Here is a 571,018-nt window from a genome sequence, read left to right as displayed (position 1 = left end):
CAGGTTGTAATGTATAGTAAGATAATTCCCTGAGAGGCCAAGCTGGTGGGGGTGTTAGTCTGTGAGCTTGTGTGCTGTTTTCTCACCTGGAAAGCCTATGTGAAGACCCCAGAAACACACAACCACAAAGAGGATTAAAAAAGATATTAATAGTTGTATACAAACTCAACTTCAGTCACGTGGCCAGGAGTCAGGGGTAAAAAGGGTGGTGTGAGAAAAAGGCAAGCTGCAAACACTAGGCTGGAACCAGAGGATGTCATGCCCCACTGTGGAGTGAAAAGCACTTTGGCTCTGGTCCTCAGAGACCTGCTGGCCCAAGAGGCAGGCTGCCAGGGTCGTGGCATGGGGGCGGGTTTGTGGGTGGGGGGGCGGGGCGTGAGGCAGGTTTGTGAGTGGGGGGGGGCTTGTGGGTGGGTGGGCGGGGTGTGGGGGCAGGGTTTGTGGTGGGGGCGGGTTTGTGGGTGGGTGGCGGTGGTGGGNAACTGCAGCAGGCCAGGACTCCCTGTCCATCACCAACTCCTGGAGTTTACCCAGACTCATGTCCATTGAGTGGGTGATGCCATAAAACTGTCTCATCCTCTGTCGTCCCCTTCTCCTCCTGCCCTCAATCTTTCCCAGCATCAGGGTCTTTTCAAACGAGTCAGCTCTTCGCATCAGGTGGCCAAAATATTGGAGTTTCAACTTTAGCATCAGTCCTTCCAATGAATACCCAGGACTTATTTCCTTTAGGATGGACTGGTTGGACCTCTTTTGCAGTCCAAGGGACTCTCAAGAGTCTTCTCCAACACCACAGTTCAAAAGCATCAGTTCTTCAGCACTCAGCTTTCTTTATACTGTAAATCTCACATCTGTACATGACCACTGGAAAAACCATAGCCTTGACTAAACAGACCTTTGTTGACAAACTAATGTCTCTGCTTTGTAACATGCTGTCTCAGTTCAGTTCAGTTCAGTCGCTCGGCCGTGTCCAACTCTTTGCGACCCCATGAATTGCAGCATGCCAGGCCTCCCTGTCCATCACCATCTCGCGGAGTTCACTCAGACTCACATCCATCGAGTCTGTGATGCCATCAAGCCATCTCATCCTCTGTTGTCCCCTTCTCCTCCTGCCCCCAATCCCTCCCAGCATCAGTCATTTCCAATGTGTCAACTATTCACATGAGGTGGCCAAAGTACTGGAGCTTCAGCTTCAGCATCATGCCTTCCAAATAAATCCCAGGGCTGATCTCCTTCAGAATGGACTGGTTGGATCTCCTTGCAGTCCAAGGGACTCTCAAGAGTCTTCTCCAACAGCACAGTTCAAAAGCATCAATTCTTCGGCGCTCAGCCTTCTTCAGAGTCCAACTCTCACATCCATACATGACCACAGGAAAAACCATAGCCTTGACTAGATGGACCTTTGTGGCAAAGTAATGTCTCTGCTTTCGAATATACTATCTAGGTTGGTCATAACTTTTCTTCCAAGGAGTAAGCGTCTTTTAATTTCATGGATGCAATCAATCACAATCTGCAGTGATTTTGGAGGCCCCCAAAATAAAGTGAGCCACTGTTTCCCCATCTATTTGCCTTGAAGTGATGGGACCAGATGCCATGATCTTAGTTTTCTGAATGTTGAGCTCTAAGCCAACTTTTTCACTGTCCTCTTTCACTTTCATCAAGAGGCTTTTTAGTTCCTCTTCACTTTCTGCCATAAGGGTGGTGTCATCTGCATATCTGAGGTTATTGATGTTTCTCCTGGCAATCTTGATTCTAGCTGGTGATTCTTCCAGCCCAGTGTTTCTCATGATGTACTCTGCATATAAGTTAAATAAGCAGGGTGACAATATACAGCCTTGATGTACTACTTTTCCTATTTGGAACCAGTCTGTTGTTCCATGTCCAGTTCTAACTGTTGCTTCCTGACCTGCATACAGGTTTCTCAGGAGGCAGGTCAGGTGGTCTGGTATTCCCATCTCTTTCAGAATTTTCCACAGCTTACTGTGATCCACATAGTCAAATGCTTTGGCATAGTCAATAAAGCAGAAACAGATGTTTTTCTGGAACCCTCTTGCTTTTTTGATGATCCAGCGGATGTTGGGAATTTGATCTCTGGTTCCTCTGCATTTTCTGAATCCAGCTTGAACATCTGGAAGTTCACAGTTCACGTACTGCTGAAGCCTGGCTTGGAGAATTTTGAGCATTACTTTACTAGCATGTGAGATGAGTGCAATTGTGTGGTAGTTTGAGCATTCTTTGGCATTGCCTTTCTTTGGGATTGGAATGAAAACTGACCTTTCCCAGTCCTGTGGCCACTGCTGAGTTTTCCAAATTTGCTGGCATATTGAGTGCAGCACTTTCACAGCATCATCTTTCAGGATTTGAAATAGCTCAACTGGAATTCCATCACCTCCACTAGCTTTCTTCGTAGCGCTACTTCCTAAGGCCCACTTGACTTCACATTCCAGGATGTCTGGCTCTAGGTGAGTGATCACACCATTGTGATTATCTGGGTCGTGAAGATCGTTTTCGTATAGTTCCTTCTGTTTATTCTTGCCACCTCTTCTCAATATCTTCTGCTTCCATTAAGTCCATACCATTCTGTCCTTTATCGAGCCCATCTTTGCATGAAATGTTCCCTTGGCGTCTCTAATTTCCTTGAAGAGATCTCTAGTCTTTCCCATTCTGTTGTTTTCCTCTATTTCTTTGCATTGATCACTGAGGAAGGCTTTCTTATCTTTCCCTGCTATTCTTTGGTACTCTGCATTCAAATGGGTATATCTTTCCTTTCCTCCTTTGCTTTTCCTTCTCTCCTTTTCACAGCTATTTGTAAGGCCTCCTCAGACAGCCGTTTTTCTTGTTTGCATTTCTTTTTCTTGGGGATGGTCTTGCTCCCTGTCTCCTGTACAATGTCACGAACCTCCATCCATAGCTCATCAGGCACTCTATCAGATCTAGTCCCTTAAATCTATTTCTCACTTCCACTGTATAGTCATAAGGGATGTGATTTAGGTCATACTTGAATGGTCTAGTGTTTTCCCCACTTTCTTCAATTTAAGTCTGAATTTGGCAATAAGGAGTTCATGATCTGAGCCACAGTCAGTTCCTGGTCTTGTTTTTATTGACTGTATAGAGCTTCTCCATCTTTGGCTGCAAAGAATATAAGTCTGATTTTGGTATTGACCATCTGGTGATGTCCATGTGTAGAGTCTTCTCTTGTGTTGTTGGAAGAGGGTGTTTGCTGTGACCAGTGCATTTTCTTGGCAAAACTCTATTAGTCTTTGCCCTGCTTCATTCTGCATTCCAAGGCCAAATTTGCCTGTTACTCCAGGTGTTTCTTGACTTCCTACTTTTGCATTCCAGTCCCCTATAATGAAAGGACATCTTTTTTGGGTGTTAGTTCTAAAAGGTCTTGTAGGTCTTCATAGAGCCGTTCAACTTCAGCTTCTTCAGCATTACTGGTTGGGGCATAGACTTGGATTACTGTGATATTGAATGGTTTGCCTTGGAAATGAACAGAGATCATTCTGTCGTTTCTGAGATTCCATCCAAGTACTGCATATCAGACTCTTTTGTTGACTATGATGGCTACTCCATTTCTTCTAAGGGATTCCTGCCCACAGTAGTAGATATAACGGTCATCTGAGTTAAGTTCACCCATTACAGTTCATCTTAGTTCGCTGATTCCTAGAACACCAGCGTTCACTCTTGCCATCTCCTGTTTGACCACTTCCAATTTGCCTTAATTCATGACATTCCAGGTTCCTATGCAATATTGCTTTTTAAAGCATTGGACCTTACTTCTATCACCAGTCACATCCACAACTGGGTGTTGTTTTTGCTTTGGCTCCCTCCCTCCATTCTTTCTGGAGTTATTTCTCCACTGATTTCCAGTAGTGTAATTGGGCACCTACTGATCTGGGGAATTCACCTTTCAGTGTCCTATCATTTTGCCTTTTCAGACTGTTCATGGGATTCTCAAGGCAAGAATACTGAAGTGCTTTGCCATTCTCTTCTCCAGTGGACCACATTCTGTCAGACCTCTCCACCATGACCCACCCGTCTTGGCTGCCCCATGCGGCATGGCTTAGTTTCACTGAGTTAGACAAGCTGTGGTCCGTGTGATCAGATTGGCTAGTTGTATCTAGTCCATTAGAAAAGGGATACTTGCGGCATTTTTCTCTGACATAGTAAATTATCCATCATTGATATACTGTACAGCCTTTGGTCCAATACTGAGCTGGTGTGAGTGGATTGCTTCTGGATCAATGTTGGCTTCCCCAAGCCTATAGTGAGAAGTCATCAAGTTTGGGGAGCAAAAGGTAACAGGGAGGAACAACGACAGCTCCTTAAACAGAAGGAGGAAATGGAGGATAGGAGCAAAGGAATCTCCTGCTAAGAGCCCCTTGCCAAGAACTCGGGGAGCTCAGAAAAGGGAGGAGAGGGCAGGGGAGGGAAAGGAACAGCTTACTCACATAGTCTCCATGTGCCTTCCTGTGAGCCCACAGCCCTGCATTCATTTAGAACCAGAGGAGCATTCATTTCTACATGCATGCAGATAAAAAGGTGTTCCAACTCCAGTACACATGCCCACAGGCACAGGAGTCTGCTAAAATGGTAGGACTTGCTGGTGCTCCGGCATAGCCTACCCTACACCTCTCAGTCAGCCACCTCTCAGTCAGCCACGGATTTGAATTCAAGAAGATGCAATGTCTTACAACTCCCCCGGCCAGCTGTATGCGATAGTTCTTGTGGACAAGCCCAGATATGCACAGGCCAAAAGGGGGTCTAGAGGGAGAGGGCTGCACATTTCTGATCTCTTTTCCTTTTATGTAATGGACAATGGGAAGCTGAGATGAAATCAGTCTCTGTGTGCAACAAGAAAGATGGGCTGATGGAGGTGGAGGATGGTATGGTGCAGGTGACAAATAGAAGCTCTAGTGTGTGCCTGTGAGCTAAGTCGCTTCAGTTGTGTCTGACTATTTGTGACCCTATGGATTGTAGCCTGCCAGGCTCCTCTGTCCATGGGATTCTGCAGGCTAGAATACTGGAGTGGGTAGTCATTTCCTTCTCTAGGGGATCCCCACCCAGGGATTGAACCTGCATCTCCGGGATTACAGATGATTCTTTACCACTGAGCCACCTGAAAAGCCTTAGTCGCAGTCTGGTGCTCTTTCTGCTACTTTATCTCTCTTTCTTTTTTAAGAGACTGGTGAATTCTGGGTTCAAAATTCCCACAAAAATGTACCTCCACACAAAACCCTGGATCTGGAGCTTATTGAATCCTTTAGACTTTCCCTTCATCCTTCTTGCTGCCCAGTGGCACCCTTATTAACCAATTAAGTAGATGCACAAAGGACAGAGAACTCAGCCTACTTGGTTGCCTCATAATGCATTAATTGAGAAAACATTTGTGGATTGCCTACTGTGTGCTACCCATGGTGCCACGTGTTAGGAACACATAAAATGAAAACATGATATTTGCCCTTGAGGAACTCTCAGTCCATGTCAGAAAGACTAGTTATGTACACAAAGGAATATACTACAAGGCAGAGGAAGGCAGAAGGGATATGAGTCAGAATCCAAGGACCATCAATAGTTTTGTCTTGAAGGTAGAGGAGCATCTTTTATCCCTTCAGACTACAGAGTGGAGAAGGATATGTAAAGAAAAGGAGCCAGGATGAGTCTGGGGAAGTAAGAAGGAAGTGGAGGAAGTCCATTTCGACTTGACCTCAGTGTTCTCAATAGATGTAGTATGTGAGGTTGCAGATAGAGAGTGAAGGGGTTTGAGGTTGAGGGCAACTGGAAAGGGTGGGGAGGAGATGCTGCAGAGGCCATGGCAGGAAGTCAATTGCTAGAAAAGTGTGAAGGGCTGCCAAGCAGTTCTGAGGGCTCCAGTGACACAAGAGAAGGTACTGTTGTGGGAAGCTTCCTCAAACAATGCTTGGCAGCCCAGGAGTGGGAGTAGGCAAAGCAGGTGGTGGGGGTTTCCAGGCTTGGACGTGGGCACTTACATCAGAATTTCTGGGGGTGAGGGCTGGGCCCAAAAGGAGGATGTGAAAGCACTGTTGATCTTGGGGTCCAGGTTGGAGAGCTAGCTGGAGAGGAACTAGTCATTCCTGAGAAACAAATGATTTCCTAGACAATTTGGACCTTCCTTAAAGTGAGAGGTCCAAACGAGCTATAGATATGAATTTTGCACAGCATGGATTGCTTGATTCAAGGCTGTCGAGACAAATCTGGAGTCAGGGGGAGCAACTTGGGGATTGAAATGTAGGAAAAAAAAAACCTCTCAAACTGTTAGCAATGTCACGCCACATCTACATGACTTTGTAGCATAGCATCCAACTCAAACAGAGATGGACTAGGCTGGATAATGGTGCCCACGCCCAGGGCAGAGTTACTGGCATAGGTACAGGGGCAATCAGGTAACTCCCCTGTTCATAGTTCCCAGAGGACATATTTTGTTCTAGTTCTTGGTTTTCTATACCTTCCAACTGGCAAAATGGCATTTATGTTTTTATTATATCTCACTCTGCAAAGATGGGCACAATAAAGGACAGAAATGGTAGGGATCTAACAGAAGCAGAAGATATTAAGAAGAGGTGGCAAGAATACACAGAAGAACTGTACAAAAAATACCAAGATAATCACAATGGTGTGATCACTCACCTAGAGCCAGACATCCTGGAATGTGAAGTCAAGTGGGCCTTAGGAAGCATCACTATGAACAAAGGTAGTGGAGGTGATGGAATTCCAGTTGAGTTATTTCAAATCCTGAAAGATGATGCTGTGAAAGTGCTGCACTCAATATGCCAGCAAATTTGGAAAACACAGCAGTGGCCACAGGACTGGGAAAGGTCAGTTTTCATTCCAGTCCCAAAGAAAGGCAATGCCAAAGAATGTTCACTACTGCTACTGCTGCTGCTAAGTCGCTTCAGTCGTGTCTGACTCTGTGCGACTCCAAAGACGGCAGCCCATCAGGCTCCCTCATCCCTGGGATTCTCCAGGCAAGAACACTGGAGTGGGTAAGAATGTTCACACTACTGCACAATTGCACTCATCTCACATGCTAGTAAAGTAATGCTAAAAATTCTCCAAGCCAGGCTTCAGCAATACATGAGCCATGAACTTCCAGATGTTCAAGCTGGATGTAGAAAAGGCAGAAGAACCAGAGATCAAATTCCCAACATCTGCTGGATCATCAAAAAAGCAAGAGAGTTCCAGAAAAACATCTATTTCTGCTTTATTGACTATGCCAAAGCATTTGACTGTGTGGATCACAATAAGCTGTGGAAAATTCTGAAAGAGATGGGAATACCAGACCACCTGACCTGCCTCTTGAGAAACCTGTATGCAGGTCAGGAAGCAACAGTTAGAACTGGACATGGAACAACAGACCGCTTCCAAATAGGAAAAGTAGTACATCAAGGCTGTATATTGTCACCCTGCTTATTTAACTTATATGCAGAGTACATCATGAGAAATGCTGGGCTGGATGAAGCACAAGCTGGAATCAAGATTGCTGGGAGAAACATCAATAACCTCAGATATGCAGATGACACCACCCGTATGGCAGGGAGTGAAGAGGAACTAAAAAGCCTCTTGATGAAAGTGAAAGAGGAGAGTGAAAAAGTTGGCTTAAAGCTCAACATTCAGAAAATGAAGATCATGGCATCCAGTCCCATCACTTCATGGGAAATAGATGGGGAAACAGTAGAAACGGTGTCAGACTTTATTTCTTTGGGCTCCAAAATCACTGCAGATGGTGATTGATTGCAGCCATGAAATGAAAAGATGCTTACTCCTTGGAAGGAAAATTATGAATCAACCTAAACAGCATATTAAAAAGCAGAGACATTACTTTGCCACAAAGGTCCATCTAGTCAAGGCTATGGTTTTTCCAGTGGTCATGTATGGATGTGAGAGTTGGACTATAAAGAAAGCTGAGTGCTGAAGAATCAATGCTTTTAAACTGTGGTGTTGGAGAAGACTCTTGAGAGTCCCTTGGACTGCAAGGAGATCCAACCAGTCCATCCTAAAGGAGATCAGTCCTGGGTGTTCATTGGAAGGACTGATGCTGAAGCTGAAACTCCAGTACTCTGGCCACCTGATGGGAAGAGCTGACTCATCTGAAAAGACCCTGATGCTGGGAAAGATTGAGGGCAGGAGGAGAAGAGGATGCCAGAGGGTGAGATGGTTGGATGGCATCACTGACTCGATGGACATGGGTTTGGGTGAACTCCAGGAGTTGGTGATGGACAGGGAGGCCTGGCATGCTGCAATTCATGGGATTGCAAAGAGTTGGACACGGGATTGCAAAGAGTTGGACACGACTGAGCGACTGAACTAAACTGAACTCTGCCTACCCTGACTATTCATTGGAAGGACTGATGCTAAAGCTGAACCTGCAATACTTTGGCCGCCTGATACAAAGAGCCAACTCATGGGAAAAGTCCCTGATACTGGAAAGATTGAGGGCAGGAGGAGAAGGGGTAGCCGAGGATGAGATGGTTGGATGGCATCACGGACTCAATGGACATGAGTTTGAGCAAACTCTGGGAGGTAGTGAAGGAGAGGGAAGCCTGGTATGCTGCAGTCCATGGGGTGGCAAGGAGTCAGACACAACTTAGTGAGTGAACGATAACATTCAGCCCAATGATTCCCTTAGAGGTAGGAGCAATGAATACACTTGAAACAGCTTAAAAACAGTTATCTGGTTCCCAGAGAAAGTGCAGCTAGGGATTAATTAGATGACTTTGAGAGGAGTCCAGGTAGGAAATGAGGGTGGGAGGGAGTGGCATCTAAATAAGAAATCAAAAGGAGCCAAACCTTAGGACCTGGGTAGGGGGGCAAAAGATATGAAAAGGGAGCTGGCCTGTCCAGGGGCCTGGCCTGGGGATGTTATCTGGGCAAGAGGCACTGTGCCCCCCCCCCCTTACCTCTCCATCCCTCACTACTGTTTTCGTTCTCTGATTTTATGAGGCTTTTAAAAGCTTCTAGATCTGGTACTGGCAATCTTTCAGAGAAAGTGAACAGAGAATTCTGCAGCAATCAAGTCCCAGTGAAGCCTGTAGCCAAGAGTACCAACAATTGTCCCCTAAAGCTGAGTGGGAAACAAACCTTCGAGTGCTTTCCCCTTCAAGGCTTTGAGTGCTGCAGGTACTTTGGCCAAAGAACCTAGCAGCTAATCACTTCTCTTGACTTGCTGACTGACATAGAGAGGTTTCTTTGTTAGTCTAGTTTCAACTAGTCTCTGGAACCCAGGAGAAGGAAAAAAAAAAATGAGGAGGTGTCAAAGGGGGATGCGCGAAAGCTCTAGTAAGTCTGTCTGGGAGAGGGAAGCTCTCCCAAGGGCCAAATGAAGAAACTTGATTGGGGAAAGGTGGGAGATATAGCCAGGGAGCTTTCAAAAAGCATGGCCAGGGAGGCTGCTCCAGGGCTCAGAGTGTGTTCTCAGTCATGTCTGACTCTGTGGGACCCCCATGGACTGTAGCCCGCCAGGCTCCTCTGTCCATGGGACTCTATAGGCTAGAATACTGGAGTGGGTTGCCATTTCCTCCTCCAGGAGATCTTCCCAATCCAGGGATTGAACCCATGTGTCCTGTGTCTCCTGCATTGGCAGGTGGGTTCTTTACCACTGAGCCACTGGGGAAGCCCTCCAGGGCTCAGAGAATTCCCCTGTTCTTTGAAACACTACCCCTGTGACCACCTTCTCTTTCCCTTCTAGCTTCTTTCTAGCTGCTTTCCTTTGGCTGCTTCAAAACGTGCTCTGATCTGCCCGATGCTGAAAAAATAAACATCCTTCCTCTGCTGCTCTCTGCTCCATCTCTCCACCACCCTTCCAGAACAAACTTCTTAATAGACACCACTCATTACCTCCACTTCCTGTCCTACCACTTTCCTCACCCCCTGGCCATCTGGGCTGGCCAACTCTCTCTTTTTTTAAAAAAACAAAATTTTTTAATTTATTTGGCTCTGCTGGGTATTAGTTGCCACACACAGGATCTTTAGTTGAGGCCTCTGAATTCTTCATTGCAGCATGTGGGATCTAGTTTCCTGACCAGGGATTGAACTAGGGGTCCCCAAATTGGGAGCATGGAGTTTTAGCCACTGGCCTACCAGGGAAGTCCCCCAAGTCTTCTGTCTTGAAAGTCCTCTCTGGAAAGTAACCAGTGACCCCTGCTAAATTCTAATCCCATAGGCCTCCTCTGCAGCTCTTGTCATTGTGAAACACACTTTCACCTTCTGAAACCTTCTCCTTGGTTTTCATTTCTCTATACTCTGGTGAGTCTTTTATCATCTCACCATCTTCTTCATTGGCCCCTTCCATTCTTTGCAAAGGCTCTTGCCTGTCCCTTGGTGATTTCATCCATCACCTACAGCTCCTACCACCTCCTCTGTAAAGATGAGGCATCACTCTAATTTATTTCTCAGGTTCTGTCAATTTCCCAAGTCATGTCCACAGCACTATTATTGGTCCCTAAGGGGACCAATAACCAAAGCTTATCTCAGTCCCTCATTAGCTCTCCCCTGGATAATGGCAATAGCCTCTGGAGTTCTGAGTCCGGTCAGACATTGCTGCAATCTCTCTAACACTCTGGACAGTAATCTTCCTAAGTCTGATCCTATTGCTTTTCTGCTCAAAGCTGTAAATCACTCCCCATTACTTTCACAATGAAGCCCCTACTTCTTAACCAGGCATCGATAGCCCTTCACCAGTCAGCTCCCACCTGTTTTTGCAGGCTTATTTTCCCACTAAACACCCTTACATGCCCTAGACTCTAAGCTGATGCTTAAATCCATCCTGTGCCTTCTCTCCACTAGGCTTCTAAGCACGTGGTTTCCTCGCCCAAAATACCCTTCTCCTCCAGAACTCTCTACTAAGGTTGTATACATCCTTCAAAGTGAAAGTGAAAGTGAAGTCGCTCAGTTGTATCTGACTCTTTGCGACCCATGGACTGTAGCCCACCAAGCTCCTCCATCCATGGGATTCTCCAGGCAAGAATACAGGAGTGGTTTGCCATTTCCTTCTCCAGGGGATCCTCCTGACCCAGGGATCGAACCCAGGTCTCCCCCATTGCAGGCAGACGCTTTAACCTCTGCTCCACCAGGGAAGCCCCTTCAAAGCTCAGCTCAAATCTGACCTCTTCCAAAAAGACTTCTCATGTTTCTCTTGATTGAGTTCATGTCTTCCTTTAAAAAAAAAAACATTTAAAAGGAAACTATAAGCAAGGTGAAAAGACAGCCTTCGGAATGGGAGAAAATAATATCAAATGAAGCAACTGACAAACAACTAATCTCAAAAATATAGAAGCAACTTATGCAGCTCAATTCCAGAAAAATAAATGACCCAATCAAAAAATGGGCCAAAGAACTAAATAGACATTTCTCCAAAGAAGACATACAGATGGCTAACAAACACATGAAAAGGTGCTCAACATCACTCATTATCAGAGAAATGCAAATCAAGACCACAATGAGGTACCATTTCACACCAGTCAGAATGGCTGCAGTCCAAAAGTCCACAAGCAATAAATGCTGGAGAGGGTGCAGAGAAAAGGGAACCCTCTTACACTGTTGTAGGAATGCAAACTAGTACAGCTACTATGGAGAACAGTGTGGAGATTCCTTAAAAAACTACAAATAGAACTGCCTATGACCCAGCAATCCCACTGCTGGGCATACACACTGAGGAAACCAGAATTGAAAGAGCCACGTGTACCCCAATGTTCATCACAGCACTGTTTATAATAGCCAGGACATGGAAACAACCTAGATATCCATCAGCAGATGAATGGATAAGAAAGCTATGGTACATATACACAATGGAGTATTACTCAGCCATTAAAAAGAATACATTTGAATCCGTTCTAATGAGGTGGATGAAACTGGAGCCTATTATACAGAGTGAAGTAAGCCAGAAAGAAAAACACCAATAACAGTATACTAACACATATATATGGAATTTAGAAAGATGGTAATGATGACCCTGTATGCGAGACAGCAAAAGAGACACAGATGTAAAGAATAGACTTTTGGACTCTGTGGGAGAGGGAGAGGGTGGGATGATTTGGGAGAATGGCACTGAAACATGTATACTATCATGTAAGAAACGAATCGCTAGTCTAGGTTTGTATACAGGATACAGGATGCTTGGGGCTGGTACACTGGGATGACCCAGAGAGATGATATGGGGAGGGTGGTGGGAGGGGGGTTCAGGGTTGGGAACTCATGTACACCTGTGGTGGATTCATGTCAATGTATGGCAAAACCAATACAGTATTGTAAAGTAAAAAAATAAAATTTAAATTAAAAAAAATGAAAGTTTTGTTTAAGAATTTAGCTATAGATAGTTGAATTAATCTGGAGAAGGCAATGGCACCTCACTCCAGTACTCTTGCCTGGAAAATTCCATGGACGGAGGAGCCTGGTAGGCTGCAGTCCATGGGGTCGCTGAGAGTTGGACATGACTCAGTGACTTCACTTTCACTTTTCACTTTCATGCATTGGAGAAGGAAATGGCAACCCACTCCACTGTTCTTGCCTGGAGAATCCCAGGGACGGTGGAGTCTGGTGGGCTGCCGTCTATGTGGTCGCACAGAGTCAGACACGACTGAAGCGACTTAGCAGCAGCAGCAGCAGCAGTTGAATTAATCATGCCCCTCAGTTCAGGGCAAAAATCACATCATTAGCCCATATAAGGCCTTTCCTTTTATTTTTCAATCTTGTCCCTTCACAAGAACCCTCTCTAAGGTATTTGATGTCTTCCCAGGATATCTGTTTCAAGGAAATGGAAACCAACTACAGTATTCTTACCTGGAGAATCCTACAGACCGAGGAGCCTGGTGGGCTATAGTCCATGGGGTCAAAAAGAGGTGGACATGACTGAGCAACTAAACAACAACAATCAGGCTGTCTATCTCTGTCTATACCTATATCTCATCACTGACTCAATGGACATTAATTTGAGCAAACTCAAGGAGATAGTGGAGGACAGAGGAGCCTGGTGGGCTACAGTGCATGGAAATGTAAAGAGTCAGTCACGACTTAACAGATGAACAACAATACCTACACCTATGTGTATATCTATATCTATATTAAAATCTATGTCTATCTTGTATTGTTGGTGTGTGGGTATTTAAATTGATGCAAATATTATTGGGTTATAGATTTCCATTTCTCATTTTTTTCATGAGAATGTTTTCAAGATCTATAATAGAAATTGCACAACTGTTTTACTGTTCCTAAACCTTGTTAGTATGCATAGAATGCATTTGCCTTGCTTTAAAAAATTTTTGTTTTATATTGGGCTAGAGTTAATTTTGCCTGGCTTTATAGGTATATTCCCTCACTGATGGACTACCTTGTTGTTGTTGTTCAGTCACTAAGTCATGTCCAGCTCTTAGTGACCCCATGGACTGCAGCATGCCAGGCTTCCCTGTCCTTCACTGTCTCTGAGTTTGCTCAAATTCATGTCCATTGAGTCGGTGATGCCATCTAACCATCTCATTCTCTGTTGCCCCCTTCTCTTCCTGCCCTCAATCTTTCTTAGCATCAGGGTTTTTTCCAATGAGTTGGCTCTTTACATCAGGTGGCCAAAGTATTGGAGCTTCAGTATTAGTCCTTCCAATGAATATTGAGGGTTGATTTCCTTTAGGATTGACTGGTTTGATCTTATTCCTGTCCAAGGAACTCTCAAGAGTCTTCTCTAGCCCCACAGTTCAAAAGCATGAATTGATTTCTTTCATCAGTGTTTTATAGTTTTCTATATATAGGTCTTTAGTTTCTTTAGGTAGATATATTCCTAAGTATTTTATTCTTTTTGTTGCAATGGTGAATGGAATTGTTTCCTTAATTTCTTTTTCTACTTTCTCATTGTTCATGTATAGGAATGCAAGGGATTTCTGTGTGTTGATTTTATATCCTGCAACTTTACTATATTCATTGATGAGCTCTAGTAATTTTCTGGTGGAGTCTTTAGGGTTTTCCATGTAGAGGATCATGTCATCTGCAAACAGTGAGAGTTTTACTTCTTCTTTTCCAAAGGACATGGAAACAACCTAGATGTCCATCAGCAGATGAATGGATAAGAAAGCTGTGGTACATATACACAATGGAGTATTACTCAGCCGTAAAAAAGAATTCATTTGAATCAGTTCTGATGAGATGGATGAAACTGGAGCCAATTATACAGAGTGAAGTAAGCCAGAAAGAAAAATACCAATACAGTATACTAACACATATATATGGAATTTAGGAAGATGGCAATGACGACCCTGTATGCAAGACAGGGAAAAAGACACAGATGTGTATTTCGGACTTTTGGACTCAGAGGGAGAGGGAGAGGGTGGGATGATTTGGGAGAATGGCAATCTAACATGTATACTATCATGTAAGAATTGAATCGCCAGTCTATGTCTGACGCAGGGTGCAGCATGCTTGGGGCTGGTGCATGGGGATGACCCAGAGAGATGTTGTGGGGAGGGAGGTGGGAGGGGGGTTCATGTTTGGGAACGCATGTAAGAATTAAAGATTTTAAAATTAAAAAAAATAAAAATAAAATTAAAAAAAAAAGCATGAATTGCCTCCAACCTCTTACACAACTGATTTTTTGAAAAAACAAATGATTCTATGATAAATATCTTCATAAGGGTTTCATTTTAGAACTATGGAGAGGTTCCCCAGGATATATACTCAGGGGTGAGGTTGCTGGGTTGTTGGAATATATATGTAGTTACTATCAAAAGACGTTATCACATTGCTTTTCAAAAAATGATTCCAGTTTACACTCCTACCAGCAATACACAGGAAATCCTCTTTTCCCCCACATACTCACAAACACTTGGTGTTATCTGACTTTTTAATTTCTGTCAATTGGATGAGTATATTTTGATCTCTCACTGTTATTTTAATTAGAATTTCTCTGAATATTAGCAAGGTCAATCATCTCTTTAATATGCCTATTAGCCACTCTAGTTTTCCCTTCTGTGAGTTGTCTATTTTGTGAATACACGTTGTGCATTTTATCTATTGTGTTTTCCACCTTTTTCCTGTTAACTTAGAGTTCACTGGATATTCTAGATATCAATGTTTTGCCAGTTTTAGACATTGCAAATATCTTCAAGTCTATCATCTGTCTGTTGACTTTGTCTATGGTATCATTTCATTGGAACTGATAGTCTTGGGTTTGATGTAGTAGAAGCCATGACTTTTTTACCTTATGTTTTGGACTTTGTGGTCTTATTTATGAAGTCCTACATCATTTCAAACTATAAAGAAATTCTATGTTTATAGTTTTACCTTTCACATTTAGGCTTTGAATTCACCTGGAATTCACCATGGTCAGTGATATACAGTAGTGATACAACTTGATTTTTCTCCCTATAGTAAAATGCTTCTCAATCTTTCCTATTTCATGGCATAGAGAGACTATGATAGTATGTGCTCAGCATAATGTGGTAAACAGATGGAGCTGCTCATAGCCAGAGGTGGAGGCCACTAGAGCCCTGGCCCCTTTAGCTCTACAGCCCTATAATCCATTTTGTAGCTTTCAGAATGACACCCGATTGGGAAGTTTTGCAACATGGTGACCCACTCCTTCCAATACCAAACAGTCCATTCTTTCCTTGCCGTGAAATTGCATTGAACTTATTATCATCTGTTTCTGTGCTCTGTGTTCTAGTCTTACGCTTTATTTGCCTTCTACTATATCAGTCCTACAGTTTATGATGATGATGATAATGTCTTTGAACCATGTCTCGAAGTATAGAAGGGCAAGTCTCTATTCTTTTTCAGAATTGACTTAGATGTTCATAGACATTTATTCTTCTATATACACTTTACAATAAGTTTTTTCAAGTTCCCTAAGATATCCTGCTGGTATTTTGATGCCAGCAGGATATGGCACTGAATTGACAGGTTCAGGGAAAATCGACATCTTTACAATGATAAGTCATCCATCTGCCAACATGGTATATACCACCATTTATTCAGATCACTATGTCTAATAATGGAATTAAAAAATTTTTATCTGAAAATTTTCAATATACTTTCATTAGGTGAATTAGTAACAAAAAGATGTTACAGGTTTTTTGTTGTTGTTGTTGTTACTGTGAATGGTAATTTTCCATACAGAAATTTGCACTTCTATTGTATATTTGGAGTATGCATTGAACTATTAATAGAATTCTATGTATGAGGGTCTGTTTCTCTAACCAGGTTTGGAGCATCTAAAGATGGGCCTATGCTTCACCTCTTTTTCCACTACTGTGCTTTGCCAAAGAAGGTGCTCACTTAACATTGGTTGAACTGAATTGAGGGGTCTGTGAAGTACTTCAGAATGTTTTAGAAATTACTATCCACATAATTTTCTGATAAAAATGCCATGTGATTCTCACTTAAAAATAAACAGTCATGTTACTTCAAATTAGATGTTGGAGAAAACAAAGGGAAGGAGGAAAAAGGAATTACTAACCATTGTACAGTTTTGGCTTTTGTACCACGTTAATGTTTTGCATATGGGCTTCCAGGTGGCACGGTGGTAAAGAATCCACCTGCCAATGCAGGAGATGCAAGAGACCCAGGTTTGACCCCTGGGAGGGGAAGATCCCCTGGAGGGGGAAATGACAACCCACTCCAGTATTCTTGTCTGGGAAATCCCATGGACAGAGGCGACTGGTGGGCTACAGTCCATGGGGTTGCAAAGAGTCAGACAGGACTGAGCAACTGAACACACACAAGTTATATTAAATTATGAAAGATGGAGGGGGAAGGATCTCTGAAATTGAATAGAAACAAAAACAAATGAGCAATTGTGGTGGGTAATAACTGGGAGGGATATATGGGAGACTTCTGGGTGATGATGTTTTATATCTTGATCTGATTATTAATGTGAGTATGTTAACTGTATAAATTCTTGGTGCTGTATACTTATGATTTGGCTATACTGTAAATTATGTGTAATTTAAAAGTTTGTTGTAGTATATATAATTTAAAAGCTGTAGAAAATAAAAATGAGACATGATAGGAAATTCACATGTAATATAAATGCATATAAAACACAATATAGTATTTGCACATAAATAAAAACACCCAGAATTCATTGTATGTCAGGCCTGTGCTAAGTATTTCATAAGGATGACCTCATTTAATGCTCAGAAAAGCTTTAAGAAGGAGGTACTATTATCATCCACACTTTGTATATAAGGAAGATGAGGCAAAGAGAGGTTAAATAACTAGCCACAATCATACAGTTGGAAAGTGGGAGAAGCCCTATTCAAATTTAACCTTCTGCCCTCTTAACTATTAATACTATGCTGAACTGATATTCAGTAAACAGTACTATTAAGAGCCCTGTGAGACACCTAGATATAATGGATTAACTTTTACAGCTTAGAGTCCTGAAGGAAAATACTCCCTGACCAAGTCATTTGCAGAAGGCAGTATCATGGTGAGGGGTGCCATCATTTCTAAGGGGCTTCACCTGAAAGCTGTGGAGAAAAGGGTTCTAGCTTTTGTTGTCTTCTGTCATATTGTCCTACTGGTCTTTCCTACATCCTTTCCAAAATGATGGGTTAGACTAGAATCAACATCTCATTTTTAATAAACATTTTTTTGGGGGAATATTTTAGATTTATAGAGAAGTTGCCAGGGTAACACATAAGAACTATACAAAAAAGACCTTTACAACCCAGATAATCATGATGGTGTAATCACTCACCTAGAGCCAGACATCCTGGAATGTGAAGTCAAGAGGGCCTTAGGAAGTATCATTACGAACAAAGCTAGTGGGGTGATGGAATTCCAGTTGAGCTATTTCAAATCCTAAAATATGATGCTGTGAAAGTGCTGCCCTCAATATGCCAGCAAATTTGGAAAACTCAGCAGTGGCCACAGGACTGGAAAAGGTCAGTTTTCATTCCAATCCCAAAGAAAGGCAATGCCAAAGAATGCTCAAACTACTGCACAATTGCACTCATCTCACACGCTAGTAAAGTAATGCTTAAAATTCTTCAAGCCAGGCTTCAGCAGTACATGAACCGTGAACTTCCAGATGTTCAAACTGGTTTTAGAAAAGGCAGAGGAACCAGAGATCAAATTGCCCACATTCGTTGGATCATCGAAAAAGCAAGCGAGTTCCAGAAAAACATCTACTTCTGCTTTATTGACTATGCCAAAGCCTTTGACTGTGTGGATCACAGTAAGCTGTGGAAAATTCTGAAAGAGATGGGAATACCAGACCACCTGACCTGCCTCTTGAGAAACCTGTATGCAGGTCAGGAAGCAATAGTTAGAACTGGACATGGAACAACAGACTGGTACCAAATAGGAAAAGGAGTATGTCAAGGCTGTGTATTGTCTCCCTGCTTATTTAACTTATATGCAGAGTACATCATGAGAAATGCTGGGCTGGATGAGGCACAAGCTGGAATCAAGATTGCCAGGAGAAATATCAATAACCTCAGATATGCAGATGACACCACCCTTATGGCAGAAAGTGAAGAGGAACTAAAGAGCCTCTTGATGAAAGTGAAAGAGGAAAGTGAAAAAGTTGGCTTAAAACTCAGCATTCAGAAAACTAAGATAATGGCAGCTTGTCCCATCACTTCATGGCAAATAGATGGGGAAACAGTGGGAAAAGTGGCTGACTTTATTTTTCTGGGCTCCAAAATCACTGCAGATGGTGACTGTAGCCATGAAATTAAAAGATGCTTACTCCTTGGAAGGAAAGTTATGACCAACCTAGACAGCAGAGAGATTAAAAAGCAGAGAGATTACTGTGTCAACAAAGGTCCGTCTAGTCAAGGTTGTGGTTTTTCCAGTGGTCATATATGGATGTGAGAATTGGACTATAAAGAAAGCTGAGCACAGAAGAATTGTCTCTTTTGAACTGTGGTGTTGGAGAAGACTCTTGAGAGTCCCTTGGACTGCAAGGGGATCCAACCAGTCCGTCCTAAAGGAGATCAGTCCTGGGTGTTCATTGGAAGGACTGATGAAATGCCAATATTTTGGCCACCTGATGCGAAGAGCTGACTCATTTGAAAATACCGTGATTTTGGGAAAGATTAAAGTCAGGAGGAAAAGGGGATGACAGAGGATGAGATGGTTAGATGGCATCACCGACTCAATGGACATGAGTTTGTATAAACTCCAGGAGTTTGTGATGGACAGGGAGGACTGGCGTGCTGTGGTTCATGGGGTCGCAGAGTCGGACATGACTGAGCGACTGAATTGAACTGAACTGCCAGGGTAGCAGAGGGTTCTCATATACTCCATACCCCCAACACCTGATGTCCCCTACCATTCAGATCTTATATAACTATTGTACATTTATCAAAACCAAGAAATTAACATTGGTATGAGTCATTTGCATCTCCATATTTAATGCAGATTTCATCAGTTTTTATCCTAGGCCCTTTTTCTGTTCTAGGATCAAAACCAAGGTGCATCACTGCATTTAGTAAAATGCATTATCTTTTTAAACTGTGGTAAAATGCATGATATCTCAACCAATTTTGTGTTCAGTCCTGTGGCATTAAGTACATTTATATTGCTGTGCCAACATCACAACCATCCATTTCTAGAACTTTTTCATCTTCCCCCACTGAAACCAGTAAAACACAGATTTTACAACAACAAAGAAAACCTATAGCCCAGAGTAGCTGGCACCAAAGAACACTTTACCACCATGCAATGAACAAATAGGTTGTAATAAGACCAGGCAAAGTGGTTGATTCATATGGAAACCATGGAAATAGCTAGGTATGAGCAGTATGTATAGGAAACATCTAGATTGATTTAGTGGTAAGCCCTCTGAATAAACAAAAACTTGGGTGATAATAAGCTAAGGAAGCCATTTGGATGAAATTCACAGCCTGAAAATAAAGAAGCTGCAAAGGATTTTGAGAAAAGATAATTCTGTGATACTGATTCACAAGAAAAAACATCACCAAGAAGAAAAAGGGGACCACACACCCTCCCCTATTTTCAGAAGAGAACCTAAAAACCAGTCACTTCACTCACATCATTGGCAGTTACCCAACAACACACATGGCACCTGAGTGGTCAGACCCCTGGCAAACAACCCCGGCAGAGCAATTGTCAGAAGACTGCCCAGTCAAGCACCTGGTATTGGGGATGATCCTATAGTTCATATAGGGCTCACATAGATATTGTTGCAATAATCTGACTACATAAGGAAGGAGGAAGATTCTCTAGAGTAAAAAAGCATTAGACACCCTCAGTCAGAGCTTCTCAAAATGTACCATGCATATGGATTACCTGGGCATCCTGTTAAAATTCAGGTTCTAGTTCTGGAAGTCGGGGATAAGACCCAAGATGCTGGTTTTCTAATGAGATCCCAGGTGATGCTGAGGTTGCTAATCTGTGGGCTGCAGTTTGAGTAGCAAGGCTCTAAATTAGTCGTTCTTAGCTTGGCTGTATCCTGGAATCACCTGGAGAGCTTTACCAACTACTGATGTCTGGGTTTCATTCCCCGAGAGTCTGATCTAATCAATTGGTTTAGGGTTTCCCTAAAATATTCTTTGGAAGGACCGATGCTGAAATTGAAGCTGCAATACTTTGGCCACCTGATGCAAAAGAGCTGACTCATTGGAAAAGACCCTGATGCTGGCAAAGATTGAGGGCAAGAGGAGAAGGGGGCGATGGAAGATGAGATGGTTGGATGATATCATCGACTCAATGGACAGGAGTTTAAGCAAACTCAGGGAGATAGTGAAGGACAGGGAATCCTGGCGTGTTGCAGCATGGGGTTGCAAAGAGTCAGACATAACTGAGTGACTGAACAAAAATTTATAATGAAGCCTACTGCTCCCGCTACCATGACCAAATTGGAGAAAGAGTCTTAAGGAGGTGATTAAGGTTAAATGAGGCCGTAAGGGTGGAGCCCTGATCAGAAAGAACTGGTGCCCTTATCAGAAGAGGAGACACCAGCATTCTCTTTCCACCATGTGAGACACACTGAGAAGGTAGCCATCTGCAAGCCAGGGTGAGAGCTCTCACCAAAATTCGACCATGCTGGCACCCTGATCTTGGACTTCCAACCTCTCGAACTGTAATCAAATAAATTTTTGTTGTCAAAACCACCCAGTATATTTTGTTATGATAGCCTATGCTAGGCAGGGTGTGGCTTGGGCACTGGGAGTTTAAAAAGCTCTCTATGTGATTCTAATGTGCAGCAAAGCTGGGAGCCTCTGCTTTACATAGTAGTTGAAGTGAATGCGGCATCACAGTTGCATCACCCTTGTACCAGTGTGAACACAAAAGCTACTGCATGTGTTTGCAGAAACATTAACCTGCATCACTGCTTTATTGCAGGATAGACAGGAGTCTCCTTCCTGCTCAAACAACTTAGTCCTATCCATCAAAGACTTGAAAGTCCTCCCCCAAAGTTGGGGCAGCTTATGCAACATTTAATGAAGTGACAGCTGTTGTATTTTCTCTTTTGGTTATCTTCAGAAAGGCTGTGGACAATGTTATGATATATATTTTCTGTTTGTGGACATAACTAAGACATACGATCCCCTTGTCTGAGTGGGCATAGGGAAAGCCCTGTGAAGAATGGGCTCTTCAGATGTGTTCATCAACGTTTTTTGCTTCCTTCACGGGAAAATGAAAGATGAGCTATCAAACTCTCTTCTCTGATTACACAAACAAGGCTCCATTGCTGCAATGTGTTATGCAGTGTTCGCTTTTAAGCAACCATCTCAGAGTTATCAACATTGAGTTTGGTGAGCAAAGATTTAATTCAAAAGAATTTTACAGCAAAATTAAAGGGTTGAGAGGCTCAAAATCTCTCAGTGTCATCTCTCTGTGCATCACTGGCCACTGATCATAAAAACATGCAGCTGGGGACTCCCCTCATGGCCCAGTGGCTAAGACTCCTCCCTTCCAATGCAGGGGGCCCAGGTTCATCCTTGATCAGGGAACTAGACCCCATATGCCACAATTAATACCTGGTGCAGCCAAATAAGTAAATACAGAAAAATAAATATTAAAAAGTACATGCTACGATGAGTTCAGTTGCTTGGGCTCTGCTTCTCTTTGAGCCTCCCAGTAATGCCACAATTCCAAAGTGCCAGGCCCAGGGCACCTGGAAACACACACCTAAGTGCCTGAGTTACTGAATGGCACAGCTGTTGACCGACTGATCTACAGGGCAGTCCCTAAACGTGTAACTTGCCCTGGATTGTTCTGAGGGTTTAATGAGAATCTTGCACTAGTGGGGAAGTGCTTTGAAGGATTCGGCACTAGGTGACTATGAGCAGACCATGGTGATTAGTTCACAAAAATGTGTTTGCTGAAGTGCTTGGGATGAGTAAACTGCAGGCTGATTCAACTCCACTAACCAACACTCCTTTCCAACATGCAGATCAAGAAATAATAATGAAAGTTCCTAATGGCTTCCCTGGGTTCACTCTTTTGCTTGTTCACTCCAAGCACCCATCCAAAAAAGAGCCAGCTCAGATGGCCATGGAGTTGGGTTCTGACTCACAGCAAAGAGACATTTGTTTTCTGTTTAGACATCATTTTGGGTGTCCCTTTGGGCATATTAGCAGAGTTAAAGAAAAAGATATTCCTGGTGACCATAACATGCTGCAAAATACAACACCCTCACAAATTTTCTCCCAACCTACTTGGAAGTAGGGTTTTCTTTAAATGATCAGAGAGAGAAGCTTTCAGGGGGTAAAATCACTCCATCGGGTACATGTGACAAGACAATAAAGAAACTCATGAACTTTCCCAACTAGCTTAAAAGATTATTTTCAGGGTGTTCCCACACATGTGCGTGTGTGTGTGTGCCCAGGTGCATACATGAACAGGTCAGTCCAATAACACTCCAAAAGCTTTGGTCCAGGAAACCTTCACCAGTCTGCATTTTGCTCTTCCCTACCTCCAGACTCTTTCAACAGAAGGCTCACTGCTGTGAGATGTTTCCCTGCCATTAATTAGCTTAATTAAATGGTGTACTGAGCAAAGGGAACATCCTGTTATTGTAAGCATTCACAGGAGCCCCACAGAAGGAACTCCAGGCCCAGTGGATGAGAATAAAAAGCTGTAAATGCCAGAACCTTCTCCCACCCAACCCCGAAAAGCTGTGGCTTACTGGCCATTGTCTTCTGCATTTAGCAAAGCAAAACGCTCCAGACTGCTGAGCTCAGGGTGAAAGTTACCATCTGCCCTAGTCAAACAGAGAGGACAGAGGGCTGTCTGTTAAATTAGCTTTTGTGGTCATCTGCGCATAAGCCATCTCAAAAGAGGGCACCAGCTACATATTTCAATATATAGATGGTATTAGTGAGCAAGCCTTACACCCATATGGTCAGACCACTCAAGATGGCTGTTCACTTGCTCTCTGTACATCCCCTGCTCGACCAGTTCCTGCCTCACCCACACCCTACTCACAGGAACATGCTTGCCCCCTGCCTAGCTAGTGATTGTTCTAATTCTTAGGCTCAAAAGGCTCCACCTGCTATTTTTTTTTAAGAGAAACATAACAACCTTGTGATGGTTGTTAACCTGGGGCTGTGCCCCGGCTGCTGATTTCCCTGGTAACTGATAAGACAACCTGATATACATGCACGCCAGGGTCCTCTGTCCATGGAATTTTCCAGGCAAGAATACTGGAGTGGGTTGCTATTCCTCCTCCAGGGGATCTTCCTGACCCAGGGATCATACCCATGTCTCTTGTGTCTCCTGCAATGGCAGGCAGATTCTTTACCACTGCCCCACCTGGGAAGCCGATCTGACATAACTCCCCCTATAAACGGTAGCTGACTTCTCCCCCAGGAGCAAAGAGGTTGCCATGTCTTGCTTGCCTTCCACAGTGGGCATGTCACTCCAGGCCCCTTTGCTGAGGACATATAAGGTCCCTTACCCAACAAACCATTGGCATCTCTGTGGCTGTCTCCAGGCTCTTTCTTTGGTCTTGAGGCTGGATAACTATAAGGCTTACATGCCTGTGGGGTGCAGCCCAACACACTCTGTCCTCAAAAGGCAAAGATTTTAGCAGAGGGTACCTCGACTCCTGTCACTTGGACCCAGCACTGGTCCCAGTGACCTGAAGAGGGAATTCAAACTCCACAGAGTAGTAAAATTCTGGGCTGCAACTCAAATGCATTATACATTTCTCAGCAAGAAAAGGGCTGGCTGAAGATGTTAGAACTGAGAGGTCAGTGTAATCTTTCAACAGAGACTCAAACCAACATTTTAATAGACTGCATAGAATCAGCCAAGAGGGAGATAAACATGTCAAACCCAAGCTGCTGCTATCACTATTCGTCGCTCCTCTCTGTTTCCATGGTGCTGATCACTTTGGTGCTTCTGAACAACACGGGGAAAGAATTTTCCTTCGTTTGCTATCTCAAAAGAGGTCTGGGACTGCTAACTGTTTCATCTCCATTTTCATTTCTTTCATATACGATTGAGTCAGGTAGAACTGGGCTGGAATTTCAGCTGTGTTGCTTCCTGCTGCTGCTGCTGCTGCTGCTAAGTCGCTTCAGTCGTGTCCGACTGTGCGACCCCATAGACTGCAGCCCACCAGGCTCCCCCGTCCCTGGGATTCTCCAGGCAAGAACACTGGAGTGGGTTGCCATTTCCTTCTCCAATGCATGAAAGTGAAAAGTGAAAGTGAAGTCGCTTAGTCGTGTTCGACTCTTAGTGACCCCATGGACTGTAGCCCACCAGGCTCCCCCATTCATGGGATTTTCTGGGCTAGAGTACTGGAGTGGGGTGCCATCACCTTCTTCCTAGCACCTATTATCTGTGTGATCCCGGGCAGATAACCTCCCAGTGTCTTACTTCTCTTTTAATTGAGGTTAATGATAGAACCTACTTGTCTGGGTTGTTGCAAGGATTAGATTCGAGATAATCCATTGGAAACAGTTAAAGTTCTTGGCTACAAGCAGTAGAAGTGAAGTTTGTGTTTACTAAGCAAAAAAAAAAAAAGAAAAAAAAGCGGGATGGGGGTGGGGGAGGGAGGTGATTTACTGGAAAGATGCAAAGTAGGAGGTGGCAAATTTTCTGTAAAGGGAGGGCCAGGTAGTAAATATTTTCGGCTTTATGGGCTGTATGGTGTTGCAACGCTTCAACCCTGCCACTGTAGCCCCAGAGCGGCCAAAGCAGCAAGTAAATACATGTGCACGGCTGTGTGCCAGTAAAACTTTATTTGGAAAAAAAAAAGGTAATGGGCCAGATTTTTAGTTTGACAGTCTGTGATACAGAGACTTCTGGGATAGATGGAAGGGTGGACAAGACTTTGGAACCTCAGAAGCAGGAACAGTCTGATCAAGGTACCACAGCCACAGCCACGGACTACCATTGTGGTTGAATTCTGTCTCTGCATCTTAGCTTCAGTCGCTCCAGACTAAAAGTAGCAGGGAAAGCAGCCTATTCGCCTGGCATAAGTCTTGTGCCCATCTCCTAGCTGCCCAGAACAGGTTAAAAGAAGTATCTGGTCTCCTTCAGCTTCAACAGTAAGGGGTAAAGCCCTGCTCTACAACAAGACTCATGCAATGGGGAATTCTTTCCAGCTGGAAAAGGCATTTGGGTGCTGAGTGATTTTTTTTTTTAATCTTTTGCCTAATTTTAACTTTTTACTTTGTATTGGGGTATAGCTGATTAACAATGTTTTGATAGTTTCAGGTGAAGAGCAAAAGGACTCAGCCATACATATACATGTATCCATTTCCTGCCCAAACTCTCCTCCCATCCAGGCTGCCACATAACATTGAGCAGAGTTCCCTGTGCTGTTCAGTAGATCCTTGTTGGTTATCCGTTTTAAATATGGGTGCTGAGTGATTTTTAAACGTACATATTCACTATGCTCCCTAAAGTGTTTGATGCAGTGCCTTGCATGTTGAAAGCTCTTCGTGGCACTTGCTATGCTGCTGCGGCTGCTGCTTTTATTGCTATTAGAGCACTGGCGCAATGTCTGATCCATGGGGGTACTCCGTATGTGTTAGTCCTTTCCTCTTCTCCTCTCCCTTGTGAACTTTCCCATCATTTACTCCCCAACCCTCACTCTTGAGAGGCCACATGGACTAGTGCTCAGGGGGAGAGATTCTGGAGACTGCTGGAGTTTGTATCCTTATTGATACCCGCTAGCTGTGTGACTTTGGGGCAAGCTGCTTTATTTCAGTTTCCTACTTATATGGAATGAAGAGAGTAATAACCCTTGCCTCACGGAGGCTGTCATAAAGATTAACTGAGTCAACGTGTGTAAAGTGCTTAGAAAGTGCTTTGTGCATGTGCCCAGCCGTGTCTGACCTTTACAACCCCATCGACTGTAGCCTGCCAGGATCCTCTGTCCATGGGGTTTCCCAGGCAGGAATACTTGAATGGATTGCCATTTCTTTCTTCACGAAATCTTCCCAACCCAGGGATCGAACCCAGGTGTCCTGAGTTTCTTGCCTTGGCAGGTGGATTCTTTACCACTAGTGCTACCTCAGAAGCTTAGGGCAGTACCTGCTATAAAAATGTTTAGGATTGTTGTTCTGTCTGTGTTCTCATAGCTGCTCTACTCTCATTCATCCAACTCCCTAATCTGTGTCTCCTGTCTGATTGTTGCCCAGCTTCATCCTCACATTTCTCACTGTCCTTGGCTGATTTCTGTTGGGATGCTGGGCTGTCATCTGAGCCAGTTTATAGTTTCCAAGAATCACTGGCCTTCCTCTACTACCCCTAACCTGAGGCCTCAGAGTTGCCACTGATTCCCCTCCCTCCCCTTCATCGGCTATTATCACTGAGACTTGCCCATGCTCCTCTGAAATGTCATTTGAGTCTGCTCTCTTTTCCTTTGTCATTATATTTGTACCCTAGGCCTAAGGTTTTGAAATAGCCTCTTAAATTGCCTCCCTGCTTCTGTTAACACCATGTGCCTTCCATCCATGCTATCCTGGCTGCAGGTAATTCATCTTAACTGTGCATGCGAGCATGCTAAGTCATTTCAGTCGTGTCTGACTCTATGCCACCCCATGGATTGTAGGCTGCCAGGCTCCTCTGTCCATGGGATTCTCCAGGCCAGAATACTGGAGTGGGTTGCCATGCCATCCTCCAGGGGATCTTCCCAACCCAGGGATTGAACTCGAGTCTCTTATATCTCCTGCACTGTGGCTGGATTCTTTACTGTTGAGCCACCAGGGATGCCCTCACTTTATGCATGATGACCAAATTCAATGACAAGATTAAAGTCTACAGGCTGTTAGACTTCAGCACCTTTCTCCACCCATGGAAGGGGTTCTTAAACTGGGGTCTAAGAATGGGCTTCAGAGTGCCCAGCACTTGCCCCATCCTTCTTGAAATTAACTGTAGAAAAACCTTCAGCATCTGTACATGGATTTCTGAGGAAAGAAGATATGTAGCTTTTATCATAGTCTTAAAGGGCTCTGTGGTCCCAAAATGTTTAACTGATGCTCTAAGGCAGTGGTATCCAGAGTGGGGGCACTGGCACCCCAGGGGGAACACAAGATGATTCTTTGGGGTATGAAAAGGAAATATTAGAACTTTTAAAATTCTATTACATCATCCTGTATAATTTTCTTTATGCTTTATAAAGAACTAGTGCATTCATGTGGGGCTTCCCAGCTGGCTCAGTGGTGGCTCTCCTGCTAATGTAGGAGATGTGGGTTCAATCTCTGAAGATCCCCTGGAGAAGGAAATAACAACCCATTCCAGTATTCTTACCTGAGAATCATCATGGACAGAGGAGCCTGGCGGGCTACAGTCCATGGGGTTGCAAAGAGTTGGACATGACTTAGCGACTAAACAACAAAAGTACATTAGTGTATGTATACACTTTATAAATAAATATACATATGACAGAGGATCCTGGTAGGCTACAGTCCATAGGGTCACAAAGAGTCAGACACTGCTGAGGTGACTTAGCATGCATGTACTGCTGCTGCTGCTGCTGCTAAGTCGCTTCAGTCGTGTCCGACTCTGTGCGACCACATAGACGGCAGCCCACCAGGCTCCCCCGTCCCTGGGATTCTCCAGGCAAGAACACTGGAGTGGGTTGCCATTTCCTTCTCCAATGCATGAAAGTGAAAAGTGAAAGTGAAGTTGCTCAGTCATGTCCGACTCTTAGCGACCCCACGGACTGCAGCCTACCAGGCTCTTCTGTCCATGGGATTTTCCAGGCAAGAGTACTGGAGTGTGGTGCCATTGCCTTCTCCTAGCATGCATGTACATGTATATATATATATATTAGGGATATGCTAAGGTATTTCTCTGAGAGGAATGTATGATCAAAAAGGTTTTGAAGATATTGCTGCAAAGGATCAAATCAAGATTCCTCTGCTCTTTGCTCTCTGGTCTGAAGCTGTTTTTACTACCCTTATCTCTTTCACAAAACCCCTCCACATGCAGTGATAAGCTCACTCCCACCTCTGGACCTTGATTCATGTAATTCTCTTTGCACAGATGGCCCTCTTCCTTCTTCTCTTCATATTAAAATTATGTACGTTTCTTCAAGGCCCAGGAAAAGTCTCACCTCCATCAAGAAGGAGGTGAGTTCTTCTTGAGATTAGTCTCCTGACTAATCCATCTGCTACATCACTGCAAAACTCTATCTGGAGCACTAAGTATGTCACTTAGTACATGGTTCTTAAATGTATACATTGCAGATTTTACTGACTTATCTCCAACACTCAGAAAGCAAGCTCATTAAAGGAAGACTATGGAAATATTTTCCATACTGTCACAGTGTCCCCAGCTTTTTTGTCACCAGGGACCGGTTTCATGGAAGACAACTGTTCCACGGACCCAGGGGGCAGAGGATGGTTTCAGGATGATTCAAGTGTGTTACATTTATTGTACACTTTATTTCTAATCTAATGCCACCTCTGATCTGACAGGAGGTACAGGTCCATGGCCTGGAGGTTCAGAACCCTTGCTCCATGACCTACCACAGTGCTAGAACTAGTGCTTAGTACAGATTTGCTGAAAAGAGTAACAAACTGCTTGAGATGCACTGAGATATAGAGTCCTCTGATGATTTTACCAGTGATAAAGCTATTGGTTAGCAGAGAAGTGAACTCATACAAAGCAGGGCATCTTTAGTGCTTCCTGATGATGATCTAGGAACCAGCTATCAAAGGGTAAAAAGCCCAAGCAAATAAAATCCTCTCCAGTCACCCTAGAGAGCTTTATACTTTCAGTTCATATTGCCAGGGGGTCCCAATTTTCTCTTGAGACTAATTTGATAAATGCATTTGAGGGGAAAAGTATTAATGACTGATAATGTATTTAATGCCTGATCCCATCTCAGAAAATGGCTGCACTTAGAGACCCTTCAATGGAGAGGTGAGGGATTATCAGTGTAGGTACTAACAGAATTGGTTAGGGAGATGTAGTCTTGGTATTTCATCATGTCCTTCACCTCACACCCCAAAAATGAATAGGGCAAAAAGTAAAAATTAGGGCATCAGGATTTTTTACCACACAAAGAGGCAAAGTGCACAAGGTCACAGTAGGCACTAGAGTCCTGCTCTTTGCCTTCCTCTGCAGTGCTTTCTGCCTTCCATGACACTCCACCTCCTCCCTTTCTGGAGCCTGCAGTGTGTGTATAGCATACAGTTCATGATTAAAATGCCCTCCACTGCACAGTTCAATGTAGGTTGTGGTGACATGCAAAACATGACACTTGAAGTATCAATACTTCAAATCCAAATAACTCTGCATTTGAGGCTATGTTTATTGCAATGCATCAGCTACCCCCAGGCTGTGGAACTGCATGAATGAAACTCCAGGAGTACAGAACGCTATCCCATTCCCATCTCTGTTCAGCAGGAAGTCCAGAGGATCTGAGAGAGCGCCAGCTGGCCAAGCCAGGAAACTGTAAATTTCCAAACAATTTCCAATTGGCTTTAAAGTATCTGCTCTCTATAGAGCACTGCCTTTTACTTCAATTCTTTGGGGATGGTGGCAAAGGAGCTGTGACAGCTGGAGGCCAGAAAGACCCCCAACAACTTCCTGAGAAGTGGACAAATGAAAAAATAGCCCTCCACTACAAAGTGGTGGATGTGCAGTGGACAAACATCCTGAGATGAACTCTTTACCTAGCTCAATTCTTCTTGGCTAAAGTCTATGAAATAATTAATTCCAGCCCCCTTGTCATCACTTACATGATCTAGAGAAGTTCATGGGCACTGATGACAAGGCTGTCAACCTCTCCCTATAGCGCCATTCCTTTGTGCATGGGCTCCCCTTCCAGTCTGCTCAATCTCTGGAGGACAGAGGCCTTTGTCTCCAAAATCCCTCCCTCTACAATACAACCAGGGCTTAAGTGACTCCCTGGGCCTGTAGAACCAGTCACAATGCCCCACGCTTCCTGCCCTGAGAGCCCAGAATTCATGACCGTGCAGATAAATGAATTATACACTTGGCCAGAGATTAAGCCTGGGCCTTTGTACAGCAACCTCTGAGGTCTGGGGGAAGATTTGACCTGTCAGGATCTGTGTTCATTCTGCTTTGATGAGAGGCAGAGCAAAGCGGTCCTGGCTGTACAATCCCACACCCTGGGGTGTGATAATCAGCAAATTGCAGACAAGGAATTGGCTATTGCCTGATTCTCATTGTCCGGGGCCCAGGCCGAACAGTTCAGTGGCTGGCAGGAGGTTTTTCTGACTCCAAATGGCAGACCTGTGTCTTGCCAAGGCAACCAAGGAGGAAGAGCATCCTGAGTAGTGGTGCCAGCTCCAAAGAGGTCACAGAGAAATTCCAAGAGGCTGAATTCATGGAGCTAAGTCTATCCAGAATCCCACATGGGGACTGAGGCAGGAGGGAAACTTGGCTATGAACTCTTGTTGCCTTGGTTTTCAACCCAATGACTTAGGTAGAACTGGGAGACTGAGATAATTAACCAGTGCCCCTGCCCACAAATTGCTACTTCAAACCCATTCCTTAACATGCCAGCTGAGTAACCTACAAATGTGAGTCACTTAAAACCCAAACATCTTCAGGTGACCAGGGGTTTTTGGATGTCAAATAGGAGTTGTTTGTTGTTTGAAGGGTAACACTCTTTTTTTTTAATTTTTATTTTTACTTTATTTTACTTTACAATACTGTATTGGTTTTGGCATACATTGACAGGAATCCACCACAGGTGTACATGAGCTTGTGTTGGCTAACTCTTCATGTCTCTGTTCAGATGTCTCTAGTTCAGAAAGGCCCATCACAATGCCGTGATCTACATCAGATCCCCTTATTATAGCCTCTAATCACACACATTAATTTGTTTTCATTGTACTTGTCATTTTTAATTATCTATATTTAATTTACTCATCTCTCCAACCAATATTTATGACACATTTACTGGCTCAGTTCTAGGCTCTGCAGATACAACAGGCAAAAATCCCTGCCCTCATGTAGTTGACATCATAGAAGGGAGCTAGAGATACAAAAGTAATGTTGTGTTATATACTAAGTAATGTAGGTATATAACTATTAGTCGCTCAGTTGTGTCCCACTCTTTGCAATCCATGGACGGTAGCCCGCCAGGCTCCTCTGTCCATGGAATTCTCCAGGCATGAATACTGGAGTGGGTTGCCATTCCCTTCTCCAGGGGATCTTCCCAACCCAGGAATCAAACCTGGTCTCCTGCATCTTAGGCAGATTCTTTACCGTCTGAGTCATCAGGGAAGAAAACAAAGGTCCAAACATGAATTGGCATGCAAAAATATTTTTGAAAGTTTTTATACTGGTCAACATAAATCCTTATAGTATACAGGAGTGAACTAATTATGTTTTTTCTCTTTTTTCTAGCTCGAATAAATCTGATCTTAACCCATGGTAACAAAGTGATCACATGAGCAAAGGAAATAATCATCCTTATAGCTGTATCTACTATCTGTTAAATAACAAAAAGTGCTCTCTTTGCATTGTGTTTATACCTCTATAATAACATTTGCTCCTCTGAATTGTGATTGTTAATCTCTTGGTCTCTTCTGCTGCCAGGTAATGAGGTGCTGGAGGGCAGAGTCTATGTTTTATTCATATTCATTTCCCTAGAACCTAGCCACATGGCCACGAAATATTTGTTGAAATTAGAGTCCTGGACCACGTCATAGGTACTGAGACCACTGAATGATTTTACACAGCCCAGGAACCAAGTGAAAACAGCTGTCATTGTTGTTTAGTCACTAAGTCATGTTTGACTCTTTTTCAACCCCATGGAATCTAGCCTGCAGAGCTCCTCTGCTCATGGGATTTCCCAGGCAAGAATACTGGAGTGGGTTGCCAGTTCTTTCTCCAGGGGATCTTCTCAACCCAGGGGATTAAACCCGCATCTCCTCCATTGGCAGGTGGATTCTTTACCGCTGAGCCACCAGGGAAGCCCAAGTGAAAATAGGGAATGCACTGTGTGGGTCTAGCTTATGCTTATGGATTAAATTAGATTCGATATATATGTATAGAATGTAACTGTTACTACAAATACTTACAGATTTAAATTTATTTCAAAAAATGCAAAGCATATATGACAAAATATTAACACTTGTTATTTCTGGATTGTGGGTTTACATGTTCATAGTTTTCTGTGTTTCTTTAAAATTTCAAAATAAAGAGAAATTACATTATTTAAAAAAAAGAGAGAGAATGCATCTATTTCTGTGAAGTCCAGGTTAGGCTAGAACAGAACTAGAATCCTTACTTCTTTCCTAAGTTGGAGAAGTCCTTGCCTGATTCACAAGCCCTTCCTCAGCCCTTGGAAATTTTATTCTAGGATTTGTGAGTTCTTGTGGGCCCCATTTTCTAGAGAACTCATTAATTTATTAATGCATTTATTAGAGCTTACAGTAAATCTTTTATGTAATGAGGACTGTTAGAGTATGCACTGTGCAAATTTACAGAATTGTAAGGTTCATTGAGGCCTAAGGGGAAAACCCTTCTTGATGCAAATCTCTCTTGATTGTCAGAGGCAACCTTCTTATCTCATAAGACAGAGTCACTTGGAGATGATGGAAAATCTTTCTTTGCTATTTGAGGACTCAGTGGCTTCTGAGTTATTCTCCAGTAGATCATTTTCCATTGTTTGAGACTATTTTTTTGGAGGTGTAGGACATAGACTAAATGAGCAGGGGTCCCAGGATACTACCTGGAGGCTCCTTTCTTTTCTGGGTTATATGCCTGATTTCTCAGGTCATTTTAATTTATATGTGATTCTTCCTAAAAGAGGAATACCACAAATATCCCAGATAGCAGAGATTCTGGCCTGTTAAGATTTTAGTGAGCACTTCAGTGGGCATACCTCATTTAAGGGAAATGATTTTTACTCTACCATTTTCTACCCTAAGATGGATGCAGTAGGGATTCAACAAAAATCCTCCTAGACAGTTGTGGTTGATATCAGGGGCCTTTTGTCATTTGGTTTGAATGAACACATTCGGAGTCCCAAAGAATGTGACACTTTGGTTTGCTAACACGCAAGGGAAATAATTAATTCCTGTCTAGGGAAGAAAAAAATGTGAGATCAATCAACTGTACATGTTAAATGTCCAGATTTGAGGCTGGAATGTCCATTTTACACAGCTCAAACACTTCTCTACATCTTGCTCAATGTTATGTGGAAGCCTGGATGGGAGGGGAATTCGGGGGAGAATGGATACATGTATGTTGCTTTGCTGTTCACCTTAAACTATCACAACATTGTTAATCGGTTATGAAATGAAAAACGGAAAGTGTTAGTTGCTCAGTCATGTCTGATCCTTTGCAACCCCATGGACTCTATAGCCCATGAGGCTCCTCTGTCCATGGGATTTCCCAGGCAAGAATACTGGAGTGGGTTGCCATGCCCTTCTCCAGGGGATCTTCCTGACCCAGGGATCGAACCTGGTTTTTCTGCATTGCAGGCAGATTCTTTACCATCTGAGCCAGCAGGGAAGCCCTAATCAGCTATGAGCCAATGTAAAATAAAAAGTTTAAAAAACCCAAGTTATTCTGACATGTTAAAGAAATACAAATATTTCCTAAAAGAAGGTCTGATAAAAAAAAAAATTGATGTGGTAACACCTGTGGGTACTCTGTATATAGCTACCTGTATGAGTTTTGCTTGTCTTGGGGAACTGAGTAGATTGGAAGAGGAATCAGAGATGAGAATATATCAGGATCATGGGACTGAGGTGGAAAGATGGTAATGGATGGGGAGATGGGAAGTTAAGCTTGGAGATTCTTTTTACTTTACTTTATCCAGGCAAATCCTGAACTTCTTAACTCCAGTGATGAAAAAGCAACAATGGAAAATGGTGCCTCAGGAAAAAAGCAAACCCTGACCAAGTTTTGTATAAACCTTCCCCTAGATCTGCCACGGAAGCTTTCCAAAAACTGGATGGCTTAAGAAGGCTCTATCCCTCTTGAGAGCACTTACAAAGAACCCCCATTGTTGGTTCTGCTGGTTGCCCAAGCCACTTTGAGCTTCACAGGGAAGAAGAAAAAAGGAAGGGTGCCTCAGAATGGTGGAGGCCTACTTCCTCAAGAGAGCTGTATGCAAAGTTCAGCTCTGATGGCCTGCTATTTGACTTGGCCCAAGGAGAGGGTCTATGAAAAGTCTGTGTTAGTGCTCCACACAAAAATGTAAAACAGCATTTCACAAAGTGAGGGCTAGGATGCCCTTGGAGATTGAAAGAACTTGAGAAAGGACTGATGGTTCGATACAGATTTTTTTGGCCACACTACACGGCATGTGGGATCTTACTTCTCTGACCAGGGATCGAACCCGTGCTCCTTGCAATGGAAGTGCAGAGTCTTAATCACTGTGCCACCAGGGCCCAAGACTGATGGTTCAGTAAAGAGACTCACCCATAAATAGACTTCTCCCGTGCCAACCTATGGCCTACCAAACAACACAGCATTCGGAGCCTCTTCTCTTACTTGCCCTTTTCTCCTCTATCATCTAACTTTGTTAAGATCCAAGTTCTGTATGTGCCCTGAATTTTTTTTTTTTTAGTTCTCTCTTGTCAGTGGTCTGCCAATCTCACTCTGTTAAAAAGCCTTGACTCTTGTTCTTGCCCATGTTCATTTTTCACACTTCCTCCTAATTATCTGGCAGCCAGCATATTGGGCTTCTCTTCCAACTCTAAGCTCTTAGGACAACAATCAACCACAGCCAAAATCCCTATGATATAACAACAGATGCTGTCACAGACCTATAAAACCAGGTTAAATGACAAAACCTTGATAGAAAGTATTAAAGAGACAGTTGCTATAAAGTCATCCTAAGGCAGGAGGAGAGGATAGTGGGGCATTTCTTCCAAGAGGTAGTAATGACAGTATCCTCGCCAAGGAGTTAGGAGACTTGGTCTCAGCTCTACCATCAGTTCCCATATTTGAAAAGAAGGCTTTACAAGTGACATCAGTCTTCTTTCAAAGAGGGATCTCCAAACTGCTGGTGGCTTAAGGTGGTACATAGATATGTTTATTTTATTCTAATGGTTAAGCATATATTCTATCCTAAATTTGGAAAACATTGGTTTTCCATTTTTAATTTCATTTTAAAATAAATTTAGCCAGGTAAAATCATGAACCAACCTAAAGAATAACATTTAGTTAAATAATAAACACTACATACAGCAAGAATAAAGGTATTATGTAAACTTGGATTTAGTGAGGGATGGGCTAGATCAGTCTTACTGGTTCTAGCATTTAGGGCCAATTAAACAATAATAGGCCTTCCCTTGTAGTTCAGTCAGTAAAGAATCTGCCTGTAGTGCAGGAGACCTGGGTTTGATCCCTGGATTGGGAAGATCCCCTAGAGAAGGAAATGGCAACCCACTCCAGTATCTTTGCCTGGAAAATCTCATGGACAGAGGAGCCTGGTGGGCTGCAGTCCATGGGGTCACAAAGAGTCAGGTACTACTGAGCGACTAACACTTACTTACTTACTTAAACAATAATAACTAACAACTTACAGCATTTATTATGTGCCAGGCATGTGCCAATGTACTAAGGATTATATATAGGAAATCACATAATCTCCACAACAACCTTATGAGGTAGGCATTATTATTATTATCTCTCTTTTACAAATGAGGAAACTGAGGGACTATGAACTTGCCTAACGCTACACAACTTAAGAGTCAGAGCCAGGATTTGAATCAGGTAGATTGGATGCAGAAGCCACAGTCTATATCAGTGCTTCTCAAAGTGTGGTTCCTGTAGCATCCACATCCCTTGAGAACTTGCTAGAAACTCAAATGATCAGATCCTCGCCCCAGACCTACTGAATCAGAATCTTTGGGAAGGAGGTTCAATAATCTGTGTTTTAACAAGTCGTGCAGGTAACTCTGACACACAAACTCACACTGGAGCGTGTACCACACTGTAATGCACTAGCGTGAACCAATGGCAACAAGTGTAGGATGATGGGAAAGTAATGTGGAGGGCAAACTGAGATAGAATGAAGGTTGATACAAGATGAGAGAAGCCTGGACATGTGTGATAGCAGAAGGGAAGGAGTCTGATTATGGATGGATTATGGAAACAGAGGAGAAGAGGAAGAAAGCAGAGCAGCTTGGGGTCACAAAGGACAATGAGGATGGCTAACTCTTGAGTACTGGAAATGACAGAAATGGACCCAGGGAAGAAACCGAGGCTTTTGACTTTTTGCTCATATGACCAAAAAAAAAAAAAAAGATTAATAGATTTTAGTGATGGTGCAGGGGAACTTACCAGCTTTTGAGCCAAGCGATGACTGATTCAAACTCCTATGAGCCACTGACATGGGTGAAATAATCTTTACTCACAATGTTTAGGTCATAGTAGCAGCTGGAGACGGAGAAGGCAATGGCACCCCACTCCAGTACTACTGCCTGGAAAATCCCATGGATGGAGGAGGCTGGTAGGCTGCAGTCCATGAGGTCGCTAAGAGTCGGACACAACTGAGCGACTTCACTTTCACTTTTCACTTTCATGCACTGGAGAAGGAAATGGCAACCCACTCCAGTGTTCTTGCCTGGAGAATCCCAGGGACGGGGGAGCCTGGTGGACTGCTGTCTATGTGGTCGCACAGAGTCGGACACGACTGAAGCGACTTAGTAGTAGCAGCAGCAGCAGCAGCAGCAGCTGGAGATGAAGATTTTCCAATGAACCAAACCCAGTGATTATTGGTTTTTGTGGCAGCCATGAAAATGTGCCACTAAGGTCTCTTAGTTTGGGGAGCATAATTGACAGATGGCTGTAGCTGCTGATCTCTGAATCCATCACCACATTTGAGCCAAGGTCATGCTTCCATCAGGAAGTTTCCAGACAGTAGCTAAGCATACCAAGAATACTAAGGTGGGCCCCTTCCTGTGAGATGGACTTCCCAGGTGTCACAGTGGTAAAGAATCTGCCTGCCAATGAAGGAGACACAAGAGACGCAGGTTTGATCCTTGGGCTGGGAAATGGAGGAGGAAATGGCAACCCACTCCAGTATCCTTGCCTGGAAGCTTTCATGGACAGAGAAGCCTGGCGGATTACAGTTCATAGAGTCACAAAGAGTCAGACACAACTCTTTGACAGAGCACACACTTCCTATGAGACAGAGGACTCCTCTCTGAAGGGCAGCTTTGGCTTGAAAACTCCCTATTGACTTGGCTGAAACACTCTCAGGACTGTCCTGTAATCTGAGATTCTACTGGTCCAATCCTCTTTCCTTCCTTCTCTCTTTCACAAGGGTCAGCTGTGCACTGTGATCTGACAGCCTCTATTTTCTTTGGATCCCTTTCTTTTCCTTCACGGGCACCCAACTCAATAAACCTCTTGCATATGTGCATGCTCAGTCGCTCAGTTGTGTCTGACTCTTTGCAAACCCATGGACTGTAACCCACCAGGCTCCTCATCCATGGAATCTTCCAGGCAAAAATACTTGAGTGGGTTGCTATTTCCTTCTCCAGGGGATCTTTTCATCCCAGGGGTTGAAGGCACATGTCTTACATCTCCTGCATTGGCAGGTGGATTCTTAACCACTACATCACCTGGGAAGCCTGGAGAATTTCTAATGTCATATTGGAGTCTGCTTTACAGAGGTCCTAAGCTAACAAAACATTCTTCCCCAACTATGATTTGCTATGTGGACTCTGCAGATATCTCAGGGTTGAATGGTTTGAGGCTAAGAGTAACTCACACTCTAACGAGGAAAGGGGAGTAGAAGTAGAGATTGTGATAACCTTAACCCCGGACCTTTACAACAAGGGACCTGCTTCATTCAAATTCCATCAGTAACACAGAGACAAATGTCAGGGTTTTATAAATTATAATTGGAAAGCTCACCATTATACAGGTTTTGTTCTCTATGTGAATTTCACAGGAAAAGCTCAGATACCAGGCCTTGAGTAATGTGCAAGGAGTCAATGATCTGAGTAAAATGGGTGGATCCTGGTGTGTGATGAGATGTATTATCTGCTCAGTCGTGTCTGACTCTTTGCAAACCCATGGACTGAGGCCCACTGGGCTCCTCTGTCTGTGGAATTCTCTAGGCAAGAACACTGGAGTGGGTTGGCATGCCCTTCTCCAGGGGATCTTCCTGACCCAGGGATCAAACCCGGGTCTCCCATGTTGCAGGCAGATTCTTTACCATCTGAGCCATCAGACAAGTCTAAAGCATGTGAGATAACTTCCTTCTTTATTGATGGGAAGATATCTGATTCCAGGTGAAAATGAGGCTGGTGGTGACAGCAAGATGAGAAAGGAGAATGATCCAGCAAAAGCTGAAGGAGGTAATGTTGGCAGTGAGACTTTCACTTTTTGAGTGTAGACTTCTACTACATATACTCTTCAGGAGGGACCTCTTTGAGGCTAAATATCCCTGGGAGAAGTAAAATCTTAGGAGTCAACATCTCAGAGGAGATAGTCTGTGGAACAGTTGGAATAGAGCTCATTACGGGTGAGCTATGGGGTCTCACTGAAAGAGGAAAGTGAAAAGTGAAAGTGAAGTCATTCAGTTGTGTCCGACTCTTTGCGACCCCATGGACTGTAGCCCACCAGGCTCCTCCGTCCATGGGATTCTCCAGGCAATACTGGAGAATACTGGAGTGGGTTGCCATTTCCTTCTCCAGGGGATCTTCCCGACTCAGGGATTGAACCCAGGTCTCCTGCATTGCAGGCAGACGCTTTAACCTCTGAGACACCAGGAAAGCCGGGATAAATGAAAAAGGCCCAAATTTTTCCAACTTTCTCTTTCCCATGTTTGCACTGTTGTAGAGGACACTGACATTCTTCTCTGCCAAGAAAGCCTGAGTGTCTGGCCTGTTTTCTCCTAGACCCAGGGTATGGCAGGAACCAAGCCAAACCAATCTCTTTTTTTTTTTTTTTTGGTATATTTTAATCCTTTGGCTGCACCACATAGTGTGTGGGTCTTAGTTCCACAACCAGGGATTGAACCCATGTCCCCTGTATTGGCAGCACCAAGTGTTAACCATTGGACCACCAGGGAAGTACCACAAGCCAATCTTGTAAAGAAAATTACAAGTTACTAGTTGAAGGTGTGTCTTCCTGTGGAAACTAGGGATCAGGCCTCTCTTACTTGTGCCTTCAGAAGAGCTGAGAAGCTTCAGACACACTGAAATTTGCTTTACTGAGAGGATTATAAGGATTATAATTAACTAACTGAAAAACAACTAATTGAAAGGATCATAAGCAACCAATTGCAAAAACAAGTATGGGATCTTTAAGACACAAAAAAAGTGTTAAAAAAAAAAAAGGAATGAGAGTAAACTCTCTGATACAACTTGTGGTTTAGTGGGAATGTTCCATAGTGGGGGAAACCTTAGGATACAAAGACACCTTCTACACAAAGGCACCAAATATTTGTTAAGAAACAGATGCACCTGGCAGTTAAATGATAATACCATTAACCACAATTATACCCTTCTCCTGATTGTTCATTTATAATCATTACACTACTTAATAAATAATAAATATGATTATCACTTTGCAAATCATTTAACATTGCCAATCTAAAGAATCATTTATTTTTTAATTTTTAAAATTTTTTTTAATTTTTATTTTTCCTTTATTTTACTTTACAATACTGTATTGGTTTTGCCATACATTGACATGAAACCACCACGGGTTTAGGTCGTAAAGACAATCTAAAAGAAAGAAAGAAAGTGAAGTCGCTCAGTCATGTCTGACTCTTTGTGACCCTGTGGACTGTAGCCTACAATCTAAAGAAGGGGTAACTCCAAAGGGGAAGGGGTTGTTGCTGCTGTTCAGTTGCTAAGTTTTGTCTGACTCTCTGTGACCCCACGGACTGCAGCACACCAGGATTCCCTGTCCTTCACTGTCTCCCAGAGTGTGCTCAAACCCATGTCCATTGAGTCACTGATGTCATCCAACCATCTCATCCTCTGTCACCCCCTTCTCTTCCTGGCCTCAATCTTTCCCAGCATCAGGGTCTTTTCCAATGAGTCAGCTCTTCACATCAAGTGGCCAAAGTATTGGAGGTTCAGTTTCAGCATCAGTGCTTGCAATGAATATTGAGGGTTGATTTCCTTTGGGATTGACTGGCTTGATCTCCTTGCTGTCCAAGGGACTCTCAAGAGTCTCCTTTGGCACCATAATTCAAATGCATCAATTCTTTGGCACCCAGCCTTCTTTATGGTCCAACTCTCCCATCCATACATGACTACTGGGAAAACTAGTTTGACAAGATAGACATTTGTCAACAAAGTGATGTCTCTGCTTTTTAATATGCTGTTTAGGTTGGTCATAGCTTTTCTTCCAAGGAGTAAACATCTTTTAATTTCATAGCTGCAGTCACCATCTGCAGTGATTTTGGAGCCCCCCAAAATAAAGTCAGCCACTGTTTCCATTTTTTCCTCATCTACTTGCCATGAAGTATTAGGATTGGATGTCATGATCTTAGTTTTCTGAATGTTCAGTTTTAAGCCAGCTTTTTCACTCTCCTCTTTCACTTTCTTTCTTTCTTTCTTTTTTTTTTTTTACTTTATTTTACTTTGCAATACTGTATTGGTTTTGCCATACATTGACATGAATCTGCCATGGGTGTACATGAGTTCCCAATCCTGAACCCCCCTCCCACCTCCCACCCCATATCATCTCTCTGCATCATCCCCATGCACCAGCCCCAAGCATCCTGTATCCTGTATCAAACATAGACTGGCAATTCATTTCTTACATGATAGTATACATGTTTCAGTGCCATTCACTTTCATCGAGAGGCTCTTTAGTTCCTCTTCACTTTCTGCCATAAGGGTGGTGTCATCTGCATATCTGAGGTTACTGATATTTCTCCTGGCAATCTTGATTCCAGCTTGTGCTTTATCCAGCCCAGCATTTTGCATGGTGTAAACTGCATATAAATTAAACAAGCAGGGTGACAATATACAGCATTGACATACTCCTTTCCCAATTAGGAACTAGTCCATTGTTCCATGTCTGGTTACAACTGTTGCTTCTTGACCTGCATACAGGTTTTTCAGGAGGCAGGTCAGGTAGTCTGATATTCCCATCTCTTGAAGAATTTTCCACAGTTTGTTGTGACCCACACAGTCAAAGGCTTTAGTGTAGTCAGTGAAGCAGAAGTAGAGGTTTTTCTGGAATTCCCTTGCTTTTTCTATGATTCAATAGATGTTGGTGATTTGATCTCTGGTTCCACTGCTTTTTCTAAATCCAGCTTGTACATGTGGAAGTTCTTGGTTCACTTATTGTTGAAGCCTAGCTTGAAGGATTTTGAGTATTACCTTACAAAGTATGTGAAATGGGAGAAGGCTATGGCACCACACTCCAGTACTCTTGCCTGGAAAATCCCACGGATGGAGGAGCCTGGTGGGCTGCAGTCCATGGGGCTGCTAAGAGTCGGACACAACTGAGCGACTTCACTTTCACTTTTCACTTTCATGCATTGGAGAAGGAAATGGCAACCCACTCCAGTGTTCTTGCCTGGAGAATCCCAGGGACGGGGGAGCCTGGTGGGCTGCCGTCTATGGGGTCGCACAGAGTTGGACACGACTGAAGCGAGTTAGCAGCAGCAGCAGCAGCAGCATGTGAAATGAGTGCAGTTGTACAGTAGTTTGAATATTCTTTGGTATTTCCCTTCTTTGGGACTGGAATGAAAACTGACCTTTTCCTGTTCTGTGGCCACTGCTGAGTTTTCCAAATTTGCAGGCATATTGAGTGCAACACTTTAACAGCATCATTTTAGGGTTTTAAGTAGCTTAGCTGGAATTCCATCACCTCCACTAGCTTTGATCTTAGTAATGCTTCCTAAATCCCACTTGACTTCACACTCTAGGATGTCTGGCTCTAGATGAGTGACCCCACCATTGCAGTTATCTGGGTGATTAAGACCTTGGTTATCTGGTCATTAAGAAGAGAAGTGAAAGGCAAAGGAGAAAGGGAAAGATATACCCAACTGAATGCAGAATTCCAAAGAAGAGCAAAGAGAGATAAGAAAGTCTTCTTAATTGAATAATGCAAAGAAATGGAGGAAAACAATAGAATGGGAAAGACTAGAGATCGCTTCAAGAAAATTAGAGATACCAAGGGAACATTTTATGCAAAGATGGGCGCAATAAAGGATGGAAACAGTAAGGACCTAACAGAAGCAGGAGAGTTAAAGGGAAAAGGGAGAGGGATAAATTAGGAGTATGGGATTAACAGATACACACCATTATATATAAAATAGATAAACAACAAGGATTTACTGTATAACACGGGGAACTATATTCAATGTCTTATAATAATCTGTAATGAAAAAGAATCTGGAATAGAATATATATGAATACATATATGCACATATATGCATATATTTACATATATATATGAATATATAGCTGAACCCCTTTGCTATACACCCAAAACTAGCACAATATTGTACATTAACTGCACTTCAATAAAATAAAAATAAAGAATGAATAACCAAGACTCCTAGGTTCCTGCTACTGCCTCTGATTAGAATAGCAGGTTTCACTCCTCTCTATTTAAAATGTGAGAGTTCAACTCTTTGACACAGCCTAACAATAATATCAATGTTATTAAAACTTAATGAACACAGTTTTCGCATAAGAAGAACGCCTGCTGAGGACACAGGCTATAAGTAAGAGGAGCAAATTATTAGGTGGAGAGCAACACATTAACAAAGGCAAACATCCAGGAATTTGCTCATGATAAAAATAAAGATTGTATTAGTTGATCAGAACTAAACATGCCCATAGGTTTTGCTAAGCTAGGCTTGGTCACTTCAGTTAATGGGCTACTATCTCTTTCTTGCAATCAGGTGGCGCTGGACATAGATGTCTGGAAAGCATGTAAGTCTGAATCATGGGAAAATAAACCAAATAATCTGTTTGGATGTGGCCACCGCACAAACCAATGGATGGGCCCAGTTTAATAGGCAGGGCTCTCCAGTCTAACATGTCCAGGAAAGTAGATATCACTTCTAGTAAACTCAAGAACGATGATAATCCTGTACCAAACATCCAGAGTACAATTACCACATGGTAGGCTGGAGGCCATGTCTTGCTGAATCTGTCTGAGTCAGGAGGCTGGGACCTAGTCCCATTTTTGCCACCAACTGACTTTGTTAACCTTATTTACCACCCCTCACCTCTTTCAGCCTCAGCCTTCTCATCTACAAAATCAGGGGATTAGATGGCATGCTCCTTAGGGATCTTTCAGCTCTAGACTGTGTATTTTATTTACTGTATTTTGTTTCTTGCAAATTGATCATGTCTGCATGACAAAAACTAGAGAGGAAAAATAAGTTTCATCTTAAATGAAGCCAGCTAATTGCCTTGATTGTTTGATACTGGCTGCCTAGATCACTGTTGAGAAGAATTCTGAGACTAGATTCAAGTTCAGCAGGAAAGAAAGCCAAAGACAAAGGTGGGAAATGATTGCTTTCAGGCCATGGATTTACCAATCCTGGCACAGATAATACCACTTGGGCAACTGGATCATATTTGTTAGAAGCCTCTATTCTAACTAGTTCATGGAACTGGAGTTTAGTGTTTTTTCAAATATCCCCAAGATTATCATGAATGCTATTTGCTCTATAAGAACAATGAGAGTAAATTTTTACTTTCTTATTAACACTCATTATTACTTAGTTATTACTATTCCTAATAGTAGTTTTAGCAATAACTAATAATAATACTTGATATTATTTACTATATAGAGACAAATATTGTAAATTTGGAAGCATGAAAGGCAAGTCCAGGAACAGCCATAGCTGGTTTTCAACTTGATGAGTTGTACAATGCAGAGCTGCCACTGTTTTAAATTCAGACAGATGACTAACTGTCTGCAGTCAAGGCTATGAAATATAGATCAGTAAACTATTAAATGGCAAAGAAACACTTTGAGAATTAAGTAAGCAAGCACTTTTTTGGTATAAAAAATGTTTAATGTGAAATGATGAAAGTTGATTCTGGGCAGTCTGCTGTGATGTCTCAGAATGCCCTACACTCATATTGTTTCCCCAGCTTAACAAACTGCAGCTAAAAGCATATTAACATTTCAGACAGAAAAAAAGAGGAAATAAGTTCAATGGCTTGCCACTTTTTAGTGAAACTAATAAGAATTCAGGAGTTGTACATTTTGAAAACCTCAATACATCTAAGGATATTTGATTGTATCCCACCTTCTACATCAAAGAAAGAGCATTCCAACTGAGCAGTGTTTACCAACCACTTCTTTAATCTTCTCTAAATTAGAAGCCATCATTAGCACAGATAATGGCCTTCTGTAAGAAGCAAGCCAATACTACTGCTAATCGTCTGGCTTTCTGCTGCCCTATACGGTAGCTACTAATCACATGTGGCTATTACATTTAAATTAATATTAAGATTTAAAACTCAGTCCCTCAGCCACATTAGCCATATTTCAAATGCTCCATAGTTATATGCAGCTAGAGGCTACCTTTCATTGAATTAGATTCATTGAGTTAAACAAGGCTGTGGTCCATGTGATCAGATTGGCTACTTTTCTGTGATTGTGGTTTCAGTCTGTCTACCCTCTGATGCCCTCTCTCAATGCCTACTGTCTTATTTTGGTTTCTCTTACACAAGAGAAGACTCTATACATGGACATCACCAGATGGCCAACACCAAAATCAGACTGATTATATTCTTTGCAGCCAAAGATAGAGAAGCTCTATACAGTCAGCAAAAACAAGACTGGGAGCTGACTGTGGCTCAAATCGTGAACTCCTTATTTCCAAATTCAGACTTAAATTGAACAAAGTAGGGAAAACCACTAGACCATTCAGGCATGACCTAAATCAAATCCCTTACAACTATATAGTGGAAGGGAGAAATAGATTTAAGGGACTAGATCTGATAGACAGAGTGCCTGATGAACAATGGACGAAGGTTTGTGACATTGTACAGGAGACAGGGATCAAGATCATCCCCATGGAAAAGAAATGCAAAAAAGTAAAATAGCTGTCTGATGAGGCCTTACAAATAGCTGTGAAAAGAAGAGAAACAAAGAGCAAAGGAGAAAAGGAAAGATAAACCCATTTGAATGCAGAGTTCCAAAGAATAGCAAGGAGATATAAGAAAGCCTTCATCAGTGATCAGTGCAAAGAAACAGGAAAACAACAGAATGGGAAAGACTAGAGATCTCTTCAAGAAAATTAGAGGTACCAAGGGAACATTTCATGCAAAGATGGGCTCGATAAAGGACAGAAATGGTATTGACCTAACAGAAGCAGAAGACACTAAGAAGAGGTGGCAAGAATACACAGAAGAACTATACAAAAAAGAGCTTCATGACCCAGATAATCATGATGGTGTGATCAATCACCTAGAGCCAGACATCCTGGAATGTGAAGTCAAGTGGGCCTTAAGAAGCATCACTATGAACAAAGCTAGTGGAGGCGATGGAATTCCAGTTGACCTATTTCAAATCCTGAAAGATGATGCTGTGAAAGTGCTGCACTCAATATGCCAGCAAATTTGGAAAACTCAGCAGTGGCCACAGGACTGGGAAAGGTCAGTTTTCATTCCAATCCCAAAGAAAGGCAATGCCAAAGGATGCTCAAACTACCGCACAATTGCACTCATCTCACACGCTAGCAAAGTAATGCTCAAAATTCTCCAAGGCAGGCTTTAGCAATAGGTGAACCATGAACTTCTTGATGTTCAAGCTGGTTTTAGAAAAGGCAGAGGAACCAGAGATCAAATTGCAAACAACCGCTGGATCATCGAAAAAGAAAGAGAGTTCCAGACAAACACCTATTTCTGCTTTATTGACTATGCCAAAGCCTTTGACTGTGTGGATCACAATAAACTGTGGAAAATTCTTCAAGAGATGGGAATACCAGACCACCTGACTTCCCTCTTTGAGAAACCTGTATGCAGGTCAGGAAGCAACAGTTAGAACTGGTCATGGAAAAACAGACTGGTTCCAAATAGGAAAAGGAGTATGTCAAGGCTGTATATTGTCACCCTGCTTATTTAACTTATATGCAGAATACATCATGTGAAATGCTGGGCTGGATGAAGCACAAGCTGGAATCAAGATTGCTGGGAGAAATATCAATAACCTCAGATATGCAGATGACACCACCCTTATGAAAGCAAAGAAGAACTAAAGAGCCTCTTGATGAAAGTGAACGAGGAGAGTGAAAAAGTTGGCTTAAAACTCAACATTCAGAAAACTGAGATCATGGAATCCGGTCCCATCACTTCATGGCCAATAGATGGGGAAATAGTGGAAACAGTGGCTCACTTTAGTTTTTTGGGCTCCAAAATCACTGCAGATGGTGATTGCAGCCATGAAATTAAAAGATGCTTACTCCTTGGAAGAAAAGTTATGACCAACCTAAACAGCATGTTAAAAAGCAGAGACATTACTTTGCCAACAAAGGTCCATCTAGTCAAGGCTATGGTTTTTTCTGTGGTCATGTATGGATGTGAGAGTTGGACTATTAAGAAAGCTGAGTGCTGAAGAATTGATGCTTTTGAACTGTGGTGTTGGAGAAGACTCTTGAGAGTTCCTTGGACTGCAAGGAGATCCAACCAATCCATCCTAAAGGAGATCAGTCCTGGGTGTTCATTGGAAGGACTGATGCTGAAGCTGAAACTCCAATACTTTGGCCACCTGATGGGAAGAGCTGACTCATTTGAAAAGACCCTGATACTGGGAAAGATGGAGGGCAGGAGAAGGGGACAACAGAGGATAAGATGGTTGGATGGCATCACTGACTCAATGGACATGAGTTTGAGTAAACTCTGGGAGTTAGTGATGGACAGGGAAGCCTGGAGTGCTGCAGTCCATGGGGTCGCCAAGAGTTGGACATGACTGAGCGATTGAACTGAAGTGAACTGAACTGAAGAGGCTACCTTATTAGACATCGCATTTCCATCATGGCAGAAAGTTCTAAAGAATGGCTCTGCTCCAGAGACAAACCTGGAGTGGGTAGGGCTATAAAATGGCTTAGAGAGCATTTCCATGAGGATTCAGCGCTGGAAGAAATTTTAGAAATTCAAATTCATCTCTTTTGTTTTTTTGATGAGGAAACTGAGGCTCAGCGAAGGTCACACAGCTAAGTGATAGCAGACTGGGGACTAGAATCCAGGATTCCTGATTCTGAGGCCTCACCTCATTCCATGATCCTGGTAATATACCTATAGTATTTTTCTGGTTATGCTCCTAGCTTGGGGTCAGCTCCCCCCAATATCAGTAGCTCTATTCCAGTAGCCAGCTATGCCCATTATCTCCCTGTTGCTCCTTATGGAGAGAAAACATCAGGAGAACACTGAATGGGGTAGGAGGCTGGGGAAGAGTATGCAATTATGCAAGTAAATACCTAGCTCCAGAATGAAGAGTAAACATTCCCAGTTATCTATAAATATTTAACCAAAGTCATACATCTAGGCCCCAAAGAAGGGGGTTTATTCTTGACATTTGCAATTAAAACAGATTAATCCCTTGACACAATGTTAATACTAACCTTTCTTGAGTATAAACATGTCCTAGGATACTCCACACTGAGTGTAAATGTATAGGAACAGATTATTCACTGGATAGCCAGCTCTTGGCAAAAATACAATGGTCTATTCTCTGAGCACATGGATGGGGATACTGCACCAGCGAGGGGTTTATTGGGTCCTGTTTTCCATGGGAGGAGGAAAGGAAATGGTCTTGTTTACAAGGACTTTTAGGCTGTCCTCCAGAAGTTTGGCTGTTGGGACTCATTAGGCTGGGTCCGAGGCTGGATCCAAAACCTCTCATGGTAGTTCTGTGATGGTACATTTTCATTGGCTGTCATTCCCTCAGCTACCCTGAACCAGGTGCTGGGGCTACAGCGATGGCTGGGTCCCAGCACACTGTTTCTCAAAGGACTCACGTCGGTTTTCTTATTTCAGGCAAGGTTTTATTGGGCCTCTGCTGCAGCAGGAGGAGATTGAGAACAAACCGCAGGTTCTCTTGCTTGCTTGCTCCCTGAGGATGGGGGGAAAGCTTGTTCCTTATATGGGATGAGGGTAGGGGTATGTTCAAAGGTCAGGTTGAAAGGGTGGCTTAGGTGATTTGCTCACCCCTTAGCTGGTGTTTTGTGCAGGGGGCATGCACAGTACCCTGCTTTTGCTCCTGACCCCTTGCTTTTGCTCCAGGCTCCTCAAAAGTGGCAGTTGGGTTTTTCTGGTCTCTTTCTATGTTTTGTCCAGAATTTGCCCTAACTGTGCATACATGCAGTTACTTTTACTCCCATTTAGTTTCTTTGTGGGCTTAAAGAATCCTTCTGCCAATGCAGGGGATACAGGAGACATGGGTTTGACCCTTGGGTCGGGAAGATCCCTGGAGAAGGAAATGGCAACCCACTCCAGTATTCTTGCCTGGGAAATCACATGGACTAAGAAGCCTGGTGAGCTCCTGGGGTTACAAAGAGTCAGACACAACTTAGAGACTAAACAACACACAAACAACAACATACTTTCCTTGTATTTTGTTGCTGGAGGAAATGTGTGTTCAGTTGCAAGCACTGCAGCACTACAGCCAAGGGTCCCAGGTCCTAGGCCTGTCTCATTCCCCATCCCCCCACCCCCGGAAAGACTCTATACCCTTATTCTTAAGTGGTAAGGGCCAATCGTCCCTTTGAAGGACTCATATTGGTTTTCAAAACAGGTTACTGCTGCAAGGAATTCCTAAAATGAGAAGCGCAGGAAAAAACAACTTGCATTAAAGAGGAGTTAGTCCTCAAAGCCTTAGGCTCCCTTTGTGACCTCTTTGCAGGCCGCCAGACTCCTCTGTCCATGGAATTCTTCAGGCAAGAATACTGGAGGGGTTGCCATTTCCTTCTCCAGGGGATCATCCCTCCTGACCCAGGGATCAAACCTGGGTCTCCTGCATTGTAGGCAGATTCTTTACCGTCTGAGCCAGCAGGGAAACCCATGTGAGGTCCTTTTAACCTCTCTTTTATGTATCATTTCTTCACCAAGATAATCATGGCTCTTCCTTCCTGAGAGTACACATTGGAGGTATTGGGGACTTAATGGGTTAGCTCTGTTTATACTTGAAAACATGGATCTGCTGCTGCTGCTGCTGCTAAGTCACTTCAGTTGTGTCTGACTCTGACCCCATAGATGGCAGCCCACCAGGCTTGGGTTTCCCTGGGATTCTCCAGGTAAGAACACTGGAGTGGGTTGCCATTTCCTTCTCCAATGCATGAAAGTGAAAAGTGAAAGTGAAGTAGCTCAGGCATGTCTGACTCAGCGACCCCATGGACTGCAGCCTACCAGGCTCCTCCGTCCATGGGATTTTCGAGGCAAGAGTACTGGAGTGGGTTGCCACTGCCTTCTCTATGGATCTGATGAGGGAAGGTTTAAACCAAGTATATTAATCACTAATGATGGAAAGTCAAGCCTAATTGAGGAAATAGATGGAATTTTTCAAAAATGCATTTTGAGGAGTAAGAGGAATCCTACTGTATTCTGAAAAGCTTACCAAGTCTGGTGTGATCATCCCTGCCAGACTGGCTCTATCTGTGGTTGTCTAGCTTCTAAAACAAAGAAATCAGAGAGATTCCATTTGCTTCAGAAAGGACCAACTGGGTGATGGGGTACACGGCATGCTACCCCCCAAATATGGAAGCTCGGCATAATGAATATTTTAAGCTGAAGGAATCTGAGACAACAGCAGACATAGGAAGGTCACTTTGACTTTCCCCCACTGTTCTCCCCTGAAACAGGTCGTAAAACCCTGATGTGAGAGAAGACCTTCCCATACCCAGAGGAAAGGAGCATCCTTATTTTTCAAAGACAAAGAGACACCAAGAAAAATCTGAACAAACAGGGCTTGCTAAGTGTTCCTCAGTTTACTACACTTACTCATACTTCTTCAGTTCAGTTCAGTTCAGTTCAGTGCGACCCCATGAATCACAGCACGCCAGGCCTCCCTGTCCATCACAAACTCCCGGAGTTCACTCAAACTCATGTCCATTGAGTCGGTGATGCCATCCAGCCATCTCATCCTCTGTCGTCCCCTTCTCCTCCTGCCCCCAATCCCTCCCAGCATCAGGGTCTTTTCCAATGAGTCAACCCTTCACATGAGGTGGCCAAAGTACTGGAGTTTCAGCTTCAGCATCACTCCTTCCAATGAACACCCAGGACTGATCTCCTTTAGGATGGACTGGTTGGATCTCCTTGCTGTCCAAGGGACTTTCAAGAGTCTTATCCAACACCACAGTTCAAAAGCATCAATTCTTCGGTGTTCAGCTTTCTTCACAGTCCAAATCTCATATCCATACATGACCACTGGAAAAACCATAGCCTTGATTAGACGGACCTTTGTTGACAAAGTAATCTCTCTGCTTTTTAATATGCTATCTAGGTTGGTCATAACTTTCCTTCCAAGGAGTAACTGTCTTTTAATTTCATGGCTGCAGTCACCATCTGCAGTGATTTTGGAGACCCCCAAAATAAAGTGAGCTACTGTTTCCACTGTTTCTCCATCTATTTCCCAGGAAATGATGGGACCAGATGCCATGATCTTAGTTTACTGAATGCTGAGATTTAAGCCAACTTTTTCACTCTCCTCTTTCATTTTCATCAAGAGGCTTTTTAGTTCCTCTTCACTTTCTGTCATAAGGGTCTTGTCATCTGCATATCTGAGGTTATTGATATTTCTCCCAGCAAGTGCTTCTTCCAGCCCAGTGTTTCTCATGATGTACTCTGCATATAAGTTAAATAAGCAGGGTGACAATATACAGCCTTGACATACTCCTTTTCCTATTTGGAATCAGTCTGTTGTTCCATGTCCAGTTCTAACTGTTGCTTCCTGACCTGCATACAGGTTTCTCAAGAGGCAGATCAGGTGGTCTGGTATTCCCATCTCTTGAAGAATTTTCCAGTTTCTTGTGATCCACACAGTCAAAGGCTTTGGCATAGTCAATAAAGCAGAAATAGGTGTTTGACTGGAACTCTCTTTCTGTTTTGATGATCCAGTGGATGTTGGCAATTTGATCTCTGTTTCCTCTTCCTTTTCTAAAACCAGCTTGAACATCTGAAAGTTCACAGTTCGTGTATTGCTGAAGCTTGGCTTGGAGAATTTTGGAATGACAACTGACCTTTCCCAGTCCTGTGGCCACTGTTGAGTTTTCCAAACGTGCTGGCATATTGAGTGCAGCACTTTCACAGCATCATCTTTCAGGATTTGAAACAGCTCCACTGGAATTCCATCACCTCCACTAGCTTTGTTCGTAGTGATGCTTTCTAGGGCCCACTTGACTTCACATTCCAGGATGTCTGGCTCTAGGTGAGTGATCACACCATCATGATTATCTGGGTTGTGAAGCTCTTTTTTGTACAGTTCTTCTGTGTATTCTTGCCATCTCTTCTTAATATCTTCTGCTTCTGTTAGGTCCATACCATTTCTGTCCTTTATCGAGCCCACCTTTGCATGAAATGTTCCCTTGGTACCTCTAATTTTCTTGAAGAGATCTCTAGTCTTTCCCATTCTGTTGTTTTCCTGTTTCTTTGCACTGATCGCTTCGAAAGCTTTCTTATCTCTCCTTGCTATTCCTTTGAACTCTGCATTCAGATCCTTATATGTTTCCTTTTCTCCTTTGCTCTTCACTTCTCTTCTTTTCACAGCTATTTGTAAGGCCTCCTCAGGTAGCCATTTTGCTTTTTTGCATTTCTTTTCCATGGGGATGGTCTTGATCCCTGTCTCCTGTACAATGTCATGAACCTCATTCCATAGTTCATTAAGCACTCTGTCTATCAGATCTAGTCCCTTAAATCTATTTCTCCCTTCTACTGTATAATCATAAGGGATTTGATTTAGGTCATACCTGAATGGTCTAGTGGTTTTCCCTACTTTTTTCAATTTAAGCCTGAATTTGGCAATAAGGAGTTCATGATCTGAGCCACAGTCAGCTCCAGGTTGTGCTTTTGCTGACTGTATAGAGCTTCTCTATCTTTGGCTGCAAATAATATAATCAATCTGATTTTGGTGTTGACCATCTGGTGATGTCCATGTGTAGAGTGTTCTCTTGTGTTGTTGGAAGAGGATGTTTGCTTTGACCAGCGCAATCCCTTGGCAAAACTGTATTAGCCTTTGCCCTGCTTCATTCTGAATTCCAAGGCCAAATTTGCCTGTTACCCCAGGTGTTTCTTGACTTCCTACCTTTGCATTCCAGTCCCGTATAATGAAAGACATCTTTTTTGGGTGTTATTACTAGAAGGTCTTGTATGTCTTCATAGAATTGTTCAGCTTCAGCTTCTTCAGTGTTACTGGTTGGGGCATAGCCTTGGATTACTGTGATATTGAATGGTTTGCCTTGGAAATGAACAGAGATCATTCTGTCATTTTTGCATCCAAGTACTGCATTTCGGACTCTTTTGTTGACCATGATGGCTACTCCATTTCTTCTGAGGGATTCCTGTCCGCAGTAGTAGATATAACGGTCATCTGAGTTAAATTCACCCATTCCAGTCCATTTTAGTTCGCTGATTCCTAGAATATCGACGTTCACTCTTGCCATCTCTTAACTTATCATATTTCTATACAACTGCCCACTCTTCATCAAACTTAGCCTAAAACACAAGTGTAAGTTCTCCTTGGTGTCTCCAGTTCCTTCTAAAGATTCTCATATCATGTAAAACTTAAATTAATTTGTATGCTTTTCCCCTGCTGCTCTGTCTCCCTCAGTGTAATTTAGACCCTGCCAAGGACACTCCAGGACTCTCGCCTGGAAAATCCCGTGGACGGAGGAGCCTGGTGGGCCGCAGTCCATGGGGTCGCTAAGAGTCGGACACGACTGAGCAACTTCACTTTCACTTTTCACTTCCATGCATTGGAGAAGGAAATGGCAACCCACTCCAGTGTTCTTGCCTGGAGAATCCCAGGGACGGGGGAGCCTGGTGGGCTGCCATCTGTGGGGCCACACAGAGTAGGACACAACTGAAGCTACTTAGCAGCAGCAGCAGCAGCAGCAAGGACACTAAGAGGGTCAAGGAAAACTTTTTTCTCCCCTATAAGAGCCAGTCATGGATGGGTAAGTTAAGCTGATTTTTTTGCTCCTACTAATTCATAGTCAGGGCCCTCAAGGGCCTCTCACTTGAAATACAACTTTGTCTTTACAATGACTCTATCTCTTAAAAGCATCAATTACCCTAATTTTCATTTGATTATCTAAATAAAAATTTTTAAAAAATGATCCTCATAAACTTTTCTTTATGGAGGTAGAAGATATTGGAATCTACATTGTATAAACATCCAGATACACACAGTAGCTATTTGTGTAAAATAATGAGTAAGCCACTGCAGCCAATGTTTACTTAGTCCAGGAAGACCCATAAGACCAACATAACCATAATAAATGATAGATTCTAGTGGGTAAACAAGGTTTGAGAAACAGAAGGGGTTCTGCCACCTAACCTCAAGTCAAAGCAATAGACTAAATCAGGGACAAAATCCATAGCAAAAGAGAAATGAAATCTACCTGATGAACTTCCCAAATGAGGTTCCTGCATCCTACTTCTGAAAGCAGCTGTTCTTAGGGTGTTAGCTACACATTAGAACCATCCAAGTTCTACTCTAGAGAGTCTGATTTAATTGATCTGGAGTTAGACTCAAGCACTGGTGTCCCTAGGGTTTTCCAAGGTGGTAAAGAATCTGCCTGCCACTCAGGAGACCCAGGTTCTATCCCTGAGTGGTAGAGATCCCCTGGAAGAGGGCATGGCCACCTACTCCAGTATTCTTGCCTGGAGAATCCTATGGACAGAGGAGTCTGGTGGGCTACAGTCCAGAGGGTTGCAAAGAGTCAGACATGACTTAGTGACTAAACAACAACAACAGTAACAACTGTTCTTATTCTTAAGTTTCCCAGGAAATGCTGATGCACAGTCAGGGTTGAAGGGCACTGTCCCAGAGTGCATGGTTCTCCTCAGAGCTGTCATTCATTTGAGGCATTAAGAAGAGCATGCAAAGGAGACACAGACATCAAGAATAGACTTTTGGACTCAGTGGGAGAAGGAAAGGGTGGGGTGATTTGAGAGAATAGTATTGAAACATATACATTACTATATGTAAAAATAGATGGCCAGTGGGAGTTTGATGTATGACTCAGGGCACTCAAAACCAGTGCTCTGTGACAACCTGGAGGGATGAGGTTGGGGGGGGGGTAGGAGGGGAGTTCAGAATGGAGGGGAACACATGTATATGTATGGCTGATTCATATTGATGTATGGTAAAACCATCACAATATTATAAAGCAATTATCCTCCAATTAAAATAAATAAGTAATAATAAATAAAAGAAAAGCTTAGGACAGTGGTTTCCAAACCTGGCTGCATATCAGCGTCCTACCATGAAGTTTTAAAAAATAGAAATTCTTGAGACCTATCCCCGTACTTCCAAATTCAAAGTCTGAGGATTTGGTCCCAGGAACCTCCAATTTAGCAAGTTACTCAGACAATTCTTACGCAACCAGCCTGGCAGGTCCTTGTTGGAGAAAATACACTTGAGAACTACTGAGTTAGGTCTTCTGTATATCTGCGATGGTACAGAGCAGTGGTCTTCAACCTTGGATGCTTGGACAGATGAATCTTACCTCCAGAGAAATGTAATTTAATTAATCTGGGGTGGACTTCAGGTACCAGTATTTTTTAAAAAGCTTCTTGTGATTTGTGTGCAATCAGGTTAAGGAGCTAATAGCCCCAAGCAAGAGCTCCAAGCCAAAAAAGTAGATCATTTGCTGGCAAATTTTCATGTCCATGGCAGACATCACTAATCAATTCTGGCATTCTTTCCTGCAGAACCCAACAGTGGCCACATAATTCTATTCACTATATTGTTCTAGGCAGCTACTCTCACACATGGAGTGGGCATGAAACTACTGTTTGCCATCTTTACCTTAGATCCCGCCTGGTAGAGATAAAATAACTTCTGGAGAACCCTTCAAGCTTCTGCTTCTAGTATCATAATTAAGGGTGCAGATTGCTGTTTACCAGGATACTTTTTTGAAGTAAGAGAAGGCAGAAGCCAGAGGTGGGTGCAATAGACAGATCCCTCATCTAGCTACCTCTACTACCAAGTGAAACACATTCAACCTCAGCTTCTGCTGTAAGTAGAACGCCTTCAGCAGAGGAATTTATTGTATTGAGCTCATGGAGGGACTTTGTATGACCTCCTAATATCAAGTGTACAGGAAAGGCCAAGTATAAAGGGAGTTCACTCAGTATTTACCTCAAATCCAAATTAGCGTTCTTGTTTGTACATCCCAATCCACATTCCAGGAACATTCTACCCTTTGATGGTTGTCTTATCACAGGACTCATACACAGCATGCTGAACTTCCGTCCCAGGCTATGGTACATGAGGGCGTCTCTGGTGGCTCAGATGGTAAGGAATCTGCATGCAATGTGTGAGACCTGAGTTTGATCCCTGGGTTGGGAAGATCCCCTGAAAAAGGACATGGCAACCCACTCCAGTGTTCTTGCCTAGAGAATTCCACAGACAGGAGCTTTGCAGGCTGCAGTCAATGGGGTCACAAAGAGTCAGACATGACTGAATGACAAAGATACTTCATATACTTCATATGGTATATGAGCTGACTCATTGGAAAAGACCCTGATGCTGGGAAAAATTGAGGGCTGGAGGAGAAGCGGATGGCATCATTGACTCAAGGACATGAGTTTGAGCAAACTCCAGGAGATAGTGAAGGACAGAGAAGCCTGGCGTGCTGCAGTCCATGGGGTTGCAAAGAGTTGAACACAACTGAGCGACTGGACAACAACAACAACAACAATGGTACATGAGAGAGAGCACTTGAACTTCAGAAATGAAGCTCTTCTCTTGCTGTACTGCTTCCTGGTTTTGGAGGAGAAGATAGGCCAAGTGGGTCATAAGTTTCAGCAGTTTCTTCTGTATCTGATAATTAAGTGGTATGTGAGGAGGGCAGAAAGAACATAATTTTTTTTAATTCTATAAGTGACTTCCTCTTAAACGCAATACCTAGAACAGTCGAATTCACAGAGTCAGAAAGTATATTGGGAGATGCCAGGGGCCAGGGGTGGGGTGGGGAGGGGGAATGGGCATTTAGTATTTAATGGGGACAGAGTTTCAGTTTAGACAAGTGAAAATCTTGGGAGATGGATGATGGTAAGAGTCGCACAGCAATGTGAATGTCCTTAGTGCCACTGAATTGTACAGTTAAATATGGTTAAAAGAGTATGTTTTATATTATGTGACTTTTACCACAATAAAAATTTTAAAAATAAGTAAATAAATGTCTATATTTATGCCATTAAAAAAAATGGGGCCTCTTCCTGGACACTCATGGTTTGCACAAATGCAGAACAAAGAACTGTTGGAAGAAAGAGCTTTTCCCATTGTTGTTATTGTTGTTGCTTAGTCACTAAATCGTAAAGCACCTTTAAAGGCAATAGATTGTAACTCTGATTAGGATTGGAGAGGTAGGTGCACACTGAACCTACCAAGGAACCAGAAGTCTACAAATGAGGAAAGCCTTAGGGGAGGCAACTAGCCTGGAATTAAGTGAAAGAAGAGGGCTTTAGAATTAGAATAATGTTGAGCAGCTCTATAATTTATTATCTGTGTGACTCTAGGCAAAATTACTTAACCTTTCTTAGCCTCAGCTCTCTCATCTGCAAAATGAGGGATTAAATGAATACTTTCCTCATAGACTAGTGGAAAAGATTAAATTACATAATGGTAGCTTTCTATAATGGAGAAGGAAATGGCAACCCACTCTAGTACTCTTGAGAACAGATCAGTGCCTGACAAACACTAACTATCAATGAATGGTAGCTAATATTATTAGCCTGGACAACAGGCTTCAGAATGACTTGGGAGGAGCTTTAAAAATACAGATCCCTGGGCTACACGCTAGATCTAAAGAATCAGAATTGGCCTTACCTTTAGGAATTAGCAAATTTGGCAAGCACTCTGGGTGATTCTGTTTCATATCCAGTTTAAGAGTCACTGCTCTATGTTCCCAGGTGGCACTAGTGATAAAGAACCTTCTTGCTGATGCTGGACATGTAAGAGACATGGGTTCAATCCCTGGGTAGGAAAGAGCCCTCAGAGGAGGGCATGGCAATCCACTCCAGTATTCTTGCCTGGAGAATCCTATGGACAGAGGAGCCTGGTGGGCTACAGTCCATAGTGTCACAGAGTTGGAGACCACTGAAGAGACTTAGCATACACAGCATGATCTATCCCATAGGGCCAATTATATCTAGCTTGTTTGTCTTACAAAATATCCAATTAATTCATATGGAGAAAATTATGTAGTACTTGAGACAAACAACACTGCAAAATTTCTAAATGGTATTAACCAACACCATTTAAATGATAGGAAAGGAAATGGGAGTGAATTTCAGGATTCCAGGTTCAGAGGGAATCCCCAAACACAGGGCACATTCTCTGCCATCATTGCTTCCTTCATATATAAGTGGCCTAAGACTTAATAAAGGTATGTTTTGACTGGACTCTACAAAGATGCCAACATTGTTTTTAATTAGTATTTGTGTGTGTGTGTGTATACTGTAGGGCTTCCCTGGTGGCTCAGATGGTAAAGAATCCACCTGCAATGGAGGAGACACAGGTTGGGAATATCCCCTGGAGAAGGGAATGGCAACTCACTGCAGTATTCTTGCTTGGAGAATCCCATGGACAGAGGAGCCTGGTGGGCTACAGTCCATGGGGTCGCAAAGAGCCAGACATGACTGAGCAACTAAACAACAACAACAATCATTATAACTATCATCTAGCAGGAACGGAAAATATCAGAATGGTTGCTGAGGATAGTACTATAAACCGAGTGTTTGTGTACTTGCCAAATTAATATGTTGAAACCTACTTCCTCAGTGTGATGGTATTTGGAGGTGGGGCCTTTGGGAGGTGATTTGGGCATGAAGGTGGAGCCCTTATGAGTGGGATTCAGTTCAGTTCAGTTCAGTCACTCAGTCGTTCTGACACTTTGTGACCCCATGGACTGTACAGTCCATGAAATTCTCCAGGCCATAATACTGGAGTGGGTAGCCTTTCCCTTCTCTAGAGGATCTTCCCAACCCAGGGATTGAACCCAGGTCTCCTGCATTGCAGGCAGATTCTTTTACCATCTGAGCCACAAGGGAAGCCCTTTATCATCTAAGCCACCAGGAAAGCCCATAGCAGCTTTAATAGACTAAGACAGATGGTGGGGAAGGGTGGAGAATGGCACTGGAATGTGAAGAGGAAGACAGGGCCATCAGATCATGATGACTCAGTGCTAAACGATGAAGAGTTTGGACCTTATTCCTAGGATAGTGGGAAACCATTGAAGGGGGGTGTCCAATAAGGAAGGCAATAAAACACAGATGCAACATGTAATAGAGGACAAAATGACCAGCAATTTGGGGCACAAGGGCATGACTCCGAACTGCATACTATAGAGGCAAAGGTGAGCTGCTATGGCTGGGGAGGGTATTGTTGAAAGTAGGATGAGCTGGACCTTATCTATAGGAGAGACTTGGGGTTCATAAGGTCTCCCATTTTGGATGGAGGAAAACACCTGAATGGAGTGGAAAGCTCCCAATGAACATGGTTATGTGGGAAGATGGAGCATGAAGGAGTCATCCTCTTCCCTTGGTGGCAATAACTGTTTTGTTGCTGATATTTTTATGTTGGAAGATTGTAACAATAGAATACTGGAAAGTCACTTTGTAGGATGGGTGAATGAGTGAAAGGAGAGATCTTGGACTTCCAAATCCAAAGCAATCTGAAAAAAAGGATTAGAGGAAGAATGGAGTTTGTAATGGCCCAAACACTCTGTTTCACAAATGAACAGAAAACTAGGTATTCCTCAGTCAAGAAACAGGAAGATGTTGAGAACCACCTTCCTGTTAAGTATAGGTTTTGAAATGGGAAGACATAATGAAAATAGCCTGAGAGCTCCACAAAGACAGATCCTTTATTTATGCTGTTCATCGAAGAGGCCTTAGTGGGGACTTCCCTGGTGATGTGGTGGCCAAGACTCCTTGTTCCCAATGCAGGGTACCTGGGCTCAATCCCTAGTCAGGGAACTAGATCCCACATGCTGCAACTAAGATCCTGCATGCTTCAATGAAGACCCAGCATCACCAAATAAATTAAAAAATAATTTTTACAAAGGAGGCCTTAGCATTTAGCATGCATGAGTATGTGCTCCATCATGTCCAACTTTTTGCAACCCCATGGACTATAGCCCACCAGGCTCTTCTCTCCATGAGATTCTCCAGGCAAGAATATTGGAGTGGGTTGCCATGCCCTCCTCCAGGGGATCTTCCCAACCCATGGATCAAACCGATGTCTCCTTCATCTCCAACATGGCAGGCAGATTCTTTACTGCTGAGCCACAGGAAAGCCCAGAATTTAGCATACTGCCTGGCAAATGGTAGGAACTTAGTAAATACAGTGCTTCTCTGCTCACTGCAGTAGTACCTATGCTATATTTGGAATGATACATATTAGACTAGCATGGCCTCCAAGCAAGGATGACATGTAAATTTGTGAAGTGTTAAAAAAAATGGTGCTTCTAAGGCCAGAGCCAGATATTAAGTATAAATTCTGTGTCTATGGTACTTGAAATTATGAAGGGACTAGGTTTCCTATAAGCACAGTTGCAGGACAGGGAGGGGGTGGTGGTGGCGGTGGCGATGGTTAGGGGATATAATTTGTTGTTTGTCTTCAACTTGGCTCAATGTCTACAATAGTTTCTTATTACTGCTGTAACAAATTACCACAATCCTAGTAGCTTATCAACACAAGTTTATTATTCTGGGTCAGAAGTCTTGAAAATGTCTCACTGGGCTAAAATCAGTGTTGGCAGAACTGTATTCCTTTCTGGAGGCTCTGGGGTAAAATCCATTCCTTTGCCTTTCTAGATTCTAGATGCTGCCTGCATTCCTTTGTTTATGGCCCCTTCCTTCCATCTTTAAAGCCAGAAACTTGGGTCAAGTCTTTCTTACTTCATATCACTCTGACACTCTCCCTTCAGCTTCCCTCCTTCCACTTGTAAGGACCTTTATGATTGCATCCCAGAGAATCCAGGATAATCTTCCCATCTCAAGGTCAACTGATGAGCAACATTACTATCATCTACAAGCTTCATTTCCCCCTGGCATATAACATAGCATGTTCACGTGTTCCAGGGATTAGGATATGGACATCTTTGCAGGGGGTGGGGGAGCATTATTCTGCCTACTACAAACTTGCTCCAATAAAGCTGGTAAATGGACTCTACTGAGCTTTCTTTCAAGCCCAGAGCATATAAATTAGTTAACACAATTGTTGTTTAGTCGCTAAGTCGTGTCTGACTCTTTTGCAACCCCATGGAATGCAGCGTGCTAGGCTCTGTCCAAGGGATTCTCTAGGCAAAAATACTGGAGTGGGTTGACATTTCCTTCTCCAGGGGATCTTCTAAACCCAGGGATCATACTCTGTCTCCTGCATTGGCAGGTGGATTCTTCACCACTGGAGCTACCCAGGAAGCCCTACTTAACACAATACATTGGCCATATGGTAGAAGCTCTCTTGTATATAAACACTCTCTTGAGTAACAAGTACTTGATTGATTAGAGTGAAGAATCATATAAAATTATACTTATGGTCCTTAAGCACTTTATTTCAACCTAAAACAGACAAATGCATATTCATTCAGCCATCTGGTGGTGTGACGTGAGCAAGGTCCTTTTTCTGAGTGTGGGTCCTTTGGCTGAAATTTCTGACTCTTTCTTGAATAAACTACATCCCTAATATATCCCATTTGCTTTCCAGCTTCATGTTTTTTTTTTTTCCCTCTAACAATAGAGCGGTTTTTAAAAGTAACTTTTCTTTATCAAGTCTATCCAAAGAACTGAACTTCATTCACGTGGAAATAGTGGCCTTCCTTTTGTATTCATAGTTCATAAATTTACATTAAGTTATCTAATTATATTAGCAAGCACAACTGGCAAAAATAGGTTTGACGACAAAACAACTAATTCTTTTTCTTTTTTCCAGATCAAGCTAAATATATTTGTGACCTTATATGACAGAAATGATACTTAATTCACTGGCAATAGGGCAATATGTTCCATGAACAGTGCCAGCTGATAATGAGAACAACTTGGTAAGCATCAACTTGACACATGGGAGCAGAAGTGTATGGGTCGACCAAAGGGTGACTTACTGCCCATAATCTTTCTTTGTGCTCTGAGCATTGGTCAGTATATATTTCAGTAGAAAGGAAAAGCATCAACTCAATCTACCATATTGGTTAAGTAGATGTTAGTAATGGGAGCTTTTACTATATTTAAAAGTTTACTAAAAAAGGGACACTTGGGGGTTCCCTGGTGGTCCAGTGGTTAAGACTCTGTGCTTTCAGTACTGAGGGCATGAGTTTAATCCCTGGTCAGGAAACTAAAATCCCACAAGCTGTGTGGCATGGCCAAAAAAAGAAAAAGAAGCACTCAAGAGATATATCACAGTCTCAATGTACTCTTGTACTCAATTCCTTCTTGAAAATGCCCCCACCCAAAATGTGCATCAGCTAGTGTTAACAATGGTTAGTATTTATTTAGTGCTTATAATGGTGCCAAGAGCTTTAGAAATATTATTTAATCCTGATGACAACCATATGAAGTAGGCTGCATTATGCCCATTTTATAAATGAGATAACTAAGAATTAAGAAACTCGCTAAATGTCACACATCAGAAGACATTCAAGCCCAAGCAATCTGGCTCAAGATCTCACACTTACTAATATTATACCCTGTGGTCAATGATTAGACAAGCCCGTCAGGAAGCATAACATGTGGTGCCACCCTACCAGCCGCCTCTTGCTTTCTGTTAATATTCCAATGGTGGACTGTACCAAAGAGGGAGGCAAAATATCTATGGCAGGACTTCCCTGGTGGTCCAGTGGTGAAGTATCCATTAGACAATGCAGGAGACACGGGTTTGATCCCTGGTTTGGGAACTAAGATCCCGTATGTTGCAGAGCAACCAAGCCCCTACGCCAGGACTACTGAAGCCCGTGCACCCTAGAGCCCATGCTCCACAACAAAAGAAGCCACCACAATGAGAAGCCTGTATACTGCAGCTAGAGAGTAGCCCCCATTCACCACAACTAGAGAAAAGCCTGTACACAGCAATGAAGACCCAGCACAGCCAATAAATGAAAAATAATTAATTAAAAATATATCTATGACAATGCTCCTAACCAGACTTCTTTGCTTCTTTATCTCCCTAGCACTGACCCAGCAAGATAAACAGGGACCACAAGGGGATATGTACCAAATTTCTTTATGAGTAGCAGCACTTTTTTTTTTTTTACAAACTTGTCCTTATTTACTTCTCTCTGAGTTTAGCTATCATCTCTGAAGGCTCAAGGACAACCATTATTCCCTCTTGGTTCTACCACCATAGAGGCTACTCACTTACCTTCTGCCTCCAGAAATCACTGCAAGTAATCTGTCTTCCAGTCTTCCATGGAAGTATGGGAAAAGAGATCAGGACTCTGCCTTGTTGCTCTGGCTAAGGCACGTTAGCCCTTAGAATCAAAAGAGATTAGACGGAGCCTCATTGCATGGTATAGCCAGACAGAGATTTTTTAAAAAAGTGATAAAAAGAGAACCATGCTAAGGAAAAGGAAGAGGCTTTCAGAGACCAGAGTCATGGAGACCTCTGTCTAGAAGGTTCATATTAGGCAAACACATTGCCAGTGCATTTTGGCCAGAAACCCTGAGGAGGAGAATTTGTCAGATGGTACCTTCTACCTTTAGTATGCCAGAAGCCATAGCTGGCAGTGCAAGTGTATCCGAAGCCAGAGACACAGGGTTGCCATGGAGACTCACACCTGAAAAAATCTTGCAGGTTGTATCAAAGACACCAGCTCACATCTCTTTAGGCTAGCTGTGAGCAGCTCAGATGAAAATTCTACCCAGACCAGATTGGGCAGGATGGAGCAGAGTCATGATTTGAGGGCAACCAAAAACTCTACAAAGGCAGTCAGGTAAGGGCTAGCCTGAACCCATTAACATCCAAGTGAAGCTCAGAGTCAGTAAAAACCATGTTGACAGATTTCAGACAATTATAATCCTCCCATTCTTCAAAGAACCATGGTATATTGAGGTTTGAGGTTACTCTGGTTCAACTAACATGGAATGTTTAGTTTAAAGATCTAATATTTTTATTAATTTTTAGTATTTTTATTAAAAATGGAGAGATAGGTATGTCTGTTTCAGGGATGGGAGAATTTGTGTCTATGAATTTCAATAGAGGAACTTCATCCATCCTTCACCCCCAAACAGGTCCAAATGGAAGAGTAGATGGTGATGACTGTGAAGGAGGCAAATTCCAGGGGCATAAGAGAGAAGAGAAAAGAAGTAGGCCATAAGGATTCCTCCTTGATGAGAAAAGAACCATGGACCTTTACCTAGCCACATGCGTTATAGGATCATGGAATTTAGCTTGCCAAAAAACAGAGAGGATTAGAATTTTCCATGTGACCTTGGGCAAATCATTTCAGTTCTCTGGGTCACTGGTTTCTCATCTATGAAATGCTGCTAAGTCGCTTCAGTCATGTCCGACTCTGTGTGACCCCATAGATGGCAGCCCACCAGGCTCCCCTGTCCCTGGGATTCTCCAGGCAGGAGTACTGGAGTGGGTTGCCATTTCCTCCTCTAATGCACGAAAGTGAAAAGTGAAAGGGAAGTCGCTCAGTCGTGTCCGACCCTCAGCGACCCCATGGACTGCAGCCTACCAGGCTCTTCCGTCCATGGGATTTTCCAGGCAGGAGTACTGGAGTGGGGTGCCATGAGAGCAGTTATATATGCCCTAGCTACCTGTGAAAAATTGCATTACTGACCCCTAATTCTTTGCTCCTGCCATCTCCCATCCATTGACTCTGGGTTTGATCATGGAACTTGCTTTGGCAAACTGGACAGTGTGGAAATAACAGTAAGACAATTATGAGGCCAGGCATTAAGAGGCATTACTGTTTCCACCCATTCTTGCTTTTCTGCTTCACCACGAAAATAACAAGCTCAGGTTAGCCTGTGGTTCTAGGAGGAGGATGAGGAACACATGAAACACAGCCACTCCCAGCCTAAACCAGGTAACTCCTGGGCTTGCCACAGAGTCATGACCGAGCCCAACTAATATTGGCCTATGCCCAAGAAACCTTCAGCCTGGTGAGAAACGTTTTAAGCCACTGGGTTTTGGGATGGTTTGTTACATAGTGACAGTTATTTAATATGTTAACTTGTAGAGGTGATATGAGTCTCAAATGTGATAATATATGAGAGTACAAAATCTCCAAGGTGTACACAAATTCAAGGGACTATTTTAGAGCGGTAGTAGCTTGAAGGGCTGGAATGCTAGGATAAAGTGGAATTTGGTCATGTTCTGTTACTGCAGTTCTTAATTGAAAGAGTCCGCTTTGCCACAAGTAAACGAGGCAGAGCTAAGTCCCAAGGTTCCACCCCAGCGACCTCAGCCTGAAGTCGTTGCTGCCCATGAGTCCCTGGTCAGGCAGTTGAGGAAGAACAACAAAGCCTAGAGTAAAAAGAGATAGAAAAAGGATGGCTTGATGAAAAGCCTTGGAGACTTCTTCATATAGCAGAACAGGATGCCAACAGCTCTTCCATGTGCCTCTTCAAATACTCTGTTCACTGAATTGGCCATAAAATTCATCGATGTGGGTGGAGTCTTGTGGGCTGTGGCTGGCAGGCTTGCTGGGCAATAATTCTGTCAGCTCTCTATTCCAAGCAACTGTCTCTGAGACTTCCAAAAGTTAAACACAGGAAAACCACACCAGCCACAGGCCTCATTAACCAATAAACCCTTGATGGAAAGCAGGATCTCACACGGTTGTTTCTGGTTAAAAAAAACTCCCCCAAGGGAGCGGGACAGTTGTACTTAAAAATCCCACTGGGCTGACTAAAGATGCTCCCATCCTTCACAATTTACTTCAGAGTTTGGGTCAGGCCAGTATTTCTACCCATAAAATAAATATCAGAAGGGATATTTAGAAGACCTTGGCAAGAAAAGTATAAGTAAATATAAGAGCACAGGCAGGGGTATTTTGAGAAGTAATATTAACTGGGATCAGTGGACTACAGAGTAAATTATTTACACTCCTAAAGATTCAGGGCAGATTGAGCCATTTAAGGGAAGGAGGAATGACCATCTGCTGCTCCAGCCACAAGTGACTAGCTTACATGTCATAGGCCAAGCCTCGAGCCAGAGCCAGAAATATAAATTACAACCAGACACAGCCTTAGAAAGTGCCACCTTGGGGGTCTGTAAAGCAGAAAAAAATTGTGTGCTCTCTGTATTGGCAGCTGGGATTGCTGGTTCTCACTTTATGCAACTGTCCAAAGGGAGCTCTCTCCTTTATAGAGAATGTGAAAATGCGAATTTTGTCAAACCACTTCATTTCTGCCATGTTTCCCCTGTGAAATCGGTCTGTTACCCATTCACTCTGATCCAGCGAGAGCCTACAGTGGATGAATTCCCTTAGTATCCAGCCGCCTTCAGGCATACAGGATAACACTTGAAATCTAATTAATCAGTTTGAAAATGAAAGTGAAAGTCACTTAGTCGTGTGTGACTTTGCTAACCCATGGACTATACAGCCCGTGAAATTATCCAGGCCGGAATACTGGAGTGGGTAGCCTTTCCCTTCTCCAGGGGGTCTTCTCAACCCAGGGATCAAACCCAGGTCTCCCACATTGCAGGCAGATTCTTTACCAGCTGAACCAATTAATCAGTTTACCCTGCCTTTAACCACAATGCCAAAATAGATACACTTTGACCAAATTCCTTATTACCATCTTGCCAAGCCCAAAGCTTGGCAACCTGCATCCAACAGATCTTTCCAACTTGCCTTTTATTCCGTTTTATCTCTGGATTTGTCCTGCTTCTCTCCCCTTCCATTGCTCTGCCCTATAAAAGGCTCCGCTCCCCATGCTTTGCTTACTGTAACAGCCTGTGAGACCCCTGGCTTTTAAGTTTTCTCTGACTTTTCTTCATGTTGCACTCTGGTCATCGTCCCCAGCTATCATTTTGAAAAATCAGTTCATTCTCCTTTTTTTTTCACAGAATGAGAATGACTCCCAGTTTCTTACATCATCAGAGCCTCTGTGTGACAACCCTGTTGCTCTAACTTCACTCATTGCATCAACCACCAAATTCAGGCCCATACCTAGAACCCTAATCCCCTCCTTTGAAACTGCTCATAACATTTCCTTTGGTTGGAATGCTCCTTGAGACCTCCTCAACATTCCTGCCACACCATGTATGCATAAGCAGCCTCCAGTTTCTATCTTCCCATGAAAACTGTCCTAATAACACTGTTCAGTTCAGTTCAGTCACGCAGTCATGTCCAACTCTGCGACCCCATGGACTGCAGCACACCAAGCTTCCCTGTCCATCATTCCCTGTTCATCGATTCCTGACCCAGGGATCAAACCCATGTCTCTTACATCTCCTGCATTGGCAAGTGGGTTCTTTACCATTAGCGCCACCTGGGAAGCTTTCTAATGGAATATCTATATATCTATTTCTATTTATCTATATATATGCTCTATTAAATGAAACAACACAGGTTAGAGAAGAATATAGTATGTTTAAATTTCAATTTTATGTGTATCTTAGTTTTTATCATTGCATAACAAATTTCCACAAACTTAGCAGTTTAAAACAAAACAAATTTATTAAGTCACAATTTCCATCAGCCAGGCCTCTGAGCATGGTTTAACTGCTGCTAAGAGTCTCTCTTGGGGCTTCCCAGGTGGCACTAGTGGTAAAGAACCTGCCTGATAATGCAGGAGACATAAGAGACCCAGGTTCAATCCCTATTGGGAAGATCCCCTGAAGGAGGGCATGGCAACCCACTCCAGTATTCTTGCCTGGAGAATCCCATGGATAGATGAGCCTGGCGGGCTATAGTCCATGGGGTCTCAAAGAGTGGGACATGACTGATCTAGCATGCACACATGCACACGGGTCTTTCTTTTAAAATGTAGTTTTTTATCATCAGTCAAGGATAGTGAGTGCAACAGATCAGGAGATGACTGCCATTGAAAAGATAATTTGTTACTATAGCTCCCAAGAGGAGGGGCATACCACACCACAGAGGGCTACATGAGAAGTGCCAGGATTGGCTGGTGGCAGCATGGGCAAGGGGCTTTATTGTAGTTTCTATGAGAACAGCAAGGTAAGGTAGTGTAATCAAGTTTAGGACAGTTAGTTTGAAGAATTTTAGTGGTCTCTGGGCTACTGGAGCTATCACTAGTTGTTTGGTACCTGGCCCTGGGATGATTAGGGCAGAGGAACATTGCCTCTTAGAGGGTAGGCCAAATAGGGAAGTGGTTCAGATACCATCTCTGGATTGGTTGGTTTGCATATGAAAGGCAACCTTCTGGGCCAGTCATTTGCTATCTTTAAGACCTGGGTAGTCCTGATAGGGCCAGTCTCTCCCTAGACAGCAGGCCCCAGAGGCCAGAGCAGCAAGAAAACAGAGAAGCAGCAAATATAGTTAGTACACTCACCAGGTTGAAATCACAGCATCAGCAGGGCTCTGACCCAGGGTCACTGCTTATTGGCAGAATTCAGTGCCTTGTGATCTCAAGACTAAGGTCCCCGATTTCTTACTGGCTGACTGTTGGGGAATCACTCTTATCCCCTAGAAGCTGCTCTCAGGTCCCAGCCACATGGCCCTTTCACAACGCAAATATTCTTCTTCCAAGTCAGCTGGAAATTCTTATATAATGTAATGGAATTACAGATGTGACTATCCTAACACCTTTGCCATAAAATATGACTTGATTAAGGGAGTGATAGCACATCATACTCACAGAGCTACCCACACTTAAGAAAAGGGGATTATATATAGCATATAGGCAGGGAACAGCCATCTTAGCATTTTGCCTTCCACAATATGGAATTATGCATATGTATATATTTGGATGCAATAAAAGTCTGGAAAGATATATCTACATACATGGAGAGAGAGGGGGAGTATATTAATGTGAATAATCTCTGCTGAGGTCCCTTCAGGTAGAATTCTTTTTTCTTTTTTAGGTATTAATTGTTAGCATATATAGTACTTGGGAATTATGGCTGCCCAGCGCTGGAGTGAAATACCCCACATCCAAGGGCAGAGAAGCACCAGCAAGATGGTAGGCACTGGAAGGGTGGCTGTGCGGTGCTGGAGTGACTTTGAGGAGATACCCCACGTCCAAGGGGAAAAGAGAAGCCCCAGCAAGATGGTAGGAGGGGCAAAATCTCATTTAGAATCAAACCCCATACCCACCAGAGATGCTCAGAGGGCTCAAACAAACCTTGTGCACACCAGGATCTAGAGACCCCACAGAGACTGAGACAGAACTGTGTTTGAGTATCTCCTGTGGACGTATGGGTCAGCAGTGGACTGCTGCAGGGGTAGGGGCTCTGGGTGTAGTAGACTTGGGTATGGCATAAGCCTTCTTAGAGGAGGTCACCATTAACCCCACCATAGAGCGGCCAGGACTTACACAGGACTGGGAAACAGACTCCTGGAGGGCACAAACAGAATCCTGTATGAACCATGACCCAGGAGAAGGGAGCAGTGATCCCACAAGAGACTGACCCAGATTTGCCTGGGAGTGTCCAGGGGTCTCTGGTGGAGGCGTGGGTCGGTGGTGGCCTGCTGCAGGGCTGGGGACACTGAGTGTAGCAGTGCATGCATGGGGCCTTTCTTCATTCCCTCCACCACAGTTTGGTCCCAGGTAAATAAGAGGGAGGGAACACAGCCCCACCCATCCACAGAAAATTGTATTAAATATTTACTGAGCATGGCCCTGCCCATCAGAACAAGACCCAGATTCCCCCTCAATCTGTCTCTCCCATCAGGAAGCTTCCATAAGCCTCTTATCCTCCATCAGAGGTCAGACAGACTGAAATCCACAGTCACAGGAAACTAACCAATCTGATCACATGGACCACAGCCTTGTCTCACTCAATTAAACTATGAGCCATGCCGTGTAGGGCCACCTAAGACAGATGGGTCATAGTGGAGAGGTCTGACAAAACGTGGTCCACTGGAGAGGGGAATGGAAAACCACTTCAGTATACTTGCCTTGAGAACCCCATGAACAGTATGAAAAGGCAAAAAGATAGGACACTGAAAGATGAACTCCCCAGGTTGGTAGGTGCCCAATATGCTACTGGAGATCAGTGGAGAAATAACTCCCAAAAGAATGAAGAGACAGAGCCAAAGCAAAAACAGTGCCCAGTTGTGGACATCACTCATGATGGAAGTAAACTCTAATGCTGTGAAGAGCAATGTTGCATAGGAATCTGGAATGTTAGGTCCATGAATCAAGATAAATTGGAAGTGGTCAAACAGGAGATGGCAAGAATGCACATTGACATTTCAGGAATCAGCAAACTAAAATGGACTGGAATGGGTGAATTTAATTCAGATGACCATTATATCTACTACTGTGGGCAAGAATCCCTTAGAAGAAATGGAGTAGCCATCATAGTCAACTAAAGAGTCCAAAATACAATACTCGGATGCAATCTCAAAAACGACAGAATGATCTTCGTTCGTTTCCAAGGCAAACCATGCAATATCACAGTAATACAAGTCTATGCCCTAACCAGTAATGCTGAAGAAGCTGAAGTTGAACTGTTCTATGAAGACCTACAAAATCTTCTAGAACTAACACCCAAAAAAGATGTCCTCTTCATTACAGGGGACTGGAAAGCAAAGGTAGGAAGTCAAGAAACACCTGGAGTAACAGGCAAATTTAGCCTTGTAGTACAGAATGAAGCAGGACAAAGGTTAGTAGAGTTTTGCCAAGAGAACACACTGGTGATAAAAAACACTCTTTTCCAACAATACAAGAGAAGACTCTATACATGGACATCACCAGATGGTCAATACCAAAATCAGATTGATTATATTCTTTGCAGCCAAAGATGGAGAAGCTTTCTACAGTCAGGAAAAACAAGACTGGGAGCTGACTGTGGCTCAGATAATGAACTCCTTATTGCCAAATTCAGACTTAAATTGAACAAAGTAGGGAAAACCACTAGACCATTACAATGGAATTGAGAAATAGATTCAAGGGATTAGATCTAAGAGAGTACCTGAAGAACTATGGATGGAAGTTTGTGACATTGTACAGGAGGCAGTGATCAGGACCATCCCCAAGAAAAAGAAATGCAAAAAGGCAAAATGGTTGTCTGAGGAAGCCTTCCAAATAGCTGAGAAAAGAAGAGACGTGAAACACAAGGGAGAAAAGGAAAGATATAAGCATCTGAATGCAGAGTTCCAAAGAATAGCAAAAAGAGATAAGAAAGCCTTCTTCAGCGATCAATGCAAAGAAATAGAGGAAAAGAACAGAATGGGAAAGACTAGAGATCCCTTCAAGAAAATTAGAGATACCAAGGGAACATTTCATGCAAAGATGGGTGCAATAAAGGACAGAAATGGTATGGACCTAACAGAAGCAGAAGATATTAAGAAGAGGTGGCAAGAATACACAGAAGAACTGTACAAAAAAGATCTTCACAACCTGGATAATCACAATTGTGTGATCACTCATCTAGAGCCAGACATCCTAGAATGTGAAGTCAAGTGGGCCTTAAAAAGCATCACTATGAACAAAGCTAGTGGAGGTGATGGAATTCCAGTTGAGCCATTTCAAATCCTGAAAGATGATGCTGTCAAAGTGCTGCACTCAATATGCCAGCAAATTTGGAAAACTCAGCAGTGGCCACAGGACTGGGAAAGGTCAGTTTTCATTCCAATCCCAAAGAAAGGCAATGCCAAAGAATGCTCAAACTACCGCACAATTGCACTCATCTCACACACTAGTAAAGTAATGCTCAAAATTCTCCAAGCCAGGCTTCAGCAATACGTGAACTGTTAACTCTCTGATGTTCAAGCTGGTTTTAGAAAAGGCAGAGGAACCAGAGATCAACTTGCCAACATGCGCTGGATCATGGAAAAAGCAAGAGAGTTCCAGAAAAACATCTATTTCTGCTTTATTGACTATGCCAAAGCCTTTGACTGTGTGGATCACAATAAACTGTGGAAAATTCTGAGAGAGATGGGAATACCAGACCACCTGACCTGCCTCTTGAGAAACCTGTATGCAGGTCAGGAAGCAACAGTTAGAACTGGACATGGAACAACAGACTGCTTCCAAATAGGAAAAGGAGTACGTCAAGGCTGTATATTGTCACCCTGCTTATTTAACTTCTATGCAGAGTACATCATGAGAAACGCTGGACTGGAAGAAACACAAGCTGGAATCAAGATTGCTGGGAGAAATATTAATAACCTCAGATATGCAGATGACACCACCCTTATGGCATAAAGTGAAGAGGAACTAAGAAGCTTCTTGATGAAAGTGGAAGAGGAGAGTGAAAAAGTTGGCTTAAAGCTCAACATTCATAAAACGAAGATCATGGCATCCGGTCCCATTACTTCATGGGAAATAGATGGGGAAAGATTGGAAACAGTGTCAGACTTTATTTTTGGGGGCTCCAAAATCACTGCAGATGGTGATTGCAGCCATGAAATTAAAAGACGCTTACTCCTTGGAAGAAAAGTTATGAGCAACCTAGACAGCATACTCAAAAGCAAAGACATTACCTTGCTGACTAAGGTCCATCTAGTCAAGGCTATGGTTTTTCCAGTAGTCATGTATTGATGTGAGAGTTGGACTTAGAAGAAGGCTGAGCACCGAAGCATTGATGCTTTTGAACTGTGGTGTTGGAGAAGACTCTTGAGAGTCCCTTGGACTGCAAGGAGATCCAACCAGTCCATTCTGAAGGAGATCAGCCCTGGGATATCTTTGGAAGGAGTGATGCTAAAGCTGAAACTCCAGTACTTTGGCCACCTCATGAGAAGAGTTGACTCATTGGAAAAGACTTTGATGTTGGGAGGGATTGGGGGCAGGAGGAGAAGGGGACGACTGAGGCTGAGATGGCTGGATGGCATCACTGACTCGATGGACATGAATCTGAGTGAACTCCAGGATTTGGTGATGGACAGGGAGGCCTGGCGTGCTGCGATTCATGGAGTCGCAAAGAGTTGGACATGACTGAGCGACTGAACTGAACTGAACTAATGAAAGTGAAAGAGGAGAGTGAAAATTTGGCTTAAAACTCAACATTCAGAAAACTAAGATCATGGCATCCTGTCTCATCACTTCATGGCAAATAGATGGGGAAGCAATGGAAACAGTGACAGACTTTATTTTGGGGGGTTCTAAAATCACTGCAGGTGGTGACTGCAGCCCTGAAATTAAAAGATGCTTGTTCCTAGGAAGAAAAGTTGTGACCAAACTAGACAGCATATTAAAAAGCAGAGACATTACTTTGCCAACAAAGGTCTGTCTAGTCAAGGCTATGGTTTTTTCTACTAGTCATATATAGTTGTGAGAGTTGGAGTATCAAGAAAGCTGAGCACTGAAGAACTGATGCTTTTGAACTGTGGTGTTGGAGAAGACCCTTGAGAGTCCCTTGGACTGCAAGGAGATCCAACCAATCCATCCTAAAGGAAGTCAATCCTGAATATTCACTGGAAGGACTGATGCTGAAGCTGAAACTCCAATACTTTGGCCACCTGATGCAAAGAACTGACTCATTGGAAAAGACCCTGATGCTGGGAAAGAGTGAAGGCAGGAGGAGAAGGGGATGACAGAGGATGAGATGGTTGGATGGCATCACCGAGTCAATGGGCGTGAGTTTGAGTAAACTCTCGGAGTTGGTTATGGACAAGGAGGCCTGGCATGCTTCAGTCCATTTGGTCGCAGAGAGTCGGACACGACTGAGTGACTGAACTGAACTGAACTGTAAGAGATAGTACTTTGGAAGCAAGGAAGGAAAAGAGGAAGAAGGAAATAACCCTCAGTTGATTACTGAAATAAGCATAAATTTATCCTGTCAAAACAGGTTCTCCATAACATAATCCCAATTCTGCTTAAGGAATTATCTTCCAATTCCCCCATCAAATGACCCCATATTTTAGCCAAACTACCCTACTCTGGCCCATATTTTACCATGTGCTTTTCTACCTGTGTGGTACACTGATATTATTTCACTGCTTCGTTTCTGTTAAAATCTATCCCCCAAGGCCCATGGCTGTTTGCTCTGCAAACTCACCCTTGACTCTACCAGACATGAGGTGCTTCCTCTTGATTTTGAAATCCCTGAGTAATAGACTATAGGGGTTAAGCTCCTAAATTCTAAGGTCATATTGCCTAGATTCTACTCCTGGATCTTGCTACTTTCTATCCAAGAAGTCTGGGGTAAATTGCTTAATCTTTGAAAAGTTAGGACCACTGCTCAGAAGAGATAAGGCAAGTAGGAGAAGAGGGGCTTTTACCCACAATCCAAGGAGAACAAGCAGAGTGGGAACACTGGAATTGAAATATCAAAGTCAGCAACTCAAAGGAAACCACATATGTCTTCGGAAGGAAATCAACTCTGGGGGTTCAAATGAGTGGAGCTTTGAAGTTCAAGACCAAAATGTAACCTTCACCTTGGAAAGTTCCCCAGCCAAAGTCCCAGAAACTAAACAGGAAGCAAATGCTCCAGGAAACCACAGGCAATGCCATCAATGATGCTTCCCAGGCTATGTCTCCAAAACAGAGGGTTTTTCCCATTTAGATCTCTTTGCAGTAATGCATGAGTATGTTAACTGCAAGTGAGGAAATCTCTTCCTTGTGATTTTTTTTTTGAGAATTGATTTCATCCAAGAAAAACAACCATCCTTTTTGACAATTTTCTTCTCTATTTGTGCCAGTCCAATTATGAGACGCAAAGCAACAAATACTATTTTCCAGACCTGTGCTTTAAAGAAACCTAGTACCACACCCTCTATTTAGCTCTCTGTCCTGGCACAGTTGGGCACACTAGGATTGCCAACCCCTGCCAGGTTCCCTGAGAAGGGAAGGATGTGCCTTGACTCCAATAAATAATATATGAAATTGGCATCCATCTAGGAAACCAATTTAACTCAGCATGGACTTGGATTCTGGTTCACAAATCCTCATTTTCTTTGTTTATATAATAATTGGGAGCCACATCACTGAAAGATATCACTTTAATTTTTTAACCACTAAAAAATTATTTATTTTTCATTGAAGGATAATTGCTTTACAGAATTTTGCTGTTTTCTGTCAAACCTCAACATGAATCAGCCATAGGTATACATATATCCCCTCCCTCTTGAAACTCCCTCCCATCTCCCTCCCCATCCCACCCCTCTAGGTTGATTCGGAGCCCCTGTTTGAGTTTCCTGAGCCATACAGCAAATTCCTGTTGGCTATCTATTTTACATATGGTAATGTAAGTTTCCATGTTACTCTTTCCATACATCTCACCCTCTCCTCCCCTCTCCGCATGTCCATAAGTCTATTCTCTATGTCTGTTTCTCCATTGCTGCCCTGTAAATCAATTCTTCAGTACCATTTTTCTAAATTCTGTATATATGTGTTAGAAAAGAATATAGTATTTATCTTTCTTTTTCTGACTCACTTCACTCTGTATAATAGGCTCAAGGTTCATCCACCTCATTAGAACTGACTCAAATGCATTCCTTTTTATGACTGAGTAATATTCCATTGTGTATATCTACCACAATTTCTTTATCTGTTGATGGACATCTAGGTTGCTTCCATGTTCTAGCTATTGTAAATAGTGCTGCAGTGAACAATGGGATACATGTGTCCCTTTCAATTTTGGTTCTCTCAGGGTATATGCCTAGGAGTGGGATTGCTGGGTCATCTGGTAGTTTTATTCCTAGTTTTTTAAGGAATCTCCATACCATCTTCCATAGTGGCTGTATCAATTTACATTCCCACCAACAGTGCCAGAGGGTTCCCTTTTCTGCACACCCTCTCCAGCGTTTATTGTTTGTGGACTTTTTGATTAGGGCCATTTTGACCAGTGTGAGGTGATATCTCATTGTGGTTTTGATTTGCATTTCTCTAATAATGAGCAATGTCAAGCATCTTTTCATGTGTTTGTTAGCCATCTGTATATCTTCTTTGGAGAAATGTCTGTCTAGTACACAGAATAGGCGTTCAGTAACACTTGCTACCTGTTGGTTCAAAGAGAATGTTTGCACTGGGGTGTCTTTACCTTAAGATGAACAATCTCCTTTGTCCATAGGGAAGCTCTCTGAAGTTTTGGGGGAAAGTGAGCCTCAAATGAGGCTCTCTTTTGAGGGTGTAAGTCTTTCATTCTTATTCTCTTCAGTAGCTGTAACTGACAATTCTTAGATCTGACATCCTTGATTACAGGTAATGGCAGGACACAGTGCTTTATAACTGGAGCACTTTAAAAAGCCTTTAAAATCTGCCATGATAAGGGCATAAAAGTGACAAGAATGTATTAGATATGGGCTCTCAAGAAAAAAGAGGGGAGGAAGGTAGAGCCTCTTTAATAGAGGGTGCTGGGGGAGGAAGATTGTTGGGTACTAATTTACTGTTTGAAAAGATATTCTGGTTATATAAGACAACCTCTGAAGAAGGGCCACACTTGAGAAATGTGAACAAGATGAAGAAGCCCAAAATACAGACAGAATTGTAACACATTCAGTAGGTTTAGTGTTATATTTATTGATTTGCTAATACTACTCTATTGCCCTGCCTGAATGGTAGAGGAGAGAGCTCTTGTGCTTTAGGTTTAATCCACTGAAAAGAAAGACCTAGAGCTGAATTGTCCTTTTGTATATTATTGGGTGAAACTCTCAACAAGTTTCTTTTTTTCAAAGACCACAAAAAACCTCTTTGATTTGCCTCATTTGTGGCAATTCACTATTTGGATCCAAAACACTTCACAGATCTGGAGCTAACCTGTTCAAAGAATGTTTTCCAAATCAATAAAACAGAGGGGTCAGAAAAACAGGTACTCAGCTAGCAAACGTTTGCAATTTATACAGTGCTAATAATCATCAACAGTTCAAGTATTCACCCCAATATTTTGATAGTACAGTCAATGAGGGCTTAGTTAGAATAAGTGGAACAAAGTTCTAGTTTTTAGAGCTCATAAAACATCAAGCTTCAAATACACCTCCAAGCCTAACAAAGGTTTCCTTTTCACCTTCACCTGGAAAACAACTTAATCTGTTAGTATCCATTTCTTATGGGGTGAAAACACACACCCAGTCTCATGAGTTATCCCCTTTACATTAACTCTCCATCTCTACCCTTCATTTTATTCAAATATGAAGGTCTTACTGAAAACAAAATTGTACCTGACAAAAAACATTTTGTTAAGTCAGAAACCATCAGCTCTTTCCCAGGTGACCCAAATGGTATGCTCTGGGTCTAGTGGATGCCCAATGGGAAACCAAGTTAGGGTGCAGCAGGACTGTGTTTACTGAATATACTCCATTGTGACCTCTTGTGGACAGGTTCACAGTGAGACAGTTCAGGAGTAGCCAAAGTGGTTGTTGCCCCATTCTCTCAAAGATTTGGGGAAGGTTGAAACAGGAGTGGAGATTTCAACCAAGTTTCCCTAAAGCTGAGTTCCTCTACTGAGTTTATGATTAATGTCTCTGTCCAAAATTGTATTCTCTTTCTTGTCCAAAACTTGTTCTCCTCAAGATTCAGGAATATCAAAGAAAAGGGGGTATTGAAACATGTACAAGCCCCAGTATCTCTGTCCTTTGAAGTAAAAGGTTTTTGCTTTAGTCTCCCAGGCCTCCCTTGAGTCTCAAAAGGCTGGCTCAAGAGTTAATGATTAGGTAATGTGAAGATGTATAAACAAAGAATACTTGTTGAGCCAGGAAACTGGTAACAATTTAGACTATAAATCCGCCACATAGAAGAATCACTGAACTCTCAGTTCCCTGAAAGATATAGATAAAGGTCTGATACACATTCCTAAGTTGTTTTACAGGAAGCAGATCCCCACCAGAAGAAAATTGCTGACCACAAGCACATAGACTCCAGACTGGCTGAAACCAGAAGATTGATGATGCACAAAATTTCACCTTGATGCCAACCTACCTGAGAATTGCACACAAGCTGATCACATACCCTGCAGCCCCCTCACTCACACTGCCTTTTACAACCCTTTCCTGAAAGCCCTCGGGGAATTTGGGTCTTTTAAGCATGAGCTGCCCATTCTTCTTGCTTGATGCCCTGCAATAAATGCTGTACTTCCTGTCACCACAATGTGGTAACAGTAGATTAGGCTTTACTGCACACAGGAGAGTGGACCCAAATTTGGTTCTGTAACAAGGAAACAGTCTTCCCCTGAGGGTCACAATCTGGAGTCCAAATCAGCACTGTAAGTTCCATCTCAACCCCTTCCACCAAAGCATTTCTTTGGGCTGTTAGTTTGCTATATGCAAACCCTATGCTTGTTATACTTCAAAAATCACTATTGTTTAGTGTAAATAATAATGATGCTAATAATACAGCAGTGGTGTGACTATAAGAGGAAAGAGCTCACATGGGGAGAAAGTGGAAATATTACACTGCAATGTCTGAGTAGAAGGTTTTAAACATTACCAACTAGATAGCACCCAGCCTGACATCTTGCAGATTTTTTCATCTGTGTTGCTCAAGAAAGCACATAGAGCTAGTGCAAAATGTTTTGTGGGAAGACTCAGTGAACCAGATATACATTTGGTTTATATGGTACCTTGAAAGAACTGCCATTTTTCAGCAATAGTTTCTTGTCTGACAAAAACAGATCAATTGCATGTCCACCTACCATCTCTTGTGGAAGATAGATTGTAAATATCGTGTGCTAAAACTTTCTCCATCAGGAAGAAGGCTCAAGGCCCTGGGGTTCTGGGGCGAGCAATATGGATGCCCTCGTGAAAGTTAATTTCAGCTACAGGTGTTAGTGATTTTATTAGGAAAGAAAGAAAGTGAGCTGTTTCAGGACTAGGGCATAAACACATTGAATGACCCTGCTTTCTCTGCCAGGACAAATGCTGGCATAAGTCAAACAAGATGTTAAACTCCATCTCTAGCTTGGTGTCACTGATTGGGGAAATGGAACAACTCTGGCAGTTTGTTTGAGATAAGCTCAAAATTGTATGGAGGTATGGGGGCTGAAAGTCAAACAACCTCAAACCAAATTAATTAGATTGTTAATTTTTGAGGTGCTGTTTTATTTGGATTTTTTTAAAGCCAGGAACCATAATGTTCTTAAAACTGGATCAGGACCTCTCCTGCATTTATAGGAGTCTGAACTTGAAAAGTGGTGGCTAGTTGTCCCCCTAATTTGGTTCTCCCATTCTTTACTAAGTGGTAAAACTCTGACATTTTAACTGGACACATAGTCACCCAGAATAAAAACTATAATTCCTGATCTCACTTGCAGAGTCTCAAATGAGACTTACTTGAGTCTCACTTTCTGATACTCGGTTCTGACCAACTGGATATAAGGGAAAGTGATGTCATGTAATTTCTAAGTGTCTAAGGGGCATACTATTTTCCCCTAGTCTGCAAACCGACTGGTTGGAATGCAGATATGGTGGCTGGAGCTAGAGTAGCCATTTTGGATTATAAATTTGAAACCATACATTGAGAATGGGAGAAGACCAACACAGAAGGAACCTGGGTCCCTTGGGATCATGGAGATCCCATATAAGCCCTCAACTATGGACTTTTATATCATCTCAGACATTGCATTTGAAATTCTATTCTGGTCTTTTAAATGTCTCCCATGTCTTTATTTAACATGTTCAATTCTTCATCTAGCTTCTTGAACATATGGAAAGTAGTCACAATAAGTGTTTAAAAGGATTTGTATACCAGTCCCATTATCTGTGTTATTTCTGAGTCAGTTTTGATTAATTTATTTCTCTCCTTATTATGGGTTATATTTTCCTTCTTTTGGATAACTAGAAGTTTTTGATTGGATGTCAGATGTGACTTTTATCTTGCTGGATATTTTGTATTTCTATAAATAGTCTTGGGTTTTGTTCTGGAACACAGTTAAATTACTTGGAAACAGTTTGATTCTTTCAAGGCTCTTTTTAAAACTTCATTAGGCAGTTCTAGAGCAGCCTTGAGTCTAGGGCTAACTTGGCACCATTATTGAGGCAAGACCCTTTTGAGAACTCTGAAGCTCTGAATTATGAGATTTTCCATTCTGGCTGGAAGGAACAGGCACTATTTATAGTCCTGTGTAAATGGTATCTGAGGATTGTTTCTTCTGATCCATTTGGGTGATTCTTTTCCTAGCCTCATATACATGTGTTGATCAGAATTCAGTTGATGAATCAGGGGGAACTCTGCAAGTCTCCAAAGTTCTCTTTGTATACAGTTTTCTCTTCTCTGGTGTCTTGTCTTGCAAATTCTAGCTGCCCTAGTTTTTCCAATTCCCAGCTCCATATCCCCATCCACCTGGCCCTGCCTGGGTTCCTTCTCCCTGTACTGCTGCCTGGAAACTCTCTCCAGGCAGTAAGCTGGGGGAATCATAGGGCTCACCTTGTTTGTTTCCTGTCTCTCAGAAATCACTGTTCTTTGTTGCCTGGTGTCCGATGTCTGAAGACTATTGTTTTCATTTTGTCTGGTTTTTCACTTGTTTCAGGCAGGAGGGTAAATCCAGTCCCTGTTACTCCATCTTGGCCAGAACGATGGACTTTTACATCAGAGAGAAATAAATGACTGTATTGTTTAACCCACTGTTATTTTGGGTTTTCTGTCATTTGCAGCCAAGTCTAATCCTAACAAATACAGGGCTGATCCTTGATTTATTTAGAGCAGTTTTTGACTTTAATATAGAGAAGCTAAGATTTTTAGAATAACCAGAGTCTTGAATAGTGCCTGAGTAAGGTCAAATACCTGGATGAAACTGAAAGCTCTGTCATTTCCCATGAGAAGAGTGGTGCTTAAGTAGCCAAATCAATTCCAGCTGCTGCCAGTTGAAAAAATAAGGTACAATTTTTTGCTTAGTGTGATTAATTTCTTGTTCATGGAGACAGTACAGCGGAGAGATATTTATTCCATAAACTTTCCCCGAGCACCTATGGTTGCCTAGGCACTAGACTACATTCTAGGAACACATATATGTATAAATTGGAACCTAAGCCTCCGCCAGCAGTTCAAAATTTAGATAAGGAATCCCTTATTTAGATAAGATCCCTCATCATGTGAATAGCTCATGAATTTGGCTAAGAGGTTTAGTGCCATTTAAAAAAAAATAAATCTCATCTTCTATTTTTCCTTTTAATTAGGGAAAATGCCTTTTCAACCCGTGGTTCTGCAGTGAACTATGTAATTTATACCTTCAGTAATAAGGTAATTTATACTTGTGGCATAAAGAAGCTTCTCCTTGAACAGAATATTCACACAAACTCAAAACTTGACTAATACCAGGGCAATGGAGAAATTGGACTGATACCACCAGTTGGATACCACCCTAGCCAAACGATTGAGTTTAACATTATCAGTAATGGCCAAAATGACACGTTCCTTTGTTTTGAGGCACTAAAAAGGATATAACATTATGGAAAACAAAAAAAAAAATTTAAGCTTTATGTATTCATTAGTTGCTCAGTCATGTCTGACTCTTTGTGACCCCATGGACTGTAGCCTGTCAAGCTCCTGTGTTCATGGGGATTCTCCAGGAAAGAATATTGGAGTGGGTTGCCATTTCCTTCTCCAGGGGATCTTCCCAACCCAGGGATCGAACCCGGGTCTCCCACATTGCAGACAGATTCCTTACCATCTGAGCCACCAGGGAAGCCCAAGAAATAATCAGAGGAAGCAAACTGAGAGACATTCCACAAAACATCTGGCCTGGACTCTTAAAAAAAATTGCTGATGTCATAAAAGACCAAAGGAAAACAGTGGGGTATGGGATTCCAGATTAAAGGAGACACAAGATACTGAAAACTAAATGCAATTCGTAATATTTTATTGCATAAAAAAACTATAAGGATATTATTGAGACAATAGGGGAAGTGTGAAAATAAACTTTATGACTGTGTGTGCGCTAAGTTGCTTCAATCATGTCTGACTCTTTTGTAACTCTATGGACTATAGCCCTCCAGGCTCCTCTGTCCATGGGATTTCCAAGGCAAGAACATGGAGTGAGTTACCATGCCCTCCTCCAGGGGATCTTCCTGACCCAGGGACTGAACCCACATCACTCATGTCTCCTGCATTGGAAGGTGGGTTCTTTACCCCTAGTGCCACTTGGGAAGCCCTATAGACTTTATACCTGTCTGTTGTATCAGTGTTGTATCTGCCGAGTGTGATGACTATACTGTAGTTACATAGGATAGTGCCCTTGTTTTTAGGAGACTCTTACTCAAGTGTTTCAGGGGTAAAGAGTCAAGATATCTACAAATACCTCTCAAATAGTTCATAAGCCTTTCCCTGGTGGCTCAGACAGTAACGAGTCTGCCTGCAATGCAGGAGACCTGGGTTCGATTCCTGGGTTGGGAAGATGCGCTGGAGAAGGAAACAGCAATCCACTCCAATATTCTTGCCTGGAGAATCTTGTCATGGACTGAGGAGCCTGGCAGGTTACAGTCCATGGGGTTGCAAAAAGTAGGACACAACTGAGGAAATAACATACACACAAAACAAAGTAGATGTGGGAAAATATGAAGAATAGGTAAATCTAGGTGAAGGCTATATGGGCGCTCATTGTTCTATTCTTGTAACTTTAATGAAGGTTTGAAAATGTTCAAACTAGAAAGCTGGTGGGAAAATGAAAAGCTTGACAAATTCTTTCATCCTTAGGTGCATGGCTTTACTGAGAGGTTTCATGAGTGGCCAGATCTGTACCTGCAGGAAGTAACCAGAAGCTTCTCTGTTCCTCTGGACCATCCTTTAAATTATCCCACTAGCTGGAGTATCATAACCCATTACCTTGTATTCCCTTTCTTCTCCCTTTTTCACATACTAAAACCAAGCTCTTTGAATAATGCCCATACTTGAATTCTCACTGGATTTATATAAGCTCAGGAAAGCTACCAATTCAAAGTTATATTCTGCTTCTAGTAATGTGTTGGAACTGGCCTGCACTACTTCACACTGGCTAGCACTGGTTCACAGAAGCCAATCACAGGGGTAGCTTGAAATCAACCCTGGTGGAAATATTTATGATGTGATGTCTGCACATGCTACAGATCAGGGTCCCTCTACCCCTTCTCTCAGAGCCAGTGGTTAAACATTTACTATAACACTACTGACTTTCATCCTTACCCTGTGAGAAGTCTCCTGCAGGCCTTGTAATTTACAGCCCTTCTAAAGAATCCTGAAGTTCTCTGAGGCTTGCAAACAAATATCCCATAGAATGTTCCCTGGTGGCCTCTATTTGGTCTAAGAGTAGACTTTGACTAAACTGAAGATGTAGGTAGGAACGTTGTCTACAGTAAAAAGAAAAAAAAAAAAAAAACTGTTGTCAGTGTTCTCAAAAAAGACCAAAAAGCTTTTCACTGGGTGGCAGTTTAATGCAAGTGGAAAAGAATGCTGGTGCTCAGTCACTCAGCTGTGTCTGACTCTTCACAACCCCATGGACTGTAGTCTGCCAGGTTCCTCTGTCCATGGAATTTCCCATGCAAGAATACTAGAGTGGGTTGCCATTTCCTACACCTGGATCTTCCTGACCTAGGGATCGAACCCGCAATGTCTCCTGCACTGGCAGGTGGATTCGGCGGATTCTTTACTATTGAGCCATCTGGGAAGCCCAAAGAGTGCTGGAAAGAAAAGAAAGTGAAAGTTGCTCAGTCGTGTCTGACTCTTTGTGACCCAATGGACTATACAGTCCATGGAATTCTCTAGGCCAGAATACTGGATTAGGTAGCCTTTCACTTCTCCAGGGGATCCTCCCAACCCAAGGATCGAACCCAGGTCTCCTGCATTGCAGGAGGATTCTTTACCAGCTAAGCCACAAGGGAAGCCCAAGAATACCGGAGTGGGTAGCTCATCCCTTCTCCAGCGGATCTTCCTGACCCAGGAATCAAACCGGGGTCTCTTGCATTGCAGACGGAATCTTTACCAACTGAGCTATCAGGGAAGAGCAAAGAGTGCTGGACCAGGGGACAAATGGTCCTACCACTTTCATTTCAGTTCAGTTCAGCTGCTCAGTAGTGTCCGACTCTTTGCAATCCCATGGACTGCAGCATGCCAGGCTTCCCTGTCCATCACCAGCTCTCAGAGATTGCTCAAACTCATGTCCGTTGAGTCGGTGATGCCATCCAACCATCTCATCCTCTATCATCCCCTTCTCCTCCCACCTTCAATCTTTCCCAGCATCAGGGTCTTTTCCAGTGAGTCAGTTCTTCACCTTAGGTGGCCAAAGTATTGGAGTTTCAGCTTCAGCATCAGTCCTTTCAATGAATATTCAGGACTGATTTCCTTTGGGATGGACTGTTTGGATCTCCTTGCAGTCCAAGGGACTCTCAAGAGTCTCCTCCAACACCACAGTTCAAAAGCATCAATTCTTTAGCACTAAATTTTCTTTATGGTCCAACTCTCACATCCATATACAACTACTGGAAAAACCATAACTTTGACTAGATGACTTGGTTGGCAAAGTAATGTCTCTGCTTTTTAATATACTGTCTAGGTTGGTCACAACTTTACTTCCAAGAAGCAAGTGTTTTTTAATTTCATGGCTGCAGTCACCATCTGCAGTGATTGTGGAGCCCCCCAAAATAAAGCCTGTCACTGTTTCTATTGTTTCCCCATCTATTTTCCACGAAGTGATGGGACAGGATGCCATGATCTTAGTTTTGAATGTTGAGTTTTAAGCCAACTTTTTCAGTCTCCTCTTTCATTTTCATCAAGAGGCTCTTTAGTTCTTCTTCACTTTCTGCCATAAGGCTGGTGTCATCTGCATATCTGAGGTTATTGATATTTCTTCTGGCAATCTTAATTCCAGCTTGTGCTTCATCCAGCCCAGCATTTCACATGATATACGCTGCATGTAAGTTAAATAAGAAGGGTGACAATATACAGCCTTGATGTACTCCTTTCCTGATTTGAAACCAGTCTGTTCATGTCCAGTTCTAACTGTTGCTTCTTGACCTGCATACAGATTTCTCAAGAGGCAGGTCAGGTGGTCTGGTATTCCCATCTCTTGAAGAATTTTCCAGTTTGTTGTGATCTACACAGTCAAAGGCATTGGCATAGTCAATAAAGCAGAAGTAGATGTTTTTCTGGAACTCTCATGCTTTTTCAATGATCCAACGAATGTTGGCAATTTGATCTGTGGTTCTTCTGCCTTTTCTAAATCCAGCTTGAACATCTGGAATTTCATGGTTCAGGTACTGTTGAAGCCTGTCTTGGAGAATTTTGAGCATTACTTTGCTAGCGTGTGAGATGAGTGCAATTGTGCAGTAGTGTGAACATTCTTTGTCCTTGCCTTTCTTTGGGATTGGAATGAAAACTGACCTTTTGCAGTCCTGTGGCCACTACTGAGTTTTCCAAATTGCTGGCAAATTGAGTGCAGTGCTTTGAGTCCTATCACTTACTGACTGTACACACTTAGGCAAGGCAACTAACCTCTATGAGCCACAATTTTCTCATCTGTAAAATGGCAGGACTACAGTACTATCTCATAGAGTTGCTTTCAGGGGATTCCCATATCTGTCTTTTCAAATTGAAACATATAATCAGTCACATAGTATCATCAGAGCAAATATTTAATGAGTGTTTACTAGAAAATAAACATTGTATTAATTTATTTAGAAATATAATATCGGACTTCAAGTTTGCTTCCCTGGTGGCTCAGAGGTTAAAGCGTCTGCCTCCAATGTGCGAGACCCGGGTTTGATCCCTGGGTCGGGAAGATCCCCGGGAGAAGGAAATGGTAACCCACTCCAGTATTCTTGCCTGGAGAATCCCATGGACAGAGGAGCCTAGTAGGCCATAGTCCATGGGGTTGCAAAGAGTCAGACACGACTGAGCGATTTCACTTTCACTTATCAGACTTCAAAATTCTATATGTTGGGAATCATTAATACTCCCCTAATCTTGGTGCCTCAAAGTGATATAGTGTGTGCCTACTACATGTTTATTGTTACTGACAATCCCTTGTATTTGAGAATAATTGAATTTAGTCTGTGGAACAAGTAAACAAACAAAGGCAAGTGTTTATAGCCTTAACTAAGACTGAAATTAAGTACCTTGCTAAGAGACATCAGAATAGCAAGTAGAATTAAGCCCTTTGAATTTCCAGCCCAGTGCTCTGCTTCCTGTGTGACTTTGGTCATGACACGACCCATCTCCCAGTCTCGGCTGGCTTGAGTCTGGGGTGACTAATGCATCCCATTGAGCACAGAAATTTCCTGGTTTAATGCTTCAACTCCCACTCTTGGGAAACCCCTTATTCTTGGATTAACCAGGATGATTGATCATCCTACTTGAGTCTGCCCTCTCATTCACAGAACAGACCCAGGCCTCTTCCCAAGAAAACAATACAATATACATTGTATATTGGGCTTTGCTACTCATTCATCACCTCATTCCTTCAGATCTCATTAGCATCATATTTAGGAATACTTTCTCAGTCTTTTTGATGGGCTCTTGTTTCTCTGCCTGTCCAAAATTTCCCTCACAATTCTACTTCCTGATGATAACCACTGCTAACTTTTTGTCTATGTTCTTTCAGTATTTTTTTTTCACAGCTGGGTATATATTATAATTATTATCATTACAAACTTGTGATCATACTGTATAAATGCTCATTTCCCATAATTCTCACTTAATGTTATATCATAAGCATTTTTCCAAGTCATTAAACCCTCTTCAAAGAAACATCATATCAATGACTGTACAATACTCCACTGCAAGGGATATACCGTATTTCTTTACTTAACCATTCCCCTATTGTATGAAATTTAGGCTTTTCCACTTTTTACTGTTAAACAGGGCTCTAATGAATATCTTCATTCATAAATCTTTCTGTACTGCTTTGCCTTATAAGAGTGGAATTACTGTGTCAGAGGCTGTGAACATTTTTAAGGCTATTGATACACATTGCCAAAATGCAGAGAGGATTAATTGGGAAGGGTAACTGGCAGTATTAATTTTAGAGACACATTTGGAAATTGTTTGAACAGTATCCTGGTGATTGTGGAACTTTGTTTGATAAATGGCTCTGTGGAGAGAACTTAGATTACTTTGGAAAGCACTTTCAAGTTAACGTCTAAGAAGGTGAAAAAACTGTTAATAAAATGTTTAGTCAATGCATATTGTATTATTTATTTTAGGTGCATTTTATAATTAGATGAAAAAGGTGATACAGCATGCAGCATGGCTCCCTTTTATAATAATTATGTAGACTGTATCTGTGTCCATTATAAGGTACACACATTAATTTTATTATTTAGAATCATCATAGTCTTATTTTGAGTGTATCTGTGCTAATACACAAATCGTTGGTCATATTTTAAATTTATTGGATCAAGTGTCCTTGGTTTGAAATATAGCTCCAATGATAACATTGCTCTTTTTTAAATTTTATTTTTGATTGGAGGATAATTGCTTTACAATGTTATGTTGCTTTCTGCCATACAATATTGTGAATCGGCCATAAGTATACATATATCCCCTCCCTACTGAACCTCTGTCCCACCTTCCACTTCATCTTACCCCTCTAGGTTGACACAGAGCATCAGGTTGAGCTCCCTGTGCTAAACAGCAACTTCCCACTAGCTATCTGTTTTACAAATGGTAATGTATATGTTTCAAGGTTACTCTATCAATTCATCCCACCCTCTCCTTCCCCTCTAGTGTCGATAACACTGTTCTTAAGGAAGCAATCTTCTTTGGATGTTATTTCCAGGATTGCATTTACAGTAAAAAGTGGGCACCGCTTATACCACCATTCTTTCCTCCTTCCATTGACCACTAGAGGGGAGAAAACATTCAGAGGTAGCTCACAGCCTACCTCCACTTCCAAGAAGACCAAGGTGCTTTCCAATAGAGGCTCCAATAAATGCTTTCAATAGAGGCATTTACCACTCTCTTCAGCTCTTTCCTGCTGAAGCTATTTATGAGCACCCAAACTCCATCCAAGCATCTTCTCCTGCTTGTTGTATTTTGTTTATAGATCAAGGGAAACAGATAAGAAATTTAAGGTAGAGTGATCGGAGCTATTATTCTATTTGTGACCACTGAAAATTAAAATATATGAGGCAATCAAGACAACATTTCCAGGGCACATCTGTAAGACAAAGTGAACTTGTGTGCAGCAGCAAATAAAGCAAAAGCCTGGAAAAGTCATCTCAGTAACCAACCTCGGTTCAACCCGGACCCTGCCATAGCCCTTTTCTGATATTCTCAGCCCCACCTCAGACTCTCAGCATACTACTCCCATCAAAAAGTAGGAAAAACCATGACCCTTCACTTCAGTAATTCTCTGGCTAAGCAGAAAATCAGCTTTGCTGTTGGGATCATTTAATCCTTGTGCCTAAGTCTCCATCTCCACTGTATAATCATAAGGGATTTTATTTAAGTCATACCTCAATGACTTAGTGGTTTTCCCTACTTTTTCCAATTTCAGCCTGAATTTTGCAATAAGGAGCTGATGATCAGAGCCATGGTCAGCTCCAGGTCTTATTTTTGCTGACTGTATAGAGCTTCTCCATCTTCAGCTGCAAAGAATATAATTAATCTGATTTCAGTGTTGACCGACTGTTGATGTCCATGTGTAGAGTCATCTCATATTGTAAGAGGGTGTTTGTTATGACCAGTGTCTTATCTTGGCAAACTCTGTTAGCCTTTACCCTGCTTAATTTTGTACTCTACGGCCAAACTTTCCTGTTACTCCAGGTATCTCTTGACTTCCTACTTTTGTATTCCAATCACCTATGATGAAAAGTACATTCTTTTTGGTGTCAGTTCTAGAAGGTCTTGTAGGTCTTCATAGAACTGTTCAACTTCAGCTTCTTCAGCATTAGTGGTTGGGGCATAGACTTCGATTACTGTGATTTTGAATGGTTTGCTTTGAAAACGAAATAAGGTCATTTAGTAGTTTTTGAGACTGCACCCAAGTACTGCATTTCAGACCCTTTTGTTGACTATGATGGCTACTCCATTTCTTCTAAGGGATTTTTGACCACAGTAGTAGAAATAATGGTCATCTGAATTAAATTCACCCATTCTGGTCCATTTTAGTTCACTGATTCTAAAATGTCAACATTCATTCTTGCCATCTCCTGAAATTAAAGATGCTTGCTCCGTGAAGGCAAAATTATGACAAACCTAGTCAGTGTATTAAACAGAGACATCACTTTGCCAACAAAGGTCTGTATGGTCAAAGCTATGGTTTTTCCAGTAGTCATGTATGGATGTGAGAGTTGGACCATAAATAAGGCTGAATGCTGAATAACTGATACTTTCAAAATGTGGTGCCGGAGAAGACTCTTGAGAGTCCCTTGGACTGCAAAGAGATCAAACCTGTGAATCCTAAAAGAAATCAACCCTGAATATTCATCAGAAGGACTGATGCAGAAGCTGAATCTCCACTACTTATCCACCTGATGCGAAGAGCCAACTCATTGGAAACGACCCTGATGCTGGGAAGGATTTAGGGCAGCAGAAGAAGGGGACAACAGAGGATGAGATGGTTGGATGGCATCACTGACATTCTTAAAATGTTGGACATGGATTTGAGCAAATTCTGGGAGATGGTGAAGGACAGGGAAGCTGGTGTGCTGCAGTCTATGGGGTTGCAGAGTTGGACACAATTTAGTGAACTGAACAACAACAATAAAGTCTCCAGGTGTGTGGCCTGTGGTTACCATCAGTACTCTGATATTTCGGGAGGCATTAATATAACACAGTGATTGAGGGCAAGTATGTTGGACAGATATAGGATTCACTCCTGGCTTCACCACTTTTCAGTGCTATGATCCTTGGTTTCCTTAATTTTTAAAACAGGGACGATAATGCTACTTACCCTTATAAGATGGTTGTAAGAATTGAATGAGATAATGAATGTACAGTAAAACCCATAGCACAGTGCCTGTTATATGGTATATAAACAGTGGCTAACATGATCATGAGTCAAGCTCGGGTCTCTGGCATTTATCTTAGATTGTGTCAGGGCATCCTGCTGTTTGGATCTCTGCTGACTGCTCACCCAGCTCCTGTTTGGATTGTATGTTGGGAGTGACCTAAACCCTAACCTGCTAACTTGGCTTAAAATCTATATTCCAGATTCTCATCTTAACCTACTAACTCTAAAGTAGCCCATAGGTTATACTCTCAACTATATTTGGGCCTTTGATCTCTATCCCACCACGTGGGGTCTGCCAGGACTACTTGATCTCTCAGGCATGTTGGACCCAACCAGACACTCCTGGCTATGCTCAATATCTTCAAGTCAAGTTTTGCTTTTTGATGACAATAGGGAATCAGTGTAGTTTCTTAAAGAGGGAAATGCTATGACTGCTGTGAGGAAAGCAGAGATTTAATGCTAACGGGGATCTTTATGCTTTTAGTTGATTAAACTGGCAAGAATTTGCAGGAACTATTTAACTTGATTGGTATATTGCCTGGCAAACTATCATTCATTTCCTTGCATAATAAATGCTTTAAAAAAAGAGATTAAAGAGATTCCAGGCCATATATCTTGACAGGTACTCTATAATTCCCTATTCTACCCATTTGCTGAAGTCACCAAAATAACTACCACCATTTACTGAGTATGTACTTTATTTCAAGGGCTTCCCAGGTGGCGTGAGTGGTAAAGAACCTGGCTGCCAGGTTCTCTTACGCTGGAGACATAAGAGACACGGGTTCGATCCCTGGGTAGGGAAGATCCCCTGGAGGAAGGCATGGCGACTCACTCCAGTATTCTTGCCTGGAGAAACCCATGGACAGAGGAGCCTGGTGGACTACAGCCCATAACGTCGCAAAGAGTCAGATACTCCTGAAGCGACTTAGCATGCATGCACTGTTTCAAGGCATTGCATTGTACATTTGGCATGTATATGTCATTCAGCTTGCATAGTCCTGTGATGTGTGTACTACTACTATTATTATTTTTGTTGCCACATAGCAGGTTGGATCTTAGCTCCCTGACCAGGGATCAAACCCATGCTTCCTGCATTGGAGGTCTTAACCACTGGACTGCCAGGGAAGTCCTGAGTGTACTATTATTATTTGCATTTTATAGCTGAGGAAACTGGGGCTCACAGGGGTGAACTGCCCAGAGTAACATATTTAGCATGGGGAAACCAGAACTTAAAATCTAAGCTTGATGCCAAAAGTTATGTTCATATCACTGTCCTAAATGATGGCTTGTGTTTGTGTGCTCAGTCATTCAGTCATGTCAAACTCTGTCACCCCATGGACTGTAGCCTGCCAAGCTCTTCTGTCTGTAGGATTTTCCAGGCAAGAATAGTAGAATAGGTAGCATTTCCTCTTCCAGGGGATCTTCTTGACTCAGGGATTGAACCCACGTCTCTTGAGTCTCTTGATTTGGCAGGCTGATTATTTACCATTGAGACACCTGGGAAATCCTGTTAAACAAAGTAGGGCTAAGAGAGTATAACAGGGACTTCTCTGGAGGTCCAGTGGTTAAGACTCTGTGCTTCCAAAGCAGGAGGCATGGGTTCCATTCTTGTTTGGGGAACTAAGATCCTACATGTTGTATGGCGTGGGGAAGGTGGGAGTAAGAGGGTAAAACAAGTTGGTTTTATAAGTCTTTAAGACCTTCAGTGCAAATTCAGATCACTAGTTGAGAAGAGATTTTGACAGGGGAACTGTGTGTTGTATATTCGGATGTATATGAAGGCAGTGTGGGGGGAGGAAGGTGGTTGCTAGGGATACCAAAGCCATCAATCCCATGAGAGAAAGGAGAGGAGGGCAAGAAGTGGAAGAGAGAAACAAGAAAGTTACAATTTTTCCCTTTGGTGTCCCTGTTAGTGGAGCCTATAATGCACTATGGTACAAATAAAGGACCAGCAAGGGGATAGAAAGAGGTACGGGTTTGTGGTCCAGAGAGATTAGCCTTTGACTCTCAGCTCCACTACTCACATGCTGTGGGAACTTGGCAAAAAACTTAACCTCTCTAAATCTTTGTTTCCCTATCTGTAAAATGGGGTTTAAAAGAAATAACTACTCCCCAAGGCTACTGTGAAAATTAACTGAGACAGGGTGATGAAATGTAAATGGAATTAGAGTGGTGATGGTTGGGCAACCATCCATGATATTTATAACTCATTGAAAATATTAAATGAGATGACATATATAAAATACCCAGCACAATGCCTGGCACAGAGTAAACATGTTTTAAATGGTAATAACTACTATTATCTCATTGTTACATGTTATTTTTGTGATGACAATGATTAAAAAGATGATAATCATTTTCTCTGATAGCTCTGATAGCAACTCCTATATCTTAGGAAAAATATGTCTCTGTGAGCACATTAGTCAAGATGAGGAGATGAATGGGTGGTTTCTGGATACATTTAGATCACAGATGGGATTACTAGGCTAGGAGCTCATTTGGCATCTATAGGAGACTCAGGGGACTTGGGGCAGCTGGGTCATCTTTCCAGAGTGAATCACAACCCCCCCACCCCCCATGGGCTCTATCAACACTTCTTTCAAGAGCCTGGCTATCTGTGGACCCAGATGGATATTGGAGGATCTTTGACAAATAATAGCAGAACTTCTGAAAGTCACCAACAGCCCAGTCAGCTGGAAAATCATGGTGGCTTTTATGTCACTTGTGTATTTATTAAGTGCCTATAGGAACCCTTAAAAAACAAGACAGTTCCAAAAAGTTTAGAAAATTTTCAAACAGTTAATTTTTAGAAGACCTTTGAGTTGATGGCAAGTTCAAACTCAAAGAAAATAAGTGCTGATTTGAAAATAAAGTATTAATATAATTCCTTTTGAAGTCAAAGGTTTGGGTTTCGTGGATTAAAAAAAATCTTTGGTCAGTTGATGTAAACCAGGTTACAACTTTTCTCTGCACCTGGGCAGGTCCCATCCGGAAAAGTTCAGATAGGCTGACCCATCTGTAAAGCACATTGGTTACTGCATATGAGCTATAATGCAAGTGAGCAGGAGTGTAGGTTTTGGATGGTCAGGGACTGAAAACATATGGGTTTTATTTAATAGTATCTCTTAGGGTCCAATGTGTGGGCATTCTGTCTGGAGTAGATGGTGAAGGAAAGAAAGGAACAGCTAGCCATTACTTACTGCCACAATTGGCAGTAGTTAATAGCATGAATATTATAAAAACTAGACATTCTATTTTTAATGGAAAAAAGAATCTTGGTTCAAATAGACTATTTGGTTATTATCTCATTTTCTCTCAAAATGCTGCCAAATTATGTTATTAGAATGATCAGTAACACCTAATAGATGTTTTGAGTATTCACAAGTTTTCTAATATAATTTGGATTGTGTACTTTTCCTAACGATGATCCCTAAGTGTACAAATTTTCAGGCTAATATAAATGCCACTTGCAAATTTGTACAGATGCTAATAGGAGTTGATTAGGGTACAAAGTTGCTCAAAGTTCAAGACGACTGAAAATGAAGTTCAACCAGTACTATGAGTCAAGTGAATTTATTTTGCTTACTCTGTCAAACCCAACAGATAAGCCCTGTTCATGCTAACATTTGGCTACAGTCCTGCTTCTCCCCCATACCTGGGAGGGAAAGAATTGAGATGATTAATGGATGAGAACTGCTACTCCCTACCTTTTATGATCCCATCATTTATGAAGAGGGGAGTAGACGTGGCTTAAGTGTGACTCCCTTTGGATGCCTATGAGACTCTAGCCATCCACCCCACCCCCAATCAAGCTCTTTCAAACCTATTTCTCTTCTAACGCCCTGCTCTAGGCTCATGCCTTCATCAGCTACTCTCATCCATAGCAAACTGTTTTCTGGATATAGATATCCAAGTTTGGATATATACTCTTCTTTATTGAATAAAGCTCCATATAAGAAAAGATCAAGATAAGCTAAATGTTAATCCATGCTCACAAGGCTCATAGCCCAGGAAGGGAGAATGATAATAATAGCAAAAATATCAGTGGTAATAACTGCAGTAGTACTGGTAACAGGGGCCATTTATTAAGTGCTTGATGCGCACTAAGTAGTTTACATACATGATCTCATTTAATCCTTACAATAAATAGTATTCATTAATTCATTCATTCAACAAAACAAAACAAATCAGACCAAGTCCCTTTCCTCTTGGAGCAAAGCTTTCTACATCGAGGTAGGTGGAGAATCAAAGGAGTGCTGTCTTGGAAGCCAAGCAAAGAAAGTTTTTCAAGAAAGAAAGGCTGAAAGCCATTTCAAATGCTGGTGGCAGGTCAAGTAAGACAAAGACTGAGACATGAGTATTGCAATTAACAAAGTGGATGTCACTGGTGACCTTTATAAGATAGGAGCAAAGGCAAGGAAGCCTGATTACAGTGGATTTGAGAGAGAATGTCAAAAGTGGAGATTTTGAGTATAAACAACTATTTCAGAGAGTTATGCTGTAAGGAGAATAGAGATACGCACCGATAACTATAAGAGAAGGTGGAGTTAAGGGACAGTTTGAGGAACTAACAGCTAATAATTAGTAGAGCACTTTGTGTCGGGCACTACACTAATTGTTTCTATATATTTTAGTCTATTTAATTATTATAACAACCTTGTGGGATAGTCACTATTACTCCAGGTTACAGATGAAGAAACTGAAGCTCAGGATAATTACTTGCCTAACACAGGGTTTCTTTTCTTTTTTTTTTTTCACGTTATTATGAACTTTTTAAAATTTTTTGAATTTTTATTTATTATTATTATTATTTTTTATTTTACAATATTGTATTGGTTTTGCCAGGGTTTCTTAACTTTGACATTATTGACATGTTGGGTCAGATAATTCCATGTTGTAGGGGACTGTCCTGTGCAACATAGGATGTTTACCAGCTTCTCTGTTCTCTATCGAATAGATGCCAGTAGCACCCCACCAATTATGGCAACCCAAGATGTTTCCATACTTGGCCAAATGTTCCTTGGTTGGTAAGACTGCCCCTGGTTGAGAACCACAGGGTAAACCTTACATATCTAGTAAATAATAGAGCCAGATCTTAAAATATGGGCTTTTAAAAGATCTGGCTCTAAAACCTGTGCTCTCAACCACTGTAATTTCTTGTACTACCAAGATGGAAAATTTTCCCACCCCTGTCCTGAGTACCTGTGGATCCCTGGGCAGTGCGAAAAATATCTGGTCACTGGAGTGAAGGCATACCTGCTCACAAGTTCCATGGTTCAGGATTGCAGCTCAGATAGTCTCTCTCTCTCTCTCTCTCTCTCTCTCTCTCACACACACACACACACACACACACACACATACACACACACCTGGCCTTCATAATCAAGGAAAACTCCCTAGAGTTTGCGTCTCTTCCTCACTCTGGACCCCCATACATAAGATTAAATGGTTGGACTGCAGGATTCCTGAGGTGCTTCTGGCTTTGCATCTTGGAATCTAAGGGTCCTCCATTTTTTTTCATGAGAGGGCCTTTTTTTGCAAGGGGTCAGACAAGGGATAGTTGAGGACTTTCAGTTTGAAAGCTGGTCCAAAGTTCCCAGGTTGTGTTTGTTTTTCTGTTTGCTTCTTCCCAACTGGATTCTCCCATTGGTAAATGCTGGCGGCCACTGGATTTGGGCCGTGAATGCGGTGGGGTGGTGGGTCAGTGGTTCAAGGCTGCCCTGGGCTGCCCTCTCTGGCTGCAGAGGCAATTCTGTGTCTCCTGCCAGAGACACCATCTCCTCCGGGCCAGGCCGGCCTCCTCCCCTTGGAGGCAGCCTTGTGAACTGACCCCAGAGGTCCCCTTGGAGAGCCACCAGGCCCCTGGGGCTGGCTGGGTGTGGGAGCGGGCACTGGGCTGGGTGGGTCCCAAGGAGCAGGAACTTCTGGAAACTGTGTGAAGAGCTGGTGCCAAACCCCCAGGATATCAAGTTCCTCCGGGATAGCTGGGCATAAGGGAGATCCCGTGGGGGCTGGTCAAATTGTGGGTCTGGGCACTGTTTGTCGTTAGGCTGTAAATGAGCCTGTGGGCAAGGAGGGGGCCACATTGCAAGCCCTGCTTCCTCTGAGGGACCTGGGAGGCCTTCAAGCCTGGTTCCTCATTTCACACAGGGTGAGATGGAGGAGACAGGCTTCCATCCTGCTTTTAGAGCTAGAGCTAGGTTTGGACTTGATTTGGTAGGTAAAATTCAAAGAGAGGTTCATTTTTCTTACTCTGGTGCCAGTCACTGGAGGCTTGGGCCCAGGTGCCAGTACTGGATTTTATGAGTTCATTAAACTCTGTCGCATGCCTCAAAAACCAGCCCACTGTTAGGCATGGTGGGACTCCCGGTATTTTTGTGCTGCTGAGCCTCTTTGAGTCTGTGTTTCTAAGGGTGTGTACCCTCGGGGTTTCTGAGGATCAATATTAATATCTATGTGGATCTACAGGTTTAGGTAGATTTCTAAATTCATGGAGTGTCTAAGTGGGTTTTAAGAATAATAAATATTGCTCTATAAGAACATGTGTGGCTTTTCTATGTGTGTTCAGTTAATCATTCTTCAAGTGAATTGCAAAGGCTGTGTTTAACCCCTGGCTCCCTTCCCTTCCTGAGCTTTGTGAAGTTTAAGGCTCTGTTCTTACAGCACAGGGCCCCTGTCTGGGGTGCCTGTTTAGACCTGTCTCTTCCTTTTGTTTGCTTTCTTTTTGTCTCTCTCTGGGGAAATCTGGCTCCTGAAACCTGGTTACCCCTCATTCCATTCTGGGCCCCACAGCCTGTTTCTCCCCAGCTCCCTGGTTTGCTCATAGCTTTACTGGCATTCCCCCAGCAACATATGAAGGGGGCTGCAACCACTGACTGGTGTCAGATCCAAGAGGAACCCAACTAAAGCAGTGGAATGCCAAGTCGCTCCAATTACTTGAACTAGCAAAGACATGTACAGGGACAGAGACCATGGTTTCTTTGATATGGCGCAGAACCAAACATATACATTAATCTTCCTGGGGTCTAAAGGAATGAGCATTTTTTTCCTTTGGCTTTTCAAAAATTAAGGAGTAAAACTTAACCGTCCAAAAACTGTAAAAGCTGTCATTTGACTGTAAGCAAAATCAAGTGCTAAGTCCACAGAGCCTGCTAACATCCCAACTGGTAATCAGGATAAGGGCACCATTCAAAGGCATTCTGTAGATTTCTCTGCTGACCAAGCTTTAAGATCTGTTTTCTATGAACCAATGACTTCTTTATTTCATGATTCCTCAAATTCTACCTTTCACTCATAACTATCACAATGAAATGTATCAAGTAGGAAACAGAAGCTCTTTCAGAACCCACTGAGCTGGCCTTTCTTGCTGGGCATCATAATAACTGTTGGAGCCTTTAGCATCTGACGAAGAGAAGCATCATACAGTTGTTTCTGTGATCAAAATAGGATCATTTCAGAGCTGCTGATCCCACTTGGTTTGGGGATGAGTTTTTCTCAGTTGGAAATAGCAGGGACTAATCAATGGAGATACTGGTTTCCAAGGAGTTAGATGAATGTTGTGGAAAGGAACTAGTACCATCTTTCAGTTAATTAAAAAGATAAAAAGGTGATGTGTGTGTATGCGCGTGTGCAAAGTCGCTTCAATCGTGTCCGACTCTTCGCGACCCCATGGACTGTAGCCCACAGGTTCCTCAGTCCATGGGATTCTCCAGGCAAGAGTACTGGAATGGGTTGCTGTGCCCTACCTGGGAAGCCCCAAAGGTGAAGGTGATACTTTCACCTAAAAATTAAGACAAGCCTTTGTCATCAAATACATCTTGAATGTGTATGTGTCTCTGTGTGGGTATTCAAGGTTGCAGAGAATCATTTAAAGAAAGATAGAATCTGAGCAGCAGAAAATGCAAAGTTTCCATTCTGTTGTGCTAGGGGATTTGCGACATGCCTCATAAGCTCTAAAAGTAGACAGCATTCTATCTGCCTATCGTGTCTCTAACTCTAAGCCATTCTGCACAGCCCCCACCACATTCATCTTCCTAAAGAAACATTTTTGTCATGATAATTTAAAAAAAGAGTTTGTTTAAATTCATTCCAGTCCATACCAATACCTCCTTCTGAGGACTTGTGTTCTGCCATTCAGACTTTCAATCAGATGGTGTAATGCTGTATAATTAAGGGCTGTTGCTGTTGCTAGCTGGTGTGTGTGTGTGTGTGTGTGTAGTCTCCTTAAGTCTGGTACTTGTAATATGTCTATATTCTCCAGAGTGTTTCCTTAAAAGTTTGTCTAGTGGGCTTGAACCTGATGCAACACAATGAGAAAAATAAAACATAGAACATAGCCTAGGACCTCTACCTCTGTAAGTAAAGGTGGTCATTAAATAATTGGCCATCTGCTTTATTTGTTAAAATAAAAGCTTTTTTGAAAAGATGACAGCAAGGCAAATTTCTGCAAAGCAATGCACATTTTTTTCCCATCGACTTCTATAGATTAGGAGAGATGCCATGCAATTAATTTTGTTAAACATTCTTGGAAGACTTCCATTAATGCAAGTTTTCTCAGAACAGACACCATATTATTTCCTTGACATATAGTTGGTTGTTTCATCCATACACATTTCTAACTTCATTGCAGAGAATTTCTATACAGTGAGTGGCCTACATAAAGGGACAGGCCTTTTTCAGAGCTGTAAAAATTGATGTAATGCCTCAGAAGACTTGTAATCACAGATGAAAACCAGGCTTTCCTTATGCATGGGTTTCAGTTCTTGTAACTTTTAAAAGACTGAGATACTAGGAAAACATTTTAAAACTCAGACAAAGATATAAACAGATGCTATACATGCGGTCAGGGGTTATTTCTCACGAGGTGGGGGCAGGATGATAGATTTGTTGATATCAGGTCTACATCTCTTTGGCAGATTTTCTCCACTACAAGTATTCTACCATTCATAACAATCTGACCATGATGAGCTCAGCTGATTACGGCCATGAAATTAAGAGGACATTTGACATGGTAGAAAGAACACCAAGCAGGGGGGATAGAATAATTGATTCAAATCTCTGCTATGCTACTCGCAAGGGACCTTGGGAAAGTCTCTTCACCTCTCTGAAATGGCTTTTTCCAAAAGTCTTCATGTTTAAAGAGAGGGAAAGAGCATTCATGTGCATGCTGGGAAAGCCTTTTATAAACTATGATGTGCCACTGGGCGCTTGGATCCAGTCTCCCAGGTTTGAGATTTTATGATCTTAAAATTTCTCTGCTGTCTCATTTCTCCCAACTCCTGACATCCCCATTTCTTTATTTTCTATACAATTGTTAAGGTGAGGCTCTAAAGTTGGTTATATCGCTGTCTTCCTGGTTGCATGCTTTGCAGTTAAAAAAATATAGCATGCTTTATATGTGTACACTCTATATTATTAGTAATTATATAAATTATATACACGTCCTATTCTGCGTATATGTATATATGTACACAATATATATTATGAAACAAGCACAATAAATAGAAAATGAGATAAAGATGAAATATATGGTATGTCAAATGTCTTATTAATTGTGATGGCTTCATTATATTATTAGCTAGTATTTTAAGGCACCATATGGACTTAGGGCAAGATCTTTCATTACTGACAATGAGCATAAATCCATATTTCATGTAGTCTTTTTGATTAGCCCTGAATTACTTTTTTGCTGGCTTCTTGTCACATATGATTAGGTTGTCATGGGTTTTCCCTCACAGTGAGGCTGATGGAAAAATTCATTCGAGGAGTAAGAGAAACGTGAGTGCTGCCTTTTTCATGTTCTTACATTATTGGCATTACCTTCAATACATGGCTTATTTGCAGGAATCTTCTTAAGTCACTTGCCCATTTTGTGAGGGTTAATGTAGTTAGACAGTATAATCCAGAAATCCGCTTAACTGGACCCAAGGAGATAGCAATATCTTTGGTATACATTCAGGAAAAATAAGTAAGGGGCCCAGGGTCAACCCTTCCACCTGTGGGCTCCCATTCTTCCCTCAGAATACCTTACAAAGCATATGCAACAGAGGGTACCAGCGGCAATATGTGTATTACATATTTGAAAGGCTGAATAGTAGTGATAATAATAGCTAATATTTAGATAGCTCTCAGTGTACTACACACTGTTTTAAGCACTTTACATAAATTAAATCATTTAAATCCAAATCTTAGTTTCTTTCTGGACATTTTCAATTTAAATGGAAATAGAAGTCATAATATTTTCTTTTATGCTGATTGTACAGTGGACTGATTGTGCCAACCTCCTCTTCCCTCACCCCCACCAATTCTGGAGACCTCTGATCCACAATTTGAGATTTAGAATCTCTGGAGAAGTGCAACTCCTCTGTAAAGTACACATCTCAGCCTCTCTTTCCCATCTCTTGCTACTATCATGCCTGCTCCAAGAGAAGAAAAAACTGGGACTGGCGACACAGGAAGCAAGCCCAGGCCACCGAAAGCAGAGGGAAGTAACTGAGGTCAGGAGGCCACGGTAGGGAAAATGAGAACGAGTGATGGAGAGCTAGCGATGCTGGAGCCAGAGGGAGGGGAGCCAGGGAGAAGAAAGAAGCACGTTAGAGATCAGAAAACAGCAAGAGGAGGAGAGAGGATTACAGTAGGTCCATTACATATGAACCTTCATGTTGTGAACTTTCAAAAACGCAAACGTGCAATACATCAACATCAGGTGTGAGTGAAACTGCAGCTTGCCCTCCATCTCTACTGCTGGCAACCCTTCAGCTCTACCATCTCCCGCCTCCTCTCCCTCCTCCAGTCAGTAACTCTTCTTACCTGTTCACTTGATGCCAGCCCCCAGTATGCCGGTTGTTATACTGTTCTACTGTACTTCTCAAACTACTGTACTGTAGGATTAAAATTTTTTTCTTTATTTTTATGTTTACCTGTTTTTCATGTATTATTTGGGTGAAGAGTATAATTAGCCTATGACAGTACAGCACCACTTAGCCAATTGTATTTGAGTACCTAGGTTAACTCTGTTGGACTTATGAACAAATTGGACTTACCATGCACTCTTGGAATGCAACTTGCTTGTGTGTAGGGGACTTCCTGTATGTGGCTGGGGAGGGAAGAGGAAGGCAGACTCCAGGAGGAGAAACCATGTCGCACATCGGCGGGTGAGATGCTCACCCATGTCTTGACATCCAGTGTCTCTGACATATGGCTGAACAGGGCAGCGCAAGGGAACTGAGAAGTCCCTGAAGATCTGTGCACGCCGCTCCTCCCCAGGCATTCCGGATAAGCTTGCCTCCCCTTATCAGAGAAGCCTAGCAACAGAGTTAAGCAATGCAAAGATACAGCCATGCTTAACATAAGGAGTGGGTCTCTAAAGCTAGACTTGCAAACTGGCCAGACAGGGAAGATATCGGGAGCGGGGGGAGGTTGTGGCAAGGCGACATCCCTGTGAGTCTCTTCATATCACACCAGCCAGATGGCCGAGGAGGAGAGCACAGCGCATTCCTGCAGGGGAGCAACTTCAGCTGTTAGGCGCTTCTAGCATCGGAAGTAAAAAGCCATGGCAAGTGATTTCCGTCTGAGGCAGCTGCCAAGACACCCCTCCAGAAGGTGAAACACTGTCAAACATGGCCCTCCATATCTCACTGCAATACTAGAAAGTGCGATAAGACACTTTAGGGGCAAGGAACTGTCACGGTATGGTAACACAGGGTCTGACTTGGATCATCAGAGCGGGTAAGTTCTTTGAGATCACCCCGCCCAAACCCCTCACTTTACTGATGGTTAAACTGGGACCCTGAGAGGGGGAAGCACCAGCTTAATGTCATCCAGTTGGCAGAGCTCAGGCCTGGCACTGTTTCTGGGTATCTAAGGCAGTGCCCTTGACTCCACAGCTGTGCATTTATCTCCTCCTCCAGCTCCTTGGCTCCTCTCTAACAGAAGCCTCCCTCACTAGTACAGATAATATATTCCATAAATCCCATACTGTCCCTGTGTGATCAAAGAGAGGATTAAGATAACCACAAACATCTGCTGGTCTACGACTGCATCTTGACTCAGGGCAGAGACACTGACTTTTAACATTATCATCAATTATCCTTGACCTAAATAACTATATTTAAAATACACAGGGATCTTTGTTTTTTTTTTTAACCTCCCTCCCCTACCTTTAAACACCCAGTGGCTACTTCCCTGCACAGACACTTTCCCGTTATCCCCACAAGGAAGAGCAAGGGCAACTGAAGACCATCGACACTGCATAAGGCTACGAGGCTGTAAGCAAAAGGTTTGGTGGAGAGAAGGGCGGTGGAAAGCAATGCCAAAAAGAAAGTTTGCAATTATCTTTTACTCACAATTATTCATGAAGAGGTCCTTACCTTGGAAAAAGAATGAATTCTAGTAGTTAAACAACAGCATTTTGCCAAGTCTCTGGCATTGCTAGACACAGAGAAAGAAGCAATCAGGCAGAAGAAGCAGTCAAGATCAAAAACCCAGAGGAGTTAAGTAGAGCAGAATCCCAAACCAGGCTATGGGAACCAGAGTGTGGGAAGGAGCTGCAATTCTTACAGTGAACAGGACTGAGAAGAGCTATGGAAATGACTGCCCTGGCTCCCTGCCTTCTTTTAGCAGAATGGATTCCTCCCTAGAAGAGACTCTCATCTACTTCATAGCAACTTAAGAGCTAATTCAGATGAGCAAGGCTGGAACCATACCCAAACAAATTGGCTGGTTGGTTGGTCAGACCTTTGTGAAACAGTTTGTAAGCGCCTACTGCCCCTGTAGAGTCTAAGGACACCAAGTCTTTGCCCTTAAGGAGTTCATAAAGATAATGGAGAGCAGACAAATCATTAGATTGCTGCAATTCAGGATGAGAAGAGTGGATAACTGTTTATCATGGAGAGCTTCTCAGGAGGTGAAGTCTGTGTTCAGTTTCAAAGGATGGGTAGATAGAAGCAAGTCAGCAGAGAAAAGACAGAGCTAGTGGGAGCACAGACAAAGTAGAGTGACATGTACAGGGAGTGGCAGGTCTAAAACCTGGAGCACATTAAATAGCATAGCAGGTGCTGTGAACTGTAAATGGTCTATTTTTGTGTATGGTTTTGTCTTGTTTCTTTTTCTGAAGAGGGAGGCTCCTTGTGATGAAGGAGAATCCTGAAGAGAAGCCAAGGGCCTGCCATGGAGGCCTTGATAAGCCTGCTAGAGTTAAGATTTTATTGTGAGATCTATGGGGAGCCACTGAGAGATTTTCAGCAAGATTTTCGTGATCATATTTATGTTTTAGAAAGATGATGACAGCAGAGTAGCAACTGGATGGGAAACAGTGGGACTGGAGGATGGGAGAGCAGTCTGGAGGCCATTATGGGAGCTCAGGCAAGAAACTATACAGCTCTGGATTGAAGAAATAGGTATGGAGAAACGTGGGTGGATTTTCTGAGCTTGATTTAGAAAGATAAATAGATGGGATTTGATGATGAAATGGAGGTGATAGTGGGGGAAAGAAAAAGAAGTTAAGAATGGTTCTGGGATTTCCAGCTTGAGCAATGGAGTGCTTGGTGGGGCCATGCACTGAGATGGGGAAGAAATAGGTAGGACTTAGGCAATATCATGTCTGGTGGAAGTTAGTGGTTGAATTCTGTGTGATACATGTTTATGGTGCCAGTGAAACTCTAAGCAGAGATATCCAGCAAGAAACTGACAGTGCTGACCTGAAGCTATGGAGAAAGGTCTGAGCTAGAGCTAGAGACTGAGTATCTATCATTGTATGGGTGGTAGCTGAAATCCTTGGGGAAGGGCATGGCAACCCATTCCAGTATTCTTGCCTGGAGAATCCCCATGGACAGAGGAGCCTGGTGGGCTACAGTCCGTGGGGTCGCAAAGAGTCAGACATGACTGAGTGACTAACACTTTCACTTTTCCTGGGAGAGAGCTACAGTGAGAAGAGCAGTAGGATGAGGGTAGAACCCTGGGGAGTTCCAGTTGGAACAGGGAAGAACTGGGAGAGTAAAGCATGATGACATCCAAGGGCACAGAGTGTTTCAGGAAAGAAGGAGGTGTCTCGTGCAGCAGAGAAGTCAAAGAAGATAAGAATGAAAAGCGTCCATTGTTTTTGGCAACAGGCGGGTTAGTGGTGACCAGTGTGAGCAGTGAGGCCAGCCTGCACAGGGATGAGGAGTCAGTGGGCAATGAAGGCAAGATGCCTGAGCACAGGTAACTGGAACAAGGTCTGGCCACCCCAGGAGGTCATGTGCATGAATTGCTGTCACTTTGGACCCACAGAGATTAAGGACCATGGTGTCTGTTGTAACAGTGAGTCGGGGCATGGGTGTGGGGGAGGGCACCCAGAGAGAAGGGAAAGATGTGCACAGCAATGCCCTGATTCAGGGGAAAAAAAAAAAGAAACAGCCTCTCGGTAGCCATGGCACCAGTCAGCTGACACAGGGAACGCCAGCTGTTTGCAGGAGGAGAGTAAATTTAAGGGCTGGTGGTGAATGCATCTGAGCTCTGGAATTCATGGGAAACACACTTCATGCCAAAGAAGCAGCATGATGCAAGCCAGAGATAAAGAATTAAGAAACCTGGGCTGTTTCACGTGAAACTCAGGCTAGCCGCATCAGCTCTCTAGCTAGGACACAGCTTCCTGGCCAAAAAAGAGGGGCCAACAGCCCTTATCTGGGGGCATCCAAACATTTCCCATGGTTTGAGATTTTCTGCAATAATGCACGAATACGTAGGAGCTCTCCACTCTGTACGCAAACACCAGAACACTGTTTAAATGGAAAATTCTGAAATGTTAGTAAGGAATAGTAGGCTTAGAACAAAACCAGCAGTCCTATCTGCTCCCAACTCAGAAAACACACTGATGGAGTATAATGCAGGGACAGCTTTCAAATCCAGGAGGAAAAAACGGGCAAGGGATGGAAATGTCAACCTACAATGATTTGATCAATCCAATGGCAGAAGAAAAAAAAAAAAAACAACTCAAAAGAATGTTTCTTTCATATCATATGACATCCCTTATATGTGGGATCTAAAAAGAAATGATACAAATGAACTCACAAAACAGAAGGAGACTCACAGACTTACAGATGAGCTTATGGTTGCTTGGGAGAAGGGATAGTATGGGAGTTTGGGATGGACACGTACACAGTGCTATATTTAAAATGGATAACCAACAAGGACCTACTGAACAGCACAGGGAAGTCTGCTCAATGTTATGTGGCAGCCTGGATGGGAAGGGAGTTTGGGGGAGAATGGATACATGTATATGTATGGCTGAGTCCCTTTGCTGTCCACCTGAAACTATCACAACATTGTTAATCGGCTACATACCAATACAAAATAAAAAGTTTAAAAAAAATAAAATATGGAAAAAAAGAATGTTTCTTCCAGATAAAAACATGAAAGAAAGCTGGAAGACAAAGATTAAATCCAAATTTAAATGTCCAGGGGAGATGGGGAGAACATCTTTATGTAACATTACCAGGCATGTCATTTTTAACTTTGCCATTTTCTGGACCTTCATGGTGGTCCAGTGGTTAAGACTCCGCGCTTCCACAACAGGGGGCATGGGTTTGATTTTTGGTCAAGGAACTAAGGTCCTGCACAGCCAAAAAGAAAAAAAAAAAGTTGCCATTCTCCTAAAGTAGGCTGATTTAGCCACCGACAGGCTAGTGACCTTGGACAAGTCACTTAACAGCTTATTTGTTGCATATAGATTATGATACAGACCCTGAGAAAAAGATGCATTGGAAAGTACAAAGTGGTGCAGAAACGTTGGGCAAGGACTTTTTACAGGTAGGGCATACCTTCGAGAAATCAGTTTGAGATGACTTAAGTCCGAAAGAGTTGGATCCTAGTCGCACAGGAGTGCTAGGTGTTGTGTAAATGTCTTAGTCAGTTCAAGAGGCCTTTGGCAAAGATAAAATACACGCTGCCCAGCAAGCTATGTGCTTAATGTCTCCCCAAGGCAGGAGGCAGGCCCACCATGGGCTGTGGCATATCGCAGAGATGACCCAACATTCCGTTCCACTCCCAACCCACAGAGCTTGAGAGGAATAGCTTGAAATCCAAATGAGGCCCTCTTCTTGGCTAAGAAAAACAGTCTCAAATCTTTCTGACATCTGCACAAAAGGGGTACTGAGGGGCTGCCCTGCAAGGTCAACGGTTCTGGGGCCAGTTTAAACAATCCTGCTTGGCCCTGGGAACGCAGGAGGGTAGGGAGGATGAGTAAAAAGACCTGGCTGCTCAGGCAGCTTCAAGCACCCATGTGCTCTGGATTGGCCCCACGCGCGCTGGCCTCTTGGTCTCCTTGGGAAATAGGACATCCATGCTCTTGACTCAAGAAATACAGTTTGGTTTGGTTCACAAACCTCGGCAAACATTCCCAGAAACTTCAGGCTTTCACAAATAAACTTTTAGGAACATATTTGACTGTGTGGATATCGAGTGTTTTAAATATTGAAGAAAAAAATCTATGCGATGATATTCTATTTTTCTCCGTCCCACGCCCCTTCAACCACTCATGTTTTCAAAGGAAAAGCCAGATTAGGGGCCCAGATGTTTGGAATCCAGATGAGAGTTCCTCACAGAGGAAATCCACTGCCTTCCATCTTCAAAGATCAAAATCTCAGCCAGGGGTGAAACAATGAGGTCATCATAAGCATGCTCGCCTGGTGTAGGACTGACCTCTGTTCAGAATATACAGAATTTCTACTTTTAAATTCTCCCCAACCCCACAAACAGTTCAGAACTATTTCTCAGTTTCTCAGGGTTCAAGCAACTTCCTACCCCCCACAATCCATCAGGAAATGCCCTTCTGTGTCAAACTTCAAATCTCATCTGCTTCCACTTGAGCCATTTTTATTTGCTGTATCTTTGCAGGGGTAAAATAAATCCATAAGAATCACCCCTTAGGAAAATAGGGAGAGGATATGTCCAGAAAATTCACATAAGAGATACAAACATGCAATGAATATGTGAAAAGATGCTTAAGCTTTTATATAGTCTAGGAATTGGAATGATTTTCACCCATATTAGCAAAAATGTCAAGTGCTGGCAAGGGTACAGAAACTTGGGCACTCTTGAACAACAATGCTGACGGGAGTGTAAATAAATTAGAATAGATAATCTGTAGGGTACTTGTAGCTTTGAAAATTTAAAATGCTCATTGCCCTTATATCTAGTAATTCTGACCCTTTGTATCTATATTAAAAATGAGTACAATGAGGCCTGTTCATGGATTTCCACTGCAGCACTTTTAAAATAGCAGAAATTTGGAAACAATAAGTGTTCACCAAAAGGGTAATGGCTAGATTAAACTGTGGGGTAGAGGGAAAAGATCTTAAGGACATATCATTTGACCAAACAAACAAGGCACAGAATATACACACACTGTTATATTTTGGAGAAAAACAGAAAATGAAACTATTGAGTTAGCCAAAAAATTCATTCCAGTTTTTCCATAAGATCGTATAGGAAAACTTGAATGAACGTTTTGGCCAACCCAATATTTTTATACATATTCATACATTTTTATACATATTCATTCATACATATCTTTGATCACACATAGGAAAGACCAGAAAGACAACTGTGGGACTGCGAGAACATCAAGGGAGATGTTTGCTTTGTCTGTGTTGCTTGCTGTTGTTTAAGAACGTATTCATATATTTGTTGTAGAATTACTATTTTTTTTTTCCAAAGTGTTCCCTGATTGTAGATCAGAGGCAAGAACGTGGGCCTCAGTGGCTAGAGTGAACAAGACTTCCCTGGGAGACAGCAGTGGGTAAAGTAAATAGGCAAGAAATCAAAAGACCCAGGTAATAGTCTGAATCTGTCATCAATTTGCTGTGTGACCCTGGGAAGTCATCTTCCTTCTCAGAGTCTATTTCCTCTATACAAACTGTGGTTAAGATGAGAAGCTCATGAAGATATCTTTCCTTTCTGATATTTTATGATTCTCTAAGTCTGTGCCTTTAATATACAATAGGTCTGGCCCGTTTTGATTTAGACATGGCTTTTTATACTTTTCCTTCAAATTCTGGCAGAGTTTGACATTTCACTTTCCGGCAAATGGAAGATAATGAAAGAGGAGGTGGAGCGGTCACTCTGTTCTCTGTTCAGCTGTTTTTGAGGGTTTGGTTGACCTATTAATGCTACCTTTCTTTGACAATGTAAGCTCTTAGGCTTGTTTGAGTGTGATGAAAGTACAGATACAATGCTGGAAGTCGGAAGATCTGAATTCTACAGGGTGGCCATACATTCAGAAAATGTATTAATAGATTGGATTTTATTGTTTTATAGATTGAAGCCCCTTGAATCCTTTGGGTGAGTTATACTGAAGATGTGGGTTTTTTCAGTGGGTATCAAAAATACAAGTCATCCAGGGCAATACATCACATGTGCATAGAGGATTGATAGAAATGCTGTGTCAAGGCACTGTGTTCATTGCAATCTGCACAACAGTTTGAACTGGGAATGGCTATTAAAGGACAATGTATTGAATAAATTACATAATGTAATGAAACATGTTCCATGCTTTAACATAATAGCTATAAATCATTCTTTATGTATAGTCACCTCTATCTTTAGACTTTATGGCTACCCTATACCCTTGATTTTGGATGAATCATATCCCTAGTCTGGAGATAACAATCCAACCACTTGTTCCCCAGAGTGGTAGGGAAGGACCAAGTGGATATAAATGAGCTTTGGAAATTTACATGTATCTACAAACATATCATAATATGCACAACCTAATTGCCTTTTGGAAACACTCCAGATGAAACCTGGAGGAAACCTTGGCTTTGAGTCAATGAAAGAAACCTCTTCCCGGTCCCTCAGAGACTAACCGATCTAGTTCTGTCTATCATTAGTTCGCAAAGCTCCTTCCAGCTGGTCCTCATCACTTTGCTTGCTCCGTGAGGTCACAAGAGTAAAGTCTAAGCAGTTTAATTCTAAAGAAAACATACACACTTCAGAAATCGGCTCCTGTGACTATTTGTCTTTCAACAATGAAAGCAGCAACTTACTCTGGCTCCTTTCTCAGGAGAGCACTTACAGCCCCCACTGCAGTCTTGGCCCCCACATGGCTTCCCATAGGGCTTCTTCTCTCCCTATTAAAAAGAAAATAGAAAAAAGTTAGTGCACCATGTGAAGCAAGAAGCAATGCTGCCCAGGGAACATAATCCGCAGCCACACTCCTACTAACCAAATAAATCAGAGCAGCTTAATCATCTCACTTGATGGTGTCATGAGTCACATGAAATAAAAAGTCATCTTAAGCAAGCACCCTTTTAGGTCACATCTAAGCCTCACTAAGGCTTCCTAGCTGGCTGAGTGGTAAAGAATCCTTCTGCCAATGCAGGAGATGTGGGTTCAATTCCTGGGTTCGGAAGATCCCCTGGAGAAGGAGATTGGTACCCACTCACTCCGGTATTCTTGCCTGGAAAATTCCATGGATGGAGGAGCCTGGCGGGCTACAGTCCATGGGGTTGCAAAGAGTTGGACATGACTTAGCAACCAAACCACAACATACCTCACTAAAGAGCCAGTTTGATACCTGGTTGGGGAACTGTGACTTATACACTCACTCATCGGTAGACATTCCAGTCATAAAATACAAGAGCATTTCTCTATATGGGGCTGGAAATAGACTCTAGACATACCCTGTGTCCCACTGGACATCTATCCTTGCACTCATTGAGAAAGAAGTGGCTATAAGCAGAGAATTTGAGAGAAATTCAATTGCCAGCAATGTAATGATAGATGAAAATGCCCACCCTGCACTCTGCCCTCAGAATTGTTTTCTTTAGGCCCCACTTTCAGCACAGCATTCAAACCTTACAGTGACACCCCTGGGCCCAGTTAGTCAGATCCAAGTTCCTGAGGTGATATTGTACAGTAGCCCCTCAAACTCTCCAACTTTCTTTTTCCTTCTTTGCTTTATGATGATAATGATTACTAGCTGAATTTCTACAAGTCCCCACCCACTACATGACCCGCCAGGTGCTGACCCTCTCTGATTTCTTCTCCTCTGCTCTCTCCCTGGCTCACTCTGCTTCAGTCACACTGGTATTCAATCTATTCACCTGTTCTACTTCAGGGCCTTTGCCCCAGCTGTCACTTCTGCCTAGAATGCTCTTCCCAGAGATGTTTTTGATAGCTGGCCACTTTTTATCACCCAAGTCTCAGTTCAACTGTCTGTTCTCAGAGAGTCCTTTCCTTGCCACTCAACCCCAAGCGGCCCTTAGTTACTTCCAATCATACCACAGTGCTACCTTTCAACATTAAACATTCTGTCTCCCTCCCATTAGAATGTAAGCTCTGTGTAAGTAGGGACCCTATCTGTGCTGTCCAGCATTGCATTCCCAATGTGACAAATGTTTGATGACCTCATGGAGCTGGAATTTGAACACAGGTCTGGCTGACTCCAATGCCTTGATCTTAATCCTTATGTCTTAGTTTTTCTAAGTCTTCTGTCTCAGTGCAAAGACCCCAATATCAGGAAACTGCCATTCTGACCCTATCCACCTTGGGGAAAAAGCAAAACATAAATTCTAACTATTATCTGAAATAAGAACTTTATCTCTGGGATGGATTTAGTATCATCCAACTTTTTTTGTTGTTTGTTTAATGTTGGCTGTTTATTTTTTTCAAAAGAGAAAGGCATATTTATGAGCCAGCTTCACACTTAATCATTCTTGCCTCTTTGTGCTGTGAGCCTTTTCCTGCTTCCCAGGGAGCACTGTGAATTTCTCAGATGGTCTCTTATCTCTTTAGACATTCCCTTTATCACCACAACACCTCGGTAATAAGGTAGTGATGGCAGAGCTATGACAAAATATTGCTATTTTAGATTCCAAACACCTTCCTGATATGAGATATTTTATCTCTCTCCTGTGCCTTTGACATGGTAAGTGCTATTGTACGCTTTCCAGTTTGCCCTCCACTTTATGGTATACAGGACAGGCAAGTTTTCATAAGGGTGAGATCAAGAGGTGCCGTGGGAGGCAGAAGCTGCAGGCTGGGATGGAATAGAGAATAGGGAGACAGCAGCATTGAACTGAATCCTTGCTGATGCTGTGCTCCCTTTGTCTAATGTTGAGTATTATATTTCTTGGGATAATGGATCATTTCTATTGGCTTTTCCATATAGTTCTGTATTTTCCAAGTAGTCTTCAATGAACACACATAATTAGTAAGAAGAAAATAGAACCAGTATGTAACCAGATGATTCATTCATCACTTTCAAGGGAGTGAACTCAACAGGCATTGCCAAAGTCGAAGTGCTATCTGTTTGTAGCTATGGCCTAATTTCAAACATTGCCCTTTAATGTGTCCCATAACATTTGCCTACTATGGACCCAAGTTTTCAGATCTCTAGTATGGAGCAAGGAGGCTGGAGGCAAGGGAGCTGGACAAGACAGTGGGGGGAAATCCCAATAACAGAGCTGAACAAAAATGTAAGGAGCAGAAGCTAAGGTTTCTTAGGAACTTGGCAGAACAAGGAGGCAAAAACACCCAGCTAACAGACAGGAAGCCATCACTGTCTTCTGTCAATGAGGAAAGTAACCAGAGAAGCCCCACTGGCCACAAGGCAACTTCCTGTAATGCTGGCCCTGGCAGTTCCCGCAGGAGTTTTCAGTTACATTGAGGGGTGGAGGGAATAAAAGGAGTGGCTTCCAGGGAACATGGCAAGACCAAGCACAGCGGAAGTCTCTGCCCTATCCTGGCTTGTCTGTGGACACGCTAACCCCTGCTAAACCAGGCTACATCACTGGTGTCATTCCCATCGTGGAATGCTCTCTCCCTCTCTTAAAATCCAACCACTTCTTACAGCCACAGAAAATTAGAACCGGAAAGGCCCTGAGAGATCACTGAAGACACTGGTTCTTAATTCTATCAGACCAGCATATCATTATTTATTTATTTATTATTAAATTTTTAACTAGAGGATAATTCCTTTACAATATTGTGATGGTTTCTGCCATCCACCAACATGAATTGGCCATAGGTATATATAGGTCCCCTCCATCTTAAAACCACCTGCCTCCCCATCCCACCCCTCTAGGCTGTTACAGAGCTCTAGCTTTGGGTCCTCTGTGTCATACAGCAAATTCCCACTGGCTATCTATTTTCCATATGGTAATGTATGTGTTTCATGCTATTCTCTCAAATTATCATGCCCTGTCCTTCTCCCACACAGTCCAAAAGTCTGTTCTTTATGCCTGTGTCTCCTGTGCTGCTCTGCAAGTAGGATTATCAGTACTATCTTTCTAGATTCTGTATATGTGCATTAATATGTGATATTTGTCTTTCTCTTTCTGCCTTACCTCACTTTGTATAATAGGCTATAGGTTCATCCACCACATTAGAACTGACTCAAATGTGTTACTTTTTGTAGCGAAGTAATATTCCATTGTACATATGGACCACAACTTCCTTATCTATTCATCCGTTGATGCACATCTAGGTTGCTTCCAAGTCCTCACTATTGTAAATGGTGCTGCAATGAACACAGAGGTACATGTGTCTTTTTCAATTATGATTTCTTCAGGGTGTATGCCCAGTAGTGGGACTGCTACGTCATATGGTAGTTTTAGTCTTAGTTTCTTAAGGAATCTCCATACTGTTATGCATAGCAGCATACCATTTTTTATTATAAGTATTTATCATTCTTTCTTGATTCATGGAAAGAAAATCATAGGAATAAGTTATAATGAAGATATAAGCAATAATTTGAAAAGCACCTATTATGCCATAATTATATTGCAAAGAAAAAACAAAAGTCGTCTATAAGGCTCAAGAGGGAGGGGATATACATATACATATAGCTGATTCACTTTGTTGAGCAGAAAGTAACACAACATGGTAAAGCAACTGCACTCCAACAAAAAAGTCATTTATAATGAAACAATATGTATTTTCATATGTAAATGCTCATACATGGCTTTATTAGAAGATGTAAAGAAGTCATCAGAGGCCAACAGCTAGATGCAGAATCATCAGGGATGTTACCGTCTGCTGTAGCAGAATGATTCTGGAATGTGGTATTGCTGATTCAAGTACCACAACTGGAGTTGCTATTAATGTAGTGATTGCCTGAAATGGTGAATAACTCATGGTAAAGTTCTGGAGAAAAAAAAAATTCAATCTTTGTTTACTGGGTAGTTTTCATTAGTAATAATAAAAGATAAACATCCATTTCAGTAAGTAAAGTGTGATTATGTTCAGAGTTTTCACCTCCATGAATTTCCAGAGGTATTCTAAATGTAGCATAGGATGAAGGACAATTCTTTGTAGTGTATGGAACATCTATCATACTTGGTGTCTACCTAAGAGCTTTTCCCAATCATTTTGACCAAAATTGCTCTCAAATACCTCCTGGGAGTAGAATATTTCAACTAAGAACTATTAGTTTAATCCACGGAGAAGGCGATGTTATCCCACTCCAGTACTCTTGCCTGGAAAATCCCATGGACAGAGGAGCCTGGCAGGCTGCAATCCATGGGGTCATGAAGAGTTGGACACGACTGAGCGACTTCACTTTCACTTTTCACTTTCATGCACTGGAGAAAGAAATGGCAACCCACTCCAGTGTTCTTGCCTGGAGAATCCCAGGGACTGGGGAGCCTGGTGGGCTGCTGTCTATGGGGTCACACAGAGTCAGACATGACTGAAGCGACAGCAGCAGCAGCAGCAGTTTAATCCAAATCACCCATTGTACAGATGAGAACACTGGAGGAAAGTACTTTGGCCCAGGTCACACTGGTAGAGAGTAGACTGTAGCACTTCTGATCCTAATTCCATATTCTTCCCTCTATTCAATACTTCTCAAGACCAATCTCAAGTTCCATTTCTTTCTTGATTACTCTAGTTCAGGGAAAATATACAGCATGCACTCAGCATGTCCCATTCACTGGGCAAGTATCCTTACAATGTTCCTTAGGCTGAGAGTCTTGTTTCCTCAACCAAACAGTAAGGCTTATAAGGGAAAGGTCAACCTATTTTGCTGTTGTTGTTTAGTTGCTAAGTTGTGTCTGACTCTTTTGTGACTCCACGCACTGTAGTTCACCAGGGTCCTCTGTCCATGGGATTTCCCAGGCAAGAATACTGGAGTGGGTTGCCATTTCCTTCTCCAGGGGATCTTCCCGACCCAGGGATCAAACCCATATCCCCTGCTTGGCAAGTTGGTTCTTTACCACAAAGCCACTTGGGAAGCCACTTTCTCACTTACTTCACTTTGCATGACACACTCTAGGCCCATTCATAACTCTACAAATGACCCAATTTCATTCCTTTCTATGGTTGTGCAATATTCTATCATATATATGTACCACATCTTCTTTATCCTGTCAATGGACAGTTAGGTAGCTTCAATGTCCTACTATTGTAAATAGTGCTGCAATGAAACAGAGGTACATGTGTCTTCTTAAATTACAGTTTTACTTAGCATTTCTGTAACACTTTGGTTTCTCTCTAGAGCTGACAGTTAAGGGGTATGCAACGATATGGCCACACCAGATTGTCTATGATGGATGTCTACTCTGCTTGGTTAGAACATCTATTTGGATTTGATGATGTCTGTGTAAATATTTTTAATGTTATTACTACCTCACACCTCTATCCCTTTGCTGATGCTGGTTCCTTTGTCTAAAATGACTTCCCTAACCCTTTTCCCACTTATGACGGACCAAATGTTCTTTTGTTGTTGTTGTTGTTTTTTAATTTTTATTTTTACTTTATTTTACTTTACAATACTGTATTGGTTTTGCCATACATTGACATGAATCCACCACGGGTGTACATGCGTTCCCAAACATGTACCCCCCTCTCACCTCCCTCCCCACAGCATCCCTCTGGGTCATCCCCGTGCACCAGCCCCAAGCATGCTGTATCCTGCGTCGGACATAGACTGGTGATTCACCATCTTATTGGTGAATGCACCCTCAAATTCTTCCCTCTTGGCAATTTCAGGCAGAAGTTCTTACTCCCTCCTCTTTGTTAAGGGTGCATTGCCATATTTGCCTCAATCTTCTTGGTTCTGCCAATCAAACTGGGCACAATACTCTGTTTTATTCTCTATAGCCCTTGTCCAGCAGATAATCAGTAAGGGCTGTGAAATGATCACTCTCAGAACAACTGAGTTACAAGTGTTAGACCAGGTCTACTTGGCTCCTCCCTCTCTCTTTGGTTTCCTGAAATAAAGAATGACATCCCAGTGTTCCCTCCATAAGCCAATGTGCTTTTCTAGGTATTACCAGTGTTTTCTGGCATGAATGGTGGCAGGGATGATCACCAGGCAAAAGGTAACACAGGAAGCAAGATGGAATCTAAGAGCAGCTTAATTGGAGTGATTGAATGGTTGGCAAATGCGAGTTATCCTTGTGAGCAATTCCCCCAGAAGCTTAGTTCACAGAAGGTTGGCTGTGCAACATTATCTTTTGACCATTCACTCCACAAGTATTTCTTTAGCACCTGGACCTGGCAACCCACTCCAGTATTCTTGGCTGGAGAATTCCATGAACTGATGAGCCTGGTGGGCCACAGTCCATGAGGTCACAAAAGAGTCAGACACAACTAAAGCAGCTAACACTTTACTTTCACTTCTTTCATATGCTACACACTGTGCTAGACATGGGAGAAAGAGGCTGCATCATACAGCCACAAGGGAAACCAAATCCTTGCTCTCCTGGTGGTTTATCATCCAGAGGGGAACACAGAGATTAAACAAATAAATATTACATCCATGTTTGTCAGATGATATGTGTTAAGGGGGAAAATAAAGCAGGGTAAGAGGGATAGGAAGTATTGGCATCAGGTTGTTACTTTATACAGGGAAGTCAGGGAAGTCTTTGCCCAAAGGTGACTTTGGAGCAGAGAACCTTGCTTCTTAAAGCACAATTCCTGGTCCAGCATCAGCAGCACTGGAAAACTGTTAGAAATCCAATTCTTGGGCTTTCCTGTTGGCAACAGTGAGGCCAGAGTGCTGGAAAGGGATGGGTAAGGTAAATGGGTTAGATGACGAGGCCAGAGCTGTAGCAGGGGCCAGAGAATGGAAGATTTTTATAGACAACTGTAAGAACTTTTGCCTTTGGAAAAACACTGAATGGTTCTGAACATAGGAGTGACACTCTAACTTCATGTGAACTGTGGTGGGACAAGGATGGACACAGGAGGGCCACCTAGGAAGCTGTTGTGGTAGTCCAACAGCAAGATGATGGTGGCTTGGATCAGAGGGGTAGTTGTAACAACTGGCAGAAGTAGGATGATTCTGGGTATGCTTTTAAGGCAGAATAGCTAGGATTGGCTGATGGATTGGATGTGGGATATACCTGAAAGAGAGGAGCCAAAAATGACTCTAAGGAATGGATACACGTATATGTATGGCTCAATTCCTTCACTGTTCACCTGAAATTGTCACATCATTGTTCATCAGCTATACCCCAACACAAAATAAAAAGTTAAAAAAAAGTGACTCTAAGGTTTTTGAACTAAGCAACTAGAAACATGAAATTATCATTTATTCAGATGGAGAAAAAGCTTTTGGGGGGCATCAGGAATTCTGGTGTCAAGATGTCTATTACACATCTAATGAGCAATCAAGTAGATGGCTGGAGTTCAAGGATGATGGATAGCTTGGAGATATGCACATGGTACCTTAGTATAGACCCGACTATGTTGTGGTAACAAGCCCCAAATCTCAGTAGTTCAACACAACTAAGGTTCACTTCTTGTTCATGTTACAACCCGATGAGGTACAGGCAGTTCTCCTTAGCGGCTTTCTTTTAAAGGTGACTTGACATCTAAGCTACTTTTGTCAAGCAACTCCACCATCTTGCTTTTAATTGCCCTGACCATGTTCCTATTTTCCTTAATAAAAACTAAACACATTGGGACAACCTAATAGCGTGGAAAATAAAAGAAAACAGGGATTATTTGGTGAGCACCATCTCTGCCACCACTGGTATGGTATAAAGCTACAAGACTAGATGAGGTCACCTAGGGAATGAACATAGATAAAGGGGAGAGAAGACTGAGCACTGAGGTGCTTCAATGTTAAGAGAAAATGAGAAGGTACTGGAGACAGAGTCTGATAAGGAGAAGCCAGTGTGATCGGTAGAGAACCAATATAGGGAAAGGTCCCGGCAGGTGAGTGAAGAAAGTATTTCAAGGAGAAAAGGATGATAAAATGTACCAAACTGTTGATAAGTCAAGTAAGGATGAGATAAGAACATACCAATGGATTTAGTAATGTGATCTGGACTAGAGAAATTTCAGCAAGGTGCTGATCCAGACCAGAGCAATTTAAGAAAGGAGAATTAGGGAAATGTGGGAGAACCGTGATGCAGTTCTAAGGCCCCCCTTAAGGGAGTGATCATGGACTTTAAGGAACACCAGTTACCAATATTGTGAGGTTTTCTTTGTTAAGCCAGATGGGCACAGATGCAGATTAGCAGAAGACTTGGATGTAATCAGGGGTTGGGTTCTTCTAGGTGAGAATAAAAAAGGAAAAGAGGAGCAAGGGACTCAAAGGTGTATGGAAAGAAGTCATTGAAATAATGGACCATGGAATTGAGGCTTCCTAAGGAGGAAAATGAGCACAGGTGTAAGATGCAGTTAAAAATATACAGATAGTAGATTTAATGGATGATTGATCCATTAATGGGTTTGGGAAGAAATGTATGGGTTTTAGGATTGTGACCAGATCTCAGAAGAAAGAAGAGGTGGTGCTGTGAAGTCTAGGGGGTCTTCCCTGGCTAAAACTTTGCACTTCCAATGCAGGGGACCCAGGTTCAATCCCTTGTCAGAGAACTAAGATCCTACATGCTGTGCAGTGCAACCAAGAAAAGGGGAGGGTGCTAGGGCCAGAAGATATGGTACATATATGCAATGGAATATTACTCAGCCTTAAAAAAGAACACAATAATGCCATTTTCAGCAACATGGATGAAGCTAAAGATGGTCATAATGAAGTAAGTCAGATGCAGAAAGACAAATATAGATATGGCTTATATGTGGAATCTTAAAAAAACAGTACAAATGAACTTATCTACAAAACAGAAGCAGAGTTACAGATGTAGAAAATAGACTATGGCTACCAGGGAGTAAGGGCAGGGAGGGATAAATTGGGAGATTGGGATTGACAAATATACACTACTATATATAAAATATTTAATTAATAAGGACCTGTATAGCACAGGGAACTCTATTCAATACTCTGTAATGACCTATATGGGAAAAGAATCTTGAAAAGAGTGGATATATATATAAGTATAACTGATTCACTTTGCTGTACAGCAGAACCTAGCATAACATTGTAAATCAACAATGAAAGTGAAAGTCGCTCATTTGTGTCCGACTCTCTGCAACCCCTTGGACTATACTGTCCATGAAATTCTCCAGGCCAGAATACTGGAGTGGGTAGCCTTTCCCTTCTCCAAGCGATCTTCCCAACCCAGGGATTGAACCCAGGTCTCCTGCATTGCAGGCAGATACTTTACCAGCTGAGCCACAAGGGAAGCCCAAGAACACTGGAGAAGGCTTATCCCTTCTCCAGGGGATCTTCCTGACTCAGGGATTGAACCGGGGTTTTCTGCATTGCAGGTGGATTCTTTACCAATTGAGCTATCAGGGAAGCCCAATTATACATCAATACAAATTTTTTATAAAAAGGCTAGGGCCTGTTAATACTCTACCTGGTACCAGAAAAGACAGCTCTAGGAATATAATAACTACTTCCTGAATAAACTCAGTAAATGGTCACTGAAATGGCTGCTCAATCCTGCTTTCATACAACATAAAACTATTCTGTTTTAATGTCAGATTTCCTCAAAACACTTATCACTCCAAATTTCATTTGATTTTCTACCACAAGTCTGAACTAGGTGTTTTATATGTATGGGTATATGTAACAACACACACACACACACAATACTACAATGCTTTCTTTATATCTTCACCTATACCCCTAGATAGTAAGTTCCTCTGAGATGATGTTGGTTTGCTCACCATAAAGTAAATGAATTAAAGAACCTTCTAAGCTTCAATTTCCTCAACTATAAAGTATGGATAATAATGTTTTACTTCACTGGGTATTGGGAGGTTAGAGATAGTGCCCCTAGCAAAGTGCTTGGCACTTACAGTGTCCTCAATATAGCAATATGTTACCTGGTATTATTTATAACTATAACATCTAGTATGGTGCCTACATCATAGGTGAACACGTGATGACTAATTTGCATTTTAAAAATGAGAAAATGACGGCTCAGCTGTTAGTGACTTCCTCACCACAGGAAATTAGGCATCTGACTTGGGATAAGAAAGCAGCCCTCACTCTCTTCCACTGAACCCACTGTTACCAATTCCAGGAATTAGCTTGAAATTGGGAATTCAATTCAGGAAAAGAAAGATGAGTGTTGGTAAGATTACTTTTTTTTTTTTCCAAGAAATATATATTTTTTTACTTTATTTATTTATTTATTTATTTTTAATGTTTTTTTTATTTTTATTTTTTTATTTTTTTAATTTTAAAATCTTTAATTCTTACATGCGTTCCCAAACATGAACCCCCCTCCCACCTCCCTCCCCATAACATCTCTCTGGGTCATCCCCATGCACCAGCCCCAAGCATGCTGCACCCTGCGTCAGACATAGACTGGCGATTCAATTCTTACATGATAGTATACATGTTAGAATGCCATTCTCTCAAATCATCCCACCCTCTCCCTCTCCCTCTGAGTCCAAAAGTCCGTTATACACATCTGTGTCTTTTTTCCTGTCTTGCATACAGGGTCGTCATTGCCATCTTCCTAAATTCCATATATATGTGTTAGTATACTGTATCGGTGTTTTTCTTTCTGGCTTACATCACTCTGTATAATCGGCTCCAGTTTCATCCATCTCATCAGAACTGATTCAAATGAATTCTTTTTAATGGCTGAGTAATACTCCATTGTGTATATGTACCAGAGCTTTCTTATCCATTCATCTGCTGATGGACATCTAGGTTGTTTCCATGTCCTGGCTATTATAAACAGTGCTGCGATGAACACTGGGGTACATGTGTCTCTTTCAATTCTGGTTTCCTCGGTGTGTATGCCCAGCAGTGGGATTGCTGGGTCAAAGCCACAGTCATCAAGACAGTATGGTACTGGCACAAAGACAAAAATATAGACCAATGGAACAAAATAGAAAGCCCAGAGATAAATCCACACACATATGGACACCTTATCTTTGACAAAGGAGGCAAGAATATACAATAGAGTAAAGACAATCTCTTTAACAAGTGGTGCTGGGAAAACTGGTCAACCACTTGTAAAAGAATGAAACTAGATCACTTTCTAACACCGCACACAAAAATAAACTCAAAATGGATTAAAGATCTAAATGTAAGATCAGAAACTATAAAACTCCTAGAGGAGAACATAGGCAAAACACTCTCAGACATAAATCACAGCAGGATCCTCTATGATCCACCTCCCAGAATTCTGGAAATAAAAGCAAAAATAAACAAATGGGATCTAATTAAAATTAAAAGCTTCTGTACAACAAAGGAAAATATAAGCAAGGTGAAAAGACAGCCTTCTGAATGGGAGAAAATAATAGCAAATGAAGCAACTGACAAACAACTAATCTCAAAAATATAGAAGCAACTTATGCAGCTCAATTCCAGAAAAATAAATGACCCAATCAAAAAATGGGCCAAAGAACTAAATAGACATTTCTCCAAAGAAGACATACAGATGGCTAACAAACACATGAAAAGATGCTCAACATCACTCATTATTAGAGAAATGCAAATGAAAACCACAGTGAGGTACCACTTCACACCAGTCAGAATGGCTGCGATCCAAAAATCTGCAAGCAATAAATGCTGGAGAGGGTGTGGAGAAAAGGGAACCCTCCTACACTGTTGGTGGGAATGCAAACTAGTACAGCCACTATGGAGAACAGTGTGGAGATTCCTTAAAAAATTGCAAATAGAACTACCGTATGACCCAGTAATCCCACTGCTGGGCATACACACCGAGGTAAGATTACTTTTTATTCCTTTTTTTTTTTTTATCAAGATGAGTGTATTTACTTTACAATAACTTGCATTGCATGTACACTTTCTGTAATCAACCTTCTTATAATTCTCATAACTACTTCTGAAACAAGGAAAAATTATATATAAAATTTCCAGATTAAAAAAAAAAATAAACCTGAGTCTCGGATTTGGTTATCACTTGGTAGTTAAGTGACAAAGTGAAGATTCAAAGCAGGGCCTCTCTTTCCAGTGTACAGCTAAACTTTTAAAAAGAAAAATAATACAAGATGTGGAGGTGCCCTTTTATAACCTTCAATCTCTGCCAGTTGCCTCAGAGTCCAGAAATCAAGAGAAGCCTCTTAGGCTGGATCATAACTAGTCTGGGGCCACATTAATAATAACAGGTACCACCAATGGGGTATCTGCTATGTGCCTGCCTAAGTACTTCACATTTGCTCTCTCACATGACTGTCCCAGCTACATTGAGTGGTAAGCACCATTACCACCATTATTTAACAGCTGAGAAAACTGAGGCTTATAGGGGTTTACTAGTTTGCCTACTCAAGGTCATATAGCTAGGGAGTGGCACAAATTCAAACCCAGGTTTGACTCAAAATCTTTGTGCTCTTCCACTAAGCCTGGCCTCCAGTTGCCTCATCCTAGGTTTCTGTACTTGGTGATAATAATACAGAATGTCTGGCCTTAATGGAAATCTACTGTATAACTCAGAGAACTGAAACTGGAACTCTGTAACTACCTAGAGGGGTGGGAAAGGGTGGAAGGTGGGAGGGAAGTTCAAGCGGGAGGGGACATATGTATATCTATGGCTAATTCATATTGATGTATGGCAGAAATCAAACCAATATTGTAAAGCAACCATCAGTCAATTAAAAATAAATACAATTTTTTTTTAAAGTCTGGCTTTACTTTGAGCAATTCTAAAACAAAACCTGTTCATTGAAATTTAAACACACACACACACACTAAACCAAGCTTAGTTGTGGTGTTGTTGTCCAGTTAGTCATGTCCGACTCTTTGTGACCCCAAGGACTGCAGCATGTCAGGCTTCCCTGTCCTTCACCATCCCCCAGAGTTTGCTCAAACTCATGTCCATTGAGTCAGTGATGCCATCCAACCATCTCATCTCATCCTCTGTCATCCTCTTCTCCTGCCCTCAATCTTTCCCAGCATCAGGGTCTTTTCCAATGAATCAGCTTAGTCTTGTCCCATGTTTAATGTGCATTTCTATGAGTTTATGAATGAATGGTGCTGGGAAGAGAAGAAAAGATCTCTAGGAGCTGGCTCCCTACCAGGTGAGACTTGTCAGCCACACTTTAAGGATGAAGCTGACAACAGACATGGCTGAGTAGTTCAGGAAGGTATTTCCATCCATCTGTGAAACTGTGTTCACACACATACACACATGCCACTGATGGGGTCAGGGGATGGGGAGAGGAACGGGCATTTTGGGTTTCACTTGGAAAAGGCCTAGCTAGCCAGAATGAACCAGGGCTTGAAGGGATGTACGGTCCTCCTAGACCTTAAGAAGCATTCACCAACCAAATGCTTGACACACAAATAGACAAACTAAATGTTGTCCATAATGCTCTTAGACCAAAATTTCTGAGGAGATGTGAGAAAAAGAAGTGAGAAAGACACTGGGAGAAAGTGAGGAATCTTTGAGCTTTAAGGCTGGAAGCTTTAAGGCTGAGCACAAGAGGTCACACAGTTCACATGTAGTTAGGGTGGCAAGTTTTAAGAAAGAAAAATACAGGATGCAGAGTTCAATTTGAATTTCAGAAAAACCGTTAAGTGTGTCCCAGTTAGCATATTTTTGTGTAAGTATGTCCCAAATTAGCATAAAGATGTTCCATGCAATATTTGGGATATACTTATACTAAAAATCTATTTGTTGTTTATATAAAATTTTAATTTAACTTGGCACCTTGTATTTTATTTGGAAATCCTACAAGTAGCATCATGACACACTCATGTGACAAGTTCAGTTTTGGAGTGCCTATAGTAATTGTCAGTAATAACATTTGAAGTACAAACTTTGCAACTTACTTTAAAAACATTAAGAGGGTATTCAAGTTTCTTTTTTGCAACCGAGTCACTCTTACTTATTTGCTTTCTAATTTGGTTTCCAAAACAGGAAGGAAAGGTATACTTATCACTAACATGGGAAGGATTGGATTAATTCATTTACTCAACAAATATTTATTGTGTGCCTACTGTGTACCAGGTACTGTGCTAGGTACTGGGGATAGCATGACAAAAACAATTGAATATGATTTTTTCATGAAGGTTCATAGCAGTTTTATTCCTCATAACCCCAAAGTTGGAAGGGCCCAAATTTCCATCAACAGGTCAGTGGATAAACAAACTATGGTGCATTTGTACAATGGAATACTATTCAGGAATAAAAAAGGAACAAAATAATGATGCATGTAACTGCATGGATGAATCTCACAGATACTATGTTAAGTGAAAGAAGCTAGATGGTAAGACCATATTCAGTATGAATCCATTTATACAAAGCTCTGGAATAGGCAAATCAAATATATGATGATAGAAATCAGAATGGGTTCATGATGATAAAAATCAGTGGTTACTTCTGCAGGTGTGTTGGGGTGAGGTTGACTGGGGGTATGGGTACCTCCTGAGATGTTGGGCATATTCTGTATCTTATTTGGAGAGATGTTTTTAAATGTACACATTTGTCAAAACTTATGAAAGTATACATTTACAATCAGCACATTTTATTGTCTGTAAAATATAATTTTATTCAAAAGTAAGTGTGATCTCTACCATTATAGAGCTCATATGGGATATAGATAAAACACTTACACAAATATTTGAAAAATAATCATTTTGAAAGTGTGATGGAGTAAAATAGGGTTCTCTGAAAATTAACAATGTTTAAGTCATTAAAACATAAGCATTACTTCTTCATTCAGCAAATATTGATTGACTGCCTCCTCTGTGCCAGGGACTGGATTATGCCCTAGGAGTATCCTATTAAATAAAATAAATTTGCTCCTCTGCTCCATGTTCTTGTAGAGGAGACAAACATTGGAAGAGTAAATAATAATCTTTGAATTATAATTGTGTTATATGATACGAAGGAGACCAATGGAAGGATATGAGAATGTAGAACAGGGACACTTGGCCTCCTTGATGGGATCAGAGAAGGTTTCTTTAAGAAAGTGCAGTTAAACTGAGGTCTGAAGACTAGAAACCATCAACTAGGTCAAGGGATAGGAGTAAGGCAGAGAATCTTCTAGGCAGAGGAAACAATCGATGTACATGCCCTGTGGTGAGAAAGAGCATGGCACATATGAGAGGCTGAAGGAAGCTAGAGTGACTGAAATAAGAAAGGAAAGGGAAGAGTGACAGAAAATTTCACTGTCTAGGCAGGCAAAGACTTGCTCGTGCAGAGTCTTGTGGGCCATGTTAAGGAGATTCGGTTTAATTGTCAGAGTAACGGGAAGTCATTGAATAATTTTGATTGGAGAGTAATGTGATCAGATTGATATTTTAGAAAAAAATTTCTAGTGGCAGTATAGATAATGGACAGAAGAGGGTAATAGTGAGGTGGGAGGCCAATTAAGAGACTGTTGGAGAAAAGATGGTGGCCTGAACAAGGTTGGAGAAAAGATGGTTGGATGGGAGAAGTGAATGAATCTAAGACATATTTAAAGATAGGGACACAATCAGAAAGGAATAAGACTAGAAAACAAGGCTTTCTCATACCAAGTCCACTTCACTGATTTGAGGACAACCTTTAATGCATACCTGCTATGTACTAATGGAGTAGGAAATGGCAACCCACTCCAGTATTCTTGCCTGGAAAATTTCATGGACAGAAGAGTCTGGTGGGCTACACAGTCCATGGGGTTGCAAAAGAGTTGGACATGACTTAGAGGCTAAGCACATACACACACTCTATGTTAAGGCACTGTGTTGAGCACTATGGAAGAAAGACAAATGTTTAGAAAATTTTCATTACATGCAAGGAATTTAAAGGCTAAGAACAACTATAATCGAATGAAGAAAAAGTGACAAGTATTATTGTAAAAGGTAAAGAGATATCTTTCTAAAACTTAGACGTGATTATGTCCTATTTTGTTTCAAAAACCTTTAATGACTCTCTTATCTTCAAACTTCAAAATTCAAGCATGAGATTTAAGAGCCTCTTTAAATCAGACTCAACCACCATTGTAGACCAACCTATCACCTTCAATATTCTACTAATAGAGCTCTATTTATCAGCAATTCCATTTTTATGGAATGCTGTTCATATCCTATCCATTTCTGTGGAAATCCTAGTCACATATTTTCTTTGTCTTTTTTGTGACAATTTTATTGAGATATAATTCATATACAATACATTCATTCACACTTCTTTTCTTAAATTTTACCTTGCTTTTTTCCCAACAACGGGGCTTCCTTGGTGGCTCAGACAGTAAAGAATCTGCCTGCAATGTGGGAGACCTGGGTTCAATCCCTGGGTTGAGAAGATCCCCTACAGAAGGGAATGGGTACCCAGTCCAATTCTTGCCTGGAGAATTCCATGGATAGATGAGTCTGGCAAGCCACACAGTCCATGGGATCACAAGGAGTCAGACACAACTGAACGACTGACACTTTCACTTTTCCAACAATAGCACTATTTCTGTTTCATGATGTATTCATTGCCCACTCTAACAGCTTCTCCTTTTGACTGCTTCAGAGAAACCACAGTGACAGTTTCTAATAAAAATATATAAGATTATTTTGAGTGGTCAGGCTGAGTGTAAGAATCCTCAGCTGCTCAAAGCTTGTTGGGGCTGTGTGTCTCCCTTTCTGTGAGCCTATTCTTGCTATTAGACTTGAGGCGTACAGTGTCATGAACTTTAGTGGCTTGGCCCAGAGCCTTAAGTGTTATTTATAATATGATGCCTTTAGGGAAATGATTCCAAGTTGACAAAAATCCCTTAGGATTTCTAGTTGGTAGCTGAAGTCAAGATGGAAAAGTCGGTAAGTTCTCTAAGAATTAGATCTACAGGAACTGGAAGGACTGTGATTCTAGGGCAGAGTATTCAGCTTGCTGAAAATATCCTGACAGACTGTCTCATATATTATTGAGTCCAAAGGATCAAGGACACTGCCATTTCTGTCTTTTGTACTTGGAAGAGAGAATTTAACCAATGCTCAGTTGAGATGGATAGTGAGTCCATATGAAATTCACCAGCAGTAGCAATTATTGGAAGGAGATAGAATGGGCCACAAATACAAGTTGTTTCCATAAAGATAATTTTAGTTATATATTTAGCTCATGATACAATAATCTCTAAGATCTACTGATATAGATAAGAGTACAGATGTTTTGTTTGTTCATAAATGAGGAAAGAGGACATGGGGAAGAGGATCTAAACAAGGGAAATATAACAGTTCATAGCAAATCCATCCCTCATGAAGTGTTAAAGAATCTGCTGCCAATGCATGAGATGCTGGAGACACAGGTTCGATCCCTGGGTCAGGAAGATCCCCTGGATGAGGAAATGGCTACCCACTGCAGTATTCTTGCCTGGGAAATCCCATGGACAGAGGAGCCTGGCGGGCTACAGTCCATGGTGTTGCAAAGAGTCGGACATGACTGAGCACACAGGTACATACAGACATGACTAGAAGAGAAATGAGAGGGAACCCCTTCTCAAAGTATAGAACCCAGTAAATAGCAGACTAGGATCTCTGTCTTCATTTGCTAAGAAAGGCCTGTTACTTTTACCTAATTTTATGGTTGCAATTTTAAGCTGTAAATCCTTTCAGAAGTTGATTTTAATTTTGCTTGCAGGGTGAGCAAAACAAACCAACTTGTCACGTATGCCTGCATTTCTAAAATTAGGCAAAACAGCCCTAATCCCTTTTCATATGCAGAAAATAGAAACTAGTCGAGTAGTCTACTTGGTTGGTGGGAACAGACTTTAAAAAGCAACATGCTAAAAAAAATAAAATCAAAACATGTCATAAGCAAAGTTAAACTGCAGTTCAAACTTTTTGGCCATAGCCAAAAGCCACAAGCAAAGGAGTGTGACAGTATTTCTGTCTCTGATTCTCTTTTGTGACTTCGAAACTCATCTACTTTTTGTTTCCAGGCAAATGACATGTAAAACTCATTTCAGAAAGCCCATCTATAGCAGAGCCTCAGCTACGTCTTGGGCCATTCTTTTTCAATATATAACCTACCAAAACTCACTGAAGAAGAAATAGATTATTTGAATAGTTCTATATTGACTTTAAAAGTAGAGTTTGTAGTTAAACCCTTGCCACAAAGAAAATTCCTAGGCCAGAGAACCTCCCTGGTGATTCTCACCAAACATGTAAGGAATAAATAATGCCAATCCTGTAAAACTCTGCCAGAAAATTGAAGATGAGGGATTACCTCCTAAATCATTCTATGAGTCAAGTATTACCATGACAAGCTAATATCTTTTGGGAATATAGACACAAAAATTCTGAACAAAAATTTAGGAAATTGAACCCAACAGTATATAAAAATGATGGGCCTTTCCTGGTGGCTCAGTGGTAAAGAATCTGCCTGCCAATGTAGGAGACATGAGTTTGGTCCCTGATCCGGGAAGATTCCACACGCCCCAGAGCAGCTGAGCCCATGTGCCGCAACTATTGAGCCTGTGCTCTAGAGCCCAGGAGCCACAACTACTGACCCCACATGCCACAGCTACTGAAGCCTGCACAGCCTAGAGCCTGTGCTTGGCAACAAGAGAAGCCATTGCAATGAGAAGCCTGTGCACTACAACTAGAGAGTAGCCCCCACCTCAGCAACTAGAGAAAAGCCCATGCAGCACCGAAGACCCAGCAGAGCCCAAACTAACTAACTAAATAAATGCATTTAAATGGTGATACATTATGACGAAGTACAGTGTATCTCAGGAATGATGGGTTGGTTTAACATTCAAAAGTCAATCAAAGGGGACTCCCCTGGTGGTCCAGTGGTTAAGAATCTGCCTTCCAATGCAGGGGACTTAGGTTCAATTCCTGGTCAGGGCACTAGGATCCACATGCTGGACGATGCAGCACACACAAAAAAATAAAAGATCTGAGCCGAAGTCAGGTCCAAACTTACATGGATACAAAGTAGAATCGGACAGACTCTGCATTTGGAGAACTCACACTTTAGCCAAGGTCACATACTCAGTTAAGCTCTATAGGCCTGGTACTAGCTTAGATACTGGGGAGAAGACAAACTTGAAAATACTCATGGCTCTCCAAGTATTTTCTGGGCATTTATTAGTCTCTTCTTGCCTAAGCCTGTAAGTGATTCCAGTGCAGGGAGTAAGAGAGGAGCTTGCATTTGGGGAATAAGTGGAATTTAGCAAACTTTAATGACATAAATCTTCCCTAAAAGACCAGGTCAGCCTTTTTGATGGGTGGCGCATGCAAGTTAGGCACTGATAGAGCCTGAATATTGAAGAGGCAGTCCTGAATATGAGGAGGTGGGAGGCTGGTGACAGTTTACTGTCCCAGTCCATCAATGCACTGTTTAATTTGGCTCAAAGCAAGTCACCAGAGAGACAAGTGTGTTGTCCAAGAGCTTCCATGTGCCTGGTTTTCACTGCACAGTGACATGAAGCAACTTCTCCATCCCTAACCTGCATTCCAGTGATTAGGACAAGATTAGGGAGAAGCTCTGGCAATCCTGAGGCTTCTTAGATCATCACACCTTTGCCATTACACACCATGTAGAGAGCCAAGATTCAATAAATGTGTACTGAATTAATACATTCAATCAACAGATTTAAACAGTAGCCTAAAGAGAGAAGCAGAATCTATTGTTGCCTAGTGGCAACGTTTCTCCTTCAGAATTAAGTACATTGTCCATTTACAGATAAAGGCTGGGTGCCACTAGCATTATTAGTAGATGTAAAGGGCAGAAGTATCTGACAATTAAAAAATAAATTGAAAAATTTTAAAAAGGAAATACATCTGGGTACTTTTCTTTTTTTAATTTATTTTTAATTGGAGGATAGTTGTTTTACTGAGTACTTTTCTTGTGGCTTTATTTTCCTACCTTGTCCTATCTTTGTCAATGTGCTTTGTCATATTTTGCCACATTGTACAAATCTCTTTGTACAGAGATCTTTTCTCTATATCCCCGGAGCCTAGCACTGTGCCTGGTATATTAGTACGTGGTTGTATTAGTTAGGGTTCTCCAGAAAAAGAGAACTAAGAGGATGTGTGTGTTTATTGTATGTATTCATGCATGTATGTGCATCTATACATATGTCTGTACATGTTTAAAGGAACTGGCTCATACAATGAAGGCTGGCAAATCTGAAGTCTTCAGGGCAGGCTGTCAGGGTGAAGATCCAGGGAAGAGTTAATGTTAGTCTCAAGTCCAAAGGCAGTCTGGAGGCAGAATTTCTTCCTTCTTAGGAGATCTGTCTTTTCTGCTAAGGTCTTCAATTGATTAAACAAGGCCCACTCACACCATGTAAGGTAATCTGCTTTACTCAAAATCTATTGATTTAAATGTTAGTCATATCTAAAAAATACCTTCATAGCAATATCTAGACTGTTGTTTGAGCAAACAACTGGGCACCATTGCCCAGCCAAGTTGACACATAAAATTAACCATCGTAGGGTTAATACATGTTTATAAAATAGAACTGAAATCACCTGTGGGCTGCCCACATTTGCATATCTACTTTTGAAAATCAAGTAGCAAATACAGTGGGCACACAGATATCAGGGATTACAGGTCACTGGTTCATTCCTAACTGGACAAAACAATTTTTCAATAAAGCCCGTGAAACATAAAATGGAAGTAATTAAGGTACAGACAGAACTTAGTTTCAGATTCTGGTCAATCTTTTAATCATTTTGTAAAACTGATGCGCCACTACATTATTCATTCATTTAGATTTATGAAAGTAACATGAGCTGGCATTTGTGGAACTGGTTTCTAGTCCCTTCTTTATCATTAAATGGCTTACTTGACCTTGGGCAACTCACTTTACCTCTCTTGGATTCTGCTTCACCAACAGCAAGATGACATCTCAGACAGTCTTTAAAGCAACTGTGGTACAGTAAATTGAAGCTTTCAGACAGATATGGGTTCAAATCTTGGTTTATGATACTTACTATTAATAGTTCTGGGTAAGCTGCTACTGAGCTCATTTCGGCAGTAGCAATGTGGGAATATGGAATAACCTCACACCAGGGTTGTTATACAGATTGAAGAAGACAAATTGAGTGCACAGTATACAATGGATGTTAATTACTATCACTGCCCCTTCTCCTTGCAGCACTAAAATGATATGATTCTGGTTTGTGTAGGTGGAACATTAATCCCTCTTAGAAAAATACAGCTTCCAACAGAGAGACTAATCATAAGCAGGAAACTCAAAAGATATATTTGAGATTATAGAGTCTTGAGCTGCTTTTGTTATGGTCTAATTTCATTTGGAAAGAATCTTTATGATCATTTGATATTCTTTCAAATCATGCTAAAGTCCCTTGATTCTTTAATTCCCTTGGGCCACATCGATGGCTTAGGGGGTGTGGGAAAGCAGGGGAAGGAAAGGTCATGGGTATCTCTGTAACAAGAGACAGAAGGTTGGGACTTCCCTGGTGGTCCAGTGGCTAAGACTCCATGCTTCCAATGCAGGGGACCCAGGTTGGATCCCTGGTCAGGGAACTAGATTCCACATGCCAAAACTAGGAGTTCACATGCCACAATGAAGATTGAAGATCCCACCTGCAGTAACTAGCACCTGGTGCAGCCAAATAATAAGTAAATATTGGGGGGGGGTTGTGAAAACTTGCTATGTACTGAGTACTATGCCTGCATGATCTCATCTAACATTCATAGCAAACCAAAAAGTGTAGATACTATTACTGATATCCCCATGTTTACAGATGAAGAAATTGAGGCTCAGAGAGGTGAAGTAACTTTCCCGAAATTGTACAGCTAGAAACCACAGAATTAGAATTTACCCCTACATCTGATTCAGAACACATGCTGTTAACTAGTACACTGTCTCTTCTTGGAAAGTGTGTATTATATAAAAAACACACAGGCTTTTGACATTTTAAAGAAATTTAACAAGTAGAAAAATTAATATGTACATGTGTGTATATAGGTATGTGTGTGCATATTTTTTACATATACACAATTTAAATAATAAAAATTGAAGGGTTCAGAAATCAGTGTACCTTATTCTTCTGGAAATTAATATCACTTGCTAAGTTCTACAAGGGGGCATGAAGGTGGCAAAGTCAATGAAAGGGCTGTGCCTCTACTTATCTGTGATGTTGACTATACATCACATTCAGTATGAGATTTATATAGGATATTCCTAGTATCTGCCATGTGTTTAGTGCTTACTACATGCCAGGCACTGTGCTAAGTGCTTTATATGTATAATGCCAAGTAATCCCTCAAACAACCCCATTCAGTAGATGAGAAAACTCAAGCTCAGACGTTATATCACTTGCTGAAGACCATACAACTAGTAAGTAGCACTGCTAGGATTCAACTCGAACTTCAGAATCTTTGTTTGTAACCACTATGCTGGATTTCCATGAAAAGCATGTCATTTACTCAATAAATTAAACACAGGTTTACCATGTGACCTAACTATTCCACTATGAGTTATACCCCAAAGAATTGAAAACTAGTGCTCAAAAAAACTTTTACATACCAGCCTTCATAAGAGCTATATTCATAATAGTCAAAAAGTGTAAACAACCTAAATGTCTATCAACAGATGAATGAATAAACAAAATGTGGTGTACACACACACACACACACACACACACACACACACACACACACACAACACACAATGAAGCATTATGCTGTGCCGTGCTTTGTCACTCAGTCATGTCTGACTCTTTGCAACCCCATGACCTGTAGCCTGCCAGGCTTCTCTGTCCGTGGGGATTCTCCAGGCCAGAATACTGGAGTGGGTAGCCTTTCCCTTCTTCAGGGGATCCTCCCAACCCAGGGATCGAACTCAGATGTCCCACATTGCAGATGGATTCTTAACCATTTGAGCTACCAGGGAAGCCCATGAATACTGGAGTGGGTAGCCTATCCTGTCTCCAGGGGATCTTCTTGACCCAGGAATTGAACCCATGTATCCGGTATGGCAGGCAGATTCTTTACCAGGTGAGCTATCAGGAAAGACCCAATGGAACATTATGCAGCCATACAAAGGAGCGAAATTCTGATACATAATATAACATGAATCAACCTTAAAAAAATGCTAAGTGGAAGCAGCCAGACACAAAGGCCTATTGTGTGATTTCCTTTACATGAAATATTCAGAATAGGCCAATCCATAGATACAAAGGAAGATAAGTTGTTGCCAGGGGCTAAGGAAAGGGGGGAATGGGGAGTGATTGCTTAATGGCTATGGGGTTCCCACTTGGTATTGTGAAAAAGTTCTGATATGAGGTAGTAGTGATAGTTGCACAACACTGTGAAGGTACTCATGTCACTGAACTGTAGACTGTAAAATGGCTAAAGTGGTAATTTTTTTTTTTAGTCTTTAATTCTTACATGCGTTCCCAAACATGAACCCCCTCCCACCTCCCTCCCCTAAAGTAGTAAATTTTATGTGATACACATTTTACCACAATAAAAATCAATCAATTAACCAGACCATCTGTCCCTGCTTTTCTCTTTGTCTAGTTGTGGGTTTTGTCTCTGAAAGTCTCTTCTCTGCTGGCTCCTCAACATTCTGGGTTCATTTCTCCTTCTCTGCCATAACTCCTACTGTCCCTTCTTGATTCTTCCTAAGACCTGGAGACTCCTCCCTCTGCCCAAGCCCAACCAATTCAATTGTGACCAGCCCTTCCATGAAGACTTCCCCAGTTATTCTCTTTTTCTAATCAAGAAATCCAGAATGACCCAAGTAAGCCCACTTTATTTTAAAATTAATATTAAAAGTTAACATTATATGCTGCTGCTGTTGCTGCTAAGTCACTCTAGTCATGTCTGACTCCATGCAACTCCATAGACAGCAGCCTACCAGGCTTCCCCAACCCTGGGATTCTCCAGGCAAGAACACTGGAGTGGGTTGCCATTTCCTTCTGCAATGCAGGAAAGTGAAAAGTGAAAGTGAAGTCGCTCAGTCGTGTCTGACTCTTAGCGACCCATGGACTGTAGCCTACCAGGCTCCTCTGCCCAGGGGATTTTCCAGGCAAGAGTACTGGAGTGGGGTGCCATTGCCTTCTCCAAACATTATATAACTGTTTCTAAACCAACACCTTTTGGCTGTTATACCAGTGTCCTTTCTATTAATACCTCACTGTCTCCCACAGCACTTAGAGTTATCACCTGAATGGGAATAATTATATTTTACACACACATATATGTATATGTTCTCAGTGGGGTTCTTGTGAGTTAGCTGTATATCTCTGGTAATACACTCACTTCTTGATGGTAATACCTGTTTCTCACACATCTTTGAATCACCCAGCATGTGCTGGCACATAATAGATGCCCAATAAATACTTCTGATGAGTGACCTACAAATTTTCACAATCTGCCTCAAACCCATCACTAACATATAAAATAGAACAATATAATCCATCATTTCGTCAGAAAGGAAACATCTGTTTATTCTACTGCATTTTAGTTTCTCACAAATTAAAATCAGATGAGCTCTACTAGTGAATCGAGGAATAGACAGATGCTTTTCAAGAAGAGACAATGTGGTGTACTAGTTAAAAGCATATGTTCTGAATCAAAACAGACATGGGAGTAAATCCCAATTCTGTGTTTACTAGCTGTGTAATCTTGGGTAAGTTACCATATCCCCCTGTGCCCCAGTTTGCTCCTCTGTAAATGTGGGATGTTAATAACAGTACCTCCCCATGCTGTGTGTTATAAATATATTGATGTGGCTCAGACTGGAAATAATTTTCCTGCAATGAGGGAGACCTGGGTTCGATCCCTGGGTCAGGAAGATCCACTGGAGAAGGGAACAGCTACTCAGTTTAGTATTCTTGCGTGGAGAATCCCATGGACAGAGGAGCATGGTGGGCTACAGTCCATGGATTTGCAAAGAGTCAGACATGACTTGAGAGACTAAGCATGCAAAAAAAAAAAAGATACAAATGAACTTACTTACAAAACAGAAATAAGACTCACAGACATAGAGAACAAATTTATCTTACCAAAGGGGAAAGGGGAAAATGAGGGATAAATTAGGAGTTTGGGGATTAAAATATACACACTACCATAGATAAAATAGGTAATCAACAAGGACCCATCGTATAGCACAGGGAACTTACTCAATATTCTGTAATAACCTATAATAGAAGAGAAGGTTAAAAAAGTTCTCTATTTCTATACATATAGAACTGAATCACTTTGCTGTATAGCTGAAACTAACACTGTAAATAAACTATATTTCCCAAAACAAGGTGAAAAAATGTATGAGATAATGCAAGCATAGTGGCATATACATAGCAAGTATTCAACTTGTTAGAATTTATAATTATCGATTGCTTTCCTAAAACCCCTTCCTATGGACACAGTTTATTCATAGTTTTAGGGCTCAGGGAAGTAATTGGCCTAGTTCTCCATCAGTTCAATCATTGGGTCCTAAATGTGGAACCAGGACCCAAAGATATACATTAGGAAGGCTCAGTAATCAAATCCAGAAAAATGCAGGCTGATGCTGTGATACTGTAATTATGACCTAATAAGTCCAATTAACTGTGCCGGCCAGATTCCTTTTGGAATAACTGCAGTGTTCCTAAGCTTGAGAACAAAAGTGGGGCTTGAAAGAAGGGCTAGTTTGCATCCTGGCAGATGAACAAGGGATCTGCTTGTGGCTTACCAACTGATAATAGAGAAATCAGTGCACGGGAATGAGATGGCATTCCCAGTGTTTAACCACAAGAATAAGCCTTTTAATTCCCTAAGCCCTATGGGTATCTCGGACACATGGTTATTCATCAATTTTCTTGAAATATCTGATTGCCCATGCATGCCAAGACAGTTGCCCATGTTTCAGTAGACTGGCTCATGCCTGGGCACAGGGATTTGAGACTAAAGAGTGAAGTTTCATGAGGTGGAAAGAAAAAGAGGAGTCAGAACAAAAAAATAGCCTTGGGAATTAAAGAGCTGTAATCTTTGTAAAGAATTAGCAGTGCATACACCACAGTGCTTTCAGACTGGTCTTTCTCAGGAATCCAAATCTCTGACAATGTTGCTGGAGGGTATAGAAAGCCATTGAGAAAGATTTCTGGGATGGCAAACCCACTGTTGGCAGACAGTTGGCTGCTCTCAAGGTCAACTAGATTGGTTTTCCCCTTTGGGTGAACTGTCTCTAGCTCTTCTACCATCAGCTTTGGTCCTCAAAAGCCACGGTTAGAAATGAGTTTGCAATATTGTAATCAAGCGAATGAATAAAGCTTTGTTTCATCTCATCCTAGAAGTTATACCTTGATCTCTTCTGCTAATCTGATGAAGTTTTCAAAATAACAACAGAAATCTGAGTTTGGACTATCTAGAGCATGTGAAAGGGTGAGGGGTGGGCAGGAGAGAGGATTTTTATTGTCAAGCTAAGCTTCACAAGATTTCAGAGGACAACACAGGATACTCTGCTCGACTCATGCACTTTCAAATGGCTGTTTCTTACTTTCCACTCAGAGTCCACTTCCCTCTTTGTCCACACACTTTGTCCACCGCCCCCACCCTGCTGAAAATGCTGGGGACCAGAATTTTTTCATCAGTACCTCCGACTTGGGGAAAGTTGATGGATTTGGGTGGGGACGGGTGGGTTTTTTCTGGAAAACCAGGTGTGGACTTCAAAGCATCTCAAAGAGCCTGGGGCTAGAAGTGTACTTTCTGACTAAATCAGACCCATAGTTTCTGAATCCCACACCTCATTCCTGTGCTTATTTTTTAATTTATAGAAAGAACCCTACAATTAATTGAAAACCCGTATTAAGGCGTGTATAGTGCCCCCTCTTGTATTCCGTCTTCATCTGACCCTTTCCCTTTTCATCCTCCTTCCTTTGGGATCTGCTTTTCTTTTATCACACCTGCTCCTTCCCTGGCACTTACTGCTTCCAGTGTACTTTCTTTCTCAGAATGCAGTTCTCAGCAGCCTAATCGGGCCCCACCGTCACACTTCCAAATGTCCACAGCTACTTGTAGTGGGACCCCAATTCCAATCTTCCTCCACACTCTTCCAGAAAACCCTCTCCTAACCAGAGCTTTGCTAAAAGCAGACAGGCCTCCCTTCCTGTGGATGATGGTGATCTGCTCAGGAAATGACAAGATTTGGATCTCAAAGCCAGGAGTGCTCAGGCTTCAGAGATCTTCACATTTTTCACCGCCTCTGTCCTGAACTGCTCTTTCTGACCTGCCTTGCACTCTACCTCTTGGCCTCCTTTTAATCTTCTTGGCTTCTGACCTCATGACTCATTTTCCCCACTCGCAGTCTTGCCTTGGATCTTATTCTTGCTACAGCTTCTCTATTTCTGAGCTATCTGATTTCCTAAACACAATAATGATTCCAGCTCCTTCTCTCACTATGTTGCACTTCACTGCCCTGGATAAACACCTTGCTCAATTCTCCTCCAAACTCGTGCACCTGGGTCTCCTGCATTGTAGGCAGATTTTTTACTGTCTAAGCCACCAGGGAGGTCGAACTCATGCACAGGACCTAGAAACTCTACTCAGATTCCACCTCTTATAGCTCTTATTCCTGAAACTCATTCAACACTTCCCATATAAAGCCTTGTAAAGCAAAATTTTGAGATTCGTTCATTTCATAGATATCAGATGCTTTTTACTTTCAGGATATACTGGACATATGCAAATAAATCATTCTGCAAGGCAAAACTGGGGAATTTAATAGAACGTTCTGTAATGATGGAAATGTTCTGTTTGTGCTGTTAAATTTAGCAGCTGCTAGTCACATGTGACTATTAAGCACCTGAAAGGTGACTAGTTCAACTGAATAACTGATACTTAAATTAACTAAGATTGAAACAGCCACATATGGCTAATGGCTACCACACTGAATAGTGCAGACCTGCAGCACTTGGATGCAATCTCAAAAATGACAGAATGATTTCTGCTCGTTTCCAAGGCAAACCATTCAATATCACAGTAATCCAAGCCTATGCCCCAACCAGTAACGCTGAAGTAGCTGAAACTGAACGGTTCTATGAAGACCTACAAGACCTTCTAGAACTAACACCCCCAAAATATGTCCTTTTCATTATAGGGGACTGGAATGCAAAAGTAGGAAGTCAAGAAACACCTGGAGTAACAGGCAAATTTGGTCTTGGAATATGGAATGAAACAGGGCAAAGGCTAATAGAGTTTTACCAGGAGTACGCACTGGTCATAGAAAACACCCTCTTCCAACAACACAAGAGAAGACTCTACATATGGACATCACCAGATGGTCAGCACCGAAATCAGACTGATTATATTCTTTGCAGCCAAAGATGGAGAAGCTCTATACAGTCAGCAAAAACAAGACCGAGAGCTGACTGTGGCTCAGATCATGAACTCCTTATTACCAAATTCAGACTTAAATTGAAGAAAGTAGGGAAAACCACCAGACCATTCAGGTATGACCTCAATCAAATCCCTTATGATTATACAGTGGAAGGGAGAAATAGATTTAAGGGCCTAGATCTGATAGATAGAGTGCTTGATGAACTATGGAATGAGGTTCGTGACATTGTACAGGAGACAGGGATCAAGACCATCCCCATGGAAAAGAAATGCAAAAAAGCAAAATGGCTGTCTGGGGAGGCCTTACAAATACCTATGAAAAGAAGAGAAGTGAAAAGCAAAGGAGTAAAGGAAAGATATAAGCATCTGAATGCAGAGTTCCAAAGAATAGCAAGGAGAGATAAGAAAGCCTTCCTCAGTGATCAATGCAAAGAAATAGAGGAAAACAACAGAATGGGAAAGACTAGAGATCTCTTCAAGAAAATTAGAGATAGCAAGGGAACATTTCACGCAAAGATGGGCTCGATAAAGGACAGAAATGGTATGGACCTAACAGAAGCAGAAGATATTAAGAAGAGGTGGCAAGAATACACAGAACCGTACAAAAAAAGGATCTTCATGACCAAGATAATCACGATGGTATGATCACTCACCTACAGCCAGACATCCTAGAATGTGAAGTCAAGTGGGCCTTAGAAAGCATCACTATGAACAAAGCTAGAGGAGGTGATGGAATTCCAGTTGAGCTATTTCACATCCTGAAAGATGATGTTGTGAAAGTGCTGTATTCAGTATGCCGGCAAATTTGGAAAAGTCAGCAGTGGCCATAGGACTGGAAAAGGTCAGTTTTCATTCCAATCCCAAAGAAAGGCAATGCCAAAGAATGCTCAAACTACCACACAATTGCATTCATCTAACATGCTAGTAAAGAAATGCTCAAAATTCTCCAAGCCAGGCTTCAGCAATGCTTGAACCATGAACTTCCAGATGTTCAAGCTGGTTTTAGAAAAGGCAGAGGAACCAGAGATCAAATTGCCAACATCTGCTGGATCATCAAAAAAGGAAGAGAGTTCCAGAAAAAAATCTACTTCTGCTTTATTGACTATGCCAAAGCCTTTGACTGTGTGGATCACAATAAACTGTGGAAAATTCTGAGAGAGATGGGAATACCAGACCACCTGACCTGCCTCTTGAGAAACCTATATGCAGGTCAGGATGCAACAGTTAGAACTGGACATGGAACAACAGACTGGTTCCAAATAGGAAAAGGAGTACATCAAGGCTGTATATTGTCACCCTGCTTTTTAACTTATATGCAGAGTACATCATGAGAAACACTGGGCTGGAAGAAGCACAAGCTGGAATCAAGATTTCCAGGAGAAATATCAATAACCTCAGATATGCAGATGACACCACCCTTATGGCAGAAAGTGAAGAGGAGACTAAAGAACTTCTTGATAAAAGTAAAAGAGGAGAGAGAAAAAGTTGGCTTAAAGCTCAACATTTAGAAAATGAAGATAATGGCATCTGGTCCCATCACTTTATGGGAAATAGATGGGGAAACAGTGGAAACAGTGTCAGACTATTTTGGGGGGCTCCAAAATCACTGCAGATGGTGATTGCAGCCATGAAATTAAAAGATGCTTACTCCTTGGAAGGAAAGTTATGACCAACCTAGATAGCATATTGAAAAGCAGGGACATTACTTTGCCAACAAAGGTCCATCTAGTCAAGGCTATGGTTTTTCCTGTGGTCATGTATGAATGTGAAAGTTGGACTGTGAAGAAAGCTGAGTGCCGAAGAATTGATGCTTTTGAACTGTGGTGTTGGAGAAGACTCTTGAGAGTCCCTTGGACTGCAAGGAGATCCAACCAGTCCATCCTAAAGGAGATCAGCCCTGGGTGTTCTTTGGAACAAATGATGCTAAAGCTGAAACTCCAGTCCTTTGGCCACCTCATGCGAAGAGTTGACTCATTGGAAAAGACTCTGATGCTGGGAGGGATTGGGGATGACAGAGGATGAGATGGCTGGATGACATCACCACTCGATGGATGTGAGTTTGAGTGAACTCCGGGAGTTGGTGATGGACAGGGAGGCCTGGCGTGCTGTGATTCATGGGGTCGCAAAGATTTGGACATGACTGAGCGACTGAACTGAACTGAACTGAGTGTATAATGTCTAGGGATGGACTTGCTTGTGTTGAAGATCATATGAATTTTTGGGGTTTGTTTTCTTTTCCATTTCTTGAGAGTCAATACATGGGATGATTTGGAAAAAAGTAAATTTTTAAACTTTTTATTTTATATTGGAGTATAAGTTGATGAGGGTTTTCCAGGTGGCTCAGCGGTAAAGAATTCACCTGTCAATGCAGGAGACACAGGAGACATGGGTTCAATCCCTGAGTTGGGAAGATCCCCTGGAGAAGGAAATGGCAACCCACTCCAGTATTCTTGCCTGGAAAATCCCATGGACAGAGTAGAGGATCTTGGAGGGCTACAGTTCACAGAGTGTCAATGAGTTGGTTGTGACTTAGCAACTGAGCACACTTAGCTGATTAACAATGTTGTGTTAGTTTCAGGTGTATAGCAAAGTGATTCAGTTGTACAACTACATGTATCTATTCTTTTTCAAGTTCTTTTCCCATTTAGGCTGTTTCATAATATTGAGCAGAGTTCCCTGTACTGTATAGAAGGTTCTTGTTTAGTTCAGTCACTCAGTCGGGTCTGACTCTTTGTGAACCCATTTACTGCAGCACACCAGGCTTCCCTGTTCATCACCAACTCCCAGAGCTTGCTTAAACTCATGTACATTGAGTTGGTGATGGCATCCAGCCATCTCATCCTCACTCGTCCCCTTCTCCTCCAGCCTTTGATCTTTCCTAGCATCAGGGTCTTTTCAAATGAGTCAGTTCTTCACATCAGGTGGCCAAAATACTGGAGCTTCAGCATCAGTCCTTCCAATGAATATTCAGGACTGATTTCCTTTACAATTGACTGATTTGATCTCCTTGCAGTCCAAGAGACTCTCAAGAGTCTTCTCCAACACCACAGTTCAAAAACATCAATTCTTCATTGCTCAGCCTTCTTTATGGTCCAACTCTCATGTCCACACATGACTACTGGAAAAACTATAGCTCTGACTAGATGGACCTTTGTCAGTAAAGTTATATCTCTGCTTTTTAATATGTTGTCTAGGTTTGTCATAGCTTTTGTTCAAAGGAGCAAATGTCTTTTAATTTCATGGCTGCAGTTACCATCTGCAGTGATTTTGGAGCCCAAGAAAATAAAGTCTGCCACAGTTTCCATTGTTTCCCCGTGTATTTGCCATGAAATGATGGGACAGGAGGCCATGATCTTAGTATCCTGAATGTTGAGTTTTAAGCCAGCTTTTTCACTCTCCTCTTTCACCTTCATCAAGAGGCTCTTTAGTTCTTTACTTTCTGCCATAAATGTGGTGTCATCTGCATATCTGAGGTCATTGATATTTCTCCATACAATCCTGATTCCAGCTTGTGCTTCATCCAGCCTGGCATTTCGCATGACGTACTCTGCATATAAGTTAATTAAGCAGGGTGACTACATACAGCCTTGATATATTCCTTTCACAATTTTGAACCAGTCCATTGTTCCATGTCTGGTTCTAACTGTTGCTTCTTGACCTGCATACAGATTTCTCAGGAGGCAGGTAAGGTGATCTGGTATTCCAGGTCCTTGTTTATTATCCATTTTTAATACAGTAATGTGTACATGTCAATCCTAGGCTTCCTGGGTGGCTCAATGGTAAAGAACCCACCTGCTAATGCAGGAGATGCAAGAGACATGGGTTTGATCCCTGGATTGGGAAGTTCCCCTGGAGGAGGCCATGACAACCCACTCCAGTATTCTTGCCTGGAAAATCCCGTGGACCGAGGAGCCTGGTTGGCTACAGTCTATGGGGTTGCAAAGAGCTGGACAAGGCTGAGCCACTGAGCACATACACACGTCAATGCCAAACCTCCAGTCTATCCCTGAGGCCACTGTTACCCCCAGTAACCATAAATTCACTCTCTAAGGCTGTCAGTCTGTTTCGTAAATAAGTTCATGTGTGTCATATTTTAGATTCCACATATAAGTTATATTCCTTGTATCACATGTATTAGAACACATTTTGACATTTCAAGTGCCAAGGCTTAGCCTGTGTGCAGTGATTTGGAGAGAATGGTCAGTAGTTGCTATGTCACAGGGTTTGGAAGGCAGGTTGATAGCTACGGCACAGGGGATGTACCTGAGTCCTCTACCGGTGGACTTACCTAAACTTCCAGTGGGCTGTGTTTTATTCACCCTGATACAGAACAGTGCCTTTCAGGTATGCAATGACATTTGTACAAGTTGTTCTCTCTACTTGAAAATCACTATATTCTCCACCCCACATTCAAAGCTTCTAATTTGCGATGCAGTTCTAATGTCACTTGTTTTAGAAAGTCTTTTAAAACTGCCCATGACAAAATAGTCACTTGTACCACTGAATAATCTTTCTTCCACCTGACAAAATGACAGTGACTCTTGGGTCACAAATGCATTTCGCTCTTCCATTTGAAAACTGTACTAGATTATACAGCACAGAGGACCCAGAATGCACTCAACAAACTCAAGGAATTTCATGAATAAAATGAAAGCACATTAGATAAGACCAGTGAGATACAAAGTCATCTTAAAAGAGACAGTACAGGTTCCAGGCTGAGAGTCAGTCCAGACAATAACCCAATCAATGCTACTACCATATCTATAGGACAGTCCATTTTAATTTTGTTTTGCAATGAGGTATCAGCTCACACCAGTCAGAATGGCCATCATCAAAAAGTCTACAAATAATAAATGCTGGAGAGTTTGGAGATAAGGAAACCATTCTATACTGTTGGTGAGAGTGTAAATTGGGGGAACCACTATGGAGAACAGTTTGGAGATTCCTTAAAAAAACTAACATTTGAGTTGCCATATGATCTGGCAATCCCACTCCTGGGCATACATCTAGAGAAAACTAATTTGAAAAGATACATGTACCCCAGTGTTCACTGCAGCACTATTTACAATAGCCAAGATATGGAAGCAACCTAAATGTCCATCAACAGATGAATGGATAAAGAAGAAGTGGTACATATCTACAATGGAATATTACTCAGCCATAAAAAGAATGAAATAATGCCATTTATAGCAACATGGATGGACCTAGAGATTATCACACTAAGTGGAATAAGTCAGAGAAAGACAAATATATGATATCACTTATATGTGGAATCTAAACTATGACACAAATGAGCTTATTTGCAAAGCAGAAACAGACTCACAGACATAGAAAACAAACTTACGGTCACCAAAAGAAACAGTGTGGGAGGGATAAATTAGGAGTTTAATATTAATACATACATATATATTATGCATACAACATATATGAAAGTGTTAATCACTCAGTCATGTCCAGCTCTTTGTGACCCCATGGACTGTAGCCCACCAGGCACTTCTGTCCATGGAATTCTCCAGGCAAGAGTACCAGAGTGGGTTGCCATTTTCTTCTCCAGCGAATCTTCCTAACCTAGGGATCGAACATGGCTCTCGCACGTTGCAGGCAGACTCTTTACCCACTGAGCCACCAGGGAAGCCCTTATAACGTATATATGTATAATTAAATCACTTTGCTGTACACCTGAAACTAACACAACGTTGTAAATCAAGTATGCTTCAATAAAAGCATAGTAAAAGAGAGTCCCCTGGGAGGAAGGTCAGTAGGAAGTATTAATAAAGGGAATTTTTCAAATGAAGTCCTTAGAAATGTAGAACATCCAAGGCTAGGAAGAAACTTTGGCTCAAGAAATCTATTTTCCTTTCACTGAGATTAGCACATCCCCATCCTGAAGATGGAAAGATCTCCTCATTAGAGTTGACTGCCAGCAAATATTAGGACTATACAACTAACTCCCCTTGTTGTGGTGCCATACACACCAACCAACCTGCCTATCTCTTGGCTTCCCACGTGGGTTTTCCTACAGGCTGAAGACTCACTCATGTGACCATCTGGTTCCTTTCAGTAGTTATTTTTTCTTAGGCTAAATTAATAAATTAGTATTCTGGTTTAGGTGCCCACTTCTTGTGAACTTGATTAGAATAGATTGTCCTAAGAAAATTATACAGTCCTCCTAGGCTGACAAAATTAAACTCCTAAGTGGGCAAAGCTTAGAGTCAAACTCAGAAATGTGGGGAACTAAGTAAGGTGCCATCCAAAGGGCCATGTAACCTTCCCTTGAAAATACTTCTAACCTATCATCCTTTTTGAACCACAAACACACTGTTTTTAATGACTGTGAATAACAATGGCTCAGTCTGAATAATTTTAGGTAGAAATCTTGATGCATAGGTGTGTTCTCCATCCATATTTAGACACAAGCTTTTCAAGTGCAGGCATGTTTCATGAAATTCTTTGGGTATGCAATAGGACCCCGCACAGTGCTTGGCTAGGTAAGCACCCTGTGGGTACTTAATGAATTAAATTTTGATTCTATGTCCTCTAAATGGTGGAATTAGAGAGTTGTCTGGGGTTGGTTTAAGGGCAAGAAAAGGGATTTTATCTCCATTTATTCAAATATTTTAGAGTGCCTGATATATGTTATATATTGAAGATAAGGTGGAAAATAAGACAGACATGGCTCTTGCCCTCCTGGAACGTGACTCACAGAATTGTTTCAAGTGATATGCAAATGGACCTGAGTCTGAGTGAACTCCGGGAGTTGGTGATGGACAGGGAGGGCTGGTGTGCTGCGATTCATGGGGTCGCAAAGAGTCAGACACAACTGAGCGACTGAACCGAACTGAATGGAACTGAAGCGGTAGTTTTGTATGTATGTAGATATACAGGTGGGGCTTCCTAGGTGGTGCTAGTGGTAAAGCACCCACCTGCCAGTGCAGGAGACATGAGAGATGGGGGTTCAATCCCTAGGTCTGGAAGATCCCGTGGAGAAGGGCACGACAACCCACTCTAGTATTCTTGCCTGGAGAATCCCCATGGACAGAGGAGCCTGGTGGGGGGGCGGGCTACAGTTCATAGGGTCACACAGAGTCCGGCACTACTGAAATGACTGGGCACACATGCACGCACACGTGCAGTTAGGTTTCTATCACTCTTCTGGGGACCATCTCTCTCCACCCCCTGATGCCTCCTAGAAATCTTGGCCTTGGTACTTCAATTCATATTAACACTAAAGTTAACATACATGATAATAATTTGGTAAATATAAAGCCCAATTTAAAGGCAAAAGAGACACAGATGTATAGGACAGTCTTTTGGACTTTGTGGGAGAGGGAGAGGGTAGGATGATTTGGGAGAATGGCATTGAAACATGTATAATATCGTATGTGAAATGAATCGCCAGTCCAGGTTTGATGCAGGATACAGGATGCTCGGGGCCTGTGCACTGGGATGACCCAGAGGGATGGTACGGGGAGGGAGGTGGAAGGGGGGTTCAGGATGGGGAACACGTGTACACTCGTGGTGGATTCATGTTGATGTATGGCAAAACCAATACAATATTGTAAAGTAATTAGCCTCCAAATAAAATAAATAAATTTATATTTTTTAAAAAAAGGCATTATTACTGGCCATTTATTAGGGGCATGGCACTGTGCTAGGCATTGTCTTAGATGACCAAGACTCACTTACCTTCAAGAAGTGTGTATCTCAGTGGAGCAAAAATCATACATATTCACTCACCAATTATCTATTTAATATCTACAGTGTATCAAACATTGTTTGAGGCCTTGGCAATAGATCAGTAGACCAAAGAGACAGATCCCTGCTGCTCTTCCACTGCAGGGGACACAGGGTTGATCCCTGATTGGGGAACTAAGATCCTGCATGCCACATGGAGCAGCAAAAAAAACAAAAAAAAAAAAAAAAAAAAAACCACACACACAACAAAAAGAGAGATCCCTGGCCTCATGGAGTTTACATTCAGTTGAAAATACAGCAAACTATATACATATATCAGAATATACAGTAACACATGTCAATTGCCATAAGTAAGGTACAGAGACGACTCTATGCGTTCAGACTAAACAGTAACCAGAGAAATAGCACAGGGTAAGGGGACAATCACAAGTTTTAGAGTTGATCTGGATCCAAGTTCCCTTTATGTTACTTCATTACCTATGGGCCTTGGGTAATTAACTTTGCTGAGACTAATGTTTAAATTGAGGATAAATGCTACATATCTTATAGAGTTTTGGTGAGATGTTTTACACCATGCAGGACAGGTAAAAAACATTCCTTTCCTTTCTCATTCTAGACAACTAACTCCACACATATCTCATGTCTTTAGAAACTTCAGATTTTTGAACTAAATTTCTGAAAAATAAGCAAAATATTTAATAACCCTGATTTTTTAAAATTCATGTTGATATATGGCAAAACCAATACAATATTGTAAAGTAAAAAAAAAAAAACCACAGAATTTTATTTTTTACCTATAAACCAGGGATTAGAACGATTACTTACTAGAGTGATTTGAGAATTAAAAAATCCTCTAGTAGAGATTTCCCTGGTGATCAGGTGGTTAAAACTCTGTGACACCAATGCAAGGGGCATGGGTTTGATCTATGAACAACGAATGAAGATCCCACATGCTATGCAGTGAGGTCAAAAGATTAAAAAAATAAAGGCCTCTCATACAGTGCCTGGTTCATAGCAAGTAATCAATAAATGGTCATTGGCTTCCTTTATTATTCTTTCTGCCTTGTCCAGGTCACCTAGATAGACTCATATCTAATGTCCAAAAGGGACTTAGAAAAATCAACTGTCAGGTATTTTTCATAAAATCTACATTGGCAGGGTTATTGTAATGATTAAAGGACATAACTCATGTGCCTGCTCCAGTATTCACACATAAAAAAGCTCATATTCCCCCTCCCCAAGAAGTCTAACTGAAAAAGTATCCAAGCCCAGGATGTAACAATGGGTGATTCAGAAGAATTGGTCATACTCCATCAAAAACCACATGAGACTCTCTTTTCTGAGGAAGCAAAAGAACAGAGTGGAAGAAGCAAAATAAAGGTGGACTAGGAGAGCAGCAAGAAGTTCTCAGTAAGTAGAAGTTGGGAACTTCGGGTGATAGTTAAGAACATTTAACTTCTAAAATGTACGGCTGGTAATTTTTGCAATTGTGATAACTGTACTATGGTTGTGTTAAAGTACTCCTTCTTATTTTTTAGAGAGTAGGGGCTTCCCTGGTGGCTCAGATGGTAAAGAACCTGCCTACAATGCAGGAGACTTGGGTTTGATCCCTGGGAATATCCCTTGGAGCAGGGCATGACAACCCTAATTCCTACCCTTTTTCAATTAAAATACACACTATGAACTCAATTCCCCCAGATTTATTAATATGTGTAGAATATATTAAGATTTATTAAGATACATACTATATATGTACGGAAGTTGAGGGGTTGGCAATGTACGTATAAGCTAGAAGGTACACTCATTCAACAAATATCTGCTATGTATAAGCCAGTAAAAGATGGCCCTTGCCTTCACACCATATATTAATAAACCAGGGTGACACTCCAGTATTCTTGCCTGCAGAATTCCATGGATAGAGGAGCCCAGTGGGCTGCAGTCCATGGGGTCACAAAGAGTTGGACATGACTGAGTGAGTAACACTTTCACTTTCTTTAGAGATGCACACTGAAATATTTATGGATGAATTTTTTAAAGGTATCAAACATTTTTATTTAAATTGCAACAAACTTTACAATTTTAGGAATATGAATACTTTAGCAATAATCTGGTTCTCTAGCAAAGTATATGTGACCCCATTGACATATCATAAACACACATGTTTATTTATAAATTATATTCTAAGCAAGGAAATTCTTCAATTCCTACTCTAATTCCTACCTTTTTTCAACTAAAACACACACTATGAACTCAATTCCCCCAGATTTATTAATATGTGTAGAATGTATTAAGATTTATTAAGATACATACTATATATGTACGGAAGTTGAGGGGTTGGCAATGTACGCATAAGCTAGAAGGTACACTCATTCAACAAATATCTGCTATGTGTAAGCCAGTAAAAGATGGCACTTCCCTTCACACCATATATTAATAAACCAGGGCGACAGCAGTATGGTAAGATCTGGGAAGCATATATAACAATCTAGGGCAGCAATAAAGTTGATTGAGGTTCTTAAGGTTCATTTTTGGTTGGATAGGATGTCTAATTATACAATTATTTGGTTGGATAGGATGCCTAATTATAGAATTATTACATAAATAACATAAATAACAGCCTTTCTTAAGAATCCCTTAGAAGAAATGGAGTAGCCATCATAGTCAACAAAAGAGTCTGAAATGCAGTACTTGGATGCAATCTCAAAAATGACAGAATCATCTCTGTTCATTTCCAAACAAACCATTCAATATCACAGTAATCCAAGTCTATGCCCCGACCAGTAATGCTGAAGAAACTGAAGTTGAAAGGTTCTATGAAGACCTACAAGATCTTCTAAAACTAATACCCCAAAAAGATGTCCTTTTCATTATAGGGGGCTGGAATGCAAAAGTAGGAAGTCAAGAAACACCAAGAGTAACTGGCAAATTTGGCCTTGGAGTGCAGAATGAAGCAGGGCAAAAGCTAGTAGAGTTTTGCCAAGAGAACACACTGGTCCTAGCAAACACCATTTTCCAAAAACACAAGAGAAGACTCTATACATGGACATCACCATGGTAAATATCAAAATCAGACTGATTATATTCTTTGCAGCCAAAGATGGAGAAGCTCTATACAGTCAGCAAAAATAAGACTGGGAGCTGACTGTGGCTCAGGTCATAAACTTCTTAGTGCCAAATTCAGACTTAAATTGAAGAAAGTAGGAAAAGCCACTAGGCCATTCAGGTATGACCTAAATCAAATCCTTTATGATTATACAGTGGAAGTAACAAATAGATTCATGGGATAAGATCTGATAGAGTGCCTGAAGAACTATGGATGGAGGTTCATGATACTGTATAAGAGGCAGGGATCAAGACCATCTCCAAGAAAAAGAAATGCAAAAAGGCAAAACGGTTGTCTGATGAGGCCTTACAAATAGCTGTGAAAAGAAGAGAAGCAAAAGGCAAAGGAGAAAAGAAAGATATACCCATTTGAATGCAGAATTCCAAAGAATAGTAAGGAGAGAGAAGAAAGCCTTCCTCAGTGATCAATGCAAAGAAATAGAGGAAAACAATAGAATGCAAAAGACTAGAAATCTCTTCAAGAAAACTAGAGATACCAAGGGAAGGTTTCATGCAAAGATGGGCATAATAAAGGACAGGAATGGTATGGACCTAACAGAAGCAGAAGATACTAAGAAGAGGTGGCAAGAATACACGGAAGAACTATACAAGAAAAGATCTTTAAGACCCACATAACCATGATGGTGATCACTCACCTAGAGCCAGACATCCTGGAATGCGAAGTCAAGTGGGCCTTAGAAAGCATCACTACGAACAAAGCTAATGGAGGTGATGGAATTCCAGTTGAGCTATTTCAAATCCTAAAAGATGATGCTGTGAAAGTGCCTCACTCAACATGCCAGCAAAATTGGAAAACTCAGCAGTGGCCACAGGACTGGAAATAGTCAGTTTTCATTTCAATCCCAAAGAAAGGCAATGCAAAATAATGCCCAAACTACTGTGCAAGTGCACTCATCTCACATGCTGGCTCAAAATTCTCCAAGCCAGGCTTCAACAGTACGTGAACTGTGAACTTCCAGATGTTCAAGCTAGATTTAGAAAAGGCAGAGGAACCAGAGATCAAATTGCCAACATCCGTTGGATCATTGAAAGAGCAAGAGAGTTCGAGAAAAACATCTACTTCTGCTTTATTGACTATGCCAAAGCCTTTGACTGTGTGGATCACAACAAACTGTGGAAAATTCTCAAAGAGATGGGAATGCCAGACCACCTAACCTGCCTCCTGAGAAATCTGTATGTGGGTCAAGAAGCAACAGTTAGAACTGGACATGGAACAACAGACTGGTTCCAAATTTGGAAAAGAATATATCAAGGCTGTATATTGTCACCCTGCTTATTTAACTTATATGCAGAGTACATCATGAGAAACTCTGGGCTGGATGAAGCAAAGCTGGAATCAAGATCGCGGGGAGAAATCTCAATAACCTCAGATATGCAAATGACACTAGCCTTGTGGCAGAAATCAAAGAGGAACTAAAAAGCCTCTTGATGAAAGTGAAAGAGGAGAGTGAAAAAGTTGGCTTAAAGCTCAACATTCATAAAACAAAGTTCATGGCATCTGGTCCTATCACTTTATGGCAAATAAATGGGGAAACAATGGAAACAGTGACAGACTTTATTTTGGTGGGGTCGGGGGGGCTCTAAAATCACGGCAGATGGTGAATGCAGCCATGAAATTAAAAGACGCTTGCTCCTTGGAAGAAAAGTTATGACCAACCTAGATAGCATATTGAAAAGCAGAGACATTATTTTGCTAACAAAAGTCGTCTAGTCAAAGCTATGGTCTTTCCAGTAGTCATGTATGGATGTGAGAGTTGGACTATAAAGAAAGCTGAGCACCGAAGAATTGATGCTTTTGAACTGTAGTGTTGAAGAAGACTCTTGAGAGTCCCTTGGACTGCAAGGAGATCCAACCATTCCATCCTAAAGGAAATCAGTCCTGATTATTAATTGGAAGGACTGATGCTGAAGCTGAAACTCCAATACTTTGGCCACCTGATGTGAAGAGCTGACTCATTTGATAAGACCCTGATGCTGGGAAAGATTGAAGGTGCGAGGAGAAGGGGATGACAGAGGATGAGATGGTTGGATGGTATTACCAACTCAATAGACATGAGTGTGAATAAGCTCCAGGAGTTAGTGATGGACAGGGAGTCCTGGCATGGTGTAGTCTATGGGGTCACAAAGAGTCGGGCACGACTGAGTAACTGAACTGAACTGAAGTCTTCAAGAAAAACAAAACCCTAACAAAGGCACTATCTAGTAATAAATATTCCAGCCATAGCAGTATACAGGTTTGTGATAAACAGGATTTGGGTATTGGGAGGGACCTTGACTTTGAGATTTGATTTCACTGTTGAATTAACTCTTAGTTTAAGTAGGATACAGAGCCTTCATTATCCAGACACTCAATAAATGTTTAGAGTCACTGGATGCCAAAAGTGACTGAGGAACCAAAAGATTGCAGGAAAACTTTGTTTTTATCCTTCCATTCCAAATTAGGATGAGAATGAACATAATTTACTAGTTATTTTGGGCTGCAAAGACCAAAAGCCAAAAAAAGCTGGGGTGGGGTGGGGGGAGGGCAAGGACAGGCCAGAGCTTTTTGCCCTCATTTAAACATATCTAGTCATTAACCAAAGGTGGTCCGATCAAACAACAATAGTGATATTGATTAGACAACCTGTCTATAATCAAATAGCAGGAATAAAATATAATAACTTGATTTTGCTTTCTTTTTCATGAATGTTTTGTCTATAAAGACCAACTTTACTGACTGTACCTGGTATGTACTATATGCATTTAATCAAACTCCAGTAATAAAAACAACTCCATTTCAAAAAGTACTATTTCTGGAAGGCTCAGATCTGCATTAAAAGTTTCAGGATAAAACTCTGTGTCTAAAGTCAGCCCGTTGAAACACCCAAAACTTTAGTTTCCACTTAGAATGTACTTAGAGACAACAAATGTTGCCTGTGCTTCTCACTTCGAGGGAGCAGACTAAAGATTTCCAAACCCTTCATTCCGTAAAGTAGTTATCCCAGCTGAAGAACAAAGCAGCCCAGGACCTCTCTCCCAGCCACAGTGAATAAACAAGAAAGAGGAACAGCTTTATAAAGAAAACAAACCCAACTATCCTCCCCTTCTGCTTTCTTCATCCTACTTGGCAGAATATCAGAGTTTTGAGGAAGATTTTGGAATATAAAAGATTTGTGCCTAAGATAAAACTTAAATTTTGCTGAGGCTTAGCACTAAGTCCCTTCCAGAAGGCAGTTTTTATTTGAACATTTCAGAAAGAAACTTCTAACTTTTCTACAGTAATTTAAGTCACACATTAAAAACTGTATTATCAATAATTCATTTCCAGTGAATGTTCTTTCTCAAAGAATGCTTTAAGTTCATACAATATTATATGATCAACCATCATTTGTTTCTATTTAAACTTTTTATTTTATATTTTAGTATAGTTGATTAACAATGTTCTGAAAATTTCAGGTGTACAGCAAGGTGATTCAGTTATACATATCCACATATCTATTATTTTTCAAATTCTTTTCCCATGTAGGCTGTTACATAATTTTGAGCCAGTGCCCTGTGCTATACAAGAGGTCCTTATTGGTTATCCATCTTAAATACAGCAGTGTGTACATGTCTATCCCAAACTCAGTAAACATCATTTGTTTCTGATTTGAGATCATCTCATTTCAAATTGATAAATTTATTTGCAACTGGTTTTGGGGGGGTTCAGACAATTACTTCATAAATCATGTCCCTGTGTAAAAACCACATCCATTTTCCTCCATCAAGAGCAATGAGATTTTTATAGGAAAGAATCCAGGCATAAAAGCAAGTATTTGAGTGACGATTTATATTTCCATTTTACATAGACATTAACTGCAAACTGAGCTTGTTACCCAGTTGAACAGTAACCAGAGAGGGTAAGGGGGGAATGATTGTGCCTATGTTACTAATAGGCCCCACCCTGGATTAAGTGTCTACACCAAGCTAGAATACATCACAGTCATATAGGGTGGAGACATGTTCCTAACTGCTGCCCTCTCAAGGTAAGTTTTTGTTGCCTGGCTGTGAGCCCTCTAAGCAAACAAAAGTTGTCCTACTTGTTTGTAATCCATGCTGAATGAAAACCTCAAGTACTATGTTCCTTTCCTTGTCTCCCCCATCCCATAAGACTTCATTAACCAAACAAATCTGTTTTCAGATGATTTTTAGTATGTAATAAGGAAAAGTGGATTTTACTACTTATCATCCACAAATGGGCCAAAATTACCAAAAGAGTTGAAAGTTGGCATAATTACAGTTTATCTAAATAAAACACATGCAGTCATTTTCTGGAACCGACAGAAGGGCATGAGTTATAGCACCACCTGAAACTGTGGACACAGCAGATACATGTTGAAGCCTAAATTAATAGATGCTGAGCAATAGCTAACAGCCCAAGCATAGGAGATCAGCTTTAACGAGATTAACTCTTAGACTACCGTCATACCTTTACTCAACTTAAACACAAGGTCAGGTGTGAGCTTTTTTGATCCTCCCTTATGCACATTGGACATATTAAAGGAAGAGAGGGGATGATATCAGGTAAATACAGGTGGGGCCAATGCAAATTTTGTGGATTGGTGATTACTGCCCTGAGTCAAAAGATTTGGGAGGAATACATGATCAAGGCTGCAGTGGCAGCAGTGTCTGTAGTGGCACTCTGCTCCCTTCCATGGCTTGATGCGGATTTTCATCATCTTTATCACAGATGTGCAGCATGTGCCTAAAATCAAGTGGTTTTCACGTCAACACACATTAGAACCACTTGGGGAGCTGTAAAATTTCCCATTCCCCAGGTGCCGCCACAGACGAATGAAATCAGTATTTCTGGAGGTGGGGCCCAGACATTTGTATTTTTTAAAGGTCTGCAGGTCATTCCAATGTGCAGCTGAGGTTGAGAACTACAGGTCTAAATGTTGTGATTCACAAGAATTCAAAGCAACATAAGAAGGGGAAAGGGGAAGTCCCCCCTCCTCCCACCTTCCATGGAACTAACGTTTAACTGGAAGGTCAGTTGGCTTCCTGCCTGGGATCACTACCTTACAACTAGGGCTATGAGGACACTGGCTTCCCTTTAGAGAAAACAGTCAACACTGAATGGGCATTTACTGATACTTTGTGCCAGGCATTGTGTGTAAAGCTCTTCATGTGCTCTGTCTGATTTAATCCTTGTGACACCCCTGTGAGGTATCTATTACTCACTGCCTTTTACTGAGGAGGAAACTGAGGCACAGACAGGTGAAGTGATTTTCCTCAGGTCACCCAGCTGCTACTCTTCACTCTTCTGAAACTAAAAAAATACTTGGTCTTTCATATACTATCCAGAGGCCTGGGTTCTCTTTGGTCACATTGTTTTCCTAGCTAAAATGGTTTCTTCTCTCTGAAGGGAGCCAAATAGTCTACCCTCGTCAATAATAATGCATTAGAACAAAAATGTCAGCATAAATCCACCGAACATCCCCTATGTCTATATATGCAATTTACTACAACTTTAAGCAACTCCTCGTCACGAGTTACATTTTTCCAAACATTTCGCAGTTATCCATCTTTCAACTGTGGCCTTCGGGTAGGGAGCCAAACTTGGGAAACATAGTAGAAGAGAATCTGTCAAGAAAATCCACATTTGAGATGAAGAGCTGAAAGCCAAGATTGCAGAGAGGTCGGTTACGTTCCCTTACCTTTTGGCAACTCTAACTGGCTACCAGACCCAAACTTAATAATGAGAATCTATTGCAGAAAGAAATAATTCATTTCCTAGAATCAGTGATCTTGCATTGTTACAATGACTGGTAAGTTTTTCTAGGGTATTGTGTCCTGAAAATCAAGGCTGAAGCAGAGGGAATGAACAAATTCAATTTCTAACAGCGCCCTGCTGGGCTGGACATGTGTGAAGGATGGCCCCAGGATGCCAGATCAGATTGTCATATGGTGAGTTGCAGTGAGGCAACCCCAGGCAGGGGCAGCAGAAGAAAACCCATTAAAGCGGCTCTAAAGCCCCACTTCAAACAATGGGGCCGAGCTGCGGGCAGCAGGAAACAAACAGCAGGCAGGCTGGGCTGGCTAAGGCAATAAGGGAGTGCTGGAGGGGGATGTTTTCTGAGCTCCAGTATGACCTCAGGTCTCAGAGGCAGAGTCCCAATCAACCACACTATCGGCACAGCTGCAACTGTGACTCACAAACAGTCTTTGTGTGTACAGTGGTCCACGGACTGGAAAGGGCTGATGTTGTCACCCTGGTCTTTTGAGCCCCATCTGTGCTCACAGATAACAATCCCCATTAGTAATATTATCTTCAAATGTGTGTAGAACATCAGCATAAATATAGCTAACATACCATTTCCGTGAATACAAATAGAGTGGCAGGACCTGTACCTGGAGGATAATAATCTGTGATATCTTTTCATTTTGGAAATGGATTTCTTTTGCAGTACAGCCATTAAAAAAAAATCTATCTGCATATAAGAGAAAAATATTAGCAGTAGGAACACCCAAATGTTAGCCATGTTTATCTCTGGCTCTTGGAAGAACAGATGCGTTTTTAACATATTTTCTTTTGTTTGCTTGTTATTTTCTAAATTTCCTAAAAATAAACATGTATTCTTTAGGCTATTTTCTAAAATTTCAAAAAGTTTTTGGCTATCATAGATTTTTTTCCCCAAAATAAAAACAAACAAACAACTTAGGAGTGTCTTAATTTGTCCTCTAAGATGTCATTTGAGAAAAGGGATATGCATGTCTAAAGATAGAGCATGAAGCAATATATTCCTGTACGCTTTTGGGGGAAAAAGTTTCTATAAATAAATCCCAAGACGCCCTTTGGCAGGGACTCAATATCACTAATAGAGCCAGTCCTAAACTCTAAAAGAAGAGTTGGCCAGAATACCAATTCTGTTGAATTTTAGAATCCTGGGATATAAGAAACATTCACTTTTTTTTCTTGACTATTGGAATCTTACCTTGGAACAATACCCAGGGTTTGGTTTGTCATCCTCTACAAAGAGGGAGGCAGTGACATGCAAGAGCCAGCTCAAGATTCTGGATTGTATGCATCTCTTCTGAACTCTGCATTTAGTGACATCACATAGAGAACTTGAAATCAGCTTTGGTGGGAGTATTTATATTGTGGAAATTGGCAAATGCTACGAAATAGGGCTTTCCCCTCTTCCCATAGAGAGCTGGTTGTTGTTAAACATGGGAATACCTAACCTCCCCTCCTAATTCAGCAGAACCATTGTTCAATGATTGAACAGGGAATGAAAACTTTTGTGTATGAAAGCAAAACTACACTGCTGTAAAAGCTACCGAAGCTGAGTTCAACTCAAGTTGAGCTCTTGGATCTGCTGTCAGTGAGCTGGAGCATCTCACTCCCCTTCCTGTACCTCCATTCTTTCATCTCTACGGTGGGAGGACCAGACCATGATGTCTAAGGTCTCTTCTAAACAGGGACAGCTTGTAATTCTAAACTGAAGAGGTAGTGGCTAGAGGTTTACACTCTGGAGAGAAGACAGCTCTGGGTTTATTTTTCTCTATTTTCTTTTTTATTGAATGACAGCCTTAAGTTTAAATCTTGGCTCTGCCTTCACTAGCATCTGTGTGACCTCAGGCGAGTTACCTAACCTCTCTGAGTCTCCATTTCCTCATCTGAAAAATAATGATGATGATGATAATACCTTCATTATAGGGCTGTTGTTAGGATTAGATGAGATCAGTCTCAGCTGTCCTAGTAGTGGGCACCAATAAATTCTAACTATTATTATTAAACCTGTTCCCACTTGGCCCTGACACAAAATGCCTTAGTACTACAGGGATTGCTAAGATATCTGTGAGATGGTGTCCAGCCTCCGTCAGATATTATAATCTATTACAAACAATCAGTACTGGAAATAGTGGTAGAGCATCACTTGAAGTAATAATGTAGATAATAAATGGGAGATGGAGGCATAATATTTACTGGCCCCATGCTACGCCTTTCATGCATGCTTTATCTTGTCTAATGCTCACACTCCCTGGGCAAACCAGGTGTTTTTCTGTTTGGGGTTTTTTCCTTTCTACAGACACGGATGCATGCATGCTCAGTCACTCAGTCGTGTCTGACTCTTTGCGACCCCAGGGACTGTAGCCTGCCAGGCTCCTCTGTCCATGGGATTTTCCAGGCAAGAATACCAGAGTGGGTTGCCATTTCCTACCCCAGGGGATCTTCCTGACCCAGGGACCAAACACACATCTCCTGCATCTCCTGCATCGGCAGGCAGATTCTTTATCACTGCTCCCCCTATACTGAAGTTCAGAGATGTTAGATAACTTGCCCAAGGATCTGCAGTTAATAATTGGCAGGGCCAGAAATCCTCTCTCACAAAGAGAAAAAACCCAGATATCTCCTCAAAGTGCTGGAAGACTATATTTTTTTCAGAAACATAAATATCAGAGCAATTCTGTTGATTAGAAGGTACAGGGGTAGATAAAAAGGAATTCTGCAACACAAATACTGTCATAGATCTGAAAAAGAAAATCTGCAATATGTAAGAACTGGTGAAGTGTGGTGGTAGCTAATGCCAATAATTTTTCTAAAACATCGCCTAGGGACTTCCCTTGTGCTTCAGTGGTTAGGATTCCATGCTTCCAATGCCGGGGCCCAGGTTTGATCCCTGGTTGGGGAACTAAGATCCCATGAGCCACATGGCAAGGCGAGAAAAATAAATATAATAAAATTTTAAAATCACCTAATTCAAGAATAGTATTTTGGATAATTTGCAGTTTCATTGTCTCCCTAAGTATTTTGGGATAGGATCATTCCTATATATTTCTAGTAGGGCAGTGGTTCTCAGAATCTGGACCTTAAGCCAGCAACATCAGCATCACCTAAAAACTTATGGAAAATGCAAATTCCCTTCTCCTCAGTTCTCCCATGTTCTAAGTGTTTCTGAGGCATATACAGTCTGAGAACCAGAGCTGTAGGTGTAGGTGGAAAGAATGAAAAACAATTAAAATGTCTCAAGAAATCTTTACATATAAATATATTGCCCTGACATGCTTATGCGTGGTGACAATGTCTTTAAAGTGCTACAGCTTCAAGAAAGATTTAAATCACTCATTGTTCTATGAAAGTGAAAGTGAAGTCGCTCAGTCGTGTCCGACTCTTTGCAACCCCAGGGACTGTAGCCCACCAGGCTCCTCCGTCCATGGGATTCTCCAGGCAAGAATACTGGAGTGGGTTGCCATTTCCTTCTCCAGGGGATCTTCCCAAACCAGGGATCGAACCCAGGTCTCCTGCATTGCAGGCAAACTCTTTAACCTCTAAGCCACCACTAAATCTTGCTGAACACTGAGCTTCCTATCTTTCTGCCACTCTCCCCAAAAGCACCTATAATAGATTTTTTTGAAGGAGTGATTTCTGAAAATAAGTGATGTTCAAACGACTTTGGTACTCAGTATTGACTTTGTTTCTACTCTGGGGGCAATGAGAAGGTGAAAAGCACCTGCAGGTGACTGTCAAAACAAACCCCGCCTTTTCAAGAGTGAGACCTCAAGGTTTTCACGAGCAATTAGCTGGGAAAGTTTTGCTTACATTACAGAGCCTTAGCAGGGACTGTCAATCCCTCTGAAATGGCTTCTGTTCTGACACTTAATTCTCCATTTCTCCCACAAGGAGTTCTGCTGCAGCCAAGGTGAGCCTCGGGGCACTCATAAGTTCTCAGGTGCACATTCTAGCACCTTGACGTTGCTTCCAGTCACATGACTGTCATCCCCCAAAGAATTGTGACCTATTGACAGCTTATTATTTGTTACAAAGGTGAAATTAAATGAATCTTTGGACTCAAAAGATATAATAACCACTGTTAGAGATGTCAACAATGGCAGGGGATCGTCCAGTGGTTATGACTGTGCCCTTTCAATGCAGGTGGCCTGGGTTCCAGCAATGGTTGGCAAATTAAGATTCCATGTGCCATGGAGCGTGGCCAAAAACAAACAAAAAATGTTAACAGTGGCTATTTGGTGGGGAGAGGGATGGTCTTTTTTTTTTAAATTTATCTGTATTTTTTGATTTAGAAATATTTTGTAACAAGTATAATTTAATTTTTAAATTTGAGGTTTAAACATAAAAATAAGCAGTATTCAGGAATTCCTTGGTCCAGTGCTTACCACTTGGTGCTTTCACTGCTGAGGGCCCAGGTTCGATCCCTGATCTGGAAACGAAGATCCTGTAAGCTATGCAGTCCATAGGGTTGCAAAGAGTCAGACACTACTGAGCAACTGAGCGTGCGCGCACGCACACACACACACACACACACACACACACAGAAGCAAGAGAGTAAAACAAGATATCTATATATTTACTGCACAAGGCTTGTAATCAGAGATCATTTCTGCCAGAGAGCACATGGCAGGTAAAATATGCTTTGCAAATTGCCTGGATAATTGCCATCATATTACAAGAAAGACCTCTTCTTTCTTGATCAAGGTGGAGTGGTTTTCGGCACATAGGAATCGTGGTCAGAACCGTCTGGCCTGTGGTCCTTGCTTTGCACTTAGGTGAGCACAGGCATCAGGAGGAGTATTTATAAGGCTGTCACAGAATGCATGTGAGGATGTGTGCACATGTGCATGCCTGCCTGCATACATGCTTGCACGCTTCTTACGTGGCTGTCGCACCTGTCTTTTTTCCTCTATCTCTGGATAGAAAGGGAGGGACACACTTCACCCATAAGAAACAAATTCTAAAATGTGTTAATGTGAATGAAATTCAACATTTAACTCTGGAAGATGTGAATAATAAAGCGCTACCCTAAAAAGTGAACTTCTACTTGGCCAGGAAGCAAGGAGTCAATTTGCTTTGTATCCATGCCTCACAGAATCCTCATGACAAAGCTTTGAGGAAGATGGTAATCTCCTAATGGACAAAAAACCATATTCCTAGAGGAATTAACTATGAACAGGTCCCATATGTAGAGCACTTACTATCTGTCTGGCATTGGGCTACATGCTTTCTATATATTATCTCATTGAATCCTCACTATTCCAATCTGGGTTGAGAATAGTCTGTAATGTTCAGTGGTATGCCAGGTAGTCTCTGAAAGCCCCAGTAGCATAAACTTGGTACCCTCTTTGGAGAGGTGACTTTGACTATAATCATTATTTTAAATACAAACACAGTTACATTATGGATGAGATTACAAAGCAGGTCTGCATTTAAAGCATAAGCATCAAACTTATGGGAGGTACTTTGGGCCACCATGCCATGGTCCCTAAGGAGTATATATATGCTTACTAGTCTCTGCTATTGGCATCACACTCTGCCATACTGCTTCTAAACAAGGCAATTTTTGTCTCTCATTTTATGTGATTTGCTAGAACTTGGGTTCCTTGTGAGAATGTCTTAATGAAGGGAATATGTATGGTTTGCTTTCCTCTTATCTATTGCTTCCCTGTGGAATCCCATTATATAGTTTCCTTGGCATCAGAGTGATGGCCACTGATTGAAGAGGTGATGAGTTTTCTGACAGGCTTGTTGAGCTGCACAGCATAGTGGTGGCAAGAAGTAAGAAAGACCAGACAAGGCCACAGTCCTCAGTGTTTCTAGATCCCAATGCCCTTCCCTTTAAGGCTTATGTTGTACTCCTCAGGGCAGCGACAAGTCAGGTCTCCTGAGAAATTCCTTCTCAGTTGTAATCAAGTAAACCTCCTCTTTGCCTGATTATCACTTCCCAAGCAATCCCCCAATTCATCTTCTCTTTTTATTAAGGAAGACAATGAAAACAGGCTTTAGTATATAGAATACCTCCTGGCTAGCCTTGCTAGATGGTGGTCATTTCTGCCTCTATGGCCATGGGATACATGTGAATCAACCTATAGTTCATTTATGAGTCTCCAAATATTTGAATACCTGTATGGAGGCTTTGTGTTGAGCCTCAGGAGGATGAAAAGAAGATTAGGATAAAAGGCTAATGGAATTCACAACACCAAGAGATCACTTCCCACCGAGGTGGCCTTTCAATGGGCTTTAAAGGATGGGAAGAATTTCATTAGCTAGAGATTCTAGGGTGAGGGAGAGGCATTCCAGAAGGAAGGAACAGCATAAGCAAACATTTGGTGGGGGAAGGTTTGGTGGGAAAGTTTGAACCAAAAAAGCACAGGGAATAACCAGGAAATGCAAGATAAGTACTCCAGGATGTCTGAGATTAGGGTATATTTTCGAATGGGTGGGAAAGCAAACTAAAAGATAGATCTTGAAAGGGTTTTAGCGTCAGGCTTAAGGGTTTGACTGGCAAGGACGCACCACTAAAGGTTTGGACAGAAAGCAATGCTATCAGAGAGGTGATTTAGAAACATTAATACAAGAGAGTAGGAAAATGAGAGAAACCCGATTTTCTCAGATGAGACAGGGCAACGTGCTATACAGGATTCAGAAGAAATGTTAAGATAGGGTCTCCTCCCTCAAGAAGCATATACTCAGATAAACTGAAACTAACAAACACCATTAAACAATTCCGTGCGACTCAGTTCACTTCCACCATATAAGTGCTTTATTGTAGAACACTGACTGTAACAACTTCTGAACACACATTTTGCCCCCACAAATGTTATTCTATGACAACTATTACAAGAACATTGCAGCTCTGACATTTTTTAAATATTTAAATTTGTTTATTTTTAATTGAAGGATAATTGCCTTACAGTGTTGTGTTGGTTTCTGTCAAACATCAACATGAATCAGCCAGTCCTGACTTTTGAAACTTGCAACCTGGAACCCTTCTTTCTTTCTTTCCTCATATTAACACATCCTTATTCATCAGTGAGGAAAAGAAAGACTTTCCAACAGTAGCCTTGTTTTTTTTTTTTTTAAAGGATGATCTTTAGATTCTCTTTCCTCACTTCATTTAACGAACTAGACCTTTACAGGGTAGCAAGACCTCAAAGCTGCCATAGCCACCCCTCTCCACTCTTAAATCACCTGTGCTAATTTGCTGATCAGGCTTCTGAGGTTACAAGCAAATATCATTCAGGAAGAAAAACATGCCATCTCTATGGAAACCTGAAAGTTTGAGAGGGAGCCCACCTTAAAATAACCAAACAATGGTCTCTTTGAGAAGTCTCCAAGGGCCTGAGTTAGAAAAATCTGTATTAAGAGTTTGGCTGTGTGTATGCACTTCTCAAACCCACAAGTATAAGCCCTAACTCTTGAAATTGCTATGCAAGTGGTCTCTTTTCTTTCCACATCTCATTGACATATAGAGTTTTGATGATTAAAAAAAAGAGTAAGTTCATTCATATAGTGGATAATTATTGAGCACCTGCTGTGTGCAAATCATGTGCTAAATGCTCTTGAGATACTATAATAAAAATGGCAAGGTCATACCCATTGAGATGTCAAGATCTGTCCAGAGAGGGGAGCAGGAGGCAGTGACCAACATTATCAGGTACTCATTTGGCAAAGACCCCTGTAGGAGACACTGGCATTGCAAAAATCATATGCTTTGATTTTCCAGTGCTAATGACATTCTCTCTTCTATTCCCACCTAAACCATTGAAAATGTGCAAAACACTTCAGTATTTTAGGATCCAAAGTGTATCTTGCTACTGTTTCTTTTACCTTGAAGCACATAAAGGTTCTTTGACAGAAAAGGTTGCTTGAAAATAGAGTAACTGTATTTGTTTATTCATTCAACACATATTAATTGAACTCTGCCTTGTGCTATGCCACCTGATGCAAAGAACTGACTCATTTGAAAAGACCCTGATGCTGGGAAAGATTGAAGGCAGGAGGAGAAAGGGATGACAGAAGATGAGATGGCTGGATGGCATCACTGACTCAATGGACATGAGTTTCAGCAAATTCTGGGGGTTGATGATGGACAGGGAGGCCTGGTGTGCTGCAGTCCATGGGATCACAAAGAGTCAGACATGACTGAGCAACTGAACTGAACTGAATGTGCTACGCACTACCAGACAGATACAGTGGTGAACAGGGCAGATAAGGACCCTGGCCTCATGGAGCTTATGTTCTAGTGAGAATATTCAGATAATATGTAAACATGGAAACCAGATGGTTTCAGAGAGTGGATACAGACAGTTAAGGGAATCACATGGTGATATAATAGTGCATGGCAGGGAGGGACCTACCATCAGGGAAGACATTAGAATGAACATCTGTATGCTGTAAATAGTCAGCCATGAATATCACGTAGGAAAGAAAGTTATGGAGACAGGAAATAGCAAATACACAGTTTCAGAGGCAAATAATAATAGTAACTCTGGGACTGGCACTGTTTAAATGCTTTACCTGTTGAAATCATTTAATTCTCACCAGAACACCCTGAGGTGGATACTATGAATAACTCCAGTTTTCAGAGATAGAAATGAAGACAAAGAGAGGTTGCAAGACTAGCTATTATAGGGGAGGGTTGGGTTGGGAGTTTGGGGTTAGCAGATTTTGCAAACTATTGTCAGGGCGTGTGTAAATTCCTTGGTTCTCTCTTGTTACAACAAAAATTTGAAGCGATGGACATTAAAGCCCTCAGAATGTGTCCCAGCTCTCGGACAGACCATGTTATAGCTCTTGAACAGATCAGTGTTACAGCTCCGTGTTAAAGCTCAGTTTTATTTAGAAAATAAAAGGAAAATACATCCTCAAGGTGTGAGAGCATGCTGACCCAAAACACATGAAGAGAAGTGAGCCCCGGCCCTTTGGCTCCTCTTTTTATATGTTTTTTCCTTCCCCTGGGCCTGCCCTGTATAAACTGGGCTAGCCAGGAGTGCTGTTTGTTCTACCAGAGGTCCTCACTCCGGTCCTCAGACCTTTCTTTGTCCTATTTTTGCAGGCTTTTCCCTTCCTTGTCTTTTAGCCATCGCCATTCTGGACTCCTCTTTCCTTTTCTAACTACCTAACTACCTATCATATATAGAATGAATGAATAAACAATATAGAATGAATAAACAATAAGGTCCTATAGTATATAGCACAGGGAACTATATTCAGTATCCTGTGATAAACCATAATGGAAAAGAATGTGAAAAGAATGTATGTATGTATAACAATCACTTTGTTTTACTGCAGAAATTAACACAACATCGTAAATCAACTATATGTGTGTATACTCAGTCGCTAAGTTGTGTCCAACTCTTTGCAGCCCTATAGACTGTAGCCTGCCAGGCTCTTCTGCCCATGAGATTTACCAGGCAAGAATACTGGAGTGAGTTGCCATTTCCTTCACCAGGGGATCTTCCTGACCCAGGGATCAAACTTGCGTCTCCTGCATTGGCAGGTATGTTCTTTACCACTGAGCCACCAGAATCTGCCTGCAAATGTAGGAGATGCAGGTACGATCCCTGGGTTGAGAAGATCCCCCGGTGAAGGAAGTAACAACTCGCTCCAGTATTCTTGACAGGGAAATCCCATGGGCAAGGGAACCTGGCAGGCTACAGTCCATAGGGTCACAAAAGAGTCCAACATGACTTAGTGACTAAACAACAACAAATCAACTATACTTCCATAAAATAATAGCTTTTAAAAAGTCAGTACCTATTAAATGACATGACTAGGATTGAAATCTAGGCAATCCTGCTCCATAGCCTGTACCTAAACCATACGGCAGGGGGATATGTGCAAGCAATATAAGAATCTATCCTTTGGAGAAATGTCTATTTAGTTCTTTGGCCCATTTTTTGATTGGGTCATTTATTTTTCTGGAATTGAGCTGCATAAGTTGCTTCTGTATTTTTGAGATTAGTTGTTAGTCAGTTGCTTCATTTGCTATTATTTTCTCCCTTTCTGAAGGCTGTCTTTTCACCTTGCTTATAGTTTCCCTTGTTGTGCAGAAGCTTTTGATTTTAATTAGATCCCATTTGTTTATTTTTGCTTTTATTTCCAGTATTCTGGGAGGTGAATCATAGAGGATCCTGCTGTGATTTATGTCGGAGAGTGTTTGGAGCTGATTATACAGAGTGAAGTAAGCCAGAAAGAAAAACACCAATACAGTACACTAACACATATATATGGAATTTAGAAAGATGGTAATGATAACCCTGTATGCGAGACAGCAAAAGAGACACAGATGTAAAGAACAGACTTTTGGACTCTGTGGGAGAGGGAGAGGGTGGGATGATTTGGGAGAATGGCATTGAAACATGTATAATATCATGTAAGAAACGAATCGCTAGTCTAGGTTCGATACAGGATACAGGATGCTTGGGGCTGGTGCACTGGGATGACCCAGAGAGATGATATGGGGAGGGTGGTGGGAGGGGGGTTCAGGGTTGGGAACTCATGTACACCTGTGGTGGATTCATGTCAATGTATGGCAAAACCAATGCAGTATTGTAAAGTAAAAAAATAAAATTTAAATAAAAAAAAGAATCTATCCTTAAGAGTTGAAATTTGCATTAACGCACACTGAAAAGCCTTACAAAGCAAGCTAGGAAGTTACGGGGCTAGCCCAAGCAGCTGGAATCCAAAAAAATAGGTATGTTTGAACTATAAAATAACTCACTTTATAGTGAATCAGATTTAAAACATGCAATATTGATCTATGGAGTTGTGCCTCAGCACCCAGACTTAAACTTTTCTAAAATATTCAGAAGTATCAGAAAAAGGGTAGGAAATACCAGAGTATAGGAATATTAACCCTTTTCATAAACAACAACCATAAACCCAAGCTCCTATCACCTGGCTGAAGAGCTCTCCAAGAAAAACAGCCTGATTAAATGAGATAAGTATGAAGAAGCTGGCAACATGTCATCAGTGCAGTCAGTTCAGGGGTGTAACCGTTATTCTTCATTTCCCTGGAATTTTTCGTCTGCAATACTTATCTATTAAAATAGTAAGAGCAGAAGTAGCAGTTTTTTGTCTGAAAAAAACTCAAAAATGCCTGAAAACATGAATTTACTATCTTCATGATATAATAACAAAGTATAGAAAAGTCTTTTCAATTTCTCTAGGAAAAAAGAGTTTTCTTTTAAATTTATTTTTAATTGGAAGAAAATTGCTTTACCATGTTGTGTTGGTTTCTGCCATACAACAATGTGAATCAGCCTTAAGTATACTGAATCCCCTCCCTCTTAAAAGAAGGGTTTTGAAGTCTAAATACTTTTGTACACATCACCTCATACTAGACTGTCCTTTATTCCTTTTCAGTTGTATCATGCTTTTTAGTATTATCTTCTAAATGTACATCTATACAAACAGACAAGTCTGGATAATTCATTCAGTGAATGCCTACAATGGTGGGCAGAGAGTTTGAAAATACACAGGACTGGGACAAGAGTAAAAGGAATGTTGGAGCTGGAAGACATCTGGTAGTTTTCTCATTGTACACCCTGGGAACTAGATTATGCAAGATCCAAAATGCTCCTCTACTGGCTATTTCACAGCCTGTAGCCTGGAGCTGGGTGACTTCTCAATAAAGACCTGGTAGACTGCTTTTACTCCATGCTGGTTTTGGCCCTCAAATGTTATTCCAACAGATTCTTTACCATCTGAGCCAGTTAGCAGATCTCTAATTAAATTAGCCAAACCCGGAAAAAATTATTAAGTGCCTACTAGGTGCCTGTTCTGTTTCAGAACTCAATACAAGTTCATAGCTTGAAGTGGGAGCAGTGTATCAATATGGAATGCAAGAGGGTGGGGAGTAGGTATGAGTGAGCCAATGTATACTATTTATTTCAAATGCACACGTGTTCAGGAAAATCAAATGACAGAGACTGTCATCATTTGCCTCTGGGAAGTACAAGTTTCAGGGAAATACTACCTGCATATTTGGAGTTAAGGAAATAAAAGAATCCCCATGTTCATATCTTCCTTGTGTTGTCAACAGATGTGATCCAGAAGTGCTATATTCTAAGCAGCTGCTGGAATACTCGACACAGCTGGACAAATCCATTAAACTTCAAGAGCAAAGTATTTCTGAGCACCCTAACCAGCTGGGCCAGTCATATTTGGAGGCAACCAGATGTTTTGGTCTGTGTGGTGGCTACCATAAAATACCCCTACCCAACTGTTAAATAATCCCAAATTCTAGAGATCTATCCCATTTTCATTTCAACTGCTTGTGTCCCTATATCCTTTCATTCCTGCCAATTGTGAGTCTCATTTTTCTACTCTGCTTAACTACAACTCTCCTCAACATGAAGTCCTCTGCACATGGTGCTGTTGGGAATACAATGATACATCACTTAAGGCAGTACTAGGCTCTGGCTCTCAGGAGCTCGCAAACTACTAATATTTGGGAGACAAGAATGACTCACATGAGAAGACTATTTGAATTTACTGCCCTGAAGGACAGAGAAAGCAATGGTACCCCACTCCAGTGTTCTTGCCTGGAAAATCCCAGGGACAGGGGAGCCTGGTGGGCTGCCGTCTATGGGGTCGCACAGAGTCGGACATGACTGAAGCAACTTCGCAGCCCTGAAGGATGACATGCCAAATGAGAATGCAGGCAGGTATATATAAGATTTCAGAAAAGGGAACAGATCAATGTTTGGGGGTAAATATGGAGAAGGCAATGGCACCCCACTCCAGTACTCTTGCCTGGAAAATCCCATGGATGGAGGAGCCTGGTGGGCTGCAGTCCATGAGGTCGCTAAGAGTTGGACACGACTGAGCGACTTCACTTTCACTTTTCACTTTCATGCATTGGAGAAGGAAATGGCAACCCACTCCAGTGTTCTTGCCTGGAGAATCCCAGGGACGGGGGAGCCTGGTAGGAGGCCGTCTATGGGGTCGCACAGAGTTGGACACGACTGAAGCGACTTAGTAGCAGCAGCAGCATAGTCAGGGCAGTTTCAAATTGGAGTTGTCACCTGAACTCTGGAAGGACCAGTGGGTTATGATTAAAGAAGGAGGAGGACTTTATAAGCAAGGAGGGGTGAGAATGATTCATGGGAGAGAGAAGGAATGGATGAGTCTGGAAAACTAGTCTGGGGCCAGATCAGGGAGGTCTTGTGTTCCTGGTAAATGACCTGACACTCATCCTATAGGAACCTGAAAAGTCAGGGTTATCAGGACGAGTCTCTGTGATTTTCTTTCTTTTCTTTTCTTTTTTTTTTTTTTTTACTTTATTTTACTTTACAATACTATATTGGTTTTGCCATACATTGACATGAATCCACCACGGGTGTATACAAGCTCCCAATCCTGAATCCCCCTCCTACCTCCCACCCCATATCATCTCTCTGGATCATCCCTGTGCACCAGCCCCAAGCATCCTGTATCCTGTATTGAACCTAGACTGGCACTTCGTTTCTTACATGATAGTATACATGTTTCAATGCCATTCTCCCAAATCATCCCACCCTCTCCCTCTCCCTCAGAGTCTCTGTGATTTTCAAACATTGCTTTATTATTTTTAATTTTGTGGAAACCAGTCCCCATGACCTCTCCATGCAGTATTTAATCATTTTTCTGCTGTCACTTTTAATTCCATTTTTGAGGATATTTTCCCCTCTGGTTGATGAAAATAATATATTTATGGTACAAACTCTCAGCTTCAATGCCTTTATCCCTTAGCAGTGACAACCTGAAAAGTTGCTAATGTCTATCACACTGCATTCAGTTTAATTAACTGCACAAATAGATTGATTCTCTAATACAAAAAATTATCTGGAGAGAGAAATAAAAGGATAGAGAAGGAAGCTATGAGAAGCAGAAGCCAGAAGACAAATTTATCTCACTCAGGAAGCCATACTGGTTATCATAACAATAACAAATATTTATAGAGGGCTTTCATCCTGAAGAATCCCAGAGCCCCAGAGCAATGAACACTTGGCAATAAATAGATTAAAGGAGCTACTCAGCCATCCAAGAGAGGAAGCCCTCTCTCCCAGGCCCAGTGCACTAAGTCATCCCTAGGACAGCACTCAATTGTAGCCAGGGGATTTTAAAGGAAGCTGGAGGAACTTCCAAGTCATAAAACCTGGAGAGCATGCATAAAGAACACCCCAGAATCTTTCCACAGGAGAGCTCCTAGAAGCAACAGGCATGCCCATAGTCATCTTAAGTCTCATGTATTAAGATCACAGCAGCTTCAGAGGCTAGTAAAACTTCACTGATTTGAGATAAATGCAGTCACAAATACCATGAGATAGTGTTTTATATTGTGAAACCATAGATTTACCTTACTAACACACACTTCTCAATAAATTAATAAAATAAAATTTTTGGTGGAGGATATTAGAGAAGGGCTTACTATCCCTTCAGAAATTCCAGTCACACCATTAATAATGAAGTATATGTTTTTCTGGTTCCATTCCTTGATCTAACGTAAGCAGCCATGTGATCTTGGACAAGTCATTTGGCATCTCTATATTTCAATTTCATCAAACCAGTTGTGCATGTGAGAAAGAAAGAGAGAGAGAAAGGGAGGGTGGGGGAGGAAGAGAGGGAGGAGAGAGAGAGAGAACCAACATGTATTACATAATTCTAACTCTTTTTCTTGCCTGCATGGAGTGGCCACAGGTCATCTGGCTAAAGGCCCCCTTTGGAAACCTGAGAAATACAATTTACTAGGAGGCACAGAGCTCCTTACGTAGAAGTTTAAGAAAAAGAAAATTCTTAAGAGAAGCAGATTACAAGACTGTAGAACTTCAACAAATGGGGAAAATCTATACACATTAAAACACTGATGTGTGAACATGGGAATAAATGAGACAGTAAATGTCACTTAGTCCAGTGATTTTACAATGACTCCTTGGAGAATCATGCTTCTTTGAGAGCATCTCAGGGTTCACCAAGGGAGCCAAAAGGACTGACTTCTCAATCTAATGCTGAAATGTCCTCTACAACATCTTCCCTGCTTTTGAAAAACATCCAGCCTATGTTGGAATCACTGCAGTGACCGAGAGCAATGGAATAGTACTCAGCTACAAAAAGGGACAAAATAATGCCATTTGCAGCAACATGGATGGACCCAGAGGCTATCATAATAAGTGAGGTAAGTCAGATAAAGACAAATATCTTTTGGTATTGCTTATATGTGAAATCTAAAAAAAAACATACAAATGAACTTATTTACAAAACAGAAACAGACTCACAGACATAGAAAACAAATTTGTTTGTAATTACCAAAGGGAAAAGGGAAGAGGGGAGAAATAAATTAGGAGTTTGGGATTAACAGATACCAATGACTATATATAAAATCAGTAAACAACAAGGTCCTACTGTAAAGGACAGGAAACTACATTCAATATCTTGTAATAATCTATAATGGAAAAGAATATGTAAAAAGAGGGCCTTCAAGTGCTCTTCACATCAGATATTCTGTATGGGTTTCAATGACATAATAACCCACATTTTATACAGATCAATTGTTCTGAGCCTTTGAGTTGTGCTTTAACTTGACTGTTCTGATTGGAAGCTCTCTTCAGTCAGGCACACTTTCCTCCCCCACCATGGCAGCCTCCTGACAATCCTAATCAAGACTGCAGAATCCAGAGCAAATAAAAGGTCATTTTGCCTAACCCTTAAAGAGACTTCTCTCTCTCCTTCCACAATCAATTCAAGGAAGCTTTATTGAGTACTTGCTATGAGATGATAATATCTGAAAATCACTAAGAACTCCCCATTGCAAAATGAATGGAAAAAAACCCCACAAATTTCTCAGTGTTACGCATGTCATATAGGACCTTTAGCATTGTTACTTCCAGCCTAATTTTGAGCCTTATTTCCAGCTATTCAGCCTCCTCTGCCCTCAATCACCCCAGCATGTACACATGAGCCCACATGATGCAGGCACACCTGACTGTTTGCTCTTCTCTAAATATATCGTGTTGTGTGTGTCTGCACACATGTGCATGTATGTGTGCAAGCATGCTCATGCTGTTCCCTCTGTGTGGGAAACTTCAGTCTACCTGGGGGTTCAAAGTCAACTTCCAAATTTAACCCAAATTTCTACCTGAAGCCTTTCCTGCCCCCTCAGTTCCCAAATCAGTTAATCAATCACTCAGATCCACTCCCAAGGCAATACTATTTGAGCATTGAGACATTTATTAGAGATAAGTACTTATGTGGCAAATGGACTTGTGGGTGCCAAGGGGTAGGTGGGAGGGGCAGGGATGGAGTGAGAGTTTGGGAATAGCAGATGCAAACTATTATATAGAGAATGGATAAACAACAGGGCCCTATTGTATAGGACAGGGAACTGTATTCAGTATCCTGTGATAAACCACAATGGAGAAGAATATGAAAAAGAATGTGTGTGCACATACATAAATAACTCGGGGCTTCCTTGGGGCTCAGATGGTAAAGAGTCTGCCTGCAATCCAGGAGACCCAGGTTCAATCCCTGAGTCAGGAAGATCCCCTGGAGAAGGAAATGGCAACTCACTCCAATATTCTTGCCTGGAAAATCCTATGGAGGGAGGAGCCTGGTGGGCTACAGTCCATGGGGTTACAAAGAGTTGGACATGACTGAGCGACCTCACTTTCACATCACTCTGAAGTACACCTGAAACTAATGCAACATTGTAAATCAACTATATTTCAATAAAATATTTTTTTTAAAAAGATACTTGCTTACAGTCATCTGTAAATCCCACTAGACTCAAAAGCAGAGGCTTTGTCTTCACTAGCCTATATTCCCACAACTAGCACAGTGTCTACAACACAGTAGTGTGTGGAAAATGTTGAGGGATGGAAAGAAGGAAGGAAGGAAGGGAGGAATTCCTCCCTTTACTAGACCTTGAGCTCCTTCAGGGTAGAGTAGATACTACATCTTACTCATTTTTGTACCCACAATGGCTTGTACACAGGAGTGTCCATGCATGCGTGCTAAGTCACTTCAGCTGTGTCCAACTCTTTGCAACCTATGGACTGTAGCCCGCCAGGCTCCTCTGTCCATGAGATTCCCCAGGCAAGAATACTAGAATAGGTTGCCATTTCCTCCTCCAGGAAATCTTCCCAACCCAGGGATCGAACCCACGTCTCCTGCATCTCCTGCATTACAGGTAGATCCTTTACTGCTGAGCCACTAGGGAAGCCCTATACACAGGAGATCTCTGTGAAATTGAAAGCAGGTTAAAAAAATTATTCTTAAATACAAAATCACTAAATAAATAGCTACACCCCAAGTGCTTACAGCCTAAAAGTAGAATAGTTTAACTGGGAAGGAAAACAGACAACCAACTCCAAGTGCTCTAGAAGTTCAGAGAAGGGAGAAGTGAGTGAGGGCTGGATCTGTGTAGGACAGCATTTCTCAGGCTGTGATGTGCAGTGAGGGGTTTGTTCAAATGGAGAAGCTGACTGTTGGGGTGCACTCCACAGGCCTGCAGGCCCTGTACTTGCCCAGCTCCATAGCCGAAGAAAGGCTCCAGAGTCAGTGACAGAAGCATCAGTGGTTTAATGGATGGGGGATTTTCACACATCTGAAGAAAGGTCCTGGAGCAACACCTCACTGTGTGGGACTGACAGTGGATAGGACATGGCAGTAGTCTTCACTACCAGAGGGGTGTGTGTGTGTGTGTGTGTGTGTGTGTGTGTGTGTGTATGTGTGATTACTGGCTATAATGGAATTGATGTCAGGTTGGCTCATCAGTTCCCAGGGAAACCAGCAGAGGGGCACTGCACCTTTGATAAGTTCTCCTGGTAGAGCTAAAGGTTAGAACAATCACTAGCTGGGGCCCGAGGCAAGTAGCTAGGTGTGTACTGGTTAGACTGTATGATTAAGAGGGAAGGTCAGTCATGTGAGTAGGGCGGAGCAGGCACTGGTGGAGCAGGGGATGTACAGAGAGCAAGAGAAGAGCCATCTTGAATGGCCTGATCATAAACTAGTTGAGTAGTTTGGGAGGTTTTTCCAGTGGTCATGTATGGATATGAGAGCTGGACTATAAAGAAAGCTGAGCACCAAAGAATTGATGCTTTTGAACTGTGGTGTTGGAGAAGACTCTCGAGAGTCCCTTGGACTGCAAGGAGATCCAACCAGTCCATCCTAAAGGAAAACAGTCCTGAATGTTCATTGGAAGGACTGATGCTGAAGCTGAAGCTCCAATACTTTGGCCACCTGATGTGAAGAACTGACTCATTGGAAAAGACCCTGATGCTGGGAAAGATTGAAGGCGGGAGGAGAAGGGGATGACAGAGCATGAGATGGCTGGATGGCATCACTGACTCAATGGACATGAGTTTGAGAAAGCTCTGGAAGTTGGTGATGGACAGGGAAGCCTGGCGTGCTGCAGTTCACGGGGTCTCAGAAAGTCAGACACGACTGAGCGACTGAACTGAACTGAGTCTGGGAGGTGCCCATAAATCAGCATTTCTAATAGACTTCTAAGCAATACTGATCCTGTTGTGTGGGCACCATACTTGGAGTAGCAGTGAAGATGTAGAAAGCCTTCTTGGAGGAGAGGCACTTCTTATGCTAGGTGCAACGGGAGGAGCAAAAGGTAGGAAGAACAATATAAGCCAAGTAACAGAAGTAGGAAAGATCAAGTTTAATTAGCAGAGGAATAAATGGAACCAGGTAAACAGAGCAAAGAGTTCTTATAAGAGTGTAATGAGTGAGAAGGCTAGAGAGATTGAGGTCTGACCAAATTATTAGCTGCATCAAAGCCTCTTTTGAGGATTCTGGACTTGCCATTGTAAATTCTTAAGAATCTGATGTATCATCGTCACACCTTATGTCATTATATAAATGTTGGGTTTATAAAACACATTTCTTACACATGAAGGTCATCTGATCCTCACAACAACACGGGGAGTTAGGTCAGGGGTTTTGTTTTCATTGCTATTTTACCGGCCAAGGAAACTGAGGCTCACAGAAGTGAAGTTACTTTTCAAAATTTATCCAAACTTGGATTAGAGACAGTAGCCAAACCAAGTTTTTATGACACCCACTCCAAAGTAATTTTTCATCACATCATGTTGTAGATTGCCACTTTAAAACAGAAGGTCCTGAAAAGGGGCACTTGTGAAATTATCTTCACATTATTTCAATCTTCTCTTTAACTGCAGTTCATTATCTGACTGACGAAAATCTGCCTTTAGAATTATAATTCTCTGACCCAAAAAGCTATTAATTTCCTTCTATTTAGTAACTGAAGGATTTCTCCCTGTGCCCTCCATTCTCATTGTATGTTAAGGAAGAATGAAATTATTGGAGGAAGAATATGAGGAGGCCCCTGCTAATCTATTTTGTTTGAGAAAATTAAATGGAACCAGTGGGAATCTCTTAATGATAGCATCAGAGTTTCCTCCCAGGGGCCGTGCATCTTTTGTTTGTATCTCCCAGCCTGGAGACTTGATCACTCTGTTGTTGCTTATTGTGATCTTACAGGAGTCTATTGTTCCCAAATTTCACTTCTTTAGTGACTTTTTTTGAGACTTAAAGGGCTAGAGGACTGATGCTGTGACATCAGTGTCATCTTTTCTGATGTTCTCTTTTCATTTGGAAAGGATGAAGTTTTGCCATGTTGAAATTAAATGGGTCCAAATTCCATCTAAGCAGCTCAGGAATTAACAGGCACTTTTTCTAGGAAGAAGAGAGAGAGAGATGGACTCAACTGAAAGCTCTAGAGAACTTGTATCATCAAACAGGTGATAGAAACCTAGGAGGTTCTTGAACTTATGGTTGCTGGAGGGGAAGGGATAGTTAGGGAATTTGTGATAACTAGCAAGGACCTTACTGTAAAGTAAATGGAACTCTGCTCAATGTTATATGGCAGCCTGGATGGGAGGGGTTTTGGCAGAGAATGGATATATATATATATATATATATATATATATATATATGCATGACTGAGTCCCTTCACTGTTCACCTGAAACTACCACAATATTGTTAATCGGCTATACACCCGTACAAAATAAAAACTTTTTAAAAAAAGAAACCTAGGAGGTTCTTACCAGCATTTCAAATTTGACTAATTTCTAACTTATCAGTTGAATGTTCAGGCAGTACCAAATTAAGCTCATTTGTGTTCATTTTGTTCCTAGCTATTTAGGCAAGACAATTTTACTGGCTGTGTGGTCATGGGCTAGTCACTTAACCTCTCTGAGCCACAAGCATCATTATCTGAAAAGGCGGTAATGAATTGTGCCTGTCTCATAAGATAGCTGTGAGGATTAAATGGTATAATTTATACAAAGCACTGACTGGCACCAAAGTAGGAGCTCAGTAAATGATGGCTCATGCTCTTTTACTCACTGTCATGCTTTCTTTAAAAAGGACATGAAAAGAAACAGACCTGAAGAACACATCCCTCTGACTTTAAAGGCAGGAAACTAAAGAACGGAGCTGTTATCTGATAAACTGCAACTTTAAAGAGCCAAAGCAGATCCTTCTGATCAGTAACTCCTACTTTCTGGACTGACTCATAGTAACAAATGCATTTTACATAGTTCCACAGAGTAATTATTTCCAGCAATGCAATATGAAAGTTTCACTCATCCTACTCCTCTTATCCTTTCCACTCTATTGTGTTAGGAAACAGATGTTGGTCAGGATCCTTACAATGATCAAAAACAAAACAAAACAGAAGGGGTTTCATTCAAACTTTAGTTTGAAAAATACTGATTTAAACGTACCCAAACCAATAACCCAGAAAGAAACAGTTCCCACTAGCACTAACTAGATTATCAATCTTACTCATGCTTCAAATTTTAGCTGAAATGCTTCCTCAGAAATCATTCTCGACCTCTCCAGTCTAGAGCATGTTCCTTTGTTATATGCTGCTGTAGGACCATGTTCCTTGAGCACTCACTACAGTTAAAAACTGTATATCAGTCATTTTTTTATTATATATAATCCACAACAGAATATAAGGTCAATGAGGACAGCAACTTTGTCCATCTTTTTCGTTAGTATATTTCAGTATATAACCCAGTCCAGCACCTGGCACATAGTAAGAACTCTATAAATATGTGCTGAATTAATGAATGAATAAGCAAACTAATAAATAAGTGAATGAATGAATGAAGATGTTCATAAATCCACATGTAAACCTAGTAAGTTATTAACCTACTATGAAATAATTAGTTGGCTTTATTTTCCAAAGTGAAAGATGTGATGAGGTTCTGTTAAAAATTGTCTCTTCTAATAGACTGTAAACTCCATGAGTGCCAGGATCATGTCTAATTTTGCTCCCTATTGCACCCCAGAACCAGTAGAGTCCATGGCAAACAGAAGATGCTTCAAAAACCATTGTTGCATTAGTAACAAATTTACAGATGAGGCCTCTGGAAAATTTCCAAATTTCATGGAAGTTTTCCAAGATGAACCTAGAGACTGCCAATGGTCTCATGCATTAAGCCTTTAGCAGTACAGATATCACAGAATGTCAGACGTGGAAGAGATGTTACACATCTACCAGCAGTCAGCTAGCTTTGTTTTTTACAAAGGGTCAAATGGTAAATACCTTCAGCTTTGTATGATATACGATCTCTGTCACAACTACTTAACTGTGCCATTGTAAGTGCAAAACAGACCATAGACAATACTACATGAATAGGCATAGCTGTGTTCCAACAAAATTTTACTTACAAAAAAAGACTACATTTGGCTGCAGTTTGCTGACCTTAACTAACTCAACTGTCACATTCTATAAGTGAGAAGAGAGAGGGGCTATTTCTCCATAGGGAAATGGCTTGTTTAAGGCCATACTACTAATAAAGGACAAAGTGGGGGCTTTCTCAACTTTAGTTCTCATGACATTGCAGCCATGTTTTAGGGTCTGTCTGCTTCAATCCTGGCGTTGGTCCTATACTGCTTTGTTTATTGAAGCTAACAGACTTTGCCTTAAATTTGATTTGCATTGGTGGTTTTTCATCTTTGTTATTGTTGTTTAGTCGCGGAGTCATGGCTGACTTTTGCAGTCCCATGGACTGTAGCCTGCCGGGCTCCTCTGTTCATGGGATTTCCCAGGCAAGAATACTGGAATGCGGTTGCCATTTCCTTCTCCAGGGGATCTCCCCGACCCAGGGATTGAACCTGGGTCTCTTGCATTGGTAGGCGGGTGCTTTACCACATTGCTAGGCGGGAGCCACCAGGGAAGCCCAGTTTTTCATCTTTACTTTTTATTATATCATCCATATAGTCTAAACTCCTTGGGAGTGATCAGCTTCATAGAAAGATTTTACAACTTGTTCTATTTTATTTAGGTGCCTGGAGTTCTGTCTCTTCACATTTTCAGAGAATATAGACTAGGTTCTCTAAGGCAAAAATTCTGACTTATATGGTATTAAAGGGCTGGATGGGCAATTAGGAGACAAGGGCTCTAACCTAATTCTCACAAATCATTCAGCAGCTGAGATTCACTGAGTTCCTACTGTATACACAGTACTCTGGTAGGCTTAGGAAGGGAGGAATGATGAGAATGAGAATATTAATACCAGTTAACTTGTCTAGGTTCTGACTATATGTCAAGGGCATTATATACAGCTTCGTTAAAACCTCATCAAGGGATTTCCCTGATTGTCCAGTGGCTAAGACTCTGTGCTACCAATGCAGGGGGCCTAGGTTTGATCCCTGGTCAGGGAACTAGATCCCACACACTGCAACTAAGAGTTCATATGCTGCAACTAAAACATCCTGCATGCCGCAATTAAGACCTAGAGTAGCCAAATAAATAATAAAATATTTTTTAAAACCTCTTCACAACTCTTTAAGGAAGGATCAGATAGACTAAACTGCTCGGATTCAAACTCAGCTTGGTTCATGTTGAAACCCTGGGCTGTCTTTACCACATTTGAAGTCCTCAAGGCCATTCACTCCTTTGTTGTTGTTTAGTTGCCAAGTCGTGTCTGACTCTTTGCGACCCCATGGACTGCAGCACGCCAGGCTTCCCTGTCCATCACCAACTCCCAGAGTTTAGTCAAACTTATGTCCATTGAGTCGGTGATGCCATCCAGCCATCTCATCCTCTGTCATCCCCTTCTCCTCCTGCCTTCAGTCTTTCCCAGCATCAGGGTCTTTTCCAATGAGTCTGCAGTTCACATCAGGTGGCCAAAGTACTGGAGCTTCAGCTTCAGCATCAGTCCTTTCAAAGAGTATTCAGAATTGATTTCCTTTAAGATTGACTGCTTTGATCTCCTTGCTTTCCAAGGGACTCTCAAGAGTCTTCTCCAGCACCACAGTTCTAAAGCATCAACTCTTTGGTGCTCTGCCTTCTTTATGGTCCAGCTGTCACATCTGTAATGGCTACTGGAAAGACCATAACCTTAACTATTTGGACCTTTGTTGGCAAAGTATTTATTCTTTAATACCCTTCTAAGGATTGGAGGTGAAAAACTCAAAGCATCTAGCCCAGTGTCCAGCACACAGTACACACTCATCTGTTCTCATTATTCACCATGCTCCCTCATCCACCGACACAGTCTCCAACCACATGGAACCTTCCAACGCTCCTACAACTAGCAATCCAGATCACTGTGCCTTTACACAAGCTGTCTATTCTTCTTGGAATGCTTCCACCACATATCCTCTGCTCTACCAACCCTCAGCTCAAATGTCTCCTCTTCTGGGACAGTTTCCTGACACATCTGGAGACACTGAATCAGATTCCCTTCATCTTCTCCCATTCAGCACTTTGCTCAGATCTCTATTATTGGACCTACTAAAGCATTTGTTCTCTGGTTTATCACATTAAGAACTCCACTGAGACAGGGACTGTCTTATCAGTTTCCTTTTAAAAATAACATCTAGTGTGTGTTTTGATACAGAAAAGTATAAAAAGGGGCAAAGAACCATAATTCATCTCTCAGAAACATCTTTTGGTTTTTAAGGAAATAGAGCAATATGGGAACAAATGTGGAAAATGCAAACTCTACAAAAAAGGTACAAAATGACAAGTAAAACTCTTCCAGTACCCAACCCTCACCCTAAAAGAATTATTTAATAACAGTTGCTTATATAGCCTACCAAAAATACATTTGTATGTATATGTCAGAATATATGTGTGTGTATATATATATATATATATATGTATATATATATATATATATATATATATACATACATATATGTGTGTGTGTGTGTGCTCAGTCGTATCTAACTCTGTGACCCCAGGGGCTCTACCCACCAGGCTCCTCTCTCCATGGAATTTTCCAGGCAAGAATACTGAAGCAGGTTGCCATTTCCCTCTCCAGGGGATGGATCTTCCTGACCCAGGGATTAAACCCATGTCTTGTGTCTCCTGCATTGGCAGGTGGATTCTTTACCACTGTACCACCTGGGAAACTTATGTATATATATATAATTGAATTTTTTTTTCACAAAAGTTTTCTAAACACAATATTATATACCTTAACTTTCCCCCTTAATTATGTATCTCAGAAATTTTTTTTCAAATCATCACATATAGATCAAGTTCATTTTTTGAGTTGCTGTAAGCAGCATGTGATATTATTTGGGATGAATGTAAGTTAGCTAATCAGTATTCTATCTATGGGCATGCAGGTTTTCCTCGATCTTGCTGTTACAAGTGACACTGCAGTAAAAATCCATATGGTAGCTTCTTGTGATGTGGGGAAGTGCCATAGTCCATTGAATCAAAGGTGTACCCCAATCACACAAATATTAAAATGTATATAAAATGCACACATATAAGTGTGCAAATTTAGAATTTATGAAATATGGTATATTTGTGGAATAGTCTCCAAGAAGTAGAATTGATGGGTCAATGAGTACATGAATTTAAATTTTTGACATGTGTTGCTAAATTTCCCCACAAAAAGGCTACATCAATTTTCACTCCTACCAGCAAGGTCTGAGATCTACCATTTTCCCACACTCTTGCCAACACTTGGCAATAACCAATGTTTTAATTGCCAAAGAAAGTGATTGTACCTAACTTACGTTCATAAAGTGCAGTTTGAGAATGGTTGCACTAAATGCCCTCTCAAACTTTCAACCTTGAAATACTCTGACTTCCTGTGAAATTTCAACCACTAATTGGCTCTAGCAAATTAGAAGTTTACAAGTAAAGCCATTCAAGGAGAAAGTTTTCTCTTCAAAGCATCATCTGTGAGCCAAAGCACAGCAAGACAGACAATAAGGCCAGATGCAGGGTTGGAGATTTTATGCAAGAAAAACACTCCCTTCTTCCACGGGAGCAGCTGAAATCACTCAGATTTGAAGCAGGAGTTCAGCTCTCTCTGCCCCCTTTCCTAACCTTGCTTAGCTGATTGCCTTCTCAGATTTCTGGACCATTGTTTCAGCCAGCCCACAAATCTGCCCCCAGTCAGGCATCTTCTGGGAAAGGATATATCTTCTCTAGGAAAATGCTGTCTCATTTTATCCATTGCTCTGGACATCTAGGTAACAAAAACCCACACTTGAGAGCAAGGTGCTTTTAGGTGACTTATTAGCTTTGAGCTGTCGTTGGCACTGTTGTCCCCTTGGTGTGGAGGTGGGTGACTTTTCATCTTCCCATAGGTCTTGGTTGATGCCGAGAGTGAGATAGCAAATGCAGCTCCTCACTTGAGAGGAGTGAGTTCATTGAGATCTTCAGTAGAGTGTCCACATAATCCAATGGCCCAGAGAAGAACAGACAGACAGAAGCTGCTTATTTTATTCAACACATACGTACTGAGCAACTACCAAGTACCAGGCTAATGGTGCAGCATTGAACACCCCAAGCTCCTGCCTCTGTGGAGCCTATATTGTGTTTGTAAGGGGAGGACCTGGGGGTTAGGGGGCATGGAAGGGATACAACAAAGAAACTAACCAAAATATATAGTATGGCAGATGGTGACTAGTGTTACAAAGTAAAATAGGGAAAGGGCATAAGGACTACCAGGGGTTGGTTAAGTGTTAGTTGCTCAGTCCTGTCTGACCTTTTGCGACCCCATGGACTGTAGCCCACCAGACTCCTCTGTCCATGGGATTCTCCAGGCAAGAATACTGGAGTGGGTTTCCATTTCCTCCTCCAGGGGCTCTTCCTAACCCAGGGATAGAACCTGGGTCTCCTGCATTGCAGGCAGATTCTTTACCATCTGAGCTACCAGAGAAGTACAGGGGTTGGTTAAGTCATCATTTATTTAATATTATGCCTGGCCCAGTGCCAAGTAGGTTCCATACATGATGTGATGAAAGACAGGGAAAAGAAGAACAGGATGGAGGAGGAAGGGAGCTACTCTGCTTAGCTTAAGCTTGTCTTTTAGAATCAGTTTGAGGGCTGACACTGTCCCAGGTTTTCACACATTTAGGTCTTCCTCATAGTATATCCTCTGAATTTATTTTCGCTGTTTCAACATCAGACATACTCCTATTCTGATATTAAGCACAATGCAGATCCCCAATACAAGCCTATCCTCTTCAGGATTATATAATTTCTTTTCTTCCAATCACACAAATAACTAAGTATACTAGTTACTGAGAAGAAAAATTTGCATGCAAGAGGTATATACAGTGATAGAGGATGCATGTGTCAAAATATAAAAAATAAAATGGGTGAATAGCACAGAGAGCTATGGGTTAGATCAATGTGGACCATGACAGAGGTGCTATTTGGAGAAAAGACCAGCATGGGAGGCGGGGAAGAAGAGTGTGCGACTAAGTATAAAAGATGAAAAAAAGAACAAAAGCTGGGGTTGGAGGGGCGGGGAATCAGTTGTGCTGCCACTGAGATCATGGGAAACAAGTGAAAAAATGAATTCTCCTCTTTGCTTCCTCTGCACAGACTGAAACCCCCACCCTCAAACGAGCATTATATAAGACAAGCGAAAGGGTTGGTTAATTTGCTTTTCAAGTGATTTGCAAAATCAAGGAAACTAATAGTTATTTTTCTCATTGAGGAAGGCTGGTTCTCTCAACATCAAAGAATGGCCTCTCTTTTCAACGAGACAGCTTCCCACAGCAGTACCTGGCTCCCTTAATCTCAGTATCTACAATAAATGCACAAGCCCCCTTTTGTGTGGAACTCCCATCTAATCAAATGAATCACCAAACAGATCTTTGCCTAACATATCTGAGTAACAGAGCCAAAGTCTTTGCCAGAGCAGAGGCCCCCCAGTAAGCCCCTGCGAGCAAGAGGAAGAAGGGTGGTCAGGGCTGCCTGGCTATGGGAAATGGCTTCCTCAGTATCCTCTGAAAACTCTTTATACTGACAGAAATTAAATCAGTTATATGCACAGGCATTTGAAGGACAAGGATATGGTTCAACTCTCTCCATTTAGATTGACTAGGACCAGGCAGATCCAGATACTGACAAATTGAAAATAGCAGAGATGCTTCAAAACCTGTTTTCTGGGGAGCTGAGGCAGTCTAATTGTGTTGGGGGAGGGGCTGTTGTGTAAGCTGACACGGAGGCCCTCAATTTAAAGATGATAAAAGCTCAGTCTCTAAGGAGGAGCTAAAGAGGCCCCTTTGTGTAATCTGACTTGTCTAGCAAAAGTCAAGACAAATCAGGGCTTCAGTAATTGGGAGCTATAAATGACCACCATTTATTGAGTGTTTATGGCAAGCCAGGTGGGTACAATGTACTTTGCACAGATTAACTCATTTAGTTTTCAAAACAAGTCTATTAAGAATATAGTATTATGATTCCAGTTTGAGTTAGAAAGCTTTGGCTCAGAGGTTATAAAACTTGCCTGAAACCACAACCAAATGGATAAACTGGGATTCAAACCCTGGCCAGGTATAGTCAATTGCAAAGCTTACGTCTCTTCTACTACATAATACCACCTCCCCTTAAATTTAGTTGATTTGCTACAGAATTTTCTCTCATGTATTTTTTCTCCATGACTGGTTTGCCTTATTCTGGTCCTGAGTTATTTTAAAAAATATTTATTTGGCTCTGCTAGGTCTTAGTTTCAACATGTGAGACCTTTAGTTTCCACATGTAGGACCTAGTTCCCAGATGAGAGATCAAACCTGGACCCCATGCATTGGGAGTGCAGAGTCTTAGCCACTGGACCACCAGGGAAGCCACTGGTCCTGGCCATTATAGTGGAGGTGCCTTCATCATGTTCATTCCTCTGCCTTGTAATCTTTCTTTCTTCAGCCATGAGACCTACTGAGAACTTGAGAACCTGACTGGATTTAAATTTTTAAACTCACATCTCTGAGGAAGCTTTTAAATCCTAGAGTGCTGTGGGTGGAAGTCCCTTATGTGGTCCCAAGGGCTTTCCACGTGGCTCAACGGTAGAGAATCCGCCTGCCAATGCTGGAGACACAGGTTAGATCCCTGGGTTGGGAAGATTCCCTGGAGAAGGAAATAGCAACCTGTTCTAGTGTTCTTGCTAGGGAAAACCCATGGATAGAGGAGCCTGGCAGGCTACATGCAGTCCATGGGGTGACAGAGAGTCAGACAAGACTGAATGACTGAGCATACACATGAGGTCCCAAACCTTGCAATGTGGAGGGGTGACCTAAAATTCTGAGTGCAGAATAAAGTTTGCATCAGGACTAAACCCAGCTTTACTGAATCCCAGTCCATAACTCTTTTTCCTACAGTCTCCTCATTTCCCCACCCTCTTCCTTGATTAAGCTCTCCTTCCATGATAAAGCCCATTACATGTCCCTCCGAAGTCCATCCTACACATTTCATCTTGCTCATTACCATCCAAAGCAAGACCTCTACATCAGTCAAACCTGTCACCTTGTGCCCACTTCACTGCTCATTTACTGGAGAGTCCCTTCTCACATATGCATAATGTTTGTGGCTTTCAAATTTTTTTTATAACTAGCTTAACCTTCTCAGATCCATTAGCTCTTTTTAAAAATGCCCTTTTGTATCCTTCCATATCCCCATAGGCCTTAAAAGTGCTTAGTAAACATCGGTTAAATCAACAAATATTGTCTCCTTGGAAAAAACGAATGTTGGCTAAAATAATGTATCTCCCCCTGAGAGAAAAGAAAACCGGGTAAAAAGACTCCTTATCATTTCTCATTAGAATTTGACAAAATATACACTAATTAGTCCTTCAAAAAGATGTAGATAAGAGCTTGTGAATGCTAATTAACCTCAGGTCCCACACAGACTAAAGGCAGAGAAGTGGGAAAATATCTCAAGCAAATTTTGTTTTCAAGAGCGTATGGTTAGGTGAAAACCAAACATAACATGTTTACCACATATATTTAACTGCTGTAGTAAGTGAGCCAGACTAGAAGCAAAGAAATTATGAAAACAAGGCAGTTCATCTTTGAAGCAGCTCACTAACTGCTTCATTCTCAAAAGACCTTTCTGAGGTAGGAAAGTATCATTATTCCACTTGAACAACTGGGAAACTGAGACTTCCAGGTTAAGTGACTTGAGAGGCGAGGGGGCAGGGGGGTGGTGCTAAACTTAGCTGATGAATATATACCCAGCAAGGATATTCTACACATTTGTTTACTGTTCATAAATCACTAATAGGATGGGCCCTAACATACAGGTGTTCTTGACATTTCAGTCTTGGAAAGTAATTGTCAAGGGGTATAAATCAAATCCTATTTTCAATACAGAGAGAAGGTTCCCAGTGGTGACTGAATTCTTTACTAAACAGCCCCCTCATTTATTCATTTGGTAAATAACCTCCTGTCTTTTTAATCACAAAGTCCTTGGATGAACAGTCTGACCAAAGAAAAAGAGCTACAATCTACCAGTATAATTCACAAAAGAGCAACAATTTTGGGTGGTTTTTTTTTTCCCCGAAATGTTAATAACTACTTCATTTATTATACTGATTAGTACCTCATGCTTGCTCTAGGGTGGGAGTAAGGGTTGACCAACCATGAAGCAAAAGGATTGTTATTATTAGCACTTGGCAGAATTTCATTCAGCTATTTGAAATCAGGAGAGAGCTCTCTGATCCATTTTCAAAATGCTCACACCTCTTTACTAAAATTTCCAAAAGTATTTTCAATGTGTTAAGTAAGTAAACTGGAAAGAAAGTGCAATGAAGTTATCTTTTCGAAGTTGTCTGTCCCCTGGAAACCATTACCATCCATCTAAGTTAGCTCAAGGACTTAGTATCATTTTAAGTAATCAAGGGAAAGGCTTGGGCTTTTTAATCTAATTGCCATTTCCAGGGAAGTGCCTTCTTCACTCAGTTAGGTTGAAAGAGAAGAGCATCTCTAGAGATTAAGATGTGAATGATTTGGGCTGTAGAATTTTCAATCATTTTGATGGTGCTTGTCTCAGGAATTAGGGAGAATTTCCCCCCAAATTTGGCATGTAATGAAAAATGCTGACCTGTGTGGGCAGGTGTAACAATCTACTTTGTTGGGGAACGTTAGGAATCTGTGATGCCTGGTATGCTTCTCCTTAACATTTTAGGGGCTACAAATTGCTGATCACAAGAATGTGGACTAATTTGACTGGAAAATGTAAGAAAAGAATATTATCTCCAAAGATTTTTTTCTGAGCTGTCTGGGGAAGAGAATTTTTATCATCAGAATCAGTGAGATTTTACAAACTCAACATGCTATCTGAGATTCTTGGAAAATTCTTGCTTTTAACACCCTTATTTATATTCTGGTATAGAATAGTTGTCATTACTTATTCCAACACTCTCTTTTCTTCAGATATCTTAGTATACCAGTCAGGCCTCTCCCTGGTTTCCAGCCTTTGCAGTTTTCCCTTTTGTGGCCATTTACTTATCACCTGCAGCTTCAGCCAGGCTCCAACCCCTAGGATTAATCTAAATAACAGTTGAGAAAGAAGGAGCATTTAAAGAGCCCTAACTCAACTCCTTAATCTATAGTCATTACTGGGTCACTGTTATTGCCAGTCTGGCCCTAACTTTGTATCTCAGTTCTTACAGTTTGATGACTCTGCTATTAGATTCACTCCAGCAAGCTTCAATAAGCATCTATTATGCGCCAGGTACTCTAGTTAGGCCTTGGAGATAGCTCAGCTTAGGTTTCACATGTGAAATCTTAAAATATCATAGAATTTTTTTTTTCAGAGCTACGGTGCCATGAGTGTCTAAAACATTACTGGTCACCACCTCATATGCTTATTAATAATAGAAACTGGATTCCTCTATCCTTTCCTGGATTGTTCATGTTGCCTGAGTTTCCTAGTTCCCTTAGCTCAGTAACCTATCTGTAGGATTGCAGCCATGCTCTGGGATGTATATATATATATTCTTGATATGTATATATATTCTGGATATGTGTATATATGTTCTGGATATGTATATATATATTCTGATACACATATATATTCTTGATATGTATATATATTCTGGATATGTGCATATATATTTGATATATATATATATTGTGGATTTCTAAATATGTATATATACTCTGGATATGTATAGATATATCCTAGATATGTATATATTCTGGATATGTATAGATATTCTGGATATGCATGTATATTCCAGATATATATATATATATATATATTATGGATATGTGTATAAAATCTGGATATGTGTATATATATTCTGGGTATGTAGGAGTTTCCAGGTGGTGCTAGTAGTAAAGAACATTCTTGCCAATTCAGGAGACTTAAGAAATTCAGGTTCAATCCCTGGGTTGAGAGACAATCCCCTGGAGGAGAGCATGGCAACACACTCCAGTGCTCTTGCCTGGAGAATCCCATAAACAGAGGAGGCTAGCAGGCTACAGTCCATAGAGTCACAAAGAGTCAGACACAACTGAAGTGACTTAGCATTCATATTCTGGATATGTGTATATAATTATTCTGGATATGTGTGTACATATCTTCTGGATATGTGTGTATATATATTCAGGATATGTATATACATTCTGGATATGTGCATCTATTCTGGATACGTATATATATATATATACTCTGAATATGTAGGGCTTTCCAGGTGGTGATAATTGTAAAGAATCTACCTGACAATGCAAGAGACTTAAGAGACAAGGGTTCAATCCCTGGGTTGGGAAGATCCCCTGGAGGAGGGCATGGCAACCCACTCCAGTATTCTTGCCTGGAGAATCCCATTGACAGAGGAGGCTGGCAGGCTACAGTCCATGGGTCACAAAGAGTCAGACACGACTAAAGTGACATAGCACTTATATTCTGGATATGTGTGTGTGTGTATATGTATACATACTCTGGATATGTGTGTATATATATATATATATATATATAAATATATATACACTCTGGATACGTATATATATATATCTTGGACACATGTATATATATTCTGGATATGTGTATATATATTCTGGATACATATATATTCCAGGTATGTATGCGTATTCTGAATATGTATATATTTTCTGGATATGTGTATATTCTGGAAATCTGTATATATATTCTGAATATGTATATACATATTCTAGATATGTATATATACTGGATATACAGATATTCAGGATATGTGAATATGTCACATATGTATATGTGTATATATACATTCACAATACATCTATTCAGGATATGTAGGACATCCCAGGTGGCACTAATGTTAAAAATCCCACCTGCCAATGCAGGAGACTGAAGGGATACAGGTTCAATCCCTGGGTTGGAAAGATCCCCTGGAGGAGGGTATGGCAACCCACTCTGGTATTCTTGCTTGAGAAACCCATGGACATAGGAGCCAGGCAGGCTACAGTCCATAGACTCACAGAGTCGACATAACTAAAGTAAGTTAGCATTCATATTCTGTATATGTATACACATATTCTGGATATGTTTATATAAGTATGCTGGATATGTCTGTACATATTCTGGATATGTGCATCTATTCTGTATATGTGTATATATAATATGGGCATGTATATATATATATTCTGGATATGTGTATATAAATATTCTGGATATGTGTGTATATATATATTATTGATATGTGTATATATAGCCTGGATATGTGTACATATATTCTGGATATACATGTTCTGGATATGTATCTGTATATATACACATACAGACTCCTACCTCTCTCACAGATATATTCCAGTCTCTTTCCTTGGAACTAGCCACTCAAATATTTTCTGTGTCATACATGTGAATTTTCATCTGATGTCAAAGCTTAGGGAAAACAAGGTTGAGAAGAATGCTTGAAACTTGGAGTTTCTAAACCTAATGAAGCATCAGAGTGACTTGAGTTTCTTTTCAAATCTAAACATTTATTTTGTCTTACAGTTTCTGTGAGTCAGGAATGTGGGGGCAGCTTATCTTGGTGGTTCAGGCCCTGTGTCTCACATTTGACTGCCATCAAGATGTCAGCTGGGGCTGCAAGACTCCCTTTCAAGGTGGCTCATTTTATAGGATTGACCAGATGATGCTGGTTGTTGACAGGAGACCTCAGTTCTTCCCATGTGGGCCTCTCCACGGGGCTACTTGAGTGTCCTTCTGACATGGCACCTAGCAAATGTCTTTTATAACTCGGCCTTGAAAATCACACCCTGTCACCATTGCCATGTTCTCTTGGTCATACAGATGGATTCTGAGCAATGTGGGAGATGACCACATAAGGATGTGACAGGCAGGAGCTGAGAATCACTAGGTGTCATTTTGGAGACTGGCTATCATGGATAAGAGCAAACGGAAAGCTGGTATAGAGTGAGATGGTGGGAATGGGAAGGTAGTGGAAATCAGAGAAAAAACAGCCCCCTTCATTGACCAGCCTAGTTAAATTATCAGATGTATTCCTGACATTCTGTGTCCTACTACTCTGCTTTATTTCTTTTTGTCCCTAGGAGCTAATGCTACCTGTGCATATGTGGATGCGCAGGACCTCAGTCATGCCCAACTTTTTGTGACCCCCATGGACGGTAGCCCACTAGGAGTCTCCTCTGTCTATGGAACATTCCAGGCAAGAATACTGGAGTGGGTTGCCATTTCCTCCTCCAGGGGATCTTCCCAACCCAAGAATTGAATCTGCATCTCCTGTGGCTCCTAAATTGGCAGGTGGATTCTTTACCACTGAGCCACCTATAATGCTACTTGCCATATTATATATTTATTTATTAATTATTTTACTTGCTGGTTCCCCTACTAGAATACAAACTCCATGAAATAAAGGTCTATTTTGTTCCCAGTTGGTTCTCAACAACCTTTCATTAAATATTTATGTTTCTGAAGGTATAATAATTGATTTTTTCAAAGTTCCAGATTCCCTGATCCCATCCTTAGAAATTCTATATCTGGAAAGCTGGAAATCTACATTCTCCTTAAAGTTCCCTGGGTGATTTTTATAACCATCTAGGTTTGTGAATCACTGCTCTAAACAAAAGGGAGGCTGTGTTTGATACCCTAAATGACCTGTCCTAACTTGAGGGTGCTTGAAACTGGAACAGACTATTGGATGGAGATATACACAGGGATGGATATATATATATATATATATATATATATATATATATATATATAGAGAGAGAGAGAGAGAGAGAGAGAGAGAGAATACACTAAGTCCCCTACATACAAACCTTCAACTTGCAAACTTTCCAAGACGTGAACATGTGTTCCATCAACCTCAGGCGTGAGTGAAATTGCAGCTTGCCCTCAATCTCCCATTGCTCATTATTCTCAGCTCTACCATCTCCCACCTCCTCTCCCTCCTCCAGTAAGTAGCTCTTCTTCCCTCTTCATTCAATGCCAACCCCTATATGCCAGCTGTTGTACTGTACCACTGTACTTTTTAAGGTACTGTACTGTAAGATTACAAGAGTTTATTTTTTTGTGTTTTGTTTTTTCTGTATTGAAAGTGAAAGTGTTAGTCGCTCAGCCATGTCTGACTCTGCAACCCCATGGACTGCAGACTGCCAGGCTCTTCTGTCCATGGAATTCTCCAGACAAGAATACTGGCGTGGGTAGCCATTCCCTTCTCCAGAGGATCTTCCTGATCCAGGGATCAAATCTGGGTCTCCTCCATTGCAGGCATATTCTTTACCATTTGAGGCACTTGTGTGAAAAGTATTATAAACCTATTATAGCATAGTACTATATAGCTGACTGTGTTAGTTGGGTACCTAGGTTAACTTTGTTGGACTTATGAACAAGTTGGACTTATGAATGTGCTCTCAAAACAAAACTTATTAGTAGGTAGGGGGACTTACTGTAGATAGCTGTAGGTACTAAGAGGAAATCTACTCTACCAGACAGTACAAGATTTCATTTATGCAGCATTTATTGAGCACCCATGCCTGTATGTGTTCAGTTACCCCCATCGGCTATAGCTGATGTGTTCAGTTGCTGTCTGAGCAACCTCCATCGGCTATAGCCACCAGGCTCCTCCGCCCATGGGATTCTCCAGGCAAAAATACTGGATCTGCTCCAGGGGATCTTCCTGACCTAGGGATGGAACCCACATCTTTTGTGTCTCCTGTATTAGTAGATGGATTCTTTACCATTGTGTCACCTGGAAGACCTATTGAGCAAGCACTGTGTGTCAAATAGTATTTTAGGCATTGGAGGTACTACAGTGAGGGATAGAACAGACAAATGTCTTTGGAATCAAAATTAAAGCTGAAGGTGAAGATGGCCTGATGGACAGCATGCCAGAGGCATGAGGCAGAGCATAGAAATAGGCCTACAAACATAATATACAGAAATTGAAGTAAGCAAGTAATCAGTATAGGTGGTAGAGAAGGATCAAAAGGAATCTTACTTTTATTTTTAACTATGTGCGTCTATTGACTTTACAGTTAATTTTTTAAAAAGTTTTTATGCATGAGGAATTCCCATGGGCACCTCTGGGACTGAAAATAATACCACCAGCATTACCTGGAACTCTGCTTCCTTCATCTCCTACTCAGAATCCAAATGAGCATCAGTGACTTCATTATAAAGCAGCATTTACCAAAGTTTTATTTTTTAATTTTATATACTAAAGGATTTTTCAGAGCCTTTGATATACTGATATCCATTATAAATCTCAATGCATAGGGGGAATCTACAAAACACATTTCCCAATTTACCTGGCCTCATATAAATTGGGATTATGGCCTCATTTTTCCCTCTAAGAGAGTCTCCAGTACATGTGTTGCACACATGGAACATCCTTTGGGAAACAACAGTTTACAGCAAAGCTGGAAGTAAAAAGCCACCCACACAATCCTCCACATACTTTCTCTTCTCTTTTTTTCCTGCAGATGCAGAGGATTCTAAGAAAGACTGTGATGCCTTAGACCAGGGGTGGCAAACGATGGTCCAATGGCCAAATCCAGCTATCTACTTTTTGTAAACATTTTTTTTTGGAATACAGCTATAGTTGTTCATTTAAGTATTATCCTCAGGTGCTCTTGTGCTACAATAGTTGTTGTAGCTGTGACAGAGACTGTATGGACCACAAGCCTGAAGTATTTACTACTTGGCTATTAACAGAAATTTTTGCTGACATCTGCCTTAGGCTACTTATGGAAGGAACCTGGGTCCTTGATTATGTTAAGCCCTTGAAATTTGTGGTTTATTTATTGCCCTAGGAGATCAGCCCTGGGATTTCTTTGGAAGGAATGATGCTAAAGCTGAAACTCCAGTACTTTGGCCACCTCATGCAAAGAGTTGACTCATTGGAAAAGACTCTGATGCTGGGAGGGATTGGGGGCAGGAGGAGAAGGGGACGACAGAGGATGAGATGGCTGGATGGCATCACAGACTCGATGGACGTGAGTCTGAGTGAACTCCGGGAGTTGGTGATGGACAGGGACAGGCCTGGCGTGCTGTGATTCATGGGGTCACAAAGAGTCGAACACGACTGAGCGACTGAACTGAACTGAACTGAACATATTGTTAGGGGAGAGGCACTAGTGGTAAAGAGCCTGCCTGCCAATGCAGGAGATGCAAGAGATGCAGGTTTGATCCCTGGTTGGGAAGATCCCCTGGAGGAGGAAATGGCAACCCACTCCAGTATTCTTACCTGGAAAATTCCATGGGCAGAGGAGCCTGGTGGCTACAACCCAGTCCATGGAGTCACAAAGAGTTCAACATGACTGAAGCGATTGAGCACACATTGTGAGGGGATGTGCTAGACATTCTGCTTGCTCCTCCAGATTGCCTGTCCCCATTTCTCTACTCTGTTTTATACCCACAGAGAACACTTACACCTTTGTGAATAGCCACTTTATTAAACTGTCTTTTATTAGTCTTTTCAATGTGCCATAAGCTTTTTGCTGAGATCATGACTGATACAAGAAATAATCCCAAGTCTGCTTTATTTACATTAAGAAATTCACAAATTTTAGTATGTTATTATTAATATATACTTGTGCACTTCATAGCTGGTGGAGACACAGGAGTAGTGTTACAGCACATATGGTGAAAAAACACTAGGTTTGTCTCCATATCATACTTAAAATAAATTAATATTTTTAAAAAGCTATCAAGGCTGGATGGTACAGAAACAACATCCTCCAAGGATTTGGCACTATTTGCTCTAACGTCTGCTTCCCTTGGTGTCTGCTCACCTCCTGGTTGCCAACAATTAGAGGTCTTCAGAGCTCCTTAGAAGAGGTGAACCTGGTGCTCTGTCTTATAAATCTCTCTGCTCTCAGTATTTGATAATGATCCCAAGAACCCACCCACTAACTAACACAGCACACTAAGAACTCAGCATGGAATCTCCTGGGTTTATGCATAATTGAGACTTTTCAGCAGGGGAGTTTGTACTTACCACTCAGTTAACCAGGTAATGCTGTCAATCCACTGTTTTAAGAACACAAGCTAATGGAGATGTTAATATATTTAATTAATATGGATTAAATTTAAGAAGGCTATTTTTTCCTTCTGTGAATCAAGAATGTTGTTAATATTCTTTCCTATATAAATTGCTCTCTACAGCTTAAGGGGATTATCTCCATAAAGTAGTTCATAAATAGCTGAATTGCCATTAAAAAAAAATTAACTGAATCACTTTTTAGAAACTGGATTTCTTCAGGGCTGGAGACATAGATCATGCCCTGGCCAGAGTGAATAGTGAGGTCTCTATTGACCCACAGGTTATTTACTGAGCTTCATAATACACAGGGGATAGGATACACTTTGGACTTAGGAGTTTTTCCACAGGCAGTAACATCAATATCAATCCAGAACAATCTGTGACATTGATTAACTTTTGAGATCTCTTTTACCACTACTGATCTGTCTCATCTTTTATTCAATAGCTCCCCGAAAGACATTTAGAGGCAACTGTGAAACACCTGAGGTAAATCCTACTTGCAAATTCTTTGCAACACCAGTACCTCCTCAGTTTACAAACTGACCTTAAAGGATGGGGAAACTGCCCAGATTTCCAGCTCTTTCTGAAACTACTCTATAAAGAACTATTTTTGTTGTTTAGTCACTCAGTCATGTCTGACTCTTTGTGACCCCATGGACTGTAGCCTGCCAGGCTCCTCTGTCCATGGGATTTCCCAGGCAAGAACACTGGAGTGGGCTGCCATTTCCTTCTCCAGGGGATCTTCCCGACCCAGGGATCGAACCTGGGTCTCCTGTGTTTCCTGCACTGGCAGACAGTGGATTCTTTACCACTGAGCCACCTGACCTCGGTTTACAAATGCTCCTTAGAGAATGGAGAAACTGCCCATATTTTCAGCTCTTTCTGAAGGTATGTATAAAGGATACTGAACCAGAAATCAGAAGCTCAGGGTTCTCGAGTCACTGAGTAGCTGTGGGTCCTTAAGCAAACTACAAAACTAGTAGGGGTGTCAGTTTCCTCATCCATAAAAAGAGGATAATAATCATCTACTTCATAGGGTTCTTGAAAGGATTCAAAGAGATATACTCACATAAATATTTACTCAATGCCTAGGACATAGTGAACAGTATTATTGGAGTATTCTTTTCAACAAAGTAGATCAACCCCACCTATGATTCTATTTTCACCCACTCTTCAAAATAAGTCATCTGCTGTAAGAATGCCCAGTTCTTGCCAATACCTTCAAAATGTGCCTTCAATTGTAGGTGTATTATTAAGTTATAAGTTGTAATATTTACTGTTTTATCTATGTTTGTCTCCCTCCAAAATTCCCTGAGAACTGTAGGGATGTCTCATACCTTAAGGACTAGGACTCATATCCCTACAAGTACATTCAGATAACATAAATGAGTTAAGCAGGCTGGGTAGGCATTGAAGTCTAAGAGAGCCTATGGCCTGTCTAAAGCAGAAACTCATTAAGTCCAGCTGAATATTGCCATGTGGGCAAAATATGCCTAGTGTAGCTAGATTTTAGCATACATTTTAAATGAACCTGAAAAATCTATATCTATTTAAAATATGAATTGCTTTGTTCTTTACATGTTGAAAACAAATTAATTTTTTAAAAATTACATAGACCAAACAAACGATAGTTACACCTACAGAGTAGATAGGGCTGCACTACTGGCTAGATTGTGTGACTTTGGGCAGTTACTTAACCTCCTTGTACCCTAGCTTCCATAGCTTCAAAATGAGAATAATAGTATCTAGTTCATAGGCGACTGGACTCCCCAGGTGACTCAGTGGTAAAGAATCCACCTGCCAATGTAGGAGACACAAGAGATGTGGTTTCAATCCCCGGGTCAGGAAGATCCCCTGGAGAATGAAATGGCAACTCACTCTAGTATTCCTGCTGGGATAATCCCATGGACAGAGGAGCCTGCCAGGCTACTATCCCTGGGGTTGCAAAGAATTCTGAAAGGACTGAGCAATTGAGCCCACATGCATAGGCTATTATGGGGGTTAATTGATGTAATGTATGTAAAGAAAATAATTACAACAGTTCTGAGCACTTGGGTTGTTTAGTCTCTCAGTCGTGTCTGACTCTTTGTGACCCCATGGACTGCAGCATGCCAGGCTTCCCTGTCATTCACTATCTCCCAGAGTTTGCTCAAACTCGTGTTCATTGATTTGGTGATACCATCCAACCATTTCATCCCCTGTCGCCCCCTTCTCCTCCTGCCCTCAATCTTTCCCAGCATCAGGGTCTTTTCCAATGAGTTAGGAGCACTTAGGTAGCACTTAGTAAATGTAAACCATTATCATAAAATAAACAAATGGGATCTAATTAAAATTAAAAGCTTCTGCACAACAAAGGAAAATATAAGCAAGGTGAAAAGACAGCCTTCTGAATGGGAGAAAATAATAGCAAATGAAGCAACTGACAAACAACTAATCTCAAAAATATAGAAGCAACTTATGCAGCTCAATTCCAGAAAAATAAATGACCCAATCAAAAAATGGGCCAAAGAACTAAATAGACATCTCTCCAAAGAAGACATACGGATGCCTAACAAACACATGAAAAGATGCTCAACATCACTCATTATTAGAGAAATGCAAATCAAAACCACAATGAGGTACCACTTCACACCAGTCAGAATGGCTGCAATCCAAAAATCTGCAAGCAATAAATGCTGGAGAGGGTGTGGAGAAAAGGGAACCCTCCTACACTGTTGGTGGGAATGCAAACTAGTACAGCCACTATGGAGAACAGTGTGGAGATTCCTTAAAAAATTGCAAATAGAACTACCTTATGACCCAGCAATCCCACTGCTGGGCATACACACCAAGGAAACCAGAATTGAGAGACACATGTACCCCAATGTTCATCGCAGCACTGTTTATAATAGCCAGGACATGGAAACAACCTAGATGTCCATCAGCAGATGAATGGATAAGAAAGCTCTGGTACATATACACAATGGAGTATTACTCAGCCGTTGAAAAGAATTCATTTGAATCAGTTCTGATGAGATGGATGAAACTGGAGCCAATTATACAGAGTGAAGTGAGCCAGAAAGAAAAACACCAATACAGTATACTAACACATATATATGGAATTTAGGAAGATGGCAATGACGACCCTGTATGCAAGACAGGAAAAAAGACACAGATGTGTATAATGGACTTTTGGACTCAGAGGGAGAGGGAGAGGGTGGGATGATTTGGGAGAATGGCATTCTAACATGTATACTATCATGTAAGAATTGAATCGCCAGTCTATGTCTGACACAGGGTGCAGCATGCTTGGGGCTGGTGCATGGGGATGACCCAGAGAGATGTTGTGGGGAGGGAGGTGGGAGGGGGGTTCATGTTTGGGAACGCATGTAAGAATTAAAGATTTTAAAATTTAAAAAATAAAAAACTAAAAAAAAATAATAAAAAATAATAAAAGGTTATTGGTAACAAGGGTATCATTAAAAACAACAACACTAATGTTATTAATGACAACAGCATTAGTATACAGTCTGGAGAAGGAAATGGCAACCCACTCCAGTATTCTTGCCTGGAGAATCCCATGGAAGGAGGAGCCTGGTGGGCTACAGTCCATGGGGTCACAGAGAGTCGGACATGACTGAAGCGACTTCACTTCACTTTCACTTTAGTATACAGCCTAACATATATATGTCATTTGCAATTGATATTGTTATTAATAACTAATATGATTACTTATTCTTTCTTCCTCAGTTTCACACAGTAATAGAGGCATAAGGTAGGGTAGGGACTTTTCAATTCTTGATTTCCCCCCTTTTATCTCTCTCCTTATGACTAATGTATCAGGTCATATTGGTTCTAATATATACATTTCTCTTTTTCTCTTGAATTTGAATTTCTACCTCCAGAATTACTGTCTAATTTTAAGACACTTGTCATTTCTCGCTTAGTTTGTAACAATAGCATCTATTGGTTTCTCAACCCTCATTTTTGTATTCTCCAATCCATTTCCAATACAGTAGCCAGAGTTATTTTGCTAAAATACAAGTCTGCTTACATCTTACCTCTACTCAGAAGTCTTCAAATGTACCCCAACAATAATATATAATTTCCCTTTCATCTCCACTATGTCTGCCAGGGTTTTAATTCTATATCTGCTTCTTACTTGGTATGTGACCTTTAGAAAGTTACTAACTCTTGGTTTTATCATATCTACTTCATTAGGTGGTTGTGAGGATTAAATGATTTAGTTTAATGTGTATCAAGCAGTCACCACAGTGCCTGGCATATAATAAGTAATTGATAAATGGAAATATTATGGTCACTCTAGTCTGATTAATTGGTTATATTTACCTCTACATTGATCTCTGAGATCCAGGTTCAAAGACCATCTTAGTTTCAAGTACACATGAAACATTTCCCAGGACAGACCATACAAAAAACTTGAATAAGTTAAAAATAATACAAACTATTTCCCCAACAACAATGGAATGAAATTAGAAATCAATTGATGGGAAATATCTGGGGAAAATCACAAGTATGTGCAGATTAAACTAAGTAATCAAAGGGTCAAAGAAGAAATCAAAGTGAAATCAGAAAATACTCTGAGATAAATAAAAATGAAGACAAAGCATATCAAAACTTAGGAGATGCAGCTTAAGCATTGCTTTAAGAGAAATTTATACCTATAAATGCCAATATTAAGAAAGAAGAAAGATCTCATATGAAAACCTAACTTTACATTTTAAGGAATTGGAAAAGGAAGACCAAACTAAGCAAAATAAATTAATATATCGCCCTAATTCACATGTTCATGTCTATAGGCAAAGAAAAAATCTGACAAAATCCAACACCCCTTATGATAAAAAAAAAAATTCAACAAACTAGGAATAAAAAGTAATTTCCTAAACCTGATAAAGGACATCTTCAAAAAATCCACAGCTAACAATCATACTTAGTGGTGAAAGATTGAAAGCTTTCACCCTAAGAAAAGGAATAAAACAAATATGTCTGTTCTTACCACTTTTATTCAACACTGTACTGAAAATTCTAGCCAGAGCAATTAGGAATGAAAAAGAAATAGAAGTCACCAAATTGTAAAAAAGAAACAAACTAAAAACTGTATTTGCAGCTGATACAATACATTATACAAAAAATCCTAAATAATCCGTCAGAATTAGCAAAAGAGAAACTATTGGAACTAGGAAAAGAGTTCAGCAAAGTTGCAGGATACAAGATCTATATATGAAAATCAGCAAAAGAGACATAGATATATAGAACAGTCTTTTGGACTCTGTGGGAGAGGGAGAGGGTGGGATGATTTGGGAGAATAGCATTGAAACATGTATAATATCATATAAGAAATGAATCGCCAGTCTAGGTTCGATGCAGGATACAGGATGCTTGGGGCTGGTGCACTGGGATGACCCAGAAAGATGGTATGGGGAGAGAGGTGGGAGGGGGGTTCAGGATTGGGAACACGTGTACACCTGTGGCGGATTCATATTGATGTATCGCAAAACCAATACAGTATTGTAAAGTAAAATAAAAAATAAAAATAAAAAAAGAAAGAAAATCAATTGTATTTCTATACACTGGCAATAAACAATTTGAAAATAAAACTAAGAAAGCAATTCCATCTGTAATAGTATTAAAGACAATAACATGTGTAAGAATTTACTAAAAGAAATGCAAAATTTATACTCTGAAACTTATAAAACATTTTGGAAAGAAGTTAAAGAAAATCTAAACAAGTGGGAAAACATCCATATTCATCCATCAGAAGATAATATTTTAAGTGGCAATACTCTCCAAATAGGTCAACATATTCAATGCAAATCTCAACAGAAACTCATCTGACAATGTTATGTGGCAGCCTGGATGGGTAGGGAATTTGGGGGAGAATGGACACATGTATAAGTATGACTGAACAATATTGTTTGTTAATCATGATGATGTGATCACTAATCTAGAGCCAGACATCTTGGAATGTGAAGTCAAGTGGGCCTTAGAAAGCATCACTATGAACAAAGCTAGTGGAGGTGATGGAATTCCAGTTGAGCTGTTTCAAATCCTGAAAGATGATGCTGTGAAAGTGCTGCACCCAATATGCCAGCAAATTTGGAAAACTCAGCAGTGGCCACAGGACTGGAAAAGGTCAGTATTCATTCCAGTTCCAAAGAAAAGCAATGCCAAAGAATGCTCAGACTACTGCACAATTGCACTCATCTCACATGCTAGTAAAGTAATGCTCAAAGTTCTCCAAGCCAGGCTTCAGCAATACGTGAACCATGAACTCCCTGATGTTCAAGCTGGATTTAGAAAAGGCAGAGGAACCAGAGATAAAATTGCCAACATCCGCTGGATCATGGAAAAAGCAAGAGAGTTCCAGAAAAACATCTATTTCTGCTTTATTGACTATGCCAAAGCCTTTGACTGTGTGGATCACAATAAACTATGGAAAATTCTGAGAGAGATGGGAATCCCAGACCACCTGACCTGCCTCTTGAGAAATCTGTATGCAGGTCAGGAAACAACAGTTAGAACTGGACATGGAACAACAGACTGGTTCCAAATAGGAAAAGGAGTACGTCAAGGCTGTATATTGTTACCCTGCTTATTTAACTTATATGCAGAGTACATCATGAGAAACGCTGGACTGGAAGAAACACAAGCCGGAATCAAGGTTGCCTTGAGAAATATCAGTAACCTCAGATATGCAGATGACACCACCCTTATGGCAGAAAGTGATGAGGAGCTAAAAAGCCTCTTGATGAAAGTGAAAGAGGAGAGTGAAAAAGTTGGCTTAAAGCTCAACATTCAGAAAACGAAGATCATGGCATCTGGTCCCATCACTTCATGACAAATAGATGGGGAAACAGTGGAAACAGTGTCAGACTATTTTGGGGGCTCCAAAATCACTGCAGATGGTGACTGCAGCCATGAAATTAAAAGACGCTTACTCCTTGGAAGGAAAGTTATGACCAACCTAGAGAGAATATTCAAAAGCAGAGACATTACTTTGCCGACTAAGGTCCGTCTAGTTAAGGCTATGGTTTTTCCTGTGATCATGTATGGATGTGAGAGTTGGACTGTGAAGAAGGCTGAGCACTGAAGAATTGATGCTTTTGAACTGTGGTGTTGGAGAAGACTCTTGAGAGTCCCTTGGACTGCAAGGAGATCCAACCAGTCCATTCTGAAGGAGATCAACCCTGGGATTTCTTTGGAAGAAGTGATGCTAAAGCTGAAGCTCCAGTACTTTGGCCACCTCATGCAAAGAGTTGAGTCATTGGAAAAGACTCTGATGCTGGGAGGGATTGGGGGCAGGAGGAGAAGGGGATGACTGAGGATGAGATGGCTGGATGGCATCACAGACTCGATGGATGTGAGTCTGAGTGAACTCCGGGAGATGGTGATGGGCAGGGAGGCCTGGCGTGCTGCGATTCATGGGGTCGCAAAGAGTCGGACCTATTCAGTTCAGTTGAGTTCAGTCGCTCAGTCATATCCGACTGTTTGTGACCCCATGAACTGCAGCATGCCAGGCCTCCGTGTCCATCACCAACTCCTGGAGTTTTACCAAACTCATGTCCATTGAGTCAGTGATGGCATCCAACCATCTCATCCTCTGTTGTCCCCTTCTCCTCCTGCCCCCAATCTTTCCCAGCATCAGGGTCTTTTTAAATGAGTCAGCTCTTCGCATAAGGTGGCCAAAGTATTGGACTTTCAGCTTCAACATCAGTCCTTCCAATGAACACCCAGGACTGATCTCCTTTAGGATGGACTGGTTGGATCTCCTTGCAGTCCAAGGGACTCTCAAGAGTGTTCTCCAACACCACCGTTTTAAAGCACCAATTCTTCTGTGCTCAGCTTTCTTTACAGTCCAACTCTCATATCCACACATGACTACTGGAAAAACTATAGCCTTGACTAGATGGAGCTTTGTTGACAAAGTAACATCTCTGCTTCTTAATATGCTGTCTAGGTTGGTCATAACTTTCCTTCCAAGGAGTAAGCATCTTTTAATTTCATGGCTGAAATCACCATCTGCAGTGATACTGGAGCCCAGAAAAATAAAGTCAGCCACTGTTTCCACTGTTTCCCCATCTATTTGCCATGAAGTGATGAACTAGATGCCATGATCTCAGTTTTCTGAATGTTGAGCTTTAAGCCAACTTTTTCACTCTCCTCTTTCACTTTCATCGAGAGGCTCTTTAGTTGTTCTTCACTTTCTTCTATACCCCAATACAAAATAAAAACTTTTAAAAAAAGAATCCCAGCTGACCTTTTTGTAAAAACTGACAAGTCAATTCTAAAATCTAAAGAAAATTCAAGAATCCCAAAATAGCCAAAACAGTTTTGAAAAATAAGATCAAAGGTGGAGGATTCACACTTTCTGATTTCAAAACTTGCTACAAAGCAACAGTAATTAAGACACTGTAATATTGGCGTAAGGATAGATACTTATAGCAAGATAATAAAATCAAGACTTTATTGAGAGATAAGCCTACACATCTTGATCAACTGATATTTTATAAGAGTGCCAAGATAGGTCAAGGGAAAGGAAGTCTTTTCAACAAATAATGCTAGGACAACTAGATACCCAAATGCAAAAGAATGAAGTTGGATCCTTACCTTGCATCATATATAAAAATTAACTCAAAATGAATCAAAGTTCTCAATGTAAGAGCTAAAATTCCAAAACTCTTAGAAGGAAACAGGGATAAATCTTTGGCGTTGGCAATGGTTTCTTATGGTGCTCAGTTGCTAAGTTGGGTCTGACTCTTTGCAACCACATAGACTGTAGCCCACCGGCTCTCTGTAGCCCACCAAGCTCTCTACCCACTGGTGTGGGTAACCATTTCCTTCTCCAGGGGAATCTTCCCATCCCAGGGATCGAACCCATGTCACCTGCTTTGCCAGGCAAATTCTTTACCACCAAGCCATCTGGGAAATCCAATGGATTCTTACAACCTCAAAAGAATGGGGTACACAGGGGAAAAAACAGAATAGACTTTATCAAAATTAAAAACTTTTGTATCTTAAAGGACATTATAAAGAAATTGAAAAGACAATGAGAGATATTCATATATCGGGTAAAAAATTGTATCTAGAATATTTAAAGAATTCATTGTTGAATTGCATCACTGACTCAATGGACACAAGTTTAAGAAAACTCCAGGGGACAGTGAAGGACAGGGAAGCTTGGCATGCTGCAGTCCATGGAGTTGAACATGGCTTAACAACTGAACAACAACAATTCAGTAATAAAAAGACAACCAATTAAAAATGGACAAATGATCTGAATAGACACTTCTCCAACAAAAATATGCAAATGGACAATAAGCACATGAAAAGATGCTCAACATTATTAGCTATTAAGGAAAAGAAATCAAAACCACATTGAGATACTACCTCACACCTGGTAGGATACCTATAATCAAAAAGACAATAACAAGAGCTGATGAGGATGTAAGAAGTTAGAACCTTCATACACTGATTGTGAGAATGTAAAATGGTAAAGCCACTTTGGGAAACAGTCTGGCAGTTACTTAAAAAGTTTATATAGAGTTATCATTTGATCCATCAATTCCACTCCTAGGTATATACCCTAGAGAAATAAAAACATATCTACACAAAAACTTGTACATGAATGTTCTTAGCAGCAATATTCCTAATAGTAAAAAAGTGGAAAAAATCCAAATGTTCTTAAACTGGTGAATGGATAACCAAATTGGTATATCCATACAACAGAATATTATTCAACCATAAAAAAGAATGAAGTGCAGATACCTGCTACAAATAAACAAACCTTGAAAATATCCTAAGTGAAAGAAGCCAGTCACAAAACACCACATACTATATGATTGTATTTATATAAAATGTCCCAAATTGGCAAATTTCTAGAGAAAATAAATGGTTACTTGAGATTTAGGCAGATGAGTTTATGGGGGTTGGTGACTGCTTATGGGTACAGGATTTCTTTTTGAAATGGTGAAAATATTCTAAAATTGTAGTGATGATTTGTACATATCTGTGAATATACAAAATATTATTGAATTATACACTTTAAATGAATTTAATGTTACCAATTAACTATAAAGGCACAGGCAGGTTAAAAGCAAAATAATGAGAAAAGATAACCCTCACAAAAATTAGTCACAAGAAAGTGGGTGTAGCTATATTATTATTTTTAATCTGTCTATCTTACCTTCTAAAGTTCCCTGAAGGCAAGAACCACATATAACTGGGCTATGGATTCCTAGCACCTAGTACATTGCCTGGTAATATGAAAGGCATTCATTATCTGCCTGAAGAATTACTGAGCTGTTCACTAATCGTAAGTGCTGCTTGCAAAAACATGAATGAACCTCATAGATCTGATGAGACAAAAAAAAGCTAGACATAAAAGAATATACACTGTATGATTCCATTTTTATGAAGTTCAAAAACTGTTAAAACTAATCAATGGTGACAGAAGTTAGAAAGAAGTCCGATGCAATTCTGGAAATGTTCTATATCTTCATCTAGGAGATTGTTTTATACATTGAACTGAACAGCTAAGATTCATTTGTGTACTTTATCGAATGTGTATTACAAATCAATAAAGAATGACACTAAAATGGTCCAAATATGAATAGAGATTCTGGGGTTCAATGATGCCATTTATCACTTTTTTAGGAAGGTATATTTATGTAGCTTATTTAGTGAAATTTGTTCTGATATATAATATATAAAAATATATATTCATATGTAAATTTATATATTTTTTTCCTTGGCCATGCCACACATCACACAGGATCTTAGTTACCCTACAAGGGATGAAACTCATGCTCCCCTGCAGTGGAAGAGTGGAGTTGTTTTTGTATTAATATCATCACCATCCCATCCCAACCTCAGCCAATTTACCACAGTTTGCCTTTGTCTCTTGGTGCATTACAGAAAAATAAAACAAAAACAAGGACAAGAATACCCTTTCCTGCAAAGTTTATAAACAGCTCCTCAGCAAAGGCTAAATGTATGTTACTGTATGGCTTTTCCACGTGCTATGTCTGGAACATCAGATTCTGATTCAATATTTAAAATGGGAAGAACTTATCAGTTTGAGGGCTGAGGGAGACTATCCTCCATGACAGTAGATTCTGTGTGCACTATGAAATGTGCCCCCTCAATAAAAGGATGATTCTTTAAGTAAGGAGCAAATGTCCCCTGACAGTATTCATCAATCTCAAAGGAGAAGTATGATAGAAAGAAAAATCATGTGTAAACTATAACTACAGGTAGCTAAGATTTTTCCTTAACTCAGTATCTAGAGTGCATTAAGTCTGATAAAATAGAATGGACTTTACTTTGGTTTATCCTGTTAATCTGATTAAGCACAATCCACATTCCCTTCACCTTTTTATATGCCCTGAATTATATTTGGTATTTGCCCTTTGAGTTTACATAACAATTTGAACAAATACACTACGCTTGTGACAGTATGTATGTGTGTATGTATGTGTGTGTTAGTTGCTCAGTCTTTGTGATCCTATGGACTGTAGTCCACCAGGCTCCTTTGTCTATGGAATTCTCCAGACAGAAATACTGGAATGGGGAGCCATTCCCTTCTCCAGGGGATCTTCCCAAACTAGGGATTGAACCCAGGTCTCCTGCATTGCAGGCATATTCTTTACTGTCTGAACCACCAGGGAAGCCCCTTGTACCAGTATATGTTGTGCATTTTTTGAACTTCTATTCCAAGAGTCTCTCAGTAAGGCAGTCCAAAATACATTTAACTAGCTTTTCCAAAAGATTCCATAATAAGAGGGGACAGACCACAATTTTTCTCCTAGTTAATCACTCAGTCGGTAAAGAATCTGCCTGGAGTGCAGGAGACCTGGGTTTGATCCCTGGGTTGGGAAGATCCCCTGGAGAAGGAAATGGCAACCCACTTCAGTATTCTTGCCTGGAGAATCCATGGACAGAGGAGCCTGGTGGGCTGCCATCTATGGGGTCGCAAAGAGTTGAGCACGACTGAGCGACTAACACTTACTTACTTAATCATCTTGCAGTTTTATGATGCATCAGAACAAACTCAGTTCATATTCCTTGTATTCCTCATTTGAACATGGTTGATCCAGGACAGCTTTCACCAGCATTAAACCATTCACGCTGTCATTCTGGATATCTCTGTAAGTGTTTTAAAATGTTAATTGTCTCTCCTCCTTTTCCATGCTGTCCCTCTCTCATTCCCCAAACTCTGAAGAAAAGCAGAAAATATTAATATTAAGGTTAATTCTCCAACATTAATCTCCATTTCATGTTAATTCTGTCAACTGTCTATGGAGGAATGGGGGTTGGATAAAAATTGCTTTCCCCAGGTATGTGAGAGCACTAGCCTGTACCTGTGCCTCTCGCTGCTCACACATTCCTCTGTTGAGGAATTTAGGTCAGAAACTCTGTATCCCCCACCTCCACTCCTCCTCCTCCTTTTCCCACTCTCCCTTCTCAAGGCCTCACAAGAATGAATTCACAACCTTGGAATGAAGAAGGTGAACGGAGCTTTTTCTTTACTCATCTTAATGTCTGTGCACTGGCTTGGGTTTTCCCAAATGGAGTGAATTCATCAAATGTGTCGGGACAGAGGCGCTGTCTCTAGTTAAGTGCACTCCAGCACAAAGATATTCTCTTATCTAAAGTCTGTGGCCCGGTGCCTGAACTCCTGGCAGTGAGATACCTATAGAAGCTCTGTTAACTATTTCAGGACAGCACCACCTCACAATGCTAAGTAACCATTTAACAGGCTGGTTGGGGAAATAGGCTTACAATTCAGAAACAATTCAAAGTACTGTTCACTTAAGATTTATAAAATTATGCCACTCATGAGTAAGTCACAGGAAGAGAGTTCCATGCGACCAGGAAGTCAGGGAAGACAAATCACTGTCATTCTACATGGGTTCCCTCTTCTTTGTGCCTATCCAATTTCGACTTCCAAGGTCTAACTCAAGTCCCATCTGATCCAGGATGCTTTTCCTGAACACCAAGGCAAACACTGAGCACCCTCTTTCGATCACTCATTGCCTGAACTTGACACTTATTTGAAAATTATTTCTATTTGTAGTGAAATTTGTATTTCTATTATTTCTATGCATGTAAATCATTCCTCTCCATGTAGGTTGCAACTTTCTTGAGAATAGGTACCTTGTGTTACACCTTATGTCCTTGGGCAGTTAGACACACAAGAGATTCTTAATCTTCAACCAAAAAGACCCTCTTCTCTTCACCAAGCCAGACCCCATCTATTCTTTAAGATCTAACACAAATAGACATATAGTCTACAGTAGAGTTATGTGTTTTCTAACGTAAATGTAACTTCTAGATAAGTCCTTCAGCCCTCCATTCTAATCAGATTGCCATCCCCTAAGCCTCTCCTATACAGAAATTCTGAACCAAACATAATGGTGACGATCCGTTTTTGAGAATTTCTCTAACCTCTCCAAAGAGAAGTTACATTCAATCATTTGCATTGTCTTTACCATTCACTATGGTTACTTAAATATAGTCAGCCTTGCATCTTTTTAGCTCTCTTACTATCATATCTTATTTCTCAAACTAGTTATTAAATTATAGAATGATGAGGATCACTGTATTATATTTCTCTTTCATCTGCCACAGCCTTTGAAAGCAATGCTGTGTGCATAGTAAGCTCTCAAAAATGACATCAAATGAACAGAAGAGATTCAGAACAATAAAATGCTAGGTGAAAGAACATAATTAGGGGTAGATCAGCCTCTGCCTAATACTTGGGGGGCTGTGTAGCATTGTTCACCTTCAGTGCAAACATATCTCCCTACAACAGACACCAAGCAAACAAATTCCACTGAAGCTTGTTTAAAAACTGCCAAGTAGAAAAGATGTACCTTTTTGAAAGAATTAATTAGCTGACATTTTGTTTCAAGATGGCCAACTGAAGCACAAAATAAGGAATCAGATGTTTACTGAGTTCCTTTTACATGCAGGACCCTGTGTTAGATAATGTGAGAGTTCAGTCCACAAAGCAGGTGACTATCCTGGAACTTATTTCAAAACAGCAAAACACAATGCCATGAGCAATATATGATAAAATAGTTAAATAAAGCTCATTTTTGTTCAGTCAAAAAGTACTCTCCCCACCCTGCCCTTGCAGCAAGAACTGACTAATGATGAATCAATCTCTGTAAACCTTCGGCACTGCCCATCTATTTTAGGCATTATCAGATTCTGAATCACTTTACTCTTGCTATTAATTTTGCACATTTCCCCTCATTTTATGTAAAGAATCAGACTCTTAGAAACTCCAGATCTGGAAAGAGTGAAGAGGTTGTCCAGGGGTTTTGCACTTTTTGTGTTTGTGTATATGGGTGAGGGCAGGGGTGGCATGGATATTTCAGCAGTCCGGTGAAGGCTTTGGAGACAGAGTAAAGTCTTTAAATGCATAATGTAAAACACATAACAGTGAATTTGTACAGTTTAAAGTCGTTGTTGTTCAGTTGTTAAGTCATGTCCAACTCTTTGCAATCCCATGGACTGGACTCTACCAGGCTACCTTGTCCTTCCAGAGTTTGCTCAGATTCATGTCCATTGAGGCAGTGATGTCATTCAACCATCTCATCCTCTGCCATCCCCTTCTCCTTTCGCCTTCAATCTTTCCCAGCATCAGGGTCTTTCCCAATGAGCCAGCTTTTCGCATCAGGTGGCCAAAGTATTGGCACTTCAGCTTCAGCATCAGTCCTTCCAATGAATGTTCAGGATTGATTTCCTTTAGGATTGACATTGATTGGTTTGATCTCCTGGTGGTCTGAGGAACTCTCAAGATCTTCTCCAGCACTGTAATTTGAAAGAATCAATTCTTTGGCACTCAGCCTTCTTTATGATCCAACCCTCACATCCATACATGACCACTGGAAAAACCATAGCTTTGACTATACAGACTTTTGTCAGCAAAGTGATGTGTCTACTTTTTAATACACTATCTAGGTTTGTCATTTAAAGTTTAAGAACAAGTAAAACTCACCTAGGGTGTCCGAGTCCTGACAGTATTACCCTTAGAGGTTCTGATTGGAAGGGGGCATGAGGGGCCCTTCTGGAGTGCACGTAATCTGCTTACTCCGTATTTTGGGTGCTAATTATACAGTTTTGTTCACATCATAAAAATTCATTGAGCTGTACCCTATAATTTGTGTACTTTTCTGGATGTGTGTTCTATTTCAATGAAAAATTTAAAAAAATACATAAGCATGTAGGATTACAAAGAAATCTATTACATTGAAATACAGTTCTATCCACTGATTCTTAAGGGATCCATTCCTTAGGTTAATAATCCAGAAAAAAGAGATTTGAGACATTTCTAGGAGTGAAAAATCTAGTTGACAAAAGAAGACTGACAAACTTGAAATATGAAGAAACTGATAAGTATACTTGATAAGCCAAACTAGAGGGGAAGCCAAAAGAGAAAAGTAGGAACAAGTACTTTGGAGGTAGTGTCAGGGCAGAGTAATTTGAGGATGTGGAACCCAGACTGTAAGTGGAAGGGTGTGAACTATTTGGTTAAGTTGAAATGAGAGCATTCCTCTTGTAGTATGGGTAGTCAAGAGCATGGGAGGCCTTTTATCTATTTGGCCATTGTGAAGGAGAAATGACAATAGGTAGGATGAAATAAAGCTGGTGACTACTGCTGGGTACAGAATGGAAAGAAGATTTTGAACTAGGATTCCTCACTAACAGAAAGCCACTGAAGATAGTTTTAGCTAAACAATAAAAGAGAACACTGTTTTATGAAACCATTCAGTTCAATTTAACGAGCATTTACTAAATGCCTACTAGGTTCAGTGTACTATGTTAGAGTCTGCCCTGGTTGATGGTTTTAAATATTCTCTAAGATTCTCTGTTTTATGTTTTTTGTCTTTTGACCTGTCTAATTTCTAAACTGCCAAAGTACATTTACAGTCTAGGTTGGTTTAAATTAGACTGCAACTTATTCAAAACTGCAACATTTCAGATATTACAAATCAAGCAAAACTGGGGCAAAAAGACAATAGGATATGTTCCTATTTGGGTCAGGAACATGCCTCAAAGTTTTTAGTTGGATTGTTTCCAAGTGTACTATTTGTCCAAGTGTTTCCCCTTCAGGCAATGTTCTTTTCAACACACAAAATGCTAGGGCTGGAAGAGACACCCAGTGAAGGCAGCAGATTTTAATAACCATTGAATAGCCCAATGATTCACCCTAACATCTTTCATTATTAACCATTTTGAAAGTTTGATAATGAAAAAAGAACCATGGAAAAGTCCATCCAAGTATATAAACACAGATAATGGAGAAACTTCCAACTTTTCAGCCCATTCTGTTTTTCTAATTGTCTAACATAGAGGTCACACTGAGTTCTGAGTTGTAAGTTGTGGAAAGTCAGTTTCACATTGAGAAAGAAAAGGGAGATGGCTAATTTTAGGGAGTTTACTGTGTTCCTTTCAATGCCCGAAAGCTATTCTATGTTTGTCATCATGACTACTAGTCAAGGCATGCTTTATGATTTCTATAAGACATTCTATCCAGACTACATGGCTGCCAATAAAATCTTTCTTTTCTGAAGACCAACACTAAACTTGTTTATTGTGAGGTGACGGTTAGTAAAGATTAGTATTTGCTAGGAAAATGCATCTATGATAATTCTACATGAAATGAGTTCTATACCACAATTACTGCTGGGCTAATATTTAGCCCTTACTATGTCTAGGAAATAAAAATCCCTAGCTTTGTAGTTTAATTCTGCCTTCTCTCTTTCTCTTATCTCTTCTCTTTTCCTCTCCTCTCAATTCCAGAGGGTCTTACACTGTAATATTTCTTTATTACAATAGGCTTCCCGAGTAGCTCAGTGGTAAAGAATCTGCCTGGAATGCAGGAGACACAGGAGACCCTAGGCTCAATCCCTGGGGTGGAAAGATCCCCTGGAGGAGGGCATGGCAACCCATTCTAGAATTCTTGCTGAGAAAATCCCATGGACAGCAGAGCCTGGTGGGCTACCATGTGGTCACAAAAAGTCAGACACAACCGAGCATAGCATGGCATATAAATCACATACAGGTGGTACTGTCTCATTAAATCATTTCAAAACCTTGGAATAAGTTGCTTAAATTATCAGCATGTTAATAGTCATTCTCGGATTTTCATAGCCCTCTTATATTCTTCCCTTAACTCAAGACTAGAGCTGCATCTCAGAGGCATGATGGAAGGAATATGCATTCTATCTGGCCTCCAAGTATAGCAGGGTGAAATTGCTGTCTCATGTCCCCTGAACTACAATAGTCATTTGATATAATTCAATACAGCCACTAAATGATAATGTATAGAGTTGTTAGGGATGTAACATGACAAATATTTATGATTGATAAATGCAAATAAGAGGTTACAAAAGAGTAGAGTGCACAGTATAGTCACATTCATGTAAATCACATAAATACACACATAAACAAAACTATTGGAAGGATATGCACGAAAATGTTAGGAGTTGTGGAATTATGGATAATGTTCTTTTTTGTGCTTTTCTATATATTTTTACTTTCTACAGTGAAGATATATGTATATATATAATTTTTAATAAGGAAATTATCAGTTTTAATGTTAAATAAAATTAAATTCACAATATCTTCATATTAACAGGAAGGAATGAAAAGGCATGAACAGTATGAAAAGGAAAAAAGATATGACACTGAAAGATGAACTCCCTAGGTTGGTAGGTGCCCAACATGCTACTGGAGAAGAGTAGAGAAATAGCTCTAGAAATAATGAAGATGCTGAGCCAAAGTGAAAACAATGCCCAGTAGTGGATTTGACTGGTAATGGAAGTAAAATCTGATGCTATAAAGAACAATATTGCATAGGAACCTGGAATGTTAGGTTCATGAATCAAGGTAAATTGGAAGAGATCAAACAGGAGATGGCAAGAGTGAATATTGATATTTTAGGAATCAGTGAACTAAAATGTACCAGAAAGGGTGAATTTAATTCAGATGACCATTATATCTACTACTGTGGGCAAGAATCCCTTAGAAGAAATGGAGTAGGCCTCACAGTCAACAAGAGAGTCCAGTACTCTCTTCTAGAGAGAGAAGAGTACTCTCTTCAAGAGAGAAATACAGTACTTGGATGAAATCTCAAAAATGACAGAACTTTTGTTTCCAAGGCAAACCATTCAATATCACAGTAATCCATGTCCATGCCCCAATCACTAATGCCGAAGAAACTGAAGATGAACAGTTCTATGAAGACCTACAAGACCTTCTAGAAGTAACACCAAAACAAAGGATGTCCTTTTCAATATAGGGAACTGGAATGTAAAAGTAGGAAGTCGCGAGATAACTTAAGTAACAGGCAAATTTGGCCTTAGAGTACAAAATGAAGCAGGGCAAAGATTAACAGTTTTGCCAAGAGAACGCACTGGTCATAGCAAACACCCTCTTCCAACAACATAAAAGAAAACTCTACACATGGACATTCACAGATGGTCAATACTGAAATCAGATTGATTATATTCTTTGCAGCCAAAGATGGAGAAGCTCTATACAGTCAGCAAAAACAAGATCGAGAACTGACTGTGGTTCAGATCATGAACTCCTTATTGTCAAATTCAGACTTAAATTGAAGAGAGTAGGGAAAACCACTAGACAATTCAGATATGACCTAAATCAAATCCCTTATGGCTATACAGTGGAAGTGAGAAATAGATTTAAGGGACAAGATCTGATAGACAGAGTGCCTGAAGAACTATAGACAGAGGTTCCTGACATTTTACAGGAGGCAGTGATCAAAAACATTCCCAAGAAAAAGAAATGCAAAAAGGCAAAATGGTTGTCTGAGGAGGCCATACAAATAGCTGAGAAAAGAAAAGAAGCAAAAGGCAAAGGAGAAAAGGAAAGATATATCCCTCTGAATTCAGAGTTCCAAAGAATAGCAAGGAGATAATAAGAAAGCCTTTCTCAGTGAACAGTGCAAAGAAATAGAAGAAAACAATAGAATGGGAAAGACTAGAGATCTCTTCAAGAAAATTAGAGATACCAAGGGAACATTTCATGCAAAGATAGGCACAAGAAAGAACAGAAATGGTATGGACTTAACAGAAGCAGAAGATAGTAAGAAGAGGTGACAAGAACACACAGAACTATGCAAGAAAGATTTAATGACTGAGATAACCACGATGGTGTGATCATTCACTTAGAGCCACACATCCTGGCGTGTGAAGTCAAGTGGGCCTTAGGAAGCATCACTACGAGTAAAGCTAGTGGAGATGATGAAATTCCAGCTGAGCTATTTCAAATCCTAAAAGATGATGTTGTGAAAGTGCTGCACTCAATACGCCAGTAAATTTGGAAAACGCAGCAGTGGCCACAGGACTGCAAAAGGTCAGTTTTCATTCCAATCCCAAAGAAAGGCAATGCCAAAGAATGTTCAAACTTCTGCACAATTGCACTCATCTCACATGCTAGCAAAATAATGCTCAAAATTCTCCAAGCCAGGCTTCAACAGTATGTGAACCAAGACCTTCCAGATGTTCAAGCTGGATTTAGAAAAGGCAGAGGAACCAGAGATCAAATTGCCAAAATCCATTGGGTCACAAAAAAAGGCAAGAGAATTCCAGAAAAACATCTACTTTCGCTTCATTGACTATGCTAAAGCCTTTGACTGTGTGGATCACAAAAAACTGTGAAATATTTTTCAAGAGATGGGAATACCAAACCACCTTACCTGCCTCCTGAGAAATCTGTATGCAGGTCAAGAAGCAACAGCTAGAACTGGACATGTAACAATGGACTGGTTCCAAATTGGGAAAGGAGTACATGAAGACTGTGTATTGTCACCTTGCTTAATTAACTTATATGCAGAGTACATCATGTGAAATGCTGGGCTGGATGAAGCACAAGCTGGAATCAAGATTGAAGGGAGAAATGTCAACAATGTCAGATATGCAGATGATACCACCCTTATGGCAGAAAGTGAAGAGGAACTAAAGAGCCTCTTAATGAATGTGAAAGAGGAGAGTGAAAAAGCTTCCTTAAAACTCAAATTCAAAAAAAATAAGGTCATGGCATCCAGTCACATCACTTCATGGCAAATAGATGGGGAAACAGTGGAAACAGAGGCTGACTTTATTTTGAGGGGCTCCAAAATCACTGCAGATGGTGACTGCAGCCATGAAATTAAAAGATGCTTATTCCTTAGAAGAAAAGTTATGACCAACCTAGACATCATATTAAAAAGCAGAGACATTACTTTGCCAACAAAGGTTCATCTAGTCAAGGCTGTGGTTTTTCCAGTAGTCATGTATGGATGTGAGAGTTGGACCATAAAGAAAACTCAGCACTGAAGAACTGATGTTTTTGAACTGTGATGTTGGAGAAGACTCTTGAGAGTCCCTTGGACTGCAAGGAAATCCAAACAGTCCATCCTAAAGGAAATCAGTCCTGCATACTCATGGGAAGGACTGATGCTGAAATCAAAACTCTAATACTTTGACCACCTGGTGCAAAGAACTGACTCGTTGGAAAAGACCCTGAAGCTGGGAAAGATTGAAGGTGGGAGGAGAAGGGGATGACAGGATGAGATGGTTGGATGGCATCACTGACTCAATGGACATGAGTCTGAATAAACTCTGGGAGTTGGTGATGGACAGGGAGGCCTGGCGTGCTGCAGTCCATGGGGTTGCAAAGATTCTGACATGACTGAGCTACTGAACTGAACTGAACCAAACTGAAATATGAGACATAAAATTTATTGATTATTTCTTTAAAAAAAATGTTTCAGACCCTATGGAGATCAAATTAATTGTCGGAGTGTTATTGATGTACTATTCTGTGAAATGCTCCTTACTGAGAGGAGCATAAGTTTTTCTTTTCCTTGAATCTATTAATATGGTACATTATATTTATACAGATGTACCTTGCAGGCTTGTTGCCAGAACAATACAATAAAGTGAATATCTCAATAAAGTGAGTCACACAAATTTTTTTTGGTTTCCCAGTGCATATAAATGTTATGTCTGGGGACTTTCCTGATGGGCCAGTGGTTGGGGCTCTGCATGTCCACTGCAGGAGGTATGGGGTTTTGATCTCTAATCAAGGAACTAGGATCCTGCATGCTCTGTGGCATGGCTAAAAAAAGAAGTTATGTTTGCACTCTACTGTAGTCTATTTTTTTATTGAAGTCTATTAAGCGTGCAATACTTTGGCCACCTCATGCGAAGAGTTGACTCATTGGAAAAGACTCTGATGCTGGGAGGGATTGGGGGCAGGAAGAGATGGGGACGACCGAGGATGAGATGGCTGGATGGCATCACGGACTCGATGGACATGAGTCTGAATGAACTCCGGGAGATGGTGATGGACAGGGAGGCCTGGTGTGCTGCGATTCATGGGGTCGCGAAGAGTCGGACATGACTGAGCGATTGAACTGAACTGAACTGAACTGAATGTGTGGGTACCTGCATTCAGTCATGTCTGACTCTGTATGACCCTGTAGATTGTAGGCCACCAGATCTTCTATCCATGGTATTCTCCAGGCAACAACACTGGAGTGGGTTGCCATACCTGCCTCCAGGGGATCTTCCTGACCCAGGGATTGAACCCATATTGGCAGGAAGGTTCTTTACCACTAGCACCGCCCAGGAAGCCCCAGGTGTGCAATAGCATTATGTCTTAAAAAAATGTACATTCCTTAATTTTTTTTCCTTTATCGTATTTTTTATTGAGGTACAATTGATGCACAATTTTGTGTAAGTTTCAGGTATACAACATAGCACTTCACTAGTTTTAAAGGTTATATTCCATTTATTGTTAGTTATTATGAAATATTGACCATATTCCCTGTGCTTGTACATACTTTAATTCAAAAATACTTTACTGCAGGTCTAGTGGTAAAGAATCTGCCTTCCAATGCAGGGAACATGAGTTCGATCCTGGTCAGGGAACTAACATCCCATATGCTGTGTGGCAACCAAGCCTACTTGCCACAACTAGAGAGCCTGCACACCACAATTAATGAGCCCTAGCATCACAGATAGAGAGGCCCATGAACCACAACCAGAGAAGACTGTGTGCCTCAAAAAAGAGTCCATGCACCGCAACAAAAACCCAGCATAGCCAAAAACAATAAAATAAAATTCTTTTATTGCTTTAAAATGCCAAAATAATTAGAGTAGTAACATCAAAGATCACTAATCACATATTGCTATAAAGTATAATAATAATGAAAAAATTTGAAATACTGTGAGAATTACACAAAGTTACACAGAAACATGAAGTGAGCAAATGCTGTCGGGAAAATGGTGCTTGTAGACTTGAACGATGCAGGACTGCCACAATCAACTTGTAATAAAATGCAACACAGTGAAGCACAATAAAACAAGGTAAGCCTGTATATGTCCTAGAGTTGCATTCCTGGAATGAATCCAACATGTCATGATAGATTTTCCTTTTATATATCCTGATGGATTTATTTCTCTAATATTTTGTTTAGGCTTTTTAAAATATATATTTATTTTAATTGGAGGTTAATTACTTTACAATATTGTATTGGTTGTGTACATTCTCAAAAGAAACTATCCATTATTTTTTTGTCATTTTATTTTTTAAAGTTATCTCTATTTCAAAAAATGAGTTGTGTGGGTTGGGGAAATACACCCAGTTTTTCTACTCTCTGGAAGAATTTAAGATTGCAATAATATGCTTTATGAAGTTTGGTAAACTTTTAACTACAGAATTCACTTATTTAATAATTATCCTTCTAGGAAAGAAGAAGATGGCGGAGGAGTAGGTGGACATGGAGTACATCTCTCTCCATGGATACATCAGGAATATACCTTCAGACATGCAGAACACCAGCTGAGAGCGGACAGAAGCACCTGACCAGTGGAAAAGAATAAATAGTCCCACACAAAACTTGGTAGGACAAAGGGGCAAAAACAGCATTAGTAGAACTGGACCTGCCCTTCGCCGGTGGGGGAACTGAAGCAGGGGTCCGATCCCCACATCGGGGCAATTATCTGAGTCAGAGGAGAAACATTTAAGGCTAAGAGTGAAACAGTTGATCTGTGGCAGCCTAAACGGAATGAGACTCAGACAGTCCTTGCTGTAGCCATACATACCCCAGACAGGGACATAGATCCCCTGGAAGGTGCAGGGGCCGGGAGCTATATTTTAGGGATTGTGGAGCAATCCCCAGGCAAGGGGTGCTGTTGACTGTGGAGAGACGGATCAAGGGGATGTGAGGGAGGGGACTGTGGTGGAAAATGCCTGTGGAGGAAAGCGGGGCAGCCATGGAAGAAAGGTGATACTGCTGAGTCACGTGTAGGGGGTGGAGCCATGACCATAGCCTCTCTCCCTGCACACGCCAGCGTTGGCAGCTGAACAGTAGAGAGGCTGGCCCATCAAACACCTGATGCACTGAACTACAGAGTAGGACCCAACCAACGGTGCCCCTTTAAGTGCCTGACACACCAATCTACAGAGTAGGACCCCATCCAGGGGGGCCCCTCTATGTGCCTGACATGCTGAACAACAGAGAAGGACCCCAGGCAAGGAAGCCCTCTAAGGGCCTGAACGGGCGGAGCTACAGAGAAAGACTGGCCAAAGAGGCCTTCTGATCGCCAGCTACAAGAGGCTCAATAAAAGACACTGATGGGGCCATAACTCCTGCAGTGGAGGCAGTCCATGTCCCTGCACACTTGGTGCTGCCAGGGTCCCCGCAAGCCAAGCAGCTGTGCCACCTTCATGCTCAACTCTCACTGGGGCAGAGCTGCCACAGGCAAAAAATGTCTTGCACCTATGTGCATAGGGTCGCTTCGGTAGTGTCCAACTCTTTGCGACTCTCTAGACTGTGGCCTCGGAGAAGGCAATGGCACCCCACTCCAGCACTCTTGCCTGGAAAATCCCATGGACGGAAGAGCCTGGTGGGCCACAGTCCATGGGGTCACTAAGAGTCGGACACGACTGAGAGACTTCACTTTCACTTTTCACTTTCATGCATTGGAGAAGGAAATGGCAACCCACTCCAGTGTTCTTGCCTGGAGAATCCCAGGGACGGGGGAGCCTGGTGGGCTGCCATCTATGGGGTCGCACAGAGTCGGACACGACTGAAGCGACTTAGCAGCAGCAGCAGCAGATTGTGGCCTGCCAGGCTTCTCTGTCAGGGAAGGAGATTCTCCAGGCAAGAATAGTGGAGCGTATTGGCCAATACTGGCTGCCATACCCTTCTAGAGCACTATATTTCCTGCTGCCCTGGCCGCCAACCCCCCTGAGTACCTGCCCTTGCGACCCAAAATGCTGCACCACCTCCACACCTGGCCCTCACAGAGGCAAACCCAAGTCCTCCAGGGCAGCCTCAGGAGCAAAGAGGTGGATGACCCACATGCAGAGGTGGAAATAAAACTACAACTGAAACCCAGGGGCAGTGTGTCTAAGGAAGAAGACCCAAAACCTTCCCACCAGCCATACCGGCTGAAGATTAAATCCACACGATCAACTAGGCAGACTCTGTGTCTATGGAATATAAAAAAGGTCACTGAGAGCTCTCACAAAGGAAAATACTCTAGTTCTGACAGCTGTGGACAATGGGGGCAAGAATACGGAGGAGTGGGGCCAGATTAGAATCTAAGCTGCCCAAACAGCAGGTCCAAAGTTCAGCACAGTGTGAGAGGGCATCCTAGGGAGGTGAGGTGAACCGTGACTCCCAGCGAGGGAAAGGACTCTGACAGCAGTGACTCAAGAAAAACATTTATTATTCTTATGTTTTGACTTATTCTGTAGATTCTTTTTGGATTTTTCTTTTCTTTTTTTCCCTTTCACCCACTCTGTTGTAGTTGCTAATTTTATTGGCACTATGAAATCTAATTAAGCTTTTGAGTTTTTTTTTTCTTAGTCACCTTTTTTATTGTTGTTATACACCTCTGCCTCTATGTTGGGCTTTGCAGTTCTGAAGGGTTTTCCTTTTTTTTTTTTCTTTTCTCTATTTTTAATTTTTGAAATCAATTATTTTTTCTACATTTATTCCTTTGCTTGCTTACCTTACTGTTCTTTTCCCCTTGAAGATCATCCTTAATATATATATCAGTTCAGTTCAGTGGCTCAGTCATGTCCAACTCTTTGCAACCCCATGGACTGCAGCATGCCCGGCTTCCCTGTCCATCACCAACTCCAGGAGCCTACTCAAACTCATATCCATTGCATCGGTGATGCCATCCAACCATCTCATCCTCTGTCATCCCCTTCTCCTCCCACCTTCAATCTTTCCCAGCATCAGAGACTTTTCCCATGAGTCTATTCTTTGCATCAGGTGGCCAAAGTATTGGAGTTTCAGCATCAACATCCCTCTTTCCAATGAATATCAGGACTGATTTCCTTTAGGATAGACTGGTTGGATCTCCTTGCAGTCCAAGGGACTCTCAAGAGTCTTCTCCAACACCACAGTTCAAAAGCATCAATTCTTCAGTTCTTAGCTTTCTTTATTGTATAGCTCAGTTGGTAAAGCATCTGCCTGCAATACGGGAGACTTGGGTTCAGTTTCTGGGTTGGGAAGTTTCCCTGGAGATGACAATATATATAAATCTTCTTTATGTATTTCTATTTAACTCTGTATATCTATTCTTTCTTTCCTTTCCTCTCAACATATTTGTTAGTTTAATTTGCATTGCTTTATTCCCCAATTAGCACCTTGCTTTAGTTTTGTTTGCCAGTTTGTGCTTCAGTTGGTTTTGTTCTGGTAGATAAAATTTTTGGTTTCCTTTTTTCACTGGATCAATCTATTGTACTTTATTTTTGTTGGACTGTTTTGATTTTGCTTATGGATGTATATGTATATGTGTATATTCAGTCACACTTTTTATTGTTGTTATAAACCTCTGCATCTATGTTGGGCTTTTGCACATCTGTGGAGTTTTCCTTTTTTCCCCCTTTTTTCTTTTTCTTCCATTTTTTCTCCTTTTCTCTTTTTTATAATTTTAACTTTTAATTTTTTAAACCTATTATATTTTTCTACATTTATTCCTCTGTTTGCTTTTCCTACTGTTCTTTTCCCTTTGCAGTTAATTTTTAATATATATAAATCTTCTTCAGCTACCTCTATTTAACTTTGCATATCTATTCTTTCTTTCTTTTCTTTCTTTCCTTTCCTCTCAACATATATGTTAGTTTTGTTTTCATTGCTTTATTACCTAATTGGCACCTTGGTTGGTTTTGTTTTCCAGTTTGTGCTTTAGTTAGTTTTGATCTTAACTGCTAAATATAATTTTTGATTTATTTTGTTCGCCAGGTCGATTTACTGTACTTTATTTTTGTTGGACTGTTTTGCCTTGCTCATGGGGGTATATGTATATTCCATTTTTTAAATTATTATTTGCCTGATTTTGTAACTGCCATTCATCTGGCATTCATCTTCGGTTTCTTGTTTTTGGATATTTGTTTTAATCTTACTTAATGCTGTAACAAACCACTTGTGGAATCTTTGTTCCTGACCAGAGATCAAGCCCTGAGCCTCTGGAATGGGAGCACTGACTCCAGGACCCTAGACTATGAGGGAACTAACCCTAGGGGTATCAAATAGTGAGAACTCACACAAAGGAAAACACTGGAATACAAGACCCAGCATCAACCAACCACCAGTAACACCCTGTGCAGAATGCCTCATCTAAACAATAAACAAAGCAAAAATACAAACCAAATCATTAGCAGACAGTATTACCACCTCACTCAGCCTTGCCCATCAGAAAACAAACAAACAAACAAACAAAAACTCAACACAAATCTTGCCCTATACAAACCTTACATAGACCACTGGACCAATCTTAGGAGAGAAGAAACCATAAGGAAGAAAGAATTCAACCTTGAAGCCTGGGAAAAGGAGACCTCAAACACAATAACTTAAAAAAAATTAATGAAAAGGGAGAGAAATACTAAACAAATGAAGGAACAAACTAGGAACACAGAAGTCCAAATAAATGAAGAGGAAATAGGCAAACTACCTGAAAAAAGAATTCAGAATAATGATAGTAAAGATGATCAAAACCCTTGAAAACAAAATGGAGAAAATGCAAGAATCAATTAACAAAGACCTAGATGAATTAAAGAATAAACATGCAGAGACAAACAACACAATTATTGAAATTAAAAATACTCTAGAAGGAATCAATAGTAGAACATCTGAAGCAGAAGAATGAATTGGTGAGCTGGAAGATATAATGGTGGAAATAACTTCTGAAGAGCAGAATACAGTAAAAAGAATTAAAAGAACTGAGGATAGTCTCAGAGTCCTCTGGGACAATATCAAATGCACCAACATTCGAATTATAGGGGGTCCCAGAAGAAAAAGAGAAAAAGAAAGGGTCTGAGAAAATTTTTGAAGAGATTATAGTTTAAAATTTCCCCAACATGGAAAAGGAAATAGTTAATCAACTCCAAGAGGCACAAAGAGTCCCATTCAGGATAAACCCAAGGAGAAACTCACCAAGACACATACTAATCAAACTAACAAAGACTAAACACAAAGAAAGAATATTAAAAGTAGCAAGGGAGAAGCAACAAGTAACATACCAGGGAAACCCCAAATGCGTAACAGCTGATCTTTCAGCAGAAACTCTGCAAGCCAGAAGGGAATGGCAGGATATATTTAAAGTACTGAAAGGGAAAAATCTACAACCAAGATTACTGTACCTGGCAAGGATCTCATTCAAAATTGACAGATAAACAAAAAGCTTTCCAGTCAAGAAAAAGTTAAGAGAATTCAGAACCACCAAACCAGCTTTAAAACAAATGTTAAACAGACTTATATAGCCAAGAAATACAAGAGAAGAAGAAAGACCTACAAAATCAACCCCAAACAATTAAGAAAATGGCAATAGGAACATATACATCAATAATTACTTGAAATGTTAATTGCTTAAGTGCTCCAACCAAAAGACACATACTGACTAAATGGATACAAAAACAAGACCCATACATATGCTGTCTACAAAAAATCCACTTCAGATGTAATGACACATATAGACTAGAAGGGAGAAGATGAAAAAATATATTCCATGCAAATGGAAAGCAAAAGAAAGCTGGAGTAGCAATCCTCATATCAGACAAAACAGACCTTAAAATAAAGAAGATTACAAGAATGAATCACTTCTTCTCATCAGGTGGCCAAAGTATTGGTTTCAGCTTCAGCATCAGTCCTTCCAATGAATATTCATGACTGATTTCCTTTAGGATGGACTGGTTGGACCTCCTTGCAGTCCAAAGGACTCTCAAGAGTCTTCTCCAAAACCACAGTTCAAAAGCATCAATTCTTTAGCACTCAGCTTTCTTTATAGTCCAGCTCTCACATCCATACATGACTACTGGTAAAACCATAGTTTTGACTAGATGGACCTTTGTTGGAAAAACCTATGGGATGCATCCAAAGCAATCCTAAGAGGGAACTTTATAGCAATACAATCCTACCTCAAGAAACAAGGGTAACATCGATTAGACAACCTAATTTTATACCTAAAGAACTGAAAAAAAAAGAAGAACAAAAAAAATTAGTGGAAGGAAAGAAATAAAGATCCAAGCAGAAATAAATGAAAAAGAAATGAAATAAGCAATAGCAATGATTAATAAAAGTAAAAGCTGGTCCTTTGAGAAGATAAACAAAATGGACAAGCCTTTAGCCGACTCATCAAGGAAAAAAGAGAGAAGAATGAAGTTAACAAAATTAGAAATGAAAAAGGAGAGGTAACAACAGACAACGCAGAAATACAAAGGATTATAAGAGACTATTATGAACAACTATATGGCTATAAAATGGATAACCTGGAAGAAATGGGCAGGTTCTTAGAAAAGTTCAATCTTCCAAAACTGAAACAGGAAGAAATAGAAATTATGAACAGCCCCAGTACAAGCACTGAAACTGAAGCTGTGATCAAAAATCTCCACAAAAACAAAAGCCCAGGACCAGATAGCTTCACAGGAGAATTCTATCAAACATTTAGAGAATAGCTAATGCCTACCCTTCTAAAACTCTTTGAAAAAATTGCAGAGGAAGGAACACATCCAAACTCATTCTACGAGGCCACCATCACCCTGTTACCAAAACCAGACAAACACAACACAGAAAAAAAGGAAACTACAGGCCGATATCACTGATGAACATAGATGCAAAAATCCTCAACAAAATTTTAGCAAACAGAATTCAGCAAACCATCAAAAAGCTCATACACAATGATCAAGTTGGGTTTATTCCAAGAATGCAAGGATTCTTCAATACATGCAAATCAACCAATGTGATACACCATATTAACAAACTGAAAGATAAAAACCATATGATAATCTCAATAGATGCAGAAAAAGCCTTTGACAAAATTCAGCACCCATTTATGATTAAAACTCTTCAAAAAATGGGCATAGAAGGAACGTACCTCACCATAGTAAAGGCCATATATGATAAGCCTACAGCAAATATTATTCTCAATGGTGAAAAACCAAAAGCTTTCCCCCTAACATCAGGAAGAAGACAAGAGTGTCCACTTTCACTACTATTATTCAGCATAGTTCTGGAAGTCCTAGCTACAGCAATCAGAGAAGAAAAAGAAATGAAAGGAATACAGTTCATAAAATAAGTAAAGCTCTCACTGTTTACAGATGACATGATACTGTACATAGAAAACCCTGAAGACAGTATCAGAGAATTCCTAGAGCTAATCAGTGAACTCTGGGAGATGGTGATGGACAGGGAGGCCTGGTGTGCTATGATTCTTGGGGTCACAAAGAGTTAGACACGACTGAGTGACTAAACTGAACTGAACTGATTCAGTGAAGTTTGCAAAGTTTCAGGATATAAATTCAATACACAGAAATCATGGCATTTCTACATACTAACAATGCAAAATCAGAAAGAGCAATTAAGGAATCAATCCCATTCACCATTGTAACAAAAAGAATTAAATATCTAGGAATAAAAAATATTTAGGAAGATGGCAATGACGACCCTGTATGCAAGACAGGGAAAGAGACACAGATGTGTATAATGGACTTTTGGACTCAGAGGGAGGGAGAGGGTGGGATGATTTGGGAGAATGACATTCTAACATGTATACTATCATGTAAGAATTGAATCGCCAGTCTATGTCTGATGCAGGATACAGCATGCTTGGAGCTGGTGCATGGGGATGACCCAGAGAGATGTTATGGGGAGGGAGGTGGGAGGGGGGTTCATGTTTGGGAACGCATGTAAGAATTAAAGATTTTTAAATTTAAAAAATAAAAAAATAAATAAAAAATTTAAACTAACCTAAGGGACAAAAGAACTGTACACAGAAAATTATAAGACACTGATGAAAGAAATCAAAGACGACATAAACAGATGGGGAGATATTCCATGTTCATGGGTAGAAAGAATCAATATAGGGAAAATGACTATACTACCAAATGCAATCTACAGATTCAGTGTGATGCCTATTAAATTACCAATGACATTTTTCATAGAAATAGAACAAAACATTTTATAATTCATATAGAAACACAAAACACCCCAAATAGCCAAAATGGTTTTGAGAAAGAAGAATGGAGCTGGAGGAATCAACCTTCCTAACTTCAGATTATACTACAAAGCTACAGTCATCAAGACAGTATGGTAGTGGCACAAAAACAGGAATACAGACCAATGGAACAAGATAGAAAGCCCAGAAATAAACCCATGCACCTATGGGTACCTTATTTTTGACAAAGGAGGCAAGAATATACAATGGGGCAAAGACAGCCTCTTCAATAAATGGTGCTGAGGAAAACTGGACAGCTACACATAAAAGAATGAAATTAGAACACTTCCTAACACCGTACACAAAGATAAATTCAAAATGGATTAAAGACCTAAATGTAAGAGCAGAAACTATAAAACTCTTAGAGAAAAACATAAGCAGAACATTCAATGACATAAATCAAAGCAAGATCTTCTATGACGCACCTCCTAGAGGAATGGAAATAAAAACAAAAGTAAATAAGTGGGACCTGATTAAACTTAAAACCTTTTGCACAGCAAAGGAAACTACAAGCAAGGTTCAAGGACAACCCTCAGAACGGGAGAAAATAATAGCAAATGAAACAACTGACAAAGGATTCATTTCCAAAATATACAACTCAATGCCAGAAAAACAAACATCCCAATCCAATCCCAAATACCTAAAGAGACACTTCTCCAAAGAAGACATAGGGATGGATGGCTAACAAACACATGATAAGATGCTCAACATCACTCATTATTAGAGAAATGAAAACAAATGGCCATCAGAATGGCCATCAACAAAAAGTCTACAAACAATAAATGCTGGAGAGGGTGTGGAGAAAAGGGAACGCTCTTGCACTGTTGGTGGGGATGTAAATTGATACAGTCACTATAGAAGACAGTATGGAGATTCCTTAAAAAACTAGGAATAAAACCACCATATGACCCAGCAATCCCACACCTAGGCATATACCCTGAGGAAACCAAAATTGAAAAAGACACATGTATCCCATTGTTCATTGCACCACTATTTACAATAGCTAAAACATGGAAGCAACCTAGATGTCCATTGACAGATGAATGGATAAAGAAGTTGTGGTATATATACACTCAGCCATAAAAAGAATGCATTTGAGTCAGTTGTGATGAGGTGTGTGAACCTAGAACCTATTATACAGAGTGAAGTGAGTCAGAAAGAGATAAATATCATATTCTAATGCACATATATGGAATCTAGTAAAATGGTACTGAAGAATTTATTTACAGGGCAGCAATGGAGAAACAGACATAGAGAATAGACTTATGGACATGGGGAGAGGGGAGGAGAGGGTGAGATGTATGGAAAGAGTAACATGGAAACTTACATTACCATATGTAAAATAGGTTGCCAACAGGAACTTGCTGTATGGCTCAGGAAACTCAAACAGGGGCTCTGTATCAATCTAGAGGGATGGGATGGGGAGGGAGATGGGAGGGAGGTTTAAAAGGGAGGGGATATAAGGATACCTATGGCTGATTCATGTTGAGGTTTGACAGAAAACAACAAAATTCTGTTAAGCAATTATTCTTCAATAAAAAAATAAATTAAAAAGAAAAAAAATTATCCTTCTAGATAATTGTGCACTATCTAAAGTGTCCGACTCCTTGCAACCCCATGAACTGCTGCACACCAGGCCTCCCTGTCCATCACCAACTCCCAGAGTTCACTCAGACTCGTGTCCATCGAGTCAGTGATGCCATCCAGCCATCTCATCCTCTGTCGTCCCCTTCTCCTCCTGCCCCCAGTCCCTCCCAGCATCAGAGTCTTTTCCAATGAGTCAACTCTTCGCATGAGGTGGCCAAAGTACTGGAGCTTCAGCTTTAGCATCATTCCTTCCAAAGAAATCCTAGGGCTGATCTCCTTCAGAATGGACTGGTTGGATCTCCTTGCAGTCCAAGGGACTCTCAAGAGTCTTCTCCAACACCACAGTTCAAAACCATCAATTCTTCGGTGCTCAGCCTTCTTCACAGTCCAACTCTCACATCCATACATGACCACAGGAAAAACCATAGCCTTGACAAGACGGACCTTTGTTGACAAAGTAATGTCTCTGCTTTGCAACATGCTATCTAAGTTGATCATAACTTTTCTCCCAAGGAGTAAGCATCTTTTAATTTTATGGCTGCAGTCACTATCTGCAGTGATTTTGGAGCGCAAAAAAATAAAGTCTGACACTGTTTCCACTGTTTCCCCATCTATTTCCCATGAAGTGATGGGACCAGATGCCATGATCTTCGTTTTCTGAATGTTGAGCTTTAAGCCAACTTTTCACTCTCCTCTTTCACTTTCATCAAGAGGCTTTTTAGTTCCTCTTCACTTTCTGCCATAAGGGTGGTGTCATCTGCATATCTGAGGTTATTGATATTTCTCCCGGCAATCTTGATTCCAGCTTGTGCTTCTTCCAGTCCAGCGTTTCTCATGATGTACTCTGCATATAAGTTAAATAAGCAGGGTGACAATAAACAGCCTTGACATACTCCTTTTCCTATTTGGAACCAGTCTGTTGTTCCATGTCCAGTTCTAACTGTTGCTTCCTGACCTGCGTATAGGTTTCTCAGGAGGCAGGTCAGGTGGTCTGGTATTCCATCTCTTTCAGAATTTTCCAGTTTGTTGTGATCCACGCAGTCAAAGGCTTTGGCATAGTCAATAAAGCAGAAGTAGATGTTCTTCTGGAACTCTCTTGCTTTTTCGATGATCCAGCGGATGTTGGCAATTTGATCTCTGGTTCCTTTGCCTTTTCTAAAACCAGCTTGAACATCTGGAAGTTCATGGTTCATGTATTGCTGAACCCTGGCTTGGGGAATTTTGAGCATTACTTTACTAGCTTGTGAGCATACCACCCTTATTATGTATTTTTTAAATAATTGTATTTATTATTTTTGCTGTGCTGGGTCTTTGTTGCTGCATGGGCTTTTCTCCAGCTGCACTGAGGAGGGCCTACTCTACATTGCAGTGTGCAGTCTTCTCATTGCAGTGGCTTCTCCTGTTGCAGAGCACAGGCTATAGGGCACATGGGCTTCAGTAGTTGTGGCATGTGGCCTCATAGCTGCGGTTCCTGGGCTCTAGAGCACAGGCTCAGTAGTTGCGGTGCACGGGTTTAGCTGCTCCATGGCATGTGGGTTCTTTCCATAACAGGGATCAAACCTGTGTCTCCTGCATTGGCAGGTAGATTCTTTACCACTGAGCTACCAGAGAAGCCTCATTATTGTATTTTTGATATCTATTACATCTGTATTTTTATCCTCTTTTTAAAAAAATTACTCATATTGATTATTTGATTATGACCTTATTCTCCTGTCAGAGGTTTCCAGTTTTATTATTCTTTTCAAAGAATCAACTTTTGATTTTAATGATGCTTTCCACTGCATCTTTATTTTCTATCTCATTAATTTCTGCTCATATTTTAATTTTCTTCAACATTTTAGATTTATTCTATTTTTTATAACTTCTTTTAAGGGCCTATACTATTAATTTTCAGCCTTTCATTGTTATAAGCATTGAACACTGTATGTTTTCCTCTCTACATACCTTTTACTATATCCCACAGTTTTGATATGTGGAATTTTTATAATTCAGTTTCAATGTTTAATTTGCATTTATGATTACTTTTTGAATGTGTGATTTTAATGTCTAAATGCAAGAGGATTAAAAATTTTTGTTATTGATTAACTTAATTTCAGTGTGGGTAGAAAACATGCTCTGTAGATATAGACCTCTTTGAATTCTGTTGTGATTTCCTTTAGGGCACAAGACATGGTCAACTTTCATGTATGTTTCATGTGTGTTTGAGAAGAATGTATATTCTCTAATTGTTGGGCACAGTGTTCTTTATATTAATACATTCATTATCTCAAGGTTGTTAACTAGGTTGTTCAAATATTCCACAGCTTTTCTAATTTTTTATCTGCTTTAAGGATAGTGAAAGTGAAAGTCACTCAGTTATATCTGACTCTGCGACCCCATGGACTATACAGTCTATGGAATTCTCCAGGCCAAAATACTGGAATGGGTAGCCTTTCCCTTCTCTGGGGGATCTTCCCAACCCAGGGATCAAACTCAGGTCTCTTGCGTTGCAGGTGGATCCTTTACCAGCTTAGTAACAAGGGAAGCCACTTTAAGTATAATATCAATAATTGAGGGCAGTGCTTTGAAATCTCCCTGTAAGATGACAGAGTTGTTAATTTCTTCTTGTATTAGTATTAAACTTTGCATTCCATTGTGAGTGATCTGCTACCAGTTTTCCAACCCTATCTTTCTATCTCTGTCTCTTTTTCCCTCATCCTGTTTTGTATATGTTGTGCTTCCTGAATATGCTGATTCATGTATTTCAGCAGTTCTGGAAAGTTCTCAGTGATTATATCTACAAATAGTGCCTGTCTTCAATTCCCTCTACTCTTCCTTCTGAGGCACTAATTAGATATAACTCAAGTGTTCACATTCTTTACTCCATCTCTATTTTTAAAAATATATTCTATCTCCTTGTATTTTTGTCTCTATTGTAGGTAATTCTTCTAGATTTTCTTCTAGCTTATCAATTCTTTCTTCACTTGTGGCCTGAGGTATTATTTTAACCAGTCACTGCATTTCTTATTTCAATAAATACATTGCTCATTTCTAATAAATAAGTTCTATTTAATTGACTAGAATACAGGATTTCCACCAATGGAGGGGAATCTGGGAGCTTTCAGGATAATAATTCAATAAATAAGCACAATTATTTTATTTTTAATAGACCAATTATACCTTATTTTAATAAAGAAAAATGACTTGCAGAACCACTTCATTTTTAACTTTTAAATGTATATATATTATTAATCCATTCCAATCAGAACTATAACATTAATCATCTTTATATGCTTGACTTCCAGGAATTTATTTCCTTTGCTGATAGCTCATAAACCTGATATAAATTTAGTGCTTAATTATTGGCATGGGATGGAGGAGAGACAGAAGCAATCACCCTCATATGTAGATTATCCTTTTCCCAGGTTTTCAGAAGAAACATTGACCAACAAGCTACCAAAAGTTTTAGTTTGTAGAAATTTCATCACTAAGTAATGGTGATTATCAATTCACCTCATGTGTCATATGTGATGAGTGAAAACGCTGAATGGCAGAAGCCCACTGAAGAACAATGGCTTCTAATTGCTCATTTGATCACATCCAAACTCAAGAGCACACTATTTAAGAATCTTTTATTTAGCCTTGTCTCAGCACCCAATACCTCATTTGGCAGGCATTTCCTAGCAAATATAAATTGCACTGTTCCATCTATTGGCTCATGCTTAGCACTATGTGATGATTTAATGATGTTGAAGTGAATGACACAGAACTGAACACTGGCCATATATCATTACCAATTTTTCATTGTTGATCTCATTCCTTGTTTTCACCAAAAGTAGAGTTTGAGCCATTAAATTAATCCCACATATTTTGGGTTTTGATTATATTTAAATCAGTCCTTTAGAGAAGTGTTTGCCAAATGCTCTTTTTTTTTAAACAGTAAGGTCCTTGCTCACCCCTACCCAAATCATTCACCCCCACACAGAGTAGAAATGAAGGTGCTCTAGTTAAGCACGCACCTAGTGAAGCATGTTCTAGCATGAGTGAAGTGGCTGCACAGCTTCTTCCTTGCAGCAGTCTCAGCAAACCTTCTCAGACCCTGGCACTTTGAGGAACAGTTTGAAATCCACTATTATCTTTAAGTATGTTGTAAAGTGCTTGAGGTCAGGGCCCTCTTATATTTAGCATGTACAGGAAACATTTGTTAACTATTAATGTTGTACCAGTATTCTATTCTCAGATCTGTTCTTTTTATTCTATATGTTTTCCTTGAGTAAGCTCATCCATTCTTATAGTTTGAACTACCACCATTATATCCATTATTTACATGTGTGTGTATATATATATATATGTATATATTGTTTTTCGTTCAGTCATTAAGTTGTGTCAGACTCTTTGCAATCCCATGGACTGTAGTACGCCAGGTTCCCTGTCCTTCACTATCTCCTGGAGTTTTCTCAGATTCATGTCCATTGAGTTGGTGATGCTATCTAACCATCTCATCCTCTGCATATTTCAAGCATCAAACCTCTACCAAGAACTAGTACATCCAATTGTCTCATGGTTATCTCCACTTGCACGGATCAAGGGACACTGGGCACCTCAAACTTAAAACATCCCAAACTGATGTCAAGTCTAATTCCTCCTAAATCTCTCCCTCTTCATGTATTGAATCAATCATTGCCGTCACTAGACACCTAAGATGCGAGGTTTCCTGAGTAATTCATCTTTTTCTCATCCCATGTGCACCAAATAAAAAATACTATCAGTTTTATCTCCAAAATATCTCTTGTGAATCTGTTTTTTCCACTCCACTTCTACAATTCTTGCCCTGGTTCCTGCCCTTATCACTTTTTACTCACTGTACAACTCAGAAAAACTGTCACCCAATCATTCTACTAGGCACCTAGTATCCACCTTTATGCTAGAATTTTCAAGCAGATCATTATCACTTAGATGATACATTTCAGGCTTCCTATGTTATTCAAGATCCTTCTTGATCTGGCACTTGCCTATCCTGGGTTTGTTTTTCATTGATTTCTACCTGGCACATGATGTTTTTCTAACACTGAACTGTTTGGAGTTTTCCAAACACACCAGGCTGGCTTTTGCCTTGGTTCTATGCTCAGTTCAGCAACTTCTGCTTTAGTCTTTCTTTCCATCTTCACCTTTTTCCCTGGAAAACTCTTTTCTATCTTTTAGGATGTCCTAGCAGCAGCAGCATGGAGACTTAATTAAGTGCTTCTCTCCTCTTTGCTTTCATAATATTCTTTGCATATTTCAAATAGTGAAATTTGCTCAATCGTGTCTGACTCTCTGTGACCCCATGGACCATACAGTTCATGGAATTTTCCAGGCCAGAATACTGGAGTGGGTAGCCATTTCCTTCTTCAGGGGATCTTCCCAACTCGGGGATCGAACCCAGGTTTCCTGCATTGTAGGCAGATTCTTTACCATCTGAGCCACCAGGGAAGCCCAAGCAGAATGCTATGCAATAAATGCAATGGAAATCTGTTTGTGTGTCTGTTTCCCCTGCTAGATGTTTAACTCCTTGAGGGCACGGACTGATCATGGTGGTGGTAATGATTGTGGTTACAGGGTATTGTGGAAGAAAGGAAGGCAACAGTCATCTCTGTAAGGAATGGCAGCCTAAATTTGCCTGCTGGAGTTTTAAGTACAGGTGGTATTAATATATAGCTAGTAGTCATGTACAGATGTGAGAGTTGGACCATAAAGAATGTTAAGTGCTGAAGAATTGATGCTTTCGATTTTGGTGCTGGAGAAGACTCTTGAGAGTCCCTTGGACAGCAAGAAGATCAAACCAGTCAATCCTAAAGGAAGTCAACTCTGAATATTCATTGGAACAACTGATGCTGAAGCTCCAATACTTTGGCCACCTGATATGAAGAGCTGACTCACTGGAAAAGACCCTGATGCTGGGAAAGAATGCGGGCAGGAGGAGAAAGGGGTGATAGAGGATGAGACGGTTGAATGGCATCACCGACTCAACGGACATGACTGAGCAAACTCTGGGAGACGGTGAAGGACACAGAAGCGTGGCATGCTGCAGTTCATGGGGTCGCAACAAGTTGGACATGACCTAGCGACTGAACAACAACAATCAAGGGTTTATGGCATCTGTGATTTTAGTACCAGAAACCTCAATTCTAGCAGTGAATTATATGTAATCAAATGGCTTTGACTATGCTATGACTGCTAATGACTTTTAGATGGCTGCTAAGAGTAATTTTTACAATCAGAAACTGTCAAGCCTAAAATCAAATGTTTCTTGCCTCTCCTATTAGTGCTAAAATGCAAGCTCTCAGGAGGGCCCCAAACTGGTTTGAGAAGGAGGGCCAGTGACCTCTTACTGACTGTTGAACAGGAGTAACTTGTTTTCCTTCTGTAGTGGATATTAAGTCCTTCAAAATCTGAAGGTTCTAAATGAGAAGTTGAGGATCTCCTTACCTATGTAAAAGTCGGGACACTCAATTAAGGAGATAATAAAAGAATACTAATGTTGGATAAAATTGAGTGGAAGACCAAGAAGAAAATTTAATTTTATGTGGGAAGGGGTTTAGGGGTGTTGGGATGTTCTTTCAAGTCCAGTGAAGTGAACTTGAATATAGTTGTTCAAAATAGTTTTTGAACATCTGCTATCCTAGGCACTATAAAGAATACACAGATAAATAAAATATAACCTCTGGGGACTTCCCTGGTGATCCAGTGGTTGGGACTCTGCACTTCCAATGCAAGAGGTGTAGGTTCAATCCCTGGTCAGGGAACTAAGATCCTGCATACAGTGCAATGTGGCCAAAAAAGTCTCTATAGCCTCTGTTTTTGAAGAGCTCATAATCTATCAGGCAAGACTTTACAGAAACCTAATCAGATGTCTAGACCAGTGCTTTCCAAACTGTGTACTATAGCATGGGTCCCCAAACCCAGGGCCATAGACTGGTACCGGATTATGGCATGTTAGGAACCAGGCCACCACACAGCAGGAGGTGAGCAACGGCCAAGCTAGTGAAGCTTCATCTGTATTTACAGTCACTCCCAATCACTCACATTTCAGCCTGAGTGCTGCCTCCTATCAGGATCAGCAACAGCATTAGATTCTCATAGGAGCATGAACCCTACTGTGAACTGTGCATGCAAGGGATCTAGGTTGTGTGCTTCTCAGGAGAGTCTAAAGCCTGATGATCTAATCAAGCATTATGGTGTGTTGTATAATTATTTCATTATATGGCTCAATGTAATAATGATGGAAATAAAGTGCATAATAAATGTAATGTGCTTGAATCATCCCCACCCCCACCCCTATCTGTGGAAAAATTGTCTTCCATGAAACCAGTCCCTGGTGCCAAAAACGTTGGGGACCGCTGTACTAGAGAACCTAGAGTGAGTATTTGACAGAGATGGACATTTAAAATGAAGCATTTTATGATGTTGTAAGATACATTGGAAAAGGTGTTTCCTACCAAACAGAGAAGATCCAAGGACCTAAGGAATATATTGAATAATTCTATCACTATATAATTTAAGGAATTCAAGCAGATGCTGCTGCTGGTGGTGATCACAACAGTGCTAGTTAGTATATACTAATTGCTTGCTATGTTCCAGGCGTTCTGAAAAGCCTGCAAAATTCTTTAAAGATCTTTACATACAATACCTTATGTTCTCTCATAAACTCTTGAGCTAGGTACTATTATACAAACAGAAACCAAGGTTCAGAGAAGTGAAGTAGCTTATACAAGTCCATACACATTTTTTCTATTAATAATCTTTTAAGTGTTAGTTATTAAGACAAACTCTGAAACTATTTTTGATTACTATATCTATGTGAACTTTACTTTTTTTAATCGTGTGGAAAACAAAACACAAAACAAATTGGATTACATTGACAAAAGACTACAACTGTCATCCTTAGCACCTAGTTTGATTTTTTGCACTGAACATATATATAAATATTATATACATGAACATATAAAAATTTCAAACTAATAAAACCTTTATTTTATGTTTTCCATATTATGGCTCTTTGTATGATTTCATGTGGGTGAAAAAGAGGTAAGTTGCTGTTCAACAAGTTTTGAAAACCACTGTTCTAGAGCATTTGAGGACTGCCCTTTGGGAATTAAGAAGAGATACAGCCTAACTGAAATATTCAGGATCTTTGGTGTCTATAACTGGGAACCTAGTGGTTGCAATACCTAGCTTTTTAAGCAGTCTATATTCACAGAAGGCATAATCACCTTAGGTAGAAGGAACTTGGTTTGAGTTTGTAAGGAGAAGAATTTAGCAAACTCTTGTTCCTGAGCTGCGGCCCACAGAGCTTTCCAGAGACCTATTATAACAGCCACAAAGATAGGAAGTTGCTGTTTATTATTATAATAATTATAACAAAACCATGACATTGGGAACAACAACCAGCAATCAAGTGAGTACTATGCTGTGCATGTGCTAAGTTGCTTCAGTCGTGTCCAACTCTTTGTGACCCCATGGACCCCAGAGTAGCCTGCCAGGCTTCTCTGTCCATGGAATTTTCCAGACAAGAATACTGGAGTGGGTTGCCACTTCCTTCTCTAGGGGATCTTCCCAACTGGGGGATTGAACCTGTATCTCCTGCATTGGCAGGTGGATTCTTTACCATTGTGCTACCTGGCACGTTTATTATTATTACTATTTCATTTATTCCTCAAAACAATCCTAATATGTGGGGACTACTATTCCTATTTTACCAGTGCAAAAATTCAGGCTTGAGTAAATATGAAGGGGTTAAATAACTTCAACAAGTCCTCATTGGTAGGAAGCAGAAGAACTGGAATTGAACTGAGGTCTATTTAATACTACCTCCTGTGTTTTCACAACTATGACAAACCCTGCTGCCCCCAGTTAGGTCTGTAAAAACTGCATTCTGCTATTCCCTTTATGTCTCCTATATGCGAGACAGCAAAAGAGACACAGACATAAAGAAGAGACTTTTGGACTACGTGGGAGAAGAAGATGGTGGGATGATTTGAGAGAATAGCATTGAAACATGTATATTACCATATGTGAAATAGATGACCAGTCCAAGTTTGATGCATGAAACATGGCACACAAAGCCGGTGCACTGGGACAGCCCTGAGGGATGGGATGGGGAGAGAGCTGGGAGGGGGGTTCGGGATGGGGAACACATGTAGTACACCCATGGCTGATTCATGTCAATAAATGGCAAAACCCACTATAATATTGTAAAGTAATTAGTCTCCAATTAAAATAAACAAATTAATTAAAAAAAAAACTCAACATTCAAAAGTAGTAGGAAAGGATGGCAAAGCATCAGGCAAAGAAGGGGGTTGGATACCAAATCTCGTGCTGAAAGCTATGACCCTAAAGCTCAATAGCGGCACTGTATGGTAAAGGGCAGAGGATAGTCTTCATTTTTGCATTGAATAGATAATGAGACAGCCCCCAACAATGTTTCCCCTGAACTGAGCATGATCAACACTTCTGTGTATCTCAAGCAGCTCATTCCAGGCTTGTCCCATGAAGTCTTCTCCAGGATCCTCCTCCTATCATCCAGGAGAAAGATCCTTGGGGAAGGTGAGAAACTGACAATAAGGAAAAAGTTTCTCAGTGGCTGTCAAGCATCAGCTCTGAGGGTGTTTGGAAATTGATCAGTATGTTTTATGAAGGTTGTGCATGCATACATAATTAATATAACTCATCAATAAATATCTCTTCAATTACTGACTATCACAATATCATGGTCAATAAGACTTACTTTGCACTTCCTAACAGAAGTCTCAAAATTCATGTTACTTTACAACTGCATACTTCCATTTTCTTTGTGACCTTTGCATGAATAACTCAATTTCCATCTTGTATGAAAGACAAATGAGTTGTGTGTGTATTTTTTTAAGCTTAGACAGAGAATGTTTTCTCCTAAACAAACTCTACACTGGGCCACTTAGGACAATATTTCCCAAACTTTTAATAACTGTTATCTGTCTAGACATCAACTCATACTAGAAAAGCAGAGAAAGCTGTCAAAGGGTAAAACAATCAACATCTGCAAAGATGAAGAATTTGAGCACAGTAGAGGTAGATTAAAAAGTAAATAAACTGCACTTCAAACAGTGATTAATGCACAAGAAAGATAAGCACAGAGGTGGGCTAAGCCAGGCACAGTAAATATCTTTTCTTAAAACTCTTGCCAGTAAATCATAATTACATACAGGATCATCAAGTCTTTTTGAGAAGGTACCTTTCACTTGGTAAGTGGCTGCTGCTGCGGCTAAGTCACTTTAGTCGTGTCTGACTCTGTGCGACCCCATAGATGGCAGCTCACCAGGCTCCCCCGTCCCTGGGATTCTCCAGGCAAGAACACTGGAGTGGGTTGCCATTTGCTTCTCCAGTGCATGAAAGTGAAGAGAGAAAGTGAAGTCGCTCAGTCGTGTCTGACTCCTCACGACCTCATGGACTCAGCTGACCAGGCTCCTCAGCCAACCAGGCTCCTCCGTCCATGGGATTTTCCAGGCAAGAGTATTGGAGTGGGTTGCCATTGCCTTCTCTGTTGGTAAGTGGACGGTGTCTTAAAAATATAAGAAAACTACAGAAAAGGTTGACGATTATAGTAAGTTCATGTTGCAGTTTCCTCTGGCTGCCAATTGATAGGAAGTGGTAATTAGTTTTGGCTCCTCTGTGATAGGGAAGGAAGATGTCTGAAATAATATAATGTTCATGTTCTGTGGGGCCTTGTGTGCACATTCACTATTACGTGAGAAATTGGCTACAACCTTGTGAGATGTACAGGGCAGATGCTGATATCACCATTTTGCAAGTGAAGAAATTCAGGAAGACCTGAAGTGAAATACCGAAGGCCACAGTGGTAGGGCCAGAAGCCCTCCAATTGGTACCCAATGAGTTTCCACTGCTCCTATCCCTTTGAAACAAAGGTTAGATAAAAGTACTAGGTTATCTATGAAGTTTTAAAAAATTTTACATGAATGTAATTTATCTAGGATCTTCTAATCTAATGGCAGAACAGAGATGTACTTCAATTGCCTTAGAACTGTAAGTACCTGAGACCTGTAAATGCAGGGCACCTGTGCGTGCCAGTGTCGACCATTAAGCTTTATTTTAAACCCTGCAGGCATTTCAAGTGCATCTCTTTAGTTTCATTTTTCCCTCCACTGCTACTGGGAGGGAGGTCATGCTCAATGTTGAGGGTAGGGGTGGGATCAGAGGGAAGAAGAGAGATTTTTGGAGACCACGAATGTGAGGGGTTTCCCAGGTGGCTAGGTGGTAAAGAATCTGCGTGCCAACGCAGGAGACACAGAAGACTCGGGTTTGACCACTGGGTCAGGAAGGTCTCCTGGAGAAGGAAATGGCAACCACTTCAATATTCTTGTCTGTGAAACTCTATGGACAGAGGAGCCTGGCAGACTACAGCCCATGGGGTTGCACAGAGTCAGAGATGACTGAGCACATAGGCACGCATGCAAGGGAGGCCAGAGCGGTGCCTGTTGTGCTGGAGGCTGCATTTCACATGCTAGAGTAGGCATTTTCACAAAAGCACACCTAGGTCTTCATGAAGAGGAGCACGAGGTAGGCCTTATCAGGGGGAAAAAACCCTCACAGGAATAACATTAATGTTTGTTTTAATAGAAAAGCAGGAAATGTGTTTTGGGACCCATCCAAAAGATCTGCCCAGTAAAAGGAGTGAGAAATGGTGTCAGTAGATTTGTGGGCTTATCTAGCTTTCCCCAAACAAGCACTGCATGTAAATACTGGTTTATTACTACCCACTCTAATTATATTAGTTAGATGATCTGGCACAACTGAGGACAAACAAAGATTTATATTCTCTCAGAAGTATCAGATGCAGGACAGTACACTGGCTAGAGTTTCTGTTAATATATCCCTCTCCCAAGAAGCTTGAGAACAGAGGTGGTCTCTTGCTGCTGAACATGTCTTAAGCCTACTGTGTGGAGGAGCATTCTGCTTAATCCAGCCCTGTCATAAATTCAGAAAGGATGGGGAAGCAGAGGTGAGGGTAAGGGGGCATCATTATCATAATGTGCCATGAGGGGGCATTTTCTATGTGTAGGAGATCTGTGGAGGGATCTCACCACCCTATCCCTGTCCCCTGTGAATGAAAAATGTGGCCTGCCATATCATCAACCAAAGGACTTGAAAGTGGGCCTGAGGGAACTCAGGATGAAAACGAAGGGACTGCCAAGCCCTGAGCCACTGTATCATCCCCAGTGGTGCACCTTGAGGACACTCAGGATGGGAAAGAACAGGATACTGGCCTTCGATAGCTAAGGTGCATATCAAAGGAATGATTTCAGTGAACCCAGACTCTTGCATTTTCCCATACAAAGAAAAGCACTAAATCCATTAACTTAATATCTGGTTTTCTTTAATTAGCAGTGATAATCTTTTGATGTTCCAACTACTAAGTCTTTCTAGCCAAAACCCCTATATATTCTGGCTCCTCCCTTACCTTTTTGGAGAAGTTCCTCAGAGCTATCCAAGAGGCTGCCTCCCCAGCTTGAGTCCTCAGGTAGTAAGCCAAATAAACATAATTCTCAACTTTCAGGTTGTACAATTTTTTTTTTTAAGTCTACACCCTACTAATTTGATAAAAACACTAAACTGCCTTTGCCTCTCCTGTGACCTTTTGGCACCCAACTACACTGAATGGAAAGGGTGCCCAGTTGACATAGGAAAGGCACCGGGATTTTGACAGCCAGCGCATAAGGATTCCAGAGGGTACACACCTGTTAGCTGAACAAAGGCATTTCCCTGATCCAGGAAATAAAACATTGACTTTCACGTTCAGCTAATTCAACAAAATTCTGGCACAATCAGTTTGCACAGCCTGGAGTACTGTGAAATTGACTTGGTATATATATGCGTGCCAAATAATCAAAGCTAGGGAAGTGACTTTCTTTTGAAAGGTCTTCTTACTCTTTGCTGGGCAGTGTATATCATTTGACACATCTGCTGTTGTTTGGGAAAACTGAAGGTTGGGAATATCTTATTGTGGAATTTGTAAGAGTAGGTTATATACCCTGAATGTTCAGTAGTATTGATGGCATACAGGAGGATTGCTACCTCAGTTAAAGTAATATGAGGTAAAAAGACTTAATTTGGGATCATCATGTTAGGGAGTTGGCACCATAGTCTCACACAAAATTGTGTAAAGATGTGGATCTCCAAATGAAAGTATTAATGTTAAAGTTTGGGTGTAGAAAGATGATAAGAGTTAACGTTCACACATTTTAAAAGAAAAGAAATAGGCTGTAAGATGCTTCCTTGGTGGCTTAGATGGTAAAAGAATCTGCCTGCACTGTAGGAGACCTGGGTTCAATCCTGCAGGATACCTGGGTTTGATCCCTGTGTCGGGAAGATCTCCTGGAGAGGGGAATGGCTACCCACTCCAGTATTTCTGCCTGGAGAAACCCCATGAACAGAGGAGCTTAGTGGGCTACAGCCCATGAGGTTGCAAAGAGTTGGACAGGACTAAAGGAACTAACACTTTCACTTTTTCATAGGCTAGAACTGAGTCAGTGGATTGCCTGGCTTACAAAGTTAATCATAACACTGGGGGCTAGGGTCAGTCTAGCGGATTTGAGCTGATTCAGGACCCCAAAGGGAAAAGATAACCACACCATGCTTATACCAGCATTCAGGCAATTCCCACTGCTTTGCTGGAAACAGGATGCACTGGTTTTGCCTGGCTTCTAGATAGCTTATTCAGAACTAGTTTCCCAGCCTAGGTCCATGGCACTCTGGAGGTTCACAGAGACTGAAGGCAAGGTAGCAGTTAAACATCTATTACTACTGGTTTTCAGGGACCATGTGGATAATATCTAATGGTTCTCACTATGCAAAGCTGTTCACAACCATTACATCCTCAAGAGATACTAATTAAAGGTTTCATTCCCTCCCCATCTCATGTGTTACAAAATGCACGGGTTGAGGGTTAAATCTCTGGCCAGTGCACCGAGCAAAGAGAAATTCATAGAGACATGGAAAATGCAGTGTATGACGATTTTTAATGGAACTCTCTAATCAAACCTCTCAGAGTTATGCTCAGTAGTCAGTGACTAATAGGTTGTGGAGGAAAAGATTATATTCAATCTGCCTGTTAACTACAAGACTTTAATCAATTTCAGTGGAAAATGCTCTGAGGCAGAAAGAAATATAATAGGGCACTGACCTAATCTCTCAGAAGGCTCAGTGCCACTTTCTCTTTTCTCTCCAACTGGGGAGATACATTAGTTGAGACCATTCCTAAGTGTATTCTACATCAGTGCTGAGGAAGAAGAGGGCCCTCTTGCTCAATGAACCACACGTTTCCTTAGCTACGAACTGCTGAAAGCTGACTCTCCCAATATAGTTGTATTTCATCACACCAGAGCATCTGGAGGGCCTCGTTGAGGGGTTGTGGCAAGCCCAAGGGCTCAAAGTTCTGCCCTCTTCTCTAAGAAAGCCAATAAAATCCTACCTCAAGCATACAGCATGATGAAAACAAAACACATCTTTGAGCCAGATTTGGATCATGGGTCACCAGTTTGTAACCTCTAGTCTAGACTGTAATTATTAGAGGATTTTAGAGAAAAGGGAGATTAATGGAGGCCAGAATGGTAAAAGCATGGTTTGCAGTAGTGCCGTTTGAATCGACCTTGGCAGGTGAGGAGGATTTCTCTTCTTCCAACTATTTTGTTTCATGTAAACATACTTTTGAAAGGCCTACAAACAACACCCCTCCCCACACAATCACCATTCTCTATCTGCACATATCTATACCTCCATCAACTTAGAATCAGGAAAACATATCCTTTTTCCCACCTATGATATTTATCAAAGAAGGAGGGAAATTGATTTACCATCTTGCAACTCAAATTTATAAGGAAACTTTCCTGATTACCTTCTTCCTAAATGGGCTCTCCCCTCAACCACCCCCAACTTACTACTCTAGGACTTAATGTCTGTACCATTTATTTGGTTCACAGAAGAGACCTGCAATAAAATAGCAGATCTCTTCTTAAGATGGGCTATATCAAGTCACAGGATGGACAGAAAAGCAAATAAAGTGGGATTGTTGGAAGATTGCTGAATTCAGGTTGTAGCTGTGTGAATGAGTTTTCTACTTATGAGCCAGGTGATCACTTAAAATCAGTTAGCTTCAGTCCCTTTCATATATAAAATGGACATAATAATTCCTACCTCTCTCATATTAACTGCTGCTGCTGCTGCTGCTGCTGCTGCTGCTGCTGCTGCTGCTAAATCGCTTCAGTTGTGTCCGACTCTGTGCGACCCCATAGACGGCAGCTCACCAGGCTCCCCAGTCCCTGGGATTCTCCAGGCAAGAACACTGGAGTGGGTTGCCATTTCCTTCTCCAATGCATGAAAGTAAAAAGTGAAAGTGAAGTCGCTCAGTCATGTCTGACTCTTAGCAACCCCATGGACTGCAGCCCACGAGCCTCCTCCGTCCATGGGATTTTCCAGGCAAGAATACTGGAGTGGGGGTGTCATTGCCTTCTCCATATTAACTGCTGAGTGTGTGCTAAATTGCTTCAGTCGTGTCCGACTAGGCGATCCGATGGACTATAACCCGCCAGGCTCCTCTGTCCATGGGGATTCTCTCAGCAGGAATACTGGAGTGCGTTGCCATTTCCTTCTCCAGGGGATTTTCCCAACCCAGGGATCGAACCCAAGTCTCTTATTTCCCTGCATTGGCAAGCAGGTTCTTTACCACTAGTGCCATACAACTGCTGAGTAGCTCAACTCAGATAACGTACGAGAGCCCTAACACAAGTGTAAAAGTAATGTCGTCATTATTATTCATCAATCCAGCCTGTGAGAATGGGTTGTTTAAAGTTCACTCTGGAAGAATGATCAATCTTTCTATTTACAAGTCCTAGTAGCCTTGCATGACAAGAGTTTATAAGGAACACATTTTGAGCTGCACATGGGAGATAAAATTTATATAAAGAATATCTGACTATATTGTTCAGGCACCTCTTGAGAAATAATAATGAAGACCGAAGAGAGTAAGCAAATAAACACAAGTAAAGGCAAAGTAGCCAGTAATGCTGAATGAAAGGAAGGTGATTATCCAGGGGAATCCAGGCCAAAATATGTGTCATAGAACTATGAGTCCACAGATTTGAAGTCTTCATTGTGACTTAAGTAAATGTTTGGCTTGGGCATCTTCCTAGCAACCATTTACACATTCTTTTTCATTTTTCTTCCCTTCCCTTCCTTACACCTACTGCTTGGGTAGTGCAAATTAATGGTTAAGAATGGGAGACTTGGGTTTAGTCAGACCTTAGTTTAAGTCCCAGTTTTGCCATTTGCTTTTCTGAGTCTCAGATATCTCATTTGTAAAATGGGATGATAATAGAAATTAAGGCACAGAGTCTCTCTAGTAGTGATCCATGCTCCCAAATGATCCTTTACCTCTTTCTTTTTTTTTCCCCAGATGTTCAAGTTGGTTTTATTTTTTTTGTTTCATATATGATATTATACATGTTTCAAAGCCATTCTCCCAAATCATCCCACCCTCTCCCTCTCCCACAGAACCCAAAAGACTGTTCTATACATCTTTACCTCTTTCAAAGTTACCCTGGCCAAACCCTCAGCAAAGATTTTTAAAAAATATATTCTACACTAATGTGTAAATGACTTGTACTTTCTAGAGATATATGTAATTAAGGATAATGTCTAGGAGTATCAATGACCAAGGGAATGGATCTATAGGAGTTTAATTTTATACAGTATGTGATAAATGGCAAGTAAAACATTTAGACCCTTCTGTAGTAGGAAGTTCTTGGAAGGTTTAGAAGATTATATAGCTTAATGAATAGCCATATACTAAAAGCAAGTCTTATCTCAAATTTATTTTATTTTCCTAGCTCTTCCTCTATTTAAGTATACACTCTTAACAATCCAGGTCAACAGGCATTTATCAGGTGCCTGTTGTGTGCCTGATATCATGTTAGGTGAAAGATATATAGTAACTGAGGATTAGTTTCTGTCTCCTTTTTAAGCAATATATGTGTATGTGCATGCATGCCAAGTTGCTTCAGTTCTGTCCAACTCTTTGCAACCCTATGGACTGTAGCCCACTAGGCTCCTCTGCCCATGAGATTCTCCAGGTAAGAATACTGGAGTGGGTTGCCATGCCCTCCTCCAGGGGATCTTCCCGACCCTGGGATTGAACCCACATCTCCTGTGGCTCCTGCATTGCAGGCGGATTCTTTACCACTTTACCATAGTCACCAGGGAAGCCTGTGTGTGTATATATATACACACGCACACACTTTCAACTGTTCAAGAGGAGTCAAGGGTGAATACTATAGTAGCAGAAGGTGATGTGAAGAAGTCTTATACCTTAAGCAAGTAAGAAGTATGTGAGCCTCCTTTTTTTCATCCTCAATGAGTATAAAATTGTACAACATGTTTCCTTCCTATTTCATAGTGTTCCTGCTAGGATCAAATGAGATAGTACACATAAAAGAGATTTGTTAACTGCATACAAATATTAGATACTGACGAAGTTCTCATACTACGATGGGAAAAAGACTGTTCAAGCAAAAGCAACTGTGAATGAAAAATGTGACCTGCCATATTAGCAAACAAAGGGTGCCTTCAGTCAAGGCAGCCACCCTCAAGAGTGCACCTGAGGGGACTCAGGATAGGAAAAAACCATATACCTGGCCTAGATAGCAGAGGTGCATATTTAAGGGACGATTTCACTCAGCCCAGACTCTTGCATCTTCCCATAGGCAGAAAAGTGCTAAATTCATTAACTGGAAGTATCTGGTATTATTTAATTAACAGCAATCTTTTGACAGCAATCTTTTTGTTGGAAAATTCCTATATATCCTGGTTCCTCCCTTACCTCTTCAGAGCAATTCGTCAAAGCTATCTGAGAGGCTGCTTTCCAGGTTTTAGTCCTCAGAAATTTTGCCAAAAAAAACACATAATTCTCAATTTTTAGGTTGTGCATTTTTTCAGTCGACACAATCCACTGCAAGATGGAGAAACTGCCCAGAGGAATAAAACAGATGAGCTCTAGGGCCTTTCACCAAAATGCACTACCTGATATCAACAGTACCTTGAGCAAACAGGGAAGGAAGATCCTTTCACCCTACTATCCTTGGGTTGTTGTGAGGATGAAATAAAATTGTAATTAAGATCCTTAGTACCAAGACTGGCAGATGGAATGATCATCCTCTTTTGCTATTGTATTATCGGTGCTAGCAGGAAATAATTTACATACAATAGCTTAAGCTAAGGTCATGCCTTTCAGAGCTCTGGAGTGAGAAATGAAAGCACTAGTAAATTTTCATCAAAAGCCTGCTAAGTAACCTGTAAGAATTCTCCAAAGCCAGTAAGTAACCTATATTTCAGCAGACAGGAGTCCTCCCCCTAGCAGCTGATTGTTACATGTACTATAGGTATGAAATTAAAATAATGTTCACTTCTGCACAACAAAAAGGACTAAAACTTCACTGCTGTCAGTTTCAATGCTTATTAATGGAGATGAATGTAGAGAGAATACTGTTTTGCCTAACATAATACTAAAAATCCAGTATAAAATCCTACCTTGATTTGGATAGGCTAATACAATGTATATGAGAGCAGAAAATTACTTCTAAAATATTCTCCTACTGAGCCTGCCAAATTTATAGAATCCACATTTACAGAAGACACTGTTAGGTAGGTAGAACAAGGAAAAGGAGTCCAAAATGGTGGTGGCCACAGACAAGGAAGGGAAAAGCCCATGAAAATGAAACAAAAGAAGGTCCAAGGACAGGAGTGAGGACCTCAGATAAAACAAACAACACTCCTGGCTGGCCCAATTTACATAGGACAGGCCTAGGGAGAGATAAACATATAAATAGAGGAGCCAGAGCCAGCTCTCTCTCTCCCGCGCGCTGGGGAGCTCTTCTCCTCGTCTCTTTAGATTGACGTGCCCTCACGCCTGAAAGATGGATTTTCCTGCTATTTTTTAAATAAAATAGAGCTGTAACACTGATTTGTCTAAGAGTTATAACAGAGTCCATTGGAGACCTGAGAGCTATAACACGGTCTATCCAAGACCTGAGAGCTGTGACACACCGAGGGGGCTTTAATGTCCATCACTCCAAATCTTTGTTGTGACGATACAAAAATCGAGGAACATACACTTGCGTGACAACATCATTCCTAATCTCACATAAATAAATTTATACTGACAAAAACAATAAAAGTGCAGACTTCTTAAACTTACAGTCAGGTATTATGTTTTAACTTAAATAATCCAGTTCCAATATACCTTTATAACGTCATTTTCCACTACTAACTTTTTATCCTAATATTCTTCAGAAAGGTTTTTTCTCCACCAGGATGTCCACATATTATTCACTGAGGGCACAACCAGTGTAAATCTCAGGGCCTATCTATTTGTTTCAATGGTAACTTGTGTGATTAAACTCTCAAATTTTTTTGTGTTTTTAATTCAGAGTGGTATCTCATATCCTTCAGAACTCTAAGGAACTCTAGAATGGATTCATGGATCTATCTGAGAAACACCAACATGAGAAAGTGAAATCTTATTTTATAATGCCTTCTGATAATGCATTGCCATTTTATGGAGTTGGACTTTATTTTTTATTTAGTTTTCAAACAATTATTAAAAGATTTTTTTCTATTCTTTTTCAAATTCTTTTTCCATTTAGGTTATTACAGATTATTGAGCAGAGTTCCCTATGCTATACAGTAGGTCCTTGCTGTTTATCTATTTTAAATATACCAGTGTGTACACGTCCATTCCCAACTTCTAGTCTATCTCTTCTCCCATATCCTTTCCCACTGGTAACCATAAATTCATTTTCTAAGTCTGGGAGTCTGTTTCTGTTTTGTAGTTAAATTCACTTGTATCATTTATTTTAGATTCCCCATATAAGTGACACAATATGATACACAATGGAATATTGTTCAGCTATAAAAAGAATGAAATAATACCATTTGCAGCAATATGGATGGATCTGGAGATTGTCATACTAAAGTGGAGTGAGTCAGACAGAGAAAGACAAATACCATATGCACTGCCATTTTAAAAGATAAGCACTGGTAAAAGAATTCAACATTAGTATCAGTGAATACTCAGAAGGATTATTACCAGTTTGATATAGGAAAATGTTTCTTAAACTTAACAATTTATAGATTTCCAGGAATACATTTGGTGTTGCCATATGTTGCCACATTTGGTGTTGGAGAAGACTCTTGAGAGTCCCTTGGACTGCAAGGAGATCCAACCAGTCAATCCTAAAGAAAATCAGTCCTGAATATTCATTGGAAGGATTGATACTGAAGCTGAAACCAATACTTTGGCCACCTGATGAGAAGAACTGATTCATTGGAAAAGACCCTGATGCTGGGAAAGATTGAAGGCGGGAGGAGAATGAGACAACAGAGGATGAGATAGTTGGATGGCATCACTGACTTGATGGGCATGAGTTTGAGCAAGCTCCGGGAGTTGGTGATGGACTGGGAAGCCTGGTGTGCTGCAGTCCATGGGGTCACAAGGAGTTGGACATGACTGAGCAACTGAACTAAACTGAGGAATACATTTACTAATACTCAAATGGTGATAGACCACAATATGAGAAGCAGTGGTGCTTTTCTAGCTTCTCAGTGATTTGATACAATGTATTAGATCCTAATGGAAGGATTCTGGCTCCCCTGACTCTAAGAGTATCTTAGGAAATTCTTAGTTGTTTCTTAGTTAATAACATCTGCAGTTGACATGAATATTTTGAACACTATTTTTCTAGTGATGTGAATAAATCCACTTTCTTTATGTAAAAGTCTAATATTTATACTTACAGTTGCCATAAAAAGGGCTTCCCAGGTGGCACCAGCGGTAGAGAACCCACCTGCCAATGCAGGAGATGTAAGAGATGCGGGTTCAGTCTCTGGGTTGGGAAGATCCCTTGGTGGAGGGCATGGCAACCTGCTCCATTATACTTGCCTGGAAAATTCCAAGGATGGAGGAGAGTCCATGGGGTCACAGAGAGTCGAACACGACTAAGCACACATATGCAAATGCCATAAAAAAAGTGAAAAGGCATTAAAAACCAGTTCATAGGCATGGAATGCAAATGATTATGATTATCCTTATAAAAATCTCATAGCAGATTGGCCATGAATTGATACAACAGTTATTAAAATTGGGTGATATGAACATGAGGGCATATGATACTGTTCTCTCTGCTTTATTCATGTATAACATTTTCCATGAAAAAAAAGATGACCTAGTAGCTAAATGACTATGGCAAGGGACTCTGTGAAAAAATATTATGGAAGATATTATATCACCACAGATAGAACGTAAGGGAAATTGGCTTTGACTTTGCACTAACGGCCAGTGTCCTTAGATAGCCAGCCTTGTGCTTCTATTATATGACAATAATGCTGGGTTTTAGTGTTCAAAGAGTAATCAAGATCACTTGATGCCAGAAGACAAATTATTGGACCAATTCAGAATATTGTTCTAATGAGTACTGTGTGGCACTCTTTAAAAAGGCTACTTCTTCCTAAGTTACAATGTATATTATTGAATTTATACAAAATGACATATTTTTCTGTTAAGCCTAGGCAAAGGTTCATGTTACCTGCAGATACTCTGAACCACCTATGTCATATTTGTTCATATCTTAGCAGGAATTCTGTGCCTGGGTGTTAGGTTTTGTCTTTGTATTAGAGATGCCTCCTTTATTATCTATGACTTTTAGTGACAGTCTCATTGATTAGGGCTTTTTTATTAAACCACTAGCAACAGTAATTTCGGTTAACACAAGAAGTGCCGTTGAAGAGCTTAATAGTAAACTATACCTGAGAAAAGCCCACAGTAGTTCACACAAAAACTAACTCCAAGTTTAAATAGGTTGGCACAGTTTGTGCAGTAATGCTTTCACCAGGAGATATGGATACCGTTTGTAATTTGAAGACTTGAGCATCGTCTTGCATTCTAAATACTAGTGAGAAACAAGTCTGCAACAACACAATACATGTAATGCGTTATTCTAGATTGAGATAAGGTGTAAGTCATTTGTTTGGGACTTACAGATAGTCAGGATCATGTGTTTGATTCATTCAGGGCCAGTTGTTTATTTGCTTCAAGAAAGAACACAAACTTATTGGCATCAGAATCCCAGGAATCTGATTTTATGACATGGAATTCATCAAAAGACTCAAAAGGAGACACTGAAATGGAAAATTCCTTCTGTTCAAGATTAAAGACTAGAATCTGAAGTTACCAGTCATCTCTGGTAGTAAATTACAGAGCTGCCTGTTAGACAACTTTCTTTATAATAGGGCCTGGTGTAATAAAAAGAAAACAGACTCTGAGTCAGAAAACCTGAGTTCTAGTTTGCACTCAGTCATTTAATCCCATCTTTATGGTTAGAGGATTACAGAATTAAGCGATTCTGTTACTTACAACTGTAAACAGCAGGCAGTGAGGATGAGTCCAAAAGATAGCATTTTACTGAAACAAAGCTATTCCCAGTTAATACCTCTGTATATCATAGCAGTGTGCAACTGCAGAAATACCAAAGAAGCTGGAGGAATTCAAATCAAGGGGGAAAAAATCCTTGCATTAAACAATACAGCTTTCTATGCTATGCATAATAATTACCAAACTGATTAAGGAGCTTGGTTTTTGCAGAATCAAATAAACCAGTATGAGTGAAACTGAAGGGAAGTGACTTAGCAAGATGTCCCAAGGGAAGGGACAGAGCTAGAGACACCAGTGATGTCCTTCTACAGGGAATATTAAATAACAGTGTGACTGAATATCTCCAGCTCTCCACCTTCAGGGCACATGGTAGGAATGCCCTTCTCGGCTTCCAACTGGTCTCTGATCAAGGATGATCAATGGTATATGAAAAAAATGATATGTGCCATATTCAAAAATAAGATTTAATTGGTAGCCCAGTGTGAGACCCCCAGAGCTTGCTTTCTTTCCCTCTGCCACAATGATCAGTAGTGTCCCAGATGGCAGCTGTTCCCTCTGGGTCCTAGATTGAGTACCACACAATGTCCCACAGATGACCCATGATGGACTTACAGTATGAACAAAAAATAAACTTTTGTTATTTTAAGCCACTGAGATGTTGGGAGTTGTTTGCTATAGCAACATAACTTATCCTATGCTGACTGAAGAGATGGCAGTTATGAGGTCAAGCACTTTACCAAACAGAAGGCAAAAATAACTTGACTGATGGGCCTCAGTAAGGGCTTTGGCCCTACTCAGAGATTTGTGCCCTCAGATATTATAAGGTTCTGTTATGCATATAAACAAAAGTATGTCACTGTTACTGGCAGCTAACAGAGAATGTGAAAAATAAAGAGGACAGTTCAGGACAGAGCAGACTCAGGGGACTGGTAACTTGATATAAATCCTTCCTCTCATTCTGTTCCAAGTAAATAGTGACTGAAAGTCATAAGGTTCTTCAATGGCCTGTCCAGGATAACTGGCCCTAGGCCAGTTTGAAGCCAGCAGGTGCCCTTCGTAATACAGTTGGCGCCTACAATTTTTAGTCTATTTAGTAGCAGAGTGGTAAAAAGCTGAACAAACAAGGAAAGGAGAACTATCCTTTTACCATCTGAGGTTCTTAAAGGAGACCAGGCTGAGAACAGTGTTACAAACTTTAGGGGATGAATTTTAAAACTATATCCCTATGTAACTTAAGGCTACCTCAGTTCAGTTCAGTTCAGTTGCTCAGTCATGTCCGACTCTTTGCGACCCCATGAATCGCAGCACGCCAGGCCTCCCTGTCCATCACCAACTCCCGGAGTTCACTCAGACTCACGTCCATCGAGTCAGTGATGCCATCCAGCCATCTCATCCTCTGTCGTCCCCTTCTCCTCCTGTTCCCAATCCCTCCCAGCATCAGAGTCTTTTCCAATGAGTCAACTCTTCGCATGAGGTGGCCAAAGTACTAGACTTCACCTAAATTATTTTTTCTTGAAGACTCTTAGGATCACTGATCCTGCCCTAACCAGAACTACTCATAGGTATAAGGCTACTCCTAGGCTAATGAACAGCACTACAGAAAGCTGAGGCAGTAATTGTCTCTGTCCATTCACAACACCTTAAACAGAGGCTGGGGATGCACCACAGTGGTATGAGAATTGTTGTTGTCTTAGGTGCTAAGTCATGTCTGACTCTTTTGCGACCCATGGACTGTAGACTGCCAGGCTCCTCTGTCCATGGGATTTCCCAGGGAAGAACTCTGGAGTGGGTTGCCATTTCCTTCTCCAGGGGGTCTTCCCAACCAAGGGATCAAACATTTTCTGCCATCTTCTGCCAACAGCTACAATTTACTGAGCACATATAACAATCAGGTACTTTATGAACATTACAGCTAACCCTCATCATCATATGAGGTAAGTATCATACTTTTTGAATGAGGAGACTGAAGAACGTCAAGAGAGTGCACAAGCCAAGGTGAGGTAGAGAGTCTAGAAGGAGAAGTGCTACTGAGTAAGACGCTACTGGTAGTTCAATGAGGATAGGGACTGAGAAGAAGCAATTGAATTTGGTGATTAGGAAGTGACCTTTAAGAAATCAGTCTTAGTGAATTTGTTGGGGAAAAAGCCAAAGACCAAGAGCTGAACAATAAAATGGGTGGCAGAAAAAGATATGCATTAACTGTAGACTATTTTTTCATAAACTCTGGTACTTCACATACAACTTACTTTTATGCATGTAAATCTCATCAAAGCTATGGATCTTTTCCCCAGAAAAATAGATATGCATACCTAATTTTACACACAATTTCAGGGTACTTATAGACCCACCTGAAACCCATTTAGAAACTCCATCTTAGGAATGAATGATATATATTAAATTCAAGATGGTGGGGATGGGACTGGAAGTGATATACAGGTGGTTTCAACTGCATTGGTAGTATTTTATTTCTTAAGCTGGGTGATGGTCATATATTCATTATGTTTATTATATTATTGATTGATTTGATTTAGTCGCTCAGTCGTGTCCGACTCTTTGCGACCCCATAGACGGTAGCCTACCAGGCTCCTCCATCCATGGGATTTTCCAGGCAAGAGTACTGAAGTGGATTGCCATTTCCTTCTCCAGAGAATCTTCCCGACCCAGGGATCGAACCCAGGTCTCCCACATTGCAGGCAGACACTTTACCGTCTGAGCCACCAGGGAAGCCTTACATTATTATATATGTTTATTATATTATTTGAATATATATATATATATATTGGATTGGCCAAAAAGTCCATTCAGACTTTCCCCAAACCTGAATGGACCTTTTGGCCAACCCAGCATCACATTTCTGTTGCCTAAAATATTTCATAATAATTTTTTTAAAGAGGAAAAAATGAGTACATAACAGAACATCGCTGTTTGTAGGAAATATACACTAAAGTATTTGGGAGTGATGTGGTATCAGATGCGCAACTTGGTCCTCAAATGGTTGAAGCAAAAACAATTTGTAGCATACTTGAAGCTTTCTGTAATTTTGAACAGGTTTCAAAAACTGAAAAAAAACAGTAAAAGACACAACACACAAAAAAGAAAAAAATGATTAACAAAAAATGTTAATGAATATATATTCTCACAGGTATATGGGAGGGCATAATGAAACTTACAGAGAAATGTACACGCAGAAATGCATAGGGAGATCCTTTAAAACAGACAAAGGAAGTGCTATCAATTTGGCTCTATAGTACAGTGTTTTATGTCAGAGCCCTCTTTTCCTTGCTGACTTAAAATTAAACTCTGGGACTCAGTTGACGGAGAAGCAGCCGTCTCTCTGAGCACCTCTGATTATCACAGTCATTAGGGAAAGTGGGAGCCACAAGCTAGCCTCAGGGATTCGAGACTGGAAAGCACAGGCTGAGGGCTCAAGAGAGGTGCTGGACATTAAACCAGAGAAAGCTTACAGATCTCTTACAACTTGACCACTGTGCCTCCAATCCTTCAGGTAGTCTGGTAGGAAGAGGTTTGGGGGTAGAGGGAGAAGTCCAACTCCACTTGTAATGGAACAGGCATCTGGGTGATGGTACAGCTAGTTGAGCAGGGGAAGGATAAAGTGGTGATTTAGGAGAAGATAGTGAGGGACAGGAAGGCCTGGTGTGCTGCAGTCCATGGGGTCACAAAGAGTCGGACATGACTTGGCAAGTGAACAACAATAAAATAGAAGGCAAGAAAGTAAAGGCAAAGACTGGGGTTAAAGCTAGAGTGTTAGTTTTTACAATAAAAAAGAGACCAATAGAAAGAACAGACTCTTGGTCTGCTGGTCTTGATTTTCTCCATCAACTGACTCCCAGTTATACTCTTGGTATGTGTATGTGTATTTATGTTTGATGTATAAGATGTAGGGAGTTTTATGCATGGGCACTTGTCTGACGTAAGAAGAGTGGGCAAAAGACCCACTGATCATGTCAATATTTCCCTCAAATAACAATCAATAACAGTGCTTTATAGCCAAAGTCTTCTCTCTGCTTCACTTTTAAGACCTCCATAACCTAACTGTGCTCCAGCTTTACATAATCATTTGCTTCTACTCTTGTGCTTTAGCCAGGAATGTCTTCTTCCATTCAGTCATATTCATTCTTGCTAGGGTTGCAGTGTATAACTGTTCATACGGTTCACCACAGAAGGAAATTGACTGAGGGGCCATGTGGGAGTTGAAATCCACACTGCTTGCTGCTTACCAAGGAGTGAGTCACAGCAGGGAGCTCTGACTGCTGGGACAAAAGTGTGCCTTTTTTCAAATTTCCTCAAGGACGCTTCACGTTAATACCTCTTCTATGCTTTTGCTCATGCTCTGATCAGCTTGTCTCTCTGATATTTAGTAGGATTACATTTAAAAATCAAACATAGGGACTTTGCTGGCGGCCTAGTGGTTAAGACTCCACACTCTGAATGCATGGGGTATAGGTTCAATCCCTGGTTGAGGAACTAAGATTCCATATATTGCACAGTGTGACCAAAATGAAAAAAAAACAAAGATAAAATGATCTGTCCTGATAAATACAAGTATATTTATAGAGTCCTAGAGACAAAACAGAGAAGGCAATGGCACCCCACTCCAGTACTCTTGCCTGGAAAATCCCATGGATGGAGGAGCCTGGTAGGCTGCAGTCCATGGGGTCACTAAGAGTCGGATATGACTGAGTGACTTTACTTTCACTTTTCACTTTCATGCATTGGAGAAGGAAATGGCAACCCACTCCAGTGTTCTTGCCTGGAGAATCCCAGGGACGGGGGAGCCTGGTGGGCTGCCGTCTATGGGGTCACACAGAGTCGGACACGACTGAAGCGAGTTAGCAGCAGCAGCAACAGAGACAAAATCTTGAAATCTCAGAGATATCCTGGAAAAATCTAGAATATTTTAAATAAATAAATCTCCACATTTATAATGTATTTTGAGTCCTTCAAAGCCTAGCACAAATTTTGCTTCTGTGAAAGTTTCTCAAACTACAGTCCTTATTGACCTCTTCCTTCTTCCACCTTCTAGAACACTTCATTCTGATCCATGATGTTTAATGCTGGATTATCCTATAATCCAGTGTTTTTAAATAGTGGTGGTATTTCAACAGTTCCACATCTGATTTTAATTTCAGTTAAAAATATATGTTAAACTATTTTAAGACTGTAATAAAACACAGCATGTCCCATTCAAATGGGTTCCACACCAAACATTCACACATCAGAAACCACCACTAATTGTGCCAATGTGTGCTGCCAAGTTAACAATGTGTATTTAGGTAAGAAAGAGAGAATGAAAGTGAGAGGAGAGGGTAGTATATGTATACCTAGAAATATAGATTTTACTGCCTTGTCCTTTTAACTGAAGAGCATCCTGAGTTGACAATCCAAACAATTAAGCAAAAAAACCACTACTTATTTCAGTACATTAGACTTTTATCCAGGCAGTAATAAACTGGAAATTAAGACTTCCATAGTCTTCAATTTCAGATTTTATATTTTTTTTCATTCTCTTCCTTCTTACTTACTTTACAAATAAATAAATATTAAAAACTTTGACTTTTTAGCAAAACACTCACTTTGGTCTGGCTTTTATGTTGGAGGGGAGAAGGCAATGGCACCCCACTCCAGTACTCTTGCCTGGAAAATCCCATGGATGGAGAAGCCTGGTAGGCTGCAGTCCATGGGGTCGCTGAGGGTCAGATACGACTGAGCGACTTCACTTCACTTCACTTTATGTTGGAGGAGTCATAAAAGATTTTGTTTGGGGAGAAAAGGGTCTACAGCTGTAAATTTTGAAAAGAGCTCTAATCTTTGTCATCATTATCAGCATCTACACCAACATTTTTATCTATGAGCATGCTCTAGGTATATAGATGCTGGTAAGTATGCAATTTAATCTTATCACCAAGGCAAGGACACATAAATCTTACAAATCTCAAGTTGATCCCCATCCTCAAGGGATTTGCTACAATCACAAAAAGAATTTAGAGATTCTAGGCATTTTAGATTTTCTCTGCCAACCCTCTTCCCTTTGGGTGAGGGAAAACAGTCACAAAGCTTTACAGAGCAAAGGAGAAATACTGCTTAACTTTGCTTCTGTCCCCTAGAGAAAATCTGTCTCCCAAAGGACTGACTCAGCCTGTTGGCCGCCAGAAGTCCCAGACATTTATGGGAAAGCCTGGTCTCTCTGAGGTAAATACAGTTAGAATTTTAGGGCCAGGGAAATTTCCACTGAAGAGTACCAACTCCCCCTCAGTAAGAGCAACCAGATTGAAAGATAATGGAGAACTAGCCCTATTGTTGTTAGACTAACGGGAAGAGGGACTTCAAAGATACCTGAAGAGGTCTCTTCAGACACAATATTTAGCGGATACCCTGATCTCTACAGGATGTCACAAAGGTAGGGCAGCAGAGATAGAAGTGGCTTTGGAGAAACTGGAACAAAAATAACAATTCTAATGCTTTTTCTCCCTCTAGGAAGCTTGAAATACAAACTCAACACATAATTAAGCAATTTTCTCTAAAACATCCCCAAATGGGCTCACCACTCATTTTTAGTACAGAGACAGTCACAGTGAGTGATGGGAACAGAATAACAACAACAGTAACCATTTTACAGCTAATAATACAGTTAGTGATTTGTCCTCAGGCCATAGTTAATGATGGCATCTGTATCAGAACGGAGGAACATTTGGCTCCAAATATGGAGATTTCCCGGGTGGCGCTAGTGGTAAAGAACCTGCCTGCCAATGCAGGACACATAAGAGATGCAGGTTCAATTCCTGGGTCGGCAAGATCCCCTGGAGGAGGGCGCGGCAACCCACTCCAGTATTCTAGCCTGGAGAATCCCCATGGACAGAGGAACCTGGCTGGCTATTGCTCATAGGATTGCACAGAGTCGGATACAACACAAATAACGTAGCACACGTGCACATGGAGCTCTGTATTTTTTAAACCACACTATCAGGAAATAGACCTCCAGACATAAAACATGGAACCCCCAAAAAGCTGGAGGAAAGACACATACTTCATGGCCTCCCTAAATTTTATTTACTTTTTAAATTAATTTTTATTGTAAGCTAGTTGCTTTACAGGGCTTCCCTTGTGTCTCAGCTGGTAAAGAATTTGCCTGCAATGCGGGAGACCTGGGTTCAATCCCTGGGTTGGGAAGATCCCCTGGAGAAGGGAAAGGGTTGCTTTACAATGTTGTGTTAGTTTCTGCGGTACAGTAAAGTGAATCAACTAACATATACACATTGTTGTTGTAATGTAGTTCAGTCATGTCCGACTCTTTGGGACTCCATGGACTGTAGCGTACTATGCTCCTGTGTTCATGGAATTTTCAGCAAGAATACCGGCGTGGGTTCCCATTTCCTCCTCCAGGGGATCTTCCTGACCCAGGGATCAAAGCCATGTCTCTGGTAGTGGCAGGAAGGTCCTTTACCACTGCGCCACCTGGGAAGCCTGTAACGTATTCACATATCCCGTCTTTTTTGGATTTTCTTCCCATTTAGATCACCACAGGGCACTGAGTAGAGTTCCCTGAACTATACAGTAGTCGCCTAAGTTTTATAAATCTGGAAGGGATAGATATGTGCCACAGGAGTGAGCCCTCTGGGCATAGGGAGGAACAAAGACACAGAGTAGGTGACCAGCAGCAACTTATAACGTCTACTACACTCCATCCAGAGAAATACACCTGTGTATCCTGTGCTCATGCTCAGTTGTGTCCAAAGGAAATAAAATAATTATTTTGAAGAGACATACGCTCTCTTATGTTAACAGCAGCGTTTTTCACAACAGCCAAGTTGTGTGCATTATTTGTTGTTTAGTCGCTAAGTCAGGCCTGACTCTTTTGAGACCCTATGGACTTTAGCCCGCCAGGCTCTTCTCTCTGTTCATGAGATGTCCCAGGCAAGAATACTGGACTGGGTTGCCATTTCCTTCTCCAGGGGATCTTCCCGACTCAGGGATCGAACCTATGCCTCCTACATTGGCAAGCAGATCCTTTACCACTGAGCCACCAGGGAAGTAGTGCACACCTTCAGTGCAAGCATTAGCTAAATGCTCCAAGGAGCCATGAGACAGCAAGAGTGCAGGACATGTCTGGTCCTTTCTTGTTCCTCCAGCCTCATCTCACACGGTGTTCTGACTCTTTCCCTGTGCTTTCCCCTCTGTGTCCCAGCCACACTGGCTTGGTGCTTGCCACGGTCCTTCAAACACCAGGAGGGCCACAGTGTTTAACACATAGAAGGCAGTGAATAAATATTTGTTGAAGGAAGGAAAGAGGGAAAAACAGAGTGGGAGACAGAAGGCTAGAAAGAAGGGGGGACTTCTGGAAAATATTCACTAAAGTGGGCCTTAAGGGGAGAATGCTAAGTCCATCTTCAGAGACAGGAGGAAGGAAGGGATGAGAAAAGAAGGGTGTTTCAGTCAGAAGGAAGAGTAGGGGTGACTATGCATGGCACATCAAAAGCGTAACGTGGTCTAAACATCAGTATGAGGACAATAACAGGAGACAGTTAGATGAGTAGGCAGGGCCAGATGCTGATGGGTGTGGGGAGCTTGGAGTGGCATGACCAGATCTGTGTTTTAGAACAGGCCCCTTGCTCGCAGAGAGGGTGGAGATCAGGAGAGAGGGGGTGGGAGGCAGGGGAAGACTGAAACAAGAAGGACAGTCAGGTCTACTTTGGAGTCTAGATAAGAGATGAGAAAACGCCTGAATTACAGAGACAGTCCAGTAGAGTGGGTTTCAACCCCAAATCTGCCATTTGCTGGATTTGTGATCTTAGATAAATCAGTTAATCTCTCTGAGCTGAGTATTCACCTTATATATTGGGTTGGCCAAAAAGTTCGTTTGGGTTTTTATGTATGATGGTATAGAAAAACCTGAATGAACTTTTTGGCTAACCCAATATTTCTCAAGGTAGTCCTGAGTTGCTAATAAATTAATACTGAGAAAGTGCTAGTAATGACGTCATTATTAAAGTGGTATAAGAGGGAAAAGCCACTTCCCATTGGCACCAGTGGTAAAGCACCCGCCTGCCAATGCAGGAGATGTGGAAGAGATGCAGGTTCGAACCCTGGGTGGGGAAGATCCCCTGGAGGAGGTATGGCAGCCCACCCCAGTATTCTTGCCTGGAGAATCCCATGGACAGAGGACCCTCTTTGGCTACAGTCCATGGGGTCGCAGAGTCAGACACGACTGAAGCAACTTAGTACACACACAGAAGAGGGGAAAAAGAGCTGAGAGGGGACAATTGAGAAATATTACCATCTTTAGACAGAAAATCTAGAAAGTGAGACTCTTCTCTGACATTTCCCTTTTTCTCATCTTGTCATGAATCAGTTGTCAAAACTGGGAAACACTGAAAAAATTTTCCTCAGCATTGAAAGAAATAGAGAATACTTGTAGGGGGATAGAGTGAGGATTTAGCATCTTGTGAATGGTATAACTTGCACATAAATTCTCTCTTTTAATCACTCAACCTTCTAAGGCAGAAGGTATTATTATCCCTTTTGTACTGATGAGAAAATTGAGTCTCAGAGAGGTAAAATGAGTTGCCCTAAATCACAGAGGGCAGGGGCAGCATTCAAACATAAGTCTGATTCCAGAGTTCTTTCTCTTAAACATTATCCCACTGAACAAAGTTCTTATTTTTCCATCAGAGCATTGTTATTAGAGTCAACATTCATAATTGTTTAAGATAGACAAGGACAAGGTAGTCGTTACAGGCCATTAGGAGTAGATCTGTTTACTCACTTGAAAGGCATCTGTCATTTACTTCCTATATGCTTGGCAGTATCCTGGACATTATAATTTGAAGAGGGGAACATGACATATAAGCATAGAAATTTCACAATCACATGGTAGATGCCACCAAAGGGGCCTAAAGAACTTTGGAAGCACAGGGCAAGGAAGAATAAATTCTTTCTGAAGAGGTCTGGAACTGTTTTACAGAGAAAATGACATTTTTTCTTGGTTTTAAAGGTTGAGCAGGAGTTTACTAGGAAGAGAATGTGTAAATGGTGGAGAAAGCTATTTCATGTGGAGACAATAATAAAATGTGAAAGAACAAATGTGAAATAAAATGTGAAAGCAAGTGGCTTGAGAATGGAGACAAGTTCAGTCTCAACGAAGTGTAATGTATACTATGAGTTTGAGAAGGAGAGGTGGCAGGAAAAAAAACACTTAGACATGAAGCTGGAAAGGTAGTTTGGGCCAGAACATGAAGGCCATTAATGTGTCAAGTCAAGGAGTATGTATATTAATCCTGGAAGAAAACAGAAACAAAACTTAAATCTGGAAATAACATAATTGGGTTTGTTGTTAACAAAATAACTCTGGTGGCAGGGTAGAGATTAGAATGGAGTCAGGAGGTAGAAAAACTAGTTACGAGGTTATTTATATACGATGATGAGATTTGGAGCCACTAGGATATGACTAGGAAACTAGATGATGCAGGTTTTTGGTAAAACTAACGGAACTTGACAGAGATGGAGATAATGAGGGTCGGTGCCTGATTCTATATTCTATAGTTTCTCACTTGAAACTGGGAGGATTGTGATGACACTGAACAAATACAAAAAAGATAGCAGGTTGGAGTGCCATGATAAGGACTAGAAAATAATTTCATTTTTGGATATACTGTGTTTTGGGGTAATACAACCCAATTAGAGCTGGCATTGGTTGAGTGCTTAGACTAAGCTCTAGGCACCATTTTAAGTGCTTTGTATGTATCCACTAAATGAGATATAGGTACAAGGGCTTAGCTGTCGTTGTTTAGTCACTCAGTCATGTCTGACTGTTTTGCAATCCTGTGGACTGCAAGCTTCCAGGCTCCTCTGCCCATGGGATTCTCCAGGGAAGAATACTGGAGTGGGTTGCCATTTCCTTCTCCAGGGCATCTTCCTGACCCAGGGATCAAGCCTGTGTCTCCTGCATCTCCTGAATTGGCAGGTGAATTCTTTACCATTGAGCGACCAGGGAAGCCCACAAGGACTTAATAGGTAACTGGAAATAAAAGTTCGGAGCTACAAAGAGACACCTGGCCTGAAAATTCAAATTTGATAGTCATCGATGTATAGGAGGCATAGTTAGAACTGTTGGAGCAAGGAGAAAGAAAGGATAACAGTACTGAGTAAAACCACCATTTTATGAGCAGGGAGTGATGAAGACTATGAGTTTTGTGATGGCAAAGATCATGCCTGACTTGTTAACCACTGTGTCACCAGAGCATGGTATACTAGTTAGAATACAGTGGCTGCTCAATAAATAAATATTGAATGAATACAATAAAAATATCAGAGTGAATTTCCTGGTAGTCCAGTGGTTAGGACTCTGTGCTTTCACTGAGAGTTCAATGGCGAGAGTTCAATCCCTGGTCCTGCAAGCCATGGCACAGTGTCCACTTCCTCCCACCAAAAAAAAACAGACAAGTGTAATGAGAAACAATGAAGCATCATGACTCAGAAGACAAAAGGGGAAAGGTTGTTTGAAAATGATTAGAAAATGCCAAGCACTACATTAAACAAGTCAGATAGAATGGGGACTACAACGAAATCTTTGGGCTAGGCAGTTAGGTATCTATTAATAACTCAAAAGAGGAGAATTTTGGTAGAATGGCCTCATTCCAGACTATAATAGGCTTAAGGGTAAATGGCTGTTGAAGAAGAGTAGACAGTGACCAGGAATTTGGCAGTAATGTGATTGAGGGGGTTAGAGTTACAGAGGGAAATGAAGCCATGTATTTAAAATTTTTATTTGTTTTTATGATGGAAGAGATTTCTTTTTTTTTTTAACTTTTCTTTGTGCTTTTATTATTGTAAAGTCATGAAAAACTGAAAGTAGTTTCAGTTGATTACTTTAATATTAGTATTTGCCCCCCAAATAAGCTAAATAAGATATAACTTTTGCTTTGCTTTTTATTTATTTTTTTAAAATATAAATTTATTTAATTGGAGGTTAATTCAATATTGTTTGTAGAAGAAAAAAAATTCCTAGGAGAGGGATGAATTACAGATGGTAAAAAAGTGGATAACTGTTCTTTGTTGATTTCCCCATCACTGTAGTCCCTTGGACATGCTTATTGGTCTGTATTTATATTTAGCTAGACTTTAAAACAAGTTAGAGCCCTATGATATGCCCCACTGGGATATTTGGTCAGCTTAAAAGGACTTCATAGTTTAATACAGCATGGTGTTTTCCTAATATCTTCTTCTATATGTGTATGTCTTGTCATTTACACAGGATAGGACAAGTCTACACTCCAAGCATGGTGGTGAAATCACAGAATTATGCATAAACGGAAGCAAGCAAAACTCAATATGTATTGATAACTGAGGTCAATCTATTTGTTTCAATATTATATTAATGAATTAATTAGGGGAAGGGTACACTTTGCTCCTGCTTGACTATGATCTTATAAAATACAGGGGCATGTTTACTAGAAATACCATAATATGCCTAGAGTCTAAAAGGCTGTTGGCACTTGTAGTCAATACAAATGCCCTCACATCTGGAGATGCCTCCATGCTCACGCTCAGTCATGCAGTCTTTGCAGTCCCATGAACTGTAGCCTGCCAGGCTCCTCTGTTCGTGGAATTTTCCTGGCAAAAATACTGGAGTGGGTTTTAATTTCTTACTCCACGGAATCTTCCTGACCCAGGGTCAGCCACAAATTGTTTATTATAAAAACCAATACGTAACTAGAGAGTTTCTTTTTCAATACCATGAATTACTCTGGCAGTCAAGTGATACCTATCTACTGACTCCCTCTCAGAATAATATTCTTAAACATAGTAAAATACATGGGATTACAACAGAAACCAATCATACTGAAATAGAATCAAAATATATAATGAAACAAATTTGAGATAGATAGTGATATATCTGTTTCTTTAGTTGTTGTTGTTCAGTCGCTAAGTTGTGTTCAACTCTGCAATCTCACGGACTGTAGCCTGCCAGGCTCCTCTGTCCATGGGATTTCCTAGGCAAGAAGACTACAGTGGGTGGCCATTTCCCTCTCCAGGGGATCTTTTCGGCCCAGGAATCAAACCTGGGTCTCCTGAATTGGCAGGTGGATTTTTTTTTTACCACTGAGCCATCAGGGAAGCCCAGGCTCTTTAGTTCCACATTAAATATCTATTTTCCCCTTCACTCCTATTGGAAATGTTTCTTTTGACCTGTCCATAATGTAACTACATGATCATCTATTGTTACCTATTTATGTAGTCCTTTGGTGATTGCTTCAGTTGTGTCTGACTCTCTGCAACCCCATGGACTATAGCCCACCAGGCTCTTCTGTCCATGGGATTCTCCAAGCAAGAATACTGGAGTAGGTTGCCATGTCCTCCTCCAGGGGATCTTCCTGACCCAGGGGTCAACTTTCATCTCTTATGTCTCCTGCATTGGCAGGCATGTTCTTTACCATTGATACCACCTAGGAAGCCCCCTCATAGTGGAATACCAATACCAAATACCAATAACAATACTAAAAATAAGAGTAAACTACTGATACATGCTACAACATTAATGAATTTTAAAAATATTAATGCTAAGTGAAAAATGCCAAACACAAAAGATTATATATTATGTGGTACTATTTATATGAAACATCCAGAAAAGACAAATCTATAGAGACAGAAAAGAGATCCATGCTTACCTGGGCTTGTAGGTAGGAGCAGGGATTAATTCAATGGATGTGAAGGATCTTATTGGGGGTGATGAAAATGTTCTAAAACTGGATATAGTTATGGTTGTAAAACTTGGCAAATTTATTAAAATTCATTGAATAATATACATAAATGAGAGAATTTATAGTATTTAAATTATATCTCAGTAAATCTGTTTTATAAAAGAAAAACCAAAAGAAATCTGAGAGACAGCCCCAAACAAGGCAAATATTCCTCTTGATCCCTAGTTAGGAAGGGATTTTCTTCATCTGAAAAACCTTAACACTCCATTCATACTTTGATGACTGTGATTATGGCTGAAAATCAAATTGGAAGGGACCAACTTGAGCAAGTTACTACAACTTTAAGAAGTTTGTATTTCAATCAGACCGTGATTTGAACATGGCTAAAGGTGCTTTACCTGTGCTCTAGGCAGAGCTGATAATAGACAGAGGTGTTTTCTCCCCTTTACCTCTTCGCCACTCAAGTAATTCTCCCACTGGGCTTTGACTTTTACATACAGTTGGTCATATTGGAGCATTTTGTGTAAACAGCTTGGGGCAAAGTGGGAAGAAAATATAAGGATCCTGACTAATTTGGGATATATTTTAACCTTAAACATATCAGCCTATGATGAGACATTGAGTTTTTTCGTTTCTTCTCTAACAAGATGCAGATAATAATTTATCAAGTATCCTATCCCAGAGGGCTTCCATGATGGTTCAGTGGTAAAGAATCAGCCTGCCAATGCAGGAGATGTGGGTTTGATCCCTGAGTCAGGAAGATCCCCTGGAGAAGAAAATGGCAACCCAGTCCAGTATTCTTGCCTGGAAAGTCCCATGGACAGAGGAACCTGGCAGGCTACAACCTATGAGGTCACAAAAGAGTCGGACATGACTTAAGACTAAACAATAACAATCCTATCCTTTAAGGAACATAATGACTACCATTGCCTGAGAAAGTAAACTCCTACAGAGTTAGAGACAATTTTAAAATAAATCTTAGTGTGTTGTGCCTTAGGAACTTAATAACCAAAACAGATTATGGATATTTTGAATTTCTATGCTGTATCTCACTCAGATAAATTGTGAAAATATTTCACATAAATACAGATCAGCATTGTTTTAAAAGAAATTTAATGAAAATTCATTATTTAATCCTAGGTTTTAACATTTTGCATTCCATCCCTTTGAAAACACTGCTTAATAAAGTCTGACAAAGAAAGAACTCAAAAGCATCTAAATGGCCCTATTGCCAATGCTCACCAATACTCCATTACAGACAATGTAACTCTCACAGTGAAGAGACTTTTTCATACTGAAGCACAAAATAGTTCTTATCAATCTATTTATGTTCTTTTTCATTAATATAAGTCAGAAAGGTATAGAGAATTCAAATATTTAAAACCATCTGAAAGGTGAAAAACATTATAAACCCAGAGGATGAACTGAAATTGAGAGTAAAATTGACTATTCTCATCCAGCCAATATGGATGAGAATCTAGTACAAAGAGTACAAACAAAGTTCAGGATGGGGAACACATGTACACCCATGGCTGATCCATGTCAATGTATGGTAAAACCACTATAATATTGTAATTAGCCTCCAATTAAAATAAATAAATTTAAAAAATAAAGAACTTCCCCTCAGAAAAGTCACCTTCTGAGAACTCACCCTGTTAACTCTCCTCTTTCTCTTTGCTATTTTTCCAAAAATTAAAAAAAAACTTTACAATGTCAATGATATTATGCAGAAGTAAACAATAGGTCAGTGAAGCAGTTATGAACTTAAAGCAAACTATAAACTATTGTCAGTGTATCTCAAGGTTTATTTTAGTCTTTCCAGGGTCAGTCACACTGACAGAGCAGGTGACATTATAAAACAATTGGTCAGAGTCTAAAATCCACACCCCAAAGTAGTGCTTGAGTTTGGAGATATGCTTTAATATTTCTGAGAAATGAAGGCAACATCCTCTAGTGACTTTTAAAGATTTCAAGTGATGGGATGCCATATTTGGATAGTCTCCAACTATATAGAATGATGTGTTAATGCTTTTCCCAAAAGTACACTGAATACCATCAGCCAGTCTGAAATAAAGGTTTTGCTGGAGGGTATTCCTGCCCACACATGACATTTTTATAAGTGGCAAGATTCCCAGACAAATTGTTAACTAATCAAAACCTGGCATTTTCAGTAAATGTAGTATTGAGCCCCAAGGTAACACATAACTAAACTTGTATACTGGAGGAATCAGAAAAAGAAGAGTGCGGAAACCTAGATCAATACTTCTGCTTACAAAGTGTAGAATTCACTTACAATAAAAGCTGATGTTCTGAGTTAAAGGGTCACAAAATGTTAAAAGTCAAGATTGCTGTCATCATTCTCTTTTCATAAGAGAAATCATTTCACTTTATTCTGAAATTTTCTTAAAGACATATACCACGACAAGTAATTCATTTTTTCCCATAAAAGTATTAGGGGATTTTATTGGGTTGACTGAAGTATGGCTTTCTAAATAGTATTTTTAAATATTTAAAGTATTAAAAATAGAGTCAGTTAAACTTGTCAAAACTCAGAAGATAAAGATTTGGAATATATATTTATCTGTCATATACACACATATATATTTAGAGTATATGTGTGACTGGCTATTATTAAGAATTTTAAAAAATAGAGCAGTGAAATAGTACTCAATAGTTGAACAACTTCATATTTGAACTCAGTTTATTTCTGTGGGCGTAAGTTGCTAGTGAGTCTGGAAAACTGCAGCATCTCTGATTGTTAAGGTCTCTCCACCTTTGGTAACTTATCCAAGTAATTTCATTGGAATTATTCCTTTCTGGGATCCATTAAACTTTTCTTAATCAAATGTCTACAGAAATTCCTTTTCCTGCAGTCCCTGGCCAATTTGATGGATAATGTCTAAACAGCCTATGAAATGTTAAGTTTTAGAATTTTTTTTCTTTTAAAACCGCTTTAACTTTTAACTTTCCGATGAGAGAGAAAACCAGTAAAAGGAAACATAGGGCAGAAACTGAACATCAGCTAGTAGTATCAGCGCAGTTTAGCTGCTTAAAGAGCCCAGATGTTGTCACCTGGTACTGTCAAAGGACTCCAAAAAAAAAAAAAAAAAAAAAAAACAAGTTTAACTTCTATAGCATTCGCGGTACTTCCAAGTCCCATTTTTTGTGTACTCCTCCCACTTTCAAACGTGTGTGCCAATTCATGTTCCTGTAGACCAGGGAAAAACACATTTCTTCTGCCTTGTAGATCGATACAGAGAAAGGCATCAGATGTCAGTCATATCAAGTCGTCCAGGAAGACGCTCAGAAATGTATGCCTTTTGTGTCTTCTACTTTTATTTTCCCAACCCCTTACGAAGTTTTGGGACCTAACGATGCCTGAGTCCCGAAGGCATTAGCCTGACACTGTGCTATTCCTTTCTAAGAACCCCACTAACTCCCCAAAGAAGTGAGAGTGATGTGAACTCCGTTTCAGTGTAGACCCCTAACACAAACATGAGAGTTGTATTTGTGTTGAGGGATGCGGAGGGGGTCAAAGAAGAAGGAGGGAAGGGGGTCGACAGAAAAGACTCACCGCTCCTGCCAGTTCCTCGGTCAGGCACAAAGTAACCAGAAGCAGCCACAACCTGAAACGGGAGGGAGGGTGAGTAACATGGGTTTTCTCCGGGATCCTGTGTCTGTCCACAGACCCCCCGACCCCTTTTGGCTGATTACCGCCACTTTTTCTGCACTGACAGAAGTACAAGTATAGTGCAGGTCCGGCAAAGTAGCCCAAAGTAAGAAAGAGGAGGGGAGCTCGGGATAGCAACAGCTCACCCAGGGTGCATGCTTGCGGCTCCTCCAGAGCTGGGTCCCGGGAGACTGCTAAGCGGTTCCGCGGCCCCGGCTCATCGGGGCTCGGCTGATGCTTGGCGGCTGTTTCCTTATTCAAGAGGATGGAGTAGAGGGGCAGAGTGGCTCACTTCGGAAGAAACTGAACTCGGCTTCTAGATAAAAGGTGCCCCAAAGGGAAACACGATCAGCGGTGCCCGCTACAACTTGCGGCACTCAAGGGATAGTTCCATGCACTAGGAGAGGAAGGAATGGAGGGGAAGGGGGCGGGGCTGTCTGCTGTCAATCATCCCCCTACCTTGGGCAGCCGGTTGTCTTTCCCACTTTCAGGCACCTCCACCCATAACATTCCCACGCATCTCCACAGGTCCACAGACCTATACACTAAGACACTTCCTTAAACCACTAAAAACTGTTACACACACACAGATTAAGACATACAATTCCCACAGAGACAAATGGGCCCCAAAGTGTCCTTGCCCACTTGCTCAAATGCCTACCAGTTACTCTAATTGACTGTACACTAAGCTCTTGGGGTGGTGGTGGTAGTGGTGGTTTCTGGAGTTGTAAACCTACCCTTACTTGAGTGGAACCTAAGGATAAGTGGGCCCGCTTGAAACAAGTCCAAAGCCCCAAAAGACTGTAAAGTGGTAAATTCTAGGGTCTAAAATAACAACTGTTCTGAAGAATTCCTCCAAGGAGTTCACATAAAGTATTTTCTGGGCCTGTTGGTGCTTTTAAAAATCTATATATCAGAATTACCAAAGTAACGTTCAAGTCTATTTTATTTGGGAGACCAATTCAACTTCCATTAATACCATACAAATATTTCCAATTCAGCATTCATGTTAGTGTTAAGGAAAATTGAACCAAAGTTATTTAATTCCCTGCCTTACATCTCTCTGAAAAACAACTGCAATGAATCAATAACTTTTATGTTAGTCAATATAAGATGTAAATATTAATTATGGCATTCAATGTAGCTAAATAAAAAGATATAACTTTATTAAACATCCAACCACATAATTACTAATATCTACTGAGCGCCCCCAAATCTTATATGTATATAACATGCATAAAGTCTTCACACACATATACTTATGTTCATTTTAACTCTTCAGTTGTAAGCATATATTTAATTATATAAATATATTTATATATTTCTCATATTTGTACATTTTCTGTTGTATATAGAAACTCCGTTCTGCGAGCAGGTGGAAAGCAAACAACCACGGCAGCCCCCAGAACAGCGACCAAAATTTGTTTCTAATTATTAACAATAAAAAGGAACATTTCTCTGAGATCCCTCCGCTACAAAAAATAGTCCCAGCTCAGGTCTATTTGAGGTTGACTTTGGGGCTCACATCACTGAGAGTGGAACTGGGCAGGGGAAAGGAGTATCAACTTGAGGTGCCACTGACCGAACAGAAAAGTTTCCCGGTGGGACTCGGGGTGCGCAGTCAACTGGTCTGGAAGTTTCCCTCCGCCAAATAACTGAGCGTCACTCCCTCGCAGGTTGCTGGTGCAGTGTAAAGCTGTGGCGGAGTGATCCTGAAATTCCCCAGGGCTGGTGGGGAGGGGGCGGTGCGGGGGAAGAGAGGGAGGAAAGTAGATCTGTGGGACTTGCGCGAGGAAAAAGTTTGCAAGTCTGGACAGAAGAGACAAGTGCTCCCGAGAGACCGGCTTTGGGGAGGGGAGGGGGGAGGGAAGACTAGTTGCTGGTGCTTCATTCCCCCCCCACACTCTTAAAAAGCTTTTCTCCTCACCCAAGACGACCGGCACAATTGGGACACCCTCGCTGTCCCTCTCCGGCTCTAGCTCTCTCCCTATAAACCCTCAAGATTATGTCAATTGGTCAGAGCCAGCCAGGGATTTCGTGCGGGTGCTGAAGGAGCTGCGGGAGCCGGAGAAGAATGAAACTGCGTGGAGTCAGCCTGGCTGCCGGCTTGTCCTTACTGGCCCTGAGTCTTTGGGGGCAGCCCGCAGAGGCTGCGGTAAGTCCTTCCTTCTACACTGCCCCCCCCCCACCCCGCCCCGCCACCCCATCATCTCGCTCTCACGCTGAAATCACTTTTCGTCCCTTTTACCTTGCTTTCTCCTGGGCCTTGGCTAGGGAGTCAGATGTGCCTTCAGTTTAGGAAGAAACATTATTTACAGCGCTAGTTAACTCAAGCCTTCTCAAGTCCGAGGGAGAGGTTTAAGTGCTTGCTTTCCTGCGGCTAGTTGCTCTGGGGGCAAGAGCAGGACCTGGGGAGGAGGACGCATGTTAATAGATCACTAGGCTCTGGTGGATATTTAAAATTTTCCTCTCTACTCTCCACCCTCGAGGGTTTCCCTGCCTGCCGGGTAAGCTTTTCACTAGTTGTGCCCAATCCACACACTCTTTCAACTTTGTCGATAGTTTACTATATTGATTTTTCTAAAATCCAGCTTCCACCAAAGTGTTAAGCGTGCCCCTGAAGTTCTTTCCGTTTGCCTTTTCCTTAAGCAACAGGAACCTAACCTCACCTCTAGTCAGTAAAGCCTCTGTAGTCTATTTGACATCTTGTTGCAAATGATCAGGTAACATACCAGGAATGGTTTCAGGCTTCAGGTCTTCTTCATCTCTCTCTCTCTTTTTTTTTTTCTTTTTGTAAGTTTTAGGTTTTCGTTCTTTACTTTTTTTTGCTTACTAAGGCACCTGAAACAAATCGAGAGTTTGCCCATTACCTATTTAAAGGAAAAGGATTATCTTTTTCAAAGGAGAATGAGTGTTCTGGTTTAAAGGAGAGCGAAGCAGAGAAGTGAAATGACAGAGCAAAAAGTCCCATTCAGTTTTAGGAATGTAAAATTAAAATCTTAATATATCTCCTATAAGTGTGTCTAGGTAGTCCCACCCAGTATCCTTCTGGGGGTGAAAGGCAAATCTACAGGAATGAATGACTTTGTCATAGAAAATGTTCTCTAGCCTAAACTCATCCTCCTTAATTTCGCTTAACCTCTAAATAAGAATTAAGTGTGTGACAAATTATTAAAAAGTTATGTTTGAGTGAACATAATGGGTGGTTTTAAAAACACTTTAATATGAGATCATGGCTTAGGCCTTCACATGGTTGAGTGATTGTCAATTCTTTATATGCAACTGCTGTGTTACAGCTTCTATGGGTCCACTTGTAAGTTACCTCTAGCTGTTCTTCATGCTCAGAATGCCTCAGGTTACATTGCCTTTCTTCCATCCTCCAGAATGTGTGTACTAAAGGTGTGAAAACTAACCTTCATATTACTTTAACACAACATAATGGAAACTCTCCTAAAAAAAAAAAGACCATGTATATCAACTATTTTTAATTCTGCTTGCCAGAATTTTTCCTCCATCAAAGTAGACAGATGATTTAAAATTGCTATTATGATGCAGAGCTTCTTAATGGGCTAAGGTTTAGGCACGCTGGGGGGCTACAGACCCTTGCATAAAACTACAATTGTGTTGTTGAAAGTAGTTACTTTTAAAAACATCATCTTGGTGCTAGCAGCATTTGGCCTGAGGGCAAAGATTTTGTGGATGTTTGATTAAATATTTCTCATTTTTTCTTTTGATGTTACTATTAATAAATGTGCACCAGATACCAATCATACAGGTACGTACAGCTATACTATACCTCAGTTTATATTAAATCATGTTATGTTAAAAATGAAATTTCTTTTTATGATTGATAAAATTTGGGAGCAAGCTTGTTTTCTTGGACTATTTAATAACTGAGTGTTCATAAAGAAATTACAGTAGATACCAAGCAGTTTTTTCTCTTTCCTCCTATATGATTTTTATTTTTCTCCTATATAATTTTTAAAGAACATTTTATACTCCATTTCCTTATCATTAGTATATTGTGCCTGTAATAAAACCAAGCTTGTTTTTTCTGCTTCACACATTGAAATACTAGTTAGATGAATGTTTTAATCATCTCAAAGATATGAATGGTATCTGCTCTCCATACTAGTGCTGGGGATATTGGTGACCTGTAGAGTAAACTGGTTGGTAGTGGGGCCACTTGTTGACTCAAATAGCCTAGTATTGGAACTTTTACACCAGGAAGAGCGTTTTTACTTAAATTGCTTTAATTTTTCATAGTTAACTGATTTCATTCTCTCTGAAGTCATGCCAAATTAGGATATCACAAATATGTGGAAAATTTTTTTTTAGGTAGAGAGTTTATCAGATGGGATAAAGTAACTCATTCCAAAAGGTTAGCAATAAGGGAAGAAGGCAAATTTAGTTGGAAAGGTCAATTCTAGTGATGGAAACAATGTAATTTTTTGTTAAAGTATTTCTGTGACTCTCCATTAATAGGATATAACTTAGATTTATGCCTTGTTTAAACTTCTACTACTACTATGCAATTGTTAGTAACTTTGTGTGTGTATGCAGTAGGTTTAAATTTACTATCTCCCTTGTGACTAGGAGCAACAGCTTGTTAAGGGTAGCAGTGTGGTTTGTGGCCATGGAACAATTTTTCCTCTAAAGTGTACTGCTCCATAGGAAGAATTTGTTGACATTGTTATCAAAACTTAACATTTTTGCATGTCTCATATGTGCCAGGCGCTGTGCTAATATGGAAATACACATTACCATGTTTAATCTTCACAACAGACCAATGAAGCATATACTATTCCCACTTTACCAGTCAGGGAACTGCAGATCATAGAGGTTAAGTAATGTGCCCAAATCACATAGTTAGCAAGTTGCTAAGCTGTAAATTTGAATCCTGGCAGTTTGACTCCAAATTCTTTTCTCTTAGTGACTGTCTTATACCGCCTCTTTGTATGTGGTCTGTAGAGCTGTATTTGCTGTTCAGAGTATTGGGATCTCTACTACTTTTCTTTCTTTCTTTCTTTTTAATAAAGGGAGACACAGGAGGTGAAATGGCAAATATAATGGGGATTACATCTCTTCTTGCTGATATTAGGAGAAGCATCATGGTATAATGAAAACAGCTCTGGGCCTAGAATAAAAAGATCAGAGTTTGATCTCTATATGTATGTGTATTTATAGAGAGATAATTTAAAAGTACTCTAGAAGCAACTGCTTGTTGCAGATTCTATGATTTTATATAATTGCATATATAAAAAGTTAGATTTACAAGACAAGTATAATTTGTGGTAGGTGATTATTTTGAAGAAAAATTTGCCTTATACTTTCAATTAGTTTTCATAATAATTTTAAATATACTGAAATTTTCAGTAGCATGTATGTCTGTTGTGATAAAACAGAGTAGGTATGTGGTAGCAGTTTGCTCAAGTCTTGTGCATGTATTTATATATTGTACCTATCCTGTGTGTAAAAGTATATAACTTTTTCCCTATGTTTTTATTTGGCTTTTGAAGTTTGTTTATGCAACACATGAGACTCTATCTTGAGTTAACATTGATAACTTAGTCAAGGTTGTGTCTGCCAGGTTTATGCACTGTAAGTTCACTAGTTTTTCCCTTTGTAATTACAAAGCAACCAGACTTTGAGACTGTATGGGACAATATTGTGAGACAGTGTGCATGTCTTGCCTTTCTTTGTTTTTTTTAATAAATTTATTTATTTTCATTGGAGGCTAATTACAATATTGTATTGGTTTTGCCATACATCAACCCATGGTGGATTCATGTCTTGCCTTTCATCATAGTTTCATCCACTGGTTTAGCATCTGTTAAGGATTCTAACCTGAGTAATTACTGCTGGGATATTTGCCAAATGGTAATCTTAAGTTTTCAAAATTTTCTGTATTTATTTATTGAATTCTAATGTAGCAAAGAACTTTATGTTCTTTGATATTTGTTTGTTTTTATCTATTTATTTATTCAGTAATTAGGCCTGGTGTGCTGCGATTCATGGGGTTGCAAAGAGTCAGACACGACTGAGCGACTGAACTGAACTGAATTTGTTCATAGTAGTATAGATTTATGGATGCTTGTTTTAGTCTATGAACTTTAATGAATTATGCTATTTTTACTATTTTTTTTTGAAATTACCCTAGATTTGGCCAGTAGAAGCCCCTTCCAGTTGGCTCCGGTGTCCTTTCAATGTGTCTCTATCATTTTTTGAGCATTCTTTTACATTCTGGTACCACAAGGTATTCCCAACTCATTTTCTACTTTCACTGCCCCAACCCTGGAATGAGCTATTTTTTCCAAGAAGCTCTGATTCTTGAAAGCTCTGTTGATTAATGGTATTTAGAGATGGAAATCTGGGTACTTGGCATGCTCATTGCTTCTAGGCCTTCTCAGCAGGCAGAACTAGGGAATATATGTATGTATACATAGTCACATACCCACTTCTGTATTTCTTACAGAACCATTAATTTGCACTGATACCTCTCATTCCAGTCCAAGACCACAGAATAAACATACCTCTTTGGTGCTACGTTATCTTATTGCTTTCTGGTACCTCTCCTCAGTCAATCTCTTAAAGACAGTCTTTAAGAGATTGCCGTCTGTAGTCAGATCTAGAATCTGATTGGAGGATGCATGACCTTTTGACAAGGAGTAACTTCTGAGCTTTAATGTCTTTATTAGCAAAAGGGAGCCAGTGGTACACGAATGTCACACATTGTTTTGAGGATAAAATGAGAGAAGTTATGTAAAGCATTTAAAATAGTACTTGACATATAGTAAATGCTCAGTAATATTTCAATTAGATTCCGTTATTGTCATTACAAACTATTTATTGACTTGCCATTTCTTTTTAAAAAATATTTATTTATTTATTTGGCCACACTGATTCTTTAGTTGCAGCATGTGGGAGTTAGTTCCCCAACCAGGGATTGAACCCAGGCCTCCTGCATTGGGAGTTCAAGAGTCTTAACCACTGGCTCATCAGGGAAATCCCATTGGTTCTCCATCTTGATTAGAGTCTTATGGACCCAAATCTTTCCTCAATTTCAGCATAATCCTTACATTCATTCAGCAGATATTTATTCAGCGACTCATAAGTACTTAAGAATTATATTCATGTTTTTCCGTTTCTACTCTCATGGATATGTACTATCCACAAAATCAGTTTGTGCTAGACACTATAGATTAAATAAGATACACTAAGCTCCTTCATGGAGCTTCCATGCTAGTGGGCATATATAAATAGTTTTGTGAAATTTTCCCTTACTATTATGTCAGTTTCTGATTTTACCCTTCTTTGAATATTTGTCATATTTAGCCTCTTGACTAGTATCTAAATGTATTTGGTCTTACAAACATTTTGTTTCATGGGATTTTGTCTCTTCTGTTAGATGATAGACTTTTTGAAGCAAGAACTGTATACTTGTTCATTCATTCAACTGCTTTACATGTTGATTTTGTCTGATAACAAAAAATAATACATGCTTAATGTTGGAAATTTGAAAAAAAGAAAATTATAAAGAAGAAAATAAAAATCCACAGTTCTACCAACAGCACAGAAATAATCTGTATTATTGTTTTGAATGATTTTCCTTTTTAATGTATCTAATATTTTCTTTAAAGAGCAAATTGGTTAAGATTTTTTAAAAGTTGGGATTACTCTGTATACAATTTTCTGTTAATGTTTTATTTACTTATCCAGCAGTTTCCCATGTTATTAAAATTCTTAGTTTAAAATTTTTTAAATGATTGCATACAATTTAATTTATACACACCACAATTAATTTACCTGTTCACTTTTATAGACTGTATTTTTAAATTTCAAGGTTTTTTAACCATTGCAAGAAATACTGCCATAAACAATTCCTATTCCATATTTTGTATTATTTTGTTACTACTGCCTTCTTCATGGGGAATTACTATGTTAGATGTCATCCATATCTTTAAAGTCTTTGGTACTTTCAGTAGACTCTGACATTTAGAAAGGCTATAGCAACAGATAATATGATAGCTAACTTTTTTTAGTGGTTACTATGTTGTACCCTGTGAAGTAGATAATATTATTCCCATTATACGTAGGAGGAATCTGAGGCTCACAGGGTGGTTAAAAAACTACCAGAGGTCACACAGTAAGTGATTGAGCAGTTTAGCTCTAGAACATGCTCATGAAATTTTATTCAATCCCTGTTTCATTCACAGTAGAAAAATAAGTCATGTTGAAATGTTGAATAATTCCCACTACCTTTTCCATGACTAGTCACTTGAATTGATTCTATAGATAGGCTCACCCACCAGTTCATCCTTTAATAACTCTTTAATATGATTGCCTGGGCCATTCATCCTCAAGGGCCTAAATTTTAATTTTGTAAACCATGCACCTCCCTACATTTCTCCCATGTACTGAAGGTGGAACCTGTTCTCCATGAATACCTCCCCCACTGACCTCTTCCTAGCTATAGCAAGGGTATACATACTCCAAACTCACTGACATTCCCCTCCTCCAGGAGAGTTTTGGAATGGATCTGAAATGAGAGACCCCTTTACCCTCTCTCCCCACCCCCTACCCCATAGCTGCCTATGAGCTTTTACACTTAAATACCTGTGTCTTTGCCTCCTAACATTGTCATTTGCTTTCATCCTCCCTTAGTGATACTCCAGAATTTTACCCCCATTAATTGCTAATCTGTTTTTCCTACTTTAGGGTGATATTATTCCAGCCCCCATATCCTCTTTTTTTCTCAACAAACTTGAAGTACATATGGAGTGCAAGGCCCCCTATCCATTTTGCAATACCCCTGCTTTGCCTTTTCCTTGTGTTTCTTCACAAGCGAAGTGACTTTACAGCCTTTATCATAGCCTTGTGGCTTGTGCAATTCAAATGTATTCCTCCACGAAATCACAAACTGTTAAGCATTATGGCTTTTCCAGGTGGCATTTGAATAGCTGAACTTTAAGCTTCTGAATGATAGGGATCTACTTTTGCCAAATTACTTTCCAGAATGGTTTTACCAATTATATTCCTATCAGTAGTGTAAAAGAGTACCTAGGAGACAGTCTTAATAATTTTTTTCTATCTAGTATAGTGACTATAGAATTGATGCTCAATTGGTTGCCAGTTGGTTGGCACATTTGGTTCTATCCTCTAATGATTTTCTTTTTAAAATGTAATCATTCCATCATCTCATCCCCTTCTGACAATAGCAACCATGGAACAGAAGTGATTTTTGAAAATAAATTCTCTCTAATTAACATTATAAATGAACCACCCAACCACTTAACTAAATCCTCATTACAAAGACTGTTTTTATTTTTTATTTTTATTTTTTTCAAAGACTGTTTTTAATAGCACCAATTCTTGAGGTGTTTTAGAGTGGCATCTTTAGTGTGATCCCTGATACATTAGCTTCTTTCATTTTAACAAACCAGATTCTCATTTTATGCATCAATGCTTGAGTTTATTTACATTCATAATTGTCCAGGTCCAACTGCCCTTTAGAAGCTTCTGCTGGCCTTGTACCAAAAGTGTAGCCTGAGATAGTACCTGCTACCCTGCTGAAATGGGAACCTTAAATCCCTTGCTTTTTGCCAACCAAAGACAACCAAAGGCAAATGTTATAAAAGAAACAGGTTTTTGGTAAATGTAGCTTTTAACTTAAAAAAAATGTACTACATCATTTGCTTTACTTTTTAAGTTGTACAGAGACTTAAGCACCTTTAAGTAAGTGCTAGTCAGGTTAATGGAATTGGTTTTATGACAGTGAATACTAAAATAGAACTGGAAGAAATTCTGTTGGCATTTGTATCATCTTATAATTCAGTCAAATAACACTCTTTATATACATTAAGAGAACTGGCTGATTTGCTTCCAAAATTTCATATAGTATATGTGACATTAATGGAATACTGAAGAAGATACTGAAACTTTTTGGCTGGGGTGGGGGGAATGATATTAAGGAGCCCAGCCTAGCTCTCTGTGATGACCTCAAGGGGTGGAATAGGGGGAGGCTCAAGAGAGAAAGGATATATGTATAATTATTACTGATTGGCATTGATGTATGGCAGAGACCATACATCAACTTATGTATGATGACCTTATACAATTTTGTAAGGCAGTTATCCTCCAATAAATAAAAAGAGTGGGACACAAGTGAAAAATCGTTTTGTGTATTCTGTGTTTTGACCTCTCTAGGACTTTGCTAAAGAAGGAGAGTCCTTCTCTGTCCATAGTCTAATTGATGTAGTGAAACATTTGTGTATGTGAAAGGCATACTTTTACCTGTTTGTATCAGATAGGTTGTTTTCTGTTGCAAGTAGTAGAAAGCTGATTCAACTGCCTTAACAACAGAGAAAACTTTTTTAGCTCATGTAACAAGAAGTTTGGAGGTAGAGTACCTCTAAGGTTAATTAATTCAGTCAAATAGTGAGTGACCCTGGCTCTTTCCACTTTCTGCTCTGCCATACTCTGCCTGTCAGTTTACTGTCTCAGATTGGTGCCCCTCATACTTGCAAGATTGCTGCTGAAGTTCCAGGGATCACATGCAGATGCCACAATGCCCAATAGAAGAAGAGTATGAACTGTTCTTTTGTGTTCCTTTTAATCAGCAATGAAAATTTTCTCAGGAGTCCCACACCCTCACCCTTACATCTGATTGGTTTGAACTGTGTTTCGTGTATATGGTTACACCAGTACATTGGCAAGTGGAATGGAACCATAAAGGTAGTTAGACAAGTGGCTTACAACCCCCACCTTTCCCCCCACCCCCACCTTACACCAGATCACGTTGCTGCCTTGAAAAGCCAGAGAGTGGGAAAATTTGAATAAAATCAGTATTCTTTTAGGAAGGAGAAAACAGTTCCTGCTTTATAACCTCATGAGTTTGTCGGTCATCAGGATCAGTTCACTAAAAGATGTGTAACAATTTGATGTATATGTTAAATGTAAGATATATTTCTTAATAGGAAAATTAACATTTTATAGAGTTGTGCAAATGAAAGATGTTGGCTGTTTACATAACGATAGATAGTTTAGTGTTGAAGCGATGTTAGGGATCCTTCTGATCAGTGGTTCTCAAAGTATGGTCTGTGGACACTTGAGATTCCTAAGATCCTATCAGGAGGAACATGAGGACTATTTGAACAGTAATTTGAAGACTGTTTTGCCTTTTTCACTGTGTTGATATTTGCCCTGATGATGGGTAAGACAGTGTAGTATATAACAAATTGTCCCAGTAGTTGTATTCTTCATAGTCTTTGAGGATAAAAAGCAAATTTTATTTAACAGTGTCCTCAATGTAGGATTGATTATTTATTAAATCTTGGCCATTAAGTATAGATATTTTAAAATTTCTGTATGACAAAATGGGGATTATACAGAAAACACTTCTGTATACTGAAATAATACCATTGTTTCTAACAATAGTCCTTGTGCAGTTGTGTGAGTTATGGCCTGAATTAGCTGATTTTTGCATGGAACAGATTTTTACTTGAAGGAACAACTGAAGACTTTCCTGGTGGTCCAGTAGTTAAGAATCCTCCTGCCAGTGCAGGGGACATGGTTATGATCCCTGGTACAGGAGGATCTCACATGCTGCAGAGCAACTAAGCTCGTGCACCACGATTACTAAGCCCGTGGTCTAGAGCCCGGGAGCCTCAACTACTGAGCCTGTGTGCTGAAACTACTGAAACCCATGTGCCTAGAGCCCACGCTCCACAACAAGAGAAGCCACTGCAATGAGAAAACTACACACTGCAACAAAGAGTAGCCACCACTCGCCGCAACTGGAGAACGCCTACTCACAGCAATGAAGACCCATCGCAGCCTCGCCAAAAAAGAACAAGTGAGACAAACTATGGTTATTCAGGCTTGAGGATTTGGCAGGAATTTTCTTGAAAATGAGTAAAATGAGTCTGTCATTTGAAGGAAAGCAACTGGCCATATTTGTTGCCAGTGAAAAAATTCGAGCTTTTCAAGTTAAGTATTAGAATTTTAGAAAGCTTGAATCTTGAATATGGGCTTGACAGCTTCCCAAAACTTAGTCTTTTCTAATGAGATTGGTAATTATATTAATGTGTATATTTTTTGATATTAGGTAATAAAATCTGTTAACAGTTGGAAGTTCTGCAAATCCCAGTGAACTAATATCTTCCAAATGAATAGTGCATGATGTTACAAAATCATGCATGGCTAAAAGATTGAAAGACAAGATAGGTCAATCAGTTTTAATGTAATCAAGTACAGAAGTAAATAGATATCAGATTCTATGTTGCAACTTATCTAAAAAGAGTCTACCACTTGCAGAACTTTGGCATAGCATCAAAGAATATCCAGTTATCTTAAGAGGGTATTAAAATACTTAATTTTCCAAATATATAACTGCATGAAGCCAGATTTTCTTCATATATTTCAACCAAAACAACATATTGCAACAGAGCAAATGCAGAAACAGATATGAAGATCCAACTGTTCCAACCAAAATAACATATTGCAGAAGAGTGAGTGCAGAAGCAGATATAAAGATCCAGCTGTCTTCTATCAAGGCAGACATTAAGGAGATTTACAAAAAAATAAAATAATTCCTATTCTCACTTTCTTTGTTTTGGAAAATATAACTATTGATAGTTTTCATGAAAATGCATAATACATGTTAACTTGTAATAAGTTCATTATTGCTTTTAAATGAATGAATATTTTAATTGTTACTGTTTTATTTTATATGGTACATATTGATAGATTAATGCACATAAAAACTCTGGGGTCTTTCAGTGATTTTTAAGAGATAAAGGTCTTAAAGGGACTTCCCTGGTGGTCCAGTGGCTAAGACACCAAGTTCTCAACGCAGGAGGCCCAGGTTTGACACCTGGTCGGGGAACTAGATCCCACATGCTGCAACTAAGAGTTCTCATGCTGCAATTAACAAACCTGCAACTAAAGATCCCCCTTGCCACAACTAAGACCCAGTGCAGCTAAATAATAAATTATTTTTTAAAAAAGGAGTCTTGAAAACCACTACTCTTCAGAGACCAACTCTATCATTTTATAGGAAAGTCAAGTGGTTGATGGAAGATGCTGCTTGTCAGTTGCAGAGGCGTATTCCAGTATATTATCTCCAGTATACCACACTGGCTTATGGATTGGTGATATGATTTTGTCATTTTATTCATCCTAGTAGATGGAGTTAAAATATCAAATAGGAAATGTACTAATTGTATCTTTCCTACCAAGTTCAGTCTAATTGACAAGTCAGAAACATTCTTACTATTACCAACCACAGCAGAAGAGACACTGATGAAGAAAGGCAATGAACTATAGTTAGTTATTTTTAGGTATCATACTGGAAAACTCATAAAACCAGAGTTCTTGTCTTACGTATCTTTGCATTCACCACAGTGTATAGACTGTTTCCTTGTATGTAGTTGATTCTCAGTAGCTAGTTGTTGAATGAAGTTTGAATTTCAGGGAAGGGTAGATATATTTGCCAAGAGGGAAGAACTGGAATCAATGACATCAGTTTATAGGAACTCTTTATATCAATTATTTTCTAACCGTTAAGGTATTTAGTAACAGGAATGCCCCATTACTAAAAGTACTTGAATAGAGGGCAGATACTATTTTGTTGGCAATACCCACAAAGTCTTATTCAACTCAAATTCTATTGTTCTGGTTGTTAGAAGGAAATTTTTTGAGCTCCAATCCCTGTCTCTATAATTTTAAGTAACTCTAAGGTATAATTGGCATAAAACATGTACGATTATGTACACACTTGTGAAACTATCAGTACATTAAATATAATGAACATATAAGTCACTCCAAAAGATTTTCATCCTCTTGAATAGTTCCTCTCCCTTCCTGCATCAACAGGTAACCACTGATCTGCTTTCTGTACACTAATTTTATTTTCTAGAGTTATATAAATTGAGTTATATGGTAATTACACTTTGTTTTGTATCTTTTTTCTCAGCATTTCAGTTATATAAATAGAGTCATATGGTATGTACACTTTCTTTGTTTTGTATCTTTTTTTCTCATCATTTCACATTTATCCACATTGTAGTGTGTATCCATAGTTCATTATTTTCTGGTTGAGTAGTATTCCATTGTATAGATATACCACACTTTGTTTTTCTCTTCACATATTGATGGGTATTTGGATTGTTTACAGTTTGTGGCTATTACATGTAAAGCTTCTATGAACACATTAATTTTTGCTTTTTAACAGTTATTTTGTTGAAGTGTAATTTACATAAAGTGACATGCACTGATCTTAGGTGAACAACTAATTATTTTTTTAATTGTGTAAAATTTGGTAACCACTATCCAGGTCAAGATACAGAAATTTCCATTACTCCAAGCTCCTTCTTGCCCCTTTCCTTTCAGTGACTTTTATGTCATTTATTAAAACTCAAACTCCAAGATTGCAAAGGTATTTATCATGTTATTTTCCAGAATATTTATAATTTCAGATTTTGTCTTTAGGATAATTTTTTTCCTACATAGATTACCAGTTGTTTCAGTACCTTATATTGAGAAATAATTCCTTTTTTCATTGGTTTGGTTTGATGGCTTTACCGAAAATCAATTGAATGTATAGGTATAGGTCAGAATTTATTAGTCTGGTCTGTTGATCTGCTTGTCTATCCTTATTCCAGTATTATGCTGTCTTCATTATCTTGACATTATTTGTTGTTCAGTCACGTCCAGCTCTTTGTGACCCCGTGGACTGCAGCATGCTTGGCTTCTCTGTCCTTCACCATCTCCTAGAATTTGCTCAAACTCATGTCCATTGAGTTAATGTTGCCATCCAACCATCTCATCCTCTGTCGTCCCCTTTTCCTGCCTTCAATCTTTCCCAGCGTCAATTTCTTTCCCAGTGAGTCGCCTCTTCACATCAGGTGGCCAATATAATAATTTTAATTTTGTAGTATAAATCCTTCAAATTTTTTGTTCTTCAAGATTGTTTTGATTATTGTCTTGAATAATTATGCCGTATAATTTTTAGATTCATCTTGTCAAGTTTTACTAAAAAGCCATTTGAGAGTTTGGTAAGGATAGCGGTAATTCTAAGGATCAGGTTAGGACCAAGTGAAATACTAAAAGTATTGAGTTTTCCAATCTGTGAATATGGTATATTTCTCCATTAATTTAGATATTGTTTAATTACCTTCATCATAGATGTCATGCTCAGCATTTGTTATTTCTTCCTATGCATATGATTGTATAGTAAATGATATAATTTTAAAAATTGTATTTTTAGTTGTTGCCAAGATATAGACATTCATTTTTATATCAATCTTTTATCCCAAAATATTACTGTTTTTTTAGGGCATGATTTATATATTGTAAAATATACCCATTTTATGCACACTTCTGTGAGTTTTGACAGGTGCATACAATAGTAAGTCCAGTCATTCAAGATACAGAACAGCATTGGTAAGATTATTCATTAGGTTCTAGTAGTTAACTTTGTATTTTTTGTGTACATAATCATATTATCTGCAAATATCTTTGAGATATCGTATCATCTCAATATCGCTTGAGTTATAATTTTTCCTTTTCACTTTTCAATCTGAATGCCTTTTTCTGCTCTCTGCCTTATTATACTGGCTAGGACTTTCAGTGTAAGTTTAATGTAAAAGAAAACATCCATTTTTTTTTTGCACTCTTTTGGGGAATATATTCAATGTTTCGCTCTTATATTACCCTTAAGTTTTACACAGTAGCAGACTGAGGAACTCCTTTTCTATTGTTTGCTGACATTAAAAAATGATGTTAAATTTCATCAGAAATAATTTGTACCTGTTTCAATGATCATATTGTTGGGAACTCAGCTGGGTTGCTAGGTGTCTTCATAGCCAATTAAAACAAGCAAGCCAGAATGAAAATAACATCCCCTTAATTGCTTACTATGATTGATAAGCAAGAGACTAAATCAGGAAAGATGCCAACTCGCCTTCCCTCCCATTTACATTTTTCTCCATGCAGTGACTGCAGGTCTGGCAGATCAGTACAGACTTGGGGGTTAGGTCATCTCACTGATGAAGGAGCCTCAAGCAAAAAGCTCTTGCAGTTTTAGAGACCTAGAGACCTAGGGGAGGAAGAGGAGAAATGCTGTGAGTGAAAATGTGCTGAATACTGTGTCAGATGAAGAAAATTGTCTTCAGAGTTTTCCCCTACTTGTTTTGCTATGAATGTTGTGAACAAGTTTTTATGTGGACATACTTTCATTTTTCTTGGGTAAATATCAAGAAATGGAATTGCTGGGTTGTATCATAAGTCTATTTTAAATTTTATAAGAAAGTGCCAAATTGTTGTTAAAAGTAGTTGTACTATTGTACATGCCACCAGTGTATAAAAATTTTAGTTGTCCCTCACTCTAGCCTGCATTTACTACTGTAACTCTTTTTTAATTTTAGCTGTTTTGATGTCTGACTATTGCTGTCTCCTTGTAAGTTTTCGTATACTTCTTTTTAAAAAATTTGTATTCAGTAAAATTTACTGTCCATGATGTATGATCTGTGAGCTTTGATAAAAGCATACAGTCTTGTAACCACTGCCATACACAAGATTCACAACAGTTCCATCACCTCACAGTATTTCCTAATGCTGCTCCTTTGTAATTAGCCCCTTCACTTACCCACAGTTCCTGGTTATTTTCTGATTCTATAATTTTATATCTTTTTCATAATGTTTATTATAGATCAAATCATTCAGTATGTAACCTATTGAGTTTAACTTTTTTCTCTTAATGTTATACATTTGACATTTATCCATATGGTGTCTATCAGTAGGCCATTTCTTTTTTATTTCTTTTCTTACACTTGAGGGGTAAGAGCTCCTATATATTTTGGATCCAATGTCTTTGTTTGATATATACAAGTTTTGTGAATATGTTCACCCATTTGGTGGCTTGTCTTTTTATTTTCTTAACTGGTATATTCAGAGAATAAAAGTTAAATTTTGACACAGTCCTTTTCATGTCCTTTATCACCTTTTTATGTTTATGGCTTTCTGTGTTCTTTATAAGAAATGTTTGAGTACACCAAACTCACCAAGATTTTCTTCCATGTTTGCTTCTAAAAGTTGAAAAAAAAATAGGTTTATCTTTGTACTCATTTAGTTGTTCATGTATGGTATTTAGTAAGGGTTTTTTCTCCCCATGTGGTTAACTAGTTCCAGCACGATTTTTTGAATAAATGTTCCCTTCCTCATTTAATTACCTTGGTGCTTTTGTTGAATATTATCCTGCTATATTTCACTGTGCTAACTGTTCACTGAACCCCATGGTAGGCAAGGTGCGAGCTAAGAGGCAGAAAGAAAATGCCAGAAGCCATAGGAATTGCAGACACATTTATTCTTTCCTGGCTGGGGCAGCAGCTGTAGCAGCAGTCATGGCATGGCATGACATAACATAACACAACACACCCCAACACACACACACACACACCAGGGCTTTCCAGGTGGAGCTTATATTTGCTTACAGAACAAAAGAAGTCTGTGGCCAAGCAAGTACCTCATGACATGTATGCTCAGTGCTATAAGTGATCTCAACTGTTATATAATCATTATTTACAAAATGTGGGGCAAGAGCAAGAGGCTGTGAGGCAAGAGAGCCTGACCATCTGCATCTTGGCTAATTTGCTTTTTCCCTACAAATATCAATTAATTATATGTGTTTGGGTCGATTTTTGGACTCTAATGAAAGTTCCTCCATATATCTGTCTACTTTTAAGCTAATAGCAGACACTTTCTAGGTGGTGCATTGATAAAGAATCTGCCTCCCAATGCAGGAGACACAGGTGAGGTGAGTTTGATCCCTAAGTCAGAAAGATCCTTTGGAGAAGGAAATGGCAACCCACTCCAGTATTTTTGTTTGGAAAATCCCATGGACAGGGGAGCCTGGTGAGTTACAGTCCATGGGGTCACAAAGAGTTGGACACCACTTAGGGACTAAACAACAACCATGGAATTCTCCAGGCCAGAATACTGAAGTGGGTAGCCTTTTGCTTCTCCAGGGGATCTTCACAACCCAGGGATCGAACCCAGGTGTCCCGCATTGCAGGCTAATTCTTTACCATCTGAGCCACTGGGGAAGCCCAGACAACAACAGTGTATGAAACAAGCTATATGTAGGTCTAAGATTTGGTAACTGATAAAGATATTTTAGAAAAACATATGGTTAAGTTCATTTTGAGATGAGGAATACTCTAACTTTCCTTCATTTTGACTTCATAGGAGAAAGGCTTGAACAGTGACCCTGTAGGAAATGGCCTTATTTGTCATTAATATGATTTATTTTCAGGAAGCCTTCTGAAATGGGAATCATTTATTTAAGCTTTAGTATCCCTTCTGAGTACTTTTCCTAGCTGGCTATAAATGAGCCAGGTTTCTATAGTTTTAAGGTCATGTTAATTTTCATTGTTTTTTTTTTTTTTCCCAAAGTAAGCTATACATTTTCTTCAGGTATGGTATGTTGAAAGTTTTTACTGTCTGGCAAGATTCATCTCCCTAGATTCCCCCTACCCCATTTTCCTCCTTAAAGATACTAAATACATTTTGGAAGAAGAAGAAGAACCTTTTTCTTTTAGTTCTTATGGTCAGTTGAATTCCTGGATTTTTAATTTTTAAAAAATTTTCTTTAGAGTGAATGTACTCAATTTGTAGTTCATAGTGAATAAATGCATGCTTAGCTCTTAGTCCTCTCAATGCTATTTGCTTGCTTATCTTTTGCAGCCTATTTAAGCATTTCATTTTTCTCTACAGTTGGAGTAAAGAATTTTTGGTGGTTGTTAATAGCACAAGCTTATTATACCTTATCACAGCCTTCATGTCTTCATTTGTATATAAAGTATAACGCAAAAAACTACAAACTAACGTTGTAAAATAACAAATGAGATTAAACTGAGAAAGGTCACCTTTCTTAGAGGCAGAAAAAGAGATTCATCTTCAGGGGCTTACATTTGTTTTCCTGACTAATTTGAATGACACATTTGAATTTGCAGATTGACAACTGTTATATTTAAGACATGAGCTTATAAACTTATCTGTATCCTAGTAGATTTTCAAACCCATAACCTCATTTTTCCTTCACTCCATGATTCCCAGATAGGGAAAGAAAAATATCATTTTTCTTCAGACGGTTAAATCATTATAATTTGAAATTGACAATATGCTAAAAAAAGTAGGTGAGTCCAAAATCAGGTCTTTCTGATTTCCACGAGGCATTATAAACATGTTACTCAGGCTTTGTTGTTGTGGGTTGTTTTGTTTTGCTTTGTTTTTTTGTCTTTTGCTTTGCTATTTGGAATCTTACTTTCCTAACTGGGGATCAAACCTGTGCCTCCTGAATGAAGTGCAGAGGCTTATTCACTGGACCATCAGGGAAATACCACTCAGCTTTATTTTAGAATCGGGTTCTGATTTATTTTTGAAGAAACTGAAAATATTAAATGCAAGAAGGATTAAATTATTTCAGGTTAAAATGCTGTGAATGGCTACACTCAATATGCCAGCAAATATGAAAAACTCAGCAGTGGCCACAGGACTGGAAAAGGTCAGTTTTCATTCCAGTCTCAAAGAAAGGCAATGCCAAAGAATGTTCAACTACACAATTGCACTCATTTCACATGCTAGCAAGGTAATGCTCAAAATCCTACAAGCTTTGACTTGAACAGTATGTGAACTGAGAATTTCCAGATGTACAACCTGGATTTAGAAAAGGCAGAGGAACCAGAGTTCAAATTGCTAACATCCGTTGGACCATAGGAAAAGCAAGAGAATTCCAGGAAAACATCTACTTCTGCTTCTTTGACTACGCTAAAGCCTTTGACTGTTTGGATGACATCACACTATGAAAAATTCTTGAAAGAGATGAGGCCACCTTGCCTGTCTCCTGAGAAACCTGTATGCAGGTCAAGAAGCAACAGTCAGAACTGGATATGGAACAATGGACTGGTTCAAAATTGGGAAAGGAGCATGTCAAGGCTGTATATTGTCACCCTGCTTGTTTAACTTATATGCAGAGTACATAAAGAGAAATGCCAGGCTGGATAAAGCACAAGTTGGAATCAAGATTGCCAGGAGAAATACCAATAACCTCATATTTGCAGATGACACCACCCTTATGGCAGAAAGTAAAGAACTAAAGAGCCTCTTGATGAAGGTGAAAGAGGAGAGTGAAAAAGCTGGCTTAAAGCCCAACATTCAGAAAACTAAGATCATGGCATCTGGTCCCATCACTTCACAGCAAATAGATGGGGAAACAGTGGAAACAGTGACAGACTTTATTTTCTTGAGCTTCAAAATAACTGTAAAGGTGACTGCAGCCATGAAATTAAAAGACGCTTGCTCCTTGAAAGAAAAGCTATGACAAACATAGACAGCATATTAAAAGCAGAGATGTCACTTGCAGACAAAGGTCAGTATAGTCAAAGCTATGGTTTTCCTTGTAGTCATGTACAGATGTGAGAGCTGGATTATCAAGAAGACTGAGTGCTGAAGAACTGAAGCTTTCAAACTATGGTGTTGGAGAAGCCTCTTAAGAATCCCTTGGACAGCAAGAAGATCAAACCAGTAAATCCTAAAGGAAATCAACCCTGAATATTCATTGAAAGGACTGATGCTGAAGCTGAGGCTCTGATACTTTGGCCACCTGATGTGAAGAGTGGCCTCATTAGAAAAGACTCTGATGCTGGAAGAGATTGAAGGCAGGAGGAGAAGGGGACGATAGAGGGTGAGATGGTTGAATGGCATCACTGACTCAATGGACATGAGTTTGAACAAACTCCAGGAGGTGGTGAAGGACAAGGAAGCCTGGCATGCTGCAGTCCATGGGGTCGCAAAGAGACATGACTGTGTGACTGAACAATGATGATAATGTTTTCTTAGTTCTGCTTATGTGTCTGTTTTTTCATCTGTATTCTTACTTCATAATAGTTAAAAGTTCTGTAAAGATTTTAATAGGTTTAATCATTAATAAAATCAGAAATTATGGAGTACAAGAGTGTAGACACACATTCTCATTAAATCACAGTTAATGGAAATCTATACTCATAGGAACATTAGCATGGTTCATTTTGGGTAGAATAAGGCATAAAGTTTCATATCCTTTTCCTCCCATTGTCGTTAAAAATACATTATCAGTCTAAACATGAAATTTATATATTAACAAAGAATGTCTCTATGATAAATGTTTATCCAAAATTAAATGTAGAAAAAAGATTTGGAGGATGATGGAGAGATTAGGTCCTTATTTTTTTGTTTTTCTTTGTCTATTTTTTAAGTAATCTGTGGTGTTCTTCAGCTGCTAAATCATAAACACTTTGCGACCCCATGGACAGTAGCCTGCCAGGCTCCTCTATCCATGGATTTCTCCAGGCAAGAATATTGGAGTGGGTTGCCATTTCCTTCTCCAGCAGATTTTCCCAGACAAGGGATCAAACCCTCGTCTCCTGCATTCCAGGAGATTTTCCCAGACAAGGGATCGAATCCTCGTCTCCTGCATTGGCAAGCGAATTCTTTACCACTGAGCCACCTGGGAAGCCCAGTTATCTATGGTAAATGTTTATTACTTTTACAATAAACACATTTAAAAAATATTGAATACTAGCTTCCTGGATCTTAGTTTCCCAACCAGGAGTTGAACCTGTGCCATCTGCATTGGGAGTGCAGGGTCTTAAGCACTGGACTGCCAGAGAAGTCCCTATGCCATTATTCCTGTTAAAGGGAAACAAGGCTCAGTTCAGTTCAGTCACTCAGTTGTGTCTGACTCTTTGTGACCTCATGGGCCACAGCATGCCAGGCTTCCCTGTTCATCACCAACTCCTGGAGCTTACTCAAACTCATGTCCATTGAGTCGGTGATGTCATCCAACAATCTCATCCTCGTCCCCTTCTCCTCCTGCCTTCTATCTTTCTCAGCATCAGAGTCATTTCCAATGGGTCAGTTCTTTGCATCAGGTGGCCAAAGTATTAGTTTCAGCTTCAGCATCAGTCCTTCCAAAGAATATTCAGGACTGATCTTTAGAATGGACTGGTTAGATCTCCTTGCAGTCCAAGAGACTCTCAAGAGTCTTCTCCAACACCACAGTTCAAAAGCATCAATTTTTTAGTGGTCAGCTTTCTTTATAGTCCAACTCTCACATCCATACATGACTACTGGAAAAACCATAGCTTTGACTAGTTGGACCTTTGTTGGCAAAGTACTGTTTCTGCTTTTTAATATGCTATCTAGGTTGGTCATAGCTTTTCTTCCAAGGAGCAAGCGTCTTTTAATTTCATGGCTACAGTCACCATTTGCAGTGATTTTCGAGCCCAAGAAAATAAAGTCAGCCACTGTTTCCACTGTTTCCCCATCTATTTGCCATGAAGTGATGGGACAGGATGCCATGATCTTAGTTTTCTGAATGTTGAGTTTTAAGCCAACTTTTTCACTCTCCTCTTTCACTTTTATCAAAGGGCTCTTTAGTTTTTCTTAATTTCCTGCAATAAGGGTGGTGTCATCTGCGTATCTGAGATTATTGTTATTTCTCCCAGCAATCTTGATTCCAGCTTGTGTTTCATCCAGCCCAGCGTTTCTCATGATGTACTCTGCATAGAAGTTAAATAAGCAGGGTGACAATATACAGACTTGACATACTCCTTTCCTGATTTGGAACCAGTCTGTTGTTCCATGTCCAGTTCTAACTTGCTTCTTGACCCGCATACAGGTTTCTCAGGAGGCAGGTCAGGTGGTCTGGTATTCCCATCTCCTTAAGAATTTTCCACAGCGTGTTGTGATCCACATAGTCAAAGGCTTTGGTGTAGTCAGTAAAGCAGAAGTAGATATTTTTCTGGAACTCTCTTTCTTTTTCTGTGATCCAACAGATGTTGGCAATTTGGTCTCTTGTTCCTCTGCCTTTTCTAAATCCAGATTAAACATCTGGAAGTTCACGGTTCACGTATTATTGAAGCCTGACTTGTAGAATTTTGAGCATTACTTTACTAGCATGTGAGCTGAGTGCAATTGTGCAGTAGTGTGAACATTCTTTGGCTTTGCTTTTCTTTGGTATTGGAATGAAAACTGACCTTTTCCAGTCCTGTGGCCACTGCTGAATTTTCCAAATTTGCTAGCATATTGAATGCAGCACTTTCACAGCATCATCTTTAAGGATTTGAAATAGTTCAGCTGGAATTCCATCACCTCCCCTAGCTCTGTTAGTGATGCTTTCTAAGGCCCACTTGACTTCACATTCCAGGATGTCTGGCTCTAGGTGAGTGATCACACCATCGTGTTTATCTGGGTCATGAAGATCTTTTTTGTATAGTTCTTCTGTGTATTCTTGCCACCTCTAGCTGGGTGAATTAATGAAAAGCTAAAACATTAATTTATTATTTTAATAAACATTTCAGATAAATTTTAGAGTTTTCCTTACCTTTTTTTTTAAAAGTAGAACTTAAGTGGTGTTTTTTTTTTTTCAAGTAAAAAGTTTCAGAGTCTGCCAGAATAATCTAATGCCAATAGTAATTCTGTCATTGAACACAAATGGGGACCAGTCGTCTTTAATTTGTGTACTTTTTCGTATAAAATGCAACACATAGTCTCATCACTTTCCGCCACTGAGTGCCAAACACTTTCCCAACATTAAAAAGAGTGATTTTGAATGCTGGATTCAACCTTTTCACATATATGTGGAGCAAAATATGTAATGTATGTGTGAATCCTGTGATATTATTTTAAGGTCTTGTGAATGTATCCAAAATCTTTAATTGACACAAAAGTTTTGATAAAATCGAAATTCCCTTTTGATGATAAAAGGAAGACTTTTAAACTTTATGTTTTGAGTGTTTTCTGGATGAATTAGTAATATTCAGTATTTGTAAAACATGTAGTAAGTCTCTAATAAACAAAACACTTCAAGAAGATATCTTATTTTTTAATTACTTACAAGTTCTATAATTTATTCTAAAGCCTTAATAAAGCATTTTAACTAGTTTATGCTGTTTACCAGTGTTGGTTGAAAATAATTAGATTATATTACCTGTTGCTGTTCTAATCTCCACCCCTGAAGAAACAAAATCATGTCAGCCTCAGTGAGGCTGAGAGTTGAGCCTCAGTGAGTGCTTGAGCATTGTCTTCATAGCCAAGATAGGGTATTGTGGTAGAGGTATACTTTTAGAGTTTATGTTGCTGAGAGGAAGGTACATTTTTTGAGTCTGTCTAGAAGATGATGTTGGAGAAGGCAATGGCACCCCATTCCAGTACTCTTGCCTGGAAAATCCTGTGGACGGAGGAGCCTAGTAGGCTGCAGTCCATGGGGTCGCTGAGAGTTGGACACGACTCAGCGACTTCATTTTCACTTTTCACTTTCATGCATTGGAGAAGGAAATGGCAACCGACTCCAGTGTTCTCGCCTGGAGAATCCCAGGGACGGGGGAGCCTGGTGGGCTGCCATCTATGGGGTCGCACAGAGTCAGACACGACTGAAGCGACCTAGCAGCAGCAGCAGCAGCAGCAGCAGATGATGATGTAAGTGAATGTGACTGGAAAAAATGAGAGTGGCATCCCATTATTCATGTTGTACCCATCTTTTTTTAGGATTCTGCACATTTCTTAGTCATTCCTTGAAGAGTCAGTCAGCATGTAGTGTGGGAGGTACATTCTCTTTCTCCACATTGTTGCTTTAATATTTCACTTTATCACAGGAAATTATTGGAAAGAACAGGATTTGGAAGTTTATTTATTTATTTATTTATTTTTCTGTAGAACTGGGTTACAGAGAGACTGCACAGAGTCTATCCTGAACAGAAAAGGGTCAGGAATTAGAATGGTGGACAGCCTTAGAATTTTGGTGTTTTGCAGTAGGTAGGACCAATTCTGGAGAAGGCAATGACACCCCACTCCAGTACTCTTGCCTGGAAAATCCCATGGATGGAGGAGCCTGGTGGGCTGCTGTCCATGGGGTCGCTAAGAGTCAGACACGACTGAGCAACTTCCCTTTCACTTTTCACTTTCATGCATTGGAGAGGGAAATGGCAACCGACTCCAGTGTTCTTGCCTGGAGAATCCCAGGGACGGGGGAGCCTGGTTGGCTGCCGTCTATGGGGTCACACAGAGTCAGACACGACTGAAGTGACTTAGCAGCAGCAGCAGCAGGACCAATTCTTCTTTATTGTGGCAGTACATATCCCTGCGATGACTGGTTCTAAAGTTATAGTAGTATAGTGTAATGGTTTAGTTTAAAGCATGGACATGGACATCAGGCTTGGTTTAAGTCATGACTCTTCCACCTACTAATTATGCTAATATTATTGGCCTAAGATATCTTAATTCTTAGCATATAGTACGTGTTCAATAAATGATCACCATGATTTCCTGCAGGATCTGTAGACTCTTTCAATATAATTTAGTGAAATCTAATTGCCTTTCTTTAGGCTTAGTAATTTATTTTCTTTCTTGATTAGTTTTCTTCATCTCTGGTCTTTACCATGAAGTGGAAAAAATGCCATAGGAACACTGTTTTAGTTTATTTCTGGAGATATTGGCTAGACATTATATCAGTTAAGTTCACATATACCAATATTTGATATACTAAAAGTATATAATTTCTTACATAATGTTGTGTGACTAGAGATGAAATGGTCCAAAAGAGACAGGAAAATGGGGATGTGAAAGTAGTTGTAAAGACTAAATTAAAACTAGCATATAAATAAGAAAGCAAGTTTATCTGCAGCCATAGAGAAAAACTATTAAAACTTCTTAGCTCACTTTAATTTCCTGGGAAGCTTCCTAAGGTTTTTAATTATTAAATGATGTATCTGGTTGAAACTAAATATTTAGATAGTTATAGTGTGGATATGCGTGTCAGCCTGCATATATGTCACATATATGTAAATTTGTTATGCCTAAGCTTATTTTGACGGTCCTTCTCACCTGAAGGAAATTTAAATAAATACTTTAAATAGTTCAGGAAATACAGCATGCCATTTAGTAAGTTTATGGGAACAAGTGAATAACTTAGCTATTCCAACAATGTTTTGCCTCCGCATTCCTTGGTGCAAACAGGGACCTCAAAGAAGCGTCCCTCATGGGAGTTGCCTTTGGAAATCTTACTGAAGAGGTCCAAGCCCAATTCAGGCTCCCTCCCTTCTATTTTTTAATAGTCACCTTTATTGAAGTATAGTTTAAATGCAGTAAACTGCATTCATTTTAAGTGCACAGTTCAATGAATTTTGAAGAATGTATACACCCTCAACAATGTACTCTGAAACTATCCAGTATCAACAATCAAGATACTAGAAAGTTTCATCACCCTAAGAAGTTCACTTGTATCCCTTTCCAGTAAAATCTTGTCCTATTCTGATACTCTGGTATCTTTTGCTATGAATATTTGTATACACTCATCTTGTATACATAATTTTCATTTCTCTCAGGTTAATGCAAAAGAATGGAGTGTATAATGTATTTAACTTTATAAGAAACTGCCCAAATATTTGTCAAAGCGATTTTTACTATTTTACATTCCTACCAGCAGTATATAGGAAAATTATTTCCTAGTGAACAATTCACTGGTATTCAGTGGTATTTAGTACATTTAACCATGTTGTGCAACCACCACGTTCCAAACCTTTTTATTACTCCTAAATAAAACCTGGTAGCCAATAAGCAGTTCCTTCCCATTTCCACCCTCCCTCTAGACCCTGGAAGCCACCAATCTGCATTCTGTCTCTGAATTTACCTATTCTGGATATTTCATCCAAATGGAATCATACATTTTGTTTATCCACTCATCCATTGATGGACATTTGGGTAGTTTACCTTTTGGCAGTTGTGAATAATGCTGTTATGAACATGTATGTACATGTATTTGTTTGAATACCTGTTTTCAATACTTTTGGGTATATACCTAGAGTAGAATTACTGGCTATGTGGTAATTCTGTCTTTAAGTATTCAAGGAATAATAAAACTATTTTCCCACTGGCAGTGCACTAGCATTCCAATTTCTCCATATCCTTTCAACACTTGGTATTTTCTGTTTTATTATTATTGCCATTCTAGTTTGTTAATGAAATAATTCTTCACTGTGGTTTTTATTTGCCTTTTTTTTATTTTACTGACTAATGATGTTGAGAATCTTTTCATGTGCCTGTTTGCCACCTGTTATCTTTGGAAAATGTCTACTTAAGGCTTTTGCCTGCTTTATAATTGGGCTATTTGTCTTTTTGTTGTTGGGCTGTGAGAGTTCTGTATACATTCTGGATACTAGATGAATACATGACTTCAAATATTTTCTCTCATTCTTTAAATTGCCTTTTAACTTTCTTAATGATATGATTTTATGCACAATTAAAAATTTTTTCATGAACTCCAATTTATCTTTTTTGTTTTGTTACTCACACTTTTGGTTTCATATCTAAGACTCCATAGCCAAATCCACGGTCATGAGGGTTTATTCCTGTTTTATTACTAGAATTTCATGACTTTAGATTGTATATTTCAGTCATTGATCCATTTTGAATTAGTTTTTTGTATTTGACATGACGTAGTGATCCAACTTCATTCTTTCATGTGTGAATATCCAGTTGTCCCAGCATTATTTGTTGACGAGACTGTCCTTTCCCATTAAATGGTTGAGGAACCCTTCTGAAAAATCAGTTCACCATATGGATTCATTTCTGGGCATTTAATTCTATTCCATGGGCTATTTGTTTATCCTTATGCCAGTACTTGGACTTCCCTGATGGCTCAGACGGTAAAACCTCTGTCTACAATGCAGGAGACCTGGGTTCGATCCCTGGATTGGGAAGACCCCTTGGAGAAGAAGGAAATGGCAATCCACTCCAGTACTATTGCCTGGAAAATCCCATGGACAGAGGAGCCTGGTAGGCTACAGGCCATGGGGTCACAAAGAGTCAGACATGACTTCACTTTCACGTTCATGCCAGTACCATAGTTTTGATGATTATAGTTCTGTAGTAAATTTTGAAACCAGGATGCATGGGTTCTGAAACTTTCATTTTTGCAGATTACGTAGGCTATTTGGGCCCCTTGAAATTCCATGTGAATTTGAGGATTGGCTTTTCATTTTTGCTCAAAGGCTGTTGGAATTTTCATATGGATTTCACTGAATCTATAGGTTGCTTTGGGTGGTATTAGTGTTAGTCGCTCAGTCATGTCCAACTCTTTGCAACCACATGGACTCCCCTCTGGCTCCTCTGTCCATGGGATTTTCCAGACCAGAATACTGGAGTGGGTTGCCATTTCCATCTCCAGGGAATCTTCCTGACCCAGGGATCGAACCCATGTCTCCTTTGTCTCCTGCATTGCAGGCCGATTCTTTACCTACTGAGCCATCAGGGAGAGCAAAAATCGTCCACTTATTTATGTCTTCTTTAATTTTTTATCAGCAGTTTTTTTTTTCTGGTTTTCTATGTACATGTTTTTCACTTACTTGGTTAAATTCATTTCTAGGTACTTTATTCTTTTGGATGATATTATAAATGAAATTGTTTTCTTAATTTCCTTTTCAGATTGTTCATTGTGGTTGTATAAAACCAAAATTGATTTTTGTGTGTTGATCTTGTAACCTAAGACTTTGCTGAATATGTTTATTAGCTCTGGTATTTCATTTGTGGATAATTTAAGACTACTGCCTGTATGTCTGAGACATACATAGTTTTACTTCTTCCTTTGCAATTTGGATGCCTTTTATTTCTTTTCCTTACCCAATTAACTTTGGCGGAAACTTCAAGCCTATGTTGAATGGAAGTGGTGAAAGTAAGTGTCCTTTCTTCATTCCTGATCTTTGAGGAAAAGCTTTCAATGTTTCACCATTGAGTATTGAGTTAGCTGTAGGTTTTCATAAATACATTCAATAATATTGAGAAAGTTCCCTTCTATTCCTAGTTTCTGAGTACATTCATCATGAAAGTGTGTTGAATTTTGTCAAGTGCTTTTTCTGTATCAGTTGAAATGGTTACGTGTTTTCCCCTTTGTTCTATTAATGTGGCATATTATATTGATTGATTTTCTTATGTTTAATCACTCTTGAATTTCTGGAATAAATTTTACATAAATCATATTGTATAATCCTTTCTTAGTCAGCTACTGGATTTGGTTTGCTAGCATTTTGTTTAAATAAGCTGCATCTATTTTATAGAGGATATCAGTCTATAATTTTCTTTGGTATCTTTGAATTTGGTATCAGGATAATTCTGGCTTCTTAGAATGAGTTAGGTTGTGTCACCTCCTCTTTTTATTTTTGGGGATATTTTGAGAATAATTAGTGACAATTTTTAAAAAATATTTGATAAAATTCACCAATAAAGGTATCTGATTATGGACCTTGTTGTGAGGTTTTTGATTATTGATTCAATGTCTTTACTTGTCATAAGCCTTCTCAAATTCTTGATTTCTTCTTGAGTTACTTTTGGTAATTTATGTGTCTAAGAATTTGTTTATTTCATCTAGGTTGACTGAAATCTCAAACTATTGTACCACTGTCTAATTCTCTCTTCATTTCTGTCAATGTTTATTTCATATATTTGGGACTCTTTTTGGTGACTGTGTTTATAATTATTATAAATTATTGATGAGTTTACTCTTTAAAAATATTCAGTGTCCTTCTTTGTCTCTTGTAACAGGTTTTGACTTGTAGTCTAGTTTGTATGATATTATTATAGCCAGCCACCTCACTTTCTTTTGGTCATTATTTGCATTGAATATTTTTCCTTTCTTTAACTTTCAACCTATTTGTTTTTTTTTCTCTATTTTAATTATAGTCATTTTATTTTATTTTATTATTTTTTTTAAGTTTTTTATTTTTTAAATTTTAAAATCTTTAATTCTTACATGCGTTCCCAAACATGAACCCCCCTCCCACTTCCCTCCCCATAACATCTCTCTGGGTCATCCCCATGCACCAGCCCCAAGCATGCTGTATCCTGCGTCAGACATAGACTGGCGATTCAATTCTTACATGATAGTATACATGTTAGAATGCCATTCTCCCAAATCATCCCACCCTCTCCCTCTCCCTCTGAGTCCAAAAGTCTGTTATACACAGCTATGTCTTTTTTCCTGTCTTGCATACAGGGTCGTCATTGCCATCTTCCTAAATTCCATATATATGTGTTAGTATACTGTATTGGTGTTTTTCTTTCTGGCTTACTTCACTCTGTATAATCGGCTCCAGTTAACCTATTTGTATCTCTGGATTTAAAGTGAGTCTCTTCTAGAGATCATATACCTGGATCCATGTTTTCTTATCCATCTGCCACTCTTTTGATTGGAGAATTTAATCCATTATTCCCACCAGGGAAGTCCTACTTTCAGTACTTTAAATATGCCATCCTACTGCCTTCAGGGCTCCTTGGTTTCTGATGAGAAATCAGCTGTTAATTTATTGACAATCCCTTCCTTAAGATGAGTTGCTTTTCTCTTGAAGTTTTGTAAATTCTCTCTTTGTCTGTTGACAGTTTGATCATAATATGTCTTGGATTTCTTTCCAGGTTGTCCTACCTGGAATTACTGAACTTCTTGAATGTATAAATTCATGTATAATGAAACTTTGATAGTTTTCAGCTACAATTTCTTCAAATATTCTTTCTTAGCCTTTTCCTCTCTCTTCTGCTATTTCCAAAATATGTATGTTGGTTTGCTTGAAGGTATTCCATAGGTCCCTTAGGCTCTGTTCTTTTTTCCTCCTTTCTTTTTCTTTCTGCTATTCAGATTGGATAATTTTAATTATGTTTGATTTTCATTGGTTCTTCTGCTTGGTAATATCTGATGTTGAACTCTTATGAAATTTTCATTTCAGATGTGCTTTTGAGCTCTAGATTTTCTGTTTGGTTCCTTTTTATACTATTTAAATTTTGTTGATTTTATACTATTAAAATTTTGTTGATATTTTTCTTTTGTTCACACATTGTTTTTGTGGTTTCCGTTAGTTCATGGTCCATGGTCTTCTTCTGCTCATTGAGCATATTTAAAATAGTTGCTTTAAATCTTTGTCTAATAAGGCCAATGTCTGTACTTCCTTAGTGATGATTTCTGTCAAATTTTTTTTCTTGAATAGGCTATACTTTCCTGTTTCTCTGTATGCTTTGTAATATTTTGTTGAAAATGGAATTTGAATTTTTCTTCCAATTTTGTTGAGATATAATTGGCATACAGTACTATGTAGGTTTAAGATGTACAGTATAATGATTTGACTTATATATATCATGAAATGATTATCACAATAAGCTTACTGAGCATCCATACAGATACATAATTAAAGAACGAGAAAAATATTTTTTTCCTTGTGATGAGAACTGTTAGGATATACTGTCTCAACAAATTTCCGTATATAACATACAGCAGTGTAAGTTATATTTATCATGTTGTACATTACATTCCTGGGCTTCCCAAGTGGCTCAGTGGTAAAGCATCCATTTGGTAATGCAAGAGCCACAGGAGATGAGGGTTCAATCCCTGGATTGGGAAGATCCCCTGGAGGAGGAAATGGCAATCCATTCCAGTATTCTTACCTTGAAAATCCCATGGACAGAGGAGCCTGGTGGGCTACAGTTCATAGGGTCGCAAAGAGTTAGACACAGCTGAACATGCATGCACACACACACGTTAGATTCCTAGTACTTATTTTCCTTCTAATTGGAAGTTTGTCCCTTTTGACTGCCGTCATCCAATTCTCTCTCCATCCCCCACCAATGGTAGCCACAAATCTGGTCTATTTTTTTATAAGTTTGTTTTTGAAGTATAATTGTCCTACTCTACTCTGTTAGTTCTTATTATGCAACATAGTGATTTGGTATTTCTATACATTTTGAAAGGATTACCAGGATAAATCTAGTTATAATATGTCACCATATGAAGATATTTCATGGTTATTGACTGTATTTTCCACACTGTACATTTCATACCTTGACTCATTTATTTTGCAACTGGAAGTTTATACTTCTTAATCTCCCACATCTATTTCTTTCTTCCCCCCATCCCCTCCCCTCCGGCAACCACCTATCTGTTCTCTGTATCTGTGACTATGTTTCTGTTTAGTGAGATTTGCCCATTTGTTTTGTTTTTTAAATTCCACATGTAAGTGAAATCATATAGTATTTGTCTTCCTCTGACTTAGTTCACTTAGAATAAAACTCTCTAGGTCCGTCCATGTTGTTACAAATAGCAAGATTTCAGTTTTATGTTTTTTTTTCTTTGGCTGAGTAATAGTCTTCTTTATTCATCTTCTTTATCCATTCATCTATCAGTGGGCACTTAGGTTGCTTCCGTACCTTGGCTCTTGTAAATAATGCTGCAGTAAAAGAGGGGAACATATATTTTTCAAAGTAATATTTTATTTTCTTGAGATAAGTACCCAGCAGTGGCGTTTCTGGGTCATATAGTAGTTCTATTTTTAATTTTTCAGGAATTTCTATACTATTTTCCATAGTGAGTGCACCAGTTTACATTCCCCCAGCAGTTCACAAGGATTCCCTTTTCTCCGTATCCTCACCAACACCTGTCTTTTTGATGATAGCCATTCTGATATGTGTGAGGTGATATCTCATTGTGGCTTTGATTTGCATTTTCCTGACAGATAATTCCTGAGCATCCTTTCACATGCTTGTTGGCAATCTGTGTGCCTTCTTTGGAAAAATGTCTAAAGAAATCCTCTGCCTATTTTTTCAGTTGGGTTGGTTACTTATTTGCTGTTGAGTTCTTTATATATTTTGAATATTAACCTGTTTTTGGATATATTGTTTAGCGTTATCTTCTCCCATTCAATAGATGGCCTTTTTGGTTGGTTGATAGTTTCCTTTATTGTACAAAAGTTTTTTAGTTTAATATTGTCTCATTTGTTTATTTTTGCTTTTCTTTCCCTTGCCTGAGGTGATATATACAAACAAAAATGTTGCTAAGACTAGGTATTTTTATATTTTAATGTGGTAACTCTGGAAATCAGATTATTGGTTGTTGCCAGAGTTTGTTACTGTTGATTGTTGAAAGCTGCAGTTATCTGTTCAGAGACTTTAAAACCTATTTTTGCAGAGACCGTATCCCTTGTCATGTGTGGTGCTGAAATTTGTGTTCCTTTAGCTTATGTTTGGATAGATATTTCTTTGAATGCCAAGAATCAATAAAAGAAAGAGAGAAGAGGATTAAAAAAGATGAGAGAGAAGAAAAATCTCTCTGTTTCTGTATATATTTATTGTTCTGTTGTTCAGTCCTGTCTGACTCTTTGTGACCCCATGGACTGCAGCACACCAGGAATCCCTGTCCTTCAACATCTCCCAGATTTTGCTCAAACTCATGTCTATCAAGACAGTGATGCCATCCAACCATTTTGTCCTCTGTTGTCCCTTTGTCCTCCTGCCCTCAAACTTTCCCAGCATCAGGGTCTTTTCTAATGAGTTGGCTTTTTGCATCAGGTGGCCAAAGTATTGGACCTTCAGCTTTAGCATCAGTCCTTCCAATGAGTATTCATAATTGGTTTCCTTGAGGATTTACTGGTTTGATCTCTTTGCAGTCCAAAGGAGACTCAAGAGTCTTCTCCAAAGCCACAGTTCAAAAGCATCAATTCTTCGGGGCTCAGCCTTCTTTATGGTCCAACTCTCACATCCATACATGACTATAGGAAAAAACTATAGCTTTGACTATAAGGACATCCATTGTTTCCCCAACTATTTGCCATGAAGTGATGGAACTGGATGCCATGATCTTAGTTTTTTAAATGTTGAGTTTTAAGCCAGCTTTTTCACTCTTCTCTTTCACCTTCATCAAGAGGCTCTTTAGTTCCTCTTCACTTTCTGCCATAAGGGTGGTGTCATCTGCATATCTGAGGTTATTGATATTTCTCCTGGCAATCTTGATTCCAGCTTGTGCTTCATCCAGCCCATCATTTCTCATGATGTACTCTGCATATAAGTTAAATAAGCAGGGTGACAATATACAGACTTGACATACTCCTTTCCCAATTTGGAACCAGTCCTTTGTTCCATGTCCAGTCCTAACTGTTGCTTCTTGATCTGCATATAAGTTTCTCAGGAGGCAGGTCAGGTGGTCTGGTATTCTCATCTCTTTGAGAATTTTCCACAGTTTGTTGTGATCCACACAGTAAAAGGCTTTAGTGTAGTCAGTGAGCAGAAGTTGATGTTTTTCTGGAATTCTTGTTCTTTTTCTATGATACAGTGGGTGTTGACAATTTGATCTCTGGTTCTTCTGCCTTTTCTAAATCCAGCTTAAATTCTGAAAGTTCTCTGTATATATATTAGGTTGGTGCCATTTTGGACTGTGAATTTTAAATCAGTATAATTATAAATCAGTATAGACTCAAATCTTTATTAATCAAAATAGTAACCATTAAAATCAACATACTGTTGCCAACCAGAAATAAGTTTATTTATTCCTATAACATAAGAATCCATGCTTCAGGATTCAGTGAACTCTTGGAAAGCATGTTCTGCCTCCTGCTGGTTATGGAAGTGTTTTCCCTGCAAAAAGTTATCAAGATGCTTGAAGAAATGGTAATCAGTTGGTGAGAGGTTACATGAATATGGTGGATGAGGTAAAACTTCATAGCCCTATTCGTTCATCTTTTTAAGTGTTGGTTGTATGATGTGTGGTCGGGCATTGTCGTGGAGAGGAATTGGGCCCTTTCTTGCTGGCTGAAGGTGTTACAGTTTTCAGTGCATCTCATCGGTTTGCTGAGCATACTTCTCAGATGTAATGGTTTTGCAGAGATTCAAAAAGCTGTAGTGGATCAGATGGGCAGCTGACCACCAAACAGTGACCATGACCTTTTTTGGTGCAAGTTTGGCTTTGGGAACTGCTGTGGAGCTTCTTCTCGGTCTAACCATTGAGCTGGTCATCATCTGGTATCATAAATAATCCACTTTTTCATTGTGCATCACAATCTGATAGAAAAACTGTTCATTGTCATGTACAGTAAGAGAAGATGACACTTCAAAATGACAACTTTTTTGATTTGTAGTCAGGTCATGAGTCACCCACTTATCAAGCTTTTTCACCTTTCCAGTTTGCTTCAAATGTTGAACGACCGTAATGGTTGATGTTGAGTTCTTGGGCAACCTCTTGTGTAGTTTTAAGAGATTCAGCTTTGATGATGGCTCTCAGTAGGTCATCATCAACTTCCAATGGCCAGCCAGTATGCTCCTCATCATCAAGGCTCTCATCTCCTTTGCAAAACTTCTTGAACCATCACTGCACTGTACATTCATTAGCAGTTCCTGGACCTAATGCCTTGTTACTGTTCTGAGTTGTCTCCACTGCTTTACAACCCATTTTGAACTCAAATGAGAAAATCATTCAAATTTGATTTTTGTCTAACATCATTTCCCTAGTCTAAAGTAAATATAAAATACACAACAAGTAATAAGTCATTAGCAAAAAAACAAAGTGAGAAATATGCATTAAAATGATGTATAACATAACCACATTTATTTAAGAATGTATTCCAATATCAAATGGAGAATTTCAACAGTGCAAAACCACAATCACTTTTGTAAAAACTTAATATCTGTCTGGTCATAGATATTGTCATATAATCTGACATATATTATATGTCATCTAGTATCTAGTCATAGATTGCACTGGTCATAGCAAAGACCCTCTTCCAACATCACAAGAGAAAACTCTACACATGGACATCACCAGATGGTGGACACAGAAATAGATTGATTATATTCTTTGCAGCCAAAGATGGAGAAGCTCTATACAGTCAGCAGAAACAAGACCGAGCTGACTGTGGCTCGGATCATGAACTCCTTATTGCCAAATTCAGACTGAAATTGAAGAAAGTGGAGAAAACCACTAGACCATTCAGGTATGACCTAAATCAAATCCCTTATGATTATACAGTGGAAGTGAGAAAGAGAATTAAGGGACTAGAGCTGATAGAGTGCCTGATGAACTATGGAATGAGGTTCGTGACATTGTACAGGAGACAGGGATCAAGACCATCCCTAAGAAAAAGAAATGCAAAAAAGCAAAATGGCTGTCTGAGGAGGCCTTACAAATAGCTGTAAAAAGAAGGGAATTGAAAAGCAAAGGAGAAAAAGGAAAGATACACCCATTTGAATGCAGAATTCCAAAGAATATCAAGGAGAGAAAAGAAAGCCTTCTTCAGTGATCAATGCAAAGAAATAGAGGAGAACAACAGAATGGGAAAGACTAGATATCTCTTCAAGAAAATTAGAGATACCAAGGGAACATTTCTTGCAAAGATGGGCTCGATAAAGGACAGAAATGGTGGGGACCTAACAGAAGCAGAAGATATTAAGAAGAGGTGGCAAGAATACACAGAAGAAATGTACAAAAAGATCTTCATGACCCAGATAATCATGATAGTATGATCACTCACGTAGAGCCAGATATCCTGGAATGTGAAGTCAAGTCAGTGGGCCTTAGGAAGCATCACTACGAACAAAGCTAGTGGAGGTGATAGAATTCCAGTTGAGCTCTTTCAAATCCTGAAAGATGATACTGTGAAAGTGCTGCCCTCAATGTGTCAGCAAATTTGAAAAACTCAGCAGTGGCCACAGGACTGTAAAAGGTCAGTTTTCATTCCAATCCCAAAGAAAGGCAATGCCAAAGAATGCTCAAACTACCACACAATTACACTCATCTCAGAAGCTAGTAAAGTAATGCTCAAAATTCTCCAAGCCAGGCTTCAGCAATACGTGAGCCGTGAACTTCCAGATGTTCAAGCTGGATTCAGAAAAGGCAGAGGAACCAGAGATCAAATTGCCAACATCCGCTGGATCATGGAAAAAGCAAGAGAGTTCCAGAAAAACATCTACTTCTGCCAAAGCCTTTGACTCTGTGGATCACAATAAACTGTTGAAAATTCTGAAAGAGATGGAAATACCAGACCACCTGACGTGCCTCTTGAGAAACCTGTATGCAGGTCAGGAAGCAACAGTTAGAACTGGACATGGAACAACAGACTGGTTCCAAATAAGAAAAGGAGGATGTCAAGGCTCCTGTGTATTTAACTTATATGCAGAGTACAGCATGAGATACACTGGGCTGGAGGAAACACAAGCTGGAATCAAGATTGCTGGGAGAAATAGCAATAACCTCAGATATGCAGATGACACCACCCTTATGGCAGAAAGTAAAGAAGAAGTAAAAGCCTCTTGATGAAAGAGGAGAGTGAAAAAGTTGGCTTAAAGCTCAAGATTCAGAAAACTAAGATCATGGCATCCGGTCCCATCACTTCATGGGAAATAGATGGGAAAACAGTGGAAACAGTGGCTGACTTTATTTTGGGGGGCTCCAAAATCACTGTAGATGGTGATTGCAGCCATGAAATTAAAAGACGCTTACTCCTTGGAAGAAAAGTTATGACCAACCCAGACAGCATATTAAAAAGCAGAGATGTTACTTTGCCAACAAAGGTCCATCTAGTCAAAGCTATGGTTTTTCCAGTAGTCATGTATGGATGTGAGAGTTGGACTGTGAACAAAGCTGAATGCCGAAGAGTTGATGCTTTTGAACTGTGGTTTTGGAGAAGACTCTTGAGAGTCCCTTGGACTGCAAGGAGATCCAATCAGACCATCCTAAAGGAGATCAGTCCTGGGTGTTCATTGGAGAGAATGATGCTGAAGCTGAAACTCCAGTACTTTGGCCACCTCATGCGAAGAGTTGACTCATTGGAAAAGATTCTGATGCTGGGGAAGATTGAGGGCAGGAGGAGAAGGAGATGACAGAGGATGAGATGGCTGGATGGCATCACCGACTTGATGGACATGGCTTTGGGTGGACTCCGAGAGTTAGTGATGGACAGGGAGGCCTGGCGTGCTGTGGTTCATGGGGTCACAAAGAGTCGGACACGACTGAGCAACTGAGCTGAACTGAATATCTATCTGTGTGTTGTGTATTGTGGTACTGTTTCAGTACTTAGCCAGGCCATGTGTAGCTCTGCCTTTGCTTTTACTTCCTGCTTACACTGTGCCTGGAGATCAGCTAAAGTGAAAATTCAAGGTTTTTCTCACATCTTTCCTGAGCATGAGTCCTTCTCTGGCCTGGTTTGTAAAATTTTCTAGTATACATGGGCACTTTTCTGTGTCCTAATTTTCCCAAAGAAAGTCTCTCTCTTACTTTTCCTCCCAAAGTTTTGGCACTCCATATTACCTCACCTGTAATCTTTTGCCCCAGGCAGCTGTAGGTTGTAGTCACTTTATAGTGTTTTCTCACAGTGTGTATGGTTCTTCTGTTCAGAGTCTTTTCTACTAGGTTAGGTGAAACAAAGGCAAAGGCCCTGCATCAGTGTTTTAGGTAGCCCACATAGAGATTAGTACAGACAAACAATTCTTTGTGAACAAAGTTTGTTTTCTTCCCTCTGGAACTTGGAATAAGGGTTCCACAGCGTGAATATGGCTGCCCTCTGAAAGCTGCCACTAAGCTGGAAAAGCAGTTGGGTCAAAGCAAGCAAAAACACCACAGACATTTTCTACCATCTTAAGTTTTGTTTTTCTTGAGTCAACATTTGCTTGATTGTTCTAAACCTTAAATTGTTTTCCAGAGTTCTAAAAAAAATTGGTTTTGATAGTTTGTTTGATTTTTTTTTCATTTATTTTTATTTTATTATTTATTTATTTATTTTTTACTTTACAATATTGTATTGGTTTTGCCATACATCAACATGAATCCGCCACGGGTGTACACGTGTTCCCCATCCTGAACCCCCCTCCCACCTCCTTCCCCGTACCATTCCTCTGGGTCATCCCAGTGCACCAGCCCCAAGCATCCTGTATCCTGCATCAAACCTAGACTGCCGATTCATTCTTATATGATATTATACATGTTTCAATGCCATTCTCCCAAATCATCCCACCCTTGCCCTCTCCCACAGAGTCCAAAAGTCTGTTCTATACATCTGTGTCTCTTTTGCTGTCTCGCATACAGGGTTATTGTTACCATCTTTCTAAATTCCATATATATGCGTTAGTATACTGTATTGGTGTTTTTCTTTCTGGCTTACTTCACTCTGTATAATTGGCTCCAGTTTCATCCACCTCATTAGAACTAATTCAAATGTATTGTTTTTAATGGCTGAGTAATACTCCATTGTGTATATGATTTTTTAAAATTTATTTATTTTAATTGGAGGCTAATTACTTTATTATTTTTTTTTAATTTTTTTATTTTTTTTTAAATTTTAAAATCTTTAATTCTTACATGCGTTCCCAAACATGAACCCCCCTCCCACCTCCCTCCCCACAACATCTCTCTGGGTCATCCCCATGCACCTGCCCCAAGCAAGCTGCACCCTACGTCAGACATGGACTGGCGATTCAATTCTTACATGACAGTATACAAGTTAGAATTCCCATTCTCCCAAATCATCCCACCCTCTCCCTCTCCCTCTGAGTCCAAAAGTCCGTTATACACATCTGTGTCTTTTTTCCTGTCTTGCATACAGGGTCGTCATTGCCATCTTCCTAAATTCCATATATATGTGTTAGTATACTGTATTGGTGTTTTTCTTTCTGGCTCACTTCACTCTGTATAATTGGCTCCAGTTTCATCCATCTCATCAGAACTGATTCAAATGAATTCTTTTTAACGGCTGAGTAATACTCCATTGTGTATATGTACCACAGCTTTCTTATCCATTCATCTGCTGATGGACATCTAGGTTGTTTCCATGTCCTGGCTATTATAAACAGTGCTGCAATGAACATTGGGGTACATGTGTCTCTTTCAATTCTGGTTTCCTCCGTGTGTATGCCCAGAAGTGGGATTGCTGGGTCATAAGGTAGTTCTATTTGCAATTTTTTAAGGAATCTCCACACTGTTCTCCATAGTGGCTGTACTAGTTTGCATTCCCACCAACAGTGTAGGAGGGTTCCCTTTTCTCCACACCCTCTCCAGCATTTATTGCTTGCAGATTTTTGGATCGCAGCCATTCTGACTGGTGTGAAGTGGTACCTCATTGTGGTTTTGATTTGCATTTCTCTAATAATGAGTGATGTTGAGCATCTTTTCATGTGTTTGTTAGCCATCCGTATGTCTTCTTTGGAGAAATGTCTATTTAGTTCTTTGGCCCATTTTTTGATTGGGTCATTTATTTTTCTGGAATTGAGCTGCAGAAGTTGCTTGTATATTTTTGAGATTAGTTGTTTGTCAGTTGTTTCATTTGCTATTATTTTCTCCCATTCAGAAGGCTGTCTTTTCACCTTGCTTATATTTTCCTTTGTTGTGCAGAAGCTTTTAATTTTAATTAGATCCCATTTGTTTATTTTTGCTTTTATTTCCAGAATTCTGGGAGGTGGATCATAGAGGATCCTGCTGTGATTTTTTAAAATATTGTATTGGTTTTGCCATACATCAACATGAGTCTGCCATGGGTGTGTGCGTGTTCTCCATCCTGAACCCCCCTCCCACCTCCCTCCCCATACCACCCCTCTGGGTCATCTGTTTGATTTTTGATGTTTCTGTGGAGGGACAAATGTTTAGAGCATCCTACTTCACTATTTCCACTGATGTCTAAATGTAATTTTTAATATGACTATCTAGTTGTTCTTTCACTATTCTTTGAGATGACAGTTTGTTCCCAATTGAGTTACTTTTTCATTTTTTTGTTGGAAGTCAATTGACCATATATGTGTGAATCTACTTCTGGACTTTCTACTCTGTTTTATTGATCTATTTGTCTATCCTTATGCCAGTTACCACACCGTCTTGATTATTGTAGCTTTATTGTAATTCTTGAAATGAGACAAGGTTGTTTTTAACTATTTTGACTTTATTGTTTCCATATACATTTTGGTAACAGCTTGTTAGTTTCTGAAAGATCTGCTGGGATTTTGATTGGGATTGCATGTCATCTATATTTCAGTTGACATTAATGATACTGAGTTTTTAAATACAAGTCTATATTTCTTTTTTGGTCTTCCTTAATTTCTCTTAGCAATATCTTATACTTTTCAGCGTACCAGTTTTATAATTTCTATCAATGTTACTAGCTTTTTATAGATTCTCAAGAATTTTCTGTAGGCACAGTTATGTTGTCTTTCCATTCTCTATGCCTGTGTACTGTTTTCCTTGTCTTGCTCTCCTGTCTAGGAATTCAGTACAGTATGCAGTAGAAGCAGTGAGAGCAAAGTGGTAAGATCAGTCATCCCTGCTTTGTTTCTGTTATTGGGGGAAAGTATTCAGTTTGTTACCATTGTGATGGTAGTTCAGTATTTCTCAATGTGTGGGGAAACTTTGCCCACAGAGAACAGTTGGCAACATCTAGAGACATTCTTGATCGTCTTGATTGGGGGCTGTTATTGGCATCTAGTAGACAGAGGCAAGAGATGATGCTAAGCATCCTACAATGCATAAGGCCCCCACCCACCTACTCTGTGAAACAAAGAATCATCCAGGCCAAAATCTCAATAATGCTATTGCTGTGTTGGCTCTAAGTTTTAAGGATGTCCTTTACTGAATTAAAGAAATTACCTTTTTCCCAACTTCGGTGTGTTTTCATCAGAATAGGCTATTGAATTTTTGTTTATATTTTTTTTCTGCTTCTAGAGAGATGATTGTATATGTTCTCCCTCTTTCTATTAACATAGTGAATTACCAACAGGTTGCTCTAACAAAATGTCATAGACTGGGCGAGAAATTTATTTTTCACAGTTTTGGAGGCTGGAAAGTCAAAAGATCAAAGTGCTGGCAGAGTTGATGTCTGGTGAAAGCCCCCTTCCTGGTTCATAAACAGCTGGAACAAAACCTGGAATACACTTGATTTATTTGGGATTTCTGAGACTACACTGGCTAACAGAGCTTCATATTGAGAAATGTGGAAAGTAATTTTTACCCTTCTGCTGATTATTTCATTACAGTTGGGCTAGAAAGTATTAGGATGTTTTTAGAAATGTGATAATGCTATTAATATTACTTGGCATTAACCATTTAAGTTTCCATATGTGCTAGTTTCTAAGGGCTTCTCTACCAAAATACTGCAAACTGCGTGGCTTAAAAGAACAGAAAATTATTGTCTCATACAATTTTGGAGAACAGAAATGTTAAAACAAGGAGTGAAATGCCTGGCCGTTCTTTTTCTGAAGGTGCTAGAATAGAGTCCTTCGTTTCCCCTTCCTAGATTTTGGGGGTTCCTCGTTTCCCTTGGCTGATGGATGCATCATTCCAGTCTCTGCCTCTGTCCCCACATGGTGTTCTTTCTTTGTGTGTCTCTGTGTGCAACTTTGTCTCTTCTCATAAAGACATCAGTCTTTGGATTAGTGAAAGTGAAACTCGCTCAGTTGTGTCCAAGTCTTTGCGACCCCACAGACTATAGAGTCCATGGAATTCTCTAGGCCAGAACACTGGAGTGAGTAACCTTTCCCTTCTCCAGAGGATCTTCCCAATCCAGGTCTCCCACATTGCAGGTAGATTCTTTACCAGCTGTGCCACAAGGGATTAGGACCCACCCAAATTCAGTATGACCTCCTTTTAGTTTGATTACATCTGTAAAGAACTTAACTTCCAGATAAGGTCACATTCTAAGGTCCTGGGTGAGCATGAATTTTGCAAGGACAATATTCAAACTAGTACATCATATATAAAAATGTTTATTTGTGCTTTCAAAAGACACCTTGGAAAATATTTTCATTTCAATGTATTTTGGTCTTTATCTGGGCATGCATGCATGCTAAGTCACTTCGCTTGTGTCTGCTTCTTTGCAACCCCATGGACTGTAGCCCACCAGGCTCCTCTGTCCTTGGGATTCTCCAGGCAAGAAAGCTGGAGTGGGTTACCATGACCTCCTCCAGAGGATCGTCCCAACCCAGGGATTGAACCTATGTCTCTTACATCTTCTGCATTGACAGGCAGGTTCTTTACCTCTAGTGTCACCTGGGAAGCCCTTTGGTCTATATGCCAAATCTAAATATTCTTACATGCAAACGTTCAGATAGATTAAGGTTGAAACAGGTGTTCCCAAAGTTTTCTAAACAAGAAAAGTGTGAAAGGACATGATATCAATGTTATTTTCTTCTGACTTAAACATAGCAAAATAATAGCAAATAATGGTTATGTGAGAGAGTGTTTCAGGGAGGAAGTTAGTGAGACAGTTGTCAAGCTTTCGCATTGCAATATATGTGTCAGACTGAGTAGTGCATAATCCCCTCACACTCAAAGATCTCACAGTTCTGATGAGAAAGAAATTATAATATAGCCTGATGAGTACAATCCTAGAATTATACATAAAGCACATAACTATATTGAGTTCTAAAAAAAACCCCTTTGTGTGTGTGTCTTATGTCTGTGTGTGATAATAGAGGGAGGAAGGGGGAGAGAGAGAGTAAAGAGGGTTAACTGATCTGAAAGGAAAATTAAATAAACCAAACAGCATTGTATATTTCACTTACACTAATTCAAAAGTAGTGACCCATACGGTGTTGTATTTATCAAAATGTTGATTTATTTATTCCAAAATGTTGATTCTCTGACCAAGTATTTTCTTTTAGATCTGGAGGATCTGCTAAAAGTGAAGCTGTCACATAGCATATCAGGAAACATCAGTGCGGAAAACTTAGACTATAATACCATGAAACAAACATCAACCTGATTACTGGTTCTGTGGCTGAAATAAATTGGTATCTATAGTTCTTACCCTGCCCCCAAGGTGTTTTTTAAACAGGAGGAATTAGCTGTAATAAAATTACTATCTTGAAAATGAGATGTGCTACCTTGGATTATTTTTCTTTGTTTTGTTCCCTCCTTACATTTATATTTGATTAGGTAATACATTCAGGTGATTCAAATTTTAATAGTTATAAAAGAGTATACAGTTAAAGGGCACTGTTCATGCCCAGCTACATAGTTCTTCTTCCCAGAGCCTCCTGTGTTAACAGTTCTTATTTTGACTTCTAGAGCTATTTTGTACATAAAAAGACTGGGCACTCGCAAACATAGACACACTTTTTTCCCTTATTTTTATACACTTTTATGTTCTTTGCTTCATATTAGTACATGGAGAGCTGTGGGTGTATAGTATTGTTCGATGGTATGAATGCCATAATTTATTTAACCAGTCTCCTATTGAGAAATATGTAGATTGTTTTCTGACTTTTGCTATTACATTTCTACAATGAATAACCTTGTAACAGGTCATTTCAGATATGTGCTATCTGTAGGATAAATTTCTAGAAATGGAGCTGCTGGGTTGGATAGTATGTACTTTTGTCATTTTGATGGATATAGCCAAATCATCCTCCATAGAGGTTGTACCAGTTTACACTTACATCAGCAATAGATATAAACGTGCTTGTTTCCCCAGCCCTCACCTTATCTTTTCATATATTTAAGACCCTTTGATATTTATAAAAATAATTTCCTTTTTATGATGGTCAGAATGCTACTGGGTTGATTGGCACAGCATCTTTTCCCCTTATCCTATGGGCATATTCTTTTGCACAAAAGAACAAAGGTGATTCCAAAGAGCATGTTTAGGTCAAATAAACTCTAAGCCAAGAACATTTTATGGGTTTAAAAAAATTCACTAGCTTTTTATAACTCATTATACAGCCATCATATCATGGTTAAGAAACAACTGAATCAACATCCCCTAGTAATTTTAAATAATGTAAATTACTTGTAAGGAACTTAGCTCATTATTTTGTTACTTCTTAATATAGATTATACTTTATGAAATATTTTTATATCCTAAGATAAATAAAATTATTCTTTACTTAGAAACTTACCAGTATGTTAGAATTTACACAGAATTATTTAAAAGTATGATATGTTTTCATTTGAAGTATGTGTATACAATTTTCTTTCTTGATACCTAAGCCACATTACAGGAAGGTTAGAAATTAAGTGTATATTTAAATGTGTTAGCTGATTCATAAATGGCTCTGAACTATTTTGTATCATACAACAGAATTGTTCTCAGTTTTGTGGCATACTAGATCACTTCTATTACAGCATTTATCAACATCTGGCATGTATCATCATTAGTTATTTATGTGTCTGCCTTTCTCACTAGATCATGAACTTCTAGAGGATATAATTTGTATTCCCCTTTAACACTAGCTTAAGAGCTTTGCATATATCTCATACTCACAACATGTTTGTCGAATTGCATTGAATCACATTTACATTGGGGTTCTGAGGTTGCGTTTTTCAAAACATTTTTCCACATATTGTTTGATTTTTTTTCTTGTAAAATCTCATTCTAATGCTGCTTGGGTTTGTTTTCTGCTAATATTACTGATTTTGTGTTAAAAAGAATTACTTACAATGTTTCTCTTATTACAGCATTGAAGAGGTAGATTTTTTGGTGTATATTTCTTTTCTCTTCATTTTTTTTTTCCATCAAAGTCCTACTTTAATTTTAGCCACAGTCAATTCTAAGTATTAATTAGGCAATAGGTAGACTAGACACTTTGGTAAGGCGTATTAATTGTTTCATTTCACTAAAATTCCCAATTTATATATGCAATTTGAAATGTGCAGTTAAAGTTCTGGTCATGGCTAATATAAGTAATTTAGAAGGTTCTATAGCAGCATGAACAGCTTTTCAAATTGCTGCTTTTTTAATTTAAATTTTTATTAAAATAATTATGGATTCACATGCAATTCTAAAATAATACTGAGAGATCTCTTATACCCTTTGCCTTTGTCTCCCAGTTGCAACAACTTGAAAATGTTTTACATTATATCACAGCTAGATATTAATATTAACACAATCTACCAGTCTATTCAGGTTTCACTAGATTTGCTTGTATTCATTTGTGTCTGTTTTAATTCTATACAGTTTCATCAGATATGTAAGTTTATGTATCCACCACCACAGTTAAAATATCAAACAGCTCCAACACCATAAAAATATCTGCATTGCCTTTTTATAATTATATACACCTTCCAGTCCTATCCCCACTATCATAACCCATGGCAACCAGTAATCTGTTTTCCATTTCTAAAATTTTGTCCTTTGAAAAATATTATATGTATAGAATAGTATAGTATGTGACTTTTTGTGATTAGGTTTTCTGATCAGCAAAATTCCCTGAAGATACATCCAAGTTCTGATTATCAATCGTTATTTCCTTTTATTTCTGAGTAATATCCCATTTTATGTATGTACTGTATAATTGGGCTTCCCTGGTGACTCAGACAATAAAGAATCTGCCTGCCAATGCCTGAGAGACAGGATAGATCACGTGGTCAGGAAGATCTCCTGAGGGAGGAAACAGCAACCCACTCCAGTATTCTTGCCTGGAAAATCGCATGGACAGAGGAGCCTGGCAGGCTACATACATGGGATCTCAAAGAGTTTGAAAAGACTGAGCAGCTAACACACACACTGTATAATTCTTGGAGGAACTCTGAGCTGATTCCAGTTTTGGACTAGTATAAATAAATTTACTGTGAATACCATTGTATGGGTTTTTGTGTACACATAAATTTTCATTTCTTTGGGATAAATAACCAGGTGTATAATTATTGGGGCATATGGTAGTGTACATTTCCTTTTATAAGATAGTGTAAGATAGTGCCTGTTTTACAGAGAAGCGTTTTCATCCCAATAGATGAGAGATCCAGTTTCTCCTCACCCTCACCAACATATATCATTAGCATTATTTTTTATTTTAGCTATTCTTAGTAGGTTGGTAGTGATACCACAATGTGGTTTCTGTTTGTAGTTCCCTTATGGCTAATTATATTGATCATCTTTTGATGGGCTTGTTTTCTCTCTTTGTATCTTCTTCAGTGAAATGGCTTTTGCCCATTTTCTAATTGGACTGTTTGTTCTTTTTTCTATTGAGTTCTATGAATTCTTTATATGTTCAAGTTCTAGTCCTTTGTCACATGTGTGGTTTGCAAATATTTTCTCCCAGTCTGTAACTTGTCTTTTTGTCATCTAAATAGGTTCTTTTGTAGTACAAATGATTGAAACTTTGATGAAGTCCGATTTATCAGTATTTCCTTTTATGAATTGTGCTTTTGGGTGTCAGTCTAAGAACCTTCACCTAGCCTTAGATACTGAAGATTTTCTTATAAGTTTTATAGTTTTACATTTTGCATTTAAGTCCATGATCCATTTGTTGGAAAGTCTATCCTTTCTCTATTGAAGTGCTTTTTTGAACTTTTGTTTAAAAAAAATCAGTTGGGTTTAGTGTGTGGATCTATTTCTGGATTGTCTGTTCTGTTTTTTTTTTGTTGTTGTTCTGTGTGTCTGTTCTACCAGTAACACCTATCTTGGTTATAGTAAGCCCTATTGGAGAGAATGATTCTTCTCACTTACTATTTTTTCTCAAGATAGTTTTAGATATTCTAGGGTCTGTGCCTTTCCATATGAATTTTAGAATTAGTTTATCTATGTCTATAAGCCCTTGCTGGAATTTTGATAGAAACTGAATTAAACCTACAGAAAGATAAAGGAGAATTGATATCATTACTATGCTGAGTCTTCTAGTTCATGAGCATGGTATGTAACTCCATTATTTAGATTTTTCTACGCAGAATAGTCCTTATGGTGTTTTCCTTGTTTTGTTGTCAAATCGGAGTGCATACATTAATCTGGTTTTCAACTTCTATAGGCTTGCTGAGAATGATTAAGCTTATTTATTAATACTCATTCAATATTCATTAACAAAGCAGGTATATTTATCTTATTCTATTGCAATTGATAAATAATATTTTGTGTTTGCAATATTAGTTTAATTTTAAAGATCATAACCCTGTAAATGGTGATGCAGTGGTGAAGAATCTGCCTGCTGATGCAGGAGATGTGAGTTCAATCCCTGGGTCTAGAAGATCCCTTAGAGGAGGACTGGCAACCCACTCCACTTTTCTTGCCTAGAATATCCCATGAACAGAGAGCCTGGTAGGCTACAATCTATAGGATCAGAAAACATCTGATACAACTGACCAACTGAGTATGCACTACTCACTACTCAACCATGTAAACAGGTAAAAAATTGTACTAGAGAAATAGCATTAGTATTAGACTAGGGAAACTTTGTAATAATACTTACTGTAAAGATTTTTATCTCTGCCGTAGTACATAAATATGATAGGCTGAGGGAGGGGTTACTGACTACATGAATAAGGACTTATTGGAGGGAGGGTGTAATCTTTGAAAAATGTATTTTTCATAATTTTTGATCCTAGTATAAAAAAAAATTGAGGGTATGGAGAAGGTAAAGTCAGGAGGTAGGAGTAAGTGATTATTTAGATGAGAGCAGATAAATAAGCTTGTCCTGTACTAGAGAGATCACATCGTGGAGTAATAAGGACATATTGGATAAGATTGTAACTCCTTGAAACAGGAAAATCTGAGGGTCATCTATTCATTTATGGAGTCACTCCTGGTTTCCCCACTTTTAGATGAGACCTGTTAATATATAGCTGTTAAAAAATAAGATTCCTGAATTCATGGAATTTGTACTATAATATGATTTATGGCATAACATTAATGGCATCTATAGATTTTTTTAGCAGGTAAAACACATGATAAACTCATTAAGTAGGCTTATTTACAGTTGTTAGTGGCCAGTACAATAAAGAATACCAACTTTGTACATCAATTTTTAAGTTAGGAGAGTTTTTTTTGTTTGTTTTACTATTTTTCAAGGTTTCAGATTCTATAAATTTGAGGTTACTGATCTTATTGTCAGATTAATTATGACTTAAAATAAGTGTTTTTGAGCCATTTGTACATAGCATTTTAAATATCTTTGATGAATTGGTGGTGGTTGTTCAGTTGCTAATTTGTGTCCAACTCTTTACAAATCCATACACTGCAGCACACCAAGCTTCCCTGTCCTTCGCTATCTCCCAGAGTTTTCTCAAACTCATGTCCATTGGGTTGATGATGCTATCCAGCCATCTCATCCTCTGTTGCTCCTTTCTCCTCTTGCTCTCAATCTTACTGAGCATCAGGGTCTTTTCCAGTGAGTCTGCTCTTCACATCAGGTGGCCAGAGTATTGGAGCTTCAGCTTCAGCATCAGTCCTCCCAATAAATATTCAGTGTTGATCTCCTTTAGGATTCACTGATTTAATCTCCTTACTGTCCAAGGGGCTCTCAAGAGTCTTCTCCAGCACCACAGTTCCAAAGCATCAATTCTTTGGTATCCAGCCTTTTTTATGGCCCATCTCTCACATCCATACACAACTACTGGAAAAACCATAGTTTTGACACATGGACCTTTGTTGGCAGTGATGTCTCTGCTTTTTAATAAGCTGTCTAGATTTGTCATGGCTTTTCTTCAAAGGAGCAAGTGTCTTTTAATTTCATGGCTGCAGTCATTGTCTGCAGTGATTTTGGAGCCCAAGAAAATAAAATCTATCACTGTTTCCACTTTTTCTCCATCTATTTGCCATTAAGTGATGGAACCAGGTGCTATGATCATAGTTTTTTGAATACTGAGTTTTAAGCCAGTTTTTTCACTCTCCTCTTTCACTCTCATCAAGAGACTCTTTAGTTCTCCTTCACTTTCTGCCATTAGAGCAGTATCGTCTGCATATCTGAGATTGTTGATATTTCTCCCAGCAACCTTGATTCCAGCTTGTGATTCATCCAGCCTGGCATTTTGCATGATGTACTCTGCATGTAAGTTAAGTAAGCAAGCATATGTCAAAAGGGAAGACGTATATAACCTTTGATATGAGAAAATCTGACATAAATGGCTGATGATATTAAAAATATGAGTCACATTGTATTTCCTTTTTCATTCATAAAAGATCAAGGAGTGTATAGAAACCTGTGTAAAGTTTGTTTTAAAATAGGTAACCCTGAAAAGCAAAATAGGTATGCTTCCTGTCATGTTAAACAGTTGAATCACACTTTAAAATGTAGTTTAAATTGAATGGCATGCTGATAGGAATATTGGAAATGATTATATATTTCAAACCATTGATTCTTTTGTGTATTTCATTTGTTAGATCACAACCATATATTTTAAAGTTTTAAAAATCCCTTTTGATTACTTTCCATTGTTAAACCTCCTTATTGGATTTCTGTTCTATGGAATTCTTTTTGAGACATTAGTGATTTTTTCATTGTTCACTTTCTTTGTTATTCTCAGTAAGCACATTTTTGGAAAATTTTCCTTAAGTCTGTAGGGACAAGTAAATTTGATTTATAGGGAATAATATCTACAGAGGTTTCTGTGAAAATCTGAATTTTCATGAAATAGAATTGCATATAATGTGGTATCTTATGCAGTTGCCTTTTATCAAAATCCAGTCTGCTCAAATATTTATAATTTCTTTAAATAAAATTAATTAGTGCAGTAGATTTGCTTGAATCTTGATTGGATAAATACTGTGTCTATTTTAATAAAGAGTAAGGATGGTTTGGGTTCTGAGAGATAAATATCCACTCCACCCACATATGGATGGAGTAGTTATTGTAGAATGTCTTACATTCTAGAGGTGAGACAGTGAAAAGAGAATGACTTGTTTATAAACTCCAAGTTTCTGTATTATCTATACATGTTTATTTTGCTCTTTTTTCTCTTCATTATACTTTTTCCTTCCTCTTTTCATCTTATTTTTATTTTTAAAATTTTTACTGATGTAGAGTTGATTTGTGATGTTATGTGTCTGCTGCATAGCAAAGTGTATCAGTTATACATATACATATATCAACTCTTCTTTAGATTCCTTTCTTATATAGGGTGTTATGGAGTACTGAGAAGAGTTCCCTGTGCTATATAGTAGGTCCTTATTAGTTATCTGTTTTATACATAGTGGTGTGCATATGTCAGCCCTAACCTCCCAATTTATCCTCCCCTGCCCAGCTACTTCCCCTACCCCCCAATAATCATAATTTTGTTTTCTACATCTATGACTCTATTTCTGTTTTGTAAATAAGCTCATTTGTACCAGTTCTTTCAGATTCCACATATAAGCAAAATCATATGATATGTGTCTTTCTCTCCCTGACTTACTTCACTTAGTAAGACAATTTCTAGGTTCATCCTTGTTGATTCAAATGGCATTATTTTGTTCTTTTTTTATGGATGCCTAATATCCTATCCACATCTTTATCCATTCATTCCTTTGTCAATGGACATTTACATTGCTTCTGTGTCTTGGCTGTTGTAAATAGTGCTGCAGTGAACACTGAGATGCATGTATCATCTTGCACATGGCCAACATGCCTTTGTAGCCATTCTGTATTGTGGCTTCCTGGCTTCCTTCTCATTGCTACCTAGGTTAATTTCTTGCTGTTTCCTGGTTCAATTCACGGGAGGAAATCAACACAATCTGATGGTACAATTTATCTTTTCATGTCTATCTCATCATAGACCACTGGCCAATCTATAGATTGATTGTTTTTTGAGTTATCTTACTTCTTCCTAGTCTATGATTACATATGGTGACTGCAGCCATGAAATTAAGACACTTGCTCCTTGGAAGAAAAACTATGACAAACCTAGCAGCATATTAAAAAGCAGAGATGTCACTTTGCTGACAAAGGTCCATCTAGTCAAAGCTATGGTTTTTCCAGTAGTCATGTGTGGATATGAGAGTTGGAGCATAAAGAAAGCTGAGCACCAAAGAATTGATGCTTTTGAACTGTAGTGCTGGAGAAGACTCTTGAGAGTCCCTTGGACTGCAGGGAGATCCAACCAGTCAATCCTAAAGGAAATCAGTTCTGAATATTCATTGGAAGGACTGATGCTGAACCTAAAGCTCCAATACTTTGGCCACCTGATGCAAAGAGCTGACTCATTTGAAAAGACCCTGATGCTGGGAAAGATGGAAGGCAGGAGAAGGAGATGGCAGAGGATGAGATAGTTGGATGGCATCACTGACTTAATGGACATGATTTTGAGCAGGCTCTGGGAGATGGTGAAGGACAGGGAAGCCCAGTGTGCTGCAGTCAGTGGGTTGCAAAGAGTCCTATACAACTGAGTGACTGTACAACAACAGTGATTACATATAGTCATGTTCATGGGATCTAAAACATAATTGCCCATGGCTGGCCTTGTGTCAGGAACTATTTGCAGGGCCATTTCACTTAGAGAGGAGTTTAGATTCGTTGTCATGGGACTTCCTCGGTGAACCAGTGGTTAAGACTCCATGATCCCCGTGCAGGGGACCTGGGTTTGATCCCTGGTCAGAGGACTAGATTCTGCATGCCACAACTAAAGATCCTGCATGCTGCAACTAGATTAGTTGTCACAATGATCAATAATAGTTAAATATAATTTCTATACATATGCTACTTTCAAGTAGGGCTATTTAGGCCTAAAAACTAGTTTTTAGAAAGGATATCTCCACTGTGTGTATAATTAACTGGGATGTAAAATTGATTCAGAGTTGTCTTAGTTCTTTGTTTTAGAAAGTTGCTGGTACCCTAATGTTTGCATTGTGCATATTACTTTTGTGAAAATGAACAAATTTCAGGTCTTCATCTAACAATATTTGTATATGTTGCATAATTATAATGGAGTGCAACTTAAATTGGACCAAGTCTACCTATTGTTCATTGCCTAGTTTGAACCTCATTGATGTCATGTGTGTTTAGTCTCTCAGTCGTGTATGACTCTTTGCAACTACATGGACTGCAGCCCACCAGGCTCCTCTGTCCATGAGTATTCTCCAGGCAAGAATAGTGGAGTGGGTTTCCATGCCCTCCTCCAGGGGATCTTCCCAACCCAGGGATTGAACTCAGGTCTCCCAAGTTGCAGGCGGATTCTTTACTGACTGAGCCACTAGGGAAGCCACAATGATGTCATAGAGATAACTAAATTGGTTTGATTTATCTATACAGGCCTGTGTCTACATTTGCATAGACTGAGTCAGAAATTCAAATGCAAATCTACATATCATATGTATAAAATTTTTAAAATCTGTAACCAGAGTTAGCAAAGTGTTACATACTTTATGTTGGTGAATCATTTCATCAGTAGAAATCATGAAGCAATAGATATACTGTTAACTCCAATTCTGTTTTTCCTAAAAAAGGATAAATGTGTGTACAATATAGTTTCTCTGTTATCCAAGGAATATAGGGATATAATCCTTGGGTCTACAAAGCCATCAAATAATGTACAGTATTTCACTCATGGGAGCTCCCCAGTTGCAAGGAAGATTAACCAGCATTTAATAGGGCTTACTTTGAGTCTCCAACCTAGAATTGATGCAAAAAATAGTATATTTTAAATGGTTTTTTTATGACATTTTAGTTGATTTTCACTTTTAATTGTTTTATAAATTAGTATTTTGCCAGAAATAGGCTAAAATTATATGCAAAGCACATTAAAATATAATGTTGAATTGTGACCATGCTTTGTTTATTTGTGGTCTATTTTGATATTGGCCGATGCTCAGAAAATAATAAAAAACTCTTCATAAGAATACAAATGGCAACTATTTAAGTCTATGGTACTTCTTTCTTGTTTTTGTAAATTTCAAGCAAAGGCTATATTGAGGTTATATCAATATTTAAGACTGTGTTTCAACTGAACAGTTATAATACTGGACTCTGTGTGTCATTTTGTAGAATTTCTCTGTAATTCCAAACAGATCTAGCATTATGGAGAATGCAGAAAAGATGCTGCTTCAGGGTGTATGTAATAAGACCCATTATTTAATTATTTGAAATTGTTATTCTAGAAAAAAAAAATTTATTCTGATACATGGATTTCCTTATAGGTCAGCATTTTATATAAACAAGCCTTATGGCAAATGGGTGATAGGAAGGGCACAGGAGAAAAAAAGATCCATAAGGAAACTTATAGTCAGCTACAGTTACTACAAGGGACAGGAAGTAAGAGGACATCTGGTTCTGTTTTTTTTTGTTGTTGTTGTTTTTGAGATGCTTAAATCTTTTATAGACAAGAGAATATTTCACGTTTTAATACATTTGTGCTGTTTTCTTAATTTGTATTTCAGCATCCTATAAGCATTTACTTCCGCAAGGACTTTTTCTGTTGTTATAAAAATGCTCATGTTTTTTCAGATGTGTTAAAGGCAGTATTCATAGATTAAATAATATATAAGAGGTTTATGTGGAAATGACTTCTTATAAATAAGCAATCATAGATTGAGTCACTCACATGTTCTCAAAATGCCTCAAATGTATTAATATAGATGAGTAGCAGATTCTATACTGCAGAAATAATGCCAGTTTTGTAACTATTGTTACATATCAAAAAATTAAGCTTTTTCATCCTCCCATTCTCTCTACTCTCATGACTAAACTTAGTGTCTTTGGGTATGAGAACTTACTTATATAGGTGTACACTTGATGTGTTCAGCCTCTGGATTAGAGCAGGGTGCATAAAACACAGTTATGAATATTGAAAAAAGAATAAAGGTATAAAGAATCATTCTACTTGATCTTTTAAGGCCTACTGTATAGCTTCAGTTAGTTGCTGTGATTGTGGTAATGGATGAGCTACAAACACATATATCAATGAAACAGAAGAGAGAATCAAGAAATAGACCTACATAAATATGCTTGCCTTCTGTGTGAGAAAGGAGCAAAAGAAATTTGATGGAGGAAGGATAACTTTCACAAACGATGCTGGAGCAATTGGACATCCATAGACAGAAAGGTGCAACTTGACTCAAACCTCACATCTTTAAAAGAATTAGCTCAGAATGGATCATGAACTTAAATGTAAAAATGAATTTTTAAAACTTTTAGAAAAAATGTGAGAAAATCCTCCATACCTAGAGCTGGATCAAGAGTTCTTATACTTGATACCCAATGCCTAATTCAAGAGAGAAAATGCTGAAGAACTTAGTTCAGTTCAGTTCAGTCGCTCAGTCATGTCTCTTTGCGACCCCATGGACTGCAGCATGCCAGGCTTCCCTGTCCATCACCAACTCCCGGAGTTTACTCAAACTCATGTCCATTGAGTCGGTGATGCCATCCAACCATTTCATCCTCTGTCGTCCCCTTCTGTTCCAACCTTCAGTCTTTCCCAGCATTGGGGTCTTTGCTAATGAGTCAGTTCTTTGCATCAGGTGGCCAAAGTATTGGAATTTCAGCTTCAACATCAGTACTTCCAATGAATATTCAGGACTGATTTCCTTTAGGATGGATTGGTTGGATCTCCTTGCAGTCCAAGGGACTCTCAAGAGTCTTCTCCAACACCACAGTTCAAAAGCATCAATTCTTTGGCACTCGGCTCTCTTTATAGTCCAACTCTCACATCCATACATGACTACTGGAAAAACCATAGCTTTGACTAGATGGACCTTTGTTGGCAAAGTCATGTCTTTGCTTTTTAATATGCTGTCTATATCGGTCATAACATTTCTTCCAAGGAGCAAGCGTCTTTTAATTTCATGGCTTGAGTACCATCTGCATTGATTTTAGGAGCCCAAAAAAATAAAGTATGTCACTGTTTCCACTATCTCCAGTATTTCCCCATCTATTTGCCATGAAGTGATGGGACCAGATGCCATGATCTTCGTTTTCTAAATGTTGAGCTTTAAGCCAACTTTTTCACTCTCCTTTTTCACTTCCATCAAGAAGCTCTTTAGTTCTTCTTCACTTTCTGCCATAAGGGTGGTGTCATCTGCATATCTGAGGTTATTGATATTTCTCCTGGCAATCTTGATTACAGCTTGTGCTTTATCCAGCCCAGCATTTTTCATGATGTAGTCTGCATGTAAGTTAAATAAGCAGGGTGACAATATACAGCCTTGAGATACCCCTTTTCCTATTTGGAACCAGTCTGTTGTTCCATTTCCAGGTCTAACTGTTGCTTCAGGACTTTCATACAGATTTCTCAAGAGGCAGGTCAGGTGGTCTGGTATTCCCATCTCTTTCTGACTTTTCCACAGTTTATTGTGATCTACACAGTCAAAGGCTTTGGCATAGTCAATAAAGCAGAAGTAGATGTTTTTCTGGAACTCTCTTGCTTTTTCAGTGATCCAGTGGATGTTGGCAGTTTGATCTCTGGTTCCTCTGCCTTTTCTAAAACCAGCTTGAACATCTGGAAGTTCAAGGTTCACATACTTTTGAAGACTAGCTTGGAAAATTTTGAACATTACTTTGCTAGTGTGTGAGATGAGTGCAATTGTGCAGTAGTTTGAGCATTTCTTGGCCTTGCCTTTCTTTGGGATTGAAAGAAAACTATGCTATGAAAACTGACCTTTTTCAGTCCTATTGCCACTGCTGAGTTTTCCAAATTTGCTTGTGTATTGAGTGCAGCACTTTCACAGCATCATCTTTCAGGACTTGAAACAGCTCCCCTGGAATTCCATCATCTTCACTAGCTTTGTTCGTAGTGATGCTTTCTAAGGCCCACTTGACTTCACATTCCAGGATGTCTGGCTCTAGATCAGTGATCACACCATTGTGATTATCTGGGTCGTGAAGATCTTTTTTGTACAGTTCTTCCGTGTATTCTTGCCACCTCTTCTTAATATCTTCTGCTTCTGTTAGGTCCCTACCATTTCTCTCCTTTAATGTGCCCATCTTTGCATGAAATATTTCCTTGGTATCTCTAATTTTCTTGAAGAGATCTCTAGTCTTTCCTATTCTATTGTTTTCCTCTATTTCTTTGCATTGATAACTGAAGAAGGCTTTCTTTTTCTCCTTGCTTTTTTTTGGAACTCTGCATTCAAATGAGTATATCTTTCTTTTTCTCCTGTGCCTTTCACTTCTCTTGTTTTCGCAGCTATTTATAAGGCCTCCTCAGACAATCATTTTGCCATTTGCATTTCTTTTTCTTGGGGATGGTCTTGATCCCTGCCCTCTGTAAATTGTCATGAACCTCCATCCATAGTTCTTCAGGCACTCTGTCTTTCAGGTCTAATCCCTTGAATCTATTTGTCACTTTCCCTGTATAATTGTAAGGGGTTTGATTTAGGTCATACCTGAGTGGTCTAGTGTTTTCCCTACTTTCTTCAACTTAAGTCTGAATTTGGCAATTAGGAGTTCATGAGCTGAACCACAGTCAGCTCCCGGTCTTGTTTTTGTTGACTGTGTAGTGCTTCTCCATCTTTGGCTCCCAAAGAATATAATCAATCTGATTTTGGTATTGACCGTCTGGTGATGTCCACTTGTGGAGTCTTCTCTTGTGGTTTTGGAAGAGGGTGTTTGCTATGACCAGTGCATTCTCTTGGCAAAACTCTGCTAGCCTTTGCCCTGCTTCATTCTGTACTCCAAGGCCAAATTTGCCTGTTATTCCAGGTGTTTCTTGGCTTCTTACTTTTGCATTCCAGTATCCTATAATGAAAAGGACATCTTTTTGGGGGTATTAATTCTAGAAGGTCTTGTAGGTCTTCATAGAACCATTCAACTTTAGCTTCTTCAGCTTCTTCCTATTGGTTGATCATTGAACATTTTTCACATGCTTGTCTATATAACTTCTGTGAAGTATCTGTTCAAGTCCTTTGCCCATTTTTAAATTTGGCTGTTATTTGCTTTCAATTTAGTTTTTTCAGATTCCTTTATATTCTTGGGATATAAGTCTTTTATTACTATGTGATTCACAAAATTTCTTCTTGTAGGAAAGTCTGTAAATTTTCATTCACTTAAGAGTGTTTTTCACAGTTCAAAAAATTTTAATTTTGGTGAAGTACAATTAATCCTTTTTCTCTTCTATGAAATGTGCTTTCTTTGTCATATCTCTAAGAATTTCTGTGTGTGTGTGTGTTAGACAGATTTTATTGTTGAAAAGTGGTTTTTTTTTTTGCCTTAAGAATATTGTCTCCTATATTTTCTTACAAAAGTTTTATAGTCTCTTAAAGTTTACGTTTAGATGTCTCTTCCATTTTGTGTTAATTTTTGTGTAAGGTGTGAAATTTCATTTAAAGTTTATGCTTTTGTATATGAATTACCAATTGTTTGAATATCATTTGTTTAAAAGACTACCATTTCTCCATTGAATTGCTTTTGTGCTTTCGTTAAAAATCACTTGACCATGTTCGTGTGGTTTTATTTCCTGACTCTTTTTTTACACTGATCTATGTGTGTATTCTTTCATCTATACCACTCTGTTGATTACTGTAGCTTTGTTGTTAAAAAAAATCTTCAAATCTGCAGTGGGATTCTTCCGAATTTATTGTACTTAAAAATGTTTTGGCTATTCTACTTTATTTTTCCACATAAATTTTAATACTAGTCTTCCTAGATCTACAAAAATTTCTGCTACGACTTGTATTGAAATTACACCAAAAGTATATATCATTTTGGATAGAACTGACACCTTTATTATGTTTCATCTTCCAGTCAACAAATATAGTTTGGGTCTCCATTTACTTATATAGTCTTTAATTTCTCTTATGAATGTTTTGTGATCAAAATATTTTAAAAGCCTATAGTTCTGTTCATAATTTGTTAAATGTATACCAAAATATTTTATTTGTTGGAGTTTTTAATGATATTTCTTTTCTAGTTTCAGTTTTCAATTACATTGCTAGTATATAAAATATAATTGATATTTTCCATCTTTTTTCCATTTATTGATTTGCATTAATTAATTAATTAAAGCTGATCATTGTAGTTCTCTTCTATGGTACAACCTTGTGTGGGCTATGCTCAGTCATGTCTAGCTCTTTGCAATTCCATGGATTGTAGCCTGCTAGGCTCCTCTGTCCATGGAATTTTCCAGGCGAATACTGGAGTGGGTTGCCATTTCCTACTCCAGAGATCTTTCTGACCTAGGGACCAAACCCATGTCTCTTGTCTCCTGAATTTGCAGGCAGATTCTTTACCACTGTGCCACCTGGGAAGCTGAGTACAACCTTGGTAGATTCAATTATTGGTACAGCTTTGGTAGATTCAGTTATTAGTTATATGAAGTGTTCTGTTGATTTCCCAGGGCTTTTTTACCTAGATGTTTCTCTTATATTTCTAACTCATTAAGTTTTTATTATGAATAAGTATTTTATTTTGTCAAATGCTTTTACTGAATGAAGTTTTTATTCTTTAAATTGTTAATATACAGGATTACATTGATTGATTTTCAAATATTGAAGTACTTCATGCATTCCTTAAACATATCACATTTGGTCACAATATATTATTATTATTTATGTATATTGCTGGCTTTCATCTGCTAATTTCTTATTGAGAATTTTTCATTTGTGTTGGTAAGGGGTATTGGGTTGTAATGTTGTTCCTTTTGTACTGTCTAAATATGTTTTTGGTGTTAAAATAATGCTGGCCTCATAAAATAAGTTGGAAAGTGTTCCATCTTCTTCTACTTTCCAGTAGAGATTATATAGAATTGGTATTATTGCTTCTTTAAATGTTTGTAGAATTTGACAATGAAATCATCTGGGCTCAAATATTTTTTCTGAAGGTCTTTAACAATGAATTCCATTTCCTTAATAGTTACAAGACAATTCAATTATCTGTTTCATTTGAGGTGAGTTTTGTAATTTGTAGATCTTTAGGAATTGGTTCATTTCATCTAAGTTGTCAAATTTATGAGTATAGAGTTGTTTGTAGTATTCCCTTATTATCATTTCAAGAGCTCTTGAATACTAGTGAGGCCTCCTCTTTTATTTCTGCAATTGATAGTTTAGGTGCATTTTTTACTTTAGTCAGCCTGGCTAGAGAGCCTATCAATTATATTGATTGCTTTTGTTTTCAATGATTTTCTCTATTGCTTTTCTGCTTTCAGTTTTACTGATTTCTTTAGATTTCTAACTGCTTTCTTTGGTTTTATTTTATATTTTCCTTTATAATTTCTTGAGGTATAAACTTAAATTATTGATTTGAGACCCTTTTTTTTCTAATATATGTATTTATTTCTATAAATTTACCTCTAAGAACTGTTTTAGCTATATGCTACCCATTTTTTAAACTGAAGTATAGTTGATTTACAATATTAGTTTCCGATGTACAGTGTAGTGATTCAGTATTTTTGTGGGTTGTATACCATTATAGGTTATTAGAAGATAATAACTATAATTCCAAGTGTTCTACAGTATAGCATTGTTACTTCATACATAATAGCATGTATCTGTTAATTTCATACCCCTTAATTGTCCCCCCACCTCCCTTTGGTAACCACAAGTTTGATTTCTATATCTTTGAGTCTGTTTCTGATATTCATTTGTATTTTTTTTAGGTTCCACATATAAGTGATATCATACAGTATTTGCCTGTCTTTATGTGATGTATTTCACTAAGCATAATATTCTCTATGTCTATCCACAATGCTGCAAATTGTATGCCACCCATTTTTGACATGTTGCTTTCATTTTCATTTATCAAAGTACATTTTTTTTAAGAATTCTACTTCGACCAATAAGTTATTTAGAATTGTTTTGTTTTATTTCAAACATTTGGGAATTTTCCCAACATCTTTCTGTTTGTGATTTCTATTTTAATTCTGTTATGGTCAGATAGTATTATTTGTATGATTCTTATTCTAAAATTATAATTTTTTATGGCCCAAAATATGTTCTCTCTTGGTGAATGTACCATGTACTTGAGAAGAATATGCATCTTGCTGTTGTTAGATGAAGATTCTGTAAGTGTCAAGTTGCTGAATTGTGTTCTTCAGGTCATCATGAAGAAATCTGTACTGATTTCATCATGTTTGTTCTGTCAGTTACTGGGAGATTACTGATGAAGTCTCAAAATTCAGTCATTCATTTGCTAGTTTTATTTTTGTTTTTGTCTTAGTTTTATCAAGTTTTGCCTCGTGTTTTGAAGCTCAGTTGTTCATTGTATACACTCATGAATATTGGTTTTTTTTGATAATTGATTCCTTTATTATTATGTTATATTCCTCTTTATCTCCGATATCTCTTATTCTGGAGAATATGATGTCAAAAATTAGTATTGCTGCTATGACTTTAATTTTTAAATACTGTTATTGTTTTTTTTTAAGATGTATTGAGCTGTAATCCATACATTCAAAATACACAAATCTGTTTTTTATTGTGAAAGTGAAGTGAAGTCACTCAGTCCTGTCCGACTCTTTGTGACCCCATGGACTGTAGCCTACCAAGCTCCTCTGTCCATGGGATTCTCCAGGCAAGAATACTGGAGTGGGTTGCTATTTCCTTCTCCAAGGGATCTTCCCGACCCAGGGATCGAACTCGGGTTTCCCGCATTGGAGGCAGACGCTTTAACCTCTGAGCCACCAGGGATATTGTATAGTCATTCAGTTCAGTTCAGTTAGTCGCTCAGTTGTGTCCAACTCTTTGTGACCCCGTGAATCTCAGCACGCCAGGCCTCCCCGTCCATCACCAACTCCCAGAGTTCACTCAAATTCACATCCATTGAGTTGGTGATGCCATCCAGCCATCTCATCCTCTGTTGTCCCCTTCTCCTCCTGCCCCCAATCCCTCCCAGCATCAGAGTTCTTTCCAGTGAGTCAACTCTTCACATGAGGTGGCCAGAGTATTGGAGTTTCAGCTTTAGTATCATTCCTTCCAAAGAAATTCCAGGGCTGATCTCCTTTAGAATGGACTGGTTGGATCTCCTTACAGTCCAAGGGACTCTCAAGAGTCTTCTCCAACACCACAGTTCAAAAGCATCAATTCATCGGCTCTCAGCTTTCTTCACAGTCCAACTCTCACATCCGTACCTGACCATTGCAAAAACCATAGCCTTGACTAGACGGACCTTTGTTGGCAAAGTAATGTCTCTGCTTTTCAATATGCTATCTAGTTTGGTCATAACTTTTCTTCCAAGGAGTAAGTGTCTTTTAATTTCATGGCTGCAATCACCATCTGCAGTGATTTTGGAGCCCCCCAAAATAAAGTCTGACAGTTTCCCCATCTATTTCCCATGAAGTGATGGGACCAAATGCCATGATCTTCATTTTCTGAATGTTGAGCTTTAAGCCAACTTTTTCACTCTCCTCTTTCACTTTCATCAAGAGGCTTTTTAGTTCCTCTTCACTTTCTGCCATAAGGGTGGTGTCATCTGCATATCTGAGGTTATTGATATTTCTCCTGGCAATCTTGATTCCAGCTTGTGCTTCTTCCAGCCCAGCGTTTCTCATGATGTGTACTGTGTATATAAGTTCCATAATCTAATTTTAAAATATTTTCGCTACCCCATAAAGGAATCTCATATTACTTGCAGTAAGTCCCTATTTTCCCCTAATCTCCCAGATCTAGGCAACTACTAATCTACTTCTGTCTGTATAGATTTGACTATTTAGAATATTTAATATAAATGAAATCATACAATAAACACTCTTTGTGACTGTATTCTTTTACTTACCTGAATTTTTACAATATTCAACCATGTTGTAAGGTAAATCAGTACTTCATTCCTTCTCACCACTGAATCAAATTCCATTATATTCCAATATACCCCATATATTGTTCATCAATTCATGAGTTGATGGACATTTTGGTTTTCCCCATTCTGACTATTATAAGTAATGATGATATTAATATTTGTGAAAAAATTTTGTGTAAATGTATGTTTTTGTTTAGCTTTGACATATACCTGGAAGTAGGATTTTCGAGTGATATGGTAACTCTATGTTTAATTAATCAGAAGACTAACATTTTGTTTTCTAAAGGGACTATATCATTTTATCCCACCAGAGAGCATGATGAGCTTTCTGGAAAGGGCTATTAGAGAATGTGAGCTCTTCTGTGTAACTCCCAGTTTCATACTCATGCTTATCTATGCTTGACCTTTGACAGTTAGTTAAAATTTCTAATTTAATCCTCCTGCCTGCTTCTGTGGCATTCAGTATCATCATTTGCAGGTAATCAATGCTCTAAACTAATTGTTTGCCCTGTGATCTCTTTTATCTGTAATAGGTCCAAGAAAAGTTGTTAATCTGCAACTTGTATAGTATTTTATTTGTTTTAAGTTTAAGAGTAACGTCTTTCTAATTATCTACATGTCCAAGGTAAAATTGCCACTTATGTTCGGTTTAACTGTTCTTTATTTATTGTGGATATTATTTTTTATTATATATGTTTTACAAAGGTCTTTTTCCAGTCTATTGCTTGTTTATTCATTTTAACAGTATTATTTGATGAGTATAAGCTCCTCATTTTTATTAAATCTAATTTCTTTTAGTGTTTATTTCTTCTATATCTTGTCTAACAAATCTTTTCCTATACCAGGGTCAAAAAGGTATTTCATTATTTTTATACCCTTGAAACTTTAAAGTATTATTTATGTTTAAGGGCATGGTTGATCTTGAAGTAATTTTTTTTAAGTGATGCAAGATAGAAATGGACATTTTGTTTTAGAAAATATTGATACCTTATTGCTTCATCAAAATTTCTAGAGAGTTTTCTTTTCCCAGTGAAGTTTTGTGGTATCGTTTTTGGAAATCACTTGACTTGATTTTTCTGTATCTAATTTTGGATTCTCCATTTGCTTTCACTGATCTATCTATTCTCTAATACTATACTGTCTTGACTGTGTAGCATTCTAGTGAGTGGGTCTTAAAATCATGTAGAGGAAGTTTTACAACTTTCTTCTTCTTTTTGATATTATTTTGAATAGTTTGTGTCATTTTCATTTCCATATAAATTTTATAATCAGTTTGTCCATTTCTTAAACAAGGTCTCTTAGAATTTTGATGGGGTATTGAATCTATGGATCAATTTTTGGAAAATTGATAACAATATTTAGACTCTAGTACATGAACTTCACATGTCTTTATGTTTATTTAAGAAATTTAATTTTCTCAGCAATATTTTGTTATTTTCATTGTATATATCTTGCAAATCTTTCATTAACTTTATCTCTTAAGTAATATACAACTTTTAATAATATTATAAATCATATTATGTAACAATTTTAATTTTATAATTTAATATTAGCTTCATTTTTATATAATTTTTATACTGTGATTTCACAAAATCCACTTGGATTTTGCAGTTGTTTACACATAAATTGGGGTTTTCTACATTTATTAATTATGTCATCTTCAAGTGACAAGAGAGGATATTTATGTCTGTTTCCAATCATAGAGAGAAAAGTCTTCAATATTTCACTGTTAAGTATGTTAGATTTATTTTTTTTAAACAGACATCATCAAGTTAAGGAAGTTCCCTTGTACTTTTAGTTTGGAGACAGTTTTTATTATGAATAGTGTTGAGTTTTATCCAATGGCCATATAATTTTACTCCTTTAATATGTTAATGAATAATATTATATTTATTGATTTTTAATTGTTAAATCAATGTTGCATTTTGGGAATTAAAGCCTATTTGAGCAAGATATAATATCCTTTTTATATATCACTATTCAGTCTGGTAATATTTTATTAAATTTTCTGTATCTATGTTCTTGAGGTATATTTGTCTATATTTTCTTGTAATTCTTCTGTGTACTCTTTATATCAAGGTAATAGAGGCTTATAAGTTTTTTAAAAAAATATTGAAAGAACAAAAATAGAGGGCTTTTAGAAAGGTGCTTGTATGTAGTAGAGATCTAGTATGAATCCTCTTTTCCAATAAAATTGTGAAAAAAAGGTGTAATCATTAGAAGTCAGTTTACTTAAGCTGTTTCAGATCAACTGTGAGGGATGAAAAAGTGAAAGTGTTAGTTGCTCAGTTGTGTCTGACTCTTTGCAATCCCATGGTCCATCAGTTCCTCTGTCCATGGAATTCTCCAGGCAGGGAAACTGGAGTGGGCTGCCACTCCCTTCTCCAGGGGATCTTCCTGACCCAGGGATCAAACTTGGGTCACCTGCATTGCAAGTGGATTCTTTACCTACTGAGCCACCAGGATGAGGTGAGGGATGAGTGTACCAAGAAGAATGGAACCAACCAGAGGACCAAGGTAGGATGAGAGGTTGTTGTGATGTAGAGAGAAAAACTAGAAACAAAATAATTAGGAAAAATCCAAAAAGATTATTGGGCATAGGGTGAGGAACTGTTTTTAATTCCAAAGTGGGGTGATTTCAGGATGCTCCTATCTGTATCTGTATCTACCTAAAATATGTTATTCTTAGATCAGTCTAGAATTAAATGAGAGTAGGACAGAGGAGCCTGGTAGGCTGCAGTCCATGGGGTCGCTAAGAGTCGGACACGACTGAGCGACTTCACTTTCACTTTTCACTTTTCACTTTCATGCACTGGAGAAGGAAATGGCAACCCACTCCAGTGTTCTTGCTTGGAGAATCCCAGGGATTGGGGAGCCTGGTGGGCTGCCGTCTATGGAGTCACACAGAATTGGACACGACTGAAGCGACTTAGCAGCAGCAGCAGCAGCAGCAAGGACAGAAATGGTATGGACCTAACAGGAGCAGAAGATATTAAGAAGAGGTGGCAAGAATACACGGAAGAACTATACAAGAAAAGATGTTTACGACCCCAGATAATCACGATGGTGTGATCACTCACCTAGAACCAGACATCCTGGAATGTGAAGTGCAGTGGGCCTAAGGAAGCATCACTATGAACAAAGCTAGTGGAGGTGATGGAATTCCAGTTGAGCTATTTCAAATCCTGAAAGATGATGCTGTGAAAATGCTGCACCCAATATGTCAGCAAATTTGGAAAACTCAACAGTGATCACAGGACTGCAAAAGTTCAGTTTTCATTCCAATCCCAAAGAGAGGCAATGCCAAAGAATGTTCACACTACCGCGCAATTGTACTCATCTTTCACGCTAGTAAAGTAGTGCTCAAAATTCTCCAAGCCAGACTTCAGCAATACATGAACTGTGAACTTCCAGATGTTCAAGCTGGTTTTAGAAAAGGCAGAGGAACCAGAGATCAAATTGCCAACATCCGCTGGATCATGGAAAAAGCAAGAGAGTTCCAGAAAAAGATCTACTTCTGCCAAAGCCTTTGACTGTATGGATCACAATAAACTGTGGAAAATTCTGAAAGAGATGGGAATACCAGACCACCTGATCTGCCTCTTGAGAAACGTGTATGCAGGTCAGGAAGCAACAGTTAGAAGTGGACTTGGAACAACAGACTGGTTCCAAATAGGAAAAGGAGGACGTCGAGGCTGTATATTGTCACCCTGCTTATTTAACTTACATGCAGAGTACATCATGAGAATCGCTGGACTGAGGAAGCACAAGCTGGAATCAGGATTGCTGGGAGAAATATCAATAACCTCAGATATGCAGATGACACCACCCTTATGGCAGAAAGCAAAGAACTAAAGAGCCTCTTGATGAAAGTGAAAAAGGAGAGTGAAAAAGTTGGCTTAAAGCTCAACATTCAGAAAATGAGGATCATGGCATCTGGTCCCATCACTTCATGGGAAATAGATGGGGAAACAGTGGAAACAGTGTCAGACTTTATTTTTGGGGGGCTCCAAAATCACTGCAGATGGTGAGTGCAGCCATGAAATTAAAAGACCCTTACTCCTTGGAAGAAAAGTTATGACCAACCTAGATAGTATATTCAAAAGCAGAGACATTACTTTGCCAACTAACGTCCGTCTACTCAAGGCTATGGTTTTTCCTATGGTCATGTATGGATGTGAGAGTTGGACTGTGAAGAAGGCTGAGCACCGAAGAATTGATGCTTTTGAAGTGTGGTGTTGGAGAAGACTCTTGAGAATCCCCTGGACTGCAAGGAGATCCAACCAGTCCATTCTGAAGGAGATCAACCCTGGGATTTCTTTGGAAGGAATGATGCTAAAGCTGAAACTCCAGTACTTTGTCCACCTCATGCGAAGAGTTGACTCACTGGAAAAGACTCTGATGCTGGGAGGGATTGGGGTCAGGAGGAGAAGGGGACGACTGAGGATGAGATGGCTGGATGGCACCACAGACTCGATGGACGTGAGTCTGAGTGAACTCCGGGAGTTGGTGATGAACAGGGAGGCCTGGCGTGCTGCAGTTCATGGCGTCTCAAAGAGTCGGCAGAAAGTGAAGAGGAGCTAAAAAGCCTGTTGATGAAAGTGAAAGAGGAGAGTGAAAAAGTTGGCTTAAAGCTCAACATTCAAGAAACTAATATCATGGCATCCGGTCCTGTCATTTCATGGCAAATAGATGGGGAAACAGTGGAAATAGTGGCTGACTTTATTTTTCTGGGCTCCAAAATCACTGCAGATGGTGATTGCAGCCATAAAATTAAAATACACTTACTCCTTGGAAGGAAAATTTTGACCAACCCAGACAGCATGTTAAAAAGCAGAGACATTACTTTGTCTCCAAAGGTCTGTCTAGTCAAGGCTATGTTTTTTCCAGTGGTCATGTGTGAATGTGAGAGTAGACTATAAAGAAAGCTGAGCGCCAAAGAATTGATGCTTTTGAACTGTGGTGTTGGAGAAGTCCCTTGGGACTTGAGAGTCTTGAGAGTCACTTGAACTGCAAGGAGATCAGTACTGGGTGTTAATTGGAAGGACTGATGTTAAAGCTGAAACTCCAATACTTTGGCCACCTGATGCAAAGAGCTGACTCATTTGAAAAGACCCTCATGCTGGGGAAGATTTGAGGGCAGGAGGAGAAGGGGACAACAGAGGATCAGATGGTTGGATGGCATCACCGACTCAATGGACATGGGTTTGGGTGGACTCTGGCAGTTAAGGATGGACAGGGAAGCCTGGTGTGCTGTGGTTCATGGGGTCGCAAAGAGTCGGACACGACTGAGCGACTGAACTGAACTGAACCGAAGGACAAATAATGAGGCTGTATGAAAATGAATAAAGATTTTAAAATTTAAAAAATAAATAAAAAAAAGAAAGAATGAAAAGAAATAAAATTTTCTTTGCCCCATATCTCTAACTCAGTATCTTATAGTCTGTAGTCAGAAGACTGCCCGCAGTTTTGTCACCTGAGATGCTTGCTAAATAGAATATAATAGAGTCCTGAACCTGCTTCAAACAGAATGAATTTGTGAGAATTTGAATCTGGGATCAGCATTTTTAACAAACTTCACAGATGATTCATAGCATAGAAAACTTTAAGAATCACTGCTATCTAGTGTATAAGGCTGACTTCCCCCCATTATTCCTGATCTCTTTTCCACCCCATCTCACCTTTGCCCACTTAAACACAAGCGTGAATAATTTCTTTCATCTGGAATAGATGTCACTTATTTCCAGATTGTTTTGCTTTATCATTTCTTTTTTCAGTACTGAACTAAAGATACATTACATACAGTTATTTGTAGTTTTACTGCAGCGCCAAATTGAGTAATGCCCCTTTAAGTCAGAAGGCAGTATAGGGCAAGTCTCTTTGTGAGTGAGCCTAGGCAACTGCCTGGTGGACGGCTATATCTCCTTGTGGCTGTATTTCCTCTGCTCATTATTAGGTAGTCTCTAATAGTTGTGGGGTTATAATATTTTATTTGTCTGTTTATTTTTAGTCAGAATGATCCTAACCAGAAAGCTATCTGCTGATGATTGTGATGGAAGTGCAATGTGAGAAATTTAACCTTCAGCCATAACATAGTTCTATAAAAGACCTTTCAGGTATAGATTACTATAGTTTGTTTGGGACATTATATATCTTAGGGGTTTTGAAAAATATAAATTGATTTATTTTAATTGGAGGATAATTACTTTACAATATTGTAGTGGTTTTGCCATACATTGACATGAATCCACCACAGGTGTACATGTGTTCCCCCATCCTGAACCCCCCTCCCACCTCCCTCCCCATCCCATCCCTCTTTGGGTTTTTTAAATTACAGATTTGGTAGTTTGAAAATTTATGGAGTTCCTTCTCCTGAAACTCTCTTTTTTCCCCATAAGGAAGTCAGTACATTTTCCCCTAAGTACTTCAATATATATGTGAATAATGCTATTAATATATACTCAATATTTGTTAAATATGTGTTTACAGATTTTTCCTTTTGATATAAACATTATGCAGAATGAATGCATAAATCTCAAAGGTGGATTCACTGAGTATCAACAAATGCATATACCTGTGTAACCCATTCCCCTGTCATGTTATAGAACATTAACATCACCCCCAAAAAGCTCACTTATGCCACCTTCCTAGTCAATTTTCCCTTACCTTCATTAAAGGCATCCTTTGTTCTTTGTTCTGATTTTTTTCCACCACAAAACCATTTTGCCTGTTTTAGTATTTTATATAAATGGCATCATATAATACATGTTGTTTTGTGTAAGACTTTTATCCATTATGCTGTTTCTGAAATTAATCCATATTGTTTTCCTTTAGTAGTTAATTCATATTCCACGGTATGAAGTTATCAAGGATTATTTATTCATTTTCATAATGGTACATACCTAACCTCTTTCCAGCTTCTGGATATTATAAATAAAGCTGCAATAGACATTTTGTTACCGGCCTTTTAGTGATTGTATGTTTCCATTTCTCTTACACACCTAGTACTGGAATTGTTGGGTCATAGGGAAGGTGTATGTCTAGCTTCAAGAAAGCTGCCACAGTATTCCAAAAATATTATTTCATTTTACATTACCATCAACTGTGTATGAGCATTCCAGTTATTCCCCGCCTCTTCCATATTTAGCCTTTCTGCTGATTGTATAGTGGTTTCTCATTGTGCTTTTAATGTGGCTTTCACTTCAGTGATAATAAATGATGTTGATCACTTTTTCATGTCCTTATCAGAAATTTATATATCTTGTTTTGTGAAGTGTTGGTCTAAATCTTGTGCCTGTTTTTCCATTAGGCTGTTTGTGTTTTTACTCTTGAGTTGTAAGTTCTTTTTATATCCTAGATATCAGTTCTTTGTCAGATATATGAATTATGAATATCTTTTTCCAATCTCTGCCTTGCTTATTCATATTAATAATGATATCTTTTTATGAGTAGACATTTTGAATTTTCTTAAAATCTTATTTATCAGATTGTCCTCTTATGGTTTTTCCTGTCTTTGTCTTGTCTAGAAAATATGTGCCTATTCTCAGATTACAAAGATATTCTCTTATATGTTCCTATAATGACTTTGTGGTTTTAGCTTTTCTATTTTTTTCCATGATCCATTTCGAATAATTTTTGCATTTGTTATCAGCTAGGAATTGAGGCTAATTTTTCCCCATGGGGATATCCAGTTGTCCCAGCACCATTTTAAAATATATTTTCCTTTGTTGGATTGCTTTGGCACCTTTATTGAAAATCAAATATGCTATATTCTGTTAAATGTATTTATTTCCTAATCCTTATGAAACCCTACTGTCTTAATTGTTGTACCTTTGTAACAAGTCTTGAAGTCAACTTTGTGACTAACCACCAAGATTAAGCCAAAGATCTAATTAAAAAAACAAGCTTTTAGCTAAGTTATAAAAAATACCCTCATTTTCCTTATATGAACAGTGATTCACTTTGAGTATTTTCAACTTTATTAAATGAACCATTATAATTTTCAGAAGGTCCTTTCAGTTTACTAGGGAAAACTACTCTGATGATGTGTGTAATTTGGGGCATAATCCTTTGGAATATTTGAAGCTAGTATTAGGTAACCTTTCCTAAAACTCTTAGTAGAACTCAGGATCCAAGACCACCACGCTAATTTTGTATTGTTTAACTCCAGGGGGTGCCATTCACACTGGCATAGTTAGAAAGGTAAATAAAAGAAAGAAAACAGAGAGGAAAGATGAGGAAAAGATAAGAGAAATACATGTTGTGTAGGTCATCACATGTCTGGTATCCCTTAGATAGAGTAGGAAATTTAGTTTCAACCATCTCTTTTAACTGCATCATAAAAAGGGAAGCAAATATATAAGTGGAGCTTCTCTCTGGCTAAAGGATGATGTCTGTAATATCACCAGAGCTCCTTCCATTCACACCTCCGCGTCTTCTACAGCCCCGAAAGTTAAAACCCAGCATATAAGGCTATTGCATACTGCAGTTTGGGCTTTTAGATGTTATCAGTTTGGACTTTTAGACTTTGGCAAAGTGAAAAGGTATATATGTGCCCAAGTGAAAGGTATATAATTCATTGAATCTTTTTGCCATTAAAGCAAATAACAATTATTTAATTAATTAAGCAACTGTCTCTTATTATTGAATCTCCAATTGATTTTAACCATTGGGGAACTTGTTTACAAGACAGGTTTATTTAAAGACATTTTATGTACTGGAGGTTGCTAACAGCTATCTAGTTAAACTCAGTGTAATGAATAAAGTACAATTCTGTACAAATACTTACAAATTTTTAAAAAATTTATTTTAGTTGAAGGATAATTGCTTTACAACATTGTATTGGTTTCTGCCATATATCAGCATGAATCAGCCATAGGTAGGCATATGTCCCCTCCCTCTTGAACCTCCCTGCCCCCCATCCCACCCCTCTAGATTATCACAGTGCCCTGGTTTGAGTTCCCTGAGTCATACACCAAATTCCCATTGGCTATCTGTTTTTCATATGGCGGGGTGTGTGTTTCCATGCTACTCTTTCCATTCATCCCATCCTTTCCTCCCCCTGACCTGTATCCGTCTCCTCTCTATCTGCATCTCCACTGCTGCCCTGCAGATAGGTTCATCAGTGCCGTCTTTCTAGGTTCCATAGATACGGGTTAATATATGATATTTGTTTTTATCTTTCTGACTTACTTCATTCTGTATAATAGGACAAATATTTTCTTTATTCTCCACCTCTTTCACCTTCTTTCCCTGTTCTGATAACTAAGAGATGCTCAAAATTTGATATCAGCATGATCTCCTCAATCAGAACTATGACTTTTTCCCAACAGGTTAGAAATTCAGAACTGTCATTTGTTCCTATTATGTAAGTGGCAGAAGGTAGAGAAATTTGCTTATTTTTATTACTGTTGCTACCCAATTTTCTATTTATAAGTGTTTTATCTGATTTTCTAATCTATAGTTTAATTACCATTGTTACAGAATAAGAGTGTTTTACTTTGGTTAAGTGATTTTTCATGGTTCTGGAATCAAAGATATTGGTGGGATTCTTGGCTCTACCATTTACTATGTGAATTTGGGCAAGTTAGGAACATTTTTGATAGTTTCCTCATCTCTGAAATGAAAATAACAATTACTACCTCCCACAATTGCTGTGAAGATTTGAGATAATGCATGTAAAGCACTTAACACAGTAGTTGCAATGAAGTCAGTGCTCAGTGAAAGGTAGCTTCTAATATTCATAACATCTGCTGAAAAGTATCTGATGTGTGTCAAAACTGAGCACTCTTCCCTGAAATAGGACAATAACCCACACATCTTTGTGTGGGTAGGTTATCAGTTTCTTAAGTTGTCATTTCTGTTGCCAGGTCTGTTATAGCGATGAGATTCTTCATTGTAAGCCTCGATTTCCTCCCATTTGAAAGGGTAAGGGAGACGTCTTCCCTTTTTTTGGCCATGCCACATGGCTTGCAGGATCTGTGTTCCCCAACCAGAAACTGAACCCAGGCCCATGGAAGTGAAGGCACCCAGTCCCAACCATTGGACTGCCCAGGAACTCCCAGGAAGGCTTACTTTTGATTAAAAAATATATTCATGGTTGTTTAGACTAGTCAACTGTACCCATGGAGATAATTCTGTAAATGTTATGTTTAGTGATAGCATTACAGATTATAACATCATGTTTGTTTTAGGGATAACAGTAATATCAATAATGTGGCTGTTTAAATTGAATTCCATTGAACACTAAGACTTCACACTCTTTGATAGTATTTGTCTCAATGATGTAAATAACAGATGTGATATTGAAGTAGATACAAAAGGAACTAGCCATCTCATTTATTGTGTGTCTCCCTGATATCTCAGTGGGCTTCCCTGATAGCTCAGTTGGTAAAGAATCCGCTTGCAATGCTGCTGCTGCTAAGTCACTTCAGTCGTGTCCGACTCTATGCAACCCCATAGACGGCAGCCCATCAGGCTCCCCCATCCCTGGGATTCTCCAGGGAAGAACACTGGAGTGGGTTGCCAAATGCAAGAGACCCCTGGTTCGGGAAGATCCACTGGAGAAAGGATAGGCTACCTACTCCAGTATTCTTGGGCTTCCCTTGTGGCTCAGCTGGTAAAGAATCCACCTGCAATGTGGGAGACTGGGGTTCAATCCCTGGGTTGGGAAGATCCCCTGGAGAAGGGAAAGACTACCCATTCCAGTATTCTGGCCTGGAGAATTCAGGGACTATATAGTCCATGGGGTTGCAAAGAGCTGGACATGACTGAGTGAATTTCACTTTCACTTCACTTTCAAGAAACTAGACTGAATTAAATGAATCGGTAGCACTTTACTGTTTACTCACATGTACTTAAGTCCTCTTCATCAGGAAAGTCTTTTTGAAGTGGTGATTACCAACTTGTATGGTTTTCATTATAGTTTATATCTGACAGTCTTTTATCAACTTTTTTGTAGAATTATCATCATATTTTTTTCTGAGCATGTTAGAGCCTTCAGTAGACAACTCAATTTTAATAACTTGGCTTGTTCGAAAAGGTATCATAACTGCAGAAAAGCAGTAATAAGCAGGGTCTACACGACTGAGCAACTGAACAACAACCTTCAGATTGCCTTGTAGTCTGACATCTGTGAAAGGACAAGTGGAAGGAACAGTGCTGTTCAAACAAAGTTTTAACCAGGCCAGCAGAGAGTCCTTGAGCCAAAGTCACTTGGTGGTGGAGTCCCTTGTCCTATAAGAATGGGTCTGTAATAGAATTCCTGCTCTGCTCAGTCATTGTCTTGGAGCAGTCTGAGTAAAACATGGCTGCTTCTTCTAAGCATGCTGGTGGATCTAGAGGGATAGAGGCTTGGACCATAAATCCACCATGACCCCTGCAGTAGATTTGAGTGGTACATTCCCATAGCCCCACGTTCCCTTGTGTTACACATCTCCACTTCCCAGTGCAGATTTGGGGAGCAGTTTGTCCATGCATGGTCTCCATGATCCCATCTTCTTGAGGGAAAACTTAGAAGAGGGGGGTTAGTTGGGTGAAACACAGTCTTCCATTTTTGCACTTAGTCCTGGGCCTTCCATCTTGGCAAGGATTGATTCTAATGAGAATGTTGAGCTGTGTTTACTCATAAAAGGTCAGGAAGAATACGAGTGTAACCTAAGGGATCTACTTAAGGTCTCCTTGCCCTGTTTAAACTGTGAATGGATACCTGAAACAACTCTGATGTAACAGGTGTATCATTACCAAAAGGTTAATTCCCTTAGGAATGAATATTTGAGTCACACCAAGACCCATAGAGTGAATAGCTAATGATGAGAGGAATTTAGAATGGCTAGGAAGAGGGAGAAGTTGAATACCACTGTTTTAGCTTCTGGGATCTACTAGTGAAAATGCACTCATTGTCTTCATGAAAGTTACATTCTAGTGCAGAGATAGAGTATATATGTACACACACACACAAACATACATACAACAACCATATAGTGAATAATACGTACTATGAAGAAAAATAAGAAATAGAGAATGATAGTTTTGCTTTTTTAGCTAGAGTAATCACACCAAAACTCTTTGAAGAGATAATATTTGAGATAAAACTTGAATGAAATGAATTAAAGAGTGAGCCAAGTATGTGAATATCTAGGATTGTGTTGTTCCAGCCAAAGGCAACAGCAGAAGAAAAAGCCTTAAAGCATGAACAATCTTCTTTATGTCTGAGGCTGAGCAAAGAGGTTAGACAATAAGGTGGAGTGAGAAATAAGCTCTGAAAGGCAGGGGGGAGTCAGATACAGTATTGTGAGACCACCCTGTAGTCTGTGGAAAGGATTTTAGGGAATTCATGTGACTGAGTTATAATTTCATCCAGGCACATTTTGCAATTTTATCTGTAAGTTTGGTTTAGTCACTCAGTCGTGTCCGACTCTTTGTGACGCTAGGCACTACAGCATGCCAGGCTTCCCTGTCCATCACCAACTTGCGGAGCATGCTCAGCTCCTACTCATCAAGTTGGTGATGCCATCCAACCATCTCACTCTCTGTTGTCCACTTCTCCTCCTGCCCTCAATCCTTCTGAGCATCAGGGTCTTTTCCAAGGAGTCAGTTCTTCACATCAGCTGGCCAAAGTATTGGACCTTCAACTTCAGTATCAATCCTCCCAATGAATATCCAGGACTGATTTCCCTTAGGATGGACTGGTTGGATCTCCTTGCAGTCCAAGGGACTCTCAAGAGTCTTCTCCAACACCACAGTTCAAAAGCATCAAATCTTCTGCACTCAGCTTTCTTTATGGTCCAACTCTCCATCCATACATGACTACTGGAAAAACCATACCTTTGACTAGACAGATCTTTGTTGCCTGTGTAATGTCTCTGCTTTTTAATATGCTGTCTGTTTCTCACACTTTACTTTCAAGGAGCAAACGTCTTTTAATTTCATGGCTATAGTCAGCATCTGCAGTGATTTTGGAGCCCAAAAAAAGAAGGTCTGTCACTGTATCAGTTGTTTCCCCATCTATTTCCCATGAAGTGATGGGACCAGATCCCATGATCTTCGTTTTTTGAATGTTGAGTTTTAAGCTAGGTTTTTCACTGTCCCCTTTGACTTTCATTAAGAGGTTCTTTAGTTCCTCTTCGCTTTCTGCCATAAGGGTGGTGTCATCTGCATATCTGAGGTTATTTACATTTTTCCTGGCAATTTTGAATGCAGCTTGTGCTTCATTCAGCCCAGCATTTCACATGATGTACTCTGCATATAAGTTAAATAAGCAGGGTGACGATATACAGCCTTGACGTACTCCTTTCCCTATTTGGAAGCATTCTGTTGTTCCATGTCCTGTTCTAACTGTTGCTTCCAACCTGCATGCAGATTTCTCAGGAGGCAGGTCAGGTGGTCTGGTATTCCCATCTCTTTAAGAATTTTCCACAATTTGTTGTGATCCACACAGTCAAAGGCTTTAGCATAGTCAATGAAGCAGAAGTAGAGGTTTTTCTGGAATTCTCTTGCTTTTTCTGTGACCCAACGGATGTTGGCAATTTGATCCCTGATTCCTCTGCCTTTTCTAAATCCAACTTGAATATCTGGAAATTTTTGGTTCACATACTGTTGAAGCCTAGCTTGGAGAATTTTGCGCATTACTTTGCTAACCTTTGAGATGAAAGCAATTGTGCAGAAGTTTGAAGATTCTTTGGCATTGCCTGTCTTTGGGATTGGAATGAAAACTGACCTTTTCCTGTCCTGTAGCCACTGCTGAGTTTTCCAAATTTGCTGTCATATTGCATGCAGCACTTTCACAGCACCATCTTTTAGGATTTGAAATAGCTCAACTGGAATTCCATCACCTCCACTAGCTTTGTTCACAGTGATGCTTCCCAGGGCCCACCTGACCTCACACTCCAGGATGTCTGGCTCCAGGTGAGTAATCTCACCATCATGGCTACCTGGGAGATTAAGGTCATTCTTGTATAGTTTTGTGTATTCTTGCCACCTCTTCTTGATATCTTCTGCTTCTGTTAGGTCCATACCATTTCTGTCCTTTATTGTGCCCATCTTTGCATGAAATGTTCCCTTGGTATCTCTGATTTTCTTGAAGAGATCTTTAGTCTTTCCCATTCTGTTATTTTCCTCTATTTCTTTGCATTGATCACTGAGGAAGGCCTTCTTATTTCTCTTTGCTATTCTTTGGAACTCTGCATTCAGAAGGATATATCTTTCCTTTTTTCTGTTGGCTTTCACTTCTCTTTTTTTCTCAGCTATTTGTAAGGCCTCCTCAGGCAACCATTTTGCCTTTTTGCATTTCTTTTTCTTGGGAATGGTTTTTTAAATGTAATTAATTTGTTTATTTTAATTGGAGGCTAATTACAATATTGTAGTGGTATTTGCCATACATTGACATGAGTCAACCATGGGGGTATGTGCATCCCCCATCCTGAACCCCCCCCCACCTCCCTCCCCATCCCATCCCTCTGGGTTGTCCCAGTGCACCGGCTTTGAGTGCCCTGTTTCATGCATTGAACTTGGACTGGTTATCTATTTCACATATGGTAATATACATATTTCAATGCTATTCTCTCAAATCATCCCACCCTCACCTTCTTCCACAGAATCCAACAGTCTGTTCTTTACATCTGTGTCTCTTTTGCTGCCTTGCATGGTCATTGTTACCATCTTTCTAAATTCAATATATATGCATTAATATATTGTGTTGGTGTTTTTCTTTCTGACTTACTTCACTCTGTTTAATAGGCTCCAGTTGCATCCATCTCACTAGAACTGATTCAAATGCATTATTTTAATAGCTGAGTAATACTCCATTGTGTATATGTACTGCAGCTTTCTTATCCATTCATCTGCTGATGGACATCTAGGTTGCTTCCATGTCCTGGCTATTGTAAACAGTGCTGTGATGAATATGGGGGCACAACATGTCCCTTTAGATTCTGGTTTCCTTGGTATGTATGCCCGGCAGTGGGATTACTGGGTGGTATGACAGTTCTATTTCCAAGTTTTTAAGTAATCTCCACACTGTTCTCCATAGTAGCTGTACTAGTTTGCATTCCCACCAACAGTGTAAGAGGGTTTCCTTTTCTCTACACCCTCTCCAGCATTTATTGTTTGTAGACTTTTTGATAGCAGCCATTCTGACCAGCATGAGATGGTACCTCATCTCACAGTTTTGTGGTTTTGATTTTCATTTCTCTGATAATGAGTGATGTTGAGCATCTTTTCATGTGTTTGTTAGCCATCTATATGTCTTCTTTGGAGAAATATCTCTTTAGTTCTTTGGCCCACTTTTTGATTGTGTCATTTATTTGGGGATGATTTTGATCACAGCCTGCTATACAATGTTATAAACCTCTGCCCATAGTTCTTTAGCTACTCTATCAGATCTAATCCCTTGAATCTATTTTTCACTTCCCCTGTATAATCATAAGGGATTTGATTTAGGTCATACCTGAGTGGTCTCATGTTTTCCCTGCTTTCTTCAATTTAAGTCTGAATTTGGCAATAAGTTCATGAGCTGAACCACAGTCAGCTCCTAGTCTTGTTTTTGCTGACTGTATAGAGCTTCTCCATCTTTGGCTGCAAAGAATATTATCAGTCTGATTTCGGTGTTGACCATCTGGTGATGTCCATGTGTAGACGAGTCGTCCCTTGTGTTGTTGGAAGAGGGTGTTTGCTATGACCAGAGTGTTCTTTTGGTAAAACTCTGTTAGCCTTTGCCCTGCTTCATTTTGTACTTCAAGGCCAAACTTCCCTTGGAGTTACTCCAGGTATCTCTTGACTTCCTACTTTTGCATTCCAGTCCCCTATGATGAAAAGGATATCTTTTTTTTGGTATTAGTTCTAGAAGGTCTTGTAGGTCTTCATAGAACCATTCAGCTTCTTTGGCATTAGTGGTTGGGGTATAGACCTCGATTACTGTGATATTGTATGGTTTGCCTTGGAAACGGACACAGATCATCCTGTCGTTTTTGACATTGTACCCAAGCACTGCATTTGGGACTCTCTTGTTGACTATGAGGGGGCAGCTACCTTTTTTCTAAGGGATTCTTGCCCACAGTAGTAGAAATAATGGTCATCTGAATTAAATTTGTCCATTCCGGTCCATTTTTAGTTCACTGATTCCTAGAATTTGATGTTCACTTTTAAGTACATTGTGTTAAATGCCATGCTGAAAGTAAAGTCACTGTGCTATTCCATTTCCCTTATCTAAAAAACTATTATTTCACCTGGCATTTATGTCATGTTAACTTTATGTAGTTCCTCTAATTCTCTTTTTAACAGCACTGAAAAATTTCCAGTATGAGTCATCCCAACATCTTTACTGCTTTCCATACATTTAAAACTTTTCCTAACAGTGGTTATGAGAAAGGTAGCATTAACTTAGTGCATAATTCACTTGAACCTGGATACACGAATACATCTAACAGTTATGACATTCTCTCCCCTTTAGTTAGAGTCTCAACTTCTATTCTGTCCAGTTAGAAGACTGCCTTTCTTCTTGGAGATGAAGGAAACCAAATGTTTCCCAAGTAGTTCACTACCCAGGCCTATGTTTTCTACTTTTGCTTTTCTAAAGCATTTTTTCCTCCATGAGCTTTGGTCCCTTTTATGTTTTTAGCATTTTCATGATTGTTCTTACAGGTTTATGTTACTCATTTGTGCCTTTCTTCCTTTCTTTTTTCCTTTTTTTTATCATTTGACATTTAAAAATCCAATTTAGTCAGAGTATTCCCTCTGTTGTACCTCTGGTTTATTTCACATGGCTCGATTTTCTTTGTCATTGAATTCTCATACTTGTGTGATAGAATTTTACTTTGTAGAATTGCCTATAATCACTATGCCATTAGAGTCTTTGGTCATTAAATCACAGTTATAATTTTTAATTTTCTGAAATCTGCTTTTTAGCTTACAGGGTCTGCAGTTGACTATGCTCAGCTTTCTCTTTCCTTACTATTAACAACTCCAATCTGACATTACAATTTGTCTTCTTTAGGTTCCTTTTACTACCAAATATCAGTCAGTTCAACTGGGCTCTTCAGGCTTAAAGAAAAGAATTCTCTTGTTGAAAATAATCTGACTTCAACCACCTTTTGAAGACAACGAGTCTTCCTAATTTTTTAAACACATTGGTTCCCAGCTTCAGGTGCACATTATATTTAATTTACTTGGTCTGGATTTGGGACAAGGCACTCCAATTTAGGACTACCTTTGTAATAACAAAGGAATCTGTACAATAATTTTTCTATTTGCCAAGTGATGAGATTTTTTTAATTCACTATCATGTTTTTTAATATTTCCTTTTATTATAAAATAACTTTTCCCCACCTACTCCTCGTTATTCTTTTTTTCTTGCTTCTATATCTTGTGTAAGAATCCTTTATTTTCTAGAAAAATAACTCTTTGTACTTACAGACTGAATATATCTTTTCAGTAACAGTCACAATTGTTATTTTTATTTTCTACATCAGCTTTATTGAATTGAAATTTAAGAATTTAAGGCATGTCACACATAATTCAAAATTTCCTAGAAATGACCATAAAAAAGCTAAAAAAAAACCAAAACAGATGACATGAACTTTAGTAATGTGTCCTTTAACTCACTGTATCCAAAGATGTTATAATTTCATCATGTAATATATAGTTTATTGTTGTTTTTGTTCAGTCACTAAGTCATGTCTGACTCTTTGCGACCCCTTGGGCTGCAGCATGCCAGACTTCCCTGTCTTTCACTATCTCCTGGACGTTGCTTAACCTAATGTCCATTGAGTCAGTGATGCTGTCCACTGTCTCATCCTCTGTCACTTCTTTTTCCTCCTGCCCTCAGTCTTTCCCAGCATCAGGGTCTTTTCCCATGAGTTAGTAGTTCTTTGAATCAGGTGGCCAAAGTATTGGAACTTCAGCTTCAGCATCAGTCCTTCCAATGGATATTCGGGTTGATTTCCTTTAGGATTCATTGGTTTGATCTCCTTGCAGTCCAAGGGACTCTCAAGAGTCTTCTGCAGCACCACAGTGTAGGACCACAGTTCAAAAGCATCAATTCTTTGGCTCTCAGTCTTCATGGTCAACTCTTACATCTGTCCGTGACTACTGAAAAGACCATAGCTTTAACTATACAGACCTTTGTTGGCAAAGTGATATCTCTGCTTTTCAATTGACTGTCTAAGTTTGTCACAGCTTTTCTTGCAAAGAGCAAGTGTCTTTTAATTTCATCCCTGCAGTCACCATCTGAAGTGATTTTGGAGCCCAAGAAAATAAAATCTGTCAGTGTTTCCACTTTTTCGCCATCTATTTGCCATGAAGTGATGGGACCAGATGCCATGATCTTAGGTTTTTGAATGTTGAGTTTTAAGCCAGCTTTTTCACTTTCTTCTTTCACCCTCATCAAGAGGCTCTTTGTTCCTCTTTGCTTTCTGCCATTAAAGTAGTATCCTCTGTATATCTGAACTTGTTGATATTTCTCCCTGCAATCTTGATTTCAGCTTGTGCTTCATCCAGCATGGCATTTTGCATGATGTACTCTGTATATAAGTTAAATAAGCAGGGTGATAATATACAGCCTTGACATACTCCTGTCCCGTTTAGACCTAGTCCATTGTTTCATATCTGGTTCTAACTGTCGCTTCTTGACCTGCATGCAGATTTCTCAAGGGAAAGGGAAGTCACTCAGTCGTGTCTGACTCTTTGCAACCCTATGGACGGTAGCCTACCAGGCTCTGCGATCCATGGGATTTTCCAGGCAAGAATACTGGAGTGGGCTGGCATTTCCTTCTCCAGGGGATCTTCCCAACCCAGGGGTTGAACCCAGGTCTCCTGCGTTGCAGACAGATGCTTCACCGTCTGAGCCATTTCTCAGGAGGCAGGTAATATGATCTAGTTTTCCCATCTCATTAAGAATTTTCCACAGTTTGTTGTGATCCACACAGTCAGAGGCTTTAGTGTAGTCAGTGAACCAGAAGTACCTGTTTGGGGGGATTCCATTTCTTTTTCTGTGACCCAACCGATGTAGACAAATTGATCTCTGGTTCCTCTGCCTTTTTAAAATCCAGCTTGAACATCTGGAAGTTCTCGGTTCACATACTATGTAAGCCCAGCTTGGGGATTTTGAGCATTACCTTGCTAGCATGTGAAATGAGTGCAATTGTATGGTTGCTTGCACATTCTTTCACATTGTCCTTCTTTTGAATTGAAATGGAAACTTTTTCCAGTCCTGTGGCCACTGCTGAGTTTTCCAAATTAGCTGGAATATTGAGTGCATCATCTTTTAGGATGTGAAATAGCTCAGATGGAGTTCCATCACCTTCACTAGGTTTGTTCATAGTAATGCTTCCTAAGGCTCATGTGACTTCATATTCCATGATGTCTGGCTCTAGGTGAGTGACCACATCATTGTGATTATCTGGGTCATTAAGACCTTTTTAATATAATTCTTCTGTGTATTATTGCCATCTCTTAATATCTTCTGCTTCTGTTAGTTCCTTGCTGTTTCTGTCCTTTATTGAGCCCATCTTTGCATGAAACATTCCCTTGGTATCTCCAAGTTTTTTGAAGAGATCTCTTGTCTTTCCCATTATATTGTTTTCCTCTGTTTCTTTGCATTGTTCACTTAAGAAGGCTTTCTTATTTCTCCTTACTGTTCGCTGGAACACTGCATTTAGTTGGGTATATCTTTCCCTTTCTCCTTTGTCTTTCAATTCTCTTCTTTCCTCAGCTATTTGTAAGACCTCACCAGACAACTACTTTGCCTTCTTGTGTTTGTTTTTCTTTGGGATGGTTTTTGTCACCACCGTGCATAGTGTTATGAACCTCCATCCATATAGTTCTTCAGGCACTTTGTCTACCAGATCTAGTTCCTTGAATCTATTTTTCACCTCTATGGTATAGTCATAAAGCATTTGATTTATGTCATACCTGAATGATCTAGTGGTTTTTCCCACTGTCTTCAATTGAAGCCTGAATTTTGCAATGAGAAGCTCATGATCTGAGCCACAGTCAACTCTAGGTCTTATTTTTGCTGACTGTATAGAGCTTCTCCATCTTTGGCTACAAAGAATATAATCAATCTGATTTTTGTGTTGACCATCAGATGATGTCCACGTGTAGAGTCATCTGTTGTGTTTTTGGAAGAGGGTGTTTGCTATGACCAGTGTGTTCTTTTGGCAAAACTCTTTTTAGCCTTTGCCCTGCTTCATTTTGTATGCCAAGGCCAAATTTGACTGTTACTTCTGATATCTCTTGATTTCCTACTTTTGCATTCCAATTCCCTGTAATGAAAAGGACATCTTTGTTTGGTGTTAGTTCTAGAATGTCTTGTAGGTCTTGATAGAACCATTCAACTTTAGCTTATTAATGAGATATTTATTAACTCTTTGAAAGTTGGTGTGTATTTTACATTCATAGCACATTTCAATTTGTACTAGCTATATTTCAAATGTTCAGTAGGACTAGCCATATTTCAAATGTTCAGTAGCCATAGGTGGCTAGTGGCTACTGTATTGGTCAGAGTAGGTCCAAATGAACAGTTGATGTGGCAGAGGATGAGATAGACTGCATCATCGACTCAATGGACATGAATTTGAGCAAACTCCTGGAGATAGTGGAAAACAGAGGAACTGGCATGCTGTAGTGCATGGGGTCGCAAAGAGTGGGACACAACCTAGTTACTGTACAACAACAACCATATTATTTTACCTTAAAATTTACTATGGAAAATGCCCATTGATTTGTTCTTTTGTCATGATTTCTTCCTAATTAGAATTAATCTTTTATCTCTCCTCTCATAGCACATTATTTAAACTTCCATCATAGCATTTTTATTTCATATTGTTTTTATTGTGTTACAATAATTGGTTTGCCTGTGTGTTTCTCCAACTAAATTGCCAGATGTTTGAAGGCAGGTTTTGCATACCATATTTATCTTTGTGCCATCTTTCCCCATCCTTAGCAGTTCTCATTGCTTTCTGAGATAGTAAATCAAGCAATAAATGTTTATGGAATTGAATTGCATAGAACCCATTTCTTCGTGTGTCTGCATATTACAGAGGGTTAGTAACGAGGAATGTGGTCGGTATTCTCTCAGGAATAAGGAGACATTCCATTTTCAAATATCTAACCACAAGTCAAGATAGCGTACGTTCTGTTCCAATTTTGTCTAGTCGTGTGTGTTAGCTCTTGTTCTACCAGATGTACCATTTGAATTAGGATTTTCTGGTATGTAGTATTTATTTCGTTCTTTTTGTTTCAATTTTAGTGTTGCCTTGAATTATATTTATAGATGACTAGCCAGGTAGACTTTGATTTCTAAAGTTGTTTTGCTAGTTTATCTATGATTCTTAAAGCTGTTCACCAAACCCTAGTATTTGTTCCCAGGAAATGATGATTTGTTCCTAGGAACTGATGATGGAAATCAAGTACAATACCATGTTAACAAACTTGATTAAATAGCAAATTGCCAAGTTTTTGCTATTTTTATTAAAATAAAAGCTCATTGACTACTTCTGCTTCTACAGGATTTTCCATCTACAGTCTCCTAGATCTGTTTGTCAAATCATCTCTCACCTACACTTCCACAGATCTCTCTAAGACAGGGCTAAGTAAAGACAGATTTTTATTGTGACATGCACAAAATGACAGTAGATTCTGAATAATACATAAATCAAAGCTGCTTTGTAAATACCCTGTTTAAATGACAAATATTGAAAAAGTACTGTTTACTTTATTACTAAAGGAGGTTATAAGTTTTCTAAATATTGACTTGACAGTTACCAGCCTATTAGATGTAGGTAGGGCTTTTGTGATTTAGGAGGGACTGTGATGGTGGTAGTGGCATGGTATTTCTCACCTTTCATATGTGACTTTATATAACTAGTGTCCCATCATCAAGAACACTATCAAGAAGGCATTTTTTTTCCGGCTGATTATAAGTGAAATTATAAGCTGATTATAAGCCAGAACTGAAGCATTCCATCTTTTTGTGATTGTGCTAAACTAGGGTTTTGCTAATTTCTGCTTGTGTTGGAAAATACCGTGGAGTCTTTCATGCAGAACAGTTGCCATACTCAGTGATAGCAGGGTTTCCTGCTTTGCTGCCTGTGAAATGAAGATCATATTAACTCCTCCTATCATGAATACCAGCTGCTGAGATGATCAGCCAGTAATTCTGTTAGAAATGCACAGGAAATGTTGGTCTACTCAGTGTAAGGACAAAAAACAATTTCTTCTTACCTTCCTGCCAGCAGCCAACAGGGAGGCCTAGGGCATGTTAGTGCATTTTTACACTGGCATAGAGCCCTGCAGTTGGACACACTGAATCTTAAACGCACTCAGAATACAGGTTTTGACTGCTTCATAGGAGACATTCCAGACATATTTATGCTCAGCAGAACTCTGAAGTTTTTATTCTTATTATCATGGTACTGTGGTCTTTTTATTTGTTTCTTTTATCTGTGATGTTAGTACTTTTCCAAGGCCAAGTTAAAACAAATAACTCAGATAAGTTCAACTTGTGCTAATCTCTTTACATTTATGGAACCACTTTACTGCAATCCTAAGAAAGATGTTGAAACTCAGGATATGTCTGTACAGGTCTGGTAGATTGGAAAGCCACAGTGCTTTCAAAAGCCAGTCTATAAAAATCTTCTTGCTACAAAATCAGGGTTTATCTTCTCAATTTTCTTTTCTCAGGGAATCCATAGTTTTGGTTAATTCATTTATCTGAAAGTAAATCATTTTAAATGGTGTTAGAAGTTTTCATAATATCCAGAAATACATTATAACATAAAATCCAATGATTTTATTATGTTACTTACATTTATAATTCCATCATTCTGGACCACCAATTTTTTTAACTGGAAATTTTGGATACTTTTTCAGAGTTAGTAGTGGAAAGAACATGGCATTTAGAGGCAAGACAAAAATCCGAGTTCAAATCGTAGCTGACCATGTCATCCTAAATCAACTCATTTAAGCTCTCTAAACCTCCATTTTTACATCTGAAACCATAGGTAAGTATAGCTGCATACATTCCAACAATATTACTGAGAGGACCAAATATGATATGTGAAAGTTGCTCAGTCTTCTCCAACTCTTTGCAACTCCTTGGACTATACAGTCTATGAATTCTCCAGGCCAGAATACTGGAGTTGGTAGCCTTTCCCTTGGACCATAAAGAGATCCAACCAGTCCATCCTAAAGGAAATCAGTCCTGAATGTTCATTCATTGGAAGGACTGATGCTGAAGCTTAAACTCCAATACTTTGGCCACCTGATGCAAAGAACTGACTCATTTGAGAAGACCCTGATGCTGGGAAAGATTGAAGGCAGGAGGAGAAGGGGACGACAGAGGATAAGATGGTTGGACGGCATCACCGACCTAATGGACATGAGTTTGAGTCAACTCCGGGAGTTGGTGATGGACAGAGAGGCCTGTCGTGCTGCAATCCATGGGGTCACAAAGAGTCGGACACAACTGAGCAACTGAACTGAATGGAGCCTTTCCCTTCTCCAGGGGATCTTCCCAACCCAGGGATCGAACCCCGTTCTCCCGCATTGCAGAAAGATTCTTTATCATGTGAGCCACCAGAGAAGCCCTGTAAACTGTAAAGAGCTATATAAATGTTGGTTATAATTTTTGCTATTTTGGAACCCTTTTACCATAAAATCTTTAATACAAATATCTCCTGCTTATAATCCCTTGGTAGCACGTTAGATATGATAGTATCACTTAAGAATGTATGTTTCATTTTACTGCTGAAAATGTATGTATCACCAGATTCTCTTACTAAGGTTTCATATTAAAAATGAATAATAATCATTCCAACAGAAACAATTTATGAGTAAACATTGCTCATCTCCCCCTACCCACAAAGTAAAATAACTGCTTTTAGTTTCTGTAGGGAGATTAAATATTTCTTCTTTGGCTTATATTATAGCCTTTGAGAAACAATATTAAGTGATTCATTGGGTTGATCTCATTTTAAAGTGGTTTTAGTCTGTTACTTGCTTGAGTTCCCATTATTAACTTTTATTTGTAAGAGACTTAGGCAGGTTCAATCTCTTACTCTACAAGTATGTTAAACTTTAATACTGTGAGCTACATTATGAGTTCAGCATCACTGGAGGTGTGAACTAGGTGAGGCTAGATGGCTGGAAATGTTTAGCTGGATAGCATAGATGATATAGAGCTAAGAACTAGAAATCTTTCTAATTCTGCTATGTTGTGATCTTCTGTTTATTTTCGAATTTAGATTATTAACATACTTATATATACTTTATTCCTTTAAATATTGCTTGTTCCCCTTAAAAACTTTGGAAATTCTGGGTAGGGAAAAATCTACTAGAGTAACATGAAAAAATATATTTTGTGTGTGTTACCAGTTTTCTAAGCTTTTTTTTTTTGCTTTTTTCAGTGTTCATAATGCTTTATGTTAACCTTATGTCATTTATCTCATTCTGTCTAATAAATTCTAATTTATTTCTCTAATTCCCTTTTGTTGGTTATAAAATTTTCTGGAGAGATAAGATGTTTAATAACGTCCATACACCTCATATTAATTTGTACAGAGCCTGACTCAATAAAACATCTGAAGTTTAACTTATGGTTACTGGTACCTAAAACTGGGAAGAAAGTTGGCCTTGATTAAGGTCGCTTATGTTTGTTTTTTTTCCTGTCTGCCAGTCACGGAATCTACTCTCAATACGTCATTCTGAGTCTGCTTAATTTTCTAATGTAAAAATCTCATTTATATAAACATCATTAAAAGCATCTGGTAACCTAATTTTTTAAAAAGCTCCCCAATTTCACATATTTCCAAATGGATCCAAAAATTCTTGGAAATAAAAAAGTATAGCTTCCCCACCCTAAATATAAAATCCCTGGAGCTAACGTAAGCAACTGTCTGAGGATTTTTAAGGTTAAAGTACTTATGATAACGAAGCATTTGATAATTTGTCCAGACTAGATTCCAGAATAGCTCCATTGTCTGATAACTGATGTCTTTAAATATTTGAGTTCACTTTGATTGTTAGTTTATGAGCATCCTTAAAGTCTGACATATTAATACTTCTGCTTGGTAACCTTTCTTAGGCCCCTACCTTCTTTTCCCAACATTCTTTCATCCCTGTGGGAAAAAGAAAATAGAATCTTTAAAACTAAATGAGTGTGTCTCTTTCTTTAGTTACCTTAAAAATTGTAATGTTTTTCATCAAGAAAACTCATTACCTGTGTTAGTATAGGTGAATTACATGTTGTAGTCATCATATTTTTAATGGGTTTCCTCATATTTTTATTTTTTTCTCTTTTATTTTTTAATATAAATTTATTTATTTTAATTGGAGGTTAATTACTTTACAGTATTATATTGGTTTTGCCATACATCAACATGAATCCACCACAGGTATACACATGTTCCCCATCCTGAACCCCCCTCCCTCCTCCCTCCCTGTACCATCCCTCTGGGTCTTGCCAGTGCACCAGCCCCAAGCATCCAGTTCTTGATTTGTAGAAAGTGGCAGCTGCTGCTTTGGTTAAAAGGCTTTCACACTGATTAATGTGTTCACCTATAATTTGATTTTTTTAAAGAAATACTTTTATGATAATGAAAATAATATGTCTCCTCTTCATAAAAAAAAATTGGTGAAACATCTTGGCTTTTGCTCAGAATTTGAAAGTAAATGGGAATCAATTTGAAATACTGAAAAAGTCAAGAAGCTAACTGTGGGCCTGGCTCTGTCATTGACTGGCCTGCCATTTCTTTGTATTTAAAACGAAGGGGTATGTTAGGTAAATTCTAAGACTCCTTTCAACTCTGATAACATTCTTCAATTGATAACATTTATTAGGTATGGATTGTGTCAGAATATCAAATAGAGGTATATATCAAAAATATGTAAATTTTTTACCCTTGGACTGTTAAAAAATGGTGAATCTATGCCCTCTCTACCCCCCAAAATGGAAGTTTTGTGTTCAGAATAGCCAGGTCAAAGATGGCTTCTGTTTAGAAATCTTAAATTTAAATTAGTATCTTCTAAGAGTTTCTTGAGAAATCTGTATACAGGTCAGGAAGCAGCAGTTAGAACTGAACAAGGAACAACAGACTGGTTCCAAATAGGAAAAGGAGTATGTCAAGGCTGTATATTGTCACCCTGCTTATTTAACTTATATGCAGAGTACATCATGAGAAATGCTGGACTGGAAGAAGCACAAGCTGGAATCAAGATTGCCGGGAAAAATATCAATAACCTCAGATATGCAGATGACACCACCCTTATGGCAGAAAGTGAAGAGGAACTAAAAAGCCTCTTGATGAAAGTGAAAGAGGAGAATGAACAAGTTGGCTTAAAGCTCAACGTTCAGAAAACGAAGATCATGGCATCCAGTCCCATCACTTCATGGGAAATAGATGGGGAAACAGTAGAAACAGTGTCAGACTTTATTTTTTTGGGTTCCAAAATCACTACAGATGGTGACTGCAGCCATGAAATTAAAAGATGCTTACTCCCTGGAAGAAAAGCTATGACCAACCTAGATAGCATATTCAGAAGCAGAGACATTACTTTGCCGACTAAGGTCCATCTAGTCAAGGCTATGGTTTTTCCAGTGGTCATATATGGATGTGAGAGTTGGACTGTGAAGAAGACTGAGCACCAAAGAATTGATGCTTTTGAACTGTGGTGTTGGAGAAGACTCTTGAGAGTCCCTTGGACCGCAAGGAGATCCAACCAGTCCATTCTGAAGGAGATCAGCCCTGGGATTTCTTTGGAAGGAATGATGCTAAAGCTGAAACTCCAGTACTTTGGCCACCTCATGAGAAGAGTTGACTCATTGGAAAAGACTCTGATCCTGGGAGGGACTGGGGGCAGGAGGAAAAGGGGACGACAGAGGATGAGATGGTTGGATGGCATCACTGACTCGATGGACGTGAGTCTGAGTGAACTCCAGGAGATGGTGATGGACAGGGAGGCCTGGTGTGCTGCGATTCATGGGGTCGCAAAGAGTTGGACACGACTGAGCGACTGAACTGAACTGAACTGAAGAATTTATGAGACTTGTGAAAGGAGGCATTGTGTGACAATATGATATCATATCATGCATATGTGTAAAGTACAGCAAATAGTAAACACCACAATTTCTTTTCTCATCCCTTTGGACTTCCTAGATAGTTCCTTGAGGGTAAATAATTTTTGCTTTATCAATACATTATCTGTTTACTCTGTATTATAAAAAATGAGCCGTTGTTTCTCCTACCACTCTTACTTCTCTTTTTCATCTCCCCACAATATGTTAACTCTGTTACCAGTTAATTCAATAAGTTATGTTTAAGTTATTTTGAATATGTGAATATTATTAATATGTTGCTTATTATAGAGCCAAGTAAAACTCTTCATTATATTTCTTCTTAAAATTATTCTTAGTTTTACAGTTTTATTTTATTATTTTTAACTTATTTTTTATTTTATATTGGGGTATAGTTTATTTACAGTGTTCTGTTTCAGGTGTACAGCAAAGTGATTCAGCTAAATATTTACCCATATTCATTCTTTTTCAGATTCTTTCCCCATATAGGTTATTATGGGATTATTGAGTAGAGGTCCCTGTGCTATATAGTAGGTTCTTGTTACTTATCTATTTTAAACATAGTAGTGTGCATATGTCAATCCCAAACTACCAATTTATCCTTCCCCCTCCACCTTTCCACCTTCATAACCATGTCTGTTTTTGAAGTTTGAGTCAGTTTCTGTTTTGTAGATAAGTTCATTTGTAACATGTTTTAAGATGTGATATATAGGTGATATTACATGATATTTGTCTTTATCTGACTTACTTCAGAGTATGATAATCTCTAGGTCCATCCATGTTGCTTCAAATGGTATTATTTCATTCTTTTATGGCAGAATAATATTCCATTGTATATACCTACCATAACTTTTTCATCCATTTTCTGTTGATGAACAGTTAAGATGCTTCCATGCCTTAGCTGTTGTAAATACTGCTGTAGTGAATATTGGGGTGCATATATCTTTTCAAAATATGGTTTTCTTCAAATATATGCCCAGGAGTAGGATTGCTGGATCATATGGTTGTTCTGTTTTTAGTATTTCAAGGAACCTCCATACTGTTGTTTGTGGTGATTATACCAATTTACATTCCCACCAATGGTGTAGGAGGGTTCTCTTTTCTCCACATGCTCTCCAGAATTTATTGTTTATATTATTGATAATGGCCATTCTGAACTATGTGAAGTGATATTCCATTGTAATTTTGATTCTCATTTCTCTAATAATTAGTGGTGCTAAACATCTTTTCATGTGTTTTTTTGCCATCTGTATGTCTTCTTTGGAGAAATATCTATTTAGATCTTCTCCACATGTTTTCATTGGATTTGTATTTTCGATATGGAGCTGCATGAGCTGTTTGTGTATTTTGGAGATTAATCCCTTGTTAGTTGCTTTGTTTGTAAAATATTTTTCCCATTTTATGGAATGTCCTTTCATTTTGTTTATGGTTTCCTTTTCTGTGCAAATGCTTTTAAGTTTAATTAGGTCCATTTGTTTGTTTTTTGTTTTTATTTTCATTACTCTAGGAGATGGGTCCAAAAAGATATTGCTGAAGTTTATGTCAGTCTCCTGCCCATGTTTTCCTCTAAAAGTTTTATAGTATTCAATCTTATATTTAAGTTTAATCCATTTGAGTTTATTTGTGTATATAGTATTAGAGAATGTTCTAATTTTTTTTCTTTTCAGTTTTCCTAGCATCACATACTGAAGAGACTATCTTTTCTCCATTGTATGTTCTTGCCTCCTTTGTTATACATTTATTGACCATAGCTATGTAGGTTTATTTTGGGCTTTCTATGCTGTTTCATTGATCTTTGCATCTGTTTTTGTGGCAGTACCATATTGTTTAGATGACTGTAGCTTTGTAGTATATTTTGAAGTCAGGGAGCTTGATTGCTCCTTGGTCTGTTTTTTCTTTTTCTCAGGATTGCTTTGGCCATTTGGGATCTTTTGTTTCCATGCAGCCTTAAATTTTTTTTTGCTCTAATTCTCTGAAAAATGCTATTGGGAAGTTAGTTGATAGGGACTGCGTGGAATCCATAGATTGCCTTGGATAGTACAGTCATTTTGACAGCATTGATTCTTCCAGTCTGAGAACATTTTATATCTTTCAATCTATGTCACCATAAATGGATGTTGAATTTTTGTCAGAAGCTTTTACTACATCTGTTGAGATGATCATATTGTCTTTATTCTTCAATTTGTTACTGCGGTGTATCACATTGATTTGTGGATATTGAAGAATCCTTGCATCCCTGGGATAAATCCCACTTGATCTTGGTGTATGATCCTGTTAGTATATTGTTGGATTCAGTTTGCTAGTATTTTGTTGAGTATTTTTTTTAATACTTATTCAACTTTATTTGAAATGCCATAGTGTCTTCCAAAGTGGTTTTTAAAATTTATTTATTTTATATTGAAGGATAATTGCTTTACAGAATTTTGTTATTTTCTGTCAAACCTTAACATGAATCAGCCATAGGTATTCATATATTCCCTCCCTCTTGAACCTCCCTCCCATCTTCCTCCCCACCCCACCCCTCTAGGTTGATACAGAGCCCCTGTTTGAGTTTCTTGAGACATACAGCAAATTCCCATTGGCTATCCATTTTACATATGGTAATGTAAGTTTCCATGTCAGTTTCTCCATACATCTCACCCTCTCCTCTCCTCTCCCCATGTCCATAAGTCTGTTCTCTATGTCTGTTTTTCCACTGCTCCCCTGCAAATAAATTCTTCAGTACCATTTTTCGAGAGTCCGTGTATATGTGTTGGTATATGATATTTATCTTTCTCTTTCTGATTTACTTCACTCTGTATAGGCACTAGGTTCATCCACCTCATTAGATCTGACTCAAATGTGTTCCTTTTTATGGCTGAGTAATATGCCATTGTGTATATGTGCCACAGTTTCTTTATCCATTCATCTGTCTATGGACATCTAGGTTGCTTTCATGTTCTAGTTATTGTAAATAGTGCTGCAATGAACATTGGGGTACATGTGTCTTTTTAAATTTTGATTTCCTCAGGGTATATGCCTAGCATTGGGATTGATGGATCATATGGTAGTTTTATTCCTAGTTTTTCAAGGAATTTCCATACCGTCTTCCATAATGGTTGTATCAGTTCACATTCCCACCAACAGTGCAAGAGGGTTCCCTTTTCTGCACACCCTCTCCAGCATTTATTGTTTGTAGACTTTTGTTGATGGCCATTCTGACCAGTGTGAGGTGATATCTCATTGTAGTTTTGATTTGCATTTCACTAATAATAAGTAATATTTAGCATCTTTTCATATGTGTGTTAGCCATCTGTATGTATTTTTTGGAGAAATGTCTGTTTAGGTCTTTTTTTTTTGATTGGGTTGTTTGTTTTTCTGGCATTGAGTTGTATGAGCTGCTTGTGTATTTTGGAAATTAATCCTCTGTCATTTGTTTCATTTGCTATTATTTTCTCCCATTTTGAGGGTTGTCTTTTTACCTTGCTGGTGGGAAGCTTTTGGATCTTCTTCTTTAGCCACACTGCCCCTGGGATTCAATTGTGGTTTTATTTCTATCTCTGCATATGGGTCGTCCACTTGGGTTTGCTCCTGAGGCTGCCCTGGAGGACTTGGGTCTACCCCAGTGAGGGCCAGGTGTGGAGGTGGTGCAGTTGCTTGGGTCACAGGGATTCTGGCAGCACAAGGTACTCAGAGATTTGGTGGCTAGGGCATCAGGAAATATAGTGCTCTAGAAGGGTATAGGAACCAGTATTGGCGAATGCGTTCCAGTATTCTTGCTTTGAGAACCTTCCTTCCTGACAGAGAAGCCTGGCAGGCCACAGTCCACATGGTTGCAAAGAGTTGGACACAACTGAAGCAGCTCTGCATGTATAGATGCAAGACTTTTTTTGCCTTTGGCAGCTCTGCCCCAGTGAAGGTTAAATGTAAAGGTAGCACACCTGCTTGGGTCGAGTGGACCTTGATGGTGCCAAGTGTACAGAGACATGGACTGTCTCAGCTGCAGGAGTTATGGCCCTATCAGTGTCTTTTTTCGAACCTTTGGTAGCTGGTGATCAGAAGGCATCTTTGGCTAGTCTTTCTCCATAGCTCTGCCTGTTCAGCTGTGGATGCTGGCATGTGGGAAGAGAGAGGCTACGGTCATGGCTTCACCCCCTATGCATGACTCAGCAGTATTGCCTTGCTTCCTGGCTTTCCTCCACAGGCATTTTCCACCACAGTCTCCTCCCTCACGTCCCCTCGGTCTGTCTCTCTGCAGTCAACAGCAGCCCTTGCCCTGGGATTGCTCCACAATCCCTACGCTCCAGTTCCCAGCTGCTACAGCTTCTAGGGGACCTGCATCCCTCCCTGAGGTACGTATGGCTGTGGCAAGGACTGTCTGATTCTCATTCCATTTAGGCTGCCACAGATCAGCTGCTTCACTCTCAGCCTTAAATGTTTCTCCTCTGACCCAGAAAATTGCCATGATGTGGGGATTGGACCCTGCTTCAGTTCACCCAACCGCTGAGGGCAAGTCCAGTCCTTCTAACACTCCCATTTTTACCCCTAGTTCCTTCTTCTTACTGAGTTTTGTGTTGGTCTGTATATTCTTTTGCTGGTGGTCATGTACTGCTGTCTGCTCTCAGCTGGTATTCTGCAAGCACTTCTGTGTCTGAAGGTGTATTCCTGATGTATCCATGGAGAGAGATGTACTTCACATCCACCTATTCCTCTGCCATCTTGTTCTCTCAGGATTTTTGTTTTTATGTTTATCAGTGATGTTGGCCTGTAGTTTTCTTTTTGTGTGGTATCTTTCTCTGGTTTTGATATTAGGGTGATGGTGGACTCATAGAATGAGTTTGGAGGTCTTCCTTCCTCTGCAATTTTGGGAAGTTTCAAAAATATAGGTGTTGACTCTTCTCTAAATGATAAAATTAGACTGTGAAGCTATCTGGTCCTAGATTTTTGTTTATTAGAAGTTTTAAAGTTACATTTTCAATTTTAGTACTTGTAATTGATCTGTTCACATTTTCCATTTCTTTCTGGTTCAGTCTTTGAAGATTGTACCTTTCTAAGAATTTAAACATTTCTTCTAGATTGACCATTTTATTGACATATAGTTCTTGAAATTGTCTCTTATGAGCCTCATATATCTCTGGTATCAGTTTTTAATTCTCCATTTTCATTTCTAATTTTATTGATTTTAGCCATGTCCCCTTTTGTTCTTGATGAGACTAGATAAAGATTTATCAGTTTAGTTTATCTTTTTAAAGAACCAGCTTTTCATTTCATTGATCTTTTCTATTTTCTTTGTCTCTATTATTATTTCATTTATTTCTGTTCTGATCTTTATTATTTCTTTCCTTCTAATAAGTTTGGATTTTCTTTGTTCTTCTTTCTCTAGTTGTTTTAGGTGTAAGGTTAGGTTGTTTGAGATTTTTTTGTTTCCTTAGGTAAGATTTTATTGCTATAAATATCCCTCTTAGAATTGCTTTTGTTGTGTCCCAAAGGTTTTGGATGATCATGTTTTCATTTTCTTTTGTCTCTAGGTATTTTTTTTATTTCCTATTTGATTTCTTTGGTAATCCACTGGTTGTTTAGTAACATTTTTTAGTCTCCATGTGTTTGTGTTTTCTACAGTTCTTTTCTTGTAGTTGATTTCTAGTCTCACAGTGTTTTGGTCAGAAACAGGGCTTGATATGATTTCAATTTTCTTAAATTTACCAGGGTTTACTTTGTGGCCCAGCATGTTATCTATCCTGGAGAATGTTCCATGTGCACATGAGAAGAACATATATTCTGCTGCTTTTGGATGGAATGTCCTATAAATATCAATTAAGCACATATGTTCTAATCTGTCATTTAAAGCCTGTGTTTCCTTATTGATTTTCTGTCTGGATGATCTGTCCATTGATGTAGGTGTGGGTGTTAAAGTCCCCCCTATTATTATCTTACCATTGGTTTCTCCTTTTATGGCTGTTAGCATTTGCCCTGTAAATTGAGGTGCTCCTATGTTAGGTGCATATGTATTTTCAATTGTGATATCTTTTTGGATTGGTTCCTGGATCATTATGTAGTGTCCTTTGTCTCTTATAACAGTCTTTATCTTAAAGTCTATTTTGTCTGATATGAGTATTGTTACTACAACTTTCTTTTTATCTCTATTTGCATGGAATATCTTTTTCCATCCCCTTACTTTCTGTCTGTTTGTGTCCCTAGATCTGAAGTGGGTCTCTTGTAGACAGCATTTATAAGGGTCCTATTTTTGTATCCATTCATCTAGTCTGTGTCTTTTGGTTTGAGCACTTAACCCATTTCTTTTAAGATATTATCGATATATATATATATATATGTTTTTATTGCTATTTTGTTGATTGTTTAGGATTTGTTTTTGTAGGTCTTTTTCCTTCCTCTTTTTATTATTTTCTCTTGTGGTTTGATGACTATCTTTAGAGTTGTGTTTGGATTGCTTTTTCTTTTTTTGGTGTGTATCTGTTGTATGTTTTTGGTTTGAAGTTACCTTGAGGTTTTGATATAGCAGTCTACACACACACACACACACACACACACACACACACACACACACACACACACACACACACACACACACACACACACACACACAAGATTGTTTTATGCTGCTGCCGCTAAGTCGCTTCATTCGTGTCCGACTCTGCGTCCCCATAGACGGCAGCCCACCAGGCTCCTCTGTCCGTGGGATTTTCCAGGCAAGAGTACTGGAGTGTTTTATGCTACTGGCATCTTAATTTTAAATGCATTTCCAGTATCCTGCATTTGTGGTCTTCTCATGATTGTTGGTTTCAATACCATATTTATATGTGGATGATCTCCCACATTGTTTGTTTGCCTTTATCAGTGAGTTTTCCCATTTGTAATTTTGCTTTTAATTGTGGCCATTTCTTTTCCACCCAGAGAAGTTTCTTTAGCATTTGTTGTAATGCTGGTTTGGTAGTGCTGAATTCTCTTAGATTTTGGTTGTCTGTAAAGTCTTTGATTTCTCTGTTGACTCTGAACAAGATCCCTTTGGTGTAGAGTATTCTTGGTTGTAGGTTTTTCCCTTTTATCACTTTAAATATATTGTGTCATTCCATTATGACCTTCAGAGTTTTTGCTGAAGTATCAGCTGACAGCCATAATGGGGTTCACTTGTATGTTATTCGTTGCTTTCATTATTTTCCCTTTGTCTTTAATTTTTGTCAGTTTGATTAATATGTATCTTGGTGTCTTCATCCTTGGGTTTATCCTGTATGGGACTCTCTTGCACTTCCTGGACTTGCATGAGTATACCTTTCCTATGTTAGGGAAGTTTTGGGCTATTATCTCTTTAAATATTTTCTCAAACTCTTTCTCTCTTCTCCCTCTGGTACCCCTGTAATGCAAATGTACTTGCATTTAATGTTTTTTCCAGAGGTCTCCGAGATGGTCCCCCTGTTTTAAAATTCGTTTTTTCTTTATCCTGTTCCACAGCAGTGATTACCACCTGTCTTTCAGCTCACTTACTCATTCTTCTGCCTCACTTATTCTGCTATTGATTCCTCCTAGTGTATTTTCCATTTTAGTTATTGTATTCTTCATCTCCATTTGTTTTTTTCTATAAATTCTCTAGCTCTTTGTTAAACATTTTGTGTATTTCTTGGTCTATGCTTGGATCATCTTTACTGTCATTACTCTTAATTCTCTTGTAGGCAGGTTGCCTATCTCCACTTCACTTAGTTGTTCTGAGAATTTATCATGTTCCTTCTGGAACTCATTTTTCTGCTGTCTCATTTTGTCTTACTTTATATGTTTGTGGTCTCCATTTCTCAGGCTGCAGGTTTGTAGCTCCTCTCTCTTCTGGTGTCTGCTCCCTGGTGGATGAGCTTGATCCAGGTGCTTGTACGCGCTTCTTGGTGGCAGCCACTGGTGCCTGTCCACTGGTTGGTAGAGCTGAGTTTTATTCTTCTGTGCAGGGCCATGTCAAGTGGTATGTTTAGAGACATCTGTGCACTCAGAACAACTTTAGGCAGCTCATCTTTAATGGGGGCTGTGTTCCCACCCTGTTGGTTATTTGGCTTGATGTATCCCAGCACGGTGAAGGCAATGGCAACCCACTCCAGTACTCTTGCCTGGAAAATCCCATGCATGGAGGAGCCTAGTAGGCTGCAGTCCATGAGGTCGTGAAGAGTCAGACATGACTGAGCGACTTCATTTTCACTTTTCACTTTTATGCATTGGAGAAGGAAATGGCAGCCCACTCCAGTGTTCTTGCCTGGAGAATCCCAGGGACGGTAGAGCCTGGTGGGCTGCCATCTATGGGGTTGCACAGAGTTGGACACGACTAAAGCGACTTAGCAGCAGCAGCAACAGCAGCATCCCAGCACTGGAACCTGCAAGCTGTCAGGTAGGGCCAGGTATTAGGGCCAAAATGGTGACACCCTGGAGAGCTTGCACAGATGAATACTCCCTTGGGCCTCTGCCACCACAGTCATTGCCCACACAGTGAGCCACAGCTGACTCCCGCTTCCCCAAAAGACCTGCATGACCTGCAAGTATATCTGGCCCAGGCTTCTATGGAGTCACTGCTTTTCCCTGGGTTCCAGTGCATGTGAAACCTTGTGTGTGCCCTCCACAGGTAGAGTCTCTGTTTCCCCCAAGTCTTGTGGAGCTTCTGCATTCAAGCCCTGCTGACCTCAAAAACCAAATGCTCTGGGGGTTCTTCCTGCCAATGCCAGACCCCTAGACTATGGAGCCTGTCATGGGGCTTAGAACACTCACTCCTGTGAGAGAACCTCTGCAATTAATTACTTTCTCGTTTATTTGTCATGCATTCCAGGGTGTATGGAATTTGGTTATATTGTGAAAGCACCCTCCCTACAATCTTGTGGCTTCTTCTTTGTCTTTGGATATAGAGTATCTTTTTTGGTAGGTTCTAGTCTTTTTTGTTGATGGTTGTTCAGCAGTTAGTTGTGATTTTGTTTTTTTTTTTTTTCATCAGAGAAGGTAAGCTCAAGTCATTCTCCTTCTCCATCATGTCTCCTGCCAATACCTGTATTTTTTTTATCGTGTTGATCTTTTCCCCAGAGTCTCTAATTCCATTTCTTCTGTTTTCATAATGTATTTCTCGTGACCTTTGTTTCTTTCAAAAGCTGCATTGTATCTCATTCCCTTACATTTTTCCTGGGAGATACACTTGGGACATCATCACAAGTGGCCTTATATTGATGATATATAAAAATATAATTCACTTTCATTTATTGGATTTATACCTAGCAACTTTGGTAAACACTATTAATTCTAACTTCTCTGTATATTTTTAAAAAGTTTTCTATCTGTACAATCAAATCATCTGTGAATGACATTTTTTGTATCTTTTTCTCCAAACTTTTTTTACTTTTCAATAATGGCTAAGGCTTAAGTTAAATCCAACTTTGTCATAATTTATTTAGGATTTTTATATACATATTCATTGGTAAAATTAAACTGTCATTTGCTTTTCACATTCAGTCTTATTTGATTTTGTCATCAAGGCTATGTTAGCTTTATTCTTCCTCTTCTGTTCATTCTCTGGAAGAGTTTGGTTAGATTTAAATTATTTGTTATAGCTTACTTGCATTATAGTCAGATATCATGCCCTGTGTGAAACCATTCCTTTGAGATATATCTCGACTAACCTTAAAGCCCTGTTTATGGCCAGCTTTTGTAAATATCCAAGGTGTAGGCTCAGTGGTGAGGGATCTGTCTGCCAGTTCAAGGGACATGGGTTCCATCTCTGATCTGGGAATATCCCACATGCGGTGGGACAACTAAGCCTCTGCACCACAGCTATTGACCCATTGCTCTAGAGCCTGGAAGCCACAACTACTGACCCGACATGCTACAACTACTGAAGTCTGCACACCCTAGAGCCCATGGACCACAACAAGAGAAGCCACCGTGATGAGAAGCCCACACACAGTAACTAGAAAGTAGCTCCCACTCACTGCAACTAGAGAAAAGCCCATGCAGCAATGAAGACCCAGGACAGCTAATAATAATTAAATAAAATTATTTTTTTTAATATCCAGAGTGCACCTAAAAGAAATGTGTGTTCTACATTTGATGGGCACAGTGTTTTATTTATGTTGATTAGAACAAGTTTGTAATCATGTTCAAATCTTTCTACACCTTCACAGAGATCTGTTTAAAATTTGCAACTGTGATTGTGGATTTGTCTATTTCTCTTTGTAAATCTGGAACGTTTAACTGTATATATTTTAGGATCTTATTAGTATATACAAATTTAGTAGTTTTTCTTTTAAAGTGTATTTCTTTTAAACAAAACCTTTTTTTATTCTGAAGTGAGGCTTTTATCTTTTGTAATGCTTTTTGCCTTAAAGTCTATTTTGTCTGAAAGTAGCATAGCTGTATGTTACTTATCAGAAGCAGAAGATATTAAGAGGAGGTGACAAGAATACACAGAACGATATAAAAAAGATCTTCATGACCCAGATAACCACGATGGTGTGATCACTCACCTAGAGTCAGACATCCTGGAATGTGAAGTCAAGTGGACCTTAGAAAATATCACTACGAACAAAGCTAGTGGAGATAATGGAATTCCAGTTGAACTATTTCAAATCTTAAAAGATGGTGCTGTTAAAGTGCTGCACTCAATATGCCAGCAAATTTGGAAAACTCAGCAGTGGCCACAGGACTGGAAAAGGACAGTTTTCATTCTAATCCCAAAGAAAGGCAATGCCAAAGAATCTTCAAACTATGACACAATTGCACTCATCTCACATGCTAGCAAAGTAAATAATACATGAACCGTGAACTCCCTGATGTTCAAGCTGGATTTAGAAAAGGCAGAGGAACCAGAGATCAAATTGCCAACATCTGTTGGATCATTGAAAAAGAAAGAGAGTTCCAGAAAAAAAAAATCTATTTCTGCTTTATTGACTACGCCAAAGCCTTTAACTGTGTTAGTTAGTTAGTTCAGTCGCTCAGTCGTGTCTGACTCTTTGCGACCCCATGAATCGCAGCACGCCAGGCCTTCCTGTCCATCAGCAATTCCCGGAGTTCACTCAGACTCACGTCCATTGAGTCAGTGATGCCATCCAGCCATCGCATCCTTGGTCGTCCCCTTTTGCTCCTACCCCCAATCCCTCCTAGCATCAGAGTCTTTACCAATGAGTCAACTCTTCGCATGAAGTGGCCAAAAGTACTGGAGCTTCAGCTTTAGCATCATTCCTTCCAAAGAAATCCCAGGGCTGATCTCCTTCAGAATGGACTGGTTGGATCTCCTTGCAGTCCAAGGGACTCTCAAGAGTCTTCTCCAACACCACAGTTCAAAAGCATCAATTCTTCGGCGCTCAGCCTTCTTCACAGTCTAACTCTCACATCCATACATGACTACTGGAAAAACCATAGCCTTGACTAGACGGACCTTAGTCGGCAAAGTAATGTCTCTGCTTTTCGATATGCTATCTAGGTTGGTCATAACTTTTCTTCCAAGGAGTAAGCATCTTTTAATTTCATGGCTGCAGTCACCATCTGCAGTGATTTTGGAGCCCAAAAAAATAAAGTCTGGCACTGTTTCCACTGTTTCTCCATCTATTTCCCTTTGTGGATCACAACAAACTGTAGAAAATTCTTCAAGAGATGGGAATACCAGACCACTTCACCTGCCTCTTGAGAAATCTGTATGCAGGTCAGGAAGCAACAGTTAGAACTTGACATGGAACAACAGACTGGTTCCAAATAGGAAAAGGAGTACGTCAAGGCTGCACATTGTCACCCTGCTTATTTAACTTATATACAGAATACATCATGCAAAATGCTGGGCTGAGTTAAACACAAGCTGGAATCAAGATTGCTAGGAGAAATATCAATAACGTCAGATACTCAGATGTCACCAACCTTAAGGCAGAAAGCCAAGAAGAACTAAAGAGCCTCTTGATGAAAGTGAAAGAAAAGAGTAGAAATGTTGGCTTAAAGTTCAACATTCAGGAAAGTAAGATCATGGCATTCAGTCAAATCACTTCATGGCAAATTGATGGAGAAACAATGGAAACACTGAGAGACTTTATTTTTGGGTCTCCAAAATCACTGCATATGGTGACTGCAGCCATGAAATTAAAAGATACTTGCTCCTTGGAAGAAAAGCTATGTTCAGCCTAGACAGCATATTAAAAAAACAGAGGTCCTTCTAGTTAAATCTATGGTTTTTCCAGTAGTCATGTATGGATGTGAGAGTTGGACTATAAAGAAAGCTGAGCGCCAAAGAATTGATGCTTTTGATTTGTGATTTTGGAGAAGACTCTTGAGAGTCCCTTGGACTGCAAAGAGATCAAACCAGTTCATCCTAAAGGAAATCAGTCCTGATTATTGATTGGAAGGACTGATGTTGAAGCTGAAACTCCAATACTTTGGCCACCTGATGGGAAAAACTGACTCACTAGAAATGACCCTGATACTGGGAAAGATTGAAGATGGGAGGAGAAAGGGAAGACAGAGGATGAAATGGTTGGATGGCATCACTGACTCAATGTACATGAGTTTGAGTAAGCTCCGGGAGTTGGTGATGGACAGGGAAGCCTGGGTTGCTGCAGTCCGTGGGGTCGCAAAGAGTCAGACTCTACTAAGTGACTGAACTGAGTTGAACATAGCTATATGTTTTCTTTATTATTTGAATAACTTTTTCATCTTCTCTGAATTTTTGTTTTTGGTCTCCAAAGTAGCATACGTGTTGTAGTTTACCCAGTTTTCTGCAGTCTGAGAATACTTGCCTCTTGAGTACTTTTTAAACAATGTACTTACAAACCTAACTTTTTAATAACAATAGTTTCAAAAAGCTCAAAGAAATTTTAATGAATTACAAGTATATTTTCCCTCTAGATTCAATACCTATCATTTTGCCATATTTGCTTTATATTTTTGTGTTATCTCTAACATCTGTGTGTGCATGTATGTAATGATTATATAAGTTGACTTAGTGACTTAAATCTTTTGTATATACACTTTTTCTAAATGATTCAGAAATAATTTTCAGACATCATGACATGTTATAGGCCTGAATATCTCAGCATGTTTCATGACTTAGCAGAGGAAAAGAACATTATACTGTATCATCACATCATTATCACACTTAAAAAAGTTAACAATTTTAAAGGGTAGCTTAATATTCAAGTCATATTCAGATGGTCCTAAAAACCTTTCATAGCTGTTCATGTATGACATTTGTTTTTTCAAGTTTTTAAAAGTTCTTAAAAATCTGGAATTAAGTTTCTAAAAGTATGGGATGGTTTGGAAGAAAATTTTCCATGGATCTCTTGTATCTCTATACATCTTGAGAGGAACTAGCTCTTTGTTTTCAACTATCTTTTCAAGAATATTTATATAGTGAACACCTTGGAAAATAAAGATAGTATCTCCCTTTGGAGTAAAATCCAGATTTCTTTCCTGTCCAGTGTAGTAAAGATAAAATCTCAGAGCAATTGTCAAGAAAGCTTACTTCCCATTATAAAATATGCAGGTTCCCTAAACAGTCAGTTTATTTCTTGTGACAATAATGTGTATGTGAAGGCATTATCTTGTCCTCTTCATGTCAGCCTGTGGGAACTGGGGCTCAGGGAAGCCTAGGCTGTTACTGTAAGTAATAAATTATGTGTTGTCTCTAGTCAAAAAAGTTTTGTATTTTCTGACAGCATCCATGAAACTATGGCAAGCTAACTTGTTTGCTTCCAAGTAAAGAAAAATCTCTGACCCATCACAGTTTTTGACACAGTGGTTTTCTCACATTTTATTTTATGACACTGATTGTTAACAGCTTCATTGAGATAATTTACATACAATTTATTCACTTAAAGTTCATAGTTCAGTGGGTTTTTTGAATATTTACAGAGTTGTGCAACAATCACTCAAATTCGTTTTTGAACATTTTTATCAACCCCAAAAGAAATCCACACTCCCCATGACTCTGCAACCACCCAGACCTAGGTAATCACCAATCTAGTTGCTGTTTCTAGAGGGCCGTCTACTCTGGACATTTCATGTAAATAGAGTCAGGCAACATGTAGTCTTTGGTATCTGGCTTCTTTCATTTAGCATAATGTTTTCAAAGTTCATCCATGTTTGTAGTATACACCAGTACTTTATTCCTCTTCATTGCCAAATAATATTCCACCAGACACATATGTTTCATTTTACCTACCAGTCTATCAGTTGATGGACATTTTTTTTCAATAGTTTTTAGGCAACTGTGAATACTACTATGAACGTTCATGTATGTGTTTGTTTGTTTGTTTTTCTCTTTTGCTTAGGCATAAATCTAGGTGTGGAATTGCTGTCTAAAGGTGTAAAATTAGTTTATTAACTTGACATATTTTTTAATATAGTTATTTACTCCTATAAATTTTCTTCTAAACATTTTTAAATGCATCTCATATGCTGTCATATTTTCCGGTTTTATTTTCATTTACTTCATAAGAGTACTAATATAACCTGTTATTTCTCTTTTGACCCAAAGGTTAATTTGGAACAAATTGTTTATCTTCTACATTCTTGTAAATATTCCAATTTTCCTCTGTTATTCATTTATCATTTCATTCCATTTTCATGGAAAAACATACTTTGATTTCAGTTCTTTAACTTTTATTGAAGTTGATTTTTATAAGATTTAGCATATAAGCTATCCCAGAGAATGTCCTATGCATTCTTGAGAAGAATGTACGTTATACTCTTCTCGGGTAGAGGGTTGAACAGATGTCTGTTAGATCTAGCTGATCTATGTTGTTGTTCGAGTCCTCTATTTCCTTGTTGATTTTCTGCCTTGCTATTTTACCTATTATTGAAGACAATTCAGCTATTGTTGAATTGTCTATTTCTAACTTGTCATTTTTTGTTTCTTGTATTTTGGGGTTCTTTTGCTAGGTGCATCTATGTTTCTACTTGTAATGTCTTTCTGATATGTTGACTCTTTTATCATTATAAAATGTCCTTTTTTATCTCTGGTAATGTTTTTTGTTTTATTATATATTTTGTCTGTTAGTATATCCATACAGCTTTGTTATGGTTGCTATCTTAGTTTGTGCTGTATGATAAAATACCACAAACTGTGCTGTGCTTAGTCACTCAGTTGTGTCTGACTTTGTGATCCCATGGACTGTAGCCTGCCGAGCTCCTCTGTCCATGGGGATTCTACAGGCAAGAATACTGGAGTGGGTTGCCATTCCTTTCTCCAGGGGATCTTCCCAACCCAGGGATCAAACCCACATTTTCTGCATTGATAGGTGGAATCTACCATCTGAGCTACTGGGGAAGCCCAAGAATGCAGTGGGTAGCTTATCCCTTCTCCAAGGGAACTTCCCAACCCAGGAATCAAACCAGGGTCTCCAGCATTGCAGGCAGATTCTTTATTAGCTGAGCTACCCAGGAAATTGAGCTACCACAAATTAGGTGGCTTATAAACAGCAGGAATATATTTTTCACATTTCTGGAGGGTGGGATTTTGGTATCAAGCTGCCAGCATGGTCATGTTCTGGAGAGAGCCCATGTTGCAAACTGCTGACTTCTTGTATCCTCACATGACAGAAAGAGGGCTGCGTACCCTTTGGTTTCTTCTTATAAGGGGACTAATCCTACTCATGAGGATCATACCCTCATGATCTAAGTATCTCCACAAACCTCACCTCTTAATATCATAACATTGGAATTGGCATCTCAACATATGCATTTGTAGGGACAGGGAACAAATATTTAGTCCATTTCTGGGAACAAATATTCAGTCCATTTCTGTTGCTGTTTGGATGATTGTATTATTTCCATTTTTTTATGTTCAGTCTTTTTGTATGTTTTCATCTAATGTGTTCTCTGATAGACATCATTGGATCTTGCTTTTTTATATAGTCTGCAAATCTGAATTTTGATTGGCTTGTTTAATCCATAAACATTCAATGTTATTATTGATATGATTGGATTTTATCTGCCATTTTACTTTTTGTTTTCTGTATTTCTCATCCATTTTGTTGTTTTCTTCTTCCTCTATTCCTCTTTTATTACCTTCATTTTTGAGTGGATATTTTCTAGTTTAATACAAAATTTTCTTTAATGTTTTTCTTCACTGTTTTTTTTTTTAGTTTTCTTTATGGTTGCTCTAGTCACACAGAGTCGGACAAGACTGAAGTGACTTAGCAGCAGCAGCAGGGCTTATCATGGATATCATAACCTATCATAATCTATTTAAAATATAGCAACTGAATTCCACTAAAATGTAGAAATATTATTTCTATGGTGCTTTATTCTTTTTTCCTCCTCCTATTATTATACATATTACATCTTTGTATGTTAGAAACTTAAAAATAAAATATTTTAATTGAAATTAGAATGTTGTATAACTTTATGTCTTTAAAGAAACTGAGAAAAGCAAGGAAAGAAAGTATATATAGTTTGTTATAGTGAACTTCTTATTTAACTTTTCTGGGTTTTTTGTTCATTTGATTTCATATTATTATCTGTTGTAAATTGTTTCAATACTTTGCTCTCATGACCTCCTTAGTTATGTTATTGTCAAATATGTTACCTTTGTGTATGTTATAGGCCCATCCCATTATGCCACATGTTTTATGTAATTGCATTTTAAGTCAGTTAAGAGAAGAAAGATATAGAAATATGCATTTTTACTGCCTTTTACAGTTATATGTGCTGTGCCGTGCCCAGTTGCTCAGTCATGTCTAGCTCTTTGTGACCCCATGGACTGTAGCCCACCAGACCCTTCTGTCCATGGAATTTCCCAGGCAAGAACACTGGAGTGGTTTGACATTCCTGTCTCCAGGTGATCTTCCCAACTCAGCGGGGATTTGAACCCACATCCCCTGCATTTCAGGTGGATTCTTTACCACTGAGCCACATGGGGAGCCCTTACAATTATATAGATGTGTCTAACAGCATTCCTTTTCTTTTTTCCTGGGGCTTCAAATTACTGTCTGGATTCACTTTTTTTCAGCATGAACAATTTCCTATAGTAGTTTTTGTAGAGCATGTCTGATTGCAATAAAATCTGTTTGCTTTTGTTTATCTGGGAATGTCTTTGTTTCACCTTTGTGTTCCAAAGATAGCTTTGCTGGCTATAAGATTCTTGGTTAATAGTTTTTGTCTTTGAGTACTTTTAATATGCCATCCCACTGTCTTTGGGCATCCATTGTTTCTGAGATGTTATTTGTTAATCTTTCTGAAATTCAGTGCTAGAGAATGCCATTTTCCTCTTGTTACTTTCAAAACTTTTTCATTGTCCTTGTTTTTGAATGTTTTTACCAAGATATTATGTATGTAGTTCATTTTTAGCCATTATTTCTTCTATTCTTTTTTCTTGGCTGTATTGGGTGTTTGTTGCTGTGCATAGGCTTTTCTCTAGTTGTGGCAAGCAGGGGCTACTCTCTAAATTGCCATGTGTAGACATCTCATTGTGGTGGCTTTTTTTGTGGCAAAGCATGGGCTCTAGAGCATGAGGGCTTCAGTTGTTGTGGCACATGGGCTCTGTAGTTGTCACTAGTGGGCTTAGTTGCCCTGTGGCATGTGGGATCTTCCTGGACTAGGGATTGAACCTGTGTCCCTTGCATTGGCAGATGGACTCTTAACCACTGGGCCACTAGGGAAGTCCTCTTCTATTATTTTTTCTCCTACTTATTCTGTCTCTTCTCGTTCTGTTACTCTCATTATGTGTAAGGTGATGCCCTCAATGATGCCCTATACTTCTCTGAGGTTCTGTTTATTTTTGTTCCTCATTTTTCTTCCTGTTGTACCATCTATTTTAAAGTTAATTGATTGTTTCTTCTACCAGTTCAAAACCGCTAGATCATTCAGGTATGACCTAAATCAAATCCCCTATGATTATACAGTGGAAGTGAGAAATAGATTTAAGGGCCTAGATCTGATAGATAGAGTGCCTGATGAACTATGGAATGAGGTTCGTGACATTGTACAGGAGACAGGGATCAAGGCCATCCCCATGGAAAAGAAATGCAAAAAAGCAAAATGGCTGTCTGGGGAGGCCTTACAAATAGCTGTGAAAAGAAGAGAGGCAAAAAGCAAAGGAGAAAAGGAAAGATATAAGCATCTGAATGCCGAGTTCCAAAGAATAGCAAGAAGAAATAAGAAAGCCTTCTTCAGCAATCAATGCAAAGAAATAGAGGAAAACAACAGAATGGGAAAGACTAGAGATCTCTTCAAGAAAATTAGAGATACCAAGGGAACATTTCATGCAAAGATGGGCTCGATAAAGAACAGAAATGGTCTGGACCTAACAGAAGCAGAAGATATTAAGAAGAGGTGGCAAGAATACACAGAAGAACTGTACAAAAAAGATCTTCACGACCCAGATAATCATGATGATGTGATCACTAATCTAGAGCCAGACATCTTGGAAAGTGAAGTCAAGTGGGCCTTAGAAAGCATCACTATGAACAAAGCTAGTGGGGGTGATGGAATTCCAGTTGAGCTGTTTCAAATCCTGAAAGATGATGAGGTGAAAGTGCAGCACTCAATATGCCAGGAAATTTGGAAAACTCAACAGTGGCCACAGGACTGGAAAAGGTCCGTTTTCATTCCAATTCCAAAGAAAGGCAATGCCAAAGAATGCTCAAACTATCACACAATTGCACTCATCTCACATGCTAGTAAAGTAATGCTCACAATTCTCCAAGCCAGGCTTCAGCAATACATGAACCGTGAACTTCCAGATGTTCAAGCTGGTTTTAGAAAAGGCAGAGGAACCAGAGATCAAATTGCCAACATGTGCTGGATCATGGAAAAAGCAAGAGAGTTCCAGAAAAACATCTATTTCTGCTTTATTGACTATGCCAAAGCCTTTGACTGTGTGGATCACAAGAAACTGTGGAAAATTCTGAGAGAGATGGGAATACCAGACCACCTGACCTGCCTCTTGAGAAATCTGTATGCAGGTCAGGAAGCAACAGTTAGAACTGAACAAGGAACAACAGACTGGTTCCAAAGAGGAAAAGGAGTACGTCAAGGCTGCATATTGTCACCCTGCTTATTGAACTTATATGCAGAGTACATCATGAGAAATGCTGGACTGGAAGAAACACAAGTTGGAATCAAGATTGCTGGGAGAAATATCAATAACCTCAGATACGCAGATGACACCACCCTTATGGCAGAAAGTGAAGAGGAGCTAAAAAGCCTCTTGATGAAAGTGAAAGAGGAGAGTGAAAAAGTTGGCTTAAAGCTCAACATTCAGAAAATGAAGATCATGGCATCTGGTCCCATCACTTCATGGGAAATAGATGGGGAAACAGTAGAAACAGTGTCAGACTTTATTTTTTGGTGCTCCACAATCACTGCAGATGGTGACTGCAGCCATGAAATTAAAAGACCCTTACTCCTTGGAAGAAAAGTTATGACCAACCTAGATAGTATATTCAAAAGCAGAGACATTACTTTGCTGACTAAGGTCCGTCTAGTCAAGGCTATGGTTTTTCTTGTGGTCATGTATGGATGTGAGAGTTGGACTGTGAAGAAGGCTGAGCACCGAAGAATTGATGCATTTGAACTGTGGTGTTGGAGAAGACTCTTGAGAGTCCCTTGGACTGCAAGGAGATCCAACCAGTCCATTCTGAAGGAGATCAGCCCTGGGATTTCTTTGGAAGGAATGATACTAAAGCTGAAACTCCAGTCCTTTGGCCACCTTATGTGAAGAGTTGACTCACTGGAAAAGACTGTGATTCTGGGAGGGATTGGGGGCAGGAGGAGAAAGGGATGACCGAGGATGAGATGGCTGGATGGCATCACAGACTCGATGGACGTGAGTCTGAGTGAACTCTGGGAGATGGTGATGAACAGGGAGGCCTGGCGTGCTGCAATTCATGGGGTCGCAAATAGTCGGACATGACTGAGCGATTGAACTGAACTGAACCAGTTCAAATATACTGTTGAGCCCTCTAATGAAATTTTCTTTTTAGTTTTCTTTTATTTTTCAACTCTAGAATTCCATTTGTTTTTTTAAGTATGTTTCTTTATTGATATTATCTTTTAGTTGAGATACTATCATTATACTTCTCTAAACATTGTTTCCTTTAATTCTTTGAACATATTTGTATAATGGGTGCTTTGACATTTTTGTGCACTAATTTCATCATCTCAGCCCTGTGAAAAGTAGTTCTATTGCTTGTTTTTTCCCCTTTTGTATGGGGTACTTTCTTGTTTCTTTATGTCTTTTGTTGAAATGTGGACATTTTAGGTAATGTATTTTAGCCAATCTAATTATTGATTCTCCTCCTCTCCAGGGCTTGTTGCTTGCTTGTCCATTTTTTTCAATGATTTTGCTAGACTGTTTGATTGAGGTCTCTTTCCCCAACATGGTATAGCATTTGATGTCACTACCCAAAGGTTGTAGCCTTAGGCATGTTCACAGTCACCTTGATATGACTGTGTATTTATCAGGGTTCTCTTTGATGTTTTTTTCCCCTGATCTCTCTCTTAAGGTGATTTCCTTTGGTATCTTACCCAGCTATAAACCTTCACTGATGACTTACTAGTGGCTGTATTGTTTTTGACAGTGTCTTTGGGCATGCATGGGGCTTCCCTTGTAGCTCAGTTGGTAAAGAATCTTCCTGCAGTGCAGGAGACCCAGGTTTGATCCCTGGTTTGGGAAGATCCCCCAGAGAAGGAAGTGGCAACCCACTCTAGTATCCTTGCCTGGAAAATCCCATGGAGAGAGGAGCCTGGTGGGCTGCAGTCCGTGGGGTCGCAAAGAGTCAGGGCATGACTGAGCGACTAACACTTACTTACTTACTTGGGCATGCATTGCTCCAGGTTCTGACAGTTAATTTAGGGCCTGTTTCAGAAGTTAATCTTTGAAGCCAAATCTTTGAGACTTGTTCTAGTCTCAAGGCTTCTCTTCTTATTTTTCTCTTTTTCCAGGTATCTTTGGTAAATTGTAGCTGATTTGTGGTTTGACTTGTTCTCATAAAGCTATCTGCCTCTTCTTAATTGCTTTCCACCAAAATTTCTGTTGTTTTTGAGAGTGCCCTTTGGTTTCAAATTCCCCACATCTGTTCCAGGTAAAGTCAAGACCCTTAGGGAGACCTTCAGAGATCTTTGTTTTTATGGTCTCCCTACCTGTCAACTGACCCACCCATGCAAAATCTCTGTGACTGCTCCAGAACTGATGGCAGAAGCAGTGACCGTCTTTTTTAGAGTGACACCCTGCCTTGTGAACAGGATACTGAGAAGGACAGTAACATCTGGTCTCCTCAGCTTGATTACACTAGCATCAGCCTTTGTTCTATGAGTGACTGACTCCAGTACTCTTAGCCTGCCATGCCAGAGGTTAGATCTTTTATGAGTTGGGACTGTGTGGAAGACAAGAATCACAAAACTCTCAACTGTTCTTGCTTGGCGTACTTCTGTAGTTTGGAACTGGGCATTACTGTAATGCTCAACTGGGTGATGGAGGGAGAAGGAGCTCTGCATTCATGTCTGCTTCCCACCTTGTGTGGAGCTTTTGTCAAACTCAGCAGGGCAGGAGGAGAGGAAAGGAGTGGGTCATGGCTAAAATGCCATATTTATTCACACTGAAATTTAGTAAATTTGGTTGAATAAGTGTTTCTTCATTTGCTGTAGGTTTTTCAGATAAAGCCAGAAATTTTTTTCCTAAATTTCATCATTTATTGTTGTTTCCTTAGGGAGATGATTCATAGAGTTCCTCAAGCTCTCATTTACAAAGTCATCTCTCTCATGGCGTGGCACTGAGTTTTTGAATAGTCCATCATAGTTTTTTTCTATAATGTACCATATTCCAGATTTGTCTGATTATTTCATCACAGTGTGCCATTGTATTGTCTTTTCTAAGACAGCACTTTCTGTTTCTGTCCTTCTCTTTTGTCTTCTTTTGGATTTGAGTATTGTCCTTTCTCTAATAATTTGGAAAACTTGGCTTCTTTTAAGGTTTATCCTGGAAATTGGAATTCCTATATTGCATGCTTATCATATCAAAGTCTAAAGTAATCAATGTCCATATTTGTTTTTTACAGTTACAAGGGCATTAGGATCTTTAACTTCACTCATCCTCTCCTAACTTACATTGTTTTATCACTGTTTTTCTGTTGCTGCTGCTGCTGCTGTTAAGTCGCTTCAGTCGTTTCTGACTCTGCAACCCCATAGACGGCAGCGCACCAGGCTCCCCGTCCCTGGGACTCTCCAGGCAAGAACACTGGAGTGGGTTGCCATTGCCTTCTCCAGTGCATGTTAGTACTGCATTTTTGAGCACTGCATCTATTTTTATAATTTTGTTTTATAGTTAGTATTTTTTAAAATTCAACCACAAGTGTATTATTTTTTCTCTTATTTCCATTTTGTATTTTAAACCTTCCATTTCATTTGTGTTTCCTTTCTTACACAGGAGAAGATATTCAAAAGGTTTAAATTTCCTTTTGTGAGGTCCTGCTGGGGGCATCCTTTCTCGGTTTCTGTTTGTCTAGAAATGCTTGTATTTTTATCGTGTTCTTGAAAGGTATTTTCACTGGGTATAAACTATGGGTTGACAGTTTTCTTTTTGCTTATTAAAGATGCAATTTCATGGTATTCTGTCTTCTGTTGAATATCTGAGAACTTATCTGTAAATTAATTGTCACCCATTTGAAGGCAGTCTATCTTGCCTTTATTGATGCTTTTTAGGGCTTTTTTTGTTTTTTTTGGCTTGATGTTCTGAAGTAACCCTATTTTGCATCTAGTTTGGGGTTTGATTTTTCTTCCATTGGATCTGCTAGACTTCTAGACTCACAGATGTCTTTAATTAGTTCTTGAAAACTTTCCACCATTATCTCTACTATTGACTCTGCCCCATTCCTTCTTTCGCCTCTTCTTTCTATAACCCAAATTGCCTGTTTGCTATACTACCTCACTCTTTCTTCCATGCCTCTTAACTATTCTTTTACATTTCTCATATGTTTCATCTCCATGTTACATTATAGATCATTCCTTTTCACTTTGTTTTAACTTTACTAAGTCTATCTTCAGCTGTTATCTAGTCTGCTGTGAAGCTCATCCATTGAATTTTAAATATCATAGTTTTTACTTTTAGAATTTATATTTCAGTTTAGCTGTTACATTTTTTTACGTGATTTCCTTTATTGTCTTAAAGTTAAAAACCTTTCATCATTGTAAAAATAGTCATTATGTATTTTGTTTCTAATAATTCTAATATTTGAAATCTTTGCTGAGTAGTTTCTGCTATGACATGTTTCTCCTGATTTTTGCTTATGGTATTTTGCTTCCTTGTATGCTTAGTGATTTTTGAATGTGAGTGCTTATTTTCCTCTCAAAAAGGATTTTTAAAAAATTTCTCTGAAGTTTAATATGAACATATGCTCTTCTATGGGCGTCCCAGGTGGCACAGTGGTAAAGAATCTGCCTGCCAATGCAGGAGATGTGGCCTGTCTGAGTCAGGAAGATGCCTGAGGAGGAAATGCAACCCACTCAAGTGTTTTTGCCTGAAGAATTCCATGGACAGAGGAGCCTGGCAGGCTACAGTTCATGGTCCATAGCGTCGCAAAGAGTTGGACACTGCTAAGCACACACACATGTTCTTCTGCATAGGATTTATATGCATTTCGTCCAGACTCTAGGAGATCGAAGCAGTTTGAGTCCACTCTAAAAAAATTTACAGTTTGAAGTTAGTGGGCCACCCAGCTAAATGCTAACTTGAATTGCAAATCTGTACGATGGCCAGCTTGTGGTTATAGTTGTTCAAGGATCTTTGCCCCTTGTTCTTCTCTGTTGAGATCCAAAATATCTTTTTCTTAAAATTCTCTGGGGTTATTTTGTATATGGTTCTCCCTTACACTAAAAACAGGGGCTTCCCTGGTGGCTCAGAGGTTAAAGCGTCTGCCTGCAATGCGGGAGACGTGGGTTTGATCCCTGAGTCGGGAAGATCCCCTGGAGAAGGAAATGGCAACCCACTCCAGTATTCTTGCCTGGAGAATTCCATGGACAGAGGAGCCTGGTGGGCTACAGTCCACAGGGTCGCAAAGAGTCAGACACAACTGAGCAACTTCACTTTACACTAAAAACAAGAATCTCAAATTCCCCAAGTCTGGTAAATGCCCTTGGGGCAAAAGTAGTTTCTATGGTCAGTTTATTGGAATTTTTTCCCCTTAGATTTTGGCCTGGTAAATCCTATTGTGCTTCTCTTTGAGGTTTTTAAGATATTTTTACATTCTTTGCAAGCATAAAAGTTTTTTTTTTTAACTGTCTTGATACCTAACTCCATTATTGGGATATTATTTCTCTGTGCCATTATTTTGTAGTATATATCTCAGATCATCTGAAGCAAAATCACCTAAAAATGTTTATTAGAATTTTAGGTTCTGATAGTCAACCTCAAGCTTACTGAAACAAAATCTTTAGGATGGGGTCCTAGTATCTGAATTTCTGTGAGGTTTTATAAATGAATCTAATTCTTACAGAAGTTTGCTTTCATTTACACATTTAATCTTTTTTTTTTTACTGTAGTACCCTGAAATCTAAATTTATTGTTTTTTTATACTTGCCCAGCATCAAGATTAACAGCCCACTATTTTTACATTTATTTCATAGTAGTGTTAGTCATTCAGTCGTGTCCGACTCTTTGTGATCCCACAGATTATATAAATCGCCAGGCTCCTCTGTCAATAGGATTCTCCAGGTAAGAATACTGGAGTGGGTTGCCATTCCCTTCTCCAGAGGATCTTCCCAACCCAGGGATTGAACCCAGGTCTCCTGCATTGCAGGTGGGTTCTTTACCATTTGAGCTATAGGGAAGACCTATCTATTTCATATTCCAACTTTTATCAAATAGCAAACCTGTGTGTCTGTGTATGTATATCTGTTTCTGGCCTTTGTATTTTGGATAATTGAGCTGCCTATTCTTTGAGTAATACCATACTGTTTTAATTATTGTATCTTCATGATATGTTTTATTTGATAATAAAAAATCTTTTTTACTTTTTATTATTTTCTCCCACACTAAAAAGTGTACAACATTGCTATAGTTGCACTGCTTTTCTTGCTTCAACAGTCTTCAGTGACTTTGTAGAATAGTTTTTCCACAGTTTTTGAAAGTTTATTTTTTTAAAACTTAACTCCTACAATACTTTTCCCCTATGGACTTAAGAAGTCCTTTAGACTGAGGTACTTAATAATGTTTTTGTTCACAAAATTTGTATTATAATTTTATTGCTTAGCATGGCCATTTTGCTCTAGATACATTTCTACTACATTTTTAAAAATTGGAATGCAGCTATTTACATTTTATGCAGAGACATTAGGAACACTCCCAAGCTCAAAGGAAGTCTCTTAAGTTTGATAACAATTATTGATTATACAACTCATTTTCACTCGGTAAATCCTACTGAATCACAGACTATAAAAGCTAGAAAATATCTAAAGTTATATTGTCTGTCTCTATAAGTTTACCAAAGAGAAACCTGAACTCTAGGGTACAGGAATGACTTATCTGTAGTCACGTAGTGAGTCAGTTCCTGAGGTAAAATCAGGATGTATTTGTTGCATCTTGGAGCTTTTTCTCTTCCTGTTGTATGCTATATCATTATTGCATTATATTAAGTGTTCTTTTCATTTGTTTGGGCCTGACTTGTTTTGTTTTACTAGATTGGAAGTTCCTTAAAGGCAACACTCATTAATTTTTTTGTACAACTCAGCCCTAATATTGTGCTTGGTTCTTATTAAGCACCTAATCAGTATTGATAGATGTTGATAAAAAGTAAATTGTTCCATTTAGCAGATGTCAAATTGAAGCTATTTCCTTGTGAGCATCACGATTATAACTGTAAGAAAAGTGGCATCTAGTGGTTGGTTTATGTATTACAGTTTCCTTTTGTTTCTTGAACTGGGTACTGGAGTCATTTTCATAACCTAGGTGGAATAAATAGAATATAAATTAAATTTTCAAATTGAATTCAAGCATATTTTTCTGTAGCCACCAAATGTTTTAAGCAGGGACCTCTCTAAAGTATAACCACATGTTAAGTTATAAAGAAGTACAAAATGATGAGATTATTAATTTCTAGAAAATCTTTGTATAAAATCACTTCCAAAATGGAATGCATGACTAAAGTTTTATTGTTTGTTTATAAATTCTGTTACAAGTTGAAGGATATTGTTGGATACTAAAAAATCAGAAATGCAATTATAAAGACAAGTTGCATATTATCTTCTCCATATTGATGAAATCCTATTAGGTTGTTGCTTTAAATTATTTTCAAGAACTTAGTTTGTATTTTAAATGTTAGAACTCCTTTAATTTAAAAAAAAATTGTAACTGTGCTATAGTTGATTTACAATATAAGTTTCAGGTGTACAACCAGTGATTCACAATTTTCAAATTTATACTACATTTATAGTTGTTAAAAAATATTGGCTATATTCCTTGTGTTGTTCAATATATACTAGTAGCTTATTTATTTGATACATAATAGCTTGTACTTCTTAATCCCCATCGCTATCTCCCTTCTCCCCTCTTCTTTCCCTCCACTGGTAACTACTAATTTGTTTTCTATATTTGAGTTTATTTCCTTTTTTACTATATATACTAGTTTGTTTTACTTTTTAGATTCCGCATATAAGTGAAAATATTCAGTATTATGGGCTTCCCTGGTGGCTCAGATAGATGGTAAAGAATCTTCCTGCGATGCGAGAGACCCAAGTTTAATCCCTGAGTCAGGAAGATCCCCTGGAAAAGGAAATGACAACCCACTCCAGCACTCGTGCCTGGGAAATTCCATGGATAAAGGAGCCTGGTAGGCTACAGTCCATGGAGTCACAAAGAGTAGGACACAACTGAGTAACTAACACACACACACATGCAGTATTATAAATATATACATATATAATATATAACATACAGATAACCATAAAAAGATAGAACTGCTAATGATAGATGAGAATAGAATATTACACCACCTTTTACTTACAGAACCAAAAGTCTATGCAAATATATTTATGTTTATAATGCAAAGTCAAGGTTAATTCTTAGATTTACAGTCATTTTTGATTATCACTATCCTTTACTCCATTAATGCATATAATTGAATGCTGTTAATATGCACAGTCTAATTCAGTGAATATAACTACTCTCATGAATCAATAAATTCTAAAGTTTTAAAGTTTTACTTTGGAATCTAGAATTCATGTTTGTACAGAACACTACTAAATATCTTAAATTGATGTGTGTTCCTGACAATTTGTAATGTAATATTTATGTATAGGATTATCCTACCCATTAGAGAGCAGTGATATACTGTCTTTGTATCACTACCTGCATCTAACGTAACCAAATGGCTGGCACATAACAGGTGATCAATATGTATTTGTTGAATTAGTTATATATGTTAGAATGAGTGTGCCTTATTCAGTATTAACACCTAACGTGTTTTCTGACTTCTTATAATGCTCAGTTTATATCTGATGAATAAGTAAGTCTGAATAAGTCTATTTAACCTGTAATGTAGTTGATACATAACACTAAAACTAGAGTGTATAACTTAATTACCTATGAATAATTATAGACATATAACAGTTTCATTAGAAATGTCAAATGCACATCTTTTACTGAAACAGCTTTTTGCAATGTGAGTGGGAGATTTCCCCCAATATCAAGCCATTATTATTTGCTGTTATAATTAGGAAAAGGAATTCTAGCATGAGAGTGACTTCTAGTTGTGGCTGAGTGTGTTAGGAGTTTTAAATAGAAGAACAAGGTTAGCGCTTTGATAAGAATTGGGGAAGGTACTATGGTAATGATTGGAGTAAAGGAAAGCATGGAATGTTGGGAAGGAGGCTACAGTACATTTTAAATCATAGCCTCCCAAGGCTGAACATTATAAACATTCATTTACATATTTATATCACATAAAAATTTCTTTTATTTGATGAGGAGCACAACCCCTTATTTTATATAAATGGTGAACTATCTACATATGCTAAACTAATTACTATTTGTTTTTCTAAGCAGTTCAACTTCATGCAAGAGTAAAGGATAGTTCTGGATGGCAGACATCATCTGTTGTCTTCTTGTTCTAAGGTTCTTATTTTGGAGGATATTTTTCTGGCTCCAGTACTTCAGTTCCTAGTATGAGAGAATGAGCTTGTTAGTAGTGGCTGTTTAAGACACCTAGGCTCTGGGAACAGCATCTGAAGTCAAACTTGGAGGTATTAGAGACTAAGCTGCTAGTGATGAAAGAGTGGAAGCAAAGGAAAGAAAGGTGGTAAAAGGTAGTATATATTTCATGCTCCCTGATTGCTAATGCATGCAGAAAAGCGAGGGACTTTAAGTGGCAATCATCTTTGGCTAGTTGCCAAAGACTTTGCTAACATAGAGTGAGAGGTAATTTCTTACAAGCGATGTTAGAAAAAAAGGAGTTCCTTAGAGCTGAAAATCATATTAAGGGGAAGTTGTATGAATTTTTTTTCGTTTTTAAAAAGACATTTTTTACTTTATAATGTATTTTCTCATTTTAAAGAGTTCAAACAGAAATGTATATGATAAAAAATGGATGATTCCTCAGAGATAAACATTGTCTATAGTATTTATCCTTTTAGATATTTTTATGGTAGTTGTTTTAAAAGTTTGGATTGTTGAATTCATCTGAGTCATAAGTCAGAGTCTGGTTTTTAGGTTCATATTTAATGATTTTCCTCCCTCTTTCTCTTCCTTATAGGCTTGCTATGGGTGTTCTCCAGGATCAAAGTGTGACTGTAGTGGTATAAAAGGAGAAAAGGTAAGATATGAGTTAATCCTTCAAAAATTTAGAAAACTAATAAAATACTGATTTTAATTTAAAAAATAGGACTTCTACCCCAGCATATAATTAAAATGAATATAATAAATAGATAAATATAATTAAGTAAAATGAATTTTACTATGCTGCTCATTTTAGATTACTATAGGGATTAGACTATATCTCAGAAGTCAGCAAACACTTTCTGTAAAGAGCCAGATAGCAAATGTTTTAGGCTTTTTGAGCTACATAAGGTCTCTGTCACATGTTTTTCTCCTTTTTAAAAAATAGTCCTTTAATAGCGTTAAAAAGATTTTTAGCTTTTGGACTATACAGAATGGGCTTCTGACTGCATTTGGCCTGATAACTATAGTCTGCCAATCTCTGATGAATCTTGAAATTACTGACTTAATAGGCAAAAGAAAGTAAAAACAACACTTAAGGAACAAAACATTTATCAGGCTACTAATCTATGCTAGACACCATGCTAGGCAATTTCATGTATTTTTGTCTAGTCCATGTAAGTTAATGATTGCTGCATCTCTACTTTCATCTTACTTTTCTCATAACAGCATTCTTACTGTATAGATATGATGATTACAAAGTATTAGTGATGATTAAATAGCACAAACCTAGCTACTATGAATCAGTGACTGACAAATTAAATGTGTTTAAAAAGGGATAGTGAACTGTAGTTTAGAAAGAATTGTACTGGGGGAAATTGATCATACTCTAGTCTTCATTCTTTGAGACTCAATTAATATTTTTGAATGAATCACTGAACATTACTAATTATATAAGAAAAAGTTCAGGATAGTATCTTGAGCATATTCCATTGAGGCATATAGAAGGTACACTAGCATATTAAAGGGGTTTAAAAGTCCTAGAGTAAAGAAACCTATTTGTTTTGCAAAGTTATATTTCTAAGCTTTATTTAACCCACTTTCCTTCCAACAGAACACCTATTAATAATAATTGAAGAGTGTTATACAGAACCATTATTTGAGTAACATTAGTTTGAGGGGAGTAGTTTTATGGTAAAGGTAATTTCTGTAGTGGTACAAAGACCAAGAGGGATTCATTTCTGACATTAGTGGGTGGAATGACTTTTATCAGATTAAGTCTTAAGAAGTGAACATTCTGGACAAAATATAACAACTATTTAATAGCATAGGAGAGTGACCAAAGTAGGAAAACAGTAGAGCAAATTCTACCTCTTAAAGATGGCAAGTACAGTGGGCATGTTTGCACTTATGTACCTTTTTATCCTGGGTGTACCTTTCAGTCTGTGTGGCAACGGATGGTAAGATGGCAGACAGAAAACCACAGTTCTAGTGGCTTGAGAAGTCAAGGACAGAATTGAGGATGCCAGAATGGCTATAAAATGATGGGAGATAAGCTGGAATGTAGAGAGTTACAGAATGGAGAGCCCAAATATCTGCTTGGAAATGTCACCCAAATACTTGGTTGAACCTTGAACTTTATATGTATACAGGAGGATTCATTCAACCCAGTAGAAAGGAACAGCTTAAAGGCCGCAATAAGGCAATACAGATTTAACTGCTGTCCATTGAAAGGAAAATGGAGTTTTAAGTGTTAACTCAGCCGAGTTAGCTATTTCCTAAAACAAATGTTCAGTACTTTTCAGACAATATAAAATAATCCAGGATGTGTGTACATACTAAGTACAATGTCCAGTATGCAATTAAAACCTGCTAGACACTAACACAACAAGATCTGTGAAGTAACAAGTAAAAGTGACCCATAGTCAAAAAAACGACCAATAAATAAAAACTAACTCTGCAATGACACAGATGTTAGAATTTTTAGACAACTGATTACAAAGTAAGTATGCAGTTCAGTTCAGTTCAGTTCAGTCGCTCAGTTGTGTCTGACTCTTTGCGACCCCATGAATCACAGCACACCAGGCCTCCCTGTCCATCACCAACTCCTGGAGTTCACTCAAACTCACGTTCATCGAATTGGTGATGCCATCCAGCCATCTCATCCTCTGTTTTCCCCTGCTCCTCCTGTCCCCAATCCCTCGCAGGAGCAAAGTCTTTTCCAATGAGTCAACTCTTCGCATGAGGTGGCCAAAGTACTGGAGTTTCAGCTTTAGCATCATTCCTTCTAAAGAAATCCCAGGGCTGATCTCCTTCAGAATGGACTGGTTGGATCTCCTTGCAGTCCAAGGGACTCTTAAGAGTCTTCTCCAACACCACAGTTCAAAAGCATCAATTCTTCGGCACTCAGCCATCTTCACAGTCCAACTCTCACATCCATACATGACCACTGGAAAAACCATAGCCTTGACTAGATGGACCTTTGTTGGCAAAGTAATGTCTCTGCTTTTCAGTGTGCTATCTAAGTTGGTCATAACTTTGCTTCCAAGGAGTAAGGGTCTTTTTAAAATTATTTTTTAATATAAATTTATTTATTTTAATTGGAGGTTAATTACTTTACAATATTGTATTGGTTTTGCCATGCATCAACATAAGCATATTTTAATTTCATGGCTGCAGTCACCATCTGCAGTGATTTTGGAGCCCCAAAAAATAAAGTCTGACACTGTTTCTACTGTTTCCCCATCTATTTCCCATGAAGTGATGGGACCAGATGCCATGATCTTTGTTTTCTGAATGTTGAGCTTTAAGCCAGCTTTTTCACTCTCCTCTTTCACTTTCATCAAGAGGCTTTTTAGTTCCTCTTCAATTTCTGCCATAAGAGTGGTGTCATCTGCATATCTGAGGTTATTGATACTTTTCCTGGCAATCTTGATTCCAGCTTGTGCTTCTTCCAGCCCAGTGTTTCTCATGATGTACTCTGCATAGAAGTTAAATAAGCAGGGTGACAGTATACAGTCTTGACGTACTCCTTTTCCTATTTGGAACCAGTCTATTGTTCCATGTCCAGTTCTACCTGTTGCTTCCTGACCTGCATACAGGTTTCTCAAGAGGCAGGTCAGGTCGTCTGGTATTCCCATCTCTTTCAGAATTTTCCACAGTTTATTGTGATCCACACAGTCAAAGGCTTTGGCATAGTCAATAAAGCAGAAATAGATGTTTTTCTGGAACTCTCTTGCTTTTTCCATGATCCAGCGGATGTTAGCAATTTGATCTCTGGTTCCTCTGCCTTTTCTAAAACCAGCTTGAACATCAGGGAGTTCGCGGTTCACGTATTGCTGAAGCCTGGCTTGGAGAATTTTGAGCATTACTTTACTAGCATGTGAGATACGTGCCGTTGTTCATGATGATTAAATAGCATAAACCTAGCCACTATGGAGAATCCCAGGGATGGGGGAGCCTGGTGGGCTGCCGTCTATGGGGTCGCACAGAGTCGGACACGACTGAAGCAACTTAGCAGCAGCAGCAGCCACTATGAATCAGTGACTGACAGTGAAATTAAATGATTAAAAAGGGAGAGTAATTTAAAGCAGATAGGATAAATATATTTGTTGGTTTAAAGGGAACTCTGCTAATAATAATTCAACAGATAGAGAGTCATAACAGAGCACTGGAAATTGTGTAAAAAAGAAAAAGAAAAGAAAAATCTAGATTTAAAAAGTAAAATATGAGAAAGAGTCATTTACCAGATGGGCTTTTAACAGCAGAATGAAGAAGACTGAAGAAAGATGGACAAATAACTTGAGAAACACATATTACCTAACACTAACCAACTAAGTAACAAAATGAAACAAAATATGAATAGCTCTATATCTACTAAGGAAATTGAATTATCAAACCCTTCCCACACTCACATAAAAATTCTAGTCCAGAAGTTTTCACTGAGGAATTATATGAAGCATTTATGTAAGAAACAATATCAGTCTTGCATAAACTCAGACAGTGGAGGGATAAGGACTGATGTCCAACTAATTTTATGAAACAAATATGCCCTAAAACCAAACCAAAGACAAAAGTTAAAAATCATTAAACTGTAGCTCATTAATAGAGCTGCAGAAATGAAGAACAAAATTTTAGCAAATCAGATCCAATGGCATATAAAGCAGATAATATGTTCTTACCAAGTGGGGTTTATGCAAGTAATGCATAGTAGGTTTAATATTTGAAAATCAAAAATTATAATTCACCATGTTAAAAAACTGAATAAAAATTTTAAACATAAATAAGCCCACCATATAATTATCTCAATAGATACAAATAAAGCATTTACCAAAATTCATCATCAATTTCTGATAATCTCAGCAAACTAGAAATAGAATGGATTTCCTTAATCTTAAGGAGCATCTACCAAACCCCTATAGCCAAAATTATATTCAGTGGAGAAAGACTACATCCCTTTCTTCTAAGATCAGGAACATGTCTGCTCTCGCTATTTCTATTCAACATTGCCAGTGCAGTAAGACTAGAAAAGGAAAAGCATCCATACTAGAATGGAAGAATAAAACTCTCTTTTTTTGTAGGTGAACGATACTAAAATGCTCTTTGTGAGGGTAGAAAGATCAGAATAAACAAACCTGATAAGATCAATAAAGATCATTTATATGTATATAACAATGAAAATTTGGGAATAGGAGTTATAAAAATGCCTTTTGCAAGAGCCCCAGAAATTTGAAATACATGGGAGCAAGTCAGAAAAAAATGTGTAAGTCCAGTGCACTGAAAACTACAAAAATATTGTTGAGAGAAATGAATACCTGAATTAACATAGATATATATCATGTTTAGGGATTAAAGTGCTCAACATTACTAAGATGCCAGTTCTCTCCAAATTTATATATAGATTAATAGACCTTCTTACTTTTCTTGTAGAAATTAAGCTGATTCTAAAATTCCAATGTGGGCTTCCCTGGTGGCTCAGATCTTAAAGATCTGCCTGCAATGTGTGAGACCTGGGTTAGATCCCTGGATGGGGAAGATCCCCCTGAAGGAGGGCATGGCAACCCATTCCAGTATTCTTGCTTGGGGAATCCCATGGGCAGAGGAGCCTGGCAGGCTACAGTCTATAAGGTTACAAAGAGCTGGACTCTACTGAAGCTACTTAGTATGCACAAAATTCAGGTGTAAGGACTTCCCTGTGGTACAGTGGTTAAGAATCTGCCTTGCAATGCAGAGTACTCAGGTTTGATCCCTGGTCAGGGAACTAAGTTCCCACATGCTGCAGAGCAAGTAAGCCCACACACCACAACTGGAGAGTGTGGGCTGCAATGAAAGATCCCACATGTCAAAATTAAGACCCAACACAGCAGTATAAATAAATATTTTAAAAACTAAATAAAATCCAGGTGTAAATGCTAACGTAGCTTTTTAAAAGAATGAAGCTGAAATATCTATATTACACATTCTAAGACTTGGAATAAAACTAAAGTAAACATGATAGTGTGCTAATAGCAAAAAAAGATAGACGTATAGATGAATGGATCACAATAGAGTCCATTGCTAGACCCATAGGTGCATGATGAATTGATTTACTGACGAAAGTGCAAAAACAATTCAGTGGAGAAAAGATGGTCTTTACAACAAAGAGTACTGGAAGAACTGGATATGCATATTCACAAAAATGAACTTTGACTCACTGCTTACACTATATGCAAAAATTAACTCAAAATGGATCATAGACCTAAATATAAAGCCTTAATCTATAAAATGTAAGTCTACAAATCTTTCAGAAGAAAACATAGGAAAAAATCCCTGTGACTTTGGATTAGGTAGATATTTCTTAGATATGACAACAAAAACATGATCTGTAAAAGAAAGACTGATAAATTATATTTCATCAAAATAAAGAACGTATCTTTTAAAAGATTTCTTTATCTTTTTAATATAAATTTATTTTAATTGGAGGTTAATTACTTTACAATATTGTATTGATTGGAACACATAAACGTATCTTTTTCAAAAAAATAAGTTTATTTATTTATTTTTGGCTGTGCTGGCTCTTTATTGCTGCACGGGCTTTCTTTAGTTGTGGTGAGCAGGGTCTACACTCCAGTTGTGATGCATGGGCTTCTCATTGCAGTGGCTTTTCTTGGTGCAGAGCATGGGCTCCAGGGTGCACAGACTCTAGTTGGGTTCCCAGGCTCTAGAGCACAGACTCAGTAGTTGTGGGGCATGAGCTTAGTTGCTCTGCAAGTTGTGGGATCTTTCTGGATCAGGGATTGAACCTGTGTCTCCTGCATTGGCAGGTGGATTCTTTACCACTAAGCCACCAGGGAACCCCAAGAATGTATTCTTTTCTGAGAACACTAAGAGAATGAAAAGACAGTCCACAGTCTAGGAAAAAATATTAATGAATTACCTATCTGATAAGAATCTTGAAACCAAAATATATAAAGGAATCTCAAAACTAAATAATTAACATCCCCAAGTAAAATTAAATTAAAAACAAGATGGCAAAAGATTTGAAGACACTTCCCAAAAGAATAGATGATGGCATCATATAGATGATGGCAAGTAAACACATGAAAAGTTACTCAACATTAATAATTAGGGAAATGTATAATAAAACTATGAGGAGATACTACTATAAATGTATAAGAATGTGTAAATATTAGAACATAACCATACCAAATACAGATAAAGGTGTGGAGCAACTGAAATTATCACAGATTGCTGGTAGAGATCTAGATTGATGCAAATACTTTGGAAAATAGTTTGGCAGTTTCTTAAACAGGTTAACATAAACCTGTCATATGACCCCCTCTGTTCCTAGGCATTTACCCATGAGAAATGAAAGCATGTGTTTATACCATCCTTGTACATGATGTCATGGTAGCTCTATTTGTAATAGCCAGAAACAGGAATCAACTGCCTTTTAACAGGTGAATGAATCTTAGCAAATTATAGTAGAGCTGATCCTTGAACAACATGGATTTTAACTTCATGGGTCTACTTATATTCAGATTTATTTCAATAAATACATACTACAGTAGTATACAGTCTGTAGTTGATTAGAATCCATAGTTACAGAACTAAAGATTTGGAGCACCAGCTGTAAAATTATACTCAGATTTTTAACCACACAGGGGTTGGCACTCCTGACCCTCATGTTGTTCAAGGGTGATATATATATATACACACAATGGAATACTACTCTACTACTCAGCAATAGAAAGGAATGAACTACCGACACACTTCTAAATCACAAAGTAATTATGCGGAGTAAAAAGTTAGACAAAATGTATATTCTGTATAATTCCATTAATTAAAAAACTTTGAAAAATGAAAATTAATCCCTGGTGATGGAAGGCAAATCAGTTATTGCCTGGGGTTATGAGTAGAGGCAGGAGGAAGACATAAAGGGGGACAAGGAAATTTTTAATATTTATAATATTTCATTTAATATTTTTTTTAAAGATTTTATTTTTTGTGGGGTTTTAGGTTCATAGAAAAATCGAAAGAGATACAAATTTCCCGTATGTGCCCTGCCCCCACACATGCATAGCCTCCCCAGCTATACCATAGTGGTACATTTGTTACAGTTGATGAACTTACATTGTTATGTCATTATAACCCAAAATTTAAATTTTACCTTAGCATTTACTCTTGGTGTTATACATTCTGTGTGTTTGGAAAAATGTATAATGACAGGCATCCATATTAAATTATCATACAGAGTATTTTCTCTGACCTAAAGAAAAACTCTGCTCCCTCTATTGATCTCCCCAACCTGTACCCACTGGCAACCACTGATATTTTTACTTTTGGTATAATTTTACCTTTTCCAGAATGTCATATAGTTAGAATTACATAGTATGCAGCCTTTTCAGATTAGCTCCTTTCAATTAGTGATATGCATTTAAATTTCCTTCATGTCTTTTCATGGTGTGATAGCTTGTTTCTTTCTGGACTGATATTCATAATATTCCTTTGTCTGAATGCACCACATTTTATCTGTTCACCTACTGAAAAACATCTTGGTTGCTTCCAGGTTTGGCAATTATGAATAAAAATGCTATAAACATTCACATGCAGATTTTTGTGTGGACATAAATTTTCAGCTCCTGTGGGTAAATTTCAAGGAACACGATTGCTAGATCATATGATAAAAGTATGTTTAGTTCTATAAGAAACTGCCAAAGTGTCTTCCAAAGTGGCTGCACCATTTTGCATTCCACCAGTAATGAATGAGAGTTCCTGTTGCTTCACATCCTTGTCAGCATTTGGTATTGTCAATACCTTGGATTTTGGCCATTTTAATGGGTGTGTAAAGGGATCTCATTGTTATTTTTTAATTTCCATTTCCCTGATGACATATGATGTGGAGCATTTTTTCATATGCTTACTTGCCATCTGTATATCTTTTTCAGTGAGGTATCTGTTAAAGTTTTTGTGAGTGAGTTTCTATCTCTTAGTTGTGTCTCTTTCCGATCCCATGGACTGTAACCCTCCAGGCTCCTCTGACCATGGAATTCTCCAGGCAAGAATACTGGAGTGGGTAGCCATTCCCTTTTCCAGGGGATCTTCCTGACCCAGGGATCAATCCCAGGTGTCCTATACTGCAGGGTGATTCTTTACAGTCTGAGCCACCAGGGGAGCCCCATAGAGTCTTTGACCCATTTTTAAATCAGGTTGTTTTCTTATTGTTGAGTTTTTAAGAGTTCTTTGTCTACTTTGGATAACAGTCCTTTATCAGATATATCTTTTGAAAATGTTTTTTCCCAGTCTGTGATTTGTCTTCTCATTCTCTTGACATTGTTTCTTGCAGAGCAGAAGTTTTTCGTTTTCTTGAAGTCCAGCTTATCAATTATTTCTTTTGTGGATTGTGCCCTTGTTGTGGCATCTAAAATGTCACCACCACATCCTAGGTCATCTAGGTTTTCTCCCATGTTATTTTCTAGGAGTTTTATGTTTTGCATTTAAGTCTCTGATCTATTTTGAGTTATTTTTATGAAGGTGTAAGGTGTGTGTATAGAATTTTTTTTTTCAGGGAACGTCCAGTTTTTCTAGCACCATTTGTTGAAAAGACAAGGAAATCTTTATGAGTGATAGATATGTTCATTATTTTGGTTGTCACATATATGACAAAAATTTTCAAATTGTGTACTTTAAGTGAAATTTATGTACTTGAACGCATTCCTTTGGCAGAATGTACATGCTTCTGTATTAAACTTAACAGAAGCATGTACATTCTGCCAAAGGAATGTGTCCAAGTACATAATGCTAAAAACAAAATTCACCAGACTGCTGATGAGAACAAGAAATCGATCAATTGACATCCCGAAATTCATGTCATAGTCAAATATTATCTAAACAAAGTGTGCCCCTTTACCAGTTGCATCAGCATTTACTGGGAGCTTGTTAGAAATGCAGATTCTTAGGCTCCATAGCAGACCTACTGAATCTAACTCTGGGGGCAGGACCAGGTAACCTTGTTTCAATAAGCTGTCCAGGTGGTTCTGATGCCAGCTAAAATTTGAGATCTTCTGACCTAGATTATTTCCATTTTGACAGTTCCTAAAGATCCATATTCTTGTTCCAATCACTTCAAATATTTCTTTGTGCTATGTAATTACAAAGACAATAGAAATTACGTAAAAGAAGACACAGTTGCCCATAATTTATATAATTATAAAACCATTATAATTACATTACCTAATTAAGTCATTGTTTCCATTTGTCTGTTAAGGGTATTGCTTTGCCCATAGGTTTATATAATTTTTACTTTTTATAGTAGTATAATCTTCAAATAATTTCAATTATAATTGTCATTGTGACAGTTTGTCCTAATTTTTATTTTTCCTATCCTCAGAAATCCAATATTTTTCATGTTAATTGTGTACCTGTTTTGAGAAACTGTTTTTTTTTAAATTTTGTATTTATATTCACATTTGTCTGTGCTGGGTCTTCATTTTTGTACTCAGACTTTAATTGCAGTGAGTGACGGCTACTCTCTAGTAGAAGTACGGGACCTTCTCATTGTGGTGGCTTCACTTATTGTGGACTTTGGGCTCTAGGGTTTGTGGGCTTAGTATTTGCAGCTCGCAGGCTCTAGAGTGCAAACTCAGTAGTTGTGGCACACAGGCTTAGTTGTTCCATGGCATGTGGGATCCTCCTGCACCAGGGTTCAATCTGGTGTCCCATGCATTGCAAGGTGGATTCTTAACCACTGTACCACCAGGGAAGCCCCAAGAAACTATTCTTAGAGTTTATTTTTTTATTTCCATGATCACATAACTTTCTTCTTGTGATTATAAAGTGCCCTTCCTGTAAAATTTTTATTTGTACCTCTTACTCACAAAGTAGCTTCTACTTCAAAATTAAAAGATGCTTACTCCTTGGGAGAAAAGCTATGACCAACCTAGACAGCATATTAGAAAGCAGAAACATTACTTTGCCAACAAAGATCTGAAAAGTCAAGGCTATGGTTTTTCCAGTGGTCATGTATGGATGTGAGAGATGGACTATAAAGAAAGCTGAGTGCCGAAGAATTGAAGCTTTTGAACTGTGGTGTTGGAGAAAACTCTTGAGAGTCCCTTGGACAGAAAGGAGATCCAACCAGTCAATCCTAAAGAAAATTAGTCCTAAATATTCATTGGAAGGACTGATGTTGAAGCTGAAACTCCAATACTTCGGCCACCTGATGCAAAGAGCTGACTCATTTGAAAAGACTCTGATGCTGGGAAAGATTGAAGGTGGGAGGAAAAGGGGACGACAGAGGATGAGATGGTTGGATGGCATCACTGACTCAATGGACATAAATTTGAGTAAACTCCAGAAGGTGGTGATGGACAGGGAGGCCTGGCGTGCTGCAGTCCATGAAGTCGCAAAGAGTAGGACACAACTGAGTGACTGAACTGAACTGAAATTAGTCTATTATCCTTCTCTTAAATTCTAGCTTGTATATAAGCCAGCTTTATTGCAAATAAAAGTCATCTTTTATATAATTTTCCCTAATCCTAGCTCTTATTTTTTTCTGAATCTTTGAGGCAAGCATGTGCCGTAAATGAGTTTGAGTAAACTCCAGGAGTTGGCGATGGACAGGGGGGCCTTGCGAGCTCAGTCCACGGGGTCACAAAGAGTCGGACATGACTGAACAACTGAACTGAACTGAACTGAAGGAAGTTCATTCACTGAGTGAATATTTACTGTGTATTTGTTCTCTTGGGGCCTAAGAATACTATGATGAACATAGCATAATTGGTTAGATGAAAGGAAAATGGAGAGAATGGAGTTGAGATTATTATAAATTTCTGGTGAAGGTAGCTGGATTATGTTATTTCCTGAAATAAATAGTATGGCTGAAAGATAATGAATTCAATGTTGTTTATGTTAAATTTGCTTTTGAGAAAATTATTCAACTTCTCTTTGCTTTAATTCTTCATCTATAAAGTAGAAATAATAATAGTATTTACCTTATATTGTCATTGGGAGGATTAAATAAGATGAAACATGGAAAGAATTAAGAATGAACCTTGGCATATAGAAAGCATTCAATACACGTTTCCTATTGTTATTGTTGAGTGTTAGGTGCCTGTGTGATATTCAAGAGGAGATGTTTAAGACATTTGGCCCTGTGAACCCAGCTTTTAGGAAAAAATATGTTAATATTTGAGATAACCCAGAGAAAGGGTCACAAAGGGCATTCACTGTAATACCAATATTTAAGGGACAGGCAGACAGAGAAGACTATTATTCCACAAAGAAAAGTTAGAATAATTTTTTTTTATCCAAATGTGGGCAGGCAGCACAAACCAGGTTTTCTTAAGTTTAACCTTCAGAAATAGGTGCACCACATCATTTTCTATGTTAGTGAGTGTTATTAGCAAATTACGCTAAAATCTAGCTAGCTATAAGGATTAAATAATTACCTGACAACCAGTAGAAAGGGTAGGCATGGAACAAATGTCATCCTTCCCTACTTCCTGTATGAGAAATTAGGTTAGAGGACCCTCTTGTACCCTCTCCTCATGGAAGCCTTCTATAGTTTCTACTGCAGGAAACTTTCTACCTTTTGAAGACTGGAGGTTGCTATTGCAGATTTTCTGCTACATTCCTCCAGTAGCTGCTGTTCTGTCTTTCTTGGGATGATACTGCTCTGTCAGCTAGATAGGACTACAACATTATTTGACTATTGTGTGAGGAGATTTCAGGATACGAATCTGGTATAGGTATATGGTTCTTATTAACACAAGTGTAGTTAAGCTTTTTAGCACTCTCTACTGGACTGGAAGAAACACAAGCTGGAATCAAGATTGCCAGGAGAAATATCAATAACCTCAGATATGCAGATGACACCACCCTTATGGCAAAAAGTGAAGAGGAACTAAAAAGCCTCTTGATGAAAGTGAAAGAGGAGAGTGAAAAAGTTGGCTTAAAGTTCAACATTCAGAAAACGAAGATCATGGCATCCGGTCCCATCACTTGATGGGAAATAGATGGGGAAACAGTGGAAACAGTGTCCGACTTTATTTTTTTGGGCTTCAAAATCACTGCAGATGGTGACTGCAGCCATGAAATTAAAAGACGCTTACTCCTTGGAAGAAAAGCTATGACCAACCTAGATAGCATATTCAGAAGCAGAGACATTACTTTGCCAACTAAGGTCTGTCTAGTCAAGGCTATGGTTTTTCCAGTGGTCATATATGGATGTGAGAGTTGGACTGTGAAGACGACTGAGCGCTGAAGAATTGATGCTTTTGAACTGTGATGTTGGAGAAGACTCTTGAGGGTCCCTTGGACTGCAAGGAGATCCAACCAGTCCATTCTGAAGGAGATCAACCCTGGGATTTCTTTGGAAGGAATGATGCTAAAGCTGAAACTCCAGTACTTTGTCCACCTCATGCGAAGAGTTGACTCACTGGAAAAGACTCTGATGCTGGGAGGGATTGGGGTCAGGAGGAGAAGGGGACAACAGAGGATGAGATGGCTGGATGGCATCACTGACTCGATGGACATGAGTCTGAGTGAACTCCGGGAGTTGGTGATGGACAGGGAGGCCTGGCGTGCTGTGATTCATGGGGTCGCAAAGAGTCGGACACGACTGAGTGACTGAACTGAACTGAACTTTCAGTTTCTAGTTTATTCCTCTATTACCTATAGCTCAGGTAGCCATTTGGCTTCTGAAACTATATAGCTCGACTTCCCTGGTGGCTCAGATGGTAAAGCATTTGTCTACAATGCGAGAGACCCGGGTTCGAGCCCTGGGTTAGGAAGATCCCCTGGAGAAGGAAATGGCAATCCACTCCAGTACTATTGCCTGGAAAATCCCATGGATAGAGGATCCTTGAAGTCTACAGTCCATGGGGTCGCAAAGAGTTGAATATGACTGAGCAACTTCACTTTCACTTCAAGCATTAGCCTCAAGTTTTGGCAGAGATGTGCTCTAAATACCAGCTGCTGCTGCTGCTGCTAAGTCGCTTCAGTCATGTCCAACTCTGTGCGACCCGAGACGGCAGGCCACCAGGCTACCCCATCCCTGGGATTCTCCAGGCAGGAATGCTGGAGTGGGTTGCCATTTCCTTCTCCAATGCATGAAAGTGAAAAGTGAAAGTGAAGTCGCTCAGTCGTGTCTGACTCTTTGTGACCCCATGGACTGCAGCCTACCATGCTCTTCTGCCTATGGGATTTTCCAGGCAAGAGTACTGGAGTGGGGTGCCATTGCCTTCTCTGGTAAATACCAGCAGAGATCGTAAAATATAGCTGTGTTTTCCACTTATGGAAATCTACTCCAACTAGATCATTTTATTTCATTCTAGCTTCCTTTCTAACTGGTACTTTTGATTAGATTTCTGTTACCAGCTCTGCTAGAAATGGGCTATGTAGTGAATTGAGGCAATCCAGGTCTAAATTTTTTTTATCTTCTATTTCTCTTTTCTTGTTCTATTTTCTTCAAAATAATGGAATTGAGATTCTGTGTGTGTGTATATGTATGTATGTATGTATGTTTGTCGCTCAGTCATGTCTGACTCTTTACGGCTCCATGGACTTTCGCGCACCAGGCTCTTCTGTCCATGGACTTCTCCAGGCAAGAATACTGGAGTGGGTTACCATTTCCTTCTCCAGGGCATTTTCCCACCCCAGGTATCAAACCTGGGTCTCCCACATTGCAGACAGATTCTTTACCATCTAAGCCACCAGTTAAGCCCTTTGGATGCTAAATTTTCACAACCCTATGAGTAATTAAAACAACAAAGAGATGTACTTATTGAAGATAGAAAATACAGTAATATGTCAATAATGATAATTATTTTCAATGCTATAGGAATGTTGAGACCTACCATTAATTGGGTAACATTTGCTTCATTGGTTTTGAAGTAATAAGTGAAAACTGAGCAGAAGTAGCCTTTTCAAAGTTCTTATATTTATTATAGTATGATTCAGCATAACAAGAAAGTATTCAGTACAGATTATCTAAGCTATCCAGGCTAAACTTAGTACTTAACACACACACACACACACACACACACACACAGATACACATGTCCACTGGGATTGTGAATGAAAGTCTGTTGTCCCTTAACCACCAGGAGTATATGCCTCTTATAGGCCATTAGTCAGTTGCGTTGAAAAGTAGGAAGTCAAGAAACACCTGGAGTAACAGGCAAATTTGGCCTTGGAATGCAGAATGAAGCAGGGCAAAGACTAATAAGAGTTTTACCAAGAAAATGCACTGGTCATAGCAAACACCCTCTTCCAGCAACACAAGAGAAGACTCGACACATGGACATCACCAGATGGTCAACACCGAAATCAGATTGATTATATTCATTGCAGCCAAAGATGGAGAAGCTCTATACAGTCAACAAAAACAAGACCGGGAGCTGGCTGTGGCTCAGATCATGAACTCCTTATTACCAAATTCAAACTCAAATTGAAGAAAGTAGGGAAAACCGCTAGACCATTCAGGTATAACCTAAATCAAATCCCTTATGGTTATACAGTGGAAGTGAGAAATAGATTTAAGGGTCTAGATCTGATAGATAGAGTGCCTGATGAACTATGGAATGAGGTTCGTGACATTGTACAGGAGACAGGGATCAAGACCATCCCCATGGAAAAGAAATGCAAAAAAGCAAAATGGCTGTCTGGGGAGGCCTTACAAATAGCTGTGAAAAGAAGAGAGGCGAAAAGCAAATGAGAAAAGGAAAGATATAAGCATCTGAATGCAGAGTTCCAAAGAACAGCAAGAAGAGATAAGAAAGCCTTCTTCAGCGATCAATGCAAAGAAATAGAGGAAAACAACAGAATGGGAAAGACTAGAGATCTCTTCAAGAAAATTAGAGATACCAAGGAACATTTCATCCAAAGATGGGCTCGATAAAGGACAGAAATGGTCTGGTCCTAACAGAAGCAGAAGATATTAAGAAGAGGTGGCAAGAATACACGGAAGAACTGTACAAAAAAGATCTTCACGACCCAGATAGTCATTATGATGTGATCACTAATCTAGAGCCAGACATCTTGGAATGTCAAGTCAAGTGGGCCTTAGAAAGCATCACTACGAACAAAGCTAGTGGAGGTGATGGAATTCCAGTTGAGCTGTTTCAAATCCTGAAAGATGATGCTGTGAAAATGCTGCACTCAATATGCCAGGAAATTTGGAAAACTCAGCAGTGGCCACAGGACTGGAAAAGATCAGTTTTCATTCCAATTCCAAAGAAAGGCAATGCCAAAGAATGCTCAAACTACCACACAATTGCACTCATCTCACATGCTAGTAAAGTAATGCTCAAAATTCTCCAAGCCAGGCTTCAGCAATACGTGAACTGTGAACTTCCAGATGTTCAAGCTGGTTTTAGAAAAGGCAGAGGAACCAGAGATCAAATTGCCAACATGCGCTGGATCATGAAAAAAGCAAGAGAGTTCCAGAAAAACATCTATTTCTGCTTTATTGACTATGCCAAAGCCTTTGACTGTGTGGATCACAATAAACTGTGGAAAATTCTGAGAGAGATGGGAATACCAGACCACCTGACCTGCCTCTTGAGAAATCTGTATGCAGGTCAGGAAGCAACAGTTAGAACTGGACATGGACCAACAGACTGTTTCCAAATAGGAAAAGGAGTACATCAAGGCTGTATATTGTCACCCTGCTTATTGAACTTCTATGCAGAGTACATAATGAGAAATGCTGGACTGAAAGAAACACAAGCTGGAATCAAGATTGCTGGCAGAAATATCAATAACCTCAGATATGCAGATGACACCACCCTTATGGCAGAAAGTGAAGAGGATCTAAAAAGCCTCTTGATGAAAGTGAAAGAGGAGAGTGAAAAAGTTGGCTTAAAGCTCAGCATTCAGAAAACGAAGATCATGGCATCTGGTGCCATCATTTCATGGCAAATAGATGCGGAAACAGTGTCAGACTTCATTTTTTTGGGCTCCAAAATCACTGCAGATGGTGATTGCAGCCATGAAATTAAAAGACGCTTACTCCTTGGAAGAAAAGTTATGACCAAACTAGATAGTATATTCAAAAGCAGAGACATTACTTTGCCGACTAAGGTCCTTCTAGTCAAGGCTATGGTTTTTCTTGTGGTCATGTATGGATGTGAGAGTTGGACTGTGAAGAAGGCTAGCGCCAAAGAATTGATGCGTTTGAACTGTGGTGTTGGAGAAGACTCTTGAGAGTCCCTTGGACTGCAAGGAGATCCAACCAGTCCATTCTGAAGGAGATCAACCCTGGGATTTCTTTGGAAGGAATGATGCTAAAGCTGAAGCTCCAGTACTTTGGCCACCTCATGCGAAGAGTTGACTCATGGAAAAGACTCTGATCCTGGGAGGGATTGTGGGCAGGAGGAGAAGGAGACGAGCGAGGATCAGATGGCTGGATGACATCATGAACTCGATGGATGTGAGTCTGAGTGAACTCCGGGAGATGGTGATGGACAGGAAGGCCTGGTGTGTTGCGATTCATGGGGTCACAAAGAGTTGGACACGACTGAGCGAATGAACTGAACTGAACTGAACTGAACTTGTAGATATAGATGCTTCGTCTTTCTCATGTGCTGCCTAGGCTGTCAGTGTGGATAGAATCTGGGGAGAGGGGTTCCCAGAAAAAGGTCCAGAGCCTTTGGCCAGAGACTCAACCTTCAAGCCTCAGAAAAGTAGAGGAACTGCATGCAGCCAAGCAGTTGGAAGCTCATGCCTTGCAACTATGAGCCCTTGGGGTTCTTAAATGTAATAGTGGTGAATTTGCTTTCTGTGATTGGATCCCCTGGAGATGTTGGGGTTCACACTCTTAGCATAATTGACTGTATGCAAGTTACCTAACTCTAATATGTCTAATGGTATGTTAGTACACATGGTGGCTCTGTAGCCGCCACCTATCTGGTTGTAGAAATTTGCACATCAGGCAACCTTTGCTGATGGATGCTGATTAGATGTGGTGGATCCTCACTAGTAGGTAGGCAACCTCCTGTGCTGGTGTTGATAAGTGCTGTGGTCAGAACTGGGACTTGAGTCATAATTAGTGGTGGTTTTTTCTTATTTTTTTTCCAGAACAAACATGGATTCCTTTTTTTAAATTTAATTTTATAATCAGAAAAAATATATAAAGATCTTGATATTATCAAGCCCTTTTCTAGCTAACTTGTCACTAAGCAGTTAATTAATTTCCATTATTAATAATCCTACAACTCTATGCGCTACTACAAACCTGAAATCTTCTCTGATGTTCTTTTAACCTTCTTCATCTGTGTACCATACTTATTTCATTGTAACCCCTTCAGACCTAGCTTCCTGAATTTATTGCCATCTTCCCTGTTAAATTCTTCATGTCAGTATGTTTCAACTTTATTTCATCTCTGATAAGCCTTTAAATTTTATGAGAAAGCAAGAGATTACATTACCAAATATGATATAAATTTAGAGCAGTTTGTGTTTTTCTACTCATATCATACAATTTTTTCCATGATAGTAGATACTCTGAATTTAGCATAAATAAATTAATCTTCTATAGATAGTCATTTGATGTTTTTGAATCTCACCCATGCTTCTGCTTGAAAATTGACGAGTGACGTGACCTTATCTTTCTTGTTCAATTGCAGGGGGAGAGAGGATTTCCAGGTTTGGAAGGCCACCCAGGTTTGCCTGGATTTCCAGGTCCAGAAGGGCCCCCAGGGCCTCGGGGACAAAAGGTATGTGCTAAGTTGCCAGTCAGTAATACCAAAGAAATGAAGCCATCTTAATATGCGATAAGTGTCAGATGAATTAAAAAGTTACTGAATTACAGCCAGAAACTAATATTTAAATAAAACAGTAGAATGGCCAAGAATTTATACTTCATTGTTGGTTTTTGTAAAGGTCTAAATATTACTGCTGTATTCAAATGCTTTTGGAAGATACTGTTAATGGTGTGTGGTTATTGGGATCCTGAACAAAAATTAAGTCCTGTCAGGAGCTGAACTGGAGAGAGCTGAACTGCCAGGTGTCAGAGTACTGGTTAAGACAACAAGCCAAAATGAAAGTAACAGTCAAGCCTTTAGTCACTTACTGTGACAGTGTGTATAAGCAAAACATAAACCAGAGAAAGTGTGGATTTCCCCACTGTTCCATTATTCCTCATGGAAAAGTGCCAGTGAGGGTCAAATGCTTCAGCATGGGGAATTGTTTCATTGCTCCGGAAGCTTGAAGGGAGAAAACTGCTGTTTTTTTGTATACCAGAGGGCTGGATGGATGCAGGGAGAGAGGGAAGAGCTAGGAGTGGAAAAGTACAGAAAACAGAAAAAAAAAAAAAAAGTCAAGGTCCCCATCCTGCACTCAATAAAGATGTCTTCACCAAGGCTCCATATAAAGAGGCCTTTCAATGCAGATGTGCATAAGAGCGTGACCAGCCAGGAGGACTGATACCTTAACTACAACTCCCTTCAGAGACTGACATGCATTGGCTGTGCACTAATTCTGGTGTGGGACGGGCCGCTTTCCTATATGAGGCTTTCTGGCATGGGATGGGCCACTTTCCTATATGAGGCTTTCTGGCATGGGATGGGCAGCTTTTCTATATGAGGTTTACCATGAGGTCTTTGTAACTGCCTATGGTTGGGTCTGAAAAATCACACGTAGGTCTTTAGCCAGGAGCCAGACTCCTCAATTTCATCTCTTGATTTTTTAAGACCCAAATTAGAAACATAGGTCACTCCAACATGGACTTGGATGGGTTGGACTTTGAAGAGTTATGTCAAAATATAATTAGTATGAGGCTACAGTGGATCATGGTCATGATCAAAATTACTCCAAGTAGGATGATCAGGCCTGCCTGGAGGAGTGAGTCTAACCATCAGCCCCAACCACTGGGCTTCCCTGGTGGCTCAGACAGTTACCAAGCCAGGAATAGATGGCCCATAGCCCATCTGATCAAATTTAGAGAGCCAGAAGACTTTTTTCTTAAGTCTAGTGATAGACTGCTCTACCTTGCCAGTTTTAGTGATGTAGGTACGTCATGAAGTTCTGGCAATAGCAAGACCATTCTTTGGTTGGCCAGCAGGAAGTTGAAGACTAGGCTGTTAATCCAGTACTACTCAGGCCAGGTTGGTGAGGCTGGTCTGTTGTGCTTCCAAAGCTGAAGTGGTATCATTAATGACTTTAGCAGAGGTCAAGGACAAGTTGGGGCTTCCCTGGTAACTCAGCTGGTAAAGAATCTGCCTGCAATGCAAGAGACCCCAGTTCGATTCCTGGATCAGGACGATCCCATGGAGAAGGGATAGGCTACCCACTCCAGTATTCTTGTGCTTCCCAGGTGGCTCAGCTGGTAAAGAATCTGCTAGCATGTGGGAGACTTGGGTTTGATCCCTGGATTGGGAAGATCCCCTGGAGAAGGGAACAGTTACCCACTCCAGTATTCTAGCCAAGAATTCCATGGACTGTATAGTCTATGGGGTTGCAAAGAGTCAGACACAACTGAGCAACTTTCACTTTCACTTCACTTTCAAGGACAAGTTGCACACAACTTTTCCTAATGAATGGCCCTGACAGTGGGAAAGGTTTCCAGGAACATAAACATGAGCAGACTATTCTCCTGAGTAACCACGATCTACCTTGATTTCCACTCTTACTCTGTTTTACTGTGATGTGCTCAGTGGGAGAGGCTGTTTTGAATATTTAGAAGTCTCTTGTCCATGCCCCCATTATGTACATTGGTCAGAAAGTCAAAGGCCTGACTTTTACAAAAGAAATATCCCAAGGTGGGGTGCACATGGTGATGGGAGGGTAAAAGTCATTGATAATCATGGGAGTCAAACAGCCAGAAGTCCCTCCTGGCGGGTAGAGTCCTTGAGTGGAACTGCAAAATTTGTATAAGGTAGGGGAATGTATGGGGGAGAAGGCCACCACTGTTGATGTCAAAATAGCTCCAGTGGCAAATCCCAGTCTGTCTACAATGCAGGAGACCTGGGTTCAATCCCTGGATTGGGAAGATCCCCTGGAGAAGGAAATGGCAACCCACTCTAATACTATTGCCTGGAATATCCCATGGACAGAGGAGCCTGGAAGGCTACAGTCCATAGGGTCCCAAAGGGTCAGACACGACTGAGCGACTTCACTTTCACTTTCAGTTAATCCCAACTTAGGAAAAAGTTGACATCTGAAGAGGTGTGTTATTTCTGTAGCATCAGAGTCCAACTGTGGCAACACATCAGTGTAACAAGGTTGGGATATCTGAGGTACTAAGAATTTGCATGTTTAGAGAAATACCCATTTGTTGTATTCAGGGACACAGCAGACATTTATCTGCAGGGTTGGGTGATGGGTGACATGTCTACCAGTTTGTCAAATTGAGTGGTGGCTGTCTGAGACAAGTGTATCAATGAATCTGGTGAGGAGGAAGTCACGCAGGCTTTTCTATGAGAGAGACAGAAGAGAGGGTAGATACATACACCCTCTCTCTCCTGTACCCATGCTCAAAGATCCAAAGATGCTGCCCTCCTGTCCCCATTGACTTCTGTGTGGGCAGTCTCTCCTATATCATGAGCAAGGATAACATCTTATGTGCATGTTAAGATATGGAATGGGAAGAGATAATAGTGAATTTTAAGATTGGGAGAAGTTTTTTAATGGCTTTTTTGGCTCATTCTCCTTTACTATCTGTATTAGTTAGACTGATTAACTGATAGATGCAAGGGCTAGTTCTGTTCATTTTCCTGGAAAAGAAAACTGGTTTAAAACCCCCCTTTTCCCCTAATTTTATTCCATGGAATAGTGGTACATCATGCCATTAGAGCATGAAGGGAATCAAATGGATACTTAACCAAGTGGTCTTCTTAGTAAAGGGGGAAAATTAACTTAAATACATAATACTTTTTAACATTTGCTATACCATAGCATAAGATTATGGGAATAGGTTTGTGCATGATCTCTGAGGAGGTGGCAGTTCACCAAGGAATTTTGTTAGATTCAAGAATAGACAGGATTTGTATAAATTTCCTGAATAGAGAACTTTTACACTGAGGAAAAAGAGAAACTCCAAATGACTGCATAAAATTTAAGTAGGTGGGATATACGACAGAATTTCCTAGTCTAATGAGGTATAAAACATCAGAATGTTTCTTGTACACCCAAGCGCAACACAGAAATATCAGAAAGATCTGAGTCAAGTGGGTATAATTGAGCACTAGGTGCTCAGTTGCTCAGTCGTGTCCAACTCTTTGTGACCCTATGGATTGTAGTTCTCCATGCTCCTCTGTCCATGGGATTCTCCAGGCAAGAATACTGGAGTGAGGTGTCATTTCCTGCTCCAGGGGAATCTTCCTGACCCCAGGATTGAATCGGGGTCTCCTTCATTGAAGGTGGATTCTTTACCATTGGAGCCACCGAGGAAGCCCAGTGAGTGAAAATCTCAGTCGTGTCCAATTCTTTGCGACCCCTTGAACTATACAGTCCATGGAATTCTCCAGGCCAGAATACTGGAGTGGGTAGCCATCCCCTTCTCCAGGGGATCTTCCCAACCCAGGGATCAAACCCAGGTCTCCCACATTGCAGGCTGAGGAGAGCCACCAGGTAAGCCCAGAATTGGGCACTAACTCAGCAGTAATCCACGCACACTGTTAGCAAAGGTCATCTCGATGAATTCGAGTTTGTACTAGACTGTCCCACCCGCTTAACACCTTGAAACTACTTAAGCTCTCCATAACTTAGGCGCAGCCTTGTGAAAATGAGGTGGGAAGTCCAGTCAATTGAGATTAAATTTCAGTGATGTTAGTGAAATGGGTCCTTAGTAATTAAGTTGAACCATAAAAAAATAGTTACATTTGTTGTATCTGAGTTTACCTGGTATTAGGTGCTGAGTTTCTTGCACACCATGCTCACTGAGTGGTTTCAGTTTTAATAAAATTTATGTCAAATTATTGAAAACTAACTACATTAGGTTTTTTTGAAATAATTTACAATTAATTGGGACTTTTGTACAGCAGTATGATAATTTTTAAATGTGTAGTTGTGTGCAGTTTAAATTAAGAAAGCAATTCAATCTTTTGCTGTGATTCCATTTCTGTATCCATAAAATGAGGTTTCACTGCTTTCTAAGCTCTGGGGTTTTTAAATTGGAAGCACTTTGTGCTTCAGTCTCCACTATGACTTCATACTTCCCAATATAGCTGAATTTATACTTTTTATGTGATTGGATGTTTGGACACATGTGTATGTATTAATGTACATACCAAGTCAAAAATTTTGTAGGATTATTCTTTAATCTATATACATTTGTATATTAAAGTAAAAGTCTAGAAAACAAATATATATATATAAATAACAAATATATATAGGAGTGTATATATAAAAATTTCCTAAGTATTTCTTTATTCTTAAAAACAATTGATTTTCCATAGATAATGTGTTCATTTTGTTCAAAATAAATTAACATAAAAGGTATACAGTGAAAAATACCACCTTTCCACTGTGTCCATTAGCCACTGAGGTCTATACATTTGTAATGAGTACTCATGTTATTTTCTTATGAAAATTGAGCATCTTTTCATTTCTGTGAACTGTGTGTTTATATAATTTGCCCACTTTTCTACTGAATTGTTGGTGTTTTCATATTTCAGTGAGCTATTTCTATTTCAGCGAGATTGCCCTTTATCTGTGTATGTGTATATTTATGTGCCTCTGTGTTTATCAAAGGTCTTTTATGGCTTTGGGTTTTGAATAGGAAACACCTTCCCCACTGTAGGATTGTAAAATAATTCTCACATGTTTTATTCCAGTATATTAATAGTTTTGCTTTTTCATGTAAATATTATATCAATTTTTAATTCATCCTGGTATGGTTTGTGATATAAATTCTACTTTATTTTCTAGATGTCCTCACAAGTGTGCCCCAATATAATTTTCTGCTCTGATTTGTAATGCATTTTCATTATATACCAAATTCACATAATTATATGGACCTGTTTCTGGACTTCTCATACTCTTCCAGTGGTCTGCTTATTCAGATATGAGAACCAAACTATTTTAATGATTGACCTGTTATATTTTATCTGACACTGCTAGTGTCCCCTCATTTGTCTTTTTATTCTTCAGAATTTTTCTCAGTGTTAATTGCTTACTTATTTTTCCACATAAACATTAGTCACCTTGTCTTACAAATCTTATACATCTTATTCAGTTTGATGCTAAATATTTTATCTTTTTCTGCTATTATAAATTGCATATTTTCTTCCATTATGTTTTCTAACAGGTAGTTTTTGGTATATAAGAAAGCTATTGATTTCTTCATATTATTTTTATATACAGCTACCTTACTGAATTATTTTATTGACTATAATAATTTTTCATTTAATTAACTTGGATTTCCCATGCATATAAACATATTATTTACAAATAATTCATTTTGCCTCATTTTCCCCAGTTTTTATACCTCTAATTTCTTTTATTTAGCCATGTTGCTTAGTATGACCAATATAGTATTAAGGCATCCTTGTCTTATTTCTGCCTTCACTGGGAAGACATAAAATGATTCATTGAGCAATCAACCTTCTAGTTTTCAAATAGATTTAGATTTACTTTAATTTCCTGAAAGATGCATCTATTGTGAAAAGAGTAGATTATTAAGCTTGTTTTAAAGCAGAGTATGGCAGGGAGGTTAATATCCACCTCCTAATTGTTCTTAGTCACTCAGTTGTGTCCAACTCTTTGCAACCCCATGGACTGAACCCCACCAGGCTCCTCTGTCCACAGGGATTTTTCAGGCAAGAGTACTGGAGTGGGTTGCCATGCTCTCCTCCAGGGGATCTTTCCAGCCCAGGGATCGAACCCAGGTCTCCCACATTGCACGTGGATTCTTTACCATCTGAGCCACCAGGAAGCCAAAGATGTCCGTAACTCATCCCCAGAACCTGTGAATATGTTAGGTTATAAAAGTAAGTGAAATTAAGATTACAGGTGAAATTAAAGCTGCTGGTCAACTGGTTTTAAACTAGGGTAATTTTTCTGGTTGCTCTGAGTAGACCCAGTATAATCACAAGGGTCCTTTAAATGTGGAAGAGGGAGGCAGAAGAATCGGTGTCAGAGTGATGCAATGTTAGAAAAACTCATTCATCTGTCACTGACTGTGAAGATTGAAGAGAGCCATGAGCAGAGGGATGCTGGTCGCTCTCGAAGCTGGAGAAAGAAAATAAATGAAATCTCAACCCTCCAGAAAGTAACACAGCTCTCCCACCGAGACTTCCAGAATGTATGTAAGATTGTATTATTTTTTAGCCCACTAAGTTTGTGGTAATTTGTAAGAGCAGCATAAGAAACTAATAATCAGGTAACATTTTCTCCAAATAAAATTTTTCATGGAAACCCCAAATAAAACAGATAAAAACAGAGCTTTACTGATTAAAGAGGGGCTGTGACATGGGCATAAAGGAACCTCCAAGGGAATCTCTAGGATTGTAAGTAGAGTAGTTTGGAAGCTTGTATAAAGCAAGATATCCCAAGTTAGTAAAACTATATAAAGCCTCAGATCGTGACCTACTAACTGTATGTTCCACCGAAAATCCTGCCTATTGGAGCAGGATTAGGTTTTCTTTATTCCTTTAAAAAAAAAAAAAACTACTTAGGAAAACTTAGTGAGGCAAGACTTTAAATTCTCAGCAATGCCATTGTAACTAGAAATGGGTAAATAGATTAACAATCCTGTGGGCAGCTTCTTTTGCATGGAGTCTGCAGCAGAAGCTTGAAAGCAAAGTCTGTGGTTCTTTCTTACTCCTTCTTAGCTCTGACAGTAGGAAGTACCTATATAAAACGTAGCAAAGCTTTAAAACAGCAAACTCATGAATAGCTCATATTTAGGTTCAGAGGTAATGCTGTTTATTAGCAGCATGGTGAGCAGATTGACACAATATAGAAACTGTTCAGATTTTCAGCTCTAATTTTGTTAATGCATAAATGATTTGGGGCTTCACCGGTGGCCCAGTGGTAAAGATTCCACCGGCAGTGCAGGAAATGCAGGAGACATGCATTTGATCCCGGGGTCAGGGAGATCCCCTGGAAGTAGAAATGACAACCCACTCCAGGATTCTTGCCTGAATAATCCATGGACCAGGATAATCCTTGGTTGGCTGTGGTCTGTGGGGTCCCAAAGAGTCAGACATGACTGAGCGACTGATCACGCACACACGCACAAATGATTTGAAGGATATCTGTACCACTATTTCATCTTTATTTTCTTGACATGATTCATAACTAACTTTACAGGTATAAAGTTTCTTCTGCATGTCAACAGTTTTCTTCTTAGTAAATAAAAGCCTTTCTTACTTTTTAGCTTTTGACTTATCTTAGTGCTTTTAGTCTCAATAATAAATACTTCTTCCTTGTGTATGTAAATTCATCACTAACTTTCACAAAGGCTCACAAAAATTTGTCTCAGTTTGCAATATAAAGTTAGTTATTCGAGGGCTCTTTTTGAAGGAAACATAACTAAATATGTTGTATTTTTCAGGGTGATGATGGAATTCCAGGGCCACCAGGACCAAAAGGGATCAGAGTAAGTGATATTTGCTGTATCACTTGTTTTGTTGGTCAAACGAAGAAGCTGCTGAAGTGTTATAAGGCAACTGGAAAAAGACTCATATAGAAATTCAGGAAGAGAAGTGAAATCTTTTAAAGTTTCAGAGTGTATATGTCTATAATTAGCCTTTCTTTAGTATTTTGATAGTTGTCTTTATATATCCAGATGTCTATTTAAACTAATATAAGAAGATTTAAAAGTAGCTTATGGTTGAGAAATGTGAAAGTGTTGAATTTCAATAATTTTTCAAATTCTTAAAAATATACATCACATAAGTGGTTTAAAGCAGAACTACCCAACCAGGGTGATCATCTCAGAGTTCAGAGAACTGATCACCTCAGGTCACGTACCCTCCCTGGGAACCAGGTACAAATAATACAATTGTATTTGTGTGTCTTGAAGAGAATAAGTTTGGGAAGCCTCTAGTTGAAGCTGTTATGTTACAGAATAACTATTTTTGAAAAAGGAGGCCAGTTTCATAAAGTTTTACTGCCTATACCACCATGTAACTACATTATAGCAAAATATTTAAAAAAAGAATAACTATTTTTGGAAGAATACAGTATTTTATCAGTTCTGAGATGTATGATTTTTCAAGTTTTAATGTTCTGGAATTCAAGATGTGTTTGAAAATTTAAGTGCACATTTAGTGTAATTTTTCTGAAGAGCTTTTAAGTAGACATATACTTTTCAGTGTGTTTTAGATTGGGAGGAAACTAGTTTATAAATAGTACTGGCTTTTGGAAAATCAGATTTAACTTTTCTGAGCCTTACTTTCTTCATTTGTTATATTAGAAAGTCAAACAAGACAATCTCCATGGTCTCTTTTAGCCCTGTAATTCTGTGTTCATAGATTGACAAGGTCCCTGAATTTGAATATAGAATATATGGGTGGTGGCTTAGCATATTTATGTGTATTACAAAGAAAAACATTCTGATTCTCTGATCTCCAGAAATTTAGATGTATACATTTTACATAAATATTTAAAATATTCTGTTTGCTATATACATCTTCACAACATGTAGCTTGCCTTATGTGCTACTTTTGGCTAGTATAGGTAGATCAGTGGAAAAGCAGGGAAGAAACTCAAAACCCTTAACATTGTTTAAGCAGACATGCTTCTGTGTTTTTCCATCATAATTGAATATCAATATACTATTAAAGCTGTTCATAATAATCATAACATATATCTTAATAGCTATAGCTACCATTAACTATGTCCTAAATACTGCTGAGACTAAAAAAATCTGTCCACTCTACTTTCAAGTGTCTGAGAGTGCTTAGAACTTGGTGGCCTGATAGTTCCTGCATCCTCAGGTCTCAGCTCACAGGCAGCTGTTGGCATGCAGATTTTAAAAGACTTATTATGGAAAATTTAAAGCACAAATACACAAATCTAAAGCACAAATACACACATTTACAGAGAATATATTAACATTACAATGACACCCCCCATGAAGTTATTACTTGGCTTCAAAAACTATCAACATTTTGACAGCTTTGTTTCTATACTTCACCACTGTTGCCTGTAATATTTTAAAGTAAATCCCTTAGATCATCATTCCACCAGTGAATATTATGTTTCTTGAACTGATTACCACATTGTGCCATTATTACACCTCAAAAACTTAGCAAAAACTTTTCAATATCCTTTAAAACTCAGTCCATATTCAGATTTTCTCAGTTGTCCCAAAGATTTCTTTTTGCAATTGGTTTGTTCAAACCAAGATCCAGGCAAGTTCCACATATTGCATTTGCTTGATGTATTTTTTAAGCCCCCTTTTTTATGCCATTGAAGAAACTGGATCATGGTGTTGTACTGTGTTCCACAATCTGGATCTGCTTGACTGTTTCCTCATGATGTCATTTAACTTATTTCTCTGCCCCCCATGTTTCCTGCAACTTTGAGGTTGCCTTAGAAGAGGCACTAGAGAACTTTCTAGGAATAAAGAAAAACCTGTACATTTAAGATGTGTGCATTTTATTATATATAAACTATACTGATAAAAAATGAAAGAAAATTGAAAAACAATACTTTATAGGTAGTGCTGTATATTTTCTATTGAATTACATCTCATGGAACAAACGTCTGTCTATCCCACTTTTTTGATGCTAGATTTAGTCAATGGTCTCAAATGTATGAGCCTGATTCTGCCACCAAAATTTCCCTATCAACTTTCACATAGTGGTTTAGCATCCATCCATGATCATTGGTTAGATCCAAGTTTTTGTTTTTTGTTTTCTGTTTTTGTTTTTTATTTTTTAATTTGGAGTTGCAAAATGATAAGTTTTAAAAGTCTACCAGTCCTTCATTGAATAGCTTGAATTCTAATTTACTAACTTGAATTCTAATTTATCAGCTGAATTCTAGTGGAGTAATGAGTTTGTATACTGGCAACTTTGAGTGATGATCAAGGAAGGTTTTTTTAATTTATCATTGCTGCTGCTGCTGCTAAGTTGCTTCAGTCGTGTCCGACTCTGTGCGACCCCATAGACGGCAGCCCACCAGACTCCCCCATCCCTGGGATTCTCCAGGCAAGAATACTGGAGTGGGTTGCCATGTCCTTCTCCAATGCATGAAAGTGAAAAATGAAAGTGAAGTCGCTCAGTCGTATCCAGCTCTTAGCGAAACATGTAATTTCTGTGTTTCAATCACTTGTACTCATTATTCTTTTTGAAGCTCAAATTATTTCATCTTTGTCTGTGGGAGCCTCTTCAAGTTGGCCCCTGTGATTTGTCCTATTGACAAAACCCTATTGATCTTTGATAATTTCTTTGCTTTTCGACATAAGACCCTTCAGGCTGAACTTATGCATGTCCTCTCTAGATCTGGAATTGACCATGTCTCTGATTACAGATTCTTTCAGTGATTTAGATTCCACGGTCTGAATATAAGGAGTGTTCATTGCTACTAGTTTTGTCACTATTTTGATGTATTTTAAGTGGACAGAGTTAAGAAATATGTATTTTTTAAAAGAGAAAAAATATCATGAGTTCATATTATTATTTCCAATTGAACTTTAGTATAATTTTTTTATACTTGTTCTCTCCCCCTGCCACCTTTCTCTCTCTAACCTGAAAATCTTCATTTCCCAATTATATTAATATAATTAATTCCTTTGTCCTACAGTATAGCTATAATGACTTCAAAATAACAATATACAAATAAACAAAATAAACATTTCAATTTTAAAAGCAATAGTAGAAAACTGCCACTAATTATTTCTTTGCTGAATTGACTCATCTCAGTCAAAAGTAGTTTTCTTCTATGAATGGTCACTGTCCACAGTTTGATGTACATTAGGTTCATTGGTTCCAGCTTGCTTTTAATTCTTGATGATTTCCTTTTTACCTTTTTTTAAACATTTTCATTATTTAAAACAAGTGCATTGTTCTATAAGACTAGGTATAGTCAGAGATGCTTCCCATCCTTCTTTACCATCTCCCCATTCTCTTTCCTCTTTCCCTCAGAGGTAATCATTTTTCATTTTCTGTTTATCTTTTCATTGTTTAATATCACTACCTTTGTTATAAAAAGGTAGTATATTATATACACTACTTAAGCTTTGTTTCTTTTACTTAACATTCTATCCTGGAGATCAGTATGTATTTCAGTGTACAGAGACCTTCCGCATTCTTTTTTAAAGCTGCATGGTTTTTTATTATGCAGATATACCATAGTTTATTTATTTATGTCCCTATTTGTTCTCTGGAGAAGGAAATGGCAGCCCACTCCAGTATTCTTGCCTGGACAATTCCATGAACAGAGGAGCCTGGTGGGCTACAGTCCATGGGGTCACAAAGAGTCAGATGTGACTGAGCGACTGAATTGAACTAAGGACAATTAAAACAACTCACTCAAATAGGAGTATCTTCTATAGGTTTCTATAAAAGAGATTTTAAACATGTATAGTTCTTTCTATAGTTTTAAAAAAGAATGAGTGGTAATAATCAATGACACATTTTGTCCGTTGCTGTCTAAATGTAGTTTTCTTAATTCCCTTAGGTTGGATATTATTTTATTGTCATTGGTTGTTATTTGGCTATTTGTTTCTTTTTATAGGGTCCTCCTGGACTTCCTGGATTTCCAGGGACACCAGGTCTTCCTGTAAGTAGAATTTGGCTTCTTATTTTTAAAATCTCTTAAAACAGTAATCTAAGAAATATTATACATGTGTTATATCCCCTTTCAAAGGGAATGCCAGGCCATGATGGGGCCCCAGGACCTCAAGGTATCCCTGGATGCAATGGAACCAAGGTGAGATTTATTTGACTTAATCTTAGGCGATATGCTTGAAAATAATGGACTTAAACATTTCAAGAAATCAATATCGAGAATGTCAAAGAGGAGATATAGTAGCTTCATGTCTAGGACAGACATAGAGTATGTTCTGAGTTAGCATTTTCAATATACTGAAATATCAGTAATTCTTTAAGCCTGTATAATTAGTTGGGATATTGCATTGAGTTGACTATTACCTACCAAATCCCTTTTGTGTTTTAGTGTTAAGGAGAATGAGAGTTTTTGCCATACATTGACATGAATCAGCCATGGGTGTACATGTGTTCCACATCCTGAACCCTCCTCCTATCTCCCTCTCCATCCCATCCCTCAGGGTCATCCCAGTGCACCAGCCCTGAACACCCTGTTTCATGCATCAAACCTGGACTGGCAATCTATCTCACATATGATAGTATACATGTTTCAGTGAATGAAATGAGAGTTAAATGAGAGTGAAAAAGGAATTAGGATATATCAGTTCAGTTCAGTCGCTCAGTCATGTCCGACTCTTTGTGACCCCATGAATTGCAGCACGCCAGGCCTCCCTGTCCATCACCAACTCCCGGAGTTCACTCAAACTCACGTCCATTGAGTCGGTGATGCCATCCAGCCATCTCATCCTCTGTCATCCCCTTCTCCTCCTGCCCCCAACCCCTCCCAGCATCAGAGTCTTTTCCAATGAGTCAACTCTTCGCATGAGGTGGCCAGAGTACTGGAGTTTCAGCTTTAGCATCATTCCTTCCAAAGAAATCCCAGGGCTGATCTCCTTTAGAATGGACTGGTTGGATCTCCTTGCAGTCCAAGGGACTCTCAAGAGTCTTCTCCAACACCACAGTATATGTTTGTACATATGAGCACACATATGTATGTATGTGTATATATACACACATACACACATCTATATTATCAGTTGTTAAGAGTAATACTTATGAATGTTATTCATTAACTTTGCTTTTTTTTAAACTAGGTACACTTAAAATTTTCAAATCTTTCATATTCTTAAACCTTTTTTATCTTACCTAATAACTTCCTGAAGAAAAATCCTAAGAATCTATATATAATACACCACATCAGTTTTTACTGTGAACTGTTAGTATGAACCCTGAAACTTCTCCATCATAGAAAATAATGAATTTAACAAGTGAGAAAATAAAGTGTCGTATGCTGCAAACATTGTTTCCTGGCCCTCTTTTCTTTAGTCAAGACTAAATCCAACTATTTGGATTAAGTATAAAGTGAGAGCAAGAAAAAAAGAGAGGAAAATTTGCTCTTTTTAAAAGCTTACAAGTATTTGTTTCCATTTCTTATTCTCTCACTTTTCTCCTTATATAGGTTAATGAAATACTGTTTTCTGTGTATCCTTTTGATATTTCAATATTGCATATAATACTCTGTGAAACTATTCTAAAATACCATAGATCTTTCTAATTAATGACTTTTGTCATATTTTATATTAGGGCATAATATTTAAAATAACTTGAACAAACTATTTTGTGTTATGTAGGCCATCACATTTTATGATAATCATTGTAGTGTATACTTATAGGCAGTAAAGTAATTGTTACCTTCAATATTTCTCCGAGTCAGTGTCATCCTTGCCACTAATAATAATAATATTCTGATTTGGGATTTGTGAGGCTTACTTGTGTTTTTCATTTTTGCTTGGGGCAACCTTACAGTGATAGGACCAACATGGAGTTAGCTTGCATGCCATATTGCATGTTAAAACACACTACATTCATGTGCCTATTCTGGTAATTTGATTGTTTTTTGCTAGCATGTCTTGAGCAACAAACAGACTACTAGCCAAAGTTTTAAGACCAGATATGTCTACAGTGAGTATAGTATGCTATGTGATTAAAGGGGTCTTTTTCTTTTATTGCTAAAGCAACACTTTAGCAGATCTCATGATTAGTTTGCATTTGAGTCCCCTCCAATTATGTAAACAACAAAATTTTTTAAAAACATTATGTGCATCTGCAGATTAAATAGAATCTTATATTTCTAACTATGTAACTGGGCTTCCCTTGTGGATCAGCTGGTAAAGAGTCCGCCTGCAATGCGGGAGACCAGGGTTCGATCCTTGGGTTGGGAAGATCCCCTAGAGAAGGGAAAGGCTACCCACTCCAGAATACTGGCCTGAAAAAAGCATTATGTGTACCTCCAGATTAAATGGATTCTTGTATTTCTAACTATGTAACTAATTGAATGAACCCTAGAGATGGAGTCAAAACATATGGATTCTTTTGCTCTCTGTTTTCTAAACTCGATGTACAGGCCACTTCCTTTCTGCCTGGGCTAATTTTTTCCATGTGTAAAATGTGGTGGAGAAGGGGATATTGGACAATAAGTCAAAGGTACATAGCTGTATCATGTACTCTTTTAAGCCTCTGACAAGGATGTTTCTAGAAGTACTATAGCACATGGTTATTTGAAAGGAGGTTGCATTGGGGTTCTTCTACAGCCATTTTAGCTTTTGTTTTCTAAACCAAATGTCCATATTAATACTTTACAATAGGGAATGAGAAAGACTGGATGCCTAGAGAACAAAATGACCTGCAATTGCTAAAACTATTGCTATGATTATACTCTTGGTGATATTAATGGCATTCTTTCTAACCATCTTTTCCTCTTTACAAAAATAATTTGAAATAGTTTACAATAAAAGAAAAAAGCAATGGGGCAGTTAAAATATGAATCCATATAATACATGGGCAGGAAATTGGGGCAGATCATTAACTATTAAATGTGATGATAGCCAAGAATCTGTGATATGATTCTCTCAAAATGGATTTGTCAGAAGAAAATGACTAAAGTAGAAGATTTTTTTTTCCTTTATTTCTGATTGGGATTCATGAGTGGAGATAAAAGTATCTTAGAAGGCTGAATTGATATGGATAGTTGGTATAAGGTAATTGAAAAGTGAAGGCTTATGAATTTTTGACAATCTGGCATGTTTCAAAATGACTTGCAGAAATTTTTTCAGTAAGTCATTGTTGGTATAATGATGCTTTGTTTTTTTGTTCCTCCATGCTTTTTATTTTTAACTCCTTCTAGGGAGAACGTGGATTTCCAGGCAGTCCCGGTTTTCCTGGTTTACAGGGTCCTCCAGTAAGTTATAAAATTCGGAATTATAACAAACCCAGGAATTAATGTAAGCAGAAGTGTACAAAGTGAACTCAGTGCATTTGTATGGAACAAAATAGTACTTTTCAAAGTAATAAAGTAAAAGGATTAAAAAAAAAGAAATTAGTAGTACATAGAGCTTTCTGCTGGGTAAAAGCAAAGATTCTGTAGTGCATATTTAATATAAATGTCATCTCTAAGTATCTTAAGGTACCCTTTCCTCAGAATGATCTTATAGAATCTATTCAATTTTGCTTGCTCCTTCCCCTCTCATTCATATAATTCCTTTTCTTTTTAATAATAGGGACCCCCTGGGATCCCAGGTATGAAGGTAAGTATCTCATGTTGGAAAGGTAAGCATTTTACAGTATTTGGAAAGCCTGCATCTTCAGTCAGATAATGTCTCTGAATTCTGTCTTAAAATGGATGCTTCTAGAAGTTGCACAGGTGCACATTTATGAGCTCTCCTTAACTATTCTCCTTTGTTCTTGTGGCTTTAAGTACCTTTTATGGGCTGATATGCTTGTAAATGTGTATATCAGCCCCACAGTTCTTTTTGATACCTTCCTTGTTACATTTTGATTCAGTTGACCACCTGCTCCCTCTGGAAATATTCTTTCCCTCTGGCTTCTGCAAGGGAATATTCTGGGAATATTCTTTCCCTTTTCCTAATCTTTCTTCTGCATCTCCAGTCATTCTGCAGTCTTCTATGCAAGCTCATGTTATTCTATCTAGCAGGCATCAAGACACAGTCCTGATCCCTTCTTCCCTTCTATACCTAGAAATATCATTAATGCTCTTGGTATTGATTGCTGTCTAGTTATGGAACACCTACATTTCTATCTCTAAAACAGAATTTTCTTCTGAGTTATATGCATGCATTAAATTGCTTCCCTGACATCCCCCTGACTTATCTCCCAGACATTCAAATTAATGTCCTCAGAGTTAACCCAGATCCCCAAATAAACCTTTTCCTCCTTCTGTTTTCCTCATCTCTAAAATTTGTATCACTATATACCATGTACACTTTTACATGTACCAAAACCTGAGAGTTAGTATTTGCATTTTCTACTCCTTCACACATCTCCTCATTGCATACTGTCTCTAAATACTGTTAATTTTGCCTGTAAGTATATATATTAAAATTCATCTACTTTTTCATTTCCACTGCCAGCATACTAACCATAATGCCTCATCTGGATTAGTGTAGTAGCCTCTTAACTAGTTTCTTTTTTGTCCCCCGCACCTCCCAGCATGATTTATTCTATACAAAGCAGCCAAGAATGATCTTTTAAAAATATAAATCAGTAATTTAAATGTCTCCTTATAAACCTTCAAGGGTTTCCCATTGCATCCAAGATAAAGTCCACATTTTTTTCTATGGCCTGTAAGATCTGCATATTCTGGTCCTCGCCCCACATTTCCAGCCTCATCCCTAAGCTGCTTTTCATTGGGCTCCCTGATCACACCAGTCTGCATTAAGTTGTTTGAATGTGCCAGATTCTTCCCTTTCTGGGTCCTTTGTTCATGCTGCTTACATTGCCTAATGCTCTTCCCCCATCTTCACCTGGCTGACTCATGATCCTTTAGATTTCAGCCTGAATGTTGCCTTCATAGATTGCCCTTCTTTACTGCCCAAACAAATTTTCTCCACTATTTTCTTTTTTTTAAATTGAAATATATTTGACATATAACATTGTGTAAATTTAAGGTGTACATGTTAATTTGATAAGTTTATATATTGTAATATGATCTCCATTATAACAATAGTTAGCCCCTCTAGGACATCACATAATTATCATTTCTGTGATTGTTCTCCACCATTTCTTTATCATGTGCCATATAGTTTTCCTTTATAGTCCTAAACAGAAAATTTTATCATCTTATTTGTTTACATGTTATGATATGAATTTCTCCAGTATATTATTAGCACAGTGAGAACAGGTGTCTTGTTTTATCTTCTTTGCTACAAAGCATCCAAAGCCTAACACAATTCTTGGCAAATATTAATATTTAATGTTTTTTGTGAATGAGTAACCAAAGGTATGACAGGTTCTCAACAAATTGACTGTACTTCCATGTACTCTACCCACTTCCTCATTTTCCTTTGAAGAGTAAATGTATTCATTTAACTACTGAGGTTGCCGCAGTCTTTGAGGACACTTATGTGACAAGTTGAATGCTTAGTTCATTTTTTTGTATTCTGGCCAGCTTTCCCGTATCGTAAGTATTACTTACAATCGCCACTTATGGTTTCTTTCAGGGGGAACCGGGTAGTATAATCATGTCATCTCTGCCAGGACCAAAGGGTAATCCAGGATATCCAGGTCCTCCTGGCATTCAAGTAAGCATCTGCTGACTTTCTACTTGGCCCTATTGATTAAATCAGATCAAGCATCACTTTTTTTTAATCCTCAGCCTTTAGTATTCTCTATTTTCATTATAGAAATTATCATCTGAGGTTTGATAGATATGGCAGGTATGTTGTATGTGAAAATAAAAGCAGTCTTGACCAGGGAGCTTTTTAAGAAGTGTGGCTTGTTCTTTTACCTTTCAAATTCAGTTTCCACGGAAATTTTTGTTTCAGAGTTTTACAGCAGAAACAGCCTTCTATATAGTCTTATTTCTGTGCTGTGGAGATCAATAGGGTAGTAGAGGTAAATGGTCTGATTAAAAATTGCAGGTTTCCCATTCAAGGTATTTGAAGAATTCATTTATAACATTATCAGTTACGCATAATGTATGACCATACTTTGAAGGCTGAAAGAATAAAATATATGTATAGTGAACATCAAGTGTGATCTAATTTTTTCTAAAGAATTGTCATGTCAGCCTACACATAACATACATAGAGATGACAACAACTTTTGAGGATTTATAGACTAGGGAATTAATTTTTTAAGGTTTATATTTCATGAGGATTGCTCCCTTTGCCAAAAATAAAAACCAGTTCTTTCTAATATTTGATCACTAAGATACAATGTCAGGGACTTTTTTCATTAATCACCTTAATACATACTTGATATTACCCATCCATATGTTCTTAAGTATTACCAATCTTTTCTAAATTTTACATGCAAAGTATATGTAGGTTATAAAGCATAATGACCAAATGAGCACTAATGAACCCAATACAGTATTTAAAAACTAGAACATTGTAATTTTCAATCAACCTTTCTTGGCAGTCACATCCTTCTGCATTCTCCCAAGATGTAGCTACCATCCTGGGTTTTCCATTTCTTCTTAAAAATAGTTTTATTACATGCACATATATCATTAAACAAGAGTATTTAGTTTTTAAAGTAATATGAAATGTATGTGTAGTTTTCTGCAACTTTTTCTATTTGATATGTTAAGATTCACCCATATTATTGTGTATGACCATAGTTCATTCAGTTTCACTTCCATGTTATAGTCCATTGTTTGATATACTAGAATTTGTTTCTCTGATCTCCTGTTGTTGGATATTTGGGTTGTTTTGAGATTTTTTAAATTATACAATAATCCATAATTTATATCTAGATATAAAATTGCTAGATTTCAAGGCAGTCAAATTTTCAGCTTATTAAGATGCCTAATTTTGCTCCACAACCATTACATCATTCCTTTATCTTTTGTCCCAGTTTTTCTCACATCCCTCTTTGTGTTTAATTTTATATATTTTTATTTTATAATTAGAGAAGCCACCTTGAAACTAGTAGGCTTTCCCTTCCCATTTCTAGCATAAAAGCTCCACTAATTGCCCATCTTTATTGCTTCATATTTTATTTTATTTTATTTTTTTAATATAAATTTATTTAGTTTAATTGGAGGTTAATTACTTTACAATATTGTACATACATCAACATGAATCCACCACGGGTATACACGTGTTCCCCATCCTGAACCCGCCTCCCTCCCTGTACCATCCCTCTGGGTCATCCCAGTGCACCAGCCCCAAGCATCCAGTATCATGCATCGACCCTGGACTGGCGATTCGTTTTAAAACTTCCTTACTATACATTTGTCCCATATTTATTGTATACCACTGTAAAACATAAGTTGTCTAAAAACTGCATTCATTCTGTTTAGTTGAATTTCTTTATAGTCATTCAATCCTTTTATTCTTTTTTTTTTTTTACTTTATTTTACTTTACAATACTCTATTGGTTTTGCCATACATCAACATGAATCCTTTTATTCTTCTGCATTTTAAAAGTCTGCTTATAGTACTTCAGAATTATAGAATTGTAGAACAGAATTCTGGCAACTAAACTTAAATTTCACCCATTTAGTTCTTCCTACACGTTTTTTCTTATCCTTTTCTTTACTTTCTTTATAACAGGGCCCAGCTGGTCCCCCTGGTATGCCAGGGCCAATTGGTCCCCCAGGACCACCAGGTTTGATGGTGAGCTTGCTTCTGTGATTTCATTTCTCCTCCTTTTCTTTCATTTTACAAATATTAATATTATTTGTATTACTTGAAAGTATAATGAATTTGATCTATAGTTTTCTTAAATTTTCTTATATAGGAGATTCTATAGTGTTATGGTGAATAATATATGTGCTAAATAATAGCTCCATTTTATAGATGGAAAGAATGAGGTACACAAAAGGGAAGATTTAAAATAAAGTGTCTTGGTGATTAACTCTTGATGTGTCAGATTTGAAGTCACTTCTGGGGCCATCTTATGAAGACTTCTAAGCCAATTCTTAAGTCACTTGATGAAACATGTTTCTTCAAGATGCAGTTTTCTGTTTAAAAGGAATAAAAATAGATATTCACACACACACAAAATCGGCTCTCATTTCTTAAGGACCTGTGACAGAACAGGAGGATTGGTGAGGGTAGTGAATCACTGAAATGGGATAAGGATCTTTATTCCCCAGGAAAGAAGCAGAAACTTAGAAAGACCCTGAATGTGCAACCAGTTCTCTTACTTTATTACCTGTATTGTCGCTTATATTTCTACTCTAATAAATTGTAAGTACTTTTACCCCGGAAATACTTAAATTTCATTTAAGTCGTATTTTAAACTGAGAACTTTACTGTTGCCCTGTTAAAAGGGCAAGAAAATTGTACTTCAAAGTAATTTCTCATGTGCCATTCTACCTCTCATCTATCATATATTTAAATGACAGTTTTCATTATACCTTTATAGATTATACATTTTTGCTTGTGACCATTGGTCCTCTATTCATGAATGAATGGAATAACAAAATAATGTTTGATAAATACTAGAAGATCTACCAGAAAAAGATTGTAATTTCTGCTTTGTTAGGAATCTTTAGGAGAGGATTAGAAAACCTCTTTGTTTAGTTTGTTTTAGTTGTAAATATCTTGCAAAACATGAGACTCTGGAGCAGGGCACTTTTTCCAAACTCTTACAACTTTGGCCTACCCTAGGTGTATTGCTACACCTTGAATTTCCTTAATTCTTGTGACCACATAGCACATTCAGTCTGTTCTTAATGTCCCTGCAATTAACCTTGATTCAAAGGATGAAGCAAAGTCTTAGAAATGCTACCAAGGTATAATATGTAAATAAACAGATCAGTTGATATCAGGAGGTGATATCCCTGGACAGACAAATGCCAATTTAACTTTTCAAACCTTAAAACATTCTCAAATATACAAAGATCATATAAAATCAAATTGCACTAAAAAAGTAAACGCATGCCTTTTAGAACTGGACAGTTAATTGTCTAATGGTACCTGAGTTTAACCCATAATTCTGACATGATAAGTTTGATATTTGTTGAGATTAATTTTTGTTTGGCATGAGTGCTACCCCATGGCCTCTACCCATCCTTCTATTTCTTCCCTCACCCATTTGTAGCCTCTCAAGAGAAGTCACCACTATTGCCTAGTTTCTTTTAAATATGTGTCTAGTTTCAATTTAAATATGTGTCTCTGACGAGAAAACAATGAGAAAAAAAAACTCAGGAAATATTATTTTAAAGGACTTTTTCCAGTCCTTACTTCTATGAAACCAACTTATTTTTAATATACTCATCAATACAACTCTTTTATCCTTTTTCTGTGTCTTTCACTCCTAGGGCCCTCCTGGCCCACCAGGACTTCCAGGACCAAAGGTAATTTTCTTTCTTCTTTTAGCATCTTATATTTGGTGTGGATTTTGTTGTTGTTGTTGTTATTGTCAACGAGGTTTTTTTATTTAATTTGTTTATTTTTTAATTGGAGGAAAATTGCTTTACAATGTTGTGTTGGTTTCTGCCATAGTCAATGAGGTTTTAAATTCAAATCTCTCTCTTCAGGGGAATATGGGATTAAATTTCCAGGGACCCAAGGGTGAGAAGGTGAGTAGAGAAAAAAGTTGATTATTCAACCCTCAGTTTTTTTCTTTCACCGTCATTTGAACTTGTCTTTTTGCTTCTTGCAACTAAATTAGTTTGCATGTTATAGTATATTATTGTCTGTTTAAACTATGAAATATTACTTACTTATTTTATCTTGCAAACAGGGTGAGCAAGGTCTTCAGGGCCCCCCTGGGCCACCTGGGCAGATCAGTGAACAAAAAAGACCAATCGACGTAGAGTTTCAGAAAGGAGATCAGGTGAGTATGTAGGGAGGAAATCAATGAATATCTTGCTATGAAAGTGGCATTCCATTAAAATGCAGTACAAGCTGGAATAAGGTTTTTTGTGGTAGTCTTTTTGAAATAACAAGGGTTAGAGATAATTAAAATTTTAAAATATCTTGACTGAGATATACTCTATTTACTGTAAAATTCACCCATTTAAAGTGTACAATTACATCTATTTAATATATTCACAAGATAGTCAAACAATCACTGCAGTCTGATTTTAGAATATTTGCATGAGCCCCCTGAACAAAACCCCACACCTATTAGTTATCACTTAATATTTTTCCCTAAACTTTCAAGCCCTGAAAGTTTAATTAAATGAAACCACTAATTTAATTCTTGGCTCCAAAGATTTGCCTATTTTTGGACCTTTTATATAAATGGAATCATATAATATATGATATTCTCTGGTTTCTTTTTTATTATAATCTTTTCAAGTTCATCTATGTTGTAGTGTGTATTAGTACTTTGTTCCTTTTTATGGCTGAGTTAATAGTCCTTGGCATGTATATTCCCGATTTTGTGTATTAATTCATCAGTTGACGGACACTTGACTTTTTTCCCATTTTTGGCTATTATGAATAATGCCTTTATGTACAAAATTAAGTCATTGTAAGATTGTCACTGTTTTAGATGACCATGTTTTCTATATTTCACTATTTAGGGAGAAAGATGGTATTACTGATAAATTGCTTCTCTTCGCCAGCACATATACTAAAATTGGAATGATACAGAGAAGATTAGCATGGCCCCTACACAAGGATATCATGCAAATTCATGAAGTGTTCCATATTTGCCGGGGGCGGGGGTGCCTTTCCAGGTGGCACTAGTGGTGAAGAACTTGCCTGCTAATATAGGAGGTGTAAGAGATACTGGCTTGATCCTCGGGTTGGGAAGATGCCCTTGGCAACCCACTACAGTGTTCATACCTGGAGAATCCCAGGGACAGAGGAGCCTGGCAGGCTACAGTCCATGGGGTCGCAAAGAGTTAGACAGGACTGAAGCGACTTAGCATACATGCAGTAGAGTAGATGAGGGGATCAAATTATATGATTACAAAATATTTTATAAGAATAAAAAAATCATTAGTACTTTACTTTGAAGTGCTTTCTTGCTCTTTACCTCAAAACTTGGCTTGTACATACACTAAAAATTAACTGAAATAAGCAAAGATGGGCCTAGATTTTTTTTGCCTAGTAGAGTTCAACTTTGAATTTGAAACATCTTTGATTATAGTACATGAGTCTGTAGTTCACCTAGTTAAAATTGTTCCTAACAGTACTAACAATTTTAATATTGCTTTCCTTTTCCCTGCCACTGCATAGGGACTTCCTGGTGACCGAGGGCCTCCTGGACCCCCAGGGATACGTGGTCCTCCAGTAAGTAACCTAAAATTCTTTAGCATCATTTAATGTAGATTGATAATCTCACATAGTACTGCATGAACCAATGTAAAATTACTTTTGTCTGTATAGGGTCCTCCAGGTGGTGTGAAAGGTGAGAAGGGTGAGCAAGGAGAGCCTGGCAAAAGAGTAAGTGTTATGGCTTCTAATAAATTTTACAAAAATTTTCAAACATGTCTTTGTGCACATACTCATGCACTGTGCATGTGTGTAATTTTATTTTTTCCTCTTAAATTCTGCCTTCATTCCCTCAAAATGGCATGAATGACATATTTATTTATTTATTATAACATTAAAGTCTAGAAAGTCTACTGAAGAGAGTCCCAGGCTGGAAGAAAGCTTGTTATATCCTTTAACCTTGCATTTCTAAATAACAAAATTATATTATTATATTTCCTTGAATCCTAAATAGGGTAAACCAGGCAAAGATGGAGAGAATGGCCAACCAGGAATTCCAGTGAGTATTTAAAATCCACCCTGTCCTCTAAATGGCAACATTTGTACATGTTGGTAAAGAAGCAGGATGGCAAAGAGGCTTGGGTTTGAAAATAGTTTAAATGAATAGAAACTATCCTTTCCATCTCTTTTAAATATGAATTTGAAATTTCTCTGTTTTTCAAGATAGATTTTAAAGTCAGATTTATTGAGATATCATTTGTATACAGTAAAATGAACCATTTTGGTGCACAGTTCTGTGTGTTTTGACAAACACATAAGTTGTGTATCAATCTCCATAATAAAAAACAGTTCCATCTCTCTCAAAAGTTCTCTCATGATCTTTCGTAGTTATTCCCTCCCCTCCCCTCACCCAGTGTCCATTGAAACAACTGATCTGTTCTCCATCTCTGTAACGTTGCTTATCCAGAGTGTCATAAAAATGGAGTCACAGCGTATACAGCTTTTTGAATCAGAATTCTTTCACATAGTATAACACACTGTATTGTATAGCAGCAGTTCATTCACTTTTAATTGCTGACCAGTATATGACTATATGGAGTACCAAGGTTGATACATTTACTCATTGAAAGGTATTTTGGTTGTTTCTGGTTTTTACCATCATGAATAAACTGCTAAAAACCGTCACATACTCTGTTTTGTGTGAACATAAGTTTTCTTTTTCCAGTTAAAGTTTTGACATATAATTCTAATTACTACCAAAAAAGAGGCAAGTAAAAATGTGGAAGTCCAGGAACATTATTTCAGGCAGCCTTAGTATCAGGAGTATCCACCATAGATGTTAAAAGATGTTTTCAAAGACAGATAGAAAATTTGATGAAATTTGGAGACTACTCTGCAGGAAAGGGAGCATTCTTAATAAGACTGGAAGTTGTAAAGTAATATTCAATCAAATCAGATAAATTGATTTCTAAATAATTTTGCTAAACAGGCAGTCCTCAACTTACAAACTGTAGCTTCACCAATGGCTTAAACATATAAAATGGTGAAAGTGAAAGTTGCTTAGTCGTGTCCAACTCTTTGCAACCCCATGGACTATACTGTCCATGGAATTCTCTGGGCCAGAATACTGGAATGGGTAACCTTTCCCTTCTCCAGAGGCGGGGTTCCAATTCAGGACGTCAGTTCCTGTCTTCTTTTGAAACAATGATTTATGCAATCATGATGTTCAACAATTGCCTCTGTTTTTGACAGATATCCCTAGGGAAAAGGCTTTTCTCTCTTTGCACTGGGAGAAGTAAAATTAGGTCAAGTAATGGGATCTTTCTGGGAACCACCAGAAATGAAATTCTGTTGGGATGGGGCTTTAAAGAAGCTTCAGCCGGGTTCTTTCCCTTCTGGTTGCTGCTATGCTTTCCCTTGATTGTGAGCTGTTAGTTTTCAAGGCTGCTGTGAAACTGAGGAAGGGTGATGGAAATAGAGCCACAAACCACTTTGTTCTTACCAAGGTTCAGTCTTTTTTTTCCCAAAAAAATACATTTCCTGGATTGCTGCAAACCCTTGCTTAATTTCTAGAGTTCTAAAAAGATTGACCATTTTTGTCAATGTCCTTGGTGCTTTTATGGAGGAGAGGAATTTTGGAGGTTCTTATTCCACCATTTTTGCTGATGTCACTGTCTTCTGTGTTTTTAAAGGGTTTGCCTGGTGATCCTGGTTACCCTGGTGAACCAGGAAGAGATGGAGAAAAGGTAAGAATTTTAAAACGCCTAGGGAACTGCTTTTATTCTGATGAGCACAATTCTTTTCATCCCAGTTATAAATGAAAAATTTCTAAGTAACTAGCTTTTGTATTCAAACTACACCTTCTTGATCCATCTTTTGATGTTATTCCCTTTTCTCTTATGCCAATTCCCTAAATTTTCATTCACTATCCTAAATCACAGTCCATCTGATAGAAACACATGGAGAATTGTTTAACTTTAGCATTTCCATGGTTAAAAGCTGATGCCTTTACTTTGAGCATGTATCGGCAAAACTTTTGTTCTCCAGAAAGAAGATTCAGCACTATTTTAGTGAGGCCCTCATATTAAAAAAGGCTTATAGCTGTGAATTTAGAATGTTGCCACTAAACATTTCCATTCTCTAGGCAATTATTGTCTGGAAGCCTGTGGCTAATTCCTTGTTGTTGTTTTTTGTTATTGTGGTTGTTGGCTGTTGTTTTTTCATTTGGCCATGGAGCCTGACTGAAGTCATTTATTTAGTTCCCTATTTCAAAAGTGACTTTGAAAAAAAATATATGAAGCCCCAAATTCCCATATTTATAGCAGATCACAAAACATCCATTTTTCTAATCTCTCTGGTCTTTAATTGCTTTCTATTAAAAGCTTTGTTTTGCAGGGACAGGAACATGTGAGAAACTTGAATGTACCCAGAGGGTACATGTTTTAATGATGATTGTATCTCTAAACTAGATCCAAATTCTAGACTGGCTTAAGAGGCACAGCTAGAATAAAGGAAGATAATAAATACTCAAAGAATAAAATTTTGTTTTTCTAGTTGTATGTGAAGTTATAGGACAGAGTATCTCCTTAAACTAAAAGAAGCTTATAGATAGACGAAAGGTTTCTATGAAAAAGTCTAGAATGAGAGTAGAGGTGTGAGAGGTACACCTATTCTCGGGTCTTGGCCAGTGGAGTAACAGTTGAATACTGGGATCTTCACCTGTTGTATCTGCTGGTTAAGGGTAACAGCTTTGTCTGAATTTGTCTTTCAGTAGATTCTAAGAGCAAAGTCACAAACCAATTATGATTTATTAGCTATTCCTGGTGATAGTTAACTCCATCAGCTTTAAAATATGTCACTAATGGAAATGACACTAAGTTTATGACCCTGACAAGTTTTTTGAAAAAGACATGGTTAAATGTAAGAAAAGGGTAAAGATTTTTAGCTGATTCTAGTAATACCAATTTTTTTATTCAGTGTCTTCTCTATGTTACCACTAGAAATACCTTAGAAGTCTGGTCTATATATAAGGCAAATAAGTTAGTTGATCTGGTCAGCATCATATAGCTTGTAAATCTGACATAACAGCACAGGTTTTCCTAGGCTTAGCTAAGTAGTGTTTTATTAACTCATTTTGTATTTCTCTTTGATATTTTTTATTGTGTATTTCTGGGTCTTTATGAAACTTATCAGTTATATTTTTGAGGAAATTGATGTTTTCATGTGATTTTTACTAATCTGTTGTATAATTGTGTTGAACAGGGTCAAAAAGGTGACACTGGCCCACCTGGGCCTCCTGGACTTGTAAGTTTTTTTCTTTCAATTTTTATTTATTAAATTTATTAGTGCATTTAAAATTTTGTGTCTTAATTATATACTCCATACCTTTTCCTCATAGAACACAAAATTCCAAGTCTTTATCAACTCCTCCTGTCTTAAAAGTCTTTACATCTAAAACTTCAGTGAGGTTGACCTTGGAGTTTTCGTATTGGTCTGCCTGTGTATTATTTCTCCATAATAAAGCTCCAAAATTATGGTATTAGGTTTTTTTGCATAATGATTGCCAAATCATTTCTTAAGTAACCAGCAGGTGGTGCAAGTGTTGCTTACAAAGGTTCAAAAAATGAAACTGTTGGGGAACTAGGGATTGGTCCCTCCCCCTGCAGGGCTCAGAAGAAAGATGGATTTGGTCTTAATAGCTTTTCTCAATTTGTAATTGTCTGATTCACACCTCTTTCTTCCCGGAGTGTGTGCTTTTAGGGGCTCTTCATAACAAATGCAGGAAACTACTCTATAAAAGAATACTTGAAGGGTTTACAACTTTTCTGTCATATTTGTATTTACCATGAAATTCTAGTCACATATGTTTTCATTCTTATTAAGAATAAAATATCTCTGTTGCAGTTGATATTGGTTTTCCTTTCATTGAAATTTGCTAAGACTCCTGGCTTTAGACTTCACTAAAGTTGCAAAGGGGCAAGTGCCATAAACCCTATATGATAAGACGTTTGAATAATGTTTATTTGATTATTTTTGTCCATAGTGAGTCTTAAATATTGATACTTGGTACTTTACCAAATCCAATGATGAGGGTGTATTATATTTAAAGAAGATGTTAAGACAGTTTTTATTTGCTTTCATTTTAAAATCAGAATTTTACTTTTCTAACAAATAATTTTTCTAAAAAATGAGATGATACAATTTTGATGAGCATCAGAAGAAATGGAAATTTTGAGAGTATGTCCTGTTCAATAGCTCACTTCCCCTTTGAACTACTATCCCAATTCTAGGTCCCACAAATGTCCATTTGTCTGAATATTTCTTGTATCCAAAAGAGCCAGGATGAATATTACCAGTAGGTGATAATTTCTATCTCAGACTGATAGTTGCTTAAATCTAAAGCTTACTTTACCTTTATAACTCTATGAAGTTAACCTCTTCATATTAGATTATTTAATATAAAATTCTTTAGGCATGAGGTTCTAAGAAGATAGGGAATTATTAGCTAGTTGATTTTAACTAATAAAGCCCTCCTGGAAGAATGACTTTTCTTTTTCTTTTTAAGAAAAAATATGAGTTGGCAAAGAGAAAGATTATGGGAAGGCATTATAGATATTTAGAATGGCACATTCAAAGGAAAATGCAGGAATGTGCAAGATGCATGAAGTGGTTACAATCAGACTTCGCTCTCCTAAAAAGTCATTGCTGGAACTAACAGGACGTGAAACAGATGAGAGAGGTATTGGGAGTGAGAAGTATGTTTAGAGTCAAGGGTATAAAGTGACATATAGTAAGAAGGAATGAACAATTATGAGTGGTCTAACAGGAAACGTAACACAGAAAAATTCCTTTTTGAGGAAGTGTATCCTAGTAGTAGATTTGGATTTAAAGGGAAAATCTCAGAGTTGTTTCTGTTAGTCCAAGTGTGAGGTAAGGATAGAAGCTGTCACAGGAAAGAAGGGGACAAATTGGAGAGACTTTTTAAACAAAGAATTATAAGGCTTAGGTGATTGGAGTGAATTGAATGTGAATGATAAGAGACATCAAACATAATTCTAACTCTGTAAGCCTGGGGCTCAAGTGGATGGTAATATTGATACTGACATTGGATATTTTCTAATCTGTTGAAGCGTGCTGCTCACAATCTATGTAAGGTGGTCTTGATGATTTTGCATCTGAACACTTTGTGAAAATGATGCATTGTAATCATATGGATCTACCAGGTTATTTTCAGAAAAACAAGTCTCTTTCTCTTTGAATTCCTTTATTTTTTCTTTCATAAAAAAGGTAATACCTAGGCCTGGGACTGGTGTAACTGTAGGAGAAAAAGGAAACATTGGGTTACCTGGCTTGCCTGGAGATAAAGGAGATCGAGGATTTCCTGGAATACAAGGTCCACCAGGCCTTCCTGGACCTCCAGGTAAATGAGACTGTACTATACTTAATACCCTTGTGTTTATAGTATCTTTACTAATCCATGTATACAGTATTATCATACTAGTTCCAGGGTGAGCATGGCACTAGAAGACATCAGTATTTTTTAATTGACAGGAACTCCTCAGCTCTCACTATAACCTTTCCAAGTTCCTCATGTATACTTAAAAAAAATCAGAATTACTTGAATAGTGTTGTCTTACAATAAAAAATACCATTTCTATCTTTTGTTATTAATAAATTACACCAAACATTATTGTGACCCAAATATTCATCATTGTACCTTTCATGCTGTTATGATAGGAAACATTGTACTAATGATGCCTAGTTATGTAAGATTTACTGTATTTTTATGTAGTAAACAGCACTATCCACTTAGAATTCCAGAAACATTTACCTAGAAATCCCCATGGCGATTTTGCTGTGCAGTAAAATCTTGGAGCTCAGTACTAATTTTATATCACTTCCTTATTGCAGATACATAGTACAGTAGAGCACTTCTAATTTGGCTGCTAATTGAGCAGTGCCCTTGTTTAGCATGTTTATTTGGATGTTCTCTGAAATGAGGTGATAGCATACCTCTCATGTAAAATTTGAAAAAAAAATCTGGTACAGTATCTGTCACACATAAGTATTTAATAAATTATGGTTACTTTTCCATAAAAAAATATTTGCCTAATGAAATGTTAACATGATGAGATGAGTGATGCTCAGTGTTTCTGCCAAGAAGAAAGAGAATAAGTTGTGGGTCCCATTTTGTCAAAGTATACCCTTTGGATTTCTGTCTTTAAGGTAGTGGACTAAAGACATAACTGTGTCTGGCAAATTCAGATAAGGAATTCTCCAAGGATATAGCAAAAAATTTAAAGTGTTAGATAGTATGAAATACAATGTAAGACACACAAAGGATAAAGCTAGGTGTCCCAAAATCCAACATGAAGGAGTTGAAAAAGAGAATAGGACAAGAAGCAATATTTGAAAAATTAATGGTTAAAACTTATAGCTATTTAAAAAAGGCATATTTCCCTGTAAAAAGGCTTATGAATTACAAAACAAAAGTAATAATAATAATACAAAATTAATACAGAATATATACCTAAACACATTGTAAGGACATTTTAGAATTTAAGGATAAAAAGAAGTTCTTAAAAACTGTCTGAGACCCAAAGCAGATCACTTACAAAGCAGTGAGAGTCAGATGAAGATAATGGGGCAAATTTTCAAAGTAATAAGGAAAAATAACTATGAATTTGAGATCCTATATTACATCAAACTGTCATCCTAAAGTGAAGATGAGGACCTCCAGATCTCTGAAATAGTTACTGGAGCTTTTACTTCAAGAAGAAGGAAATGAATTCAAGATGAAGTTGGGAGTAGGGGTGGGTAACATAGAAGAAAGAATGGTTAAGAAAGATATTAATAAAGTATTTTAAGTCTAAATAAGTATTGATCATAAAAAATAACAAATATTTTAACTAACAATATGGAAGTATAATTGTACATACTACTAACATAGAATGTAAAGGTACAGAGAGAATGGGGAAGTGAATTTTATGGTTTATTGCCTTGTTAGAGGGAGAGAATATAAATACTATTAATTATATAAGGTTTTCCAAAAATACAGATTTTAGTCCCTAGGTTAAACATTTTAATAGTAACCACTAGAAAAGAATTAAAATAATATATATTACTTACTTGTTGAAGAAAGATGACCAAAATCTTTACTTTTGTAATATAAGTTAGGTTTGGGACAAAACAGACACAGATAAACCTGAATAAATAGAAAAACATAAACTGACAAGAAGAAGTTAAAAACAAATCAGTAACTTCAATAAATATGAAAGGACTTAACACTGATTAATAAACAAAAGCTAAAATAAAATTGGAATAAAATCTATATGCTGTGCACGGTAGACATATCTAAAGTAAAATAATGTAGAAAATATGAAAATTAAGCAATGAGAAAATGTTAAGCAAATGCTACCAAAAAAAAAAGCTGGTTTAGCAATTCTAATATAGTATGAAATAGAATTAAATGCAAAAATGCATTATAAACAGATATATCATATGGATAAATAGACAAATTATACCACAAATGATATAAAAGTCATGAAACTTACTCATCTAAAATTATAGCTTTGAATATGAAAAGTGAAAACTGATAAACTACAAGGGATAAATTGGAAATTCCCCAGTATATCAAGGAAGTGAAATATAAATATGGATATAAATGATTTGAGTAACACAAGCTGTAGTTTTGAGAGAGAGAGAAAAATTTTGTGCAGCAGAGAATGTACATTCATTTCAAACACACATGAAGTATTTGTGGTATGTAGCTTTGAAATTGTGTAGTCAAGAAATTGACTCTATTAGACCAGAAAAAATCTTTTAAAAGTGTATGCAGGATACTGTACATAGAAAACCCTAAAGATATTATCAGAAAATTGCTAGAGCTAATCAGTGAATTTAGCAAAGTTGCAGAATACAAAATCAATACACAGAAATCACTTGCATTTCTATATAATAACAATGAAAAATCAGAAAGAGCAATTAAGGAATCAATCCCATTCACCATTGCAACAAAAAGAATTAAATATCTAGGAATAAACTTACTTAAGACAGAAGAACTGTACACAGAAAATTATAAGACACTAATGAAAGAAATCAAAGGTGACATAAACAGATGGAGGGATATTCCATGTTCCTGGGTAGGAAGAATCAATATTGTGAAAATGACTACAGTACTAAATGCAATCCCTATCAAATTACCAGTGGCATTTTTCACATAACTAGAACAAAAAATTTCACAATTCATATGGAAACACAAAAGACCCCAAATAGCCAAAGCAATCTTGAGAAAGAAGAATGGAGCTAGAGGAATCAAGCTTCCTGACTTCAGGTTATATTTTTAGATGAGTAAGTTTCATGACTTTTATATCATTGTGGTATAATTTGTCTATTTATCCATATGAAATATCTGTTTATAATGAATTTTTGCATTTAATTCTATTTCATACTGTATTAGAATTGCTAAACCAGCTTTCTTTTGGGTAGCATTTCTTCCCCTGGAGGAGGAACCCACTCCAGTATTCTTGCCTGGAGAATCCCACAGACAGAGGAGCCTGGGGGGCTACAGTCCATGGGGTCACAAAGAGTCGGACACGACTAAAGCAACTTAGCACACAACATAGCCTGCACACAAAGCTACAGTCATCAAGACAGTATGGTAGTGGCACAAAAACAGAAATATAGACCAATGGAACAAGATAGAAAGCCCACAAATAAACCCATGCACCTGTGGGTACCTTATTTTTGACAAAGGATGCAAGAATATACAATGGGGCAAAGACAGCTTCTTCGATAAATGGTGCTGGGAAAAGTGGACAGCTACATGTAAAAGAATGAAATTAGAACACTTCCTAATACAATACACAAAGTTAAACTCAACATGGATTAAAGACATAAATGTAAGACCAGAAACTATAAAACTCTTAGAGGAAAACATAGGCAGAACACTTGATGACATAAATCAAAGCAAGATCCTCTATGACCCACCTCTTAGAGTAATGGAAATAAAAACAAAAGTAAACAAGTGGGACCTGATTACACTTAAAAGCTTTTGCACAGCAAAGGAAACTATAAGCAAGGTGAAAAGAAAACCCTCAGAATGGGAGAAAATAATAGCAAATGAAACAAATGACAAAGGATTCATTTCCACAATATATAAGCAGCTCATGCAGCTCAATACCAGAAAAAGAAACAACCCAATCTAAAAGTGGGGAAAAAACCTAAACAGACATTTCTCCAAAGACAACATATAGATGGCTAACAAACACACGAAAAGATGCTCAACATCACTCATTATTAGAGAAATGCAAATCAAAACCACAATGAGATATAACCTCACACTGGTCAGAATGACCCTCATCGAAAAGTCTACAAACAGTAAATACTGGAGAGGGTGTGCAGAAAAGGGAACCCTCTTGCAATGTTGGTGGGAATGTAAATTGATACAGCCACTATGGAAGATGGTATGGAGACTCCTTAAAAAACTAGGAATAAAACCACCATATGACCCAGCAATTCCACTCCTGGGCATATATCCTGAGGAAACCCAAATTGAAAGAGACACATGTATCCCATTGCTCATTGCAGCACTATTTATAGTAGCTAGAACATGGAAGCTTCCCTGGCGGCTCAGAGGTTAAAGCATCTGCCTGTAATGTGGGAGGACCTGGGTTCAATCCCTGGGTCAGGAAGATCCCCTGGGGAAGGAAGTGGCAACCCACTCCAGTATTCTTGCCTGGAGAATCCCATGGATGAAGGAGCCTGGTGGGCTACAGTCCATGGGGTCGCAAAGTGTTGGACACGACTGAGCAACTTCACTTTCACTTTCAGAACATGGAAGCAACCTAGATGTTCATCGACAGGTGAATGGATAAAGAAGTTGTGGTACATATACACAATGGAATATTACTCAGCCATAAAAAGGAACCCATTTGAGTCAGTTCTAATGAGATGGATGAACCTAGAACCTATTGTACAGAGTGAAATGAGTCAGAAAGAGAAAGATGAATACCATATTCTAACACACATATATGGAATCTAGAAAAATGGTACTAAAGAATTTATTTACAGGGCAGCAATGGAGAAACAGACATAGGGAATAGACTTATGGACATGGGGAGAGGGGAGCAGAGGGTGAGATGTATGGAAAGAGTAACATGGAAACTTACATTACTATATGTAAAATAGGTAGCCAACGGGAACTTGCTGTATGGCTCAGGAAACTCAAACAGGGGCTCCGAATCAACCTAGAGGGGTGGGATGGGGAGGGAGATGGGAGGGAGTTTCAAGAGGGAGGGGATATATGTATACCTATGGCTGATTCATGTTGAGGTTTGACAGAAAACAGCAAAATTCTGTAAAGCAATTATCCTTCAATAAAAAATAAATTAAAAATATATATGTATGCAGGCCATACTCTGTGACCACAGTAAAATGAAGTTAGAAATTAACAACAAAAACCACCAAATATTTTTATATTAAAGTACACATTTGTAAATAGCTCTATAGGTAAAGAAGATAAACAGAAATGGAGATGCTGCTGCTGCTGCTAAGTCACTTCAGTCGTGTCCGACTCTGTGCGACCCCATAGACGGCAGCCCACCAGGCTCCCCCGTCCCTGGGATTCTCCAGGCAAGAACACTGGAGTGGGTTGCCATTTTCTCTCCAATGCATGAAAGTGAAAAGTGAAAGTGAAGTCTCTCAGTTGTGTCCTACTCTTAGCGACCGCATGGACTGCAGCCTACCAGGCTCCTCTGTCCATGGGATTTTCCAGGCAAGAGTACTGGAGTGGGGTGCCATTGCCTTCTCTGGAAATGGAGGTGATGAACTACTAAATGCTAAACAATTTCATATCAAAATTCATTAAATATAGCCAAAAGTCTTACACTTAATTGATCACAAAATTAGAGATGGCTTCCTGGTGGCTCAGAAGTTAAAGCGTTTGCCTGCAATGCGGGAGACCTGGGTTCGATCCCTGGGTCCGGAAGATCCCCTGGAGAAGGAAATGGCAACCCACTCCAGTATTCTTGCCTGGAGAATCCCGTGGACGAAGGAGCCTGGAGGGCTACAGTCCACGGGGTCGCAAAGAGCTGGACACGACTGAGTGGCTTCACTTTTACTTTCTAAACTTAAATGAGCTAAGTTGTAAAAATAGTAAGAAATAAAACAAGCACAGGCTATTTGAAGCAACATGGATGGACCTAGATATTGTCATACTAAGTGAAGTCAGAGAAAGATATCATGTGATACTGCTTATATGTGGAATCTTAAAAAAAAAAAGTACAAATGAACTTATCTACAAAACAGAAATAGAAGTACAGATGTAGAAAGCAAACTCATGAATATGGGGGGGCAGGATTGGAAGATTGGGATTGATATATGCACACTGCTATGTATGGACAGAGGAGCCTGGCAGGCTACAGTCCATGGCATCTCAAAGAGTTGGTCACAACTGAGAGATGTGGCGCATGCATGCATGCACACACACATATAAAAATAGATAACTAGTAAGAACCTACTGTATAACAGGGAACTCTACTCATATGGAAAAATAACCTAAAAAAGAGTGGATATATGTTTATGTATAACTGACTTTGCTGTATACCAGAAACTAACACAACATTGTAAGTCAACTATATGCCAATAAAAATTTTAAAACAGAAGCATAAACAAAATAGATGGAAAACTTGATAAAGGTAAAAATAAAGTAAGATCAAGATAAAGGCAGGAAAAGACTCAAAATCAGTAAAGAAAAAAAGATACCATAAAATACATTTAAAATTCTTGAATTATAAGAAAACTATATAATTGTCAACATTTTTGAAATTCTACATGAAATATACATTCTTCATGAAACAGAAAACATAATTTAATAAAAATTTCCCTGAGAAAGTAGGACACCTAAGTAGATCAATTGCCGTAGAAGATTTTGGAAGGTTAAAGGTCTCCCTGAAAAAGTATTGGTTTTATGGGTGGATTTTATGAATGAATTTTACCAAGTTCCTGAGCAGGCAGTTCTCAGTTTAAAAACTGTTTCAGAACATTCTTTTTTTTAAAAAAGGAAATTCAATTTAACAATTGATACCAAACCACCAAGGAGATACACAGTAAATAACTATACTTCAATATTATTTATGAATGTAGGAGTAACAATCTTAAATATTATCAATTCAGAAGTATATTAAATAATGTATTTGTGACTAAATAGTATTTACCCTAAGATTACAAGGATGGTTCAACATTACTTTAATTGACTACATTGACATATTAAAAAGGAATAGGACAATAGATAAAAAAAAAAGTAAAAATTTAATACCTATTTATTTTTAAAAGGAAAAAAATTCTTAAACTAAGGTTGGAAGGGAACTATCTCAATTTGATGAAGCAGTCTACTTCATACAGGAAGTACAGGACTCTGCAGGAAATATACTTTGTGGTGAAACATCAGGAGTATTCCCGTTCAAGTCAAGAATGAAGATGGTCACCAACGTCACCAATGCTATTTGTTCTTATACTAAAGATCCCAGCCAGTGCACTAAGTCTGGAAGGAAGAAAAGAGGTATATGGATAGAAAACAAAAAACCCCGCATTTTGGTTGTTCACAAGCCATGTGATTATCTACTCAGAGCACCTAAAAGAATCAAATGACGAATTATCAGAACTTAATGTTTGCAGGGTAGCCAAATATGAGTTGCAAATTTAAGTAATTTGCTCTAAGCCAGCAAGAAAATAATTAAACATACAAGAGGGGGAAAAATCAGTTAACAATAGTAACAACAATAAAATTCACATTAGCAATCAAATTTACCCATGAATAAACCTAACAAAAATGTGTAAGATCTCTTTGCATAACTTTGTAAAATATTATTAAATAATATAAATAAATAAATGGAAAGATATATATAATTATTACTTGATGTGGGAATTCAGTATTATATACAGGTGATTCTACCAAAATTTAATCTTTAAATTCAAATTAATCTAATTCAAAATTCCAGTGATTTTTTAAAATGTAACTGATAAGCTGGTTCTGAAATTTATTTGGAAGAATAAATTTGTAAGTGTAGTGAAGATGGTTTTAAAAAGAACAAAGATGGTTTTAAAAAGAACAAAGATGAGTATAGTTTCCTTGCCAGTTTTGAAAATATTATAAAGCTGTAGTAATGAAAAAATGTGTTAGTAGTGCAGGAAGAGACAGCAGAACAGAAGAATGTCCAGAAACAGAGCCATGTTTACCTGAAAACTTTGAGATGCCTCTTCTCCTGTCAGCGGCTTTCTAGTATTTCAGAGATTAAGAGGTTGTAGTGTGAACATGTAGAGAGTTAGTTACTAGTATGTTTCCAAAAGTAATGTGAGTGTTAGTTGCTCAGTCCTGTCCAACTCTTTGCAACCCCATGACTGAAGCCCTCCAGGCTCCTCTGTTCATCAGATTCTCCAGGCAAGAATGCTGGAGTAGATTGCCATTTCCTTTTCCAGGAGATCTTCCCGACCCAGGGATCAAACCTGGGTCTCCCACATTGTGGGCAGAATTTTTTCTTTTTTTTTTTTTACCACCTGAGCCACCAGGAAAGCCCTCCAAGTGTAATAAAACTACTTTATTCTTTCTTATATTCAAACTGGTACTTACATTATTGGGACTTTCCATCTTTTCTCTACATGTTGATTCTCATAGAAAAAATAAGAACATAACTGATATTATACATTAAAGGAAGATTTTATCATTACTTAATGTCTCATTGAGACCCAAAGTAATATGTCTAAAATAAGATCATTTTGATCACTTTAATGGGTATTTGTTTTTATCTTAGGACCTGCAGTTATAGGTCCTCCTGGACCCCCTGGCTTTCCTGGGGAAAGGGGTCAGAAAGGTGATGAAGGTCCACCTGGAATTTCCATTCCTGGATCTCCTGGACTTGATGGACAGCCTGGGGCTCCTGGCCCTCCTGGCCCCCCTGGCCCTCCCGGCCCTCACATCCCTCCTAGTAAGCTATATACTTTTCTCCTATTAAGTTCTGTTGTATTTATTTTATCTTCATTTATAAGTGAATCTGATGGTTTGCATCATTCTTGTATTTCTGATAACTAAGAGAGTCTTCTGCTGTTTCTACTTTATGGTGATTATTTGATATTTAAATTTGTTCTTCAAATTGTCATTAATATTATAGAAACAACTGAAAATAAATCTTTTTTTCCCTAGCCTATCAGACTTTCTTTTTGTTGAGGCTTCTGGATATTTTACAATTGGCTTGCTATTATTGCTTTATCTGATCTCAGGTGATAAGATATGTGAAGCAGGCCCTCCTGGCCCTCCAGGATCTCCAGGTGATAGAGGACTCCAAGGAGAACAAGGAATGAAAGGTTTGATCCCCATATTCCTTCATTTTTTCAAGTCATCAGCAAAATTCCCTATATCCTTCACCCTTCCTCAGCCACTCACTCCCATGGTCAGACCCCAAGACCATACATTACCAATAGTGAACACTTCAAAATTTTTATTTCCTGACCACTATTATCCTATCCATCTAGCTCACTATCTCTAATAACCTGACTCCAACCTTACTTCAAACTCAGTGAAACCTGCCAACCTTTGTTATCCCTCAGCCTTTTGAAGTCTTCTCTTATCTCAACCCAGCTTAAATTCCATGATCAATCATTGTAGTCAATCCCATGCATAAACTTTTGACTTCTTTGCCCTCCCCTCCTGCCATTGGAACCAAAACATAGCCCTGGTAATTCAATAATTGTGGGAAATAGTGAAGACAGGAAAGCCTGGCATGCTGCAGTCCATGGGGTTGCTAAGAGTTGGGCACGACTAAGTGACTGAACAACAACAAATTCCAAATTACCACCTCTTCTGAGCCTGCACCTGGTTTTCCCTTTTCAAACTTGGAACACATCCTCTTCTATTCTTATTTTATGATTCTGACTTAGCTTCCTCCTCCACAGACCAGGTGAAGCAATAACAAGAGAACTTTCACAAATTGCCACCACCACCACATTTATTCTGCCTCCTGCTGATCATTGTTACTGCTCCTATCTAAAACACTTCTTTGTACAATAGATTCCATTTCCTCTTGTTTCCCTCAAAGATTCATTTGAGAAATTCTTGTCTCTCCCATATCATCAATTTTCCCCTTTTACTGGATCATTCCTAGCAATATACAAATATGCGTTTGTTTACCCATCTAAAAAATATCTTGTCATAATCTCACTTCAGGTGCTAGATACTACTCTATTCCTATTCTTTCACTTGCATCAAAACTCTTCAATAATTTTCTACTCACTGTCTCTAGATAACTCTCCTCTCCTCTCTCATTTTCTGTTAGTGAAATGAAAGTCTCTTAGTCGTGTCCAACTCTTTGTGACCCCATGGACTATATAGTCCATGGAATTCTCCAGGTAAAAATACTGGAGAGGGTAGCCTTTCCCTTCTCCAGGGGATTTTCTCAGCCCAGGGATTGAACCCAGGTCTCCCACATTGCAGGTGGATTCTTTACCAGCTGAGCCACCAGGGAAGCCCAAGAATACTGGAGTGGGTAGCCTATCCCTCCTCCAGTGGATCTTCCTGACCCAGGAATTGAACCGGGGTCTCCAGCATTGCAGGCAGATTCTTTAAAAGCTGAGCTTTCAGGAAAGCCCATCGTTTTCTGTTAAACATACTCCAATCAGGACTCACCCCCAACACACACTCACATCACTCCATTGATGCTGTTCTTGTCAAAGTCACCAGTAGCCTGTGTGTGTTAAGTCACTTCAGTGTGGCAACTGTATTGGCTGTAGCCCACCAGGCTCCTCTGTCCATGGGATTATTCACTGCCAATTCCAATATTGTCTCAGTCCTTATTTTACTTGATTTTTGCATTCTTTAAATAGTTTATTCACTTGGTTTTCAATAAATTACATGCTCTGTTTGTATTCCTTCCTCCCTGGCATATATGTGAAAGAGAGCCATTGTGACTGGAGGAGAGGGAGCATAGGCCAGGGTGCATGGCAGGCTGGGAGGAGAACCGTAGAATATGATGTAATATAATTTGAGGGAGGGGGCAGTCTGTGACAGATCATACAGGGCTTCAGAAGACACTGTGATGATTTTATCTTTTATGTGGAAAGTGTTGAAAGTGAAAATGTTATTCGCTCAGTCGTGTCCAACTCTTTGTGACCCCACGAACTGTAGCCCACCAGACTCCTCTGTCCATGGGTTTCTCCAGGCAAGAATACTGGCATGGATTGCCATCACACACACACACAACACACACACACACACACACGATATGTCTCTATCTATATAGATATGTCTCTCCCTATATATACTCTGTCTCTATATGTGTATCTCTATGTGTGAATCTATCATTTCATATGTAACTGCTATCTAAATCAAAATATAGAACTTAACCAGGATTCTAGAAGACTCTCTTGTGCATCCTAATCAGTATTCGCAAAGGTAACCACTGTTTTGTCCTCTATCAGTTTGCCTTGAACTTTGTAGAAATGGGATCATATAGGCCCTTTTATGTCTTAATATTTTATCTGGTTTGTTTTGCTTAATATTATATCAATTAAATATTCCTAAATATCCATTCCAATGTTCATGAACATTTGATCTGGGGATGTTATGAATAAAGCTGCTATGATCATTCATATATATATATATAATGTCATACATACATATATGTGTGTGTATATACATACATATATATATATATATGTATGTATTATAGGATATAAGCATTCATTCCTGTTGTATAAACCTTGAGATAGAATTGCTGGGATATAGGATAGGTATAGATTTTGATTCCATAGATATCACCAAACCATTGACAAAGAGAATTTAGTTTCCATTTCTCTCACAGTTATTGATACTGAGCCTCTTGTATAGTTTGTACATTCTCTTTGTAAAGTACTTATTTTTTTCTGTGTTTGATTGGGTTGTTGGATATATGTATCACAAATATATCCTCCCATTCTGTGACTTGATTTTTTACTCATGTCTTTTCTTGAAGAGAGGTTGTTAATTAACAGAAATCAAATGATAAATGTCCTTTTTTATGATTAGTGCTATTTCTGTTCTATTTTAGAAATATTTGCTTACCCCAAGGACCTGATGATACTCCTCTATGTTTTCTTCTAAAAGCTTTATTGTTTTTCTTTTTTGATTTTTGATGTATATTGATGTCATCTCTGATTTCCCCCTTCTTTTGCATTCTATATGTGATCCATGAGAAAACCCCATTGGTTCTACCTTCAGATATGTCCAGAATCTAACTAATACTCGTCGTGTTCATTGCCGTCACTCTGGGATGAGCTGCCATCTCTCCTAGATCACTTCAGCCATAGCCACTTAACATAGTTAATCTGTTTCCATCCTTGTACTTAGATCGCATTCTTGACATAGCAACCAGAGTCCTCCTTTTAAAACTTGTCATATCATGTTGCTTTTCTGTTGAATTTCTTCTCCTAGATTCTCATTTTACTCACAGTAAAAGCCACAGTCTTCACGGTGGCCTATAGGATATTTTTTGATATACCACTTGTTATATCCTGTTAATGGTCTGAGCTGGTTTCCCTTCCTCACTCTATTCCAGTAATCTCTTCTCCTTGATATTCCTTCTGTGTGCTAGACATAGCTACTCTTTCTGCCTAGACTGCTCTGCAGTTGTTGCACACATGCCATGTCCTTTAAGTTTTTATTTTTATCATATGTCATCTTCTCAATGATTTCTATCCTGACTATCTTATTCAAAATTGCAATCTGCCACCCATCCCTAAGTATATCCAGTTTCACTTACTCAGCCAATGGTAGAATGTGAACACCATGAACGTATGGATTTTGTCTGTTTTGTTCATCATGTATTATAGACTCCTTGAGTAGTGCTTGGCACATAGTAGGTTCTCAGTAAATATATGTCAAATGAATTGATTCTAAATATAAGCTTCTCTAACTACACTGTTGCATGGGAATATTGTCCTTTAGTGCAAACTTCCTTGTGTTCAGTCACTCAGTCATGTCCAACTTTTTGCAACCCCATGGACTGTAGCCTGCCATCTTCTCTGTCCATGAGATTTTCCAGGCAAGAATACTGGAGTGGGTTGCCGTTTTCTCTTCCAGGGGATCTTCCCAACCCAGGGATTGAACTGGCTTGTCCTGCATTGGCTGGGGTATTCTTTACCATAGATCCCCCTGGGAATCCCTGCTAAGTTCTTTAGAACTTGTCTAAAGAAGATATATGTAACCATTGAAGTAAAATTTGTTTTTTATTATGTTTTTCTCTAGGTGACAAAGGTGACACCTGCTTCAACTGTATTGGAACTGGTGTTTCAGGGCCTCCAGGTCAGCCTGGTTTGCCAGGTCTTCCAGGTCCCCCAGGTAAAGCATTCTGCCTTGGGGCAACCTTTAAAATATTTCTGGCTAGATATTAGTGAGCTTATAGTTTTAGAATGATGCCAGTTTCTCCTTTTATAGCTAGTCATTCATATTCATAAATAATTGAATATGAAATATCAGTATCTGCTATGAAATAAATTATGCTCTTGCTTTCTGTACCTGAAGCTACCCACATTTTCTATTAAAGCATTTCAACAATATTATTCCAGGAAAAATATTTTCCTTATTTTCCATATGGTGAAGAAAATAAACAGAGTCAGACTTTTTAATTCCAGAAAACTGGGGAAAATGTTCATAATGCTTGACCCCTGAATATCATTTCCAGTGGCAGATTCTAGTCTTTGGGATGTATCATATGTTGTCGTTGAGAAATGGGGCTTTTACTAGATTTTGGAAATCAACTGCCAATATTCCTCTTTATTTATTTTAATTTTTAAAAGTTAAAAATTAAAAACTGTTCCTCTTTTTTTTTGTAATTTTCATTGGAGTGCTGTTAATTTATAATGTGTTAATTTCTGCAGTGCAAAATAAATCAGACACATATACATATATCACCCTTTTTTAGATTCTTTTCCCATATAAGACATTACGAAGTATTGAGTAGAGTTCCCTGTGCTATGCAGAAGGTCCTTATTAATAAATTATCTATTTTATGTATAGTGGTGTGTATGTGTCAATCCCAGTCTCCCAATTTATCCCCCACTTACTCCCAGGTAGCCATAAATTTGTTTTCTACATCTGTGACTCTACTTCTATTTTGTAGATAAGTTCATTTGTTCCCTTTTTTTAGATTCCACATGTAAGCAGTATCATATGATATTTGTCTTCCTCTTTCTATATATAACTCCTCCTTATCCATTTCCAAGCAGAACTGTATTTGATATCCATCAGACCCACAACACTTTCACTTAGCTGCCTCTTGGAATACCCCAATATTCTCTTGAAATCACACTTTATGTCTGAGTCAGTCAGGGCTGAGAATAGACACCAGATCTCTTACCTTTATGTCTAGTGTATCTCCCTGATGAACCATTTCATTTGGTGTTTGGAAATAGGTTTTCAGCAAGTCTAATAGCTGCCCCTGGAAGTTCATCATCTAGCCTTGTACTTCTGGTCTAGTGATTTTCAAACTTGGGAGTGCATCAGAATTATTTGGAGGGCTTGTTAAAATCTGTATTGCTGGGTCCCACCCCCCAAATTTCTAATTCAATAGACCTGAGATGGAGGGCCCAAGAATTAGCATTTCTAGCCAGTACCCAGGTGGTGCAAACGCATCTGTTTCAGGGACCCATTTTGAAAATACTGCTTTAGTAATATTTCCTCTAGTCTTTGAGCACCAATCCTTTTTCATAAAATAAATTTTAGGGAGTGATAAACCAAATAAAGAACTAGTAGGAATCTAGGAAAATTGTCCAAGTAAGAACAGAGAAAAATATGCAGACTTTGTCCTTATCTCGTTCTGCCTTTGACAATGGGATGCTTATAGAAGCCGAGTACTTCTATGCATAGTACTTGGCAGCTACAAGCTTTGAAACACTTTGGAATTAGAAATACACTGCAGATGGTGATTGCAACCATGAAATTTTAAAAGACGCTTACTCCTTTGAAGGAAAGTTACAACCAACCTATATACTATATTGAAAAGCAGAGATATTACTTTGCCAACAAAGGTCCGTCTAGTCAAGGCTATGGTTTTTCCAATGGTCATGTATGGATGTCAGAGTTGGACTGTGAAGAAAGCTGAGCACCGAAGAATTGATGCTTTTGAACTGTGGTGTTGGAGAAGACTCTTGAGAGTCCCTTGGACTGCAAGGAGATCCAACCAGTCCATCCTAAAGGAGATCAGTCCTGGGTGTTCATTGGAAGGACTGATGCTGAAGCTGAAACTCCAATACTTTGGCCACCTGATAAGAGTTGACTCATTGGAAAAGACCCTGATGCTGGGAGGGATTGAGGGCAGGAGGAGAAGGGGACGACAGAGGATGAGATGGCTGGATGGCATCACGGACTCGATGGACGTGAGTCTGAATGAACTCCGGCAGTTGGTAATGGACAGGGAGGCCTGGTGTGCTGCGATTCTTGGGGTCGCAAAGAGTCGGACACGACTGAGCGACTGAACTGAACTGAACTGAAGGATACAATGTTGTATATACCATGAAAGTTTAGATTTACCTAAAAGAAAGGGTGATCTCTGTATCTTGAGAACATAAAATAGAGAAATCAGCATGTGACTTGTCAAATGAGATTGAATGATGTTCTTACGTTAAGACTTGACTTCCTGACTTGCTGATGTTTATATAAGCTTTATCAAAATTTCAAACCCAAAGCTCATTTGACTCTCTCTCTCTCTCTCTCTGTGTGTGTGTGTGTGTGTGTGTGTGTGTGTGTGTGTGTGTGTGTGTGTGTGTGTGTGTATTAGGATCTCTTGGTTTCCCTGGACAGAAGGGCGAAAAAGGACATGCTGGTGCTACTGGTCCCAAAGGATTAACAGTAAGTTTTGAGGATATTATAGAGCAAAAGAAGTAGAAGAAACCCATTTACACCTTGAGTTTTCACTTGTGGATATATATAAAGGAAATTTAGTTTTTATATTATGATTTATTTGATTCTTTTACTCTTGCTGGCTCATATGTCTCATTTGACTCATAGCTTTGTACACTAAATGTTATTGGGCAGGTTGATTGGATAAACTGGAGAACATATTAGAAAAAAAGAAAGAAACTGATTTTCTTTTTCTCTCTCTTCTTTTTTCCCTCTTTTCTTTCTTTTTTAACCCTTCAGGGCATACCAGGAGCTCCAGGTGCTCCAGGCTTTCCTGGACCTAAAGGTGAACCCAGTGACATCCTCACATTTCCAGGAATGAAGGGTGACAAAGGCGATTTGGGTTCCCCTGGAGTTCCAGGGCTTCCTGGTTTACCTGGCACCCCTGGACAGGATGGATTGCCAGGACTTCCTGGCCCCAAAGGAGAACCTGTAAGTTGGTTTGATATTCTTGATTTTGTGGTGTCAAATTGTTAGTGATGTTTTCTAGGATGGGCCTGGTGCTGAGATGAACATCTGATCAATGCTTAAAAGAATGTGATTATATGTACTAATGGCACATTGTTATTAACTATGTAGAGTTTCTTTATAATTCTTTTCTCTAAGTGGTTTTGTTAATTCTTTCTGCTTAACCCACTATTCTGTTGAATACTGTTTGCTATGACCAAGTAGGCAGAAGGTTAAGATGCCTGTAGAGCAGTGTAAGTTTCCCGTTTTCTTATCCCACATAGCCTTGTCTGTTTCTGTTTAGATCTGACAACAAAAGTCTAATTTGGTTTATATATAGTAAGCTTAGAGATTAGTGTGAGTAGATGGCTGTGTTAAATGTGCCATGGAGCCTAAAGATTGAACATAAATGAGTAGAGTCTTATTTTGTGCACAACACACAGCCTAGGATATTTAGGTAGAAAGTGATACTTTATAAAATGTTAACTAGCCTGTAAACTTCTTGACTTACACTAGAATGTAAGCTTCATGAACGTAGAGACTTTAGTTTATTTATATTCTTTGCTCTATCACCAGTTCCTGGCACATAGTAGGAACTCAAAAAATATTTGTTGAATGAAAGGATGTATGAATAGAGTGCTCACATATACCATCCCATAGTAACACACACTCAGTTTTTAAGAAGAACTATTATGGCTATCATTTCTCTAACTGTACTGAGTAATACCAACCTACAGATAGCTGTTATATCTATGTATTTCTATATTAAACTTTTCCCTTTCAGGGTGGAATGGCTTTTAAGGGTGAAAGAGGTCCCCCTGGAAACCCAGGTTTGCCAGGTCTCCCAGGAAATAGGGGGCCTATGGGCCCTGTTGGTTTTGGCCCTCCAGGTCCAGTAGGTGAAAAAGGCATACAAGGTGTGGCAGGAAATCCAGGCCAACCAGGAATACCAGGTGAGTTTGCTATGGTGGTTTCGTTTTTAGTTTGGTCCTTAAAAACAGAAATGCATTATCTTTTGACCATTTGGGGTTCCTTTCATGAGAGGTGTTTTCCCCTGGCTGTTTATATTTGGGCTTTCCAGATCTCCTTAGCAAGGAAACATAAATGTGTATGTGCATGTGTGTGCGTGTGTGTGTATGTTTTAAGAAGGCCTTCTCTTTAAAGTTTCTCTGACTATATTTGTTACTGTTGTTGTTTTTAAGTGCATGATACATAATGCAAAGTTTAACAAATAATTATAATAGAAACACACACGTAACTATCACATGTGCCAAGAAACATACATTGCCAGTATTCTGGAAACCTATGCTCCCCTCTCTGTCTTTTCCTGATAAAAATCATCCATTTCTCAAGAGGTAAACACTGCCTTCACTTTTGCATAATTTTCTTCCAAAAATAGTTTTATCACCTAGATATGTATTCCTAAATAAAGTACTTTATGCTTCTTTTTGAACTTTATGTTAATCATAGGTTAAGTATTCTTTATGTTAACTTTGTCTATGGATATAGCATTTTTATTGCTGTGCAGTATCCCACTGTGTGTGTGTCACCATTGATTTATGCATTCTATTGTTAATGGAGAATTGGATTATTTATAGTTCAGGCCTGTTATTATAATGCTTCTATGTGCGTTCTCGTATATATTCTTGTACTCTGTGGTAAGGATCAGCAAACTACAGTTCATAAATCAAATCTGGCCCTCCACATGTTGTCATAAATGAAAGTTTTATTTGAACAGATTCACACCCATTCACTATTGTTATGCTTGCTTTTGCACTACTGCTGTAGAGTTGAGTTGTTGCTACAGAGACCATGTGGCCCACAAAGCCTAAAGTATATGCTGTCTAGTCCTTTGCAGAAAACAATTGCCACTCACTGGGTTAGGGTATATATTTAAGATTTGCATTTTTGAGGCATAGAATAAATACATCTTCAGTTTTATTAGACAATTCCAAACCATGTCCAAAGCAGTTGTATCAATTCATACTCCCACCAGCAGTATTAGAGATTTGTTGTTGGTCTGTATCTTCAAAAACATTTTGTATTGCCACTTTTACACTTTTGCCAGTCTGTTGAGTGTGATATATAGGGTGGCAGTTTTATTTTATATTTCTCTGATATATAAATGAATAAAAATGAATATGCAATATCCATACACAAAGTTAACATGAAGAATGCTTACCCCATGATTCCATTAACATAAAGTTCAAACATTAACATTTTCATTTGTTTGTTGACCATTTGAATTTTCCATTTGTGACATTTCTATTCAAGTGTTTTTACCATTTTTTCTTTTGGATTGTTTTTCTTACTGATTTGGAGGGGACTGTGTGTGTGTGTATTCTGTGTATTAGTTCTTTCTTAGATATTTATTTTGCAAAATCTTCATTCACTGTGGCTTGCCCTTTTCACTCTCTTTATGGTGCCTTTAATGAACAGAAATCAATTTGAGTGTAGCCAAATTTATCACACTTTTCTCTCATGGTTAGTGCTTTTTATGCCATGATTAAGAAATCCATCTTTATCCTCAACCTTTTTCAAAGTCTTATTTCAATTAATGAGTAGTATGTGTACTTGGACTTTGCACGCACAAAACCTTAAAGTACCCGTAGTTAACCAAAAATAAATATTTTTCTTTTGAGCTGCATTTAGAAAATATTTTTATGGATGCCTAATATATTTATAGATGCTATCTTCATGAAAATTCTTAGAACTGTAATATACTTTTCTCTTTGAAATTTCATTCTTCTGTTTAGTATCTTCCTTGAAAATATATATAAGATTGTTTTTCTCTTGGATTTTTATTAGTTTGCATTTTCAAAAGATTATAAATATTTTTTTGTTTTAATTAACAGAGGTCTTTAGTCAAGTGAACACTTCCTATTCACTATTAATTCCCACATAGGTCCTAAAGGTGATCCAGGTCAGACCATAACCCAACCAGGGAAGCCTGGCCTGCCTGGTCACCCAGGCAGAGATGGTGAAGTAGGTCTTCCAGGTATGTGAGGAATTTATTTGACCATGTCCTCAACATTTGTTGGCTTCTTTCTTTGGCTACTTCCAAAAAAACCTGCTGTTTCTCCATAGGTGAACCTGGACTCCCAGGCCAGCCAGGCTTGCCAGGAATACCTGGTAGTAAAGGCGAACCGGGTATCCCTGGAATTGGGCTTCCTGGACCACCTGGTCCCAAAGGTATGTAGGACTGGGTAGCAGCCAAGGTAGGTTAACTGCTTAAAGTGATATTATTCTGTGATATAGTTTACACAATAGATAAAATATATTAGTTTTAACTTTTTCTATGTGTAGTTTGCTCAGTGCTCAGTCATGTCTGACTCTTTATTACCGTTTGGACTGTAACCCACCAGGCTCCTGTGTCCATGGAATTTTTCAGGCAAGAATACTGGAGTGGGTTGCCATTTCCTCCTCCAGGGGATCTTCCCAACCAGGGATTAAATGCATGTCTCCTGCACTGCAGGCAGATTCTCCTATCTGCTGAGCCATTAAGGAAAACCCTTTGTGTAATAAAAAGTTTTAAATGAAAAGTCACAGAATGTGTGTGCTATAGTTTTGTTGTCTTTATCTAAAACTTGCCAGACAAGAAAACATCTAAATCCTAGATATGCAAAAATGATATATAAACTTTAAAAATCACAGTAATGTGTCTTTTGTGTTCACCATTATATTTTAAGTACTCAAAAGAGTTTTTGGCATATAGTAAGCACTCAGTAGATATTTGTTAAATGAATGGATATTAAACAGAAAACAGATTTATTGCACACATTCATCCAAGTAATGTTTTATCCTTAAGTCATAGTCTCATGATTCACTGAAAATTTTTGGACTGTTGCTTCAGTTCTGCTTTATTCTTCACAGAACTTTTTCTCATGAATGGCAAGTGTTTGTCTTAATCTGAGAACAGTGCTTAAACATGTCCTTAATCATTTATACTAAATGACTTCAGAAGAGTCAGATTTGATTTTATGTTTATGTATGTTGGTGATGGACAGGGAGGCCTGGCGTGCTGCAATTCATGGGGTCGTAAAGAGTCAGACACGACTGAGCAACTGAACTGAACTGATATGTATAACATCTACCATTGTTTTTAGCTCATTTCCAGAATTATGTGGTAGGCCTTTTATCATACTATATCCAGATATAAGCAGAATAAAAGTTTCTCTGCATTTTTGCGTGGAATTGATTTCTTAAGTTTAGTTCTTCTATCTCATTGGTAATAGCTTTTACTTTCTTTTAGAAGAGCATTAGCCACAAATGCTATTTAGCCCTGTATGAAAATAATAGGACCACAAAGTGATTGAGAGAGAATATCAGGTATTTGTAAGGCTTGGTCTGGAGTCATCTAGAATGTCATTGTGCTTCTAACATCTTACACCAGTCACTAAGCATGATATAATAGGGTGAAATGTGGGTTTAGGAGTTTGGGTATCTTTCTTACAGTGTCTTCTCTTTGGGGATTGATTTCTAATGACTTCTAATTTACAGGTTTTCCTGGAATTCCAGGACCTCCAGGAGCACCTGGATCACCTGGAAGAATCGGTCTTGAAGGTCCTTCTGGGCCACCAGGCTTTCCAGGACCAAAGGTCTGAGACATTTTACTTCCTTCCTTTCTTCTTTTTCTATTTCCCCTTCCTTTCTTGTGTTGTGCTTAGTTGCTTGGTTGTGTCCGATTCTTTGCAACCCCATGGACTGTAGCCCACCAGGCTCCTCTGTATATGGGATTCTCCAGGCAAGAATACTGGAGTGGGCTGCCATGCCCTCCTCCAGGGATCGAACCCACATCTGCTGCATTGCAGGTGGATTCATTACCTTCTGAGCCACCAGGGAAGCCTTTCCTTCCCTTAGCCTTCTCTATTTTGACTTAGACATCATCCCAAGTCTTTACTATATAAATAGAACTTAACTTACTGCATTTTTATTTAAAAATATTTAACTCCAAACACTTTTTTAATAGTCCAAGAGGTCGAATTTGAAGCAAAATTTAAAAAAATTCTGAACCTGTTTTAGAATGACTGGTTATTTGATGAGAATGAGAAAATACAGTCGTCAGCTTCCTCTGTGCTTTTCCATAGTATCGCTATTCCACTTAATCTCTGCCCATGTCTGTATGGTGGTTGGTTGAAATGGTGTTGAATATCACAAGTGGGCTTCACTGGTAGCTCAAGCAGTAAAGAAACCGCTTGCAATGTTAGAGACCTGAGTTTGATCCCTGGGTCGGGAAGATCCCCTGGAGAAGGGAATGGCAACCCACTCCAGTATTTTTGCCTGGAAAAATCCCATGGACAGAGGAGTCTGGCATGCTACAGTCCTTGGGATCACAAAGAGCTGAACATGACTAAGTGACTAATACACACACACACACACACACACACACACATCATGTCAAGCACTTCTCATACTTTTTCCTCTGTTCCATCCCAGATACATAATTCAAATCACTGCTATTGACTTAGTAATAATAATACTGTGTTTAAGTTGGTTTCCTCTCCTCTTATTATATTTTATCTGATCTAGAATTTTCCTTAGTCATCTTCAGCAAATTATTGTGGTACATAATTATCCTAACTGTTCCTGTATTTTCTCTATGCTTAATTAATTTAAATTTCCTGTGTTTTTATCATTACTACCTTTTTTCCCATGGAAAGAAACATTGATCATGACCACAGTTCTCATGAGAAATCACTTCTCTAGTGATTGGTTTTTTTTTATTATAAACCTTTTCAAATGAATGCAAAACTGCAAGGAATAATAACAATGAGCTTTCGTATACCCATCACTCAGATGCCAAATTATCAAGATTTTATCATATTTGCTGCATCTACTCTTTTTTTTCCCTTGCTGAAGGATTTTAACCTAAATCTGAATATTGTGTCATTTCACATATAAATGTATATGTGTTTTGCTCAGTCACTCAGTCATGTCTGACTCTTGTGACCTCATGAACTATAGCCCACCAGGCTCCTCTGTCCATGGGATTTTTCAGGCAAGAATACTAGAGTGGGTTGACATTTCCTCCTGTAGGGGATCTTCCCAACCCAGGGATTGAACTCATGTCTCCCATATCTCCTGCATTGGCAAGTAGATTCTTTACCACTGAGCCAGCTGGAAGGCCCATAAATACATATAATACTTCAGTATTCACCTCTAAGTAAATGGTCATTTTATACAAAACCAAAAATTCCATTATTATTCTTAGTCAAATATAAAATAATCACCTAATCTGTAATCTGGAGAAGGCAGTGGCAACCCACTCCAGTACTCTTGCCTGGAAAATCCCATGGACGGAGGAGCCTGGTAGGCTGACTCTCACGAAGAGTCAGACACAACTGAGTGACTTCACTTTCACTTTTCACTTACATGCATTGGAGAAGGAAATGGCAACCCACTCCAGTGTTCTTGCCTGGAGAATCCCAGGAATGGCAGAGCCTGCTGGGCAGAGCCAGCAGCAGCAGCAGCAGCAACCCGTAATCGCATTTCCTCCCTTGGGTTCTTTAGTCTCATGCTCTCTCAGATATTTCTTTCTTGTCCTGAAACCAGACCAAATAATTCAATTTGTTTTACTAAGCCCTGTTTCCTGTCCTTCCAAATGTTCTGTACTGCATACCAATTACTTTTCATTTATTTATCCTATTCCCTGTATCATAGCTGGGGGGAATATTACCTTGTATTGTCTGCTTTAAATTCTCTATAGTAAACAGTAAACACCAAGAAAGTCATGGGAATTTTGTTGTGTTTTATCATGTGTATGCTTTAGGGAGAACCAGGATTTGGGCTACCTGGGCCACCCGGGCCTCCAGGACTCCCAGGTTTCAAAGGAATACTTGGTCCGAAAGGGGATCGTGGTTTCCCAGGACCTCAAGGTCCTCCAGGACAAGCTGGCTTGGATGGGCTACCTGGACCAAAAGGTATGGAAGTATTTGCTGCTTCTCAATTTGCTTTTAACTTTTGAAGAAATTGTAACTGTTGGGAAATTTTATGGGTGATAAATCCAATTAACTAGAAAGCCCATGTTACTCCCCATCATGGCTTTTTAAAAATCCTCCATTGATATTTTTGTGTTTTATTTCATTGTATAGGTGATATGTATGTATTAAAGTAACACTTTTATAAGAAGTTTTTGCTTTATCTCTCTCCATCTACTATGTTCCTCCACATCACATGTATAGCTATTTTTTAGTTATTTATCCTTCTGGTGTTCCTTCATACAAATACAAGTCAATAGGAATATATATATATATATATATCCTACCTTTCTCTTAAGATAGAGTACTACCTTTTGACTCTTTGCATTTTACTTATTTCATTTAACTTTATATTCTAGAGATCCCTCTATATTAGTGTATAGAGATTGTGATTTAAAAAAAAATAATTGCCTAGTATTGAATTGCTTGGGTATACCATGGTTTGTTCTACCAGTTGCTAGTTGCTAGATTGGGATTTTAGCAATCTTTCTATTAGAAATAATGCTGCAGTGAATAATCTTGCATATATGTAATTTCATATGTGTAATGTTAGCATAGAACAGTAAAAATGGGTTTTCTGAATGGAAGGACAAATGCATTTCTATATATTGACAGATTCCTCTCCAGTTGTACCCCTTTACACTCCCAGCAAAAATGTATGAGTGTGCTTGTTTCCCCACAGCCTTGCTAAATGAGTATGTTGATGACCTCTTGGATTTTTTGCCAAACTGTTGGAAACAAGTAGGTATCCCAGTATAGTTTTCTAAGCATTTTATTGCGAGAAATTTCAAACACACATAAAATATTAACAAGAATTGTTCAGGGAAAATCCATATATCTACCACCTAGATTCTACAATTAGTATTTTTTCTCTCTTCCAACATTTAAATTTTAAAAATTGTATGTATCCAACAAAGTAGAATTTGATAGTGACTACTTTATATCCACCATTGATATGCTACTATCAACATTTTACTATGTAAGATTTGTCAAATATTTGTCCATCCCTTTCTCCTTTCATTGACTTATTTTTAATGCAACTCAAAGTAAACTACAATAGCAATAACTTCGCCTTCAGTACTGCTGCATGCTTGTCATTCATTGTAATTCTATGGTGGTTCTTTTTCTTTGATACAAATTCACAATAAATGAAATGTGCAAATCTTAAGGGTACATTTTCTGGATTTTAGCAGATACATAATTCTGTGTCTCCAAACCCCTATCAACATATAATGCTAGAAATTTCCCTTTTGCCCCTTTCCTCAGTTCTTACCCTAACATCCACAATGGCAACTATACTGTAATGATTTTTTATCATAAATTAATTCTGTATATTTTAGAAATCCATTTGGAATTATACAGCATGTACTTCCTTTGTAAGGCTTCTTTTGCTCAGACTATTGTTTTTGAAATCCATTCATGTTGTTGTGTTTATCAGTAGTTCTTTATTTTTTTTCTTGAGCGTTTTGTTGCACAAGTATATCAAAGTTTGTCTATCCATTCAGTGTTGATGGATACCTGGACTGTGTCAAGTTTTTATTATTATTAGGGAAATTCTTAAGAACATTATTTTACAAATTTTTAATGGGTATATGCTTTCATTATGCTTGATTAAGTACCTGAGAGTAGAAATGTTGGGTCATAAGAGAAATGTGTGTTTGTTGTAAGAGAAACCACTAGACCTTTCTCAGGGAAGTCTTGTACTCTATTCGTAGGAATGTAAATTGGTATAGCCGCTATGGAAAACAGTATGGAAGTTTCTCAAAAAACTAAAAATAGAACTACCATATTGATCCAGCAATCCTACTCGTGGGCATATATCCAGAGAAAACTATAATTCAAAAAGACGCATGCCTCCTAATATTCATTGCAGTGTGTGCATGCTAAATCACTTCAGGTGTCCAACTCTGTGCGACCCTATGGACTATAGCCCACCAGGCTCTTCTGTCCATGGGATTATACAGGCAAGAATACTGGAGTAGATTGCCATGCCCTCCTCCAGGGGATCCTGCTGACCCAGAAATTGAACACATTGTCTTTTACATCTCTTGTATTGGCAGGCAGGTTCTTTAGCACTGGCGCCACCTGGGAAGCCCATTCATGGCAGTACTGTTCACAACAGGGCTTCCCAGGTGATGCAGTGGTAAAGAGTCTGCCTTCCATTTTAGGAGACTCAAGAGATACCCTGGAGGAGGAAACAGCAACCCACTTCAGTATTCTGCCCTGGGAAATCCCATGGACAGGGGAGCCTGGTGGGCTACATTCCATGGGGTTGCAAAGAGTCATGACTGAGCACATGTGCACACACAGTTAAAAAAAAAAGCAAAATGAAGTTTTGCCATTTCCAACAACATGAATGGACTTGGAGGATATTATGCTTAGTGAAACAAATCAGACAGAAAAAGACAAATACTGTATGATAGGGCTTATATGTAGAATCTAAAAAAAAACTGATGAATATAACAGAGGAAACAGACTCTCAGATATAGAAAACAAACTAGTGGTTATCAGTGGGGAGGGGTAAGATAGGGTAAGGGATTAAGAGGTAGAAACTATGTATAAAATAAGCTGCAAGGACATACTGTACAGTACCAGAAATATAGCCAGTATTTTTATAATAGCTATAAATGGACTATATAACCTCTAAAATTATGAATCACAGTACACTTGTTCTATAATACTATTGTACTACAGAAACCCACACAAAATTATAAAGCAGCTTTCCACCACTTAAAAAATAAATTTTTTAAATAAATAACTACAAATTGAAAAAAAATTGTGAATCACTATGTTGTACACCTGAAACTTATATAATACTGTAAATCACCTATACCTCAGTAGTAAAAAAAGAAACTACTAGACCTTTCCCCAAAATGGTTGTATCATTTTCTAACCAATACAGTATGAAAGTTTCAGTTGTTCTGCATTCTCTCCAGCATTTGCTGTTATCGATCTTTTCATTTTTGAATTTTAGTAAGTATGTTGGTAATGTATATTGGTTTCAGTTTGCATTTCCCTGATGACTATTGATGTTGAGCTCTTTTGAATGTATGTATGGATTATTTACACATTCAGATATTTTTCCAACTTTGAAATATGATTTGTTCCCCTTTTTATTGATAAGTTGAAAGTGACCTTTACATATCCTGCATACTGGTTCTTTGTCAAATATATGTTTATGAGTATTTTATTCCTGTCTGGCTTGCCTACTTATTTTATTATCAGTGTATTTTGATGAGCAAAAGTTTTAATTTTATTGATTTTTCATAAATTTATCAGTTTTTTATTGTATGATTATTATTTTCTGTGTTTTGCCTAAGAAAACTTTCCCTGTTCCAAAGTTACAAATATATTCTGTTTTATTTTTGTAAGTTTTACAGTTTTAGCTTTTATATTGGAGACTATCTGTCATCCATTTAAAATGATTTTTGCTTAGCATCATTTATTTAAAATAGCTCTCTCCAAGCATGCTGTATCCTGCATCAGACATAGACTGGCGATTCAATTCTTACATGATAGTAATGTTTGGGAATGCATGTAAGAATTAAAGATTTTAAAATTTAAAAAATAAAAAAAATAAAATTAAAAAAAATAAAATAAAATAGCTCTCTCCCCATTGGATTATGTTGGTGCCTGTGTCAAAAATCAAATAATTTTTTATGTTTAGGCGTATTTCTGTGCTGGCAATTATACCTATCTATTTTACTATCCTGAGTCAGTAGCAACTGTTTATATTACAGTAGTTTTATAGTATGACTTGATGTCAGGTAATGTAAGTTCTCCAACTTTGTTCTTTTTAAAAAATTTCTTTGGATATACTAGGTCCTTTGTCTTTACTTTCAGGATAATTTAAATTTATAGTTAAAATAATGGTATTTCCATTATTATGAGTGAAATAGGCCATCTTTTCATATGTTTAAAGGATATTTTTTTTCATGTAAACGGCTCATGTCCTTTGTTCATTTCTTTATTGGTTTCTTCTATCCCCTTGATTTTTATTTCCCAATTATATATATGAATAGAATTCATCTTAACTGGTTTGGTGATTGTTTCTTTTTTCCTTTCTGGCTTGCAAGGAACTAGACTCTCCTGGTAAACAGTTTCGCCCTCTGAGAAAAGTCTGAACAACCCCATGCTCCTGAAAATAATTGGATTGATTCCCATTAAAGCAACAGAACAGCAGAAAAAAATTTAACCAAGCTGTATTTTGCCAGCATAGGCCCCAAACTGAACCAATACAAATTCTCAGATAAGCACTTTTAAAAATACCTTCCTGGCAGTCCTAAGATGGTGGAAGAATAGGACGGGGAGACCACTTTCTCTCCCACAAATTCATCGAAAGAACATTTGAACACTGAGCAAATTCTATAAAAGAACTTCTGAATGCTGGCAGAGGACATCAGGCACCCAGAAAGATAGCCCATTGCCTTGAAAGGAGATGGGAGAAGTCTTGAGGCTACTGTAGGAATAAGACTGAAAACCAGAGGCAGGAGGCTTAAGTCCAAATCCTGAGAACACCAGAGAACTCCTGAATCCAGGGAACATTAATCGATAAGAGCTCATCAAAAGCCTCCATACCTACACTGAAACCAAGCACCACCCAAGGGCCAACAAGTTCCAGAGCAAAACATACCACGCAAATTCTCCAGCAACACAGGAACATAGCCCTGAGCTTCAGTATACAGGCTGCCCAAAGTCACACCAAACCCACTGACATCTCAGAACTCACTACTGGATGCTTCATTGCACTCCAGAGAGAAGAAATCCAGCTCTACCCACCAGAACACTGACACAAGCTTCCCTAACCAGGAAACCTTGACGAGCCACCCGTTCAACCCCACCCACAGTGAGGAACCTCCACAATAAAGAGGAACCACAAACTGCCAGAATATGGAAAGGCCACCTCAAACACAGCAATCTAAACAAGATGAAAAGGCAGAGAAATACCTAGCAGGTAAAGGAACAGGATAAATGCCCACCAAATCTACCTGATTAAGAATCTACCTGATAAAGAATTCCAAATAATGATGGTGAAAATGATCCAAAATCTTGAAAACAAAATGGAGTAACAGATAAATAGCCTGGAGACAAGGATTGAGAAGATGCAAGAAATGTTTAACAAGGTCCTAGAAGAAATAAAAAAGAGTCAATATAATGAATAATGCAATAAATGAGATCAGAAACACTCTGGAGGAAACCAACAGTAGAATAACAGAGACAGAAGATAGGATCAGTGAGGTAGAAGATAGAATGGTAGAAATAAATGAAGAAAAGAGGAAAAAAGAAAAAAGAATTAAAAGAAATGAGGACAACCTCAGAGACATCTGGGATGATGTTAAATGCTGCAACCTTGGAATCATAGGAGTCCCAGAAGAAGAAGACAAAGAGAAAGACCATGAGAAAATACTTCAGGAGATAATAGTTGAAAACTTACCTAAAATGGGGAAGGAAATAGGCACCCAAGTCCGAGAAACCCAGAGAGTCTCAAACAGGATAAACCCAAGGTGAAACACCCCAAGACACATATTAATCAAATTAACAAAGATCAAACACAAAGAACAAATATTAAAAGCAGCAAGGGAAAAACAACAAATAACACACAAGGGGATTCCCATAAGGATAACAGCTGATCTTTCAATAGAAACTCTTCAGGCCAGAAGTGAATGGCAGGACATATACTTAAAGTGATGAAAGAGAAAAACCTACAACCCAGATTACTGTACCCAGCAAGGATCTCATTCAAATATGAAGGAGAAATCAAAAGTTTTACAGACAAGCAAAAGCTGAGAGAATTTAGCACCACCAAACCAGCTCTTCAACAAATGCTAAAGGATCTTCTCTAGACAGGAAACACGGAAAGGGTGTATAAACCTGAACCCAAAACAGCAAAGTAAATGGCAACGTGATCATACTTATCAATAATTACCTTAAATGTAAATGGGTTGAATGCCCCAACCAAAAGACAAAGACTGGCTGAATGGATACAAAAACAAAACCCCTATATATGCTGTCTACAAGAGACACACCTCAAAACAAGGGACACATACAGACTGAAAGTGAAGGGCTGGAGAAAGATATTTAACACAAATAGAGACCAAAAGAAAGCAGGAGTAGCAATACTCATATCAGATAAAATAGACTTTAAAATAAAGCCTGTGAAAAGAGACAAAAAAAGGATACTACATAATGATCAAAGGATCAGTCCAAGAAGATATAACAGTTATAAGTATATATGCACCCAACATAGGAGCACCGCAGTATGTAAGGCAAATGCTAACAAGTATGAAAGGGGAAATTAACAATAACACAATAATAGTGGGAGACTTTAATACTCCACCTACACCTATGGATTGATCAACTAAACACAAAATTAACAAGGAAACACAAATTTTAAATGACACAATAGACCAGTTAGACCTAATTGCTATCTGTAGGACATTTCACCCCAAAACAATGAATTTCACCTTTTTCTCAAGTGCACATGGAACCTTCTCCAGGATGGATCACATCCTGGGCCATAAATCTAGCCTTGGTAAATTCAAAAAAATTGAAATCATTTCAAGCATCTTTTCTGATCACAGTACAGTAAGTTCATTTCAGTTCAGTTCAGTCGCTCAGTCATGTCCGACTCTGTGACCCCATGAATCACAGCATGCCAGGCCTCCCTGTCCATCACCAACTCCCGGAGTTCACCCAAACTCATGTCCATCGAGTCCGTGATGCCATCCAGCCATCTCATCCTCTGTCGTCCCCTTTTCCTCCTGCCCCCAATCCCTCCCAGCATCAGAGTCTTTTCCAATGAGTCAACTCTTTGCATGAGGTGGCCAAAGTACTGGAGTTTCAGCTTTAGCATGATTCCTTCCAAAGAAATCCCAGGGCTGATCTCCTTCAGAATGGACTGGTTGGATCTCCTTGCAGTCCAAGGGACTCTCAAGAGTCTTCTCCAACACCACAGTTCAAAAGCATCAATTCTTCGGTGCTCAGCCTTCTTCACAGTCCAGCTCTCACATCCATACATGACTACTGGAAAAACCATAGCCATGACTAGACGGACCTTAGTCGGCAAAGTAATGTCTCTGCTTCTGAATACAGTAAGATTAGATGTCAATTACAGGAGAAAAACTATTAAAAATTCCAACATATGGAAGCTGAACAACATGCTGCAAATCACAGAAGAAATCAAAAAAGAAATCAAAATATGCATAGAAACAAATGAAAATTAAAACACAACAACCCAGAACCTATGGGACACTGTTAAAGCAGTGCTAAGGGGAAGGTTCATAGCAATACAGGTTTACCTCAAGAAACAAGAAAAAAAAAAGTCAAATAAATAACCTAACTGTACACCTAAAGCAACCAGAAAAGGAAGAAATGAAGAACCCGAGGGTTAGTAGAAGGAAAGAAATCTTAAAAATTAGGGCAGAAATAAATGCAAAAGAACCAAAAGAGACCATAGTAAAATCAACAAAGCCAAAAGCTGGTTCTTTGAAAGGATAAATAAAATTGACAAACCATTAGCCAGACTCATCAAGAAACAAAGGGAGAAAAATCAAATCAACAAAATTAGAAATGAAAATGGACAGATCACAACAGACAACACAGAAATACAAAGGATCATAAGAGACTATCATCAGCAACTATATGCCAATAAAATGGACAACGTGGACGAAATGGACAAATTCTTAGAAAAGTGCAATTTTCCAAAACTGAACCAGGAAGAAATAGAAAATCTTAACAGACCTATCACAAGCATGGAAATTGAAACTCTAATCAGAAATATTCCAGCAGACAAAAACCCAGGACCAGACGGCTCCACAGCTGAATTCTACCAAAAATTTAGAGAAGAGCTAACACCTATCCTACTCAAACTCTTCCAGAAAATTGCAGAGGAAGGTCAACTTCCAAATTCATTCTATGAGGCCACCATCATGCTAATACCAAAACCAGACAAGATGCCATAAAAAAAGAAAACTACAAGCCAATATCACTGATGAACATGGATGCAGAAATCCTTAACAAAATTCTAGCAAACAGAATCCAACAACATATTAAAAAGATTGTACATCATGACCAAGTGGGCTTTATCCCAGGGATGCAAGGATTCTTCAATATCCGCAAATCAATCAATGTAATACACCACATTAACAAATTGAAAGATAAAAGCTGTATGATTATCTCAATATATTCAGAGAAAGCCTTTGATAAAATTCTACATTCATTTATGATAAAAACCCTCCAGAAAGCAGGAATAGAAGGAACATACCTCAACATAATAAAAGCTATATATGACAAACCCACAGCAAACGTTATCCTCAATGGTGAAAAATTGAAAGCATTTCCCCTAAAGTCAGGAACAAGACAAGGGTACCCACTCTCACTACTACTATTCAACATAGTTTTGAAAGTTTGGCCACAGTGGTAAGAGCAGAAAAATAAATAAAAGGAATCCAGATTGGAAAATAAGAAGTAAAACTCTCACTGTTTGCAGATGACATGATCCCCTACATAGAAAACCCAAAAGACTCCACCAGAAAATTACTAGAGCTAATCAATGAATATAGTAAAGTTGCAGGATATAAAATTAGCACACAGAAATCCCTTGCATTCCTATACGCTAACAATGAGAAAACAGAGAAATTAAGGAAACAAGCCCATTCACCATTGCAATGAAAAGAATAAAATACTTAGGAATATACCTACCTAAAGAAACAAAAGACCTATATATAGAAAACTACAAAACACTGGTGAATGAAATCAAAGAGGACACAAATAGATGGAGAAATATACCATGGTCATGGATTGGAAGAATCAATGTAGTGAAAATGAGTATAACCCAAAGCAATCTATAGATTCAATGCAATCCCTATCAAGCTACCAATGGTATTTTTCAGAGAAGTGGAACAAATAATTTCATAATTTGTATGAAAATACAAAAAACCTTGAATAGCCAAAGCAATCTTGAGAAAGAAGAATGGAACTGGAGGAATCAACCTGCCTGACTTCAGGATACACTATAAAGCTACAGTCATCAAGACAGTGTGGTACTGGCACAAAGACAGAAATATAGATCAATGGAACAAAATAGAAAGCCCAGAGATAAATCCACGCACCTATAGACACCTTATCTTCCACAAAGAAGGCAAGAATATACAGTGGAGAAAAGACAATCTCTTTAACAAGTGGTGCTGGGAAAACTGGTCAACCACTTGTAAAAGAATGAAACTAGAACATTTTCTAACACCATACACAAAAATAAACTCAAAATGGATTAAAGATCTAAACATAAGACCAGAAACTAACTATAAAACTCCTAGAGGAAAACATAGGCAAAACACTCTCCGACATAAATCACATCAGGATCCTCTATGACCCACCTCCCTGAGTAATGGAAATAAAAGCAAAAATAAATAAATGAGACCTAATTAAACTTAAAAGCTTTTGCAAACAAAGGAAACTATAAGCAAGGTGAAAAGACAGCCTTCAGAATGGGAGAAAATAATAGCAAATAAAGCAACTGACAAAGAATTAATCTCAAAAATATACGAGCAACTCCTGCAGCTCAATTCCAACAAAATAAATGACCCAATCAATAGATGGGCCAAAGAACTAAAGAGACATTTCTCCAGAGAAGACATACAAATGGCTAACAAACACATGACAAGATGATCAACATCACTCATTATCAGAGAAATGCAAATCAAAACCACAATGAGGTACCATTTCATGCCAGTCAGAATGGCTGCGATCCAAAAGTCTACAAGCAATAAATGCTGGAGAAGGTGTGGAGAAAAGGGAACCCTCTTACACTGTTAGTGAGAATGCAACAGTACAGCCACTATGGAGAACAGTGTGGAGATTCCTTAAAAAACTGGAAATAGAACTGCCATATGACCTAGCAATCCCACTGCTGGACATACACACCGAGGAAATCAGAATTGAAAGAAACATGTGTACCCCAGTATTCATCGTAGCACTGTTTATAATAACCACGACATAGAAGCAACCTAGATGTCCATTTGCAGATGAATGGATAAGAAAGCAGTGGTACATATACACAATGGAATATTACTCAGCCATTTAAAAGAACACAATTTGAATCAGTTCTAATGAGGTTGATGAAACTGGAGCCTATTATACAGAGTGAAGTAGGCCAGGAAGAAAAACACCAATACAATATACTAACACATATATATGGAATCTAGAAAGATGGTAACAATAACCCTATATGTGAGACAGCAGAAGAGACACAGATGTATAGAACAGTCTTTTGGGCTCTGTGGGATAGGGCGAGGGTGGGATGTTTTGGGAGAATGGCATTGAAACATGTATATTATCATATGTGAAATGAATCGCCAGTCCAGGTTCGATGAATGAGACAGGGTGCTCAGGGCTGGTGCACTGGGATGACCCAGAGGGATGGAATGGGGAGGGAGGTGGGAGAGGGGTTCAGGATGGGGAACACAGGTATACCCATGGTGGATTCATGTCAATGTATGGCAAAACTACTACAATATTGTAAAGTAATTGGCCTCCAATTAAAATAGATAAATTTATATTAAGAAAATAAAAATACCTTCCTGTCTTTGAGTAGAGAGTTCTGGCTAGCTATTTAACTGTGATAGTCAAAGTTACAGGTAGTGTTTCCTATCACCTACCTCCCCAGGCTTAGACCTGTGACACCAAAACTTACAGATAGAAACATTTCAAATGATAAGCTATGTGGCTAGCAATCTCTATATGGAAATTGCTCTCTCACTATACTTTGTTTATAATAACAGCCTTGAGACAGAGGTTGGGAAGAAAGAGGTTGAAGCCTAGTTTAAATATCAGCTCCCTGTGAATCATTTGCCTAACCACTGAAGTATAGAATCCCCACATCCTACATAGGATTCATTCTCAAATATTAAAACTCAGTAAAGTTCCTAAGGTGCTAGAAAAAAAAAAGAATTGGGGACTTTCTGCTATGTAATTCCTTTGTTTCTCAAACATTTATTATGTTCTTATTGTATGCCTACTACTTTAATCACTTGAAACACAAAGGCATTGATTCTGTTCTTGAATATCTCAGAGATTGTTCTCTACTATAAAAAAAAATCATAGAAGGCATTACCATGATCTTGGTGATCTCAATAGAAAGCTTTATGAGTATGTATCACTAATGTTTTGGACCAATAGACCACAGTCAAAACACAGCAAGCAGATCACAGTAAAAGTTCACCCACTAGATGTATTTATACCAGTGATTGGGTATTAAAACTTAGGAGAAATTGATACAACATTTTCAAGGCAATATAGTGACCAATAATAAATTAGTAAGGCTAATATCCATCAGGAAAGAACTACATGAGGGAGAAAATGTGCTTAAGATTGACCATTGGAATCATTAAACAAAAATGAAAAGATGACTTTGGAAGCATTCAGTTTACCTTATGTGTTACTTTTGTTCAGGGCCTCTTCTAAGGTGCCTTGCGAAGCAATATAAGAGGTGACATTTGAACTGAATCTTTAAGGAAGGATGTTCCAGGTAGCAGAAATAACATGCAAAATATCATTGTGACAAATAGAATGGTGTGTTTGTAAATAGTGAAATAAATAGGAAATAAAGTGTAATTTGCAAAAACAAATTTGTGTCATATTTGGAAATGAATAAAACATAATCTGCCTAATGTATTTGTGGAAAAAAATTAAAACTGTTACTAAGAACTTGAAAAGTCTTCTGTGTGGATGGGAAGACATAGTCAATTCTCCCCACATTTGTCTGTCTATACATATACTGTCTGTCTATACAAATACGCATTTTCAATGAGAATTCAAGTAGGAATTTTTGGGCATGACGTAACTGATTCTGAAAGTTAATGTTTAGCAAACATAAGTTAAAACATACTACAAAATCCTTGTAATTATAACTTTGTGACCCAATGCTAAAGACGAGTGACTCAGCTGTTGTTTTTAATATCTAAACTATATTTATTCCTTAAAGGTGACATTGGACCAAATGGACAACCTGGGCCAATGGGGCCTCCTGGATTGCCAGGAACAGGTTTTCAGGGACCACCAGGGCCACCAGGAATTCCTGGACCAATAGGCCAACCTGGTAAGATTGGAGTAAATATGCATTTGTAGCACATTTATGTAGAGGTGGTTAGCCCCTCAATAAAGTGTAACCTGTGTAATAGTCTTACAGAAAGCAGATCTGAGAGTTAACATGTCCACGTATATAATTATGTAAAAGCAAAAGAGCACAGATCACAGCAGAAGAGCTAATATTACCTGATATTTGCCCTCTCTGTTCATTTAAGATTGATCTATTAACAACAGTGCAGTTTAGCAATTGCAGTATGTTTCCATGGCTTATAATCGTTGAGCTAATCATACCGTTGGAATCTTAGGAACTTCTGGTGCTAATCATTTCAGACCTGAGTAGCTATATGGCATTAATAGAGCTTTGTCTGTGAAACCTCATAACATTTCTTAGCACAGGATTTTAAAAATCCTATTAAAAATAGTTTTTAGGCATCCTCAATTTTTTAAATAAGTGAGTTTAATTGAATTTTCTCTTCTTTTGCCCATAAATCAACATTTACTTTACAACTCATAAGCATGCTAAGGTTATGAGTTTTTTAAGGTTTTTAAGATTTCTTTTTAATGTGAATACTCAAAAAAGATTTGTCAGCTTGCGATGTCATAGAGAATCATATGATTCCTCTATGTTCATGTGAGAGTTTACAGATTCTGAACTATTTGGTGATATGAATTACTTTTATCTTAATCTAGGAAGATATAGTAAGGTTCACACGTGGGCCAAGATTTTGTTATTGCAAAGTACCATAATAATGTATGAAATTAAAGCAAATATGGAACATTTAGTCATTCCTTAATTCACATGAATACGTTGGATGACTTAAATGCACCGTTCAGATATACAATTGTTGACTTTGAAGCAATGGAATATGTTTCTGACCTTAAATGCCAATAGCTATTTTGTTAGTTGATTATGCTAAAAATCTAGAAACACTGATTAACAATATAAAAAGCCTGAAAAGTAAAGGTTATTTTTGCTTATGTCCTACTTTAAACATTTATTTTATGGCACATTGTACCTATTTTTAAATGGCCCCTAACATGTCACTACTGATTTAGAAATAAAAAAGAAAACTTACGGTGTTGCTTTGAACCAACTGGTAAAGAAGCAGGTGCTTCAACATTAATGAGAAACCCTTCTGTCTAACTAGCATAGCAGAGGGATCTTGAGAAAAAAACAATTAATTTTTACGTTTGGTCATTATAGTCTTGGCCTGCTATTTCACAAAATGGCTAAAATGAATTTATTATTTCTGTTATGTTTTTTCATTTTGTTTCCCCAAATTACATAAGGTTTCAGAAGCATTTTGAACTCTTAAATCACTGATGAGCAAGAATAAAAATAGATTATTAATACCAATTAATTCCAATCTGAACAAAATAAAAATAGATTTATTTGTGTTTTAATGCTTTTTAAAATTTAGCTAATATTCTACAATATTTTATTCATCTAATGTCCTCTCTAATTCATGGATATATAGGTATATTTATAAAGTCTATATAGGATGGGCAGGGGGAAAAGTAATGATGCTGAATTTAATCTCATCTCTTTCTTCTGTAAATATATATTTTGCCATACATTTGAAGATCTGAACTAATATGGTTCAACAAATAAATGAAGTTAACAGTGACTGCTGCAAAAAGTGTATTGAATACATTCTTATTAATATAGAAATATTCTCAAATCACATTTTTTTTACCATTGGATGACTATATTTTATATTTGATAATAGCAATGTATACTCACTTTTAAAGTAAATTTTATATGAATCACCAAAGCAGAATATTGTCTTCGTGCATTTCAAAAATACCATAATTTTTGTTTGTACATCTCAATAACAGGACTATCAGCAAGGCTACTACTAATATCTTGATACACCCTACTTATACTGCATGGCTGAAATTCTAACTACTACCTATTTTTAAAATAAAAACCTTATTTAATATACTTTCTGTGTTTCATTTTGTAGTAGTAAACTTACTGCAAAGTATTCTATCTTGTCATTTCTCCAGAGATATATCCTTTTCAGGCTTTTCTTTTGACTCCAGTTTTCTGCTATTATTTAATTAAACTTTACTATTTGTCACTCTTTTTTTCCAAAGCAGACTGTATGGTTTAATGCATGTTTTTAACTTAAAGACTTGTTGAATATCAATTCCTCATTTGGCAATAGGTAAAAATGCCAAAGGACAAGGAGCAGAATGCTTTTCATCTTATGCCCTGGTAAGGGAGAAATGGAAGTTGTTGGTTCTTATTATTTGATCTGGCCAATAGCTGGAAGATAATTGCTTCAGTGAATCATTTTAGAGGTCAGTTAAATATACTCAATTCCATGTTCACAGGTAATACCCTAACCTGAGTCAAATGTGTTGTACACTTGTCCAGTCTCAGGAACACATGCATGGCTAAATGGGTTCAAACTTATCACCACTAATGTGAATCAAAGAAAAAAGGCATTAGTCATATCATTTTCATAGATGAAGGAGAGTACATTGTCATTTTTAACTTTTTTGGCTATAAAACCCTTGGACTGTGTGTGTGTGTGTAACATTTTCACATATAATGCATGTTTTTGTAATTTTTTTTTCCATTAGCTTGTTCCATTTGGCTGTCAATAAATTAAGAGCATTATACACCTCTAATGCACTTAGCCTCTATAGATATATCCATTAATTCCTGTTATTGTATAAGATTCAGCAGAACTTTTGAATTCATATTAACTTTCTTCATCCTGGATTTTACCGGATGCCAATTCCTGACAATAGTCATGGAAAAGATCTATGCTGTGAAAAATACAGCATAACATATGTTACTGTTATTACTAATAACAATGAAGAGATCTTAGCCTAGAACATGTAGTTTGCTTCATCATAGACATGCACTAATAATTATTGAGTTCTCTGTACCTAACCTGTAAGGGCTTCCCTGGTGGCTTAGTGGTAAAGAACCCGCCTGACAATATGTGGGTTTGATCCCTGGATTGGGAAGATCCCCTGGAGGAGGAAATGTCAATCCACTCCAGTACTCTTGCCTGGGAAATCCTATGGACAGAAGAGCCTGGCGGACTGCAGTCCATGGGGTCACAAGGAGCCGGACATGACTTAGGGTCTAAACAACAACCTAACCTGTTAGGGTACAAAATCAAGTTTAATTTTATATCTAACTAACCTTTAAGAGCTTAAATTCTGAAATGATCATTCAAAGCAGTATAAAGAGAAATAAATAAGAGTGTACTGCTGATCTTCATCAAAAAGTATTTTTCTGAAGTAAATATTTTATTCTATTGGCAAACATACTTATAGTATATGTTTATAAGCATCTGAGCAAATGCCTAAAACAAGTTTCTTTACTCATTACTAATATGTTAGTAGTGAATCAATATCTAATAAATTCTATTTGTAGACTTTGTTCTAATCTTGACATGGTTAGTTTTGTTTCCTAACCTAATTAATCTTTTTGCAACTTGCTTCTGCTTGGGTGATTCATCTTGCTGCTGAACTGTAACTTCCTGCCTCTTGAACTTCAGGTCTACCAGGTATTGTAGTTCTCACTCAAAGCCGTATTTTTCTTTTTTAATATTGAGAATTTATTATATTGGAACAAATAGTAGAAAAAATCATCCAAATATAATAGCATCATCATAAAAGATGCAAAAGATAGCACATGAAAACAGTTCTGAGAAGCTGTAAATAGGATATTTATTTTTCTTTTTGATTTATTTTTTGAGCTTTATTGAGGTGTAAAAGGCATAGATAATTGTAATATATTTCAAATGTATAATGTGATGATTTGATATATGTATACATTGTGAAAGAATTTTCACAATCAAGTTCTCACATCCAACACCTTACATATTTACTGATTTGTGTGTGTGAGAACCCTTAAGTTCTACTATATTAGCAAATTGTAATTATGTAATAATGTTATTAGTGATAGTCACCATGTTATTACATTAGATCTTCATACCTTATTCACCTGTTTTCTTTTTCCAAAAGCCATATCTTTAAGCTTTAAACTTGGAAAGCAACAAGATTTATCCACATTGAAGTCTTTTAATTATTTTGTAGAACTGCTCTATTGGAGCATATTTCAAAGGGCAAAATAGTTATCTTGAAAACTCAGCTATTAAAAACTACTTGGGCTATAATATAACAATAAACAGTGATCCATGTAGAGCTATAATTGTGTACATTATCAGGTATCTCATCATATTTCATAAATTTAAAATATCTCTCCCCTTTAATAGTATTTTTTACTATGAAATGGCATCATTGGAATCATCACTACTGTGCCAACTAAATGGAAATCTCTCATCTTCAAAGTGAATTTTACCAGTTTAAAGGCATGCTGGTAATATGACACCAAACAGGTCTTAAAATACCAGCCATCTTGTTCTCTTATAACAATAATTGCCTGTGAATCTTCAACAGTAAAACTGGTCATATTGTTGAAGAAATGCTTGGAATGGTCACCTGTTTCACCCCCAGCTTTCAGTCCATTATGGCACATCCCCATTTACCAGATGAAGACCAATAACTTTAAGTGACTTAGGAAGTCACATAGCTGATAGGTGTTGGTGTGGGAACTTGCACTATATTTGTAGTGTAATCCCTTTCATTAAACATATTCTTTTTTAACTACCTTGTTTTCTGGAGTGTATTTTTGCATATCATAATTTTTCTATAAAATCCTGGCTAGATTACTGAGAAACAAAAGTTAACATCAAAAACTAATAGTAATGTGTTATTAAAACAACATGTTAAAACAAAGCCAAAATGAAGTCAAGAGGGCCCATGTAACTGACTTATTCATTAATTAATTTTTTATGGATTATAGAAATACATCTTAATAATTCATAATACCTTAGAATAGTGGAAATCCAAGTGTGGGCAGTGGACCAGTGTCAAATCACAGACTGTTTGTTACTGCACTGGAATTAGAAGAAATTGAGAGTAAGCATTTGACTGTATAATTGTATTAATGTATTAATTGACTATAATAGCCATGATATAGGATTGTATTCTTATGTCTTTTTTATTTCAGTTTTTTGGTATTTTTATTACATTTTATTAAAAATAGCATGTGATTGTAGTAATTAAGAAAAGATTGGTCTTTTTTGAGAAATAATTTCAGAAGTCCATTCTTAGGGAAATACACTTGAAAATCCTAAAGTTTTATTATTAGATTATTTTCTGTGCATGATAACAAAACTATCCCTAACTCACTGTTAGGTTTGTTATATACAGGATTCTATTACCTGTTTGCTAGAAAAATAACCAGATACATCTCTTAAAACTGCTTCAATACTTTTTAATATTGGTTTGTATTAACTAGGCTTGCATGGACTACCAGGAGAGAAGGGGGATCCAGGGCCTCCTGGATTTGATGTTCCAGGACCTCCTGGTGAGAGAGGCAGCCCAGGGATCCCTGGAGCACCAGGTCCTATGGGACCCCCAGGGTCACCAGGGCTCCCAGGAAAAGCAGGTGCCTCTGGCTTTCCAGGTAATTTTTTAGCCTTCCCTGGTTTTGGATTCCAGAAATTAGAACTAATATGACTCTGGTGTATTAATTCTCTTGTACTTTTCTCTATAGACACTATCCTTTAGGGAAATGTATTAAATGTCTCTGATTGTGGGAAACTTACTTTCCTATTTGCAATGCACTTTTTCTCTCTGAGAGCTCCAGTTATATATTGCTGTGTAACAAATGACCCCAAAATATGATGATTTAAAGCAGTCTTTAGTTTTGCTCAAGATTTTATGGGTCAGGAATTATTGGATGACTTACACAGGGTTGTTTATCTCTGATCCACGTGGTTCCAGCTGGAGTGGTTGGGATGAAGGATCTACTTCCAACGTGGCATTACTGTGACACCTGAGTGTTCATTGGCCTCTTCACATGGTATCTCATTATCCACAGAGGTACCTCACATATGCTAGTATCAGGGTAGTTGCTCTTTTTCCAGGGCAGTTGGTTTCCAAAAGAGAGAATCCCCAAAACTGAAAGTGAGTATTCTAAGAGCCCCAGGTGGGAAGCTGGAAGAATTCTTATCATCTAGCCTTGGGAGTTATACAGGGACACATAGTCAAGGTTAAGGCACAGACTCATCCCAATTCAAGGGGAGAAGGGTACACAAAGCTGTGTGTACTGGGAAGTGCAGTTCACTTGGGGACCATATTTAGAGACTAACTACCACAGTGACATAGACAGTAGTGGTCACTAAGATTACAATAGTTGCAAAGGGGCAAACCTTATAGTACCTTCCCTCTAACTCAGTAGTTTTCTGGTTGACATCTTTAAACTGATCTTTTATCTTTCCAAGGTCAAGGAAAGGTAAAATTGTACCTATTGATATTTTTCAAAGGTGCCAAAGGTGAAATGGGTATGATGGGACCTCCAGGCCCACCAGGACCTTTGGGAATTCCTGGCAGGAGTGGTGTTCCTGGTCTCAAAGGTAATATTCAGGGTTTGCTGGCAGATATATGAAAGAAAGAAAATTAAAAATTTTGGTTTGCATCAATACAGAATACTTTTGTTTGACTGCTTAAAAATGAGCAATGCTTTACTTGTATTTTGTTTCTAGGTGACATGGCATTTAAGTAGTTCCTGTTTCCAGTTTGATAGCATGTTTAGTTTGAATACTATGAAATATGATAAGCATTAACTCAAAATAACAACATACAGGGATTTAATTTTTATTTTTTTTTACAGTCTGTATTTGTCAGAGAACACCAGGAGAGAGATTGTTGTTTGAATGTAAAAGTGAGCTTGAGTTATTTATAGACAGTAAATAAGGTGCATGAGTGTTTAGGGTGGTCAGTGGCCTACCCAACTGTGTAACACATGAATAATCTTTATATGCATTAATCCTGGATGGATGAACCTGATCTGCTGTGTCTTCCCCACACATGTTGGTTTTAGGTGATGATGGTTTGCAGGGTCAGCCAGGACTTCCTGGCCCTGCAGGAGAGAAAGGTAGTAAAGGAGAGCCTGGCCTTCCAGGCCTTCCTGGGCCAATGGATCCAGATCTGCTGGGCTCAAAAGGAGAGAAAGGGGACCCTGGCCTACCAGGTGAGTGAATGCATTTATTTGAATTTTTCTCCTGGTGTGTATGAAGTTTAATTTTTATTAGCATGCAAAGTGACTTGTAATCCAGGATTAAGGTAATTAGGTATATCAAATTTTGGTAATGTAAGTTAGTTTTCACTGATTTGTACTGTTTCACCGATCAACTTTTGCTTGACTATTTTCTTTGTAGTTTATCTATCACAAACTATGAGTCTTTAAAATAAACAGTCACTTTCAAGCCTTCCAGAAAGTAGTTTATAGAATATGATCAAGAGAAAATGGATAAATAAACAGAATTGCTTGGAAAACAGATTTCAATGTTTGGGAAATTTCCTGGCCCTTTAAATTTTTTTTTCTTAAAAACCAAATGAGGATGAGTGGTATACTATTTTCCTAAAGACTTTTGATACCCATATCATACTTGATTTTTAAGTACAGTTCACTGTTATTCTAACCTAGAAGAATAAACAAATATTGGACTAAGAACAGCCAAACTCACCCCTGGGGAAGGTTGCCGAAAGTAGGTCTAGGGAACAATTGTGTTATTACAGTTATTTTATTAGAAGCAAATGAGATATGAAACATAACAGATTTTTAAAATAAAAATCCTTTATTCTTTTTATAAAACTATAACATATTCATAACAAAGCATCAGAAAATACATGAAGTGAAAGTTGCTCAGTTGTGTCTGACTCCTTGCAACCCCATGGATAGTCCATGGGATTCTTCAGGCCAGAATACTAGAGTGGGTAGCCATTCTCTTCTCCAGGGTATCTTCTCTACTCAGGGATCGAACCTAGGTCCTCCGCATTACAGGCGGATTCTTGACCAGCTGAACCACCAGGAGAAAAATATGAATAAGCACAAATCAATAAATAAAACATAATCCAATCTGCATAGAATATCCTTTCAAACAACATGGAATTTTTAAACTATGTTTATTTGCAGATTGAGGTAAGGTTTGTGGCTCTTTCTGTGTTGAAACCATTCCTATTGTCAGTCCATGTTTGTGTGTGAGTGTTTGTACATAGATGTTATAAGTTTCCCTGTGAGCAGGGCTTGGTGAGATTTCTCTTCAAACAAGAACTTTAAGACATTACTATAATTTTGTATATAATCATGAAAGAGGCAAGGCCACCTAATTTTGTATTATTGTTAAAATGAGTTATATTTTTTGATTTACTTCTTGCAAAGCTTCTCTTACCATTATACCATCTGCAAAATAGTGTCAGTAAACTGTATTTGCCTTAATATAAGGTTATGAAAGATAGTTATAGAATCTAAGAGATAATGTAGAGACAGCCTGCCCCAATTCCTTCATTTTACAGTGTAAGAAACTGAAGCCCAAAGAGGAAAATGGCTTAATTATTGAGTGCTCTGAAGTTCTTAATGGTAGCTACATTAAAAAGTGGGAGATTTTAATGAGTCCAGTGCTATTGGTTCATACTATATCAGAATGTCACTGGTTCCTGTATTTCATTTATATTTCAGAGTTTGGGTAGCTTGCTTTGCCAAATGTATTTAATGATTAATAATATCAGCCTAACTTGTCTTTCTTATACTCATCCTTGGAAGGTATTCCTGGAGTTGCAGGGCCAAAAGGTTACCAGGGTTTGCCTGGAGACCCAGGGCAACCTGGACTGAGTGGACCACCTGGATTGCCAGGACCATCAGGTAAGTATGATAAACCACCTGTAGCAGTTGGGTGGCTGATCCTGACCCCTGGAACAGAGTAATTATGTATTTATCATGTGTAGTGATATTTGAAGCAACTGAGATATGGGCCTCTCCTTAACAAAAGTGTTGTCATTGGCACAAATGTCAACAGAGATTTGTAGGATATTTTTCTTTACTCAATTTCTTCTTTTTTGTGGCCTCAGAATGTACACAGAATCAGAAGTACATCCAAATAAGGTGCTATATTTTATTTATATACATAGTAGCATATGTAAATTAGACAGTTATCTATTAGGAGCCTAAAAAATTCACCCTTTTCATTTTTTTGCCTTCAGACAAGTTAATCATTAAACCATGTAAAACAGATTACTGCCATTTCTAGTTTTAAAAGTTTCTAGGAGTAAGAATTTCACAGCCTTCATTGGTAATGTTTTACGGCATTAATCATTCTTACAGGCAATGTGGATTGTTTAATTTCTAGTAAAACTTTTTATTGCTGCTTCTTAAACCATTTTCTTTTAGTTGGACCCCTAAACAATAAAGAATGGCTGGTTACCATCCTCCTAAGAGCCCTTTAGATCAGGTATTCTGCTCTGGACTGTATACTATATTATCTTAATGTAGTTGGAAGGAAGAATTATCTCCTTATCTATCTTTCATATACTTTGCATTCTCTTTCCCAAGTGAGAAGACAGTGTGAAAGAAAAAATAAAAGCAAATAATGTTGAAGGCAACATTGTGATCCTTGGACAATACCTAGGTGACACCGCAGAACTGAAGTATCTAAGCTCTGGGAAGAATGCAAACACAGCAGCCATGACTGAACCCAGTAGCCATGACTGTTGGGGGAAGATAGTCCAATACTTCTCCATCAGCTCTTACCTACCCCTGGCTTAATGTGCCAAAGGTGTATGTATCATGACAGGTTACCACTGGTTAACCTGGGGAGGTAACCACAGGTTACCTCTTATGGTTGCACATGATAAGGTTTTCAATGGGAAAGCTTCTGAATCTTTTTAAAAGACTCTTTAAATTGGATTTATCTGTGATAACTATAGTAAGGTAGTTATACACATATGACAGATAAGACTTCAAGTGGTTGGACTAGTTTTAGGGCAAGAAACGAGATGTCCTGGTGATAGTTATATGTGTACAACAAATAAGACTTCAGATAATTGGAGTAGTTTTAGGGCAAGACACAAGATTCTTGCATTTTTAAATAAATGTGTATTGGGAGCCCTCTATTGCTGTGATTATATTGTAATATGTTCCTAAGGAGATTTCTTGATAATTTTTGCCTGTCTTATGTCCAGTTAGATCTGTGGAACTTTATCGTATGTTAAGATTTGGTCAGCCTCTTGCTTTCATTTTAATTACGACCCATTCCAGGAAACCAAGCAACCATAATATTGCTCACTTGTTTTAATTTTAAGCAATTTGACTTTTCTAGGTCCCAAGGGTAACCCTGGTCTCCCTGGAATGCCAGGACTTACAGGACCTCCTGGACTTAAAGGAAACATGGGTGATATGGGTTTTCCAGGTGAGTGATGGAAATCTCCCAGATATTTAGTCCCATTAATGGAAGATGGTTGACTATCTTTGTTATGAGAAAAGAAACTGTTGTTGACAGAGTCCAACTGAGGTGATATCTAAAGCAGTCAGTGGGTAGAGCTCTCTCATTACACAAGTATTTGATGTGGGAATTAAGAGACAGAACTTTAGAAAGAATTCACAAACTTACATTTTTTTTCTCCAACTATACCCCCTTTCAACCCACTCTAGTATTCTTTCCTGGAGAATCGCATGGACACAAGAACCTGATGGGCTACAGTCCATAGGGTCATAAAGGGACTGACCTGACTGAAGCGACTTAGCATGAACACATACTCCTTTTCACTTAAACTTCCTTTAAAAATAGGCTTTTATACAATTCTGATTATAAAGTCCTTTCTTATATAAATGAGACTTTGTGAAATTCTTTTTAAAAATCTTTTTGTGTGGTCATGTGCATTATATATATCCTATACAATATTTTGTAAAAGATTGCATGTTATGTGTTTTTAACAGGCCCACAGGGTGCAAAAGGGTCTTCTGGACCTCCTGGAGTTCCTGGACAACCTGGCTCCCCAGGATTACCTGGACAGAAAGGAGAAAAAGGTGATCCTGGTATTTCAGGCATTGGTCTTCCAGGTCTTCCTGGCCCAAAGGTAATCCTACTCAGGTATATGCCTGAGCAGATATGATTTTTCTTCAACACTCTGCTTTCTCCTAACTCTTCCTTAAACTACAGTGTGATATAGTGTAGTGTGACATGAATCTCTGGGCAAGAAATTCATCCTTTCTCTTTTATATTATAAGGAGATTTGCTTTAGAGTTTGCAGCCAATCCAAAGAAGGATGAAGGGGGGATCTTTTTGATTTCTTTATTTTCTCTCTATCTTGCTCTTTGAGTGTGTTTCAGTAACTGAAAGACATATTTCTGCCTAGTTTTGGTTTTCCTTTCCCTTTTAGTATGGAGTTGCTGGTCTTTGTCCTAATATTATTATCAACTAACTCGAAGAAGCTTACAAGCAAAGTAACTTATAAAATTAATGACAGTGAAATAGTATTCTTAAATGCATGTATGAAGTAGTTCTCCGAAACAGTTTTACATATCCCTCTATGCCGCTAGTCACTGTGAAAACTTTGGTGTTATTTCTCAAGGAATCAAATTTAGAACTTGTTTAAGAATCATTGGACTTTCAGATATTTGGTAACTGCTTAATCCCATGTAAAAGAGTAGTAATTCCTATTAATTTGCAGAAGTATTTTATAACTAATTGAGATGCGTCCATTGTCTATTAGATACATTTCAAGTGTCTTCTCCCAGTGAATTGTTTGTCTCATAATGATGTTCAATCATTCAGTCACAACACAAAACTTGAGAGTATTAGAAAAGTAATTGTGGAATTAGTGAAAGCTCTCACTGAGATAAGAATTCATTGAATAATACTTTTAAGATAATTTCTTGTTAATAGTATACAAAAGGCTATATTTTGATTGCCTAGTCAATCAACTTATTGTAAGAAGTAATCAAGAGAAATTTATGCTTATTAATTACAGATTAGCAGTATAGAGTTTAAATTTTTCCTTTCTATATGTTGTGTGAGATGAGGAACTATATATTTTTCCCAAATAAATTGTCCATATAACTTAAAACCATTTGTTACAAACTCCATTCTTTACTCATTGATTTTAAATTTCATTTAAAAATTTTATAAATATGTTCATCCATATTTTTTCTAGACTGAGCGAATTTTAGCATTCATATAATGGAACCAAAATGACCATAACAACTCATCTCTGTAATTATAATAAATTACAGCAGAAAAACATGTTTCAGTTGGCCAGTGTCCACAGTGTATTCAACTCTCTAAGTAAGATGCTAACTCTTAGTTTTTCTACGCAGCCTACAAATATATTTCAATAAGCAAATTCTACACTAAGCTTGGATACTTGCAGAGTTGATAAAACCAGGAAGTCATGTGTTTGAAGTATTCTGTTGTTTCTTTCAGATGGTATTATTTTATCTTAAAATGATGACACATTTAAAAAATAAGATCTTACACTCAGTTCTAATAGATGCAGGCAGTCTTTGCTTTGTACAGTCTGACATGCCAAATTTGTTACCACAAATTAGTTAAATGACATCAGTCCACAATACAGATCAGGTTTAAGTTACCATGGTATATTAGTCTTCAGTCCCTAAACCACTATGTAAATAACTACTGTGCATCATGATCAGTGAGCAGTCATTTCAATTCTTTCAAATTCTATCAGTAATTAATCACTATGAATCTGTTTTCCCATCATGCATTGACAGCAAAGCATGTAGGTGTGTTGCCTCTGTCTCTCATTGACAAACCAACTTGAAATTTTAAAAAAGTGAATAATCAAAGAGAAAACTGATCAACAGTGATGAAAGTGCAGTTTAAAAAAGGGAAGGTAATAACACTGGAAGTGAAATTTATATCTAATATAGATGTAATTAGAGACGAAATAGCCAACCAAAGAAATGTTTACATTGCCACCATTTGAGAGACTTCAGATATGCAGCCAAGCAAGCTGGTGAAGACTAAATGATCAACATATGAACTTGACTTTCTTTATATATGTAACTGATGTGAAGAGGATTTTAACGTTATGAGAAAAACTTTTAATGGTCATAGAATCATGTTTTTCCCATTGATTTTTTTAAATCTCGTTATATGATTTCATCTTGCGTTTTCATTTTTGTAGTCCCATACTATTGAGCAAAATGAAGACTTCCTGCCTATTACTGTAAAAGAAGAGTAGAATAAAAGTTTCAGGAACATGATAGTATGATCAGGAGATGTCAAGCATAAGAAAAAATATGCTGTAATTAGTGACTTGTTAAGAAGTAAGGATAGTGGTAAAAGGTCAGATGGTACTTTGTTTTACAAATGACGTACTTTATAAGAGAGTGTCCTTGTTAGTCAAAAAGCATAATTAATATAAGTATACTGAAAACCCTGGACAGGGAATTAATAGGCAGAAGCTTGAGTCCTGAGTCTGTCTGAATGATCTTGTAAGTCACTTAATTCTTTTCTATCTTCATTACTTTGTCACTAAAATAGAAAGAATTATATAACCTATTACACAGAGATATTGTGAGGTTTCAATTAGATTAAAAAAACACTTTGTAAATTATAAAGTATTCTGTACATAATATTTGTCTGTGAGATGAGAGAGGTGGACTAGATAGTATCTAAGATTTCTATAACTCATATTTAATGACTACATTCTTTTAATGTGGTATAATGTTTCTAGCTTCCATTACTCCTTCTTAAAATCTAATCATACTATAGACTCAGAACAATTCTTGTCATAATCCTAGATAGATTTTTTTGTTAAAATTGACAAGCAGAAAATCTTATAAAAAAACATATCTTATGACCTTGGGTTAGGATAATTATTTCTTAAACATGGCACCAAATGCACAAGCAAACAAATAAAAATAAATAAATTGAACCACATTAATATATTATGCTGCAAATGATAATGTCAAAAAGTGAAAAGACAACCCAGAGAAAGGGAGAAAATATTTGCAAATGATATATCAGACAAGAGATTTGTATCCAGAATATAGTTTTTTAAAAAACTCTAATTCAATAAGAAAGTAGACCAATTTTTAAATGGGCAAAGTCAAGCAGGCCTAACAGGCCTATACAGAACATGCCACTCCAGTTATTAGAGAAATTCAAATCAAAACTACAGTGAGATATCACTTCACACCAGCCAGAATGGCTATCATCAGAACAGGCCATCTCACACGATCAGAGTATACATTTTTTTTCAAGTGCACAAGAAACATTCTTCAGAACAGAGCATATGTTAGGCCACAAAACAAGTCTTAATAAATTTTAAAACATTGGAACCATCAAAGATCCTTTTCTAAGTACATTAGATTGTAAACAGCAAAAGGAAAGCTGGAAAATTCACAAATATGTAGAAATTAAAGGATATATTCTTAACAACCAGTGGGGCAAAGATGAGGACACAAGTGAAACTAGGAAACATCTTGAGACAAATGAAAACACAAAATTCCAAAACTTATATGAGCCAGCAAAAGTAATGTTAACAAGGAAATTTATAGTGTAAATGCTTGCATTGAAGAAGAAAAATCCTAAATCAGAATTTAACATTACGCCTTCAGGAACTAGAAAAAGAGCAAACTCAACCCCAAAACTGGTAGAAGGAAGGAAATCATTAAGATTAAAGCAACAATAAATACAATAGAGATTAAAAACAATAGAGAAAATGAATAAAACTAAGAGGTTGTTCTTTCAAAAAGATAAACACAATTGAAAAACATTCAGCTAGACTGGCTAAGAGAGAGAGGACTCACATATTTAAAATTAGAAATGAAAGAGGGCACATCACCACTAAATTTACAGAAATAAAAAAGATGAGAGTACTGTTAACAAGTGTACAACAGCAAATTGGATAACTTTGAAATGGACAAATTCCTAAAAACATACAATTTACCAAGGCTGCATGATAAAGAATAGGTTTTTCTGAATAGACCTATAGTTACTAAAGATTTTAGCTTCCTTGGGTGGTAAAGGATACCATAGGGCCTATTATGTTACAAACTTAGTTCATAATATTTTTCTCTGAGTTCATCACCTTTTCTCTAAATTCATCACCTTAACATGTACTTTGAATCCCATGTGCCATATTTTGGCCTGCTCAAGCAACTTTGAGCCATTATTTATCAACTTGCCCCTATTAGCTTAAAATTTCACTACCTGGGAGAGGTAAGTAGCATGCAGACCTGAAGATATTATTTTATACTGCCTTTGCTACATCATTTAGTAAAATGTTAACTAAGAGTATCTCTGCATTCATTCTTTAGTATCCCTATCATTAATATTTCCTAACTAAAGAACTTATGTATGGCTTGGTTCATGGTATCTTTAATCTCCAAATATAAATTTAACTGTAAAAATTTAATAATTATGTGGGAACCACAGCTTCCAAATGATTGGACTACTATTTTAATACTCTTCTTGCCATAAAACAAAATATGGTTTTTACTCTTTCTCACAAAATATTTTCAGCTCATCCTGTTTTTTTTTTCCCCCTTACTGGCAGTGCTTCTTCAATATTACAATGGAACACAAAAACAAACAGTATTAGATATTTCACCAACTTTGATGCCTTCTATTTTGTGTATTGAGGTCAACATGATATTTTATTCTAAGTCTTAAGTTATTGCATGGAATGGAAGGGAGATCCTATTATTAAGAGAGAGCAGAGAATGACTATGATCCAAATGCTCTTAGTTTACCAATTTGAATTTTTTAAATTAAATTTGTTTTTTTATATAAATTTATTTATTTTAATTGGAGGTTGAATTTTAAAAGCAAAAAAGTTATCAACCTGACAAGTATTTCTACATGGACTGCCTGTTATACCACACAGTGATCTTGAAAGCAGTTCTAGTTTCAGGCTTGTTAAAAAGCATTCTATTGTATGCTCTTGTCTCCTTTGTCAAAGATAAGGTACCCATTGTTGTGTGAGTTTATCTCTGGGCTTTCTTTCTTCTTCCATTGGTCTATATTTCTGTTTTTGTGCCAGTACCATACTGTCTTGAGAACTGTAGCTTTGTGGTACAATCTGAAGTCAGGAAAGTTGCTTCCTCCAGCTCCATTTTTTCTTTCTCAAGATTGCTTTGACTCTTTGGGGTCTTTTGTGTTTGCATACAAACTTTGAATTTTTTTTTGTTTTAGTTCTGTGAAAAATACCGTTGTTAGTTTGATAGGGATTGCATTGAATCTGTAGATTACTTGGATAGTACAGTCATCATCACAATATTGATTCTTCCATTCCAAGACCATGGTATATCTCTCCATCTGTACACCCTCTTCAATAAGTGGTGCTGGGAAAACTGGACAACAACATGTAAAGGAATGAAACTAGATCACTTCCTAACATCATATACAAAAATAAATTCAAATTGGATTAAAGACTTAAATGTAAGGCCAGAAACTATAAAGGTCTTAGAGGAAAACAAGCAGTACACTCTATGACATACATCAAAGCAAGATCCTCTTTGACCCACCTCCTAGAGTAATGGAAATAAAAATAAACCAATGGGACTTAATTAAACTTAAAAGCTTTTGCACAGCAAAGGAAACAGCAAACAAGATTAAAAGACAACCCTCAGAATGGGAGAAAGTAATTGCAATTGAAACAACTGACAAAGGATTAATCTCCAGAATATAGAAGCAGCTCATACAGCTCAACATCAGGAAAACAACCCAATCAAAAAATGAGCAGAAGACCTAAACAGACATTTCTCCAAAGAAGACATACAGATGGCTAAAAAAAAAAAACACTAGAAAAGATGCTCAGCACTGCTCATTATTAGAGAAATGCAAATCTAAACTACAATGAGGTGTCACCTCACACCAGTCAGAATGGCCATCATCAAAAAATCTACAAACAATAAGTGCTAGAGAGGGTGTGGAGCAAAGGGAACCCTCTTGCATTGTTGGTGGGAGTGTAAAATGATACAGCTACTATGAAGAACAGTATGGAGATTTCCATAAAAAAAAAACAACCTAAGAATAGAACCACATGACCCAACAAATCACACTCACTGGGCATATACCCTGAGAAAACTATAATTGAAAGAGACACGTGTACTCCAGTGTTCATTGCAACACTATTTACAATAGCTTGGGCATGGAAACAACCTAGATGTCCATTGACAGATGAATGGATGAAAAAGTTGTGGTACATATATACAATGGAATATTAGCCATAAAAAAACCACACACACACACATTTGAGTCAGTTCTAATGAGGTGGATGAACCTAGAGCCTGTTATCCAGAGGGAAGTAAGTCAGTAAGAGAAAAATAAATATCATATATTGATGCATATATATGAAATCTAGTAAGATGGTACTGATGAGCCTATTTGCAGCAGCAGCAGTGGAGATGCAGACATAGAAAACAGACTTGTGGACACAGTAGGAGGACAGGGTGGGATTAATTGAGAGAGTAGCATGGAAACATATACATTACCATATGTAAAACAGATAGGCAGTGGGAATTTGCTATAGTACGCAGGGAGCTCAAACCGGGTGCTCTGTGAGGGGAAGGATGGTGTGGGAGGGAGGCTCAAGAGGGAGGGGCATATGTATACCTATGGCTGATTCATGTTGATGTACAGCAGAAATCAACACAATATGAAAAGTAATTATCCTACAGTTAAAAGTTTAAAAAATGGCTTTCTAGTCTTATAGTGCTACTGTATTGGTTAGTTAGTTTCACAATGTTAAATTTGACTCATCAGGGATGATATATATTCCATTTTCAGTTATATGAAAGTTCCCAACAAACAAAAGTCTAGAACCAGATAGTGTCATTGGTGAGTTCTACCAAAAGTTTAAAGACGAATTAATACCAATCCTTCTCAAACTCTTCCCAAAAAATAGAGGACAAAGGAACATTTCCAAATTAATTTTATGAAGCCAGCATTACCCTGATACCAAAATCACACAAAGACGCCACAAAAGAGAAAATTACACTATTAAACATAGATGAAAAAATCCTCAGTAAAATATTAGTAAACCAAACTCTAATGCATTAAAAGGATCATAAACCATTATTGAGAGGAATTTATTCCAGAGTTGCAAGGATGGCTCAACTTCTGTAAATCAAGCTATATGATATACTACGTTAACAAAATGAAGGATAAAAATCATATGATCCTCACAATAGATGCAGAAAAGCATTTGAAAAAATGCAACACCCACATATGATTTTTTTTTAAAAAGTAGGCATATAGGGAGCATACCTCAGCATAATAAAGGCCATACAAGATAAGCCCACAATTAGCATCATTCTCAGTGTTGAAAACTTGAAAACTTTTCCTCTAAGATATTCAACATGGCATTGGAAGTCCTAGCCAGAGCAATTAGGCTAGGAAAAGAAGTAAAAAGCAATCAAATAAAAAAGGAAGAACTAAAACTGTTCCTGTTTGCAAGTGACATATTATATATTTAAAAAACAAAAAAATCTATTAGAATAAACAAATTCAATTTGTAGGATGCCAAATAAATATTTTAAAAATCTGTTGTGTTTCTATATACTAATTGAATTAGCAGAAAGAAAACTTGAGAAAACAATTCCATTTATCACTGCATCCAAAAGAATAAAAGATCTAGGGAAAAATTTGACAAAGGGACCTGCCCACTGAAAACTGTAAGACATTGATAAAAAAATTGAAAAAGACATAAACAAAAGTAAAGATATTCCATGCTTATGGATTGGAAAAAATAATATTGTTAAAATGTCCATTCTACCAAAGCAATCTATAGATTCACTGCAATCCTTATAAAATTCCAATGACATTTTTCACAAAATAGAACAAACAATCCTAAAATTGGTATAGAATCATAAAAGACCCCCAAATAGCCAAAGACAGCATCAAGTCATGTCCAACTTTTGCAACCCCATGGACTGTAGCCTGCCAGGCTTCTCTGTCCATGGGATTCTCCAGGCAAGAATACTGGGCTGGGTTGCCATTTCCTTTTCCAGGGGATCCTCCCAACCCAGGAATCAAACCCAGGTCTCCAGCATTGCAGGCAGATTCTTTACTGACTGAGCTATGTGGGAAGCCCCCAAAATAGCCAAAGCAATAGAAAAATGGACAAAACTGGAGACATCATACTCCCTGCTTTGAAACTATATTTCAAACCTATAATAATCAAAACAGGATGAAGACTATACTTTCTGGGATTATTTCTGTAGTTTGTTACTAGAGAAGTTTCTCTGAATGTGTGGACTACCCAAAACCACAAGGAGGAGGCACAGCAGTCTCTCCTGAATACGAAGCCAGCTCTTGGTGTTGCTTCTGCAACTGCCATTAGTCACTGATGATTGTTCTCTTCCTTTCGGAGAGTAAGAGGGAAAGAACGTTGTCTGAGCGGAAATAAAACAAACAGTATGAAATTCACACAAAATGAATGCATAGATCAATGGAGCAGAATAGATGTCCCACAAATAGACCCAAGCATGTATGGTCAATTAACTTATAACAAAGAAGCCAAGATTATACAGTGGAGAAGGGACAGTCTCTTCAATAAATGGTGTTGGGAAAATTGGACAGCCACATGCAAAAAAAAGGAAGAAACTGGAGCACTATCTTACATCATACACAAAAATCAACTCAAGATAGATTAAAGATTTGAACATAAGACCTGAGACCATAAAACTAAAAGAAAACACAGATAGTAAACTCCTTGACACTGGTCTTAGCAATGAGCTTTTTAACTGGACACCAAAGCAAAGGCAACAAAAACAAGAAGAAATAAATTAGTGGGATTACATCAAACTAAAATAGTTCTGCATAGGAAAGGAAACCAACAAAATGAAAAGACAAGCTACTAAATGGGAAAAAAATTTCCAAGTCATATATCTGATTAGAGGTTAGTATCCAAGAATACATGGAAGAACTGTAGAAAAAGAATCTTCATGACCCAGATACTCTTGATGATGTGATCACTAATCTAGAGCCAGACATCTTGGAATGTGAAGTCAAGTGGGCCTTAGAAAGCACCACTACGAACAAAGCTAGTGGAGGTGATGGAATTCCAGTTGAGCTGTTTCAAATCCTGAAAGATGATGCTGTGAAAGTGCTGCACTCAGATGCCAGCAAGTTTGGAAAACTCAGCAGTGGCCACAGGACTGGAAAAGGTCAGTTTTCATTCCAATTCCAAAGAAAGGCAATGCCAAAGAATGCTCAAACTACCACACAATTGCACTCGTCTCACATGCTAGTAAAGTAATGCTCAAAATTCTCCAAGCCAGGCTTCAGCAATACGTGAACCGCGAACTCCCTGATGTTCAAGCTGGTTTTAGAAAAGGCAGAGGAACCAGAGATCAAATTGCCAACATGCGCTGGATCATGGAAAAAGCAAGAGAGTTCCAGAAAAACATCTATTTCTGCTTTACTGACTATGCTAAAGGCTTTGACTGTGTGGATCACAATAAAATGTGGAAAATTCTGAAAGAGATGGGAATACCAGACCACCTAACCTGCCTCTTGAGAAATCTGTATGCAGGTCAGGAAGCAACAGTTAGAATTGGACATGGAACAACAGACTGGTTCCAAATAGGAAAAGGAGTGCGTCAAGGCTGTATATTGTCACCCTGCTTATTTAACTTCTATGCAGAGTACATCATGAGAAACGCTGGACTGGAAGAAACACAAGCTGGAATCAAGATTGCCGGGAGAAATATCAATAACCTGAGATATGCAGATGACACCACCCTTATGGCAGAAAGTGAAGAGGAGCTAAAAGCCTCTTGATGAAAGTGAAAGAGGTGAGTGAAAAAGTTGGCTTAAAGTTCAACATTCAGAAAACGAAGATCATGGCATCTGGTCCCATCACTTCATGGGAAATAGATGGGGAAATAATGGAAACAGTGTCAGACTTTATTTTGGGGGGCTCCAAAATCACTGCAGATGGTGACTGCAGCAATGAAATTAAGAGATGCTTACTCCTTGGAAGAAAAGTTATGGACCAACCTAGATAGCATATTCAAAAGCAGAGACATTACTTTGCCGACTAAGGTCTGTCTAGTCAAGGCTATGGTTTTTCCAGTGGTCATATATGGATGTGAGAGTTGGACTGTGAAGAAGGCTGAGTGCCGAAGAATTGATGCTTTTGAACTGTGGTGTTGGAGAAGACTCCTGAGGGTCCCTTGGACTGCAAGGAGATCCAACCAGTCCATTCTGAAGGAGATCAACCCTGGGATTTCTTTGGAAGGAATGATGCTAAAGCTGAAGCTCCAGTACTTTGTCCACCTCATGTGAAGAGTTGACTCATTGGAAAAGACCCTGAAGCTGGGAGAGATTTGGGGCAGGAGGAGAAGGAGACGAGCGAGGATGAGATGGCTGGATGGCATCATGGACTCGGTGGACGTGAGTGTGAGTGAACTCCGGGAGATGGTGATGGACAGGGAGGCCTGGCATGCTGCAATTCATGGGGTCGCAAAGAGTCAGACATGACTGAGCGACTGAACTGAACTGAACTGATCCAAAATATATAAAGAACTGAAATAACTCAATAACAAAAATCCAATCTGATAAAATAATGAGCATAGACTCTGAACATACATTTTTTTCTAAACAGGCATACATATGGCCAGCAAGTACATGTAAAGGTTCTCAGTATCACTAATCATCAGGAAAATGCAAATCAAAGTCATAATGGGATCTCACCTCATACCTTTTTGAATGATTATTATAAAAAAAAAAATAACAAGTGCTGGCAAAGATGTGGAGAAAAGGAACCCTTGCCTACTGTTGGTGGGACTGTAAATATGTGCAGCCACTATGGTAAACACTACCAAGGTTCCTCATAAATTTAAAAATAGAACCATACCATATGATCCAGCAGCTCCCCTTCTGGGTATTTATCTGGAAAATAACTGGAAAAGATATTTGCACTCCTCTGTTCATTGAAGTATTTACAATAGCCACGCTGTGGAAGCAAGCTGAATGTCCACTGACAGATGATCGGATAAAGAAGTAATGTATAAAAAAGAATGAAATCTTGCTATTTGTGATAACTTAGATGGACCTTGAGGGTATTATCCTAAATGAATAAGTCAAAGACATACCATATAATATCATTTATATGTGGAATCTAAAACCGAATAAAATCAAAACAATAAAACAAACAAAAACCAAGTACATGGGTACAGAGAATATATTGGTGGTTGCTAGAGGCAGGGGTTGGTGGAGGTGGGTGAAATAGATGAAAGGGGTTAACAAGTAGAAACTTCTAGCAATAAAATAAGTAAGTGATGGGGATATACTATATAGCATGGTGACTATAGTTAATAATTCTATACTATATATTCAAAATTGTTTAAAATTTTTCATCATTTTCATCACAAAAACAAAAACTGTATAACTATGATGGACTATATTTAATAATTCTATACTATATATTCAAAATTGTTTAAAACTTTTCATCATTTTCATCACAAGAACAAAAACTGTATAACTGTAAAAATTAGTATTAACTGAACTTACCATGATGATCATTTCATCATATATATTAATACTGAATCATTATGTTATACACCTGAAAATAATATGTCAATTATATCTAAATTTTAGAAGAGTTATATCAAAGCTTGCTATTAGAATAAATGTAGATACATATGGTTTAAGTATATTTAAGTCATGTCCTCATCTCACACGCTAGTAAAGCAATGCTCAAAATTCTCCAAGCCCAGCTTCAGCAATACGTGAACCGTGAACTCCCTGATGTTTAAGCTGGTTTTAGAAAAGGCAGAGGAACCAGAGATCAAATTGCCAACATCCGCTGGATCATCGAAAAAGCAAGAGAGTTCCAGAAGAACATTTACTTCTGCTTTATTGACTATGCTAAAGCCTTTGACTGTGTGGATCACAACAAACTGTGGAAAATTCTGAAAGAGATGGAATACCAGACCACCTAACCTGCCTCTTGAGAAACCTATATGCAGGTCAGGAAGCAACAGTTAGAAGTGGACATGGAACAACAGACTGGTTCCAAATAGGAGAAGGAGTGCGTCAAGGCTGTATATTGTCACCCTGCTTATTTAACTTATATGCAGAGTACATCATGAGAAACGCTGGGCTGGAAGAAGCACAAGCTGGAATCAAGATTGCTGGGAGAAAGATCAATAACCTGAGATATGCAGATGACACCACTCTTATGACAGAAAGTGAAGAGGAACTAAAAAGCCTCTTGATGAAAGTGAAAGAGGAGAGTGAAAAAGTTGGCTTAAAGCTCAACATTCAGAAAACGAAGATCATGGCATCGGGTCCCATCACTTCATGGGAAATAGATGGGGAAACAGTGGAAACAGTGTCAGACTTTATTTTTGGGGGCTCCAAAATCACTGCAGATGGTGATTGCAGCCATGAAATTAAAAGACGCTTACTCCTTGGAAGGAAAGTTATGACCAACCTAGATAGCATATTCAAAAGCAGAGACATTACTTTGCCAACAAAGGTCTGTCTAGTCAAGGCTATGGTTTTTCCAGTAGTCATGTATGGATGTGAGAGTTGGACTGTGAAGAAAGCTGAGTGCCGAAAATTGATGCTTTTGAACTGTGGTGTTGGAGAAGACTCTTGAGAGTCCCTTGGACTGCAAGGAGTTCCAACCTGTCCATTCTAAAGGAGATCATTGGGTGTTCATTGGAAAGAAGGACTGATGCTAAAGCTGAGAAACTCCAATACTTTGGCCACCTCATGCGAAGAGTTGACTCATTGGAAAAGACCCTGATGCTGGAAGGGATTGGGGGCAGGAGGAGAAGGGGACGACAGAGGATGAGATGGCTGGATGGCATCACGGACTCGATGGACGTGAGTCTGAGTGAACTCTGGGAGATGGTGATGGACAGGGAGGCCTGGCGTGCTGTGATTCATAGGGTCGCAAAGAGTCGGACATGACTAAGCAACTGAACTGAACTGAAGTCATGCCTAGCTTTTGCTGAGAGTATTACATAGAGTAGAATTTTCCCTTCTCAGAATGATTTACAGGATTCTTGGCCAGTTCGTTGATTTTCTGAGTGCTCTCTTCTTTTTTCACGTCTTGCGTATATTTTTTGAAACTCATTATTTTTTTCTGCAAGTCTATAAATAATAAAAGCTTAGATGAAACTTAAGCGAGTAAATTTTAGTCCTTTTCAGAAGTTCTAGTGAAATATTTACTTTCTTTTTTACAATTTAGTTGGTTGGAAGGAATGAGGCCATAGGGTGGTAAGAAGAACTGTATTAGGAAACAAGTACTGTTTGAAACTGCAATATGGGGTTTTTTGTAGAATTTAACATACTTTATTATAAATAATCAAAAGTTTGTTACTGCCTTGCATGTTTACCACTAGCAGGATAATGTCATTTTCTTCTTTTTTAATTTTGTTATATAAATATCATTGGTTCATGAATAACAAGAATTATGATACTTTATTCAGTGATTTTTGTGTAAATACCTAAGATGGAACCAGTTCAATCCAAATTTTAATTGTATACCTATTATGTGTGTAAAAATGTGCCACATGTTTGATTTATAAGTGTTCAGACAAAAATACATGTATTCCAAGTGCGAGATTGTTAACTTTTAAAAAAATAGGATGTAAGGAGAAAAGTCATTCCTTTAAAATGCTTTTAACATAATGTGGAAACATTTGAGTCACAAATAGATGATCTTATGCACCTAGACAAACATAAGCACTAAATAAAGAAGGAAATATTCAGTAGGTGATATTGAATACTTTGTTGGACAGGTCACAGTCCTCATGAGCAGAGCAGGGAACACTGTGGTAGATTTAGTGTTATCATATATATTCTCACTGTTATTGGGAAAAATTATTTTAATTGTGAAAATGGGCATGAATTCTTCTAAGGCTTTATTAGAAGAAAACAATGCAAATATTTGTTGAGCAAAAGTAGCTATATATGAATTATCTCTGACCACAAAGAAGTTTTCAATGTAGTTGAAGAGTTAAGGCATGCATATGTGAAACCATTATAAACATAATGGAATGAGAACCTACCCTACTTTTTAGGGTAAGCTGTCTTTGTCCTGGAAGTTTTCATGGAAGAAATGGGGATTTGAGATGTCTAGTGAAGAATTCATAGACTTCTTCATGTGAAATTTCTCTTTTACAATAGAACCTACTGTGGTTATTATTTGGCACGCTTATTGTAAGCAATTAATTTCATTGTAGCATGCTAGGGATGATGATCACATGTTTTGAAACCAAGCTACCTGAACCCAAATTTGGATTCCACCACTTATTAGCTATATCACTGTAAAATGGGAATAATAGTATCTTTCTTATAGAGTTATTAGTATTAAAGAGAATAATGTATCTACATTTCATGGGAATAGCATGAGATCTGGAATCTGACAGACCTTGGTTCAAATCCCAATTCTGCTACTTACCGGAGACCTTAGGCACTTGAGTTTCTCTAAGATTTCAATCTTCTCATTTCTAAATGGAGATGATAAAACCTAACTCAAAGGGCTGTTTTGATGATTAAATGAAGCAATTTATGTAAAGCACTTAACAGAATACCTGACATCCAATAAAAGCTCTATGAATAATTTTATGTTGTTATATAATCCAAATCATGTAGAGACTTCAGTTTTATCTTTTTATTCATATTTTAGGGTGAACCTGGTCTGCCTGGATACCCAGGGAACCCTGGTACCAAAGGTTCTATGGGAGAAACTGGTTTGCCTGGATTACCGGGGACCCCTGGAGCAAAAGGACAGCCAGGCCTTCCTGGATTCCCTGGTAATACTACTTTTCTTAAATGCTTCTTTCCTTCCTTATTTACTCTAATCTATGTCATAAAGCAACTTCTTAGTTGACAGACCTCTGTTTTATTTCTCAATCAGATACTGACCAGCAATGCAATCTCGAACTATCTCTTTTACTTTTCTTTCCATAGAAAATGAAAATGGGCATTACCAATTCAGCAGCACAATATCCTGTGGGCAGAGAGACTGGTGGAGCATTTTTGAGTCTAACTGCTAGCCACAAGTCAGTTAAGAGGCCTTACTATTTTTGTAGGCGGTAATGTACACTACCGTTGCCTACTGCTGATTCTCTTAAGAGTGTTGTCCTCAGGCACACAGTGGGTAGCTGTTGGTAGAACAATTATACAGTTTATTCAAATGATAAGGACTGAGTTGTGCAAGCAAAGGGTCTTAGCACTATAATCAAGTAGGTGATCTGAACTTGATAAAGTATCTGCTCTGTTTATGTTTGTCTTTATTTTTCGCTTGATTTTTGGATTGCACTGTGGCACAGCTGGAGTGAATCTTTGATTATCTTTTCCTTAACCTTTTAATTAAAGTATAGCCTAGATACAGTAAAATGTACAAGAAAATAGATGAATGTTTACGTGTGTGTGTGTGTGTGTGTATATATATATATATATATATATATATTCATGTACCCACCACACATATCAAGGTATAAAACAATTCTCTTACCACATGAAATTTACCTATGCCCCTTCACAGTGAACCTCCCTCTCCCAGGTAACTACTACTATAACTTCTGTCACTACCAATTAACTTTACCTGTTTTTGGAATTCACATTAATGGAATCATACAGTATATATCTTTGTGTCTAGCTTCTTTCACTCATCATTATGTATATAAGATAAAGTTATCTTGTTGCCTGTCAGAAGTTTGGTTTTTTAATCATTGCTCCATAATATTTCATTGAAGAAATAAACATAATCAACTACCTATTCTCTTCTAGATGGACTTCTGGGTTGTTTTCGGTTTGGAACTACAAAGAAAAAAGATGCTACTAATATTCTTTAACATGTTTTTTAGGGGCCTACATACTCATTTCTCTCACACAAAAATTTATGTGTTAGAATTACTGAATCATAAAGTAGGTGTACATTTCAGTTTAGTAGATGGTGTCAGTTTTCCAAATTGGTTTTATACCTCAGATTCCCACCTGCAATGTATGAATGTCTACGGGTAGTTCCTGGTGGCTTGCCATGATCATATAGTGGTTAGTACTTTGTGTTGCGAAGTGTCCAGTTGTCTGTATCCTTACCTCATTTGATATCATCAGTCTTTTTAATTTTAGCAATTTTGGTCAGTATATAGAAGTATCCCAATGAAGTTTAAACTTACATTTTCCTAGTGAACAATAACATTAAATATCTTTTCATATACTTATTGGCCATTTGGATAGCATTTTTATGAAGAGCCTGTTCTAAGTCCTTTTGCTCTTGTTTAATGAGTTATTTGCCTTTTTTTTTTTGGTATTGATTCAGAGCAGTCCTTTATATATTCTGGATATGAGTTCTTTGTCAGATACATGTATTACAAATAGATTCTGTTGCAAATTTGCCTTTCACTCTTAATGCTGTTATGTGATGTTAATTTTAATAAAATCCAATTTCTTTTTTTTTAAGTCTTCTTGTTGTTTAGTCACTTAGTTGTGTCCAACTCTTTGCAACCTCATGGACTGTAGACAGGCTTCTCTGTCCATGGGATTCTCCAGGCAAGAATACTGGAGTGGATTGCCATTTCCTTCTCCATTTTAAAGTCTAATTTCTTACTATTCTTTCATGGTTAGTGCTTTTTGTATCTTATTTAAGAAATATTTGCCTACTCAGGTTTATGGAACTATTCTAATTTTTTCTATAGCTTTCACTGTTGATGGTTTGATATTTAAGTTTATAGTCTGTCTCGAATAAAAATAGTTTTATCATATGATTAGGGATCAAGGTTCATTTTTTTTTCATATGAATGTCCAATTGCTCCACACTGGTTTTTTTTATTTTAAAGAAACTAAGTTCTTCTTTACTTCTGATAATCAAAAGACACAATTAAAAAATGAATAGGGAAGCTACACATTAGGACAAAATACTTACAAAACATATATCTCATAAATGACTAATGTCTGAGATATATAAAGAACTTCTGCAACTCAATAATAAGACATGCAGTCCATTTTTTTTTGAATGAGGAAAACTTGGAGCAGGTATTTCACAAAAGAAGATAAGACGAATGTCCAATAAACACATGCAAAAGTGATCAATATGAGAAATGCAAATTTAAAACCACAATGAAGTATCATTACATTTCATTGGATCAGTATATGTTATATAAGAACCTGGAGCAGCTGGGATTCCCAAATATTGTTGTTTGTTTATAAATCAGAGCATATAACCATTCTCTGACTCAGCAGTTTCACCCCATCTAAGTATTTATCCAAAGATAAATTAAGACTTGTGTCTACAAAACTACTAGTGCAGAGATATTTATAGAAGCATTATTCATAATAGCTAAGTAGACCAGGTTTCCATAAATAGAATAGTGTTCATAATAGCTAAAACCTGACAACAACCCAAATGTTCAACAGTACACGAATGGATTTTTAAAAATTTGATATATCCATACGATAGAATCCTATCAGTTAACTACCAGTATAATATGATGGTAATTATTTTTATTATGAATATATAATAATGCCAGCCTCTAAATAAATCAGTATAAAACTTAAAATTATTCTTAAATCATCAAGCAAACACCAGTATGTTTGGGGGTTTTCTTTCTATTCTTTACTGTTTCTATGCTAACATTCTAAATTGTAGCTTTGAATTGTAGCTCTCAAAGCAATGCAGTTTTTGTTTATCATTAAATTGAGCTCTTTACTCTAGGAACCCCAGGCCTTCCTGGACTGAAAGGTATTACTGGTCCTCCTGGGAACCCTGGCCTTCCAGGAGAACCTGGTCCTGTAGGTAAGAATGAAAACTAAGGGTTTGCCATGCTATAAAATTAAGCCTTTATTCATTTTTGGAAAGTTAAATCATTTCTGGGAGCTGTACGCGTTTTCAAGACAAACATGCTAATCATTCACTCCGTACTACTTGTTAGATACGAAATGAACAATTCTTAATAAGATTTGCTTAAAATTATTATTATGGGAACTTATTTTTCAGGCTCACTTTTTCCAAGGAGTTATTTCAGGTATCCTATAATAGTAGATAGAAGCTCTCATTGTTTTAGAATGGCAAAGTGTAGTTTTGCTTGTTTACTGTTCTAAGCAAATCACTCCTTTTGGCCCCCTATGAGGCCTATAATTCACCCCACTTCCATCCTCCCCCACACACACACACCTTGCTTTTTTTATATATTCTAAAGGTAGCTTAAATGAGAAAGTGAGTTTGAATACTGAGTGGATGATAAAACAGTTCCTTATTCTCATTATCCTTTCTTTCTTTTCCACAAGGTTTCATGACTTAAAGAAATGTCCCAGAGACACTCTGTCTTTTGGCTAGAATTATTTGAGGCTAAAATTGAAAGAATTGGGAATATAGGAGAAAAAGGAAATTTAGAAGAAAAGTGTAACCTGCTGTACTCTGTTCTTTAGGTGGTGGAGGTCGTCCTGGGCCACCAGGGCCTCCAGGTGAAAAAGGCAAACCAGGTCAAGATGGTATTCCTGGACCAGCTGGACAGAAGGGTGAACCAGGTACTATATTTTTTTAATTGTCCTTAATTTTCTAATTTCTTCCTTGTCTACTTTTAACTTTTGCCCTTATGTATCCATAGTGAAATTCTTCCTTATCCTCTAAGCTACTATACACTTCTCCCTTGCTAATAACCTTCTTCCTGAGAATATTACCTCACATTTATTGAATCAAGTTGCCTCCCTCTTATGAAAAACTGCATAATCTTTTATTGCTCAATTTTCCGTGTCAAGAAGCTACCTAGCTTTTTTTTAACTACTCTGGATGACCTTCTTTCACCATGTAATCTATATAATATATATAAACATATATATATATGATATGTGTATTTAAAAATATACTTAATACTCATCACAAATAGAATATAAGTTTATATAATTTTTTCATGTTCAAATTGTAGTTCCATGTTGGAAATAAGTCTTCTCCATGTTTCATATAATATACATTGTAGCACTTGCTAAAAACATAAATAATCCAAAAATAATTTCTTCTTATTTCAGTTATTATTATCTGTTTGAAGGTTTTGGGTTTATGTTCTGACAGGTCAACCAGGCTTTGGAATCCCAGGACCCCCGGGACTTCCAGGACTTTCTGGTAAACTTTAACAAAGCACGTTAAATCAGTCAGTAAAAAGATAATATTCTCCAGTACGCTTATTTTTTTCATCTCCACATACAACCCCAGACAACTCAAAGTTAGTGTTACATCTTAAAGCATTTCTTAATTAGCAACTTAGTATAAGCTATTGTACTATAAAAAATGCACAATTAAGAAAATTTATATACAGATATTTCTCCATTAACCTCATAAATAAATGTTAAGGAAATGATAAAGAAAGCAAAATTGTAGGAAGCATTAGGTTTCAATAAGTTTTTCTTTTTTTCAGTAATTTTTTAAAAAACTCTTTTAGCCAGAAGAAAAATGCTTTTTTCTCTCCATGGAAACCAAAATGAAGATAATATAAGTAAACTATAGAAATATGTACCAATCATAAAAATGTCTATTGAAAACTCCATTTTAATTTATAGCTTGCATCTTGGATGGTATGTGTGCACACACATCTACCTCCCTCATTTGTTTTTACTCTCATTGCAAGCCCCAAGCAGTTAATTAAATGACTAAATGTGTACAGATATGTATTTTTATGTTCTTAAATGACCATCAGCTTTTATGGAGGATTTTTTCAAACCACACATAGATCACTTAGAAATTCCTGTATTCCTTTTATGAATCCAACATAAAAATTATTACTCTAATGTACAACTATTATATTGCTCTCCAGCATGTCAGTGGTATAGAAAAGCTGTTGAAAACAGTTTGTCTAGGTTGTGATTCTAAATCTTGGATGGAATGGTCTTTGGGGACACACAGCAACCATTGAAGATCATATCTTTCAATGGTCTCAAGAATTTGTCTCGAAACAGATGGGGGGACACCTGTACACCCATGGCTGATTCATGTCAATGTATGACAAAACCACCACAATATTATAAAGTAATTAGCTTCCAATTAAAATAAATAATTAAAAAAATATTTTGTGTTAGGAATTTCCTCTAGCTATCTCTAACCTATTCTTGTAAATATTTTATACTTTTGTTTTTTTCTCCTTTTTTTCCTCCTAACTACTGGTCATGTAATCATTGCTCTATCTCCAACACAAAGGATATCTTTTAGAATGCAAGTTATTATTGTTTCTATATTTCTATACATACTCTAACAAATAAATAGTTCTGATAACAGATAAACCTAAAATAGAAAAAATGAGTTTTCTGGATGGGTTGGAGATTTGGTAGGAGGTAGAAATGACCTTAGTAAATTCTGTTATTTTTTCTAATAAGTGGGAGTAGCTTTAGTCTTACAGGCAAGCCTAATTAGTATTCAGTATCACTTAATATGTTCTATAACATGACTTTGCTTTCATAGGTCAAAAGGGTGATGAAGGATTACCTGGCATTCCAGGAAACCCTGGCCTTCCAGGTCCAAAGGGTGAACCAGGCTTTCATGGTTTCCCTGGTCTGCAGGGTCCCCCAGGCCCTCCTGGTTCTCCAGGTCCAGCTCTGGAAGGCCCTAAAGGCAGCCCTGGACCCCAAGGTCCTCCTGGGAGACCAGGTATGTACATGAGTGGTAGGGGAATGGTCTATTTATTAGTCCATTTTTGCTGGCAGGTTATTCAGTCTTTAGGACATTAAAATCTGCAATCCAAAGAACTTCTTAAAAAGAAATAGCTTGTTTTATTCCTGGCTCCATCAATTTCCATGGCATCTAATAATTCTTTTCAGTAATGTATTTTATCATTTACTTAAAGCTGAACTAGAACAAACCAACTTGGAGGAAAAAAGGAAATAGTGAATTTATTAGTCTTTTTATTAAACATAAAGCTATACTGAGGGAAAAAAAAAAACTATACTGATAACCTGACAGCAAAATGCCAGCTGCGTTTTTTAATGTGAGCTTCTCAGCATGTTATCACAGAAATCATTTTAGTGATCACCCAATAGATGCTTGTGGTCCATACCAAAAATGTTGCTATGGTTCTGTCATATGATCAGCACATGTCACTAAGCACAATAAAAAATTTTTATCTTCTCTAGGAGCTAGGCAATCAAATTTATCTTCAACATCACAGCATGATTAAATTGAATAGTGATCTCTTCATACCAGCTTCATGTCTATACCTCATTTGTCTTGTGTTAACTGCTCTAATAGTCTCAGTTTTGCATCCAATGTTCACTTCTCCTTTTGTGTTTGTGCTGTTTCATTTCATTTTACTAAGTTTGGAAATGCTCATTTTCATTCTGGATTAATGTTGCTGAGCCCAATCACTGGAGATAGATTATTAACAGATACTTGAGACTTAATATTCAGTTTTTAAATTTCTAATTACTGAAAATTTGGCCTCATTGACTTTTTAAAAGTAAGATAAATGTATAATTAAAGAAACAAAAAAATTGAATTTTTATCCTTTGAAGGCCTGACTCATTTTTATAATGTATTTAAAAGTGCACATTTCCATAAACTCTGAAGTGATTGCAGTCAGTTTTAATAAGATATTCTGTAAAAACATGAATCAGTGGGATCACACACTTTGTTCAGAAGATCATTTTCAAAACCAGATTTTATCTGATCTGACTATTTATAGAAGGTATTATTTAAAGTTTTCCTTTGCTTTACTATTGAAGAAAATCAGTGAAGCTCTCAGCTATGTTAATTCTCTTGCATGTAATGTAAAGCATTGACACGAATATCTTGCTTGGTTATGCATGTAATAATTCAAATAAACCAAACTATTCTCCTTTTTAGTATTTTAATCAGCACTGTGGCTATTTATTATCAGCAAATTGAGTTCAGTGTTGAAAATTATTTTGAAATATGTCAACATAAAGACATCATTCATAAAAGTTTTTTTTTAATTACCATTTCTAAGAGAAATAATAACAAAAGTAGTCAGAAGAACACATATCTGATGAGTATTTGTAACCTTTCAACAAGTTCTTAAACTACAAATTAAAATGGAATTTTAAACCCAGTTGCTCTTAGAATTGATTATTGTTGTCTACACTTATAGTAATGATTATTATAAGAATGATTTTTGGCTTTTCAAAATATGTCACATGTGCTGTTTTTATTTTTATGTTGATGTGAAGTGGTGATAATTTGGTTTATATACCGATGCATGAATATAAACTTGCAGAGTATTCTTTTATTGAATTAAAGTTTAACTTGAAAAAAATTAGTGTAATGCTTTAGTTTCTTGATATTTCTAACAATTTTGATATTTTTCCTTTTTGTTAATGATGACATTGGGCCTTGGTGAACTTTGATCCCTATCCAGGTCCTACAGGTTAGCTCCTTAACTCCAAAGTAGTATCTGCATGAAATATGAAACTTTTTCTTTTATTTATATATATATTTATATGTATGTATATATTATTTATATACACATATGTATATATATGTGTATATATAGGTATATATACACCTTTGTCTAATGTTTTCAAGTATTTGAATATATTTTAAGAGCATATATGCCAATTCAGTTCTTACATGTTGGTCTATCTCTGAAAGTTGTTAGGAATTTGTACAGTCCAGTTTTTCTGTCTATTGGAGTAACTCAAAATAACCTACTTAGAAAAGCTGACATCATTTTAAAATTTATATATTTATGTTTTTAGTTGGAAATTTATAGTATTCAAAACTATATTGTATACTATTTTACACTTTCTGTGTATTTCCTATTTTGCTTCATATCTGCTAATATTATTGAAATTAAACTATTCTTCAAAAAGATATTTTTTAAAGAATAATATATATTATCAGATCCTGCAAATATGCAATTCTTGATGAACCATACCTCTTGTAACTTTTCAAACCATCCCACCTTCACATTTTTGTTTGTCACAAAGTTCTAAATTCTGCTATATGTAAATGGACTAATAGGCTCAGAGTAAAAAAAAAAAATTTAGTGTAACCACCAAAGATTAGAAACCTCTTAATCTTATTTTCATCCTATACATATAAACAGTACACACCTAGAAATAGTTACCAAGAGCTGCCCATTAGAAAATTGCTGATTCATATTAAAAGATTTTCACCTAATCAGAAGAAAAAGAATCACAAATATCTGAATGTGTTTATTATTCAAGATAAAGAGCCCTTTTCACATTTCTGAGGAGCAGCTAAAAGGGGAAAAAGTATAATCCTGAGTTCTAGCTACTGGGAATGGCAGGAAATTTTCTCTTCTTATTATTTTAAAGTTTATACTTTTTCAAGATGCTTTTTAGGAAGCAGTCTATCTCTATCTGAATTGATTCCTTGATTTATTACTACCCCACAAACCCATTATTTCATATAACCATATAGTATCACTCCAGAAAGTTTTACATTAGTCAAACAGATACTCACTAGATACTAGCTAATGGTAGTAAGACAGGTTTTATTCAAGACTATTGCATTAGAGGAAAGACTATTGCAATAGGAAAGAGAGACTGAGCTCAGGTCCGAGTACAACAAGGTCAAATGGGGATTTTATTCAACTAGCAGAGTAAAGGACTCAGTGGATGAAAAATCACTAAAAGGAGACATCAGGGGTAAACAGATTCTTGCTAAACTGGCCTATTAGAGTTCTCACCAAAGGTAGTCTAAGGCCTATTAGGGTCCTTGCAGTCTTGCCAGAGTCTTGCTAGAGTCTTGCTAAAGGCAGTCTAAGGACTTAGACATTAAGGATGAGGAATAAGGAACTTGATCAGCTATCGGGGGGGCGGGGGCAGGGGAAACTCACCCTAAACTGACTTAGCAAGATTCTTGCTAACAGTGGACTCAACAGATCAAGGACAGGGCCCAAGGAGTAAGGCATAATTGAGAAGAGGGCTCAGAGGAATCTGTCTAATGTTTAGTCACAGATGAGAAAACTAAGGCCCAAAGAAGTGAATAAGCTTGCTCAAGATCATATTGTTAGTTACTGGCATAGCAGGGAATCTGGCTTGGGGTTCCCCAGTACTTAGTTAAGTGTCTGTTCTACTAGTAAAACGTATCATCTTTCCACACAGACAGCTACATATCTTGATGCTTATGATCTGGCCTCTTATTCTAGTTATAAATATGATAAGTGATTGAACAAAGCTGCTTCTGCCATTTTAGGAGACTTTTAGCATAGCAGACTGGGCCTTGCCTTTGCTTTTTTGTTTTCTGTTAACTCTAAATCTCCATCAACCCCTACTAACTGTTTCTTGTGTTTTCCTAAATGGATGTCATCAAAAAGATTAAGACAAATGCATGCTATTTAACTATTGCCAAGATAAAGAGAAGACTAGGGTATACTTTGAAGTAATTTTGAGTCCTCCCCTGTCTGACTTGCATAGAAGTCGCTGCCTTGATCACTTCCAGACTTTACTGTCAGCTACAAGATTATTTTCTTCCAAGGACCTAGAATATATTCAGAGGAAAAAAAAAAAAGGAAAGTAGCCACATTAGTTTAAAACTGATTTGACAACTTATTTACAAGATGTACTCTAAATTATATAGTTATTGGAACCCGGTATCTGTAGTATTCTCTTCTTTGCAGCAATTGAAGACTGCAACCCTAAGTGGAAACTGGATTTAAAATTTACCAATCAATTCATTAGCTTATCTTTAATTACTACTCATGTATAAGAGATTTTTTGTTTTGTTTTTCAGTTAAACTTTGTTAGGTCATTTGAGAAATAATTAATTTAGAAACTCGTGTACAAAATTGACTTGGCATATAACTCATTAAAATGTTACCTTTTAGAAATTAAAGTCTTAGAAGTTTTGCTATGATATGATCTGAAGTTTTCCTTGTTACTTAGACTGAAATATCGTATATTTCAATGACATATTTTTCTAAGAGTTCTTATTTGGGTCCTTCTATAGCAAACACATATATAAAATGTCTTTATTCAAACTCTGAATTATCTTAAGTAGAAATTCTAATTTATCTAGCTAATAGTGTTGCCAGACTCTGCTCAAAGTGTTGTCTTGAGTCAGTTTGCTGTATGTGATTTAGAAACCATTTAAACAAACAGAAGCTGATTTTTTGGCCTCCTGGATTTCAAACTGTCAAATGCTTTAAGAGTCTTATTACTTAGTATAGTAATGTTTTATATTTATATGACATACCATCATTTATATCATGCTTCTTGAAGGCAGAGTTTGGGTCTAGCTAATCTTTGTGTTCCCTGTATCATCTTGCACATGGCAGGTCAACATTTTAAAAAATATATTTGATCTTTAAAATGACTCTGAAGGAGATTAGGGTAGACAACACTATTCCCATTGTGTGGGTGAGAAAACAAGCTCAGAGAGATTGAATTGCCCAGAATCTCATAGATATAAGTAGTAGAGCCAAGAATAAATCCTTGGTCTTCTAATTTCTAGGATTCAGTATGCTAGTACAATTTATTCTCTCTGCAAACCTCAACCTATAAATCATAGCAAGACTTGTAAGAAAAGGAAATTGGGTTTATAGTCAATTAACATTAACCAAGAGTTGTCCTGTTTATAGCCTTTTTATCTTTTTAATGATCCTTCTTTTAATAGTTAATAGTCTAATTTCATATGTACATCAAATAATATAAAGTAAATGTGATATTTTCTGTAGTTTGGGGTGGGATATTGCATGCCAAAATATTTTTGAAGGGCCCCTTCAGTGATGGTCTTCACATCTTTGGAAAATTCTACTCTTAGTTTTCAAGTTCAATGGTGAGCAAACATATATTGGTTTTTTTCTCTTTGAGTATATTACAAGTAATAATGCAAGAGAAGAAAGCTTCTTGATGGATTATTTTTAAAAATCATGATCTGTCTTCATGGAATGATTTTCAAAGAAGACAAACAAAAGTACAGTTGGTAATGGCCATTGTATCTTTGTATTTTAATTTCTCTATTAGGTCATCTGTGATCTTTGTTTATTTGCCTGGTAAGGTCTTTAACTGTAGCTTCTTGGAGCAGTCTGCCTATACCAACAAATTTGCACCTTGTGTTTTTGCTAAAGAGTGGCAGAGGCCAAGATAAACTTTTACCCAAAAGTTTTACCCAAAGGAGTAGAAGGCTATCAATGAAGTGGTACTCCCTTTCCAACTTTCATATTTTAAGGTTCTAACTTTTGGAAAGCCATTGTAGCATTTCATTTGAAATAATGAAAACTAGCAGCTTATTTCATAGAATAAGCTCTATTTTAAAATATTTGGCTCTCTATACTCCTGTATGGTTCTGTTTGCATACTGATTACGCTCTAGGTGTAAGAAATGCTGGCAAAGAGAATTATTGTTTAACTTGTGCTATAATGTGAACCACTTCTAACTCATAATCTTATTTTGTACTGTGTGATGTCTGATACTGCTAACATCGATCTTTGGGCTTTGGTGAACTCTGATCTTCCCAGGTTTTCAAGGTTAGACTGGTCAATTTTTTTTTTTTAATGCTTTGTATGTGTGACAAGAGAAATGCACTTTTTTTTGCTATAATTCAGAAGTCATTGAAGAGTGCTGTTATCCTCAAATACTACGTGCTCTGGTATTTAACATTTTGGTGAAGGTAATGTGACTTGTTTATAATCAAGTTTGAAATGACATTAGGTCTTTGTGGTTTCAATTTTTTATAATAGGTAATTCATACATAGAAACATGTTGAATTTTAAATGGAAATACACTTATTTTTGTATTTAAGATGCATTATTTAGGCAGGCATCTGACCCATTTGTAACCTTTGTGTGTTGATTTTATTTCCTTGAAGTTTTTTTTTTTTGCCTGAGATTGATCAGAGCTGTGTTTTCATGGCTATTTTCAATAATGAAAGAGGGTAACTATCAAGTATTGTTATAAGTAAAACTTTCATGCCCCTTGTGTTATTAGCAAATCAGTAATTTAAATTTGAGAGACACTAGAACAATAGGTCTGAATCAGTAACATGTAAATTTACCCAAATTTCCTTTTAATTACAAACAGAACAATGCCCAAAACATGCCTACTTTTTTTTTTTTTCAAATGATACATGTTCTGATTACTTTTCAGATTGGGGAGAGAAGAATAAAATGTTCCTTTTTTTTTTCTCCTCTTAATCTTACCCTAGTCACTGGTAGATTGATTCACAGATACTTTACTTTTCTCTTAATAATCTGATTTGCTACCTGATTTCTATTCTAAATTACAGATTATAGAAGAAGGTAACAATTTTTCTCAGAAAACCCTACCAAGGGGTTTGAACTCAATAATTGTTTTTATTTGTTTAAATTCAAAATACCCAACCCTTTCTTTATGATTGGGAAGGGAATTTCTGAGAGTGTCTCGTTGCTGGGCTAGGGTGACTATATGATTTAAACTGTTTAAAGATAAATGATTGTTGTACTGTCATGAACCTGCTTCCTCTTTCTCGACAGTAATTATATTATGAAATCACATAGAAATAGCTGAAAGATTAAAAACAGGTTCATATTTTAAAATATGTTCTTACCTTCAGTTTTACTAATAATGAAGATAATAATAATTCTTTTAAAATTCTTATATAATTCTTACTATGTGCCAGGCACTGTGTTTATAGGTATTATCTTATTTAATTCTTGGAACAGCCTGATAAAGTAGGTACTATTCTTATTTCCATTTTAAAGAAGTTGAAATTGAGGCCAAGGTGATGAATAAAACTTACAGAGGTCAAATAGCTAATGATTGATTAATGAGTCCAGCATTCATGATCTCTAAGCCATGTTGCCTTGTTAGCATGAAGCCATTGATTCTGAGTCATAAGAGTACTGGAAAGGATGGGATCAAAAATGTGACCTTTTGTCTGTATGTAAACATGAATTCAGTATTCTAAATTCATATGCCTGTGAAATTTCCTTTAAACATAAACTCTACATATTTTCCTTTTTTTGAAACCAGTGAAAAACTAAGATTACTAGAGGAGAGAAGGTATAAGTGCTCACTATGTACTGTTCATTATTTGGGACTTTTGTAATTATTTTCTTAAGGCAGGGCTATTTAGTCTCCACCTCAGCACTCTGCAGGCAAGATAGCTATTTCCCACCTAGTGAGGAAAAATGTGGCTATTTATAAGATCTTCTTGGTCACTTAATGAACCTGATATCTTTATTTAGAAGGAACATTTTAAAACATAGTATAAGGAAGGAGCTTAGCAAAATCCCCTTTTAAATTATTTATTTTATTTATTCAGAAGTTATATGCCAAGTCCTTTATGTTTCTTCAGAAATATTTCAAATGTAAATAATATGAAAACATTTTTAAATTGAGTTAAAAGTACTATATTGACTCCATGAATTTCTGACAATAAAATATCCCCATGTGTTAAGCATATCATTAAAATGAAATTAAGCAATTAGTTTGCTTAAATAACTATCTTAATTGCATAGTAATAGAAACTGAATAAAAGTAACTACTTACAAATAAAGCAACTTTATTTTAATCACAATGAGGCAAATGACGTGAATCCCTGATTGCCCTACAAAATGTGGCCATGAACCAGCAGCTTTAGCTACAGGACACTTTATTTACAGGGCACTTGTTAGAATGGAAATTCCTGGGCCCCTCTCCAGCCTAACAGAATCCAAAACTCTGGGGGTATATCCAAGAATCTATTTTAACAAGCCCTCCTGGGGATTCTGATGCGTTTCCAATTTGAGAACAGTGCTCTATGGTGTCTGTTTTGGTTCACTTAAATCAAACAGTTAGGAATTACTGAAGCAATTTTTATTACAATGTCCAAAGTCCTTCCTTTAGATATGAGCTTATTGGATTTAATATATAATAAAACACAAAGTTAAAGAATCTGCAACCCAGTGTTAATAACAAAAAGAACCCAGCCCAGTTTACATTAGAGGGTCAGCATTGATCTATATATTTTAATGTACTCTGGATTTTATTCTGCAAACTAACAGATGACTAAGAGTATTTGGATAATTTAAAAGCCTGACTTTTATGCTGTTCTTATGTTATACTGAAATGTGGCTGTTTGTTGTGCATTATCAAGGTCCACCAGGTCCAGAAGGTCCCCGGGGTCTACCTGGAAGTGGGGCTATTAAAGGAGAAAGAGGTAACCCAGGCCAACCTGGGCAACCTGGTTTGCCTGGTTTAAAAGGTGATCAAGGTCCTCCAGGACTCCAGGTAGGAAATAGGAGTAGATATTTGATGAGAAATGGATGTAGGTGTTTGCATTCAAAACGAAAATTCCAAACTGCATTGTTTTAATTCGCATTTACTAGTCAAGGCTCTTTGCATGGCTTACTGGTGAAGTACAGAGAAAAAGGCAAGTTTCCTGTCTTCTACCAACGAAAGGGACTTTGCTACCTTATAGTTAAAGGGTTCCCCAACAGATAGTTTTAACTGGAGTTCTTGGTGTGTATAGATTTTAATTTCAGAAACTTTGATTTCAGCGAAAGCAAATTATAAAAGGATATGTGGGGGTGTGTGTGTGTGTGTGTGTGTGTGTGTGTGTGTGTGTGTGTGTGTGTGTAAGCATTGCATGTGGATGAGTCCTTCCACAGAGAATTGATCATGGTGAGTGGGGATGTGTTAGACTTTATAGTTAGAGTCACTTTTCAGCTCCACTGTACAGTTGTGCTTTGTGTCTATGAGGAAGGCAGACAGATACTTTGTGTTTCTGTCTTTACCTGTACAAGGAGAATAATAACATATCCCCACGTCTATATTCATGCGTTTTCCACCTTGGTTAGAGTGACCCAGAAAGTCACATGTTTGTTTATGGATCCTCAAAGCTTCCTTCCTTCATTCAGGAAGATTGTTGTTAGATTTGGCAGCCAACAGAGTCTGGGCTTAGTCTTTTAACTTTGACGGCTGCTTTAGCGCAGAAAAAAAAAAAAAAAATCTAAAAAAATTGTCCTTAAAGTTTAAAACAACTAACCTGTTTCCCTGTTATCGCTATTCTTTTAGACATCTAGATTTAATTTTTAATCCTCTTTTTATTCATTCTCTACTCACTCCCTACCTCATTCATTTCCCATGTACTTCCAGTTTGCATGCCACTGTGCCAGATTCAAGACTACTGTCTGATATCAACGTTTTATAAACATGGTATTTTCAAGCTCTATTCATTTTCTTTTATGCAAGTTCTTACATTTGTACCCTTTCTAATTTTCATTTTGGAGATAATATTAAACTTATAGAAAATTTTCAAGAATGGTAAAAAACCTTATTTACCCAAATGGACCAGTTGTTAATGTTTTGCCCCATTTGCGCACTATGTGTATTTTCTCTGTGTGTATGTGTATAATTATGTATTTTTTCCTGAAATAAACCTGTTTTTTTTCTTTCATGACCTGGGCATTTTTGAAGAAATGTGTGTAGCCTCTTCCCATTAAAAAAAGAATGTTTCTTCTCTTGCCTGGTGTTTCTTCATAATTAGATTGAGGATGTGCATCCCCAGTAGTGGTGTGTTCTCAGATATGGAAGCCCACAATATCCATCTGCCCTTAATTAATTATCTTAATTTTTATTTTCCCATTGTTACCTGGTTTCTCCGCTACATGGTTACTGTTTTTCCCCTTATAACTAGTAAGCAAAACTACAGGAAAACACATTAAGATCATACAACTATACTATTCCACATCAGAATTTCTCCTTAGAATATCTATTGATGATTTCTGCCTCAGCCATTCAGTTCTGTGATAGTGGCAACCGATGATTGTTCCACTCTAGCACTGCCTCCACATATACCACTTGGCGCTTCTGTAATCAAGAGCCTCCCTTCTCTTCCATATATTGTCTATTTGTTATCATCATAAACTCATAAACTCTCATTCTTTTCAATGATTTGTGATTTTTAAACTATCCTTACTTATTTTGATTCTCAAACTGTCCTAGATTTGGGAGCCCCTTCAAGCTGGATCCTATGACTTTATGACATGGCCCCCCTTTTAAGCTCTTTCTTACATTTTTGCTTAAGATATTCTAGCCTTGTCTCTTTTTTTGTTACTATTAGTAAGCTTCATTGTTCCACACTTACTCTTCCTTTAGGTTCATTCTAGAGTTATTCTCAACTCTTCCTCTTCCCATAGTTTTCCTGGCCCTCAAACCCAATTAATTAACAAGCCTACTCTATTTTTTGCTTAGTCTGTTAGATTTTATCACTTCTTGGATTTTAATTCACGCACTTACTACATCAGGGCTACACTCAAAACAAGTGCCTTCGTTAATGACAATAAAATATTATTGTCATTATATAATTACCATTATATTATAAAATAATATAGATATTATAGAATAATAACTACCATTAAGTACACATCATAACCAATTAGTTTTCTCAGTACTTAATATGAATTATCTCATTTAATCCTCACAAAAACTTCATGAAGTAGATACTATTATTTTCTTTGTTAGAGGTAAGAAAATGATGCATCAGAAAGGATAAACAATCAACTCAATGTCACCCAAGCTAGTAAAAGGTGAACTGAGATTTGAATCCTAAAAGTTTGACTCTAGAGCCAGTGCTGCAAATCACTGTGCAATACCACCTATGCTCTTACTTCTTTCCCTGCCCCCAATATTGTTCTAAAATGAATGATTTTATTTATTCAGGGTAACCCCGGCCGGCCAGGTCTCAATGGAATGAAAGGAGATCCTGGTCTCCCTGGTGTTCCAGGATTTCCAGGTATTTGAAGAGATGTTTTGCAGTTTCCCCCTTTACATTAAATTCCTTTGGGAGAAGACACACAATTCCTGATTTGGCTGGGTAAAGGCTATGGCCCTGTTGCTTTGCTGTGCAATTTTACCTTCTTTGTAGGCATGAAAGGACCCAGTGGAGTACCTGGTTCAGCTGGCCCTGAGGGGGATCCAGGACTTATTGGCCCACCAGGTAAGACTTATTTCTGAAGCTAGTTATACCTGATACTTAAATTCATTGAAGAGTTTGAAAGTTTGCATTCTGCCTTTCAGCTGAAAATTTCAGAGTCTCAGTCCCCAACAACTGAGGGGAAATAGGCAAGACTTTCCCTCTTCTTATATTAATCTCTCAAGCTCTCTGTTTCAATAATGTAATATCAAGAACAGACCTTTTAAATTTAAGGTAGATACAGGACCAACAAGAATGCTTCATTGAGTTTTTTTTTTTAACCTTTTATTCTAACTTTCCCATATTCAATAGAACAGATCACAAGAGCAAGTCTCATAGGTATGTTTCTATATTTTTAATATGAAAATAGTTCCTTTTGCTGAGAGACTTACAGAGATTTCCTATAAACTATGAAACAGGGTATCTACTAAATTCCTCTACTAGTTAGTTCAGTGGCTCCCTTGACAAACTCAACAAACAAGATCTGCAAATGACATTAGAATCAGAATGTATTCATCAGGAAACAGAACTGTCTTCCCTTGACACCAGTGTTCAGATTTGCAATCACACTTCAAGGCTTGAAAATAGGGACTATATGCCTAATTTTTCCATAGACCCTAAACTATAGACAAATAAGACCCTAAGAAATTATTTTTTTTCAGCTCTTTGGGGGAAATAAAGGTAATTTTCCCAAACAGATTTCTATTGGACATAGTAAATTCCAATACATGTAACTCATTTCTCTCAAACCAATTCTTCTGATCTGAGGTTTATTTTGGCATTCATTCTTTCCAACCTTTCTCTTCCCTACCTTCAACTTTATGTATTTTGCCTCTTAGGTCCCCCTGGATTACCTGGTCCTTCAGGACAGAGTATTGTAATCAAAGGAGATGCTGGCCCACCAGGGATTCCAGGCCAGCCTGGATTAAAAGGTTTACAAGGACTCCCAGGACCTCAGGGTTTACCAGGTACCTTTGTAGATCATCTTTTTCAAGCCTTATGTATTTGCAAACATTTCCCTCATTCTCCTTTCACTTGTTAGAGTTTGTCTCTGACAACAGGAGTCTCAGCAGCTAGTAGAATACTACACCACCATGGGTTGCACTTTCTTTTTTGAACCTTTCTTGAAAAGGTTCATTTCTCATGCCCTAATTTCTTTTAGGCCCAGTCCAATTTCTTCTCGCTCATCTGGCTATCCTAATTGAATGATTAGGTTAATGTTTTTAAAATCTCTATAATGAAATTCATATGCATTTAAGATCTGATGCTTTCTCTGTCCCAACCACCAGAAGGATAGAAGGCTGATTTGATGGGCTGTTAGTTTCCACACTGTGAGGTCTTATGATTTTTAAACTAAATCCTGTCTAGTTGGCCAATTCACTCTATACTTGCAGCCAACTGTGATTCTAAAAGAAAACTAGAAACTAACTTCAGTCTTTCCAGTTTATTAGTGGCTTAACAGCAGTCTTTTCATAAATGAAGTATACCAGGCAGCAACAGCCTTGCCTTTTTTGTTGGGATATATAACAAAAGTTGGGCCTTGTGCTATGTCTTATACTGAAGGCAAGGAGAACACAACTGCCATATTATAGAATTCTCAACAGAGGCAAATGGATTGTTTAAAATTAAACCTAAATCCTTGTCTGCATCTTTTCATCCTGGGCTTGAACTATTCTTTCATTTATCTGAATTAAACACAAAACCAGATTATGAATTCAGTGCCACTCATGGATGTCAAGTATCCTAGCTCTATCTGGATGTGGATTTATTTTACACACATTTGAAAACCCTACTGCTTTCTCCTGTAGGTCCAATTGGCCCTCCAGGAGATCCTGGACGCAATGGACTCCCTGGTTTTGATGGTGCAGGAGGACGCAAAGGAGACCCAGGTTTGCCAGGCCAGCCAGGTAAGACAAGTAAAACACTGCTGCTGATAGTAGTTTTTAAGTCTGGGAGACCTTTGGACATATGGCCTCCAATTGGAGCTGTGAAAGCCTCCTCTTGAGAGAGCACAGCTAGCTGGGGAGTCTGTTGCTTGGGAAAAATAGGATGACACAGATTTGCCAGTATAAGAGAAACACAGGAGGGCTGTTTTCATTTTAAATGTTTTTACAGCCCTAGAAAGTCAGCTTTTCCTCAAAATGAGGATTTTTCAGGTATTCATTGTACTTAACTGTTCTGATAATTTTCAGTGTTTTTACAACTGTAGATAATGTAAATATAACTCTAAATAACAAATGTAAAGGTTTGTGTTGGTAAAACAAACAAAAAAATAGCAGTAGCAGCAAAGCAGATTGGTGCTGTCTATGTTGCTCCTAGAACCAACACACTGCCATTTCATTAACTGTCTTTCTAGGGAAGAAACAAGTCAGTGTCACCTTCATCACATACAGGCATTGCTGTGACATTTCCCCCAAGTGAAAATCTACACACACAGTGGCCAAAGGCCTGTATATAGAGAATTTAAAAAAAAAAAAAAAAGCTCAAATCGAGTGGCCAAATCACAGAAACCAGCGACAGATTGAAGTTAGACATTTTAAAGTTTCCTTAGAGTACCCTGCCTATTCTCTAAACAAGAATGTATGCCTGAGAATAATTCCCCAGACAGATTCAAAGGAAAAAGTTTTTCAGCACTGAAGCCGGCAGACTGACAGCAACCACACTCTTCCTTTCTAAGTGATGAACTAAACAGCAGACTGAGATTTTGTCATTGGCTTTGGACTCCTTTAGTACAGTGAGAGGCTAGATAACATACAAATTCCCCAAATGGGCATCACTTCTTCCACATCTAGTGTTCCATTCACTCAGTATTTATTTAGTACCTAATGTCATCAGCCAATTCCAGAAGGGAAAAAGAATTTAATCTCTTTGAGGACAGGGACCATGTTTTGTTTGTCTCCAAATCTGTGATATCTGACAATGCCTGCGTAGACATTCTATAAATATTGACTAAATTAACTAATCAAATGAGGTCATAATGTTTTGTCAATAGCCATAATAGTGAATCAGAGCTCACTTAATTTTGTATACTGATGGCTTTTTGGAAAATAGGTACTCGTGGCTTGGATGGTCCCCCCGGGCCAGATGGATTGCAGGGTCCTCCAGGTCCCCCTGGAACCTCTTCTATTGCCCATGGGTTTCTCATCACACGTCACAGCCAGACAACAGATGCTCCACAATGCCCACAGGGAACCATCCAGGTGTATGAAGGCTTTTCTCTCCTGTATGTACAAGGAAATAAAAGAGCTCATGGTCAAGACTTGGGTGAGATAATCAGCATCTTATTTCTTACTATGCATTTCTGTTTTGTTTTGAAAATCTTGTTAGGTTCTAGAGTAGAGTAACGTTGGACAAAGTGCATCTCTTCATTTTTTCACTCACAGTCAGTCACTCAGCCATGTCTGACTCTTTTGCAACCCCATAGACTGCAGCCTGCTAGCCTCCTCTGTCCATGGAATTTTCCAGGCATGAATACTGGAATGGGTAGCCATTTCCTTCTCTAAGGGATCTTCCTGACCCAGGGATCAAACCCCAGTCTCCTGCATTGCAGGCAGATTCTTTACCATCTGAGCCACCTTATGTAGAATCTTTTTCTAATTTTACAGTCGACAAATCTTCATTGTAAATAAACTCTCATCTTTTAGATAATGTTCTCTACTTTTTCTCCTTTCAGTCCATTCTCACTTTACTGTGAGAATCTAACTTCTACCCGTAATCAAGCTTATAAATGTAAAACTCCTAATCTAGTAAGTGAACAGGAAGCATTATAAGTTTTTGAACATCATGAAATTCACAAATGTAATGCCAAGAAAAAAATGGGATCTCTTATCCACTATGTCCCTATAACTTTTCAAAATGTGTGTATTTGGTTAAGCAAGGGCTGTCATAGTATCTATTCAGATGCAGAGGCTATAAACTAGACCTGACTCAAGTACAGCTTAGGCCTCACCCATAGGAACATCATGATAGTACCCAATATTTCAAGTGTGATACAGGATTGCAGGGTCTATGCCAGGGCTCATTCAGGGATCAAATTGGAGATATCTTGATGCCTAGGCAAAGAATAAAAATAAGTTTGATGTTAAGGAAACAATCACCTCACTAAATACATACATAGTCTGTGCTGAATTAGTGAAAGGACTGTGGTGTATAAAAAAGATGGTAGTGGTGGAGGAAACAGACAATACTGAAAATGTTCTGTCTGAAAAAACAAAATGCATACCCAGAATCATTAGTCTATTAAAACTTTATAGTTTCAAAATATGAGAGTATTGAGAATTCATGAGATCACCCTATCTTTGAATGCTTGGAGACTATAACCAGAATTCTGCATCACCGTAGGTAGCCTACAGCATAAATGCAACCAAACACCCATGTTCTCATGATTATAGACCTTCCTGTTATGCACATCTTCCTATTCTCTTCTTTCTGAGACCCAGAAATATTTCCATCCCTGTCCCTAACTAGTAATGTTAGTTTTATTTTTAATTTATAATTAAAAAGCACTTTCAGGGACTTCCCTGGTAGTCCAGTGGGAAGGACTCTGCACTTCAACTGCAGGGGGCAAGGGTTTAGTCCCTGGTCAGGGAACTGAGATCCCACAAATCCTGTGGTGTAGCCAAAAAGAAAAGCACTTTCATATTCATTAGACAATTTGATTTTCAAAACTAAAATAATCAAGAAAGATATAGGACAAGTATTATATTTATACACACACACACACACAAACTGGCTAAGAGGTTAAGTGACTTATTCAATGCCACAATGGACTGCCAGGGAAGTCTCTGAAAGTGTTTTTTAATTATAAATTAATTTAAAAATAAAACTAGCATTACTAATTAGAGACAGGGATGGAAATATCTCTGGTCTCAGAATCACAGAAGAATATATATGTATACATATTTATATATATTCTTTTCTATTATGATGCATCTCAGGATACTGAATGTTGTTCCCTGTGCTATACAATAGGAACTTGTTTATCCATTCAGTATGTAATGGTTTGCATTTATTGACCCCAGACCCCCATTCCATCCCTCCCCGAACCCCTGGCCTGCTGGGCATCCACCGGTCTGTTCTCTGTGTCTGTGAATCTGTTTCTGTTTTGAAGATAGGTTTGTTTGTAACACCTACCAATTGCAAAGCCATCCATTTTTCAATTATGTCAGTTTTCTCATTTGCTCTCACATGACTTCAAGTCATTCACCTCTCTGAACTATTTTTTTTTCTCTGAAAAAAGTATGCTGCCAAGTCACTTCAGTCGTGTCCGACTCTGTGCGACCCCATAGACGGCAGCCCACCAGGCTCCCCCATCCCTGGGATTCTCCAGGCAAGAACCCTTGAGTGGGTTGCCATTTCCTTCTCCAAGGAAAAAAGTATAAATTAGGCTAAATCAATGATTTTCCACCTGGGGAAATTTTGAAAAGATTCCTAGGTCCATTCCGAAACTATAATATAAAAATTCCCAGTGATTCTGACAATCCACCAATTTTAAGAATTAGTGATCGTTTATCAATCATCTTCAGCCTGAGATAAGCATACTCCATTGGATACATGAGGAATTTCCAATGTATAATTTTAATGGAATTAGTTTACAAATCCTCAACTTTCATATGCACTTTCTCCTAAAGTTGAACTGCCTGTGTATATGCTTTAGATAATCTCTTTTCCTATATCCTCTTTCTCTACCACCCATCTCCTATTTTATAAAAGACTCATACCATGGCATATTGCCTTGAAACATAAAAACTTCTAAGAGACAAATTCAGAGGAACAATTCAAAATAATGGCTTTGTTAAAGTATCTGTTAACTCAGGTTCTATAATTCACTTCTGATCTGTCTCATTAGAAAATGCATTTCTAATAAAAATTTAATTTTTAGTCAGTATCAAAATTTATAATAACCTATTTTTTGATCAGTGTGAATTAATAGTAATTATGATGATCATTCAAAAGAATATGTAACATGTAAAGCCTTAGGGTCACAGAAAATCAAATTATTTTAAATTCTTGTTTCAGAGAATATGATTGGATCCTCAGTAAAAGACACTGAATAATAAAAAAAATACATTAGGATAAAACTGTGTGAGAGAAGTGGAATGGAAATATAATGGAAAAGGAGCATTGTATAATTTCCAATTGTTAAAGATGAGTTTCTCTACTTTTAAAAAGGTTTATTGTTAGATTTCAAATAATTACATTGGATACATTTAAAAGAGTGACGTCAAAGTTTGCTTTTAAATATACAGTTCACTTCAGTTCAATCGCTCAGTTGTGTCCGACTCTTTGCGACCCCATGAATCGCAGCACGCCAGGCCTCCCTGTCCATCACCAACTCCCAGAGTTCACTCAGACTCACATCCATCGAGTCGGTGATGCCATCCAGCCATCTCATGCTCTGTTGTCCCCTTCTCCTCCTGCCCCCAATCCCTCCCAGCATCAGAGTCTTTTCCAATGAGTCAACTCTTCACATGAGGTGGCCAAAGTACTGGACTTTCAGCTTTAGCATCATTCCTTCCAAAGAACACCCAGGGCTGATCTCCTTCAGAATGGACTGGTTGGATCTCCTTGCAGTCCAAGGGACTCTCAAGAGTCTTCTCCAACACCACAGTTCAAAAGCATCAATTCTTCGGCACTCAGCCTTCTTCACAATCCAACTCTCACATCCATACATGACCGCAGGAAAACCATAGCCTTGACTAGACGGACCTTAGTCGGCAAAGTAATGTCTCTGCTTTTGAATATACTATCTAGGTTGGTCATAACTTTCCTTCCAAGGAGTAAGCGTCTTTTAATTTCATGGCTGCAGTCACCATCTGCAGTGATTTTGGAGCCCCAAAAAATAAAGTCTGACACTGTTTCCGCTGTTTCCCCATCTATATTCACAAAACACTATAAATGACAGCTGGTAATGTTGAAATGTGGTTTGCAAAATTCCAGACTCCAGTATTACCAAGTATAGAAGGGTGGGTTTGAGTCCAAGAAACAATAATATCTTAATAACTGGCACAGTATCAATTTAAACTTCTGATGAAAAATTTGAGGTGTCAACTTAAAAATGTGAGGGAAGTGCATCATTTTTCATCACTCTTTGTGAGTAAATAAGAAAAGAAAAGCCTGATCACAGGTAGAGAAATTATTGTCCCTACCAGCTCAGAAATTTCAACGCTCTAGTTCCTTTCTTTTTTTTCCCCCTCGCATCTTTCCTTTCTCCCTCATTTATTTTTCCCCCTTGTATTATTTACTTCCAAACCTGTCCATGGTTGCTGTGCATATTAGTCAGCACTACAATTGTCCCTAGGCTTAAAGATATGAGGAACCCACATAAGACACATACTAGGGATGTCTTAGAAGAAGGGAGGGCATACTGGAGAGGAAATAGTGTTATCATATTATAAGGACTAAGTGTGTGCCCTTCATTTTTACATAATAAATTACTCAATATTCTCCATAAGGCACCATTGTTTATAAGATGCATCACTGGTTTAAAAACAGTGTTGGGGAATATATGATGAGCTAGCACAATAAATGTCTACATAAGTTGTAAGATATATCCTGATTTTAGAAATGTTAAAATATGAGTAAATGTACATCTTATAATTGAAGAATTAAAGTGTAGTTATCATCTAGAAAGTGAAAGTGTTAGTCACAGTCATGTCAGACTCTTTGTGACCCACGGACTATCGTCCACCAGTTTCCTCTGTCCATGGAATTCTCCAGGCAAGAATGCTGGAGTGCATTGTCATTTCCTTCTCCAGGGGATCTTCCTGACCCAGGTATCAAACATGGGTCTCCTGCAGTGCAGGCAGACTCTTTACTGGCTGAGTCACCAGAAAAGACCTGGTTATCATCTAAGAGATAGGGAAAAGTTCCTCTTTGAAAGGTGGTTTGTTAGTATGTTAGAAGATGCTAATTATCATGACACTTTTCCTTTTTCTCCCTAATTCTTCCCAGGAACAGCCGGCAGCTGCCTTCGTCGTTTCAGTACCATGCCTTTCATGTTCTGCAACATCAATAATGTTTGCAACTTTGCTTCAAGAAATGATTATTCTTACTGGCTCTCCACCCCAGAGCCCATGCCAATGAGCATGGAACCCCTGAAGGGGCAGAGCATCCAGCCATTCATTAGTCGGTGAGACATGGGTATACCGTTGACATTTGCTGATCTCCAGTTACTTTAGCTAGTTAGAAATGAGTCCAAAGATAATGATCTGACCATATTCCTCTCAGGTTAGGTAGAACAGAGGAACCTTTATAATATTCGATTCAATTTGTAGTTTGATCCAGATTTATTGGGGATCTTCTTTTGACCAGGATCAGCGACATACTAGTGTAATATACCAAAAAAAAAAAAAAAAAGAAAACCCTCACAATCTAGTCATTAGGCAAGTATACATAAATTAATATGTATCAGGCTTGGGCTCAATGCAGCAATAAATCTAATAAAGTATTATGAAAGTATTAGGAAAGGGATATTTTATTCCAACTGGAGAAATCTGAGATATAGAAGAAATGTGTTTTGAACTGCTTAGCCCTTTAAGGATGTAAAGGACTTGAGACAGGCATTTATAATGGAGAAAAGCATTCTAGGTAGAGAAATGGGAATGGATTTGTAGACTGATGTGTCTAGAATATATTACTAGTGTCCAAAGGGTGCAGAGGGAGAAGAGATTGGAAAGTTAATTTGGACCCAGTCAGTAGAAGGCTTTCAGTGTCAGGTTTTACTTTGAAATTTATTTGGTATATAATGGGGACCTCTGAAGTTTTTGAGCTACATTTCAGGGAAGATTACAGAAGCATCAATGTGTAACATGATTCCAGAGGGGATAATCCAGAGGTAAGAGACCAGATAAGTTAAGCTTATTGCTATAGTCCTTGTAGGAGTGGTTTGGAACTCTCGGTGGGGTACATGTATCACATTAATAGAATAAATAAGATTTGGCAATTGATTAGTTATGGGAAGGAAAAGTGATAGCTGAGACTTGGAGCGTGAGTATCTAAGAGGAGGGAGGTACTGTTAATAAAGATTTCCTAGAATGTTGCCACATTAGAACCCCGGGTAAAACTCTACCTCCTAAGCATATTAGGTATTGCCATTTTCATTCTAATCATGACCCAATTTGTTTAGAAGTCTAGCAACCATAAGGGATGAATCATTGGAAACTTTAGTTTCTTTGACATTAAATATGAAGGTTAAGCCTAGTTCAGCCACTCTTACTAGCAAATTCATAGAGCCCTTTTCAATATGTTTGCTATAATCCTTTGGGAATTCATTTTTATAACGAATGAAATAAAACTATCTTTATTCACAGGTGACGTGATGGTCTACATAGAAAATCTTAGCCTTTCCCTCATGAATCTATAAAATATTTTCTAGTACTATCAAGTGAGTCTATTAAAGTTGCAGGACATATAACAGTAAATTATATTCCTATGATAGAAAAATTATTTGCAATTGCCATCCAAACATGAAATACCTGGGATAAGATGAACAAAAGCTGTACAATGTTTGTAAACTAAAAATCTACAAAACACCGAGAAAATTTTTTTAAAAGAGCTAAGTAACTATAGAGATATACGAATATTTTTGACATGTCAGTTCTGGCCAAATTGATCCACAGATTCAGTATAATCCTTATTAAAATTCTGTAAGGTTTTTATATTTCCTGTAGAAATTGGAAAGCTGATAATAAAAGTTATATGGAAAAGCAAAGGGCATAGAGGAGCCCAAATAATTTTTATAAGGAAGAACAGAGTCAAAGTGCTCACATTTCCTGACAGTGTGAATTACTACAAAACTACAGTAATTAAGATAGTATAAAATTGGTGTTAGGAGAGGCATATAGATTAACATACAAAACAGGGAATTCAAAAATAGATCCAAATTCATATCAACAGATGAGTACAAAACAGGTATTCAGATAATTTTATAAAGAAAGGATAATCTTTTCAACAAATGGTGCTGAAACTATTGGATAACCATCTGCAGTGAATAAATAAAAAAGATCCATAACCTCACACCTTACATATATACAAAAATCAACTTTAAATGGATCATAGGCCTAAAGGTAAAACCAAAACTACATAAGTTTTCAAGGAGAGGGTAGGGTAAAATCTTTGAGTTTAGTAAAGATCTCCTAGACAGGGACAAGAAGAATAAATCATAAAAAATGATAAATAGGGCTTCTTCTGGGAATTCATTTTTGTACATGTGATTTTCTTTCAACAGTCCCAATTCTTTGGAGTAAAAGATCCCCTAAAGGCATTCCCTATTTGGTAGATAAACTTTGCCAAATTGGTTTAGTCATATTTCAAAAGGTCCCCTCTTGCTATTTATTAAAGATTTGGTAGACTTAGCTGCACTTTGCTTGATTTTATAGACAAGTACCCAGACACCACATCTCCAAGTGCCTTGGTACTTGTCCAGTATTCTGCTTATGTTGTACTTCTAAAGAGATAGCCAAATGGTTAATAAATATCCCTTGGGCCAAAAATAATGGGCAGGGATTAAGAAAGTGTCTTGTTTCTTGTCTTCTTCAGTTTACCAGACATTGTTCTTAGCACAGTTTCAGTAGTACTGAATGTCTACCCTCAAGTTGGGCACTTTGACAGCAAGTAGTATGTGCAATACGCCAAGCCAAAGTCTTGCAGCAGTTATGACATTGACTGTTGCAAGTATGAATACAAGTTTAGGGCAGGATAGAAAATTAAAATATCATAGCCGTGGTTCTGTAGTTTCTTAAAAAAAAAAAAAAACCTTACCAGTTTCATTTGTAACTTTATTATGTATATTGGAAGGCTGGGCTTATGCAAAAGCAATCCTCACAGTACATTTCCCTCTTTTTCTGAGCACTGTAGACCCCTTGATGGGACTTTATAACAGGAAGGCTTCCAAAGAAGAGGGGCTGCTGTTCCCGGTGTGCTCACTCTGTAGACTGTTCCTTCTGCCTTTCCCTTACCAGATGTGCAGTATGTGAAGCTCCTGCCGTCGTGATTGCAGTCCACAGTCAGACCATCCAGATTCCCCGCTGTCCTCAGGGATGGGATTCTCTCTGGATTGGTTATTCCTTCATGATGGTATGAATCACTCTTCCTTGGCTTTGTCATCCTAGCTGACTGTCCACCATATCTACATTTCTTCCTAATATGAGGAATCCCTGTCATTTGAACCTCGTATAGCTTCTATTCAAGCACTGTGTTCCCTTTCATACATTTGCTGGAACAGATTTTCACAATCTACCTGTTTGTTTTGATGAGAACCTTTGGTGTGGATACTGTTCTCTTGACTTTGGCTCTGTTTACTTCACTGGATTTTAATATTTGGCCAAGGTCAGCACTTATCTTTGGATACTCACTAAGGTTCATGGGTATTGTGGCACATTTTCCCTTGTCTTTTCTAGCACACAAGTGCAGGGGCAGAGGGCTCAGGCCAAGCCCTGGCCTCCCCTGGTTCCTGCTTAGAAGAGTTTCGTTCAGCTCCCTTCATTGAGTGTCATGGGCGGGGGACCTGCAACTATTACGCCAACTCCTACAGCTTTTGGCTGGCGACTGTAGACGTGTCAGACATGTTCAGGTAAGGTGCTTATGGCTTTAGTTTAGGTCTTAAGCTTCCTTCAGAGGTGCTGGAGGGAGAGAGAGGCAGTTTGTGAATGGTTTATACCCAAGAAATGTTAGAAATTTAGAGGACCATGTCCTTTATTCTTGGTTGTTCTCCTCATATAACAGACTCAGGTCAGAAAAACATACTTGACTAATAATAGGTGTATGTGGTTTGAGATGTCATGATGATAATTCTTTAAAAGCAAAACAGACCAAGAAAAGATTATGTGACCTTCTCAGTAACCCATGAGCAACTGTTTGACTAGACTGAAGCCACCCTAGAAACTGAAGTAATCTGTGTTGCTTCCCCAGTCCAGGAGTCTCTTTCCCAGGATGTTTTCAAGGCTTTCATCCAAGTATTTGAATGAGTAAGGCTACCTGTAATACATGTGCCTGCAGGGGACTTTATTTTATTGTTTTTTTTTAATTTCTATTTTTATATGTTGCTTCTTTTGAGTTATTAACATTTTTCTTATGTATTATCTTTCTGTAACCATTATGTGTTATGTATTATCATCTAGTCATCATCAATTGCCCCTCGTTCTAGGACTGTTAGAAAAATGTATAAGAGAAAGAGAGGGGGAGACAAATAGACAAGGATGAGAGTGGTGGGGAGGAGAATCACTAAGATACCTATGACCACTAATGGCTCTTAGGCCATACCAGTCATTGCACTAGATTGCATTGCTCAAAAGTTAACCATTAAGTCAGCCACTTAAACACAATAGAATGTTAAAGTATGAATTGAAGCAATAATAGAATTAAAATACCAGAAAAGTCTAATTTGATAGTCTTGTTTTTTATTTCCCAGCAAACCTCAATCAGAAACGCTGAAAGCAGGGGACTTGAGGACACGCATTAGCCGATGCCAAGTGTGCATGAAGAGGACATAGCATTTTGAAGAATTCTTTGTGTGTTTTCAAATGTGATATAGATATATATATATACATATATATATATATATATAAAATTCCCAGGATGCAATGTCTCACTCTCCCCAACTTCACCACTGCTGCCACCCATGGTGCTACTATATATGACCAAGAGAACATGCTGACTAGTAAATCATGAAGATTCAGATGTACCTCAGCAATGTGCCAGAGCAAGGTCTCTGTTATTTTTCTACGAGTGAAATGAGGAAATGAATTTACTTTTTGGGTCCAGAATGACTTTCTCCAAGGATTATAAGATGAAGATTATATATTTTGCCCAGTAACTAAAATGGCACGTTAAAAATTCAATTAAGAGAAGAATCATACTGAGTAAAATAAAAGACTGCAGTTTGGGGGAAGAATTATTTTTCATGGTGCTACTAATCCTACTGTATCCCAGTTTTTTAATATAAAAGTGTTAAGCTTATTTTGCTCTGTAAGTAAAGAATGTGTATATTGTGTAAACAGCCTTTTAGTGCAAAATGTTGAGTCATTTACAGGTGACCTGACATGAATCACTTTTACAGAAAACTTAGGAAAACCTAGAATACAGACAGCAAGATTTTATATCCAGGTTTATCAAAGTGAGAGTTTATATTCTTGCATCAAGTCACTACTGAGAGTAAATTTGAGTTTTTCCCCCTAAGTTCTCATTTGACTTTTTTTTTTTAAAAAGGTCATTTTTAGTCACTTTAATCAAAATTTTAAATGTACATGTTACATACCAAATTATAATATCTAATGATGCAACTTCTCTTTTGCTGTGTTCTCCAGGACACTCAACACTAGATGCCCCCAGCTCTGATGTTTCTTACATCTTGACTTTGTTCATCCCTGACTGGGAAAATTCTCCCATATGATTTTGTGAAACAAAAACATTTAAAAAGTTGACGATTTTCTTCCCTGTGCTTTTTACGTAAGAATTATTCTCCTGTGGTCTCTGCTTGTTCAAAAACTGGGAAGACAATACTTAGTTTGTCTTCTCTCTTCAATTACAAAGCCAACCGATATTTCTGACTGTTTTATTTTAAACACTACTATAGTCATAGAACACCTTATTTCCCTAGCTGTCATCTTCTCACTTAATGTTTTTAACTCACCAATATCAATTTAATTAAAGATATCATATGTTAAGGATGATTTGTTGTGTATCTCTTCAGCCTATGTGTAAAATTACTGCTCATTTACAGATAGACCAAGTAGTCACTCTTCTCAGAGAACCATTTAGAGCAGTTCAAAAGCAAAAGAGGTTTCTGCCGACTTTGATCACTCTGATACCTGATTGGAGATTTGCCAGCTGAGCCACCACGGAAGCCCAATAGGAGACATAGTAAAGCACTTTTTCCAGTGAAGAGAACAACACATTGGGAAGTATTTTGAGGCGATAAATTTATTAACAACATCGTGTTGATGGCTAAGAAAGGAAGCAGAACTGCTTTTCATTTGGGGAATTCATTAATAATATTTAAAGCGGATTAGTGAGTTAATATTCCTATTGATTAAGAATGAACACATGTAGCTCTCTAAAATAGTCGTGGACTTGCCTCTATAATAAAATGTATGTTACATGTAAGATATGAAACAACCAAAGGATTTTGAGAATTTTAGACCCTAATGTGAGCTCATGCTCTAAGCTCTAAAGCTTAGAGCCTATAGTGGTAAAATTTAGGTTTTAAACAATGGTAGATAATACTGCTGATTTCCAGTAATGCTGTTGATTTCAAGACTAACCAATTGCAAATTCTAGCTTTATTTTTCCGTGAGCTACACACACGAAAACACTAATGGGTTATTATCAGTGAGATGCCATGTTACATTCTATGCATTTTTCTATATGCTATACACCTGCAGGTTGCTCCTTGAGTTATAGCTGCAAGCACAGATTCCAGAGATTTTACTGTTCGTAGCTTTCCCTTTCATATTTAGCTGACTGAAAATCTTGGCTCAAAAAGAACCTCCTAGATTTTAATAGTAGCATGTATAGCTGGTCTTTGTGTTTCTTGAATGCCCTAACTACTCCCAACCCTGTTTTGTTGTTTAAAGTACATGAACCCAATCCATTCCAGAACCTTAATGCTGTTAACTCACCTTTGCCACTGAATATTCAGATTATTCTGATGTAACTGCTCTAGTAGTTACCTATAGTGAGTTTTGCAGTCAAACAGTTAATGGTATTACCACATAGGCAGGCAATGAATAAACTCTTCTACTTAGTGAGATATAGTTATTACATGTAGCCACCAAGTGAAATTGTGTGTGTGTGTGTGTGTGTGTGTGTGTGTGTGTGCCACGTTGCTATCATACTGATCACTTCCAAGCTTCCGAAGTGTTTTTACTGGACACCTTATGGATTGTATAGTGTCTTTTTTCACCTGGCCAAATTTGAAAAGCACTTTCTTATGGTGCTAGTGAGGTTCTTTGCCTCAAATGACATGTATAATCAAAAACTCACTGGTCATGCCAAGCCATCAGAAGTTTATTCATATGTTAATCACAAGAGGGCACTATAGCCTATAAAAATAAATCAACATGGAAATAAATCAGCATGTATTTGTTGAGCTCATTGTTGATGATGGTGGTGGAGGTGTCTAAAGCCCTACCTTTTAGATTCCTTGTTTTGGTTTCATGTATTCTTTCGTCTTCATGAAGATCAATAGCAAGTATTTCAAGAGGTGGCCCAGTTACCCAGTATTTGCATCCAAAATAAGGGACAGCTCTGATGTCAAAGATTTCCTTAAGAGCTTGATTATGAGTTGGCTCTGGTAGTAATTCCTGTGCCTCTCAACACAGAAGCAAATGTCCTTGCTCCTCTGTGCACTCACTTTTGTTTGGCCAGGATTTCAGTTGGCATCTTTAGCAGAGAAGCTCTGTTCTTGGGCTGGACTATAAAAACATGTTCATCCCTCAGCAGCTCCAACATATATTGAATAATATTTTAAAATCATATGTCATTTCAATTTTACAGCAGTGGTTTCTAAAGTATATTTGGGATGTTTGGAAGCTTTTTATGATGGAAGCACTCATGAGTTGGGACACTGAAGGAAAAAGTCAAGTTAGGCCTGTCTCCCAATTTTCATAACAACAAACATTCATTAGATACTTATTAGCTTGTAGGGCACAATGATAGACAGCAATCCAAAATCAACTCAACCAGAAAGGTCATCACCTTAATATATACTTCCAAAAAGAGGTATGCTGCTTTATCTTTGACTACTAAATCTCTCTAATTCTAGGCCAAACCAGAACAGATCCTACGGCTTTTTGCTGACTGGAGGAAGCTGATGCACCAGTCCATTCTCTAATACATGGACAGACTAAATCACATTTGATGTGAAAGTGTTAGTCACTCGGTTGTGTCCAACTCTTTGCAACCCCATGGACTGTGGCCCGCCAGGCTCCTCTGTCCATGGGATTCTCCAGGCGAGAATACTGGAGTGGGTAGCCATTTATGTAACTGTAATTCTCTATTTTTCTATGACTAGACAGCATGCCCAACACCTGACTCCACAGGATGATGAATTGCTGATAGCATATTCATGTATGCCAGATATCATCTGTTTTTCTCCTCCAGATTCACATTGCATTCTTCACCCTACTTTTTGCCCCCAAAGTTTCCTGTGCTCTCTGACTTCTGCTTGGGGTCAACCAATGGGATTCCCCAATAGGACAGAGTGACAGCCAAGACTGAGATTATGGTATTCATTTTTATGAGGCCTCTAGGGTCATCTCAGATTGGCTTGTATTTTTCAATTGAATGTCTCTTCTGCTCTCAAGATGACCTGTTCTTAATTATCTCCCCCTCTGATTTTAGTAACATCTCTTACCCCTTCAGGTCTCTGTTTATGATGACAAGTCTGCTGCTCCTGGGCTGCTCACCCTGGATTCCTGTATTTTGTGGTTTCCCAACAGACTACCTATATCTTTGTAAACTTGCCACAGACTTGTCCTAATATAAATGTATTATCTGTTATTGATAACCTGATGAATGCACAACCACTTCTCATTTCCAAAATCTGTGGGAGGTGCTTTATTCTATAGGTGGCAAAATGATGCTGAATTGATAAAGCCGACCTGCATGATTAGCATCTTTCCACATTGTGCTGAAGGATAAGCCAGAAGAAATGACTTACTATCACCTAATCTAAGACCTATTTACTAAGCTTTATTGGAAGCTGTGTTCCAAGGTCTTAGGGTGAAACGAGGCGAAAATAAATGCATTATGATCTTCAACTATATGCCTTTTTTCAAATATTGTCTCACTGTGTCTTGAAAAAAATGCATCTTGACTTTCCCCCCAGGTGGTCATTTGGTTTGCTTCACGCCGCACCACATGAAGAATCTCAGTTGGCGGACTAGATGCTAAGCACTAACAATTTGATTCCTGAAAGATCTGCCAAGTCTGGTGTACATCCCTGCTGTTAGTTAAAAAGTCCCAAAGTGTTACTAAGCCAAGAAATAGACAATTTAAGCCACCTAAAACAAGTGGTTTTCTAACTTCAGAGCTGGTGGTTTAGTTGTTAAGTCATGTCTGATTCTTGTGACCACATGGACTGTAGCCCCCCAGGCCCCTCTGTTCATGGGATTTTCCGGCAAGAATACTGGAGTCATCATTGAATGTACAAGAGTGAAGACTTAGGCTAGGGATTATGGAAGATGAGACAGTCTCTAAAACAAAAGGCAGTCTGAGACTACCTGCAAATTTCAACTAGGGCCGCATAGAGCCTGCCAAGAAGTGATGATATTTTCATTTAATGTGAAGTAGTTTTATGGTTGACTTCCTTAGGGCCACTAGAGTCTATCACAAGCTAGAATGGTAAATCAGGTGCCAGATTTTTTGTGTCTTTCTTGAGGCAGTAATTTGACTCTTGCTTGTACTGTAAGGAACACTATTCCTGATGCCTCAGTGGCAACAAGAATAACATATTTATATAGTTCTTGTTGAGGCAGTCTGAGTGTGAGTTGGAAAAGAATTTCCAGACAGAGTATTGCAGGAAGGAGTGAGTTTATTAAGAACAAAGAGTAGAGATAAAGTGGGCACTGTGAGTGCAATGGGGTGACAACTTCTGACAGGCCGTGGAGAGTTGACACTTTTTGTGAATTAATAGCCAATTTTTATAGCCTCAAGACAAAGAAACTTCCTGCTGGAAGGTTGGTGTTAGGTGATTGGTTGGGGCATTATAGGTTGTTTACTGGATTGGTATCTTTGCCTTATTGGGAGTCAAGAAGCTTGTTACTGATGACCAAGGGGTCTTCGGCAGCAGTTACAAAGGTGCTCATTTAGCTTCGAAGATAACCTTGGTTCTGGCCTCCGCTTCTGTGGCCTTGGTACAAGGCCTCACACCTCTGGCCTGAGGGCAGGACTCAACAGTTCTCATTAAAATGTCATTGGGGGCAGGACTCAACGGTTCTCATTAAAATCTCATTCTTCACACATTATTTCATCTGAGCCTCAGTGAGGCTGATACATTCAAAAGTCCATTGTCCATTTTATAGATGCAGAAGCTGAGCCTTATAATAGTTAAGTGACTTTCCCAAGGTCACAGAACAAACTATTAAGTTCTTTTTTTTTCACTCAAAATCTAATAATCACTATCTAGTCATTAAGAGACCTATATCAAAATATTCAAAATCATATGTACTAGAGATTCTTGTCACTACAAGGATCTCTGCCTCCTGAGAAATGATAAGTTGCATGTTTTGGAAATCTTGCTGCTGCTGTTGCTAAGGCCCTTCAGTCGTGTCCGACTCGGTGCGACCCCATAGACGGGAGCCCACCAGGCTCCCCCGTCCCTGGGATTCTCCAGGCAAGAACACTGGAGTGGGTTGCCATTTCCTTCTCCAATGCAGGAAAGTGAAAAGTGAAAGTGAAGTCGCTCAGTTGTGTCCGACTCTTAGGGACCCCACAGACTGCAGCCCACCAGGCTCCTCCATCCATGGGATTTTCCAGGCAAGAGTACTGGAGTGGGGTGCCATTGCCTTCTCCATCCCTAGTTAATGAAGAGTGATTTTCCCAGCACCTTTGTAGCACCTGAGACCCTCTTGAATTAGCTGTTTGACCTAGGGGACTTAGAGTAAATCCATGGTACCTCATGATATTCTTCTCTGTCTGGTCTAAGTCTGTGCAGTGAGAGGAAACCTTGTGACTCTGGCTTGGTATTGGCCTCACATAACCTTTCTTGGGGATCTTGAATCCAAATGAGCCCCTGGAATTTGAATGTTCTGGTTCACAGATGCTCCAGTGCTACCAGTGCCCAAGTAAAGAACATTGTGTATCAATTGCTATGAAACCTGAGACCATGCAGATACTATCTATCATTTGTTTTAGACAATGTAAAAAGTAACCTGGGGGAGGGGAACTTTCCTTCCCTGGGAAGTTCATTATATTTCATTAAAACCCCTATAAATAAACACAGAAGCAGCTAGAGTTTGCTAACTATAAGATGCACTGGTCATATTTTACATGTAGTAACTTTCCTCCTTTGGTTTCCCTCAGCAGAAATTTAGGCTGGGAATCAGGTGAACAAACATCAACTGGGCTAAGGAGTATGAGATTACTTATCAGAATAGAGATACAGAAAGTGTTAAAGACAAATTGGCTAAAATAGGGCCCTGCTTAGCTTATAGTAATCAGTACAGTAAGAAGCTGGGCTTTGAGATTACTAGGCTTAAATATGTTAAATTAGCTGTGAATCCAAATGTGGCAGCTGTTGCCCACTTTAAGGCCAGCAATCACACAGAAAACCACCCATATAGAGTGGAAAGAGATAACAGCCTAAAGCCATTTTAACAAATATATTCTCCTGCTCTGAGGAAAGTGGTATTTTCTTTTTTCCCCTGTATTTTTTTAATTGAACTATACTTGATTTATAATATTAATATGTCTCAGGCATATGATGTAGTCATAATTTTAAAGGTTATATTCCATTTATAGTTATTACAAAATTTCAGATATATTGTGTTGTGCTAAATATCCTTGTAGCTTATTTTATACATAATAGTTTGTACTTCTTAATCCTCTACTGCTATCTTGATTCTCTCCACTTCCCTCTTCACACTGATAACCACTAGTTTGTTCTAAATATCTGTTTCTCTTTTGTTAGATTCATTTGTTAGATTCTACATATAAGTGAAAACATTGTATTTCTGATTTATTTCACTTAGCATAATGCCCTCCAAGTTCATCCATGCTGTTGAAATGGTAAAATATCATTCTTTCTATGGTTGAGTAATATATTGTGTATATCTACATAGATAGATGAATGGGTAGATGGATGGATAAATATAAACCACATCTTCTTTATCAATCTGTTGATGGGCATTTAGGTTGCTTCCATATCTTGGTAATTGTAAACAGTGCTGCTTTGAACACTGGGGTTCATGTTATCTTTCAGATTAGTATTTTCATTTTTTTTTTCTGATATATATACCCAAGAGTGGAATTGCTGGATCATATGGTAATTCTGTGGTGTTGGAGAAGACTCTTGAGAATCCCTTGGACTGCAAGGAGATCAAACCAGTCAATCCTAAAGGAAATCAGTCCTGAATATTCTTTGGAAGGACTGATGCTGAAGCTGAAACTCCAATACTTTGGCCGCCTGATGCGAAGAACTGACTCATTGGAAAAGACCCTGATGCTGGGAAAGATGGAAGGTGGGAGGAGAAGGGGATGTCACAGGATGAGATGGCTGGATGGCATCACTGACTCGATGGACATGAGTTTGAGTAAGCTCCGGGAGTTGGTGATGGACAAGGAAGCCTGGTGTGCTGCAGTCCATGGGGTCGCAAAGAGTCGAACTGAACTGATAATTATATTTTTAGTTTTTAAGGACCCTCCATACTGTTTTTCAATAGTGGCTACACCTATTTACATTCCCACTACCAGTGCACAAGAGTTCCCTTTTTTCTACATCCTCAATAACACTTGCTATTCATAGGCTTTTTGCTGATATTCTGACATGTGTGAGGTTATTATCTCATTGTGTAGAAACTATTATTTTCTTTCATTCTCTCTGAGCAAGCAGAAGTAGCCACAGGCACAAGACAATGTGCTAAGGCTTTTCCCATTGCAGCTATATCAGGTTTTTCTTCTTCTATTTTGAAAATCTCTTATTAGGTACATTAAGTATTTACTACAGTGGATGTAAAGTGGTATCTCATTGTAGTTTTGATTTGTATTTTCTTAATGCCTAATGATGGTTTCCCAGGTAGCACAGTGGTAAAGAATCCGTCTGCAGTACAGGAAACTGGGTTTGATTCCTCGGTTGGGAAGATCCCCTAAAGAAGCAAATGGCAACCCACTTCGGTATTCTTGCCTGGAGAATCTCATGGACAGAGGAGCCTGGCAGGCTCCATGGAGTTGCAAAGAGTCGGCCATGACTGAGTGACTAAACAACAACAACAACAATGCCTAATGTTGTTGAACATCTTTTGTGTGCTCGTTGGCCATTTGTGTGTCTTTAGTGAAATGTCTATTCAGATGTTTTGCCCATTTTTAAGTTGAGTTATTTTTCTCTTTACTGTTGAGCTGTGAGAGTACTTCATATACTCTGAATACTAGTCCCTTATCAATATTTCCAAATATTCTCTTCCATTCTGAGAGTCATCTTGTTAGTTTCTCAGTGTCCTTTAAAGTACAAAAGATTTTAATTTTGATGAAATCCTACTTATTTATTTTCCCTTTTGTTCCTGGGTCGGAAAGATCTGCTGGAGAAGGGATAGGCTACCCACTCCAATATTCTTGGGCTTCCCTTGTGGCTCAGCTGGTAAAGAATCTGTCTGCAATATGGGAGACCTGGGTTCAATCCCTGGGTTGGAAAGATCCCCTGGAGAAGGGAAAGGGCTACCCACTCAAGTATTCTGGCCTGGAGAGTTCCCTGGACTATATAGTCCATGGGGCTGCAAAGAGTCAGATGCAGCTTTCACTTTCACTTTGTTGCTTTTGCTGTTGGAGTCATATCTAATCCAAGATCATGAAGATTTGAGAGTTTTATTGCTTTGCTCTTTCACTCAAATCTTTGATTCATTTTGAGTTAATTTTTATACATGGTATGAGGTAAAGGTCCGACTTTGTTCTTTCACATGTGGCTATTCAGTTGTTCCAGCACAATTTGTCGAAAAGACAGTTTTCCCCAACTGAATTGCCTTGGCATCATTTGAAAAATCAATTGATCACAAATGTGCTGGTTTATTTCTAGACTCTCAGTTCCATTCCATTGATCTATATGTCTGTCTTTATGCCAGTACCACACAATCTTAATTACTGTAACATTTGAGTACGTTTTGAAATTGTCAAGTGTGAGTCTTCCAACTTTGTTCTTATTTTTAAGGATTGTCTTGGCTTATTCAGTCTCCCTTGTGATTCCATATAAGTTTTAGGATTAGCTCGTCACTTACTTCAAGGGAAAAATAGCAAATGGGATTTTGATAAATTGCATTGAATCTGTATATCACTTTGGGGAATATTGTATTTTAAGAATAAGTATTACAACCAATGAACACAGGGTGTCTTATCATTTATGTAGGTCTTCTTTAACTTTTCAATGACATTTTGTAGTTTTCAATAAACAAATATTATACTTCTTTAATTTATTCCTAAGTATTTTATTTTTTCCACTACTATAAATGGAAATTTTGCCTTAATTCTCTTTTTCAATTGTTCATTGCTTGTGTATAGAAATACAATTTTTTATATATTGATCCTGTATCCTATAACTTTATTAAATGCATTTGTTAGCTTGAATGATTTCCCAGGTGGTGCTAGTGGTAAAAAACCCGCCTGCCAATGCAGAAGACATAAGAGACAGGGGCTCAATCTCTGGGTCAGGAAGATCCCCTGGAGAAGGAAATGGCAACTCACTCCAGTATTCTTCCCTGGAGAATCCCATGGACAGAGGAGCCTGGTGGGCTACAGTCCATGGGGTCTCAAAGAGTCAGACATGACTGAGTGACTAAGCACAGACAGCTTGAATAGCTTTTAGTGAATTTCTTAGAATTTTCTATATATAAGGTCATATCATCAAAACAGAAGTGATTTTACTTCTTCTTTTCCAACGTTTATACCTTTTATTTATTTTCTTTTACTAATTGATCAGGCTAGACACTCTAGTACAATATTAAATAGAGATGAATGAGAAGAGACATCTTCTTGTTGTACCTAATCTAATGGGAAAAGTTTCAGTCTTTCACCATTAAGTGTGATGTTAGCTGGGGTTTTTCATAGATACCCTGTGTCAGGTTAAGAAACTTCCCTTCTATTCCTAGTTGGTGAGTGTTTTTACCATGAACAGTTGTTGAATATTGTCAAATGATTTTTATGCATCAATTGAGATAATCATGTGGGTTTTTTTCCTTCATTCTACTAATTATGTGTATCACATTGATGAATTTTAATACGTCAAACCAACTTTACATTCCAGTAGAAATCCCGCTTGATTATGGTATATAATTCTTTTAAGATGCTTTTGAATTTGTTTTGCTAGTATTTTGTTGAGGATATTTTTGTACCAATATTCATAAGAATCTGAATCTGTAGTTTTCTTACAATGCCTTCTCAGCATATTACTGACCTCATAGAATGATATAGGAAGTGTTCCTTCCTCTTCAATTTTTTTGGAGGAGTTTGACCAAGGTTTTGTTAATTCTTCCTTAAAAGTTTGGTAGACTTCACCAGTGAAGCTATCTGGTCCTGTGCTTTTTATATGTTGCTTAATTGGATTTGCTGCTGCTGCTGCTGCTGCTGCTAAGTCACGTCAGTCGTGTCCGACTCTGTGCGACCCCATAGATGGAAGCCCACCAGGCTCCTCTGTCCCTGGGATTCTCCAGGCAAGAACACTGGAGTGGGTTGCCATTTCCTTCCCCAATGCATGAAAGTGAAAAGTGAAAATGAAGTCGCTCAGTCGTGTCTGACTCTTAGCGACCGCATGGACTATAGCCTACCAGGCTCCTCCACCCATGGGATTTCTCAGGCAAGAGTACTGGAGTGGGGTGCCATTGGATTTGCTAGTGGCTTTTATTGTTCTTTTTTTTTTTCTATATTCATAAGGAATATTGCTCTGTAGTTTTTTCATCATATGTCTCTTGTTTTGGTATCTTTGAAGTTTTAGCCTCATGGAATGAGTTGAAAAGTTTTGCCTCTTCAATTTTGGGGGAGGGGAAATTTTGTGAATGATTGGTATTAATTCTTCTTTATATATTTTGTAGAATTCACCAGTTATCTTGTTCTAGGGTTTTATACATGGGAAGTTTTAAAATTAATTGTTCTATCTTTTTATTTGTTGTATCTATTCAGTTTTTTCATTATTTATTGTCAGTTTTGGTGCTTTGTGTTCTAGAAGTAGGTTTGTTCCAATTAATGTGTCTAATTTATTCACATACAATTGCTCATAGTATTCTTTTATAGATGGGCTTCCCTAGTAGCTCAGATGGTAAAATGTCTGCCTGCAGTGCAAGAGACCTTGGTTCGATCCCTGGGTTGGGAAGATCCCCTGGAGAAGGAAATGGCAATCCATTCCAGTATCCTTGCCTGGAAAATTCCGTAGACAGAGGAGTCTGGCAGGCCATCGTCCATGGGGTTGCAAAGAGTCAGACATGACTGAGTGAAAAACACACATTCTTTTATAGTCATTTTTATCTCTGTAACTTTAGTAGTAATGCCTCCCCTTTATATTTGATTTTAATAATTTGGATCTTCTTCATCTTTTGTCTATCCCATGAATCATAGCCACATTGGCCTCCTTGGAGTTAGAGGTCCATATCTTTAATTCCAGGAATTGGCTTAGATTATCCATGACCCGGCTCCATGGCCTGAAATTGTTCTGAAGGCAATAAGACAGGGCAGATGTAGGTCTTATCAAGTTTGTCTCACCCCTCTTAGGGATCACTGTTCTTTATTACTTGATATGTAGTGTCTTGAAGCCCCTTGTTTCATATTCTGAGGTTCTTTCTTTGGTTGTTCAGGTGGGAGATTAAATATGGTCCATCTTGGCCAGAAGTAGAAGTCTTAATATCTTATTATTTACAATTACTTGGTGCCAGCACAGGGTAAATATTCATTACAACAGCAGGCCTAGATCTTTGTAGGGGATTTTGTTTACTATATAGCACATAGGGCTTTAAATGTAGGGTCATCTGTTACCTGTTATGAATATTTGTATTAGGATAGCCTAGTCTTTTGTCTCAGCTGTGATTTAACAATTGGAGTTTCAGATATTCATTCTCATTAACTCTAGTAATACAGAGTTTTACTTTACCATAAGTGGGAAAAGTAGAACAAAAATGGTTTTAGGCTCTGATTACACAAAGTGAAATATTGTGAACACCATTGGTGTAACGAACACATTTCTTAGTGGGGGTAAGGAGTATGAAAACAGGGAAGGAGAAGTGAAAATCCTCCTTTCAAATCCTACATAGCAAACTGTCAATTTTTTCATGTACCATGTGTCATAGAACTCTAGACTAAGAAGAAATCTTTCCAGTCCCAATCCTTATATCCTATTCTACTAGACCTCTTATCAGGACTTTAATAGCTAGGAAAGATGGTTAAAATAACTTCTCCAAGGGAAAAAAGTGGATGAAAAGAGAATTATTTGGAAAGGTGGTAGGGCCTGGTCTATAGCCTGTCTAAGATCCCCTGTAGTTCTAAACCTATTTCCAGAATATCAACTCTATACAAACAAAGCAAGAGTCAACTATAGTTTTCTAAGATGTAAAGTAACCAATTGAAACCCTTGACAACCAGAATGTTGACCTATTGTCATTGTTGTGCTTCCACAAAAAGACATGGTAGTCTTGCAAAAAAATAAGTTTTTGCAGTTTCTGTATCTTATATGAAGTATATCTACTGTGTAATATGAGATATTTAGCTATAATTCTCAGTACTAAGCACCATCACCAATACTTCCTGTCATCCCAGAATGAGCATAATCTTCATATAAAGAGGAAAAGAACATAATAAAAAGGCAAGGTTGGAAAGGTGGTTCCCAAAATGCTTCTGAGAAAGTTAAAACAATAAGAAAAGTTTAAGCATAGATATATTTTAAATGGCAAACATACATTCAATTCCCTGAAATGTTGTAGAAAACACAAAAAATGTCGAAAAACTTCTTGGGAGTTACAAATATGGAAATATAGAATGAACTGTGGGCATCACTTTTTTCTGTACACACTGAAGAATTTGCTTCCCATTTCAGTGTTTTTGTGCTCATTCTGTTACTGAATTGATATTTCAGATAACTGCCAGTGAAACAGAACACCTTATAATGCATATTCTGAGATTAAAAACTCAAATCATTAACAAAATGAAAAGGCAACCTACTGAATGTAAGAATATATTTGAAAATCATATATCTAATAAGGGATTAATATCCAAAAATATAAAAAAAACTGCACAACTCAATAGCAAACAAAATAAAAACCAACCAAACAAAAAACAACCCAAAACAATCTGATTTTAAAAAGGCACAGAGGATATGAATAGACATTTCCTCCAAAAAAAGACAGTCAATGGGTACATTAAAAGATGCCCAACATTACTAATCATCAGGTCAGTGCAGATCTAAAAAAAAATGATATTTTACCTCACACTTGTCAGAATGACTATCATCAGAAAGCCAAGAAATAACAAGTGCCAAGAAATAACAAGTGCCAAGAAAAGAGAACCTTAGGTCACTGTTGGTAGAAATATAAATCGGTATAGCCACTAAAAAAAAATGTATGGAAGTTCCTCAGAAAACTTAAAGCTACCATAAAATCCAATAATTCCACTTCTAGTGTTTAACCAAAAAATTCATACTAATTTGAAAAGATATATGCACCCTTATGTTCATTGCAACATTATTTACCAAATAGTCAAGATTTGAAAACAATCTAAGTATCCATCAGTGGATGAATAAAGAAGTTGTGGTATACATGTACAATGGAATATTGCTCAGTCATAAAAAGAATAAAATCTTGCCATTTACAGCAACATGGATGAACCTTGAGGGTATTATGCCAAGTGAAATAAGTCAGAGAAAATGCCAGGTGGTCTCACTTATATGTAGAATCTGAAAAGCAAAACAAACGAACAAAGAAAACAAAATCCAGAGATATAGAAAACAAAAAGGTGGTTATTGGGGGGCAGAGGATGGAGGATGGGTGAAATAAGTGAAGGGGGTCAACAGGTACAAGTTTCCAGTTATAAAATAAATCATGAGGATGTAATATACAGCATTACAGATGACTTATAATCAGTACTGTAGTTCTGATTTGAAAGTTGCTAAGAGAATAAATCTTAAAAGTTCTCATGGCAAGAAAAAAATTTGTAACTTTGTATGGCAACAGATGGTAACTATACTTATTATGGTAATAGTGTATGTCAATGTTGAATAATTACATTCTATACCTGAAACATGGTGTTATATGTCAATTACACCTCTATTAAAAAAAGAAAAAGACAAAAAACCAAACCAAAACAAGAAATGTCAAGGAGGGGATTGTTTCTGTTTCAGTTCGATGGCCCAATGTTTAATATTAAGTTACATCAGTTGTCTCCTGCTAAATTCTCAGGACTTTATTCTAAATAAGTTTTCCCCATTTATATAGCACAGCGCTGATGTTACTGACAAATTCCAATGTAGCATGCAACAGTGGTTCCTAATTGCTTTAGCATTTATCATTCACAAGAGACAGGAGGGAATTTGTCTCATTTTGTACAGCTCAGATGCATTTCTTATCTCTGAAGTACACTTAAGCAGCAAACTGGGACTTAAGGTAGCTGCCTGAAAACGAGCAACCATTAAAATGGATGTCTTAGAGGAAAAATGTATTGGTTTTACTAAAACAGAATACAGTTTAGCCTCATTCTGTGCATTAATTTTGCATAATTTCTTTTGCATATTTTATAAATTAGGGGCCATGATTTGATTTACCTATATAGCCATACTCATATTTGCCAGGTTCTGCCTTTGAGTTCAAAACATTTTAAAAAAGCATTTTGGTGCATTTCCAAGATGCCTTTTGGGGTCAATTAGAACCTAGTAATATTTTTCTAAGCAGTCACTGGAGGTTTAACTAGTGCGTACTTAGGCATGTTTTACCTGACAAGTCTTCTGAATAGGTTTTATGCTTTAAAGAAACAGTATCCCTTCACATTCTATAGTGAGCACGTGGCTGCTGTATGTGATTAAGGGAGTGGAGACGCTGAAGTTCTGTTCACATACTCTTCAATGTAAATTTTTCCAGCTGTCAAGTTCTGCTGATTGTCAAAGCAGCCACACTGACTATGCCTACTGTTCCAGGAATCCAAGTTCCATTAAAATGTGAATCACCAAATGAGTGTACAATGATTATATAGACTAAAAAGCACAGATGTGCCTGTTTCTGAGGGGCTGTTTGGGATGAAAAATATATATATATATATCTGGGCTATGCCATGATAAATACAGATTGTCTCCCTTGAAGAGAGGATTAGAGTTCATATATATCTATGCAGATGTGTATATATATGCACATACATATACATATACACCTGGGCTTCCTGGGTGGCACTAGTGGTCAAGAACCTGCCTGCCAATGCAGGAGACATGGGTTTGATCCCTGGGTCAGGAAGATATCCTGGAGTAGGAAATGACAATCCACTCCAGTATTCTTGCTTGGAGAATCCCATGGACAGAGGACCCTGGTGGACTACAGTCCATAGGGTCTCAGAGAGTCAGACTTGACTGAAGCGACTTAGCATGCATGCATGCCCGCAAACAGCTTCCCAGTGGTAAAGAACTTGCCTGTCAATGCAGGAGACTTAAGAGCCATGGGTTCCATCCCTGGGTTGGGAAGATCCCCTGGAGAAGGAAACGGCAACCCACTCCAGTATTCTTGCCTGGAAAATCCTGTGGACAGAGGAGCCTGGTGGGCTACAGTCTATAGGGTTGCACAGAGTTGGACACGACTGTAGCGACTTAGCACACATGCATACACAGATATATATTTTAACTACATATTTTTAAGATAATCTCTGTTGTGGACAGTTTCTAATGATAAAGGCAGTCGAACTATGCATCCCCACGGTGATATTCTTTTGCACACAACTTCTCAGGTACATCAAGTCAAGCTGTACATTGAACTTGATTGTCCACAAACACAACCGATGTAGCTTGTAGATTATGCATATGATGTGGGAACTGCTTCCTACCCTGTAGTCCACCTGACTCCACCAGTCCCCTCCCCTTTCCCGCACTAATCCTTGAGCAAGCAAGGAGGTAATCATTTGTCTAGTGTTCCTTTAAACCTTTGGCTTCCGATTAGGCTGACAATAAATGTGCTAATATATTCTTGACATTCAGTTCATTCATCGATGCAGAAATGTTTCCTGCCTGTTCATTGGTGTATTTTCCATGTACTTATATTCACCTTCCCAGTGGTTAAAAATAAGTAAATGAAAAGGGAGTCATTTAAAGGGCATGAGTAAGTAACAAGAGAAGATGAAAAAAAACTGTAACTGATTAACTTAACCTTATTGACCTATCTCTTCTACTTAGGATTCATACATTATTAGAATTGACATGAAAATTCAAGTTCTACGCTGGGGACTTCTCTGGCAGTCTCTGCTTCCACTGCAGGAGGCACAAGTTCAATCTCTGGTCAGGCAACTAAGATCCCAGGTGCCACGTGGCATTACCTCCACATTTGCAGAATGAAGACTTGAGGTATTAACTATTAAAAAGCCTCCAGTTTTGAGGCATAGTAATTTTAACCCAAACCCTCAGTTATCCTAACTGCTTTATTCTAAAAAATGCAGTCAATTCTTAATGGGGCAGAAAAAATATATTTAAAATGAAGTAGTGGAAGCAACAAGCTTCCTGGGTGGAGCAGTGGTAAAGAATCCACCTGCAATGAAGGAGATGCAGGAGATAAGGGTTCAATCCCTGGGTCAGGCAGATCCCCGGGAGAAGAAAATGGCAACCCATTCCCATATTCTTGCCTGGGAAATCCCATGGACAGAGGAGCCTGGCGGGCTCTGGTCTGTGGGGTCACAAAAGAGTTGCACATGACTGAGCGACTAAACAACAGGTAGAGATAACAGTATTCATTAAAAAAAATGAATGTCCACACAAATAACATTCATGAACACATTTATTGCGAGTAGCTCTATGGAAAGGCAAGTCAGATATATATATAAACACTATACAGAGTTGCAAGGTTGTCTCCCAAAACTGCAAATGAGATGTTTACAAAGAAAAAAAGAATAGAAGAGTATTTACAAAGGAAGACAAAGCCAGAGCAACTCAAAGCAGATCTGTGAAAGCAGAAAGAGCAAATGTAATGAGCTGTTGGAACTGGAACATTTTAGTTTTTACTGACCAAGTTAACTATGTCTGATACCAAATGAAGTGGAGAGGTCACAAAAAATCATTCCATCATTTGTTTTTCTTAACAGCAGCATAAACTCGTAGCTGAAAGGTAAGTGATATGTTGGTACACTGACTCTAAAAAGATTCTTCCAGCACAATACTGAATAAATTAGTTGTGTCTGTAAACTAAGAAGTTGTGTCAAAAGATTGCATATTTGTTATGCTGTACCTGTGACTATTTGTACCTGTTACTATGTGTACTGTTGTGTATGAGGTTTCCCCTTCATTTATTCAGCAAGTGTTACATCTGTGCTGTACCCTGTCTGTTGGCAGCCTCTGAACCTAATATGCAAATAAAGCAAAAGAACATTCCCCCCCAATCATCTTTTCTTTCCACAATTCTGAACAATTATGACTTAACTTGAAAATAAAATGGTGAGAGAAGGCTTGAGAAAGGCTGCCTAAAGACTGCATTGTTACCATAATGAACAAAAGCCACACTGCATTTCTTTGATTAGGTTGGGAAAAAGCAAAGAGTCTGAAGGAACTGGTGAGACTGATGCCCTAGCAGTGACCAGTAACTGGAGTAGTGATTGGTCCTGCAGCCACATCCTCTCCTCAGCACCACTCACAAGGGAACAAACAATAAAAGAGCCCCCACCCCATCCCCTTGGTTGATAGGCAAGGAAAAATAAGAGAAGTCAACTCGGTTTTTCAGAAAAGTTAGTGTAGCAACACATGTACTAGAAGCCTGCTTGAAGACAGAAGTACACGTTCAAAGACATCAAAACCGAGTGGCAGAAAACTTCAGGTAAATATTACACTACTTCAAAGTTGCACATCAAATGCGAAGCAATTTTTTTTTAAAACAGAGTTACGCACAACAGGTACATCTACAATCACATGTACACAGGTACACAAATGTGTGCACACACGTTAGCACTCACACAGTTATTACAGACACTCACACCCATCGGTGATGAGGTTTGCCAGTGATGGTACAACAAGTTGTGATTTGTGTGCCACCACGTAACAAAGCTCTAAGCAAGCTTCAAGACCTTTGTACCTTTCCTCTGTGATCACCACCTGTTAGTGTCATGTTCTCAAAGGTCCAGGTTCCTAAAATCTTAATTCAGTTTCCATCAGAGACAAGCAAAAATAGGAAGGGGGAGCTTGCTCTCTGATTTTTTTTTTTTTTTTTTTTAAATTCTGTTCATCTTATATAGTCTTGTTATCCAAAGGGAAACAAAACCTTATAAGAGGTTCCTTTTGGCTTAAGTTTCGGTCAGAATACTTATTTGTACACACTAATTTCTTGAATATGGGAAACTGATCTCTTTATAGGAGCCCTGGGCATAGGAGGGAAAGTGTGTCAAGGAAAGAATCAGAAAGAGGGGGAGAATGGAGGATGAAAGGGGGAGGCCCAGAGTGGCAGAGGGGGTCTTTGTGAAGAGACTTTCTGAAGAACTTTGCTTCATTTAGGGGGAAAATGTAGGTTTTAAAATTTTTTAAAAAATAATGGTTTTGGAAATGTCCAATCGATTTGCAAGCAGAACATCACAGTATTGTATATGGAGAAACAGATCCTCTGTTCTCCAGTTCTGTCTTTATAACGTTGGCAAAGTTCAGTCAAGATATCTGTTAACAGTGAATGTGGACAGAAAGTTGCAGTTCTGTTCATGAACAAAACTGAGATAATCTGCCCTTTGGTCCTGCATTTAAAATATTAGAAATGTCCCATCCAGATATCAGTCCAGTTGAGGTTTAAGTCTTTGATCAAGAAAAGTTTTGTATATACTACTCAGAAAGATTCCAGATCATACCTACCTTCTCAGGAACATAACCTTCTTTATCTCCTCTTATTTCAACGGTTTTCAACTTCAAAACTAAATCTAAGTATTATACATTAGTAAAATTGGTATTGGCCACATTTATACATAGGTCAGTAACATTCTTAAGAAGGAGCCAGTTGTGAGATGTTCACTTTTATACATTTGTTTCCTTTCAAATTAGAAAATAAAAACAAAGTAGAGTGAATTTCTTAATTCAAAATCACTGGATCTATAAGGCAGCACTAAGACTGATCTGTGTTAAGATTATTCAACCGCCAGCATCCACTTGTAGGCTTTTCGAAATTCAGGTCACTTTCTATTCAGAAGCCTGTGAATTCTCTTTTAGGCAGATCTGGAGTAGACACAGCTGAAATTCCATAAGCGTCACGTTTCTTCTAAATTTTGTGTGGCAACGTCATCACTCTAGGAAAAAAATAAAAGATGACAGAATAAATGTTACTTTCAGGATTAAACTGTGAAGTGCTTTTACCCCCACCCTGTTCTAAAACAAAATTGAACTAGTAGTTTTGAGAACCATATTGAGGACACTTCCTTGGCAAGGACATAGGTAACTAGGCTGGATGCCTATGACAAACACCAGCACAAGCCCCACAAAGACCTAAGGGCAGTTACTCCTTTTGCCCCCAGGCTCCACTCTGAATTTTCCAGTGGATAGCAGCTTTGTCAATGTGCATGCACTGCTCTACTTTCTCCCAGTGAGGCCAGCAAGTCAGCCTGGCATTGGGCGGACAAAGAGAAGCTTTTTCTTCTCTCATGTTTGATTATGCCTTCACCAAATTATATGGCATGAGTCAAACGATCCAAGCACAGCCTTGGTGCTAGTCTCCAGATACAGTCACTAAAGCGTCAGTCACTCAGTCATGTCTGACTCTGCGACCCCATGGACTGTAGCCCGCCAGGCTCCCCTGTCCATGGAATTCTCCAGGCAAGAACACTGGAGTGGGTTGCCATTGCCTTCTCCAGGGGATCTTCCCGACCCAAGGACAAACCCAAGTCTCCTGCACTGCAAGATGATTCTCTTACTGTCTGAGCCACCAGGATTTCATCTGAAAGAGCAAGGTCATACGTGCAAAGGAGATTTGAATGAAATCTCCGTCTAAAAAATAAAAATAAAAAAAAGAAGTAGTAGTTCTGGTATTACTCTCTTGGCCTTTTGCTTATTGAGAGGGCACATAATTGGGAGTGGGGCAGAGGAAGGGTGTCCAGTATACTGAAGAAGGTGCTGGATTGCAGAAGGGATGGGGATAAATGGTCAGCAAATTGATTATGGAATGTGAGTGTTAAGACCAGGTCACATCGAAGAACCAAATATTCCATTTCATGATAGCTGACCTAAAAGAACCCATGGAAAGCATTCCCCAAAGTAGGCTGCAAGTACAAGATCTTGTATTAAAACAGGGGTCACAAAGAGCCGGACCTGACTGAGCGACTGAACTGAACATATTAACTATTCACTCTTTCATCAGAGGTTTTCAAAATGTAACCACTTGCATCTCCATGAAGCATCAAAGCTCTCCACTCCCCTCCCACCTACTTATGGCCATTCATCATGATTTACTCTATAGGGCTGTTCCTCCACATGAAAAAAATTTTAATTAATACCATAGATTAGGAAAGATATTGTTTTCCTGTCAGCAGTGGGCTTAGGAAATTTTAGATTCTATGTATTTATCAAGTTGACATAGGATGAAAGGTGTGATCAGTAGAGGTTAACCATGATGGTCCATGCTCAGTTATCTGCTGCAAAATTAGACTGTACTAGCATTACAGATGGAGAAGGCAATGGCACTCCACTCCAATACTCTTGCCTGGAAAATCCCATGGACCGAGGAGCCTGGTGGGCTGTAGTCCATGGGGTTGCTAAGAGTCGGATACAACTGAGAGACTTCACTTTCACTTTTCACTTTCCTGCATTGGAGAAGGAAATGGCAACCCACTCCAGTATTCTTGCCTGGAGAATCCCAGGATGGGGGAGCCTGGTGGGCTGGCCGTCTATGGGGTCGCACAGAGTCGGACACAACTGAAGCGACTTAGCAGTAGCAGCAGCAGCAGCAGCAGCATTACAAACTTTTGAAGCTACTGTCAGCTAGAGGTTCTTAACAGAAGTTTAAGATAAACGTACTGTACCTAATTTGGTTTGCTTTGTTTTAGTATAAAAATGTTCATACATAGTATACTGAATATGCTTTAAAGGAGATTTCTTACTACTCCCTGTATTTCACAAGTGTTTTCCTAGAAACATACAAATTAAGCTCCATCTGACTACCCCAACAACATTACAGTAAGCCTGAAATTAGGGGCATTTGTTCCTATTAGAGCTTTCTTTCTTTACTTTTTTAAAAGTGACAAGGGTTCTAATAAAAATTTGATTCATATTTCAATTGCTTTCCTATAACACCTACACACCAGCATTGAGTGAATGCTTGATAACATACTAAAACCTAGCAAATAATGGTGTGATTTCAAGTTTACTTTACAAAATATATTCATCAACTCTTGATTAGCCATGCCAGTAGAAAGAAATAATGCTATCGAAAACAAGATAATCCAAAAATAATTTAATTTGCTTTTGAAATGCATTATGGGAACTTGAGCCACAGATTTACCTGTATAATCCTGTTTTACTTAGGTCAATATTAAAATGAGTTTACATTCCCCAAGAACATTTCAAAGAACACCATAAGAAATAACCCAGAAGCTTGCTGGCTGGCAAAGGAAAGCAATTTGGGATTAACACTCCATCAGAAACAGTCTGCAAAATGAATCAAAGGGCTGACAGTCACATCTGAGTTCTGTTTCCTGTTCATTTTGATATCATTTCACCACCAGGAAGGTATATGGCAATGCTTTTAATAACGTGATCTTATTTTGATGTATTACTTCCACTTGAGACTGATGGGTTATAAATAATTGCTGTATCAGGTATTCTAACTTTCTGATTAAGCAAAGGTCTTTTTAGTGGCAAGTTAATTTCACCCCTTCTCCAGAAGGGAGATAACCTCAATGGACTCTGATGGGTCAAAACATGTTCCTACTCGTGGCCCCCCAAATCTGACAGATAGAATTTTCTTCTCAAAAACAAATGCAGCAAATGTTTCTATCTCAGTTTTTATAATTATATAAATCTGACCATTAATCTTTAATATACTGATAAAACACACATGACATCAATACTCCCACAAACGTGTAGGGTGAGCAACGTAGGCAGTTCCTCCAGGGCATTCCAGGTCGCTTCATATGAATCTCAAACATGTTTCTATTACTGCCTGAAGTCCAACAGAGCAGTGGTTCCCCTGCCCAGACAAGCCCAAATAACAATATATCCAGTTAGTCTCTCATTCTTTTTCCACTCTCCCAATCCCATGGCCTCAGTTGTCTTACCTCCAATCTTCCTAGAACGAAAGAAACAATTCAAGTTCTTTTGAAAATTTTATTAGACATCATGCTCCATCCCCATGGTCAACTGGTGATCTCGAACAAGCAGGGGCAATGATAAGCAAAGCACTGAAGACGAACAAAGTAAATGAGGAGAAAATGGAAGCATTTAACCCAAAGATGAGTATATAATAATACAGTTACATTATTGCCTCTGGCTTATATGTAGATTTTTTCCACCAATAAGAAACAGATCATCACATCTTCTATGCCCTGGAAATACATAGGAAGATCACTCTAAAGAGCTTAATTGCAGTGCTGTCCCTCAAGGGTGAAAACTAGCAATAACTGCCGCTAGTCTTTACAATGGAGAAGGCAATGGCACCCCACTCCAGCACTCTTGCCTGGAAAATCCATGGATGGAGGAGCCTGGTGGGCTGTGGTCCATGGGGTCGCTAAGAGTCGGACATGACTGAGCGACTTCACTTTCACTTTTCACTTTCATGCATTGGAGAAGGAAATGGCAACCCACTCCAGTGTTCTTGCCTGGAGAATCCCAGGGACAGCAGAGCCTGGTGGGCTGCTGTCTATGGGTTCGCACAGAGTCAGACACGACTGAAGCAACTTAGCAGTCTTTCAACACCAATCATAACAGACTATTGTCTCCTTCATAGATTAGAAGCTCAAACATGCTTCTCCCTAAACTGGCAATGGTTTTGTGATGGAATAGTCAAAAGAATCTGTTAAGGAAAATGAATGATGCTTGTAAACCTCCATCTCCTCAAAGGTCAGTTCAATTGCTTCACATCTGCCATTTGAAGGCAGGCCCTGGACCACTTATTCATGCTCATTCAGGTCTTGATTATCTGGTTACAAACTATTTGGGGATCAGCTACAGGATTTTTATCACAGGTCAGCTTCTCCACTACCTCCAAACACACACTCTGGCCACTTCATGCTGCTGCCTAGTTACTGAAGACTTAAGGAATGCAAGTTACTAGAATTCTAATATAGGCAGTCTCTGATTTACAAAAGACATATTCCAGGGCTCATTGTTTACTTGAAACTCAAAATAAATTATCCTGTGAAAACAATGTTATAAATAAATAGTGGACAGGTTCGTAGGTTCGTCCACACAAGCAGATCCCAAACTGAGAAGGGAATGATTTTGACTGCACCCGACAGTCATGTATAACATCATTTCTGTGGGGAGACATGTTTGAAGTTTCAATATGAGACTCCAGGAAAAGATCTCTTCAAGCCATAGCAGTAAAAATAGGGTCTCCTAAATTTAAGCAGCTGTAATAACAGGGCCAGGGTGGCAGTAGAAACTATGGTCAGAGTCACAGCCACAATTAAGTCCTTCATGGGTGGCAGTAGTGGGTATGGTTGGGGAGGTCTGAGGGTGAGGACAGAGGCATAACTTATGAAAAAGCAGGAGTGGGAATTCCCTGGTAGTTCAGTAGTTAACTTTTCATGCTTTCATTGCCATGGGCACGAGTTCGATCGCTGGTCAGGGAATTAAGATCCCACAAGCCACATGGTGTGGCCAAAAAAAAAAAAAAAAGGAAAAAGCAGCAGCAGGAGTTTAAAACCATATTTATTGGTCAGACTTTCAAAGGCACCGTGGGTGCAGGTGTGAATCATTTTCAAGGTGAATTTAGAGATAGTCTTCATTGATATTCTCTAAGTTTCAAGTCTACAAGTAACAAATTAGTAATCATAGAGAGGCAAATGATATAAATTGTGAAAACTAGCTAAAGTGACTACAATTTATGGGGAATTGGATATTCAGTAAATCCAGATGATCTGGCTAGCATCAAACATAGTGTGGTCAATCCAACCATGAAAACTGCTTTGAACACCAGCCCAGCTGCCTCTATGCCAACAAGTGAGACCAGGGCAGGCAAGCGATGCTGTTCCTGTGAGCTGAGCACAGACAGGCTGTGAACTAGGGGCAGCAACTTCTCAGGAAAGAAGTCTTCCCCTCTGAGGGCCTCCCTTCCCTCGTGGAACTCCCAGAGTGGCCTCACCTTTACTGCCAGAGAGAGGCCAGGAAAGGCAACTTTTCCTGAAATTATCGAGAGTAAGACTCACAGAAAACAACCCATTAGAAAGGGGGTGTCAGGAAGCTAGAGGAAAAGTGCAATAACTTTCTCATTTCACTAAATATTTCAGTACATATTCTCATTAATTCTAAAAGGAATTAGTCAGAAATAGTAAGGTACCCTCTAAAAGAATGCAAATCTGAACTAGGATATAGGTCTACATTAAAAAAAAAATCTTTTAAAATTCCTATTTCTCAAGTGTGCAGCCTAACAGCTGAAAAAGAAGATGAAAATCTAAGACCTGTTGCTGAACAACCAATAACCAATGCAGAATTGCTAGAGAATGCATTTAATGTCATATGGTGGACCTACTGTCTTGGCAATTTTTATCAGTAGCCTTAAAATTAGCAATCTGATAGTTGTGGTAAAAATTGAGTGTGCTGTATTCATTTCATTATTATAAAATGTAGCCTTTTTCATCTCTCATTTCTCACTCAGGACAACGCAGTGTTTTCCAGTAAATGATCTTCACCATCTTCGAGCCTGGCAGCACCTCTTAGACAAAACATACTGCAGGCTTTAATTAAGCATTTCACAAAAGTTATTTTCCAATAATGTCTATAAAATATCTGAACTATTTTTACATAGTCGTAAAGCATTTTTAAAAACGGTGCTAAGCAAAATGAATTTATTTTTAAACAAAGATTTTTATGTCCCTAGGAAAGGATTTGATTTTCAAGGCTTCTAAAATCTTCTTCCCTGACTGCCAAGGGCGAATTTTGCATTTTAAACAAATGAAGAGCATCTCTTAATACAATGCTTTTTTTCCCACCTGTCTCATCTTATTCTGTTTTCTGTTTGCACCATAATGCTGCCGACTAGAATATCAGATTTTATACATATGGACAAAAAGGAATTGAAAGACTTTTGGCAATAACTGGTAAATGTCAATAGATTATTTGGAAAAACCACACACAGGTGACTTTACTTAAGGAAAGGACCATTAACAGAAGTTTATTGAATGCACCCCTTTCATTCCTTTCAGTGTTTCTGTGAAATCCAAATAGATACACAGAGTATTTGTGTTTGGGAGGTAAAGATGAGCAAACGCCTCCTGCAATCAGATTTAAAACCTTCAATTCCAATACAAGTTATATTCTTTTATAACAAAGCTATAAACAGTTCAATGTAATGAAAATTATCCAATCTCTGGGGGATGGCTCACAATTATAACACTCTGAATGAATTACTTACAAGCAAATTGGATACTATCAAATTCAAGAAGACTTGGAAATTTCCCCAACCTTGCCTATATCATAATCTTCATCAATAGGAAAATAGCAGATTGAACATCTGATGAAAGGGCAGTGTGGTATGCTGGGTGGAGCACTGGACTTGAAATCATATGTATAGATTTGATTTTCTGCTCTGCCACTTACCTCTTTGACAATGGGAAAGTTCTTAACACCGGCTTCAGTTCCAGTACCTACTATCCCCCAGTAAAATAATGAATGTAAATATGCTTTGCAAATTATAAGGCAGTAGGCAACTGCAAAGCATTTCCTCCATTAACAAGTTAACAATGATCCCTTTTAAATCACACACAAGATGCCTGATTTCTCTCCACACTGGTTATCCTCACCTATTTCAACATGAAAACTTGGGGGTCACTCAAAGAGTTTGTTTCCCAAATAGTTTCCTGTCAATGACTCTGAAGCCTCTTAGTTCATGTTTGGTAATTAGGGGGAGGAAAAGAAAGCAAGAGATCTTGTTTGAGTATTGATGCATGTGTGATATTCAAGTCCTAGTCCTTGTTTAAAGAGGATACTTGCTAGTGAGTAGCCAAAATTCCAAAATCACCTGGGATGCATTACTCAAAAACAGAATGAATCCACATAAATAATGATTGCCAATAGCTTTAGTTAACTTTAATAGAATGAAATCCTCTTTAATTGTTACAGATCAAATACCTCTACTCCAAATAATTGTCCTTTTTTTTTTTGTGGTGAGGATGAATGTTGTCTAAAATAAGTGACCCAACAATGGTGACTGAGAAATCTCTGCTATGTGGAGATTTAACTCTAGTAATGTATAATAAATAAGTCCAATAAACAAAAAATTTGCTCTCAGCATCTATAATTTATAGCAAGAGGATTTGGCAGTAGTACACTGAAAAGAAGCTTATGCCTCCTTTGTGTTAATAACAAGGACTAAAATTTCAAAAGGTAATTAATACAGCTTGTTTTTTTTTTTTGCTTTTTAATACCAAGTACTATTATAACATTACTAATTTGGCCAATTCTCTCACCCCTCTGAGAGCTGCTCTTACCTTCTCATCTTTGGAATGGAAGATCAGTGAATTTTTTTTAACCTTAACTAACTTCAAACTATGAATTCTACATCAGATACAACAATAAAAAAAGTAAAAATGCATTCATAAACAAGAGCCAGAATAACCATATAAAAAAACTGCATTCTCTTTATAAATGCTAATACTTATAACCCATGTGTTTAAAATCTGAGTACTTCACACTTCTTAAATTATTTCATTTATTAAAAAGTCCAGTCCAGTTTATATTTCTGGGTGGTTCCAATTGTCTTAAACAAATGGCTTTGAAGTACTTACTTATATGCAATATGACTTGTGGGTAAATGAGATTACATATTAATTTTGCATTATATGAACAAAGCTGTCTCACTGCCTTATGGGCTCCCTTCATTTCTCTTAAGTTACAAACAGATCACAACTATAAAAATGCCAATTCTGAACAAGCATGTAAACCATTTTAAGAAAACTTAAAAGTGGGATTTGGGGACACAGGACTTTAGCTTTGTGTTTTTCCTAAATGTAATAATAATAACAGTAACAACAATGACAGTAGTTGTATTAGTTGTATAATAATTCATGTGTAACACTATGTATCAGACACTGTTTTAAACATTTGCAAAAATTAAAATTACCCTGAGAGATACTTAACTCCTAATGAAGACTGTGCCTCTGTTCCTTTGTCAAAGCATATTTGTTATTTTCTAAAGTGAATTTTTTTTATTTTGTTAGGAAGGTGAAGCAAGATGAGAAATGGGTGAAAACTATTCTACAGCTTTATAGTCACAAAATGATCATAATCAGCCAGCTTGTTCTTAACCCTTCACAGACAACATTCCACCATATCAATTTGCATTAAGCTGGTAGGAAAAGTAATTTCCTTCAGTTTCTTTCTATATATCTTTCCTATTATATATCTCAGCAAATAATGTGCCTTAATCAGTCTCAGGACCAATCATTTTTGCAAGAAACTAAATCACTTGTTGAAATTATTGAAACATCAATGTTTGTTAATCCAATAACAAAATTAAAATATCTTGTATTTGCAAAGTACTTTAAAGGCCCAAAGTCCTTTCACATTCGCTGCCTTGTTTTAACCTAAGCACTTATGTCCCTGTGAGATACAGCCTCCTTGCTGGATAAAGTTAGGAATTTCCTCAAGGAACAACACATTTACAGAACATTAGCCTCCAGAATAGCTACAAAGTTATTTGAAGTTATTCATATATCAGTAACCTATGCTAAAATAAATGTTAATTATTTCATGATCTAGATAATATTTGGGAAGACAGGATTTATTTAAGGAACAAGAAATTTTCACTAATTTTCATTTTTGCTGAAACAAAGAGTAGTGGAAAATATAGACAAACCTCTATGAAAACTTGTTCTTTCCAAAGCACCACAGGGACATAGATTGCTATGGAACACTCACATCAATATCAGTTAGGCTCAAACAATGGCTTAAGACCAATTTCCAGGTGTACTTTACAGAATAAAATAGATCTGTTCTTGAAAAGCTTGGTATGAATTAAATGCTTGGCAACAGAATTGTATATTTTAAATGCATGGTTCTGTTAGTGCTGATGATTGCGTGTGAGTGCCCACGCGCGTGTGTGTGGGGTGGGGGCCCTCACAATTTAAAGGAGACCTGAATTGAATCCTTTGGCATGCCAAAGCATCCTTTTGTCGTTTTAATGATCACTCCTTAATGTGTCCATGCCACAAACATGAGTTTTTGTAAGGCAAGTTTTCTAAAGCAGGGGGAAAGAGGGGAGGAGGGCTACACCTGCACTAAATAGGGAGCTTGTTAGGTGACTGTTGTGATCAGTCCCCGACTTGTTCTGCCTGATCAAGCACAGTGGGCAGAGATCCAATCACAAAAGCATTCCACAAAGCAAGCAAAGCAAGAATCTTCACTAAACTGACTACTGGAATGAAAACTGCTGGGGTCCATCCCTTCTCTTCCCTGGAAAAGAAGCACATATCAGTAAGGAGGGGAGGCAGTGGAGACTATGGAGACATCATCTCCCAAAATCGTTTCTCAAGAATGTCTCCAGGGACACTAATAACAACACTGCACGATGTATACAACAGATTTACTTGAAGTCTTATTTCCAAGTCTGACAGATCCTATTCTTCCTTGTTTCTTCCTTTGAAAAAGTAACCCTTTAAAAAAAACTTTCACTCTTCCAGGGTCAGCTGCCCCTGGGGTCAGGTCTGCCCCCAGCCTTACTATCCCGCTTTACTGAATTGCCCAGAAGATGCACCAATTAGATGTTTTAAATGGTTTTTAAACCTTTCAAACAAATAGTCATACCCATTATTGTGTTATCACCGTACCCTTTTTGGCAGGGGCGGGGTGGGGGGGAATGACATGAAGAAAATGTGGCACAGCAGATGACTTGCCTGTCACTATTAGTGACATAGAAAAGGAACTCTCAAGGTTTCCGGCAATGTATCCTGTGTAAAAACAAAACAAAACAACACCAAAACACATTCCAGAGTTAAACACAGTCTTCTTTCAATTACCTGTTCTGGATTATTTACCTTTGGTTCCCGCCAGACATTTACACTAACAATTGAGATTCAACCTTCTTGGTAAATCTCAGCAAACCAACAGAACCATGACTGCTTTTTTAAAAAGTAATTTTCTGAGGAGAAGGTAATCAACCCGCAAAGGTTAACGGTTGATTATTACTGCTTAATATCCAGTGCTCTTATTAAATGTCCTGCAATTAAATGTGGTCATTTGTAGAAAAGCAGCTTTGACATGTTGATTTGAAAATGAGTTGATGGGATTCAACGGACCACGAGGTCCTGTTTGCATAAATCAAAGGCTATCTGAAAACATGTTACACATCCTTACGTTTAAACTACTTCTAAAAAGTAGAACCAATGTTTAATCGATAATCAGAGCTTTCCAGGTAAAGAAACTTACTATATTAAAACTTAAGTTTTAATATAATAATGATTCACATGAATGAATGATTAAAACAGAATTCTACTTTCCATTCTAAATAAGCACCAGTGAATGAAACATACTCCTAACACTGTAACAGGGGGAGCACATCGATTTATTAAGGAATCACCACTAACTTCAGGGAAATGAATTTAAAAATCACCAACCTCTTTGGGGAGAGTCGAACTTCCTGTTGTCACGTCTTGCAAAGTCCATTCTCACGTACGTGTCGTCTTCGTCAGAATCTTCTCTTTCTGGGGGTCTGGGCACCCGGCCGCGGCCAGGTGATCGAGGCGGAGCGGCGACTGCAGCGGCAGCCCCACCGGCTCCGTTCTCACCTCCGGCCAGGTCTGCTGATGGGTTTGGGACTCTGGGGTTCGAGCCACCCGCATCGTCTTGGGCCCCCCTGACCGCGGCACCAGCAGCATCGGCAACAGGTAGGAACCAGCGGACGGAGGCGGAGTCAAATCCAGCGGCGGCCTCAAGGCCGGCGGCTGCTGCGCCGATGCCGGGAGCCGCCACCAAAGCGGAGGCGACGGCTAAAGCCCGGCCGAGAGCTAAGGTTGGCACGGCGGCCGCGGCCGCGGCCGCAGCGAAGGAGGCGGATAGGTCTCTCTCGAGGCTGTCGGTCGGAAAAGCAGAGATGGCGGCTCTGGCGGCTGCAAAGAAACTTTGCGAACGGCTTTGTGGGCGCCTTCGCTCGAGCTCTTCTCGCAGTAGCAGCCTCGCTACAGGTGGTCGTTCGGAGCAGCGGCTGGGGGAGAGAGAAATGTTCATACAGCACTCAGAAAATGGATCGACCACATAGATGCGACCAGTTTCGGCATCGTAGCGAATGGCACTGTCAGCAAAAGGCACGGCTGGTGTCATCGCTGGGTTGAAAATCACTTCGATGTAGTCACCTTCTTCCCTATTAGCACTGCTCCCTGTAGCACCGTCCAGAAAGAAGGGATTGGCACCTGGGATAGCTCTGAAGAGATCTGAGAGGTTGCCTGCTGGATTTGGAAATGGCACTCCGAACTCAATATTCACATAATTGGAAAAGGCAAACTGTCTGGGGTTGGCAATTATGCCCCACACACCTGGAAGTCTTTGAAGACATGGATCTGGCATATTATAACCTCTCTTAGGGAAGTCAATGTTGACGTAGCCCCTAGGGCTGTCGGCTTCTCTCTGCTCCTGTGTGGGCTTTTGTGGTTTTGGCTTGACTTTGTTTCCTTTTGTCGTAAAAGGAAGTCGATTAGGTCTCTTAGCCTTGTGCTTGGGGGGCCCATCACCTGAACGCTTGGAAGGTGATCCCCCATCTCTAGGCTTTGAGAAAGACCCTTCAACTGAAGGCTTTGAAGCTGTATCTTTGGGGCCTCTGTTAGATGAGACTTCCTTCTCTAGGCCCTTTCCTAGGACTTTTCCAGGTAACATTGGTACATACTCACTATGGTCACTCTGTCCCAATGGGGAGCTCCGAAAAGGATTTGGCAGAGAGAAGTAGGAGCTCCAACTTTTGGAGGAAGAGCCTCCCTGAGGATTTCTGGGGTTTTTAGGAATGGCACCAGCTCCAGGGGCCATGAACATATAGTCACTGTCACTGTCATTGTCCTTTGAGTCATCCTCTTTAGCAGGATCAGGTGCTTTTGGAGGACTTGGCACAGGTGGTGGGCTCACTCTGGGAAACATCATCATGTACCCTCTAGAATCTTCGAAAGGTGATCGAGAGTGGCGCTTTTTGGACATAGAGACATTTTGAGGAGCCATGGGCATGTAGTCGCTGGAGCTTGCGAGAGGAGCAGCCACGCCTGGCCTCATTGGCACATACGGATCATCCTCATCTTCATCAAAAGCTCTGGCTCTGTGGGGACCCCGAGCTGCACCTTTTGGGGGCTCCGTGTCTTTCACTTCTTTGGCTTCTTTGCGTTCTTTTGTGGCCCCTCTGTCTGCACAAAAATAAAGTCGGAACCTTCCCCCAGACTTCCCTTTCCCACCAGTTGCTGCACCTGGTGGGGGTGGAGGGGGCGGAGGTGGTGGCATTTGCTGTTGCTTGCTTTGAGTTAATTTGCCAAAGTAGGATCTTTTCTTCAGAGATTTCCCACGATCACCATTGCCTTCGGGCCCCTTCCCACTCCCTGAGCCTTTGCCCCCTCCGGAGTTCTTGCCACCGCCTGAGCCATGGCCATCTCCGGGTCCCTGGCCACGGCCTGAGCCATGCCCACCTCCAGCTCCCTGGCCACTGCTTGAGCCGTGCCCAGCGGTGCCCTGGCCATCCCCGGAGCACTGGTTTCCTCCTGCACTCTGGTCCCCGGAGCGGCTACCACTTGAACCATGGCTGCTACTTGAGCCCTGACCACCTCCGGAGCCATGCCCCCTGCCTGAGCACTGACTTCCCCCGGAGCTTTGGCCACTGGAGCCTTGCCCACTTGAACCCTGTCCACTTCCTGAGCCCCGGCCATTTCCCGAGCCCCAGTTGTTCATGGGCATATAGTCACCTTCGTTTTCTTCCTGATCCTCTTTGCCCTGAGGACCGCCTTCTTCCCCTGAGTTGCCAGAGCCAGAGCCAGAGCCAGAGGCTTCAGAAGACACGGGATCTCGGTCGTGGAGGGCTTCTGCAGGGTACAGGATGCGCACCGGGCTGGGTGCGGTGCGGTGGAAAAAGCTGGCTGGCACTGAAGTCGCTCTTCTGGATCTGCGCCCTCTGGGCAGGTGTAGTCTTCCTCGTCTGGAGCGGGGCACAGGCTCACTGGGTGTTATGTAGCGCCTGGCGAGGAGCATCTCGTCTTCCCCATCACCGATGGCCCAAAGGTGGCAAAACTGCTCAAAGCGGGACCTTCGGAGCCAGCCGCCGGGCTCGAGCGGCAGCATGTCCAGGTGCCTCCTAGTGGACAGCAGGGTTAACAGGTGGCCGCCGATGCTGATGCTGTAGCTGCGGCAGCGGGCTCTGTATTCGTCTGCACACAAGGCTCTCATCTTCTCCAAAAACAGCTCGTGCAATTTTTGGGCCACCACACAGTCATCCACTTGCATCCAGAGCTCCCCCGGACCGATGACGGTGGACCTACCGACTTCCAAGAAGAAATACTGCTCCGAGTGCCCACAGCGACGGATGCTCAGGAGCTGGACGACCACGCTGGCCACTTCTGTATTTAACCTCACGAACAGAACCTCCTCGTCGGTAAGACAGAGCCGGAACACGCCGCTCAGCTCTTTTCGGTGCCCCAGCCCCCTGGGTTTGACTATTACTTGCCACACATCTTTGTAGAAGGGTGGCTCCACCGCCGCTGCAGCCGCTAGCGCGGCCGGCTCTCCCTCCGGCTGCGCGCCGAGCGTGCCGCAGCGGCGGCGCTTGCTCTCGAGGATGAGGCGGCTGAGCAGCAAGTACCAGCTCTCTTGCTCCGACTCATTCTCGGCCACCATCGCGAAATACTCGTTTTGGGTGAAAAGAGCGATGAGGTGTGGGTACCTTGCGTCGGCCCGCTGGCTCACCGAGAAGCACTGATACAGGGTGATCACGCGCCGCGGTGCAATGAGCGCGGGGACCGTGGCGCCGGAGGCGGCCGCCGCCGCTGCAGCCGCCGCGGTGCGGACACTGTGCCGGAACTTCCTGGCATTTTCGTAGTATTCCAGCCGAGCTGGGGCGTCGGCGGTCTCGAGTTTGAGCACGAAGTAGCGCCAGCGCCCATGCTTCTGCTTCCGCAGGTAGCCGCGTTTGCAGACTTCGTCCCCGACGGGAAGGTCCTCCTCGTCGGACTCCGAGTCTGACCGGGAGCCAGTGGCCGTGGAGAGCCACATGGCTCCCGGACAAGACGACCCGGTCCCAATGGGTGCGGTGGGGGTTCCCGAGGAAAGAAATGGGGTGGTCGCCGCCGCAGCTAGAGCCGCTGCTGTTGCCGCTGCTGCAGCTCGCAGTCTCCTTGTCGCTTGGTCGTGAGCGAAGGAGCAGCTAGCCATGGTGATGCACGAGGGTTTTAAGGTGAGCGAAAGGGAGGGGGGGCTCGGGGACGGGAGAGTTGGGGGAAGAGGCCGTCTACCCCCTCCGCCCGCCCCGCCCCCCCTCCGCCTAGGCCCGCGCCCCCGCCCACTCCACTCCAAGCGCGCGGCGGCGGGCAAAACAACACGTGACCGCTGCCTCACGCGGCGGCCGCTGCGGCTCCTGCTACAAGCTCAGCAGAGGGGCGCGAGCCGCCGCCGGCAGAGGTGTGCGAGGGAGGGGGTGGCCGGCCCGAGAGGTGGGGCGGCCTCCAACCCCTCCTAGACCCTCTGGGAGAATCTCCCGGCCTGTGGGTCTCGGGAGGACCCAGGGGAGGAAGCGGGGCCCCTGGCCACGCTGGTCCTAACGGGGACTCCAAGGAGGCACGGACTGGGGGTTGGGGGAGTATCGGGAGAAGTTCGAGAGGGGCGGAGGAGAGAGCAGCCGGAGACGGCGGCGGGCCTGGGGCACCACGGCCGGGCTCGATTGGCTGGAGGGGGCGAGAGGTGGTGGGAGGGGGCGGAGCACAACGGTCTCGGGGTCCCGGGACGGCTTGTTTGTTTATTTGGGAAGTAGAAGCCAGGTGAAACTGTTGCAAGATTCTTATTGGATGGGGTGGGAGCCAATGGGAGGGCCTAGCAGGCGGACCGCCTCGAATTAATTAGTTTGGGGGACAGGAGGGGTGCTGAGGGGCAAGGGGGCGTGGCTTGGGGTGCGGAGTGGGCTCCGCTGTATGGTTGTCGCGCGTTCGGCGGTAAACAACCCTCTGCAAATAGCTGTTAATAGTACTGATAAATTCGTGCAAATCCCTGAGCCACGCTGACCCGGGGACCCTGTCGGGCGCCCTCTCTTCTTCCCGTCCCTCACATAAATTCTCTCTTTCTGTCACAGTCTGGTCCACTAGTTCCCACCGCGCCCGGCGAGCCGAGACTCTCGGGAGAAAGTGTGGGCAACCCCTGGAAACGTGTTAACGACCGGGGCCCTCAGACCTGCCGCCCACCGCGCTGCAAGCACTCGCGAGCCTGCTCCAGTCCTGATAAAAGCCCGCGAGTGTGGGGCACACAAATAAGAGCGAGGGTTTCAAAATGAGCCTGCTCTTTCATCAGGGTGCGTTTTTAGTCCACGAAACGTAGGTTGGCTAAAGAGGGTGGTTCCGGCTGTTTGATTAATGCTGACTATGAAAGCACAAATTTGGGGGCCTGCAAAGTATACAGCCATGTTGAAAAAAAAAAATCGGACTCGATTCTTACTCAAATACAGCAGTGTTGAGCTGTGGTGATCTTTTCCCGTGGGAGAGACTTTGAAAGGCGCCTTTAAGAGAATTTCAAAATAATTTTGTTTCCCTTTGCTTGATCGAGACCGAAAAACTTTAGAGAAAGAAAAGCTCATACCTAGAACAAAGGATCATACTTAACACATATCCTAGAATATATTTCACATTCCTCGCATCAAGAAAGGAAGCTTTTTGCTGAATCTCAGTGTACAGCTTGACACCACAAAAATAAGAACTATTGCCTCCTCTTTTTCTGGACAAACTGCTGAATGTGGAGTGTAAGTGCAACCTCCTGAAATGTTTCTGTTTCTCTCTATCCCGCTCTCTCTTACTAGGATTTCAGCTTCCTAAGGGTGGCAGTGGGTTGATGTTATATTAAAATGTCAAAGGAGTGACCACAGTTGCAAAGAGGGATTTTGGAGAGGGAGGGTGGGATGTGGTATTTCTAAAAGAATGGAATGTCAGTTCACCTTTGTCCTTGGGTAGATGCGGCAAAGCGTATCATTTATAAAATCTAACTAAACCAGGCAAGGTATATACATCATAAAAAATAACCCCCAACCCTGCCCTCTTAAGAATTTGTTCTCTGTTAGAAACAGAGTAAACACATTTGGATGAATAGCTCCTTTTTGGTGCTCCCATTTTGAGAAAAAAAGATTTGGTTTCGGCTATCTCAAAAAAACAAAACAAAACAAAACAAAACAACCATTATCATTCCCTCCGCTGCCACCAGTTTATAAACACAGTATATTCACAGGTGCTAGAAGCAGCCGTGATTTCTGACAGGGGCTGAGGTAGGAGGAGAGTGGATGCTGACAGAACTCTGACTGGAGCTGCTACCCACGTTTCAGCTGCTTGGTCACATTATGTAGAAGATTCCCTACTCTTATAACCAAAATGATAATTAATAGAATCATTTGAGATTTTTATGATAGGCATTATAATATTTCATAAGCCTTTACAAGCACCGGGTTTTGCTTTAGATAGACGTATTTTGAAAACAAAGCAGTGCATTTGAAAGCGCTTTGAGTAAAAAAAAAAATTGACATTTTAAAATGTACTGAAAAACATTAAACTGAATGTTGAATATTTGGGAAATACTGAGAATAGTAGATTTAAAAATCCTCATGTCTTTATAGAATTTTATCATAGAGTGGTATGCTTACAATGTATATAATATTTTATCTTTTTTTTCACTTAACATTACATGATAACATTTGCCCATATGATTATAGATTAGCCTAAACATCATTTAAAATGCAGTAAAATATTCTAGGCAGTTGTATATTAATGTAGTTAATCATCCCTCTGTTTGAGGTATTTAGATTGTTTTCATTTTTTCCAATATTAGAAATAATGTTGCAGTGAACATCTTGGAACCTATATATATATTTTTTAATGTTGAGAATTATTCTCTTGGGTAGAAACCGAGGAGTGGAATTACTGAGGTAAAATATATGAATCTCTATCTCATGTATTGTTTTTCAAAAATATATCAGTTTACCTTGTCACCACACTGATTGCCAGAGTTGTATATTGCTTTTTTAAATAAAATCACTGATAAGATGGGTGAAATGGTATTCCATGTTTTTTTTTTTAACTTGCAATATTTTAGACTAGTGAGAATTTAAAACTTTTACATGTATTTGTAGACAATAGATCATCTTCTGTAAAGTGTCTTTTGTGTCCTTTGCCTTCCTTAGTTGTTGGATTCTTAGTGTTTTTTTTTCTTACAATGTGTGATTTGTTTACATAATAAAGATGTTAAAACTTTGTCATATTTGTTGCAAATTTCCCCCAGCCTGTTGATGAAAAACCATTACTTTTAAACTACATTCTCTTCTGTTTTGAAAGATGTGTAAATTTGACATAAGGAGGTCTGTAGTGCAGTTGAGAAGGGAGATATTGACACACACATCTCACCATGATCGCTTCTAACCTTCTTTTAAACAAATGCACATATCTAAGCTTATCTGCTATTTTGAAGGCAGAACTCAATTTATTCTCATATCAACAAACTATAAGAGGGCATCTGTACTTGTTAAATGTTATGCAGCACTCAAATAAGCGATACTTCGTGTTAACAAGACATTATTCTCTAGGAGAGAACCCTTACGACTTATCAATGTATTAAAAAAAAGGCATGAAAATAATTTTAGACAACTGCTGTGAAAGTTTAGGAATGCTGATTATTTGTATCCAAAGTGTGTTATTTGATTGCAGCAGAATGGAACTAGAGATGTAATGAAATGTTTCATAGAGGGATTGATTTTACTTTGTATGTTTCCTACAGTGGGAGAGGATGTGGCAATATTAGTATTTGTGAACAGGGAGAATGTATGGCTTGAAGAATGTTTTTTCCTTTACATGGGTTAACCAAATCTCCTCAGTTCTAAAACTTGTTCCAGTACTGAAGCTCTCTGGAGGAGACAATCATTACTGAATTGCACCAGGTGCTGTAACTTGTCTGACATATATTTAAACTTTCATTTTCCTGGACAACTTAATGATATAGAATAGTTGTTTAGTTTAGATCAGGTTTCCATAGGCAAAATAAAGCAGAGAGCTGATACAGACCTCTAGATGGTTCAAGCAAAATGGAGAGACTTTGTGTTTAGCCTGAACTTACCAGATGGTTGCTTTTAACGTCCTACTCTACTTTGGTTGTAGATTCTTATCTCTTAAATTTTCTGTTTTTATATTTAGGACAAATTAGCCCAGAAAGCTGAAAGTGTCATAATTTCTGTAAAGTTTGGACTCGGAAACAAGAGTCTCCAACACAGATTTTTAAAGCAGCAGATAAGAAGTAATAAAACCTATACTATTTCTTATTTGTTTACTAGAATAGCTAAGTGGGGGGGAACTCAAGCATTTCAGCTGATATTTTACACTTAGAAACTAAGGTAAATGGATAAATACAGCCACACTACCCTTGAAATAGTTTCTATTGAAAAAATGTGCCTTGAGTGGGGTTTGCCTTTAAAAGAAATTTCCTGTGAATCCTGTTTTAAGGCAATTGTTTGACCGAATTGAGTAGTCAGTAGTAATAAAACCTCATCTGCTTTTTTTTCCTTATACACATGATCATCAGTCTTCTAAACTCCACTTGTACTGAAATCAAAATGGATGAAAGAAGTGTGAATTTACTTAGCTTGCAAACTGTTACATTAAATATGGACATTATTCAAGAGAATAAAGCCTAAAAAGAAAAAGTAAGCGCTATAAAAGCACTATTATTCTTGCCCAATATATAAATTGTCCTTTAAGTACTAACTCTATAGTCTTTGTGAGCTAACATCCAATTATGTTGATAAAAATGTGGTGCTACCTTGATATTAAAAATGATGCTAGTGATGCTAGTGATGATTGCTTTCTTTGTGTTAGGACACGAATAAAATCATGCATGATAAATGATGTTTTCTACATTATTCAGGAAAAAAGGGCTGCCCTGTGATTTCTAGCTGCAGCCACCCCTTGCAGATGATGGCTTTTCGTCTCAGCTTAACTTCTGTGCTACTCAAAATCTCTGCTGGAGAAAACAACTGTCAAATGCCTGGCTGTTGCTCACAGAGCAGGTTTGTTTGCTGCTTTTGTTTCCTAGCAGTCTGCAGCTAAAGTAATTAGAGCAAATACATGGCTTAATTAGGCTCCTAAAGCTTCCCTGTTATCTTAGGAGTCAATTGAAAATTAACTTAGTTAAAAACCAAGCATTTCTTCCCACCTTCAAAAGATAAAACTCATTTGGAAGTGACTTTTAGTAAGTAAACAGAACATCAGAACAATTAAATCTAGCAGACGTCAGATACATGTCAATGATTTCATACTATATGCATTTTCTATGTTAATATCAATAAACAGTGAAAAAAAAAAAAAGCTTAACGTTCTTCCTTGTTGGTATAATACAGCAGCCTCACTCTGAGTGTCAAAAGATTATCAATTTATACTGCCCCATCATCAAAAGTTAGGACGTTTATTTTGTAAATTAAATGGGATTCATATATGGCTAAATTGCTGTTCTTTAAGAAATTAGTATTAGAGACTTGTATTTGTCTTTGGGGATTTAGAAAGCCAGCTGTCATATTTAAGATAATAGATTGTGCTTATCATCTGTTCCTCTTTCTCCAGTCCTCACATGGTCTTGCAGTATCTATCAGGTTGAACCCTTCCTTTCATTTCTGTAGTTACCACACTGGTTCATGCCCTAATGAACTTTACCAGGGCTGCTGAAGTAGCCACTTAAACTGGCTTTATGCTTCTTCAGTCTACATATAGTCAGCGGAATATTTTTCCTCATATGTCACATTCATCATTTTAGGACAAACAGAGTAGCTCCCCCTTTTTTTCCTGCTATGTCAGAACTAAGCTTGTAACCCTAGCACCACAACCACCGTTCCCCCCTCTCCCTTGTTGCTTGCACACAACCCATTCTTCCAAGTGCACTCTTCCTTCTAACGTAATACATTCTCACTGCCTGCATTTCCAGTTAAGTAGATCTCTTTAATGACATTCTGTATATGATTTATCCATTTCCACTGCTACTTGGGTGAGTTCTCATGTCTGAATGTCCTCCCCGTCCTGGTCACCAATTAATGGCAATTTTCTTTCTCAAGACTAAGCTCAGGACTCACTCAGGAGAGCTTCCCTCACTCACTACAACCACTTCCTTCTTTTCCTAAGCATTGGATGTAGGTAGAGCCAAGGATTTAATTGGTACTCATTGATACAGTCATATCATCATTAAATGACAGTCATTGTTAACATGACTAATACTTTTATAGCATCTGGTAAATAGTTACTATGGTGACCCCCCCCCCCCCCCCCCCGCCAAGTACCATTACCTCCCAATTATCGTGGTTACTCCAGCTCCTCGCTCAGGAGCTCCTCCCACCTCTCCACTATACAGCCATACAAAGCTACCTACAGTGCATTTCCAGGATTCTACTCTGGCACCTTGACTGGCATATATTTTCATTGGTAGGCTTGTGCTACATGGGTTGTTAAGTAGTTAAAAGTGCTTCCCCTGGATATAACTAATCCCTGAGTTGGGAACCCTCTTTTAGACTCTTAAGTTGCTTCAGGACCAGGCCAGGACTGTGTCATATGTTTTTATCTCTAATGCTTAGGATTGTGCCTGGCAATCACCAGTATATGTTTGCTGCAGAAAAGGAAGGAGAGAAGGAAAGAAGGAGAAAAGGAAGGAAGGAAGAGAGAGAGGGAGGGGAGAAGGGAGGGAGGAAGGAAGGAAGAGAGGAATGGAAGCACAGAAGGAGGAAGGGAGAGAAAGGAGAAATGTCCAAGACAGGTTTAAATGGTCAATGAAAACTATCATCTCCTCTAGATTGCTTTTAACAGTGCCCAAGCTCGCCAAGACTTGGTGATTTCTGCCTGATGTAAAATAACACCCTTCCCATCAAATGAATCACACTCATTTCTTTTTCCCTCTCATTGATTGTAACAGAGGTAATCTTTTCCAACATACTTCCCTTTCCCATCTTGTGGTTGTTGCCAGAAACCCCAGGAAATGTCTGCACCCTATATTTTCCCCTCCCTTCTTTAGTTCCATTTAGGACAAAGAGACATTCCAACCCTAACCATGAAGGTAAATATAAAATTAATATTTGTCATAATCTTGAGTAATGTTCAAGATGAAGCAAGGAAAAACACTTATCTCTTCTTGACACTGTTGTTTTTCCCTCCCATCCCCCACTAGAAGGGAAGCTCTGAGTTTACCATGCTCTCTCCCCCATGCGTTCCCAGTGCCTAGAACAGTGCCTGACACATAGTAGAGATTTTCAATAAATACTTGTTGAATGAGTGAATGAAAATGAAAAATGTATATTGAAATAGACTTGACCTGAAATAGAGCTATGTCTTGGACCACAAGTGCTCCTGATAGTGATGCCTTTCCAAATCTCCACAGCAGTCTTCATCTACCTGCTTTAATTAGTAACAAATACACTCCTTCTCAAGCATCAGCATTCAGAATATGTCAAGATGTCTTTTACAAACCTATTTCATACCCATTTTTGTTTTCCAATTTTTGTCTAATAGTATTATGACACTTTTCCTTTCTACTGTATTTTCTTGGCAAATATACAGAGAGAATTTCCATATAGTATGAATTAAATGAGTTTCTCTTGGCAAACCTATAAATCCAGTCAGCATGTATTTATAATATTTCTGTTGGTAAAAAGTTTGAAATTCAAAACAGCACCCTTGCAAACTCCTTTTGAAATACAACCAATTTTTTAGTTTCATGAGTTTCTATAATCACTCTGTGCTTTACTCTCAGACAATTGATTATGGATTGTAAGTATTTTTTCAGTTGCCTCATTAGTGAATGCTTTAGCTTCCCCAGTGTTTTTAAGCTCTCCTGAAGGCAGGGATTATGTTTTTCTACTTTTGTTCACTTCTTCATGGTGCTTAGTACTGCACTGAACTCAGTAACTACTTATTGAATTCAGGATTTTACTTTAATGCAAAATATTACATAAGGTGATAAGCCCAGAAGACAATGGATTATTTTTTGCAAAAGAAGAAACAGTCATTCAATGCACTTTTCAGTATTTAGGGCCACTGTACTTAAAAATCATGTTAGAGACCACATTTTATTTAGGCTTGTTAATCATTCTTCATGGTCAAACATTTTCACAGGAGGCTTTAAAAACATTAGCAACAATATAGAACAATAAATCACAATTATAATTTATAAACATCAACAGCATAGGTTTAAAATAATTTGTTCTTTATTAATTATATGTTGCCTCTTCCCCTTAAATACATCAAGTAGCATCATAAACTATTATATAAAGAATTTAATTTGAATTTAGAATGTAAGATGTTTGCACTTGTTTACTGTTTACTTCAGTAAACAAATTTGGGACTAACATGTCAAAAGAGAAATGATTAGGGAAATTTTTCATTTTTGATTAAAGAACAAAAAGGAAATTTAGACTCTCTCATCATAAACTGTTCCCTTCCTTCTGTGACAATGCATTAAAAAATACCTAGGATCTTATTTCTTAACCTGAGTGATGGTTACATGAACGTTCAGTAGGTAGTTATTTAAACAGCACATATGTATTTTGTACAGCCTTCTGTATATATGATATATTTTACAATCAAAGAAAAGATATCTTAAAGAAAAATCTGAGCCTAAGAGGAAAACATCAATATTTCACATTGATTCAAAATCAAGAACCAAGTATCAACCATTTCTTCTTTTTGTTAATTAGCATTCAGAAAGGTATAATGTTAACATCTGAAAGGAGTGTTTAAGGAATAGTTATATTTGCATCTGAAGAGAGGTGTCTGTTGGAAAATAAAATAGGTGCTTTTAAAATTAAAAATCAAAAGCCAAATGAAACAAAGTGTTTTGCCTACCTGAGAAGATTTCTTTAAAGATTATTTCAAGATCCACCTGAAGACTTTTGTCGCATGATTCAACACTCTTCTGGAATCTTTGAGGTGTTGTAGAATCAAAGCTGAGAGTGTTCCAAAAATTGAGACATGTAAGCTGAGAAGCCTTATTCGTACGTCGTACCTAATAGTACAAGCCAAGCCATTATTGATCAGGGAAGAGTTACTTTTCTCTAAAAGTTTAATTTACTTTCTATGATTTTTCCCTCTGTGTATATGCATGTACAATACAGTTGTAGTTTCTGATATAAATTTTTTTCTCATCAACAATTGTAAATTTATTGGGGACAGGGATGATCTATTATCTTTTACACTGAGTGTCCTAGCTCTGTGATAGTCACCTAATACTTTTGCTTGATTTCATATGCATACATGTCATATTCTGATAGCTTGTGACTCCTTGTCTCATCCATTTTATACCCAAAAGAATTTGTGCTGGTGAATATAAGGATCAGCCTCCTGTCCTGTGATGCATATGATCTGGAGACATTATAATCATTAATTGTATGTTTCAGGGGGTTTGTACAATGAAAATGATTGAAGTATAAATGTGGAAGCATGCTGTGATCTGGAAATCTTTTAAAATAGTATTAATTCTATAAAACAATTTTGAAGATTTTCAGATATGTAGGTTAAATTTTTGTGACTCTGACCCTAATTAAAAAAAAAGTCTCACTCAACTACTAGAACTATTGGCTTATGCCCTTTCAAAACTTCTGTTACTTGAGGTGGAAATTGATTTACTATATACAATCTTTCTGTGAGTTGAAAATGTAATATGTTAAAATTTAATCAGCTGTCACATTTTGCAATGTTACAAATTAATTTTAGCAACTGTATTGCAATACATCTCTAACTTTTAGATGTCCTCATTCAGTTTTAGCTAAGTGTTAGTTTTTCATGAGGATTGAACATGTGTGATTTATTTTTGTTTTACAATGTTAAGTTCTCACCCATAGCAGACCATATACTCATAAGTAAAGCATTCTTTAATTCATTAATTCTTTTCATGAAAGACCTATCTTTTAAGTTTTGTTATACCGTTGTAGAGTATTTGAAAAAAAAGAGAACAAGTATTTGATAATGACCAAAGTATTTTTAATAATAAGAAAGGTATGGAAAGAACACTATGTCAGAACCCAGGTGAGGTGGGTTCCAGTCCTGTTTCTGCAACTTACTATCTGTGTGTTCATTTAATCTTATTTATCTGTGTTTACCCATTTGAAAAATGAGAAATTAGGAACAAGTGATTTCTAATGTTTCTGAGACAGATATATATATCACAATTGTTATATATTTAGAGTGTTATTTTGAACCACCCACAGAGAGTAAGCTTCACTGTGTGCCCTTGGATCAACAAATTTTAACAATTGAATATCTCTTTAAATTATTAAACACAAATTTGTTTCCATCTTCTTTTTTCATTCACTTAAGAATATTTATCATAACTCAGATATGTTACAGGTAGAGCTCTAGAAGCTGCAAATAAAGCAGTGAATAAGATAATGTCTTTAATCTCATGGAGTTTACATTCTAATAGGGAGTAGCTGAATAAATAAATGCATAAGAAATACCAGGTGGTGAAAAGTGCTGTTTAAAAAATGGAATTGGGTGATATGATAGAGAACATAACTGAGTTGGGTGATCAGAAAAAAGTGTCTCTCAGAGGAGAGGACATTTGTTCTGATATGCAAATACCAAGAAGAACTGAGCCATGCAAAGATCAAAGGAAGGATTCCATGCAGAGGAACAGAAAGTACAAGACATAAAAGCAGGCACGAGCATGGAGTGTTGGGGGAACAGAAAGAATGCAGGATTCTGGGCCGTAGTGGGGTCCGACAGCCAAGGGAGGGGTTTATAAATTAGGGTAAGGAGTCCAGAGAATTTTCTAGATAGATGGGGCAATCATTGGAGACGTTTGAGCTGAAGAATGACATTATCTGATTTATGTTTTAAAATGGACACCATGCGACTGTCACTTGGATTAATGGTGGTTAAAAGTGAAACTTGACGACCAACTAGAAGAATTTTTTAGTGTTCCAGATAAAGGTGGATGAAATAGTGTTGATAATAGTGGAGACAGAGATAAATGGACAAAGTTGGGATGTATTTTGGAGGGAAGGTCTACAGAAGTTGCAAAGGAATTGGATTTAGAGTGTGAGAGATAGGGATGAATCAAAGGTAACGCCTAGGTGTTTGGCATAAACAGGTTTAGTGAAATTATTTTTATAGAAAATAGAACAATTGAACTTTATACTCTATAGGATTTCATAACTTTTTCCATCTTTTAATATACTCTCATGGTTTTGCATAACTGTAATAAATGAGGCAGAAAGTTTGAAAAGTTAGATGTTACTTTTTAACTTGACCTTATTTTCAACATGACTATTATTCTCATACATTCCTCTGTTTTATGGACACACCTTGTACTTCACTTTATTGAGCTTCAGAGATCCTGTGTTTTGGTTTTACAAACTGAAGGTTTGTGGCAACCTTGCATGGAGCAAGTCTATCAGTGCCAATTTCCAGCAGTATTTGCTCTCTTCTTATTTTCTTCACATTTTGCTAATTCTCACAATGTTTCATACTTCATTATTTAATTCTATTTGTTATGATTATCTCAGATAATCATCTTTGATGTTACTATTGTAATTGTTTGGGGGGTGCCATGACCCATGCCCATATGAGATGACAAACATAATTTATAAATGTTGTGTCTGTTCCAACTGCTCTTCTAATGGGTGGTTTCCCATCTCTCTCCCTCCACTTGGACCTCTCTATTCCCTGAAACACAACAGTATTGAAACTGGGCTAATTAATAACCCCACATGGTCTTTAAGTGTTTAAACTAAAGGAATAATTGCACATTTCTCACTTTAAATCAAAAGCTAGAAGTAATTAAGCTTGGTGAGGAAGGCATGCCAAGATAGAGCAAAAGGTAAGCCTCTAGCACCAAGCAGTTAGCTAAGTTGTGAATGCAAAGGAGGCTCTTGAAGGAAATTAAAAGTGCTAACTCAGATGAACATATGAATAATAAGAAAGTGAAACAGGCTTTTTGCTGATATGGAGAAAGTTTCTGTGGTCTAGATAGAAGATCATTTCCTTAAGCCAAAGCTCAAACCAGAGCAAGGCCCCAACTCTCCTCAATTCCATGAAGGTTAAGAGAGGTGAAAGTGAAAGAAAGTGAAGTCGCTCAGTTGTGTCTGACTCTTTGCGACCCCATGGACTGTAGCCTATCAGGCTCCTCCGCCCATGGGATTTTCCAGGCAAGAGTGGATTGCCATTTCCTTCTCCAGGGGAATCTTCCCGACCCAGGGATCGAACCCAGGTCTCCCGAATTGCAGGCAGACGCTTTACTGTCTGAGCCACCAGGGAAGCGGCAAAAGAAATGTTTGAAGATAGCAGAGGTTGGTTCATGAGGTTTAAGGAAAGAAGCTGTTCCCATAACATAAAAGTTCAAGGTGAAATAGCAAGTGCTGATGTAGAAGGTGCAGTTTATCTGTATCTACCCAAGGTCATTAATGAAGGTGGCTACACTAAACAGCAGATTTTCAGTATAGCCTTCTATTGAAAGAAGATGCCATCTAGTACTTTCAAAGCTAGAGAGGAGACGTTAATGCCTGACTTCGAAGCCTCAAAGAACAGGCTGACTCTTAGGGGCTAGGGCAACTGGTGACTTTAAATTTGAAGCCAATACGCACGTGTTGTTGTTCAGTCAGTAAGTCATGTCAGACTCTTTGTGACACCCATAGACTGCAGCATGCCAGGCTTCCCGGTCCTTCACCATCTCCTGGAGCTTGCTCAAACTCATGTCCATCAAGTTGGTGATGCCATCCAACTGTCTCATCCTCTGTCATCCCCTTCTCCTCCTGCCCTCAATCTTTCCCAGCATCAGGGTCTTTTCCAATGAGTCAGCTCTTCGCATCATGTGACCAAAGTATTGGAACTTCAGCTTCAGCATCAGTCCTTTCAATGACTATTCAGAACTGATTTTCTTTAGCATTGACTGGTTTGATCTCCTTGCAGTCCGAGAGACTCTCAAGAGTCTTCTTCAGCACCACAATTCAGAAGCATCAGTTCTTTAGCACTCAGCCTTCTTTATGGTCCAACTCTCATATCCATACAGGACTACTGAAAAATTCCTAGGTTTGACTATACAAACCTTTGTCAGCAAAGTGATGTCTCTGCTTTTTAGTATGCTGTCTAGTTTTGTCATAGCTTTTCTTCCAAGGACCAGGTGTCTTTTAATTTAGTGGCTGCAGTCACCATCCACAGTGATTTTGGAGCCCAAGAAAATAAAATCTGTCACTGTTTCCACTTTTCCCCCATCTATGTGCCATGAAGTGGTGGGACCGGATACCATATTTTAGTTTTTTGAATGTTGAGTTTTAAGCTAGATTTTTCATTCTCCTCTTTCACCCTCATCAGTAAGCTCCTCTTGCTTTCTGCCATTAGAGTGATATCATCTGCTCATTCACCATCCTGAAAATCCTGGGGTCCTTAAGAATTGTGTTAAATTGACTGTATCTGTACTCTATAAATGGAATAACAAAGTTTAGATGACAGCACATCTACTTACAACATTGTTTACTGAATATTTTAAGCCCACTGCTGAGATATACTGCTCAGAAAAATACATATATAGCTATTAAATATTACCTATCATTGACAATGTATCTGATCATACAAGCGATCTCATGGAGATTTACAATGAGATTCATGCTATTTTCATGCCTACTAACACAGCATCCATTCTGCAACTCATGGATCAAAGAGTAATTTCAACTTTAAGTCTTATTATTTAAAAAATATATGTCCTAAAGCTATAACTTCCATAGATAGTGATTCCTCTGGGTGGATCCAGTCCAAGTAAATTGAAAACATTCTGGGAAGGATTCACCATTCTAGATGCCATTAAAGGACATTTGTAATCTGTAGGAGGAGGTCAAAATAGCCACATTCACATGAGTTTGGAAGAAGTTGATTCTGATTCTCATGGATGACTTGAGGGGTTCAAGTCTTCAGTGGAGATAGTAACTACAGATGTGGTGGAAATAACAAATGAATTAGAATTAGAAGTGGTGTTTTAAGATGTGAGTGAATTGCTGCAGTGTCATAAAACTTAAATGGATGAGGAGTTGCTTCTTATAGATGAGCAAAGAAAGTGGTTTTTATTTTTGAGACTGAATCTACTCATGGTGAAGATGCTGTGAAGATTGTTGAAATGATCACAAACGGTTTAGAATATTACGTAAACTTAGATGATAAAGCTGTGGTAGATGTTGAGAGGATTAACTCTGATATTGAAAGAAGTTCTACTGTAGGTAAAATGTGATTAAATAGCATTACATGCTAAAGAGACACTATTCATATAAGGAAGAGTCAGTTGATAAGGCAAAATTCATTACAATTTTAAAGATTTGCCACAGTTACCCTAACCTTCAGCAACTACCATCCTAGTCAGTCAGTGGTTATCAACATCAAGACAATACCTTCCACTAGCAAAAAGATTATGACTGGCTAAAGGCTCAGATAATTGTTAGCAATTTTTGGTTATAAGGTATTTTTTCATTAAGGCATTTACATTGTGTATAAGACATAATACTATTACACTCTTAAAGAACTACAATATAGTTTAAACATAACTTTTATGTGCACTGGAAAACCATAAAAATTATGTGACTCAATTTATTGCAATATTTGCTTTATTGTGGTAGTCTGGAATTGAATTTGTAATATCTCCTATTATCACCCCAATCTTAAAATACGTGTTTTTGAAAACACCACCACTCTAATTCTGGGGCCCATTCCATACTACTCTCCCAGGTTTGCTTTTCATCTTTATCAAGCATTTATTGAGCACCTTTACTTACTAGGTAACTAACCACATCATTTTATTTAAAATTAAAAAAAAATACTGTACAACTCTGGAGGAGGTTAGGTACATGGAACACCTAAAAGCAATTGAGAAAGTTTTATCCTACTTAATTCAAAATACAGTATTAAGCCATTTTATAACTAATATTGTCATACATGATATGAATTAACTGGTGGTTGTAGCTATTTTCATGTGTGGCTAGACCTGTAGGACTGTTGCACAAAACCAGTACACATACAGAGATGGTTCCCACCTTTATGATAATCCTTTTTTCAGATTATAGTGGTGTATGCTAGACACTTTGTTTGGAAGCAGTCATCTCTGAGAGCTACACAAACCAAACTGATATACCTTCTATTTCTATTATTTCTCAGCTGAACATAGAATGCTACATTGTTTGAAGTTTTGATTTTTTTATGTAATTCAGAATGCCCTTGAAGTGTTTCTTCTGTTCTTCTTCTTATTTCCTTTCTGAAGATTGCTATGTCTGCTTTCATTCATCCTTCTCATTTGCTTTGCAAAGATTCTTTCTCATAGAAGAGACTAATGGAAATCTCCCAAAGGCTATCAGGCTCTTTATAGTAGTCTGTGATTGATAGTCATAAAAACAATTGAGTGCCAAATTCTAGTGCTTCTGTTTAATCTGAAACTAGTCAGCCCTCCATATCCACAGGATGTGTATCAGTAGATTCCACCAACCACAGATTGAAAAATTTTAAAGAAAATTCCAGAAAGTTCCAAAAAACAAAACTTGAATTTGTCAAGCACTGGCAACTATTTACTTAGTGTTTACATCATTCTTAAAACTATTTACATAGCATTTATAAGGTGTTAGGTATTATAAGTAATCTAGAGATGATTTAGCAAGTATATTGGAGGATGTCCATAGGTTATACAAAAATACTACATCATTTTATATAAAGACTTAAGCATCTGCAGATTTTGGTATCCTTGAGGCTCCTGGAATCAATCCCCTATGAATACAGAGGGATGACTGTATACTTAAGTTGTAGAATCCTGGTAGGGTGGTAGGGTTACATCTTTGTTCTTGTTGCGTTTGATCACATGGCTTAAAAAATAAATATCTCTACAAGCTTCTTGTAAAAACAGAAGGGCTTTTCCATTTTCTCCTCTCCAGTGGAACCATATTTACTCTTTATAGCTTAACTTTTGCTACTTATCTCAATTTCTGAGCTAAATGTTTGTTTTCCTATTCTTGATTTTTCAGTTTTAGACATCTGCTGGCTTTTCTCTATGCCATATAAGAATTTTGCTCTTTTCACATACATACTCATACCCACACCATACACATACACTCTTCCCATTTCTTCATTTTCCCATTATAAATACAATGTATTCACAGTACTTCTACTATGTAAATACAATTAACAGGTAAGTGAGGTTCTATAATACCTTCAATGTCATCTATAACTTTGTTTTTCCTGTTGTATTAATAATTATTTTGTTGTTTAATTTTCTATGTTATTATCTCTAATTCATTCATACATCCTCTACCTAGTTTTTATTTTTAAATTTTTATTTATTTTATTTATTTTTTCTTTTTTAAATATAAATTTATTTATTTTAATTGGAGGTTAATTACTTTACAATATTGTATTGGTTTTGCCATACATCAACAGGAATCCGCCACAGGTATCCTGAACTCCCCTCCCTCCTCCCTCCCCGTACCATCCCTCTTTTAAATATGCTTTCAGTTCATTTAGATACAGGGAATCATTGCATTTTCTTTGCTGTCTCACTTTTCATATTTTTGCTCTTTGCTCTTACTGTGTTTCTAGTTCTGTTTTCATATTTTTAATTATCTTAGAGTTCTTTGTTCATCCGCTAAATCTTCCTTTTAAAATAGCATCATTTTATTATTTCATAGTTGCAATATCTTCTCTAATATCACTGGAGATATTGATTAGAGCTATAATTATTCTCTACATGTGACAGAAAATTCATGGCCTCTTCATATATTGACAAAGTGGGAATGGCTAAGCAGCAGGTGTCAAGGGCAGATTTTTCAGACCAAAAAGACAATAGACTTTCATTAAAGGGGAAAGAGTCACCTAGGATATCTTGGAAGTCAGACCGCATGCTGCTGACTGAACCTGCAGGGTTACAGGAAATGATTTTTAAAATTCAGTATGTTGATATGTCTTTTGCCTTGTGCTACTTTTAGCTACTGGGTTGTCTTCCAAGGGAGACAGTGCAGTCCAGAGAGAGGCAGAAGGAGGCATGCTGTACTCATGGTTTATAATCTGATTTTCTAAGATTCCTATAATTTGCCTACCTATCAGGGTTAAAGAAACCCAATCACTTTTAATATCCCAAAAGAAATCAATGGTAATCAGTAAGACAATACAAGCAAGAGATAAAATTTTGGCCCCAAGTTGTTTTCAGGAAACTCCACTTAAGCATTCTCTTTCCTGACAATGGGATCTAGCAAAAATCAAAGAGAATTTCCTTTACTCTCAAATTTATTTTTAGATGACCTCCATGTGTCCACCATTGCATTGAGGTAGAGTCAGGCACACCACAGAGGCAAAAACAGAAAAAAAAAAACAATCAAAAGCCTTCATCACAACCCCCCACCAAAAAAAAAAAAAAAAAAAAACCAAAAAACCACAAACTAAAACAGAGAAAGGATTAAAAACTAAGTCTAGAGAAGATCTTTATGCTTATTCCCTCATGGGACTGACCAAAAGTAATGAGACTAGAAACCTTTAAGCTTTCTTTCTTTTTTTTTTTCTGTTGTTGTTGCCCTCCTTGTTCCCCAGCTTTTTTGACATATAGTGATAACTGACATATAACATTGTGTAAGTTTAAAGTGTACAATGTGTTGATTTGATACACTTGTATATGATAATATGGTTACTTTCATAGTGTTAAGTAACACCTTCATCAAAACACATAGTTACCATTTCTTTTTTGTGGTGCTGGTGCTGCTGCTACTAAGTAGCTTCAGTCCAGTCAACTCTGTGTGACCTCATAGATGGCAGCCCACCAGGCTCCCTCGTCCCTGGGATTCTCCAGGCAAGAACACTGGAGTGAGTTGCCATTTCCTTCTCCAATGCATGAAAGTGAAAAGTGAAGTCGCTCAGTTGTGTCCAAGTCTTCGTGACCCCATGGACTGCAGCCCACCAGGCTCCTCTGCCCATGGGATTTTCCAGGCAATAGTACTGGAGTGGGGTGCCATTTTGTGGTGAGAAGCACTTAAAGATCTCTCCTGGCAACTTTGAAGTCTATAGTATTACACAATATTGTTAACTGTGCTCACAATACTGTGTATTAGATCCCCAGAAATTATTCATCTTCTAACTGGAGGTTTGAATCCTTTGACCAACATCTCCCCATTCCTCCCTCCACCCCCAGTCCCTGTAACCACTGTTCTACTCTCTGTTTCTATGAGTCTCGCTGTTTTAGATTCCACATATAAGTGAAAACATATAATATTTGTCTTTCTCTGCCTGATTTATTTCACTTAACATAATACCCTCCATCCATGTTGTTGCAGATGCAAACTTCATTCTTTTTTATGCCTGAGTAATATTCATGTGTGTGTGTGTGTGTGTGTGTGTGTGTGTGTGTGCATGTGTGTGTATATGCCACATCTTCTTTATCCATTCATCTGTTGATGGGCACTTAGGTTGTTTCCATATCTTGACTGTAATTGTAATTAGTCTTGCTATGAACACTAGGATATATGTTATCTTTTCAGACTAGTATTTTCATTTACTTCAGATACAAACCAAGGAGTAGAATGGCTGGATCATATGGTAGCTCTATTTTTAGTTTCTTAAAGAACCTCCATAAGCTTTTCCAAGGTGACTGTACCAATTCACATTCCCACCAACAGTGTATTAGGGTTCCATTTTCTCCACATCCTTGCCAACATCTACTATGTGTTCTTTTTGAGGACAGTCCATGGGGTTGCAAAGAGTGAGCGACTTCACTTTCCTTCCTTTCCTTTCCTTTCACAGCCTATCATAATGACTTCTCATTTGGGGATTTGAATCTCTCTAAGGATTTGTGATGTTGAGCATCTTTTCATGTGCCTGTTGGTCATCTTTATGTCTTTTTTGGAAAAATGTCTGTTTAGGTCTTCTGCCCATTTTTTGTTTTGGTTGTTTGTTTCTTTGATATTGAGTTGCATGA

The 571,018-nt window shown here is 38.9% G+C and overlaps 2 protein-coding genes and 1 long non-coding RNA gene across 8 annotated transcripts; 1 reads left to right on the top strand and 2 right to left on the bottom strand.

Annotated features, from left to right (window-relative positions):
• Positions 1-108,279: 108,279 nt before the first annotated feature.
• On the bottom strand, positions 108,280-265,950 carry LOC108634458. Of its 3 annotated transcripts, none has more exons than XR_001917615.1 (4): positions 265,445-265,950; positions 263,343-263,512; positions 263,101-263,152; positions 108,283-108,479 (listed from the first exon to the last, which is right to left on the bottom strand). It is a non-coding gene; the product is annotated as an uncharacterized LOC108634458 (long non-coding RNA). The 3 variants fall into 3 exon arrangements; XR_001917614.1 differs by lacking the exon at positions 265,445-265,950 and adding an exon at positions 264,779-264,920; XR_001917613.1 differs by lacking the exon at positions 265,445-265,950 and having other exon boundaries at positions 108,280-108,479; positions 263,343-263,735.
• COL4A5 (collagen type IV alpha 5 chain) lies at positions 264,953-519,582 on the top strand. Of its 4 annotated transcripts, XM_018044169.1 has the most exons (54): positions 264,953-265,351; positions 381,082-381,141; positions 399,092-399,181; positions 406,963-407,007; positions 411,096-411,140; positions 411,228-411,290; positions 414,372-414,425; positions 414,745-414,771; positions 416,704-416,784; positions 418,765-418,827; positions 420,480-420,515; positions 420,699-420,740; positions 420,905-420,997; positions 422,353-422,406; positions 422,503-422,559; positions 422,843-422,887; positions 424,521-424,574; positions 426,091-426,132; positions 428,116-428,248; positions 436,638-436,811; positions 437,104-437,187; positions 441,101-441,193; positions 443,631-443,701; positions 443,993-444,184; positions 444,984-445,152; positions 447,105-447,197; positions 447,287-447,391; positions 448,700-448,797; positions 450,969-451,119; positions 463,157-463,270; positions 466,785-466,793; positions 468,593-468,760; positions 469,623-469,712; positions 470,180-470,329; positions 471,902-472,000; positions 473,454-473,543; positions 474,071-474,210; positions 488,758-488,884; positions 491,788-491,868; positions 492,501-492,599; positions 493,141-493,191; positions 494,521-494,706; positions 496,430-496,438; positions 500,498-500,506; positions 503,095-503,228; positions 505,662-505,734; positions 505,867-505,938; positions 506,754-506,882; positions 507,723-507,821; positions 508,966-509,178; positions 513,868-514,045; positions 516,876-516,990; positions 517,314-517,486; positions 518,324-519,582. In XM_018044169.1, the coding sequence occupies exons 1-54, from the start codon at positions 265,271-265,273 to the stop codon at positions 518,403-518,405; spliced, it is 5,085 nt and encodes a 1,694-aa protein (XP_017899658.1). In that variant the 5' UTR covers positions 264,953-265,270; the 3' UTR covers positions 518,406-519,582. The 4 variants fall into 4 exon arrangements, with proteins under 4 accessions (XP_017899658.1, XP_005700282.1, XP_017899659.1 ...); XM_005700225.3 differs by lacking the exon at positions 466,785-466,793; XM_018044170.1 differs by lacking the exons at positions 496,430-496,438; positions 500,498-500,506.
• Positions 519,583-535,625: 16,043 nt separating this feature from the next.
• On the bottom strand, positions 535,626-552,283 carry IRS4 (insulin receptor substrate 4). Its single transcript, XM_018044312.1, has 2 exons — positions 548,497-552,283; positions 535,626-538,023 (listed from the first exon to the last, which is right to left on the bottom strand). The coding sequence occupies exons 1-2, from the start codon at positions 552,266-552,268 to the stop codon at positions 538,019-538,021; spliced, it is 3,777 nt and encodes a 1,258-aa protein (XP_017899801.1). The 5' UTR covers positions 552,269-552,283; the 3' UTR covers positions 535,626-538,018.
• Between the last annotated feature and the right edge of the window lie 18,735 nt (positions 552,284-571,018).

Source organism: Capra hircus, assembly GCF_001704415.2.
Source record: "Capra hircus breed San Clemente chromosome X unlocalized genomic scaffold, ASM170441v1, whole genome shotgun sequence".
In the NCBI taxonomy this organism is placed as follows: domain Eukaryota; kingdom Metazoa; phylum Chordata; class Mammalia; order Artiodactyla; family Bovidae; genus Capra; species Capra hircus.
This window is presented reverse-complemented; position numbering and strand designations above follow the sequence as displayed.

Bases quoted from the DNA above. Each gene is read 5' to 3' on its own strand.
- COL4A5 (XM_018044169.1), top strand. From the start codon at position 265,271: ATGAAACTGCGTGGAGTCAGCCTGGCTGCCGGCTTGTCCTTACTGGCC. The intron at 411,141-411,227 runs GTAAGTAGAATT...CCCCTTTCAAAG, and splicing joins CAGGGACACCAGGTCTTCCT to GGAATGCCAGGCCATGATGG. The intron at 411,291-414,371 runs GTGAGATTTATT...AACTCCTTCTAG, and splicing joins CTGGATGCAATGGAACCAAG to GGAGAACGTGGATTTCCAGG.
- IRS4 (XM_018044312.1), bottom strand. From the start codon at position 552,268: ATGGCTAGCTGCTCCTTCGCTCACGACCAAGCGACAAGGAGACTGCGA.